Source organism: Narcine bancroftii, chromosome 4 (assembly GCF_036971445.1).
Source record: "Narcine bancroftii isolate sNarBan1 chromosome 4, sNarBan1.hap1, whole genome shotgun sequence".
NCBI classification, from domain to species: domain Eukaryota; kingdom Metazoa; phylum Chordata; class Chondrichthyes; order Torpediniformes; family Narcinidae; genus Narcine; species Narcine bancroftii.
The window spans coordinates 9,147,427-9,612,357 of NC_091472.1; the positions used below are offsets into that span (position 1 = coordinate 9,147,427).

Below are 464,931 nucleotides of genomic sequence, written 5' to 3' on the forward strand. Positions count from 1 at the left end.
GGCAGCCTGTCAACTGCCTTAAATTTTCATTCTCTCCGTCATTTGTAAAGTGGAAATGATGACATCACTTGTGTAGGTCATTGCCCAAGTTTTATATTTCTTACAGTTAAAAATCTGCCTCTTCCTGAGTAGTGAATCACCCAGGGTATTCTGACAGTATCTCCATAATCCAAGGTGCACCACCGTCTCAGAGAGTCACAGAGCCACATTTGGCCCATCTCTTTCTAATTGATCCATATATCTGTCCAAATATCTTTGCAAGATCACAGGATATAGGCGCAGAACTATCGATTCTGCTCTGCCATTTTAATCATGAGCTGATCCATCCTCCTATTCAGCTCTACTCCCCGGCCTTCTCCCTGTTACCCTTGATGCTCCGGTTAATCAAATACCCATCAATCACTGCCTTAAATATGCTCAATGACCTCGCTTCCACTGTCATTTGTGGCAACAAGTTCCACAGACTCATGACCCTCTGGGCATAGAAATAGTTCCATGTCTCTGTTTTAAATTAATGCCCTTTATCCTGAAGTTGTGTCCTTTTGTCCTAGTCTCCCCGACCATGGGAAACATCCTTGCCACATCTACTCTGTCCAGGCCTTTCACTATTCAAAATGAGGTCCCCCCTCATCCTTCTGTACTCCCAACGAGTACAGTCCAAGGTCCGACAAACATTCTTCATATGCTAACCCTTCCATTCCTGGTATCATTCTAGTAAATCTCTGAATCCTCTCCAGTGCTCAAATAAGGCACACAAAACTGTACACAATACTCCAAGTGAGGTCTCACCAGCATGCTGTAGAGTCTCAATATTATATCCCTGCTATCACAACCATATAACAATTCCAGCACGGGAACAGGCCATTTCAGCCCTTCTAGTCCACACTGAACCAAGTCCTCTCCTCTCGTCCCACCTACCTGCACTCTGCCCTTAACCCTCCATTCCCATCCCATCCATATACCTATCCAATTTTTCCTTAAATGACAAGATGGACCCTGCCGGCACTACTTCTCCCAGAAACTCATTCCACACAGCCACCACTCTCTGAATGAAGTTTCCCCTCAAGTTACTTCTAAACTTTTGCCCCCTAACTCATGACCTTGTTTCAATCTCTCCTATTCTCAATGGAAAAGGTCAAGCCATATCAACTCTATCTCTCCCTCTCATAATCTTAATTACCTCTTATCAAATCCCCCCTCAACCTTCTACGCTCCAAAGAATAAAGACCTAATTTGCTCGATCTTTCTTTGTAACCTAGATGCTGAAACCCTCTAGAAATGAATGCCAACATTCCTTTTGCCTTCTTCACCATCAACTCAACCTGGAGGTTTAACTTTAGGGTATCCTCCACGAGGTCTCCCAAGTCTTTTCAATGTTGATATTGTACCCACTTGTATAACTCCCTCTGGAAACTCATACCAAATACAGACTCAACTCTGAGTGAAAACGTTTCCACTCAGGTCTGCATTAAATTTCTCACCATCAACCTTTGCCCTCCAGTTCTAGACTAGTCAACCTTGAGGAAAGGACTGTGATTTATTCATTACATAATTGCATCTCATGGTTTTATATAGCTCTATAAGGTCAGCAAAAGCCCTATCGAGTCTCCGGAGTCCTCAAATCCTGGCAACATCCTAGTGATCATCTTCTGCACCCTATCCAACTTAATGGCATCCTTCCTGAAGCTGGGCGACCAGATCTACACATGGTACTCTAAGGGTTGGCTCATCAACCTGTATCACGAGGTCCAAACTTTTGTACTCCACACCCGCTGCTTACGTTTCTCGCATTTTCTTACCTAATAGAAGACTATTCAGCCCATCGTGTCCTACCAGTCCTATTCCTCCACCTTGATTCCTTGTAACTCATTCTTTCTCCTAAGACAATCAAGCCCTCCTGATTGTCCTGCTACCCATTGACTCCTGAAGCATCATGTGGTGGTCAGTCGGTCTGTCAGTGGGTCTTGAGGGTGTGGGAGGAAACCAGAATACCCAAAGTAAATCCAGGTGGTCACAAGCAGAACCCAAGGTCAGGCTTGAACCCGCTGCTACTGTTTTCTCCATTCACTGTCTGTGCCATCTGCTGAGATCTTGGTGTGGTGGGTCTGTGAGTTGTCTCGAACCTGGTTGTCCTGCTCCCTTCTTCGCAGGCTCGTCGATCTCCGTTGAGGCGCTCTGTGAAGATGTGGTCTCTGTGCTTGCGGTCCTCTATGAGAAGCTACAAACAGTTGTAAAGTAAGTAGAGTGGATCAGAACACGGAATCTCAGCTAATAGCATCCCCCCCACCCCCCCCCCGGATCTTTCTCCAGCGCCCAGTGGGTTTTTAATCAGCCCCACCAAGGCCCAAGCTTAGTTCTGATGTAGACTTGAAATGTTAATCCTATTTCTCATTCCTAATCTGCTAAGAGTTTCTGGCATTTTCTATTTTCATTCTAAAAAGAGTCGCACAGCACGCTGAAAGCCCATCATCCCAACATTTCTACGCTGACCAAGTTGGCATTCTGGGTAGTCCCATTTTTCAGCATTGGTTCCATCTAAACCCTTCCTATCCATGATACACTAAAACCCCTATTATCTGGAATTCAAGCAACCGGGATCCGCCAGCAACCGGCAAAGAAAAATTTTAAAAATAAAATAACAGGTAAAAAAGTATTTACGTTTAAATTGTGAAAGTAAAAGTTCTCTGAAGTATTACATAAACCTTGTCGGGCTTTGCTCATAGAAGCTGTTTGAATCAAGTTGTGTGAAACAGCAATGGCGTCGCCTGGGATGAAGAGCCGGTTGATGCCGCTCGCCGTTGGGGTGACTCTCTTAAAATGTCTCCTTATTTCTGCTTAGTAGGAGTTGCCCTGGTCAGAGGCTTTATCTGTAAACTTGCAGGGAGAGGAGTTTAATTATTATAAAGTTCATGTATGCCTTTTGGTGGCCCTGTGGAGGGGTTGGAACCTGCAGATGCAGCGACATTTAAATGTTTTCAAAGACTGTGACTGAAAATAAAGTAAAATGCTTTAAGGTTTATATATTCATGCAAGTGAAGTTTGTTCAGAGTAAGTACGGTGTAGTATTTTTGTCTTTTAAACTGTTTATTTTTAATACAGGTATATTAGTTCGGCATTTTAAGCCTTAAGCAACTGGAAGATACCATTTACCTATCCCCCATAGGTGCTGAATACTAGGGGTTTTACAGTATTTATCTTTCAAACATTCTCGCTCCTCTCAGCTCTTTCTAGAGACTGATCACTCTTGGGGCCCCTCGTAAATTTCTCTCGTCTCTCCTTAAACCTATGCCCTCGTGTCCTAAAATCATCGACCCTAGGAATAAGACTGTGAGCATTCACTGTATCCATGGCCTTTATTGCTCCAGGGAACAAAGACCCAGCCTATCGAACATCTCCCTGTAACTCAACTCCTGCAGTCCCGGCAACATCCTGGTGAATCCCCTCTGCACCCCTTCCAACTTATTAATATCCTTCCTATAACTGGGAGACTAGAACCACACATGGTACTCCAGGTGTGGTCTCACCCACACCTTGAATAGCTGAGTTCACAAAGTCCCAACTTTAGGACAGTAGACGATTGGTAGATGCCGGATAAGCTAGTTTTCTGGTTGTTTGAGATTCACTCTTACAACGCCTAACTAATACACCTACATTAAAAATAAGCAGTTTAAAAGACAAAAATACTAAGGCTGAACAAACTTCAAGTCAAGTTTATTGTCATTTGATTGTTCAAGTACAACCTGATGAAACAGCATTCACCGGTCCTCAGTGCAAAACACGCAAACACACAACCAGACAAATAATACATATACAGGACAAGTATTTTATGTATACAAATAAATAAATAAACATTGTTATGTGCATAGGAGAGGCTTGGATGATGAGTGTGAGCAGTTCCTTTGGTCGTTCAGTGTTCTCACTGACCGTAGGAAGAAGCTGTTCCTCAGCCTGGTGGTGCTGGATCTGATCCTCCTGGATCTCTTCCCCAACGGGAGCTGAAAGAAGTTGTGTGCAGGGTGGAAGGGATCTTCCATGATTTTGTGCACCCTCTTCAGACAACGATCTCAGTAAATCATGTTGATGGGGGAAGGGGGAGGGAGACCCCAGTGATCCTCTTTGCCACTCTTATGGTGCTGTGGATTAACCTCCAATCCGTTTCTCTGCAGCAACCATATCAAATTTGATGCAGCGGCCAGGGTGCTCTTCATAGACGTAAAGGTTGACATAATGGTGGCCAGTAACCTAGCTCGCTTCAAACTTCTCAGGAAGTGCAGTTTCCGTTGTGCCTTTCTGACGTAAGACGCTGAGTATCCACAATAGGGTACCAGTTAAGTGAACTCCAAGGAACTTGGTGCTCTCCACCCTCTCCACTACAGAGTTGTTGATGTGTAGTGGAGGGTGGTCGTTCCTGGTCCTCCTGAAGTCCACGATCATCTCCTTCGTCTTGTCCATTTTGAGACTCAGGTTGTTACACTCACACCATTTCACGAGATTTTCCGCCTCTTCTCTCTAGTGCAGCTCATCATTGTTGTTGACGAGGCCAACGACTGTCGTGTCATCTGCAAACCTGATGACACTCTTGGAGCTGGATCTGGTGATGCAGTCGTGGGTCAGTAGCGTGAACAGGAGCGAGCTGACCACACAGTCCTGAGGTGCACCAGTACTCAGCATGACGGTGCTCGACATCCTACTACCAACCCGGTCAGACTGTGGTCTTTCTGTTAGGAAGTTGAGGATAAAATACCAAGAGGAATGTTGTGGGGAATGATTATATTAAATACCGAGCTGATGTCAGCTGATGAACAGCAGCCTGGTGTATGATGTTTCGTTCTCCAGGTGGGCCAGGACGGAGTGAAGTAACAAGGCTGTGGAATGGCTTCTTCTATAGGTGAATTGAAATTGATCCAGTGTCTCTTGGAGGTGTGCTTTGATGTGTTCCATCACCAGACACTCGAACCATTTTATAATGGTGGTGGTCAGTGCCGCAGGCAGTCATTAGCCCCTTTCACACTTGCAAGTGGTCCCAGGAATTAATGGCCAATCGGCCTAAAAAGGGTCTAGTGTGGAATGAAACTCATCTCAACGCCGGTGTGTGATAATGTCATCTCACACCAGGGATAGACTGCATCAACTCCTAGTGCAATCCCCAATGTCTGCAGATGCCAGCATGGCAATCAGGCAAGTGTAGAATGGGCAATTGCATTCTGGGATAGAAATTACCCATTTTTGCATGAGTGCAGGAACGTGAAGGAAGAAAAGATTAAAATGAACTTTACTGTGGGAAAATCACAGCAGGAGAGAGAGATGAAATAAATAGCAATAACAGACAATTTTAAAACAGCGTGGGGAAATTGGTAGCGCTATAGCGCAAAATTTATAAAGACCGTGGGAAAAAGTGATGGCGGATCTGACTTCCCAGAATGCCATGCAGGAAAGAAACCCCTCCATCCATGCAGGCATCCATACAGCCCTTTCTCTGCCGCATAGAATTCTGGGAGGGCAGGTCCACGATTGCTTTTTCCCCCACAGTATTTATAAATTGTGCACAATAGCACGACTAACTTTCACACATTGTTTAAAAATTGTCTGCTATTGCTATTTATTGCTAGCCCTTTCCCACGGTCCCTTATAAAGGTTTATATAGGTCAGCACAACAACAACAGGGGCTGAAGGGCTCATACTGTGCTATACATAAAGCTTAATTATAATTAGGCACGATTAATTTTATTCCAAGATAAAATCATAATACATTGATCAGGATTTAGGGCAGGTCCACCATCGCTCGATGTGTCATGACATCACCGGTAGAGGGTAGAATGGTCCTCACCCCAGGGATGGCTCCTTCCAAGTGTGAAAGCGTTCATGGTCCCAGTTAGGAATGGTCTAGTGTGAAAAGCCAAACCCCCATTCCTATCCCAGGACACTGAACGGCCAATTTAGTGGGACGCAAGTGTGAAAGGGGCTATTGAAGTCTATTATTGGCATCCTCTTGCTACTAGGATGATGGTGGCTGTCTTAAACCCTGTCGGAACAATGGACTGCAGCAGTGAGGCATTGAAAATTTCCGTGTAGAACTCCGTCAATTGGTTTGTGCAGTCCCTCAGTGCCCGACCAGGTATTTTGTCTGGTCCTGCCGCCTTGTGTGGGTTCACCTTAGATAGGGTTCTCCTCACCTTGTCCGCAGCTATGCAGGGGGCCAGTTCATTAGGGGGACGTAGAGCTTTCTTTGGCATCATCCTGTTCTTCTCATCAAACCGTGCATAGAAGGTGTTCAGTCTGTCTGGAAAGGAGGTGTCGTTGTCCTTAATACGTAAGGTTGACTTGTGATTCATTATAGTCTTGATCCTTTGCCACATGCACCTCGTGCCACCAGTGTCGCACAGCTGTCTGGGAATCTTTGGTGTGTACATCTGCTTTGGCTTCCAGATTGCACTTAGTGGCATCCTACACCCTGTCCTGAAGGCAGCATCACGAGCTCTGAGACCTCTGTATCCAACCATGGTTTCTGGTTAGCCCTGGTTGTGAAGCATTTGATCTCGGTGAAATCCTCAGTGCACTTGCTGATGTAACCAGTCACTGAGCTTGTGTTCTCCTCGATGTTTACATGACCATTATAGGTGGCCACCTCCCTGAAACACCTCCAGTCCGTGGTCTCAAAGCAACCTTGCAGTGTGATATCAACTTAACGTGATATAAACCTTAAGTATTTTACTTTATTTTCAGTTACATTCTTTGAAAACATTTAACCGTCGCTGCATCTGCAGGTTTTCCCCCTCCACGGAGCCGCCCAAAAGACAATCAATAACATTATGAATAATTAACCCCCGCCCCAAGTTTACGGACCCTTACTTTTGCACTTTATTGATTTCATTCCTCTCTGTATTTCAGTTAGGTCATTTACATTTCTTTAATTGTTTGCATGTGTAAGTTGAGTTAGGTTTTTCTCTCCACTGCCAATAAATGGTAATTCTGCCTGGCCTGCAGGAAAAAGAATCTCAGGGTTGTATGTGATGTAATTTATGTGCTCTGACAATAAATCTGAATCTGAATCTTACTAGTATACTTAAAATATACTAAAAAATAAGCAGGGATAAGTAAACACTTAAAGATTGTCATCCCAACAGTGGGTGACATTTTCAGCCTGGGCGAAGCTACAAGCAAAGCACTCCGCTTGCTCCCATCTTCATCCTGGGCGACACCATTTTATTCAAACACAACTTTATTCAAACAGCTGCAATGAGCAAAGCCTGACCAAGGCCCTCCATTGGCTGAATATTGGCTGCCATCTTCACCAAAGATTTATGTGTTACTTCACAGAACATTTAGTCTTACAATGTTTAACATTTATTTAAAATTGTATTTATTCATATTCATTTGATCTATCTATTTATTTATTTATTTACCCACCCACCCACCACCAACCGGGGGAGGGGGGGGGTGTGGTTTACTGCCAGTTGCTTGAATTCTGGATAACAGAGGTTTTACTGTAGATGCAGAATCAGGATTTATGGTCATGAACGAGTCATGAAATTCGGTGTTTTTGCGGCAGTGTCACAGGGCAAACATTCATATCATGACCATCTTACAACATTACTATAAAAAATAAAAATAACAGTGGACGAAAAGTAAGGCAGTGATTATTCAGGAATCTGATGACAGCGCGGAAGAAGCTGTCCTCGTGCCACTGAGTGCTCGTCTCTAGGCTCCTGTATCTTTTCCCCGATGGTAGCAGAGTGAAGAGGGCATGGCCTGGGTGGTGAGGGTCTTTGAGGATAGGGGCTGCTATTTTAAGACTCTGCTTCATGTAGATGTCGATGGAATGGGGTCTGGTGCCTGTGATGTCACAGGCTGAGTTAACTACCCTCTGGAGCTTATTCTTATCCTGAGAGTTGGCGCCTCCATACCAGACAGTGATGTAACCAGCCAGAATGCTCACCTGTAGAAGTTTACGAGAGTCTTCGGTGACATACTGAATCTCCTCAGACACCTCACAAAGTATAGCCACTGACGAGCCTTCTTTGTGGTTGCATCAACGTGTTGGCTCCGGGTCAGATCCTCGGAGATGTTGATACCCTTGAATTTGAAGTTCTTGACCCTCTCCGCTATGGAGCCCTCGATGAGGACTGGGTTGTGTTCCCCTGACTCATTTCCCTACCCAATGAAGGCAAGTGCACCAAACACCTTATTCGCCACCCTGTCGATTCGAGTCAACAGCTATCATGGCCTGGCCCAAAATCCAAGCACAGAGGCATTTGACCTGGTCTGGTCCATTATAGTGTGGAACAGATGCTGTAGCTCTCCTCATTCCTTGTGACCCACTAACTCTCCCTGAGCTATGCCATCTAGGGTACATGGATAGCCCTGCGCTTAGAACCTGTCGGTTTTAAAGGGCAACCAACAAAAAAGGACATGCGGTTTTTTTTAATCCCATTATTGTGATGGCGTTTGAATCAGAAAATAAACACCCTGATGTCAGACATAGAGACGGGATCAGCTCCTCAAACCGATTCCGAATGGGAAAAGTTACAAAGTGTGTTAAATTGTAAAGAAGAAGGAGCGATGAGAATATTCAGTCTTTGAATATGCAAATGTTCAATGAAATTCTGAGAATGTCTGTGATAATATCGATGATAAACCAGCATCTTTCTGTCAACTATTCCATTAGCCTTTGCATAACTAAACTCCCCTGCTTCTTGAGGAGTGTTTGTGGGGAACTGTTTGTTCTGAGCTCTGAACCCAGTTCACTAAGACCCATTTGGACTTCTGCCGTCTTGTTCATTTCATTCAATGATCAGCCAACAAGTCCAGCGAACCCTCCAACTCACCGTTGGTTCCTGTGAAAGTTCGACTCTCAGTTAAACATCCATGGAAAGGGAAACTCGGGTCTGGGATCTGACTTCAGAACTGGGGTAAAGGAAAATATATTCAGTAACCGGGAAGATGGGGGAGGGATACGTAAGAAAAGGACCACAAGAATCATCGTCTCATAGCGTATATGAATTTTAGATTCCATAAGATATAGACACACAAGTAGGTCGTTTAGCCCATTGGATCTGGTCTGCCATTCTGTCATGAGCTGATCCATTCTCCCACTCGGCCCCACTTCCTTGCCTTCTCCCAAAAACCTTTAAAACCCTGACCATTCAGATACCTATCAATCTCTGCCTTCAATGCACTCAATGACCTGCCCACCTACCCGTGGTAGCATATTCCAGAGGTTCATCATTCTTTGGCTAAAAGATTCCTCACTCATCTCTGTTAAATGGGCGCCCTTCAATCCTGAAGTTGTGCCCTTTTGTCTTCGACTCCCCGACCATGGGAAACAACTTTGCCACATCTACTCTGCCAAGGCCTTGCAACATTCAAAATGCTTCTATGAGGTCCCCTCCTCATTCTTCTGAACTCCATGGTGTAAAGAGCCATCAAATATTCCTCATATGTTAAACAACTTAGAAACAGGACATCAAGGTCTGGACTATCAAGTACCCATTTCCCATAATACACAAAAGTGGGGGAGAATCTCACCAGGAACCTTAGAGGGCTCAGGCCTGAAACGTTGTTCACCCTTTACTTCCCGTGGACGCTGCCTGACCTGCTGAGTTTCTCCAGCACTTTTGTGTATTCCACTAGACCCCAACATCTGCAGATTTTCTTGTATAAACCCACTTACTACATTCTATTCTGTCCATGCTCCCACCAACACCCCCAGATTCAGCCCCTCACCTTCACACCAGGGGCAAAATTACCGTGGGCCATCAGCTTACCAACCAGTTTGCAGTGGGGGGGAAAAATCCAGAGCACCTGGGGAGTGAGGTGGGGGAACCCACAGGGGAGGACGGGCAAGCTCCACGCAGAGTGCACCAGAGGTCAGGATCGAACTGGGGTCTCCATAGAGGTGAGATAGGCCTTCTACCGCATCGGACTTGTCAGCCACAAACGAGCCTGCAGCTGACGTGGACTTTTACCCCCTCCATAAATCTTCGTCCGCGAAGCCAAGCCAAAGAAAAAGCTGCACCACTCTAAAAGTTCAATGAGGGTGTGATAGTATGGGATCCTATCACCTCTGTATATATTTGTATATAGAGCTAATGAATGGCTGAGAGCCGTAGCCACACCTACTGGCCAGGTCATAAGGTGTTGCACCTAACCAGACCCAGGTCAGTCTGGACTGGTCGACCTCGATGTACTACGCTCCAGTCTTTTGGTAATAAAAGCCGTGGTTTGAATCTACAAGTCTTTGGAATCATTCGACGCACTCTAGAGGGACAGTTGGAAAAAGCAGTTAGAAGTCCATCATGTTTGTTGGTCTGTGTTAATCCATTAGGTGGTCTTGTTCAGTTCAGATTCTATTTATTGTCATGTAATAAAACAGAAATGTAATATTAAACAAAATTGCGTTACAACAGACAAATATTCACCATTAGCATTGCTCGCCGCCCCTTACAGTCAGAGAAAGAGAAGCAAAAGAGAGTCCCCCAGTCACTGAGTATCTGTGGATTTGCTTCCAGCTCTCCCGCGGCCTCTGCAGCCCGCACAGACTCCAGTTCAGACCATACCATCGGCAGCCTGGGCCCAGATCCAGACCTCTGGCGAATTAAGGGGTCTTCAGTGCCCGATGCCCTTTGGGAGCCCTCCTTGACCACTGCATCCTCTTGAATCATGGCTCTGATTCCTGGCTCTAATGAGCCCCTCACTGGTCTGCTGCAGTGGGCACCTTCCTATTGGGTCATCTTTTTCCTTCTCGGGGTGAGGGAGAGGGTGGGGGTTTGCTCCCCTTACTGGTGCCCTGCGCCGCCCGCGCCTGCCTCAGAGTCTGCAACTTCACGTGCCCACTGCCGAACGCGGACGTCGCCATCTTGAGGCCAGATGCCGCAGTCGCAGGATTTTAAATAAAACACCCTTGGCTCCTTTAGCAGGCTGCTTAAAGTCTATTCAAAGCCGACGGCATTCGGACTGGGCGGTAGGACTTTACGGGGGGGAGCGCTGTGTCTCTGCTCCCCAGTCTCCTCGGGTCCACACCAGCGACATTTCCATTTTGATTTTTCTTGCCTTTGCAAGCCAGTTTTTTTACTGCCACTCCTCCCACTGTCGACCTTCAGTGTTAATGTCCTTTGGTGAGGAATTTCTCCTTCGCTCACCCAGGCTGGAGCCCTGTTCTAACTGTGACTTTCTGACTTGCAGCAACATCCCGCACCTGCAGCTCCTGTACCTGGAGTGCATCCTCTCCATGCTCAGCAGCTCCTCGCCCCTCATCCATGGCCATAAAGGTTTCACCGACCTACTGTGGTGAGTATGGCCGCCCACCTTAGGCACAGTCTCTCCATTTCCATCTTCCTTCCACCCCTTCCCTCCCTTCCTGAGGCATCCTGCATCAGTACCCATCCTCTGTGGCCTTTATTTCATGCACTTCAGTGCTCCTGAGTGGTGACAGAGGTGATTTAATGTTGGAGGGCATCATTATCTATCCCCAATCCTGTTCTTCCTAGAATTAAACTCAGTTTCACTTAGGGTTAAAAATAACTGCTGGAGGACTCAAATCAAGTTTATTGCCATCTGATTGCACAAGTACAACCCATTCTCTGGCCTTGGTGTAAATCACTCAGACACACAACCAGACAAAACAATACATATGCAGGACAAGTATTTACATATACAAATAAATAAATAAATATTGTTTCATAAAACTGAGAGTCTCAGATGGTTAGTGTGAGCAGGTCCTTTGGTCGATCTGCATTCTCATTGCCTGTGGGAAGAAACTTTTCCTCAGCCTGGTGGCACTGGCTCTGATCCTCCTGTAGCTGAAAGATGGTGTGTGCGGGGGTAGAAGGGGTCCTCAATTATCTTGCGCGCCTTCTTCAGACAACGATCGCGGTGGATCCTCCCTCTTCTCCTCCACCCCTGTCTTTATTCAAGTGTCTACTTGTTTTTACACATTAGCGACGAAGGTTTTAGGCTTGAAACGTCGGCTGCCTTTTCCTTCCTGTGGATGCTGCATGACCCGAGTTTCTCCAGTGCATTTGGCTTCTCTCCTGTTCTCAGTGCCCTGACCAATGAAGGCAAGGCTGTCAAAAGCCTTCTTCCTGTGTACCTGGGTCGCTCCTTTCAATGTACCAGTACCCATGAGCTTGTCTGTTCGACAGCACTCCTAGTGTCTCTGCCATTTATTCTGAACACCTTGCTTCAGTATGACTTTACAAAACTTCTAACTGTCCAAATGAAACTGCATCTGCCATCCCTCAGCCCACTGACTCAAATCACCTTTAATTATCATTCACACCATGCTTGCACAGTAAAGATGAGATAGTGTTTCTCCAGGATCCTGCAGCGTATTTAAATAAATACAAGTTAGAAGTTAAACACATTTAAAATATTAAGACTTATATAGTAAAAGTCCGTGGTACCCTATCCCCAAATGTTCTAGGAGTTCAGGAGTCTGATGGCTTAGGGGAAAAAAATCCGTTGCCCAATCTGAACATCAAGACCCGAGTGCTGCCGTACCTCCTACCAGATGGCAGAACAGTTTACTTGCGGGGTATGTGGAGTCCTTCACAATGTTTATTGCCTTTTAATCATTTGATCAGGATCCCAGTTGGAATTGCTTCAGAGATTTCGGTCTCACTGGTAAGCCTTGTTAATAATCAATGACCGAGTGAAGCTCCAGACTGGGAAACTGCTGGACTTCCGCACAGATCTACATTCTTCACAGGGGGAAATCTGCTGTCTTGACCTGGTCAGCAGGCCAGGCGACTGAGGGAAGGGGATAATCACTGACAGAGGTGTGTAACCCCATGACCAGCCTTAGACCACCCCCATCTTGGAAGAACCACACCTCACATTCCATCTCAGTACCCTCCAACTGGATGGCCTGAACATCAACTTTGTTGGTTTCCATTAGCCCCCACCCTCCACCCTACCCCATCTATCCCTATAGCCGTAAAGTCGCCTATTCTACCCCAATGTGGGTGTCGAGTGGCCACCTGAAAGTGGAGAACCCGGACAGGAGGAGCAATTACCTAACCCTCTTCCTGTAAATATATTCTCTGGTTCGGAGCATCCCTCTTTGCACCTGACAGCAGCAGTGGAAGTATGGCCACAGTCCACTGGAGCCCAGTGTTTGCTCAGATACGGCTCTCCTTCAGCCGGCACGTTCAGGTGACAGAAAGGCGTCTTCTCTGCGGCCACCTGAACGTCCCAGCTGCACACCCCCAGACACGTCTGCCGGTGCATTATCTGCGTCCGGGCACCTGAAAGCGGCTAATGTCTCCTTCCTCTCACTCTGTCTCTCTCTCTCTCTCTCTCTTTCCCCATCCCCTAGTCTCTGTTCTTCCAGCTCTGCATTAACAGGGCCACCCCCCTCCCCCGATCAATTCTCACCTGTCCTCCTAACCATAACCAATTATGTCAGTTGGTCTGTACTCCTCCAACCCCGCCCCCCCGCCCTCGCTTTCTTCCCTCTCCTCAGTCTTTTAATTTGGGCCCCTTTTTGCTCATACCTTGAAGAAGAGCCCAAAATGTCGGTCTTACATCGTTACCTCCCCTACGGACGCCACGAGACCTGCTGGCTTCCTCCAGCAGGAAATGGCAAAAACTAGTGCCAAAAATCACTGGGCCTTGACCCTCCGCCACACTCTTGAGCTGCTTTCACTGAGCCCTTTGTACACCACAGTGTCTGGATGCGGCCCTCCAGAGTGGCTGGGAGACATTTCTCAGATGCCATATAACTGCAGGGTGCTCCGGTCCAGGTCAGAGAGACCTAGAGTTTTACAGGTGTTTTGCCCTAACTCGATTAAGTTTTGCATTCCACTTGCCTGCATTTGGCTCCAAGCCCTTCCTAGGGGTGGGTACAGTTACAATGTTTAAACCTTTTCAAAAGTTGTACTCGTCCCCTCTGGCAGCTCATTCCAAAATGTTCCCAACTGGGTCCCCTCTCAGGTCCTCTAGTTTTGGACTACCCTCCCCTGGGGAAAAGACTGTGGCCATTCGCCTATCCATGCCCCTCATGACTTTATAAACTATAAGTTTGCCCCCTTAACCTCATACACTCCAGGGAAAAGAACCCCAGCCTATCTAGCCTCTCATCACGGAGGCGGCATGGTTGACATAGAGGTTAGTGCAACGCTGCTACAGCACCAGCGATCAGGACAGAGGTTCGAATCCCGCGCTGTCTGTAAGGAGTTTGCACATTCTCTGTGTAGGTTTTCCCTGGGGGCTCCGATTTCCTCCCACTGTTCGAAACGTACCAGGGGTTGTAGGTTAATTGGGTGGCACGGACACGTGGGCCGTAATGGGCTGTTACCACGCTGTATGTCTAAAATTAAATTAATAAGTCAAGCCCGCCAATCGTAAAGTGTGGTAAATCTTTTCCTTTCCAGTTTAGCAATATCTTGCTGGGGGAGCAACAGCAGAACCATAGAACATTTCAGCACAGAAACAAGCCCTTCAGCCCATCTAGTCTGTGCTGAACTATTATTTTGCCTAGTCCTATTGACCTGCACCAAGACTATAGGCCTTCATACCTCTCCCATCCATGTTCCTATCCAGGTACGCCCAATACACCATGTGGTCTGATCAATATACAGTACCATTGTAACATGAGGTCCTTGCTCCTCAATGCCCTGATCAATAAAGGTAAGCTTGCCAAGTGCCCTCTTCACCACCCTGTCTTCCTGCGTCGCCACTTTCAGGGGATGCTGTACCTGAACCCCAAGGTGACTCTGTTCACCACTTCCCAAAGCCACTCACTGTCCTTCAATTCTCTCTGTGCTTGTTGCAGGAGGCACCTCTGCCCGGCACTGATAGTCATCCTGGGCAACCCCACCCATGACAAGACCATCTCATCCGCCCACGGGGCTTCTTTGGCAGAGAGCGAGGCAGCTCTTGGCGGGGTCTCTGACCACGGCCGAGGTTCGGGCTGCTCGTCCATGGCACCCACTCCCAGTGGCCCAGTGGCGCGCACCATCTACTACATTGCGGTGGAACTAGTCCGACTGGTGGGCTGCATGGAATCGCTGAGGCCTGTGCTGCAGTCACTGTACCATCGGCTGCTGCTCTACCCTCCCCCGCAGCACAGGGTGGAGGCCATCAAGATCATGAAGGAGGTAAAACAGCATCAGCTAGAGAAATGGGTTTTTGTGTGTGTGGATCTGTGTATTTGGGTGCATGCAATCATTTGTGTGTGTGTGTGTCTCCCTTGACGCAGTGTGCATGTCTTTGTATCCATCCATTCAGGATTTGGGAATGACTGACAAAACCAGCATTTATTGCCCATCCCTAATTCCCTATTGCACTTGAAGGTGGCAGTGTGTCATCTTCTCAAGAAACTGCAGTCCCTCTGGTGGAGATGTCCCCGAGCCAGTTGTTCCTGGATGTAGACCCAGTGAGGACAAAGGATTATCATCAGCTTTAAACACTCGTACACAGTGTGTGCATATGTGGTGTTCAAGGGAGAGAGTGTGTAATCCAGCTAGTCAACTTATACATAGTACAGCCATTAACAACAGAGTACAGAAATGCAGAGTTTCAGAGAGAGGTTTGTTAGAATGGAGCAAAGGAAATCTTATTTTATGTGTGTGAGACTCATTCAGGAGTCTGATAACATCCTTGAATCTGTCCTCCTGTGTCACCCTGTGAGCCACTCTGGGATTCTTGGCTCATGCATTGAGAATTCAAACTAACCAGGTAACTATTTGACACCTTGAGGATCAGACAGAGGTGTCAGTGGAAAGCAGGTGTGATAACATAGATGACACTGCTCCTTGTTACTGCAACGTTTAAATAATATAACTCCATGGTATTTAAAAAAAAATTCCTGCTTTTAAATACACCTCCCCCAAAATTCCTTCTGTTATCTCTGAGACACTCGTCTTACACCTTCTCCAAGTTTATTGTCATCTGATTGGATTTATACATGTACAATCTGATGAAACAGCATTTCTCTGGACCATTGTGTATTTACGCACGCACGCACGCGCGCACACACACACATGCGCACACGCGCGCGCACACACACACACACACACACACACACACACGCACACGCACTCACAGACACACACACACAGACACGCACACACACACAGACACACACACAGACACGCGCACACACACACACACACACACAGACACACACACAGACACACAGACAGACACACACACAGACACACAGACACACACACACACGCACACAGACACACACACAGACACGCACACACAGACACACACACACAGACACGCACACACACACAGACACACACACACAGACACGCGTGCACACACACACACACACAGAGACAGACACACACAGACACGCACACACACACACAGACACGCACACACAGACACACACACAGACACACACACACAGACACGCGCACACACACACACAGACAGACACACACACACACACAGACACGCGCGCGCGCACACACACACACACACACACACACACACACACACACATACGCAGTACACCCTATATTTCTTCTTTGGCTTGGCTTCGCGGACGAAGATTTATGGAGGGGGTAAAAGTCCACGTCAGCTGCAGGCTCGTTTGTGGCTGACAAGTCCGATGCGGGACAGGCAGACACGGTTGCAGCGGCTGCAGGGGAAAAATGGTTGGTTGGGGTTGGTGTTGGGTTTTTCCTCCTTTGCCTTTTGTCAGTGAGGTGGGCTCTGCGGTCTTCTTCAAAGGAGGTTGCTGCCCGCCAAACTGTGAGGCGCCAAGATGCACGGTTTGAGGCGTTATCAGCCCACTGGCGGTGGTCAATGGGGCAGGCACCAAGAGATTTCTTTAGGCAGTCCTTGTACCTTTTCTTTGGTGCACCTCTGTCACGGTAGCTAGTGGAGAGCTTGCCATATAACACGATCTTGGGAAGGCGATGGTCCTCCATTCTGGAGACGTGACCCACCCAGCGCAGCTGGATCTTCAGCAGCGTGGACTCGATGCTGTCGACCTCTGCCATCTCGAGTACTTCGACGTTAGGGATGAAAGCGCTCCAATGGATGTTGAGGATGGAGCGGAGACAACGCTGGTGGAAGCGTTCTAGGAGCCGTAGGTGATGCCGGTAGAGGACCCATGATTCGGAGCCGAACAGGAGTGTGGGTATGACAACGGCTCTGTATACATTTATCTTTGTGAGGTTTTTCAGTTGGTTGTTTTTCCAGACTCTTTTGTGTAGTCTTCCAAAGGCTCTATTTGCCTTGGCGAGTCTGTTGTCTATCTCGTTGTCGATCCTTGCATCTGATGAAATGGTGCAGCCGAGATAGGTAAACTGGTTGACCGTTTTGAGTTTTGTGTGCCCGATGGAGATGTGGGGGGGCTGGTAGTCATGGTGGGGAGCTGGCTGATGGAGGACCTCAGTTTTCTTCAGGCTGACTTCCAGGCCAAACATTTTGGCAGTTTCTACAAAACAGGACATCAAGCGCTGAAGAGCTGGCTCTGAATGGGCAACTAAAGCGGCATCGTCTGCAAGGAGTAGTTCACGGACAAGTTTCTCTTGTGTCTTGGTGTGAGCTTGCAGGCGCCTCAGATTGAAGAGACTGCCATCCGTGCGGTACTGGATGTAAACAGCGTCTTCATTGTTGAGGTCTTTCATGGCTTGGTTCAGCATCATGCTGAAGAAGATCGAAAAGAGGGTTGGTGCGAGAACACAGCCTTGCTTCACGCCATTGTTAATGGAGAAGGGTTCAGAGAGCTCATTGCTGTATCTGACCCGACCTTGTTGGTTTTCGTGCAGTTGGATAATCATGTTGAGGAACTTTGGGGGGCACCCGATGCGCTCTAGTATTTGCCAAAGCCCTTTCCTGCTCACGGTGTCGAAGGCTTTGGTGAGGTCAACAAAGGTGATGTAGAGTCCTTTGTTTTGTTCTCTGCACTTTTCTTGGAGCTGTCTGAGGGCAAAGACCATGTCAGTAGTTCCTCTGTTTGCGCGAAAGCCGCACTGTGATTCTGGGAGAACATTCTCGGCGACACTAGGTATTATTCTATTTAGGAGAATCCTAGCGAAGATTTTGCCTGCAATGGAGAGCAGCGTGATTCCCCTGTAGTTTGAGCAGTCTGATTTCTCGCCTTTGTTTTTGTACAGGGTGATGATGGTGGCATCACGAAGGTCCTGAGGCAGTTTTCCTTGGTCCCAACAAAGCTTGAAAAACTCATATAGTTTGACATTATATATACGGTTATTCCCCAACATAGGTCCGAGTTCTGTTCTGACCGACCAGTCATATTTCAAAGTGGACATAAGCCGGGGAGGGGAACCAGAGTGTTAGAGCAGTTAGTGAGAAGGAGGATAAATGTCATGCGAGGACTGCATGTATAGACAGAAATCAAAGGTTTATACGATAGAAATTTTCTCAGGTGTATTTATTTTAATGCAAGGAGTTTTGTTAGAAAGGCAGACGAGCTTAGGGCACGGATTGGCACGGGGGATTACGACATTATCGCTATTGACGAGACTTAGTTGCAGGAGGGGCAGGACTGGCAGCTCCATGTACCAGGGTTCTGTTGCTTCAGACGTGATAAAGGGGGAGGAGTGGCATTGCAAGTCAGGGAAAATATTTCAGCTGTCCGAAGTCAGGACAGCCAGGAGGGTTTGTTTACAGAGGCCATATGGGTGGAGTTGAGGATTGGGAAAGATGTGACCACACTGATAGGGTTGTATTATAGACAGCCCGATTGTCAGAGAGAATTGGAGGAGCAAATCTGTAGCGAGATAGCAGAACATTATGATAGTAGGAGGTTTTAACTTTCCACATATTGACTGGAACTCCCAGACTGTGAAAGGGCTGGATGGCTTAGAGTTTGTGAAATGTGTTCAGGAAAGTTTTCAAAATCAATATACAGAGGTTCCAATGAGAGAGGATGCAGTACTTGATCTCCTATTAGGGAACAAGACAGGTTAGGTGACAGATGTGTATGTAGGTGAACATTTTGGGTCCAATTACCATAATGTCATTAGCTTCAATTTGATTGTGGAAAAGGACAAGTCTGGTTCTCATGTGGAGACATTGGTGAGGCCAAATTTGGAATGTTCTCGTTTCCTAGCTGCAATAAGATTGAGAGAGTGCAGAGAAGATTTACTTGGATGTTGCAGGGGCTTCAGGAGTTGAGTTACAGGGAAAGATTAAACAGGTTAGGACTTTATTCCTTGGAGCAAAGAAGAAAGGGAAGATTTGATAGAGGTTTACAAGATTATGAGGGGTATAGACAGAGTGGATGCGAGTTGGCTTTTTCATTTAGATTGGGGAGATACATACGAGAGGTCATAGTTTTAAGCTGAAAGGGGAAAGATTTAGGGAGAACGTTAGGGGAAAGTTCTTCACTCAGTGTCTGGTGGGAGTATGGAATGGGCTGCCATCTGATGTGGTGAATGTGGGCTTGATCTTGAGTTTTAAAAATAGATTGGATAGATACATGGAATGGGGGAGGTCTGGAGGGGTTATAGAGTTGGGAGCAGGCCAGTGGGACTAGTGAAATAGTGGTCAGCACAGACTAGAAGGGCCAAATAGCCCATTTTCTGTGCTTTAGCATTCTATAATTCTGTGGGTCTATGGTAGCATGGTGTGTAGAAGTCGTAAATCAAGTAATTTTCAATTCTAAATTCAGCATCTTCCTCGGCTTCTTGCCAAATCAATCAACAGGTGATGGGTTTTTCCTCTGCCTTGCTATCGTCTTTGGTGAGTTTACCGCACTTACTGAATGGCAACTGAGAGATGGTCTCTATCATATGCATGGAGCCGTTATTTTTTTTTACGGTTGTGTCTACAGATGGTTGTAAGTCACATGGGTTGTAAGTCAGGGAGAGGCTGTAATATATAGGTATACAGTTTCTCGGATTGTTCAACAGTCTCACTTCCTGTGGGAAGAAGCAGTTTCCCAGCCTGGCAGTCCTGGTTTTTATGCCCCTGTACCTCTTCCTTGAAGGTAGTTTCTGAAAGATACTGCGGGCTGGATGGTAAGGGTCCTCAATGATTCTCAAAGCTGGTCCCTGTAGAGGGAAGGGAGACCCCAGTGATCCTCTCAGCAGTTTTAATCACTCTCTGTACTGACCTCCAATCTGATGCTTTACAGCTACCATACCACACTTTGATGCAGCCCTGTAGGGCTCCTGTAGGAAGTATAGGTACTGTGGCCCTCCCTACCAGCAGAGGGACTATCCCATTGCTGTGCAATGGGGTAAAAGGACACAGGAGTCCTGTTGGTTCCCTGAACCATTTCTGAGGTCGAGTCCCTCAGGAGCGGGGCTGGAATCCCGCAGGTCTGTGTGTAATCATACTGCAGAATGTCCTGGCTTGGTGGTGTGTGAGGCAGTGTGAGCGCACGTAACGACAGGTCCTCATCTCTGGGGCCCAGTCCTCCTCCTCACATTTCACTCCTCCATCAGTACGTTCAGTTATAACCACAGAACACAGAACATTGCAGCACCGTACAGGCCCTTTGGCTCACATTGTTGTACCGACCGATATAAACCTACTCAACAATCTAAACTAGTGGTTTTCAAACTGCACCCTAAACTCACATTCCACCTTAAACAATCTCTATGCCATCAGTGCTCTGTGATTAGTAAGGGATTGCTTAAGGTGGGATGTGGGTGGAAAGAAAAAGTTTGAAAACCACTGTTTTAATGGTCCCTCATTGACTCGTTATGTGCACGGTTTCAGAACTCCAAAGGAAATGGGTCAACGACAATTTTTCTCAAGCAAAATATTTCAGTAACAATTGGGTCAAGAGCAGTGATTCTCAACCTTCCCTTCCCCCTCACATCCCACCTTAAGCAATCCCTTACTAATCACAGAACACTTTTGGCATAGGGATTGCTTAAGGTGGAATGTGAGTTTAGGGAGGCAGTTTGAAAACCACTGTCCTAAACCTTCCCCACCTCACATCTAAAACCACCTACTTTCCTTTCATCCATGTGCCTAAAAATCTTTTAAATGTCCCTGTTGCACCAGCCTCCACCAACACCCTTGGCAATGCATTCTAAGCAATGACCCTCTTTTTCTTTGGCTTGGCTTCGCGGACGAAGATTTATGGAGGGGGTAAAAGTCCACGTCAGCTGCAGGCTCGTTTGTGGCTGACAAGTCCGATGCGGGACAGGCAGATACGGTTGCAGCGGCTGCAGGGGAAAATTGGTTGGTTGGGGTTGGGTGTTAGGTTTTTCCTCCTTTGCCTTTTGTCAGTGAGGTGGGCTCTGCTACTCTCTGTGTAAAAAGATCTCTCCTAAAGTTTCCTCCACTCACCATATATAGACGCCCTCTGGTGTTTGCTACTATCATCCCAGGGAAAAGATCATATTTAACAAACCTTATAGAGTTTTGCGAGGACATTACTAAAAAGGTTGACGAGGGAAAGATGGTGGATGTTGTCTATTTGAACTTCAGTAAGGCTTTTGACAAGGTTCCCCATAAGAGGTTAGTAAGGAAGCATTAAGCATGAAATGATGAAATAGTGAGATGGATTTGGCAATGGTTGGATAGGAAGTGACAGAGAACAGTGGTGGAAAATTGTTTGTCGAATTGGAGGCTGGTGTCGAGTGAAGTGCCTCAAGGATCGATACTGGGCCCACTGCTGTTTGTCATATATATTAACATTCTAGATGATAGGGTGGCAAATTGAATTAGTAAATTTGCCGATGATACAAAGGTTGGTGGTGTTGTGGACAGGGAGGAAGATTATCAAAACTTACAGGGTGATATCGGACAGATAGAAAAGTGGGCTAGAAGATGGCAGATGGAGTTTAATACTAATAAGTGTGAGGTGCTACATTTTGGTAGGACTAAACAAAATAGGACATAGAGATTAAATGGTCGACAATTGAGGAGTGCAGTGGATCAAAGGGATTTAGGAGTCATGGTACATAATTCTCTGAAAGTTGAATTATATGTGGATAGGTAGTGAAGAAGGCATTTAGTATGTTGGCTTTCATAGAACACAGGAGTTGGGATGCTATTTTGAAACTGTATAAGGCCAAATTTAGAACATTGTGTGTAGTTTTGGTCGCTGAATTACAGGAAGGATATAAACAGTATAGAGAGAGAGTGCAGAGGAGATTTACGAGAATGTTGCCGGGGTTTTCAAGTTGAAAGGTTGAGCAGGCTGGCACTTTATTCCCTGTAACGTATATGATTGAGGGGTGATTTGATAGAGGAATTCAAAATTATAAGGGGGACAAGTCAATGTGGATAGGCTTTTTCCACTGAGGGTGGGGGAGATTCAAACAAGAGGGCACGGATCGAGAGTAAAAGGGGAAAAGTTTAGGGAAAATGTAAGAAGGAATTTCTTAATGCAGAGGGTGGTGGGGGAATGGAATGAACTTCTGACAGAGGTGGTAGAGGTGAGATTGATGTTAATATTTAAGGAAAAGTTGGATAGGTATATGGACGGGAGAGGTATAGAGGGCCAAATGCGGGCCAGTGGGACTAAGTGGGAAAAATTGTTTGACATGGACTAGAAGGGCCGAACTGGCCTGTTTCTGTGCAGTAAATGGTTATGTTTTTATATGCTGGCCGTCCACCTTATCTATGCCTCTCATAATCTTGTAGAACTATGTCGTCCCACATTGGGTTATGTATTGCTGCAGGAGGGTTGAATTGTCACAGCAAGTGAAACTTAACCAAGAGCAGTTGAAATCGAGAAGGGCCAAGCCATTGGACTCTCCCCCCCCTCCCCCACCCCACCCCACCCCATTCACCATGATCATGGTCCATAGAACATAGAACCATTGAACAATTATAACACAGAAAGCAGGTTTGGCCCTTTTAGTCTGTGCTGAACAATTATTCTACCTAGTCCCTTTGACCTGCACACATTCCTTATTCCTCCATAACTCTCCTACCCATGTACCTGTCCAAATTTTTCTTCAATGTTCAAATTGAGCCGGCATTCACCACTTCAGCTGTCAGCTCGTTCCACATCCTCACCACTCTCTGTGTGAAGAAGTTCCTTCTCATGTACCCACTAAACTTCTCCCATTTTACCCTTAACCCGTCTTCTGGTTTGTACCTCACCTACCTTCAGTGGAAAAAGCCAGCTTGCATTTACTCTGTCTGTACCCCTCATAGTTCTGTGTGCCTCTATCATAGAATTATAGATATTCATAGAAACAGACCTTTTGGCCCATCTGGTCCATGTTGACCGAGCTGCTTATCTGTGCCTGTCATATTTGCCAGCACTTGGTCCATATCATTCTGAACATTTTCCTGTCCGTGTACCTGTCCAAAAGCCTTTTTAAACATCTTAATTGTCCCTGTCTCTACCATTCCCTCTGGAAGCTCTTTTCACATGGCCACCACCCATAGTGTGAAAAAAGGTGCCTGCAGGACTTCGTTTAAATCTTTCCTCTTATTGATTGTCCTCAGGAATTTATCAAGTCAAGTTAATGGTCATCTGATTGTACAAGTTCCACCCAACAAAACAGCATTCTCCGGACCTCAATGCAAAACACACAGATGTAATTCACATACAGATAAATAATGCATATGCAGGACAAGTATTATATCTATAAAAATAAATAAATAAATTTGTTTCGTGATTGCGAGAGTCTCGGGTGGTTTGTGTGAGCAGATCCTTTGGTCATTCATCATTCTCACTGCCCGTGGGGAGAAGCTGTTCCTCAGCCTGGTGGGGCTGGCTCGATCCTCCGAGATCTCTTCTCCAATGGGAGCAGCTGAAAGATACTGTGTGCGGGGTGGAAGGGATCCTCAATGATTTTGCGTGTCAACGACCCTCACAGATCATATCAATGAGGGAGAATCCAGGGATCCTCTGTGCACATCTTATGGTCCTGTGGATTGACCTCCAATCCATTTCTCTGCAGCAACTGTACCACATTGTGATGCAGCCGGCCAGGACGCTCTCAATAGAGCTCCTATAGAAGGTTGATATCATAGTGGCCGGTAGCTTTGCCCGCTTCAGTCTTCTCAGGAAGTGCAGTCGATGTTGTGCCTTCCTGACAAGTGAGGAGATGTTGATTGTCCATGATAGGTCACTAGTTAAGTGAACTCAAGGAACTTGGTGCTCTCCATTCTCTCTACTACAAAATTGTTGATGTGTAGTGGAGGGTGGTCATTTCTGCTCATCCTGTGTCCACGATCATCTCCTTCGTCTTGTCCACGTTGGGACTCACACCATTGCACAAGATTTCCCCCCCCCCCCCCCCACTTTCTCTGTAGCGCCACTCCTCATTGTTGCTGATGAGCCTGACAACGGTCGCGCCGTCTGCAAACTCGATGACTCTGTTGGAGCTGGATTTGGCCATGCTGTCGTGGGTCAGTAGCGAGAACAGGAGCGGGCTGAACACATGGGCCTGAGGTGCACCAGTGCTTAGCGTGACAGGCGGTGCTCAATATTCTGCTACCAACCCCGGCAGACTATAACCTTCCCCTTAAGAAGTCCAGGATTCAATTACAGAGATGGGTGCTGATCCCAGTGAGGACAGCTTCTCCACCAGATTTTGGGGAATGATCGTATTAAACACTGAGCTGTAGTCAATAAACCTGGCATATGAGGTGTCTTTCGCCAGGTGGGCAGGACAGAGTGAAGTGACAAGGCTATAGAATCGTCCATGGAATGGTTTCTTCTGTCGGCAAAATGAAAGGGATCCAGAGTATCTGGAAGATGTGCTTTGATGTGTTCCATTTCCAGATACTTGAAGCATTTCATAATGGTGGAGGTCAGTGCAACAGAGCTGTAGTCATTGAGGCCTGTTATTGTCTTCCTCTTGGGTACCAGGGTGATGGTGGCTGTCTTGAACCCTGCAGGAACAATGGACTGCTATAGCGAGGTGTTGAAAATGTCCATAAAGATCTCCGCCAATTGGTTTGTGCCATCCTTAAGTATCTAATCAGGTATGTTGTCTGGTCCTGCCACCTTCTGTGGGTTTACTTTGGATAGGGTTCTCCTCATCTCAGATGTGATTTTGCGGGGGGGTGGGGGGGCGTCCATTAATCAGGGGTACACGGAGCTTTGTCATCATCCTGTTCTTCTCATCAAACCGTACATAGAAGTTGTTCAGTCTGTCTGGAAGGGAGATGTTCATTGTCCTTAATTCGCAAGATTGACCTACCATCCCTTGCCACGTGTGCCTTGTGTGGCTGGTGTCACACTGCTGTCTGCGAATCTTCTATGCGTACTCACACATTGCCTTCTAGATTGCACTGGACAATTCAGCCCTGGCTGATCTTAGTGGCATCCTACACCTTGTCCTGAAGGCAACATCATGAGCTATGAGAAGGGCCCAGACCTCTGCATCCAACCATGGTTTCTGGTTAGCCCTGGTTGTGAAGCATTTGATCTCGGTGACATCCTCAATGCACTTGCTGATGTAGCCAGTCACTGAGCTTGTGTACTCTTTGATATTTGCATGACCGTTGTTGGTGGCCACCTCCAATCTGTGGTCTCAAAGCAGCCTTGCAGCACCCCCTGCCACATTCTGATCTACTTATGCAGTGACCTTGTTTGCTTTGCCGGTGGTCTGAACGCCAGGGTTAGCAGGTCTGATAGAGTATATGGAAATGGTTCTGGGAGATAAATTGGGAAAGGTTTGTTAGAGTAGGTCACATGCAAACACTTTAAAACAGATCTTGTTTGAAATTCTGCAGCTCTGCTAATACTGGAGGCATAGTGGCTTCTCACACCTTGTGGCATGAGCTTTGAAAAGTGCTTAAAGGATGTCATTGATGGGTTGTTTACCCAAAAGCAACAGATGAAAAAGAATGCTAGCTCCTATTGTCTGCAAGATACTTGCTGTTGTAAGAGGGTCATGTGGTGTTGCAAGCAGAGAGAGTCAAACAGGCTTTCTCTCGGTCTCAGTGTGTGTGTGTGTGTGTGTGTGTGTGTGTGTGTGTGAGAGAGAGAGAAGCAGAGACTCTTGACAATGCCAGCCAGTAGAAGCTGCTGGAACTGAAACAGGACAAGCTGGCAAGCTGTTGGAAGACAGCCTGGTCAAAGCCCTTGTGGTTCATACAAGAGGAGAGGACTGGCTGTGTAATGTTTCACTTGGAATAAGGGAAACAGAAAGGAACTCTGTGGTGACCTGGAAGAAAGAGGTTATCATCTGGAGAACCCTGAAGGGGCAAATTTCTTCAGCAAGACACTGAGGTGACTGATGGAAGTACATTAGTTGTGGATGTCCTGGAACAACACCTCTCTCTGAAAACCAACAAGAACCTTCCTGAACGGTAACCATTTACCTTTCGAGCACCAAAGCCTGGTGAACTTTATACATGTTAAATTCTGTGCACAGTATAAGAATTGTCTGCAATCAGTGAACTTGGAGGAATGAGAAGTGAGACTGGACTGTGAACCAAAGAACTTTTCTGAACGTACACACACATTACATACATGTGTGCTTAGATATGAAGGGGGTTAACTAAGGTAAAGTAAGTTAATAGTGATAAGTTAAAGTGTAATTCTGTTTTCATGTTTAAAGATAATTAAAATAAACTTTTGTTTAAGTAACCATTTGTCTTGATGAATATCTATTGCTGCTGGGTTTATGAGTCCTCTGGGCTCATAACACAGGAGAGATATGTGATCCAAGTAACTAAGGTGGGGGAGAGGTGAAACTATGTATGCAGCAGGGTCGTTAATGTACACGTGATCCAGGGTGTTCTCTCCTCTGGTGGTGAAGTTCGCAGGCTGTTGAAACCGTCGCAAGGCCGTTTTCAGGTTGGCGTGATTGAAGTCTCCAGCAACAATCATGGCACTGTCAGGGTGGAAAGTCTGGGTTTCGCAGATAAGCACCATAAAGCTCCTACATGGCTTCACCCTCATTAACCAAAGATGGAATGTTCACGGCAGCAATCAGTGTGGTCGAGAATTCCCTGGGCAGGGAAAAGGCTCTGCATTTCACCAATTCATAAACCAATGCAAGGTCACTTCTCAGCCTCCCGCGCTCCAAGGAGAAAGATTCCCGTCTCTCCTAATAATGCAAACGTTCCAGTCCTGGCAATATCCTTGTGAATCTTTTCTGCAACCCTCTCTCGCTTCATCACTTGGTGTGGTGACTGGAACTTCACACAATATTTCAGGTGTGAGTTCAGCTCTGTTTTTTTGCACTGTTCCCATATCCATTTATTCCTTTCATCTGAATCAGAATTAGAATTTATTGTCATGAACGTGTCACAAAATTTGTTGTTTTGTGGCAGCCTCACAGTGCAAACATTCACATAATCAATCATACAGTTTATTACAAAATCAATACAAATGGTGCAAGAAAAAGAAAAAAAGTCAAAGTGAGGCAGGGTCTGTGGTTCATTGATCATTCAGGAATCTAATGGCAGCGGGGAAGAAGCCGTCCTTGAGCCGCTGAGTGCTCGTCTTTTGGCTCTTGTACCTTTTCCCCGATGGTAGCAGAGTGAAGAGGGAGTGGTCTGGCTGGTGGGGGTCCTTGAGGGTAGACACTGCTTTGTTAAGACACTGCCTCATGTAGATGTCCTCGATGGAGTGAAGTCTGGTGCCTGTGTTAACTACCCTCTGGAGTTTATTCTTGTCCTGAGAGTTGACACCTCAACATGATTATCCAACTGCACGAAAACCAACAAGGTCGGGTCAGATACAGCAATGAGCTCTCTGAACCCTTCTCCATTAACAATGGCGTGAAGCAAGGCTGTGTTCTCGCACCAACCCTCTTTTCAATCTTCAGCATGATGCTGAACCAAGCCATGAAAGACCTCAACAATGAAGACGCTGTTTACATCCGGTACCGCACGGATGGCAGTCTCTTCAATCTGAGGCGCCTGCAAGCTCACACCAAGACACAAGAGAAACTTGTCCGTGAACTACTCCTTGCAGACGATGCCGCTTTAGTTGCCCAGTCAGAGCCAGCTCTTCAGCGCTTGACGTCCTGCTTTGCGGAAACTGCCAAAGTGTTTGGCCTGGAAGTCAGCCTGAAGAAAACTGAGGTCCTCCATCAGCCAGCTCCCCACCATGACTACCAGCCCCCCCACATCTCCATCGGGCACACAAAACTCAAAACGGTCAACCAGTTTACCTATCTCGGCTGCACCATTTCATCGGATGCAAGGATCGACAACGAGATAGACAACAGACTCGCCAAGGCAAATAGCGCCTTTGGAAGACTACACAAAAGAGTCTGGAAAAACAACCAACTGAAAAACCTCACAAAGATAAGCGTATACAGAGCCGTTGTCATACCCACACTCCTGTTCGGCTCCGAATCATGGGTCCTCTACCGGCATCACCTACGGATCCTAGAACGCTTCCACCAGCGTTGTCTCCGCTCCATCCTCAACATCCATTGGAGCGCTTTCATCCCTAACGTCGAAGTACTCGAGACGGCAGAGGTCGACAGCATCGAGTCCACGCTGCTGAAGATCCAGCTGCGCTGGGTGGGTCACGTCTCCAGAATGGAGGACCATCGCCTTCCCAAGATCGTGTTATATGGCGAGCTCTCCACTGGCCACCGTGACAGAGGTGCACCAAAGAAAAGGTACAAGGACTGCCTAAAGAAATCTCTTGGTGCCTGCCACATTGACCACCGCCAGTGGGCTAATATCGCCTCAAACCGTGCATCTTGGCGCCTCACAGTTTGGCGGGCAGCAACCTCCTTTGAAGAAGACCGCAGAGCCCACCTCACTGACAAAAGGCAAAGGAGGAAAAACCCAACACCCAACCCCAACCAACCAATTTTCCCCTGCAGCCGCTGCAACCGTGTCTGCCTGTCCCGCATCGGACTTGTCAGCCACAAACGAGCCTGCAGCTGACGTGGACTTTTACCCCCTCCATAAATCTTCGTCCGCGAAGCCAAGCCAAAGAAGATCAGGCAGTGATACAACCAGCCAGAATGCTCTCCACAGTACCCCTGTAGAAGTTTACGAGAGTCTTCGATGACGTACCGAATCTCCTCAAACACCTCACAAAGTATAGCTGTTGGCGAGCCTTCTTTGTGATTGCGTCAACGTGGAGGCTCCAGGACAGATCCTTGGAGATCCTGACATCCAGGAATTTGAAGTTCTTGACCCTCTCCACTACTGAGCCCTCAATGCAAACTTGGTTGTGTTCCCCTGACTTCCTTTTCTGGGACATTTCTTGGATATTTTGTCCAACAAAAAAAAAAGTTAATTTAATTACTTATTGCTACTTATATGAGGATACAGTGAAAAGGTTTGTTTTTCACGCTGTCTGGGTAGGGCAGGAGAAACATAAAAGTGTGGAGAGTAGTGTTACTTTGAGTGAGAGTGTAGAGAAAAGTATTGTTAAACACAAAGCAAGGGTATTATCTTTTACCAGTGAGGTCCATTTAAGAGTCTGATAACAGCGTGAAAGAAACTGGTGTTGAATCTAGAAGTTTGTGCTTTCAAGCTTGTGTTGTCTTCTGAACACGAGTGGGGGAGAGGTGAGTGTTACTAGGGTGGGATGGGCCCTTTAATGTCTTTGCTCCAACAGCATTGCCTTAGTGTCCGTGTTGCTGATGTCGGAAAGTGGTTTGTGCCTAAGTCTCTGGATTGGGATCTGAGCCCATGGCATTTCCATCCAGAGGTCATTGTGTGTAGACTCTGACCGCGCTAACGTCTGTCCGGATCTACCTCCACAGATCCTCAGCAGCCCCCAACGCCTGTACGATCTCGCTGGCCCCACTGTGTACGAAGGGGAGACCAGAAGGCGATCCAGTCAGAGAAGGAAGTCGCACTTGGATCTTCACAAGATGTGAGTTGCTTGCTCAGTGCTCTCTCCTGAACTCCACCCAGTCTTGTCTCTGAACTCCAGTTTCATGATCCTTCACACCCTTTGCTGAACAAAAGTTGATCTATGAGGATAGGTCCACGATGTCTGTGCTGAACATGATTTTCCATTTAAACTAAAAATCTATTGCTTGCACGTGATCGACATCATCTATTGCTTGCACGTGATCAACATCCCTCCAGTCCTTGCAGATTCAAGTGTCTAGCTAGATAACTTTGCTTCCACTATTACCCCCCACAGCCCATTCCAGGCTCTCTGTGTAAAAAAAAAACACCCCCCCACACATCTCTTTTAGACTTTCCCCTCCACGCGTTCAACAGATGTCCTCTTGTGTTGGATATTTTCACCCTGTGAAAGAGATTTTGACTGTTTACCTATAAACGAGGTCTCACTTTATAAATGTTTATCAGGTCTCCCCTCAGCCTCCGACACTCCAGAGAAAACAACCCAAGTTTGTCCAACTTTTCTCCCCACCTCAGTAGTTCTTACCCTTTAATCCAGGCAGCGGCCTGGTAAATACGTGCCCTTTCCAAAGTCCCCACAACCTTCCTGTAATGGGACAAGCAGGACTTTAAAATGTTTAAAATTTAGACATACAGCGCGGTAACAGGCCATTTCAGCTGACGAGTCTGTGCCGCCCAATTTACACCCCATTAACCTCCAACCTCCGGAACGTTTTGAAGGGTGGGAGGAAACTGGAGCCTTCAGGGAAAATCCTGGCAGACACGGGGACAACATGCAAACTCCTTACAGACAGCGTGTGATTCGAACATCCGTCCCGATCACTGGTGCTGTAAAGGCGTTATGCCAACCTTGCTGCCCTATTGCAAACAGTATACTGAGAGTGACCTACCCAAAGATCCGTATAGCTGCAAAACGTGACATCCTTTCTGATACACTCGGTGCCCCAACCAAGGAAGGCAGCAAGCCAAACCCGTTCTTTACCACTCGAAAAAGCCTTCTTTCTCCTACACTCAAGAAAGACGGAGAATTTATCTGCCAACAATGAGCTGCTGGAGGGACTTAGTGGGTCAGGCAGCATCCGCGGGGAGAAATGGTCACTCTACCTTTGGACCCTTTACCGAGACTAAAGTAGAAAGTAGGTGATATTTATATTGGGGGGGGGAGGGTTGTAAGGAAATGGAGAGGGGCCGAAGAGGTGATGGGGTATTCGATAGAATTTGTAAAAGGGGGAGCAACAGGCAGAGGGAAAGCGGGGGAAGGGGAAACAGAAAAGTAAAGAAGAGAGGGGAATAGTGGAGTCTGCAGATGCTGGAGTCAAGTAGAAACTCGATAGGACACGCAGCATCCACAGGAAGTCACAATTTCACATTAAAGGGCCCATCCCACCCCAGTAACACTCACCTCTCCCCCACTCGCGTTCAGAAGACAACACAAGCTTGAAAGAACAAACTTCTAGATTCAACACCAGTTTCTTTCACGCTGTTATCAGACTCTTAAATGGACCTCACTGGTTTTTTTTAACAATACTTTTCTCTACACTCTCACTCAAAGTAACACTACTCTCTGGGCACTCTAAGCAGATGGCATTAATGTCGGCCTCCAATTTTTGTTAACCCCCTCCCCGATCTCTCTCTCTCTCTCTCTCTCTCTCTCTCTCTCCCTCTCTCTCCCCCCCATCCCTCTTGCTCCTTTCCTCCATCTGCCCACCCCGTTCCCTTTCCTATCAGCTGACCTCTCCCCACCAACTCTCTTCTACCTATGATCTGTCAGCTGGTGCCCTTTCCTCCCTCCTCTCCCCCTTCCCCTATCTTTTAATTCAAGTGCCTGCCTGTTTTTTTGCTCATACCTTGACACAGGAGCTCAGGCCCGAAATGCTAGTGGCCTACAGATGCTGCGTGGCCTGCTGAGTTTCTGCAACAGGTTTGTGTATTGCATGGAAGCAGTGGAATTACACAGATAAACTGAGGAAAATCAAAGTTCATGCCATAAGGCTGTCCGGAAGGGATATGATGTGTTGGTCCTTAAATTTACGTTTGGCCTCACCCTGGCAATGGATGCTCCAGAGACAGGCATATGTATCAGTATGGCAAAGGGGAGGGTGATTGACTACAGGAACCTCAGGCTTTGTCTCACGGAGCACAGTGAAGTGGCCACCCCATGTGTGTTGGCTACACCCAGGAGATGTGCATTGGGGGCATTGTGAGGAAGACTTTGAAAGCTTCCAGGGATATCTGGACCCGCTGGAAAAATGGGCTGAAAAATGGCAGATGGAGTTTAATGTGGATAAGGGTGAGATGTTGCATTTTGGAAGGACAAACCAAGAAAGGAGGAGAGAGGTAGAACAGAAGGATCTGGGAATGCAGATACATAATTCCCTGAAGGTGGTGTCGCAGGTAGATGGGTTGTAAAGTGAGCTTTTGGCATTTTGGCCTTCATAAATCAAAGTATTGAGTACAGGAGATGGGATGTTATGGTAAAGTTGTATAAGACATTGGTGAGGCCAAATTTGGAGAATTGTGTGCAGTTTTGATCACCTAACTGCAGGAAAGACATCAATAAGATTGAAAGAGTGCAGAGAAGATTTACTAGGATGTGGCCTGGACTTCAGGAACTGAGTTACAAAGAAAGAGTTAAACAGGTTCAGACTTTACTCCCTGGAGCTTAGAAGAATGAAGGGAGATTTGATAGAAGCATTTAAAGTTATGAGGGGTCTGGAAAGAGTAAATGTAGATATGGGTTAAGGTGAAAGGGGAAAGGTTTAGGGGAATCATTGAGGGGGATCTTCTGTGCAAGAAAGTGGTGGGAGTGTGGAATGAGCTGCCAGCTGAAGTGGTGAATGCGGGTTTAATTAAGAAGAATTTGTTTAAGAAGAATTTGGACAGGTACATGGATGGGATGGGTGTGGAGGTCAGTGGGATGAGGTAGAATAATAGTTTGGCATGGAATAGAAAGGCTGAATGGCCTTTTTCTGTGCTTTATTGTTCTATGGTTCTAGGAACCTGAGGGGGAACCTTTTTACACAGAGGATTGTGGGCGATTGGGAACAGATTGCTGGAGGAGGTGATTGAGGCAGGTACTATTGCAATGTTCAAGAAAACAATTGGACAGACATAGGGTTTAGAGAACATGGGCCAAAGAATCTATGGTTTTATGGTTCAATGGAAAGCTCTGTCCCACCTGGAAGGTCTCTGACAGGGAATTCCTCTGTTTGTTGATGTTGCTTGGGTTTAGTGCATCGGTACAAGCTGAGAGTCTCACCACGTGCCTCCCCTTCCCACAGCATCATGGACGGCATGACAGAAGCCTGTGTTAAAGGAGGCATCGAGGCTTGTTATGCCGCTGTGTCCTGCGCCCGCGCCCTGCTCGGAGGCCTGGACCAGCTGAGCCGGGGGAAGGGGCTGGCGGAGGAGCAGGTCCACCACCTGCTGCGGTATGCCGACGAGCTGAAGGGAGGTGGCGAGCCTTCCCGCGAATCGGTGGAGATCAGCGAGGCGGACTTCCGCTGGCAGCGCCGGCTCCTGTCGGCCGAGAGGGCCCGCTGGGAGACCAGCCCAGATGTCAGCGTCAGCATCACTGCGGACACGGGCCGGTGCACCGCCCTAGCGGACGGGATGGGGCAGACCACCCCTGAGGAGAGCTGCCGCCGCGAGTGGTGCCCCTCTGACGCCGGTGAGACACTGTGCCAGATAGCGATGCCGGGCCCTGAGCAGGGAGACCAGCTGGAGGCGGCCCACCGCCGCAGCATCCAGGCTCCCCCGGACTCCGCCAACTTCCTGTCCGTCGACCCCAGGGGCCACAAGATGCCGGGGTCGCGGCGCAGCGAGAGCAACTTCAGCGTTGATGAGCAGGACATCTCAAGGACGGAGTTCGACTCCTGCGACCAGTACTCGACAGCGGCCGAGAAAGACTCAGGCAGGTCGGACGTCTCAGAGATCGGGTCAGACAACTGCTCGCTGGTGGATGAGGATCAAGCCCTCAGAGACTGCCCTGGCCACAGGTCACTGCGCGGGGCCTCGCTCACCCTGAACCTCCTGAAGAACCAGGAGGCCGAGCAGCACAGTGCCCGGATCTTTGTGCAGTCGCTCGTCACCATCCTCCCTGGACTCTTGACCCTCCAGGCCACAGAGGAGGTCGACTCCTCCCTGCAGAGTTTTGCCTCCGTCTTCTGCTCTGGTCTGCAGTCAGGTACAAGTTCAATGTTATTATCATCTGACTGTGTCCATAAGAGACGAAACTGCGGTCGCACACAAACAAACACGTTACACAGTACATAATAGAGATCTTCAAACACAGTGATTGTAATTGGAGAAACTCAGCAAGTCACACAGTGTTGTTTATGTGGCAGAGGTATAAAAATATATAGCCAACATTTTGGGCCTCAACCCTTCCTCAAGGTATGAACTAAAAGGGGCAGGTGTCTCACTAAAATGGTGAGGTTGAGGAGCACAAGCCCATAGGTAAGAGAGAGGGCCCAGGAGAAAAAAGCTGAGCAGTGATAGGAGGGGTGGATAGCTCGCTGAATGGAGAGGGAGGGGGTATCGGGATGGGAATGGAAGTCAGATGCGAAGGTGGAGGGTTGGCGAGGTCAAAGAGTGGAGAAGGAGGATTGGGGAGGTTGGAGGGTGAGGTGGGTTGGGGAGGTCAGAGGGTGGAGGTGGAGGGTGGGGGAGATGAGATGCCTCGGAGGGAGGGAAAGGGAAGCTGAAAGGAGTAGATGGGTGATGAGATGAGGGGGATAGAAGTGCCCCTACCCTCTACATCAGAGAACGATCCCCTTTCCCCATCACTAATTAACTTTTTGTCACTTGTGTCCTCTCTCCCTTACCCACCTATGACCACTTGCCAGTGCTCCTCCCCGCCCCTCTCCCCCACCATTTTACATAGCCACCAATGTGCCTTTAGCTCATACCTTGATGAAGGTCTCAGGCCTGAAATGTTGCTTATGTGTGGTGGAGGAAAAGGGTCCTGAATGATTCTTTGATCCCTATTTCAGGAACTCTCTCGGTGAACGTCATCAATAGAGGAAAGGGAGAGGCCAGTGATGTTCTTGGCCATTGTGATGACCCTCTGTATTGACCTCCGATCTGATGCTTTGCACCTACTGTCCCCACACAGTGATGCAACCAGATAAGACCTTCTCAACTGTGGTCCTGTAAAATGTTGTCAAGATGGGAGCCAGTAACCTTGCCCTCCTCAACCTCCATAGTAAGCGTAGGCCAGTGGTTCTCAACCTTTTTCTTTCCATTCACATCCCACTTTAAGTATTCCCTATGCCATCTATGCTCTGTGATTAGTAAGGGATTGCTTAAGGTGGGATGTGGGTGGAAAGAAAAAGATTGAAAACCACCATTTTAATCGTACCTCATTGACTCATTATGTGTACAGTTTCAGAACTCCAAAGGAAATGGGCCAGTGACAATTTTTCACAGGCAAAATATTTCAGTAACAATTGGGTCTAGAGCAGTGATTCTCAACCTTCCCTTCCCACCCACATCCCACCTTAAGCAATCCCTTACTAATCACAGAGCGCCCATGGCATAGGGATTACTTAAAGTGAGTGGAAAGAAAAAGGTTGAGAACCACTGGCTTAGGGTCTCACTCTCTACTACCCCCTACCCCCACAGCCCCATTCCTCAACCTTCTGAGGCTTTGATATCACCTCTCCTGGCTGTGTGGTCAATGTGAGGAAGCTGGCAGATGGTATGCACTGATTTGGAGGCACCGCATTGAGACATCTCCTGTAGTGCATAGGGCTCCCGTCGAGGTTTGTAAGCTCCAAAACCCAGCTACATATTTCAGTGCATGGCTGAGGGAGAGCAACAGTGTCTTCATTGCTGGCCTTCAGACAAGATAATGGAACCGTGGCTCCCGGGTGGATGCAACAGGTCCCCCAGCCGTGTTAAGAAGGGTGCATAGGGAGTAGAGCCACCACTTCACATGCCCAGTGTCCCTAGTTTGATCCTGACTTGAGGCACAGTATGTGAGGTTGGTAGGTTCCAGTAGAGCTGCTGCCTTACATCCCCAGCATCCCCAATTTGATCCTGACCTGGGGTGCCATATGTTTGGGGTTTGCAGATTCTAGTAAAACTGCTGCCTCACATCCCCAGTGGGGATGACCTTTGGTGCTGTCCATGTGGAGTTTGCATGTTCTCCCTGTGCCTGTTTAAGTTTCCCTATGGGTATTCTGGCTTCCTTCACCAGATGTCAATAGGTTCATTGGCTCTGGTATGTCAGTGAGGAATAGAAACTGAGGAGTTGAGTGGGGGGCGGGGGAGGGAGATGGAAATGATAAAAATGTGGGATAACTAAAAATAATAATGGTGTCAATGGGTGCTGATAGCAGGCAGTGACTGGATGGGCTGAAAGGCCTATGGCCATGTTGGTTCAAGGATTCCACTGTGATGTCACAACTGGATGTTTCAAAATATAAACTCCTTCCATTTCCAGGTCTGATGGGAAGGTTGTGACACAGGAGGTAGGTTCCTACCCTGTCTATATTTGTTGCCCCCTTAGTGAGCACCTTGTCTGAGTTCAACTTTGTTTATCATCCTGTGTACAGAAATACTGTGAGAAAGTTAATTCTATGAGCAATTCAGCTAATTAACCCATGCATCATATGGCAGTTAAAAACACAGTAAAGTTACAGAGAGTGATGGGGTGGTGGGCAAGAGCAATGTAATTTTATCAGAGCGAGGTTCATTCAGGAGTCTGATAACAGCAGGAATAAAACTGCTCTTGAACCCTGTGTGTGTGTGTGTGTGTGTGTGTGTGTGTGTGTGTGTGTGTGTGTGTGTGTGTGTGTGTGTGTGTGTGTGTGTGTGTGTGTGTGTTTGTGTGTGTGTGTTTTGTGTCTTTCAGAGCTGCTGCGATCCCCTGGACCTGACACTGGTGAGAACATGAGCTGCCAGCCTCTGATGAATGCAGACGGCCTGTACCTGGTCGCCTTCCACGCCCTGTCGCTGAGCCTGAAGCTGAATGCCTGCGACTACTACCGGAGGAAGCCGGCTCCCGTTCCCATCTCACTGGTGAGAAGGGCTGAATCTACATCCATCCATTCCATCCACACCAGGAGATATAGAGGGTCGATGGGAGTATCCAAGGGGTTCATAAATGCCTGGGGATCAAAAGGGGGCCGCTAAATGCCGGGAGGGGAGTAAATGGAACTTTTGCGGTTGAAAGTAGGGGCATGTGTATGGAAAATAGCGCCTGTGGCAGTGGTGGCCAACCTCTTGCAAGAGTGGGGCTTGGCGGCCGCATTGTTTCATTTGTCTTCGGCCTTTTAATAAGTTGAGAGTGAGCGGGAGGACGAGGGAAGGTGGATGGAGTGGAGATGAAAGAGGTGTGTGTTCTTTGTATGTTGGGCAGGTGGCGGTGCAAGCCGGGGAGATGGGGGGAAATGGGACATACAAAGAATGTCGCCATGGGGTAGGGGGGAATTCCATGCCTGGGGTTGAATAAGGGATCAAGGATTCCATGAAGTGGTCGACGGTCTAAAAGAGTCGGGGGCCCCTAGTTCACACCTCCCACTGTCTCTGTCACATCCCATCTCAGTCACTCTCTTCCTCCCCCTACCCCCTGTCGGGCAGGAGGATTTGAAAACACAAACCTCCTGATTCAAGGACATGCTCTTCCTTGCTGTTACCAGACTCTCGAATAAACCTCACTTTGGAGAAGGATGGCGTTTAGTTTAACTGCACCTTTCTTCATTCCCTGGACTTTTTCCTTGTAACATTTTACCCCGCACCTTTTGACTTGCTACACCCTGCCCGTTTGTTTTATTATTACACCATGTGCTGTGGTTACATACTTGGCTGGATAGCGCACAAAATAAAACTTTTCACTGTACCTCAGTATACGTGATAATAAACAATTCATGGATGCCATGTAGCATCTCAAGCCTGCTTCTCTGTGACCTCCTATACCCCCTCTGAGGCATGCTTATTTTTCCTTAAATAGGGAGACTTCTTTAATCCGGTGACGTTGGGACCCGACCATCGCTAGACCACAGAAAATGCCGGAATGTAGAAAATGCATAAAAAATAGCAAAGTTGCGGTCGGTACCTCAATCAGATCCATTTTCTGAACTAAAAGGTTCAAATATGTCGCAAATCAAATCGTGGTTAGTCCAGTGTTCAGGACTGCGGCTTGAATCCCGCGCTGTCTGTAAGAAGATTGTACCAACGGCGAGTGCCAGACCACAGAGCGCCAGATTTAAGCGGTTCAACCTGGTCTGTTTATCGTCACGTGTATCAAGATGCAGTGATAAAGTTTGTTTTGCGGCCAGTCCAGCAAGATATCCATGCTTAGATTTAAGCGGTTCAACCTGGTCCGTTTATCGTCACGTGTACCAAGATGCAGTGATAAAGTTTGTTTTGTGGCCAGTCCAGCAAGATATCCCATACTTAGATTTAAGCGGTTCAACCTGGTCCGTTTATCGTCACGTATACCAAGATGCAGTGATAAAGTTTGTTTTGCGGCCAGTCCAGCAAGATATCCCATACTTAATAAGACACTGTACAGAAGTTCAGAGTTGCGGGGAGAGAGAAAGAGAGAGAGACTCTTGTGTCTCCATCCTTGCATGTCCTATATGTAATGCCAGACTTGCACTAATGTTGACTGAAATGACAGAACAATTCAACATTAAATTTATTGTCATGTAATAAGAATAGAGGAATATCACCCAAAATTCCCTTTTGTCTGCCGTAGGACAGGCAGATTGGCCGTTGATAGAAATTGCCTGAAGCGCCTCTTACACTCAGAGAAAGCGAAGCAAAAGAGAGTTCCCTCAGAGTCACCAAATGTTCGTGGATTCACCTCTAGCCCCCAAAGTCACAGAGTCCAGTCCAAACCATCAGTAAGCCGAGCTCCAGATCCGAACCTCTGACACAATCAGGACCCTTCAGCGCCCTCGACACCCTCTCGCATCCCAGTTCTTGAGCCAGTCTCCAGTCTGTCCGCTTCATGGTGTGAATCCCTTGGCCACAGTCGTTAGCAGCCCGTAGTCTGCATGGGTTCCTTACCTCGAGACTCCAACAGGCCGGCACCTGTGTGCTTCTTCAATCACAGAACCCCCTTACTGGTCTGCTGCCGCGGTCATGGTCCTGTGGGTCATCTTCTCTGTTCCCCCTTTTCAAACTGGGGTGTGGGGGTGTTCTCCCTGTTTTCTGGTGCCCTGCACCAGTCCTCCACTCCCCCGGAGTCTGCAACCCCTCGTGGCTGCCGCCGATTATCGGCGGCTCTGTCTTGGGTACAGACCCCGCGGCCAAAGTATCTCTAAATAAAACCGCCATTGGCTCCATTTACAGGCCATTTAAAGCATGTGTGCGGAGCTGACGGAAATCAGACTGGGCGGATGGACCCCGTGAGAGAGGGCCATGTCTCCGCTCCCTGCTCTCCGTGGATCCTCACAAGCGACAGTACTCCCGTCACAGCAGCACTGACAGTTAAATTAAAGGCGAGCGATGCCCAGGTCTCCTCTGTGAACGAACAACAGTTGGTATGGGAAAGCTCTGCGCTGGTATTGTCAGGAGCGATAGTCACATATAGCATAGAACACTCTTCCATGTTAACCAAGCTAATATCATACCAACATCCAAATACCCTTCTGAACCTTTTCTATCTATATTTCTGTCCAAATGCCTTTTTTAATTTCATCCTTGTCCCTCCTCTGGCAGCTCCTTTCAGATACTGGCCACCCTCTGAGTGAAAAGGTTGCCCCTTGGGTCCCTCCGAAATCTCTCCCCGCCTTAAAGCTGCATTTTCTCATTTTGGAATCATCGATACTGGGGGAAAACACTGAGTGTTCATTTTAACTGTTCTCATCATTGCATAAATGCCCCTTTTAACCAGGGTGGGAGTAGCAAACACCAGAGGACATCTGTACAAGGTGAAGAGAGGGAAGGTTCAGGGCTGTGTTTTTTTTTACACAGAGAGTTGTGTGGGCCTGGAATGCCTTGTCAGAATGGTGGTGGAGGCTGAAACATTGGGGGCATTTAAGAGACTCTTAGAGAGGGACATGGATGAAAGAAAAATAGTGGGTATTGAGATATATATACAACAATTTTCCCTTGCAAACGCTGCAACCGTGTCTGCCTGTCCCGCATCGGACTTGCCAGCCACAAACGAGCCTGCAGCTGACGTGGACATTACCCCTCCATAAATCTTCGTCCGCGAAGCCAAGCCAAAGATATATATATATATATATATATATATATAAAATATCTATGGGTCGACATAACAGCATGGGCCAAAGGGCTTATACTGTGCTGTATTGTTCTATGTTCTTAATCTTGATAAGTGCAGATCTGAGTATCCTTTGCTGTGGGAAATAAAGACCCAGCCAATGCCACTTCTCCCTATAACTGAGCTCCCCCTCCCCCCAGTACCAGTTACATCCTGGTGAAGGAATACTGACGGGAAGCAACTGTGCTGAACCTAAGCCAATTTAGAATGGCACCTTTCCCAAGCTGTGTGTAGGCTCCTGGTCTGGACGTGCTGACGTGGACCTGTGCGGCCTGTGGCTGATTCCACTGAGGCAAGGTGCAGGTCCCTGTGCGCTCAGGGTACTCACTCCTGATCCTGTTGTGTCTCCGCAGAAAGAGTTTGTGAGGCAGGTACAAAGCAGCCGGGTGCTGGTGGTGCTGTCACAGGCATGGATTGAGGAGGTGTACCATCAAGTGCTGGACAGGAATCTGCTGGGAGAGGCTGGATACTGGGGAACAGCCCAGGAGCACTCCCTGCCTTTCATTGTCATATTAACTGGTAAGTCACAATTTGATTATATTTTTGGGGGGGGAGGGGGGGGAGGTTTGTCATCAGGCCATCAAGTGAATGCTGGCTCTCGGAGAACTCCCATTGCCCTACATTTCCCAGTGGTCTTTGTTCTGACATACCCATCAACCTATCCCCAATGCTCCTGCCACCCACCTACACGAGGGTTAATTCACAGTGGCCAATAAATGCACCAATCTGCACACCTTTGTGGTGTCAGAGTTTTAGATTTTAGATTCATTTATTATTTTCATGTGTACCTGGATACTTTTCTAGGTTCAAGTTTTTCATTAGTCTATCCATGTCAGACATAGATCTTCAAGGGTTGAGGTTTATCCTTCGATTGTCATGTAATATGCCTGATATACTTCAGCTTTGGTCTGTCATGAGACAAACCGCCACAATGAGTATCGCCCAGCACCCCTAAAAGAGAAAGAGAATCAAAAGAGAGACCCTCAGAGTCACTGAGCGTCTGTGGATTCGCCTCCAGTGCTCCCGCCGCCTCCGCAGTCCCACAGACTCCCGTCCAAACAGTCAGTGACCCGAGCTCTAGATCCAGAGCTCGGATGTGATCAGGTAGATTTCAGAGCCCAAGGCCCTTCAAGAGTCCTTCTTGACCGCAATGGCCTCTTCAATCCCGTTTCCGATGCCTGGTTCCCATGAGCCAATCTCCAGTAGCGCTGTAGCCTCTGAGGGTCGTCTCGCCACTGAGCCCCTTGCTAGTCCAATGCCGCGGTCACATTCCTTGTCGGCTCATCCCCCCATGTTGCTTCTTCTCAATGGGTGGTGGCGGGGTGGGGGGAATCTCTCTGTTTCTCGTGCCCTGCATTGGTCTGCTGCCCCCCCCCCCCAACCCCTCATAATATGTTACCCAGCACAGGCGCCCCATCTTGAGCTAAGGACTCGGTGGTCGCAGGATTTTTAAAAATACACTGTCACCCTTTAACAGGCTGTGTATAATGACTGGGAAGTAGGACCCTGCAGAGCAGTGCTGCGTCTCCGCTCCCAGCACTCCCAGGTCCGCACCAGCAGCTGTGCTGCTATTACAACAGCTTTTTTTTGCTTCGGATCTAAGTTATGAAATTTGCTCGCTAAACTTTGATCACTTGCCCTCAAACTTGCTAATGTGGCGCAGTGTCGTTTTTGTTTGACGGTGTTCTTGCTCTGTTTCTGAGGTGATGTGACAAATATTGTATATTGTATATAGAATGTTTTAAAGGAGATCTGTTTGATGTGTTTGCATGTGACCTACACTAAAAAAACCTGCCACAATTTATCTCCTTTATAATATTCTATATACAATATAAAATATAACATAACTGCCACAGTGAATCATTGCCGATGCATGGGGTAAGGTCCAAAAAGTAAGATGTCAGTGAGCTCCACATGTCAAGAAGCAAACGAATGTATCTCCTGCCTTACTCCAGAGGAGGGAGGTGTCATGATAATGAATATGTATGAGATGTACCGGAAGTCACGTGGTATGAGAGAGATAAGAACACAAGCAGGAGAACAAAGGAAACTGAAGAAAATAAAGCCACTAAGAAGTTTACCTGATAAAACTTGTGTTTAATGTTTTATTAACTTCACATTTCGGGCCACAAATGTGAAATTGGCGACGAGGATGAAAGAAGCTTGAAGAAAATTAAAGACTAAACAAGATTACAGACGTTTGCAGACAACTTCAAGGTGATAAGAATTTTCTCTTTGACTCAGTACTTTTGGGGCTGGAGTATTTCCTCATGGCTGGGGCAGACGGTGACTTTCTAACACATAGTGGAATTGCTCATTTTGACCCGACTGGTGATGCAAGTACTGTAAGTGTGAAGTGGAAGGCATGGCTGGAAGAATTTGAATCCTACACCGACAGTCGTGGCCTATTTCTAGATACCGGTACAGTTGAACAAAAAGCACAGAGAAGGGCGTTACCTCTTTTCACTGCTGGACCTGCAGTTCGGGAAACATTTAAGACACTTTTGAATACTGGAAAAAAGGATGAGTACCGGAAAGCGGTAGATGCATTAAATGCACACTATGTAGTGACACCGAATGCTACATTTCAACGCCATTTGTTTCGGAGAACGAGACAAGAAGATGGCCAGACAATTGCTCAGTACGTGACGAGACTACGCCAGCTAGCTGTTGGATGCAATTACATGCCAGCTGATTTGGACAACCAATTACTGGATCAAGTTGTACAGCACTGCAGATCAGATAAACTCAGAAGACGTCTACTGGAAAGAGGGAGTGAGTTGGAACTCACCGATGCTTTATCCATTGCTGCTGCATTAGAGGCTGTTGAAGGGCAATTTCATACCATGACCCTGAAAGACAACTCAAGCCAGCAAATTAAGAGGCTCTCACATCGCCATAACCAGCCAAGATATACGTCGACACAGGACGTGGAGTGTTATCGATGTGGAAACCGAGGTCACTTTGGAAAAGACCCATATTGCCCGGCCAAAGGCAAAGTTTGCAGAAAGTGTGGAGGTAAGGACCACTTTGCAAAGAAGTGCAAAAGCAAGTCCAATGCAGACCAGAAGAGGAAGAGTACAACTTTCAAAGGCAAAGCCTGGGGGAAAGGAAAGTATCCTGGAAAGAAAGATACCATTCGCCAGATAGACGGTGACGATACCCAGGAGGAACAGAGTTGTTACCAATTTACGTTGAATGAAGTACGTCATGAGAAAGTCCCAGTGATCATTGGTGGAGTGACAGTGCAGGTCATTGTAGACTCAGGCAGTGACAATAATGTGATTGATCGACATTTATGGGAGAAGTTGAAAAGGAAAAAGATCATCTGTACCTCAAAGAAGTGTTCCAAGAAACTGTATCCATACACAGCAACAAAGCCATTGCAGACCATTGGATGTTTTACTGCAACTGTTGAAGCTGGAGATAAGTACACCGAAGCAGAGTTTATGGTCATAGAAGAGAGGGGAGAACCATTGCTGAGTAGAAGCACAGCGCAAGACCTGGCAATACTTCATATTGGAGCTTGTGTCAATTCAATTCAGTCATACGAGGATATGAAGCAAGAATTCCCCACAGTCTTCCAAGGAGTAGGAAAGCTGAAAGGTCGACAATTGAAGCTAGCGGTAGATGAAACGGTCAAACCCAAGGCACAACCAATGCGCCGAACTCCGTTTGGACTTCGTGGGAAAGTTGAAGCCAAAATTAAAGAATTGATCGAACAAGACATTATTGAACTGGTGGAACATTCGACACAATGGGTCAGTCCCGTAGTGATTGTGCCCAAACCAAAGGGTGACATAAGACTATGTGTTGACATGAGAATGGCCAATGAAGCTATAATTAGAGAACGACACCCTATACCAACAGTGGAGGAAATACTTCAAGAACTAACTACCAGCAAGGTATTCTCAAAAATTGATCTGAAGTGGGGCTATCATCAATTAGAGCTGGATCCAGGTTCCCGAGATGTGACAACATTTGTGACTCACTGTGGATTGTATCGTTACAAGAGACTATCATTTGGAATTAATGCAGCTTCGGAGATCTACCAGTATGAAATCCATCGAGTGATTCAAGACATTCCTGGAGTTGCCAACATTTCTGACGACATCATAGTCCATGCACCAACGAAGGAAGAGCATGACAAACGGTTGAGGCGTGTACTATCTAGACTAGAGGAGGCAGGCCTTACCATGAATGGAAACAAGTGCCAGTTCGGTGTGTCAGAAATGGACTTCATGCAACACAGACTTACACGGGAAGGACTAATCCCTGCAGAGGCCAAGGTGAAAGCTATTGCAGATGCACGTGCACCTCAGAACGCAACAGAGGTGAGGAGTTTCCTGGGATTGGTCAATTTTTGTGCAAAGTTCATTCCTAATTTTGCTACAGTGGCAGAACCACTAAGGAAACTAACCAGGAAAGGTGTACCATTTCATTTTGGATCTGAGCAGAAGAAAGCGTTCACAGCGCTGAAGCAAAGCCTGACAGATGCAAAAACTCTTGGATATTACGATCCGGCGGCATCAACCAAAGTCATAGTGGATGCCAGCCCGGTTGGTTTAGGAGACGTGTTGGTCCAGATGCATGATGGAGGACCAAGAATCATTGTCTATGCCATCAGATCGTTATCAGATGTGGAGAGAAGATACTCTCAGACAGAGAAAGAAGGACTCGGACTTGTATGGGCCTGTGAGAGGTTCCATGCATATTTATACGGCATTGAATTTGAACTCATCACAGATCATAAGCCATTAGAGGTGATCTATGCACCTAGATCCAAACCATGTGCCAGAATAGAGAGATGGGTACTCAGACTACAACCCTACAAATATAAAGTAATCCACATTGCAGGGAAAGCAAACATTGCAGATCCGCTGTCCAGATTGGTGAAGGATGGTGGTCCACAATCCAAGTCAGAATTGGGAACTGAAACAGAGAGCTTTGTACACTTCGTAGCTATTCAGGCGACACCGAAAGCTGTGACTACGAAGGAAGTCGAGAGAGAATCCGAACGTGATCCAGAACTCAAGGAAGTAAGAGAATGCATACAGAGTGGACAATGGGACAAGTGTACTCACAAGGCTTACATTCCCATTAGAGACGAACTTTGTTGCATCGGACAGTGTGTATTGAGAGGTTGCAGATTGGTGATACCGCAAAGATTGAGACCGAAGATCGTATCCTTAGCGCATGAAGGACACCTAGGTATTGTTGGTACCAAGCAAAACCTCAGGACCAAGGTATGGTGGCCAAGTTGTGATAAGGACGCAGAGAAATTTGTTAAAGCTTGTCACGGATGTCAAATCACAAGTAGGAGTAATCCGCCAGAACCGATCCGGAGTACGCAACTTCCGACAGGACCATGGATCGACGTAGCTGTTGATTTTCTTGGACCTTTACCGACGGGTGAATCAATTATGGTAGTGATAGATTACTACAGCAGATACTATGAGTACGTGGTGTTGAAGTCCACAACCACTGAAAAAACAATACAAGCGTTAGCAGAGATATTCGCAAGATATGGATTACGTGTTACATTATACTCTGACAATGGTCCACAATTCATTTCAGAGACATTTGCGGAATACATGAGGACCACAGGTAACCACCATCATAAAGTAACTCCGAAATGGCCGCAAGCCAATGGAGAAGTAGAGAGACAAAATCAGTCCATTGAAAAACGATTGAGGATTGCACACGCAGAAGGACAAAATTGGCGAGAAGCATTGCTATCTTATGTGGCTGTCTATCGAGCAACGCCTCATGCAACCACTGGAAAAAGTCCTGCAGAAGCATTTTTTGGGAGAAAAATCGCACAAAAATGCCAGAAATAAAGGAAATCCGAGACGACCAGGAGATGAGGGACCACGATGCTGAAAAGAAAGGTGCAGCAAAGCTGTACACAGATTCGAAACGTGGAGCCAAGTACTCAGACATCATGCCAGGAGATAATGTTCTAGTGAGGCATGAAACTGGTGGTAAGCTAGACACACCTTATTACCATCAACCCTATACTGTCGTATCCAGAAGTGGCAGTATGGTGACAGTCAAGTCTCCGACTGGAGTCCTGTATAAGAGAAATGTATCAGGTGTAAAAAGGTACCAGTCCAGAGATACATCGAGCGAAGAGGTTGAAAGGCCAATACGAGATGCTGAAACTGAGAGACCTGATGATGTTCCAGAGGCAGTTACCAGCACTCCTGATGAAGCGACTAGAGCGCCAGAAACACCCGAAGCCGTGGCGAGCAGTATTTTCGACGCTGAGAGTGAACAACTGAGAAGCGACGACAATATCGCAGGCAGGCCAAAACGAAACCAGAAAGCGCCCAAACGATACGAAGACTTTGTGCCATAGTTTTAATAAGAACTTTGGGACAGTATTTAATCTTATATCATAAAGTGCATGTATGAGTGCTGTAGGAAGTAAATTTTATGTAGTTGAGTTATAGTATTACCATTAGTTACGATGTTTGTAGGTTTCCGAGGGATATTGGTAAGTGAAGGTAAAGTTTATTTCTGATTAAAGGAGGGATGTCACAATAATGAATATGTATGAGATGTACCGGAAGTCACGTGGTATGAGAGAGAGATAAGAACACAAGCAGGAGAACAAAGGAAACCGGAGAATAAAAAGACACTGAGAAGTTTACCTGATAAAACTTGTGTTTAATGTTTTATTAACTTCACATTTCGGGCCACAAATGTGACAGGAGGTATGTGGGATAGTTACAGCAGCACTTTATGGTCATGCCCTGAGATTACTACCACTGGGATGACTCTGAGTGAAGGAAGTCTGAGTGAACAGATGAATGGATGAATAAATGAATGATTTATGGACATATACTCAGATACAATGTAAAGATGCAACAGAAGTCCAACTTGCTGCGGCTTCCCAAATACAAAAAGTATACAATAACACATACGAAGAGGGAACTATAGATAATAATAATATATAGAGAAGAGAAAAAATTTATAACTTCTGTATTCATAGTTTAAAAATATGAGCTGAGTCAATTGTGCAGATAGATGTTTGGTCTTGAAGTAATGTTATGACAGAAAAAATGTTCCATCTTAATTTTTAATGTGAATTTGGGTTGGAACATTGCCACATGGTTTAGAGCAGTGGTTCTCAACCTTTTCCTTTCCACTCACATCCCTCTTTAAGTAATCCCTATGCCATCGGTCTCTGTGATTAGTAAGGGATTGCTTAAGGTGGGATGTGAGTGGGAAGGGAAGGTTGAGAATCACTGCTCTAGACCCAGTTGTTACTGAAATATTTTGCTTGAGAAAAATTGTCATTGGCCCATTCCCTTTGGAGTTCTGAAACCCTGCACATAACGAGTCAATAAGGGACGATTAAAACAGTCGTTTTCAAACATTTTCTTTCCACCCACATCCCACCTTAAGCAATCCCTCACTGATCACAGAGCACCGATGGCAGAGGGAATACTTAACGTCGTATGTGAGTGGAAAGAAAAAGGTTGAGAACCACTGGTTTATAGGCAACAAAAACATCAGAGTTTTGGGGAAATGAGACGCAGTGTAATTAGATAAAACTCCTGCGGTGTCCAAGCCTCTGTTACCCTCTCAGCTGTGACAAGAGGACATATTAGAAAGAGAGTATTAGAATTAGATGGAAAGAGAGCAGAAAGGGTTCACTAAGATGTTGCCCGGACTTCAGGAACTGAGTTACAGGGAAATGTTAAGCAGGATTTCCTGCAGGTAGAAGAATGAGAGGAGATTTCATGAGGTATTTAAAATTATGAGGGGGTTAGACAGAGTAAATGTAGATAGGCTTTTTTTCCACTGAGGGTAGGTGAGATACAAACCAGTGGGAAGGGAAGGTTGAGAATCACTGCTCTAGACCCAGTTGTTACTGAAATATTTTGCTTGAGAAAAATTGTCATTGGCCCATTCCCTTTGGAGTTCTGAAACCCTGCACATAACGAGTCAATGAGGGACGATTAAAACAGTCGTTTTCAAACATTTTCTTTCCACCCACATCCCATCTTAAGCAATCCCTCACTGATCACAGAGCACCGATGGCAGAGGGAATACTTAACGTCGTATGTGAGTGGAAAGAAAAAGGTTGAGAACCACTGGTTTATAGGCAACAAAAACATCAGAGTTTTGGGGAAATGAGACGCAGTGTAATTAGATAAAACTCCTGCGGTGTCCAAGCCTCTGTTACCCTCTCAGCTGTGACAAGAGGACATATTAGAAAGAGAGTATTAGAATTAGATGGAAAGAGAGCAGAAAGGGTTCACTAAGATGTTGCCCGGACTTCAGGAACTGAGTTACAGGGAAATGTTAAGCAGGATTTCCTGCAGGTAGAAGAATGAGAGGAGATTTCATGAGGTATTTAAAATTATGAGGGGGTTAGACAGAGTAAATGTAGATAGGCTTTTTTTCCACTGAGGGTAGGTGAGATACAAACCAGAGGACACGGGTTAAAATTGAAAGGGGAAAAAGTTGAGGGGGAATTTCTTCACAGAGTATTGTGGGAGTGTGTTACAAGCTGCCTGCTGAGGTAGTGAAGGCAGGCTCAATTTTAACATTTAAGAGGAATTTGGAGAGGTACAGGGATGGGAGAGAGAGGTATATAGGGCTATGGACTGGGTGCAGGTCAGTGGACTAGGCAGAATAAAAGTTTGGCACAGACTAGAAGGGCTGAAGAGGTCTGTGTCTGCTGTAATGTTCTATGGTTCTACATTCCATGACATTGCCCGACAACAATTGATGCAAGGCCCCAATGTGGTTGCTTGTGGAGTCAGCATTTCTAGCTTACTCCCTGCCCCTGATTAACCTCCCAATCTTCTTCCTCCCCACCACGATTTCTCTCTCAAGGGGTAACCCCCTTGCTCACCCCTCCTCGTTTCAGCCGATATCCGGCTACTCAATCATTTGAGACTTATCTTGGAGCCACGAGGACTGGGGAGGGAGTTTTATCCATGTTTAATGAGCTGGTAAGAACCGCAGCAGTATTCCCAGTTTAGGATGAATAATTCCTCTATCAAGCATGCCTACAATGCCCGCTTCTGGGAATGATTTGGGGTATGTAACCACCTTCGACTCAGGGTACCTTGCTGCAGTTGCTGCAGTTTCTCAATTCACTGTAATATGGTATCACTTGTTTTGTTAAGTAGATTCTGTTGACTGTTTGCTCAAAGGTTCCTTTTATTGTCATATAAAATAATTAAAAATATGTAATATATATGACATACTTCAAATCTTGCCTGCTGTGATGCAAAGAGTTGCCATTGTCTGGCACCCCCAATCGAGAGAGAAAGAGAAGCAGGGGGGCCGTGGCAAGATGGCGTAAGGAACAGACGTGCCTTCCACTCCTCTCCTGACTCTTTGTTATTGTTTTGTCTATAAGTGCCCGTTGAAACCTTCTAAAAAGTTTATAAGTAGTTAGAGGTGTTGAACTAGCTTCTAATGGTACAATTGCTGAAAAAAAGTAAAAGAAAACGCCAACAGATCACTAAGAAATTACATTTCCCGAAGTTATCTGAGCCTACCTGTTTACAAGAAGCCAGGACTCAGTGTGAAATGGATCCAAGAGGAGAAGTGCAGGATTCGGCAACAGAGCTCCGCTCTGTACCGGTAGGGCTCTTTAAAGATGGCGCCCGGCAGCCTTTGGAACAAAGGACTAGCCAAGCGCGTGTATTTCAATCAACGCCCGCTATGAGCGCTGTCACTGAACTTTTGACAGTTGAAACAGCTGGGACGCCGCCAGCTGAAGACCCGACTTTAAAGAGACGTCCACCGATCGATGTAGCGGTGGCGCTGCGAAATGCACCACCAGTTATGAAGACTTCAGTAGATCTTGATGTAATGAAGGCTCTTGATGTAATATGGGTTAAGGATAACCCTGAATATCACTCTTCTGATATTGCTGAGGAGGTTGTGGCAGGGGTTTCTACACGGAGTCATACTGCAGGAAAAGCAGTTAAACTAAGGGAAGGATTAGAAGATCCTTTGTTATTCAGAAACAGCAGGATCCTATTTTGTCTGAATCTATTCCAGTTGATATGCTTATCAAGAATCTTGAATTTAAGTTATCTTCTTCAATCAAAGAGTTAGGTAAATCTTTGGTTCAAGTTAATACCAAGCTTAATACCTTGGTGGACATTAATACTCAACAGATGTTTGATTATGGAGCTTTTAAGCTTGAAACGAATGAAAGACTTGATGTTTGTGACCAAGGTTTAGTTGACGTACAAGACCAAATACAAATACAATAAAACAATTGAAACTTTACAAATTCAGAGAGAGAAAGAGAAGCAAAAGAGAGTCCCCTCAGGCTCTGAGTGTCCATGGATCCACCTCCGGCGCTCCCACAGCCTCTGCAACCGTGCTCTCCTGTTCGATTCATCGGCGACCTGAGCTCCAGATCCAGACCTCCGAAGCCCTCAGCGCCCGAGGCCCTGAATCACGGTTCTGATACTGGCTCCCATGGGTCAGTCTCCAGCAGTGTGAGTCCTTCGATCGCAGGTCATCTACACCCCACAGGCCGCGTGGATCCCTCAGCTGCTGAGCCCCTCACTGGTCCGCTGCCATGGTCACCGTCCTGTTGGGTCGCCTCCCGGGCTTCTCCCCAGCAAGGTGGGAGGGGGGTTCTTCTGGTTTCTGATGCCATACGTCGGTCCACTGCTCCCCCCGGAATCTGTACCATCACCTTGGGTGCAGACCTCCATGCTGTACCCTGCTTAAAAAGACTCTACCGAGTAAGAATCCATTGCTATGAGATTGAGAGCAAGTCCTGCACACCTGTCAGCATGTCTTCTGGTTTAAAGGTGGTATAAAAATTCAAGGTTCATTTTATTGTCACATAATATATTAAAAATATATCATACGTGATATACTTTAAATTTTGCCTGCTGTAAGGCAGAGAGAGATTGGCCATTAGTATGGCCCGGTGCCCCTTACAGTAAAAGAGAAAGAGAAGCAGAATAGGATCCCTTCTGAGTCACTGAGAGCCAGTGGATTATCTCCAGCGCTTCCGCAGCCGTGCGGAGTCCTGTTCGATCCATCGGCCACCCAAGCTCCAGGTCAAAACATCTGACACGACCAAGAAGCCTTCAGCACCCGAGGCCCTTCAGGTACCCACCTTGCCCTCAACGCCCTCTCGAATCCCGGTTCTGATGCCTGGCTCCCATGAGCCATTCTCCAACAGCCTGCAGTATGTGTGAGTCCCCAGGCTGTTAAGTTGCCCACAGCCAGTGTGGGTCCCTCAGCCCAGGGTTGGTATCAGAACGTCTAATCGGGGGGCGGCGGGTGGCATTAAGGTAACCACGGGGGTGGGGGAGGGGGCACAATCTGACATTTGAAAATGCACTCAGCGGGGGGGGAAGGAGACGGTGCCGGGAACCTTCTCCGTGCACCACCATTGCACTACCCCATCCCTCTGATGTAACAGACAAACGCGCTACTTATGTCACGTGGAGACTAGTGACTCGGGTGGGGGCGGGGCCACAATGGCTCATTGGCAGGGGGGCAATGACCACGAATACCCTCCCCCCTTGGTGCCAGCCATGCCTCAGTCACTGAGCCCCTCTCTGGTCTGCTGCCGTGGTCACCTTCCCTGTAGGGTTGTCTCCTCAGCTTCTCCTTCTCAAGGCAGGGTAGGGGGTAGTTCTCCATTTTTCCGGTGCCCTGCACCGGTTTGCTGCTTCTCCAGATTCCACAAACCCTTGTGGCCACTGCCGAGAACAGACACTGCCATCTTAGGTACAGACCTCACAGTTGCAGGATTTTACTTACACACACCTGTTGCATTTCATTTGCAGATATGGATGGGTTGGGGAGTAGCGCCGTTGGGGGACAGATGATCAGCGCTGCCTCGGGACAGTCACCTCTGGCTCAGGAAAAGAACACCCCTGATTCGGTAACTGCAGGTAAGGTCCAGTCTAGCATTTTGCCAGATGTTCTTTCAGCCCATGGATCCTCCTGGATGTAAGTCACAACTCCTTGCTGTTTGGTTGAGAGCCACACTACTGGAGACACTTTCAGAAGTTGACATTCTCGGAAGGAGTACAAGGAGCAAGATGTAGAGGGGATTTGGAGTTGTGGGGATATTTTCAACCTAGCGAGTAGTTGGAATCTGGAATGTGGTAAAGGCAGAAACTCTCGCCACATTAAAAAAGCATCCAAATTTGAAGCAAGACATAGAAGGTTAGGGAGCAAATCCTTGTAAACGGGTGAAGGATTGCAATAATATGGTGGAGCGAAGGGCCTGCTTCGGTGTTGAATGATATTATCACTGAGACAACAGAAAGATATAACAGAGGAATCCAAATTATGAGGGGCATGATGTATTCAGAAGCTGTCTCCATAGGCAGGAGGATCAGTGACCAGAAGACAGGGAAATAAGGCAGTGCAGGCACCTTTATCAAAAGTGCTAGAGAATCTCAGCAGGTCACACAGTATCGACAGGAAGTACAAGGTAACCAATGGTCCAAACCTTAAGGCTTCTATTCCTTTCTCTCAATTCCTTCGCATCTGCTCCCAGCATGAGGTGTTCCATTCCCGAACATCCAAGATGTCCTTTTTCTGCCATTTGCTCAGCTCTCACTCTTTTACCCACACATTTTGGCCCCGTCTGTTCCAAGATGCAATAAGGACAAGATTCCCTTTGTCCCACTTCCCCACCAGCCACCGCAACCAACATATTATTGTCCACAATTTCCACTCTCTACTACGTGATCCAACCCCTCTCCTTCCCTCTCCGCACATTGCCATGCCGACTATTCCTGAGAAGACTGTATGTCTCTAAATTCTTGTAAATCATGTATCTGGGAGTCCTTTCCAATAGTTTGCCCACCGTTGACGCAAGTCCCACTGGCCTATAACCCCTAGGATTCTCCCTGTTACTTCTTTTAAACAAGGGGACTACATTTGCCATTCTTCAATGCTGCGGTATCTCCCCTCTAGCCAGGGAAGATGCAAAGAACTTTGACAATGCCCCAGCAATCCCTTCCCTCACTTCCTGTCGTAACCTGAGGTATATCTCGTACAGTCCTAGGGGCTTTCTCAATCCTGAAATTTTTAAGAACACCCAGCACTTCGTCCATCTTAACCTCAACATGTTGCAGCATGTTTGTTCTGTACTGACCTCACATTGATCAAGGTCACTCTCTCTGGTGAACATCAATCATTTAGGACCTCCCCTACGTTCTCTGCCTCCAGGCACTTGTGACCTCCTTTATTTATCCTTAAGCGGCCTTATTTTCACTCCCATCGTCGTTCTCTTCTTCACATAACAATAAAACACCTTTGGCTTTCTTAATCCTACATCCCAAGGCCTTCTCGTACCCCCTTCTAGCTCTCCTAAAATTCCTTCCCGACTACCATATAATTCTCATGAGCCCTTCCTGGCTTTTACCACCTGAACCTTCTGTATGTTTCCTACTTCCTCTTAACCAGCTGTCTCACCTCTTTTGTAAATCATGGTTCCATTAACCAATGATCTTCACCCTCCCTCAGTGGGACAAACCTATCCAGAACCTCAGGCAAGTGGTCCCTAAAGATCCTCCACATTACTTCTGTGCTTTTCTCCAAGAACATCTGTCCCCAGTTTACTCTCCCCAGTTCCTGGCTAAACCCATCATAAATAGCCCTTTCCCAATTAAACACTTTACCGCTTTGTCTACTCCTATCCTTGTACATAGCTTGTGCATACCCGCTCCCCACCAAGAAATCTGTCACCCGATCAGGTTCATAACCCAGTACTAGATCCTCTACGACCTCTCCTCTCGGCCAGTCATTCTCAACCCTTTTTCGGCTCTGCCCCCCACCCCGCCAGGACTCTGTTTAAAATATACGGGCCCCCTTCCCTGAAAAGCAGTCATGTTTAGTTGTTTCTTCCATACTTCTCGCCGACCAACAACATGAAAAGCATTAAAAACACTTCATGATTTGAGTCCGTGGCCTCCTTTAAGTATGCTGTGTCTTCCAGGGAAGTTGGTTTTCCCACATACCCACTTTGCTACTTTGGTTAAACATTCTGTATAGGGAGAAAAGGCTCCACAGCCTCACCACGTTTAAAATGTTCGTAGCAACCCCAAATGCAATTGTCATAAATCCAATTGTCTCCCCAGTTCAAACTGTTTGCTCAGAAAGCTGTGGGTTTGAACCCTGAGATAACAGGACAGTTGGTGTGGCATCCTTGGGGTGAGATGTTCCCCTGACACTGCCTGCTGCTGTAAGCCAGTCTAAAAGGAATCAAAGCTCTGCCAGTTTCCTCAGTCCAAACTATCTGGTTTTCTGCGAATCTCAAATTCAAATATTCTTGATTTATTTTTTAATTTACAGTCTGTTCACGGTGGATTAATATCGTGTACTTATAACAACTTATTGGATTTGAGATCAGCCCCAATGGCTGGGATTAAGAATGATTAGGAGCGTGATCCCAATATAACATTTCCACTCTCAGCTTGATTAATATTCCTCATTTTGTGTAAGGCATTGTTTATTATAATTTAAGGTGGTGCATAGAACACATATGTCCAAACTTAAATTATCTTGTTTTTATGCAGACGTTGACCTACAATGTGAGAAGTGTAACGTTTTTGAAGCTTCATATGTTTTGGGAGTGCCCCAACATCGGGAGATTTTGGGAAAATAGTTTTCAAACTTTATCAACAATTTTTAAGATCAAAATAGAACCACGTCCTTTAATAGGCTTGTTTGGGTTTTCTCGTGAACTGGAAATACCTCTGACTGCAACCCAAGAGAAAGTATTAGCTTTTAACATATTGATACCCAGACAAGGAATTTTAATGAAGTGGGAAGACAGCTCTCCACCTACTCATGCACGGTGTTTACATGTTGTAATGTCCTGTTTAAGATTGGTGAAAATTAGATGGATGGAAGGTTTCAATTTGACAAGATGTGGGGCCCATTAATAGAATACTGTCATGAGTGGAAGATTAAAAAAGCCTGGATTCTCCGATGATTCTCTGTCTAGTTTCTGAAGATCACTATCTTTACATTAGTTTTTGGGGGTTTTTTTGTTTCATTTTTTTCTTCTTTTTGAGATTGACTTGTTAAATAACCATATAACAATTACAGCACGGAAACAGGCCATTTGGCCCTCTAGTCTGCACCAAATCAAGTCCTCTCCTCTCGTCCCCCCTACCTGCATCCTGCCCATAACCTTCTATTCCCCTCCCATCCATATACCTATCCAATTTTTCCTTAAATGACAAAATGGACCCTGCCGCCAATACCTCTCCCTGAAGGTCATTCCACACAGCTTTTGCCCCTTAACTCATGATCTCTTGTTTCAATCTCTCCTACTCTCAAGGGAAAAAGCCTATCCACATCAACTCTATCATAATCTTAAATACCTCTATAAAAACCCCCCTCAACCTTCTATGCTCCAAGGAATAAAGACCTAATCTGCTCAATCTTTCTTTATAATCTAGATGCTGAAACACAGGTAACATTTTTGTAAATCTCTGCACTCTCTCTCTCTAACTTGTTAATATCCTTCCTATAATTTGGTGACCAGAACTGCACACATTATTCCAAATTTGGCCTCGCCAATGCCTTGAACAATCTCAACATCACCTCCCAACTCCTGTATTCTATGCTTTGATTTATAAAGGCCAGCATACTAAAAGCCTTCTTCACCACCCTATCCACATGAGACGCTACCTTCAGGGAATGATGCACCATTATCCCTAGATCTTTCTGCTCCACTACCTTCCTCAATCCCCTCCCATTTACTACGTACGTCCTGTTGGATTATTCCTTCCAAAATGAAGCCCTTCACATTTCTCAGCCTTAAACTCCATCTGCCACCTTTCAGCCCACTCTTCTAAGCCATCCAAATCCCTCTGCAATCTTTGAAATCCTTCTTCATTATCCACAATTCCACCTATTTTAATATCATCTGCATATTTACTAATCCAATTTACTGCCCCATCCTCCAGATCATTAATGTATATGACAAACAGTAATGGACCCAATACAGAACCCTGAGGCACTCTGCTTGTTACCGGCCTCCAGCCTGTAAAACAGTTATCCACTACGACTCTCTGGCATCTCCCTTCCAGCCACTGTTGAATCCATTTTACTATCTCAAAATTAATACCTAGCACATGAACCTTCCATGTGGAACCTTATCGAAGGTCTTTGCTGAAGTCCATATAGACAACATCCACTGCTTTCCCCTCATCAACATTCCTACAAGAAAATTCAACAAGATTGGTCATATATGACCTTACACGCACAAACCTGTGTCAAGTATTCCTGATCAGACACTTATATGTACTATCTCAAGGAACCCTTTCCATTAATTTACTGACCACAGACGTCAAACCTACAGGCCGATGATTGCTAGGTTTGCTCGTCGAACCCGTTTTAAACAAAAGAACCATGTTCAATTCGTCAATCCTCCGGCACTAAACTCGTCTCTAATGACATTTGAAAAATCACTGTCAGAGCCTCTGTTATTTCCTCACTAACTTCTCTCAAGGTTCTGGGAAAATCCTGTCGGGACCTCGATTCTTATCCACCTTTAAATGCTTCTAAAGGTCCAGTACTTCCTCTTTCTTAATCACTACAGTCTCTATAATTACCCTCTTTGCTTTCTTTATCCTTTATTCTTCTCCTTAGTGAATACCGAAGAAAATAAATTGTTCAAGATCTCCCCCATCTCTTTTGGCTCCACACACAGTTGTCCGCTCTGATTCTCTAAGGACCAATTTTATCCTTCACTCTTCTTTTGCTTTTAACATATTTGTAGAAACCTTTTGGATTTATTTTTACCCTGTTACATAGAAACACAGAAAATAGGTGGAGGAGTAGGCCATTTGGCCCTTCAACCCTACACCACCATTCAATATGATCACGGCTGATCAGTACCCGGTTCTTGCCTTCCCCCATACCCCCTGATCCCTTTAGCCACAAGGGCCAAATCTAACCTACTCTTAAATATTGACAAGGAACTGACCTCAACTACTTCCGGTGGCAAAGAATTCCACAGATCCACCACCCTCTGAGAGAAGAAACTTTTCCTCATCTCAGTCCTAAAAACCTTCCCTCTCATCCTTAAACTGTGACCCCTGGTTCTGGTTTTCCCCAACATCGGGAACAATCTTCCTGCATCTAGCCTGTCCAATCCCTTATGTTTCTATAAGATCCCCATCAATCTTCTAAATTCCAGAGAATACAAGCCTAGTCTATCTAACCTTTCTTCATATCTAAGTCCTTCCATCCTTGGTATTATTCTAGTGAATCTTCTCTGCACCACCTCAATGACGAGGATGTCCTTCCTCGGATAAGGAGATCAAAACTGCATGCAGAACTCCAAATGTGGTCTCACCAAGGCCCTGAATAGCTGTAGTAGGATCTCTGTACTCAAATCCTCTTGTTATGAATGCCAACATAGCATTTGCCTTCCTCACCGCCTGCTGCACCTGCTCGCCCACTTTCAATGACTGATGCACAGCAACACCCAAGTCTCCCTGCATCTCCCCTTTTCCTAAACAGATACCATTTAGATAATAGTCCTCTTTCCTGTTCTTACCTCCAAAGTGGAAAACCTCACATTTATCCACATTATATTGCATCTGCCATATCTTGGCCCACTCACGTAACTTGTCCAAATCATTCTGCACCCTCCTAGCGTCCTCAACACAGCCAACCCCGCTACCCAACTTCGTGTCGTCTGCAAATTTTGAGATATTGCTATCTATTCCCATATCTAAGTCGTTGATATATACTGTAAACAACTGTGGCTCCAGCACAGAGCCCTGTGGTACCCCACTAGTCACTGGCTTCCATTCCGAAAAGAACCTATTTATTACTACTCTTTGCTTCCTGTTCATCAACCAATTTTCTTTCCACCTTAATACCATACCTCCTATACCATGCTTTTCAAGTTTGTACGCTAGTCTTCTGTGCAGAACCTTATTAAAATGCCTTACTAAAGTCCAGATATACCACATCCACTGATTTCCCCCTATCCACTCTACTGGTTACATCCTCAAAAAACTGTAAGATTCGTCAGACATGATTTTCCCTTCACAAAACTATGCTGACTCCGTCCGATAATACCACTACTTTCCAAATGTACTGCAATTGCATCTTTCATAAATGATTCTAGCACCTTCCCTACTACCGATGTCAGGCTAACTGGTCTGTAGTTTCCCAGTTTCTCTCTCCCTCCCTTCTTAAAGAGTGGGGTTACGTTGGCCACCCTCCAATCCTCAGGAACTAATCCAGTACCTAAGGAGGTTTGAAAAATTATCACCAATGCATCCTGGGCTACTTCCTTCAGCACTCTTGGAATGCAGACCATCTGGCCCTGGGGATTTATCTACCTTTAATCCCTGCAACTTAACTAATACAACTTACAATTATTTCCCTTATTTCCCCCCCTCACATTAGGTCCCCGATCCTCAACCATTTCCTGAAGATTAGTTATGTCTTCCTTGATGAAGACAGAACTAAAGTAGTTATTTAAACAGTCTGCCTTACCCTTGTTCCCCATGATTAACTCACCCGTTTCTGTCCGCAACGGACCCACATTCGTCTTAACTAACCTCTTTCTCTTAATGTATCTATAAAAGCTTTTACACTCATTTTTTAAGTTCCCTGCCAGCTTCCTCTCATAATCCCTTTAACTTTTCCTAATTAATCCTTTTGTCCTCCTCTGCAGAACTCTGAATTTCTCCCAATAATCTGGAATATTATATTTTTGGCTAATTTATATGCTGCTTGTTTGGATTTTTTACTCTCTGATTTCCCTTGTTAGCCATGGATGTGCTACTCTCCTTGATTTATTTTTTTACAAACTATGATGTACATCTGCTGTACTTGCTCCAAGCTATCCTTAAACGATTTAAGTACCATTTGCCAATCTATTTTAGCCAATTCACACCTGATACCATCAAAGTTACCCCTCTTCAAGTTCAGAACCTTTGTATCTCAATCAACTCTGTCACATTCCATTCTAATGAAGAATTCCACCATATTGTGGTCACTCTTGCCCAAGGGGATCTTCGCAACAAGATTGTTAATGAACCCTTCTCCATTACTCAATACCCAGTCAAGAATGGCTCGTTCCTTCGTCAGTTCCTAGACATGGTGATTTAGAAAACAATCCCGCATACATTCGAAGAAATCCTCTTCCTCCTTACCCTGACCAATTTGGTTCACCCAATCTACATGTAGATTAAAGTCACCCATTATAACTGCTGTCCCTTTGTTGCGCGCATTCCCATTTTCCTTCCTTATACCATCCCTAACCTCACTGCTACTGTTTGATGGCCTGTACACAACTCCCACTAGTGTCTTCTGCCCCTTTATGTTTCACAGCTCTTCCCACATCGATTCCACATCCTCCAAGATAATGTCCTTCCTTTCTACCGCATTCACCTCTTCCCTAACCAACAATGCTATTCCACCTCCTTTTCCATTCCGTCTATCCCTTCTGAATGTTGAGCTCCCAGTCACAGTCACCCAAAGCCATGTCTCTGTGATCCCGACTATGTCATACTCATTAATAGCTATCTCCACATTCATTTCATCTACTTTATTACGAATGCTCCTTGCATTGAGACTCAAGGCCTTCAGATTCACTTTAGCCAGACTCTTATCCGTTTTATGTAAATAAGTATCTCTTTGATTTTTGCTCTGGTCTTGCCTTCCTGTCTCTATTGCTTTTCACCTTGCTATCTTTTGCTTCTATCCTCACTTTACACCCCTCTGACTCTCTGGACAGGCTCCCATCCCCCTGCCCAACAGTGCTAGCAAACAAACCCCCAAGGATATTGGTCCCAGCCCTGCTCAGTTGCAGACCGTCCTGTTTGTACCAGTCCCGTCTGCCCCAGAACCAGCCCCAATGTTCCAAGAATCTAAAACCTTCCCTCCTACACCTCCGTTCAAGCCATATATTCATTCTAGCTACCCTGTTATTCTTACTCTGACCAGCTCGTGGCACCGGGAACAATCCAGAGATTATTACCTTTGAGGCCCTACTTCTTAATTTATTTCCTAACTCCCTAAATTCATCTCGCAGGACCTCATCCCTTTTCCAATATTGTTGGTACCGATATGGATCACGACAGCTGGCTGTTCTCCCTTCCCTTCCAGAATGTCCTCTAGCCGCTCTGAGACATCCCTGACCCTTGCACCTGGGAGGCAACATACCTTCCAGGAGTCTTGTTTGCGGCCACAGAAACTCCTGTCTATTCCCCTTACTATTGAATCCCCTACGACTATTGCCCTACCATTCTTTTTCCTGGCCTCCTCTCACAGCCGAACCACTCACTGTGCCATGATCCCGGCTATTGCTGCCTTCTCCTGGTGGGCCATCTCTCCCATCAATATCCAAAGCGGCATATCTGTTCTGGAGGGAATTGACCACAGGAGACTCCCGCACTACCTTCCTGCTACTTTTCTTACTGTTGGTCACCCAGTCCCTATCCTTCTCTACCCTCTGAAACTGTGGTGTGACCAACTCACTAAAGGTGCTTTCCACAGCATCTCAGCATCCCAAATGCTCCAGAGTTAGTCCATGAGCAGATCCAGTGCTGACGCGTGGTCAATCAAGAGCTGCAGCTGGACACACTTCCTGCACACGTAGTCCCCAGGACATTGACAGTATCCCTGAGCTCCCATATAACACAGGAGGTGCATGACACAGGTCTGAGCTCACCTGCCTTGCCTGAATCAAACCCTTTGTGTCTAAATAAAATTAACTGAATGGAAAAACTCACCCCTCTATTTTTCTTACCTGTGTCTTCCCGCAACTCTGTGCCGAAGCCTCAGGTGTCCCACTCCTTCACCGGGCCACTCACTCACTGGGCCGCTCCTCACAGGCCACTCCTTATCCTTACCCTCCTTTTATTGGCCCTTGACCAATTAACCCCCTCACTCTCTCCATGCTCTCCTCCAGATAGTCATCCGAACTCCAGTTGCCGCCTCTCCAACTCACAGCCCGAACCAAGTAGGCCCAAGCCCCAGTAAGCCTTGGAATTTAACAGCTTACCTGCCCGTCACTCTCTCCAAGCTCCTCCGCCTCCAGATAGTCGCCCGAGCTCCAGTTGCCGCCTCCTCCGACTCTCTGCCCGAACCACCACGTATCTTAGCTTTTCTAATTTCTTTCTTAAGATTCTTTTTACATTCAATGTATTCTCCGAACGTCTCAAACTTTTGACTCTGCCTTTTGTACCCTCAAAATCTCACCTTTAAAAGACCACTATTTCTCTACTACATCCTGCCCATAAAACAAATCGTCCCAATTCACTCCTCATAAATCTCCTCAAATCTAGCTTTTCCCCAATAGAAAACCTCAACCCTCGGCCTTGACCTCTCCCTTTCCATTGAAGCTAATGGAACTGTAATCACTGGACCCGAAGTGCTCCCTAACACATACTTGTCACCTGACCTATCTCATTCCCCAACAGTAGAACCCACACTGCCCCTTCTCTAGTCGGTACCTCGACGTATTGCTGTAAAAAAACTATCCTGCACACATTTTACAAACTCCAACCCATCCAGCCCTTTCACAGAATGGGTTTTCCAATCTATATATGGAAAATTAAAATCTCAGAAAATCACAACCCTGTGCTTATTACAAATTTCTGCTATCTCCCTACAAATTTTATCCTCTAGTTCTCGTTCCCCATTAGGTGGTCTATAATACACCCCTTTCCCATTCCTCAGTTCCACCCATACAGTCTCCCTGGACGAGCCTTCCAATCTATCCTGCCTAAGCACCGCTGTAATATTTTCTCTGACAAGCCATGCTACACCACCCCCTCTTGCCCCTCCGGTTCTACACACCTAAAGCAACAAAATTAAGGAATAGTTAGCTGCCAATCACATCCCTCCTGCAACCATGTTTCACTAATCGCTATCACGACAGACTGCCAAGTGTCAATCCATACCCTCAGCTTGTCCTCCTTCCTCACAATGTTGCACCACTCAATAAGATCACGGTTGATCTGGCCATGGACTCAGCTCCACTTACCTTTCCATTCCTCATAAACTTTAATTTCCTTATTCTTCAAAAATCTATCCCTCTCCTTTTTAAATATATTCAATGTATCGCTGATGTATCCCCTGGTCCACACCAACACCAGGGCCACCATTTTTTTCACTCGCATGCTCATGGGGAGTTTGGACAATGCCCGAGGTCGGGATGAAACCTGGCTCTATCCGCTGCACCACCGCTCTACTCTCTTCTATCATTTGGGTCAAATGGTTGCTGGACCTGAAACATTAAATTTTGCTTCACTCTCCTTAGACAGTGATTTATTGCAGATTTTCCAAACTTCTGCTTTTTGTGTCCTTGATCTCCTAACATAGACCATTAGGCCAAATTTTCAAATCACTGGAGCAGGAGAAATTGAATTCAATTCATGAAATAGAATTGTATTGAATTGTTTATTTCTGTGTGTACCGAGATATAGGGAAAGCTTTGCTCTTTGTGTTATCCAGGCAAGTCAACCCAGACTTAATATAAGTACAGCATCTTATCTACTGAATACGGTGCTGCTGTTGTGGCCTTCTCTACATCGGAGAGACTGGGCGCAGTCTGGAAGTTCACTTTGCTGAACACCTTCGCTCTGTCCGCATCAATGACAGGGACTTCCCAGTTGTCATTCCACTCAACCCCAAAACGTTGGTTATGTATCTTTATATTTGCTATATAAAGGACGCTGTGTGTCCTGCTGGGTTTCTCCCGCTTTGTGTTTATACTTTAACCACAGTGACTGCAGAATCTCCTGTTTTTGTTTGGGACAAACATAGGTACCTTGAATTCAGGCAACATTCAGTCTGATAGCACAACAGGAATGGAGTGTTGCTCTCTGTGTGATCAAGATTCTAAGACCATGATGGTATTGAGGTGGACCTAATAAACAAACATAAATACAGCTGCAAACTTTTAAAATTCACTTTGCAAAGCATGTAAACTCTGTTACAGCAAGAAGCACTGCCACAAACAGCTAGTCTCACCCCAAGAGAGTCTGATGCGTGGCTTAATGGTTCCATATTTATGCAACAAATGTCCAATTTTCCAGAGCATTTGAATAAGTGTTCACCACATAAGTACATGTTTCTTAGAATCCTCTTGGGATTTTTTATCCAGGGTCAAGTCCCTTACCCAATGGTTAATAGTCTTTTACTGTCTTTGCTATATTAGCTGGGGGAGGGGGGGAGGGGAGGGGGAAACAAGGTTAGTGTTGCACTTAGTACAACGCTGTTGGACCGCCAGCAATCGAGGCCGGGTTTCGGATCCCATGCTGTCTGTAAGGAGTTTGTACATTCTCCCAATGTCTGCGTGGTTTACCCCAGGGGCTCCCACTGTTTGAAACGTGTGGTGAGTTGTAGGTCATTTGGGTACAATTGGGCAGCACGAGTTCGTGAGCTGAAAGGGCTTGTTACTGTGTTGCATGTCTAAATTTAAATTTAAATTTAGCCTTACTGAAGTATAAACAAGAGAATGGAATACAGTCAGTCGCCCTCTCTTTCAGTCAACATTTTAAAACTCACATTCTCAATGGTATTTAATGAACACTCAACATCATTTACCAGCATCTCTGTTTACTCCTACCAGGTATGTGTTTTGCCCGGTTCATCCTGATTGGCTGCTGGAAGAACCTGATTGACATGCTCTCCACCCCTCTGACTGGTCGGGTGACGGGCAGCTCCAAGGGGCTGGCCTTCATCCTGGGCATGGAAGGAATTAAAGACCAGAACCAGAAGGAGCGGGACGCCATTTGTATGAGCCTGGATGGACTGAGGAAAGCGGCTCGGCTGAGCTGTGCGCTGGGTAGGCCACGTCCGAATATTGATTCTTGCCTCTTCCTCCAGGTGATGCTGTGGAGTCATAGAACAAGGTGGCCAGTCAGCCCACCAGGTCTGTGCTGACCCTGACACCAATTTAAATGAATCCCATCTGCCTGCACGTGGTCCAAATCCCTCCACTCCCTGCCCATTCTCATGTTTCTTAAATGTTGCAGTTATTTGCTTCTTCAACGTGTTCCTTCACAATGCATTTCAGGCACCCACCATTGTCTGTGTATAAAAATAAAACTATCCCCAGCCCCATCTCCCTTAAACTCCTTCCCCTCGCGTTAAAATTTAAGGCTTAAATACATATCGTCTCGTACAGCCATTCTCAATCATTTCGCTTGTGACCCCTTAGGTCTCTGCCTAAAGTTTATGGGCCCCCTTCCCTGTTAAGCATTCAAGTTCAGTTGGTTTCTTCTCTACTTTTCTCCTACCGACCACAAAAAAAATGATTTCAGTCCATGCCCCACCCCCCACCCCCCCCCACTTTAAATGTGCTGTGGACTTTGGGCAGGGGAGGGGGTGGGGGTCAAATGTTCCCTGATGAGAATAGCTGGTTGAGTGTGAGAAAAAGATCCTGACTGTCCACCCTATCAGCACTTCTGGCAATTTTATAAACTTCTATCAGGTCTCTCCTCAGCCTCTGACGCTCCAGAGAAAACCACCAAAGTTGGTCTAACCTCCCCCCTCCCCCGAGATCATACCCTCTAATCCAGGCAACGTCCTCGTCAACCTCTTCTGTACCCTTTGTGACTTTGTTCACACACTCTGCCTAGCAGTCGGGTGGCACGGTTAGCAATGCTGTCACAGCACCAGTGACCCGGGTTTGAATCCGGCACTGTCTGGAATGAGTTTGTATATTCTCCCCATGTCTCCGTGGGTTTCCTCCGGTTGCTCCAATTTACTCCCACCAAACGTACAAGGGGTGTATTTGGGCTAAAGGGCCAGAAGGGCCTGTTACTGTGCTGTATGTCTAAGTTAAATTTAATCTGCTCCTGGGGTGTGGGATATGGTCAGCGCAAAGCTCTTACAACACCAGCGACGCAGCTATGAATCCAGCACAGTTGTAAGGAGTTTGTACCTTCTCCCTGCATCTGGAACCAAATCCATTCCTGGTTATTTCTGTTCTGAGGTCCGGAGGTTAGCATTGTCACCATGTGATTTAATGGTTAAAAAAAAACTAACCAAGTCAAGCCACACAGTAACACAAGTGACCCTGTATACACACAAACACATCCACGGGCTCCCACTTGTGCTCTCTTTTATACAGGTGAAATAAATGATCTCTGTCTACTTTCTAATTGAGTTCTATTACTAACTTCAGATTCGTCAGTTGTGTTTCTAACTAAATTTCTTTTACAGGCGTCGCTGCCAATTGCGCTTCAGCCCTTGCACAGATGTCGGCAGCATCCTGTGTTCAGGATGAGAAAGAGGAGAAAGATGTCCTTGACACCACTGACCCTATCGCACAAGGTACTGAGAACAACTTCATTGCAGGAACGAAGGACCATGAGTGGCCCAGTTCGTCCCATGGGGATGTTCTGCTGTTCACTGAGGTTCTGGCAGATGTATGACCTGCTCCATATTTCCATGGAACACTGCAGCACAGAAACGGGCTTGTCCTTTGTCCCTTTTAGTCTGCGCCAAACCATTTTTTTTGCCTAGTCCCATTGATCTACACTCAATGCCTCTCCCATCCATGTACCTGTCCAAGTTCATCTTAAATGTTAAAATTGAGCCCACATTCACCACTTCAGCCGGCAGATCTTTCCACGCTTGCACAGCACTCTGTGTGAAGAAGTTCCCCGTCATGTTCCCCCTAACCTTTTGCCTTTTCACTCTTAACCCATGTCCTCTGGCTTGTAACTCACCTACCCTTAGTAGAAAAAGCCAATATACATTTACTCTGTCTATCCCCCTCATCATTTTAAATAACTCTATCAAATCTCCCCTCATTCTTCTATGCTCCAGGGAATAAGTCCTAACCTGTTTAACCTTTCCCTGTAACTCAGTTCCTGAAGTCTGGGCAACATCCTAGTAAATTTTGTCTGCACTCTTTCAATCTTATTGTTATCCCTGTAACAAAATATTGGTGACTTTTTTGTCAATTAACAGTTGATGAAGGGGTCAACTTTCGCTTGTGAACCTTCTCCCACCCTCTGTGTTTTGCTGTGTTCTTAACTTCATTCCTGAAAGACTGGCTCCAACATGTAGATTGTGTCTGGTCTTACCATGCAACAGGAATGGAATGGCACTTCACCACCTGCCCTCTTATTTCTCCTTAACATCTTCAGACGCTGATCGCGTAAAATTACATATCTGAAGGAATTCCATCCGAGTTTCCGATCTCTTCTAATTTTACTCTGCAAAGTTATGGTAAATCCACACTGCACTCCTTCTTAAAGTTAGTAAGAGAAAATCCAAAACAGTTCATGGGCCTCCAATGTGTTTTGAGTTTTGGACAGTTCAGCCTAACGTCCCTTGCACTCCAGTCCTCATATAAACGCCTTTGATAAGTTTCTGTACCTTTTTGTGATCTTTCTGTGAGGGACTTCAGTGGGTTCACTAGAGTTGGTGTCACCTAGTGCGGTACATCATGGTGTCAACCCTTTCCCCTCCCCCCCCCCATCATGGACTGAAGGTACAAGTGTACCGAGCATAGAAGAAACAGATATGTGTTCCTTGTATGTCCGGAATGGCAGTGGCGCCGGTGGCACTAAGCGGAAAGGAATTGGCGGTGCTGATCAAGGTGGAGCGGGGGTGTTTGGTGGGCTCTGACCAAAGAGCATTGGAAGGTTCAAAAAGTTAATTAGGATAGAGTTTTAGCCTTGTAGGTATATTGATACATGTAAGCTGGGCTTACGAAAAATGTTTTTGTTGTTATAACTAACGACAGGGATATTTTTATATAAAAAATAAATTTCTTCTGAAACACTGCAGAAAAATATTATAGACAGTCATTTTGGTGTCACCCCCTCAGATGGAGTCACCCGGTGCGGTCCGCACCACCTCCCACCCTCCCCCCCCCCCACCCCCGCACACCCCTGGTGAAACCAGTGAGGGGCTTCCACTGCATCAGGCTTTTTATGTTTGGTAAGTGTTCTTTTCAAGGCACTTGGAGACACAAGTTTCTTCCCTCCAGCCATCAGGCTCCTGAATGAGCCCCACAACAATGATCTCAAGCTGAGTTTGATATTTTTCATTACAACTCTCCACTCTGTAATTGTGCTCTGGGTCTTCTATTTTGTTCAGCCATGTGTGTGGTAGAGTTGATGCTTAACTAAACTTTCTCACTCTACCAGATAATGTGATCACAATAAACGTGAACTTGCTTCTTCCCCTCCGCTGTCAGATTTCAAATGGACAATGAACTACAGGCATTACCTCACTTCTCTTCTTTTGCCCAAATTTATTTATTTAGTTTTAAATAGTGTATTTCCGGATATGTAATTTATAGCAATTTTGCAAATGTTGCCACAAATCAACGAATTTTGTTACACGTTCATGACAATAAATTCTGATTCTCATTCTGAATTTTGAGCAGCCATGTGGCTTCCCAGGAGCTGGAGGAGGTAGTAATTTCCCCGGGGCTCTCATGTATCCCTGATCTGTCCTTTTTGGTGTGTATCCCCACAGTGAAGCAAAGAGTGGAGCAGAAACTGGAGCAGATTGGGCGGCCCCAGGGGGTCCAGTTGCACACAGCACACGTCCTGTGCATGGACGCCATCCTCGGCGTGGGGCTGGAGATGGGCAGCCACAACGCGGACTGCTGGCAGCATGTCTTCAGGTAGGCAGGAAGTGCCATCGCGCGCGCGCGCACACACACACACACACACACACACACACACACACACACACACACACTTCAAGTCAAATCAAGTTTATTGTCATCTGATACAACCTGATGAAACAGCGATCTCTAGTTCTCGGTACAAAACACGCAGACATACAACCAGACATAATACATGAAAAGACAAACAATACACATAGAACATACAGGACATAGAACAGCAGAGCACAGTGCAGGCCCTTCAGCCCACAATGTTGTGCTCACCTTTAGACCCTGCCTTCCACATAACCCTCCATAAGCTTGTCCAGTAGCCTCTTGAAATTCACCAACATACCTGCCTCCGTCACTGACCCAGGTCGTGCATTCCACGCACCAACCACTCTCTGGGTAAAAAACATCTCCCTTGAACTTTCCACCCAATACCTTAAAGCCACGCCCTCTTATATTGAGCAGTGATGCCCTGGGAAGGAGGCGCTGGCTGTCCACTCTATCAATTCCTCTTAATATCTTGTATCAAGTATTTATTTATACAAATAAATAAACAATGTTTCATGAATATGAGAGTCTCGGAGGGTGAGTGTGAGCAGTTCCTTTGGTCATTCAGCATTCTCACTGTCCGTGGGAAGAAGCTGATCCTCGGCCTGGTGGGGCTGGCTCTGATCCTCCTGGATCTCTTCCCCGATGGGAGCAGCTGAAAGATGCTGTGTGCGGGGTGGAAGGGGTCTTCAATAACTGAGTATCGTCTCATGGAACAGCAGGCACTGGCGATCCTCCTGTCTGCTGATAGCGGGGTGGAGAGATGGGTGTGAGGAACACAGCTATGATTGTCTGGTGAAGTGGAAGCAAGGGTTTGCACCAAAGAAGAGGTACAAGGGCTGCCTAAAGAAATTTCTTGGTGCCTGCCACATTGACCACCGCCAGTGGGCTGATATCGCCTCAAACCGTGCATCTTGGCGCCTCACAGTTTGGCTGGAAGCAACCTCCTTTGAAGAAGACCACAGAGCCCACCTCACTGACAAAAGGCAAAGGAGGAAAAACCCAACACCCAACCCCAACCCACCAATTTTCCCCTGCAACCGCTGCAATCGTGTCTGCCTGTCCCGCATCGGACTGGTCAGCCACAAACGAGCCTGCAGCTGACGTGGACTTTTTTACCCCCTCCATAAATCTTCGTCCGCGAAGCCAAGCCAAAGAAGATACCTATCTTTACATATACAAAAGAGAGAAATAGAAATTCTTCCTGGTCTGCAGAAAAAAAAGAATCTCAGGGTTGTATGTGATGTCATGTATGCAACAAATCTGAACTTTGTAGATGAGGGATGTGGGACAGGCTGTGATCAGTCTTCTGTCTCTTCAGGGTGTGTGAATACATCAACACATTAGAGCACAGTCACTTCAGTGACGGAGGGTCCCAACCTCCCATCACCATCACTCAAGCTCAGCAGTTCCAGGACTCAGTCCCATCATCGGACACAGCTCACTGCCCCGGAAAGAACCTGAGCCCCAAGCTGGACGCTAGTATGGGCAATCCCGTCATTCAGTCTGTCACCATCCAGGAGCTGATCAAGGAGAACTACAAGGGGAAAGCATTTGATTGCCGAGGTGGAGGAGTCCTGAATGGGAGCAATGCAGCCAAGGCCGTCTGCACACTCTCCTCAATGGCTGACAAGTAAGTGAACTGCCGTAAACTGCAGGCAGAGCGTTGGCAGATGCCAGACAAGCGGAGAGAGAGAGAGGGCAAGATGTCAAGTGGAAGAAGATGAGTCATGTAAGGTGATTAGAGGACCTGGGTTAGACCCGTGTGTTGGTCTTTGTTACGGGCCCAGAGGACCCAAAAACCCACTGGATGCAGTAGATGACTCCTGCAAATTCACAAGTGAAGTGTGGCTTCACTTGGAAGGATAGTTTCAGACCCCAAATGGTGTTGAGGGAGGAGATGTAGGTGCAAGTGGAGCATTTCTCACGGTCACAGGGGTAGGTACCGTGGTAGCGATTAGTGGGGAGGAAGGAAAGGATGAGGGAGTCACAGAGGAAGCAGTCCCTGCGGAAGGTGGAGAGGGAAGGGGAGGGGAATATGTGTTTGCTGATGGGATCATGATGTAGGTGGTGGAAATGGCGGAAGGTGTGAGATGGGGGAGATATTGGACGAGTTCTTCGCTTCGGTCTTCACTAGGGAAAAGGATATGGAATCGTGTAGGATAAGAGAAGCAAAAGGGGTGATTATGGAAAATGTAGGGATTAGAAAAGAGGGGATATTGGAACTTTTGAGGCATATAATGGTGGATAAGTCTCCGGATCCTGACAGAATTTTCACCAGGACCTTGAGGGAAGTCAGGGAGGAAATAGCGGAGGATCTGACAGTGATTTTTCAAATGTCACTAGAAAGGGGCGTAGTGCCGCAGGATTGGTGTGTGGCAAACGTGGTTCCTCTATTTAAAAATGGCTCCAGGTGTAAGCCCAGCAATAATAGGCTAGTAAATTTGATGTCGGTGGTCAGTAAACTAATGGTAAGTATTCTTAGAGATAATATGTATAAGTATCTAGAGAGGCATGGACTGCTCAGGGACACCCAACATGGGTTTGTGTGGGGAAGGTCATGTTTGACAAATCTCGTTGAATTTTTTTGAATAGGTGACTAGGAAGGTTGATGAGGGCAGAGCAGTAGATGTAGTCCATATGGATTTCAGTAAGGCCTTCAATAAGATTCCACATGGAAGGTTGGTAAGGAAGGTTCAGGCGCTATGTATTAATGTTGAGATAGTCAGATGGGTTCAACAGTGATTAGAAGGTAGATGCCAGAGAGTCATGGTGGATAACTATCTGTCAGGATGGAGGCCAGTGATGAGCGGTGTGCCTCAGGGATCGGTGTTGGCTCCCTTGTTGTTTGTCATTTACATTAATGGTTTGGTTGATGGGGTGGTAAACTGGGTTAGTAAATATGTGGGCGATACAAAAATAGGGGGAGTTGTGGCTGGTGAATATGGTTTTCAGGGATTGCAGAAGGATTTGGATTGTTTAGAAGAGTGGACTGAAAGATGACAGATGGAGTTTAATGTAGATAAGTGTGAGGTGCTTCATTTTGGGAAGAATAGTCAAAACATATGCAGTTAACGGGAGGGCAATGAGGAATGCAGAGGAACAGAGGGATCTTGGAATAACAGTTCATCGTTCTTTGAAAGTGGATTCTCATGTAGATAGGGTGGTAAAGAAGGATTTTGATATGCTGGCCTTTATAAATCAAAGCATAGAATATAGGAGTTTGGAAGTGATGTTGAGACTATTCAAGACATTGGTGAGGCCAAGTTTGGAATATTGTATGCAGTTCTGGTCTCCACATTATAGGAAGGATATCAATAAGGTAGAGAGGGTGCAGAGAAGATTTACTAAAATGTTGCCGGGATTGCAGTATCTAGAATACAAAGAAAGAATGAGTCGACTGGGTCTTTATTCCTTGGAGCGTAGAAGGTTGAGGGAGGGGATTTGATAGAGGTATTTAAAATTATGAGGGGGATAGATAGAGTAGATGTGAATAGGCTCTTCCCCTTGAGGGTAGGTGAGAATGGAACGAGGGGTCATGAGTTAGGACCTGGGGGGGAAAAGTTTAGAAGTAACATGAGAGGAAGCTTCTTCATTCAGAGAGTGGTAGCTGAGTGGAATGACCTTCCGGAAGAGGTGGTTGCTGCAAGGTCAATTTTGTCATTTAAGGAAAAATTGGATAGGTGCATGGATGTGAGGGTTATGGACAGGGTGCAGTTAAGTGGGACTAGATGAGATCACTTAAATCGATGCGGACTAGAGGGGCCAAGATGGCCCGTTTCCATATTATAATTGTTATATGGTTCTATGTTGGATGTGGAGGCTGGTGGGATGATAGATGAGGACAAGGGGAATCCTGTCCTTGTTGCAGCTCAGAGCAGAGGGGCCTAGGGCAGATGTGCAGGAAGTAGAGGAGATACGGATAAGGGGCTGACTTGATGGCAGTAGAGAGGAGGCCATCTTTTTCTGAAGAGGAAGAGAATTACTGATAAAGTCAGAGTGAACCATAGAACAATACAGTACAGAAACAGGCCATTTGCTCCTTCTAGTCTGTGCTGAACTATTATTCTCCCTAGTCCCTTTGACCTATACCTTGACCACAGCCCCCCATACCCCTCTAATCTTTTTTTGTTTATTTTTTATTTTTCACACCATAAATCACAATAGCCATGATATACACTTTTTCTTTTTCACACATTTACAGTGACTTTTTCTCCCCCCCCCCCTCCCTCCTCCCAAGCCACCCCCCCACCCCCCCCCCCCTCTCATCCATTTTAGGTATACAATCTAGGTTGCATTAAACCAGTCAGACAATGTTGTCATTCAACAAAAATACACCAGAAATTCTACTGAGTCCATTCTTTTCTTTCCTTCTCCTTCCATCAACTTAGGTAATGTTTGTCCCCGGTAGGTTTTCGCTATTGTATTTAATGTAAGGCTCCCATACTTGTTCGAATATTTCAATATTATTTCTTAAACTATATGTTATTTTTTCTAATGGAATACATTTATTCATTTCTATATACCATTGTTGTATTTTCAAATTATCTTCCAATTTCCAGGTTGACATAATACATTTTTTTGCTACGGCTAGGGCAATCTTAACAAATCTTTTTTGTGCATCCTCCAAATCAATTCCAAATTCTTTGTTTTTTATGTTACTTAGGAGAAAGATCTCTGGATTCTTTGGTATATTGTTTTCTGTTATTTTATTTAATATCTGATTGAGATCATCCCAAAATTTTTCTACTCTCTCACATGTCCAGATTGCATGAATTGTTGTTCCCATTTCTTTTTTAATTCGAAAACATCTATCAGATACTGTTGGGTCCCATTTATTTAACTTTTGCGGTGTAATGTATAGTCTGTGTAACCAATTATATTGTATCATACGTAGCCTCGTATTTATTGTATTTCTCATCGTTCCAGAACATAATTTCTCCCATGTTTCCTTTTTTATCTTTATATTTAAATCTTGTTCCCATTTTTGTTTAGTTTTACCATTTGTTTCCTCATTCTCCTTTTCTTGCAGTTTAATATACATATTTGTTATAAATCTTTTGATTAACATTGTATCTGTAATCACATATTCAAGGTTACTTCCCTCTGGTAAACTCAAATTGCTTCCTAATTTATCCTTCAAGTAGGATCTCAGTTGGTAATATGCCAGCGCTGTATCTCCAGTTATATTGTACTTATCTCTCATTTGTTCAAAGGATAAGAATCTACTTCCTGAAAAACAATTTTCTATTCTTTTAATCCCTTTTTTTTCCCATTCTCTAAAGGAAAGGTTGTCTATTGTAAAAGGGAGTAGCTTATTTTGCGTCAATATTAGTTTTGGTAATTGATAATTTATTTTATTTCTTTCTACATGGATCTTCTTCCAAATATTGAGGAGATGATGTAATACTGGAGAAGTTCTATGTTGTACCAATTTTTCGTCCCATTTATATAATATGTGTTCAGGTATCTTTTGCCCTATTTTATCTAATTCTAATCTCGTCCAGTCTGGTTTTTCCCTTGTTTGATAAAAATCTGATAGGTATCTTAATTGTGCGGCTCTATAATAATTTTTAAAGTTTGGCAATTGTAAGCCTCCTTGTTTATACCATTCTGTCAATTTATCTAGTGCTATCCTCGGTTTCCCCCCTCTCCATAAAAATTTCCTTATTATTTTCTTTAACTCTTTGAAGAATTTTTCTGTCAGTTGTATTGGCAGTGCCTGAAATAAGTATAATATCCTTGGAAAAATGTTCATTTTAATACAGTTTATCCTTCCTATCAGTGTTAGTGGTAGATCTTTCCAATGTTCTAAATTGTCCTGTAATTTTTTCATTAGTGGATTATAATTGAGTTTATATAATTGGCCTAGATTTTTGTTTATTTGTACACCTAGGTATCGTGTTGCCTGCATTTGCCATCTGAATGGAGATTCCTTCTTAAATTTTGAGAAATCCGCATTATTCATAGGCATTGCTTCACTTTTATTTACGTTTATCTTGTAACCCGACACTTCTCCATATTCCTTCAATTTCTTATATAATTCTTTTATTGATAGTTCTGGTTCTGTTAAGTACACTATAACATCATCCGCAAATAGACTGATTTTATATTCCCTGTCTTTTATTTTTATTCCTTTTATATTATTATCTATTCTTATCAATTCTGCTAGTGGTTCTATAGCTAGCGCAAACACTAAAGGTGATAGTGGGCATCCCTGCCGCATTGACCTGCTTAAGTTAAATTGCTTTGATACATGTCCATTTACTGTCACTTTCGCTAACGGTCCCTTATATAATGCTTTAATCCAATTAATATACTTCTCCGGTAGACTGAATTTTTGCAATACTTTGAACAAATAATTCCATTCTACTCTGTCAAAGGCCTTCTCTGCGTCTAAAGCAACTGCTACTGCAGGTGCTTTATTTCCTTCTACTGCATGAATTAAGTTAATAAATTTACAAATATTGTCTGTTGTGCGTCTTTTTTGATAAATCCAGTTTGGTCTAAATTTACCATTTTCAGTACCTGTTCTGCTAATCTGTTTGCTAATAGTTTAGCTATTATCTTATAATCTGTGTTTAGTAAAGATATTGGTCTATATGACGCTGGTGCGAGTGGATCTTTCCCTTGTTTTAGTATTACTGTAATTATTGCTGTTTTACATGAATCTGGTAAGCTTTGTGTTTCATCAATCTGGTTGATTACATCCAGGAGGGGCGGTATTAATAAGTCTTTAAATGTTTTGTAGAATTCTATTGGAAATCCATCCTCTCCTGGTGTCTTATTATTTGGTAATTTTTTTATTATCTCTTGTATTTCTACTATTCCAAATGGTTCTGTTAATTTATTTTGTTCCTCTATTTGTAGTTTTGGTAGTTCAATTTTAGTTAAAAATTCCTCTATTTTCCCTTCTTTCCCTTCGTTTTCAGTTCGGTATAATTGTTCATAGAATTCTCTAAAGTTTTCCTTAATTTCTTTTGGATTATATGTAATTTGTTTGTCTTTTTTCCTTGATGCCAATACCATTTTCTTAGCTTGTTCTGTCTTAAGGTGCCATGCTAGGATTTTGTGCGTTTTTTCCCCTAGTTCATAATATTTCTGTTTTGTCTTCATTATATTCTTCTCCACCTTATATGTTTGTAGTGTTTCATATTTTATTTTTTTATCCGCCAATTCTCTTCTTTTAGTTGTATCTTCCTTCATTGCTAATTTTTTTTCTATGTTTACTATTTCCCTTTCCAACTCCTCTATTTCCTGATTATAGTCCTTCTTCATCTTGGTTACATAACTTATTATTTGCCCTCTAATGAATGCTTTCATTGCATCCCATAGTATAAACTTATCTTCCACTGATTCCGTATTTACTTCAAAATACATTTTTAATTGTTTTTCAATAAATTCTCTAAAATCCTGTCTTTTAAGTAACATGGGGTTTAATCTCCATCTATACATTCTTGGAGGGATGTCCTCTAGCTTTACTGTCAATATTAAGGGTGAATGGTCCGATAGCATTCTCGCTTTATATTCTGTTTTTCTTACTCTATCCTGCATACTAGCTGATAACAAAAATAGGTCTATTCTTGAGTATGTTTTATGTCTAGCCGAGTAGTATGAGTATTCCTTTTCTTTTGGGTTTTGTTTCCTCCATATATCCAAAAGTTTCATTTCTTGCATTGATTTAATTATAAATTTGGTTACTTTCTTCTTCCTGTTAATTTTTTTCCCCGTTTTATCCATATTTGGATCCAAATTCAGGTTCAAATCCCCTCCTATTAGCATACCCCTCTAATCCATGTACAAATTCTTCTTAAAAATTAAAATTGAGCCTGCATTCACCACTTCAACTGGCATCTCATTTTACACTCTTTCTCTGTGTGAAGAAGTTTCCCCTCATGCTCCCTCTAAACCTTTTACCTTTCACCCTTATCCTATGTCCTCTGGTTTGTATCTCAGTGGAAAAAAATGTACCTCATTTACTCTGTCTGTCCCCCTCATCATTTTGAATACCTCTATCAAATCTCCCCTCATTCTTCTACGCTCCAGGGAATAAAGTCCTAACCTGTTTAATCTCTCCCTGTAACTCGGTTCCTGAGATCTGGGCAACACCCTCGTAAATCTTCTCTGTACTGTTTCAATCCAAAAGGTTTGAAGAGTGATGTAATCACCATTGCAAGGCGAGATCTACTTAAAATATGTCTGGGTGAACTGCAAGTATAATAGGTGAGACAAAGTGATAATTCAGCTGAAAATACCCATGAGTAGAACCATTGGGAATTTATTTGTAGATTTTATCCTCTGTCACTGTCTCCTCTATTTCTAACAGCTATCAGGCTCTTGAACCTCCCCACAGTACCCTAAACCTAACAATGAACTCCTCCAGGACAACCGAAAGATCCATCTGCACTGTTGAAATGCCTTACTTTCTTGTACTAAGTACAACTGTGAATATTTATTTATCTATCCTTTTATATTTAGTATTTTTTTCTGCCTCATGACACAGTGTGGTGATTTAATTTATACTATTGTAGTTTGTGTATCATGTGATCCCATGTGGCTGCAGCAAGTAAGAATTTCAGTGCACCCGGGTGTTTGACGGTAAGTTCTCACCTTGCACTTCCTCCATCCCACAGGTTGTTTGAGGATGCTACTGTGAAACTGAATCTAAACGCTCTGGTAGGATTCCTCAACCAGTTGCGGAAAGCGTCACAAGCCCAGCTCTTTGACTCCGCAACCGAGACCGTGGACTACTCCCTAGCAATGCCAGGTGACTGCTCTCAGCTTTTCCAGCTGGTGTTAATCCCCAGAGTCTGACAGTGGGGTGGCATCTGGGCGGAGATGAGGGTCCTTCCACACTCCAGGCTATTGCTAAACATAAAAAGACCTCCAGCTCGGTGTCTATTTCCTCAGTGCTCATCTCACGTGGTGAAAAGGGGGGGGTGTTCACTGATTGTGGTAACCACCTCTGTCGACCCTGTCTACATCTCTCGCTGCCTCAGGAAAGCAGCCAGCATATTAAAGGACAGATCCTCCTTGGCCACGCTCTCTTCCCCTCCATCTCCCATCGAGCGGAAGGCACGCACCTCCAGGTTCAGGGACAGCTTCTTTCCCTGCTGATACCAGACTCTTGAACAGATTTCTCATCTTGCACTGTTTACCTGTACTTTTAACCCCATCTTTAATGCTAACCCCTGCACCTTTATTTCATCATTGCACCATCTGCTGTACTTAAGTAGGCCCCAACCTCAACCATTTACTCCAGAGGTAAATTCGCAACCTCTCAAACTACTCCTCAATCTGTAGATCCCTTCGAATCAATTTATTTTGATCTCCCGACAAATTCAATCAGGGTCTAATCAAATGAATCAAGAATTTGTTTCTGTCCAGACTCAATTTCATTCACAATTTGAACATATTAAAGATGAAATGACTGATATGGCAAATTATGCTAAAGTTGTGGATAAGATTAAAGTTCAAAAGATTTTCAAGGCTGTCATCTTGAGGTAGAACAATGTTTCTTTGGCTTGGCTTCGCGGACGAAGATTTATGGAGGGGGTAAAAGTCCACGTCAGCTGCAGGCTCGTTGGTGGCTGACAAGTCCGATGCGGGACAGGCAGACACGGTTGCAGCGGCTGCAGGGGAAAATTGGTGGGTTGGGGTTGGGTGTTGGGTTTTTCCTCCTTTGCCTTTTGTCAGTGAGGTGGGCTCTGCGGTCTTACAGTTAATAGAACGGAAGATTCCTTTACAGCTTGGGAAGTTGAAGGGAAAGATCTTTTACAGAAAATTGACGTAATGGAGAATCAGAGTTGTGGGAACAATGTAAAAACGTAAAATGCAACTTCAGAATGGGTTGACTTGCTTGGATAGCCCACAAAAGAAAACCTTTCACTGTATCTCTGTAAACAATTTGATTCAGAGCAAACCTCTGTGGAGAACTTTGGAAACAATTAGTTCAACCTCCTCTTTGCCCGGTCATATATTCTCAAATTATTCCTTCTAAATTTATTCAATTTCCATCCATTTGAATCAAAAGTGACTTTCGTTAACATCTCCTCACGGAGCCCATTGCCATACTTAGTAAGGTCTTCGGAGCAACCCCTATCATTCTTAGAACAGAGGGAGGGCATTCTTTCCATGTGATCCATCCTGCCTTGCAGGGTAGCTATGCATTTAGTCTCATTGCTCCCTCCTTATTCTCTGCGGCCTTGCAACTTATTCTATTTTCCATGTCTAGCAAGTGCCCTTTAATTCTTTTTGCCATTAACCTACACAAAAGGCCAATTAGCATTTCTTTTGAGATGTGAGAGGAAACCAGACCATCCAGTTGGTGGGGGGTGTGGGGGGGGTGAGTGGTGGGGAGGGAATGGGATGGAGAGGGTGCAAAGGGACCTGGGAGTCCTCCTGCAGGACAGCCTGAAGGTAAACTTGCAGGGTGAGTCGGTGGTGAAGACAGCAAATGCAACGCTCGTATTCATTTTAGAGCAGGGATGTGATTTTGATGCTTTATGAGTCCACGCTGCTGAAGATCCAGCTGCGCTGGGTGGGTCACGTCTCCAGAATGGAGGACCATCGCCTTCCCAAGATCGTGTTATATGGCGAGCTCTCCACTGGCCACCGTGACAGAGGTGCACCAAAGAAAAGGTACAAGGACTGCCTAAAGAAATCTCTTGGTGCCTGCCCCATTGACCACCGCCAGTGGGCTGATCTCGCCTCAAACCGTGCATCTTGGCGTCTCACAGTTCGGCGGGCAGCAACCTCCTTTGAAGAAGACCGCAGAGCCCACCTCACTGACAAAAGGCAAAGGAGGAAAAACCCAACACCCAACCCCAACCCACCAATTTTCCCCTGCAGCCGCTGCAACCGTGTCTGGCTGTCCCGCATCGGACTTGTCAGCCACAAACGAGCCTGCAGCTGACGTGGACTTTTACCCCCTCCATAAATCTTCGTCCGCGAAGCCAAGCCAAAGAAAAAAGAAGGCACTGGTGAGACCTCACTTGGAGCATTGTGAGCAGTTTTGGGTTCCATATTTAAGAAAGGATGTGCTGACATTGGAGAAGGTTCAATGAAGTTCACAAGGATGATTCCAGGAATGAAAGGGTTATAAAGGAATGCTTGACAGCTCTTGGTCTGTACTGGTTGGAATTTAGGAGATGCAGATTCAGGATTTATGGTCATGAACAAGTCATGAAATTCGGTGTTTTTGCGGCAGCGTCACAGGGCAAACATTCATATCATGACCATCTTACAACATTACTATAAAAAATAAAAATAATTGTGCATGAAAAGTAAGGCAGTGTCCTTGGTTCATTGGTTATTCAGGAATCTGATGTCAGTGGGGAAGAAGCTGTCCTTGTGTTGCTGAGTGCTCGTCTTTAGGCTCCTGTACCTTTTACCCCAATGGTAGTAGAGTGGGTGGTGGGGGTCTTTGAGGGTAGAGGCTGCTTTTTTAATACACCGCCTCATGTAAATGTCCTCGATGGAGTGAAGTCTGGTGGCTGTGATGTCGCAGGTCGAGTTAACAACCCTCTGGAGTTTATTCTTGATCTGAGAGTTGGTGTCTCCATACCAGGCAGTGATGCAACCAGCCAGAATGCTCTCCACGGTCCACCTGTAGAGGTTTACGAGTGTCTTCGATGACTTATTAAATCTCCTCCAACACCTCGCAAAGTATAGCCATTTGCAAGCCTTCTTTGTGATTGCATCAACGTGGAGGCTCCAGGACAGATCCTCGGAGATGTTGACACCCAGGAATTTGAGGTTCTTGACCCTCTCCACTACTGAACCCTCAATGAGGACTAGGTCATATTCTCCTGACTTCCTTCTGAAGTCCACAATCATCTCCTTGGTTTTGCAGACATTGAGTGCAAGGTTGTTGTCGCCACACCATTCAATGAGCTGATCTATCTCCCTCCTGTACGCTTTCTCCTTGTCATTTGTAATTCTGCCAACAACTGTGGTGTCATCGGCATTGGAATTCTGCCTGGCCACACACCCTCACACAGAATGAGGGGCAATCTCATTGAAACTGTTTGTATGTTGAAAGGTGGGGACAGAGTAGATGTCGAAAGGGGAGAGTCTAGGACAAGAGGACACAACTTCAGGACTGAAGTGTGTTCGCTTAGATTAGAGATGAGGAGGAATTTCTTTAGCCAGAGGGTGGTAAATTTGTGGAATTTGTTACCACAAATATATGTGGAGGCCACGTCATTGGGTGTATAAAGACAGAGATTAATGGATTCTTGGTTAGCCAGAGCATCAAGGGCTATAGGGAGAGGGCCAGGCAGTGGGGCTGAGTGGGAAATGTCTGAATGGTGGGGTAGGCTTGATGGACTGAATGCCCTATTTCTGCTCCTATATTCTTAGGGAAACCCATGCAATCACCTGGAGACCATTCAAACTCCACACACAAAATGTTGAAGGTCAGGATTGAACCAGGGTCTCTGGGGATGTGATGGAGCAGCATTACAGCTATTACCCCAAATGTCATTTTTCTGGGGGGGTGGTCAGCTAGGGATGGGAAATAAACGTTTTCTTGGTGGTGTCAAGAACTGCCAAAAACAAAGTGAATGAACAGAAAGAACCCAGTGTGTTCCACCTAGAGTCCCCTCAGTGTTTCAGGTCAAAGGTCAGCTGCAAGAGCTACCTCTTGCTGGCCTTTAGCTGTAAGAGTTCGCCCCTTATTTGCCCAGGTTTAGGAGTGGCTCATGCCCTTTGAGTCCACATCGAAGAATTGAGCACAGAATGCATGCTGAGAGAGACCTCCTTTAGATGAGGGTAGAAGATCCCATGGCACTAATCCTCAGAAGGTCTCCATCCTGGATATCCGGTCAATAACACGTGACCATCTGTGGGATCTTGCTATGAATACATGGATGTTTCCTACATTGGACTTCATTGGGTGGAATGTTTGTGAAGGGTGTTATGTGAATACATTGCTTTGCTCTTCACAGGAGTTGGGGCACAAGGGGTGTCAGAGTTAGCACAGGGTTGCTCTGTGCCTCTGGTTAATGGGATTTTGATCTACAGGAGAGGCCAGGTCCACCTTTGACCGGCGCAGCGCTCTGCACCTCTTCCGGCTTGGCGACGTGATGCTGCGAATCGTGCGAAGCAGGTCCCGTCCCCTCTTGCATCTGATGAAGACCTGGGGTGTGGTGGGCCCTCATCTGGCAGAGGTAAACACGTCAGTTCTTTTGCTGGACAGAGGCACTCATGGGCACACACTGAATGTAGCTCTGCTGTCTTTGTGTGAGAAAGGGTAGATTGGTTTCACCAGGTTGAACCAGAAATGAGGTGGTTAGTTTATTGGGTCAGCTGGGACTATACGTGCTGGAGTTTAAATGGATGTTGGGGAACCTTATGGAAATGTACTAAATGATGGGAGGAATAGATAAGGTGGAAGGTGCAAGATTGATTCTGCTGGCAGGTGAGACTAGAACAAGGGGACATAGCCTTAAGATTTGGGAGAGTAGATTTAAGACAGCAAATTTGTGGAATTCTCTGCCCAATGAAGCAGTCAAACTCCTTCATTAAATGTATTTAAGAAACAAATAGATTTCTGAAGAACTGGGGAATCGAAGGTTGTGAGGAACAGGCAGGTCCAAGCTTTATCTGTAAACTTGGGGGAGGGATTTTAATTATTTATAATGTTATTGTTTGCCTTTCGGGCCGCTCCGTGGAGGGGGAGGAATCTGCTGATGCAGCAATGGTTAAATGTTTTCAAAGAATGTTACTGAAAATAAAGTAAAATGCTTTTATTTTTATATATTCATGCAAGTGAAATTTGTTCAATGATAGTACAGTATAATATATTTGTATTTTAAACTGTTTATTCTTAATGCAGGTGTATTGGTTAGGCACTGTTAAGAGTGAGTCTCAAGCAAACAGAAAATGCGCTTATCCAACATCTACCAATCCCCATAGATGCTGGATACCCGGGGTTTTACTGTATTTAATGTAATGTTGTAGCAACTGCTGTGGCAGCGCTACCGATTAACAAGACGTCCGCACAGGGTGAGGGTGAACCAAAAAATTACTTTATTGGTTTGAATTTGCCTCATTTCCGAGCTGGCCCGCCCACTTCTGGTGACTTACCCACCAGCTTCTGGAAGTGACATTAACGTGTCACGGTGTCACTCTCCGGCTGGCAGGCCACTACGCGGAAGTGGCGGACTCCTTAGCCTGCAGGTAGCGCTAGGTGTGGACTCCTTCTCGGCAGTGAACGGGAGCCAGCACCATCTTGGACCAGCCGCATGTTGTGGCAATTCGGCCCATTTACTCTCACGGTCTCTTGGCCCACTACACCACTGCCCCAGAATCACCGCCGCTTCCTGAGCGGTCTGACTTACGGTCTTTGGGCGGTCTACTTCTGTGTTTGACCCGGGGGTCCGGGGCCGGCAGGTCGGAGTCCAGGTGCGCGACTTTGAGGCGGTCGAATGTAGGTCTGACCTGTCGGCCACCGATGTCCATTATGAACACCACACCATCTCTCCACAGTACCTTGAAGGGGCCTTCATACGGGCACTGTAGGGGGCCCCTTGCTGACCTCTGCCTACGAAAACGTAGTGGGTGGACTGAAGATCCATTGGAATGTGGTTGGGTGGCGAGCCATGTGGGACGATGGCAGGGGGCTGGGCGGTTGTCCGTCCGCTTTCTCTCTCAGCCTGTACAGGATGTCTTAATGCCCTGGTCTGTGGGCTGGGAGGGGAATTGAAATGTAGGTCCCCTGGGATGGAGAGCGGTTCGCCGTTCACCATCTCTGCGGACGATGCTAGCAGGTCCCCCTTCAGTGCCGTGCAGATCCCAAGCAGCACCCACGGGAGCTTGTCCATCCAGTTCAGCCCAGTCAGTCGGGCTTTCAAGATGCCCTTCAGGTGGCAGTGGAACTGTTCGAGCAGTCCATTTGCTTGGGGATGGTAGGCCGTCATGTGGTGGACCTGGCTGCCGCAGAATTTCACCAGGTTTGACCAGAGGGAGGAGGTGAACTGAGTGCTTCGGTCCGATATAATGTGGGTCGGGACTCCGAAACGTGCATCCCAGGTGGTGAGGAAAGCCTGGGCACATGTCTCTGTGTTGCACGCAGCCATGGGTATTGCCTCTGGCCAGCAATTGAATAATTCGATGGTCGTGAACAGATATTTCATACCTTAGCTCTCTGAAAAGGGGCCAACGATGTAGACATGGACATGTTCGAACCTGTGTTGCACCGGCTTGAAAGTCTGTAGGGGGGGCTTTGGTGTGCCGATGCACCTTGGCATGGTGGCACTGTAAGCATGTCCAAGCCCACAGGGTAACATCCCAACAGAATCCATGCCACACGAACTTGTCTGAGAGCAGGTGGACCGTGGACCTTATGGAGGGGTGCAATAAGCCGTGGATCTGGTCAAAAACCCACCATCGCCATGTTGCAGATAGGTTAGGCCTTGGGGACCCAGTAGAAATGTCACGCAGTAGGGTCAGTTTTCCTGGAGTGGGACAGACATCTCTGACCTTCAGAGTACCCCTGGATGTCTGCATCTTCCCTCTTGTCCTTGACGAGCTGGGTGACGACGAGCCCTCCACAGTTTGTGGCAACAGCGGGCCAGAACAGCAACCACTTTGGTCTTGCCAGCGACGTGGTGAATATCCGTGGTGAATTCCGATACGTAGGAGAGGTGCCATTGTGGTCTTGCCGACCATAGGTCCGAGACCTTGCTCAGCACGTAAGTCAATGGTTCGTGGTCTGTGTAGGTGGTGAACACTCTCCCCTCTAGCATGTAGCGGAAGTTCCGTATCATCAGGTACAAGGCCAGCAGTTCGTGCAAACGCGCTCTATTTGAACTCTGGTGTTCGGAGGTGCTTACTGAAGAAGGCGAGGGGTCACCAGTGCTCATCAACCCATTGCTCTAGCACTGTGCCCACCACTCTGTCTGTAGCATCCATTGTGAGGGCCGGGGGGAGGTGAGATCCAGTACCATGGCCTCCGGCATCCTTTTCAGCGTCTTGTCGCCGAGTTTGATGAGGGACAACAGACGCTGCATGAGGGTGGCCTCTCCCGGGAAGACATGATGGTAGAACTTGACCATCCCCAGGAACTCCTGTAGTCCTTTAGTCGTGCTCGGCTTAGGGAAGTTCTGGATGGCCTCCACCTTGTGAGGAAGTGGGGTGGCACCCTCTGGGGTGATACGGTGCGCCAGGAAGTCTATTGTTTGTAGGTCGATCTGGCACTTGGCCAGGTTCATCATGAGCCCGAACTGCTGGTGATGAAGATGTCATCTAGATAAACGAAGATGAATTTGAGGTCCCTGCCGACCACGTCCATTAGCCGCTGGAATTTCTGGGCTGCGATTTTGGGTCCAAAAGGCATTCTTAGGAAGAGGCCGAAGGGTGTGATGATGGCCATCTTCTGGACATTGCTAGGGTGTACTGGGATTTGGTGGTACCCCTTCACGAGGTCCACCTTGGAGAATACCCTGCAGCCCTGTAGCCTCATGAAGAAATTCTGGATATATGTGAGATGGGGTACCTGTCTGGATGTTGGTAGTCGCCACATGGTCGCCAACTGTCAGAGCTCTTCTGCACCATGTGGAGCGGGAAGGCCCATGAGCTCTTGGAGTGGCAGATGATCCCTAACTCGTTCATGGCGGCGAACTTGGCTTTGGCTTGTTGGAGCTTGTCTAGCAGGAGGCACCAGGCTCTTGCATACACCGGGGAGGGGGGGTGCAGCGGTCTCTGTGAGGTGCTCCACACCATGTGGCGGATTGGAGTCATGGAAGTTCGGTGCCAATAAAGCCGGATATTTGGCCAGTATGAAGGCATATTCGTCTTGGTCCAGTGGCAGGAAAGAGAGTCTCTGCAAGGTGAGAGGGGAAAGACTGGAATGTTGTGGCATTTACTAACTGCCATCTTGTCATGTCTACCAGCAGTTCGTTTAGAGAGGGCCTTTCTGTGTGTCATCCACGGAGGCCACTATCGGCGGCCGGCCTGCCCGTTTCCCCTCACAGGTATGAGCATGGGGTCGGGGGGGTGCACCGCCGGGTGTTCCTGCCCCATCGGCGGTGGTAGAAACAGTATTCGCTGTTCATCTCCGCACGCCCTTTGCATTTCCGCTGTGCCACAGCTACTGCTGGTATTTCTTGTGGACTGGACGGGGTGGCGGCGCCAATCGCATAGACTGGTTGCATGTGGAGGAGGCTCTGCTGTGGCATGCAAAACAGCCTGTCTCCCTCCTTGGCCATGAGGTACAGGGCGCTGAAGTCCATGTCCGAAACGTGCACTGGTAGTTTCGAGAGGAATAGGGCCTCAAACAGGAAATGAACTGTGTGCCCGTCTGCCAGGGCTAACACCTCATGCATTAGCTCAGAGGGGTTTCTGTCACCCAGGGCCTGCATGTGGAGGATTCTGATGGCCCTCTTATGCTGGTTGAGCCCTAGGGTGTTGAGGAGGAAGTGTCGAAACTGGTCATACTTACACTCTATCAGTGGGTTTTCTATGAAGACCTTACTTTGTCAGCTGTGGTGATATCCAGGGCCCTGACGATGTGTCAGAACTTGGTGTCCTCTGAAATGGTTCCCCTGATGTGGAACTGGGACTCAGCCAGCTGCAGCCAGTTCCTGGGCTGGCTTGCCCAGAACGGTGGGAGATGTACACCACCCCCCACCTTCCCCTCCCAGCATTGGTCACAGGCATTACGGTTCAGCTGGTTGCTGCGTTCTTGTGTGATCGATGCTGGTTCCAAAATGTTAGAACCGTCGGGGTCACCACTGTAGTGCCTGCTGCAGCAGTGCTACCGAGTAAAGAGATGTCCACACAGCGTGAGGGTGAACCAAAGAATGACTTTTTTGGTTTGAATTCACCGCATCTCCGCCCTGGCCCACCCACCTCCAGTGACGTACCCAACAGCTTCTGGAAGTGACATCATCACATCGTGGTGTCAGTCTCCAGCCGGTGGGCCGCTACGCGAAAGTAGAGGGCTCCGTATCCTGCACGTAGCGCTAGGTGTGGGCTCTTTCTTGGCAGTGAAGGGGAACCAGCGCCATCTTGGACCAACCACGTGTTGCGGCAATTTGACCCTTTTACTCACGCGGTCGCTCCATCAATGCAATTTCCTCCTCATTTATGTTTACCACCATAACTTGATCTTCCCTTTTCTCAGGCTGCCTGCCACAAGGAGAGACAGGTGTCTCAGAAAGCTGTCTCTTTCATCCATGACATCCTGACGGAAGTTCTCACTGACTGGAATGAATTACCCCATTTCCATTTCAATGAAGCTCTGTTCCGGCCGTTTGAGCACATCATGCAATTGGAACTGTGCGATGAAGATGTGCAGGATCAGGTAAGTTCATCTGTAAAAGTCATCGGTAAGCTTCAGTCATACTTCCCTTCCTTCTACTCTTGCAACTGTGAGCCAACATTGCAGCCGCAATCTCAGCAGCCATATGTTGCACTCTTCCAGTTACTGGGGAGTGCTCCTGCTTAAAGAAGTCGTGCAAGGGAGGTCCCACAGATGGGCTGATGAAGGTCCCGTGGAGGGAGTGATGGAGGTCTCGCCAAGGAGGAGATAGAGGTCTCACAGAGGAGGTGATGGTGGTCTTGTGGAGGGGGGATGGAGATCGCTCACAGGGGAAGATGGAGGTGTCTCACGGAGGAGGTGATGGAGGTCATGGAAGGGGTGATGGAGGTCTTGCGGAGGGGGAGATGGAGGTCTCAAGAGGGTGATGGAGGTCTCGCAGAGGGGGTGATGGTGGTCTCGTGGAGGGGGGGATGGAGGTCTCGAGGGGGGATGGAGATCACTCAGAGGGGATGATGCAATTCTCTCATAGGGGAAGATGGAGGTCTCACGGAGGAGGTGATGGAGGTCTCGCACAGGGGATGATGGAAGTCTCATGGAGGGGGAGATGGAGGTCTCATGGAGGAGATGATGGAGGTCTTGCACAGGGGATAATGGAAGTCTTGCGGAGGCGGAGATACAGATCTCGCACAGAGGGAGATGTTGGTCTCAGAGGTGCTGAGGGAGGAGGGGAAGACCTCGCTGTGAGCTGGTGTGAAGAGGGTGTAAAGCTTTGTGCCATTTAGGTGATCACGTCGATCGGAGAGCTGGTGGAGGCCCATTCCCCACAGATCCAGTCGGGCTGGCGGCCGCTCTTCAGCGCATTGAAGACCGTACACAGTAACAAGTCAGATGTTAAGGAATATCTGATTGGTGAATACTCCATGGGTAAGTGAAGAATCCACACTCTCCCCATACCAGAACAGTCATCTCTCACTGAAAACACTGAACATGTTGTGCACCCTCACTCTTTTCTGTTACACTTCCACAATAACAGGGTATACAGCTGTGCTAGTCCCAATACTGGCCAGGGTGGTGCTGCAGGTCGCACACCTGCAGCCTAAGGCCTCGAGATTCCAGTTCAGTCCTATCCTCTATGACTTTCTGTGTTGAGTCTGCACACCCTCCCTTGGACCACAGGTTTTCTCCCGAATGCTTCAGTTCCCTCTCGCCTCCCGAAAAGTTGCGGGTCGGTCGGTTAATTGGCCCAGTGAACAATGTCCCTGATGAGGGGAAGCGGCAAAAAGAGCCAGAGGGACATGAGAAAGAGAATACTCAGGTAGTCCCCAGGTTACGAACGAGTTCCGTTACCTAGGTCTGTCCATGAGCCAAATTTGTACGAGGGGCAGAACAGGTACTTATTTAGCATTAGTGAGATAACATTATGCGTGAATTGGGGACAGCCCGTTCGTAAGTACGGGTTGTTTGTAGCCCGAACGCCCGTAACCCGGAGACTGCCTGTAGCATGGAATATGGAGATGAAGAGTGAGAGTGATGGAATTTCTTCTACCAGGTGCTAGCATGCACCTGATGGGCAAGATGGCCTCCTCTATTGTGGAGAGTAAAATAGCTAACATTAATAGCACTCGGCCTGTTAGGCACCTCCCAGTGGGAGTGCAAAGCTCTCAGTCATCCATCTTCCATTCAGAATGATCATGGCAGTACCAAAGGCTTTCAATAATCACAGCCTACCTCACAATGTCTTTGTGTTGTGCTATAATATCACTCTTGTGATAAGGCTTTCATATCTGACAATATCTCTTCCGAACTCTTTAAGGATACTTGTTCTGACTGTAGAACACAAAACTAAACTCAACCTTAAAACATTCTCATTTCTTTGCGTCCTTTTATGCTCTCAGGAAATCTCAAAGCATTGAGCAGCCAAGAATATACATTTGTGAAGTCCTGTGGTCATATTGAAATGTTCAGGGATTGCATTCCACCCTATTATGAAGTTTTCTTTCAAAATACTGACTCCATGATACAATCACTGTTACCACAAGGGCCATAGTTACTCTGTCCCCTTATAAACTGAAAGAGAAATGCCACGGTAAAAGCAATTGAAGAACCTGTTCATAGGCTTGAACCCTTACTGAAAAGGAATAAAAGACAGTGGAAGATTACGTGTCTTTCTTTATGAGACTGGCTCGTCGGGAGCACATATGGATCTGGGATCCAGAGGGGGCTGAGGGCGAGAAGGGCTCTGGAAAGGCCTCGGGCGCTAAAGGCTTCCTGATCGTGTCAGAGGTTTGGATCTGAAGCTCGGGTCGCCAATGGATCAAACAGGAGACTGTGTGGCTGTGGAGGCTGAGGAAACCTGGAGGTGAGCGGATAGACACTCGGTGCCTCTTTAGCTTCTCTCTTATTGTAAGGGGCACCGGGCAACACTTGTGGTGACGCTTGGTCTGCCTTATGGCAGACAGAAGGAAATTACATGCTATCAAACGGCAGCTCTACAATATGTCGGTTCCAATGGGAAGAGTCTCAATTACAACAATGAAATACTTACTGGCATCTGAAATTCCCATACATTACCTCAAAATCAGACTCTATAATAAAGACCTAGTGAAGTAGGGAGTCAAATCCAATTTCAGAAACAAAGTTCAGTGCTAGTAAATACTGGGCTAAATGCAACTAACACTATATAGTTTCTGGGCAAACAAAGTAATCAATGAAGACTCAAATCTAAGTGTAAAATGCTATAAAAACGTCTTTTATATTGGTGTTTTCATATGAAAATCATTCAAGCATCTATCCTGTAAAGCTCCTAATGGATTTTGTAGGTTTTAAAGAGAACCCGCGGAAAGCTGCTGGACTGGATAACATTCCCAGGAGAGTGTTCATGGGATGTGTGGCTCAGCTGGCAGATGTTCCCACCAACACCTTTAACATCTCCCTGAGAAGCACTGTGGTCCCAACGTGCTTCAAAGCCACCACCTTTGTCCCCGTGCCGAAGAAGTCATCTGTGTCCTGCCTCAGTGGCTACCGCCCTGTCTCACTCGCATCCATCGTCATGAAGTTCTTCGAAAGGCTCGTCGTGGGGCACATCAAGCTCCTGCTGCCCCCGTCACTGGAGCCCCTGCAGTTCACATAAAGATCCAACTGCTCTACAAATGATGCCATCTCCACCACCCTCCATCTAGCCCTCACCCAGCTGGAAAATAAGGGCTCATGTATTTGAATGCTGTTTATTGACTTCAGCTCGGCGTTTAACACAATCATACCTCAGTACCTGATAGGGAAGCTGAGCTCGCTGGGTCTAAACATCTCCTTCTGCAGTTGGGTTCATAACTTCCAGTTGGGGAGGCCTAAGGCAGTCTGGATTGGTAACAGCACTTCCAAGACCATCACATTGAACATGGGGAACCCCCCCCCCCGCAGGACTGTGTGCTTAGTCCACTGCTGTTCACTCTGCTTCTGCTGACCCATGACTGTGCAGCCAAACACAGCTCAAACCACATCAAGTTTGCTGATAACATGACCTTGGTGGATATGATCACTGATGGCCTGGTGCAGAGCCAACAACCTGTATCTGAACGTTAAAAAGAGATGGTTGTCAACTCCAGGATGGCCCAGGGGGAACCACGCTCTGCTGGACCATTGATGGTTCGACCGTTGGTCTTCAAGAGTATCAGGTTCCTTGGAGTGCACTTGGCGGAGAACCCCTTAACACCAACTCCATTTACAAGAAAGCCCAGCAGCACGTCTACTTCCTGCGAAGCCTGAGGGAAAATATCAGGGAAGACTCCCTCAATACCAATACCCAAAATTGACATTTGTTTTAAAACAGGGGCTCCCCAGGTTTAGAGAAACCCAACAAAGTGAAATCTGACTTCACCCAAGGTCTCCAAATTTTGTTAAGTCACTTTCCAAAATCATAATAAGAATAAGATTGTTTTCTGTAGCAAATGGAAATAGTAAATATTCCATTTAGGTAAAATGTTACAGTGAATATATAATAAAATGAAAGAATTAGAAGAGGGTATCAGATTAAACCGATACAAAATTTTTCAATTAGCTCTATTTTGGGAGCTGCTCTCCCTTTTACTCTTACTAAATTATATAAACAAATTGATAATCCAATGGCTAAACATACACTACGTATATGGTTTCAATTCCGGAGATTTTTTGGCCTAAGTCATTTTATCTTGGAAACTCCTATTGTACTAAATTTCCTTTTTGATCCCTCTCTAATTGATCAAGCTTATTTACTCTGGAAAGTTAAAGGTATAACATGCTTTTCGGATTTATTCTTGGATAACTCTTTCATGTCATTTGAACAATTGTCCATGAAATATGATTTACCTCGATCTCATTTCTTTCGATATTTGCAGATTAGGAGTTTCTTAGTTTCGACTTTACCCTCTTTTCCCAATCGGGAGACTACGACTGTTTTAGAGGATATACTATCTTCCAAATTCCCTCCAAAAGGTGTGATATCTAAATTATATAATATAATAACAAAAATAAATTCTGGGACTTTTGAAAAGTTTAAAAATGATTGGGAAAGAGAACTCAACCTTCATATTTCTAATGAAAATTGGAATAAAATTCTGCGACTGGTAAACTCTTCTTCTCCATGTGCAAAACATTCACTAATACAGTTTAAAGTTGTTCATAGAGCTCATATGTCTAAAGATAAACTCCATCGCTTTTATTCTCATATCGATCCTATATGTGATAAATGTCAATTGGAAATAGCTTCCCTTACACATATGTTTTGGTCCTGTCCCTCTTTACAGAATTATTGGAAGGAATTTTTTTGCATTATATCTACTGTTTTGAATATTGATTTACAACCACATCCCATTACTGCAATTTTTGGATTACCTATGATAGATTTGACTTATTTATCTCTTCCTGCGGATCGTATGATTGCTTTTCTTACACTAATGGCTAGAAGATCTATACTATTGAATTGGAAAGAGGTTAATCCTCCCACTGTTTTCCAATGGTTTACCCAAACTATGGGTGCCGCTTTAGTTGCCCATTCAGAGCCAGCTCTTCAGCGCTTGACGTCCTGCTTTGCGGAAACTGCCAAAATGTTTGGCCTGGAAGTCAGCCTGAAGAAAACTGAGGTCCTCCATCAGCCAGCTCCCCACCATGATTACCAGCCCCCCCACATCTCCATCGGGCACACAAAACTCAAAACGGTCAACCAGTTTACCTATCTCGGCTGCACCATTTCATCAGATGCAAGGATCGACAATGAGATAGACAACAGACTCGCCAAGGCAAATAGCGCCTTTGGAAGACTACACAAAAGAGTCTGGAAAAACAACCAACTGAAAAACCTCACAAAGATAAGCGTATACAGAGCCGTTGTCATACCCACACTCCTGTTCGACTCCGAATCATGGGTCCTCTACCGGCACCACCTACGGCTCCTAGAACGCTTCCACCAGCGTTGTCTCCGCTCCATCCTCAACATCCATTGGAGCGCTTACATCCCTAACGTCGAAGTACTCGAGATGGCAGAGGTCGACAGCATCGAGTCCACGCTGCTGAAGAATCAGCTGCGCTGGATGGGTCACGTCTCCAGAATGGAGGACCATCGCCTTCCCAAGATCGTGTTATATGGCGAGCTCTCCACTGGCCACCGTGACAGAGGTGCACCAAAGAAAAGGTACAAGGACTGCCTAAAGAAATCTCTTGGTGCCTGCCACATTGACCACCGCCAGTGGGCTGATAACGCCTCAAACCGTGCATCTTGGCGCCTCACAGTTTGGCGGGCAGCAACCTCCTTTGAAGAAGACCGCAGAGCCTACCTCACTGACAAAAGGCAAAGGAGGAAAAACCCAACACCCAACCCCAACCAACCAATATTCCCCTGCAACCGCTGCAATCGTGTCTGCCTGTCCCGCATCGGACTTGTCAGCCACAAACGAGCCTGCAGCTGACGTGGACTTTTTACCCCCTCCATAAATCTTCGTCCGCGAAGCCAAGCCAAAGAAGAGACCCAAACTATACTATGTTTAAATTTAGAGAAAATTAGAAACTCTGTCTATGAATCCCCTTCTAAGTTTAAGTTAACCTGGCGACCATTTATTCAATATTTTCATTTGTGGTGAGTTGATCTGGCTCTGTTTTCTTTCTATGATTATGTATGATAATTGGGCTGTAAGATGAGATCGGAGTGATCGGCGTGGTTTAGCTATATCTGTAGGTTTTTTTTAAAGTTTTTTTTTAAAGTATTTTTAATTCAGATTTGTTTTTTCTTTTTTGGTTTTTTTTTCTCTTTTTTCATATATTGTTATTAATTATATCTTTTTTTTTAGAGATAGTTCACACCCTAAACTGATCTAAATTTTTTTTAATGATATATTTTTATTCTGTAATATTATTGTTTAATATCTCTGTATTAATTCATTACTTACTATGTATTTTTTATATCTCTTTGAACTGTATGTGTTTATAAATTATAATAATAATAAAAAGATTGAAAAAGAAAGAAAGAAGAGGGTATCAGAATCAAAATCAGGTTTGTTGACATGAACATAACTTGAAAATTGTTCTTTTGTGACTGTGATATGGTGCAAAACTGCTACAAAATTATAATTTTGTAAATACACGATTAAAAAAAATAAATTAGTGCAAAAAAGAGAAACGGTATAAGTTTATGTACAGTTCTCGGGAATGGAAGCCTAATCTGTAATATAAATTGCCCTTTATGTATAAGTGAGAATAAGGGGGTGGGGGTAGGGGAGTTAGAGGGAAGGGGAGATAAAGTAGAGTAAATGAAAGTTATATGGGCAACATGGCTCATTGGGCGAAAACGCCTGTTTCTGTGTTTCTGCTGGTACAAATTAACAACTCTTTCAATTATTTTTGTGTCTTAAGGGACTTTATTAGCACTAACACAGGGAAAGCAATGGAAAATTCACCAGACAATTGTAAATTCAAATAATAGTTTTTTTAAAATTAGGCTATTAATAACATGACTTTCTTACTTATCTTTAAACTTAACTCTAAATGTAACCCCACTATGTGTAAATGTTAATTTGTGTGTGTGTGTGTGTGTAATTAAAGTCCTTCTCAAAAGTTCAGCATCATTTTAGTTTTGCTTGAAGGTCTTAAATTCTTAGTTCAGAAATAGTTCTAAAGTGCTTTTAAACATCATATCCTTAGGTCTCTTTACTCACAATGTGACTACTTTCTTCCACGATGAATTCACAAACCCAGACAATGGTTAATCGAAGTGGCCATATACAAGAATAGACCCGGTAGAAATTTGTCCTCTTTTTCCAAAGAGACAGCAAAATGATCTTCCTTATTTCAAAAGCCACTGATTCTGTGTTCCCCTTTCCCCAGGAGTAATACACAACAACAGCACCCATTCTGGTTAGTGTCACTCAACCCTGTCTTTCATAATATTTCAACCTCTGTGTCACAAGGATTTTGACTTTTGTTCTCTCCAAACTGAATCTTCCAAAAACTGAACTCAAACTCTCTGAATTTGGTAATATATTTCTCCATTTCGTCCATGAGGTGAGTCCCAATTCTTGGAAACCACATGACTATCAGTTTTATTTCTACCAAAATTCTGTTCCTTTGTTCTAAACCATTCCATATCCATAAAAACCCCTGATCTCATCTCTGTTCAAGAGGCTTAAGTGGCTTTGGTTAAAAACAGATGGCTTCCTTCAGCAGTTCTTGAATAATTAAGACCCACATGAAATCCATTAGTTCTGTTTCTCCAAGACACATGGACTCTGAGAAGGAACTCTCTTCTCGAAGTACATTGGTTCTCTATAAATGTGCTGTGACCTGTGTGTGCTCCTGTACCTACCCATAACTAACTCATTAAACCATATCTAGATAAAATATAGTTTTAACATTATACTAAGGATTAATGTAAATCCGTTACACTACCTACCAGGCAGCTTCTGGGAGATTTGTTAGGCTTGTGGAAGGACTGGGTTGATGTGCAGGTTACCCATGACCAACTTATGTTCTCTTCACAGGGAAATCCCAGGTTCCAGTTTTTGATGTCTTTGAAGCATTCCTCAATACAGATAACATTCAAGTCTTTGCTAATGCAGCCACTGACTACATAATGTGCCTTATGAAATTTGTCAAGGGTTTAGGTAAGCTTGTGCTGAATGTAAAAGTAAAATGTGTCGACAGTTAAATTCCTTCAAAGAAAACTCAGGGCCTTGATCAAGTGAGGCACTGAGCTACATGTAAAAACACAATGCTGGAGAAACTCAGCAGGTCAGTGTACTTCAGGCCACAAAGATAAAGATACATAACCAACGATTGGGCCTTGAGCCCTTCATCAAGGTATGGAAAGCCTGAGTCCTTCATCAGGATTTTTTCCATACCTTGATGAAGGGCTCAAGCCCGAATCGTTGGTTATGTATCTTTATCTTTACTATATAAAGGGCAATTTGACCTGCTAAGTTTCTCCAGCACTGCATTTTAACTTCATCCATGAGGTCTGCAGATTTTCATGTTTTACACGGAGCAACTTGACCGAGGCTCAGCCATTGCTGTGGTAGTTCATGCCAAGATGAGGCATCAAAGCTATGGATGACATACTTGCCCTCACATCCAGAGATTCTCTGCCTTGCGTGAGACGAAAGTTTTTTCATTTGGCTGACTATTTATTTTGAGGCTATAACCTCCGGTTCAAGATATCACAGCCAGAGTAAACCTCCTCCCTCTCACCTGCCAACTTGCCCATTGAACTCAGGCCAGTGGTAAATGGACAAGATCAGGCCTTATTCTGATGCTACTGAGTTGTATTGCAGCATAATACCGACCAGAGAGAGAGAGAGAGAGTCTTGCATTCTGTGGCAAAATAAATGTTTTCTGTATATGAAGCACAACTGGAGCTTTTGTGCAGTTCTGATTCCCACAATTCCATGTCGTGATGAGAATGTATTGTTATATATAGTAGAATCCCAGGTATCTGTAGATGGTGATGACGGGCTAATGAAGACAATTGGAGGGAAAGAACACAAGTTGAGAAAATGTAAAAACTGAAATTCACCAGAATCAGGATTTATTGTCATGAACAAGTCAGAAAATTCGGTGACTTGCGGCAGCTTCACAGGGCAAATGTTCATATTATACCCATCTTACAACATTACTATATATAAAAAAAATAATAATGCACGAAAAGTAAAGCAGTGAGTTTGGTTCATTGATCACTCAGGAATCTGATGGCAGTGGGCAAGAAGCTGTCCTTGTGTTGCTGAGTGCTCGTCTTCAGGCTCTTGTACCTCTTCCCCAATGGTAGCAGAGTGAAGAGGGCGTGGCCTGGCTGGTGGGGGTCTTTGAGGATGGAGGCTGCTTTTTTAAGACACCGTCTCATGTAGATATCACTGAAGGAAATTTCAAAATGTGCTACAGATTAATGTAATGTCTGCTTTTAGTTAGCATGGGCCAGGATGAGCTGAATGGCCTCTTTCTAAGCCATCAGATACTGTGATGTCAAGCAGATGACCCAATAGTGCTCAGTGAGAGAGTTACTCCCTTCAGAAGGGAGTCAGAGAAACAGCAGAATCACCCCAGTGGTGACATGTTTTTAGGAGTACGAGATATTGAATTTCATTTTATCTTGTGTTTGAAGGTGGCGACGATTGTAAAGAAGTGGGGAATTCTTTCCTGGGATCAGGATCCAGTTCATCTGATTTGTGCCTTCCCGCCCTGGATTACCTCAGGAAGTGCTCACAGGTAATGGGCATTCCTGGACATTCCTCAAGGAGCTAACCCCTTCGCATCAGGTTTCCTGCTTAATTCGTGGTAGAAAATTCCAGAGGTTCACCACTCTCTGGCTAAAGAAATTCCTCTGCACCTGAAGTTGTGCCCTCTTGTCCTAGACTCCTCTCCCTTGGGAAATACTTTGCTGCAAGTACTCTGTCCAGGTCTTTCAACATTCAAAATGTTACTTTGAGGTTACCCCTCATTCTTCTGAATACCAAGGAGTGCAGTCTAGAACCATAAAACATTCCTCATATGCTTTTCCCCTTCATTCCAGGAATCATTCCTTGAACCTCTGAAGCGCCAGCACATCCTTTCTTCAATAAGGAGCCCAAAACTGTACTCCGTACTCCAAGTGAGGCCTTGCCGGTGCCTTAAATTAAATTAAATTTAGGCCTACAGCACGATAACAGGCCACTTCAGCCCACGAGCACATGCCACGCAATTATACCCAATTAATCTGCACCCTACATTTCACCATGTAAAGTTTCATCATCACTTCCCTTCTAGATATGAACGCCAAAATTGCATTTGCCTTCTTCACCACCGACTCAACCTGAAGGTTAAACTTTCGGGGATCCTGCACCAGGTCTCCCAGGTCCCTTTGCACCTACAAATTTTGAATTCTCTCCCCATCCAAATAATAGTCTGCCCTTTTATTCCTTCTAGTTCTGTTCTTTGACCGGTGCCCGTCATGTGACTGTTCTGGTGCTTTTGTCTCCCCTGCTTAGTTACTTGCCAAGATCTACAAGATGCCTTCGAAACCAATCTTCCATGGGGCACAGTTCACTAGCTTGCCTTTCAAAGGTTTGGAGAGGTCGATCAGCAGCGAGGACGGGATCGAGACGACCCTCAGCGAGTTTGATGATGACACAGGTGGGAAGCCTACTTTTGTTTCAGAACAGCTTGACGTTTGAAAAGGTTCTGGTTGATGGAGTCAAACTGAATGGAATCAGACTCTCGGCCCACTGAATCCATGCTGACCACCACTTACCCTAATCCCATATTATTCTCCACACATTCCCAACAACTCCTCCCAGATTCTACTCCAAGGCGCAATTTACAGTGCACATCGAACACTACAGCACAGTACAGGCCCTTCAGCCCACAATGTTGTGCCAACATACATGTTTCTCCCTACCTTGTAACCTATATTTTTATTTCATCCTGTCTAGAACTTTCTTAAATGCACCTAATGTTCCAGTCTCTACTGTCATCCCTAGCAATAAACTCCAGGCACCCACTACTCCTGATGTCTCCCCTCAACCTTCCTCCTTTCACTTTGTACATCTTTAGAGTCATACAGCGTGGCAATAGGTCCTTCAGCAGAACTTATCCCTGTTGTCCAAGTTGCCTACCTGAACAAGTCCCATTTACTTGCATTTGGCCCTTCACCCCCCCTAAATGTTTTCTATCCATATAGCTGTCTAAATGTCTTTTAAACATTGTAATTGTCCCCACCTCCATCACCTCTTTTTAAAAACAAATTTAGGCATATAGCATGGTAACAGCCCACCATCCCGAACCACCTAATTACACCCAATTAATCTACAACTCCCATACTTTTTTGAAGGGTGGGCAGAAACTGAAGTACCCAGACAAAACCCAGGCAGACACGGGGAGAATATACAAACTCCTTACAGTCAGTGTGGGATTCGAACCCTGGTGGTAACAGCATTGCGCTAACTGCTATGCTAACCGGGTCCCTTCCAGCCCCTTGTTCCATATACCCACCGCCGCAAGTGGATTGTCACCTTGATGTGATGGAGAAGCCTGTGTGGTCCTGAGATCCTGAGAGCGATACCATCTGGAGCGATGCTCCTGGTCGGGCCACCCACAGCGGTAAGATCAAGGGTGAGGTCCCTGACAAAGAAGAATCCAGCCAAGACCTCAACAGTGGAGCAGGCGTTTGAAGTGACTCCGAACTCAGCAGGCCTTGAAAGCGGATGAAGGCTGCAACAAATCCATCAGCTCCAACCGTCGTGGTTTCCATGCCCTTGGAACTAATTGGTTGATTTGTGAAGTGTCGTGTGGTTCTTGGAATGCAACATCAAGCACACGTTAAACAAATACACACACAGGCGTCTTCGTTCAGTGAATCAACGGATCGAAGGCCACTATCCTTGAGCTCGAGGGATAGCCTCATAAGTTGAATAACTTATGAGGAAAGATTGCGAAAATTGAGATTGTACTTGCTGGACTTTAGAAGATTGAGAGGGGATCTCATAGAGACATATAAAATTCTGGCAGGACTGGACAGAATGGATGCAGATGGGATGTTTCCAATGGTGGGGGATTCCAGAACCCGGGGCCATTGTTCGAGGATAATAGGCAAACCATTTAGAACCGAGATGAGGAGGAATTTCTTTACCCAGAGGGTGGTGAATCTGTGGAATTCATTGCCACAGAGAGCAGTAGAGGCAGGTTCATTGAATATATTTAGGGGAATTAGGGGATATGGGGAGAAGGCAGGTAGGTGGAGTTAGGTCATAAATTAGATCAGCCATGATCGTATTGAATGGCAGAGCAGGCTCGATGGGCCATTTTTGGCCTACTCCTGTTCCTACTTCCTATGTTCCTATTTAAGAGGGAATTAGATATATTTCTTCAGTATAAGGGAATTAGGGGTTACGGAGAGAAGGCGGGGATGGGGTACTGAACTTTAAGATCAGCCATGATCTCATTGAATGGCGGAGCAGGCTCGTAGGGCTGAATGACCTACTCCTGCTCCTATCTTCTATGTTTCAATGATACCCACCACCCTCTGGGTGAAGAAATCTTTCCTCAGCTTCTCTTTTAATCTTTCCCTCTCACCTTTTAAGTCTGCACCCCCTGGTCTTGGACTTCCTTACCCTGGGAAAAGACCGTGACTATTCAGCTTCTCTTTGCCATCTTACTTAGGACGTGAGAGGGTGAGCAATCATTGCAGGTGGACAAAGGCCAGGATCGAACCTGAGTATCAGGAGCTGTGATGCACCATTTCTGCTGAGTCCCTCTCACTCGCGCAAGGAGGGACTTGTAATGTGCGCCATTTCAAAATGCTGCTGACGTGCTTTCTTGATACAAAATGGCCGAATGGCTAAATAAAGACATTGTACACTTTGCCACCTTAGCCCCTCTTGCGTGATCAGTCAGACCATACCGCTGTTCGTCTCGTTCAGACAACTGAAAGTCAGCAACATTAAAATGTGTAAAAGCTCTTTCAGGACAGTTACGGGGATGTGGCTTTCTGGCTTTGAGTGCTTAGAGCCAGGGGGCCCAGGCTTACATTAAGGGCAAAGATGAGGAGAAATTTCTTAGGCGTTTGGAATTAGAACATGGAACATTACAGAACAGTACAGGCCCCTCGGGCCACAATGTTGTACATATACCTAAACCCTCCCAGCTCGTAACCCTGTTCAACCATGTGTCTATCAAAGAGTCTCTTAAATGCCCCGATTGTTTCACCATCCACCACCACCCCAGCAATGCATTTCAGGCACCCACAACTCTCTGCGTTTTAAAAAAAAATCTTACCTCGAATGCCACCCTTAAACTTTCCTCCCTTCACTTTGTACAAATGACCTCCAGTATTTGCTATCCCTGTCCTTCCGGCTGTAAAGATACATTTGCTGAGTATAGATTTCAGGTTCTTAAGGAAATTGAGGGATTAAAAATGGTGCTGAAATAAAAGATCAGTCACAATCCTATTGAATGGAAGAGCAGTGATACAGGGATGGATGGTCTATTCAAGATTCCTTCATTGTCATGTAATAGTGCAGAACAAGTAATATTACACGTAATTTCCTTCTGCCTGCCATAAGGGAGGCAAAGTGTCACCACTAGTGTTGTCCGACGCCTTTAAAATAAGAGAGAAAGAGAAGCAAATTAGAGTCTATTCAGAGCCGCCGAGTGTCCGTGGATTTTCCCCCAGCGCTCCCGCAGCCTCTGTAGCCTCATACTCTGCTGCTCGATCCATCGGCAACCTGAGCTCCAGATCCAAACTTCTGACTCGATCAGGAAGCCTTCAGCGCCCTTTGGGAGCCCTTCTTGCCCTCATCTCTAATCCTGATTCTATTTCATGCTTTCTTTGTACTTTAATACTTTTTGTACTGGGTCTAATGGTAACACAGAATGCCTCCAAGCTTGCTGTCAGTGTTGACCTTTGGAAAACACAATGAGCACCACTGCCCTTGCTCTTCCAGTATTTATCCATTTTGATTTAAAGGAAAATTTCTCTCGTCGAGTTTTCTCTTTAAGTGCAGCATACACGATTGTGCAATTCTTTATTATCTGAGAGGCACTCGGTTCCTCGATCACAGCAGCTCTTTGTGAAGCTTTGGGTGAGTCCCTCCTGGGGGTCAGGCTGACGCTTGAAGTAGAACATAAGAACATAGGAAGTTGGAACAGGAGTAGGCCAAAAATGGCCCTTCGAGCCTGCTCCGCCATTCAGTGAGATCATGGCTGATCTTAAAGTTCAGTACCCCATCCCCGCCTTCTCTCCGTAACCCCTAATTCCCTTATACTGAAGAAATATATCTAATTCCCTCTTAAATAGGAACATAGGAAGTAGGAACAGGAGTAGGCCAAAAATGGCCCATCGAGCCTGCTCCGGCATTCAATACGATCACGGCTGATCTAATTTAGGACCTAACTCCACCTACATGCCTTCTCCCCATATTCCCTAATTCCTCTATCATGTAAAAATTTATCTAACCCAATTTTAAATATGTTTAATGAGGCAGCCTCAACCACTTCCCTGGTTAGAAAATTCCAAACATTCACTACTCTCTGGGAAAAACTATTTTTCCTCATCTCTGTCCTAAATCTTGAGACTGTGTCCTCTCGTTTTAGTTTCCCCGGCCAGCTCAAAAAACCTTCCTCCATCTATCCTATCCATACCCTTCATAATCCTATATGTTTCTATAAGATCTCCTCTCATTCTTCTGAACTCGAGCGAATACAATCCGAGACGATTTAATCTTTCATCATAAGTCAACCCCTTCATCCCAGGGATCAACCTAGTAAACCTCCTCTGGACCGTCTCCAAAGCCAGTAGATCCTTCCTCAAATATGGAGACCGGAACTGGACACAGTCCTCCAGGTGCGGTCTTACCAGTACCTTGTACAGTTGCAACATGACCTCCCTACTCCTGGATTCAATTCCTCTAGCGATGAAGGCCAACATTCCATTTGCCTTCTTAATAACCTGCTGCACCTGCAGCCTAACTCTTTGCGATTCATGCACAAGCACTCCCAAGTCCCTCTGCACAACAGCATGCTGTAGTTTTTCACCCTTTAAATAATATTCAGCTCTTTTATTTTTCTTGCCAAAGTGGATAACCTCACACTTACTAACATTGTACTCCATCTGCCAGACCTTTGCCCTCTCGACCAGCTTAACTCTATCCCTCTGCAGACTCTCCACATCCTCATTATAATTTGCTCTTCCACTCAATTTGGTGTCATCCGCAAACTTGGCGACACCACATTTTGTTCCCTCCTCCAAGTCATCAATGTAAATGATGAACAGTTGTGGGCCTAGCACTGACCCCTGTGGTCGAGGTTGATATCACACTGTTTGTGGGATCTTGCTCTGCTGGCCTTTCCAACACCTGCAACAGTGTCTGCACTTCAGTTGGCCCTCTGAATTACACAGGGTCCGGAACATCCTGAGGCAGGAAAAGATGCTCGTTTATTGTTCTATTGGCAGGGGACACATATCACTAACAAGGCCGGTATTTTTTTGCCCACCTTCTTGAACCACCGATGAAGGTTCTCCCACCGTTCTATTATATAGGGAGTACCTGGATTTATACCCAATGACTAAAAGGGAACAGTAATAGATTGTGAACTCAGGACTGTGTGTCGCATGCGGTTCAGGAACCTGCAAGAGTCAAGTTTATTGTCCAAGTTCAACCCAGCGAAACAGCGGCCTCCAGTCCTCAGGCAAAACACTAAGACACAACCAGACATAACACACCTACGGACAAACAATACATATGCAGGACAAACAAATAAATAAATATTATTTCATGAATATGAGAGTCTCGGACGGTGAATGTGAACATTCTTTTGGTTGTTTAGCGTTCTCACTGCCCATGGGAAGAAGCTGTTCCTCAGCCTGGTGGTACTAGCTCTGATCCTCCTGGATCTCTTCCCCAATGGGAGCAGCTGAAAGCTGCTGTGTGCGGGGTGGAAGGGGTCCTCAATAATTTTGTGCGCCCTCTTCAGACAACGATCCTGGTAAATGACGTGGATGTGGGGGAGGGAGACTCCAGTGGACCTGTGGATTGACCTCCAATCTATTTCTCTGCAGCAACCATACCATACTGTGATGCAGCCAGCCAGGACACTCTCAATAAAGATCCTGTAGAAGGTTGACTTGACGGTGCCCATTTCAGTCTTCTCAGGGAGTGCAGTCGCTGTTGCACCTTTCTGATGAGTGAGAATGTGAAGTGTTGTTCCCATGTACCAGCTGCCCTTAACCCTTTTGATGGGAGGTGCAGTGGATTTAGGAGGTGGTGTTGGAGTAGCCTGGTGTGTAATTGCAGTGCATTTGGCGGGCAGCAACCTCCTTTGAAGAAGACCGCAGAGCCCACCTCACTGACAAAAGGCAAAGGAGGAAAAAACCAACACCCAACCCCAACCAACCAATTTTCCCCTGCAACCGCTGCAACCGTGTCTGCCTGTCCCGCATCGGACTTGTCAGCCACAAACGAGCCTGCAGCTGACGTGGACTTTTTACCCCCTCCATAAATCTTCGTCCACGAAGCCAAGCCAAAGAAGAAGAATATTATGAAGCAGTGGGAGGAGGGTTTACAGTGGTCCGTGAGATACCAGTCAAGTCTGCAACTTTATCCTGAGAATTATTGATACGCTTGAGTGTTATTGAAGCTGTGTCTATCTAGGCAAGTGATATAACTTTAGACTATAGAACAACTTTCATGCATAATGTTTATAAGATTATGTGGAGTTTAGCAGAGTAGATGTGAGTAGGATGTTTCCACTGAGATTGGGGGAGATAAATACGAGAGGTCACAGCTCTAGGCTGAAAGGGAAACATTAGGGGAAGGTTCTTCACTCAGAGAGTGGTGGGAGTGTGGAATGAGCTGCCATCTGATGTAGTGAATGCAGATTCAATCTTGAGTTTTAAAAATAAATTGGAGAAATACATGGATAGGAGAGGACTGGAGGGTAATGGAACGAGAGCAGGTCAGTGGAACCAGCTTGTTTTATTGGTCGGCACAGACCAGAAGAGTTGAATGGCCTGTTTTTCAGTGCTGTTCTGTAAGGAGTTGAGTTAGTCGCTGCAGGATTCCCAGCTCCTGTAGCTGCAGTTGTTATATATTCGGTTCAGTTGTGCATCTGGCCCATGGGGACTGCCGAGATTATTGAAATGAGGGCACAGCAATGGTAATAACATTGAAAGCAAATCCTTTCTTTTTGTTTACCCTTGTAGTGTATTTCACAATATTTTTTATTGGCCACTATTTAAACACCAAAAACGATCCAAATGTTTCGTTCTGTGTGATTGTTAGAAGGACATGGTTTGTGTTAAGTGAGGAAAAACAAGTTGGACAGGTCCAAAGAGCATCGAGTCTGAACACAGGCTGATTATAACAGTGATCTTTATTCACATGCATAGGGAAGTTGCAATAGGGATAATAGTCACTCACTCTCTCTCTCTCTCTCTCTCTCACACACACACATATATTTACACAGTCACACATACATTCTCACACACACATATACACACACACATATACACACACGCACACATACACACACACACAAATACATACGCATACACACACACACACACACACACACACGCACACACAGGTCACTGGGTGAGTGCGGAGCCCACCGGGTGACGCTGTTACATTAAAATGACTGTCTATAAAATTTTTGTGTAACGTTTCAGCAGTAATGTTTTTTTTTTAATAAAAACTATCCCTATAGTTGGTTAACTCGATTACTTTTTGATCCTCCAATCAGAGCTGTTACTATTACCCAATTACAGCGATGCTTCAAACCACGTGGTTTTGTCTGCATGTTACACGAGCGCCCGCTGTTGTTTTCGTTACTGCTGGTGTTTTATCGTCGTTGCTTTTGTCAAATTTTCTGGTGTTTTAGCTACAATATTGTGGTTGTTAGTATTTGTGAACCCAGATCAATAATGCTTTTGACAATAAAGTAGTAATTAAAGGAAGGGGGGGTGACACTAACCCAGTGACACACACACACAAAATACAATCTCATCAGGAGTCAACAGCTGCGGAGAAATACTTTTACAGTCAAGGATTACAATAAAATGGCTGCCACCCCTCGGTACAGTTCAGGCATGGCTCTTTACTGAACTAGGCTTAAAATAACAGTGATCTCTACATGTACTGTACTGCAGCTCCCCACCCAGCCTCACCCATGGTTCGTAACCTGGAATGGAGATCAGGTTTGTCCCAGGGGAATAAGAGGCAGCTGATTCAGACTTGGTGGGCTGCGTAACACCTTCGGCTGGGGAGGCTAGCCCAGATGTGGGTTAGTAATTAAAGGGGCCAATGGTCAGGTCTGCGCTAATCTGTGGGAGGAGCCTGACCTTGATTGACAGGTGAGGTGACTTCCAACTCGGAACCTGTCGGTCATATCATGTGACACACATGATCCTCCGTATTACAGCTTGAGAATTATTTTGCCAACAGTTCACCAATGAATATATGGAATTTGAGTGCCATAGTGAGGGGAAGGCTTTCTAACATTCATTCTCCTTTCCTGAGGTGTGTGGTTTGTACAGAGTGAAGCAACCCCTCCTAATGGGATTAACCATTGTTGTTCTGTTCAGGATTGATTCAAGTCTGGATCCTGCTGCTGGAACAGCTCACCACCGCCATCTCCAATTGCCCCCGCCAACATCAGGCCCCCACCTTGGACCTCCTGTTTGAGCTGCTGCGCGAGGTCACCAAAGTGCCAGGTATAGACACACTGTTCTTGCTCGCTCCCTCTCTCTCTCCCTCTCTCTCTCTCTCTCCATCCACCCCTGTTTCTCCCGGCCAGATTTTTCCACCTCCACATCCTTTCCCTCCCTCCACCTGCACTCCCCTTCTCACCACATTCCTCTACTTGGGTCCAGGAAATGCCCCTATCTGAATATGTACTTCAGATGGCAGGTGGCTGACACAGGAATTGAAATGTGCAAATTACAATTTGATGGATCAATGCAAGAGACTTCTAGAACACTTTTGAAGCCATCTTTTTGTGGATCTTGCTGTGTTTGGGCCTCACAAGTAATGTCTGCCAAAATAAAACCTCATTTTCCACCTTCATCTATCCTAGAACCTGTTACCTTTCCTTCATTGAAGCTTTGGATGAAACATTTTTCCCCTTGAGATTATTTACACATGTGATGGATAAGAGTTTCAAAGGTGATAGGGAGAAGGAAGGAGAATGGGGATGAGAGGGAAAACTGATTCAGCCATGATTCGAATGGAGAGGCAGGCTTGAGGGGCAGAATGGCCTAATTCTCCTACATTTTATAGGTTTATCTAAACTCAATGCCTGTGTTAATGATTCTTGGGTGGCCCAAATGTGTCGGTTGGACTTCAGATCCACACTTTTAACGTAAATGCACTCTGCGGTCCATCGACTGGTGGAGGGAGAGTGTGGAGAAGTGGAGGAGTGGTGGGGGAGCGTTCCCCCTGCCTGCAGTCTAAGATTGCATAGTGGCGAGTCATTCGATAAGTGGCGAAGGGGATCTGAGGAGGGGAAAGAACAATTGTGAGTAAATAAAATATACAAACTATATTTTATATCCTTGAGGTAAGTGCTTTGGTCAGCAGTATAATTCCTGCTGCCCACACCAGCATCCTGTCAGTATTAGGACATAGAACCCTACAGTACATCACAGGCCTTTCAACCCTCAATATTGTGCCAACCCATATATTCCATAAAAAAATACTAAACCCCTCTATTTTTCTTCCAACCATGTGCCTGCCTAAGGGTCTTTTAAAGGCCCCTAATGTTTCAGCCTCCACCACCATCCTGGGAAAGGCATTCCAGACACCCACAACGGTCTGTGTAAAAAAACTTACCCGATGTCTCCCCTAAACTTCCCTCCCTTCACTTGTACTCATGTTCTCTGGTGTTTGCTATTCCTATACTGGGAATCAGGTGCTGGATGTCCACCTATCTATGGCTCTCATAATCTTGTAGACATCTTTAGGACTCCTCTCATCTTTCTACGCTCCAAAGAGAAAACTCCCAGCTCTATATAACCAAATAACAATTACAGCAGGGAAACAGGCCATTTTGGCCCTCCTAGTCCGTACTGAACCAAGTACTTTCTAGTCCCACCTACCCCCCACCCCCCCGCCTTGCCCATAACCCTCCATTCCCCTCTCATCCATATACCTATCCAATTTTTCTTTAAATGACAAAATGGACCCTGCCACCACGACTTCTCCCAGAAGCTCATTCCACTCAGCCACCACTCTCTGAGTGAAGAAGTTCCCCCTCACATTATTTCTAAACTTTTGCCCCTTTACCCTTAACTCATGACCTCTTGTTTCAATCTCTCCTTCTCTCAACGGAAAAAGCCTATCCACATCAACTCTATCTATCCCACTCATAATCTTAAATACCTCTATCAAATCCCCCCTCAACATTCTACGCTCCAAGGAATAAAGACCTAATCTGCTCAATCATTCTTTGTAATCTAGATTCTGAAACCCAGGTAACATTTTTGTAAATCTTCTCTGCACTCTCTCTCTGCTTTGTTGATATCCTTCCTATAATTCGGTGACCAGAACTGCACACAGTATTCTATATTTGGCCTCGCCAATGCCTTGAACAGTCTCAATATCACCTCCCAACTCCTGAATTCTATACATTGATTTATAAAGGCCACCTTATTTACATGAGACTCTACCTTCAGGGAACACTGAACCATTATCCCTAGATCTTTCTGCTCCACTGCATTTCTCAATCCCCTCCCATTTACTATGTATGTCCTGTTTTGATTATTCCTTCCAAAATGAAGCCCTTCACACTTCTCAGCATTAAACGCCATCTGCCACCTTTCATCCCATTCTTCTAAGCCATCCAAATCCCTCTTTGCAATCTTTGAAATCCTTCTTTATTATCCACAATTCCATCTATTTTAGTATCATCTGCATATTTACTAATCCAATTTACTGCCCCATCCTCCAGATCATTAATGTATATGAAAAACAACAATGGACCTAATACAGATCCCTGAGGCACCCACTTGTTACTGGTCTCCAGCCTGACGAACAGTTATCCACTACAATTCTCTGGCATCTCCCTTCCAGCAACTGTTAAATCCATTTGACTATCTCAAAGTTAATACCTAGCGCATGAACCTTCCTAACTAACCTTCCACACGGAACCTTATCGAAGGCCTTTCTGAAGTCCATGTGGACAACATCTACTGCTTTCCCTCATCAACATTCCTAGTCACCTCTTCAAAAAATTTAACAAGATTGGTTAAACATGACCTTCCCCGCACAAACCCATTTTTGGTGTTCCTGATCAGACCCTGTCTCTCCAGATACTGGTATATATACTCTCTAAGAACACTTTCCATTAATTTATCTACCACAGATGTCAAACGTACAGGCCGATAATTGCTAGGCTTGCTCCTCGAACCCTTTTTAAACAAAGGAACCACATGTGCAACATGCCAATCCTCCGGCACTATACTCGTCTCTAATGACATTTGAAAAATCACTGTCAGAGCCTCTGCTATTTCCTCACTATCTTCTCTCAAGGTCCTGGGGAAAATCCCGTCGGGACCTGGAGACTTAACCACTTTTAAATGCTTCGAAAGCTCCAGTACTTCCTCTTTCTTAATCACTACGTTTTCCACAATTACCCTCTTTGCTTCCTTTATCCCGCTCAATTCAATATCCTTCTCCTTAGTGAATACTGAAGAAAAGAACTTGTTCAAGATCTTCCCCATCTCTTTTGGCTCCCTCTGATTCTCTGAGGAACCAATTTTATCCCTTAGTTTCCTTTTACCATTAACTTATTTGTAGAAACCCTTTGGATATATTTTCTCTGTTTGCTATAGCCACCTTGTACCTTCTTTAAGCTTTTCTAATTTCTTCCTTAAGATTCCTTTTACATTCAATGTATTCTCCGAACATCTCTTTTATTCCTTGTTTCTTATATTTATTGTGGGTCTCCCTTCTTTTTACGAACTAAATTTCCAATATCTCTTGAAAACCATGGCTCTCTCAAACTTTTGACCCTGCCTTTTAACCTAACAGCAACATAAAGATTTTGTACCCTCAAAATCTTACCTTTAAAAGACCTCCATTTCTCTACTACATTCTGCCCATAAAACAAATTGTCCCAATCCACTCCTTGTAAATCCTTTCGCATCTCCTCAAATCTAGCTTTACCCCAATAGAAAACCTCAACCCTAGGCCTTGACCTATCCCTTTCCATAATTACATTGAAGCTAATGAAACTATGATCACTGGACCCGAAGTGCTCCCCAACACATACCTCTGTCACTTGCCCTATCTCATTGTCCATCAGTAGATCAAACACTGCCCCTTCTCTAGTCGGTACCTCTACGTATTGCTGTAAAAAAACTATCCTGCACACATTTTACAAACTCCAATCCATCCAGCCCTTTCACAGTATGGGTTTCCCAATCTATATGTGGAAAATTAAAATCTCCTACAATCAAAACCCTGTACTTATTACGAATTTGCTCCTCTAGTTCTCGTTCCCCATTAGGTGGTCTATAATAAGTGTAACTACCCCTTTCCCATTCCTCAATTTCACCCACAGCCTCCCTGGACGAGCCTTCTAATCTATCCTGCCTAAGCACCGCTGTAATATTTTCTCTGACAAGGAATGCTACACCACCCCCTCTTGCCCCTCCAATTCTATCACACCGAAATCCAGGAATAGTTAGCTGCCAATCACATCCCTCCTGCAACCATGTTTCACTAATCGCTACCACATCATACTGCCAAGTGTCAATCCATACCCTTAGCTCATGTAACGTTCCTTACAATGCTCCTAGCATTAAAGTATATGCATTTCAGAGATTTCCCACTTCTTATTCGTTGTTTGCCCCTATCTTTACAAACAACTTTTATTATGTCCTTTTTCTCACATCGTCCCTCCATCTTCCTTTTCTATTGTTATGAGCTCAGAGGACCCCAAAACCTAGCAGTGATAGATATTCACCAAGACAAATGGTTACTGAAACAAAAGTTGCTTTTAATTATCTTTAAACATCAAAACAGAATCACACTTTAACCTATCACTATTGACTTAACTAACCTAACTTAACCCTCTTCTAATTCTAAGCGCACATGTGTGTAATGTGTGTGTAAGTTCAGAAACATGCTTTGATTCACAGTCCAATCTCACTTCTCATTCCTCCAAGTTCACTTGTTGCACACAATTCTTATACTGTGCACAGAATTTAACATTTTTTTTTAATTTTATTTAAGATTTTATAACATGAATAAAATAAAAAGTTACAGTAAAAAGATTAAACATAAGATTATAAAAATTACAATACTACATCGGCAGACTAAATAAACTAAACCCCCCCCCCAATAATTAGTACACAACATTAATGACCTAGCTTAAAGTTAGTCGAACCCCCCCAAATAAAGAGTGAAGAGTTAATAAAATCAACAATATTATATATAAAAAAAACCCACTTACACAAAAAAAATAAAACATAACAAATAAAAATACTAACAACAAAAAAAAATTATCAATACTAAAATATCAAACTTAAAAACATATTTAAATCAAACTTAAATGCATATATTTAGCAAACGGAGTCCACTTCAACCTATAAAAAGACACCCTATCCTGAATTGAAAAAGATTTCCTTTCCAGAGTCAAACAGAACTTCATCTCCAAATACCACCTATCTAAAGTTAATATATTTCTATCTTTCCAAGTAAGAGCTATACATTTCTTGGCCACAGCTAAAGCTAAATAGATAAAAGAAATCTGATAATCTTGTAGGCCTAAATCAATTAATGATTGCATATTCCCTAATAAAAATATACCAGGATCTAATACAAGACAAATATTATATAAACTGTTAAATATAGATTGAATGCCCTTCCAAAACTGTTGCAATCGATCACAAAGCCAGACAGCATGCAAAAAGGTATTAGCCGTCTGGTCACAACGAAAACAGCAATCCGACTTACTAAGAATTTAACGTTTATAACATTCACCAGACTTTGGTGCTTGAAAGGTAAATGGTTACCACTCAAGAAGCTTCTTATCAGTTTTCAGAAAGAGATTTGTTGCTCCAGGATATCCACAACTGATTTACTTCCATCACCCACTTTAGTGTCTTGCTGAATAAACCTCCCCCTCATGATTCTCCAGATGATAACCTCTTCCTTTCAGGTCACCACTGAGTGCCTTTTTCGTTTCTCTTCCAAGTGAAACATTAGACAGCCAGACCTCTCCTCCTGCATGAACCACAAGGGCTTTGACCAGGCTGAACTAAGCACTCACAACCCATCTTCCAAATGGGGTTTTCCACAAGCTTGCCAGCTTGTCCTATTCCAGTTCCAGTTGCTGCTGCTAACTGTAAATCTGTAGAACTGATCTCTGTCCCCTTCTCTTTCTGTCACAGAGAGAAAACCTGTTTTGCTCTCTCTGCTTGCAAAACCACATGACCCTCCTAGAACAGCAAGTTCCACTTCAGACAGAATGCAGCTCCGACGAGTTCTTTCTTCTGTTGCCTTTTGGTAAAAAACAATCCATTAATGAGCTGAGTCATGGTCACAACCCTCTATATCTTCTTATGGTCTTTGGTGGACCAGTTCCCGTAGCATGCAGTGATGCACCCTAATAGGATGCACATGTAGAGGGAGGCAGGTGACATGCCAAATGTCTTTAGTCTTTTGAGGAAATGTTGGTGCACTCTCTGTAAACCTGTGGCAGGAGTCAAACTTGGTCAGGATTTGGGCTTCGACGTTTCATTAAAACCATAACAAATCTTAGCCCAGTTGTAAAATGAATGCTCTTTCTCTACCTTTTATAGGGCCCGGATTTGGGATTTTTGCTGTAGTCCATCTCCTCCTTCCGGTCATGTCCCTGTGGCTTCAGCGTAACCATGGAGATCAGTCCTACTGGGAGGTGGCAGCTGCCAATTTCAAGCACGCTATTGGTCTGTCCTCAGAACTGGTGATGGAGCACATTCACTGTTTCATCCAATCAGGTAGCAGTTTGCTTACATGTGTAAGTATGCATGTTGGAACGTCAAAATCAGACAACTCATCGTGATTGGAGACACAAGAGTGTAGATGTGGGAATATGGAGGGGGGGAAAAAAACAAATGGCTGGAGGAACTCATCAGACCAGCCGTGTTTGGGGAGGGAAAGAGACACTCAGCATTTCAGGTTGAGTCCATGTATCAAGATTAAGGATGTAAATGGGGGGGGGGGGGGGCAAGTATGAAGAGGAGAAGGGGAGGGGAGTGGCAGGAGCTGTCCAGCAATAGGTGGATCCAGGGGTTGAAGGGCCGGTGCGAGAAAGAATGGTGGAATTAGCCAAGAATGTCTGGTTGTCTTGGTTACACTGCCAGTGATGTGCTTCTCCTCAATGAAGTTACTGCAGATTAAGCCCAATGGGCTGATATCAGAATTCATTACCAACAGCAGGTGCATATAACAATGAAATGAGATCACTATACGTATGTGCTCTTGGCAAGTTTAGATTCAGATGGGAAGTTGCTCAGTGGATGCCGCGCTGTCCAAGGTTAGAAAGTTACAGGTTCATGTCCCACTCCACGGAACTGAGAGCCAGGGGGGTGTGGCTCTGTGAATGCAGAGCTGGGGGACAGGAAACAGAGAAAGGCAGAGATAGAGAGACAGAGATAGAAGAAAGAAGACAGGGATTGGGCAAGAGAGAGATGGGAAGGGGGATGGCTACTAAAGGAAACTGGAGGTCAATATTAATGCCATCTGGTTGGAGGTTGCCCAGACAGAATATGAGGTGCAGTTCCTCCATTTTGCGGATGGTCTCAATCTGGCAGAGTGCCTGGGTGGGCATGTCAGCAAGGGAATGAAGCAGGGAATTGAAATGGATGGCCACTGGGAGATCCCCACTGTTTCAGTGGACAGAGCGATGGGGCTTAATGAAGTGATCTCCCAATCTGCATTCAGTCTCTGGGAGGCAGAGGAGACCACAGTGGGAGCACTGATTGCAGAAGGTGACCCTGCAGATTCACAAGAGAAAAGTTGCTTCCCTTGGAAGGACCGTTTAGAAATTCAAATGGTGGTGAAGGAGGAGGTGTGGGCACAAGTGTAGCATTCCCTGCAGTCACAGGAGTAGGTGCCAAGGGGGCGATTGGGGGGAAGGGAGGAGTGGATGAGGTACCATGGAGAGAGTCATGGAAGGCAGAGAGGGGAGGAGAGGTGGAGGTATGCCTGGTGGTGGGATCATGTTGTAGAGGGCAACAATAACAGGCACTGACCTCTACCATTATGAAATGCTTCGAGCATCTGGTAATGGAATGCATCAAAGCACACCTTCCAGAGACATTGGATCCACCTCAATTTGCCCACAGAAGAAACCGTTTCACAGACAATGCTAAAGCCTTGTCGCTTCACTCCATCCTTGCCCTCCTGGATAATGATGCCTCATACGTCAGCCTACTGTTCATTGACTTCAGCTCGACATTTAATATGATCATTTCCCAGAGGCTGGTGTAAGATGTCCTTGTTGGGACTCAACGCCCCTTTCTGTAATTGGATCCTGGACTTCCTGACGGAAAGACCACAGTCTGTCTGGGGTGGTAGCGGAATATCGCACACCGTCACACTGAGCACTGGCGCACCTCAGGGTTGTGAGTCAGCCCGCTCCTGTTCACACTACTGACCTATGACTGCATCGCCAGATCCACCTCCAACAGTATCATCAGATTTGCAAATGACATAACAGTCGTTGGCCTCATCAGCAACAACGATGAGTCACTCTACAAAGAAAATCTCATGAAATGGTGCGAAAGCAACAACCTGAGTCTCAACGTGGACAAGGAGATGATTGTGGAATTTGGGAAGACCAGGAATGACCACCCTCCACTACACATCAACAACTCTGTAGTGGAGAGAATGGAGAGCACCAAGTTCCTTGGAGTTCACTTAATTAGTGACCTATCGTGGACAACATCTCCTCACTTGTCAGGAAGGTGCAACAGTGACTGCACTTCCTGAAAAAACTGATGTAGGGAAGGCTACCGGCCACCATGATGTCAACCTTCTAGAGGGGCTCTGTATCTGCATCACAGCGTGGTATAGTTGCCGCAGAGAAATGGATCGGAAGTCAATCCACAGGACAATTAGTGGCAGAGAGGATCACTGGAGTGTCTGCATGTGTGTTATGTCTGGTTGTGAGTCTTCGTGTTTTTGCACCGAGGACCGGAGAAGGCTGTTTCATCGAGTTGTACTGGTACAATCAGATGACAATAAACTTGACTTGACTGACCTTGCTGGAGAGGGACAGGGTAGATGCGTGGGTAATAGAAGATATATGGGTGAGGGACAAGTTGAGGGTAGTAGAGGGGCAGCCACGTTTTTTGACATCTTGGATGATTTCGCATAGAAGACCTCTTCCTGGGAGCAGACACGATGGAGCAGTCGAGGTAGCTGTGGGAATTGATGGGTTTGGAGATGTCTGCCAAGAATTTATCTCCTGAGGTGGAGACAGAGAGATCGAGAAAGGCGACAAATGGACCAAGTGAATTTGAGGTCATGCTGAAAGATGACAGCAAATTGCATGAGCTCATTGTGGAACGCAAGAGGGAACACCAGAGTAGTCATTGATGTAGTGGAGGCACATTTGAAGAGTCTTGCCTGTGTAGGCTTGTAGCATGGGTTGCTTCATGTAGCCAATCTTTGGCTTGGCTTCGCGGACGAAGATTTATGGAGGGGGTAAAAGTCCACGTCAGCTGCAGGCTCGTTTGTGGCTGACAAGTCCGATGCGGGACAGGCAGACACGGTTGCAGCGGCTGCAGGGGAAAAATGGTTGGTTGGGGTTGGGTGTTGGGTTTTTCCTCCTTTGCCTTTTGTCAGTGAGGTGAGCTCTGCGGTCTTCTTCAAAGGAGGTTGCTGCCCGCCAAACTGTGAGGCGCCAAGATGCACGGTTTGAGGCGATATCAGCCCACTGGCGGTGGTCAATGTGGCAGGCACCAAGAGATTTCTTTAGGCAGTCCTTGTACCTTTTCTTTGGTGCACCTCTGTCACGGTGGCCAGTGGAGAGCTCGCCATAGAACACGATCTTGGGAAGGCGATGGTCCTCCATTCTGGAGACGTGACCCACCCAGCGCAGCTGGATCTTCAGCAGCGTGGACTCGATGCTGTCGACCTCTGCCATCTCGAGTACTTCGACGTTAGGGATGAAAGCGCTCCAATGGAAGGTATGGCTGTGCCCACGTGGGTACGCATGGCTACCCCTTTGACCAGGAGGAACTAGGATGAGTCAAAGGAGAAGTTGTTGAGAGTGAGGACAAGTTCTGCCAGCCGGAGGGAGAGTGGTGGTGGAGGGGACTAGTTGGGTCAGTTGTTGAGGAAGAAACAAAAGGCTTTGAGGCCTTTGGTATGGGGGATGAAGGTGTATAGCTTTTGGATGTCCATGGTGAAGATTAGGCAGTTACGTTCAGGGACATGGAAGTTGATGAAGTAATGGAGGGCACGTGAAGTCTTGCGGATGTAGATGGGAAGGACTAGACCGGGGGGGGCAAAACAGAGTCGAGGTAAGGGATACCACTACTCCTGATCCTGATCTCCAATATTGTGGGAGCTTACTGTGCATAAAATGGCTGCCCCATCATGCACAAGATGGCATTTAAAAAGGATTTTAACTGCTAATATGTATTTTGGGACATCCTGATATAACAGAATTCGTTTTCTGGAATTCAAGCCACCGGCGAAAAATTTGCGGAAAATAAATAAGAAAGTTTAAAATTGGCACTCCTGAGGGGTCATTTCGCCAATCATGCAAATTGCAACCTTAAGCATCCTGGCGTCTACCAATCCCCACATGTACCAGATACTGGGTTTTTTTTTACTGTAAATGCAAATGCTTTCTATAAACAGAAGGGTTGATCATGGGGAACTGCCATCAGCCCCTTAGGTGGGTTTCACCACACTGACCTTGGCTATCGTCTACACAGGCCATGGTGTAAACATTATGTGTCATTGTCTGCTCTCTGCCTGTTTTCCTTGCGCAGACATTGGCTACGAGAACAGCATCAACATCATGTTAAAAGACCTGTTCAAGCTGCTTGTGTCCTGCATTGCGGAACCCACAGAAACCATCTCCCGGGTGGGCTGCTCTTGCATCAGGTAGGCCAGCCTGAGATTCTCATTAGGGGGCGGCACGGCACGGTTGACATAACGGTTAGCGCAACGCCTTTACAGTGCCAGCGATCAGGACCGGGCTTGGGTTCGAATCCCACGCTGTCTGTAAGGAGTTTGTATGTTCACAGACAAAACCCTCCCCACTATTGAGTACATCTACAGGGAGCGCTGCCATCAGAGAGCAGCAGCAATCGTCAAGGACCCACACCACTCAGCACACACTCTGTTCTCGCTGTTGCCATCAGGAAAGAGGTATCGGTGCCGCAAGACTCGCACCACCAGGTTCAGGAACAGCTGCTCCCCCTCCACCATCAGACTCAACAACAAACTCAATCAGGGACTCATTTAAGGACTCTTACTTGTGCACTTTATTGATTTCCCTTTGTTCTGTCTGTATTGCAGTTTGTTTGGATTCAATGTCCATTTAGAGTTTTGTTTGTTTACATGTTTACACTGTGAACAGCAGAACAACATGAGCCACCCTCCAGTCCTCCGGCACTTCCCCTGTGGCCAGTGACATATTTAAAATGTATTTCTGTCAACGTCCCCACAATTTGTTCATTAACCTCCTTCAGGGTCCTAGGGAATAGTTTGTCAGGACCTGAAGATTTATCCACCTTGATCTTTTTTAATATAGCAAGCACTACCTCCTCATTAATTCTTATATTCTCCATGAGCTCCCAACCATATTTCTTCACTTCATCTGGCTCAATATTCTTTTCCTTTGTGAATACTGAAGAAAAAAAATCATTTAAAATTTCTCCCATCTCCTTTGGCTTCTCACAGTGCCTACCCCCCCCCCCCCCCCCACCATCTTCAAGGGGTCCAATTTTATCCCTCATTATTCTTTTACTTTTAATGTACCTTCAGAAATCCTTTTGATTTATTTTTTACTTTTTCTGCCAAAGCAGCTTCACATTTCTTTTTAGCCGTTCAAATTTCCTTCTTAAGATTTTTTTACTTTCCTTATATTCCTCAAGCAGTTGGCCCATTCCTTGCTGTTTATATCTGTTGTACACATCCATCTTCCTCTGAACCAAATTCCCAATATCTTTTGAAAACCAAGGCTCCCTACAGCTTCTAACCTTTCCTTTAATACTCACCAGGGACAGACCAACTCCGCACTCTCAGAAATTCTCCTTTGAATATCAGTTACATCCTCCCCGAAAATATCTTATCCCAATCCACACCCTCCAAATCTTTTCTCATCTCCTCGAAATTTGCTTCCTTCCAATCAAGAATCTCCACCTTTCGCCCATCTCTATTCTCTTCCATTACTAACCTAAAACTAATTGTTTTGTGATCACTGGACACAAACTGTTCCCCAACACAAACCTCTGTCACTGACCTACCTCATTCCCTAGTAGGAAATCCAATACTGCCCCCTCTCAAGTCGGTTCTTCTAAGTATTGATTCAGAAAACTTTGCTGAACACACTTTACAAACTTTACCCCATCCAATCCTCTTACTGTATGGGTGTCCCAGTTAATGTTCGGAAAGTTGAAATCTCCCACAACTACCACCTTATGTTTATTACACACATACGCAACGCAATTTCCTTACAGATTTGCTCCTCTAATTCCCTCAGCCCATTTGATGGTCTATAATACACTCCCATTAATGTATTCATGCCTCTGCCATTCCTCATTTCTACCAAAATAGCCTCGCTGGACAATCCCTCCAAACCCTCCTGCCACAGCACTGCTGTAATGTTCTCTCTAATAAGCAATGCACCTCCTCCACCTTTTATCCCCCCTGTTCCATCATGCCTAAATCAATGGAACCCTGGAATATTTAACTGCCAAACATGCCCTTCCTGCAACCAAGTTTCACTGATGGACACAATATCGTTTTTCCATGTGGCCATCCATGCCTTCAGCTCATCCTCCTTATTTACAATGCTCCTTGCATTAAAATATATGAACTTGAGAGACTGTCCTCCACATAAACTCCGTTTGTTACCAACAGCCTTTACCTTCCTCCCTCCTTCATTATATTCTTGTTCTGTCCCCTCCCTTCCTTCCAGTCTAGGTGTTCTTCCTCCCTAATCTCCACACTCTCATTCTGATTCCCACCACCCTGCCAAACCCTCCCCAACAGCTCTAGCAAACCTGGCCGCCAGGGTTAGGGTTAGGGTTGGGATATTGGTCCCCCTCCAGTTCAAGGGCAGCTTGTCCCTTTTGTACAGGTCTGATTTACCCCAGAAGAGATCCCAATGATCCAGAAATCTGAACCCCTGCACCAGCTCCTGAGCCACTAAATGACCTCATGCAATGAAACAAAAATATGAAAATCCTGGACAGACATGGTGGCACAGCCTCTCCCTCTCAGCTCCAACAACCTGGGTTCAATCCTGACCTCCGGTGCTGTCAGTGTGGAGTGTGTGGGCTACCCCCAGGTGCTCTGGTTTACACCCACATCCCAAAGACATGCAGGTCAGTAAGTTCATTGGCCACTGTAGATTAATGTAGATGGGTCGGTGGTAGAACCTAGCACAAAGGGGAGGAGATTTTTTTTTAAATGGGTGTTTGGTGGTCAGTATGACCTAGTTGAAAGGGCCTCTTGTAATTTCATTTATCCCCAATCTCCCTAATTGGCAATTACAATAAGATGGATTGATGTATGAGTTTGATGTATGGGGTCTCCCTCCCCTCTATTCATGTGATCCACTGGGATCGTTGTTTGAAGAGGGGTGCAAAATCATTGAGGACCCCTTTCCACCCCGCACACAGCATCTTTCAGCTGCTCCCATCAGGAAAGAGATCCAGGAGGATCAGAGCCAGCACCACCAGGCTGAGGAACAGCTTCTTCTCACGGACAGTGAGAACGGTGAACGACTAAATAAACTGCTGACATTAACCATCCAAAACTCTACTATTTATTAAACAGTATATATTTATTTGTATATATGTATATTTGTCCCGCATATGTATTGTTTGTCTGTACATGTGTTATGTCTGGTTGTGTGTCTGCGTGTTTTGCACCGAGAACCGAAGACCGGTGTTTCGTCAGGTTGTACAAGTACAACCAGATGACAATCAAGTTGAACTTGACTACATTTTCTTGTTTTACATCACTAATGGCCTTCTACCTTTGTTGGTGACTTTTTCAGGTATGTCCTGGTTACAGCCGGGCCCGTGTTCACTGATGAAATGTGGAGGCTGGCCTGCTACGCCCTTCAAGATGCCTTCACGGTTACGCTAGAACCAGTAAAGGTAGTGGTGTGGCTCATGCTACGTTTGGGGTTCAAGTGGTTCAGATGAGTGATATCTGTGAGGTATTGTGATAGGGTTGCATGTATGACCAGACTTTTCATCAGGATTGTTCATCTTCATGATGCCTTTGTTCGGGAGGTTGAATACAGAGGGCAGAGCTTGAATAATGGAACTAGGCCCTTCAATAAACAATGCTTGATCAATGGTTAATTTTGAAGTTAGGTTCGCTGGATTTTATAGGATATACTGGAGGGGCAGCTTGATCTCCTCCATTCCTTTATGATAACAAGGTACTTTTATTGTAGTTGAGATACCTGAAAAAGTTCCACAGAGGTGGAAGTTACAGGGCTTTTTGTATCAGTATATTGTCATGTACGCAAGAAGACTGTAATGAGACACTTGCTGTAGTCAAGCAGATATGTAAGATATCAAGTTCAAGTTCATTATCACTGACAGCATTTCTCCGGACCACGGTGCCTACACATCCAGACATAATACACAGAACATAATGCAGGCTCCGCCTCTTTAATCCGGTGATGTTGAGACCTGGCCATTGCCAGAAAACAGAAACTGACCCCTAAGGGTAAATTATCAACGCCTTTACAGCGGCAGCGATTGGGGAACTGTCTGTAAGGAGTGTGTACTATCGACTGCAGATTCAAATGTGCCGGTTAATGGGAGATCTCGGACTACGGAGTGCCAGAGAAGAGAGGTACAACCTGTAATCACATATATACAAAGAAAATATAATTTTAAATAAATAGATATAAATACTCATTTACAGAGATACCGCTCATCAATCTCATAGCCTGCGGGAAGAAGCTATTTCCCAGCCTGCAGTCCTGATTTTGATGCTCCTGTGCCTTCTTCTTGATGGTAGTGAGTCAATGATCCTGTGCATTGGGTGGAAAGGGTGCACAAAAATTCTTTGAGGCTCATTTAAGCAACATTCCTAATAGAGGAAATCTTCTTGGCCATTTTGATTGCCCCCTATAAAGACTTACAGTCTGATGCTTTGCAGCTACCATACCAAACAATGATGCCACCAGATAGGACACCCTCAGGGTGCTCCTGTGAAATATTGTCAAGATAGTAGCCAGTTGGACAGCGCCTTTCTCCCAGGTCAGGAATATCAAACACCAGAGGACATATGTACAAAGTGAAGGGAGAGATGTTTAGTAGGGACAATGGGGGGTAAATGTCTTGCACAGAGAGTTGTTGGTGCCTGGAGTGCCTTGCCAGGCATTGTGGTGGAGGCTGAAACATTGGGGGCATTTAAGAGGCTCTGAAGCAGACACATAGATGGAATTGCAGTATCTAGAATAAAAAGAAAGATTGACTGACTGGGTCTTTATTCATTGGAGCATAGAAGGTTGAGGGAAGATTTGATAGAGGTATATAAAATTATGAGGGGAATAGAGTAGATGTGAATAGGCTCTTCCCCTTGAGGGAAGGTGAGATTGGAATGAGGAGCTGTAAGTTAAGGGTTAGGGGGCAAAAGTTTAGCAGTAACATGAGTGGAGAGTGGTGGCTGATTGGAATGACCTTCTGGAAGAGGTGGTTGCAGTAGGGTCGATGAAGAGAAGGTCGGATAGGTGCATGGATGTGAGGGGATTGGAGGGTTATGGAGGTAGGTGGGACTAGAGGAGATCACTTAAATCAGTGCGGACTAGAGGGGCCAAGATGGCCTGTTTCCGTACTGTAATTGTGATATGGTTATAATAAAAATAAGAGGGTTACGAGGTTGGGAGGGCTTAGTTCTTTTTTTAAGGAATATATGAGTCAGCGCAACATTGAGGGCCGAAGGGCCTGTAGTGTTCTTTGTTTCAGCCTTGCCTTCCTTAGGGAGAGTAGGTACTGCTGCACCTTGCTGACCAATGAAGTGCTGTGGGCCCAGGATAGGTCAGAACCAATGCTGTGGGCCCAGGACCAATGAAGTGCTGTGGGCCCAGGCTAGGTCAGGACCAATGTTGTGGACCCAGGACCAATGAAGTGCTGTGGGCCCAGGATAGGTCAGGACCAATGCTGTGGACCCAGGACCAATGAAGTGCTGTGGGCCCAGGATAGGTCAGGACCAATGCTGTGGGCCCAAGACCAATGAAGTGCTGTAGGCCCAGGCTAGGTCAGGACCAATGCTGTGGGCCCAGGACCAATGAAGTGCTGTGGGCCCAGGATAGGTCAGGACCAATGCTATGGACCCAGGACCAATGAAGTGCTGTGGGCCCAGGATAGGTCAGGATCAATGCTGTGGACCCAGGACCAATGAAGTGCTGTGGGCCCAGGATAGGTCAGGACCAATGTTGTGGACCCAGGACCAATGAAGTGCTGTGGGCCCAGGATAGGTCAGGACCAATGCTGTGGGCCCAGGACCAATGAAGTGCTGTGGCCCCAGGATAGGTCAGGACCAATGCTATGGACCCAGGACCAATGAAGTGCTGTGGGCCCAGGATAGGTCAGGATCAATGCTGTGGACCCAGGACCAATGAAGTGCTGTGGGCCCAGGATATGTCAGGACCAATGCTGTGGGCCCAGGTCCAATGAAGTGCTGTGGGCCCAGGATAGGTCAGGACCAATGCTGTGGACCCAGGACTAATGAAGTGCTGTGGGCCCAGGATAGGTCAGGACCAATGCTGTGGACCCAGGACCAATGAAGTGCTGTGGGCCCAGAATAGGTCAGGACCAATGCTGTGGGCCCAGGACCAATGAAGTGCTGTGGGCCCAGGATGGGTCAGGACCAATGCTGTGGGCCCAGGTCCAATGAAGTGCTGTGGGCCCAGGATAGGTCAGGACCAATGCTGTGGGCCCAGGTCCAATGAAGTGCTGTGGGCCCAGGATAGGTCAGGACCAATGCTGTGGGCCCAGGACCAATGAAGTGCTGTGGGCCCAGGATAGGTCAGGACCAATGTTGTGGACCCAGGACCAATGAAGTGCTGTGGGCCCAGGATAGGTCAGGACCAATGCTGTGGGCCCAGGACCAATGAAGTGCTGTGGGCCCAGGATAGGTCAGGGCCAATGCTATGGACCCAGGACCAATGAAGTGCTGTGGACCCAGGATAGGTCAGGATCAATGCTGTGGACCCAGGACCAATGAAGTGCTGTGGGCCCAGGATAGGTCAGGACCAATGTTGTGGACCCAGGACCAATGAAGTGCTGTGGGCCCAGGATAGGTCAGGACCAATGCTGTGGACCCAGGACCAATGAAGTGCTGTGGGCCCAGGATAGGTCAGGACCAATGCTGTGGGCCCAAGACCAATGAAGTGCTGTAGGCCCAGGCTAGGTCAGGACCAATGCTGTGGGCCCAGGACCAATGAAGTGCTGTGGGCCCAGGATAGGTCAGGACCAATGCTATGGACCCAGGACCAATGAAGTGCTGTGGGCCCAGGATAGGTCAGGATCAATGCTGTGGACCCAGGACCAATGAAGTGCTGTGGGCCCAGGATAGGTCAGGACCAATGTTGTGGACCCAGGACCAATGAAGTGCTGTGGGCCCAGGATAGGTCAGGACCAATGCTATGGACCCAGGACCAATGAAGTGCTGTGGGCCCAGGATAGGTCAGGACCAATGCTGTGGACCCAGGACCAATGAAGTGCTGTGGGCCCAGGATAGGTCAGGACCAATGCTGTGGGCCCAAGACCAATGAAGTGCTGTGGGCCCAGGATTGGTCAGGACCAATGCTGTGGACCCAGGACCAATGAAGTGCTGTGGGCCCAGGATAGGTCAGGACCAATGCTGTGGACCCAGGTCCAATGAAGTGCTGTGGGCCCAGGATAGGTCAGGACCAATGCTGTGGGCCCAAGACCAATGAAGTGCTGTGGGCCCAGGATAGGTCAGGACCAATGCTGTGGGCCCAGGTCCAATGAAGTGCTGTGGGCCAGGATAGGTCAGGACCAATGCTGTGGGCCCAGGTCCAATGAAGTGCTGTGGGCCCAGGATAGGTCAGGACCAATGCTGTGGACCCAGGACCAATGAAGTGCTGTGGGCCCAGGATAGGTCAGGACCAATGCTGTGGACCCAGGACCAATGAAGTGCTGTGGGCCCAGGATAGGTCAGGACCAATGCTGTGGACCCAGGACCAATGAAGTGCTGTGGGCCCAGGATAGGTCAGGACCAATGCTGTGGGCCCAGGTCCAATGAAGTGCTGTGGGCCCAGGATAGGTCAGGACCAATGCTGTGGGCCCAGGACCAATGAAGTGCTGTGGGCCCAGGATAGGTCAGGACCAATGTTGTGGGCCCAGGTCCAATGAAGTGTTGTGGGCCAGGATAGGTCAGGACCAATGCTGTGGGCCCAGGACCAATGAAGTGCTGTGGGCCCAGGATAGGTCAGGACCAATGCTGTGGGCCCAAGACCAATGAAGTGCTGTGGGCCCAGGATAGTTCAGGACCAATGCTGTGGGCCCAGGTCCAATGAAGTGCTGTGGGCCCAGGATAGGTCAGGACCAATGCTGTGGGCCCAGGACCAATGAAGTGCTGTGGGCCCAGGATAGGTCAGGACCAATGCTGTGGGCCCAAGACCAATGAAGTGCTGTGGGCCCAGGATAGTTCAGGACCAATGCTGTGGGCCCAGGTCCAATGAAGTGCTGTGGGCCAGGATAGGTAGGACCAATGCTGTGGGCCCAGGTCCAATGAAGTGCTGTGGGCCCAGGATAGGTCAGGTCCAATGCTGTGGGCCCAGGACCAATGAAGTGCTGTGGGCCCAGGATAGGTCAGGACCAATGCTGTGGACCCAAAACCAATGAAGTGCTGTGGGCCCAGGATAGGTCAGGACCAATGCTGTGGACCCAGGACCAATGAAGTGCTGTGGGCCCAGGATAGGTCAGGACCAATGCTGTGGGCCCAGGTCCAATGAAGTGCTGTGGGCCCAGGATAGGTCAGGACCAATGCTGTGGACCCAGGACCAATGAAGTGCTGTGGGCCCAGGATAGGTCAGGACCAATGCTGTGGACCCAGGACCAATGAAGTGCTGTGGGCCCAGGATAGGTCAGGACCAATGCTGTGGGCCCTGGACCAATGAAGTGCTGTGGGCCCAGGATAGGTCAGGACCAATGCTGTGGGCCCAGGTCCAATTAAGTGCTGTGGGCCCAGGATAGGTCAGGACCAATGCTGTGGGCCCAGCTCCAATGAAGTGCTGTGGGCCCAGGATAGGTCAGGACCAATGCTGTGGGCCCAGGACTAATGAAGTGCTGTGGGCCCAGGATAGGTCAGGACCAATGCTGTGGACCCAGGACCAATGAAGTGCTGTGGGCCCAGGATAGGTCAGGACCAATGCTGTGGGCCCAGGACCAATGAAGTGCTGTGGGCCCAGGATGGGTCAGGACCAATGCTGTGGGCCCAGGTCCAATGAAGTGCTGTGGGCCCAGGATAGGTCAGGACCAATGCTGTGGGCCCAGGTCCAATGAAGTGCTGTGGGCCCAGGATAGGTCAGGACCAATGCTGTGGGCCCGGGTCCAATGAAGTGCTGTGGGCCCAGGATAGGTCAGGACCAATTCTATGGACCCAGGACCAATGAAGTGCTGTGGGCCCAGGATAGGTCAGGACCAATGCTGTGGACCCAGGACCAATGAAGTGCTGTGGACCCAGGATAGGTCAGGACCAATGCTATGGACCCAGGTCCAATGAAGTGCTGTGGGCCCAGGATAGGTCAGGACCAATGCTGTGGACCCAGGACCAATGAAGTGCCGTGGGCCCAGGATAGGTCAGGACCAATGCTGTGGACCCAGGACCAATGAAGTGCCGTGGGCCCAGGATAGGTCAGGACCAATGCTGTGGGCCCAGGTCCAATGAAGTGCCGTGGGCCCAGGATAGGTCAGGACCAATGCTGTGGACCCAGGACCAATGAAGTGCTGTGGGCCCAGGATAGGTCAGGACCAATGCTATGGACCCAGGTCCAATGAAGTGCTGTGGGCCCAGGATAGGTCAGGACCAATGCTGTGGACCCAGGACCAATGAAGTGCTGTGGGCCCAGGATAGGTCAGGACCAATGCTGTGGACCCAGGACCAATGAAGTGCTGTGGGCCCAGGATAGGTCAGCCTTCATATGCACACCAAAGAACCTTTGTGCTCTCCACAACAGAACCATTGACATGTAATGGAGAATGGTCGACTTTTATCCTTCTGAAGTCCACAGTCATGTCCCTTGTCTTGTCCACCTTGAGACTCAGGTTGTTGTTCTTGCACCATTTTATGAGTCTTTCACCCTCCTCTCTGTAAGCCGACTCATCGGTGATGAGGGCCAACTACTACTGTGTCGTCCACATCCTTCATTATTCTGTTGCAACTGAATCTGGGTGTGCAAATTAAATTTCCACAATAGGCCATGAGGCAGCAGATAGGATGGATAAGTATTTACAGTACCAGTTAGTGCGGAAAAAACCCTGCCAAAATGTGAGAGATGGACCAGTGAAGACTAGAGAGTATTAGCTCTAAGGAAAGGATTTTTTTCTCTTGAGCATCGAAGGCTGAGGGGGCATGGTTTTAAGGTGAGAGGGGGAAAGTTTAAGGTAAATGAAGGTAAAGTACATGGATTCTTAATGTGGAAGAGCAAAGGAAACTTGGGGTCCAAATTCATAGACCTCTCACGGCTGACGGGCAAGTGAATAGGGGATTTAAGAAGGATTTTGGGATGCTGGGCATCCTTAGTTGGGGGATGGAGGTAATGCTGCAGCTCTATACAACTCTGTTTAGACCACCATTAGCATATTGTGTTCAGTTCTGGTCACCTCATTACAAGAAAGATGTGGCAGCTATGGAGAGGGTGCAGAGGAGACGTTGCTTGGATTGGAGAACATGTCCTATGGAGCAAGGTTTTCAGAGCTGGTGGGAGGGGTGGTTTCTCTCATTAGAGTGAAGAAAGACGAGAGGTGACTTAATAGAGGTCTACAGATTATGAGAAGTTTAGACAGGGTGGACAGCCAGCACCTTTTTACCAAGGCGAGAGTAGCCAACACGAGATGACCTCTGTGTAAGGTGAAAGGAAAGTCAGAGTGAAGTAGTGGATGCTACCACCCATTGTCAGGGGTGGTGGTGGAGTCCAGTACAGGGATGTTTAAAAGACCCTTGGATGCAATAAAAATAGATGGTTAGGTGTGTGAGGTAGTTCTGTAATATGTGAGGCAAGTTCTCTTTGTCCTTAGTGGGGGATGTCTGGAACACGCTGCTGTTCAGATTTGTGGGGGCTGAAACAGTTGCAATGTTTGAGAGGTGTTTGGACAGGGTCATAAACAAGTGGAAGACAACATGCATGGAAAATGGGATTAGTTTAAATGGCCCTCATAGTTGTCACAGACATTGTGGGTCAAAGGGACCATTCCTTTAGATGGTTCTACGTTCTAAGGAAGGCTCCAAACTAGGTATTTGCCACACCCCTCAATGGCTGGTATCATTGAGCTAGTTTGTTCTTGCCTCACAGAACTTGCTGGCCTGTTTCCAGAGTGGCTCAGAAAGCTTCAGTGGAGATGCGTGTGAAGTGAAGGTGGCCGCGCCCTTGCATTCTGCCAGTGCAGAGGCAGAATACTGGAGAATCCGGGCAATGGCTCAGCAGGTGAGATGCCAGCACCAACTTTTGGTGTCAAACCCATCGTGGAGACTGATGGGATGAATAGGGAGCTAGTTCAGTCAAGGAATATTCTCCATTTTCCGAGGGTTGGGGGCAGGAGATCATTCATTCCTTTGTGTCTTTTGTTAATTCATCATTATGATTGCCCTAGATCCACAGGGCTAGCAAAATTCCATCCACCTCAGATTTCAAATTATTGGGATAGACTTTCTTCTTTGACCCCCCACCCCCCCAACCTGGGCTTATACTGGAAGTGACCTGGGTATCTCTGAGAAAGATCCAGTTTCCAGTGCTAGCAATGAGCAAACCTACCTTCTGCCCAGACCACCCCAAGCCTCACCAATTGGAGCTGGTCCTGTTTTCCAGTCAACTGATCATGAATTTAACAGGCCATTGCAGTCTCCTGCAAGGTTCCCAGTTACCTGCCCCCGATTATGTGCAAGGTTAAACCAGGCACAAACAAGGCCTTTGCTTCAGTTCACAGAGAAAATGGCAAATTGTTTTTTGTTATTATTCAACTTGTTTCAATGTTTTGATTGTTGCACAATACAAGGATGTACTTTCAGATTTATTGCTGCCCTTTGTTTTCTTTAGAGTGGAAGAGGCCAAAGGGGAAACTGATTGAGGTATACTGTAGTGTAGATTGTGGAGGGTCATGTGGCCTCTCCGTCTGGAACCTAGTCGGAAGTCGCATCAAGGTTGGACTCTGCCACCCATTAGAGCAAACCTCACCATTGGTCCCCTTAATCACCTAGTGATTACCTGGGACAGATCCCCACGTGCAGTTGCTCTTTCCCTTTTGCTCTATGGCCCTGAGATGGACCCTGATGTGGACAATGCTGGAGGAGTTGTTGGTAAGGCGTGCACTACATAGGGATCGCCTCAAACCGTGCATCTTGGCGCCTCACAGTTCGGCGGGCAGCAACCTCCTTTGAAGAAGACCGCAGAGCCCACCTCACTGTCAAAAGACAAAGGAGGAAAAACCCAACACCCCAACCCCAACCCACCAATTTTCCCCTGCAACCGCTGCAACCGTGTCTGCCTGTCCCACATCGGACTTGTCAGCCACAAACGAGCCTGCAGCTGACGTGGACATTTACCCCTCCATAAATCTTCGTCCACGAAGCCAAGCCAAAGAGAAGAGATAGGGATCAGGGCTTTGTATGCTGTCATAGTTGTAGATAGCATCTGAGCCGTGTCCACGGTAGACAAGGAACGGTGGGTAATGTATTGTATTTCTGGTTTGCAATAAGTCTGTATAAAGAGTTACTGGTATCGGTAGTGTTCACAAGATCACAAAACAAAGGAACAGAAACTGGCCATTTGGCCCGTCAAGTCTGCTCCGTGAAACCTTCCTGAGCTAAACTGTTCTCGCAGCTAGTCCCAAGTTCCGGCCTTGTTCCCATATCCCATGATACCCTGACTAATTAGATACCTATCAGTTTCCCCTTTAAATTCTTCCAACGATCCGGCCTCCACAGCTGCATGTGGCAACGAATTCCACAAAGCCACAACCCTCTGGCAAAGAAATTTCTCCTCATCTCTGTTGTAAATTGGTACTTTTTAATTCTAATACTGTGGCCTCTTGTCCTGGAATCAGCCAACAGGGAAAACATCTTATTTACATCCACTCTGTCCAATCCATTCATTGTTTGAAATGTTTCTATGAGATCCCCTCTCATTCTTCTATATTCCAAGAGTCCAAGAGCCGCTGGGTATTCCTCATATTGTTAGCCTTCTCATTCCTGGAATCATTCTGGTAAACCTCCTCTGTTCCCTCTCCAACCTTCCCTCTCTATCCTTTCTAAGAGATGGGGCCCAAAACGGTACACAGTTACTTCAAATGAGGTCTCACCAGTGTCCCATGGAGTCTCATCAACACCTCTTTATTCTTACGTACAATCCCCTTTGAAACGAATGCCAACATATCATTCGCCTTCTTTCCCGCCGATCCAACCTGGGGGTCAACTTTCAGGTTATCCTGCACGAAGACCCCCAAGTCCCTTTGTACTTGTGAGGTTTGAATTTTCTCCCCATCCAAATAATAATCCGACCATTTATTTCCTCGACCAAAATGCACAACCATACATTTCTCAACATTATATCTCATTTGCCATTTCTTCGCCCATTCTCATAGCTGTCCAAGTCTCTCTGAAACCTTTTGATTTCTTCTACACTTCGTACTCTACCACCTATCTTGGTGTCATCTGCAAACTTTGCCACAAAACCATTTAATGCACAATCTAACTCATCAATATACATTGTGAAAAGAAGCGGCCCCAACACCGACCCCTGTGGAATGCCACTAGTAACAGGCAACCAACCAGAATAGGATCCCTTTATTCCCACCCTTTGCTTTCTGCCTATCAGCCAATCCTCCACCCAATCTATTATTTCACCGGTAATTCCATGGGCTCTCATCTTATTAAGCAGCCTTTTATGCGGCACCTTATGGCCTAAAGGCCTTTTGAAAATCCAAATACGCAAGATCCACAGCCTCTCCCTTGTCCACCCTACTTGAGAATTCCTCAAAAAATTCCAATAGGTTGGTCAGGCAGGATCTTCCCTTCATGAAATCCTGCTGGCTTGGACCCATCATGCCGTGCACCTCGAAGGACTCTATAACCTTGTCCTTAAGGATCGATTCCAATATCTTTCCAACTACCTAAGTCAGACCAATAGGCCTATAATTTCCATTTCTCTGCCTCCCTCCTTTCTTAAACAGCGGAACTACATTTGCTACTTTCCAGTCCTCGGGAACTATGCCTGAGTTGATTGATTTCTGGAAAATCAATTCCAATCCTTCCACAATCTCCAAGGCCACCTCCTTCAGAACTCGTGGGTGCACCTTATCTGGTCCCAGAGACTTATCTATTTTTAGACCATTTATCTTACTAACCATGATCTCTCTTGTAACCCTGACTATACCCGGAGACCTTTGAATATCAGGTATAACGCTAATGTCCTCCACAGTGAAGACTGACGCAAAATATCCATTTAGTTCCTCTGCCATCTCCTTGTCACCCATTATAATTTCTCCAACTTCATTTTCAATTGGCCCTATATCTACCCTTGTCTTTCTTTTACTTTCTATATATTTGAATAAACTCTTTTGTATATTATTTGCCAATTTTCTTTCATAATTCATCTTTTTCTTTCCTAATGACTTTCTTTGTCTCGAACTTTTTAAAAATTTCCCAGTCCTCTGCTTTTCCAGTAATTTTTTCTCCCCTGTCTGCTCTCCCTTTTGCTTTTGTTTTAGCTTTAACCTCTCTTGTTAGCCAAATATGCATTATTCTACCATTCATAATTTTCCTTTTCCTTGGAATATATCTATCCTGGTCTTTCCTTATTTCTTTTAGAAATATCAACCCATTCTGTTCTGCCGTCCCCCCCATCTACCTTACTTTTCCAGTCAACTTGGGCCAGTCCCTCTCTCATCCCACTGTAATCCCCTTTATTCCACTGAAATATTGACACATCTGACATCATTTTTTTTGCCTTTCAAATTGGAAGCTGAACTCTTATCGTGTTGTGGTCACTCCTTCCCAAGGGCTCCACATCCTTTAAATCCCTCATCACCTCAGGTTCATTACACATCACCCAATCCAAAACCACCGATCCTCTGGTGGACTGATTGACCAGCTGTTCCAGAAAGCCATCTTTTGGGCATTCTATAAATTCTTTCTCCTGAGATCCTGTACATTCCTGACATTCCCAATCCCCTTTCATATTAAAATCTCCCTTAATTACCTTGACATTCTCCTTTTGACCTGCTTTTTCTAATTCCAGCTGCAGTTCACAGTCCACGCCCTGGCTGGTGTTTGGGGGCCTGTATATTATAGCTAGTAAGGTCTTTTTACCCTTGCCATCTCTTATTTCAACCCATAAAGATTCCAGAACCTGTCCCTATGTCTCTTTTTTCAAGTGATTTGATAGCATTGTTTCCCATCAGGGCCACACCAACCTGCCTATCCTATACAAGGAATAACCCTGTACATTCAGTTCCCAATCAAATCCCTTATTCAGCCATGTTTCGGTGAAGGCCTACCTTAGTCCCCCTCCAGTTCAGGTGCAGCCCATCTTGTTTGTAGAGGTCAGACTTAAGTCCAGTGCGACTAGGTTGTACTGTTTTGTGCGATTGAGAATACCTGCGTGTGTTATTCCTGTTGTGATCCCCTTATGCATGCTTTAATAAAGATTATTTTTGCATTCAGTTTGTGTCCACTCCTGCTATTCTTTGAACCCATTGAACCTTTCCCTTCTGACACAACGTATACCAAACAACGAGGTACAGGGACAAAGTGAATGCTAAAATTTCTTTCCCTATAGCAGAGATGCTTAAAACTAGATAGCACAAATATAAGGGGCAGAATGGATTTTAAAAAGAATTTTAGAAGAGTATTTGTAAGCCACTGCTTAATTAATGAGTAACACGATTATAACTTTCCTCAGGTTTTCCTGCTGGATACTCAGTGCTCTCCCAAGACTCCCAATAGCAGAGAGGGTTTTGAACACGCTCAATCCTGTGTGCTGATCATCGAGCTTCCACCAGATGAAAAGCCCAATGGTCACACTCAAAGGAGGTAAAGGGATGCAGCAGGACTGAGGGGTTGGGAGAGGAGCGGGTGCAGTATATTGTTTCCAGCTAATGAATATTCTTCCTCGTGCTCCTGCGAGTTGGAATCATTCACATTGAACGTTTTCGCGGAAACATGAAAAATGGGAGTGTTCAGCCTGCTCCAACATTCAATGCAACCATTCACTCAATAGTATATTCTTCCTCCCTCCCCATGCTCCTAGGTGTCTTTTGTGTTTAGAAATCTATTTTTCTGCATTAATATACTCAGTGACTTGGCCTCTGTGATGGTAAATTCCACAGATTCACCACACAATCTGAGTGAAGAAATCTCTCCTTTATCCTGAGAGTCTGATCCTTTTTCTAGACACCTCAGGCAGGGAAGCCGAGCTTTGTCAGAATCATATAAGAATCATATTCCATTAAATTCGAGTGAATTCAAACCTAGTTGACTTTATCTTTCCACACACAGCAGTCCCACCATCCAGGAATCGGACTGGTGAACTCTGTCCTATATTCGGTAACTTTGTCAAGGTCCCGCACAAGTGCAGCAGGCACATTCTTCCCACTGAACTCAAATCCTCTTGCTAATGTGGCCAAGATACTACTTGAGCTCTTAATGGCCTGATGCACATTTCTCGCATGTACACCCTTGTTTCTTTGTACATCATCACTTTCCAATCTAACAGCAAATAATTATATTCTTTCTGTTTTTCATACCAAAGGATATATATTCACATTTATCCATGTTATACTGCCTTGCCTTGTTTCTGCCCAATCATTCAATGTGAGTTGCTTTGAAGCCCGTTCACCCTCCTCTCAGCCAACAGTCCCTGCCCCAAGCTTTGTGCTGTTTGTTTTCATACGTGGCAAAGTATTACATTTAGTTCCCTTGTTCAAATCATATCTTTGCAATGCATAGATTTGGGTCAAACACTGATGCAGTACCTCAGTGATTACTGCTTTCCACCCAGAGAATCCTTTTCTGCCATCTGTTTCCTGTCAGTTTACAATTCATGCCAATCCATTACCCCCAAAAACATGCACTTTAATTTTCAAGCACAATTTTCCCGTCTGAAATCCATATTGACTTTATTTATTCCCATTGATATCTCCAAAATGTTCTATGATTTCATTTTCTTAGAATACCATCCAGCACTTCCCCATTACTGATGCTGGGCTAACCAGCCTGATGCTTCCTATTTTCTCTCTCCCTCCTAATCGGGAGCTGGTAAAGCCCTGATTCAGTTGAGGGCTATTCTAGCTCTTCTGAGGGTTGGGAACATTCACTCCTTTGTGCCCTTTATAAATTCAGCATCATGGCTGCTCAGTACCTTAATCCACATGCCCTGGATCCACGGGGCTAGCAAAATTCCATCCACCTCAGATCTCAAATTATCGGGATAGATTTCTCTTTGCCCACCCACCTGGGTTTATACTGGAAGTGACCTGGCATCCCTGAGGAACATTCAGTTTCCAGTGCTGGTAATGAACAAACCTACCTTCTGCACAGACCACCCCGAACTTCACCAGTTGGAGCTGGTCCTGTTTTCCAGTCAACTCATCGTGAACTTAACAGGGCATTGCAATCTCCTGTAGGCCTCCCGGCTATCTGTACCCGATTCTGTGCAAGGTTGTTAACTTAATCCTTTCTCATTGTACCCAATGAAGTCTAGGAGAGCCTGATTTCTCTGTGGAGGCTGCCTGGCCTGCTGAGTACTTCCAGCTTCTCTTTGTTTGCTTAGGGTAGCCTATTCCCTGGCTGGCCGTTCGACTTGCTAGTCCAAAGTCAGTCTGTGCACACTTCATGATTTCTTCCTCCTCAGTGTTATTAGATTTAGATGTACAGCACAGTAACGGGCCATTTCGGCCCACTAGTCCGTGCTGCCCAATTACACCCCATTAATCTACACCCCTGGTACATTTCGAACAGTGGGACGAAACCGAAGCCCTCAGAGAAAACCCACACAAACATTTGGAGAATGTAAAAAAAACTCCTTACAGACAGCGCAGAATTGGAACCCAGATCTGGTCCCGATCATTGGTGCTGTAAAGGCCTCATGCTAACCGTTACACCAACCGTAATGGCCAGTCCATGTGTTGACTGGATTCACCAATTACTGTAGCCCCCTTTCTGATGTCCCTTTAACTTCCTCGGTGCTGCCATCTACTATGTGGCCACTTCTGTGCAAAGGCCCTTCAGTGTCTTTAGCACCTTAGTGGTACTCGTTTCCATCCAGGCTGATTCCACATTTTTATTTTATGAACTAGTGTTCATCGTTTGCCCCTGACCTTTACAGTTTTTTCTTTCTAATTATCACTGCCCGCGTACATTTAAATTTCAACATTGGTCACCCCTGCAGCTGTAATTGGCAATTACATTTGCTGGTTCTTGCATTCTTTAATTCATCCAATTACAAATCCTCTCCACGTATAAATACAGAACCTTTAGATTCATTTTTAGTAATACTGCAGAGCTACTTATCTTGGTTCCATTATTTCGTGTCCAGCTGTTTGTTGATGTGGTCTTTCTTGACAGAATATGTTTTTCTTCACCTCAGTCACTTTCCTACTCTAATATTGTTTTTTCCACAGCATTCTTGGTTCCTTTCCACTCCAAAGTTGACTCCCCTTATTTTTGGCCCCAGCCGCCTGTCCACCTGAGTTCCCGGCCGCCTGCCTGCCTGAGTTCCCAACGCCCCAGTTCCCCGTCCGTCTGAGTTCCAGACACCCCGGCCGCCCACCCGAGTTCATGACTCCCCGATGGCAGATCCTCGTCCTGGCCGCCTGTCGACCACAGATCCTCACCCCAGCTGCCTGCCCGCTGGAGCTCCTGATGCCTCGACCGCAGATCCTCACCCCAGTCCTCCCGCCCACCGGAGCTCCCAACGCCCCGACTTCAGATCCTCACCACTGGCCTCCTGCCCACCGGAGCTCCCAACACCCAACCCCCCCACCCCCTCCAGTGTCACTACTTACCTTCCTACTTACTCAACCTGGCAGAACTTGGGAGGCACGGTCGGTGTAGCGATTAGCGCAATGCCTTTACAGCACCAGCGCTCGGGCCCAGGTTTCTGTAGGGAGTTTGTACGTTCTCCCAGTGTCCACGTGGATTTTCCCCGGGGGCTCCGGTTTCCTCCCACTGTTCAAAAATGTACCAGGGTGTAGGTCAATCGGGTGTTTTTGGGCAGCATGGACTCGTGGGCCGAAATGGCCTGTTCCCATGCAGTATGTCTAAATTTAAATTTAAAAACTTTTATCCCTTATATGTTGCCATTCCAATTTAATCTCCAAAGATGCTAGAATTTATAGGGCCACTGTAAGCCCACCCCATTTACAATGCTGCGAGAGAGGCTGTAAGCTTCTGCCAACGCTAAATGTTTACCTTTAACCATATAACAGTATAACCATACAACAATTTACAGTACAGAAACAGGCCATCTCGGCCCTTCTAGTCCGCATGTTTTATGTGAAACTCCACTAGTTCCACCTACCCATTCCCTTGCCCATAACCCTCCAACCCCCTCACATCCATGTACTCATCTAACCTCCTCTTAAATGACAGACTTGACCCTGCCGCAACTACCTCTTCTGGAAGATCATTCCACTCAGCCACCCCTCTCTGAGTGAAGAAGCTCCCTCTTATGTTACTCCTAAAGTTTGGCCCCTTAACCCTTACCTTGTTCCAATCTCCCCTACTCTCAAGGGAAAGAGCCTATTCGCATCTACTCTATCTATTCCCTTCATAATTTTAAATACCTCTATCAAATCCCCTCTCAACCTTCTACGCTCCAATGAATAAAGTCCCAGTCTACTCAATCTTTCTCATTATTCAAGATACTGCAATCCAGGCAACATTTTCGTAAACCTTCTTTGCACCCTGTCAACCTTACTGATATCCTTCCTATAATTTGGAGACCAGAACTGCATACAATACTCCAAACTTGGCCTCACCAATGCCTTAAACAGTCTCAGCATCACCTCCCAGCTCCTATATTCTATGTTCTGATTTATAAAGCCCAGCATACCAAAAGCCGTCCTCACCACCCTATCTACATGTCTGCATTCTGACTTATCCCCTTCCTTTATACAACCCACTATACTGTGGTATCGTCAACAAATCTGTAGATGGTTCAAACATTTAACCCCAACCTTTGTATTTGTCTTTGCTGGACACCAAGGGTGAGCCCTGGTGATGAGAACTCGCCGCAGAGATATTATAATGGGTGTACATTGTTCTGCATTGCCCATATTTGATCCTTTGGAAGTAAGGGTCACTGGGCTCAATAAAACATATTTAGCAGATGTAATCAAAGAATTTCTGACCTGAATATTTAATCCTCCCCAGTGGACGATGGTTAATCCCACTTCTGCCATGTTCAACCCTCTCATGGTGGCAAGAGTTGAACCTTCCCCAGTGGGCAAAGTTCAATCTGTCCCCAGTACCCAGCTTTGGTGCCTCCTTTGGGGTCTTCCCCTGCGATGTGTGCAACCTGCTGATGACGTTGTTTTTGTTCTCTTGGTCTAATCTTTCTTCTGTTTGCTTCCCTTTTATCTCATGTCTGATGACCAAACAGGAAAATAGGGTAAGGAGTCCAACTTCATTTTACTGTCCTATTCTTGCTCTAAGATGGCAATTTCATTCCAGGTTTCCGCACCTGTCCTGTGACCAAGACAAATGTAACATACTGCAGGTGCAAGAAATTTAAAATCTATAAAACGTAAGGGTGCTTAAAGTATCTTCAATCATAACTTATGAACAAGAACCAGAAACTAAGTTACAGGGCTCTGGGAAAAGAATAGATAGCAGATATGATACAATGTGCTGAATGGCTCCACTCTGTAAAAACACAAAACTGGTCAAACAGTAGCAAGGATAAATAACGTTTCATCAAGGTATGAAAAAATGTCGGCAGGTGCCCGAACAAAATGGTGGGGGAGGAGAGGGGATGGGAAGGAGCATGATCCCAAAGGCAGGAGAAGGGAGGGAGGGCACAGCAGCAAGCAGAGGGAGGAGGGATGGCTGGGTGAATGGAGAGGGAAGGGGGAGGAAAGAAGACAAAGGGGAAGGGAAGGGAGGGGGAATGAAGAATAGGGTAGCAGAAACCAGAGAAGTCGATGTTAATGGCCATCCAGCTGGAGAGTGCCCAGACGGAAAATCAAGTGTTGTTCCTCCAAATTATGGTGGTCTTGTTGGGACAGTATATGAGACCATGGACAGACATGTGAGAATAGGAGTGGGGCTCAGAATTGAAGTGGATGGCCACTGGGAGATCCCTGTCATTGCTGCGGACAGAGTAGAGATGCTCAGCGAAGTGACCTCCCAAGCTGCGCCCGGTCTCTCCGATGCAGAGAAACCACAAAAGGAGCACCAGATGCAGTAGGTAACATTTTACTTTTTACTACGTCGCTTTTTCTTGTCCCATTTTGAGGATTTTCTCACCTTATCATATCCAATTAACAACTTTGGCTGTTGGTCCGGACTCCCCCGACATCCCCCCCCCCCCCCCACCTCCCCCACCTCCCATCCTTCCTTCTTTCTCTCCCCAGACCTTAATTCAGATCCCTGTCTGCTTTTTGCTCTTGACTTGAAGAAGGACTCAGGCCCGAAATGTCAGCAATATATCTTTACCTTCTATGGAGGCTGCGAGACCGGCTGAGTCCCTCCAGCATTTCTGTGTGTTTTTACTACAATCACAGCATCTGCAGATTTTCATGTTTCACTCCTTATATTCCAGGCCCCAACCTTTAAAAGCAAACACGCCACATACCTTATTCACCACCTAACATTCAGCCCAACTCATCCATTTGACCAGTGAGCACCCTTCTTAATCCCATCTCCCAGAACCTGATCCATACCATTCTATGCTGGACAATTCAAATCGAGATACCCCTTTAATGCTTAATGTATCCTTAACTTTACTATATATATAGTCCACTGTTTGAGCTGCTGAGTTTCTCCAGTATTGTGTTTTTACTTCAACCATGGTGTCTGTGGACTTACGTGTTTGACTTTTTTCCTTTAGTTCTCTCATGCTGTTGGTGATCCAGCCTTAATTATTCTCTCTGGCATGCACATTTCACCTGAAGTCACAGACACAAGTGTTTAACTCAGACAGGTACAAAGTGTTGCAATTTGGTAGGTTAAACCAGGACAGTGAATGGTAGGGCCCAAGGGGGATGAAGAACAAAGAGACACAAGAGGATAATTGCATAGTTAGTCCCAGGATGGCGGTAAAGCAGGTAGAAGGCAGTGTTTATCATGTGTGGGAATTGGACTGGGCGTTTTGTACAGGATCAAGGCTGTCATGTCAAAACTGTACAAGACATTGGTGAGCTCAGACTTGGAGTTCTGGACACCCAACTAAAGGAAATATATTAAGCCTGAAAGGGTGAGGGGGGACAGTGACAGCACCAGAGCAAATGTTAGTGAGGGGCATTAGCTTTTGGGGGAGGGAGCAGTGCAACGCTCATAAACTCACTCAGCAGTGGGGTGGGTTCTGAGGACGAGTGACGGCCACGACCATATGGGGATCATAGCACCTTGCTGGGGGGGGGGGGAGGCAATGCCCGCAGATGCCCCTCCTCGGCATTGACCCTGGCGTGGGAAAGATTTTTTAAATTTTTTTTATTTTTTATTTTTCACACCATAAATGCGTGGGAAAGATTCATGAGAGTGTTGTCAGGAATGTCAAGATCAAAATTCAAGATTCCATTTATTATCATTGTGTTAAAACTGTGTTCACGTTATGTGAAACTGCGTTTGCCCGCTGCAGGGCAGACAGATTCACCATTGCCAGAAATTGCCTGAAGTGTCTCTTACAAACAAAGAGAAGCAAAAGAGAGTCTCCCCAGAGCTACCAAGTGTCTGTAGATTTGCCTCCAGCTCTTCCACAGCCACCCAGAGTCCAGTCCAAACCATTGGCCACCCGTGCTCCAGATCCAAACCTCCAACATGGTCAGGAACCCTTCAGCGTCTTCGGCACCCCCTCAAATGCCAGTTCTGATACCTGATACCCCTCCAGCCAGTTTTGAGCCAGTCTCCGGCAGTCCGCAACTCGGCACGAGTCTCCCGACATCAGTCTCCAGCAGCCCACGGCCTCCACGGGTTCCTCGCCTCAAGCCCCCAGCAGCCCTCCGCATGCATGGGTCTTTCAGCTGCAGAGCCCCCCACACTGGTCCGCTGCCGTGGTCACCGTACCGTGGTTCAGCTCCTCTGCTTCTTCTCAGATGGGGGATGGTCTCCCCCATTTCTGGTGTAGTCTTGAATTATAAAGAGATTTTGAAAAGCTAGGACCTTTACTCTGTGAACCATAGGAGGCTACTGTCAGACTTTATGAAGGTTTATGAAATCATGAGGTGCACAGAGAAGGGAAATAGTCATCATCTTTTTCCCAGGATAAGGCAATTGAAAACTGGAAGGCATCGATTTAAGGTGAGGGGGAAAGATTTAAAAGGCACCTGAAGGATGCTGCCTCCACAGAGAATAGTGGGTATATGGAATAAACTGGCCAGAGGAAGCCGTAGAAGTGGAGACAACTGTAACGTTAAAAAGACACTTAGACGGGAGGGGAAAAGTTCGGAAGGCTAATGGACCAAACTCAGGCAAATGAGACCAGCTTGGTTGACATGGTCAAGTCATCCCAAACAGACCATGTCCATGCTCTCAAGCTCTGACTCTTGGTCAACTTGTGCACACAGATACATTCACGCACTCATATATTACCTCAATGACACTTCCTCACACCCAGTCCCCTGTAAGGATTCTATTCCTTTCTCTCAATTCCTCCATTGCATCCTCTCACAAGATGCCGTCTTCCCTTCCAGATCATTGAGGTGTCCTCCTTGACTCCCTCGTCAACTCATCCCTTCCCGTTAATTTCCCCCTTGCCACCTTCCCATGCAACTGCAGAAAGTGTCACCCGCAACCCCCTCTCTCACCTCCTTTCAGGGGCCCAAGCCGTTCTTCCAAGTGAAGCCATACTTGCGAATCTACAGAAGTCATCCAGTACTCCCGCTGTGGCCTTCTCTATTTCGGAGACACTGGACCCAGCCTGGCAAATCGCTTCACCGAGCACCTTCGCTCCGTCCGCATCAATGACAGGGATGTCCCAGTGGCCGACCATTTCAATTCTGTGCTCCACTCCCAGGTTGACATGTCTGTTCAAGGCCTCATGAAATGCCAATTTGGGGCCACCTGTAAATTAGAGGAGCAACGCTTAATATTCTGTCTGGGCACTCAAATACTGGATGGCATTAACACCTACTTCACTGGTTTCTGCTGGAGCGCTCCCCATTCTCCCTCTCTTCCCCACCCCTCTGTCTCCTTTCCTCCAGCTCTCCACCCCCTTCTCTCCCCCTCCCCCTGTTTGCTGGTGTTCCCTCCCTCTTTTATCCACCTATTACTTATTCTCCTTCCCTTTCCCCACCACTATTATATTCAGGTGCCTGCTGACATTTTGCTCATGCCTTGATGAAGGCCTCAAGCTCAAAATGTTGGTTATGCACCTTTAGCTTTGTGATATAAAGTACACCGTGTGGCCCACTGAGTTTCTCAAGGATTGTGTTTTTTACCATGTGCCCACGCACAGTTGTTAACTGTCTGCATTTCCATTTTAATCCACAGAATCCCATTCCGCACGATTGTGGTCAGCTTGTTATCTCACCAGGTGCTGCTCCAGAACCTGTACGACGTGCTGCTAGAAGAGTTTGTCAAAGGTCCGACGCCCAGCGATGCTCCGGACCGGACTATAGCCTTTGGAGAGAGCAGGGCAGCCGGATTCCTCCGGTACATCTCCATGCAGAACCTGGCCGTCATCTTCGACCTGTTGCTGGACTCGTACTGGACGGCTCGCGAGTTTGACACCCGTCCCGGGCTCAAGTACTTGCTGATGAAGGTGTCGGGGGTTGGCGGGGCGGCCAACCTTTACCGGCAGTCAGCCATGAGTTTCAGCATCTACTTCCAGGCCTTGATCTGCGCTATCCTGACCAACCAAGAGCACCTGTCGGCCGAGCAGGTCAAGAAGATCCTGTATGAGGAGGAGGAAGGGGAGCTGAGCTCGGACTCATCACAGCAGTGCTCATCGGAGGACGAGGACATCTTTGAGGAGACAGCGCAGGTCAGCCCGCCCAGGGGGAAGGAGAAGCGGCAGTGGCGGGCGAGGATCCCCTCCATCAGTGTCCAGCCAGGCAGCAACGCCGACTGGGCCTGGCTGGTCAGGCGGCTGCACAAGCTGTGCCTGGAGGTGTGCACCAACTACATCCAGCTGCACCTCGACCTGCAGAGCTGCGCCGAGGAGTCGCTGGCAGCGAAGGGCGAGCCGCTCGTCTTCCTGCCCGCCTGCCCCTCCGAAGGGTCCAGTCCGTCCTGCGCCTCAGGCAAAGAAATGGCGGCCACGCCACCACCCTCGTCGCCGTCATCGTCGGAGGGGAGCTGGCCACGCGCAGGCACGCAGGGTGCCTCGCCGCGCCGCGAAAGTGGCTGGCGGCTCGGCGGGAAGGCGCGCTTGGGGGACGACGGGACAGATGGAGACCCCAGGCCGTTGCCAGGCAGCCCCGAGCAGGGCCGCGGAAAGGAATGGTGGGAGAGCGCAGGCAGCAGGATCTACACCATTGCCACCGACCGGACCATCGGCAAGCTGGTGCTGGAGTACAAAAGGCGGAAGCAGCAGAATGCAGGCAAGGGAGAGACAGTGGCAGGAGGTGGAGGTGGTGGTGGTAGGGGCCCAGACTCTCCCCTGCAGCGGCCACAGCACCTCCTGGACCAGGGCCGGATGCGGCATTCGTTCAGCGCGGGCGCCGAGCTGCTCCGGCAGGAGAGGAGGCCGCGCTCGGGCTCCACAGCAAGCTGCCAGAATGTGTCCCTGCGTGACACAGAGGGCCAGATGCAGGTAAGATTCAGCTTCATGACAATACATGCAACCCAAAGATTCCTTTTTCCAGCAGGCCAGGCAGAAATGAGCACTTATTGCTAGTACACAAACAAACTGTACACAATGTACACGTAAACAAATAAAGAACCTGTAAACAGTCAATGAATGAAAACAATGTGCAATACAGAGAGGACAGGGCACGGTTGATGTAGTAGTTAGCGCAACGCCTGTACAGCGCCAGCCATCGGGACCGGGGTTCCAATCCCACACTGTCTGTAAGGAATTTGTACTTTCTCCCCATGTCTGCGTGGGTTTTCCCCAGGGGCTCTGCTTTCCTCCCACCTTTCGCAATGTACCTGGGGTGTAGGTTAATGGGGTGTAAATTGGGCGGCACTGGCTCGTGGGCCAAAATGGCTTGTTACCGCGCTGTATGGCTAAATTTAACAGAAAGAAATCAATAAAGTGCACATGTAAGAGTCCTTAAATGGGTCCCTGATTGAGTTTGTTGTTGAGGAATCTGATGGTGGAGGGGGAGCACCTGCTCTTGTGGCACTGGCACCTTTTTCCTGGTGGCAGCAGCGAGAGCAGAGTGTCTGCTGGGTGGCGTGGAACCTTGATGATCGCTACTGCTCTCTGGTGGCAGCGTTGCCTGTTGATGTTCTCGATGGTGGGCAGGGTCTTGCATGTGCCCTGGGCTGCGTCCACTACCTTTCGTGAGGGCTTTATGCTCAGGGGTGTTGGTGTCCTCGTATCAGACCGTGATAGGGTCGTAACCAGAGCTATTGGCACGATGGACTTCATAAAATGTTGAATACAGGAGTCGCGATATTATAGTGAAGTTGTACGAGTCATTGGTGAGGCCAAATTTGGAGCATTGTTTGCAGTTTTAGTCACCTAACTACAAGAAGGATATCAATAAGATATAAAGATTTACTACGATGTTGCCTGGACTTCAAGAACTGAGTTTCAGGGAAAGGTTAAACTTTGAAGGAGGTATACAAAATTATGAGGGGCATAGATAGAATGAATACAACACCCTGACCACGGATTCTCGCCCCAGCTGCCCACCCACTGGAGCTCCTGATGCCCTGACCACGGATTCTCAGACGCCCACCCATCCCTTCTGCTATCTCCAATTGCTATCTTCTTTGAGGGAAAAGTGGGGACCATTAATTGTTCCTACCAATGTGCTCAGACATGGAAATTCTAATTCAAAAGGAAAATGCAATCAAATTCGTCTCTAATATATATATGCTCCAATCCAAGATCAAAGCCCAAAATCTAGACTTACATAGACCAAGGGAGAGATGGGAATCGGATTTGGGCATTGTAATTGATCCACATTGCTGGTCAGATCTATGTGTAGATAGTATGACTACCTTAATTAACTCTAGATATAGACTGATTTATCATAATTTTCTGCACCAATTATATCTCACACTTCAAAAGATACATGAAAATAAACTAGGATTTTCTGATAGGTGTTTTGGTTGTTGGAACCTTTATACATTCCACCTGGTTATGCACGAAATTAAGACCCTTTTGGATAGAATTGGGGTAAGTGTTGACAAAAATTGAGGGGATGAACTTCCCTCCAGACCCGGAATTGTTTCTTCTGGGGAATTTTGCAGTTATAAAAGTTGACTTCTCCAGAAGTAACGCTAAACTTATTAAAATTGAGTTGTCAATCGCCAGGAAATGTATAGCAATAACATGGAAATCCGATTCCCGACTTTGCATGGATCATTGGAACATGGAAGTACAAAGTTGTACAGGTTTTCCCCTCGAGAAGACACTTATTTTCTTAGGAATAGATGTAGTACGTTCGTCGAAGTTTAGCAGCCTTATTTGGATGACCTTAATGCCCAGATTGTATAATTTATTATGATATTTGTCAATTAGTATACTCCTTACGAGAAATTTAATACTTTTAACATGATCTGAGATGTTGAACCTTGCTCCTATTGCTTTTTCTTTTTTATTTTCTTTCTTTTTATTTCCCTCTATGCCTTGCCGCCTGTCCCCTTTTCTTTTGAATCTGGGGAGCCGGGCGCTTGGAGAAGAGGGACTCTCCTTTTTTTCGGACATTATGAATATTTTTTCTACTAGGTCCCCTGTTGTTCATAATTTATATTAATGATTTGGATGATGGGGTGGTTAACTGGGTAAGTAAATACGCAGACGATACTAAAATAGGGGGAGTGGTGGATAGTGAGGGAGGTTTTCAAGGATTACAGAGGGATTTGGTTTGTCTGGAGAGTTGGGCTGAAAGATGGCAGATGGAATTTAATGTAGAGAAGTGTGAGGTGCTTCATTTCAGTAAAAATAATCAAAATAGGAGATATGTAGTGAAGGGGAGGACATTGGGGAATGCACAAGGACAAAGAGATCTTGGAGTTATGGTGCAGCGTTCCTTGAAGGTGGATTTCCATGTTAACAGGGCGGTTAAGAAGGCATTTGCTATGTTAGCCTTCATAAATCATAGCAGAGAGTATAGGAGCTGGGAAGTGACGCTGCAACTGTTTAAGGCGTTGGTGAGGCCAGGTTTGGAGTATTGTGTTCAGTTCTGGTCTCCAAATTATAGGAAGGATATAGACAAGGTGGAGAGGGGGCAGAGAAGATTTACAAGGATGTGACCTGGCTTAAAATACCTAGAGTACTGAGAAAGACTTAAGAGGTTAGGACTTTATTCATTGGAATGTAGACGATGAAAGGGAATTTGATAGAGGTGTTTCAAATTATGAAGGGAATAGATAGACTAGATGCAAGTAGACTCTTCCCCCTGAGAGCAGGGGAGGTTGAAACAAGAGGACACAAGTTGAGGGTAAGGGGGCAAAATTTTAGGAGAAACATTAGAGGGTGCTTCTTCACTCAGAGAGTGGTGTCTGAATGGAATAATCTTCTGGAGGAAATAGTTGAGGCAGAGTCAATTCTTTCATTTAAGAGGAGGCTGGATATTTACATGGATAAGAGGGGGTTGGAGGGTTATGGGTGGAGAATAGGCGGGGGGAGCTAGTGGAGTTGTTTGAGTGAACCGGCATAGAAGTGTTGAGATGGCCTTTTTCCATATATATATCTATATATGATTTTATATTCAGTATGTTATTGTTATTATATTGAGTCCAATATAAAACAAATATAATATTTTTAAAAACCTCTTGGATATCGGACTCTTAAATGATGGATCTCTCGTTCGTAAAAGGTGATACTCTTGCCTTTTTTTTAAAGCACATTACTCTTTACTGCTGTTTATTTTAGCCATTCTCAACCTTTTTTTTTGGCTATGGTCCCCTCAGGACTCTACTCAAAATTTATGGGCCCCTTTCCCAGTAAATCCGTCAACTTTACTCGGTTCCTTCCGTACTTCTCTCCTACCGACATAAAATTACATTAAAATATTTTATGATTCAGTCCCAGCCTCTCTTATGGCCCCTGGGGGGGGGGGGGGGGGGGAGGGGGGGGGGGGGAGGGGTGGGGCAAAGAAAAACTTCTTACTGTACACCTGGTAATAAATGATTCGATGATTCGATTCAGTATTTAATGGTGCAATCGAAAGGCAAGTTGCTGTCTGACTAAACTGGTTTTTTAATTTTAGGCATGGACTAATATGATATTAACCGTCCTCAACCAAATCCAGCTCCTGCCGGATCAAACCTTCACAGCTCTGCAGCCTTCAGTGTACCCGAGTATCAGCCAGCTCACCTGTCACGTCACCGATGTCCGAGTTCGTCAGGCTGTCCGGGAATGGCTGGGAAGAGTGGGAAGAGTCTACGACATCATCATGTAATGTCCTTCCACACCCCCCCACCCCCACCCCCGTGCAGAGTGGATGGAAGAGAATCTGCACTCATGAAGCACAGTGGTTTAGTTTCAGTGGCACAGTGACCTGCTTTACCAATTCTGACTGGGAAGTAACCTCCTCCACCCTGATCAGATCCCATTACTTCCCATTCATTGTTGCTGGCTGCCGGTTTGGTCCCGGGGAGAGCCGTTTAAACCAGGATGCCAAATGAAGAGTTCTGAAGAGCATACCCTGCAGTTTTGAGTGAACAAGTCATTTTACAAGAAGGTGGGAGTATAACATATCCAACTGTTCAATTTGCAAAGGGCGGTCACACCCACATGGGCTGGAAAGCAGGGTGGAGAGCTGGTGAATCATGTCACAGGAGAAACGCCTTCTGACTCTGAATAGCTTGAGTAAAATCAAAGTGTCCATGTTCGAAGTTCCACCACAGGACAAACTGTGAATTTCTCTTGCCTGGGCTGGTGAACTAAAGCAGACTAAAGAGGTGGAAGGTTTCCTTTCTCCCTTCCTGCCAAGGCTGAAGGACGGCCATACTCTTTATGAATGTGTCCAAGTTTTTGGGCTCCAGTTGCCATGGAGCTGCCTGTACCAAGTGTCCAGACATCTTCCTCATCCTGAGATTCCATCCAAACTGTAACCTCCCCTCATTCTCCTTTGTTCACTTTGTGCTCCGTTTCCCATTAGAACCAAGCCTGTCAAACGGTGCTTCTAGCTTTGACGTCTCTCTCACAAAATTATGCATTCTCGGGGAAGATGTTTCCGCAGTGAAAGTAGCTTAATGCATACAGAGGTTTGTAAAACCTGGCATGACAGTCCTACTGTTATGCAGTTTGCATTTGTATAGCACCTTAGGCCTGTTGCTTTCTACCTTGGTTGTCGGTCTGTTGCTCTCTTCTCATTATGAAAATAATCCTTTTAAAATATGTTCCCACTCCAGGGTCACTCTTGGAAACATCAAACATAAGTTTTAATCTTATCCCCAATTTTTTTTTAGAAAAGCTAGTAGAGAGGTGATTTGGCCTGTTAGGCCTGTGTCAGTCCTTGGTAGAAACTCCCCGGAGCCCCAATCATCTTGCATGGAAACCCAGTGTTAACACATGAAGATGGGGAAAACTAGGCACCCAGGTGTTGCCGTTGTTAATCCTCTCAAGTGTTCATCGTTAAAAGTCAGTACACGAATGCAGGTTGTTGTGTCAGCTGTTCTCAAGGTTCCCGAATACCTGCATTGCCATAGAACCTCACCTTCGCCACTCCCATTTCCTCAGCCTCTTCAACCCACCAGAATCCCATCACGTTCTACAAGCGTGCCCACCTGATCGCCAGTCCTGCTTACTCTGCAAGTCTCCTGCGCCTTCATTCTGCCTCCCCACCGTGTCGTTAACTCACACCCTCACTTATCTGAGTCCACACCTCCTGCACAACAAAAAGATGAGGAGGAAATGCTGGGACAGCGTAGTGGGGCACACCATTGCTGACTTGTGAATTAATTTTGAGAGTATCCGCTTTGCACTTCCACCATTTTGTGGCTGTTGTGCCAGAATTAACAGGCTAGTCCTGGAAAAGTCCTCGGTTATAGTGGCCAGGAGGAAGAATGTTCCAGATATCCTTCCCAAGATTCTTTACATGTCCTCATCCAGCTCTGCTGATTCCTGGTTATTCTTTGTAAGTCTGTGACGAGTGAAGGCAAGAAATTGAACGGTCCAAGAGGCTGCGTGGCCTACTCATGATCCAACACAAGTCGTCCCTTGGTTCTATTCCTTCAAGTGCATCGTCTTGGCTAGTCCTTTATTTTGGTTGGGTCTAAATCCTGGAACTCCCTCTCCACTGCAGTGGTTCAGGGAGCCATTTCACTGTCACTTTCTCAAGAGCAGTTAAGGATGAGCATTGAATGCTGGCCTTGCCCATGTCATCAAGAATAATAGAAAAACAATGCCCCTAAAGATGCATATGCCAACTCTGACTGAGATATTGTCCAGCATATCTAGTCAGTCCTTCCTTGACGCTGGGTACAAGCACATGAGGCTCCTCCTACCTTTACAAGGGCCTAGATTCCATTTCTTTCCTCCCACCCCAGCCCAACACAAACTGAGCGATCCTGTTCTCGCCAAGGCTCGTGGCGTTGCCAACCCGCAATGTTCTCTGGCACAAGCTACTCGCACAATAGCACCAAAGCAGAGGGGGGCAAAAAATATTACATTTGTATCTAGAATTCTTTAATGTTGTTTCTTTAAAATTGTGCATTCTCATCAAAAGATGGGTTCCATGACTAAGCAACAGGCCTGTTGCTATTGGTATTTAAAACCTGGAGGAGGTTCACACAGAGGCCTGTACTGCCCCATTTCCCTCCAAGCCACTGGAATCAGCTAATGCAAGGATCCCTATCTCTGGGGCTCAGGCAGCCTGTCGTCTATCAATGGCTCCTCCAATCCATTGAGTGTCAAAGGTCATGGGTTCATAAACCACCCATAGGCTCGTGATGCTCCCAGTAACACGCTGACAGGCCCATCGAAGGGATGACTTGTTCAACCAAGGTTTCTCTCAGGAGGAGATAAAAGACCTTGAGGCAATATTTTCAAGCAGAATAGAGGAGCTCTCCTCGGAATCCTGCCTAAAGCTTTATTTCTCAATTAACATGATTGTCTGGTTATTATTATTATTACAAGCTGAGTGCCGCATTTTGAACAAATCCACAGTGACAGGTTTCATTGGGCTGTGAAGGATTTGGGACATTGTGAAGGCCCTTAGAGGAACGCGAGCCCTTTTAGTTTTTATGTCAAGAGCCAGGGTCTCGTCCAATATAAGCATCTCAAAAGCAAACTCCATGAGGGGAGAAGGCAGGAGAATGGGGAGTTGAACAAAGTAGTAAATCAGCCATGATGGAATGGCAGGGTGGTCTCAATGGGCAAAATGGCCTAAATTCACTCCTATGTCTTGTGGAAACAGCTCAAGGTTGAGTGGACAGAATTGTTTTGCATGTACAGCCTTTATTCTATAGAGCAGTGGAGGGGGGGGGGGGGGGGTGGTGGGCAGCTTTGGAAGGGCCGACAAAGAATCCGAGACAAGTTACTACAATGCATTGTACAGATGGTGCACACTAACAGTATACTGGGGTTCGAGAGTTGAGTCTGCCATTGAATATCAAGCAGAGAGGATTAGACTCCTTTTAGAGATCACTACTTGTCAAAATGTTACTTGCTATTGAGCTGCTCCAGCCCGAATGTTGTCGTCTTAGCCCTGCTGCCGGCAGGCACGGATCTCTTCTTCATCTGATCAGCTGCCAACTGAGCATCACTGGTCATGAGTGAATCCCTCTATTTCTGAGCAAGGGGTGAGAAGGTGAATCAACTGAAAATGGTTGGGCCTACCCTGAGGAGCTCCTGCAGCGATATCCTAGGGCTTAGATCACTGACATCCCAGCAACTACAAGCATCTTCCTTTGTGCAAGGAACAACTCCAGGCAGGTACTTTTCACAAGAGACTTCCAGGTACTGCAATCTGAAGCTGGACACATCCTGGTGGAGGAACTTGCAGGATTGAGCAGCACCGGTGGGAGAAAAAGAAGGATCGATGCTTCGGCCTGAAGCCCTTTGTCAAGACAATAATTTTTCACAGATCCAGTGACTGTGCTGTCAGAATTTAATACAGATCTACAGTACCTTCATCAAAAGTGGAACAATAGAAAAAAAAAGTGGACAATAGTGAGCTGTTCGCCACTAGATTTTCAAATCGAGACACTTTTGGACCTTGCCCCATAAAACGGCTCAACGCCATTCCAGCCCTCATTTGATCCTGTTCTCACAGCGGCCATGAAAAAAACTCGTTCACTTTTCATTTATAAAGTATTTGTGCTTTCCAGGTGTTTTAATTCAATTTTGGCTTTTCAGAATTTTGCTGCTTCACTTATGTCAAGGAAACCATAACCGTGCTTATATTTTGGCTCTGACAATAGTGGTCTGATGAGGCCATAGTTCTTTTAAGAATTACATTTTAAAAAGCAGTTGTGAGATGAATTATATTTATGTTGCCTGTATTGTCAAATAAAAGTGCAGGTGCACCGCTGGAGCTGAACTCCAATGTCATTTAACTTTTCTATTTGTTTTCGTAGTATTTTTGCCTTTGTGATCTCCAAAATACTCATAGAAACATAGAAGATAGGAGCAGGTGTAGGTCATTCGTCCCTTCGAGCCTGCTCCGCCATTCAACGAGATCATGGCTGATCTTAAAGTTCAGTACCCCGTTCCCGCCTTCTCTCCGTAACCTTTAATACCCTTATACTGAAGAAATAGATCTAATTCCCTCTTAAATAGATTTAATGAACCTGCCTCTACTGCCCTCTGTGGCAATGAATTCCACAGATTCACCACCCTCTGGGTCAAGAAATTCCTCCTCATCTCGGTCCTAAATGGTTTGCCTATTATCCTCAAACCATGGCCCCGGGTTCTGGATTTTCCCATCCTTGGAAACATCCCATCTGCATCCATTCTGTCCAGTCCTGCCAGAATTTTATAGGTCTCTATGAGATCCCCTCTCAATCTTCTAAACTCCAGCGAGTACAATCCCAATTTGCGCAATCTTTCCTCCTAAGTCATTCCTGGTATCATGCAGGTATCAGCCTAGTGAATCGCCTCTGCACTCCCTCCATTGCAAGAACATCCTTAGATAAGGTGACCAAAACTGCACACAATACTCCAGGTGGGGTCTCACCAAGGCCCTGTACAGCTGCAGTAAGGTATCCTTGTTCCTAGACTCAAACCCTCTTGATATGAAGGCCAACATACCATTTGCCTTTTTAACCGCCTGCTGTACCTGCATGCTCGCCTTCAGAGACTGGTGTACAAGTACCCCTAGGTCTCTCTGCACTTCCCCATCTCTTAATCTATTGCCATTCAAATAGTAATCTGTGAATAGTGAATCTGTAAATAGTGAATAGTACTCCTTATTGCCTTCCCTTGTTCTCTTCTCACACAACTCGGAACTTTGTCCCACTGGACATCATGTCCTGTTCGTTGGGACAATTGTCCTGTGGGACAATTTTAATTTGTGTTCTCTCTCTCCCTATTCTATCTTTTGTTCAGGGTAGCTCCTTGAAGGATAATATTTGGGATCTCGTGACCCTCGGGTCTGAATTCTAGTTTACATGCAAGTCAGAGCTAGAGAGACCCAGTCACTTGTTGGGTCCTGTATTTAAACGGACTGTCCGATTAAATTGTCCGCTCTAATCGATTGCAAGTTCATTCCTGCAGAGCTTAACTTTTTTTTTCTTTTCGGGCAGAAACTGATTGTCATTCAGAAAATAAGCTTTTGATAAATGCTCCATATAATTGGAAGAGGTATTAACCAAAACTGCCGTTCTTCATTTAGTTTCTCCATTTGTTGTTGGGTGTCATTTCCCTGATCCCTGGCCAAGATCCCTGACCTTCAATTTGTCCCTGTGAAAACACAATCCTGGAGAAAATCTGCAGGTCAAACAGTGAACTTTATGTAGCAAAGATACATACCCAACATTTTGGGCTTGAGCCCTTCATCAAGGTATGAAAAAATGTTGGCAGGCGTCCAAACTAAATGATTAGGGGGGGGGGGGGTGGAAAGAGGAGTAACTGTCCCAAACTCCTCTACGATGGAGAGACTGGGTGCAGTCAGGGTGGTCACTTCGCTGAGCACCTTTGCTCTGTCCGTATCGGACAAGGATCTCCCAGTGACCATCCACTTCAATTCTGCGCCCCACTCCCATACTTACATGTCTGTCCATGGTCTCGCTCTGTCCCACCAAGACCTCCCGTAAATTGGAGGAAAAACATTTGATATTCTAGCTGGGCACTTTCTAGCCAGATGGCATTAACAGCGACTTCTCTGGTTTCTGCTCTCCATTCTCCCTCCCTTCCCTTTCCCTTGTGTCTTCTTTCTTCCAGATCTCCATCCCCTTCCCTCTCAGTTCACAAAGCAATCCCTCCTCCTCCTCCTGTTGGCTGGTGTGCTCTCCCTCCCTTATCCACCTATTGCCTCCTGCCTTTGGGATCGTGTTCCTCACCCCCCCCCCCCCCAACATTTGTCAGGCACATTGATGAAGGGCTCAAGCCCGAAATGTTGGTCATGTATTTTCTATCTTTACTGCACAAAATTGACCTCCTGAGTTTCTTCAGCGCTATGTTTTCACAACCACGGTGTCTGCAAACTTTTGTCCCTTCTACTTTCCTTGACAACTAGGGTGTCTTCCCCAGGAGACCTTCAGACTCCAGGTGGTCCTTGCTCGTGCATAGATGTTCTGATCACTGGGGATAAGCTCTGTAAATTCCCAAATTCAAATCGAAATAACAGCCCTACTGAGACTGGAAGCCCACATATTGTCATCAATCGCAGGACTCTGGAGTTGTATAAGAATTTATTGTCATAAACAAGTCCTGAAATTCTGTGCCTTCCGGCAGCATCACAGGGCAAACATTCATATTATAGACATCTTACAACATTACTATAAAAAATAATTATAGTACCAGTGTATGAAAAATGAGGCAGTGTCTTTGGTTCATTGATTATTCAGGAATCTGATGGCAGCAGGGAAGAAGCTGTCCTTGTGCCGCTGAGTGCTCTAGGGTCCTGTACCTTTTCCCTGGTGGTAGCAAAGTGAAAAAGGCGTGGTCTGGGTGGTAGGAGTCATTGAGGATAGAGGCTGCTTGTTTAAGACACCACCTCTTGTATATGTTCCTCGATGGAATGGTGCCTGTGGTGTTGCAGGCCGAGTTAGCAACTCTCTGGAGTTTATTCTGGTCCTGAGAGTTGACGCCTCCATACCAGCCAGAATGCTTTCCACGGTACACTGTAGAAGTTTAGTAGGAGAGTCTCTGGTGGTATACCGAACCTCCTCAGACATCTCACAAAGATTAGCCGCTGGCGAGCATTCTTTGTGAATGAATCAACGTGGAGACTCCAGGATAGATCCACAAGAGATGTTGACACCCAGGAATTTTAAGTTGTTGACCCTCTCTCCACTACGGAGCCATTGATGAGGACTGGATTGTGTTCCCCTGACTTCCTCCTGAAGTCCACAATAATCTCCTTGGTCTTGCTGATGTTGAGCACAAGATTGCTGCTGTTACACCATTCAACGATCCCTCCTGTACACTTTCTCATTGCCGTTTGTGGTAATCCTATCAACTGTAGTGTCATCTAGATGGCATTAGAATTGTGCCTGGCCACACAGACAAGTAGAGCAGTGGTCTAAGAACGCACCCTTGGGGTGCACCTGTGTTGATGATCAGTGAGGAGGAGACGTTTCCAATTCATACTGACTGTTGCAGAGGGAGGTAAGATGTTGGTAATGCCCCAATTGGAGTACAGTCATGTGCCACATAACGTCCGTTCAGGTAAAGTCTTACCACATATACATCCGAGGTCCCATATGTTATAATAGATTATCCATTGCCTATTTCTGCATATTTTTGTTGTAAATTGAAATCATTATGAGTTAATTATTTAATTGAAGCCAAGCAGTTATCCCGATCAGAGAACGGGAGTAGCGAATAACGTCCATATCGCATGACGTCCTATTTCACAGAATGTATCGAGGACTTTAAATGACACCATGCCATAGGAAGGATGTTGTCAAGCTAGAGAGCATACACGGAAGATTTGTGAGGATGTTACGATGTTGCCAGGACTTGTGGTGTGGGGGTTGCTGAGCTACAGTTGAATGTTAAGTAGGCCCAGGCTTTTTTCATTGTTTGGGGTGACAAACCATGAGAGGAATAGATCGGGTGAATGCAGAGCAGGGGAATCTGTAACCAGAGGATATAAGCCTTGGCATGTTTACCTGAATTGCAGGCACTATATAAATTATTAAAGTGAAAGAAATGTTCAGCAAGCCTCCATGGAGAGAGGAGTTGACGTTTTAGATTAAAGACTCCATCTAATCCAGGGGTTTTCAAACTTTTTCTTTCCACTCACAGACCACTGCGACTGCACAGTATTGTTGCTGACGAGCTGTTCAAATGGATTAAAACAGTGGTTTTCAATCTACCCCCCTAAACTCACATTCCACTTTAAGCAAACCTTATGCCATAAGTGCTCTGAGATCAATAAGGTGGTCTGTGAGTGGAAAGAAAAAGTTGAAAACCACTGTTTTAATCGTCCCTCGTTGACTCGTTATGTGCATGGTTTCAGAGCTCCAGAGGAAATGGGCCAATGACAATTTGTCTCAAGCAAAATATTTCAGTAACATTTGGGTGTAGAGCAGTGATTCTCAACCTTCCCTTCCCACTCACATCCCACCTTAAGCAATCCCTTTCTAATCACTGATGGCAGAGGGATTACTTAAAGTGGGATGTGAGTGGAAAGAAAAAGTTTGAAAACTACTGATCTAATCTGATAAATTGAAAAAAGGTGTTTTAAGTTACAGAAGGGGAAGTTGGAGTAGTCAAGTTTCAGTAAGAGGTTGAAGAGAAAAGAACCAAAGAAACAAATTTAAACTGAAATATTCAGCCAAAGGGCGATTCCTTGAATTGTTGCCAAGGGCTTCAACATGCCTGTTCAGAAGATGAGCTGCTCTCCCTAGTTGGGCTTCCTTGGAACAATGCAGGAGGCCAAATGTAGAGGGAGAGAGAATGGGTACAGAATGGAGAATTAAAGTGACACGGGATGGGAATCATCCTTGAGGACTGGATGAGGGGCTCTGCACAGCTGTCACCCAACCTGCATTCTTTGATCTTTACCCTCTTATAATGTCCCAACGTAAGCTGGAGGAACAGCACTTCACCTTCCTTCTGGGACACTGAAGCTCTCCAGGGTCAGTGCTGAATTCAACAGGTAACCACCTCTTCACAGATGTCGCTGAATTGAATTGAAACACTTTCAACTGTTTTTCCTTTTTCAATACGAACTGCCAGAATTGAAAGTAATTGCTACCTTGAGAACTTTGGCTGCATCTCTACCCCCCACCCCCCCCCCCCTCACAGATGCTCCCACTGTGCTCCACCTCCCTCCTCTGTGGAACTCACTTGGCCTGCTCATTTTGACTTTCACAAATGACTTGGACGATGGGGCAGGAGGACGGGCGAGTACGTTTGTGGATGACACAAAGGTTGGAGGAGTTGTGGATGGAGCTGTAGGTTGTTGAAGGTTACGAGGGGATATAGACAGGATGCAGTTGGGCAGTAAAGAAAGCGGAGGCTAGGTTGGCCTTCATTTCAAGAGGAATAGTGTATAAGAGTAAAGAGGTGTTGATGAGGTTCTACGGGGCACTGGTGAGTCCTCATTTGGAGAACTGTGTGCAGTTTTGGGCCCCTTACCTTAGAAGGGATGCAATGATGTTGGAAAGAGTACAGGGATGATTCCTGGAATACAAGGGCTAACATTTGAGGAACGTTTAGTGGCCCATGCTGGCCAGAATGTCCCACCCAGACTTTGTCGCACCTGCCTGCGTTTGGCCCATATCTACGTAAACTCATCCTGTCCGTGTATCCGTACGGTTCTTTCTTAAATATTGCAATAGTACCCATCTCAACCACCTCCACCAGCCTGTTCCACACACTCACCACCTCAAATCTCTTTCCCATCCCCCCTCCACCGTTAAACCTATGGTCCCTGTTTACTGATCCCCTACTCTGGGCCAAAGACTCCCAGCGTTCATCCAATCTCTTCCTCATACCCATGAGATCGCCCCCACCCCCCTCATCCCCTTGCACTCCAAGGAATAAAGCCTGCTCAACATATTGATTCTTTTATGGTTATTATCTTCTCTTGTATGGTGATTTTGTTTATGCTTCTTGTTTGTTCATTTATTTTATACATTGCATTACACAGTGTATTAACAGTAAACCTCTGGTATCCGGAATTCAAGCAACCCGCAGCCTCAAGCAACCAGAAGAAAAAAAATTGAGAAAAATAAATTTTTTTAAAGTAAATAAGATTTAAAAAGTAGGTAAAAACAAATACACAAGTTTAAAATTGCAAATGTTCTGTGAAGTAACACATAAACCTTTGGTGAAGATGGGGGCAAATACCCAGCCAGTGGAGGGCCTTGGTCGTAGCAGCTGTTTGAATAAAGTTGTGTGAAACGGCAATGGCGTCGCCCAGGATGAAGAGCTGGTTGATGCCGCTCGCTGTTGGGGTGACTCTCTTAAAGTGTCTCCTTCACCCTGCTTAGTAAGAGTTGCCAGAGGCTTTATCTGTAAACTTGGGGGTTGGGGTTATTATAGATAATGTTCGTCTTTCGGGCGGGAGGGGGCGGAACCTGCGGATGCAGCGACAGTGAAATGTTTTCAAAGTATGTGACTGAAAATAAAGTAAAATTCTTTAATGTTTCACACAACTGAAATTTGTACAGTGTAAGTACGATGTAGTATTTTTGCCTTTCAAACTGTTTATTTTTAGTTAGACATTGAAAGAGAACATCTCAAGCAACGGGAAAATACACTTATCCGCTATCTACCAATCCCCACAGGTGCCGGATACCAGGGGTTTTACCAGGGATTGTACTGATGTATATGATAATAAACTCTATCTCATGAGGGAAACCCATGCCGTCAGAGGTCGAACATGCAAACTCCACATAGATAGTATTGGAGGTCAGGATGGAACTGCAGCTAAGGCATTGACTCTATCATTTCTGTTCCTGAGTGGACCATAATTTCATATTGCCAGAATATCCTTCTAATACCTACCATCCGGATCATGAGTGAACATTAATTATCTGCCTCTTGTGCAAAAGAATGAATGTTTTGCAATTCAGACCAACTTTATTTGAGAACACTGCATCCCTCTGTGACAGGACATGTAAAAAGGCCACAGGGCCTTCCAGTTCTCCCCACAGCATTGAAACAAAGCCCCTTCCTCCCTTCCCAAAAATAGCAAACACCAGACACAATGGAGGCAAGATGGAGAAAAAGGCTTCAATCTCCCTTTGTACTAAAATAAATAATCTACAAACTTTCAACTTTAAAAACAAATTGCTAAAATGTACAAATTCCTAAAAAAAAACATGTTTACATAGGAAATTTCCCATTCCCCCCCCCCCCCCCCTCCTAATCCAAAGAGACCATTTTACAATCTTTATACAGGCAAAAACAGTTTATAAAGAAAATGCTACAGGAAACATCTTTTGCTACTTGATGTTGAATAAATTCCTGCCTTTGGTGTGGTTTCAAATCTGAGTTTAACATCTTTAAGGCTTTGCATACACAGCTCCATGTAAGAACTTGGAAGTTTTACTTGAATATTTTTACTTGAAAAATATTGCAGATTTCTTTTTGCTCTGTAGAAACAGCTTGATATCTTTGGTAACTGGATGTTCAAGTCATGTTCACGTCTGCACAATTGTTCCAATCAGCAATAAACCAGTCTCCCTTTGTGATTTAGTCAAAGCACAAAAATGTCGGAGAAACTCAGCATCTGCACACTTTTGTGTTTCACTCCCTCTGTGATTTATTTCTCTTTGCTGGTAATATTGGAGATCACACTTCTCCTGCCTACCCCAGAGGGTATACATGTAACTATGCCACTGAGTGTCAGTCGGAGGCCTCACTACTTAATTCCACACTAACTTCCTCTCTTACGCGTCTCCTAATTTTTAGGAACATGGTGTGGCTGACTTTGGTAAGACTCCGCCCGTACACCAGCCAACTGAAGATAGAAATTTGATGCTCCACTAGATTCCCGGTAAACAATCGAGTTTAGAGTCTGTTTGCTCTTCACTGCTGGCGGTTAGGACTCAGGACCGGGCCAGAATTTGACGGTCAAATTGCTTGACGACCTGCGGTGAGAAGAATTCTACCATGCAGTGCAAATTGGCCTTGTTTCCTGTGCCATTTATTGCGTCCTGAGTTTCTGTTGAGATTGTGTTGGGTTGCTGCAGTATCAACAATATGCCACTAGCTGTCAGCGGCGAGCTGCTTCGCCACAAGATTGCAGTGCTGGGGAGTGCAGGGAGAGGGGAGTCCAGGGAGACACATTCCCAGCGCCATAGGAAGAAGGCACTTGGTGCGTTGAGTGTTTTGAGAAAGGCACAGATGAGACAGAGTGAAGGTTGGAACATGCAAGAAGGCCAGCTTAGGATCAGCCAGCCATGGAGTGAATATCCAGGATATGGGGACGGTGCTTTGGCTTTGAAGGAATGATGAGATGTTAACTTTGTCTCTCTCTGCGGCTTGACCTGCTGGGTATCTCCAGTACTCTTCCTTTAATATTTCAGATCTGCAGTTTGATGCCTTAGGGTCGACTGGGAGAATCAAATCAAAGGCCACGGTGGAGGGAGGGAATGCCACACTGTGCCGAGCTTCTCCCATTATCATGGATCCATCGAGTTCTCATGCAGCAACTTGAATTGCACAGTCGGTTCGGTTATGGTAACCTTTCTCCACAGGTCTCTTGCTGGAGTGTCCCACTATGGTACATGTGAGTGGATTCCAGAGTCAGGACTGAAGCTTGTAGAGTCTGGCCAGCTGCTGGCCTTGCAACCCTGTTTTGGGCAGAGATCGCCAAGGTCAAGTCTGTACAGTGGGCTCGTGCACTTGAACTGGAGCCAGTCTTTGTTGCGCCACCATTGGTCCAACTGCTGGCCTTGCTCTTCAGTGAGTGTATAGAGGACGATCTGAGTGGGGAGCTAATGTGCAGCTTGCTCTTCAGTGAGTGTATAGAGGACGATCTGAGTAGGGAGCTAATGTGCAGCCTTCACATCCTCCTGCTGAGTGAGGTCTTTCTCCTAAAGGCACCGACCGCATCAGTGAGAAACAGCAGGCAAGTGGCAACTCCATCTGACCACACCCAACCCTCTGGACCTCTGGGATACTTAAGGTAACCACATCCTTCTTCAATAACAGCCAAGTATCACAGCCACTAAACTATTAAATGTACAAGAGTTGAGCCTGCATCTAAGTGCTACAAATCCCTGAAATTGACAAACCCCACACCACTAACCCTGTTTCCATACTGTTTCCTCTCTCCTGCTACTAGAGGATACAGTCTGGAGTAGTCAAGAAGCTCTAATCTTCATCTGCACTGCCTGGTTTCTGAGCTGCCTCTCGCACTCTGTCTACGTGCTAACGGTGCAATTCGTTCCACCACAGCTCCATTTAGATAATCCCACAAGGAGAATTAACCACCTGTCGCACATACAAACAAAAATGCTCTGAAGTCATTGAAGAACTCTCAGCCTCCTGAGCTGAATGTAACCCCGTATTATCTCCTTTCCTATTCCTTCTACCATTCCATGCCCTTGCTTGCTATCTGATTCCACCTTCCTTAGGCCAGCTTGTAGCTTATCCCTTCCACATTTCCCCCCCCCCCCCCTCCTATCCCCACTCCAACTGCACAACAGATTTAAAACAAAACAAGGATTGTCGCTGGCTGCAGACTGCTCTCACCTGCCTCCCTTCCACTGAAGGAGTTCCCTACCCTTCATTTTGGTGAGAAAAAAGTGCCTTTTGGCCACGAAGCCCTTGGCCAATGAAGGGTGTTTTAATTGAATTAGGCATGCAGCTCAGTCACAGGCCCTTCCGGCCCATGAGCCCGTACACCTGTCAACCTACAATTTCCATTATTTTTAATGGGTGGGAAGAAGCCCACGCAGACACGGGGAGAATGTACAAACTCCTTGCAGACAGCGCCTGGTTCCAACCCGGGTCGCTGGCGCTGTATAGCGTTGTGCTAACCGTGCCGCACCTGACCTGGCCTGCCCTTCCCTCTCGACATAGATGACACTGCCATCCCTGCTTTTATCCTACATCTCAGTTTTCCCCATTAACCGACCTTCTTTCACCTCCCTCATCTGCACAGGGGCGCTTTACAACGCTAAAGGTGCCATATGAACGCCAGTCATCGCTGCCCAAGCAAGGAAAGGCTAATACTTTCTACTCTGCAGGCTGGCGTGCCATGGTTGGTCTTAAAGGACTTTAAATTTTAAAAAAAATGAAAGTTAGAGGGTAGAATCAGTCTCCTTGTTCTTCTGTGTGTATTGTTCATGAGACCCAGTCTCGATTGGCATTTCCAGTGGTGCCCTGTCCCAGTGCCCTGGATTGTGATGTAGGAGGGTCTCCTTTCAGTGCTTGCTCTTCTCCCTGACAGCTGATGTCAGCCGGGCTGTGTTGCCAGACGTCCTCTGCTGTTGGCTTGTTGGTGCCCTGTGCCACAAGCCCAGATAGTGATGTAAGAGGCTGGAAGTCCTCCCGTGGGGTCGCGTCACCTGTCTTTGGTGCTGGCTCTGTCCCCTGGTCATTCACCCCACTCTCACCATGTCGCCGGGTCTCCTCTTCAGGCCACAGGGACTCAGAGGCCTCCCAAGCCTCGGCCTCTCGTATGACGGTCATGGGGCTACTGTGGAGGCGGTGCAGGTGGAGCCTGGCACTGTAGCGGCTGCTGGCCGCCAAGGGCGGGGTCCGGGAGCGGCCGTAGCGGATACCCGGCCCCATCAGCCCGGCTCCTCGAGGCATCGGGCCTTCGTGAGAGGCCCACTCCTCCCGCGGGTTCCGGCCCCGTTGACCTGCTGGCCGTCCGACGGGCCGCTCTGGTTCTGGTGGGTATTGCCTGGGGTTGGAGCTCCTGAGCATCTCAGCAGCTGACATGCGGCAGCCCTGCTCAGGCCGGCTCCCCTTCCTCAGCAGCAGCGCCTTGAAGCTGTCGCTGCTGGTGCTGGACTTCCGTAACGTCCTCTGGATGGATCCCGCTTGCCTGAGGGAGCCCGGGCTGGGCAACACCCCCGTTGGGGTGACTGGAGACGATGGGGTCTGTGTCCGGCTGAACTCGTCCTCCGAATCTTTTCGGCCCAGGACCCGCCTTTTGGACCTGAAGGTGGGAAAGGCATCTTGAAACACTCGCTGTGGTAACACCGATCAAAGGAGAGGTAGAGAGAAGGGGTGGGGGGCGAGGGGTGGGGGAACAGAGAGAATGGATGGGGAGGAGGGAGAAAAGACCATTCGGCCCATCAAGTTCACTCTGTCATTCCATCATGAGCTGATCCAATCTCCCACTCAGCCTCACTCCCCTGCCTTCTCCCCATAAACCTTGATACACTGGCTATTCAGATACATATCACTCTCTGCATTAAATGCACCCAATGACCTGACCTCCACAGCCACCCGTGGCAGCAAATTCCAGAGGTTCACCACCCTCTGGCCTGAGAAATTCCTCCACCTCTCTGTTTTAAATGGGCGGACAGAAATTGTGCCCTCTTATCCTAGACTCCCCTACCAGTGGAATCAACTTTGCCATATCTACTTTGTCCAGGCCTTTTAACATTCAAAATACTTCTATGAGGTCCCCCCCCTCTCATTTTTTCGAACTCCAAAGAGTACAGTCGAAGAGCTGACAAACGTGCATCGACCGCTAATTCCTTCATTCCAGGAATCATTCTTGTGAAAGCTTCTCTGAACCCTCTCCAATGCCAGCACATCCTTCCTTAAACAAGGAGCCCAAAAATGCAACCCGTGCTCCTAATGAGGCCTCGTCTCTGTGCAAAAGGTGAGGGGGGGGGAGGGGGAAAGAATGAAAATGACGGGGTTGAAGGGTTAAGGGAATCAGGAACGGTGAAGTGAATGACAGGTGGTGGGGAAGTTTACAACCGGCATCAAAAATTATTGGCTTTCTCAAACTGTCCAGCTTTCCTCCTCTAAATCTCTCTACCTCCCTTTATACATTTAATATGTCTGCCTTCATGTTTAGTTTTGCCACCCTCGTCACAAACTTTCCATCTAAGTCACAAAACAGAGAGAAACTGATCCCCCTTTAACCCCTCACCCTCTGTGCCTGGTTCCCTTGACCAAAGACGTCTCCCAATGCATCCCATTGCTGCCTCTACTACCCACAACAACTGACCCTCTCCCCCATTCCCTCCACCCCTGTGCTTCAATGCCGTGTCTGAGAACCGTGGAGGTCAAACAGGGGACTTTTGTGAAATAAAGGCAACTTTGTAGATTTGTAGTTAAATAAGTAAAATCTATTTAATTTGACCACGTAACATGGCACCCTCCACCTCTGCCTGCCCTGCTTCAGTATGGGTTGACTTGCTTGGATAAAATTTTTCGTTGTATTTGGTACACTTGAGAATAAACAATTCAGCGAAATAAAGTTAAGATAAGCAGGGAAGGCAGCTGCAGTGTGTGGGAACTAATGGGAAACATGGCAGGAACATGAATTCAGCTCAAGGAATCGCCACACAAAACTGTCAGGAGTTTAAGATTCCAGAACATGCCAATATTCTTTTATTGTCCATGATCCATGATGTACTTCAACTTTTCTGCTGAACGGTGAACAAAGAATCGCCATGAGCATTGCCCGGCGCTCAGTGTATTTGGGAGGAGAAAAGTGACTTGGATTCTTTGTCCGAAAAAGGCTGTTACACCTCTTATGTTGAACAAGGGCACGTGAGGTTCGGCGATTCAGAAGATAGTACTGGAAGTGTAAAGGTTATAAAAAGGAGAATATCGGCAGAGATATTAGCTCTCGAAATACTTTTCTTTGAATTCATCTTATTTCGTCTTAATCATCTCTTGTATCGGTCGGTGTGTCTTTAAACTTAGCCAAATGCTTTGTTTATCTATTGTGAAAGTCTTGATGCGAAGCTATGCAAAATGTTTTATGGTTTTATCAGCAAATTAAAAGCTACATAAATCAGCAATTATTGGATTAATAAGCTAGTAATTTGGAATATCGTCGCTTACATTTCTGTGAGGTTGAAATTGGGAAATATGAGAGATTGGAAATGTCATCAACAGGAAGGGCCTTGGCCCTTGAACCTGTCCAGCAGGAGAACTTCTGGGGCTGAGGGCAGAGACAGCAGATTGAGCAAAGTGAGAAGAGGGGCCGAGAAGGAAATATTGTTGTGACGGGGGCCCTATTATTAGGAGGCTTGTGTTTTGTGCAACACCAGTTGGGTAATAATTGGGTAATAACGGGCCAGAAGGGCCCATTATCGTGCTGTATGTCTGAACTTAAAAAAAACATTTCCCCTTTCACCCATGTCAATACAGGGCCTTCGGCCCACACACCTGTGCCAAGCACGTCCCTACCTTAGAGATTACTTGGCTCACCCATAGCCCTCTATTTTTCTGAGCTCCATGTCCCTAAAGTATCTCAAAGGACCCTATCGTATCGGCCTCCACCAGTGTTGCCAGCAGCCCATTCCACACACCCACCACTCTCTGTGTAAAAACTGCTCTTTACCTACTCCCCAGCACCTTAAACCCATGTCCTCTTGTGGCCACCATTTCAGCCCTTGGAAAAAGCCTCTGACTATCCGCACGAGGAATGCCTCTCATCATCTTACACACTTCCATCAGGTCACCTCTCATCCTCCATCGCTCCAAGGAGATAAGGTCGCGTTCACTCAACCTGTTTTCATGAGGCCTGCTCCCTCAACCAGGTTGAGTTTCATTTTCTACCTTGTTTCCCACATGTTTATCCAGCTGTCTCCTCAACCTGAGTGGATCACCGTACCTGTGAATTGCAGCGAACAAGTCCTCCGTCGTCCTGGGCCGGCTGGGAGTGCTTGGCTGTTCACTGCCATCTTCGCAGCCACTGGCCTGACCCACAAAACTGTCTTCAAACACATCATCTGTCAAAGATCAGCAGTGAAATCTCCAGTTACTGGAAGGTGCGGTCACCAGAGTCGGACTGGTGGAGCAACCTGTTACACCCCTTATCAAACCCCTGGACTGATGGACGAGAGATGATCCTATTGAATTACCCTGAAGGGGTCGGCAGGGTGTATGGTGAAAGCGCTCTCTTCAAATTGTGGAAAGGGAGCCATGGTCACAGAATATTGAGGTTTAGCCTTTGTGAACTGATATTTTTTTACATGGATAGAACAGTGGAGAACGGGAACAGTATCAGCCCTGAATGCAGAATTAAACTAATCCAAACAGCCTGAAAATGATCCATAACTCTCCGTCCTCTGCATCTTTGTGTGCCTGTCAAAATGCCTCTTAAATGTTGCTGAACACACTGGGACTCTTTGTTCCCACGAAGCAGGGCTTTACCTTATCTCCAATACTGTAACCTTAGCCACCTGAGGGGAGGGAGCAAATTCGATGAAGGGGATGGAGGAAATAAGGCGAAGGGTGGTGGGGGGGCGGGCGGGGGGGGAAGGGAATGAGAGTGAGAAGGGGAAGTAATTGGATGGCTTGGAAGAGGGAAGGGAAAGGAAGGGGGAATCGAATGCACAGGGTGGACAGACAGCATCTTTACCCCGGGAGCAACAACAGCAAATATCAGAGGGCGTCGGTTTAAAGTGAATGGAGGGGAGACTTCAGAGTTGAGGTTTATTTTCACACAGAGGTTGCCTGGAATGTATTGCCCGGGTGGTGGCGGAGGCTGGTACCATAGGGAGATTCAGGAAAGTCTTTGATAAGCACATGGAAGAAAATTGGCTGTGAGCCGGGATTAGATTGTTAGCGGTTAGCACAATACCTTTACAGTACCAGTGATCGGGGCTGGGGTACGAACCCTGCACTGTCTGTAAGGAGTTTGTACGTTCTCCCGTATCTGCGTGGGTTTTCCCTGGGGGTTCCGGTTTCCTCCCATTGTTCAAAACGTCCCGGGGGTGTAAATTGGGCAGCACGGACTCGTGGGCCAAAATGGCCTGTTATCATGGTGTAGGTCTTAAAAGAACAAATGTGGAGTAAGTAGATTTACATGGGTTTCCAAAATTTTACATAGATTTACAAAACTGTGGGATGAAGGGCCTGTACTGAGCTATAGTGTTATGTGTTCTACGTACAAGCAGGCTAAGTGTAAGAAATAAGAAGCAAGGACTAGAATCAAAGTGCTGAGAGAGAGAATAGGAACATTAGATTATCTAAATCTTACCAATTTCATTTTCTTGGCAAGATGTGAAGCTGTCCCCATCCAGTTGATCCCATGTAGGTGAGACGTTTACTGCCTGCTCTTGCCTTCTTGGGTTTCTCTGGCCGCCTTCCGAGGCTCTGTCCGCATCACTCTGATCGGCTCCCCACCCCTGGGGCCGCAGCGTGCTCTCCAACTTCTCAGCAGGGCCCGAGTTGACCTCCTCCGTGTCCTGCCCTGGCGGCTGTTCCCCACCAACCCCATCAGCTGGCTCCGCCGCTGATTTCAGGGTGTCTGGCGGCCGCTTCTCGTGAGCGGCGAGGTCCCAAGGTGAGGGTGGGACAAGCAGGCTCAGCTTGGGTTTCCTAGCGATGGGCGGAGGCATTCTGACGGGCAGTTTGGACCTCTTGGGAGTCAGGACTCCAGCTGGATGCTGTTCCAGGTGGATCCTGGTGTTAGCTCCAGTCCCCTGGTCGGTGGGTCCGGAACCACAGGGCAACAGTTCCAGTTTGGGCCCAAGCTCGCTCTTGGCTGTGTTAGAGAGTGTTGATAATTCAGGGTTTTTGGCAGTCCCTGTGCTGCTCTCTGGGCTGGGCAGATCAGTACTGGGAGCATCCATGGCTTTGGCCACTGGCATGCTGGTATTGTGAGGATGTTTGGTGGGGCTGTGAAAGGAAGATGGTCGCTGCGGCACTGCTGGTTTATGCTGAGGCTTCCCCACCCGTGGGGGCTCTGATTGTCCACCTCTCCTCATGCTCCTCAGCTTCACCGTCCGCAGAGCATCGGCTGTGATGAGGGGCAGGCATGCCGGAGAGTCGCGGACATCGCCCTGCTGCCCAGGGGCTTCCGGACCCCCGCGGGAAGGGGCAGGCGAGGGCGGGGGTTTCTTTCCACCTCGCGGCACCTTCAGATCCAAACGGGGCAGAGGAGGGAGTGGCAAGGGTAACTGGGGTGGCTTGGGCAAAGGAGGTGCTGGAGGGGGTGAGGATGGTAGGGGAGGAGGGGTCACAAAAAGAGGGGGAGGAGGAAAGAGAGACATGGGGAGAGGGAGGTCGGAAGGGCGTGACGTGCGCACAGCAAGATCGGAAGGGCGAGACGTGGGCAGGGGGAGATTGCAAGAGGGTGAATTGGGCAGGGAGAAATTTCGAGAAGGTGATATGGGCACAAGGAGATCAGGAGGGGGTGACGTAGGCAGAGGTAGGTTGAGAGGGGGTGATATGGGCACAGGGAGATTGGGAGGAGGTGATATGGACTCAGGGAGATCGGGAGCGGGTGATGTGGGCACAGGGAGATTTTGAGAGAGTGACTTGGGCACAAGGAGATCGGGGGAGGGTGACGTGGGCAGAGGGAGACTTCGAGAGGATGATGTGGCCAGAGTTGGTGATGTGGCCATGGAGAAATTTCGAGAGGGTGTTTTGGGCAGAGGGAGATTTCGAGATGATGATGTGGGCAGAGGGAGATTGGAAGGTGGCAACAAGTACGTTGGGGGAGGGGGTAAGGGTACCACGGACAGAGGAGGTGAGGTGGGCAGAGGGAGCTGAAATTCAGGAACACTCAAGGATGTGGCTCCAACCTGAGGCCGTGAATCGGAGGTGCTAGAGGAGAGGGAGGCGGAGGACGAGGAGGTGGAGAGGGAGGAGCGCAGCGAGGATTTGCGTTCGGGGACTTTGGGCTTGGTTTTGGCAGGCCTGGGCAAGGCCTGGTGTGGGGGTCCAGCACCGGTGGGGGTGTTACACTGGCTGGAGTAGCCGCTGGATGGCGAGGTCACGCCCAGCGACTTTTCCGGGGAAAGGCTCTTTAGCTTAGGGTGCGCAGAGGAGTCGTAGGCCCCACCATGCCAGGCATCAACCTCCAGCCCTCCCCCGCCTTGGCTGTAGTAGGCCCAGGGATCGCCGCACTCGGAGCGTAGGCTGCTGGTCTCACTCTGGGATGGCGTGGCGGCTCCTGTGGAGTACTGGTGGCTGCCGCACGTGGAGCTGTTGCTGCTGCTCTGGCTGCGGGGTCTCATGAGCCAGGGGTCAGGAGCCCCAGTGGATGGGGGGCCGGGGGAAGCCGCGGGGCTGTCCTGACGGCTGAGGCCTCCTTCCAGGGAGCGCTGGAGGCTAGCGATCAACGACTGGCTGAGCACGGGGCTGCTCCCTTTGGGTTTCCGGCGCAAGGAGTCGGTGCGGGCTGGGGGCAGTGGTGGCTTCTTGGTCTTCCTCAGAGAGATGCTGCGGGAGAGGGACCGGTCGCCTTGGCCCTGCCATCTTTTGCTCAATGGAGGTGGTTCATCAGGGCCCAGGCCGCTCCTATCAGCTGGTGGTGGGGGTGGCATGGAGAGGGAGCGACCCTCCGGGGTTTGGCCACTAGGCCGAAGGGTTGAGGCCAAGCAAACAGCCGAGTCAGAGCGGGACAGGGCTGGCGTGGTGTCCGAAGTCGGCGACTGCCGGGCTGAGCCCACCCCATCCTCACCACTGCTGGCGCTCCAGTTCCCGCTGGAGGAACAGTGGTCTTCCCGAGGCTCGCCTAGGATCTCGCCCGAGGGGTCAGGAGCCGTGGAGCTCAGCTCAGCGCGGGGGGAGAGCATTACATGGGGTGAGGATGCCGGTGATGACTGTTCCATTGCCTCTTTGGATGTCTTCTGCCCTCCTCCCACCTCTTGGGACTTGGGCCTGGGCAGCAGGCAGGGCCTGATTTTGGCCTCGGGGCCTCTGGCTCGGCTGGGCTGCGGGCATTCTGTCCGGCCCCCTGCGCCAGCCCCTCTGCCGTCCAGCAGAGAGACCTTGGCACCTTGTCTCGGCAGGCTGTGGAAGCGCAGTTGGTCACGGGCTGGGGGGCTGCCAGTGGCGCCGAGTACTGGCGACACGCAGCCCGAGGTGCCGGCGAGCTGGGCCGCGATGCCTTGCCCTTTCTGGGCCCGGATCCTACGTACGGACGGTGGCACCACCTTGATCTCTTCCGTCTGGCAGGAGGAGTCCCTGGTCGATGACCGAGCCTTGCTGGACCTGCTGCTCTCCAGACGACTCATGGTGGAAAAGTGGCCCTGCAGAATGGTGGATGAACCTCTGGCCAGGGACTGTCCACTGCCTGCAACCATTAAACACAGTTACCGCTCATTAGCTTCTGTTGAAATCACCACTCAAAAACTGTACACAAAGCAATTTCCATTCCATCCGCACCGTTTATATAGCACAACAGTATAACCCAGGAGCACACCCTCTATTATCTGGGCCACTTTAAATTATCACAGCGCCAGCGACCCGGGTTCCAATCCACTGCTATCTATAAGGAGTTTGTGCATTTTCCCCGTGACCTGCATGGGTTTCCTCTGAGTGCTCCATTTTTTTTCCCACCCTCCAAAAACCTACAGGGCTGGCAGGGCAATTGGGCGCCATGGGTTTCACGGGCCGGAAAGGCCTTCTACGGAGCTGTATCGTTAAATACAATTAAAGTAATCCCATCTGCCTGTACGTGGTTATATACCTTTGGTTTCTACCCATTCATTTTCCTGTCTCAGTGCCTCAGTTGCTATTCTATCTGCTTCCCTCATCTTCCCCCCACCCCCCCTCCCCCACCAGCAGTGTGTTCCAGCAACCTGAACAAGCTCAGGGGCAATGGTGTCCCCGTGATTGCAGCCGGACAGCACACTTTCCATCACACTTCTGGAGAAATTTGCCAGGGTCTCCGATGTCATACCAAACCTCCACAAACTCCTGAGGAAGTAGAGGCACTGACGTGCTTTCTTCATGATGCCATTGGTGTGTTGGGTCCAGGAAAGACCCTCTGAGATAATGTCTCCCAAGAACTTAAACTTGCTCACCCTCTCCACCTCTGATCCCCTCAATGATTCAACTGTCTTGCACATTCTTTAAACCAGTGGTTCTCAACCTTTTTCTTTCCACCCACGTACCACTTTAAATAATTCCTATGCCATAAGTGCTCTGTGATTAGTCAGGGATTGCTTAAGACAGAAAGAAAAGGATTGAAAACCACTGATTTAATCGTCCCTAATTGACTCGTTATGTGCACGGTTTCTGATCTCCAAAGGAAATGGGCCTATGACAATTTTTCTCAAGCAAAAGGTTTCAGTAACATTTGGGTCTAGAGCAGTGGTTCTCAACCTTCCCTTCCCACTCAAGTACCACCTTAAGTAATCCCTTGTTAATCACAGAGCACCAATGGCAGAGGGATTACTTAAAGTGGGATGTGAGTGGAAAGAAAAAGGTTGAGAACCATTGGTTTAAACATTCCCCCTCTCACCTTAAGTCTATCTCGTCTAGGCTTTAAAATTAACATCATTGCTTTTATAAACCACCTTGATTACCTCTAGTGGTTAACAAATCTAACACCAGATTTCAAAAGAAGATAGGACTGGTGGAGCATCCTAATTAAAGAGTTGGAGAACTTTATGGAGGAAACTCCAAAGCTTCAGGAGTCAACAGCTGAAGGCACAGTCACCTGTGGAGTAGTCACGTGAGAGAGCACATTGAGCCATTTCCTTATCGTTCTGGTAATCTGAGATTAATCCTGGCACTGCCTGGGCAGAGTTTGCCTGTTTTGCTTGTTAACTCCGACAGGTGTGATGTGTTGCACTTTAAGTCAAACCAGGGAAGAACAATAAATGGTGAAGCCTAGGAGATTTGGAGCTGAGAAAGGCCTAGAGGTACAGATGATCGTAGTCATAGAGCGGGGAAACAGGCTCTTCAGCCCAACTTGCCCATGCCGACAGGAATGTTCCACCTGCACTTAGAACTATCAAAAACGACAGCACAGGAAAACAGGCCGTTTGGCCCTTCTAGTCTGTGCTGAAACATCATTCCTCCAGCCCCCTGACCTACACCCATTCCATAACCCTCCAGACTTCTCCCATCCATGTATCAATCCAATTTATTCTTAAAACGTAAGAGTGACCCAGCATTTACCACATCTGTTGGCAGATCGTTCCACACTCGCACCGCTCTCTGAGTGAAGAAGTTCCCCCTAATGCTCCCCTTAAACCTTTCCCCTTTCATCCTTAACCCATGTCCTCTTGTATTTATCTCTCCCAGTCTAAGTGGAAAGAGCCTACTTATCCAACCTGCCTGCATTTGACTCATTTTCCTCGAAACCCATGTTTATCCATCCAACTGTTTCTGAAACATTGCAATAGTTCCCTGCTTCAACTATCTCCTCCTGCAGTCCATTCCACACACTCAGCACCCTCTATGTATACAAAAGTTGCTCCTCAGGTTCCTATGAAATCTCCTCACCTTTAACCTATGTCCTCTGCTTATGTGAAAGTGGTGACAGGGTGGTGAAGAAGGTGTTTAGCATGCGCGATTTCATTGGGCAGGGTATCGAGACCTCATGATACAACTGAACATGTTGTTGATGAGACCTCACTGGGAATTGCGTGCAGCTACAGGATATAAATAAGCTCAAAAGGGTGCAGAGATCCACCAGAATGTGGGCAGGGCTGGGGTTATAGGGAGAGGCTGGATTGGCTAGGACTTTATTTCCCGAGTGTAGAAGGCTGAAGGATTAAATACAAATTCACAGTTATTTGCCCATAGAGGGACCTGGGCGGTAAGATTTTCAATTAGAGGTCATTGGTATCTGGAATGAACTGACAGGATCGGCTACAAAATACGACTTTCCGAACTGATATTATGGATAGGAGGGGTTTAGAAGGAAATGGTTGAAATGCAGGCAAATGGGGTTCGATCAGAATGGATATGTTGGGCCAAAGGGCCTCTACCATGCTGTATGATATGAGTTTCCTCCTTCATTCCAAATATGTGTTGAGTTGGTAGATTAACTGGCAGCTGTGAGTTGCCCCTAATGTGTGAGCGGTAGAATTTCAGGGAAATTGATGAGAATGTGGGAAGAACCCAATCTGGAATCGGTACAGTTGGTTAATGGTCAGTGCAGACTTGCTGGGCCAAAAGTCCTGTTTCCATGCTGTGACTCTTCCATTAAAACAGGAATTCGTACGTACATCCATTCATAATGTTCCAAACACTCGCTCGGGATAGTCCAGAACATTTTTGCGTTGCCAGCACCTTAAGTCAGAGTTATGGGTTCAAGCCTCGCTCCAGATAAGTAGGTTGACATTCAGTCATGAATGTTGAGATAGGTCCTTAATTAGAGGTGTAAAGGATCGCATAGTTTTGAACAGTAGGTGTGTTATCAAGGACAACACTTAGTCACCTGACACCACCAAATCAATGATCTCATCATTATCCACATCATCAGAATTTGCTGCCAGCAAACTGGCCATAAAACAATGACTAAACTTCTTGGGCTGTAAAGTGCTTTGGAACTTCCTGAGTATAAAGTACCTGTGTCTTTGCCGTGGATAAGAATAAGAGTTCCTAACCTTCAAAAAATATCAGAGGCTTGGCATTCCGAAGGGAGATGAAGAAGCAATTCTTTCACACACAAGGGCACGCCAGAGACCTCACCGTAGCTCACTTCTCGAGGAAATTTGGCACGTCACCTGCAACCCTTGTCTACAGGCAGGAGACATGGAAAGTCTGCAGGCGCTGTGATTGTAGTCAAAACACAGAGATGCTGGAGGAACTCGTAAGTGGTAAAGATATATTACTGACTTTTCAGACCTGAACACTTCTTCAAGGTATTAAGAAGGGCTCAGGACCCAAAACGTCGGTACCTTCTATGGATGCTGCGGGACTGGCTGAGTTGCTCCAGCATTTCTCTCTTTTAACTTCTACAGGTGCACTATTAAAAGCATCTTGTCAGGGTGCATCACTGTGTGGAACGGGAACTGCCCAAGATCACAAGAAACTGCGATGGGTTATGAACGCAGCCCAGAACATGACACAAACTTTCCTGCCCTCCCCTCAATACTCGCCCCCCCCTCCCCCCCCCCCCCCCCACTATCCATCAACTCCATCTGTATCTCCTGATGCCTTGGAAAAGCAGCCAAAATATTAAAAGACTCATCGTAACCCGGCCACACTCTCTTCACGCCTGTCCCATCGGGAAGAAAATTCACGAGTGTAAAAACCATCTTCAAGGTGTCCTGCATTATCAGACTCCTGAATGAACCTCACCATAATTAGGTTACCATTTCTCTATATCGTCTGATCTCTCTGTGTAACGTCTGGACTGTATCTTTCATATAACCATATGACCATTTACGGATCAGAAACAGGCCATGTCAGCCCTTCGAGTCTGTGCCAGTTCACTTGAACAACTCCACTAGCTCCCCCCTCCTGCTCTCCGCCCATAACCCTCCAACCCCCTCACCTCCGTGTGCACATCCAATCTTCTCTCAAATGACAGAAGGGACCCTGCCCCAACTATCTCTTTTGGAAGATCATCCCATTCTGCCACCACTCGCTGAGTGAAAAAGCATCCTCTAATATTTCTCCTAAAGTTTTGCCCCCTTACTCTTAACTCATGCCCTCTTGTTCCAACCTCCCCTGCCCTCAGGGGAAAGAGTCTGTTTATGTCTAGTCTATCTATTCCTTTCATAATTTTAAATACCTCTATCAAGTCCCCTCTCAGTCGTCTACATTCCAATGAATAAAGTCCCAGTCTCCTTAATCTCTCCCTGTAATCCAGATGCTGTAAGACAGGCAACGTCCTTGTAAATCTTCTCTGCACCCACTCCACCTTATCTATATCCTTTCTATAATTTGGAGACCAGAACTGAGCACAGTACTCCAAACCTGGCCTCACCAATACCTTAAACAGCTGCAGCATCACCTCCCAGCTCCTATACTCTACACTATGATTTATGAAGGCCAGCATACCATATGCCTTCTTAACCACCCTGTCTACATGGGAATCCACCTTCAGTGAACTCTGTACCATAGCCCCAGGTCCCTCTGCTCCTCTGCGTGCCTCAATGCCCTCCCCTTAACTGTATATGTCCTATTCTGGTTATTTTCACCGAAATGCAACACCTCGCACTTGTCTACATTGAATTCCATCTGCCATCTTTCAGCCCACTCTTCCAAACAAACCAAATCCTTCTGTAATCCAAGAAAATCTACCTCACTATCCACCACTCCCCCTATTTTCATATCATCCGCATATTTGCTTACCCAGTTAACCACACCCTCCTCTAAATCATTAATATAAATGATAAATAACAAGGGACCCAGCACCGATCCCTGAGACACCCCGTTTCTCACAGGCTTCCAACCTGACATACAGCTGTCCACCATGACTCTCTGCTGTCTATTTCCCAGCCACCTCTGAACCCATGTCACAATCTCTCTACTAATTCCTAGTGACTGAACCTTCCTTATTAACCTTCCATGTGGAACCTTATCAAAAGCCTTACTAAAATCCAAATAGATCACATCCACCGCCCTACCTTCATCCACCTTTTTTGTCACTTCCTCAAAAAGCTCAACAAGGTTCATCAAACATGACTTTGCTTTTACAAACCCATGCTGGGTGCCCCTATTCAATCACTGCCTATCCAGATATGCGTATATACTATCTTGAAGAATACCCTCCATAACCTTCCCCACCACCGAAGTCAAATTTAATGGCCAATAATTACTTGGCCTATACCTACTGCCTTTTTTGAACTACATTTACAACCCTCCAATCCTGTGGTACCACCCCCTCCTCCAGTGATCTTTGAAAAATCACTGACAGTGTCCCCGTTATTTGTTCCTTGACCTCCCTTAAAGTCCTGGGAAAAATCCCATCAGGACCAGGAGACTTATCCACCTTAATTGACCCTAGAAGCTCCAAAACTCTTGCTTTACAATCCCTATCTTTTCCATAACTAAGCCCTTTGCCTCTCTTATCTTGTATAGCCCAATGTTCCTTTCCTTCATGAATACGGACGAGAAAAAATTGTTCAGTATTTCTCCCATCTCATACGGTTCCTGACATACTTCACCGGACTCATCATCCAGTGGACCTACTCTATCCTTAACCCTCCCTTTACTGTTCACGTATCTGTAAAAACCCTTAGGATTCACCTTATTAGCTATGGACACCTCATACCTTCATTTTGCCTTTCTAATTACCCTCTTAAGGTTCTTCCTGCAATCTAAGTAACAAACATACATCTCCTCAATCCCTTGTTTTTTTTTAATATTTGATATAAGCCTCCCTCTTGTCCTGAACCAACTTCTTAATTTCACCAGAAAACCAGGGCTCCCTCGAACCTTTAGTCTTCCCCTTCGGCCTGACTGGATCAAAGATCCTGTACTCTCAAAATCTCATCCCTAAATGCCCCCCAAATTTCCTCTACATCCTTTCCGGCAAAAAGATCAGCCCACACAATTCTCTGCAAATCCCTTCTTATGTTGCACTATATATGAGATGCCTTGCAAAACAAAGTCTTACCTCTGCAGCTTGGCACAGGTGACAAGCTGCTCAGTGCTATGCTTGGCAGTGCTTAACAGAAAATTGGGAAAGCTCTCCTTTGCTTCAATTTAAGCTCAAGGCACAGTGGAAAAAGGCACAGAGAGGTTGAACTCATCTCAGCCACACCCTTCCCCAATGGAGCACCACTGTTCCGCCTGGAACATTTTGCTACTAGCTATCAGATTGTTTTGCAGGGGGGAGTGAGATGGAAGCTAAAGGCTGGTACAAATATACAAACACATGCACAGTTGCAGATGTGAAGAGGGGAGGGCAGGGGCGTGAATACAATACTGATCAGCCGTACCTAATTCCTTCTGCACAGACTCTGGCAGCCCGGTAATGGTCTTTCTCCGTTTGATTTTCGTTGGGCGCCTCAGTGGAGTGTTGGAGTGTACGAGGGACCGCCTGTTGCCGGCTTGGCGATCGAAGCTTTCCCCTGATTGGAAGCAGCAAAGTAACTGTTACCATGCTCATTTGTGCAACAGGTTCACTCACCTGGCTGCTTGCCCTGGACCTCGCTACCCGTGGCTTTACTGCACCAAACTGGTAGACACCAAGTGCCTTCTGGAGTGCTGGGCAATCCCCCACGAGCAGTTTTTTTTAAACCAAAACTATATTTTAGTCACAGTAAATTATTTGCAAACAAGAAAACTGTTCAAGTCTTTTTACACTCATCAATGTACATTGTTCCCTCAATACCCTGTTACCTCCACTGTGACACCTTGTACTTCTCCCACCCCCCCCCCCCCTTGTTGGTTGAGGGACTTCCCCTTAGTGGAACCTGGTAAAGGGAGGACCCTAGAGTGTGGTCTTTCCCCACAGTGCCCTCGCATTGGCTGCACCAAGCCTCAATGCCTCCCTCAGCATGTACTCCTGCAGCCTGGAATGTGCCAGTCGGCAGCGCTCCCTCACCGACATCTCTGTGTGCTGAAAGACCAACAGGTTTCAGGCTGACCAGAGGGCTTCTTTAACCGAGTTGATGGTCTTCCAGCAGTTCTGGATGTCGGACTCTGTGTGCATCCCTGGAAAGAACCCTTAGATCAGAGAATGTCACGTTGCTGCTGGGGATGAACCGTGACAAGGACCCCTGCATCCTTCCCCACACACACGTAACGAATCTGCATTCAGCAAAGAGGTGGGCGACAGTCTCCTCTCCACTGCAGCTGTCCCAAAGACAATTTGCATGTACCTGCTATTAATGCCAAATAGGTCCATCCCCTTTAGTCTGCTCCAGCGTTAACCCCTCCCCAGCCCCATGTTACATACCTGTTACATTTATTGGGACAACATCTGTCTGGATTGCCTGCGCTTGCTGACGCATCTTCTCTTCTGGAGTGGGCAGTGGAAGGGCCTTGGTCCAGTTCGTCTGGACATCGATCTCAGAGGGGTCAGGGGGCACTGGGGTTTTGGGTCTCCTGGAATGGAATAACATTTCCTCATCTGCTGGTGCAACTGTGGGCTTTACAAAGAAAACACAAACAAAAAACAAAATCAGGAAAGAAGGATTCTGCCCAGCATAGCAATCCCAATTCTGGACCTTCCTTGGGCCAATAGAAGGCATGAATTCTATCCTATCATTCAATGGTTCATTTTATCTAAATTCCATCTGCCCACCTTGCTCTCATAACCACCAAAATACTCGACCATAGAATTGTCTCAGTTTAGGTCTTTCAATTGACTGTAAAAACACAGAAATGCTAGAGGAACTCAGTGGGTTTCACAACATCCATAGGAGGTAAACTAATGATTCAGACCCTTCCTCAAGGCATGATCTGAAACCAGGCAAAGGGCCTATATTAAATGGCTAGTGAAAAGGGAAGAACAGAAGAGGGAGGTGTAATGTTCAGTTTCTGGGTAGAGTTCCACATTTCCGATCCCTTTTTGTGTGAAGAAATGTCCTCACAACCCATGTGCAGACATGTTCTGCATTGAGGAGTAATGTCCCAGAATATTTCTAATCCATGTTGTGCCTTCCTTGGTACCCGAGATCTTTTATCTCCTCCCCACTGTTCGCATCAATTTTCTCTCCCACTTGACTACTTTTCCTCTGACCTCCTCAAGTGGCCTTCTCTGATCTGGGGGTGCCATGTGCAAGACTCATCAGTTTGGCAGGACATTGCATCCAAATCTTCGGTTCGTCCAACAGCCACATTTCCAGTGGAACATGGAGGAAAGTTCTGAATAGTGTCTGGGAGTACAGTTCAAGTGACCCGGGGAGCGACCTCCACATCTTCTCAATCATCTTCCAACACCTGTAATTGCAAGTGTCCTTCTACCGTGCCCCAAACCCTCCGAATGTGGAAATGCTGATGAAGTGATCCACGCAAATGGAACAAGAATAACAACTTGAGTCTCAACGTGGACAAAGCAAAGGAGGTGATTGGACTTCAGAAGAACCAGGTTCACCCTCCACTACGTATTAATAGCTCGGGAGTGGAGAGAGTTCCTCGGAGTCCACTTAAGTAGTGACGTACACACAGCACACACCTCTTCAATCGTCAGGAAGCTGCAACAGCGACTGTACTTTCTGAGAAGACTGAAGAGGGTAAGGCTAACGGCCACCATTCTGTCAACTTTCTACAGGAGCTCTATCGAGAGTGTGGTACAGTTACTGCAGAGAAATGGATCAGAGTCAATTCACAGGACAATAAGAGCAGCAGAGAGGATCACTGGTGTCTCCCTTCCCGTGCCCAACCCCCCTCCCTTTGATGTGATTTACAGGGATTGTTTAAAGAGGGCTCACAAAATCTTTGAGTGAATGTCCTTATCACCCAACATGGAGCATCTTCCAGCTACTCCTGTCGGGGAAGAGATCAGAGCCAGCCCCACCAGGCTGAGGAACTGCTTCTTCCCACAGGCAGTAACACCGTTGAACTGCTAAAACAACTCTCCGTGACTACTATTAACTAAAAATCTTTATTTTTAATATAGGCACATGTACAAAGGCTCTGTGTATATGTATCATTTGTTTGTGTATTATATCTGTACATGCGTTTGCACTGTTTTACACCATGGACCTCGGAGAACGCTGTTTCGTCAGGTTGTACTGTTACAATATGAGGATAAATGATGAAGTATATTCCAGCTCCTTTTTATTGTACGATGGGATTGGTATGCTGGACAAAATGCTTCTTTCCAGTTTCCTTCCACCATTGAAAAAGTACTGGGGGGAGGTGTAGGTTAATTGGGTGGCACGGACTCATGGGCCGAAATGGCCTGTTACCATGGTGATTGTCTTAAAAAAACCTTCCAGATAACTGCATCTGGGCACGCCTGCCAATGGTGAGAAGATCACATTCGGAGATGAACAAGATGCCTGGATATCATAGACAGAGACCTTGCATTGTGATGTCCAGGATCTGCAACTGGGTTATCTGTATTGTGGGACCCCTGTCTTGTGAATCCACTGGGAGAAAGTGAGTGGATACGGCAGCACAATTTGGGTGGGCTTAAATCTGGGGCAGCTGGCTTTTGTTCCGAAATCCGGAAAAATCCAAAATTCGGAACACACTGCCCCCCAAGGGTTCTGGATAAAGGATTGTGTACCTGTATTACATTATAAGATGGTCCCACAATAAAACCTATACCCTTGTCACCTTCCTCTGTCTATGATATCCAGGCATCTTGGTCATCTCCAAATGTGATCTTCTCACCATTGGCAGGCCTGCCCAGATGCAGTTATCTGGAAGGTTTTTTTAAGACAATCACCATGGTAACAGGCCATTTCGGCCCATGAGTCCGTGCCACCCAATTAACCTACACCTCCCCCCAGTACTTTTTCAATGGTGGAAGGAAACTGGAGCCCCCGGGGAAACCCCCCGCCCCCAGGGAGAACATACCAACTCCTTACAGACAGCGCAGGATTCGAACTCCGGTCCCAATCACTGGCACTGTAAAGGCGTGGCGCTCCCCACTACGCCAACCATGCCGCCTCAAGGCCCCCCCGAGCCAATCTGTCTTTTTATCTCTCTCTCTGCTTCAACACGTGCCTTACACCTTACCACTTTGAACCAGCTTTCTGTCACCTGACAGAAGAGGATCCATGGACAAGAGGATCGGAATCATTTTGGGTTGGACTCCTCTAAAGTCCCTTGGGTTTCTTAGCTACATAGATGAATACTACATATATAGAAGCTGTTGTCTTTCCCCTCTCACTCTAATTTTAAAATTATTTTAAATTTTGAAAAGATTTTCTAATTTGAAAACTTGTTTCTCTTGGACAATGACCAAAATGAAAAGGTCATTGTTTAATCTATACTTCTCTCTGGAATCTCAAGTCAAGTCAAATTTCACCGCAAATACAACCCGACGAAACAGCGTCCGCCTGTTCTCAGTGCAAAACACGCAGACACACAACCAAACATGACACATGTACAGACAAACAATACATACACAGGACAAGTATCTTATTGATACAAATAAATAACGAAATATTGCTTTGTACAAATGAGAGTGTTGGATGGTTTAGTGTGAGCAAATCCTTTGTGCAATACAGACAATGTGGGGATAGGCAGTTGTCCAATTTTTGTCAGTGGAGACACACAGGAGACTGGACGCCGGTATCTGAAGCCCAACCCAATCTGCTGGAAGAACTCAGCAGGTCGAGCAGGGTCCGGGGGTGAGAAAGAATGGTTGATGTTTTGGGCAGAAACCCTTCATTCAGGCTGGAGGGTTTGGGCCAAAATTATTGACTGTTCTTTCCCTCCCACGTTGCTGGGTCCGTCCACGGATTCCTGCAGCAGATGGTGATTTTTTTTGGGGGGTCAGCTTATTTCTTCCAAAGGAGGGCGGAAGATTAAATACGCCAACTCGACAACATGTACAGTGATTCCACAACGTCTAGAGTAGCTCAGTATAGAATACTTCGCTGCAATACGACTGTTTCTATGAGGCTTGAGACCAACAACAAGGGGAACGGGGGCAACTAGTGGAGATGAGGGCGGACTTACATTAGTCGAAAACCAGCTAATGCATCTTACATCCTAATTAAGTCCTCGCCGAGACTGTGAATGGTTGTCCTTAACCTCTCTGCGTCACACCCCAATACAGCAAACCAGGATGCAGGGAGTGGAAAACAGGAAGGGGATACTATTCCTAGATTCTGCCATGGGTATTTAGGCAAATGTGAGGCATATTGATTGGGGAATTAGTAGGAAACTATTATCTAAAGCAGCAGGGATAAGGGGTCAGATGTTTAGCATGGAGGGTGGTGGGAATGTTCAATACCCTGCCTGGGCAGGTGTTATAGAGTCACACAGCATGGGAAGCAGGCCCTTTGATCCACTATTTCCAAAATAACCACCAAGAACCCATCTATATTAGGTGGGCCACACGTTTGGTGCAGTGGTTAGTGCAATGGCTTTACAGCGCCAGCGATCGGCACCGGGGTTCGACTCCCACGCTATCTGTAAGGAGTTTGTATGTTCTCCCCGTGTCTGAGTGGGTTTCCCCTGGAGGCTCCAGTTTCCTCCCACTGTTCAAAATATACCAGGGGTGTAGGAACATTGGGCAGCATGAGCTCATGAGCCGAATGGCCTGTTACCGTGCTGTATGTCTAAATTAAAAGAAAAGGCTGAACAGTTGGCTTAGTGGTTAAGTGCAACGCCTTTAGAGAACCAGCAATCGGAACCAGCTCTGAAAGGAGTTTGCACATTCTCCCTGTGTCTGCATGAGTTTTCCCGGGGGGGGGGGGTTCTGGTTTCCTCCCACTGTTCACAATGTACCGTGGATGTAGATTAATTGGGTGTAAATTGGGAAGCACGGGCTCAGATTGGAAGCACAGATTGGATAGGCTGAGCTGCAAGGCCTCTCCTGTGCTTATGCGGGTTTCTGAACACTCCTGACCACAGCACAGCATAAACAGATACACACACCACACAGGGGTTTCAGGATCCAGTAATCACTTGCAAGAGGATGCCTACCCTGGGTTCAACAAGGTGAGAAACCACCTCTGCATTTGGATGGGAAGGAACAGGAGTGATGTTGGTACACTTGGGCGGGAAGGCAAAGTTCTTCCTTCTCATTGTAATCCTGCACTCTGTAAATTGATGTGTGGGTGATAAATAAGGAAGCAGCTTCGATCCTCAAGAACCCCCGCCACCCAGGCCAGGCCCTCTTCTCACTGCTCCCATCATGAAGGAGGTACAGGAACCTGAAGATAAACACACAACGGTACAAAAACAGCTTCTTCCCCTCCGCCATCAGATTTCTGAATGGTAAATGAACCACTAGATAACTTTTCTCTCTTCTTTTGTTCTAATTATTTGTAAATGTTGTATTTACCGAACTATAATTTATAGCAACCGGTCATGAGTAATGTTGTTTCTACTGGAAACCAACAAATTTCATCATATAATAAACCAGATACGGACTCCACATCTGTTTGTCTGTTTGCAGTCAAACAATATTTGGACAGATTTGAGGATGGGAAGGGCTAAGAATGGTGAGGAACAAATAGACACAAATGGTACCATCCCAGACTGCCAACAGGGTCAGCAAGGATGAGTTGGGTTGAAGGGTCTGGTCCAAACTGTGTGACTCAAAGAGACCTTATGGCAAATAATCTGAACGAAACAAAAGGCAACAGTTCTGACTTGCCAACAAGAGCGGGCAGTGATTTCACGCCAATAGTTGCCAGAGCAATATAACCAGAAGGAAATTGCATCTTCTTTTTATACAGAGGAGGTTAAGGCATTAGGTTTCTGCGCAGTTAATGCAGGGCAGAGGTCAAGTGGCAGAAAAGGCACGCTGGAATAATCCACTGGAAAGGGGATTAGGTTATGGTGGGATAAGCTGAGGACAGCATTGGAGAGCAGGCACACTGGAATTTACAAACAGCAGAGGGGAAGCAAAGCTCTTTGCCGCGTGAACTGCACAGTGTGCGTGTACCTGGTCATTCCATGAAGTCAAATGGCAGCAGGCACTAAGGCAAATCTGACTGGGGCAGTTTAGAGAGGAATATCGCTGGAGTGGAAGAGCAGAAGAGAGAAAATGAAGAACAAACTAAAATGACTAAATCAAAAGCAGAAGGATCATCTTAACAGTGTCAGGGTAATAATGACTGAGGACAGTCATTTTAAATGAACAGAGAATCCCAATAACAACCCGCTCAATGTTTGGACTTGCCAAACGCCACTGGAACAGCGTCAGAAGAGATGCTGCCCAATTACACCCAAAGTTGGAAAGAATTTGAATTTAGCTTTAAAACGCCGGCTTGTGCCCCACTGACAGGTGAGGGAGGCCTCTACACAGTTCAATAACATACCAAGTACTGTGTCGGTATAAGCACCACACCCAGTTCTGTATCGGTGTGAGGGAGCCCCATACCCACTTCTGTTATGGTGTGAGGGAGCCCCATACCCACTTCTGTATCAATGTGAGGGAGCACCACACCCAGTTCTGTATCGGTGTGAGGGAGCCCCATACCCAGTTCTGTATCGGTGTGAGGGAGCCCCATACCCACTTCTGTATCAATGTGAGGGAGCCCCATACCTAGTTCTGTATCAGTGTGAGGGAGCCCCATACCCAGTTCTGTATCGGTGTGAGGGAGACCCATACCCAGTTCTGTATCGATGTGAGGGAGCCCCATACCCAGTTCTGTATCGGTGTGAGGGAGCCCATACCCAGTTCTGTATCGGTGTGAGGGAGCTCCATACCCAGTTCTGTATCAAAGTGAGGGAGCACCATACCCAGTTCTGTATCAGTGTGAGGGAGCCCCACACCCAGTTCTGTATCGGTGTGAGGTGGCCCTACACCCAGTTCTGTATCAGTGTGAGGGAGCCCCATATTCAGTTCTGTATCGATGTGAGGGGGCTCCACATCCAGTTCTGTATTTAGCTTTCAATTTAGCTTTAAAACGCCAGCTTGTGTCCCACTGACAGGTGAGGGAGGCCTCTACACAGTTCAATAACATACCAAGTACTGTGTCAGTATAAGCACCACACCCAGTTCTGTATCGTTGTGAGGGAGCCCCATACCCAGTTCTGTATCTGTGTGAGGGAGCCCCATACCCACTTCTTTATCAATGTGAGGGAGCCCCACACCCAGTTCTGTATCAGTGTGAGAGAGCCCCATACCCAGTTCTGTATTGGTGTGAGGGAGCCCCACACTCAGTTCTGTATCGGTGTGAGGGAGCCCCATACCCAGTTCTGTATCTGTGTGAGGGAGCCCCATACTCAGTTCTGTATCGGTGTGAGGGAGCCCCATACCCACTTCTGTATCAATGTGCGGGAGCCCCATACCCAGTTCTGTATGTGTGAGGTAGCCCCACACCCAGTTCTGTATCGGTGTGAGGGAGCCCCATACCCACTTCTGTATCAATGTGCGGGAGCCCCATTCCCAGTTCTGTATCAGTGTGAGGGAGCCCCATACCCAGTTCTGTATCGGTGTGAGAGAGCCCCATACCCACTTCTTTATCAGTGTGAGGGAGCCCCACACCCAGTTCTGTATCAGTGTGAGAGAGCCCCATACCCAGTTCTGTATTGGTGTGAGGGAGCCCCACACTCAGTTCTGTATCGGTGTGAGGGAGCCCCATACCCAGTTCTGTATCTGTGTGAGGGAGCCCCATACTCAGTTCTGTATCGGTGTGAGGGAGCCCCATACCCACTTCTGTATCAATGTGCGGGAGCCCCATACCCAGTTCTGTATGTGTGAGGTAGCCCCACACCAAGTTCTGTATCGGTGTGAGGGAGCCCCATACCCACTTCTGTATCAATGTGCGGGAGCCCCATTCCCAGTTCTGTATCAGTGTGAGGGAGCCCCATACCCAGTTCTGTATCGGTGTGAGAGAGCCCCATACCCACTTCTTTATCAGTGTGAGGGAGCCCCACACCCAGTTCTGTATCGGTGTGAGGGAGCCCCATACCCACTTCTGTATCAATGTGCGGGAGCCCCATACCCAGTTCTGTATGTGTGAGGTAGCCCCATTCCCAGTTCTGTATCTGTGTGAGGGAGCCCCATACCCACTTCTTTATCAATGTGAGGGAGCCCCACACCCAGTTCTGTATCAGTGTGAGAGAGCCCCATACCCAGTTCTGTATTGGTGTGAGGGAGCCCCATACTCAGTTCTGTATCGGTGTGAGGGAGTCCCATACCCAGTTCTGTATCCGTGTGAGGGAGCCCCATACCCACTTCTTTATCAGTGTGAGGGAGCCCCACACCCAGTTCTGTATCAGTGTGAGGGAGCCCCATACCCAGTTCTGTATCGGTGTGAGGGAGCCCCAAACCCACTTCTGTATCAATGTGCGGGAGCCCCACACCCAGTTCTGTATCGGTGTGAGGTAGCCCCACACCCAGTTCTGTATCGGTGTGAGGGAGCCCCATACCCAGTTCTGTATCGGTGTGAGGTAGCCCCACACCCAGTTCTGTATCGGTGTGAGGGAGCCCCATACCCACTTCTGTATCAATGTGAGGGAGCCCCACACCCAGTTCTGTATCGGTGTGAGGGAGCCCCATACCCAGTTCTGTATCAGTGTGAGGGAGCCCCATACCCACTTCTGTATCAATGTGCGGGAGCCCCATACCCAGTTCTGTATCGGTGTGAGGGAGCCCCATACCCAGTTCTGTATCGATGTGAGGGGGCTCCACATCCAGTTCTGTATTTAGCTTTCAATTTAGCTTTAAAACGCCAGCTTGTGTCCCACTGACAGGTGAGGGAGGCCTCTACACAGTTCAATAACATACCAAGTACTGTGTCAGTATAAGCCCCACACCCAGTTCTGTATCGGTGTGAGGGAGCCCCATACCCACTTCTGTAACAATGTGCGGGAGCCCCATACCCAGTTCTGTATCGGTGTGAGGTAGCCCCACACCCAGTTCTGTATCGGTGTGAGGTAGCCCCACACCCAGTTCTGTATCGGTGTGTGGGAGCCCCATACCAAGTTCTGTATCGGTGTGAGGTAGCCCCACACCCAGTTCTGTATCGGTGTGAGGGAGCCCCATATCCACTTCTGTATCAATGTGCGGGAGCCCCATACACAGTTCTGTATCGGTGTGAGGGAGCCACATACCCAGTTCTGTATCGGTGCGGGAGCCCCATACCCAGTTCTGTATCGGTGCGGGAGCCCCATACCGGTTCTGTATCGGTGTGAGGGAGCCCCATACCCAGTTCTGTATCGGTGCAGGAGCCCCATACCCAGTTCTGTATCGATGTGAGGGAGCCCTATACGCAGTTCTGTATCGGTGTGAGGGAGCTCCATACCCAGTTCTGTATCAAAGTGAGGGAGCACCATACCCAGTTCTGTATCAGTGTGAGGGAGCCCCATATTCAGTCTGTATCAATGTGAGGGAGCCCCACACCCAGTTCTGTATCGGTGTGAGGGAGCCCCATACCCAGTTCTGTATCGGTGCAGGAGCCCCATACCCAGTTCTGTATCGATGTGAGGGAGCCCTATACGCAGTTCTGTATCGGTGTGAGGTAGCCCCACACCCAGTTCTGTATCGGTGTGAGGGAGCCCCATACCCAGTTCTGTATCGGTGTGAGGTAGCCCCACACCCAGTTCTGTATCGGTGTGAGGGAGCCCCATATCCACTTCTGTATCAATGTGAGGGAGCTCCATACCCAGTTCTGTATCAAAGTGAGGGAGCACCATACCCAGTTCTGTATCAGTGTGAGGGAGCCCCATACCCACTTCTGTATCAATGTGCGGGAGCCCCATTCCCAGTTCTGTATCAGTGTGAGGGAGTCCCATACCCAGTTCTGTATCCGTGTGAGGGAGCCCCATACCCACTTCTTTATCAGTGTGAGGGAGCCCCACACCCAGTTCTGTATCAGTGTGAGAGAGCCCCATACCCAGTTCTGTATCGGTGTGAGGGAGCCCCATACCCACTTCTGTATCAATGTGCGGGAGCCCCATACCCAGTTCTATATCGGTGTGAGGTAGCCCCACACCCAGTTCTGTATCGGTGTGAGGTAGCCCCACACCCAGTTCTGTATCGGTGTGAGGGAGCCCCATATCCACTTCTGTATCAATGTGCGGGAGCCCCATACACAGTTCTGTATCGGTGTGAGGGAGCCACATACCCAGTTCTGTATCGGTGCGGGAGCCCCAAACCCAGTTCTGTATCGGTGCGGGAGCCCCATACCCAGTTCTGTATCGGTGTGAGGGAGCCCCATACCCAGTTCTGTATCGGTGCAGGAGCCCCATACCCAGTTCTGTATCGATGTGAGGGAGCCCTATACGCAGTTCTGTATCGGTGTGAGGTAGCCCCACACCCAGTTCTGTATCGGTGTGAGGTAGCCCCACACCCAGTTCTGTATCGGTGTGAGGGAGCTCCATACCCAGTTCTGTATCAAAGTGAGGGAGCACCATACCCAGTTCTGTATCAGTGTGAGGGAGCCCCATATTCAGTTCTGTATCAGTGTGAGGGAGCCCCATACCCAGTTCTGTATCGTTGTGAGGGAGCCCCATACCCAGTTCTGTATCTGTGTGAGGGAGCCCCATACCCACTTCTTTATCAATGTGAGGGAGCCCCACACCCAGTTCTGTATCGGTGTGAGGTAGCCCCATACCCAGTTCTGTATCGGTGTGAGGGAGACCCATACCCAGTTCTGTATCGATGTGAGGGAGCCCCATACCCAGTTCTGTATCGGTGTGAGGGAGCCCATACCCAGTTCTGTATCGGTGTGAGGGAGCTCCATACCCAGTTCTGTATCAAAGTGAGGGAGCACCATACCCAGTTCTGTATCAGTGTGAGGGAGCCCCATATTCAGTCTGTATCAGTGTGAGGGAGCCCCACACCCAGTTCTGTATCGGTGTGAGGTGGCCCTACACCCAGTTCTGTATCAGTGTGAGGGAGCCCCATATTCAGTTCTGTATCGATGTGAGGGAGCTCCACATCCAGTTCTGTATTTAGCTTTCAATTTAGCTTTAAAACGCCAGCTTGTGTCCCACTGACAGGTGAGGGAGGCCTCTACACAGTTCAATAACATACCAAGTACTGTGTCAGTATAAGCACCACACCCAGTTCTGTATCGTTGTGAGGGAGCCCCATACCCAGTTCTGTATCTGTGTGAGGGAGCCCCATACCCACTTCTGTATCAATGTGAGGGAGCCCCATACCCAATTCTGTATTGGTGTGAGGTAGCCCCATACCCAGTTCTGTATCGGTGTGAGGGAGCCCCATACCCACTTCTGTATCAATGTGCGGGAGCCCCATACCCAGTTCTGTATGTGTGAGGTAGCCCCATTCCCAGTTCTGTATCAGTGTGAGGGAGTCCCATACCCAGTTCTGTATCCGTGTGAGGGAGCCCCATACCCACTTCTTTATCAGTGTGAGGGAGCCCCACACCCAGTTCTGTATCAGTGTGAGAGAGCCCCATACCCAGTTCTGTATCCGTGTGAGGGAGTCCCATACCCAGTTCTGTATCCGTGTGAGGGAGCCCCATACCCACTTCTTTATCAGTGTGAGGGAGCCCCACACCCAGTTCTGTATCAGTGTGAGGGAGCCCCATACCCAGTTCTGTATCGGTGTGAGGGAGCCCCAAACCCACTTCTGTATCAATGTGCGGGAGCCCCACACCCAGTTCTGTATCGGTGTGAGGTAGCCCCACACCCAGTTCTGTATCGGTGTGAGGGAGCCCCATACCCAGTTCTGTATCGGTGTGAGGTAGCCCCACACCCAGTTCTGTATCGGTGTGAGGGAGCCCCATACCCAGTTCTGTATCGGTGTGAGGTAGCCCCACACCCAGTTCTGTATCAGTGTGAGGGAGCCCCATACCCACTTCTGTATCAATGTGCGGGAGCCCCATACCCAGTTCTGTATCGGTGTGAGGTAGCCCCACACCCAGTTCTGTATCGGTGTGAGTTAGCCCCACACCCAGTTCTGTATCGGTGCGGGAGCCCCATACCCAGTTCTGTATCGGTGCGGGAGCCCCATACCCAGTTCTGTATCGGTGTGAGGGAGCCCCATACCCAGTTCTGTATCGGTGCAGGAGCCCCATACCCAGTTCTGTATCGATGTGAGGGAGCCCTATACGCAGTTCTGTATCGATGTGAGGGAGCCCCATACCCAGTTCTGTATCGATTTGAGGGAGCCCTATACCCAGTTCTGTATCGATGTGAGGGAGCCCTATACCCAGTTCTGTATCGATGTGAGGGAGCCCTATACCCAGTTCTGTATCGGTCTGAGGGAGCCCCATATTCAGTTCTGTATCAGTGTGAGGGAGCCCCATACCCAGTTCTCTATCGATATGAGGGGGCCCCATACCCAGTTCTGTATCGATGTGAGGGAGCCCCACACCCAGTTCTGTATCAGTGTCTGGAAGCCCCATACCCAGTTCTGTATCGGTGTGAGGGAGTCCCATACCCAGTTCTGTATCGGTTCTGTATCGGTGTGATGGAGCCTCATACCCAGTTCTGTATCAGTTCTGTATCGGTGTGATGGAGCCCCATACCCAGTTCTCTATTGGTGTGAGGGAGCCCCTTATCCAGTTCTCTATTGGTGTCTGGAAGCCCCATACCCAATTATATAACAGTCTGAGGGAGCCTCACCATCTTGAAACCACTGGGTTATACATTGAGTGGCAGTACGGCGTAAGCTCAGCAGTGAGAGAAGTCAGTTTTCTTGATGAGGAATTGAACCAAGGTCCATATGTGCAGAGAGCTGGAAGAAGTTATCAGTGAAGAGCAGAGCATCCTGCTCAATAATTATCTTCAGAAATATTATCCCTGATACATTGTACGGCCACCGTAGTTTTTGGATGGTGGGTTGACGTGAGTGACTACCCAGCGCTGCCATGTGGACCATTCTGGAAGAGAGGTGAATAGTGCTATGCAACTCCAAATCTTTCTTCAACCCATTCACGGTACTGAGAAACAACAATATCCTGCTGCAGATTACGGGCAGCCCAGAGAGGGAATGAGGGCAAAACAGAACACTTACCGCTTGGATCTGATCTTCTTCCTCATCCAGGCTACTTCCAGAGTGGTGAGACGATGTCGAGGCGAATAAAGGTGCCTGTGAGTAATACCGGGAACTGCGCAAACCATCCTTCCTGAGCTTATCACAGTCTGCAGAGAAAGAGATGGTGTAAGGTTGAGGAACTTTCCAGCAGCTCATCCTGGCTCCTCATTGACAAACTAGAACCATAGAACATTACAGCATGGAAAGAGGCCATTCAGCCCATCATCTGCACCAAACTATTATTCCGCCTCGTCCCAACCACCTTCAACCAGTCCATATCCCTCCCATCCACAAACCTATCCAAAGTTTTCTCAAATGTCAAAATCGAGCCCACGTTCACCACTTTAGAAGATTGCTCCACACTCCCACCACTATCTGAGTGAAGAAATTCCCCCAAAAGATCCCCTAAATGCCTCACTTTTCACCATTAACCCACATCCTCTAGTTCTTGTCTCACCTAACATCAGTGGAAAAATCCTGCTTGCATACCCCTCATAATTTTAAATACCACTATCAAATCTCCCCTCATTTTTCACCGATCCAGGGAATAAAGTCCAAACCTGTTTAACCTCTCCCTGTAACTCAATTCCTGAAGTCCGGCCAACATTCTAGCAAATTTTCTCTGCACTCTCTCTACCTTATTGATATCTTTCCTGTAGTTAGGTGACCAAAACTGCACACAATTCCCCAAATTTGGCCTCACCAATGTCTTGCACACCTTCACTATAACATTTCAGCTCCTGTACTTAATATTTTAATTTATGAAAGCCAGTCTGCTCTCGTTACAATCCTACCAACCTCTCTGCTTTCTAAGGGGACCGCTCCTCCCTTCCCTCTTCATGCCCCCTCAGTACCTACCCCTGTGACCATATGAAATGTTACAATTATGCCCACCATCACTATCGTTCAGGGCCCCAAACTAGCCTTTCAAATGAAGCAACACTTCACTCGCGTATCCGCGGGGGTCCTCTCCTGCATCCGGTGCTCCTGACATGGCCTTCTCTTCATCGGGGAAGCTGGATGCCAACTGGGAGATCATTTCGTTGAGCATTTTTGCCCTGTCCACTGCAATAACAGGGACCTCCCAGTGGCCAAGCATTTTAATTCCACATGTCGATCTGTGGCCTCACGTGCTGCCAAGCTGAGACCACCTGCAAATTGGCGGAACGACGGGGAGTATCACGAACCAGCTTTCGAAAAGTGCATTTAAAAAGGGAGCGTTTTAGGTTCCAACACCTACTATTCCGTCTGGGCACTCTCCAAGCAGACAGCATTAACATTGATTTCTGTTAACCCCCACTACCACCCCACCCCCGAGTCTCTCTTTCCCTCTCCTTCGTCTCTTTTCTTCCAGCTCCCATTCCCCTTCCCTCCCTGAAAGAGCTACCCCATCCCACTATCACATTGGTACTCAACCTTTTTTTTCCACTCACATGCCACCTTTAAGTCATCCATTACTCACCACAGAGCACCCACAGCTTAGGATGCCATCGGTGCTCTGTGGTTAATAAGGGATCACTTAAGATGGTACGTGAGTGCAGGGGGAAAAGAAGGTTGAGATCCACTGCTCTATCACTTAGCTTTTATCTCTTCCCCCCCATCTCTATCCACCTATGGCATTTTACCTGCTAGCCTGTGCTCCTCTCCCTGCCCTTTCCTCCCTCCTCTCCTCCTTCCCCTCTCCCCTCGCTTGCCTGCTTTTTTTTGCTCATACCTTGATGAAGGGCTGTTTACCCTTTAAATTGATATATTTTCAAAAAAATGTAGAGGTGCAATGCGAAAGCAAGCCCTTTGAGCCCGTACCCCCAAATGCACCAATTCCCCTACGACCCCTGTATGATTTTGACGGGTGGGAGGAAACCGGACAATGCGGAGGCAAACCCATGCAGACACGGGGAGGGCATACAAACTCCTTTCGGACAGCGGCGGTTTCGAACCAGGGTTGCTGGCGCTGTGATAGCGTTGCCGAAACTGCTACGCGGACCGTGCCGCTTCATGATCTGCTAAGTTTCTCCAGCACACTAGGGTATTGCACTCATGCAAGTCACCTTTTTTTGCACCGATTACTGTGAATACAGTATTTATTGCCTACCATTTCCTTCAATGTGTTTACTATTAACATTTTTCTTTACAAGTGCCTGTTCAGTTGCAGCATGCAAGAATTTTGACATACAACGCGCATGACAATCTTACCAGTCAGACGCTTCAACTGCAATAGAACTCGGGAATTAAACAAGAAAATCTGCAGACGCTAGGGTTATGTGCAGTGCACGTACGCACTAGAGCAAGTCACCAGGCCACGCGGCATCCAGAGGAAGTAAAGGGTAACCGACGTTTCGGGCCGTGATGAAGGGTCTCAGGCCCAAAATGTTGGCTACCCTGCACTTCCTGTGGATGCCGCATGGCCTGCTGAGTTGCTCCAGCACGTCTGTGCACCGCGTCGAACTCGGGAGGATCCACACCAGGTGTGCCTGCACCCACCATCACCGTGAATGACGCTACCCACAGGTGCCCTGCAGCAAGGCCACAGCGACGGCTTGAGGACCTTTTCTTGCTCACAGCTACGACATTCCTCCCCCAGTAAAATCCACGAAACCCGGCCGCCATGGTGAGTTGAGGATTGTACTTACAATCGCACTCGAAACGAAAGGCACTGGGGTCCCCCATTATCCCTGGAATCCAAAAGCGCCTTCGTCACTCATTCACTCCACAATGAGTGACCAATCTAAATATCCTTATGAGGAGCACATTCCAAGGCAGAGCATTCAATTCTGCCAAACTATTGTTCAAGCATTTATTGTTAAACATTGTCAGCCAATGAGTTGGAAGTGGGGGAGGGGCAGAGGGGAGGGAACATGTGATTCACTGGAACCTTTTCACAAGTGAATTTGCTCAGATAACAAAAAAGGAGGGAAAACGCAAATCACAAAGCAAATCATTTTTCTTTAAGAAGCACCAAAGAATTGCAGGTCGCTGGAAGCCGGAGCAAAAAAGAGGCTGCAAAAGCCTGCTGAGCTCTTCCACTTACTGAGGCACTTTCCCTCCCTGAGCCAGGTGTAAGTAGCCTGACTGTTTCCCAAAGACCAGAGCCCACTTTGCTGAAGCCTCTCTAGCCACTGGTCACAATCAGTTACTAAACCCCACCCCACCCTCCCACCACCAGCAGACTCCTCAACGACAAACTCAATCATGCCCCTTTCATGAAAAGAAAAAGCCCGAGTGTTAAGGTGGAGGTTCCCCGCCTTTACATCGGGAGACTTCGCTTCTTGAATGCGCTGTGGCTGGCTGCAATCCCTCTCGGGGAAGGATAACCAGTGGAGTGCAGCGCTCCACTGCCTCACATGAATGTGCAGCCGCTGCAACCGGCTGGTTAGGGGCGGGCTGGTGGTGCTGCCATCTCCCCACTCGCCCCTCTCCCTCCATTACCCCCTCAAGGCAGGGGCGGCCAACGGGAGCCATCAGGGCAGGTGCCGTCGGGGGGGGGTCGACCATTGCGAGCTGTGAAAGCCCCACCCTCTGGCAGCTCACCGGGCCACTTCGGCGTTTGGGGCCGCTCTCTGCGGCTCAAAACGCGGCAAAGAGGAGGAGTCACGCGATGGAGTAGTGGCCGGACGGTGAACTCCAGCCCTCTCCAGAAAAGTCGGGAAAAACAAGAGAAAACACAAAGGCACAGAAATAAAAGTTACAGAAAAGTGAGTATAAAGGTGGAAAGAAGATGGCGACAAAAAAAGAAAAGTCGAAAGCAACGGTAAGAAGAGAGGAAGAGAAGACAAAGGAGGAAAAAGGTGAAGGCCTTACCTGTCCGAAGAGGCCCGCTGCGGAGAGAGAAACCCGCTCCCTCAGGTCGGTAAATAATGGACTACAAAAATGGCTCGCAGAGCCGAACAAAAGTGCGCAAACGCGCATGCGCGAAGTTTCGCGCATGCGCGATGCGAATGAAAAAAAACACACCGACGGGAGGGGGGACCAGCTGGGGAGTCGATCTCCACAGCCGGCAACGACAGCTGCAGAACACCTGCAGCAAGAAGAGACCACAGAAGACAATAGAAACAAGATAGAAGAGGAGGAAAGGGCAACAAAGAAACAACAGATGGTCAACTCAGAGGAAGAAGAAGAGGAAGAGTATGGTGAAATAGAAGAAGAAAAGAGAGGCAAGGTAAAGGATATACTTGCTCTTATTAGAGGATACATGGAATCATTTAAAGAATGGCAAACACAGGAATTTAAGGATTTAAGAAAAAGAATAAACAACACAGAGGAGAAAATAATTAAAATGGAGATGACCTTAACAGAAATGGGAAAAAAAATGGACAAGATGGAAGAGCGGGCAGTAGCAGCAGAAATGGAGGTAGAAGACTTAAAAAAGAAATTGGAGAAATCTAATAAAAAAACTAAAGAGACACAAGAACTACTAGCTCAAAAAATAGATACAATGGAAAACCATAACAGAAGAAATAACATAAAGATAGTGGGCCTTAAGGAAGATGAAGAAGGCAAGAATATGAGGGAGTTTATAAAAGAGTGGATCCCTAAGACCCTAGGATGTCCAGAACTACAGCATGAAATGGAAATAGAAAGGGCACATAGAGTATTGGCCTCTAAACCACAACCACAACAAAAACCAAGATCTATTGTAGTAAAATTCCTAAGATATACTACAAGAGAAAAGGTACTGGAGAAGACAATGGAAAAAGTAAGAGAGGGCAACAAACCACTGGAGTATAAAGGGCAAAAAATCTTCATTTATCCAGATATAAGTTTTGAACTCCTAAAGAAGAGAAAAGAGTTCAATACAGCAAAGGCGATTTTATGGAAGAAAGGGTATAAATTTATACTAAAGCATCCAGCGGTATTGAAAATATTTATTCCAGGACAGCAAAACAGACTATTCTCGGATCCAGAAGAAGCACGAAAATTTGCAGAACAATTACAAAAATAGACTGAGGGAGGAAGACGGGTAATGAGAGTTAAAATGATCACGACTGATATGTATGTGGGTAAAGAGGTATAAGAGTGAATAGAGACAATGAGCATACATGAATGTATCTGTACTTAGAGGAAAATATAGATAGTATAGACAAGAATTAATAAGGGAAGGTAATGGAATAGAGAGATAAGGAGGGAATTAAAAGAGGGACCTTTGTGACATATGAAAAGTGAAATCTTTTCTGGGGGAGGCGGGGTGGGGGGAAATAGCGGTCACTGCACAATCAGTTGACGCTTGCGAGTGGATTCGCAAATCCAAATGGAGAGGGGAGATGTGGTTGTCCGACAGGGGATAAAGGACAACTCAGGAGGTGAAGGGGAGATTGGGGATAAATAAGATAGAAATAGGAGAATAAGGAAAATGTTAGATGTTGTAGGAATGTTGTCTTATGAAGAGTTGAAAATAAGAAAACAGAAATGGAAAAGGAGGAAAGGTAATGATGGAAAAACGGAAAGAGAAGATAAACAAAATATAAAAGGGCTACGCTGAACTATATGTCTTTAAATATTAATGGAATACATAACCAAATTAAAAGGAAGAAACTACCAAATTTAAATGAATAAATGTATTCCATTAGAAAAAAAAATAACATATTGGTTAAGAAATAATATTGAAATATTCGAACAAGTATAGGAGCCTTACATTAAATACAATAGCGAAAACCTACCGGGGACAAACATTACCTAAGTTGATAGAAGGAGAAGGAAAGAAAAGAATGGACTCAGTAGAATTTCTGGTGTAATTTTGTTGAATGACAACATTGTCTGACTGGATTAATGCAACCTAGATTGTATACCTAAAATGGATGAGAGGGGGGGGTGGGGGGGTGGTTTGGGAGGAAAGGGGGGGGGGGAGAAAAAGTCACTGTATATGTGTGAAAAGAAATAGTGTATATCATGGCTAATGTGATTTATGGTGTGAAAAAAAAAAAAAAAAAAAAAAAAAAAAAAAAAAAAAAAACGCGGCAAAGCATTGGCCGTCTTCCCTACCCTTGATCCCCCACGCCGCTGGAACCATTCTGGAAAACTCAGAGCGGTTCCAGCGGCGCAGGGGATTGTGGGTAGGGAAGACGGCCACTGTTCTGCTGCGTATCGATGACGGGTGGTGCTGCGGCACTAGTGGCCCCGTCTCCATCAGCTCCGGAGGCCGCTACAAGGCACCGCTCGACATGAATGTGGCGCAGGTTCAGCCTTTTATATTTTCCCTCCGTGCTTGTAGCCGGGCCTCCAGGTGGAGGCCTGGCATGAAACGGCCCTAGGCACTCATTTACGAACTCTTGCTTGTGCACTTTATTAATTTTCTTTTTTGATCTCTCCGCATTGCAGATCATTTACAATCGTTATCTGTTCACAGTTCTTCATTTGTTTACATGTTTACACTGTGTACATTTTTTTTGCACTTCCAATAAGTGGTAATTCTGCCTCGCCCGCAGGAAAAGGAATCTCAGGGTTGTACATGATATCCTCTGAAATCTGAAATATAACTCTTTGGCAAGCAGAGTCTCAACCGATTTGATAAGAAGGCCGTTGACCTTCAGCCTGATGCAGCCTCTCTTGCTGAGTGCCTTCAGCACTTCCCATCAAGATTCTATTCCCTTGCCAACCTGTCTGCCCATGGTCTCATGCACTGCCGCAAATTGGGGGACCAACACCTCATCTTCTGACTGGGCACCCTCCAACCGGAGGGCATTCATTAACGACTCCGGTTTCCATCAATCCTCACCCCCCAAACCTTTTGCTGTCCTTATTTCCTCTGGTTCTCTCTCTTTCCTTCTGTCTCGTTTTCTCCAGTTCTGGATTCCCTCATTCTACCTCCCCCCCCCTGCCCGCCCGATTAATTCTCCTCTTTCCCTCCTGTCCCCCTCTCAGTGCCCAATTATGGCCTTTTTGCCCGTTGGCCCTGGGCTCCTCCTCCCCTCTCCTTTCTTCCCTCCTTATCCTCGCAGCCTTTTAATTCAGGCACCTGCCTGCTTTTCGCTCACACCCTGACCAAAGGTCCAGGCCCATAACGTCCATTACTTATCCTTAACTCCTACGGACACTGCGAGACCTGCTGAATTCCTCCAGCATTTCTGTCGAATTTGACAGCACAGAAAGAGGCCATTCGGCCCATCGTGCCCATGCCGACCAAACTGGTCCCGTTTGCTTGCAATGCGTCCATAATCCTCCTTGAGCTTTCCTATCCGTGCACCTGTAAGTGTCTTTTAAATGTTGCAATCATCCCCACTTCTCCCACCTCCTCTGCATGAGGAAGGTATCCTGCAGGTCTGTCTTAAATCTTTCCCCTCGCTCCTTATGGTTTAGATACCCCTGTCCCGGGAATAGGACTGATTATGTGCCTCATCGATGCCCCTCATAAACCTCCATAAGTGCCCCCTCCCCACCCCCCCTCAGCATCCTGCACTACTTCAGGGAGAAATGTCCCAGCCTGTTCATTAGTTCCGTCTAATCCAAGCCAGTCCTAGTCACATCCTGCACCCCTTGCAGTTTAGCGATACATTTCCTCGAGCTGTGTGACCAGAACTGTGTAAAATACTCCCAAGTGCAGCCTTGGCGGCTGCATGTGGCATTTTATTGTTGTTCACTAAGTACAGGTTGTACCTCTCTTAACTGGTGCTCTGTGGTCCGGCAACTCCCATGGTCCGGCATGTACAGACCTTGCAGACAGTGCGGGTGCTGTAAAGGTTGAATCTGCTGCGATGGAGACCAGGGTTCGAGTCCCGCGATGTCTGTAAGGAGTTTGAACTATTGGCGTTAGGACTCCCACCACTTTCCAGGTGAAGAAGTTTCCTAACGTTCACCTTAAACATTTCACCTTTCACCCTTAACCCATGTCCTCTAGCTCGTTTCCTCTGTGGAAAAAAGCCTGCCTCCTCTCAATAAAGTCCCAATCTGTTTAACTTTTCCCTGTAACTCAGTTCCTCAAGACCCGGTAACATCTTTGTAATTCTCTGCACTCTTTCAATCTTATTGATATCTTTCTTTTCTCTAGGTGACCAAAACTGCACACAATGCTCCAAATTTGGCCTCACCAATGCCTTATATAACTTTAACATAACATCCCAACTCCTGTACTCAATACTTTGATTTATGAAATCCAACATACCAAAAGCTCTCTTTGTGACCCTATCGACCTGAGATCTAGTTTCAGGGAATTATGTATTTGTATTCCCAGATCCCTCTGCTCTATCCCCACAATGTACACTAATCTTTCATGCAGGTATCTTGTTTCTTTAAGTTGAATACAGGTACACCTTCTCTGCCTGCCCAACCCTACCCAAAGAAACTGTCCTGTCCTTATGCATCAAGAGTGTGGGATGGGAACTGCCTCACCCAAAAACTGCAGAGAGTTGTGAACACAGCTAAGACTGTCACACACACACACACACACACACACACACACACACACACACACACACACACACACACACACACACACACACACACACACACACACACACCGCACCCCTTCCCCCATCCCCTCCACCACTCTGTCCGCCCTCCCACTGCCTGGAAAAGCTGCCAACACATTAAAGGACCTGTTCCAACACTACTGTTATCAGGCTCTTCCATGGTTCTCACACTGCTAAACTGTACTTTTAACTGTACAGTAAGTCCTTGAATAATGTCGTTTCATTCAACGTCGTATCGTTAGAACATTGATGAGATCTTTTTAAATAGTGCGGTAAATTTAAATTATAAATATTTTAATTTAAACAATTTAATTTTACCACAACATAAAATTTAAATTTGGGCCCACGAGCCCGAGCCGCTCAATTAACCTATAACTCCGATACGTTTCGAACGGTGGAAGGAAACTGGAGGCCCTGGGGAAAACCCATGCAGACGCAGGGAGAACGTACAAACTCCTTACAGACAGCGCAGGATTCAAACCCCAGCCCTGATTGCTGGCGGTGTAAAAGAGTTGGCGCTAACATTGCTTCACTTAGCATTTTCCAAGAATGCATCAACATCGATAAGTGAGGACCTGCTCTACTTTTCTATAGACCCCGCACTTCTTCAATACAACCCAGATGCCATGTATTTATCTATTTGTTTACTTGTCATTATGCATTACCTGTTATATGAGTTAACAATAATCAGCTCAATTCAATTTGAACCTCCCAGAGATGGTAAGGAGCCATTCCTGCTCCCTATTCCCATCTAGTCAGAAGCCCTCAGCTTGCCCTCCTCCCTCTGGATCCTGGGGCTGGCTGGGTTTCGCCCCTTCTCTCGTGAAAAGGCCTGAATGCAGAGGAGGTACATGACAAGGGATGCCGAAACCCTTGGCCCTGCCCCCATCCCTCCAATCCCCGCCCCTGCCGCTGGATCAGGTTCCGTGCCCCTGCCCCATCCAAGGTGCTCAGCCTGCCCCCAGGAATCCTCCCTCCCTGCCCCCCCCCCCCCCCGGGTACAGTGCCTCCTGGGCTCACAGGTAACAGAGGAGATGCAGACACCCCATGCTCCCCAGCTGTTCCAGGATAGGGTTACTCACACCATGTAACAGTAACATCAGCCTCGAGGTAATTGTCATTTTCAGGCCAATTTCCACTTGGCCCTCTCCCAGCTTGAGATATCCATCTAAGCTCTGATGGGAATACAATGTCTTACAGACACGCGCAGTAACATTGCACTGTCCTTTAATGGGATAGCTCATGGCGTCACTGAATGACGGCTTTGTTGTTGGATTCAAAGTGTCTTTCAAATTGATTGGGCCGCAAATTGGACTATCATGTTGCAGTGCGCTCTCGGTGGAGGAACCAGTCATTCAGATCTACTTGCCTCTGACAGCGTCTCTGTGACTTACAAGTCTCCTTCTGTTGCATTTCATGTCTGGCTTTCTCTGTCCCTCGTGCCCCTGAGTTGGCGTAATCTACCCCACAGGACCTGAGTACCCCTTGTCACTCAATTTACTCTTCTGGGAAGTGACGCTACTCCTAGATTTTGAGTCGAACATAGAACATAGCAAAACAGCACAGGCCCTTCAGCCCATGAAGTTGTGACCAACCATACATACTTACCAAAACAAAAATAAATCCTCCCTACCCCGTAACCCTCTATTTTCCTCTCATCCATGTGCCTGTCTAAGAGTCTCTTAAATGCCCCTATTGTTCCAGCCTCCACCACCATCCCTGGCAAGGCATTCCAGGCACCCACAGCTCTCTGTGTCAAAAAAAACATACTCCTGATGTCTCCCCTAAATTTCTCTCCCTTCACTTTGTACAGGGAGAAAGGATGCGCTGATGCTGGAGACGTTCACAAGGATGATTCCAGGAATGAACGGGTGATCGTATGAGGAACATGGCAGCTCCTGGCCTGTACTCGTTGGAATTTAGGAGAATGAGAGGGGAATCTCATTGAAACATTTTGAATGTTGAACTACATTCAAAGCAAATATGTAATAGCCACATAAAGAGTCTGCAGATGTTGGAATCCAGTTGAAAAAAAAACCTGATGGGGGAGCTCAACTGATCGAGCCGCATCTGTGAAGGCCATCTGTGCGTTGGAACCCTTCGTCTAGATGAGAGTGCAGAGGGGAGTGAGCCAGTGTAATGAGAAAGAGCTGGACAGGAACAAGCAGGGGATTGGCGAACCACGGAGGGGTGCAGGATGATGGATAGATGGGGAGGTCAGGTAGTTGATTGACAGGTGCCAAAGGGAGACAATATATATTGCCTACAAGACCATAGGACATAAAAGCAGAAAGAGGTTATTCTGCCCCCACCATTTAATCAAGAGCTGATCCATTTTACCACTCAGCCCAACTGCCCGGCCTTCTCCCCATAACCTTTGATGCCCTGGCTAATCAAGAACCTATCAATCTTTGCCTTTATACACCCAACGACTTGGCCTCCTCAACCGCCTGTGTCAACAAATTCCATGGATTCACCACCCTCTGGCTATAGAAATATCTCCATAGCTCTGTTCTAAGCGGACGCTCTTCAATCCTGAAGTTGTGCCCTCTTGTCCTAGACTCTCCCACAGTGGGAAACAACCTTTCTACATCCACTCTGTCTGCGCCTTTCAACATTCAAAATATTTCAATGAGATACCCTCCCTCGTTCTAAATTCCAATGAACTATCAAACGCTCTTCACATGATAACTTTTTCGTTCCTGGAATCATCCTTCTGAACCTCCTCTGAACTTTCTCCAATGTCAGCACATCCTTTCTTAATTGAGGGGCCCCAAACTGCTCACAATGCTCCACGTGAGGTCTCACCAGTGCCTAATAAAGTCAACATTCCCAAGTTATAGATTCCCTGCAAGCTAAAACACCTTCTCTAAATCTACCCAATCAAACTCTTTCATCAGCTCAAAACAGGCTATTAAAATTGCCATTCTGGTTCAAGTCAGGTGACAACTGGACTCCCATTCTGGTCCTTTTAAAATAGGCCATGGTCAAACATACACCCAATGACTTGGCCTCTACAACTGCCTATGGCAACAAATTCCAAGGATTCATCACCCTCTGGCTATTGAAATTCCTCCATAGCTCTGTTCTAAGTGGACGCCCTTCAATCCTGAAGTTGTGCCCTCTTGTCCTTGACTCCCCTACCATGGGAAACAACCTTTCTACATCTACTCTGTCTATGCGGGTGGGTCAGGCGGCATCCATGGAGAGAAATAGTCAGTCCATGTTTTGGGATAGAACACTCTATCAGGTCATTTCTCTCCACGGATATTGCCTGACCCACTGAGTACTTCTCAGTTCCCTCAAGATCCGCCGTTCTCGTGATTCTGTCTGACTTATTTATGGAAACATCAGATGTTTTATCCAGGACTGTATGGGGAGCATGAACTTCCAACCTTCAGGCTGATGTTCCACGGCTCTCCCACCATTCAAATGAGAGGTTTCTCCCTCTCTGCCACTGAACAGTTACTCCAGAACAATGATCACGAAGGCAGGGGAGGCCCAGTCAAGACTTGTCTCCTCACAAGCATCACAAAAACAAACCTGCTCATCACCACAGTGTGGGATCTTGCTGTGCACACATGGGCACCATCTTCCCTATGTTGTGATCATCACAAACCTCGCTCTCACGGTGCCCACGATTTTCTCCTTGATGACAAGGGGCCTGGGACAATAAAGCAGGGTGTGGAGTAGGATGAGGGTGGGTAGGGGGGGTAGTGGGTTAAGACAGAGACATCTCACCTCGCAGCACCGTCTTCAGGTTGACCTTGGCTTGCCGATGCAGGTCCTCCACACAGGGCGAGCGACTCGAGGGCAGGAACACGTTCTCCTGCTGGTGCCATGTTGCCTTATAGTGCACTGTCCAGTGGCTCTCTTCGTCCAGGTTAGAGACAGCTGAGAACAAAAGGTAGATGGTTGCCTCAGTTTGATCAGTACACCTCTATAACCCAATTCTATCCAGTTTCCATTTCCTCCCGTTCTTCTCTGACCTTCCATCCTCCCAACTATCTTCCCTCTCTGGTATCTAGAACCATAGAACATTACAGCGCAGAAAACAGGCTCTTTGGCCCCTCTAGTCTATTATTCTGCCTCGTCTCACTGACCTGCAGCCAGTCCATACCTCTCCCATCCATGTACCTGTCCAAATGCTTCTTAAATGTGAAAAATGAGCCTGCATTCAGCTGGCACTGCCACCAATCTCTGGGTTAAGAATTTCCTCGAATGAGTTGATTCTAAACTGTTTCTGGTTGCAGATCACATTATGATTGTTAGACAAGCAAATAGAGGAGATTTGCCACGAGGCTCCCATGACTAATAGGGAACCTGAAACATTCTCTGCATGAAGCAGGCACTGGAAACACAAGGACAGTAATCCAAGCATTTAAAAATCTGAAGCTTTGAATGAAGTTCCCATCCGGTGACCCATCCTGGTCCACCCACATCAATGCATTGGCCAAGAAAGTGCACCAACGCCTCAACTTCCTCGGGAACTTGAGGAAATCTGGCATGTCACCTGAGACTCTTGACCATTCCTACAGGTGAACCATTGAAAGCACCTTGTCCAGATGCATCGCTGCGTGGGATGGGGACTGCTCCACCCATGGCTGCAGGCATTTGGAGAGATCTACAAGCATGGCTCAGTTCATCATAAAAACCACCCTCCCCCATCCCCCTCCCCTCCCTTCACACCCTTCAACACTTCCGGCTGTCTTGGAAAAAGAGCTGACGTGGTAAAAGCCTCATCCCATCCTGGCCACACTCTCTTCACCACCGCCCTCCCCTCCCATCAGGAAGAAGAGTGTGAGTTCATGCACACCAGATTTTTTTCCTGCTGTAATCAGGCTCCTTAATGAACCTCGCACCAGTAAAATAATGTTGGCTTTACCATGTTTTAACTGATCTCTACAAGTCACACCTCTTCACTGTGTTTTACCTACTGGACTATGTACAGGATACCTCTCTGGATTGCTCATTAAACAAATTTTCTCATGCCTCTTTGGTATGGGTGACAATAAACATGAAGATCATTGAGCTTAAAAATGATCTCTGGTCCTCACTCCACAGATGCTGCCCAACCTGCAGTTCTACAGTTTTACTGCTGACCATTTATTGGGTGACTGGCCTGCACCTGAGCTGTGAACTACTTTGAAGGGGCTTCATGCCATTGAGGGGTTGGTTCAATAACTGGAGCTGCATAACCCTGCAGACGCTGGAATCTGGAGCAATAAAAAAGGCAAACTGCTGGAAGAACTCGGCAGATAGAGCAGCATCTGTGGCAGGAAAGGGATGGAAGATGTTCTGGATCGTGGGCTTGCATCAGGACCGCTGCGGTAAACTGGAGCTTCCCCGGGGATGCTCTCTCATCTCAACCTCCATCACACCAGTGAGGCATGTGGACTTGCTCCCTTGTGCCCACGCGGATTTCCCTTGGCTGCTCCTGTTCCCTCCCACATCCCGAAGACGTGGATGGTCAGGAGGTTAACTGGCCACTGTCAGTTGTGTGGGTGAGAGGTGGAATCTTGCCGAGGATGTGGGGAGAATAAAGCAAATGAGATTGATGTAGGATCAGTCTAAATGGATGTGAGTGGTCAGCAGGACTCGATGGGCTGAAGGGCCTTTCCCGCTGTCTCTCTATGACATTTCCCTCCCACAGAAGCTCTGCTCAAGTTCAAGTTTATTTGTCATCGATTGTACCAGTACAACCCGATGAAACAGCCAGCTCCTTGGTGTAAAACAGTGCAAACACACATACAGACATAACACACACGCAAACGATACCTACACTCATTATAGATGTACATTTTAAAAAATAAATATTATTAATAAATAGTAGAGTTTTAGCAGTTCATCTGTCATTCAGCAATCTCACTGTGATGCAGGTGGACCGGTCACTCTCAATAGAGCTCCTGTAGAAAGTTGACAGAAACCCATAGGACTGATTACTGTCTCTGGTGCTCCCTTTGTGGCCTTCTCTACGTTGGGCACAAATTGGGAGATCACTTCGCTGAGCACCTTCGCTTCATCTGCACCAGTAACAGAGACCTCCCGGTCGCCAGCCATTTCAGTTCTGTGTCACACTCCCACACTCACATGTCTGCCACGGCCTTATGCACTGTCCCACCCAGAACACCTGATTTTCCGTCTGGGCCCTCTCCAGACAGATGGCCTTAACATTGACTTTTCCGGTTTCTGCTAACCTGCTCTCTTCTTCCCTCTCCTCGCTTCCCTTCCCCATTCCAGTTCTCCTCCCCTTCCCCCTCCCTTCACCCAGCCATCTCTCCTCCTCTTGATCACTGCTGTCCCCTCTCTCCCTCCTCCACCTATCAGCTCCTGCTTTGAGACCACCCTTCTCCCCACTCTTTTGTTCGGATGCCTGCCAACATTTTTCCATACCTTGATGCAAACCCTAAACGTCAGTTATATATTTTTTTCCTTTGCTATATAAAGGACATTGCTTGACCTGCTGAGTTTCTCCAGCTGTGTGTTTTTACATCAACCACAGTGTCTGCAGGTTTTCATGTTTTACTTCTGACAGAATGGTGGCCTTGTCTGCCTCAGCCTTCCCATTCTTTACCCAGCTGTGCCAACCTATCTTCCGCAGCAGACACGGTTTGTTCAGCAGATTCCTGAAAAGCCTGGGTTCCTCTGAGCACTGAAGAACCTCGCTCCCAATTGTTTTCCCAACAGTGGTTCAGAGAACCCCCCCGTCCAGCCCGAGGTAGCAGACACGTCCATCCTGTCCAACTCCCTTACTTCGCCAGTCGTCTAGTCCAGAGCAGTATTACCAGGATACTGCTTTATTTAATGAATTATGGGGAGAGGTTGGGAAAACCCAGACAGTTTTTGCTGCAGTGTCGGTGGTGGGGGGGGTGGGGGGGTGGAGACCTGATAGAAGTTTTGATACATTGATAGGGTGGACAGTCCGAATTGTTGGCCCACTGCAAAAGTGTCTCACACAAAGGTGAGGGGGAAGAAAGTTTAAGAGAGATGTTTGGCAGAGAGAGTGGTGGGTGTCTGGAACGGTGGAAGCAGAGGCAATAGCAGTGTTTAAAAGATTTCTGGATGGACACGCAAAAGTGGGAATGGAGGCCGGTGACTAGTGGAGTTCCTCAGGGATCGGTCCTGGGTCCACTATAGTTTGTTATATATATTAACGATCTGGAAGAAGGGGTGGAGAATTGGATAAGCAAGTTTGCGGATGATACAAAGATTGGTGGTGTTGTGGACAGTGAGGAAGATTACCGTAGATTTAAAAGGTGATTTAGGAAGGCTGATGTGGGCTGAGAATTGGCTGATGGAATTTAATACAGATAAGTGTGAGGTGTTACATTTTGGAAAGGCAAATCTAAATAGGTTATATGCATTAAATGGTAGGCTATTGAGATGAGCAACAAAGGGATTTAGGAGTTGTGGTAAATAGTACCCTCAAGGCTGATACTCAGGTAGATGGTGTGGTGAAGAAGGCATTTGGAATGTTGGCCTTCATAAATCGGAGTATTGAATTCAAGAGTAGGGAGGTTATGATGAAATTGTACAAGGCATTGGTGAGGCCAAATTTGGAGTACTGTGTACAGTTTTGGTCACCAAATTATAGGAAAGATATAAACAAAATAGAGAGAGTGCAGAGAAGGTTCACGAGAATGTTGACAGGATTTCAAGGTTTGAGTTACAGGGATAGGTTGTGCAGACTGGGGCTTTTTTCTCTGGAGTGTAGAAGATTGAGAGGGGACTTGTTAGAGGTGTTTAAGATTTTAAAAGGGACAGACAGAGTAAATGTGGATGGGCTTTTTCAATTAAGAATGGGGGAGATTCAAACTAGAGGGCATTTTTTAAGGTTGAAGGGGGAGAATTATAAGGAGAACATGAGGGAAAATTTCTTTACGCAAAAGGTGGTGGGGATGTGGAATGAGCTTCCGACAGACGTGGTCAAGGTGGGATCATTGGTTACATTTAAGGAAAGACTGGATCGTTACATGGATAGGAAGGGACTAGAGGGGTATGGGCCGGGTGCTGGTCAGTGGGACTAGGAGGGTGGGGATTTGTCCCTACTCTTGAATTCAATACTCCGATTTATGAAGGCCAACATTCCAAATGCATTCTTCACCACACCATCTACCTGAGTATCAGCCTTAAGGGTACTATTTACCACAACTCCTAAATCGCTTTGTTGCTCTGCACTCCTCAATTGTCTACCATTCAATGTATATGACCTATTTAAATTTGCCTTTCCAAAATGTAGCAGCTCACATTTATCTGTATTAACTTCCATCAGCCATTTCTCAGCCCACATCTCCAGCCTTCCTAAATCACCTTTTAATCTACGGTAATCTTCCTCACTGTCCACAACACCACCAATCTTTGTGTCATCCGCAAACTTGCTTATCCAATTCTCCACCCCTACATCCAGATCGTTAATATATATAACAAATAATAGTGGACCCAGGACCGAACCCTGAGGAACTCCACTAGTCACCAGCCTCCAATTGGACAAACAATTTTCTACCACTACTCTCTGACACCTTCCATCCAACCACTGCTGAATCCATTTCACTACCTCCTTATTTATACCTAATGCCTCCACCTTTTTTCCTAACCTCCTGTGGGGAACTTTGTCAAAAGCTTTACTAAAGTCCAAATAGACAACATCCACAGCTTTCCCTTCATCAAACTTTTTTGTAACCCCCTCGAAGAACTCAAACAGGTTTGTCAAGCATGATCTACCCCTGACAAAACCATGCTGATTACTCCCTATCAATCCCTGTACCTCCAAAAATTTGTAAATAGCATCCCTCAGAACACGTTCCATCAACTTGCCCACCACAGACATCAGACTCACGGGCCTATAATTCCCAGGTTTGCATTTGGACCCTTTCTTAAACAGAGGAACCACATGCGCCACCCTCCAATCCTTTGGCACCACCCCCGTGGCCAGTGACATCCTAAATAACTCTGTGAATGGCCCCACTAACTGTCCACTAGCCTCCCTGAGTGTCCTAGGGAATATTTTGTCCGGTCCGGGAGATTTATCCACCTTTATCTTTTTTAACACAGCCATCACTACCTTCTCGGTTATCCTTATATGCTTCATGACCTCCCCACTATTTTTCTTTACTTCAACTGGTTCAACATTTTTTTCCCTAGTGAATATCGAGGCAAAGAAATCATTCAAAATTTCCCCCATTTCCTCAGACTTCTCACTCAGCCTACCCTCACTATCTACAAGGGCTCCAATTTTATCTCTCACCAGCGAGGGGCTCTCTGCGGCTGAGGGACACATACATGCTGCTGGCTGCTGGGGACTGGCCGAGAGAGCCAAGTGTCGGAACCGGGATTCGAGAGGGTGTTGAGGGCAGGAAGGGTTCGGGAAGGGCCCTGGGTGTTGAAGGCTTCCTCATCGTGTCGGAGGTTTGGATCTGGGCTCGGGTTGCCGATGATATGAGCAGGATTCTGTGCAACCATGCTGCCGCGAGAAGAGCTGGAATCGAATCCATGGGCACTCAGTAACTTTTGCTTCTCTTTCTCTGACTGTAAGGGACCCTGGGTAATGATAATGGCAAATCTTTGTCTGCAGACACAAGGCAATTTTGTGTAATATTACATTCTGTTCTATTATATGACAATAAATAGCATCTGATTTGATGTTCAGTAGACGTTGGCTAAAGGGTCTATTCCTGTGTTGTACTATATTCTATATTCACACACAATGCCTGCAGGATACACTCTGAGCTATGTTTTCTGCAGAGAAGGGGATGTCACACAGTCCAATGCAACCTGGTGACCTAAGAATGTGCAGAGCATTATATATATTCAGGGCACATGGGAATTGGTATACCGCACTGGGTTAATTGTTATTATAACCCAGCAAAACGTCACCATGGTTGAAAGAGTGCAAAGTACCAAGGGCTCCTCAACTTACGACAGGGCTACGTTCCAGCAAACCTACCATAAAGAACACCATTCTTTTTTTATAATTAAATGTTGAATACCTTTATTTCACACTGAAAGCACACGGGGTGTGAAGAATGTTTGAAGCTTTGAAACTAAAATTAATTGCTGGATGGTGGGGACGTGAGAGAGGAGCGTACCGCGTATCGCAAGTGTGGGAACGGATCGGAATTCGAAACTGAAAGTATGGACTGGGACCATCGAAACTTTGAAACATCATGAGTCGGACTGTCGCAAGTCGGGGAGCACCTGAAGTGAAAAGGGTAAAACAACTGGGCATATCCAGGATACCCTTCGAGGCCTTTTGAACCTTGGGAGATTAGCTCGGGGAGGCTGAAGCTCAGAAGTTGCCCAGAATGGATCACAACAGCTGGGCATGCAAGATATTTGTGGGTGGGAACATTGTTGAGAGGGTGGTTAACAGGGTTAGGGTCCAATATCAGGCCTAATGTAAGGTCTCGACCTAAAACATCAACAATTCCTCTCGCCCCCATAGATGCTTGACTTGTGTTCTTGAAACATTACTACATCTGGTGTACCAGAAATGCAATATATTCTCTTAGAAGAACTACGAGTAACTGCAGATGCTGGAATCTATTTATGGTATTTATATGTCTTTTTAATTTAATGTATGTTACTGTGGTTGTTTACTTTTAATGTTATGCCTGTTTGGCTGCAGCAAGTCAGAATTTTGGTGCACATGTCCATTGTACAATGTGTATGACAATAAACTCATTATTATTCCATGGATTGATTACTCTCTGGAAAAAGCAGATCTTCCTTATCTCTGTCTTAAATCTACTCCCTGAATCTTCAGACTTCACTTTATTGTCAGAGTAGATAGGGTTACGTGACATTACATGCAACCCTGAGATTTCTTTTTCCTGCAGGCGTGTCAGAATTACCCCTAATGGGTAGTGTACAAAGAAAACTGTACACAGTGTAAACAAATAAAGAATTGTAAGCAGAGAATACAAAAAGAAAATCAATAAAGTGCACAAGTAAGAATCCTTAAATGAGTCCCTGATTGAGTTTGTCGTTGAGGAGTCTGATGGTGGAGGGGAGCCGCTGTTCCTGAACCTGGTGGGACGAGTCTTGTGGCACCAACACCTCTTTCCTGATGGCAGCAGCGAGAACAGAGCAGGTGCTGGGTGGTGTGGATCCTTGATAATTGCTGCTGTTCTCCGACGGCAGTGATCCCTGCAGATGTTCTCAATGGTGGGGAGGGTTTTGCCTGTGATGCCCTGAGCTGTGTCCACTACCTTTTGGAGGGCTTGACGCTCAGGGGTAATGGTGTCTATGTTGCAGCTTCCACCGCTCCTCTGTAGAAATGTGCCAGAGTTTCTGGTGTGACCGTGACCCCTAGTTCTAGTCTCACCTGCCAGTTGGAATGACCTCCCTGTTTCAGGCTTACCTATTCCTATCATTTTACACATTTCCATAAGATTCCCTTTTTAATCTCCCGTGGTGAATCTGTGGAATTCATTGCCACAGAGGGCAGTAGAGGCAGGTACATTGAATATATTTAAGAGGGAATTAGATCTATTTCTTCAGTATAAGGGTTTTAAAGGTTATGGAGAGAAGGCGGGGACGGGGTACTGAACTTTAAGATCAACCATTATCTCAGGCTCGAAGGGCCGAATGACCTACTCCTGCTCCTATCTTCTATCTTCTATGAGTATAGCCCAGGCTACTCAATCACTCCTCATAAGCTGACCCCCACCCCGCCCCATCTCTGCTAATCAACCTGGTGAACCTCCTTTGCACCGTCTCCAATGCCATTATCTCCTTTCTCGAGTAAGGGGACCAGAATTGCACTCTAGGTGCGGCCTCACCAGTACCCTGTACAGTTGCAGCAGAACCTGATCTGCTAAGTCCATCCAGCTTCTCTTTATATTCCCTTACAATATGTCCCTGACCACCCATTGCAACAGGCCAATTTGTTACCCAGAGCCAGGCCCTCAATGTCCAGTGGCAATAGGAACCCAGGATGCAGTCCTTCCCTGTAGTCTTTACAGCTGCTGTACAAAGCTTCAGTCTGTCCCTCAACACATAATCCTGCAGCCCAGAATCTGTCGATCATCATCATGTCTCTCTGGACATCTCCTTGCACAGGAAGGTCAATAAGTTACAGGCAGACCAAAGTGCATCCTTCAGCAAGTCATTGACCTTATAGCAGCAGTAGATGTTTATCTCAGCATGCATCAGGTACACTTGCTGGATGCATTCCAGCATGGGACCGAAGCTGCTCTGCTCAAGGTTGGAAGAAGGCTCGCCAGCGGCTATACTTTGTGGGGTGTTTGAGGAGATTCGGTACATCACTGAAGGCTTTTGAAAACTTCCTCAGGTGTACCGCGGAGAGCATTCTGGCTGGATGCATCACTGCTTGGTATGGAGGGGCCAACCCTCAGGACAAGGAAAAATTCCAGAGGGTTGTTAACTCGATCCGTGGCATCACAGGCACCAGACTTCACTCCATCGAGGACATCTACATGAGGCGGTGTCTTAAAAAGCCTCTATCCTCAAGGACCCCCACCACCCAGCCCATGCCATCTTCACTCTGCTACCAATGGGAAAAAGGTACAGCAGCCTGAAGTCGAGCATTCAGCGACACAAGAACAGCTTCCATCAGATTCCTGTACAATCAATGAATCAAAGACACTGCCTTATTTCCATGCACTATTTTTATTTATTTTCTCAGGTGGTTTATATAAATGCTTGGCGCTAATTGATCTTCCTTTTCATTGCAACTGCATGGTCTGTAAATTTTATATGACTGCCTTCACCATCAAGGATTGCCCAACCACCCAGGCCATGCCCTCTTCCCACTGCTACCATCAGGAAGGAGGTACAGGAGCCTGAAGACGAGGGCCCAGTGGCACAAGGACACTCCGCCATCAGATTTCACAGTCAAAGAACCTCACTTTTTCTTATTTTCTCGCACAATTCATTTATTTTTTAATGTAATTGACAGGAATGTTTGCACTGCCGCAAACAAAAGCAAATGATCATGACAGTAAATTTTGATTCTGATTGTAGGAATGTCAGACATGACCTGTTAGTTGGCTCACAGAACTTTTCCCACTGTACCGGGTATGTGGTGTTCCAAACTTAAACTTAACACCAATTAGCAGAACAAAGAAGTGTTATCTTGCGATGATCTGCCTCCCTGCCCAATCCATCAGTTCCAGCAGCAAATTCTGTCTGTCCAGATCCAAACGGCCAATTAATCAGGAAAGAAAACCATTCAAATTGTTCTCGGACCAAAAGAAAGCCCAAGAATTTGCTGAGCGTTTGCAGGACCGGAGAAGAGAGGAGGAGAGGTGACAAGAAGGATGACTGGCAAGAAAATATACAAGTGAACCGGTGCGGACTTGAAAGGCCAACATGGCCTGTTTCCGCTCCGTAAATGGTTAGATGGTTATATGGTTAAATTAAACAGTATCAGACGAGCAGTGAAGGACGACAAACAGTAAAACGTACTCCTGCCGCACAACGCTGATCACAAGCCTCCAATCCAACAAGTGACCCTCCACTTCACCTCCCATCCCTCCCACCAAGCCAATTTTGTATCCAATTGGCTATCCCACCCTGGCTCTCAGTTTACCGTTAATCTAATTTTTTATTTTTTTCAAAATTCAGACATTCAGGCCCTTCTGGCCCACAAGCCCGTGCCACTAAAATACCCCAATTAACCTACAACCCCCCCATAGGTATTGGAGGGGTGGAGGAAACCAGAGCATCCTGAGGAAACCCACACACAAACTCCTTACAGACAGCGCCCGATTCGAACCCTGGTCACCAGCATGTTAAAGACCTCGCTAAAGTCCACTGCCCTGCCCTCCTCTTCGCAATGGCCTCGACAAACTCAATCTGCTTTAGCTGATGTCATTTTCCACACACAAAACCATGCTGATTATTGCTAACCAGTCTTTGCCTTTCCAAATGAAAATAAATCCTGTCTCTAGGAATGCTTCTCATCACTGATATTCGACTCACTGGCTGAAGTACCCTGGTCTGTCCTCTGCTGCCTTTGGTCTATAAAACACCTTACCCATTCTCCTGTCTCCTGGCATCTCCTAACTATGCCAGAGTCCTAATTTCTGTCAATCTCCTCATTCGCTTCCTCACAACACCTGAGCAAGCCTCAGCTTTTAGTGCTTTTGGACTGTCAAAGCCCCCTCTCATTCATCATCACATTGACATTGAGGGATATGGAATAACGTGAGATGAGATATGGTGCAGGCATCATGGAGGTTATGGGCCAAAGGGCCTGTTTCTATTGTACAAGTCCATGATGGGCTCCTCATTTGCCCTCCAGTCGTTTATGTTAGGGGGCATGGGCTCATACAGCAGAGAAAAAGGCCCTTCGGCCCACAGTCTCCATGCCTGCCATCTCAAGTACCAATGCATGATGCCTCATATCCCAGCATTCTCCCTTTTAGATGATAGCATAGTATTCCACTTTACAGAGTCTATGCCTCTGCCAAGCCATCGAGCAGTGCGTTCCATATTCCAACCATCATCTGGGTGAAAACAACCTTCCTTCTCATGTTAAACCTGCGGCCGCAGAAATCTCTGCCATGTCTACTCTCTGCCCCATATATAGGGCAACCCTGCATTATGGAGGAGGTAGCCCTTCTATAAGACCACTCGTCACCCGATTTTCTACAATATGAACCCCTGACAAAATTTTCCTGCGTTTAGTTTTTTTTACACATAAATTCCGCAAGAGTTCATATTTATTCCCTATCAAGTTCTTAATTTTTTAAAATATTTAGACAAACAGCATTATAACTGGCCCTTCCAGCCCAAGAGACCTGTACCCTAGTACGTTTCTGAAGGGTGGGAGGAAACCGGAACACCCAGAGGACACCCACGCAGACATTGGGAGAAGGTACAACCTCCTTACAAAGGGACTATCGTAGCATTGCACTAACCGCTACACTAATCGTCACAGTTTTTACGTTGGGATTTGAGAAACCCGTAAGGGGAAGTTTCCATTGTCTCAATTTCTGCAACATGGGGGCACACTGTCTACGTCCCTCATCATTTTGTATGTCTCTATCAAGTTCTCCCCTCGCTCTCACGGCTCTAAGGAAAACAAACCCTGACTGTCCAGTCTCGTATCTAAAGTCCTCCCACCTGGGCAACATCCTGGTGAAACACAACAACCACAACTCAGCCTGGAATCTCGAGCAAACAATGAGTCATGGAATCAATGAGTGACACAGCAGAGGGAACAGGCCCTTCAACCCAATTGGTCACCAAACACAGCAATGCTGGAGGAACTCGGCAGGTCGTGCAGCGTCCATTGGAGGGAAAGTGAGACCACTGGACATCTCGGGCCTGAGCCCTTCTCCAAGGTGTGAGCAAAAAGCAGGCAGGCACCTGAATATAAAGGCAGTGGGAGGAGGGGTGAAGAGCCCAGCCCAGCAGGAAACGGGCCACAGGTGAATATGAGAAAACAAAGCTGAGGTGATGGGGGGGTGGGGTAGCTCTCTGGATGGTGGGGTTGGGGAGCTGGAGGAAAGAAGACAGAGGGATAGAGAGAGAAAGGAGAGCCCCCAGAGGGAGAAGTCAGTGTCCATGCCACCTGGTTGGAGAGTGCACAACCAGAGGGAATATTAGGTGCTCCTCCTCCAATTTGTGGCAGAACATGAAGCTATGGACAGGCATATGGGTGTGGGTGTGGGATGTGGAATTAACATGACTGGCCACTGGGAGGAGAAGATACAGAACCCATATTTCATATAATATACCTTTAAGAATATACTTTGAAGAGCTCGAAAATGTCAGTTCTATATCTTTACCTCCTATGGATGCTGTGAGACCTGCCAAGCTCCTCCAGCATTTCAATGCTTTTACTGCAATCACAACAGCTGCAGATTTTCATGTTTCACACCTACAGCCCGACTAGACCATGCCGACCACCAGCATTTCCCTCAACACTCCTGTGAGAGTGGTGTTCAAATATGCAGTTATACCTGCACCTACAGCTTCCTTTGGTAGCTTGGGGCAGCAAGGTTGGCGTAGCAGTTAGCGCAACGCCCTTACAGCGCCAGCAATCAGGACCCAGGGTTTGAATCCCGCATTGTCCGTAAGGAGTTTGTCCATTCTCCCCGTGTTGGTGTGGGTTTTCCCCGGGGGCTTCGGTTTCCTCCCATCGTTCAAAAACATACCGGGAGTGTAGGCCATTTGGGTGTAATGGGGCGGCAAAGACGCGTGGGCTAAAATGGCCTGTTACGGTGCTCTATGTCTAAATCTAAATTTAAAGCCCTCCGGGTGAAAGTGTTACTCTTTGGGGCCCTCTTAAATCTCTCACCTTAAACCATGCCCTCCTGTTCTAGAATCATCTTCCCTGGATTAATAGGCACACTTTATCTGTACCCCCTATCATTATGGAAACTATAAGATCACCCATCAGGCCTGCTACACTCCAGGGAATAAAGACCCAGCCTGTCCAAGCTCTCCATAAAACCCAGTACCCTTTCCAACTTATTGATATCCTTCCTGCAGCTGGGTGACCAGGGCTACCCACACAAGTTCTCCTGGTGTGTGCCCTTCTGGTCTTGAAAGAAGAGATCCTGATCTGAAAAACAGACTGGCCACATCTCTCCATAGGTGCTGCCTGTCCCAGTGACTCCTTCCAGCTTCTCAGCATCCCAGGTGAATCTTGTCTGCACCCTCTAGCATACAATCACATCCTCTCTCTGATGCGCTGACCAGATCTGCACACGGCTCCACCGCTGCGGCCTGACAAAACTGTACCGTAACCTTCCCGATCTTTACCCCCTGACCCCACCCAACTTATGCCCTGACTGATGGAGTCGCTTATCCTGCAGCTTCCGACCCAGAACGTCAACCACTACCCCCCCCCCAACCTGCCCCCCGACTGATGGAGTCGCTTATCTTGCAGCTTCAGACCCGGAACATCGACCACTCCCCCCCCCCCATTCCCCCACTGATCCGGCTCGACCTGCTGAGCTCCCCCAGTGAGCTGTTCCTTGCTCCACATTTCCTGCGTGCCTTCTTTGCTCCCCTATCTGCCAACCGGGAATGCTCGGAGATGGGGCACCAACCTCCCTTTGTTTCTCATCCACTCCCATGATCATACACCACCACTCCAGAGCTGGCCCAACCATTCCATTTTCCAAATTCTCACCAACCCTGCCCTCTCAATCCATAACTCATGAAGGGTATTTCGACTGCCCACAAGCAACAACAGGAATCCCTTCAACGCGGGAGGCAGCCGCCTCACACCCTATCACCACAGCACGCCCCAGAGAGACCTAGTTCTGGTGCACTTACCCTTTTTCTTGAAGAGTTTAATGAAGGATTCCAACTTTCTGTGAATGAACACCACCATCTCTATTCAGATTTACTCCGTGATCCTGGGTCCTGGGGGCTCCATACCAGCCAAGTGCTCGGCCAGAATTGTGTCTGCAGGCTTACGGTCTTTCTTTTCTTTCCAAACTGTTTATAATGCTCATTAACTTGATACATTAGATTTTCTTTTGGGCAGAGGGAGGGGAGGAAGTGGAGAGAGGCTCGTTTTCTGATAATAAAAGGAAGGCTTGTAATTCAAGAAGCTTCAGTTTCATAGCAGTCCCTCACTCTCTTTCCCTCTGTCCTTCTCTCCTGCGGCTGAAGTGAGCCCAGCGCAGAAATATTATCCCTTCCATTTAGCTCAGCAACATGTCGCAGGTCTCACCACCGGGCTCCGTGTACACTACCCACTCGAGGGACCGAGCGCAGTCTTAATTTGCGAACTAACCCAAACGCAGAGGGGATGAGCAGCGGCCACCTGTGGCTCGAGACTGAGGGAGTGGCTTGATAGCAGCTACGGACTTTCCACCCGCTTGCACCCCTCCCCTCTCCTGTTCTCCCCGGCGTTGCTAAGCAATGGACTCGCAATGTAATTCTGCACCCACCCCCACGCCACAGCCCAACCTCGTCTGAGCCAACACGTGAAGTGAACCGAGAGACAATCTGATTCATTCCTGTCAGTGATTGTTGCGGGGGTGGGGGGGGGGCCATAGTCTGGCTGGCCTCTCTCCCTCTCTCCTCGCTTTCAATGGATGGATTTTTACAATGGGACCTCTGTGGAATTGCTAATACAGTCTGCTATCTTTTTTCCACCCCAGATTATCAGCTCCAACTCCCTTGTGTTCCTCAATTAATTCTCATTTCCTTGAAGTCCCTATTGCAGGGTTGCAATTATTGCTGGGTTGTAGCTGGAGATGAAACTGAAAACCTGTGTTAAAGTCCATCAAATCCTTGTGTCGCTCTCTTACGTTTCCAACTATCCACCTCTTCTTCAAACAAGATTCCTTTCTTTCTTAGATCAACAGGTAACAAGCATCTTGTTTCTCAGTCTGAAATTAAACTGAAATGCATCAGAAATAAAGAGAAAAGCTCATGCCACTGAAAGACTAAAGTATCGATACAGGCAGCAGATTCAGCAGGAGGTGGAGAGAGCGTAGAGCTGGCTGGTGATTCAGGTTTGGGAAACAGGGAAGGACATAAACATTAACCTGTCCTTTCATTCAGGGGAGTGTGCTGGCTTGATCTGCTGTGAACTTTGGCCATTGCTCCCCCTCAATCTTCTTTTAAATTAACACAAAAGTTTAATGTCTCCTCTTCCTAATGGCTTCTAATTGATAGAGGCCAGTAACCACCAATCCCCCTCATCTTTCCTTACCAAAGACACAGACACACACGAGCATATGCTCATCAGACACTAACCCAACACACACTGACATACACATTGTACACATGAACACTCACATACACCATCTCTCTGACACGTGCACAGTTTCTCACATGTATTCACATTGTCATTCTGCACACACACCATCTCCCTCTCTCATTAACCCAATATCTCTCTCTCTCTCACACACACACACACACACACACACACCATCTCCCTCTAACACAATCTCTCTCTCACACACACCATCTCCCTCTCTCTCACACCCACACAATCTTTCTCTCTCACACACAAACACACACACATATTCCTTCAGAAGATATGTTAAACCAAAGCTTATTGCTTGCTTGAGTATGTGTAAGAGATCCCACGACACTTGCAAAGCAGACCTTGAGGGCACTTGGAGTATTGAGTGCAGTTCTGTTTACCCAGCTATCGGAAAGATATCATTACCGCAGAAAAAGAAAAGTATGTGATCGGGACTGGGATTAGTAGGGGTGGGGGGGGGGGGGGTGAATTAAATTATACGGCGAGGTTGGAAAGGCTGGAACTTTTCTCCCTGGAGCAAAGGAGGTGAAAGGGAGATCTTATAAAGGTTTATAAAATTATGATAGGCCATAGCCTTTTCCAAGGGTTCGGGAGTCTAAAATGATTTAAGGTGAGAGGGGAACAATTTAAAAGTGATCTAAGGGGGCGGGGGACCTTCTTCACTGAGAGGGCAGTGGGTAGTACGAAACGAACTGCCAGAGGAAGTGGTGGAGGCGGGAACGATTGTTAGGCGCACAAAAAAACCTCATGGGTCAAGAAGGAATGGTGTTGAGGGACGTCGGCTGAGCACAGGAAAGTAGGACCAGTTCGGCCAGCGTGGGCAAGTTGGGCCGAATGGCCTGTCTCCGTGCTGGAGAAGCCCGATGACATCACTGAGCCTACATTAACATCGACAAAAGTATTTCCTCAGTTTGCTTGTGGGATGTGCCACACACTCAGGTTGGCCTGCTGTGTTTTCTGCACATTGTAGTTCCTCAGTTCCAGAAGGGACTTCTCGTCAGTCAACACAACCAGTGAGGAAGGTGCTATAGAAATGCATATTCTGGGTACAGTATTATTACCATTATACAGCATTACCCCATTATCCGGAACTCAAACAACCGGAAAAATAAATCAAGGAAATAAATAAGCAAGCAAACATGAAAATAGATAAGAATAAATAAAAGTTTAAGGTAGTAAAGGTGAATGTTCTCTGAAGTCACACATAAACCTTTGGTGAGGATTCAAGTGATTATCCAGCCAGTGGAGGGCCTTACTCGCAGCAGCTGTTTGAATAAAATTATGCGAAAGAGCAATGGCGTCACCCGGGATGAAGAAATGGTTGATGCCGCTCGCCATTGGCTGCCTACTTAGTATGACTCTCAGTAAGGGGCTTGCCCCTTGATTATTATATTATTAGGTATATTTAGTAAGCTTGGGGGAGGGGGGGTTAATTATGATGCTATCGTTCTTCATTCGTGTGACTCCGTGGAGAAGCAACGGCAGTCAAATATTTTCAAAGAATGTGACAGAAAATATAGTAAAGTATATTTGTGCAAATGAAGTAAGTGCAGTGTCGTATTTTTGTCTTTTAAGTTGTTTATTCTTATTGCTGGTGTATAGTTAGGCATTGTCAGATTGAGTCTCAAGCAACCTGAAAACATGCTTATCCGGCACCTATTAATCCACATAGGTGCTGGATACTGGGGGTTTTACTATATTTCCTTTGCAAATTGATGCAATCAATAAACATCATGACTTCCGTATTCAGCACTCAGGGGAAGTGGCAACTAAGTGGCTCAGAGGCCTCTTGAATCCTTCCACAGGCTCGAGTCCATGTGATCTAACCGTCCGGACTACGCAGGACCTTGTCAACAGCCTCACTGAAGTCTGCGTGGACAACGCCTACCACCCTGCCCTCATTGATCCTCAAGGTTACCTCTTCTGACACAATATCATATTTAAAGCAGAAATTTATAGTTTCTTGATTAGCCAGGCCGTCAAAGGTTGTGGGGAGAAGGCCGGGCAGTGGGGCTGCGTGAGAAATTGATTCAGCTCATGGCTGCATGGCACGGCAGACAAAATGTTCAGGCAATTGCCTATATTTTAGAACATAGAGCACTACAGCACAGTACAGCCCCTTCGGCCCTCATTGTTGGGCCAGCCTATATTTCCTTTTTAAAAATTCTAAACCCTCCCTACCCTGAAACCATGCATCCATGTGCCTGGCTCGGAATCTCTTAAACACTCCCAATATTTTTCAGCCTCCACCACCATCCCTGGCAAGGTATTCCAGGTACTTTCTGCGTAAAAAAAGAAATTACCCCGATGTCTCCCCTAAACTTCTCTCCCTTCACTTTGTACTCATGTCCTCTGGTGTTTGCTATTCCCGCCCTGGAAACAGGTGCTGGCTGTTGGCCTCTCATAACCTTGTAGACCCCTATTAAGTCTCCTCTCATCCTTTTACGCTCCAAAGAAAAAAGACCCAGCTCTGCCTACCTTGCCTCCATAAGAATATTTTCCAATCCAGGTAACTTCCTGGGGAATCTCCTCCGCAGCCTCCCCAATGCTTCCACATCCTTCCTGTAATGTGGTACCAGAATTGAACACAATACTTCAAGTGTGGTCTCACCAGAGATTTGTAAAGTTGCAACATAATCTCTCTACTCCTATCAGGTATCAAGTAGCCTTTATTTGTCATTTTAAAACCAAACTGCAAATGCAGTGCACAGTAAAAATGAGACAACATTCCTCCAAACCATGATGCTACCTGACTATACAAAACATGAGGTAAATAGACTCCTTCCCCTGAAGGCAGGGGAAGTTCGAACAAGAGGGCATGAGTTAAGGATAAGGGGGCAAAACTTTAGGAGAAATATTAGAGGATGCTTTTTCACTCAGAGAGTGGTTTCAGAGTGGAATGATCTTCCAGAAGAGATAGTTGCGGCAGGTCCCTCTTGTCAATTAAGAGAAGGTTGGATGTGTACATGGATGTGAGGGGGTTGGAGAGTTATGGGCGGAGAGCGGGAGGGGGGAGCTAGTGGAGTTGTTCAAGTGAACTAGCACAGACTCGAAGGGCTGACATGGCCTCTTTTCTTGCTGTAAACGGTTATATGGTTTTAAAATCTCAATCCCCCATTACTGAATCCCAGCATCCCATAGGCCTTATTAACTATCCTATCAACCTGTGTGTCGATTTTTTATGGATTTGAACCCCAAGGTCCCTCTGTTCATCCACAATTTTAAGTAACCGACCATTAACCCTGTACTCAGCCTTCTGGTTTGTCCTTCCAAAATGCATCACCTCAGACTATTCGGGATTGAACTCCATCTGCCACTTCCCCACCCCACTCTACATCCTTTTGCAATCTTCAACAACCTTCAGCTCCATCCACAACTCCCCCAACCTTCGTATCATCCACAAACTTACTCAGCCGTCCTTCCGCCTCTTCATCCAGGTCATTTTAAAAAATCACCAAGAACAGGGGTGTCAGAACAGATCCCTGCAGCACTCCTCTAGTCTCTGACATCCAGGCAGAATACTTTCCATCCACTACTACTCTCTGCTCTCTACCTGCAAGCCAATTTTTTATCCACACAGCCATGCCTCAAGACTTGTAAAAAAAACTGGGGGACCTTGTTAAATGCCTTACTAAAATCCATGTAGACCATATCTACCACCCTACCCTCATTAATTTCTTTGGCTACCTTCTCAAAAAACTCAATTCGGTTCGTGAGGTATGACCTTCCCTTCACAAAGCCATGCTGACTATCCTTGAGTAGACTACTCGTAGATCTATCCATAAAAATCCTCTCCAGGATTCTCCCTATTACCCTTTTTAAACAAGGGGACTACATTTACCATTCTCCAATCCTCTGGCATCTCCCCTGCAGCCATAGAGGACTCAACGATCATAGCTACTGCCCCAGCTATCTCTTCCCTCACTTCCCACAGCAACCTGGGGTATATTGCGCCCAGTCCCAGGGACTTATCAATCAATGTTTTTAAGAAGATCCAGGCTTCTTCCTTAATCCCAACATCGTCCAGCCCACAAGCCTGTTCTTTTCCAGCCTTACCCTGATCAAATTTCTTGTGAATACTGAAGTAAAGTATTTATTTAGGACCTCCCCAAACTCGAGGCAGATGCTTCCTCATTTAGCAGTCCCACCTTCATTCTCATCCCCCTTCTATTCTTTTTTTTTGTAATTCTTTATTTCTTTGGCTTGGCTTCGCGGACGAAGATTTATGGAGGGGGTAAAAGTCCACGTCAGCTGCAGGCTCGTTTGTGGCTGACAAGTCCGATGCGGGACAGGCAGACACGATTGCAGTGGTTGCAGGGGAAAATTGGTTGGTTGGGGTTGGGTGTTGGGTTTTTCCTCCTTTGCCTTTTGTCAGTGAGGTGGGCTCTGCGGTCTTCTTCAAAGGAGGTTGCTGCCCACCAAACTGTGAGGCGCCAAGATGCACGGTTTGAGGCGATATCAGCCCACTGGCGGTGGTCAATGTGGCAGGCACCAAGAGATTTCTTTATTTATCGCACTGTGAACCATATCAACCAATATATTTACAGATGCATCTCTTTAAATATTCACAGTGACATTTTCTCTTTCTTCCCCCATCTCTCCCTCCCTTCCCCCTTCCCACCCCCCCTCCAAAAACAATAAATATTGAACAAATAAAATACCATAAAACAATATCTTTATACAAAAGGAATAGAAACAAAATAAGACGTATCATCTATTTATACACTTTAAATCTAGTTGTGTTTATCTTCTTATCATTTTAGGTGGTGGTGGTCCGAGGCCTGCTCTTTCTGTTACGTTCCATATATGGTTCCCAGGTTTTACCAAACATTGTAACTTTATCTTTTAAATTATATGTGATTTTTTTCCCCAATGGGATACACTTAAACTTGGTTAGATATTCCATTAATGTTTATAGTCATATCGTCCAACGTGGCCATCTTATATCTTTATTTTCACTTCTTTTCTGCCTCTTCACCACCTCCATCCCCTTTTTTTCCATTACTCTTTTTTAAATTTTCCTTTTTAATCTCAATATATGACAACACATTTAAGACATGAAATACCCCAACAATCCCCAACAAGCAATAACCCTTTAACCCCAAATAAACCTCCCCTCCTTGGATTGCCCCTTGTCCCTTGACGGCAACCACAACTCCCCTTTCCATTCGGTTTGCGAACTTACTTCCAAGCGTCAACCGATTTCGCAGTGACCATTATTCTCCCCCCCAGCGAACACTATTTTCCTATACATATAACAAAGCTCTCTCTCTCCTTTTCCTCTCTCCTTTTCCTCTCTCCTTTTCCTCTCTCCTTTTCCTCTCTCCTTTTCCTCTCTCCTTTTCCTCTCTCCTTTTCCTCTCTCCTTTTCCTCTCTCCTTTTCCTCTCTTCTTCCCCTTCTCTTATCCATCTTTAAATCTTTATATATACATTATCTTTACTTTATATTTTTACATATTTTTGTATATTTTCTTGCCGGTCACCCTTCTTGTCGCTCCTCCTCCTCTCTTCTCCTGTCCTGCAAATGTTTAGCAAATTCTTGGGCTTTTTTTGGGTCCGAGAACAGTCTATTTCATTCCCCAGGAATAAATACTTTGAGTACGGCTGGATGTCTTAATATAAAGTTATAACCTTTCTTCCATAAGATTGTTTTGGCCATGTTGAATTCCTTCCTCTTCTTTAAAAGTTCGAAGCTTATGTCCAGGAAAAAAATATATTTTTTGTCCCTTATATTCCAACGGCTTATTATCTTCTCTAACCTTCTTTCTTGCCTGCTCCAGTAAGTTCTCTCTTGTCGTATATCTTAGAAATTTTACCAATATGGATCTCTGTTCTTGATGTGGTGGCGGTTTCGGTACTAGTGCTCTATGCGCCCTTTCGATTTCTATTTCTTCATGTGAATCTGTCGTTCCCAACACCTTTGGGATCCATTCTTTTATAAATTCCTTCATATCTGACCCTTCTTTGCCTTTTTTCAGACCCACTATTTTTATGTTATTTCACCTACTGTAGTTTTCCAATATGTCAATTTTTTGTGACAATAAATCGTGTCTCTAATTTTTTTCACTCTCTTCCAACTTTCCTCTTAAATCATTTATCTCCATTTCTACAGCAACTTTTCGTTCCTCCACATTTTCTACTCCCTTCCCTATTTCAGTCATGACCAACTCTAAGCTTTGCATTTTGTCTTCAGCTCTTTTCATTTTTCTTTTGATTGAACTAAATTCTAACAATAGCCATTCTTTTAATGACCTCATTTGTTCTTCAAAAAAGGCTTTATCTAAACTTTGTCCTTCTATTTTAGCTTCTTCTTTCCTTTGAAATTCTTGGTCTTCTTCCTCCTCTTCTTCTATGTCTATATCTATGTCTGTGTGATCTTCTTCTCTTCTCTGTATCTGTGTCTCTTCCTTCTCTGGTGAGCTGCTTCTGTATCCTTGCTGGGCCTCCAGCTGCTGTGTCTCCTGCTGTTGGGCCTCCTGCTGCAGGTCGACCCGTTGTTAGGCCTCCTGCTGCAGGCCGACCCACCGCTGGGCCTCCTGCCGCAGGTCGCCCCCTGCCGGTCGCCCTGTTGCTGCTCATCCTCTTTCTGCCCTTCATTATCTTTCTCACCACTCTTCCTTTCTTTTTTCTTGTTTGCTTCCCCCAGCCGAACGCCCCTATACTGGGCGTCTCTCAGCTGGCCGCTCCGCAACTGGCCGCTCCCCAGCTGAGTCCCCCTCCCGCCAGCGTTAAACTTTTCTTTTACTTGCGCACTACACATGCGCACCTCTTCACACATGTGCAGTTGCGCACCTCTTCTTGGCTCTGAGAGCCATTTTTGAAGTCCGCCGGTCAGGAGGACACCGCTCCTCTGGGGACTCACCAACATCAGAGATCGGCCACTCCTCTCCACGGTGGCTTTCTGCTCCGACATGCAGGTAAGGCCTTCTTTCTTCTCCAGTGATTTTCCATCTTCCCTTTTCACTGTTATTCTTACATTTTCTCTTTTGGGTCCCATCTTCTGTCTCTTCTCTGTCACTTCCTCTTTCTCTTCCTGTACTTTATGTTTATTGAGCTCTGTTTTTCAAACTTTTTTTTTCTTTTCTCTGGAGAGGGCTGGTTCCACTCGACCAGCCACTACTCCATCACGTGACTCCCTTATCATCCTTCTATTCTTCACATAAGATAGAACGTCTTGGGGTTCTCCTCAATCCTACAGGCTAAGGCTTTGTCATCCCTCCTTTAAGCTCTCCTAAGTCCTTTCTTAAGCTCCTTCCTGGCTACAATACACTTCTCTTGAGCCCTTCCTGTTTCCTGTTTCCTATATCTAATATACGCTTCCTTCTTCCTCTTAATTGCCACCACCTGTTTTGTCATCCACGGTTCCCTTTCCCTACCATCTTTTCCTTGTTGCAGTGGGACAAATCTATCCTGAACCCAGCACAAGTGGTCCCTAACCTTCCTCCACATTACTTCTGTGCTTTGACCCTTGAACACATGTCTCCAATTTACTCTCACTAATTTCTGCCTCATCCCATCGTAATTATCCCTTCCTTGATTAAGTCTTTCCCATTTTGTCTGCTTTTATCCTATAGGGAAGTTGAAATCACCCATAATTACAACCCTGTATTTCCCGCATCATTCCAAAATCTGCCGGCTTATCTGCTCCTTGGTGTCCTGACTACTCCCACCATGAGATGGCTCCCATCTTACTTCTGACTTTCAGCCTTCAGTTGACACTCCCTCTACAGGCCTCCTCCCTTTATGCAACTGTGATACTACCCCTGACCTGCAATGCTACTCCTCCCCCCACCTCTCTTACCTCCAGTCCTATTCCCTTTAAAACACTTAATCCATGGTACCTGCATTATCAAATCCTGCCCTTCCTCCAGCCATGTCTCTGTAACAGCCACAACATCATAGTTCCACGTACTGATCCATGTTCTAAGTTCAAGCCCTTTATTCCTAAAACTCCTAGCTTTGAAATAGACACATTTCAAACCCTCTAACTGGCTAAATTTATGTTTTGTCCTTTGCCTGTCCTTCCTCACCAACTCAGAACACATAGCATCATGCTTTTGACCTTCTGCCTAATCTCTGCACTTACATTCTCGTTCCCAACCTCCTGCCAAACTACTTTAAACCCTCCCCAAAAGATCTAGCAAACCTCCCCTCCAAGATATCTGTCCCTTTCCAGTTCAGGTGCAGCCTGTCCTTTTTGTCCAGGTCAGACCTTCCCCAAAAGAAATCCCAATAATTCACAAATCTGAACCACTACACTCTGCACCAACTCTTGAGCTACGCATTCATCTGTCACCACTTCCTGTTCCAACGCTCCCTGGCGTGTGGCACAGGCATCAATCCCAGGATTACCACCCTTGAGGCCCTGCTTTTTAACTTTTTCCTAACTCTCCATACTCCATCTTCAGAACCTCATCCCTACTCTGATCTACGTCATTGGTTCCCACGTGGACCATGACATCTGGCTGCTCCCCCTCCCCCTCCAGAATGCTGTGAACTCGATCGGAGACATTCCTGACCATGGCACCTGGGGCGCAACATACCATCTGGGAGCCTTGATCTCAATCACAGAACCTAAGAGGTTCTGTGATTGAGATCGAGGCTCCCAGGAGCTGTAGCCGGATGACATCTTGCAGGTGTAGTCATCAGGGACAATTATGCTATCCAACATGTTACATTCAGAGCATTCCACAGCCCTAGCCCTGTCTCTATTAATTCTTCCTAATTTAAATACAAATATCTTATCTGGCCCTACCTTGCGTGAAATAAGCTTGTCCTCAGCCTCTGCTCGCTGATGCCTCGCGAGCCAAAGCCTCCGAGTCCCACTCCCACCCTGAGCCACTCACACACTGGCCGCTCCGCTTTATTTGTCACTGCCCTTTATCTTCATTACTCCCCCTATCAATCACTGTTCTGTTTAACCCTTAACCTGCCCTCTTCCCCCTTCTTAAATGCACTCACTTCCAGCTGGGTCCCAACACTCACAGCTCTCCCGAATCCCTCTCTCCTCCTCTTTCAGCGATGGTCCCGAAATTTTGATCATTCCTTGATGAAGACCTCAAGCCCAAAAATTTGATTATTGTGTCTTTATCTTTGCTACATAAAGTACAACTGCTTGACCTGCTGAATTTCTCCAGCGTTATGTTTTTACTTCAATCATGGTGTCTGCAGACTTTCATACCTATCCTATCTGTGCCTCTCATAACTTTGTGTACTTCTATCAGAGCATGCCTCATTCTGCCACCCAGTGTAAAGCTTCCCTTACAATTCATCTCCATAAATACAACATCTCACACCTGTCTGGAATCAACTCCATCTGCCAGTTCTCCACTCAAATTTTAGATTTTCTGCCTTTTTAATATAAAACTGGCATGAGTGCAATGGGCCAAATGGCCTGTTTTTGTATTGTAAATGTCCATGACAGCAGTAGCTGTGGGGGGGGGGGGGGGGGGGCTGGGAGGAGGTGAGAGAGAATGACAGAAACAAAGACAGACAGACAGAGGGAGAGAATAACATGAGGACAGAGAGGAAGTAACTCCCTTAGAGAGAGAGAAAGGGGAGAGAGAGAGAGAGAATGAGATTGGGAAAGAGTGGGAGAATGAGGGGAGGAGGATAAAAAAAGGAGGAACAAAGAAGGGAAGAGAGGAGAGAGAAGGAATGAGACACATGAGGAGGAAGAGGCAAAGAGAGAGGGTCGGGGGGAGGGAGAGAGAACAGAGGGAGAGGGTCGGGGTGGAAGGGTGAGGGGAAGTGGTACAGGAGAAGGGAAGGAGAGTAAGAGAGAGAAAGAGGGACAGGAAAGGGGGAAGATAGAGAGGGAAGAGAGTGAGCCAGAGAGGGAAAGGAGGGAGAGAGAGATGGGAGAGAAGAGGAGAAAGAGACAAAGAGATGGACAAGTAGGGTGAGGGGGAAGGAGAGAAAGAGAGGCAGAGAGGGACAAAGGGAGGAAGAGGCAGAGACAGAGAGAAGGGTAAATGGTTCAGAAGAACCACAGCTCAATCCAGAGTTGCTGGACAGATCAGCTGGTGACATGACGAGAGGCCGAGGTTCAGCACAAGCTGTGTTGCTTCTGCTGTGTGTTTCCACAGGGCAGACGGAAGGAGCACTGTGATATGGGATGATAGGGCTTGGGTGAAGCAGGGTCTTGCACCACAAGGCTCACAGGCTATGAATCTCATTGCACTTGATGCCCTCTACAGGGAAATGCTGGATTTGTGTAGCACCTATCACTACTTAAGTACATCTTACGGTGAAAGGAACAAATTTTATCTATACAAGCCTTCACAAATTTAAGTTCTTGGGTGTTACTATCTGAGGGGATCTCTCCTGGACTCAATAGGCTAATGGCATCGTGAAGAAAGCACTTCTATTCTTCAGGAGTTTGCGGAGGTTTGATACGACACCGAAAACACCGTGAATTTTCAAAAGATGTGTGGTGGAAAGTGTGCAGACCAGTTGCATCACGACCTGGTACGGGGACACCAAAGCTTAAAGCCATGAAAAAGGTAGTGGACACAGGCCAAGACATCACAGACAGAACTCTCCCCACCATCGAGAACATCTATGGGAAACGCTGCCGTCGGAGGGCAGCAGCAATCATCAAGGATCCACCCCACCCAGTACACACACTGTTCTCGCTGCTGCCATCAGGAAAGAGGTGTCAGTGCCCCAGGACTCGCACCACCGGGTTCAGGAACAGCTGCTCCCCCTCCACCATCAGACTCCTCAATGACAAACTCAATCAGGGCCTCATTTAAGGACTCTGACTTGTGCACTTTATCATTTGTTTTTCCTCCTTCTCTCTATGGCACAGTTTGTTCATATTTCTTTATTTATTTAGATGTTTACTTTAAGTATAGTTTTTGTTTTGCACTGCAATAAGTGGTATTCTGCCTCGCCTGCAGGGAAAAGAATCTCAGGGTTGTATGTGATGTCCGTGGGAAGAAGTTGCTCCTCGGCCATCTGTTTAATTCCAGAATTTCCTTTTTTTTATTTCATAGTTCAATGAACGATGTTGAAAAATAAAACTGAGGTGGACTGAAGGACTAATGTGTTTAGAACATGGAACACTACAGCACAGGCCCTTCAGCCCACGATGTCACGCCCACCCATGTGAACCTACTCCAGAACAATCTAAACCTTCCCGACCTCACGTCCATCTGTTTTTCTTGCATCCTTACTTCCTATTTGGCAGTATACGGCAACTAACCGTTTTTTATCAAATTGAACAAAGGGAGCTGAACGAATGTTAACTATAAACTCATCTAGAAGGGGAGTGAGAATCATCGTATCTGGGCAGCATTTGGGAAGGAAATAGTGGAGGGTAAATTAAACCTGTTCAGGAGAGGGGAAGCTCAACGGCACCTGCGGATGTGAAAACAGGCATATTTCAGGTAGACTGTTGTGCATTGACATATAAAACAATTTCTTCCTTTGGGTCTGACGTGCCCATCAAACCACTGGGAGCTGTGAGGGCTCCACTCACTCAGATATTAGCAATAAAGATTTTGCTTCCTGAACACTTTTGCGTGTATTTTATGGATTTAGGGCTACTGACCACAAAAGTCCCCTGAAAATGTTCCTGTCATGTTCCGTCTTTTAGATTCAGTGTCACCTATTTTGTGATTTCCTGTCAACTGGTATATTGGCCACAAAGCAAGCTGTTTCAGTCAGTCCACGCATGTCTGGACTTAAACTCATCACAGTTACAATGCAAATGTTATCTTGACCTAGACATGTTTAGAAAACACCTAAAGATGTTGTTGAGATTTTTCTTGGCAACTACCGAGCCATCTCCCAGCGATCTGCAGCTTGGATCGGAAACTGAGCGCCAGTAGCACGGCGGTGGTCTGGCTGTTTCCGAGACTGAATACCAGCGATCGGCGGGAAATCCGGGGAATTTGCCTGCCCCTGATGCAGAGGAGTCGAGGCCCATTTACTCTGTAGGCTTCCCTATTGAAGACCCAAGGGAGTGACATCAACAGAATGGAAACGTCCTTGTGTTCCTTTTGAGATGATGAGGCTTTATTGTCATATGCAGAAGTTGACATGTCAAGTCGAATTTATTGCCATCTGATTGTCACCAGCTTCAAAAGGGCATCAGTCATCCTGGAACCCCAAAAGAAGTAGTGTGAGCTGCCTCTTCGATGCCGTCCAGTAGCACTAACTTCTACTGTAATGAAACGTTTCAAGAGACTGTTCGTGGCCAGAATTATCACGTGCCTAAGTAAAGATCCGGACCTACTGCAATTCGCCTAACATCGCAATCACTCCACAGTAGATGCAATACCGCTGGCTCCCGACACAGCTGTGGATCACCTCTAAAACACCAATTCATACATACAGCTGATCTTCATAGATTACAGCTTGGCCTTCAAAAACATTATTGCCTCAGTGCTGGTCGAGAAGCCTGAGCCTCTGTACCCCCTTCTGCAACTGGATCCTTGACTTTCTCATCGGAGACCACAGTTAGTACGGATTGCAAACAACTTCTCCTCACTGATCATCAACTCAGGAGTACCCAAAGGATGCGTGTTTAGCCCACTGCTTTTCTCATTATACACCCATGACTGTGGCCAGGCACAATTCCAATGCCATCTACAAATTTGCCAATGACATCACAGTTGTCGGCAGAATCACAAACGGCAATGAGGAGGCATAAAGGAAGAAGATAGATCAGCTCGTTGACTGACGTAATGACAACAACCTTGCGCTCAACGTCAGCAAAACCAAGGAGAGATGATTGTGGACTTCAGGAGGGAGTCAGGAGAACATGACCCAGTCCTCATCGAGGGCTCAGTTGTGGAGAGGGTCAATACTTTGTGAGGTGCCTGAGGAGGTTCGACACGTCACAAAAGACTCTCATAAACCTCTACAGGTGGACCGTGGAGAGCATTCTGGCTGGTTGCATCACCGCCTGGTATGGAGCGACAATTCTCAGGACAAGAATAAACTCCAGAAGGTTGTTAACTTGGCCTGTGACATCACAGGCACCAGACTTCACTCCATCGAGGACATCTACATGAGGCGGTGTCTTAACAAAGCAGCCTCTACCCTCAAAGACCCCCATCACCCATCACTCTGCTAGCACTGGGAAAAAGGTACAGGAGCCTAAAGACGAGCACTGAGTGGCACAAGGACAGCTCCTTTCCCGCTGCCATCAGATTCCTGAAGAATCAATGAACCAACACAGACTATACATTACACCGCAAAAGTTAAATAAATGGGACCCAACAGTATCTGATAGATGTTTTCGATGTAAAAAAGAAAGGGGAACAACAATTCATGCAATCTGGACATGTGAGAGAGTAGAAAAATTTTGGGATGATCTCAATCAGATATTAAATAAAATAACAGAAAACAATATACCAAAGAATCCAGAGATCTTTCTCCTCAGTAACATAAAAAATAAAGAATTTGGAATTGACTTGGAAGATGCACAAAAAAGATTTGTTAAGATAGCCCTAGCCGTAGCAAAAAAATGTATTATGTCAACCTGGAAATTGGAAGATAATTTGAAAATACAACAATGGTATATAGAAATGAATAAATGTATTCCATTAGAAAAAATAACATATAGTTTAAGAAATAATATTGAAATATTCGAACAAGTATGGGAGCCTTACAATAGCGAAAACCTACCGGGGACAAACATTACCTAAGTTGATGGAAGGAGAAGGAAAGAAAAGAATGGACTCTGTAGAATTTCTGGTGTATTTTTGTTGAATGACAACATTGTCTGACTGAATTAATGCAACCTAGATTGTATACCTAAAATGGATGAGAGGGGTGGGGGGGTGGGGGGGGTGGCTTGGGAGGAGGGAGGGGGGGGGGAGAAAAAGTCACTGTAAATGTGTGAAAAAGAAAAAGTGTACATCATGGCTATTGTGATTTATGGTGTGAAAAATAAAAAAATTTAAAAAAATAAAAAGAATCAATGAACCAAAGGCCCTGCCTTACTTTTTGTCCACTATTATTTTAATTTTTTTACAGTAATGTTGTAAGATGATTATAATATGAATGTTTGCCCTGTGACGCTGCAACAAAAACACCGAATTTCATGACTTGTTCATGACCATAAATCTTGATTCTGATTCTGTACAAGTACAAGCCGATGAAACAGAGATCTCCAATCCTAGGTGTAAAACCTGCAGACACACATCGAGACATGACACACATGCAGACTAACAATGCATATACATGGCAAGTATTTCAACTATACAAATAAATAAATAGATAGATATTGTTTTGTGAATAGTAGAGTTTCGTGTGGTCAGTGCGAGCCATTCCTTTGGTCGTTCAGTGTTCTCACTGCCCGTGGGAAGAGGCTGTTCCTCAGCCTGGCGGTGCTGGCTCTGATCCTCCTGGATCTCTTCCCCGATGGGAGCAGCTGAAAGATCCTGTGTGCAGGGTGGAAGGGGACCTCAATGATTTTGCGCGCCCTCTTCAGACCACGATCCTGGGAGATCATGTCGAAAGAGGTGAGGAAGACTCCAGTGATCCTCTCTGCCACACCTTCTTTCTTTGGCTTGGCTTCGCGGACGAAGATTTAAGGAGGGGGTAAAAAGTCCACGTCAGCTGCAGGCTCGTTTGTGGCTGACCAGTCCGATGCGGGACAGGCAGACACGATTGCAGCGGTTGCAAGGGAAAATTGGTTGGTTGGGGTTGGGTGTTGGGTTTTTCCTCCTTTGCCTTTTGTCAGTGAGGTGGGCTCTGCGGTCTTCTTCAAAGGAGGCTGCTGCCCGCCAAACTGTGAGGCGCCAAGATGCACGGTTTGAGGCGTTATCAGCCCACTGGCGGTGGTCAATGTGGCAGGCACCAAGAGATTTCTTTAGGCAGTCCTTGTACCTTTTCTTTGGTGCACCTCTGTCACGGTGGCCAGTGGAGAGCTCGCCATATAATACGATCTTGGGAAGGCGATGGTCCTCCATTCTGGAGACGTGACCCATCCAGCGCAGCTGGATCTTCAGCAGCGTGGACTCGATGCTGTCGACCTCTGCCATCTCGAGTACCTCGACGTTAGGGGTGTGAGCGCTCCAATGGATGTTGAGGATGGAGCGGAGACAACGCTGGTGGAAGCGTTCTAGGAGCCGTAGGTGATGCCGGTAGAGGACCCATGATTCGGAGCCGAACAGGAGTGTGGGTATGACAACGGCTCTGTATACGCTTATCTTTGTGAGGTTTTTCAGTTGGTTGTTTTTCCAGACTCTTTTGTGTAGTCTTCCAAAGGTGCTATTTGCCTTGGCGAGTCTGTTGTCTATCTCATTGTCGATCCTTGCATCATAGGGCCACACCTATGGCCCTGTGAATTGACCTCCAATCCTTTTCTCCATAGCAATCATACCTCACTGTGATGCAGCCAGCCAGGACGCTCTCGACAGAGCTCCGACAGGTTAACATCATGCTGGACTTGCTCACTTCAGTCTTCTCAGGATGTGTCGTCGCTGTTGCGCCTTCCTGATAAGTGAGGAGATGCTGAGTGTCCACGATAGGTCACTAGTGAAGTGAACTCCACTTAAATTATAGTGTACAGATGTTCCGAAATTTTTACTTGCTCCAGCATATAAACTGCACCAACTAAAATCCAACAAATTCCATTACTGCAATATACCAGGGCACAAAACAAGATCATAAATATAAAAAGATATTCAGTTCTGATCACCTCATTACAGGAAGGATGTGGAAGCTTTAGAGAGGGTGCAGAGGAGATTTATAGCAAACTGTACCTCACAGTTATCAAGATTAAATTCCATCCAGTGTTACTCAGGTAGCGGTTAGCACCAACAACCCAGGTTCGAATCCAACGCTGTCCATAAGGAGTTTAAACGTTCTCCCCATGTCCACGTGGTTTCTCCTGGCAGATCCAGTTCCCGCCCACATTCCAAAGATGGACAGAGTTAGTCGGTCAACTCGGCATGGGTGCATTTGGGCAGAGCGGGCTCATGGGCCGTCAGGGCTTGTCACTATGTTGAAACATTTTTTTAAGAAATTAAATTTACCACAACAAGATTATTCTGTGATCTGCTTCCCCTTATTAATAGAACTACCAATTTTTCCTATCATTTGCAAACGTCCAAGTCAACTCATCAAATGATTATCAGTAAGGAAGGATCCTGGCACCCATCCCCGTGGTACATTGCTGGTCACAGACTTCCAAACACCAAAACAATACCCCACCATCATGAAACTCTGGCCAGCCCACACTTGGAGTACTGCGTTTAGTTCTGGTCGGCTCATTACGGGAAGGATATGGAAGATTTGGAAAGGATGCAGAGGAGATTTACCAGGATGTTTCCTGGATTAGAGAACGTGTCTAATGATGCAAGATTGACAGAGCCAGGGGTTTTCTCTTTGGAGCGGAGAAGGATGAGAGGTGATTTAATGTAGGTGCATAAGATAATGAGGGGCTTGGATAGAGTGGACAACCAGCACCTTGTTCCTCGGGCTACATAGTAAATACCAGAGGATGTACGTTTAAGGTGAGTGCAGAAAAGTTTAGGGGAGATGTTAGAGATGTTTTTTTTTACAGAGTTGTGGGGGTCTGGAATGCATTGCCGGGGAGGTGGTGGAGGCTGGTACAATAGGGACTCTTCAATAGGCACGTGGTTGAAAGATGTATTGGCTGTATATGTACAGTCAGATTATAATGAACTTGAACTTGGTGTGAGGGAAAAAAGGGTCAGATTGATGTGGAGAAGGTTTACATAGGTCAGCACAGCATCAAGGGCTGAAGGGCCTGCGCTGTGCTGTAATATGTTCTACATTTTATTCACAGTTGCAGTTAGATCTGAGTAGTTTCTGGTCAGTGGTAGGGTAGTAAGCAGAGGTTTAACAGCTTTATAGCTGGGTTTTCCCCTCCCTCTCCCCCTCCCCCTCCATCTCCAAGTTGCTCCATCTCCTCGTCTAAAGCCGTTGCAAGAATCCGGAACACTCAGCGGGATGCTGGAGATTTCTTAACACGAGCTCCTGGCAAAATCTAACTGAAGGAGATTACAGAGGCCGTTAGATCACCCTGCTGACAGCTGCAGACTGGAATTAAATCCTGTCTGGGCCCCTGCTGCAAATTAGTAATGACAGGCTGGTGTTGGGGGAGTGGGGAGGGGTGGGGTGGGACTCAGCAGTTGAAGCTGCTTCGAAAATAAGCCCACATTGTCCTTCCGACCTGCTGCTGAGGACAGAGGCAGATAGCAGTAAATCACCCGGACACAGAACACTGGGACCCCTATGGAATGCCATTCAGCCCTTCCGATCACTGATGGTGCCAGTACACACCAACTTTCTCTCGCCCTTTTTCAACCCATCTTAGCAGCACAACCTCTCACGTTACGGGGTCACACAGCCTGGAAACAGGCCTTTCAGCCTATTAAGTCTGTACTGACTAGCCAACACCCACATACACAGATTTAACCCTTCCTCACATGACTGGGATGTGGCAGCGGCCTGTTAAATTTCTTTATGTGGAAGAAAAACACGTCGTCTCGGGGATATTATGCAAACGCCCCACGGACAGCAGAAAAAGGTCGGGATCAAACTGGGGGGGGGGTGGTCTCTAGAGCTCTGAAACAGCGGATTTGCCCGCTGCTCCACTGAATCGCTCTGGCTTGTGCCCAGTTTGCAGTGTTACATTACAGCGCAGCAGCCACTGGACCTTCCCTGGGAGAAGACGTGAAGAGGCCTTCAATATTCAGCTCTGGCACGGCATTCCCTACAGGGGACACGCATCACCCGATTATTGTCGCACACCACCCCAACCATAACGCTGCACCCTCACTACACAGCCCTACCCAGGTGAGCCATCCCTGCGAGGTGCTGCCTCAAGAAGGCACCCAACATCATAAAGGACCCCTATCACAGCCTCTTCTCACCCCTACCTTCGGGTAGGTATAACACCTGAAGAACCATCATGCTCTTGGACCTTCCCATACTACCCTAACTAACATAAATAACTTTGGGACCACCAAAAAGATTTATTTGCAGGATTGAAAATTCACCTTTTTTCATTGCACTGACAGCAATGCAAATATTTATTTATCTCTCTGTCATTTATTTTTATTATCTCTTTCTGCACTGGTTTTCAAACATTTTCTTTCCACTCACATCCCACTTTAAGTTTTCCATCTGCCATAGGTGCTCTGTGATTAGTCAGGGATTGTTTAAAGTGGGATGTGGGTGGAAAGAAAAAGCTTGAAAACCAATGTTTTAATTGTCCCTCATTGACTCGTTATGTGCACGGTTTCAGAGCTCCAAAGGAAATGAGCCAATAACAATTTTTCTCTAACAACTGGGTCTAGAGCAGTGACTCTCAACCTTCTTATTCTCTCTGTACAGGTATGTGTTGCTTAACCTCCACGATACGTTCTGTGAAATTGGTTGTTATGCGATGCGAACACCATACTATGTACTTGGCAAAGCTCTGTGGGATATTGTAGTGGGCCTGTAATGTGTTTGGATGCTCCAGTGATGGTTGTCATCACCTGATGCCTTATTAATATGGTTCACCTTGTATTGAGGTGGGGGTTAAATTGTAAGGGCTCTTATTTTTCTTTTTGGACTTGATATTAGATATATATTAAGTTTAATTGAGAATTGTAAGTATTGGATATATTCTAGAAAGGGAAGATAATCTTCAAGAACTATAAAAAAAATTTAAATAAGGGAATTATTATAACTTACCTGCAAAGAAAGTATATTTTCTTCTTCTGTTTTTTAAATTTTTTCTCTTTTCATTTTATGTTTTGATTGTTATATATTATTGGTCGTCCTTTGGTTCAAAGAAGACACGACGTTGTGCAGACCCATTCGGGAGCGCAAAGTCTGATATATTACGAAGAATGTGGTTTAAAGTTTTGAATTCTGTTCCCAATGTGAGAAAAATTCTTAATATAATTGGAATATTACATTCGTGAAATGTTTAATTGTTAACCCTAATCATAACCCTAGGGCGTTAGATAAGATTTATGATATTTTCTTAAGAAAGAATTATAGTTTTGATTTACAATTCGCATGTTATGATATATGGAATGGTATCATTAATCTGTGTTTCAGTCCTTTTCTTATCGACCATCTTTCTTATAATCAATAAAAATATTTTTAAAAAAGATACAGGTACCTGTCACAAACTTTTTCAAACATTGATATTGTCCCCGGCCTCTACCACTTCTCTGGCAGTCTGTTCCACACACACACCCCACCCTCTATGTAAAACGTTGGTCCTCAGATCACTTTTAAATCTTTCCTCTCTCACCTTAAAACTATGCCCTCCAGTTTTGTGGCTCCCCTATCCTGGGAAAAAAAGGCTGATGGTTTATCTCATCTACGCACCTCATAATTTTATATTCTACTTCCACAGGTGTACTATGGAAACTACACTGACTGGTTGCATCGTGGCATGGTGTGGAAATGAGTGCTCGGAAATGCAGAAGGTCGCAAACACAGCCAGGTCCATCACAGACTGCGACCTCCCATCCATGGCAGATATCGCCGTGAGGCGTTGACTCAAGAAGGCAGTTGACATCATAAAGGACCCTCATCACCCCGGTCATGGCTTCTTCGCATTGCTACCTTCAGGCAGTCTGAAGACCAGCACCTCTAGGGTCAAGGACAGTTTCTTTCCAACAGCTCTCAGGCTCTTGAACTTCCCCCTTGATACACTAATCAAGGACTGCTCCGCACCACAAAAGGACTGTCTGCCCAATCGCGTCACTTTTTTGCACTAGGGTAACTGTGAATATTTATCATTGATTGCTATAATGTACATATTGTCAATTACATTCACTATATTTTTTTAACAGCTGGCTGTCTGGCTGAAGCAGATAAGAAATTTGGTGCACATTGTTCAATGTATGTGATCATAAACTTGTCATCATTAATTACCTCTATCAGGACACCTTCAGCTTCACATAGCTCTGGGAAAGATCTCTCAGCCTACCCAGTCTTTCCCGATAAGTCAAGCCTCACAAATCGGGCAGACAATCTTTTTCTGCCTCTTGCGAGAGAGGTCCGGGGTGAGAGTGCAGCCTAACGGGCCCCGGCTTTTGGGTATTGGGTACCCAAGGAGGTTCACTGAAGACAAGAAAGTCTGCAAAAGCCAAGGTTGAATGCAGTGCAAACATGATGGAGAAACTCAGTAGGTCACACAGCTTCCGCAGGAAGTCATGGGTAACCAGATGGTGGGGATTTGAACCCTAAGGTCCCTCTGTTCATCCACACTCTTAAATAATTGATCTGCAACCTCTCAATACTCAGTTTACAAATATTTAAGATTCAATTTATTATCATAATAATAAAACAGTATCATATTACACAAAATTTATTTTTCCTGCTGCAAGGCGGACAGATTCGCCCCCAGCAGGAACTGTTTAAGCACCTCTTACAGTCAGAGAGAAGGAGAGAAGCAAATGAGAGTCCCCCAGAGTCATCGAGCGTCAACTCCAGTGCTCCCACAGCCTCTGCAGCCACACAGAGTCCAGGCCAAACCTCTGGCAACCCGAGCTCCAGATCCCAAACCTCAAGCCCTTGGCACCTCCTCGCATCCCGGTTCTGATACCTCATGCCCCTCCAGCCACTTCGAGCCAGTCTCCGGCAGTTCGCAGCCCCGTGTGAATCTCCCGACAGCAGCCCATGGCTTCCACGGGTTCCTCGCCTCGAGTCGCCAACAGCCCACCACTTGCACTGGTCCCTCAGCTGCAGAGCCCCCTCTCTCGTTCGCCACCGTGATCACCGTCCCCGTGAGTCGTCTCCTCAGCTTCTTCTTCTCAGGTGGGGCGAGGGGAGGGGTGTCATCTTCCCATCTTCTGGTGTCCTACACCAGTCCTCCACTTCCCCAAAGTCTGCAGTCCCTCATGGCTGCTGCCGATTTGATAGGTGCCACCATCTTTGGCGCAGACCCGTGGTTGCGGGATTTCAATTAAAACCGCCATCAACTCCCTCAACGGGTCGTATGGAGCTGACGGCAATCAGATGGGCGGCTGAACCCCACAGGAGCCTTGCATCTCCACTCCCTCACTCCTCACAGGTCTGCACACGCGGCATCAGACCCCCATCCTCCGCGTATATTTAACAAATAGCTTTCCGTTGTTGACCAGAATTGTACACGGGAGCAACTCATCGCTGTGTGCTTAGCCCCCTGCTCTGTTCCTACACACTCCCGACCGCGTGGCCAAGATACACTCCCACGCAACTGATAAATCCGCTGACCACACTACCACTGTTGGCGTGTACTGGGCAGCGAACCATGAGGGGCTGTGGTGGATGAATGACTGACGCCGGCTGCGGGCTGTTGCCGACTGGTGGATGAATGACTGACGCCGGCTGCTAGAGTCTGGCTCGTGGGAACCGGGTATCAGAACCGGGATTTGAAAGGGCACTGAGGGCGACCGAAGGGACTCGGGAGCAACGTCCTGATCGTGTTGGAGGTTTTTGTCTGGAGCTTCGGTTTCCGATGGATTGAACGGGTCTGCGTGGCTGCGAAAGTGCTGGAGGCGAATCCACCGACACTCACTGACTCTGAAGGGACTCTGTTCCTCTCATTGTTAGGGGTGCGGGGTGACTCTTTGCTTGCCTTATGGCAGACAAAAGCTGAAATATCTGACATAAGTTACATTTTTTGCATTATTATATGTGACTATAAAAGGAACCTGGAATTAACTGGAAACAAAGAGTCAGAATACAGAATGGAGATTGAGAACCTGGTTGGGTGGACATCAATCTTGCTCTCAACATCACCAAGACCAAGGAGCTCTTTGTGGACTTTACAGGGATTCTGAGGGACCAGGCACCTATCTTCAATGACGGGACGGAGGTGAAGAGGGTTAGTACCTTCCTGAGTGTCCACATATTGAACGACCTTTCCTGGAGCCGGCACAGGAGCACAGGTTGCAACCGCGAAGAAGGCACATGCATCGTCTTACACTCCAAAACATCTGAGGAGATCTGGCATGCCGTTGGGATATTCCATCACACCCCTACAGAAAGTACACTGACTGGTTGCATCACAACCTGGATTGGCAACTCGAGTGCCCAGGAATGCAGAGGGCTGCAGATCAAGTCAGGTCCATCGTAGGCTCCGACCTCCCATCTATTGCAGACAAGCACTTGAATCATCTACCCCAGCCATTCTTAACCCTTTATTGGCTAGGGCTCCCTGAGGACTCCGCTCAAATTTTGTGGGCCCCCTTCCCCGTGAAGCAGTCAAGTTTTGGTTTCTTCCGTACTTCTACCGACTACCATAGAACTATAAAACATTACAGCACAGAAACAGGCCCCTTCGGCCCTTCTATTTTTTTTGCCTAGTCCCACTGAACTGCACCCAGTCCATCGCCCTCCATACCTCTCCCATCCATGTACCTGTCCAAATTCTTCTTAAATGTTAAAATTAAGGCTGCGTTCACCACTTCAGCTGGAAGTTCATACCATACCCCCACCGCTCTCTGTGTGAAGAAGTTTCCCTAAACTTTTCCACTTTCACTCTTAACCCATGTCCTCTGGTTTGTATCTCACCTACCCTCAGTGGAAAAAGCCAATCTACATTTACTTTGTCTACTTCCCTCATAATTTTAAACACCTCGATCAAATCTCCCTTCATTCTTCTACGTTCCAGGGAATAAAGTCCTAACCTGTTTAACCTTTCCCTGTAACTCAGTTCCTGAAGTCTGGGCAACATCCTAATAAAGCTTCTCTGCAATCTTTCTATCTTATTGATATCCTTCCTGTAGGTAGGTAACCAAAACTACACACAATACTCCAATATAATTTATGTTACATGTTGTGAAAAGAAAACAAGGCATTGACTTACATGAGCTGTGCACACTCCTCACCCCACCACCCCAGCTGAGAATGGCTGGTCTAGACATTGAAGTGTTGGGGCTCTGTACTGGAAGATGGGAATAAGGAGGGTGATTGCCCAAGGCGACAGTATGAATCTCGTGTTCCCATGCTGTCTGACTCTGCGTCCAGGGCTCCAACACCCAGCAGGCTCTGGAGGCGCTGCTGTGTGCACTCCAGGAGAAGGAGGGAATGGGGAGAGAGGTAGGGGCACCAGCCAATGGTGACACTCTCCACCAGCCAAGGATCCATGCGGCTCCAACCCCCACCGCCCTGGGAGAGTACAGGCACCACAACTACAGAAGTTAGGGGAACGGGATCAGTCGAAGAACAGGAGCAAAGAAGGAAGAACACCCCGCCTCTCCACTCCCCCACCCCCCCACCAATGCAAGCAAAGCCACTAATGAGATAAGCTGAAAAAGAGACTGTTCTTACAGCGCCACAGGGAACGTTCTTTGCTCTTCCAGAACCTTCTCTTCCGGCGCCGCCTCCCGGGTCGAGTGACTGCCGGCGTAGCTGAGTGCAGGGGGACGAGCTCGCCCTCATCTCCACTGGAACTGGCGTGGGACAGCGGGCAGGTTAGGTGCTGCCAACACGTGGGCAGCTGTGACTCAGTAAGGATAACAGGCACAGTGGCCCTCATGGTGGGGGGGAGTCCCACAGCGATGGGGAGACCAATCACTCAGGGTGGGGAGATGGGTGTGTGATCAGCTGTTGAAGTCTGGCGCCCGGGGAACCAGGAAAGGCTCTGCTAGTCAGAGGGAGGAGGGGAACATTACAGGGCCTCATCCCCCAAAACGTTCACGACAGGCATTGAAATTGAGGGTGAATGAGAAAACAAATACTTTGATTCTGGGAGGCAATAAAGAAAAGACTTCCCTTCAGACGCACCCCACCGGTGGCTCTGTTCTAATCCTTATCCCAGATGATCTCTCCCAAGACTTTCAGAAGGGATTTCATCATTGCTGACGCAGGGCAGTTCCCTTTCCCACTTGGGGAAGGAGAGTAGTGTGATCGGGACGTCCTGAGGATTCCCTCAGGCAGTGGTGAAATGGCTCCTTCCATAAGACCAGAAGATATAGGAGCAGGAGTAGGCCATTCAGCCTGTGGGGTCTGTTCTGCCACTCCATCATGAGCTGATACTTTCTTTCACCCAGCCCCATAGCCTTTGATATCCTGACTATACACATACCTATCAATCTCGGCTTTAAGTACACCCAACAACCTGGCCTCCACAGCCGACCGTGGTAGCAAATTCCAGAGGTTCACCGCTTTCTGGCTAAAGAAGTTTCTCTGCATCTCGATTTTAAAAGGACACCCTTCAATCCTGAAGTTGGGCCCTCTTGTCCTTGACCACGGGAAACAACTTTGCCACATTTACTCTGTCCAGGCCATTCGAAATGCTTCTACGAAGTTCCCCTCCCCCCACTCTTCTGAACTCCAAGGGCTGCGGAATCATTCTTGTGAATGGTCTCTGAAGCCCCTCCATTACTAGCACATCCTTTCTTAAATAAGGAGCCTACTGTACTCCCAGTGAGGTCTCACCGATGCCTTTGAGTTATGATTATAACTCACTCCTAACAGAGCAGCCCCTTCATAACCACATCCGCCTAGAAGCCTCTGTAGCATGGCTATTAAATCGGCTTCCATCACTGTGCCTGTTCCAGGCACCCACCACTCTCTGTGTAAAATATCTGCCCCGCCCATCTCCCTTAAACTTCCACACCCTCACTTTAAACCAGTGGTTTTCAAACTGCCCGTCTAAACTCACATTAAGTAATCCCGATGCCATAATTGCTCTGTGATCGGTAAGGGATTGGTTAAAGTGGAATGTGAGTGGGAAGAAAAAGGTTTTAATTGCACCTAAATTGACTCAAGTGCACGGTTTCATAAAGGAAATGGGCCAACGACAATTTTTCTCAAGCAAAATATTTCAGTCACAATTGGGTCTAGAGCAGTGATTGATTCTCAACCTTCCCTTCCCACTCACATCCCACCTTAAGCAATCCCTTACTCATCACAGAGCATAGGGATTATTTAAGGTGGAATGTGAGTTTTGGGGGTGGGGGGGAGTTTGAAAACCACTGCTTTAAACCCATGTCCTCCAACATATGATGCTTATACCCTGGGGAATAGATTCTGACACTCGACCCTCTCTCGGCCTCTCATCATTACTGTAAACCTCTATCAGGTCTCCCCTCAGCCTCTGACGCTGCAGAGTGAATAACCCCAGTTTGTTTCACCTCTGCTCCTTCACTCATACGCTCTAATCCAGGCAGCATCCTGGTCAACCTCTTCTGCACCTCCAAACCTTCCAAATCCTGCCTGCAACAGGGGGGGGGGGGGACCAGAATTGCACACAGAACACCAAGTGTAGCCAAGCTGAAGTTTGACACAGCTGCAACGTGCCCTCCTTACTCTTGCACTCAGTGTCCTGACCAATGAAGGCAGCATGTCAGGTGGTTTCTTTAGCATCCTATTGTGTCCAGATCGTCCTGAACAAATGCATCTTTTTGAACGTGTGAAAGCTTCAATTTGATAGTGCGTTGATGAGGGAACCACGCCCCGAGACTCTTTCCCTGTCCCCCTCCCCCTTTCCTCCAGCTCCCCACCCTCTTCCCTTCCCTCTCCATTCACAGAGTGACCCTCTCCCCCTATCTCGTCAGCTTTCCACACTCCCACCTATATGTCTGTGTATGTGTCATGTCTGGTTGTGTGTCTGTGTGTTTTGTACTAAGGATCGGAGAACGCTGTCTCTTGCATAATCAGATGACAATAAACTTGACTTCTTGGCCTGTGCTCCTCCATCCTCTCCTTCCCCCCACCCCCCCCAACACCATTTTTTAATTCAGGGACCTGCCTGATGTATAGGTTTGCTCACCCCTAGATGAAGGGCCCCCGCCCGAAACATTGGCTACCTTTTACTCACCACCTTAAGTGAACCCTGTGCCATCGGTGCTCTGCGATTAGTAAAGGATTACTTAAGGTGGGATGTGAGTGGGAAGGGAAGGTTGAGAATCCTGCTCTAGGCCCAATTATTACTGAAATATTTTGCTTGAGAAAATTGTCATTGGCCCATTTCCTTTGGAGATCTGAAACCATGCACATAACGAGTCAATGAGGAACAATTAATACAGTGGTTTTCAGCATTTTTTCCCATTCACATACCACCTTAAGTAATCCCTTAACAATCAGAGCACCGATGGCACAGGGATCACTTAAGGTCCTGCATAGATTAGCAGGCAAAATCAGAGAGCATTGGTATTGGGGATAGGGTGTCGACATGGATCAAAAATTGGTTGACAGACAGGAAACAAAGAGTTGGAGTTAACGGGTCACTTTCGGGGTGGCAGGATGTGACAAGTGGGGCTCGGTGCCGGGTCCTCAGTTGTTTATCATATATATTAATGATTTAGATAAGGGGATTATAAATAACATTAGCAAATTTGCAGATGACATGAAATTGGGTGGCAGTGTGAAGTGTGAGGAGGATGTCAGGAAAATGCAGGGGGACTTGGATTGGTTCGGTGAGTGGGCGGATGCATGGAAGATGCAGTTTAATGTGAGGTTATCCACTTTGGAGGCAGGAACAGGAAGGCAGATTATTTTTTAAATGGAATCAAAGTTAGGGAGTGGGGAAGTGCAGTGTGGCCTAGGTGTACTTGTACATCAGTCACTAAAAGCTCGCATGCAGGTTCAGCATGTTGGCCTTCATAAAAAGGGGAATAGAGTATAGGAGTAAAGAGGTCTTTCTACAGTTGTACAGGGCCCTGGTGAGGCCACACCTGGATATTGTGTCCAGTTCCCGTCTCCTAATTTGAGGAAGGACATTCTCACTATTGAGCGAGTGCAGCGTAGATTCACAGGGTTAGTTCCCGGGATGGCGGGATTGGTGTATGCCGAAAGGTTGGATAAACTGGGGTTGTATACGTTGGAATTTAGAAAGATGAGGGGAGATATGATTGAGGCATATCAGATTATTAAGGGATTGAACACAATAGAAACTGATTACATGTTCCCGATGTTGGGGGAGACCAGGACTAGGGGGCCATAGTTTAAGAATACAGGGAAGGCCCTTTAGGACAGAGATGAGGAAAAACTTTTTTACCCAGAGAGTTGTTGGTCTGTGGATGCTTTGCTGCAGAGGGTGGTTCTCTGGATAAGTTCAAGAGGGAGTTAGATATGGTTCTTGCGGACAGGGGAATTAAGGGTTATGGGGAGAAGGCAGGGACAGGGTACTGATAGTGGAAGATCACCCATGATATAAATGAATGGTGGTGCTGGCTTGATGGGCTGAATGGCATCTATTGTGAGTGGAAAGAAAAAGTTTGAAAACCACTGCTATGGATACTGCGTGACCTGCTGAGTTTCTCGAGCAAGTTTGGGTATGTGTTGTTGTCCCCGGGGGGGTGGGGGGGGGGAGCCACGTTGAGAATAGTTGGGTTAACCAATGGAAGGAGAACAGGGTAGCAGGGAAACAGACACGGGATAGGTATCTCCAGAGTGCCAATACCATCCCTGGCTGTTTGCATCTGTGCTGTGAGGGACTCCCCCTACACCCAGCAGTATCCTGCCCCTTTAAACAGATCCTGGCTCTCTGTGGATACCTGCTTGCTCCATCTGTTTTGCTGCTTCCCATAAATTGCTGGCAGAAAGGCGATCAAAACGCAAGACATCTGCAAGCTGTTAGGGACGGCACACTTCATTTTACTTTCTCCCCCCCCCCCCCCCAACCCCGTCTTCGGCACCAATACTGCACGTTCACAGGGTCAACAGATGCTGCAATCTGCTACAATGAGGAGTGGTGGGACTCAGCCGATCAGGCAGCATCCACAGAGAGAGATGGTAAGTCAACATTTTAGGACTGGACACTTCAATGAGACTAAAAACTTTTATCTTAAATTTAGTGGTAACAGTGCATTCCAGCCCACAATTACACCCCAGTGATCAATTAACCTACCAACCCCATAACCCATTGGAGGGAGGGAGGAAACTGGAGCACCCAGAGGAAACCCTCGCAGACATGGGAAGAATTTACAAGCTTCTTACAGACAACGCCGGGTTCAAACCCTGGTCACTAGCTTGGTAAAAGCATTGAAATAAAAGGTGGTGATGTTGCATTTATAAAGTGGACAAGAAACTGGGGAAGGGACAAGGAGGTGACAGAGTATTGTCTCTCTCTTTCTTCATTTCCCACTCTCTCTCCCCCTCCCTGCACTTTCTCTCCCTGCCCTTCCCTCCCTCCCTCACCCTCTCATTTTATCTCTCCCTCCCCACCTCTCTCTTTCTCTCTCCCTGCCCTTCCCTCCGTCCCTCTCCCTCACCCCTTCCCTCTTGCTCGCTCTCTCTCTCCCCTCTCTCCCTCCCTCCTATCATGCCTGTTCCCTGACTCCACAGAAGCAGGGCCTTCAGCTCAATTTCCATGCCGATCAAGCCATACCCATTTGCCTGCAATGGCCTCATATCCCTCCAAACGCTTTCTCTCCAACAACCTGTCTAAAAGTATTTTAACGGTTATAACTGTACCAGCTCAGATCTCTTCCTCTAGTACCTCCTCCCACACACCACCACCACCCTCTGACTGAAGTAACGACCCTTCAGATCTCTTTTAAATCTTTCCCCTCTCACCTCAACACCCATGTAGTTTTAGACTTCCTAAGCTGGGTGAGAGATGTTGAAAGATTTTAACCAAGAAGCTTTGTCCAGATATTTCAAGGGCATTTCATGTCTCTCCAATGGCACATTCTGGTCCATTAATAGTAGATGCAGATAGACCAGCTGTGGAATCCCAGAAATACCTTCTACCAAGGCTGAATAACAGAATGGGGCTGATGTCACTACAATTGGAAATATTTGCCTTGTCGTGTGTCGTTGGAGGATGTGTGTTCTATTTATAATTCAGAAGGCCTCATGTGGGTGGGAAGGGAAGGTTGAGAATCACTGCTCCAGATCCAATTGCTACTGAAATATTTTGCTTGAGAAAAACTGTCATTGGCCCATTTCCTTTGGAGTTCTGAACCCGTGCACATAACGAGTCAATGAGGGACAATTAAAACAGTGGTTTTCAGACTTTTTCTTTCCACCCACATCCCACCTTAAGCAATCCCTTACTAATCACAGAGCACCAATGGCATAGGGATTACTTAAGGTGGAATGTGAGTTTAGGGGGCAGTTTGAAAACCACTGGTTTAGAGGGATAGCAGACCAAATGCAGGACCTGCTGAAATGGCGAATCTGGGCTCAATTTTGACATTTAAGAAAAATTTAGACATATTCTTGGATGTGAAGGACATGGAGGGATATGGCCAGGGTGCAGGTCAATGGTACTAAGCAGAATAATGGTTTTGCCCAGTCTAAAAGGACCTGTATCTGTGCTGTAGTGTTCTATGGTTCTCTAACCAATGTGACAAGCTCAGTAACACAACCTGATTGGCATGGATAGGTTGTGCCGAAGGACCTTTTTCGATGCTGTGGAATTCTTTGTCCCTCAAATCACAGAGCACTAAGGAACAACCCTTTCATGTTTTCCACATTGCCCCGCCTCCTGGTGAACATCTCTAGCACGTCTCGGCAACTCGATCCAGGCCTGGCCAACAGGGTGTGCTCTGACCTACCTACCGCACAGAACAACATCTACCCTGGGGTTACCCAGGGCTGTTACCTCAACATCATCAACCTGCACCCTTTGCTACTTAGAGACCACACGTATCGCCCACAAATCTGGCCATCTGCGGATTCCACTGACCGAAGACCAAAATGGGCCGGGCTGTGACGCCAACTCGTGAGGAAGGAGTCGCTGGCCCGTCAGCTAATGGCATCCGGAGTTGGGGGGGGGGGGGGGGTGACCAAGAACACTCCTTTGGGGCTGCCAGAAATGACTGAGAAGAAGAGGGAGAAACAAGCATCAGGAAGAGGAGGGAACAATAACTGAGGATGTCTGGTTATATTAAGAATCTTAGGCTTGAAAGCAACAGGATATGATTTCAGGTGTGAGCTGGCTGTCTTATAAAGGGTCACAGTTGAACATTAATATCTCTTATCTTGCTGTTTCGATTTTACTCCTAAACTAGTATTAAAATCAAGGATTAGAGTCGCGGAGGTCTACAGGATGTAAACAGGCTGGCGGAACGCAGCCGGTCTTTTCAGCGTCTATGGGAGACAAAGATATATTCCCGCCATTTTGAGCCTGAGCCCTTCTTCAAGGAGAAGAAGGGATCTTTGAAGAAAGGCTCAGGGGCGAAACACTGGGAATATACCTTTCTCTCCTATGGATGCTGAAACAAATGGCTGAGATCCTCCAGCATTTTACTACAATCACAGCATCTGCAGACTTTCCTGTTTCAAACAGGCCCAACTTGTCCATTAGTCCCATTTTCCTGTGAGCACCCCATGCACCTCCAAACCTTAAATACCCTTCTTTGCCCTTTCCCCATCACCTCTCAGCTTCTTTACCTTTTATCACAGTGGTTCTCAATCTTTCTTTTTCCACTCGCATACCACCTAAGTAATCCCTTACTAACCACAGGCTCTAAAGATTGTCATAGCTGTTACAAGCCCAGAGGACCCCAAACCCCAGCAGCAATAGATATTCACCAAGACAACTGGTGACTTAAATAAAAATTGCTTTTAATTATCTTTAAGCATGAAAACAAGATCAAACTTTAACTTATCACTATTGACTTACTTAACCCCCTTCTAATTCTAAGCGCATGTGTACGTAATGTGTGTGTAAGTTCAGAAAAGTTCTTTAGTTCACAGTCCAATCTCACTTCTCATTCCTCCAAGTTCACTGGTTGCAGGCAATTCTTATATAGAATTTAACATTTATAAAGTTCACCAGGCTTTGGCACTTGAAAGGTAAATGGTTACCGCTCAGGAAGGTTCTTGTCTGTTTTCAGAGAGAGATTTGTTGTTTGAGGAAAAAAGGTGGAGGCATTAGGTATAAATAAAGAGGTAGTGAAATGGATTCAGCAGTGGTTGGATGGGAGGTGTCAGAGAGTAGTGGTAGAAAATTGTTTGTCCAATTGGAGGCTGGTGACTAGTGGAGTTCCTCAGGGTTCGGTCCTGGGTCCACTATTATTAGTTATATACATTAACGATCTGGATGTAGGGGTGGAGAATTGGATAAGCAAGTTTGCGGATGACACAAAGATTGGTGGTGTTGTGGACAGTGAGGTAGATTACCGTAGATTAAAAGGTGATTTAGGAAGGCTGGAGGTGTGGGCTGAGAAATGGCTGATGGAAGTTAATACAGATAAATGTGAGCTGCTACATTTTGGAAAGGCAAATTTAAATAGGTCATATACATTGAATGGTAGACAATTGAGGAGTGCAGAGCAACAAAGCGATTTAGGAGTTGTGGTAAATAGTACCCTCAAGGCTGATACTCAGGTAGATGGTGTGGTGAAGAAGGCATTTGGAATGTTGGCCTTCATAAATCGGAGTATTGAATTCAAGAGTAGGGAGGTTATGATGAAATTGTACAAGGCATTGGTGAGGCCAAATTTGGAGTACTGTGTACAGTTTTGGTCACCAAATTATAGGAAAGATATAAACAAAATAGAGAGAGTGCAGAGAAGGTTCACGAGAATGTTGACAGGGTGTCAGGGTCTGAGTTACAGGGAAAGGTTGTGCAGACTGGGGCTTTTTTCTCTGGAGCGTAGAAGATTGAGGGGAGACTTGATCGAGGTGTTTAAGATTTTAAAAGGGACAGACAGAGTAAATGTGGATAGGCTTTTTCAATTAAGAAAGGGAGAGATTCAAACTAGAGGACATGGTTTAAGATTGAAGGGGGAAAATTATAAGGGGAACATGAGGGGAAATTTCTTTACGCAGAGGGTGATGGGGATGTGGAATGAGCTTCCGGCAGACGTGGTCGAGGCGGGATCATTGGTTACATTTAAGGAAAGACTGGATCGTTACATAGATAGGAGGGGACTAGAGGGGTATGGACCGGGTGCTGGTCAGTGGGACTAGGAGGGTGGGGATTTGCTACGGCATGGACTAGTAGGGCCGAACTGGCCTGTTCTATGCTGTAAGTGGTTATATGGTTATATGGTTATATGACATCCACAACTGATTCCATTTTAATCAGCCACTCCAGTGTCTTGATGACAAAACTTTCCCCCTCAGGGTTCTCCAGATGATAACCTCTTTCTTTCAGGTCATCACAGAGTTCCTTTTCGTTTCCCTTATTCCAAGTGAAACATTAGACAGCCAGTCCTCTCCTCTTGCATGAACCACAATGGCTTTGACCAGGTCGTCTTCTAAATGGGGCTTTCCACAGGCTTGCCAGCTTGTCCTATTCCAGCCCCTGCTGCTGTTACTGGCTGTAACACGGTAGAATGATCTCTCTCTCTCTCTCTCTCTCTCTCTCTCTCTCTCTCTCTTAGAGAGAAAGATTGTTTGAAGCTCTCTGCTTGCAAAACCACATGAACAGAAAGCTCTCCTCCGGACAGAAGGTGGCTCTAACAAGATCTTACATTTGTTGCCTTTTGTAAACAACAATCCATTAGTGAAGTCTCTTGGACACTCTCCAAAGCTCTTGCAAAAGCTGTGGAGCCGATATGTCTAGCATTAACAGAGCTCCAGTATTTCAAATAAGATCTGTTTAAAAGTGACCTACTCTAACAAACCCTTCCCAATTTATCTCCCAAAAACATAACTATATACTCTGTCACATACCCAAAGGGTGGTAGTGGGGACCAGTTCCCACTGTACATAAATACTCTTCTTGGCGTGCGGCTCAAACATCCTCTGACAACCAAGTCCAACTCCTCACCTTCACATGTGGTACAATTCTTACGTCCGGCAGACCTGTTCTCACTGCCAGGAAAAAGGGCAACAGAAGTGCCTTGAAACCAGTTGCTCCGGACAGATGGGGTTCTTTAACCACAGATGGTAACTCATCTATGAGAGGGAAAAACTCTGATTTTAAATCTCCGCTGCCTTGTGGCTGTACCCACTCATGAGAAAGGCTTTGGGAGGAAAAATCCGGAGTCGAGTCCCGAAGGTAGCTGACAGCTGTACAACTCCTGCGATGCTTCTGGCACTGAACCGTATCGGCTTTCGCCGTTCCTTTGGACCCGCCATTGGCAAGGAGAGGGGGGGTCGCATTGCATGGGCAAAAGGCAGATCTCCATATCAACTGTGTGCCCTGCAGAGGTCACTCTAGCTACTACCGGAGGCACAGCACCCATGGTCGGCCACGACTGACAGACGCCACACTAACCACAGAGTACCACTGTTCGATCCCCTCACCTGTAGCCAGCTATAACCATGAGTGCCCAGCTCTGCTTGCCTTTTTGTATCCATGCTACAAGCCTACACAGGCAAGATCTCATCCTTCATGAACCGGGGAGAAAAGTCCCAGCCTATCCAGCCTCTTCTTATAATTAAATTCCTCCCCCCCCCCCACCCCATCCCATCAACATCCTTGTGAAGCATTTCTGCATCCTGTTGGTGAAGGAGAAGCATAGGAGACAAGCCTACAGGAAGACGACCGTGGCAGCAGGCCAGCGAGGGGCTCAGCGGCCGAAGGACTTGCACATAGGCTGTGGGCTGTTGCCGGCTTGTGGCCGAAGGACTCACACTGGCTGTGGGCTGCTGGAGACTGGTTCATGGGAACCAGAAGGGCCCTCGAAGGGCCTCAGGCCCTGATCATGTCGGAGGTTTGGATCTGGAGTTCTGTGCGGTGGCAGAGGCTGCGGGAGCGCTGGAGGTGAATCCACTCAGTGCCTCTGGGGCGACGCTCTTTTGCTTCTCATTCTCTTATTGTTGGCAGTCAAAAGTTGAGGTATGTCGTGTATTTTACATTTTTTTGTATTATGACATGTCAATAAAAAGAATCTTTGCACCTTTGAACCTTTTCTGCAGCTGGGTGACCAAAACCGCGCACAGAACTCCAAGTAGGGTCTCAAGAACGTTCTGTGTAATTGCATCATGACCTCTCCGCTCCTCTATTCAATGCCCTGATTCATATGATAGAGGTTGTTCAGCTCATCAACCACCTGGATCCTTAAAAGACCACACATGGAGCATTGTCCGCAGATTAGAATTCACTGAATGTTAGCAGTTGTACTGGGAGGAGACATCCCGTGACATCGGGGAGCTGGATACGTCAACAAGAGTCGCACAGCAGAAAATGTCCTTGACACACAGTCCGAATGATTGGTCTGCAGTGAGTTCCCTCAACCTCGGGAACAAATTGCTTTGCCTCTGGTATGTCGAATGAGGGTTAAGTGAGTCGGGCTGGAATTTGAAAGAGTACCAGAACTAGAAGCAGGAGTCAGCCATCTGGCCCATCGAGCCTGCCCCGCCGTTCAATAAGATCGTGGCTCATCTGACCATGGGCTCCATCAAGCTTACTGTCATCCTATTGCACAAGTACAACCCGACGAAATGGTGGTGTCTGGTCCTCAGTGCAATACACGCAACCAGACACGACACGTGAACACGCTTCAAAATGTACCAGGGGTTGTAGGTCAATTGAGTGTAATTGAGCAGCAGGGACTCGAGGGCCGAAATGGCCAGTTACCATGCTGTATGTCTAAATTTTTTAATATATAAATACGGAGGACAAGTATTCATGTATGCAAATAAATAAATAGATATAGTTTTGTGAATAAGCGAGTCAACCTATAATGTTAATGTCTCTACTGTACAAAAATCTATCTTTTTCCTCAATACGTTCAAATAGGCGGCCTCTACTGCTTCCATGGGTAGAGAATTCCACAGATTCACCGCTCTCTGGGAGAACCAGTTCCTCAGACGTGGTCACATGCTTACCTTTGTCGGGAGGAGGGGAGTGAGAGTGTCAGGATCACCCGTGCGGCGGTGAGCCAACAAGAAGGTGAGAGAAGTATGGTTGGGTGGTGTTTGGGGAGTTGAAGAGTGCAACGTTGTTTCCAATGAATGATAAAGAAATTCAACTTCACGGTGTGTTGAAAGAAACGAGTGGGTCTATTCTTTATTTTTTAATGTAAGCTGTGGTAAATCAGTGCTGTTACATATCTTCATCTCAGTCTTAAATAAACTTCCCTCCCTTCCCCGCAAACCCCCCCCCCACTCCCCGATTCATTCTCATCTCACCTACCGGTGGGAACAACCTCTCTGCTTCTGTTCCTTTCATAATTTTCCATACTTCTCTAAGGTCCCAACTCGTCCCTCTGAACTCCAATGAGTACAGACCCAGGCGAGTCAATCCCTCCTCGTGAACTAACCCCACCTCGTTCCTGGCATCAACCTGGTCAGCAATTATTAGTGTGGAGGAAACAAGTCTCCTCCTTGGTAGGCCAGAGAGGTGTTACCTAACACTTCTTCACTTGGGTAGATGGAACTTTCTTGTACAAAAAAGTCATTTAAAATCTGAGATGTCCAGGTTGTGGCCAGACAAAGATAAAAAAGGCAGGTGTTTAGAGTTAGGCACAGATCAGCCTTGTTCTCATTGAATGGTTGGAAAAGCATCAGAGACTAATTTGCCTCCTCCCTTTCCTATCTTGTGTTCCTGTTCAATTCATGTCCATTCTTCAGCCCAACAACCATGTCCTTCTTAACTGTTTGGTTAATTCCCCTTTGAACCTTACCACTGAAATCTATCTCTTCCGTTTGTTCATACAGCAGGCTGCGGTTCCCAACTGAGACCGGAAGACAAGGGGAAGGTGGGTCAACTCTTATAGGGACCAAAGGTCTGATCATTGAGCCTTTCCCATTAACAAGGCACAATGCATACAACTTTGCGACCTTACTGATAACCCTGGAAACAGGTGCAACAAAGCAAAACCTCACCAAACCGCTGATACGTCTGTCCATGGTCTCGTGCATGGCCAGACTGAGACCACCTGAAAATTGGAGGAACCACACCTCATCTTCCGTCTGGGCACCTTTGAACCAGGTGAAATTAACCTGGAGCTCTCTGGTTTCCGTTAAACACAGCCCCGCCCCCATCTTGGACCGCCTTGTCTCTTTTCCTCTTGTTCTGTCTGTATCTCTCTCTCTCTTTTCCTTTTTCCTTCTGTCTCCTTTCACAAAGCCAAAAATCAATTCACACCTTTCCTTTTGTCTGCTGGCCTGGGCTCCTCGCATTCTTCCACCTTTCTCTCCCCAGTTTTTAAGTAAGACGCCTGTTTTTTTGCTTATACCTTAAAGAAAGGCTCAGGCCTGAAACATCGGTGATATATCTTTACCTCCTAGGGGCGCTACAAAACCTGCTGAGTTCCTCCAGGATATCTGTGTGTGTTTTTTCTCTGATCAAACTGAACTCCTGTGCGAGCTGAACAAGAAGAGCATTTCTCTTTGTACCACAGTAAAATAGATTCCGGTCTCAACAGCGGGCTGGAGGTTTTACAAGGAGAAAGGCAAGTTGGTGGCATCTGCTTTCACTCCAGAAAGCAGAGATCGGCATGTAAATGAGAACCACCTGCGCGCACCAAGAGGTTCCTCGACCATCTTGGAAAAACAAAGCATCTTGTCCCACGTGGCAACAAGCAGCTCAATTCCAACGTGCTCTGGAATGCAGACGATTGTGGAAAATGGCAAGCCCGGCAAAGTCCATTGAGAGCCCTGGCTTCCCGTCCATCGAAGCCACGTTTGTGAGGTGGCCAACATTGTAATTCTGGTCATGATCTGCTCTGCTACCTTAGGCAGAAGGTGCAGAAGCTTGAAGTGCAGCATCTTCAAGTTCAAGAACATATCTTCCCCAACAGCTCTCTGGACCTGCCAGTTCTCCATGCTCTTTTGAAATCGCACTCCTCAACCAGAAGTCACTAACATCGACTTCTCCAGTTCCTGCTAAACCCCTCCCCCGAGTCTTCTTTCCTTCCCTCCCAACTCCACACCTCTTTCCCTTCCCTCTCCTATCAGAGAGAGCTGCCCCACCCCTCTATCACTTCTCAGCTTTTTTCTCTCTTCCACCCGTTTCCACCTATGACCTCTTACCTGCACTCCTCCCATTGCCCCTTCCTCCCCCCACCTTCGTACCCAGGTGCCTGCTCACACCTTAACGAAGGGCTCAGGCCGGAAATGTTGGCTACCCTTTACTTCCTCCGATGCTGTGTGACCTGCTGAGTTTCTCCAGCACATTTGTTTATTGCGCTTTAGTTTATTATAACTGCTGCAACTGGGAGTATTTATCCATGTATAGCTTTATAGTTAAGAGCTTCTTTTCTCGCTCTTGTGGCAATGTTCATTTACACTCATGGCTCATGTGTTTTAATGTCCTGCTGTAGCTGCCACAACCGTGAACTTTATTGCAGATGTTGTACTTATGCATAGGACAATGAATTTTGTCTCATCTCAGCGGCAGTGGTTAGCGTGAACCCAGCAAAGAGGGTTCGAATCCATCACTGTCTGTAAGGAATTTGTGGGTCTTCCCCGGATGTTCCGGTTTCCTCCCACCCTCCAAAACGTACTGGGTTGGAGGCTAATTTGGGTGGATATGGGCAGTGCGGGTTTAAATGGCCGGAATCGGCTTCTACCAGGGCTGTAGATATCTATTTTTTAAAATTAAATATAATTCAATTCATTCAAACAGTGAGCTTCTGCAACATATTTACTCATCACCCCATCTTGCCTGGTTGAGGATATAGTGAGCAGGTGAAGGATAAGAGGTGACTTCAGTGGTTCTCCACTCACATCCCACTTTAAGTAATCCCTAGGCCATCGGTGCTCTGTGATTAGTAAGGGATTGCTTAAGGTGGGATGTGAGTGGGAAGGGAAGATTGAGAACCATTGCTCTAGACCCAATTGTTACTGAAATACTTTGCTTGAGAAAAATTGTCGTCGTTAAAAAAAAAAAAAATTGTCGTTGACCCATTTCCTTTGGAGTTCTGAAACCGTGCACATAACGAGTCAATGAGGGACGATTAAAACAGTGGTTTTCAAACTTTTTATTTTCCACCCTCATCCCACCTTAAGCAATCCCTTACTAATCACAGAGCACCTATGGCATAGGGATTACTTAAAGTGGTATTGAGTGGAAAGAAAATGGTTGAGAACCTCTGTAATAGATGTATACGTGATTAAAAGGGGCTTGGGTAGGCCAGACAGCCGGCTCCTCTTTCTCAGGCAACAATGGCAAATATCAGAGCTCATCTGCTTAAGGTGACTGTAGGAAAGTTTAAGGGGGGACGTCAGAGTTAAGTTTTTTTTTTACACACAGAGCGGTGGGTGCCTGGAATGCATTGCCAGGGGTGGTGATGGAGGCTGGTACAAAAGAGTTTTAGATAAGCATAAGAAAAATAGCGGGTTATAGATGTGAGGTAGGGAAGATTAGCTTGTTGTGAAATAGGTTACATAGGCCCAACATTGAGTGCTGAAGTTCCGGTACTGTGCTGCCTCAGAGGGACTGTCGTCAGCCAGGATGTAACACCTCCTCCACTGCTACAAAAGTCCCTTTTCCACTGGAACCTTGTCCCAGGAATTGATGGCCAATTTACCGGTTGAAGGTCCAGTGGAAAAGGGAGACAATCAGCCTGCTGGCGTCAAATCACGCCGGGGATTAATGGCCTCGACCCCTACTCACATCCCCTGCGTTAGCTGATGCCGGCATGCCGATTAACCCAGTGGAAAAAGGACAAGTTGCATCCCAGGATGGAGTATAGGAGCAGAGATGCCCTCCTGCAGTTGTACAGGGCCCTGGTGAGACCTCACCTGGAGTATTGCGTCCAGTTCTAGTCCCCAAATTTGAGGAAGGACATACTCGCTATAGAGGGAGTGCAGCGCATATTTACAAGGTTAGTTCCTGGGATGGCAGGATTGACATACGCTGAAAGGTTGGAAAGACTGGGCCTTTATGCAATGGAGTTTAGAAGGATGAGGGGAGACATGATTGAGGTATATAAGATTTTCTAAGGGGCTAGACAGGGTGAAATTGGATTACATATTCCCAATGTTGGGAGAGACTAGGACTAGAGGGCATTGTTTAAGAATACAGGGAAGGCCCTGTAGGACAGAGATGAGGAGAAATTTTTTTACCCAGAGAAGTGTGGATCTGTGGAATGCTTTGCCACAGAGGGTGGTAGGGGCAGGTTCGCTGGATATGTTCAAAAGGGAGTTAGAAAAGGCTCTTGTGGGCAGGAGAGTTAAGGGTTATGGGGAGAAGGCTGGGAATGGATACTGATAGCGAATGATCAGCCATGATCTGAAAAATGGCAGTGCTGGCTTGACGGGTCAATTGGCTGACTCCAGTATCTACTGTTTATTGTCCTATCTCCAGGGATGATTTGTGGTCAACGTGAAAGCAGGTAGTGTCCCTGTTAAAAGTGGAAACAGCAAAAACAGCTTATTTAACTGGGACACTGCATGGCCAATTAACTGGGATGCCAGAGGAAAAAGGCTAATGAGAGTTCACAAAGGTGGGGCTTTGGAGGGGAGGGATGTGTACCGCTGAAACCCTGCAGTTTAGTGAACAAGGCTTATGATGAGCCTGGGAGCCTGTTAGACACAACAATCAAATCCTGAAGCAGCAAACCAGTCTGCACAGTTGCCGGCCTGACACCATAGCTGTCAGCCCCCTCGGTTTTCCACTACGTCAGGAAGCAGCTGTGCCTGCACTCCCACGCAGAAGGCCTTTTGAACCGGTCCAAACTCCCAGTGCCTGCCCTCAGTGAAGGGCCACACACTTTGAACACTGCAGTTGGCGAGGGTCCGTGGTGCTACACCTTTAGTTCCCACCCTTCCCGACACCTGGGAGGGGCTTTCCTTCGGAATATACAACGTACACAGCGGAGCTGTGGTGCACAGCTCGCCCATGTCACATTCCAGAATCATAGGCTCGGTGGGCATGGCGGTTAGCACGCCTTTACAGCACCAGCTGGACCAGGGTTCAAATCCCACGTTGTCTGTAAGGAGTTTGTATGTTCTCCCCGTGTCTCCTTAGGTTTTCTCCGGAGGCTCCGGTTTCCTCCCACCTTTCAGGTGTAGGTTAATGAGGTGTATGGGCGGCACAGACCCATGGGTTGAAATGACCTGTTACTGCTCTGTATGTCTAAATTGTAAATGGAAACAGACCCTTTGGCCCAATTGGTCCACCTTGATCAAGTTGTTTCCCCAAATTAGTCCCATTCATGACCAAAAAAATTATTCCAAACTATTTATATATATGTATTTCAAATAATATCTTATTATTTCTGTGTGTGTATGTGTGTGTGTGTGAGTGTGTGTGTGTGAGAGAGTGTGTGTGTGAGAGTGTGTGTGTGTGTGAGTGTGTGTGTGTGAATGTGTGTGTGTGTGAGTGAGTGTGTGTGTGAGAGTGAGTGTGTGTGTGTGTGAGAGTGTGTGTGTGAGTGAGTGTGTGTGAGAGTGTGTGTGTGTGAGAGTGTGTGTGTGTGAGTGTGTGTGTGTGTGTGTGTGTGTGTGTGTGTGTGTGTGTGTGTGTGTGTGCCTCTTTTAATTTGATTCAATTAGTTTACTGTTATAGTTTATCTTTACCTGTTCACCTGCAGCAAGCCAGAATTTTGGAACATTTGTACATCGTACAATGTGTATGACAATAAACTCATCATCATTAATTATCCACGTCCCTACGACTTTGTCTCGTAGCTTGTACATCTGCCCACTACCCACTCTGTGAAAAATGGAATAAAGGAGCCTATCGAGCCCCTTTTAAACTTTCCGCGCCCCCCCCCCCCCACCCACCTTAAATCTATGCCCTCTAGTTTTACGTTGCTCTACTCTGGGAGAAAGATTATCAATTCCCCACATGATTTTCAAAGTTCATAGCTCAAATGTACTGACAGAGTGCATACATGACGGCATTTAATAACACTGTGATTCTTTTTCCTGCGGGCCAGGCAGAATTTTTAATTACTGGTAACTGTAAACTGCACTCATGAAGAAAGAATGTGAAAAAAACAACTGACCGTACAAATACAGAAATATAAATATTCTGGAATAAATAATAAGTCCTTGAATGTGTCTCTGAATAAGTTTGTTGTTCAGGAGTCTCTTGGTTGAAGGGTAGTAGCTATTCCTGAACCTGGAGTATTTTATACACCTCTACTACGGTAGGTTCCTCCATTATCCCCGTCCCTTACCCTCCCACACTCCAGGGAGAAAAGACCCACCATACCCAGCCTCTCCTTGTCATTCAGGCCTGCCAGTCCTGGTGACATTCCCGTGAATCTTTACAGCACCCATTTCAGCTTAATGGCATTGTTCCTGCAGCTGGGTGAGCAGAACTGAACACAGTACTCCGAGTGTGGTCTTATCAATGCCTTGTACAGGTGTAATGGGCAGAACTGAACACAGTACTCCGAGTGTGGTCCCACCAACGCCTTGTACAGGTGTAATGGGCAGAACTGAACACAGTACTCTGAGTGTGGTCTCACCAACGCCTTGTACAGGTGTAATGGGCAGAACTGAACACAGTACTCTGAGTGTGGTCTCACTAACGCCTTGTACAGGTGTAATGTGACATCCTGTACAGATGTGCAGATATCCTGACCGATGACGGCAAGAGCGCCAAACGCCTTCCTCACCTTCTTATCTCCCTGTATTGTTATCATTTACGTGGAACTATGTGCCCATATTCCTGTCTCTCGCTGTTCTACCACACTCTCCAGGGCCCTCCCACTCACTGCCCTGGTTTCATCTACCACAGTGCAATGTTAATTTCCATTTGCTGTTCAGCATGGTCAGGGTGGGCCGAAGGGCCTGCTTCTCTGTTTTGCATCTGTGATCCCGTTACAACACCCAACCCCAACCAACCAATTTTCCCCTGCAACCGCTGCAACCGTGTCTGCCTGTCCCGCATCGGACTTGTCAACAACAAACGAGCCTGCAGCTGACGTGGACATTACCCCTTCATAAATCTTCGTCTGCAAAGCCAAACCAAAGAAGATTACAGCGCCAGCCACCCAGGGTCAAATCAGGAGTTTGTACGCTCTCCCATTGGTTTCCACCAGCTGCTCCAGTTTCCACCCACCCTTCAACGGTGAATTGAGTGTATTTGGGCGGCGCGGTCTCATGGGCTGGAAGGGCCTATTGCCATGCTGTACATCTACATCTTGAAAAATTAAATTAAAGATGATGAAACCTTGAGCACCACATGAGCAATTGCTGGAGGAACTCAGCGGGTTCGGAAGCGTCAGTGGGAGAAAAGCAATGGCTGACATTCCAGGTCAGAAGCATTTATCAAGTTACCTCTGATGTTTTGGCCAACATTATCCCTCACTCAGTATTTCCTGAAGGAACAGATTACCTGGGGTTTATCTTAGAAACGTAGAAGATAGGAGCAGGAGTAGGTCATTCGACCCTTCGAGCCTGCTCCGCCATTCAACGAGATCATGGCTGATCTTAAAGTTCAGTACCCCGTCCCCGCCTTCTCTCCGTAATCTTTAATACCCTTATACTGAAGAAATAGATCTAATTCCCTCTTAAATAGATTTAATGAACCTGCCTCTACTGCCCTCTGTGGCAATGAATTCCACAGATTCACCACCCTCTGGGTCAAGAAATTCTTCCTCATCTCGGTCCTAAATGGCTTGCCTATTATCCTCGAACCATGGCCCCGGGTTCTGGACTCTCCCACCATTGGAAACATCCCTTCCACATCCATTCTGTCCAGTCCTGCCAGAATTTTATGTCTCTATGAGATCCCCTCTCAATCTTCTAAACTCCAGCGAGTACAATCCCAATTTGCGCAATCTTTCCTCATAAGTCATTCCTGGCATTCCAGGTACCACGCAAAGTTCCTGCATAATTACGGTGCACATTTACATTGCCCAATGTATATGACAATCAACTCACTGTCATGAGCCCCTTTCACACTTGCAAGTGATCCCAGGAATGAACTGCCAATCGGCCTTTAAAATGTCCAGTGTGAAAGCAAGATCAGCTCAATGGCGGCGTCAGATGATGTCATCTCACTCCGGGGATTGACGGCCTCGATCCCTGGTGTCTGCACACTTTGCATTGTGGGATTGAAATGGCCCAAGTTTTTGAAATGGCCCAAGTTTTTTTCGTGAATGCAGGAAGAAAAGATTAAAAGGAAGGTATAAACTTTACTGTGGGAAAGTTACACTGGTGGGTGGAGGGGAGAGAGAGGAAATAAACAGCAATAGAAGAGAATTTTTAAACAGTGTGGGGGGAAAAAGCAATGGTGGACCTGACTTCCCAGAATGCTGTGCAGCAGAGAAACCCCTCTATGAATGCTCTGTGCATGCAGCTGGGAATACAGCCCTTTCTCTGATGCATGGAATTCTGGGAGGGCAGGTCCTCCATTGCTTTTTCCAATGCTGTATAAATTGTGTGCTATAGCGCTACAAACGTTCCCACCCTGTTTAAAAATTTTATGTTATTGCACTTTTCCACGGTCCCTTATAAAGGTTTATATAGGTCGGCACAACAACAACAACAGGAATTGAAGGGCTCATATTGTACTGTACATAAAGCTTAATTATGTTATAATTAGGCATGCTTAATTTTGTTCAAATATAAGGTCATAATACATTGATCAGGATTTAGGGCAGGTCCACCATCGCTCGAAGTGTCGTGACGTCACCGTTAGAAGGTAGAACAGTCCTCACCCTGGGGCTGGCTCCTTGCAAGTGTGAAAGCGCTCAGCGTCCCAGTTAGGAGTGGTCAAGTTTGAAAAGCCAAACCCCCATTCCTATCCCGGGACACTGAATGGCCAATTTAGTGGGACGCAAGTGTAAAAGGGCCCAGGCCCGAAACTTAGGTAACCCTTAACCTTGTTTGGATGTTGCCAGCTGAGTTCCTCCGGCACATTCATTTGTGTTTTGGCCACTCTGCTGTTCAAGTTCGAGTTTCTTTTCATCCAATTGTACAATTACAATCTGACGAAACAGTTTTCCGCTCGTCAGTGTAAAACGCTGCAAATACACATACAGATCTAACACACATGGATATATAAATATATAAATGTATATATAAATATTAAAATATTATATAAATATTATTGTTCAATTAATAGTAGAGTCTTGGAAGGTTTGTATGAGCAGTTCTTTGGTCGTTCACCAGTCTCACTGCCCGGGGGTGGCGGGGGTGGGGGGGGGGAGGGCGGGGAAAGAAGCTGTTTCTCAGGCTGGTGGTGGCTCTGATACCTCTGGATCTCTTTCCCAACTGGAGGATGCTGCATGCAGGGTGGAAGGGGTCCTCACTGATTTTGAGTGCCTCCTTTAAGGTATAGTGATTTTAAACCAACCCTCCCCCCCTCCCCCCTCCTCTGGGTCACTCAGCACAGCTAAACCACAGAAGAAAATCACGGTGGACGGCAGCAGAGATGTTAAACTTGAGCTAAACGGAGTGGAGGCCAAGCAAATTTAGTTGAACCAGTCCGCACTAGAGCAGAGTGAAACACAAAAATCTGCAGACGCTGTAATTGTAGAAAAACACACACTGAAATGCTGGAGGAACTCAACCGGTCTTTTCAGCGTCCATAGGAGACAAAAATAAGTTGCCAACGTTTCGGGCCTGAGCCCTTTTTCAAGAAATTTGAACAGATTACAGCATCGGACACATCAGCTAGATTCCTTGAAGCAGGGCTCAGGTCTGAAATGTTGGCAATATATCTTTGTCTCCTATGGATGTTGAAAGACCAGCTGAGGTCCTCCAACATTTTGGCGCATCAGAGCACAGTTGAGCACTGAACAAGAGGTAGGTTAACAGAAATGAGAAAGGTGGTACAGGGAGAAGTTGTTCCAGGGGTCCCCAAACCTTTTAGACCATCGACCCCTTCATGGATCCCTATCAACTCCCAGGTATGGTGTGCAGGTGAGGAAATGGGGAGGGGGGGGGGGGGGTGGGGCCGATACCAAAGGTACAAAGAACATATAGATCTTTCTTCTACTCTCAGTCCCCCAAAGTTAAATAAAACTTGGCGCCCGCCAAGGCCCGTTCTCATGAGAATTCGGACACGACTGCCATACTATTTTCCATTGATCCACCCTTATTTTCCACTGCAAAAGTTCAATCGACACCCCCACCCCACCCCCGGCATTATTGACCCCTAGCATTTTGCAACCCCTTGGATAGTCCTATCGACCCACAGGGGTTGATATCAACCTCTTTGGAACCCCTGACTGACAGCAGGGACACAGCCTGTTGTGGGAGTGGCCATTCCAGGAGTACTCTGCCTTTATGGAGGTCCAACCTGGGCTAGTACAAGCACCACAGCAAAACATTTCTGTCTCCACATATGCTGTGCAGGAGTGCAAGCTGAGCAGATTACAGCATCGAACACATCACTAGACATTGCAAGTTTCTTCTGGTTCAAAGGTTATGGAGAGAAGACCAGACAGTGGGACTGAGTGAGAAAATGGATCAGCTCATGATTAAATGGCGGGGCTGACTTGATGGGCTGAACAGCCTACTTCTGTTACTATGTCTTACGGCTGTGAGGCAGGGAAGGATTACATTGCTGTGGAGTAGGATTACATGAGTTAGCACATGTCTGCTCCTTCATAAGACCACAAGACATAGATGCAGAAAGAGGCTATTCAGCCCATCGAGTCTGCCCCGCCATTTAATCAGGAGCTAATCCATTTTCCCACTTGGCCCCACTGCCCGTCTTCTCCCCATAACCTTTGATGCCCTACTAATCAGGAACCAATAAACCTCTGCCTTAAACATGCCCAATGACCTGGCCTCCTCAACCACCTGTGACAACAAATCCCATAGATTCACCGCCAAGGCTGAAGAAATTCCTCCACCTCTCGGGTTCTAAGCGCACGCCCTTCGATCCTGATGTTGTGCCCTCTTGTCCTGGACTCTTCCACCATGGGAAACAACCTTTCTACTTCTACTCCAGTGGGTTTCAACCTTTTTCTTTCCACCCACATCCCACCTTAATCAATCCCTTACTAATCACAGAGCCCCGATGGCCTAGGGATTACTTAAAGTGGAACGTGAGAGGAAAGAAAATGGTTGAGAACCACTGCTCTACTCTGTCCACACATTTCAACATTCAAAATGTTTCAATGAGATATTCCCCCACCCCCCCCCACTCCTAAATTTCAATGAGTACAGGCCAAGAGTCATCAAATGGTTTTGTGAAAATACTGCAAGCCAAGAGACAAAAAAATGCAAGCTTCAGGGTAGTGGGAAAGGGTTAAAATTCTTCTTCAGCCTTTCGCACACAACCCCACATTCCAGATGCTGGAACTGAGCAGGCTAACAGTTACAGTTCCACATCTCCCTCTCTGGTTGAAAAGCCACAGTCAGAGGACACCGCTCACACAAACTAACACTACCAACATTAGGAGTGAAGCCATTAGTTTGGGAAAGTCAAATCGATCCACTTAAGAGTGCAGTGATATTTTTACTTCTCAAACTATAAAACCTCGGGTGGAGGGGGGGGGGGGGGGGGACGTGGAAAGAGCTTGAGCTGTGGTTACCTTTCAGACAGAACATTCCGGAGGCATGTTGAGGAGCGGGATTCTGGCACCGTCGCTGAGCTGCTGGAGTTGCCTGCTGCCAGGATACAAGGAGGACTGTGGAACGGCGTGCTGGCCCCTACAGCACAGTGAGATCGGTGCCGGTGGCCTTGGGCCAGACTAGTGCGGTCACAAGTCTCTCAGTCCAATCCCGCCTCAGGTCTGACCCACAGGAGCCCACTCCCTCCACCCCTTCCCCACCCAACTCAGCCCCAGCTCCATGGAGGTCAGGGCTGCGGGCAGTGCGAGCTAGAACACTGTCTCCTTGATGTCCCGAGACTGGCCAGAGCCTGCTCTGCTGCTCAGAAAAGCAAAGGGAGCTCAGGAACACTAGACTTCAGCCCCCCTCGGACCACCACACACACGTCACACTCTTCCTCTCCACCGACTCCGACCTGACCTCCCGCTGCCTCAGTAAAGCAGCCAACACATTGGAAGACTCCAATGTGCTGAGCTTCTTTGCTCCGTCCGCACCAGTGACAGAGACCTCCCAGTAGCCAACCATTTCAGTTCTGTATCACACTCCCACACTCACATGTCTGTACGTAGCCTTATGCATTATCCCACCAAGACCACCCGCAAATTGGAGGAATAACACCTGGCTTTCCATCTGGACACCCTCCAGCCGGATGGCATTAACATCCACTTTTCTGGTTTCCCCCTCCCCCCTTCCCTTACCCTGTCCATTCTCCTCCCTCCCCTCGCCATCCCTCCTCCCCTCGCCATCCCTCCTCCCCTCAATCACTGCTATCTCCTCCCTCCTTTCCCCATCTATCACTTTCCCCCTCCCCCCATTCTTATTTTCGGGAGCATGTCGACATTTTTCCATACCTCGATGAAGGACTCAAGCCCGAAACTTCGGTCATGTATTTTTAGCTTTGCTACATAAAGGACGCCGTTTAACCAGCTGAGTTCCTCCAGCGTTGTGTTTTTACATTGGAAGACTCGTTCCACCCTGCCACGCTCTCTTCAACGCCCTTAAACGGTCAGAAAGAAGATTCCCGAGTGTGAGATCACACACCACCACATTAAAGGACAGTTTCTTCCTCGCTGTCAATAAGGATTGGAGTTATAGGAAATGGGTCCCCGAGTGTGGAGGAAGCTGTAATTTGGTAGAGGGGTAACAGAAGTGTCAGGGGGCATGGATGGTTGCTACTCAGCCCACAAGCCCTCCAGGGGCCTCAAATGGAGAAAGCATCTCTGATAACCTATCCTGGAGCCTCCATGTCCATGCAATCACGAGGAAGGCTTGCCAGCGGCTGTACTTAGTGAGGAGTTTGAGGAGATTCGGTACATCTCCAAAAATTCTCAAATATTTCTTCTGTGGAGAGCATTCTGACTGGTTGCATCACTGCCTGGTATGGAGGCACCAATACACAGGACAGGAAAAGGCTCAGCCGTCATGGGCATCTGTCTTCACTCCATTAAGGACATCTACAAGAGGCGCTGTCTATCCTCAAGGACCTTCCCCACGCAGGCCATGCTCTCTTCACACTGCTACTATCAGGAAGGAGGTCCAGGAGCCTTAAGATGAGCACCCAACGGTACAAAAACAGCTTTTTGCCCTCTGCCATCAGATTCCTGAATGGACAACGACCCACAGACACCATCTCACTTTCTCCTATTTTGTTGCACTTTGATTTATTTTTGAAATGTAAACTAGAGCAATATTTGCAATGTGATGTTGCCCCAAAACAATGAATGTCATAACTTGTTCGTGTCAATAAATTCTGATTCTCCATCCTCACCCAAGCCTTCAACGTTAATGCTGATGGCTACCCAGTGACCATTGGATGCTGCTGTACAGCGAGGCATCCCTTGATGGTTGACCCCTGCAATCACAGCCTGATGGCTTGATTATTTCCGGTGTCAAAGGTCACGAGAAGAAGGCGGGAAGACGGAGGGAGGAGAAAAACCAGCCACGAACCAAATGGATGGGCCAAACAACCTCATTCTACTGGCTTGCACATAGAGCTCTTACACTCAGTACTAGGCCTCCAAACATTTCTTTGGATGTGGCAGCGGGAGCCACAGCCTGTGTTCTCCGAGCAATGAGTGTAACATGCTTGCACACTCCTCCGTCCCTTCGAATTTCAGCAGGCCTACTGTGGGCCCTTCTGCTGGCAGGTCCGTTTCCTGCAGTGTAGCCCTGACCCAGGCGACAGGGACACTGCCCAACAGCTCCTCTATGTAGGCAAAGAGAGGGGGCAGAAGAGAGGAAGGGAAGAAGGACAATAGGGGAAGAAGAAGGGGGTAGGAAAGAGGGGAGAGAGGGAGAGATGACGAAGTGGAGGAGGGAAAGAGGGAGAGAGGGATGGAGAGAGAAAGGGAGGGGAGGAGAGAGAGGAAGAACGGGGAGTGAGTAATAGAGAAAGAAAGAGTGAAAGAGAGAAATGGAGAGAGAGAAAGATAAAGAGGGAGAGAAGAAAAGGGGAGAGGGGAGGGATGGAAAAAGACAGTGAGAAGGGGAAGAAGGAGGAGAAAGACAGGGGTAGAGGGAGAAGGGAGAGGATAGGATGGGAAGAAAGAGGAGGAAAGGGGTGAAAGAGAGAGGGAGAGAGAGAGACAGGGAGGACAGAAAGGGAAGAAAAAGTGAAAGAGGGGGGAGGGGAAGGAGAGTGAGGAAGAGAGGAGATGGGGAGGGTAAGAGAACCAGAGAGAGGGAGGGGAGAGGGAGGGAAGGGGGGGGAAGAGAGAGAGAGAGAGAGAGAGAGAGAGAGAGAGAGAGAGAATCTGCATTTCAGTCTCAGATTGCCCCAAAGAGTTTTTGCTAATTAAGTTCATCTATGGTGTGGAAAAGCAGCATTAAAATTGTGCATTTTCAATTCCAATGCAATTAAAAAAAACCAATCATCTGTTTTTTTAAGACACACACCACATTAACATGCTCTTCCAGCCCGCAGGCACGTTCCTCCCAAATACACCAACTGACCTATGTTTTAGAGGGTGGGAGGAAACGGGGGGACCCTGAGGAAACCCATGCAGACACGGGGTGAACGAACCAACTCCACACAAATTCAAACCTGCGACACTGGGAAGTTCCCTTCCTCAAAATTCCGCCTCAGTATCGATTCCTTATGTGGAAGGGGGCAGATGAGACCTCGGTTTAATCCCTCAGCTGAAAGACTCCCCGTCCAACAGTGCTGCACTCACTCAGCTGGGCAACTGTTGTGTGGGAAGGGAAACGTTTGGTGGGTTCAAAGCACAAAGAGTCTGGACACTTTATTAAAACACACGTAAGGGGATTGTAACAGAGATAATAGACATTAGAACTCAATCACACAACACTGTATAATTAGTCACATTGGACTTAATACTAACGATACTAGTAACTGTACAGACTCATAACAACCAAGGATTACAATATGCTACTGCCATTCCCTGTCTAACGTGGGCATGGCTATCTAACAGCCCCAATCCCTGTGTAGTGCACACCTTACCTACAACTCCTCCAATGTTGTCCACAGTTCGCGACCTGGAGTGGAACAGGGTTCGTCTCAGGACTGAAGAACAAAAGAGGAAGAGCTACTCCCCTTGGTGGACTTTATAGAACAGTAAGCTGGAGGGTCCGGCGCAGGCAATCACGAGATGAGTAAAGGGGCCAATGGTCAGGTGTGCACTAAAGGGTGGGCAGAGTCCAACCTTGATTGGCAGGTGATGTGACTTCCAATCATAAATGGGAGGGGGAGCAGTGAGGATTTACCAGGATATTGTTAGGATTGGAAGGCTTGTGTTATAGGGATGGGCTCCCTTGAGGGTAGGAGGCTGAGGGGAGATCATACAGAGCAGTTGTTTTCAAACTTTTTCTTTCCACTCACATCCCACTTTAAGTAATCCCTCTGCCATCAGTGATTAGTAAGGGATTGCTTAAGGTGGGATGTGAATGGGAAGGGAAGGTTGAGAATCACTGCTCCAGACCCAATTCGAAGGTGCTCTAAAGCTGCTTGGACAGACGTATGGATAGGAAGGGCTTTGAAGGGTGGCACAGTCAGTGTACTGGCTAACTAAATACTCTTACAGCGCCAGCGACCCAGGTTCAAATCTGGTGCTCTCTGTGACAAGGCTGTATGCTCTCCCCATGTCTGCTTGAATTTCCTCTGGGTTTTCAGGCATCCTCACACCCTTGAAAACGTATTTGGGGTATTTGGGCAGCATGAGCTGATGGGCCAGGAGGGGCTGGATGTCTTTAAAAAGAAAAGGATAGGAACCGAATGCATGCAAATGGGAATAACCCAGAGTGCCAATTTGGCCGGCATGGATGGTTTGAGCCAAAGGGCCTGTGCTGTGCTGTGTGACAGTGGCATGTCACTGGGATACTTTACTCGATGCCAACAGTACGGAGTTGAGTCTGATCACATATCAGGCAGCTTCCCGATGCGCCGTAGTGTACTCTGACCAGAAGCTGCAGCCACAACTGCTGCAGTAATTTGGACAAGCTGCAAATTGTTGCCGGTGGTGGGACCAGTCCGAGGATTGGCTCGCGATGGACCCTCTGACAAACTGGAATCTACACCCCTCCTACACTAAGATCCTAAGATGCCAGAGCACGGAAACCAGGGATCCAAGGGGGTGGAAGGCTGTGTGGCTGCGGGAGCGCTGGAGGTGAATTCATGGATGTTCAGTGACTCGGGGGTGGGGGAACTCCCTTTTGTTTCTTTTTCTCTGGCTGTAAGGGGCACAGGGAAATTTCTGTTGATGGTGAATCTTGGTCTGCCTTTCAGAAGATTAAAGGAAATTTTGTATAATATCACATTTTCCCTTTTATTACATGACAATAAAATATTGTAATCTTGAATCCTGCCAGCAACTCAGAACGCTAGAAGTCACTGCAAGGATAGTTGACAGCTGTAACCCATTGCATACAGTCTGAGAGGAAGTAACTGGTTGGAAGTTAATTGCACACTGTAAATTTCCCATTGTTTGTCGGATAATGGTAGAATCTGGTGGGGGGGGGGAAGCAACTCAGACCATCAAACCTCCCCCCCTCCCCACCCCTCCATTGACTCCGACTACACCTCCTACTGTCTCGGAACAGCAGCCAACATATTGAAAGACTCATCCCACCCCCAGCCACACTCTCTTCAGCTTTCTGCTGCTGAGAAGAAGATTCACGAGCGTGAGATCCCACCCACACTGCCAGGTAAAGGGAATGTTTCTTTCACACTGTATTAGACTCTTAAATGAACCCCACGCAAGTACAATAATGTTGTCTTTAATCTGTTTCAATTCCTCGCTGTAAATCTGCAGTGTTTTCCTGCTGTACTATGTATGGGTAAGTTACCTGGTCTGCTCGCAAAACAAACTTCTCACTGCACCTTGACCACAAACTTGAACTTGGAGTTGGTGGGGATGTGGGGAGAATAAAATTTGGTTTAACTTAGCATAAGTGTGAATGGGCTGGCATAGATTCAATGGGCTGAAGGGCCTATTTTCATGTTGCAGCACTCATGACTCCACGATTCTGTCCAATAGACCACTAAATCAACCAATATGAAACACTACAGCCCACTGACTTTGGCTTGACAGGGTCAGATGACACATCTGCACCCTGCTTTTGTACATGTCTCTTTCTTCTTGAGTACAGTTTAGAGTGACCAATAAGTAGTAATTCTGCCTGCCCCACAAGAAAAAGAATCTCAGGGTTATATGTGATGTCATTTAAGTTCTCTGACAATAAATTTGAATTTTGAAACGTCACCTATCACCTTAGATGGCCACACCCCATTCTGCCTGGTTGGTCCTGGTTTCAGTTCATTCCTCCTTTTGTGGGCTGTTCAGCGAGGCTAGGCTGCCAGCTCCCAGATATCCCTTCGTACCCTGAAGTTGCTGGTCGAACTCTCATCTCCAGGTCCAACCAGACAGAGTCTAGGCTGCGTGGAAGCTACCTTGGGCTTTTAGTTGAGCAGTTACCGTACATCAGTTGAACCTTTTAAATTCAGAGCAGGAGGTTCTCCCAGTGCTCAGGCCAACAATAAGCACCTCTAAAACACGGCCATGTCCATCACCGTCTCCCACCTCCCATCCACTGCAGACATCGATGTGAGGCACTGCCTCAAGAAGGCAGGCGACATCATACAGGACTCCCCGTCACCCTGGTCACAACCTCTTCTCGCTGCTGCATTTGGGCAGAAGGTGCAGAAGCCCGAAGACCAGCATCTCTAGGGTCAAGGACAGTTTCTTTCCAACAGTGATCAGGCTCTGGAACCTCCCCTTGTTACACTAATCAGGGACAAAAGGATCGTCTGCACAACTAACTTTTTTAAGCAAGGATTACGTGACTATTATCCATCTTTCCACTCACGTACCACAGGTATGCCATCGGTGCTCTGTGATTAGTAAGGGATTGCTTCAGGAGGGATGTGGGTGGAAAGAAAAAGTTTGCAAACCATTGTTTTAATCGTCCCTAACTGACTCGTTATGTGCACAGTTTCACAAAGGAAATTAGGCCAATGACAATTTTTCTCAAGCAAAGTATTTCAGTAACAGTCGGGTCTAGAGGAATGATTGTCAACCTTCCCTTCCCACCCACATCCCACCTGAAGCAATCCCTTACTAATCACAGAGCACCGAAAGCGCAGGGATTACTTCAAGTGGGATGTGAGTGGAAAGAAAAAGGTTGAAAGCCACTGTTTTCATCGTCCTTCATTGACTCGTTATGTGCATGGTTTCAGAACTCCAAAGGAAATGGGCAAATGACAATTTTTCTCAAGCAAAATATTTCAGTAATAGTTGGGTCTAGAGGAATGATTGTCAACCTTCCCTTCCCACCCACATCCCACCTGAAGCAATCCCTTACTAATCACAGAGCACCGAAAGCGCAGGGATTACTTCAAGTGGGATGTGAGTGGAAAGAAAAAGGTTGAAAGCCACTGCTCTAATGTATTTACGATCTCTTTCAACTTAATTCAAATAAGTTTACTATTAATGTTTTTCTTTCCAAGTAACTGTTCGACTGCAGCAAGTAAGAATTTTGTTGCTTCTGTACATTGTACTCACATGTATGACAATAACCTTGTCAGCATTAAAAATGGATATCATCCAGCTCTATTCAGTACGAATTAGTGAACTTTGCAACTCTTCCATTTACTGCACGAAGAACCTTCCCACATTTAACTAGGCGTTTTCTGTTAGTTCTTTCCAAAAGAGCTTACAATCACTCAAATGTTTTAATTGATGAGCCTCCTCTTGGAACTCAGTCAGGAGTTTTGCTGGAGAGTTTCAGAGTACAGTGTCCCCAAATCCCTCATCCTTATTATAAACAGATGAATTGCTTCTTGAATTCAGGGTCCTTCCACCTGGTCCTAATGCCGACAGCTTTTTCTTTGAACCTGCCGCCATGGGGTCTGTGCTCAAGATGGCGGTGCCCGTGCTGGGCAGCGTACCACGAGGGGCTGCAAACTCCAGGGGAGCAGTGGACCGGGGCACGGCACCAGAAATGGGGAGAACATCACCCTACCACCCCCTCCCCCCACCGCAGTTGAGAAGGAGAAGCACAGGAGACGACCCTGCAGGGAAGGGGTCCAGGGGCCGTGGACCAACGAGAGGCCCACCGGCTTGAAGGGCTGCTGGCGACTTGCAGTCATCAGGCCGTTGATGGGAAATAAGGATTGGAACCAGGTGCCGTGGGTAAGAAGGGCTCCAGGAGGCCTCGGGCGCTGAAGGCTTCCTGGTCGCATCAGAGTTTTGGATCTGGAGCTCAGGTTGCCAATGGTCCTGTGTGGCTGCAGAGCACTGGAGGTACTCTCGTTTGCTTTTCTTTTCTTTCTCCTATCATTAGGGGTGCCGGGCAATGCTCATAGCGACTTTTTTGTTTGCCTTTTGGCAAACAAAAGCTGAAGTTTATCATGTATATTATTACGTGCCCAAAAAAGGAACCCTCGAAACCAGACTGAAAATGAATGCCAGGTCTTAAAACAGCAATATGTCATAAAATGTGGCTTAGCAATGGGAGTCAAAAGCAGCGAGCATCTTAGATGGATAATTTATTGTAATTCATATCTATTTTTAGTTGTGATTTAGGGCAGGGCATTGAGCTTCTAAATGCAGACAGATTGTCAATGTTTAATTGAATTACACTTAGAACTATCCACTATAGCTTTACCAAGGCATCGCCTTCAGGCTAACAGCTCGAGTGGTGATATTTTACACAGGACTGTAAGGATCACAGAAACCTGGTTAGGAGACCTCTTCTCTGGATTTAGGGGGACATAGGGAGCAATTGTCAGGTTCATGCCAGGGTTCCCCCAAGACAGATGCGATGGGATTATGAGGCCCCAGGAGCAAACAACTCAGATCTCCAGTGGGAAAGAACGTCAGGTCAGTCAACTCATTTGCAAGATACGTCCTGTTTAGTACAGCCACTGGGAGGAAGCGAGGGTGGATAGGAAGGAGGTTGTCGGAGTGGGGGAGGGAGGAAGGAGTTGGGAGGAAAGGGAAACAACGAGAGAGGAAAGATAGAGACTATTGGCGAACTGAGATAGTGACGTTAATGCTTGAAGTAGTTATGTGCAGTAAACAAAAGAGCTGGAGAAACTCAGCAGGTCATGCAGCGTCCACGGGGAGTAAAAGGGTAATTCACATTTCAGGCCTGAATAAGGAAAAACAGTAAAGCACCTGAACAAAAGTGGAGGGAGGGGGGAGGAGGAGAGGAGTCCCAATGTACATGAAGATAGAGAGGATCTGATAGAAATAGTTCCTGGGTCAAATCTAGCGTGGCACGGTTGGCGTAGTGTTTAGCGCAACGCCTTTACAGCGCCGGCAATCAGGACCAGGGTTTGCTTTCTGTAAGGAGTTGTACGTTCACCCCTTGTCTATGTGGGTTTTCCCCAGTTTCCTCCCACTATTTGAAACGTACTGGGGTTGTAGGTTAATTGGGTGTAATTGGGCGGCTCATGGGCCAGAGGGCCTGTTGACAAGATCACAAAGGCAAAGGAACAGAAGCGGCCACTAGGCCCATCAAGTCTGTTCCATAAATCTACACTAATCTACATACACTAGCTCCAATTCCCGGCCTTTTCCCCATATCCCTTGATGGCCTCACTCATGAGATACTTGTCTATTTCTTGTTTAAATACTCCCAGTGATCTGGCTTCTACTGCTGTATGTGGCAGCGAGTTCCACAGGTCCAAGACCCTCTGGCTAAAGAAGTTCTTCCTAATCTCTGTTTTATATGGATAACCTCTAATTTTCAGACGATGGCCCCTTGTCCTCGATTCACCCACCAAGGGAAACATCTTTCCCGCATCCACCCTATCTAAACCTTTCAAAATACAAAATGCCTCTATGAGATCTCCTCTCATTCTCCTCTACTCCAATGAATACAACCCAAGAGCTGCCAAACGCTCCTCGTATGTTAGCCCTTGCATTCCGGGACTCATCCTAGTAAATCTCCTCATCATGTTTCCTTGATATATGTCTAAATTTAATTTAAAAAATTAGCATTTAAAAAACATTTTAAAATTTAAATTTCAAATGGCGGGTTAACCTTGGGTGGCTGGGCGCAATCTTGAAGTATGCCAGAGTTCTCTGAAAGAAGCCTTTCCCTGTAGCAATACACAAGCATGCTGAGCTTCATGAAATGTGTACGTTCTCCCCATATCTGTGTGGGTTTCCTCCGTGTGCTCCGGGATCCGCCCACCCTTCAAAACCGTATGAGGATTGAAAGTTAATTGGGTAGCTTGGGCTCATGGGCCGGAAGGCCTGTTACCGAGTTACATATCTAAGTGTAATGGTGTGGCCACTGGAGTCGCAGTGGACACGACGAAATAACCACACAAGGCGTTTTTCGAGCGAATCAAACGGATTTACTCTTCATCACCCGCACAACCTTTCAAAAGCCTGAATCACGCGCTCGAACCCCCACTGACGTCATCATGCACTGATGTCACAAGCCCTGTTCAATGCCTTCTGGGAGTTGTAGTGACGCCATACCCCCCACCCCCAGAACCGGCAGAAAGGTTTGTCTGTCTTTTAGATGGTCGACCTCTGCGACGGCCTGGTCCCAGGGCACTGACAAGATGGCAATAACGAGTGGTGTCCAATTCAACCTTGAGAAGGTGAAATTATGCTTCAGCCTGTTAGAACCACAGTTCAGGCTCAGCTGTCCAGAAAGGTGGCAGCTTCACAGCAACGGCTGCAGAGTCCACGTTTATTCAAATATACGTTTTTGGACACGTCGGGGTCACCAATTGTGGCCACTGGAGTCGCAGTGAACACGACGAAATAACCATTTTTTGAGTGAATCAAACGGATTTACTCTTCATCACCCGCGCAACCTTTCAAAAGGCCGAATCACGCGCTCGACACCCGTTGATGTCATTACGCACTGACGTCGATGCCTTCTGGGAGTTGTAGGGCCGCCATTGCGCCGCTACAAAAGAAAACTCAGTGGGTCATGCAGTAGTCCATGGCAAGTAAACGGTAACCTGACGAAGGGCCCAGGTCCAAAACATCGGCTACCCTTTGATTCCAATGGATAAAGAGCGACCCGCTGAGGTTCTCCAGCACTTGTGTGTACGGTACTGTGTACACAGTGTGTGTGTGTGTGTGTGTGTGTGTGTGTGTGTGTGTGTGTGTGTGTGTGTGTGTGTGTGTGTGTGTGTGTGTGTGTGTGTGTGTGTGTGTGTGTGTTTAAATCTAAATATTTTTTTCAAATTTAAAAAATTTAATTTAATGACAAAAGTCGTTAAGTTTGGGTTCTCGAGTATGTGAATTCACCACAAAAATTGTTTAGTGTAATTCATACGAGTTGTGAGCAATCAATTTTAAGGCTTATTGTGTACAAACGCTGGCCTCACCATGCTTCAAGAAATCCAAAGATGTCCCCCCTCACCAATGATGCCCACATTATATGCTTAAATAAAACCAAGGTCCACTCAAGCCATCAATCAACCCATTCCTGGTGAAGGGCCCAGGCTTCAAAATCCTTTGCTTCCTGTGGATGCTGTGTAACCTGCTGAGTTTGTCCAATGTGTACTCGATCCCAGCCTCTGTAGACTTTCTCGTTTAACTCCAATGACGAACCAGCCCTGCTGCAATGTGATTCCCATCTTTTGTTAGGACTTTGGGGGATATTTGATACGTCACCAAATGACTCTTGAAAATTTCTACAGGTTTACCATTCTGACAGGTTGCATCGCTGTCTGGTATGGAGGTGCCAACGCACAGGAAAAGACTGCAGAGGGTTGTGAATTCGACCAGCGCCATCTGAGCATCAATGTTCATCCCATTAAGGACATTTTTAAGAGGTGGTGCCTCAAGAAAGCAGCCTCTATCATCAAGGATCCTCACAACCCAGGTCATGACCTTTTCTCACTCCTATATCTGGAAAAAGGGACAGGAGCCTGAACTCAAACTGTTTCTTCCCTTCCGCCATTAGATTTGCAAACGGATAATGAACCTATGGACACTACCTTACTTATCTCTTTTTTTTTGCACTAATTTTTAAAAAAATCTTGCCCAGTAAAACCTCTGTAAGGTCTATGGGGATTGGTAGATCCCGGATAAGCAAATTTTCCATTGCTTGAGAATGTGTGTTGCATGGATTAATAAACTAAAGGTGAGATAAACCTGTATTTTTTATCTGTTTATTTTCCACAATTTTTTTTGCCAGTAGCTTGAATTCCAGATAATGGGTTTTACTGCATTTAGGACTTGTAATTTATAGCAATTTTGCATCTGTAATGCACAATACCACTGCCGCAAAACAATGAACTTTGTGGCACTTGTTCATGACAAGAAGCCTGATTCTGATCCGCTTGTGAGAAGGATGCATGAACTACCCCTTCTGTGAACTAAAAACACATCGCTAGAGAAACTCAGCAGGTGAAACGGTGTACTTTATATCGTAAAGATAAGGATACATTACCAACGTTTCAGCTTGAGCCCTTCATCATGGAAAAATGTCGGCAAGTATCTGCGGACATCTCTGGTTATGCATCTTTAACTTTGTCAAGTACTCTGTTTGACCAGCTGAGTTTAGTGAAACACAAACGTTTGCAGATGCTGAGATTGCAGTAAAAACACACCAAAGTGCTGGAGGAACTCATCCGGTCTTTTCAGCGTTCATATATTGCCGACGTTTTGGGCCTGAGCCCTTCTTTTGAGGAGGAGGACCTCTTTGGGGTAGGCATCCCTTGAAGAGATTTTGCAGTGGATCAACTGAGGTGAGTGAAACTGAGCAACCAGCTGAGTTTCTCCAGCACTCTGGTTTTACTTCAAACACGGTGTTTGCAGCCTTTCATGTTTTACTTTTTGTCTCCCTTCTGCGAGCATAAGAAATGTCAGTAGATGGCACAAACAGGTCATCAAACACACATCCCGGCAGAAAGCAGCAAGACTAAAAGGCTTGCCTCACTTTGCACCGCTTTTGAAAGTTAGTCAATTGCCGTATTTGCTGTGTCAAAGTGTGTCACACTGTCCCCGGCGACTTTGAAAGGTATCAAACAGTAAATATTGGCTCCGAACACAGCGAACAGAAGTAGCTGGCGCTAGATGTGAAGACAAAGGCAGGGGCAAAACAGTACCAGATGTGCAAACATTGGAGGAATGAAAGCTGAAGCAGGCTTTGATCGCAAGGATGCAAGAAGGAAACAATCCTGTTTAGTCTGATGAACTCACCACATCCCTGCACAATTAAAGGATCCCCCCCACCCCCTGAAGTCCATTGTAAATCAAACTGCTGGCTGGATTTGCATTCGAATGCCATGAAAGAGTTTGCAGACTCCTGGTGGTTATGTTTGTCCAACTGAAAAAATGAAGGGAAGGCCTGTATCATGGTAGCAAAGAAATGCTGAAGGAACTTAGCAGGTCTCGCAGTATCCATTGGAGGTAAAGAACTATTACTGAGGTTTCGGGCCGGAGCCCTTCATCAAGGCATGGGGCCGGAGCCCTTCATCAAGGCATGAGGCCGGAAACGGCGGTGATGTATCTTTACCTCCGATGGACGGTACGAGCCTGGCTGAGTTTTCCGGCATTTCTGTGCCTTTATTACAATCACGTCTTTTTGTCTTTCACTAAATGTCACGGTGCCCATTTGAGAATTAAATTTTTAATTACCTGCCTCGGTTAAAATGGATCAGATGTGACGAGATTGTGGTAAGAGGGTAGGGGCCCAAGAAGCTGCAGAATGGTGGCAAACCTCATAGGCTCCGACCTCTCGTCCATGACAGACATTGACGTGAGGCGCTGGCACAAGAACACAGCCGGCATCATAAAGGCACCCCCCCCCCCCCCCCCCCCCATCACCCTGGCCACAACCTCTTCTCACAGATACCTGCTGGCAGAAGATACAGAAGCCCGAAGACCAGCACCTCCCGAAGAGCCTCGGGACGCCGAAGGCTTCCTGATCGTGTCGGAAGTTCGGATCTGGAGCTCGGGCGGCCATCAGACTGAACAGGAGTCTGTGCAGCTGCAGAGGCTGCGGGAGCTCTGGAGGTGAATCCACAGACACTCAGTGGCTCTGAAAGGACTCTCTTTTGCTTTTCTTTCTCTCGTAAAGGGCTCCGGGCGACACTAATCCCGACTCTTTGCCTTATGGCAGACAAAAGGCAATGTCGTGTAATATTACATGTTCTGTGCTATTACATGACAGTAAAAGAATCTCCAGTATCAAAGCTCGAATTTTGAAGATTCCACCATCTATCAGGCTCTTGCACCTCCCCATGCTACCTCAAGCATAAGTCTGCTTTGATTTACCATATTCTCTTTGGTTTTGTGATAAAGTGTGGTCACTTAACTACATATTCATCTACTTTCTCACTCTGTACCCTGCACGCCTTGATTTACTGTAAACCCAGGTTTTATTATTCCACTATCTGCTGTACTTAGGTACGGGTTGACTTCCCTGGATAGCACAAAGAACAAAGCTTTCCCCTCCAACCTGGTGCATGTGACAATAAATGACTTAAATTCCTTTCAGGCTTGCCTCGATGATGTGCCAAAATTTATATTTTATCATCAGTCCCCAAGCTGGTCGACAGAGAACATTACAGCTCCGTTTTACGAGGAATTCCACTGAGGCTGTAATTGTAGTGTAATGCACAAAAGTCTGGAGCAACACAGCAGGTCACGCAGCGTTCTTTCTGGTAAAGATACATCGCCAACATCTCGGGCCTGAGCCCTTTGTCAAGGTATGAGCAAAAAGCAGGCAGGCGTCTGAATGAAAAAGATGGGGAGGGGGCAGAGGATCACAGGCAAGAAATCATGTAGATATAGGTAGGAGGGCAGAAGAGAAAAAAGCTGGGGTGATAGGGGGAGGGGGTAGCTCTCTGAATGGAGAGTGAAGGGGGGAGCTGGAGGAAAGGAGGGAGGGGAAGAGAGAGAGGCAGAGGGAGAGGCCTAACAGAATTCAAGTACAGAAGAGTGTGGGGCCCTTCAGCCCACGATGTTGTGCCGACCCATATAAACCTTCTCCACAACAATCTATCTCACACCCATCACCCTCTGTTATTCTGACTCTCTGGGCACTCAGAGGGCAGGGAGTGAAACATGAAAGTCTGCAGACACTGTGACTGTACTGTGATAGAGAATAGTGTTTGGGAGATAAATTGGGAAAGGTTTGTTAGAGCAGGTCACACACAAACACTCCGAAACACAGAATTTTTGCAGGAGTTTTGCAGAGTGCTCACAGACTCATGATGGACTGCTGCTTGCAAAAGGCAACGATGTAAAAAACATGTGATCTTTGCAGGCAGAGGCAGAACAGCTTTGCTTTCAGAGTGGGAGGGAGTAAGACAGAGGAAAGACACAGACTTCAGTTCCAGAGGGCGAAGTAAGTGCCAGTTGATGAAGTAGAGAAAGACGATGTGGTCAAACAATAATCATGGCTTTTATTAGCAGAAACTCATGGTACAATAATGAAAGTTATACACAGTTATATCCAAGGGGAGCGTCCTTAACAGTAGAGTTAATGCACAGCCAATGTTAGTACAGCAAGGCTCGCCAGAGGGGAGACAGGCAGCTTGTTGGACATTCACCACAGAGGGGCAAGCTTTGGATGTCAGCCTGGTCAAAGAAGAGGACTGGCTGTCTGGTGTTTCCCTTGGAATAGGAGAAACAGAAAGGTACTCTGTGGTGACCTGAAAGAAAGAGGTTATCCTCTGGAGAACCCTGAAGGGGGCAAGTTTCGTCAGCGAGATACTGAAGTGTTTGATTAAAAAGGAATCCGTTGTGGAGGTCCTGGAATGAGAAAACTCTCTCTGAAAACCAACAAGAACCCACCTGAGTGGTAACCCTCTACCTGTGAAGCACCAAAGCCTGGTGAACTTTATTAATGCTAACTTCTGTGCACAGTACAAGAATTGCCGGCAACTTTTGATTCTGTTTTCATGTTCAAAGATAATTAAAAGCCACTTTTGTTTAAGTAACCCATTGTCTTGGTGAATATCTATGGCTGCTGGATTTTGGGGTCCTCTAACAGTAGTAAAAGCAGAGAAATACTGGAGGAACTCAGCAGGTCTTGGAGCGTCCAGACGTGTCAGACCCGAGCTCTTGGCTCAGGTATCAGAGAGGGAAGAGTGACCCACAAAGTTGGCACAGCTTGGACCAAAGTTAACGCAAAGCTGCTGGCCTGTGGCCCGTCTTCCCGTTGCAATGCAGTGGAGGAGACCCGCAATGAGCCACGGCCGGGCTACGCCGCGGTGCCAGCTCGCCGTCGCTGTGGCTCGGATAGGTGAGCGCCGTCAAGTGAAGCTAACGGAAGGCACGGCGGATGGAGTCAGAGGAGGGGGTCGCCGCCTTCCCCTTCGGGACCTGGGCCGGTGGTCGGCGATGTACATTCGCGTCTGGCTGGGAACCCTCGGCGTCTGGACCAGCCCTGCTGGGGAGGTGGTGCCGGGCGCCTACTTGGCCAAGCCGTCCCGCCGCAGGATGGGTGGGCGAGTGGGATCCATGGTGGCCCGGGAGCAGGAGGGAAGGGTCTCTGTCAAAGCGGGCGAGCCATAGGCAGCGGGATCCCTTCCCCAGGACGCAGTCCAGGTTGGTCGGGGGAAGTGGGGGGCAGTGTCCAAGCCCCCTCATTGGCACTTGCCCCCTCCCATTCCCCACAGCGTGGGCCCGGCCACTGTCTGACCGCCCGTCCGCTCCCCGTCCCGCTACCAACTGACGGGCCCCTTTGGCGGCCGAGCCCGGCAGAGGGGCTTGGCAGGCCCCTCACGGTTCGCGGGAGGGGGAGGGAGGGGGAGGGAGGGGGAGGGAGGGGGGCGTGAGCCGCTGCTCTGTGAAATCTGCGACTGACTTTTTGGGGGAGTTGGCGCTGGACAGGGGCTAATAACGGCGGCAGCGAATAATAACTGGGCGCCTGGTGCAGGTGGCATTGGGATACTGGCACCCAGCACCACTGGCACCCTGATACTGGCGCCCTGGCATCCCCGGCACCCTGCACCACTGGTGCCCTGGCATCCCCGACACCCTGCACCACTGGTGCCCTGGCATCACCGACACCCTGCACCACTGGTGCCCTGGCATCACCGACACCCTGCACCACTGGTGCCCTGGCATCACCAACACCCTGCACCACTGGTGCTTTGCCATCACTGGCAGCCAGCACAGCTAGCACCTGGTGCAGATGGCACCGTGGTATTGGCACCCTGGCATCCCTGGCACCCTGCACAGCTGGCATCCTGATACTGGCACCCTGTACCGCTGGCATCATCCACAGATGGGGTCCTCCACAGGCAGCACCCCGCACAGCTGGTACCCTGGCAATGCTGGGATCATGTGCAGCTAGTACCCTCCACAGCTGGCACGCAATACAGCTGGCATTCTCAGCTGAGTCCCGGCACCACTGGGACCCTATACAGCTGGCAGCCTCCACAGCTGGCACTGGGACAGCTGGCAATCTGTTCAGCTGGATCCTCTCACTGGATCAAAGGCTAGCTGAACATGTAGGTGCTTTCTTTTCAAATTTGGAGGAGTTGCATCAGCTTTTCTTCCTCTTCCTGAGAGAGGGAAAGGTTGTTCAGAGGGAAAGTGGGGAGAAGGGAAAAGAGAGGAAAGAGATCAGAGAAAGATGGGAGAGTACAAGAGGAAAAGACAGAAGAGTGGGGATGGGGGAGATTGAAGAAAGGGGAGATACAGAAAGAGAAGAGGAAGAGAAGGGGAAGTGGGAGAGAAAAGGGTCGGGGGAGAGAGAGAGAAGGGGAAGTGGGAGAGAAAAGGGTGGGGGAGGGAGAGAGAGAAGGGGAAGTGGGAGGAGGGTGGGGAGAGAGAGAGAAGGGGAAGTGGGAGAGAAGAGGATGGGGGAGGGAGAGAGAGAGAAGGGGAAGTGGGAGAGAAGAGGGTGGGGGAGGGAGAGAGAGAGAAGGGGAAGTGGGAGGAGGGTGGGGAGAGAGAGAGAAGGGGAAGTGGGAGAGAAGAGGGTGGGGGAGGGAGAGAGAGAGAGAGAAAGAGAGAGAAGGGGAAGTGGGAGAGAAAAGGGTGGGGGAGGGAGAGAGAGAAAGGGAAGTGGGAGGAGGGTGGGGAGAGAGAGAGAAGGGGAAATGGGAGAAAGAGAAGGGGAAGTGGGAGAGAGAGAAGGGGAAGTGGGAGAGAAGAGGGTGGGGGAGGGAGAGAGAGAGAAGGGGAAGTGGGAGAGAAGAAGGTGGGGAGAGAGAGAGAGAGAGAGAAGGGGAAGTGGGAGAGAAGAGGGTGGGGAGAGAGAGAGAGAAAGGGAAGTGGGAGGAGGGTGGGGAGAGAGAGAGAAGGGGAAATGGGAGAGAGAGAAGGGGAAGTGGGAGAGAGAGAAGGGGAAGTGGGAGGAGGGTGGGGAGAGAGAGAGAAGGGGAAGTGGGAGAGAAGAGGGTGGGGGAGGGAGAGAGAGAGAGAGAAAGGGAGAGAAGGGGAAGTGGGAGAGAAAAGGGTGGGGGAGGGAGAGAGAGAAAGGGAAGTGGGAGGAGGGTGGGGAGAGAGAGAGAAGGGAAATGGGAGAGAGAGAAGGGGAAGTGGGAGAGAGAGAAGGGGAAGTGGGAGAGAAGAGGGTGGGGGAGGGAGAGAGAGAGAAGGGGAAGTGGGAGAGAAGAAGGTGGGGAGAGAGAGAGAGAGAGAAGGGGAAGTGGGAGAGAAGAGGGTGGGGAGAGAGAGAAGAGGGAAAACAGAGAATCCATTCAGCCACAACCCAGTGGGAAAACAAATCCTATCGCAGCTACTTCCAGCTGACCCCTGGCTCCTGAAATGCTGTAAAGGTGGTGGACACCAGCAAAACCACATTAAACAATTCAGCACGGGGAGCGGCTGTAAATGAACACAAAGTTTACCCACAGAACTGGCCCACGGAGGGAACTGTGACCAACACAGCAGCGTTAGTTGATCACTGACATCCCCTCACTAAAGGCACTGTACCCCAATCCTTCCTCCTTAGTCGGACCCTACTCCTCACCTCCGTCTGGTTCTGGCCTTTAGACCTCCAGCCACAGCTGTTCACGCTGGCCCTTCATGCCCCTTCCCCTCCCCAGGCCTGCAACTGCCTGCTTCAGCAGGTCCCTATGGCTCTGCACTGCACCACACTTACATCCCAGGAGGAGGGCACAGTCTCAGCTCTGCCAAGCGGCAGCAGATTCCAGTCCGTATCAGACGAGCATTGCAGTATCCACTTCCTGAGGGTCCATCTGGGTCGGGCAGGGATCCCACGAGGGAAACACTAGGAATAGGGGAGGGGTCTATCAGGGTCCATACCAGGAGCGGGGAGGGCTTTGTCTGGGTTCACACCGGGAGTGGGGGAAGGATCCATCTGGGTCCACATCAGGAGTGGGGGAGGGCTCTCTCTCAGTCCACCAGGAGAGGGGGAGAGCTCTGTCTGTGTCCGCATCAGGACGGGGAGGGATCTGTCTGAGTCCACACCAGGAGTGGGGGAAGGATCCATCTGGGTCCACATCAGGAGTGGGGGAGGGCTCTCTCTCAGTCCACCAGGAGAGGGGGAGAGCTCTGTCTGTGTCCGCATCAGGACGGGGAGGGATCTGTCTGAGTCCACACCAGGAGTGGGGGAAGGATCCATCTGGGTCCACATCAGGAGTGGGGGAGGGCTCTCTCTCAGTCCACCAGGAGAGGGGGAGAGCTCTGTCTGTGTCCGCATCAGGACGGGGAGGGATCTGTCTGAGTCCACACCAGGAGTGGGTGAGGGGTCTGTCTGGGGAATAATCAGGAATAGGAGAGGGGTCTGGGTCCACACCAGGAGTGGGGGTGGGGGGGGGGGTGGGGGGGCGGTCCCTGACTGGATCCGCATCAGGAGAGGGGAGGGGTCTGTATGGGTCCACACTGAGAGTGGGGGTTGGGTCTGTCTGCGAACACACCAGTAGTGGAGAAGTGCCACATTTGGGAATGTGCACATAGGCCACTTTCACGGAATGAGTGAACGAATGAAGTTTATGGTCATTTGCATGAGAACAAAGCTTCTTCACTCCATCAAGGACATCTACACGAGGCAGTGTCTTAAAAAAGCAGCCTCTGTCCTCAAGGACCCTCACCACCCAGATCACACCCTCTTCACTCTGCTACCATCGGAGAAAAAGTACAGCAGTCTCAGGACAGGCACTCAGTGGCACAAGGACAGCTTCTTCCCCTCTGTCAACAGATTCCAGAATAATCAATGAACCACAGACACTGCCTTACTTCGTCTTTTTCTTGCTCTATTTTTATTTATTTTCAAATATGGTTTTTAGAAATGTTCGCACCGCGACGCTGCTGCAAAACAACGCATTTCGTGACTTGTTCATGACGATAAATTTTGATTCTAATATGATGCACAGGTGCATCTCCCTTGCTGAAGCTTCCCAGGTTTATAAAGCACATTAAAAGCTAAGAAGAAATTAAAAAAGATAATAATATAAAAGGAGGTGCAGAAAATAATAAATATTAAAAGTTGGAGAGTGTTTTATTGTCTGTGAATGTGGCGTGGGAGTGGGTATGCATATCCACGTGAAAAGAGCAAGGCCCAATCTGCTGGATGGCCTCAACATGTCGAGTAGCATCCGTTGTAGAGAAAGAACGGACAGGTGACGTTTCAGGCTGGAACCCTTGGCCAAACTGCTCGTCCCACTGAGTCCCTCCAGTGGACTCTATTTTTCTGCAGATTCCAGCGTCTGCAGCCTCTCGTGTGTCTGCAGATGAAATGGTCAGGGAAAGGAACAGAATTCCCAAGCCCCAAGAGGGAGAAGCAAAAGCCAAACTCATCAGAAGCTGCAGAAAGCGGAGAATGCAGCTAAAAACATCTCGCAACCCCCCCCCCCCCCCCCAACCCCCACCCACCGCCCCACCATCCATGTCTCCTACCGCCCAGGAAAGGCAGCCAGCACACTGAAGGACCCATCACAGCCCGGTCACACCTTCATCTCCCTCTTCCCATCAGGGAGAAGGCTCAAGGATGGGAATGCCCACGCCAACAGGCTTAAAGACCGTTCATTCCCCGCGGCCATCGGGCTCTGGAATAAACCCCACCAGAGCAATCTTAGGCCGGAGCAACTCACAGTGAGTTAGGCTTCATCCGTGGAAGGCCACAAAGACAGTCAGCGTTTTGCGGGGAAGGGTCACATCCTTCCACAGATGCTGTCTGACCTGCTGAGATCCCCCAGCACTTTGCTGCTCCTTCAGCAGCATCTGCAGTGATTTATTTTTAACGTGGTGCCAACAATCTTCCTTTTCACCCGTGATTCCCACACTCTGTAAATTGCGCTCATGACACAGTCAGCGACAGCCTGGCCGTCTGCTCGCAGGAGGACCCTTCCAATTTTACAATTAAAGTAAGCTGAGACTAAACCTTGGGGACTGAGCGGCAGTTCTGAAGGGTCACCATCCCTGGGTGTCGGTGCTGAGATAAACACATCCTGTGTTCGCCTCTGAGTCACACAGTTCACATAGAAAAGCTGAGCAACGCCCATTTCAAAGCTCACAAAATCAATTCCTTGCCAATCTAATGAAGTCACCTGCTATCTCAGTCAACTACTAGTGATTCACTCTGCCTCGCTGACGCTGCACTGAGATCCAAAGGGAAGTTTCATTTGTAGGAGAGAAAGCCAAGTCAGGAGATATTAGGACAGGTGACTTGGTCGAAGAGGCAGATTTTAAGATTCGTAACCTGAAGGAAAGGAAACTGGCCCTCTGGTCCGCACAGACTATCGCGCACTCAACCCCCATCAAGCTGAGGGCTGGGTGGTCAGCCCGCTACTGCTCATGGCGCTAACTCGCGACTGCACTGCCAGGTTCAGTTCCAGCAGTCATCAAGTTTGCAGATGACATCGCAGCAACTGTGGCCCCCGAGCGGAGAGCCCTGCAAAAGGCAGCGGGCGCAGCCCAGGACAGCACGGGTAAAACCCTCCCCCACTGATGCGCTATCGAAAGGCTGGAGGGGTTGTGTGCACGGAAGAGGGGGTCAGGAAGCTCCAGTGTGATTTGGATAAATTGAGGGACTGGGCAGATCCATGGCAAATGCACTACAATGTGGATAAATGTGAGGTTATCCACTTTGGTGATACAAACCGGAGGGCAGGTTACTATTTGAACGGCAATAGATTAAGAGATGGGGAAGTGCAGAGAGACCTAGGGGTACTTGTACATCAGTCTCTGAAGGCGAGCGTGGAGGTACAGCAGGCGGTTAAAAAGGCAAATGGTATGTTGGCCTTCATATCAAGATGGTTTGAGTCAAGGAACAAGGATACCTTACTGCAGCTGTACAGGGCCTTGGTGAGACCCCACCTGGAGTATTGTGTGCAGTTTTGGTCACCTTATCTAAGGAAGGATGTTCTTGCAATGGAGGGAGTGCAGAGGCGATTCACCAGGCTGATACCTGGAATGGCAGGGGATCTCTTAGAGACATATAAAATTCTGACAGGACTGGACAGGATGGATGCAGATGGGATGTTTCCAAGGATGGGAAAATCCAGAACCTGGGGCCATGGTTTGAGGATAATAGCCAAACCATTTAGGACCGAGATGAGGAGGAATTTCTTGACCCAGAGGGTGGTGAATCTGTGGAATTCATTGCCACAGAGGGCAGTAGAGGCAGGTTCATTAAATCTATTTAAGAGGGAATTAGATCTATTTCTTCAGTATAAGGGTATTAAAGGTTACGGAGAGAAGGCGGGGACGGGGTACTGAACTTTAAGATCAGCCATGATGTCGTTGAATGGCGGAGCAGGCTCAAAGGGTCGAATGACCTACTCCTGCTCCTATCTTCTATGTTTCTATGTTACAGAACAATCTGTCATCCTGTGCTGCAACCCGGGCTTTCTGGGGAGGGGTTATGGTGTTGGAGCCTTAATACAGGGTCAAGAGGGAGGAGCCCTCTGTGCAGTCACAGAACAGGGCGGAGCCAGATAAATGAGTGTTGGCCACACCACCATCGAGAACATCTACAGGGAACCCTGCCGTCGGATTAAGGATCCACCCCACTCAGCACACACTCTGTTCCCACTACTGCCGTCAGGAAAGAGGTATCAGTGCCACAAGACTCACACCACCAGGTTCAGGAACCAGCTGCTCCCCCCCCCCCCACCATCAGACTCCTCAATGACAAACTCAATCAGGGACTCATTTAAGGACTCTTACTTGTGCATTTTATTGATTTTCTTTTTTCTCACTCTGGATTGGACAGTCAGTTTGTTTACTTTTCTTTATTTGTTTACATGTGTACATTCTGTCAGTTTAATTTTGCATTGCCAATAAGTGGTAATCCAGCCTCGCCCGCAAGTAGAATAATCTCAGGACTGTATGTACTCGGACAATAAATCTGAAATCTAAACCTAGTTGGCCTCGTCAACAGCAATGAGTCACACTACGAAGAAGAGGTAGAAAATCTTGTGATCTGGTGCGAGGGTAACAACCTGACTCTCCATGTGGACAAGACGAAGGAGATGATCGAGGACTTCCATAGAAACAGGGATGACCACCCTTCACTACACATCAATAGCTCGGTAGTGGAGAGAATAGAGAGCACCAACTTGTACCCCAGGCAGAATCCACGTCATATTACCCACCTTCCCCAGAGGTTCAAACCTGGTTTCTCATGTGACTTTCACCAATGACCTGGGCCAATCCAGGGGCTCTGCTTGGTTGTGGATGGGCAGTGGAAGTGGGATCCTTGGGTCATCGGATTCAGAGTCGATGAGTCACACAGTACGGAACAGATCCTTCGATCCAACTGATCCATATCCACCAAGTTGTCAATCTGGGCAAGGTCCATATATCTCCAGGCCTTTCCTATTCACACATCTGTCCAAATGTCCTTTAAAAGTCATAGCTTTATCTACTTCTATAGCATCCTCTGGCAGCTCGATCCAGATACTGCCCACCCCTGTAAAAAGATTGTCCCTCAGATCTCCGTTAAATATCTCCCCTCTCAACTTACACCCATGACCACATTAGAATCATCCATTTTAGAAAAAGCCTTTGAGCATTCACTTTCGTGATTGTATAAGCTTCTATAAGTTCATCCCTCATCCTCCTAAGCCCCAATCTATCCAACCTCTCCCCATAACTCAAGCTCCCCATTCCCATCAGCATCCTCTGCACCTTGTCCAACTTATTGATATTGTTCCTGTAGCTGGGTGACCAAAACTATATCCAAGTTAAAACACAACGCTGGAGAAACTCAGCAGGTCAAACAGTGGACTTTATAAAGCAAAGATAAAGATACAGAACCAATGTTTCAGGCTTGAGCCCTTCATCAAGGTGTAGAAGATACAGAACCAATGTTTCAGGCTTGAGCCCTTCATCAAGGTATAGAAGATACATAACCAATGTTTCAGGCTTGAGCCCTTCATCAAGGTATAGAAGATACAGAACCAATGTTTCAGGCTTGAGCCCTTCATCAAGGTATAGAAGATACATAACCAATATTTCAGGCTTGAGCTCTTCATCAAGGTATAGAAGATACAGAACCAATGTTTCAGGCTTGAGCCCTTCATCAAGGTATAGAAGATACAGAACCAATGTTTCAGGCTTGAGCTCTTCATCAAGGTGTGGAAGATACAGAACCAATGTTTTAGGGCCTTATTATTAGAAATTTTTGGACATTCCAAGACAGAAGAATTTTGAAATTTGAAGGCATTAAAAAAAATCTCTGAAATGTAAAATAAGATGCCTAAGTTAGATGTTCACAAATCAAGATGAAAATGGGAAAGTGATTTGGATTTTGTAATTGAGCAAGATGATTGGAGACCTATATGTCAGGACAGTATGACAAAGAATATTAATGTTAGGTATAAGTTGACTCATTATAATTTTTTACATCAATTATATTTAACTCCTCAGAAAGTAAAGGGATATAATTTGATTTCTTCAGATTTATGTTTTCAATGTTCTAAAGATCTAGGTACATTTATACATTCGACTTGGGTCTGTGATAAAGTTAAGGTTTTTTGGATACAGCTTAAGGAACTTTTGGAGAAGGTGTTAAAGATTCAATTATTTATGGATCCTACATTGCTTTTATTGGGTAATGTTTAAAAAGTTGAGTTTAGTTTTGAGATTGACTAAGTATCAGACTGCATTTTTAAGACTAACACTGGCTGTAGCAAGGAAATGTCTAGCGATTACTTGGAAAGATGAGATCGACTGAGGATTATAGAGGTGGCAGATGGAGTTGAGATCATGCATTTCATTGGAAAAAGTAACGTATCATTTACGAGATAATTATCTTTTTTTCTAAAACTGTGGAGCCCTTATTTGGACCATGTAGGGTTAAAATGTTGAATTCCCTGGAGCCTGCTGTGATGGTGAGGCTTCGATCCATGGCGTCTTAATGTATAATTTTTGCTTAATGGTTTAAATCTCCATTCTTTTTTCTTACTTTGGGGTCTATCAGGGGGAGGGAGGAGGGTGGGATTGGGGGGGGGGGGGGGAATGGAGGGGGAAGGAGGGATGGGAGTATTTATATTGTAGTTGAAAATTTTTTAGTAAGTATTCAAGATAAAAACCCAATGGCAGCAACCTCCTTTGAAGAAGACCGCAGAGCCCACCTCACTGACAAAAGACAAAGGAGGAAAAACCCAACACCCAACCCCAACCCACCAATTTTCCCGCTGCAACCGTGTCTGCCTGTCCCGCATCGAACTTGTCAGCCACAAACGAGCCTGCAGCTGACGTGGACATTTACCCCTCCATAAATCTTCATCCGCGAAGCCAAGCCAAAGAATATTAAGGACACTGTTTGACCTGCTGATCTTTTCCAGCATTGTGGTCTTACTTCAACCACGGGGTCTGCAGACTTTCGTGTTTTACTCACAGTGTGGTCTCACCAATACCTTATACAACTGTATCAAAAGCTACCACTTTTGAACAATACAGAGAGGTCCAAAATTACACGTTTAAAAGAAAACTACATGAGAAAATTTGTGAGAACACTTGCCAAAATTTACAGGATATCCTGACTAAACACCACCTAACCAGTGTGCACCAACTTCCGTAAGGAGAGTGTGGTCTTCCCTGAAATACCAATGGCAATGAGTTAATTGGCATACGTATTGTACATAAGCACTGAAATTCCTCCTTGTGGCATTTGTAAAAGAAAATTATAATAGTAAACTACTAAATAGATGTTATAAGTATGAAGTTTCCATCATGCAAGAAAATAAAGTAGTGTTACACAACAGTGCAGAAAGGTCCTTTTGTGGCGTCGGAGCAGTCCCTGATCAGTGTAATGGGGGGAAGGGGGAGGTTGAAGAACCTGAATGCTATTGGAAGAAAACGGTTCTTGAACCTGGACATACTAGTTTTCAGGCATCAGCACAAGATGGCACTTGCAGGTCTCAAGTAGGTCAATTATGAATCCAGCTTAAACTTTGCTGGAGAAGCCTAGCAGGTCAAGCATCATCAGCGGGTGAGAAACAATGGCCAGCATTTCGAGCCCAAATTCCTTGTCGAGACTCCTGGTGACCGTTCTTTATCTTTATCTCCCACTTCAGGTTCCAGTGTCTGCAGTCTCATTTTAGATTTGTTTTCGCCTCATCTCTCTTCAGAATCTTCTCCCTGACCAGTCTGCGACGTGGATGAGAGATGATGATCCTTTGGAGAATGGGGCCGTAAATGGTAAGTGCTGTCAATCATTCCCAATCCTGTTAGGGACTCCAGGAAGAGGACAGCCAGTGATGATCGCTTCTTGTTCCAGCTTCACAGGCCTCAATGAGTTAATCGTCAGACTCTCGAGTTTAACTGCTGTAATGGAAGTGCCATTGATGGTGCAGATCCATGGAGAATGGGGAGTGGAGACACAGCGTTTCCCTGCAAAGTCCATCCACCCAGTCTGACTGCCAACAGGCTTTAAGTGGCCTGTTAAAGGAGCCAACAGTGCTTTATTTTAAAAACCTGTGACTGCAGGGTCCGGGCGCAAGATGGCGGCACCTGTGTTCGGCAGCGGCCAAGAGAGGTTGCAGGCTCCAATGAAGCAGAGGACTAGCCCAGGGCATGAAAATGGGGAGACCCCACCCCACTCCCACATTTGAGAAGGAGAAGCAGAGGAGATGACCCACGGGGCAGTGACCATGGCAGCGGACCAGCAAGGGGAACTGAGGCTGAAGGACATACTGTTGCCGACCCAAGGCAAGGAACCCGCACAGGCTGGGGGCTGCAGGTGACCGTGGTCGGTGGAAGCACACCAAACTTCGGACTGCTGGAGGCTGGCTCAGGATTGGCTGAAGGGGTACCAGGTATCGGTACCAGATTGCTAGAGGGTGCCGAAGGCTTCTTTATCGTGTCGAGGATTGGATGTGGAGCTCGGGTAGCTTTGGGACCACTGGAGGCAAATCCATGGACACTCCGGGGTGGGGGGGAGGGGTGAGTGGCATTGTTTTGCTTCTTTTTCTCAGATTGTTCTGCAGTAGGCGAATCTTTGCCTGCCTTACTGAACATTTTTTGTTTCATTATATAACCATAAAATAATCTTGAACCTTGAATGTACATATGCACTAAAATTCTTCCTTGTTGCAGCCAAACAGGGTCTTGCAAAGAAAACTATATTAGTTAAATAAATAATTTTAAACTTAAAGGCACAACAAATACATAGGATGGGTACTAAATAGTCAGTTATCTTAGAGCAAAAACAAATGACATGCAGTAGCGCAGCCCGTCCTGTTATGGTGTCAGAGCAGCGCCTGATCAGTGTGACAAGGAGAGGTTCAATAGCTGGTGGAACTGTTCTTGAACCTAGAGGTGCCTCCCTTCAGGCTCCAGAACCTTCTGCCCGAAGGTAGAAGCGAGAAGAAGCTGCGACCAGGGTGAGTTGCCAGTCTGGTCTTTTATGATGTTGGCTGCCTTCTCACACAGATGTCTACAGCTGATGGGAGGGTCAGAGCCTGTGATGGACCTGGCTGGGTTTGCAACAGTGCTGGGTGCTAGAGGGGCCAAACCAGGCTGTGAGGCAAACAGTCAGGGTACCTATGGAAGTCTGATATGGGTTTTCAACGCCACTTCGAATCCCCTCACACTCCTTGAGGAATAGAGGCATTGCCGTGCTTTTTCACTACACCAGATTACATTTAAATAAATTATAAAAGTACAGAGAGAGAGAGAGAGAGAGAGAGAGAGAGAGAGAGAGAGGTCTTCTTAGATGCCGAAGTGCAAAGCAATGAACTGCCAGCGCTTTCTTCCTGTGCCTCAACCAACACTGCGCACCGCAAAGCACTCTTCAAACAATTGGGAATATTTGGAATGCAGTTGCTGCTTTTTAATGCAGGAAATGTGGCAGCCAATCTGTGCACAGTGGGACCCCAGTAATGAGATAACCACCAGATCACTAAGGGCGAATACTATCAGCTCGACTAGCCATTGAGGGTGGCACGGTCGGCGTAGCGGTTAGTGCAATGTCCACAGCGTCAGCGATTGGGACAGAGGTTCGAATCCCACGCTGTCTGTGAGGGATTTCCACACTCTCTCCGTGACTGCGTGGGTTTTCCCCGGGGGGCTCTGGTTTCCTCCCACTGTTCAAAACGTACTGGGGGTGTAAATTGGGCTCGTGGGCTGAAATGTGCTGCATGTCTAAATTTAATTTTAAAAAAACTTTTCATCACCTATGCTCCCGACCCCTTGGACTATGCACGGTCCCAGTGAAGCAATCAAGTTTTGGTTTCTTCTGTACTTCTCTCTTTCTGAGTACACAAAAAAAACCATTTAAAATATTTATGTTACTTGAAATGACATAAGCGGGATGCTATTCAAACCCCACCCCCCACACCAACCCCCCAGAGCCCCCGTTGAGAGTGGCTGAGCTAGACCATGTACTGGGTGGGGATGGGTGTAGTGAAACAAGGAGGTCTACAGACACTGCGGTTGTAGTTAGTACACAAAAGTGCTGGAGAAACTGAGCAGATCCTGCAGTGTCCATAGGAAGCAAAGGTTTCAGATTCCAGAGCTGCACCTTCCCTACCAGCCACAGAGTGGCGCTTTGGAAGCATTTCCCCAGGTCAGGTGCAGAAAGGAGCCGCACTTACCTGCCCCAGGACTCTCACGGATCTATTTTCTGTTTCTTTTCCTGGAGTCCCACCGCCTGGGCAAAAAAACAATCTCAGTGCACCAGCTGCTGACCCTTCGTCCCCTCCCAATCAACAGGGCACTTCCCGACATCTGTAGGCCCTTTTATATACTGCAAAGCTGTAGGTGTGACCCGTCTTAGGAAGCTAGCTTGTGTGTTCACACAGAGCCAAAAAGCCTGGCTCCGTGAGTCCTTTCACGATGCAAGCCGGCTTCCTGAAGCAAAAGAGGTGGTTCGTGGTCATCACGAACTGTGATGTAAAACATAACCCGCCTGGAAGTGTCAACCTTAAAATTGGATGGAGGTGGAACAACATTTGATTTTGATTGCCTTGTTCGTCCTTACACTCTATCAAGGCTTCTGAGCATCGTAATCAAAATTATTAAGCAAGTTCATTTAAGTCACCACGACGTCATCAGCCCTACTTGTTTCGTCCAGGCAACATAGGTCAAACGTTTTAGATAGGTCCTGCAGCACTACGCTCCGCCCTCAATTTTTATTACACAGAGCTCGAAAGGTGGATAAAAGCCAACTTTATTATAAAAGGGATTTGTGAGACCAAAGGCCGATGGGGAGACTACCTGGCAACTACCTGCTCTCTGCCTTTGGATCCAAGCCAGATGTCATTTCAATTCCACTCCCCCCCCCCACCCCCTGCCCCAATCCCCACACACACATGTTTATCCTTGTCCTCATCTATTGCAAGGGCTCTGTCTGACCACCTCCGAGTCAGAATCCTGCCTAAAAGGAATGATAACTTTTTTCATTTACAGCACACACTAGAAGCTGATTCCAGCCATTGAAATCCGTGCCACCCAATTATACCCCATTAACCCTGTAAATTTTGGAGGGTGGGAGGAAACCAGAGCCCCTGGGGAAAACCCACACAGGTCACAGGGAGAACTTACAAACTCCTTACAGACAGTAGTGGATTCGAACCCAGGTCGCTGGCACTGTAATAGCGTTGACAGACAACATACCTTTACTTCCTATAGTCCAGTGGTCCTCGACCATTTTCTTTCTACTCACACACCACTTTAAGTATTCTCTGTGCCATCGGTAATTAGTAAGGGATTGCTGAACGGGGTACATGAGTGAGAAGGGAAGGTTGAGAATCACTGCTCTAGACCCAATGGTTACTGAAATATTTTGCTTGAGAAAAATTGTCGTTGGCCCATTTCCTTTGGAGTTGTGAAACGGTGCACATAACAAGTTAATTAGGTACGATTAAAAGTGGTTTTCAAATTTTTCTTTCCACCCACATCTCACCTTAAGCAATCCCTTACTAATCACAGAGCACCTATGGCATAGGGAATACTTAAAGTGGGATGTGAGTGGAAAGAAAAACATTAGAAGCTGTGTGACCTGCTGAGTTCCTCCAGCTCTTTCGTCTATTGCATATCATATTCTTCTTGGTCAGCCTTAAACCCAGCCCGAACATTGGATTTCCCATTGTCTACTATATAGACCCACTGCTTTCCTCCTCGCCTTTCCCTACACCCGTCATTCTCTAAGTTCTCCTCAAGTGATCCTTTCCTCTCCCCAACTCCCGCACAACAGCTCGTGCCCCCCTCCCCCCATTATGTCCTTGCTATCACCACTTCCCATTTAAATCTCCATGAAGTGACATTTACTGGCCTTTCCTCCCCACGGACACTGGCTGATCTGCTTAGTCCATCCAGATTCCAACATCTGCAGGCCTTGTGTTTCTGCGATCAATGATGCCGGCTGTTTTCACCCAGTCCCAGCCCTTGCCCTTTGCTTCATGGATGCCTGAGAACCTGAAGTGGAGCACAAAGGTGCTGGAGAAACTCAGGAGGTCAGGCAGCATTAAAGGTGGTCGACGTTTTGGGCCTGAGCCCTTCGCCAGGAACACCTGAAGAGAAAGGTGGGGTGGAAGGCGTAGGAACACGGGCCCACAGGTAACAGGTCATCAGATGGAATGGTGGAAGAGAAAGAAGTTGAGAAGTGAGAACCTGAGGGAGCAGTGAGAAGAGGTTGTGGCCAAGGTTATGAGGATCTTTATGATGTTGGCTGCCTTCATGAGGCAGCGTCTCATATAGGTGTCTGCAATGGACGGGAGGTCGGAGTCCAGGATGGACCTAGCTAGATCCAAATGTTGATTTCGTATGTCAATCAAATAGTTACTGCTATTTCTGGTTTCTAAACCGGACAGTCAGGCTGTCATTGTGAAGCTCATATTTGAATACTTAAACACATGCAAAGGAATGGAGGAAGGGGGGGTCCAGCATCATAAAGCAAAGAGTCAGACTCAGCACACAGGCTGCATCGAGAACAGCAATCATATTTCACAAACTGCTGCTATCTGTGTTAATTAGAAGGCAGAACAGTGCTGCACAGGAACAGGCCCTTCGGCCAGCCTGGTACAGCACAGGAACAGGTTCTTTGGTTAGCATGGTACAACATAGGAACAGGCTATTCATCCCACATGGTACACACAGGAACAGACCCGTCAGACCTCATGGTACAGCAAGGAACAGGTCCTTCGTCCCGCATGGTACACATAGGAATAGACCCGTCAGACCTCATGGTACAGCAAGGAACAGGTCCTTCATCCCTCATGGTACACACAGGAACAGACCCGTCAGACCTCATGGTACAGCACAGGAACAGGTCCTTCATCCCTCATGGTACACACAGGAACAGACCCGTCAGACCTCATGGTACAGCAAGGAACAGGTCCTTCATCCCTCATGGTACACACAGGAACAGACCCGTCAGACCTCATGGTACAGCACTGGAACAGGCCCTTCGTCCCTCAGGGTACACACAGGAACAGACCCGTCAGACCTCATGGTACAGCACAGGAACAGGCCCTTCAGCCAGCCTGGTACAGCACAGGAACAGGCCCTTCGGCCAGCCTGGTACAGCACAGGAACAGGCCCTTTGGCCAGCCTGGTACAACACAGGAACAGGCCCTTTGTCCCGCATGGTACACACAGGAACAGAGCCGTCAGACCTCATGGTACAGCACAGGAACAGGCCCTTCAGCCAGCCTGGTACAGCACAGGAACAGGCCCTTCGGCCAGCCTGGTACAGCACAGGATCAGGCCCTTCAGCCAGCCTGGTACAGCACAGGAACAGGCCCTTTGGCCAGCATGACAATACTGAACATGATTATCCAAATTATACTAAAACTTTGCTGCTTGCACATGACACGTACCCCTCTATTCCCTGCATATTTACATGTCAATTATTATAACATTATCGAGAATACACAGACAGAAATTGAGCATTTGGCCCCTAAATGATCCCTACTGATTTTAAACAAACTTCCTTCCAATTCTCCTAATCTCAACCTTCCGTTCCTCCTGTGTGCATCCAGCTTCCTCTCCAAGTGTTCAATGGAGACAGCACAGCAGTCGGGATACCGCACAGGAAATCTGTGGGGCTGAATTCACCATAGAACATAGAGCATTACAGTACAGCACAGGCCCTTCAGCCCACGATGTTTTGCTGACCTATAGAATCCCACTCCACAACAAACAATTTTGCCCTACCTTGCATCCATAACCCTCTATTTCTCCTACATGCATGTGGCTGTCAGAGAGCTTTCTGAATGTCCATATTGTTCCAGCCTCCAACACTAACCCTGGCAATGCATTCCAGCACCCTGTGTGTAAAAAACCTAGATTTTAAATTAAGGCACACAGCACAGTAACAGGCCCTTTAGGGCCATGAGCCCATGTCACTCAGTTACACCCAAATTGACCACAACCCCAGCACATTCTGAACAGCGGGAAGAAAGTAGAGCCCCTGGGGAAAGCCCACGCAGACACAAGGAGAACATACAAACTTCTTACAGGCAGCACGGGATTCGAATTCTGGTCCCAATTGCTGGCGCAGTATCTTTGGCTTGGCTTCGTGGATGAAGATTTATAGAGGGGTAATGTCCACGGTGGCTGACAAGTCCGATGCGGGTCAGGCAGACACGGTTTCAACAGTTGCAAGGGAAAATTGGTGGGTTGGGGTTGGGTGTTGGGTTTTTCCTCCTTTGTCTTTTGTCAGTGAGGTGGGCTCTGCGGTCTTCTTCAAAGGAGGTTGCTGCCCGCCGAACTGTGAGGCGCCAAGATGCATGGTTGGAGGCGAGATCAGCCCACTGGCAGTGGTCAATGTGGCAAGCACCAAGAGATTTCTTTAAGCAGTCCTTGTACCTCTTCTTTGGTGCACCTCTTGTCTCGGTGGCCAGTGGAGAGCTCGCCATAGAACACAATCTTGGGAAGGCGATGGTCCTCCATTCTGGAGACATGACCTACCCAGCGCAGTTGGAGCTTCAGCAGCGTGGATTCGATGCTGTCGGCCTCGCACTAACCACTACACTAACCATATTGCCCTTACCTCTGATGTCTCCCGTAAACGTTCCTCAACTAACCTAGTACAGTTAAAAACCCTTTTATCTGGAATTCTAGCCACTGGCAGCCTTAAGCAACTGCCATAAAAATTGGGGAAATAGGTAAAAAAACGCGAATGTTTAAAATTGGCACACCTAGCGGTTAGTTCGTCAACACCCAGTCTCAAGCAACCAGAAAATTCCAGCAGCTACCAATCTCCAAAAGTGCCAGATAGTGGGAGTTTAACTGTATTTGCTAATGTTGGCCCAAGAAACTTGAACTCCCTTCTGCTATGCCCAAATTCCGGTTTCATACTGCACCCGGTGCCACTGTTTACCTGAAGCACTCTTGTTGTGAGGCCCTTTTATGTCATTAAAACAGCACCTGGTGCTGAAGGAGGAACTGCTTAGCTGACAGGTTTTCTGTCATGATCTGTACAAGTGAAGCATCCTGATGTTGTTGGCACAGCAAACCTTTCAGGGAGTGCAACAGGAATGAGTGAACCTGCACTAAATGACATTGTCAGAGTCTCAAAATAAGATCGCACTTAGACATCCAACAGTACAGCAGGGACAGGCCCTTCAGCCCACTTCCCCATGCTGCACGACATCCAAATCAAACTGAAAATCTGCTGCTGGCAAATGGTATATCTTCCTTCCCCCACCACCCCCTTCATATTCACGTATCCATCTTGACCAGCCATTCACAACAGGAGCCATCGTTGTGAGTGAGAAAACAGATCTGATGGGTCTCGAAAACAAAATAATTTTATTGCGTGGGAAAATCATAAAGAGAATAAAACACATAAGTGCCCAATTTATAGGAGATGAGCATAGGAAAATCTCAACCAGGATAAAATACACACACGAACACACACACACACACACACACACACACACACACACACACACACACACACACACACACACACACACACACACACACCACTCACTCCCGCATACACACACACACAATGAACTGGATACATACAATCAAGGAAAAACAATACGATATCTGCCACCCCTTGACTCAGTGCTGGCACAGACCTATGCTACTAGGGACATTAACTACCAACCCTATAATAGTGCACTCCTCACCCACGATTTCTCCAGCGCCATTCCACGGTATTCGGCCTAAGATGAAGTAGGGTGATCCCTCAAAGATGGCAAAGAGAAACGACCGAGCACAAGTGGCGCCCTCTGTAGAACTGGAGGGTCCAGCCCAGGTAATTTACAGAAACCCAGTAGCTCAGTACCAGCAAGATCTATTACAAAAGGACATACTTCCGTTCCTCCTGTGTGTATCCAGCTTCCTCTCCAAGTGTTCAATGGAGACAGCACAGCAGTCGGGATACCTCACAGGGCCAAATACAAAGGTAGTTAAAGGGGCCAATGATCAGGTGTGCACTGATGGGTGCAAATCTCGATTGGCAGGTGATATGTCTTCCAACCACGTAGTGGGCAGTGCTGTCACGTGACAGCCACAACCTGCCTCCTGGTGCCTCCTGGAGGCACCATTAAGAGGGGCGGGGAGGTTGAGGACTGAAATTATAATTTATTTTTAAGTTTTGTGTAGTCGGTAGGAGAGAAGAAAAGAAAAAAATCAACTAAATTTGACTGCCGAAAACTCGCACCACCAGGTTCAGGAACAGCTGCTCCACCATCAGACTCCTCAACAACAAACTCAATCCAGGACTCATTTAAGGACCCTTACTTGTGCACTTTATTGATTTATTTCTCTTTGTGTGCACAGTTTGTTTACATTTCTTTATTTTTTTACATGTGAAAGTTGTGTACAGTATTTTTATTGCACTACCAATTAGTGGGAATTCTGCCCTGCCCGCAGGAACAAGAATCTCAGGGTTGGACCTGATGTTATTCAGGTACTCTGACAATAAATCGGAAATCAAAATCAAAATCTGCTTCACAGGGAAGGGGGGCCCCATAAACTTAAAGCAGGGTCCTAAGGGGGACCATAGCCGAAATGAAGGTTGAGAAGGGCTCATCTAGAAGCCTCTGTAACACTCCTATTGTGTATGCTTCCTTGACTACTCTTGGCAGTCTGTTCTGGTGGCTTGAGGCTGCCGGTTGCTTGAATTCCAGATAACATGGATTTTTCTGGACTAAGTATGAACAGGGTCCTGTCCAAATATCAGCACCGTGTTTTAGACAAGAGAGAAATTCATCCCTGGCTGAGTGTTTTCATAACTGTACGTGGGGATCAGGTTCTGCCAGAAATTTAAATTTTTAATTTAGACGTACAGCACGGTAACGGGTCATTTCGGCCCATGGCTTTATTCTCTGCGCTAAAATTTTGACCTGAGCTCAGGAGGCAAACGTATATCACAAGCTCCATACACACAACCAAGGAAGAAGTTCTTACCCCAAACATCTCAAGCATGGCAAGAATCCCAGAGTCAGAGCTGACGTGACCTCAAGGACGTGTTTGTGCCACATTCCGACTTCAGGGAAATATTTTAACCAGCATTTAATTCAGATTACTTTGTCTGTTCCTCTTTTGTGCACTATTTTTATTTATTTTGTAAGGTGGTTTATGTAAGTTTTGGCTCTGCGTCGCTGCCACAAAACAACACATTTCGTGGCACATACATGACAATAAATTCTGATTCTGCATGCATCCGACTTTGGTGAGCCTGGAACCCTGGGGCCTCTGCATTAATTGTCCAGTGATGCACCAAAATGCCATCAGGTATGCAAGTGGATATTCACCGTGGGAGAGGTTTTAAGAGCACTTGATACACGGTCTAGTGAGAATCTGACTCTTCATACATCACTCACCTTGGCAGAGTCATGCATCCCACAGCTGGCTGATTATGTTACAGATCTGCCCACTCATCAGGCAGACTCACAAGTACAGCCAGCTCAGACGACATGCCATCGTGAAGTGTCTGGGCGGAACAGTGGGTTCTTCATCAGTCGGGAACTGTCGAAACCAATTCCACTCATCCGAGCATGAGTTGGTTTTGACAACGGCGAGAAAAGTTTGGAAAAAGCAGAGTGCTGGTCAATTATCGGAGTGTTCCAGATCAGAGTGGATAGGGTCATTAAGAGAGCTCTTGTACAGTCATGTGTCGCTTAACATCCACAATGCATTCTGTGAAATAAAATGTAATGTGATCTGGATGTCATGTGAACACCATATATTCGGTACTTAGCAAAACCAAGTCCCATTGTCCGATTGGGATTTCTGAACAATTATAAACTTACGGGACCACAGACGTATGTGTAAATTTGTATCAGACATTGGTTAGACCAAATTTGTGGTATTGTGTACAGTTTTAGTCACCTAACTACAGGAAAGATATCAATAAGTTACGGGGAAAGGTTTAACAGGTTAGGACTTGATTTCCTGGAGCGTAGAAGAATGAGGGGAGATTTGATCAAGATATTTAAAATTATGAGGGGGGTGGACAGAGGAGCTGTAGATCAGCTTTTTCCACTGAGGGTAGGTGAGATACAAACCAGAGGACATGAATTAAGGGCGAAAGAGGAAAAGTTTAGGGGAATTTTTCAGAGAGGGTGATGGGAGTATGGAACGAGTTTCCAGCTGAAGTGGTGAATGTGGGATTAATTTTAACATTTAAGAAGAATTTGGACAAGTACATGGATGGGAGGGGTATGGAGGGCTAGCGACAGGGTCAGTGGGACCAGGCATAGACTAGAAGGGTTTATTTCTGTGCTGTAATGTTCTGTGATTCTAAACCCCATGTATTACCTGTGAAAAAAAAACAGACAAATGGGATTCTATTTTGAAATAAAATTTTCATGTCACTTTTGGCGAAGTACTGCCTTAGTGGGAGCTTCAATGTATCAAAACCTCAAACTCTCCAATTTCGGTTCACTCCCTCCCTGTGTTTCTCTTTCCCCCGTCCCTTTGTCTCCTTCCTCCAGCTTCCCATCCCTTCCTTCCCCTCTCAGAAAACTATTCCTTCTTAACTCCCCTGCTTTGTGGTCTGCCTGTGTTTCTCTTTCCCCCGTCCCTTTGTCTCCTTCCTCCAGCTTCCCATCCCTTCCTTCCCCTCTCAGAAAACTATTCCTTCTTAACTCCCCTGCTTTGTGGCCTGCCTGTGTTTCTCTTTCCCCCGTCCCTTTGTCTCCTTCCTCCAGCTTCCCATCCCTTCCTTCCCCTCTCAGAAAACTATTCCTTCTTAACTCCCCTGCTTTGTGGCCTTTTGCTCATATCTTGAGGAAGGGCTCAGGCCTGACCCATCAGTTACAATATCTTTATCTCCTATGGGTGCTGCAAGACATGCTGAGTTCCTCCAGTGTCTTTGTGCTTTTACTACGACCACAGCATCTGCAGACTTTCGCGGTTTACTTCTCGGTTTTACTCTCCTCCCATCTGTATCCACCTCTGAACTATTAGCCTGCTCTCCTCCCTCCCTCCTTTCCTCTCCTCCCCCCACCTATTTATTGAGGCATCTGCCTGTCTTTTCTCCTATACAGTACCTGATGAAGGGCCCAGGCCTGAAACATTGGTTCCCTGTTACTTTCTGTGGATGTTATGTGACCAGCTGAGTTTCCCAGCATGCTTGTGTATTGTACTCTACCACAGAGTCTGTGAACTTGTTTAACCCTAACAGAAATGCCATTTTTCTTTGCAAGTGCATCCAGCTGCAACAAGTAAGAATTTCAGTGCTTATATACATTGCACAATGTGTAAGAGAATAAATTAATCGTTATTCCTTCCAGAAAGATACATCATTTCCTGAAACTCAGGTAGGTAGGGACATAAAGAGAGCTTTTGTCACATTGGCTTTCTTGAATCAAAGTATTGAGTACAGGAGTCGGTAAAGTTGTATAAGACATTGGTGAGGCCACATTTGGAGAATTATGTGCAGTTTTGGTCACATAATTACAGGAAAGTTATCAATATAATTGAAAGAGTGCAGAGAAGATTTACTAGGATGTGGCCAGGATTTGAGGAGCTGAATTACAGGGAAAGGTTAAACAGTTAGGACTTTAATCCCTGGATCGTAGAGGAATGAGGGGAGATTTGATAGAGGTATACAAAATGATGAGGGGTATGGATAGAGTAAATGCAGATCGGCTTTTTCCACAGAGATTCAAGCCAGAGGACCTGGGTAAAAGGTGAAAGGGGAAAAGTTTAGCGGGAACATGAGGGGGAATTTCTTCACCCAGAGAACAGTGGCAGAGTGGAACGAGCTGCCAGCTGAAGTGTGAATGCAGGCCAATTTTGGCATTTAAGAAACATTTGGACAGGTATGTGGATGGGAGGGATTATTAGGATATGAAAGCTTCAGAGAAGATTCACAAGAATGATTCCTGGGAATCATTCAGGGGAACATGGCCCAGTCCTCATCGAGGGCTCAGTAGTGGAGAGGGTGAGGAACTTCAAATTCTTGGGTGTCAACCTCTCCGAGGATCTGTCCTGGAGCCTCCACGTTGATGCAATCACAAAGAAGGCTCGCCAGCAACTATACTTTGAGAGGTGTCTGAGGAGGTTCGGCATGTCACCGAAAACACTCAAAAACTTCTACAAGTGTTCCGTAGAGAGCATTCTGGCTGGTTGCGTCACTGCCTGGTATAGAGGCGTCAACTCTCAGGACAAGAATAAACTCCAGCAGGTTGTGAACTCGGCCTGCGACTTTGCAGGCACCAGACTTCACTCCATCGAGGAAGAGGCAGTGTCTTAAACAAGCAGCCTCTATCCTCAAAGACCCCCACCACCCAACACCCAGGCCATGCCCTCTTCACTCTACTACCGTCTGGAAAAAGGTACAGGACCCTAAAGACGAGCACCCAGCGGCACAAGGACAGCGTCTTCCCCGCTGCCGTCAGATTCCAAACTCACTGCTGTGCATTATTATTTTTTATAGCAATGTTGTAAGATGGTTATAACATGAATGTTTGCTCTGTGACGCTGCCTCCAATCACCGAATTACATGACTTGTTCAGGACAATAAATCCTGATTCTGGAATGAAGAGACTAGCGTAAGAGGAGCATTTGACAGCTCTGTTTTCATTGGAATTTAAGAGAATGAGGGGGGGGGGGGAGATCTCAAATGTTGAAAGGCATGTACAGAGATGTAGAAAGGTGGGAGAGTTCAGCTCAAGATGGCTCAACTTCAGCACTGAAGGGTGTCCACTTAGAATGGAGACATGGAGGAATTTCTTTAGCCAGAGGGTGGTACATTTACGAAATCTGTATCCACAGGTGGTTGTGGAGGAAGAGCCAGGGTTATGGGGCGAATGCCGCGCAGTGGGGCTGAGTGGGGAAAACAGATCAGTTCATGATTAAATGGAGGGGCAGACTCGAAGGACTGAATATGTCTCATGGTCTGACTCAGACCAGGTAATCCATGTGGGTAGTACAGAATTAACCACAGGCAATAGCAATCTTACATTACGTACCCAGGCCAGTATTTCAGTAAGTTCTGGGAAGGCAAAGAACCCTCTCAGTATCTTGGGCACCAAACTCTGGTGCAGAATCCAAGGGGTTATGGCTCTGTTGAGGTTCACGAGGCTTTGAGATACGGTACCAGACTGGGGTCTCATTGTCAGTCCCCTTAACACCATCTTGTCGAACGGTGGAGCTAACGCACTGCCAGAACCCACATCGTGAAGCTTGTGGTGGGCACACAGGGGCTGCCAAAGCTCCTTATGACATATCACCCAGCCCAGCGCTGGTTAAGCACTTTTGAAAGGCACCGCAAAAATGCAAACAGCTGCATTTCATTTCCCAAAGTAAAATTGTGTGACAAGAGGAAAAGGGCCACAACTGACCGAGTCAAGCAGATCATCCAGGCATCCCTATTTGTGAAATCTTTCTGTGCACACTGCTCGCTTTCTCCCCTCATCATTCTCAACTTTCAGAGAGTCAAGGAATGGAATCGGGCCTTCAAGCCCACCTTCCTTCCATTCACTAATCCTCCCTGATCCTAAATGAGAAGAGGTAGATAAGTTTTTGAGGGGCATGGAGAGGGTGGACAGTCAGCTCCTCCTTTCTGGTTGCTGTTTAAGGTGAGTGGGGGAAGGTTTAGGGGAGACGTCAGAGAGTGGTGGGGCATTAGGGGCATTAAAGATGGGACCATGACTGTGAGAAAAATATAGGGTTATGGGTGAGAGGGAGGGAAGGGTTAGATTGTTGTGGAGGCATACATAGGGATCTACAACATTGTGGGCCGAAGGGCCTGTACTGTGCTAGAATATTCTATGTTTGTTCTATGTTTCTATGCATGTACGATTTGCAAGTTACATTTTTTGGGCCAAGGATAACTATGAATATTTATTATCTATCTACCTTCTGATTTGATTGTCTTTTTAAATTTTAATTCAGATCAATTTACTATTTAGCTTCTCTTAACAAGTATCCGCTTGGCTTCGTCAAGTAAAAACTTTGGTGCAGATGTAGATTGCACAAGGTGGGTGACAATAAACCCATTATCATTATTCCTCTACGCACTAGGGGGAAATTGCGAGCAGCCAATCAATCCTCCGACTCGCACATGCCTTTGGGATGTGGGAGGAAGCCGGAGCATCCAGAGGAAACCCACGCGGTCACAGGGAGAAGGCACAGAGGAGCACCGGAGAGTCAGGGCTGGTCGCGAGCCGTGGCTCTACGATCTACGCTAACGGGAAACATTCGCCTCTTAATGTGGCTCCCTCGGGAAAACCGCGGAGAGATCGGCTTCCACAAACATCGCATGACAGTCCGTTGCATTGTTTGTTTGGGCGCCTGCCGACATTTGTCGAGACCTCGATGAAGGGTTCAAGCCCGAAACGTTGGTTATGTATCTTTGTCTTTGCTATATAAAGTACCTGCTTGACCGGCTGTGTTTCTCCAGCATTGATTACCCAACAGCAGAAGTCCGAAAAATCCGGATTACTCGGGGATTGGGCCAGATCCTTGGGCAGTATTTTTAAAATTCAAATTTCAGGAGGAATAAAGAAGGGATGAACAGGTAAATTTTGCTGGTTTGTTCATCAGCAAATATAGCCTGCTTTATTTATCAAAACAGGCAGTTTTAAAGAAAATTCAACAGCCTTTTCATATTAAGCTTAAACCCTGTTGCATTTCGTCTTGGATTCCAGCCAAATGTTTTTGTGAGCGAACACTTCGAGTAAAAGCCCCGTTTCATTGACATTATAAATTTAATCACAGCTGTGACATCATAGACGGTTGCAAATTTTTCAAGCGTTGTACAATACTTCGTGGCTGCCTGTGTATCGGCCGACTGTTTATCTGTCTACTAACATGACGAGTCTTGAAATTCCTAAGCCATCCATCACACTAAAGGCGCCCTCTGGTTCAATGTTCGTTTGCTCATTAGAAAGATTTTGCTTTGGCGGTAAGCATCGGCCCAGAAGGCGCCACACCTTCTGATCGTTTTGACAAACACCATTGGTGCAGCACTTTATCAAAATTTTCTACCCCGATTTTAACGTGTTCTTCCTTCGCTTCACACCACGAAGTTAATCCATTTTAGGGTCCATAATTATGGGTTTGTAAGTACGTAAACGGAAAGAGTAGGGACACAAAATTGCAACATTGTCACAGTTTGGTTGCTCGTTTCAAAATGGCGATCGCGTGGTCACTTGCTTCCACTGTGCATCTGGGGCACTTACACCTGCTAAATCTTAAAAGTTTGAGAGTTTCCGCAAAGTCCGGATTCTCGAGCGTTCGGATTTTTGGACTCCTGTACATTGTGAGACTCCAGGCTCCGCCAACTAACCACGATATACTTTGTGGAAGATTTAAAATAAGCCTGCTAATTCGGAATGTATGAAAGGTCAGGATGAAATGATCTACGAGTAACAGCTCTTTTGACCCATGAACCATCATTTGGACAGAGACATGGAAATTGTCAGGTTCTTTTAAAAGGTTCCTGTTCGACGACAGCAAATAAGAGTTTCAAATGTACACTGACTGAGCAACGTATGTGGTAATCTCATTATCGAACATGCACTGAAATTCAATACAATTAGACTATGAATTAGGAGCAGAATTAGGCCATTCAGCCCATCGAGTCTGCTCTGCCATTTGAATTACGGGTGATGCATTTTTCCTCTCAACCCCACCCTCCTGCCTTCTCCCCGTAGCCTTTGATATCCTTACGAATCAAGAACCAATCAACCTCTGCATTAAATCTACTCAATTGCACAGCCGTCCGCGGCAACAAATTCCCACGAATTCACCACCTTCTGGATGAAATTTCTCCTCGTCTCTGTTCTAAGGTGAGGCCCTTTCATTCTGAGGCTGTGCCCTCTGGTTCCAGACTCTCCCACTGCTGGAAACATCTTCTCCGTGTCCACTCTATTCAGCCCTTTCAATATCCAGTGGGATTTCACGAGATCCCCTCCTCATGCTTCTAAATTCCAGTGAACGTGTGGAACCCAGAGTGCTTCGTACGTTAACCCTCGCATCCCCAGGATCATTCTCCTGGACTCTCTCCAATGTCAGCACAGCCACCCTTAGATAATGGGCCCAGAACCGCTCGAAATGCTCCAAATGTGGCCTGACCATTCGACCTCAGTGCCCTATTCCTGCTTTCTCTCCAAACCCGTTGATCCTTTTAGCCAAAATAAAGAACATACTGTAGAACATCGCAGCACAGTACAGGCCCTTCGGCCCACGATGTTGTGCTGACCTATATATACTTAAAGAAACCCTCCTTACCTCATAACCCTCTCTTTCATCCATGGGCCTGTCTAAGAATCTTTTAAATGTCCCTATTGCACCAGCCGCCACCACCAGGCCTGGCAATGCATTCCAGGCACCTACAACTTAATGTGTAAAAAACTTTACCCCTGTTGTCTCCCTAAACGTCCCTCCCTTCACTTTGTACCAATATCCTCTGGTGTTTGCTACTCCTAACCTAGGAAAAAGATGCTGGGCATCTACCTTATCTATGTCACTCACAATCCTGTAGATCTCTATTGTCTGCTCTACGCTCCAAAGAGAAAAGTCCCAGCTCTGCTAACCTTGCCTCACAAGACTTATTTTCCAATCCAGGCAACTTTCTTGTAAATCTCCTCTGACCCCTCTCCATAGCTTCCACATCCTTCCTGTAATGAGGTGACCAGAACAGAACACAGTATTCTAAGAGTGATCCCACCAAAGATTCAGAGAGATGCAACATGACCTCTCGACTCCTGAACTCAGTCCCCCAATTAATGAAGCCCAGCATTCCACAGGCCTTCTTAACCATCCTATCAACCTGCACGGCAACCTTGAGAAATGTATGGATTTGGACCCCAAGGTCCCTCTGTTCTTCCACACGGTTAAATATCCAACCATTAATCATACATTCCGCCTTCAGGTTTGACCTTCCAAAATGCGTCAACTCACATTTATCCGGACTGAACTCCAATGCCACTTTTCTGTCCAAATCTGCATCCTGTCTATATCTTGTTTTACCCACCGCCTTCAACACAATCCGTAACTCCAACCTTCATATCATCCGCAAACTTACTGACCCATCCATCCTTCCACGTCTTCAACCAGGGCCACGTCCACATCCCCTTATAAAGCCCCGTGGCTGCACTTTTTAAAGAGCCTCTTAACCCATCGAGGACAGAGGTGGGAGCGGCTGGATGGGACTTGGTTTGAGGCAATGGCGTGATCAGCACAGGTTTATGGAGAAAGAGGCAGGTCCAGAAATTTAAAAAAAGCCTTCAGCTCCCCTCCTGATTCAACGAAAATTAACCAAGACCATTGTCAAGACTAATGGAAAGGTTTATCAGCTTTTATTGAAATCCTGTTAGAAATCATGAAAAACGAACTCTTTTCCCCCACTCCCCTAATGTGTGGTTTTAATGAAGGTTTGTCATCTTGGATCAACAGAGAGAGTCTCAGTTGCCTTCCATTCACTAACTGCAAATGATAATTGTGCAACCGGAAAAGGGACCAGAGATCACAGTTATTCCTGTGGAGTTCACCTTTATTATTTTAATTGCAGATTAGCTCTGGTTTGTGTGCCAGATTTTGCTTGAGGCGTGGGTATTTATATGTAGTTCCTGTCAGCTGCCTGGCTGGGGAAGTTGCTGAGGGAAGTTATGGATGGAAGGGGAACTGGACACCCTCAATTAGCAGCACCCCTGAACGCAGCGCTCCAGTACCCCTGAGGGGACACAGCCAGGCAAAACCCTCTCCATCACTGAGAACATCTACAGAGAATGCTGCCGTCGGAGAGCAGCAGCGATCGTCAAGGATTCCCCCTTCCTAAGCACACGCTCTGCTCTCGGTGCTGCCATCAGGAAAAAGGTGGAGGTGCCACAAGACTCGCACCGCCAGGTTCAGGAACAGCTGCAACCCCTCCGCCATCAGACTCCTCAACCACAAACTCAATCAGGGGCTCATTTAAGGATTTTACTTTTACACTTCATTGATTTTTTTTCCCCTCTGTATTGCAATCGGCTTGTTTACATTTCTTTATTTGTTTACATGTATACGCATGTTCTTGAGAACGGTTTTTTTGCACTACCAATAAATATTAATTCTGCCTCACCTCCAGGAAGAAGAATTTCAGGGTTTATGTGATGTCATGTATATTCTCTGACAATAAATCCGAACTTTGAACTTTGCTTGAAAGGAGCCATAAAGCAACATTTGACACTGCACAGGGTGAGGACAGGTGACCAAATGCTTGGTCAAAACCCATCTTAACCAATGTCTTCTTAAAAGAGAAGAGAGAGTCTACAAGATTCAGAGGGTGGACAACCAGCACCTGTTTCCCAGGGCAGGAACAGCAAACACCAGAGGACATATTTTCAAAGTGAAGGGAGGGAAGTTTAGGGGAGACACCAGAGGTAAGTTTTTTTTTACACAGAGAGTTGTGGGTGCCCGGAATGCCTTGCCAGGGATGTTGGCAGAAGCTGAAACATTAGGGGCATTTAAGAGACACTTAAACCCCTTTTTCCACTAGCATCCCAGTTAATTAGCCCGGGATAGGAAGCCCTTTGTACCGTTTCCACTGGGCCATCCTTAACTGGGACACTTCTTGCTTTTCCACTGAACACAGCTCATCCCCAGGGATCGGAGTTTTCCACCTTCAACTGGAAACGGGTGACTTCCTGCTGTCCCTCTTCCACTGGTTTTATCAGCACGTCGGTGTCAGCAAACGCCGGGGAGATGAGTAAGGGTAGAGGAGTTAATCCCCGGCGTGAAAATGACGTCATTTGACGCCGGCATTCAGACAATGTTCCTTTTCCACTGGACCCTGTCCCAGTAAATTCCTGGCTAATTCCTGGGACAGGGTACCAGTGGAAAATGGGCTTCAGACAGGCACATGGATAAAAGAAAAATAGAGGGTTATGGGGTAGGGAGGGTTTAGTACTTCTTTAGAGGAATACATGGGTCAGCACAACATTGAGGGTTGAAGGGCCTGCACAGTACTGTAGTGTTCTATGTACTTGAAGAGCTTCAGCCCCAGACAGCTGAAACTTGACTGCAGGGTGCTCCCTAGAACAGAATTGGATGAATGAATGAGAGCTTCCTGTCAGATACACAAATACAAAATGTAGACTGCAGCTTAGAGACATCGGAGCAGAATTAGACCATTTGGCCCATCTGCTTCACCATTCAAATCATGGCTGATGTATTTTTGTCATCTCAACCCCTTCCTCCTCCCCATAATCATTGATGCCCTGTCTAATCTAGAACCTCCACTTTCGGTCCACTCAATGACCATAGCCTCCACAGCCGTCTGTGGCAATGAGTTCACCACCCTCCCACCTCATCTTCCTCAGGATTGAAGGGCACCCGCTTGGAATTTCTTCTGCCAGAGGGTGGCGAATCTGCAGAATCTGTGGCCACAGGCGGTTGTGGGGGCCGGGTCATTGGGTGCATTTAAGGCAGAGATTTGGTATCAGCAAAAGGCAGGTTTGGTGCCTAAATTTTTTTTTAAATTAGAGGGAGGAGAGGAAAGAACAATTCCGCTGGGGTCGGTGTTGGGGGCATTCTTTTCTACGTTAAGGATTAAAGAGTTAATGGCTTTGTGGCCAAGTTTGCAGATGATACAAAGATAGGTGGAGCGGCACGGAGTGAAGAGGTTGCAGAGGGACTGAGAGGGATTAGGAGAAAGGGCAAAAAAAAGTAGCAAATGAAATCCATTGTGAAAAGTGTACGGTCACATGCACTTCAGTAGAAGGGTTAAAAGGCTAGATTATTATTTGGATGGGAAGAAAATTAATAATTCAGATGTGCAAAGGAACTCGGGAGACCTCACGCAGGATACACTAAAGGTTAACCTCCAGGCACATGTGAAGAAGGTGAATGCATCGTTGGCATTCATATATCGAGGGATAGCATATCAGTGCAGGGATGTGATGTTGAGACTTTATAAGACACTCGTGAGGTTTAATTTGGAGAGCTGTGAACAGTTTTGGCCTCCTTATTTAAGAAAGGACGTGCTGGCATTGGAGAGGGTTCAGAGAAGATTCCTCTGAAGAATGTTTGATGGCTCTTGGACAGTACTCCTTGGAGTTCAGAAGAATGAGGGGGACCTCATGGAAGCATTTTGAATGTTGAAAGGCCTGGACAGAATAGGTGGGGCAAAGTTGTTTTCAATGGTAGGAGTCTGGGACAAGAGGGCCCAACTTCAGGATTGAAGGGCACCCATTTATAAACTGAGAGGTGGAGGAATTTCTTTAGCCAGAGGGAGGTGAACCTCTGGAATTTGCTGCCACGGGTGGCTGTGTAGGGCAGGTCGTTGGATGCATTTAAGGCAGAGAGTGATATGTATCTGAATAGTCAGGGTATCGAAGGTTATGGGGAGAAGGCAGGGGAGTGGGGTCGAGTGGGAGAACGGATCAGCGCATGATAAAGTGGCGGAGTGGACTTGATGGACTGAATGGCCGACTTCTGCTCCTTTATCTTATGGTCTTTTGGGGAGGAGCACAGGTAGGAGTTCACTGACGGACACACGTGGGAGGGTGGAAGAGAAAAAAAGATGAGAGGTGATAGCTCTGTTTCCCCTGCACACAGGACGCGACTGGAGATTGTGAATACGATGGGCGGCTCGGTGAGTGATCTTTTTCTTTAAGGGTTACCCTGCTGCAGCTCGTCGAAGGAAACTGAACTACAAGGCAGCAGAAATGCTGCTAAGCCGCACAAGAAAGATTCTATTAAAAAGAGACATTTTGACAAATTTTGCTGACAGGATTTGTTCGGTACTGGTATTTTTCATTTTTTTGTTAGTATTCCCTATTTAGCATTTAGTGTGCAAGTCATGAATTCTAATCCTTCTGCACAGGAGACAGGTCATTCAGCCCATCTAGCCAATGGCTCAAATTTATTGTCAGGGACCAAGGTGCAGCGAGAAAGTCTGTTTTGTGAGCAGTTGAGTTGGACATCCTGTACACAGCACATCAAGTGCGCTCCTCTCTCAGCCTTCCTTCATTTGATCTCCACCTGGCACTCAGCTCTCACCTGTGGCTCCCCGTAGCTGTTGGCATGCGACAGCGGCCACACCCCAGGCATTGGCTTCGACAAACCGGCTAAACCAGGTGAGGGTAGCCGACAGGGCCCAAACCCTCAGTGAGATAGGGAGCCGTCTATCCCAGCATGTGAAGACGGACTCCGGCGGACTAAGCGGGCAAGACCAATGGAAGGTCCAACGGTCAAGAATGCGGCCTCTGCGAGCGTCGTGGAACGCAAAGAGCACAACAGGACACAGGAGACGTCCTGGTCATCCAATGCACCTAGTCCCATCTCCAGCCATCTCGACTTTTGTCTTGCCACTGGATCCAGATGGGAATTGGGAAGAGGGTGTGAGGCTGACGCTACACAACTCTCCCTCACTTTAATCCAAATCATGCACTGGTCTCGATACCATCTAATGGTGTCGAGGTCGTCATCAACAGCGGTGGATGAAGATCACATCACGCTAACTGTTACAGCCTTTTTCTGCAAGATGGAACACTTTTAATCTGTGTTCAAACCACACATGGTCCAAGCTGGATGATGCAACATAATCATTGGGTTTCAAACCAACTCTCCCCCACCGGCTCCGTCCTCTCTGCTGAGCACATCAATGATCAGCTTGGACTAGCAATTAAAGATGTAGAATCCAACAGCTTTTGCATGGAAGGAGGCACCTTTTTTGCCCTGTTTCACAGTACATACCTTCATTGGCCGCATGGTTGGCACAGCGGTTAGCACTACACTGCTACAGTGCCAGCGATCGGGACCAGGGTTCGAATCCAGTGCTCTCTGTAAGGAGTTTGTACGTTCTCCGTCTGCATGGGTTTCCTCCGGGTGCTCCGGTTTCCTTCCACCATTCAAATCATACTGGGGGTTGTAGGTCAATTGGGTGTAATTGGTCAGCATGGGCTCATGGGCCGATAAGGCCTGATTCTGTGCCGTATGTCTAAATTTAAATAAAATTAAAAAGAATAAATCAACATCTGAAAGGAAGGGGTGCTGTTTTGCCTGAGAGTTGCAGTTTCCAGAGGAGCAGGGGACCAGAATCAGGGAGAACACCCAGCTTCGTTGAGAAGAATAAAGCGAAGAGAATGTCCCTACATGACAGCGACCACAGCAGCAGATCAACAAGGGGTCCAGTGGTGAAGGACCCCCACATAGGCTACGGGCGATGTGATTAAAGACCCCCATTCAGGCTGTGGGCAACGCAGTTGAAGGACCCACACACAGGTTGTGGGTGATGTAATTGAAGACCCCCACACAGGCTGTGGGCGACACAGTTGAAGGACCCACACACAGGCTGTGGCCGATGTGATTGAAGACCCCCCCCACACAGGCTATGGGCAATGCAGTTGAAGGACCCCCACACAGGCTGTGGGCGATGCAGTTGAAGACCCCCTCCCCCACACAGACTGCAGGTATGGAAGTGGGATTCGAGAGGGCGCTGAGGTCAAGAAGGATTCCCGAACGGCCTCGGGAGCTGAAGACTTCCTGATCATGCCGTATATTTGGATCTGGAGCTCGGGCTGCCGATGGATTGAACGAGAGCCTATGCGGCTTCAGAGGCTGTGGGGGCACCGGAGGCGAATCTACATTCACTGAAGGGACTCTTGCTTCTCTTTCTCCTATTGTTAGGGGCGCTGGACAATGCTGATGGCGACTTTATTTGCCTTACGACAGGCAGAAGTTGAAGTCTATCATGAATATTATGCTTTTGTATTATCACGTGACTCCTTGACATAGGCCTTATGTTTCAAATGATCTTATAAACCTCAGCAAGACCACCACTCAGCCTCCTCCACTTCAGGGAAAGCTGTCCCAGCCCACCCACCCTCTCCTTATAACAAGCACTCCCCTCCTGGTAACATCCTCCTGGGTGTTTTTGGCACCTTTCCATCTCAAGGACATGCTTCCTGCAGCTGGCGACCAGAGGGAGACTCTCGCTAACTAACCTTTCAGTTTAAGTTTGTTAGCAGCAGATAAGATAACGGTGATTCTGAGCAAGGATTCTCTTGGCTCGTGAAGGTGGCTTGGGAGAGAATAGCTCCCCTGGATCAATGTGGCAAAATGTGTGTGGAGTCGCAAGAATTGGGCGATCTTAAATAAATTACTGATGAAATTGAGACAACAATACTGTTGATAGAGGCCTGTACAAGCAAGGACAACACTGGCTAGAGAAAAAGGATCTTAGGGTAAGAGCTCGTGGGTAAGCATGCCTGTCCCGCATCGGACTTGTCAGCCACAAACGAGCCTGCAGCTGACGTGGACATTACCCCTCCATAAATCTTCGTCCGCGAAGCCAAGCCAAAGAGGCATTGAGACCATTCTTAGGAAATTTAAGTTCTACTGGGACTGTTTGTTCTACTCCATCAAGAGTGGAGAATGGATGGACTTCATTGGAATATTTACCATTCTTCTCACTGGCATTCTGTCTGAGTGGTTACAAGAGCAAGGGAAACCTAATGACTGCTGGGAGAAGAGGCAGGTTAGCAGGGGGAGGTTCGTTTATTGCAGCTGGTAAAGATTGGACGCAGACTGGGAAATCACTGCGTTGAGCACCTTCGCTCTGCCTGCTGCAGTAGCAAGGACCTCCCAGAGGCCAACCATTTTCATTCCACACACCAATGCCACACTGACACGTCTGTCCTTGGACTGCTAAATTGAGACCACCCGCAAATTGGAGAAAAAACACACGGGATATCTTCAACCAGGCAGCTTCAACATCGACTTCTCCGATTTCCATTAATCCCCCTCCCCCAAGTTCTCTGCCTTACCCCATCCCTCCAGCTCCCCACCCACTTTCCATCTCCATTCGGAGCTACCCTCTTCCCCCTATCATTTCTCAGCATTTTTCTTTTCTACCCTCCTACCAGCATCCATCTCTGACCTCTTACCCATCAACCTGTGCTCCTCCCCCCCGCCCATTCCTCCCTCCATCTTCCTATTCAGGTACCTGCTTGTTTCTGCTCATACCTTGACGAAGGGCCCAGGCCCGAAATGTTGGTTGCCCTTTACTTTCTAATGGATGCCGAGTCTCTTCAGCAGGTTTGAGTGTCGTTAGCAAACAATCTGTCAGCACCTCAGACTCTTAACTGAAGCTATTCCACTGTGACCAGAGTTGAAACTAAGCCCAGGTTTGGAGTCATGCACCGTTGAGAAACTGACTGTAATGACCTGTAAGAGTTCTGGGTGTGGTTTGGCCATGCTGTATCAATCTAAATCAGTGGTTTCAAACTTTTCTTTCCACCTACATTCCACCTTAAGTAATCCCTAGGCCATAGGTGCTCTGTGATTAGTAAGGGATTGCTTAAGGTGGGATGTGAGTGGAAAGAAAATGTTTGAAAACCACTGTTTTAATCATCTCTAATTGACTTGTTATGTGCACCATTTCAGAACTCCAAAGGAAATGGGCCAAAGACAATTTTTCTCAAGCAAAATATTTCAGTAATAATTGGGTCTAGAGCAGTGGTTCTCAATCTTCCCTTCCCACCCACATACCCCACCTTAAGCAATCCCTTACTCATCACAGAGCACCGATGGCATAGGGATTTCTTAGGGTGGTATGTGAGGTTGATAAAAGGTTGAAAACTGCTGGTCCAAATATTCACAAGTTTAGCTTGCATGCTAAATACAAGCCAACATGAAGTAAAACACGAAAATCTGCCGACACCGTGGTTGAAGTAAAAACGCAATGCTGGAGAAACTCAGCAGGTCAAACGGTGTCCTGTATAAGATAAAGGTACATAACCAACATTCCAGGCTTGAGCCCTTCTTCAAGGCATCAAGATACGACACTGCAGTCTTGATCTGAGTTGCACAGCGGTGCAGGACATTGAAGAGGACATGGATACCTGTCCTCATCTTGACAACATGACAGGGGAGCACAACTGAGAGTATGCTGGCAGGCCGCATCATCGTGTGGGCCGGTAGCTGCAAAGCATCAGCACGGAGGATCACCACCATGGCCAAGATCGCTAGGGTGTCCCTTTCCTCTAGTGACGACATTGACCGGGAGCATTGCTTAAATAGGGATCAAAGAATTAATGAGGACCCTTTCCATTCAGCACACAATACCATGAGGAATGAGGTGTGGGAGCATCAAATTCAGGACTGCCAGGCTGGGAAATGGCAGGCTGAGATCGATGAATAGTTTCCTGAAACCGAGTAAATCATCCCAAAATGTTCATATCTATTTACTGGAAACTATATTTTTAATGCATATGTGATTATTTGGGGACATGAATGGTGATGGGGCAGGTGAAAGGGATTAACTTGGTTTGTGCTTGTCAGCTGGTCGGGACAACCTTGGAAATGTTCCAATTATACTCGCCTGTACCGCTTCCTCTGGCAACTCATTCCACGCACCCACCGCCCTCTGAGTGAAAAGCCTGCCCCTCGGGTCTGTATCATACAAAGGAGTGGATTTAGACCATTCAGCCCATTGAGAACATCCTTCCATTTCATCATGGCTGATTTCCTATCCCATTCTCCTACCTTCTCATTGTAACCCTTGATTCCCTTCCTAATCAAGATCTTGTGTGGTGCTATGTTTCCTCCATTGTATATAGTAATAATTGAGTACTGTATATATGGAGCTGGCCCGCCTACTGATGACTCATGCCCTATGACTCCTCCCCCGTGGTCCTGGGCTATAAAGGTCAAGCCACTTCTCCCTTCCCGCCATTCCTATACCTGGATCCGGGCCAGCAAGGTTCTTCTGTACATTAAAGCCTATCGTTCCCTCAGCCTAGTTTTTGTGGTTACTGGTAGTGCACTACAGCCTGTCTACTTCCATTTTTAATATACACATGGAATTGGGCTCTATAGCCATCCACAACAATAAATTACCCTCTGGGCACAGAAAATCCTCCTCATCTCTGCATTCTGAGGCTATGCCCTCTGGTCCCACACTCATCCACCACAAGAAACATCATCTGCATGTGGACACTATCTAAGCCTTTTCAGTACTCAATAGACTTCAATGGGATCCCCCTCTCCTTCTAAACTCCAGTGAGTACAGTCACAGAACCATCAAACCTCCCCTTCAAATCTTTCCCCTCTCACATTATGCCCATTATATACTCACTCCCCTGGCAAACAGACACTGGAATCGCAGCTGCCAGGAACAACATTTCATCCTCTAGTTCTGAAGGGCCGTGGTCTCCCAACCCATCGAGATGTAGTAGTTTGGCTGCCCTTTCGCTACGGGACATGTAATAAAAGTGCTTTTAAAGTGTTGTACTTGCTGGCATGTGGTGGATCCCTTAGGAAGTTGCCGACCCTCTTAGCGTCGGCCTGGCCCAGGGCACTGACGAGTGGTGTCCAATTCGACTTTGCGAAAGTGAAATTGCGCTTCTGCCTGTTGGAACCACAGTTCAGGCTCTGCTGTCCAGAAGGGTGGCAGCTTCACAGCGACGGCTGCAGAATCCACGTTTGTCCAAAAATACGCTAGGGGTCACCAGTTGTGGCCCCTAGAATCACAGAGGACATGACGAAATAACCACACACGGCATTTTTAGAGTGAATCAAACGGATTTACTGTTCATCACTCGTGCAACCTTTTAAAAACCCAAATCACGCGCTTGACAGACATGGATGTCATCCCGTGCCGCCATAGCACCGCTACACTACAATTAATCATCTTACCCACACCCCTTATGACTTTATGAACCTCAATACAGTTCTCCCTCAGTCTCCTATGCTCCAGGGTGTAAAGTTTCAGCCTCCTTTATAGTTCAAGGCCTCCAGTCTCAGCAACGTTCTCGTGAATCTTTTCTGCGTCTTTTCCAGCTACAACTGGGAAAGCAAATCTGCCCATAAAATCCAATCACTGATGGATATGAACACAACCCAAAGTCTTCCCCCCCCACCACCCCAAAGTGATCTACCAGGATCATTGTCTGATTGAGGACCCTTTCCACCCTGCACACAGCATCTTTCAGCTGCTCCCGTCGGGGAAGAGATCCAGGAGGATCAGAGCCAGCCCCACCAGGCTGAGGAACAGCTTCTTCCCATGGGCAGCGAGAACGCCGAACGACCAAAGGGAACTGCTCGCGCTCACCCTCCGAGTCTCTCATATGTACGAAATAATATTTATTTATGTACTTGTATAGATGAAACACCTGTCCTGCATATGCACTGTTTGTATGTGTGTGTTATGTCTGGTTGTGTGCCTGCATGTATTGCACCAAGGACCAGAGAACTTTGTTTAGTCAGGTTGTACATGTACAATCAGATGACAATACAGGTGCTCCTCAATTTACGAAGAGGTTGCGTTCCGACAAACCCATCCTAAGTCAAAAAATTGTAAGTCAAAAAAGAATACAGATATACCATGTTTAACATGTATCAGTCCCCACACTGATTCCACTGCAGCCCTTTATCATTTCTGTCATTGATCCCACTGCCTAGCATTCCCCCGACAGTGCTGTATCAGTCCCCCCACTGATCCAACTGCCCCGCTCTCTCCCGACAGCACTGTATCAGTCCCCACACTGATCCCATTGCCCAACTCTCCCCCGACAGCACTGTATCATTCCCCACACTGAACCCACTGTACCGCTCTCTCCCAACAGCCCTTTATCATTCCCAACTTTGATCCCCCTGCACCACTCTCTCCCGACACCACTGGATCAGTCCCCACACTGACCCCACTGCCCCGCTCTCTTCCAACAGCGCTGTATCAGTCCCCACACTGATCCCACTGCCCAGCTCTCCCCTGACAGCCCTTTGCCATTCCCAACACTGATCCCACTGCCCCACTCTCTCCCGACAGCGCTGTATCAGTCCCTGCAAACCTTCCGACTGAACTGAAAGAAATGATTGACCAAGGAGGCTACAAAGAATTCACCTTTGAGGAATTATCAACGTTTATTGGAAAAATCAACAATGCTTGTGACGACCTCACTTTAACATATCACATGAAAGTAAATAACAACAGTCGCACTGTCGTACCGTCGTAACTTCGAAAAATCATGTCTGACCATCGAGAGTAGGGGAGCACCTGTAAACGAGACTTAAAGAAGAACATCTGCAGACACTGGGGTTGAGTACAATACACACTCATGCTGAGAAACTCAGCGGGTCGCACAGCATCCACGGGAAGTTCAGGGAAATCATCGTTTCTGGCCTGGGCCCTTTGTCAAGTATTGGTGGCAATTAACAGAGGACACTAGAGGCTTTTTAATACGTGATTGGAAACAAACACACAACCCTTTCTCACTCAGTGACTGGATAATGATAATGAGTTTATCGTCATGTCCATAAGTGCATTGTGCTGATGTACTGAAATTCTTTCTTGCTGCAGCCAAACAGGTACTGTTTAAAAAAAAATCAACTCCAAAGATATATATAAAATTACCCATACGGAAATAGAGAATATAAAAGAGAGATTATAAATATTCACAATTCCAGTAGTGCAAGATTAGTGTTTGAAGAGTGCAAACTGGACTTTTTGTGTTATCAGATTAGAAACATAGAAGATAGGAGCAGGAGTAGGTCATTCGGCCCTTCGAGCCTGCTCCGCCATTCAATGAGATCATGGTTGATCTTAAAGTTCAGTACCCCGTCCACGCCTTCTCTCCGTAACCCCTAATTCCCTTATACTGAAGAAATAGATCTAATTCCCTCTTAAATATATTCAATGAACCTGCCTCTACTGCTCTCTGTGGCAATGAATTCCACAGATTCACCACCCTCTGGGTAAAGAAATTCTTCCTCATCTCGGTTCTAAATGGTTTGCCTATTATCCTCGAACCATGGCCCCGGGTTCTGGACTCCCCCACCATTGGAAACATCCCTTCTGCATCCATTCTGTCCAGTCCTGCCAGAATTTTATATGTCTCTCTGAGATCCCCTCTCAATCTTCTAAACTCCAGCGAGTCCTCCAGGAGGAAATTAGGGTAGTGCATGGAGGTTCACAAGCCTGATAGCTGTCGGAAAGAAACTGTTCTTGAACCTAGAAGTGCCGGTCTTCAGCCTTCTGTACCTCAGCCCGAAGGGAGCAGTGAGAAGAGGTTGAGGCCAGGGTGATGGGCCTTTATGATGTCGGCTGCCTTCTTGAGGCAGCGCCTCTATTCGATGTCTGGAATGGTTGGGAGATTGGAGCCTCTGACGGACCATGATGTGTTTGTTACCTTCTGCATTTCTGGGCAGTCAAGTCGCCAAATCAGACAGTACGACAAAGTATTCGACGACATGTCAAATCTCCTCAGACTCCTGAGACAGTAGTGATGTTGGCGTGCCTTCTTCACAGTTGCCTCAATGTATTGGCTCCAGGACAAATCTTCCAAGATGTGGACTCCCACGTACTTGAAGGAACTAACCCTCTCTATCTCCATCAGTGCAGAGAGTGCATGTTCCTTCAGGCTCCCCTTCCTAAAATCCACAAAAGCTCCTTGACCTTCATGATGTTTAGAGCAAGACGTGGATGTCCATAACCAATCCAACAAATGGTGTACATGTATGGTGGAATTACAAACAAGCTGAGCCTGCGGAGAGGTTGGTTTCAGCTTTTGCAAATGCGCATGGGCCACTTGGGAAGAGATGCTGGACCAGTTATCTCCCTGAACCCGGCCCCAACACTCTGGAAATGTTGAGCCCTTGGACCCTAGGCTAGAAGAAGCGTTAACAGCCGCAGCTAGTGATCCCTACACCAACCAGGAAAGGGGAGCACGTGTACCATGGGGGTTGAAGAAGGCAGAGAGGAGTGGAGCAGAACCTATTTTAAAACCTTGGAGGTGTTTCCATTCGGTGGACATCACCAAAACTGGAAGTTGCAAAAATAAGAGGGCAAGCAACGTATCCAGAAAACAAATTCAAGAGAAACATTCTTATCCAAGGAGGGCTTACAGCTAACCCCACTGACCCACACTCAACCCGTAACCTTCCATTCCTTAAATCAGTGGTTCTCAACCTTCACATTTCACCTTTCAGTAATCCCTAGGCCATCGGTGCTCTGTGATTAGTAAGGGATTACTTAAGGTGGGATGTGAATGGGAAGGGAAGGTTGAGACCTCCTGCTCTAGACCTAATAGTTACTGAAATATTTTGCTTGAGAAAAATTGTCATTGGCTGATATGAAACCATGCACATAACGAGTCAATTAGGTACGATTAAAACAGATGCTTTCAAAATTTTTCTTTCTGCCAACATACCACCTTAAACAATCCTTTACTCATCACAGAGCACCGATGGCATAGGGAATACTTAAAGTGGAATGTGAGTGGAAAGAAAAAGGTGGTGAACCACTGGGTTACAACGTGGAACTTCTAGTCAGAAGGAGTACAGCAATAAAGGAGGCCTCATCGAGACCAACGGGGGAAAGGAGATGGAAGGGTATATTGAAAGGGAAAGATGAAGCCACGTTCACCATGAATACTAGCGCAGACCAAGTGTTTTTCATGTACACTTGCTCCATGTCAATTTAAGAACTTTCCAATAATTCGGTGCCCTTTGCATTCATTGAACTGCGAGTTAGCAATTCCACTGTGTTTCCGGAATTGTCTTCTACCGTGTGGTAAATAAATAAATAAATGGACCGTGGTCACAATGCAGATTTTCAACAGGACGTTTAAATTGACGATCTGTACATAAACAACCAAATGAAACAGCTTTTCTCTGGACCCATGGTGCATTGGCGTGCATGCACTCATGAACGTACACATGCATACATGTGCACGCACACACAATAGGGCATAAATACATAATTTAAAATAAATAGATACAAACATTTTGGAATAATTTAGTTGCTTCATTTATAAGAGAGAAAAGATTGCAGGATACTGTTCATTAATCTCAGCCTGCGGGGAGCTATTTCCCAGCCTGGCAGTTCTGATTTTGATGGTTCTGTACCTCTTTCCTGGTGGTAGTCAAGAGTTTAAGATACACAAACCACTGCCCAACAGAGTGTTTAATTTCTAGCTAGCTCAGTATTTTGATTTTGTTGGAAGGAATTTGCTCATCTCCATTTCTGCATCGAGCGATATTGAAATGTGCAGGATGATGATGTGTTCGTGCCCCACTTTAAGGGGGTCAACAATTACATTCAACAGGCACTCAATGGAGAATCTGATCCCACACGAGTGCACAGCAGTTTCATTAATGCTCATCCGTTTCTTGTTTGGTTTTAATTAGCCAGCTATTCCTCACGGTAACTGTTTGGGGAGGAAGGGAGTTGGGGGGATGTAGCGGAAAGATCCCTTTAATTGAAACAAACCACATGATACGCTGGGAAAGCATTGGGGAATCGGGTTATTGCAGTGAAGCAATCCTACATTATCAAGGCAGGGAACTTAGCTAGGCTGCGCTTTTCTGGTCGCGCCATTCAGGGGATGACATGAGGGCTTTGGAACGGGTACGGAAAAGATTTACCATCATGTTGCCCAGGGAGAGGGTAGACAAACTTGGGTTGTCTTCTCTGGAGTGTTGGAGGCTGAGGGGAGACCTGATAGAAGTTTATAACATCATGATGGGATGGAGGGTCAGAATCTATATCCCCGGATAAAAATGTCACCCACTGGAGGACGTGGATTTAAGGTGAGAAAGTTTAAGAGAAATGCACAGGGCCAATATTTGACACAGAGAGTGGTGGGTGTCGAAATATATCAGCAGGCTCGATGGGCCATTTTTGGCCTACTCCTGTTCCTACTTCCTATGTTCCTATTTAAGAGGGAATTAGATCTATTTCTTCAGTATAAGGGAATTAGGGGTTACGGAGAGAAGGCGGGGACGGGGTACTGAACTTTAAGATCAGCCATGATCTCATTGAATGGTGGAGCAGGCTCGAAGGGCCATTTTTGGCCTACTCCTGTTCCTACTTCCTATGTTCCTATTTAAGAGGGAATTAGATATATTTCTTCAATATAAGGGAATTAGGGGTTACGGAGAGAAGGCGGGGATGGGGTACTGAACTTTAAGATCAGCCATGATCTCATTGAATGGCGGAGCAGGCTCGAAGGGCCATTTTTGGCCTACTCCTGTTCCTACTTCCTATGTTCCTATAACCTTTAAACTTTGATTCAAGGTCTTATTGCTGAGTGGCAGAGTAGCGGTTTATATTGGAGCAGGGTAAATCAGAGGCTGGTTCCAATAAAGATGGTCCTTCATCAGAACGATGTGGATGTATCTGAGGTGGTGCAGGGGAGAGATGCAATACAGGCAGTCCCCGGATTTGCGTAAGGGCTTCCGCTAATGGAAACCGTGCGCAAGCTGTTCCCTCCGCAAGTCAGAAAATTGGCTAGGCCGCAAGAGAGGAGGATGGGAATGGTCGAAACCGATCGTGGGTCCTGGAGTGGAGCAAGGTGGCAGTAGAGGAGAGGGGAGGGGAGTGTCTCAAAAGAAAACTACCAACATGGCTTTTTGGGCCATTTGACCTCCTTGCATGCAGCAATCTTTCAGGGGGTGCTGAGTTTTATGCAGGATATCTTTTAATTTAGATATGCATCACAGTTTCAGGCCCTTTCAGCCCATGAGCTCATGCTGTCTAATTACACCCAATCATTCTACAACCCCCATACATTTTGAAGGGTGGGTGGAATCCGGAGCACTCAGAGGAAACCCACGCAGACACGGGGAGAACATATCTACAGACAGCACCGGATTTGAACCCTAGTCGCTGGCGTTGTAACAGCGTTGAGCTAACCACTATACTACCAAGCCACCTGCTTTCTGCTCTTCCATAGGTAATGAGAACAAGGCAATAGGAGAAGTTGATAATTAATCCCTTCTGGTTGGAATCTGCCAAGACAGAATGAAAAGCACTCTTCCTCTGATTTGGGTGGCCTCAACTCGAGTGCATAAAGCCAAGGCCCTCTCTTCCCCTCATTTGGCCATTACATTTCCATGAATGGGGACTTCTCCAAGGACCAGACTTCAACCAACGTCACTGGGAGATTATGTGGCCATCATCACATTGTTATTCGGGAGATTCTACCATGGACAAATGTGACAACTCATATATAATTATTGGCTCCAGGTTAGGGAAGGAGTAAAATGGATATGGAGCCTTGGGAGAAGTTGGTTTTTACAAGCAGAAAGAAAAAAACAAGATTTCTTTTCGAGGGAGGGAGAAGTCAGTTCTGCAGTAACTTTTGGAGGCTGCAAAATGAAAAGCTGGCAGGCCTGTTGAAACACCCCATTTTGAAGATGGGCTGTGAGTTCTTGAGTTCAGCCTGTTCAAAACCCTTGTATTCCATACAAGAGGAAATGGCTGGCAAGAATATTTCTCCTGAAATAAGGGAAACAAGAGGAACTCTGTGATGACCTGGAAGAAGAGATTATCGTTTGGAAAACCCATGACGGGGCAAATTTCTTCAGCAAGGCACTGAAGTGACTGATCGGAGGAAATCAGTTTGTTTGTGTCCAACGAGCAACAAATCTCTCTCTGAAACCAACAAGAACCTTCTTGAGCGGCAACCATTAAGCACCACAGCCTGGTGGAAATTCATAAATATTAAATTCTGTGCACAGTATAAGAATTGCCTGATGCCAGTGAACTTAGAGAAGTGAGAAGTGAATGATTAGGCTATCAAAGCAAAGAACTTTCCTGAACAGATACACATTACATACACGTACGCTTAGAATTAGAAGGGGGTTAAGTTAAATTAATAGTAATTAGTTAAAGTTTGATCCTGTTTTTAAGTTTAAAGAAAATTAAAAGTTACTTTTGTTTAAGTAGCCATTTGTCTTGATGAATTTCTATTGTTGCTGGGTTTTGGGGTCCTCTGGGCTTTTACGACTCGTCTCTTTCCCTTTCGACATATATTTACTCTGATTAGAGCAGCCAGTACCTACACGATGAATTATACACTGACATACAAGTGAACCTCAGCAAATTTCTACAGACATATGGTGAAAAGTGTGCTGGTATGGGGGCACCAATTTCACTAAGCAGAAAGCTCTGCAAAAGATGGTGGACCCAGCCCAGGACATCACAGCTAAAACCCTCCCCACTATCGAGAAGATCTACAGGGAACGCAGCAGCCATCACCAAGGATCCACGCCACTTGGCACACGCTCTGTTCTCGCTGCTGCCATCAGGAAAGAGGTGCAGGTGCCACAAGACTCACACCACCAGGTTCAGGAACAGCTGCTCCCCCTCCACCATCAGACTCCTCAACGACAAACTCAATCAGGGACTCATTTAAGAACTCTCACTTTGCACATTATTTGTTATTGAATATTTACTTTCTCTACTGAGTTGTTCACACTTCCTTCTTGTTTACATTTCTGTCTTTTGTATACATATCTTCTCTTAGAACCATAGAACTTTACAGCACAAAAACAGGGCCCTTCTAGTCTGTGACAAACCATTTTTTTGGCTTAGTCCCACTAACCTGCACTCAGACCATAGCCCTCCATGCCTCTCCCATCCATGTACCTGTCCAAATTCCTCTTAAATATTAAAATTGATCCCGCATTCTGCTGGCAGCTCGTTCCACACCCTCCACCACTCTCTGTGTGAAGAAGTTCCCCCTAAACTTTTCCCCTTTCACTCTTAACCCATGTCCTTTCCTTTGTACCTCACTTACCCTCAGTAGAAAAAGCCGACCTACATCTATTCTGTCTTATCTATTCTTAAGCACTTTTTTTTGTGTGCACCTGTTAAGTCGAAAATTCTCCCTGGCCCACAGGAAAAAGAATCTCAAGGTTGTATGTGATGTCAGTGTGGTAAACCACTGTTATATTGTGATTGGCTGCTCTGAACAGTCAAGGGGGTGGATGGTCATTTGACAGTGATCCAGTTTTTAGCTATTAAAAGCCTGATTGTTTCACTACTCGGCCTTTTGTGAATTATTGCTGGGACATCAGTCAGAAAAAACACACAGAAATGCTGAGGAATTCAGCAGGTCTCGTAGCGTCCATATGTGATGGTGGATGCACTTTGACAATAAATCTGAACGTTGAATTTTGAACCACTTGCAGGGAGAAGGAAAGGCAGAGAATGTACAACAGTAATTCAATCTGCAGGTTCTGCGGATGTGGGTGGAACCACTGAGGGTTTGGGTGATCAGAATTAGAGGACTGTCTCACCGTAATTTCTAAACAGTTTGAAAAGCAGTGATCAAAACAGATAAAAGCAGTGCGTCCACACAGGTCAGACAGCGTCCATGGAAAGAGAGGCAGAGGTTCTGCTTTTATTTCACACTGAGCATCCGATTTCATTTACTCTGTAAAGGAGTGTTCTCTGGCTTCCAGCTGAGGCTTTCAAGAAACATTTCCCAGACGTTATATTGAGCAAATGAAGTACTACACGTGTAGCTCCGTAAAACTCTGAACATTGAAATCCAAGACAGCCATTCTCAATTTCTTTTACCAATGGCTCCCTTAGGACTCTGCTTCAAGTTTATGGGCCCCCTTCCCTGCGAAGCAGTCAAGTTTAGTTGGTTTCTTCTGCATCGACTGCATAAAAAGCATAACAAATATTTTAGGAATTAAGTTAATGCCCCCTCTGTTGGCCCTCTTTGAGAACGGTTGATGCATGGCACAGGCCCTTCAACCCACAGTGTTGTGCCAACCTAATAACCTGCAACTGCTTGGAAATTTCCCTGCTGCATCGGTTCCAAGCAGCTATCCAACAGTCTCTTAAAAGATCCCATTGGTCCTGCCTCCTCACCATTGCTGGCAGCACATTCCATGCAGCCATCATGCTCTGTGTGAAGAATCTACCTCTTACATCCTCCCTGTACTTAATCCCAAGCACCTTAAAACAATGCCCCCGCATGTTTGCCATTTCAGCCCTAAGAAAAAGCCTCTGGCCATCCGCACGATCAATGCCTCTCATCATCTTGTGCACCACCGACAGATCCACCCTTCGTCATCCGTTCAACCTATGGGTTGAGTCCAATCCAGGCAGTATCCTTGGAAATCTCCATCATGAGGTGACCATAACTGAACCCAATATTCCATGTGGGCTCTAAGGTCCTACAGATCTGCAACGTTACCTCAATGCTCTTGAACTCTGGCTATAGACAAAAGATATTGAGATGGATACACGGATAGGAAAGGTTTAAATTTAAATTTTTTAAAATGTAGAAATACAGTGTGATAACAGGCCATTTCAGCCAAGAGTCTGTGCCGCCAAATTTACACCCAATTAACCTACACCTCCAGTAGGTTTTGAACAGTGGGAGGAAACTGGAGCCCCCAGGGAAAACACGCAGACACGGGGAGAAACTATAAACTCCTTACAGACAGCGTGGGATTCGAACCCCGGTCCCGATCACTGGCGCTGTAAAGGCGTCTCACCGACTGCTATGCCAACCGTGCCGCCCAGAAAGCCATTCACAACGGGGACAATACAGTCTCCCTGGGGTCCATGGACTGAAATCATAAAATAGTTTTGATGTTTTTACATAGTCTGTAGAAGTACAGAAGAAACCAACTAAACTTGACTGCTTCCCAGGGAAGGGGGCCCATAAACTGAGCAGAGTCCTCAGGGGGCCGCAGCAACAAAAAAAAGAATGGTTGAGAATAGCTGGTTTACAGGAAGAGAACCAAATGTAGGACTTGCCCAGAATGCCAACTTGGACAGAAGCGCAGAAAGCCCATGTAACTGCTTAACCTCCACTCCACTATGCATCTATGCCATCTAAGTCTTAATGAGGGCACACTCCTAACTCTAACACCCAAGCTTGGATGTTTACTGCTTTTGCATTTGCTAATTAATTCTTCCCAAGATTCGGTCTGTTCTGTCCAGTTTCCCTGAGCTGCCAACTTGCAGATGGCATCTACCCGACAATATTTAATTTAAAAGCAAACTGAAAGTCAAGGTGATACATTTCTTTCCCATTATTCACATGACCCAAAAAGCCAATACTCTTTCAAACAAAATGCAAAGACCTCATCTGCATATGTTTTTGCATTTTAAAGTGGCTCTGGTTTTTTTATTGCAGCCTGACGACGCTGCTCAGAGCTGTATCATCCTGACACGAGTTGGGAAGGTGACAGGGATGAAGGGTCAGATCGGTGAGGAGCAAAGCAAGGGTCAGTTAAACCAGAAAGTCTGCAGGCGCTGGGGTCGAGTGAGGCGCACGAGATGGAGCAACTCAGCGGTTCACGCAGCGTCCACGAGAAGGAAAAGGCAGTTGACATTTTGGGCCTGAGCCCTCGGTCAAGGAATGTGCCGGAAAAAAAGCAGGCAGGATAAAAAGGGTGGGGGGGGAGGTTGGTGGGGGGGGGGGGGGAAGGAGAAAGGGGCAGCAGAGGAGCACAGGCTGCCAGGTAAGAGGTGGGTAAAGTGGAGAAGCAGAGAATTGATGGGGGAGAGGGCAGGTTAGGCAGGACGGATGGGTGGGTGAGCAATGGCTGAACAGGCAAAGGTTGCTTTTGAAAAAGACAACAGGCAATCTTTGGTCATAATGAGACACCACTTACAGGTTGGTTCCCTGACTTCTCAATATTCGAGATGGGGAAAAACAAACCCTGTTGTAGGTTTACAGAGAGGCCTCTTGCTTTTTCAGACCACAACCCAACCCCAGACACTTATATCAGAAACCCGACCCCACCTCCCCACCCCCTCAGTAATCTGATGATTGACTGTCAAGCCCAGTACAAGAGAGAGAGAGAGAGAACTCCACTTCAACTGAAGGCAAGGAGCAATTTGCATCCCAATTGCTAAGGTCTCTCAGCTCCTGCAAACGCAAACCTCTCCATGGAACAAAACTCTATGAAAAGCTGGCACACCCTCCGCTCTCCCTCTAATTTAATGACAAACTTCACGGCATCTAGAACTCCCTGTGGCTGCTACAAAGCCTCTCCCTCAATGGCAAAAGACCCACCACAGAATGACATCGGGGTGACAAAAGGAAAAGAGAATGAACAGCACAAGCGCTCACCACGCGGAACACTGACCCGCTGGGTTTCTCCCCTGCCTGTATCGGAACATTCCTCTCGCAGTCTTCCTCCAGCATCATCGCAGGACGCAAAAGCTCCCACAGCCTCCCCGTCCCTCAACCTCCTGATCGGAGCGAATCCCTCTGCTCGAACACCATCAAAGCTCTGTGCAGCCTGGAATTCTGCCACTTAGCTCGTTTTGGCTGTGCACAAAGACCTCAACAAGTTCCCAGGGGAGAGAAAGCTGGAAGCTATTTAAAAAGAAATTGTGCCCTATCAGTTTTGGCACCATGCCAATGTCATTACACGAAGAAGCTGTCCCAGAAACCTGGACTGTGGCATGCCAGTTTATTATGGAGTTCATCAGCCACAGCTCCCAGCGAGATTACATCACGACTTTTCCATGAGCTTCTTTCGGAGGTTGATTCCAATCAGACTATTTTCGTGGCTTCACAAATTTCTCCATGAAACTAACGCTTACAATCTCACGATCCAGTCCTAACCTCACAGTAGAATCTTCCCAAAAGAAGCCAATTGCTCATTAATCCAACATTTCAATCCCATTAATAGAACACTATAACAGAGAATCAGGCCCTTTGACCCATCCAGTCCATTCCAGGCTACTTTTCTGCCTTGTCTCATTGACCTGCACCAGGACTGCAGCCCTCCATCCCTTTCCTGTCCATGTACCCAATCATCGATTAAATAGGTTGACAAGTTAAACAAATCAGGACTTTATTCCCTGGAGCAAAAAGGAATAGGGGGAGATTGGAGAGAGGTATACAAAATTATCATGGGTGCAGATAGAGTAAATGCAAGTAGGCCTTTTCCACAGCGGTTAGGTGTTCTATGGCGAGCTCTCCACTGCCCACCAAGACAGAGGTGCACCAAAGAAGAAATCTTAAAGAAATCTCTTGGTGCCTGCCCCATTGACCACCGCCAGTGGGCCAATATCGCCTCCAACCGTGCATCTTGGCGCCTCACAGTTCGGCGGGCAGCAACCTCCTTTGAAGAAGACCGCAGAGCCCACCTCACTGGCAAAAGACAAAGGAGGAAAAACCCAACACCCAACCCACCAATTTTCCCTTGCAACCGCTGCAACCGTGCCTGCCTGTCCCGCATCGGGCTTGTCAGTCACCAACGAGCCTGCAGCAGACGTGGACATTACCCCTCCATAAATCTTCGTCCACGAAGCCAAGCCAAAGAAGAAAGAGGTGAGATACAATCCAAAGGATGTGGGTTAAGGGTGAAAGGGGTAAAGTTTAGGGGGAACTTCTTCACGCAGGGAGTAGTGGGAGTGTGCCAGCTAAAGTGGTGAATGTGGGCTCAATTTTCAGATTTAAGAAAAACATTGGACAGGGACATGGAGGGGAGGGGAATGGACAGCTATGGACTGGTTGGTGGCACTCGGCACCAAAGGGCCTGTTTTCTGTGGCTTTAATGCTCTATGTTTATAAGTGTAATCAAGGAGTTTGTATGTTCTCCCATGGGTTTTCCCTGGAGGCTCCGGTTTCCTCCCACCATTCGAAACGCACTGGGGTGTTGGTTAGCGGGCTGTAAATTGGGCGGCACAGACATGTGGGCTGAAATGACCTATCTAAATTAAATTAAAAATGCAGCACGGTAACAGGCTCTTCAAGCCCATGAGGCCGTGCCACCCAATACATCAATTTAACCTGCAAACCCCCTATGTTTTTGGATGGTGAGAGGAAACCGCACAGATAGGGGGAGAACGTACAAGTTCCCTACAGACAGCGCGGGATTCGAACCCCAGTTGCTGGCACTGCAATAGCGAGGCACTGCTATGCCAAACCATATCATTCCGTTCTGTGCCACCTCTATCAAATCTCCCCTCATTCTCCAGTGCTCCAGAAAATAAAATCTCTAACCTGTTCAACCTTTTCCAGTCCCGGCAACATCCTCGTAAATCTTCTCTGCACACTATCTTATTGACATCCTTCCTTGAGGTAGGTGACCAAAACTGCACACAATACTCCAAATTTGGCCTCACCAATGCAATTTCAAAATCCCAACTCCTGCACTTAATTTCCACCCCCCCAAAAAATTTATTCACCATAAATTATTTACACAAAAGCGTTCAAAATCTTTTTGCAACCTTAGAGTCATATCTATATATTTCTGTACATCGTTAGCACCATTGTCACCACTGAGACACCTTGTCGTTACTCCCCCACCCCCCTCCCTATCCCCCCATTGTTTGAGAAGCTTCCCCTCAGTCTCAGCCTCAATGTCTGGTTAGCCGAAGGACTTGCGACCAGCCATTCTCAAGCTTTCTTTGGCTAAGGCTCCCTTAGGACTCTGCGCAAAGTTTATGGGCCCCCTTTCCCTGTGAACCAGTCATCTTTAGTTGATTTCCATATAACCACATAACAGTTTATGGCATGGAAACAGGCCATCTCGGCCCTACAAGTCCATGCCAGTTTACTCAATCAACTCCGCTAGCTCCTCTTGCCTATTCTCCGCCCATAACCCTCCAACCCCCTCTTAACCATGTAAATATCCAGCCTCCTCTTAAATGAAAGAATTGACTCTGCCTCAACTATTTCCTCCGGAAGATTATTCCATTCAGCCACCACTCTCTGAGTGAAGAAACATCCTCTAATATTTCTCCTAAAATTTCACACCCTTACCCTCAAACTTGTGTCCTCTTGTTTCAACCTCCCCTGCTCCATACTTCTCCCCTAACAACTACATAAAAAAACCAAAAATACGCTATGATTTCTGTCCTTAAATCTGTTGTGGCCCTGGGAAGGGGGTGTTTGGCCCCTGTTGAGAGTGACTGCTCTAGACGGTGGTCCTTCCCCACAGGAGCTTCATGTTGGCTGCACCAAGCCTCGGTGTGACCTTCAGCAGGTATTCCTGCACCCTGGAATGTGCCAGTCGGCAATGTTCCCTCGCCGATATCTCAGTGCGCTGGTAGACCAACAGGTTTTGGGCAGATTAAAGGGCATCTATCACCGAGCCTATGATCTTCCAGCAGCTCGGGATGTCTGTCACTATGTGCATCCCCGGGAACAGCCAGTAAATACTCAATACGGTTGATTCATGAAGGCCAACGTGCCAAAAACTCTCTTCATGATCCTATCTACCTGTGACATCTGTAATACCCAACTACATTTATATTTCACAATTTGTACGGTGCACAGTTGTAAGTCTAGTGAGTTTAAAGGGAGCACCCCAGGCCTCAACTCAGGCTCAGTTGCATTCAGGACCCTGGGCAAGAGGGGGAGATAATGGGAAGATAAAGCTATCACCTTCCAGCCTCCTCACTAACCTCCCTCTCCCCACCTGTCCATCATCCTCCACCTCACCTCGTCCCACCAATCACCTACCGACTCACCCCTCCTTCTCACCACTGTATTGCAGCTCTTAATCAGTGTTTCAAAGGGACCTTTCATTGGTAAAAGACGATGCCCTTGCACAGTTCAACAACTTTGCGCCCTACACCAGTGGTTCTCAACCATCTTTCTTTCCACTCTCATTCTACTAGAAGTAATCCCTATGCCATTGGTGTTCTATGATTAGTAAGGGATTGCTTCAGGTGGGATGTGGGTGGGAAGCAAAGGTTGAGAATCACTGCTCTAGACCCAATTGTTACTGAAATCTTTTGCTTGAGAAAAATTGTCATTGGACCATTTCCTCTAGAGTGAGGACACCTGGCACATAACGAGTCAATTAGGGATGATTAAAACTTGTGGTTTTCAAACTTTTTATTTCCACTCACACACCACCTTAAGCAATCCCTTACTAATCATAGAACACCAATGGCATAGGGATTACTGATGGCAAAGGAATTACTTAAAGTGGGATGTGAATGGAAAGAAAAAGGTTGAGAACCACTGCCCTACACCTTGTCTTTGCAACACACACCCTGCACTTCTTTTCTATTCTGACATTCAATAAAATTTTTTGTTCGATTTTGACATTTAAGAAATAAACTGGATTGATATATGGATGGGATGGGTCAGGGGAGTTATGGCCAGCGTGCAGCTCATTTGGACCAGGCAGAATAACAGTTCAGTCCAGACTAGATGGGCCAAAGAGCCTGCTTTTGTACTGTAGTGTTCTCTGGTTCTATTGCACTGCCTTGTGACATAGGTATGACTCGACTTCCCTGGATAGCCCACAAAACAAAGTTTCTTCACTGTATCTTAATACATGTGTTAATGACCAGTTCAATCCAATATTGTGCATGAACCTCTAGAGTCGGCCTCAAACCCACAAGCTATTGATCATGGTGGGACTGTGACCCTATTGAGGCAGAGTGAAACTGAAATCCCCATTCTTGGAGCACATCCACTCAGCAGCAGGCGAACTGACCACAGGGCAGAAACAAGGGAGTTTTACTCATTTGGCAAATTATCACCTTCTCCTGGCAGTTCCTCTGGGCCAAAGGTGACTTGTCCCTGCTTTTATTCCAAGGAATAAGAGACATTGAGATCTCCCCCTGCCCCTCTCCCCACTATTTTATTTGGGTGCCTACCTGCTTTCCCTTATACCTTGCTGAAGAGATCAGGCCTGAAATATTTGGCACATATCTTTGTCATAAAGAACTCTGGGTGACCAGCTGAGTTTCTCCAGAATGTTTGTGTATTATCTTACTGTTAAGAGCCCAGAGGACCCATAAACCCAACAGCAATAGATATTCACCAAGACAAATGGTTACTTAAACAAAAATTGCTTTTAATTATCTTTAAACATGAAAATAGAATCAAACTTTAACTTAATTGGTTCAGAGGTGGCTGGGAGATAGACAGCAGAGAATCCTGGTGGACAACTATATGTCAAGTTGGAAGCCTCGCCTCAGGGATCAGTGCTGGGTCCCTTGTTGTTTAATCATTTATATTAATGATTTAGAGGAGGGTGTGGTTAACTGGGTAAGCAAATATGCGGATGATACGAAAATAGGGGTAGTGGTGAATAGTGAGGTAGATTTTCTTGGATTACAGAAGGATTTGGTTTGTTTGGAAGAGTGGGTTGAAAGATGACAGATGGAATTCAATGTAGACAAGTGTGAGATGTTGCATTTCGGTAAAAATAACGAGAATAGGACATATACAGTTATGGGGAGGACATTGAGGCACACAGAGGAGCAGAGGGACCTGGGGGTTATGGTACAGAGTTCACTGAAGGTGGATTCCCATGTAGACAGGGTGGTTAAGAAGGCATATGGTCTGCTGGCCTTCATAAATCATAGTCTAGAATATAGGAGCTGGGAGGTGATGCTGCAGCTGTTTAAGGCATTGGTGAGGCCAGGTTTGGAGTACTGTGCTCAGTTCTGGTCTCCATATTATAGAAAGGATATAGATAAGGTGGAGTGGGTGCAGAGAAGGTTTACCAGGATGTTGCCTGGCTTACAGCATCTGGATTACAGGGAGAGATTAAGGAGACTGGGACTTTATTCATTGGAATGTAGATGACTGAGAGGGGACGATAGAGGTATTTAAAATTATGAAAGAAATAGATACACTAGACATAAACAGATTCCCCTGAGGGCAGGGGAGGTTAGAACAAGAGGCCATGAGTTAAGGGTAAGGGGGCAACATTTTAGGAGAAATATTAGAGGTGGCTTTTTCACTCAGCGAGTGGTGGCAGAATGGAATGAACTTCCGAGTGAGATCTATGCGACAGGGTCCCTTCTGTCATTTAAGAGAAGATTGGATGTGCACACGGAGGTGAGGGGGTTGGAGGGTTATGGGCGGAGAGCAGGAGGGAGGAGCTAGTGGAGTTGTTCAAGTGAACCGGTGCTGACTCGAAGGGCCGACATGGCCTGTTTCTGTTCCGCAAATGGTTAAAAAGGGGAACTTTAATGATAACATTGTCAAAGACATTGTACAATGAACATATGCACCAAAATTCTTATTTGCTGTAGAGGAACATGTACTTTGTAAAAAAAATCTACAAAGCAACTAAAAATAAACTACAATAGTCTACTTAATTAAATGACAAGGGAGAATAAATACAAAAAAAGGTAATAAATATTCAGTTATCTTCTTGCAAAAACAAGTGACTGCAACAATGTAGACAATTCCTTTGTGATGTCGGAGCTATCCCGGATTATCGTAGGAAGGAAAGGTTCCAGAGCCAGATCGCTGTTGGAAAGAAACTGCACTTGAGTCTAGAGGTGCCAGTCTTCAGGCTTCTGCCCAAAGGTAACAGTGAGAAGAAGTTGTGACCAGGGTGATGGGGGTCCTTTATGATGTCGGCTGCCTTCTTGAGCCAGCGCCTCACGTTGATGTCTGCAGTGGACGGGAGGTCAGAGCCTGGAATGTGATTGCTACCTTCTGGAGCTTTCTGTGTTCCTGGGCATCTGAATTCCCAAAGCAGACTGTGATGCAACCAGCCAGTTTACTTTTCATGGTGTACCTGTAGAAGTTTGATGGAGTCTCAGATGACATTCCAAATCTCCTTAGCCTCCTCAAAAAGTACAGGCATTGGTGGGGCCTTCTTCACGGTGGCATCAATGTGCTGACTCCAGGAAAGGTCTTCTGAGATATGGACTACCAAGTAGTTAAAGGTACTAATCCTCTCCACCTCCAAGAGTTAATTTCTACATGGTCAAACCAAAATGTACACAGATAATCTTTTTTTTTAAATCTGAAATGAGCACTTTATTCACATTTGAATTGCTTGATTGCAAATCAAGGAGCACAGGGGCAAATAAAGTAAAAAAATGTCTTTGTCCCTAAAATTCTCAAGGGCACTGTATGTCGCTTGTGCGTGTGTGTGTGTGTGTCATTGGGTTGCAGATGTACAACCAGATCACAATAAAGTTGAACTTGAAGGCTGGTGACAAGCTGAATATATTTAGGACATTTACAGCTTGATTTAGAAGAAGAGGCTAGATAGGCTGGGACTACTCAGAATCAGCAGATTCTGGCATGGTTCCAGAGAACTAGAAAATTGCTAAGGGAGGGAGGCAGCAGAAAATAAATGATAGACCCTTCAACCTAACGTCGGTGTTGGGAGGCTGTTGGAATCCATCGTGAAGGATGAGGTTACGGAGTACCTGGAGGTGCATGACAAGATGGGCCAGAGCCAGCATGGTTTCCTTAAGGGACAAACCCACTACAATTTCTGGAGGAATCCGCAAGCAGGGCTCGATAAAGGAGTTGCAGTGGATGCTGTACATTTGGACTTTCAAAGGGCCTTTAGTATGGTGCCCAACATGAGGCTGATTCACAAATGAGAGTCCGTGGAATTACAGGAAAGGTACTAGCGTGGGTAGAGCATTGGCTGATCGGCAGGGAAAAGGGAGTATGATGAAACGGATCCTATCCTGGTTGACTATCAGTTACCAGTTGTATTCTGCAGGGGTCACTTTTTACACTGTTCACTAACAATTTGAATCGCAGAATAAATGGCCTTGTGGCTAAATTTGCAGATGATGCAAAGGGAGGTAGAGAGGCAGGTCATCATGAGGAAACGGAGAGGCTGCAGAGAAGCGGGGAAATGAAATACAATTTTGGAAAGTGTATGGTCATGCACATTGGTAGAAAGAATAAAAGGGCAGGAAAAAAAGGGGATAAAATTCAAAATTCTGAGTTGTCACGGGACTTGTGACCTTGAAGCAGAGCGCAGGCCCGAAAAGTTGGGAATATATGTTTACCTCCTATGAAGGTTGCAACACCAGCTGAGTTCCTCCAACATTTACTGTGTGTCTTTTACTACAATTTACTACCCTAAAAATTTATTCCCTGGTTGAGACAGTGGTGAATAAGGCAAATGACATCAATATTGAGAAAAATAGGATATAAGAGCAGATGTTATGTGGAGGGTTTATAAGGCAGCAGTGAGGCCTCAGTTGGAGTACAGGGTACAGTTTTAGGCTCCTCATTTAAGAAAGGATGTGTTGGAGAGGGTTCAGAGAAGATTTACCAAAATGATGCCTAGAATGAAGGGATTAGCGTATGAGGAACGTTTAACGGCTCTTGGTCTGTAGTCCTTGGAGTTCAGAAGAATGAAGGGGGACCTTGTAGAAGCATTTTGAACGTTGAAAGGCCTGGACAGAGTAGATGTGGCAAAGTTCTTTCCCATGGTCGGGGAGTCTTGGACAAGAGGGCACAACAGGATTAAAGGACACCCATTTAAAACAGAGGTTGTGTTCAAATTTCTTTAGCCAGACAGGGGTGAACCTCTGGAATGTGCTACCACCAGCGGCTGTAGGGGCCAAGTCGTTGGGTGTATTTAAGGCCGAGTTTAATAGGTATCCAAATAGTCAGGGTATCAAAGGTTATGGGGAGAAGTCAGGGGCCGAGTGGGAGAATGGATCAGCTCATGATGGAATTGTGGAGCAGGCTCGATGAGCAGAATGGCCTACTTCTGCTCCTGTATCTTTTTGGTCTTATGAAGCTGGTCAGGATGGCTGCAGGAGTACATGCTGAGGGACGCTTGGCACAGCCAGCACGAGGGCTTTGTGAGGAAGGACCCCGCTCTCAGGGGTCTTTGAACGGTGATCCTTTTGTCAATAATTTATTGTGAATAGTCTATTTTGGTGGAATAAAAGGTGGTCGGAATGGCCTGCTCCTGCCCTTATAAAGTTTGTCATTCTATGGAAGAGAGTTCACTGGCACCAAAATAGTTCACGGTCCAATTGGAGCAGCTGCAAGAACCCAAAGGCAGACAATTTTGCTCGCCTGACAGATACTGACTTTTCGATGACACTTGCCATCAGCATTCCACGGCTTCGTTCCAACTGCCCCTTTTCATTCAGAGGAGTACTCATGCAGGCACCAGGGGCAGCCGCTCGGTTACACGGAGAGAAAGGATGCAGTGTGTCTGAGGACAGCAGCGTAAACCTTCTCTGGTGCATGTGGCCAAACAAAGGGCCCGTTGTTACACTTGGCTGTTTCCATGCTGTCTGGGGCCAGGAGCAGAGCTGAGGACGGGACTTGTTATTTCTTACTTGTGGAGAAGCAGGAGGTGGGGGCACTCAGCCCCCTCATTCCGCTCCAACCGGATCACGGCCAACCTTTTGCTTCACTTGGAGTTGAACGAGGAAGTCGGCAGACACCAGGGACGAGCGCAGTATTCCAAGGTGCTTGAGAAACTCAGCAGGTCGTGTGGCATCTACAGGGAGTAAAGGGAGCGAGCAATGTTTCGGGCCTGAGCCCTTCATCAGGGATTCTGTATGGTCTGCTGAGTTTCTCCAGCATTCAAGCGCGCTTCACTATGACTTCACTTTCCTGAATTAACCCCCCCATGTGTCTCGAGCCCCTTCATGTCACCCGCTTAGTGGGTTAAATGGACACTCTAAATTGCTCCAAGTGTTTAGGTGACTGGTAGAGTCGGGGGGTGGGGGGGGGGGGGGGAGGGGGCTGGGTGGAAGAAGGGGCTGATGGGAATGTAGAAAGAATAGGTTAAAAGGAAAAGGAATGGGATTGTCTGGTAAACCAGCAAGAAAAAAGTTGTCAGGTTCTCCACCTGCACAGAAACAAGCCTCTTGGCCTAACATGTCCAGACCAACCAAGCTATTGGCTAATTCCCTGCATCCTGTCCAAAGTACAAACACCCTGGAGAAAAGCAGCAGGTCGCGCCCCATCCAATGAGAGTAAGTAGGGGGGTAACCAGTGTTTCTGGACTGAGCCCTTCCTCACGGTGACCAAAAACAGGCAGGTGGCAGAACAAAAAGGTGTGGAGGAAGGGGGCAGGATTAACATGTACCTGCCGACATGAAACAGCTCAGAAATAGGCCTTCGGCCCATCCAGTCTTTGCTGAACTATTATTCTGCCTGGTCCCATTGACCTGTTCCCAAGCCATAGCCTTCCAAGCCCCTCCCAGTCCAAATTTTGCTAAAAAAGTTGAAATCGAGCCCACATTCACCACTATGGCTGGACCTCATCTCTTCAACACAATTGCCTCTACCACTTCCTCTAGCAGCTTGTTCCATGCTCCCACCATCATCCGTGCGACCAATCATCTTTCCCTCTCACCATAAGTCTACTTTCAGATTCACCTTGAACCAGTGGCTCAGCGTCACATTTTGTTTGATAATTCTCCTGGGAGATCAATCAGCTGAGGATTTCCTTTGCAAAAGGCACTGGAAGAATGCAAGCTTTTGTTGCACTTGCCTGGAATGGCTCCCGAAAGCCACATTCACCACGGTTGACTGCGGAGAAAGGAGCTAAAAACTATGAAAATTTGCCTTCTCTACACTCCTTATGATTTATGAACCTCTCTTTCGATCCCTCACCTCAGCCTCCCTTTGCTTCAGGGAGAAAGTCCCAGTGCATCCAGCAGTAAAACATGAACATCTTTTCACACAGTGGTTGAAGCAAAAACACAATGCTGGAGAAACTCAGCAGCTCCGACAGTGTCCCTTGTATAGAACTATAGAACATTATTGCATAGAAACAGGCCCATGACGACTCCTTTAATTTGGAGGAAGTGGGATAAGTTGCTTAAAGTGAGGACAAGTTCTGCCAAGTGGAGGAGGGTGACTGGTCGGCTCTCTGGTCCAGAAAGAAGCAAGATCCTCTGTCTGGGGGATGGCAGCCCTGTGTTAAGGGGCTGGACACCCGTCATGCCAATGAGGCAGTCCAGTTCGGGGAACCTCAAATCATTGAAGAGATGGAGGGCATGTGAGGTTGTTGTGAATGGAGGTGGGGAGTGATTGGAAGGATTAGGTCAAGGTAAGATGACATCAAGGTAACTGTATCCGGCCACTTCTTATAATTGAAGCCCTCCCCTCCCCTCCCACCTCCTCATCATCCCCAGTCCAGCAATCATCTTTCCTGCACCTTTTCCGGCTTGACAACGGCTTTCCTAGATCTGGTTGAGCAGAAAAATATTCCAGTAAACCAAATGTGGTCTCACCGACGCCCTGCACAGTGGGAACATGACACCCCTACTCAATGTCTTCAAGTTTAAGTTCAAGTTTATTTGTCATCAGGACAACCCGACGAAATAGCATTCTCCACTCCACGGTGCAGAACAGTGCAAGACACGCATACAGACCTAACACATATACAGTCAGAACCATACCTATACACACTAATTGGCACGGTTAAACTAGTGGGCTACATGCTTAAGTATAGTTAGCGCAGTGCTGTCTGTAAGGAGTTGGTATGTTCTCCTGTGGGCTTCCTCTGGGTGTTCTGGTTTCCTCCCACCTTTCAAAACGTACAGGGTGGGGGGGATGTTGTAGGTTAATTGGGGTGTAATTGCACAGCATGGGCTTGTGGGCCATAAGGGCCTATCACCGAGCTGTAGGTCTAAATTTAAAATTTAATTTTATGTGTACATACTTACATATGAAAGCCATGTGCCAAAGGTCCTCTTCACCACCCAATCTACTACTTGCTGCGAACAAGGCTCTATGTTGCAAGGAAATAATGCCACTTTTCTTTCTGGAATATTTGCAATGATCCAGTCTCCAGATCCCTCGAGCAGAGAGTTTCAACACTTTTTAAAAATAATACACTTGAACTTGGAACTTGGATCTCATTGAATGGCAGAGCTGGCTCGATGGGCCGGATGGCCAACTCCTGCTCCTGCTTCATATGCTGATTGAATGAAAAAGGTTGAGGAGATTTACATGATTTGGGTGGAATAAGTAATCATTCCAAGGAATTATTCCAGGGAAGAAGGGAAGAGGGAAACTCCACCACGTTCTTGCAAGATACATTGTAAACAGCAAGAATAATAGTCTTGTTCATGAAAATGCAACCTTGCACTGACCCAGACAAATTGAGATGACCCAGACATCATCCCCACTCAGTCACTGCCATGACTAATATTTTCTGAAATGTATTCATTGCCTGCAAAAATTTTTATTTTAAATTCAGTTTTAAAGACCAGGGTCAATTGTCAAGCAATTTAAAGGGGGAGACTTGGGAGGTGAAATCTGCACCATACTCCAGAGCTCACTCCCCTGTCATTGTTATCAATGATCCTTGGACCGATGTTTTACGGATACAGAGAAAACAAGAACTCCCATTTATGAGGCAACTTTAACTGGTAAAATAACCCCAAGGCATTCGAACCATGCTGTATAAGACATTGGTAAGGCCAAATTTGGAGTATTGTGTGCAGTTTTAGTTACCTAACTATAGGAAAGATATCAATAAGATTGAAAGAGGTCAGAGAAGATTTACTTGTACATCTACTGCATCCGGTGTACCCTTTGTGGATTTTTCTACGTCAGACTGGGAGACTGGAGATCACTTCGCTCAGCACCTTCGCTCTGTTCGCAACCACAGCGACCTCCCAGTGGCCAACCCTTTCAATTCTGAGTCACACTCCCACACTCACACGTCTGTCCATCATCTTATGTTCTGTCCCGCCCTGACCACCCGCAGATCGGATGATCAACAACTGATTTTCCGTCTGGCCACCCTGCAGCCGGATGGCATGAACTTTACTGCTTTCCACTAAACCTGCTCACCCTTTCTTTCCCCTCCCCCTTTCCGATCTTTCCAATTCTTTCACCCACCCAGCCCCGCCATCCCCCCTCCCCTTCATTGCTGCTGCCCTCTCCATTCCTTCTCCACATCATCCCCTGCCCTGCCACCCCCTTCCCCCTCCTTCTCTTTTATTCTGACACTCACCGGCATTTTCTCATACTTTGAGGAAGGGCTCAAGCCGGAAAAATCATTTATGTATCTTTGCTACATAAAGGACACTGTTTGACCTGCTGAGTCTCTCCAGCATTGTGTGATTTTAATTCAGCGACGGCACCGGCAGAATTTTGTGTTTTACCTTCTGTACCCCAATGAGTACAGTCCAAGAGCCAACAATTGGTCTTCACATGCTAACCCTTTCATTCCTGGTACCATTCTGGTAAATCTTCTCTGAACCCTCTCCAATGGCAGCTTGTTCCATATACTCACCAACTTTTGATCCTTTTGCAATGTATTATCTGCTTTTCATTTAATGCATGCTCTGCTACATGTTTATTTCTTCATGAAGCCCCCGCTCAGCTGCAGCAGGTAAGAATTTCAGTGCATACATACATTGTACAGAGTAAATGACTAGAACGTCATTCTCATTAAAAACTTCCCCTGCAGGTCCCACTGAAATCCTTCCCCACACCCAACCCCGATCTTTGCCCTCAAGTTTCAGACTCCCTAACCTTGTTATCAATGTCTAAAATTTTCTCCGCTTTCGAGCTCTGTGTTTAAAAAAAAGGCAGATTGGGGCGTCCAAACTTACCAAGACAGGTCATGTCCACGGAAATACTGCAGCTTTGCAGTCTAAAAAGGCCTTCAGACTAGGCTGACAGTTAACGATAATGGACAAGAAGTTCTGAGGGGCTATTTTCACTCAGATGGTAGTGTGAATTTGGGAGGCACTGTGGGAGCGGCTGGTTGGAGGCAGAGATTCTTACAACACTGAAGTGTCCCGAACTACCAAGTTCAGAAAACTATAGGGCAAGTGCGGGTAAATATGCATTGAATGGTAGGCTATTGAGATGTGCAGAGCAACAAAGGGATTTAGGAGTTGTGGTAAATAGTACCCTCAAGGCTGATACTCAGGTAGATGGTGTGGTGAAGAAGGCATTTGGAATGTTGGCCTTCATAAATCGGAGTATTGAATTCAAGGGTAAGGAGGTTATGATGAAATTGTACAAGGCATTGGTGAGGCCAAATTTGGAGTACTGTGTACAGTTTTGGTCACCAAATTATAGGAAAGATATAAACAAAATAGAGAGAGTGCAGAGAAGGTTCACGAGAATGTTGACAGGATTTCAAGGTTTGAGTTACAGGGAAAGGTTGTGCAGACTGGGGCTTTTTTCTCTGGAGCGTAGAAGATTGAGGGGGGACTTGATAGAGGTGTTTAAGATTTAAAAAAGGGACAGACAGAGTAAACGTGGATAGGCTTTTTCAATTAAGAGTGGGGCAGATTCAAACTAGAGGGCATGGTTTAAGATTGAAGGGGGAAAATTATAAGGGGAACATAAGGGGAAATTTCTTTACGCGGAGGGTGGTGGGGATGTGGAATGAGCTTCCGGCAGACGTGGTCGAGGCGGGATCATTGGTTATATTTAAGGAAAGACTGGATCGTTACATGGAGAGGAGAGGACTAGAGGGGTATGGACCGGGTGCTAGTCAGTGGGACTAGGAGGGTGGGGATTTGCTACGGCATGGACTAGTAGGGCCAAACTGGCCTGTTCTGTGCTGTAAGTGGTTATATGGATCGGAGTGGGTACTTCGTTTCACTAAGATATCAGTAAGAAAGAGTGCAGAGAAAATTTACAAGGATGTTGCCAGGACTTCAGGAGATGAATTGTGGGAAAAGGTTGAAAAGGATAGGGCTTTATTCCCCAGAGTGTCAGAGAATAAAGGGAGACTTGATAGAAGTGTCCAAAATTATGAAGGGTATAGCGAGGATAAACGCTTTTTCCACCGAGATGTGAGGCAAGGGTGAAAGGTGAAATGGTTAAGGGGAATATTCATGGGATTTCTTCCCGCAGAGAGTGGCGGGAGTGTGGAACAAGCTGCCAGCTAAAGTGGTGAATGTGAGTTCGATTTTGACCTTCAGCAAAATTTTGGAGAGGCTCATGGATGGGAGTGATACAGATATAGTCTGGGACTAGTTCGGTGCAGCCTAAGATGGCCATTTTCACAAGATTCACAAGACAGAGGAACAGAAGCAGGCCACTAGGCCCATCGAGTTTGTTCCGTAAATCTACACTAAGCTACTCTACACTAGTTCCAATTTCCAGCCTTTTCCCTATATCTCTTAATACCCTCACTCATGAGATACTTTGTCTTTTTCTTGTTTGAATACTCCCAGTGATCTGGCTTCCTCTGCTGTATGCGGCAGTGAGTTCCACAGATCCACGACCCTCTGGCTAAATACGTTCTTCCTCATCTCTGTTTTATATGGATAACTTCTGTTTCTGTGCTGTAGCAGTATATGGTCAGCATGGATATGTTGGGCCAAAGGGCCTGCACCTGAGCTGTTTGTCTAACAAGACAAAAGAAATGCATCAATGCCAGGAAGCGGAACCCAGAAAGTAATGACAGAAGGTCCAAATGCCTTTCGAAGTCACACTCCACAAAGACGCTGGAAGGACTCAGCAGGTTAGGTAGCATCCATGGAGAGAGATGGTCCGTCAACATTTCAGGTTAGAAAACAAGCTTTAATTTAAACTCAAAACCAAAGTTATTTTAGGTTCGATAGATGGTCCCAGCCCGAAACAGTGACTGACCATCCTCTCCCCACAGATGCTCCCTGACCTGCTGAGACTCTCCAGCTGCTCTTCGTTCACTCTAGATTCCTGCATCTTCAGTTCTTCAAATGTCCTGCCAAGCTTGTTAGGAAAGTGAGTGCCATTTGAAGTATTAAAACGCTGGAGAAACTCAGCAAGTCAAACAGTGTCCTTTACAGAACAAAGATAAAGATACAGAACTGACATTTTGGGTTTGAGCCCTTTATCAGGTTATGGAAAAATGTTGGCGATTTACTATTAAACAGTTTGCAATGGCTCAATTTCCAAAATCTAATCACCCAGTAGGGTGGGGTTTAGAGTCTGGCTTTTTAATCTCAGCACCATGTGGTGTGGGATTGATCCCTGAGAGGACGTCCAGCCGGATTAAACTGCACTCTCCAAGCCCCTCCAGCGCGATGGAATAACATATGCTCCCACTGACGTTGAGGAAGGAACACAGTGGCAGGAAGTTTCTGTCAGCTCCTTTCAAAAACAGGAGCCAATCGCTGCTCCACTTCCTTTAGAGTGCAATGAAATCTGTGGAGATTTTTAAATGTAGATGTACAGCGCGGTAACAGGCCACTTTGGCCCACCAGTCTGTGCTGAAAAATTTACACCCAATTTACCTACACCCCTGGAACATTTCGAACAGTGGGAGGAAACTGGAGCCCCTGGGGAAAACCCACGCAGACCAAGGGAAAACGTACCAACTCCTTACAGATAGCGCAGGAATCGAACCAGTCCCTGTCACTGGCCCTGTAGAAGCATTGCGTTAGCTGCTACGCCAACCCTGCCGCCCAAGTATACCGATTAACCTACAACTCCCACATGTTTTGAAGTGGGAGGAAACCGAAGCACCAGGAGGAAACCCACAAAGAAACAGGGAGAATGTACACACTCCTTATTAACAGTGCCAGATTCCAATCCAGGACACTGGTGCTTTAACAACCACTACGTTAACTGTGCCAAGAAATCGGTCTTTAATTTGACTTAAATCATTTTGCATATAACTGAATGTCTTTTTTATTGTGTTTGTTTACATTTCTTTGATTGCATTTCTCTCTTTTGTATAAGTATCTTTTTCTTGAGTACAGTTTACACTCCCAATATGTAGAAATTCTATCTGGGCAAGTGAACCCAAATACCAGGCCATGCAAAACTAACAAATAAATAAGAGAGCACATTGTAATAAGCCAAAAGCGAAATGCAGGGGATGGAAAAAAGTAGAGTTTAAAACAGTCCAGAGCCATCATCTTTGACCAGTGAGAGGTCCATTTAAGAGCCTGATCAGAGCAGAGGAGAAATTATGCCAGAATCCGGAGGTTTGAGGTCTCAAGCTTCTGTCTGATGGGGGGAGAGGAGAAGAGGGTGTCGTCGGGGGTGGGATGGGTCCTTTAACTCTGTGAACTCAGTGTCCCTGTTTTCAGGGACTTCCAACAAGCGCATATACTCCATGTCCCCATTTTCCAGGACTGGCTGTATCCTCAACGATCAACTGGTTCATACTGGTGTTTGTACAGTATGGAGCCAGTGTCAAGATACAATTTATTGTCATTATAATAAAACAGCGTTACTTTACATGAAATTGCCTTTTTCATGCTGTAGGGCAGACAGATTCGCCATCGGCGTCTCTTACAGTCAAAGAGAAGCAAAAAAAAGTCCCCCAAAGTCACCAAGTGTCCATATATTTGCCTCCAGTGCTTACGCAGACACACAGAGTCTAGACCAAACCACTGGCAACCTGAGGTCCAGATCCGAACCTCTGGCACGATCAGGAACCCTTCAGTGCCTTCGGCACTCCCTCACATCCCGGTTCTGATACCCCTACAGCCAGTTTCGAGCCAGTCTCTAGCAGTCTGCAACCTAGCAGACAACAGACTCCAGCAGCCCATGGCCTCCATGGATTCCTCTCCTCGTCTCCAGCAGCCTGCCGCAAGCATGGGTCTTTCAGCCACAGAACCCCTTCACTGGTCTGGAGTATATATTATGAAAGGTTAAAAAATGACCAGTCCAAAGGGTTAATATGTTGGCAGCTTCCCCAAGAGAGCAGGAGGAACGGATGGAGATAGTGGAGGGGAGGATGGTTTGCATGATGGCTCAAGCATGGGTGACAGAGCTGCTGTGAGAGCTCCATGTGTCCGCGGTAAAGCAAAGATATGCCTGCTGCCACTCAGTTGCTTTGTCGAGAATGACAAGAGCCATGGCACGGAATGAGAGCACAAAATGCAAGCGTAATTTGTCCCCGGAAGAGGGGAGAGCCTGAAAGAAAATCGGAAAAGGGAAAAAGTTATGAAAGTTTTCATGTCTGGCAGCGGGTAGGTGGAGCAGAGTCCACAGTCAGACCAGCCAGGAACTGACAGGGCCAATGGCCAATTCTTGCTCCTATTTCTTGTGTGTTCCGGCAGGACAGGGGCTGAACCAGGTAAATGGGGTGAAATTAGGAATTATGACATTACTAAGATCAGGCTATCATTGAGGGGAGATTCTAACTAACAGTCAACCTGCAGAACAAGCAACAGCCCCTATTGGAAAGTCGTGTGTTAAAACAACAGGGAAGATCCCAGTTAGGGTCAGGATTACGCAGCACAGAAGGCCCATCATATCCATGCTAACCTTTCTGCCCATCTACACTAATCTATGTGATGTTTCTTTTATTATAATAAAGAAACTTGGGTCCTTTTAAAAACAACTATATTAGCTCATTCATGACCATGCAGAGGCATCCACCTTGAATCCAACTCAAGCTGCCACACACTAGTCTCCAACTCCCTCTAGTGGCAGGAGGATCACTAGCACTCTATCATTGCAATCTCGCTTGAAAATGTTTATTGTCATGCAATGCACGCATGAACCAAAATTCTGACTTACAGCTGCCAAACAGGTGCATAAAATAAACACTATAATGGAAGACAATTGAATTTAAAAAGACAATAATTACATACAATAGATAATAAATATTCATTAAAATTATTTTAATTCAGAATAAATAAAATAATTTATAATAAATGTTTGCTCACTCCATGGCTAGGCTTTGACTACTGTATTTAAATGTGGAATTGAGAGTTGAGTTCAATCCCAGCCGTCTCCCTCTGAGTGAATTACTCAGTGCATGGGCAGGAAAGGTTGAGAGGTCGACAGGCTGAATGGCAACTAGGTCAGGAAGACATTTTGAGTGAAACACAAAAGTCTCCAGACACTGCGGTTGCAGCCAAAATCCAGAAATGCTGGAGGAACTCAGCTGGTCTCCCTCGGCCATAGTAGGTAAAGCTGCATTACGATGTTTTGGGCCTGAGCCCTTCTTCAAGGAGGACATTCCAGTCGGCAGGGATAGGTAGGGCCAAAGGGCCTGTGTGTCTGTATCCCGGCAACACTCACTCTCGCAATCCCACCACCAGACACATATTTCCTCTCCTCCCCCTATCCTCCTTCCGCAGGTACCGCTCCCTCCGTGACTCCCTTGACCACTCCTGCCTCCCCACCAATCGCCCCCTTGGGACCTACCCCTGTGACTCCACTTGCGCCCACACATCCTCCCGCAACCCTGTTTGGAGTCGCAAACAGCGACACTTCACTTGCGAATCTGCAGGGGTCATCTACTGCATCCAACGCTCCCGTTATGGTCTCCTCAACATCAGAGAGATTGGGCGCAGACTGGCTTTGTTGAGCACCCCAGCTCTGTCCACTGCAATAGTGTTGATCTCCCAGTGGCCGTCCATTTCAATTGCCCTTCCCATTGCCTTGCTGACATGCCTGTCCATGGTCTCATGCACTGCCAGACTGAGACCACCCGCAAATTGGAGGGCCTCATCTTCCGCCTGGGCACCCTCCAACCAGATGGCATTAATATCGACTTCTCTGGCTTTTGTTAAACCCTCCTCCTTCACCTCTTCCCCCAGCTCTGTCTCTCTCCTTTTTCCCTGTTTCCTTTCACACAGACATAATCTATTCTCACCTCTCCCTTTATCATACCCAATTGACACCTTTGGTTGGTCTGGACTCCTCCCCCAGCCAGCACCGTCTCTATTCTGAGATTTCCTGTTTTCTGTGCTTATTCCTCAAAGAAGGGTGCAGGCCCGAAACGTCGGCAATATACCTTTGTCTCCTATTGTCGCTGAGATACCGTCTGAGTAGGTCCAGCATTTCTATGTGTTTTTACTACGATTACAGCGTCTTCAGACTTCTATGTTTCACCCCACCCTCACTCTCCAGGCTTGTTTCGTCAGACTGAGAACCTGGGTGGCTGAGCTTCGGAGGACGGTTCGGGAGTTGTGAACGTCGCCATCTACCAACCCTCAAAGTCAGCAAGCCAAAGGCAGGGAGAGGGAACCAGCAAGATGGAAAGCTAACAGAGGCATTTCATGGTCCCAGTAATTCCATCTTAACCTTTGGAGATGCAGCCAGGTCAGATTCCACTAAGAAGTGGATTAGCTCTATCTGTTTAATGCCAAGCATGACTAATTTTAGGAAGCCTGAGAATGCGGTCACATGCAACTTGAGAGCAAACACTAGGACAAGAAGTCTTCGGAACTGTAAAGTCAGTGAAGCTGTTGGACGAGAGAAGCAATGCAGACTGAACGAGGCTAGACCTTCGCAACAATAGATTAATATCACACTGACAAGCTCCAGTCATCTGGAAGGCAACGTAGCACAACCTGCTGTCCCAAGCCACAAGCCAGGGACAGGACTGCGGAGAACAGTGGGAGGGAAAGATGGAGGTTCATAAGATGTCCTTAAGTTCCCAAAAGAGTCAGCTGGTAATTGGGGCAATCAACAGGTGCTTGGCCACTGGGCAGTGCCAAGGGAGTGGTCTGCTGTCAACAGTAAAACACCAAGTCTGCAGACACCATGGTTGAAATAAGATAACAGTGCTGGAGAAACTCAGCAGGTCAAACAGTGTCCTTCATGTAGCAAAGATAAAGACATATAACCAATATTTCAGGTTTGACCCCTTCATCAAGGATTGAGCAAAATGTCAGCAAAACGCCGAACAAAATGGTGTGGGAGGGAGGGACGGGGGGGCAGGTGGAACAGCAAGGTCCCCCAGGCAGGAGGGAGGGCACAACACCTAGTTCTCCACCCCTTTCCCTCTCCATTCACAGAGTCATCCACCCTCCCCCCAGTTACCCACCTATTACCTCCTGCCTCTGGGAATGAGCTCCCCTCCCCACCACCATTTTGTTCGGGTGCCTGTCTGGATTTTGCCCGTACCTTGATGAAGGCCTCATGCCTGAAATGTTGGTTATGTATCTTTGTGCTGCATTAACTATGTTGTCTGACCTGCTGAGTTTCTCCAGCTTTGTGTTTTTACTGCTATCAACCGTGCCATCGTTGAAAGCAATCAGTATCCCACCTGATTCACAGGCAATTGTAGAAGGCCGACCCCTTGTTACATTACCATGCTGCCCTGTTTTTGCACTAGGATTTTTTTTTGTATTTATTGCCATTCTTAATGTATACTATTGTAGTCATTTTTCTTTACAAATACCTGTTCAGAGGCAACAAGTAAGAATTTCGATGCCACTGTACATTGTGCACGACAGTAAACTCGCTATCATTACCTGTGGAAGGTCAGGGAGCAGACGGCACGGTTAGTGTAACTGTTAGCGCAGCGCTATTACAGCTCCAGCAAACCGGGTTCGGATCTGGCGCTCTCTATGTTCTTCCCATTTCTGAATGGGTTTTTCCCCCCAATGATGCTGCTCCAGCAGATTGTGCTTGGTTTCAGATTCCAGCGTCTTGCAACAGAGTATATAGATATGCTTTTGGGAGATAAATTGGGGCAGGTATTTTTAGTGTAGGTCACATACAAACACTTTAAAACAGATCTTATTTGAAATACTGGAGCTCTGCACAATGCGAGACATATCGGGGCCTCGTAGCTTTTGCAAGAGCTTTGGAGAGGGCTCAAGAGACTTCACTAATAGATTGTTGTTTACAAAAGGCAACAGATCTTGCTGGAGCTGCAGATTGTCTGGAAGAGAACTTGCTGTTCTAGGAGGGTCAGGTGGTTTTGCAAGCAGAGAGAGTCAAATTGGCTTTCTCTCAGAGAGAGAGAAACAGATCACTTGAACAGTGTTACAGGCAGCAGACAGCAGCTGGGACTAGAACAGGACTAGCTCACAAGTTTGTGGAATGCCCCATTTTGGAAGACAGCCTGGTCAAAGCCCTTGTGGTTCATGCAAGAGGAGAGGGCTGTCTGTCTTATGTTTCACTTGAAATAAGGGAAACAAAAAGGAACTCTGTAGTGACCTGAAATAAAGAAGTTATCATCTGGAGAACCCTGAGGGGGCACGTTTCTTCGGCAAGACACTGAAGTGCCTGATGGAAGTAAAAGGAACAACAAATCTCTCTCTGAAAATGGACAAGAACCTCCCTCAGCAGTAACCATTTACCTTTCAAGCACCAAAGCCTGGTGAACTATATAAATGTTCAATTCTGTGCACAGTATAAGAATTGCCTGCAACCAGTGAACTTGGAGGAATGAGAAGTGAGATTGGATTGTAAGCCAAAGAACTTTTCTGAACTTACAAACACATTACATACACTTGCACTTAGAATTAGAAGGGGGTTGTGTTAGGTTAGTTAAGTTAATAGTGATAGGTTAAAGTGTGATCCCGTTTTCATGTTTAAAGATAATTAAAAGCAACTTTTGTTTAAGTAACCATTTGTCTTGGTGAATATCTATTGCTGCTGGGTTTATGGGTCCTCTGGGCTTGTAACAGTCTGCAGTCTCCTGCAGATTCTGGAACTAAAATCAACTCAGCCGGTGGAGTAGCACCAGTAGGAGAAAAATCGTCAACCTTCGTCAAGGAACACTAAGTCATATTGCTCTGTGGTCCTAGACTAGTTGTACAGGTAAACCATGGAGAGCATTCTGACTGGTTGCATTATTTGTCTGGTACGGAGGTGCCAATGCACAGGACAGGAAAAGACTAGAGAGAGTTGTGAACTCAGCCAGTAACCATCATAGGTATTAGTCTCCACTCCGTTGAGAACATTTACAGGAGGTGGTGTGTTTAAGAAAGCAGGACCCCTCACCACCCAGGCCACGCCCTCTTCTCCTTGCTATCTCCAGGAAGGAGTTACAAGAGCCTGAAGACGAACACCAATGGCACAAAAACAGCCTGTCATCAGGTTTATGAATGGACAACGAACCACAGGCATGACATCACTTTCTCTTCTTTGTGCACTAATTTATTTATTTTTTAAAATGCAATTTATATCAATATTTGCATCTGTAATGCTGTTGCAAGCAATTAACTTTGTGGCATGTTCGTGACAATAAATTCTGATTCTATCCACCAGGAGGATTTCAGGGACAACTCTTTTATTCATGTTTTTGGCAACGGCAAAATAATCTGCATTTTGGTGTTTCTAAGGGAGGTGTAAGGACCCCTTCCATCCCATAGCCTATGGGTCACCCTGTTTAACCTTCCAGTCAGGGACCCTTGAGGCCATGGATTGCAGATGGTAGGTTTTTTTTTTACAAGCAGACTCTACAAATTGAAATTTATGGTTGTAAAACTAAAAACAGGGTTACCCATCCAGTATGGAGATTGCAACTGAAGGAGGAAACGGGAAAGCAGTTCAGTATTTTTCCCTTGTATAACTCAACATTGACTGTAGTCTCAGCTCAAAGGTGGAGCCTTCACCGAAGGAGAACAGGAGAGGCAACAACTACAATTCAGAGGGTCAGAGATCACGACGGATGGAGAGACAGGATCGCCCAAGCTGAATGTCAAAGCACATGAATGAAGGGATAAATGTTGGGGCAAAGCACAAGAGAGAACGAGCAGAAGCACGAGCTTGAAAGTGCATATGCCTGACTCAAGGACAGTTGTTACCAAACTATAGAACTGACCTCTCGTCAGAAAACTGGTGTTGCCCTTGCATATTTTTAAATGAACTTTTCTTCCGTCACACCACATTCTGCGCTATAGATCTACCCTGTCCTTTTGTGGAAGATCAAATTTTATTTTAACCAACGCATATTATTCACACCAACAAAGAAGCGTTACACACAGCATTCAAGACATTGACTTGGAGGGCCTAAAACCACAAAAGTGCTGGAAGAACTCAGCAGGTCATGCAGTGTCCATAGGAGATAAAGACATATGTCAAGTAGATATAGAACTAGAATAAGCTATCAGTACCAAAAAAATCACTTATATATCGTTACCTCCAAAGCCCTCTGCAAGATCTGCTGAGTTCCTCAAGCATTTTTGTGTTTCGACTGCAATCACAGCGTCTGCAGGCTTTCATGTTTCACCCCTCATGTGCATGAGGCCTTACAAAGAGCAGTGACGTCATGGACAAGACATTCCAGGAATCTTCAAAAATGCAGACAGGCGAAGGTGAGTCACGGAAAGAGATGGGACCAGAGGTTAACTCTGCAAACAGGGGTCAGGTGGCACAGCTGTACAGAAGCTCAAAACATTAGTGATTGATTTAATCCACAGACATTTTAATTAACTTTGTGAATGAACTCATGAAAGGATGCTTTGTCTCGATACAGTTCCACAAAACAAAGGTCTCAGATTCCAGAGAAAAGCACAGGAACAGGCCCTTCAGCCCAAGTGTCTGCACTGTACACAGTATAAGAGAGCTGGGCTTGCTTTTGATCACCTTTGAAGTCTAGTTACCTTTTTTCAACATGTATACCTGCACCAATGAAGCAATTAAACATACCTGAGTATGAACCCAAACATTATGTTGCCCTGAAATGGGAGAACTAGGTATAAAAAATGCTGTAATTTCAACATGGTCAAACCAAAATAATCAAATAAATTCTGGAATGTACACTTTAATCTCGTGAACTGTTTGATTACAAATTTAAAACTGTGGAGCACAGGGGCAGATAAAGGAAAAGGGTATATTTGTCCCAAACAATATAGAGGGTACTATAGATCAGAACAACATTGTGGGCCAAAGGGTTGTTTTGTGTTGTTTTGTTCCATGTTTATGCATCTACCTCTGGTCACCTCTCTGCAGGAAGGATGCGGATGCTAATAGAGAAGGTGCAGAGGAGATGTGCTGCATGGATTGGAGAGCATGCAGGTGGAGTGAACTTGGACTTGTCTCCTTGGAACGACAGAAGATGAGGGGTGACCTGATAGAGGAGCACAAGGTGATGAACGGCATTGATCGTGTGGATGGACAGAGGTTTTATCCTCTAACATGAGGGGACGTGGTTTTAAGGTGCTTGGGATTAAGTACACTGGGATGCAAAAGCCAGGTTTTTCCACATAGGGAGGAATGGGTGCGTGGAATGAGCTGCCGGCAATAGGGGTGAAGGCAGGTACAATAGGATCTTTGAAGAGACTATTAGATAGGTGCGTGGAACTGTGAAAAATGGACGGTTATGCAATAGGGATTTTATAGGCAGTTGGTTATTAAGTCAGCCCAACACTGTGAGCCACAAGGGCTATATTGTGCTGTAGATTTCTAAGCTTTATGTATCTGGAAGCCTCTTAAATGCTTCTATTGTGGTCCAGCGCTGTTTCATCTGGAAGTATATGCACAGTCAGATGATAATGCATGCATGTTTTCAAACTCATGCAAGACATAGGAGCAGAAATAGGCTATTCAGCCCCATCGAGTCGTCCCTGCCATTTAATCATGAGCTGATCCATTTTCCCATTCAGCCTCGCTGCTCAGCTTTCTCCACCCGTAACCTTTGATGCCCTGGCTAATCAAGAACCTATCAATCTCCCTCCAATCAACCTGTTCCCCAATGGGATGAGATGGGGGGGGGGGGTTGTAGTTATATGGGATGGATCTTTTAATAGAAAAACAAAAAGATCACAGATGCTAGGATCTTGAGAAGGCAAAGGAACTGAACAGGTCAACCACGGGCAGAAATGGTCAACGTTTCGGGTCGGGACCCTTTCTCAAGATTAAAGAGCAGGGGTGTCAGAGCTGGGGCTTTTTACTTTGGAGTGACAAAGGATGTGAGGTGACAAGATTATGAGGGGTTTGATAGAGCACCTTTTTCCTGGGTGACAATAAATACTAGAGGATATCTGTTTAAGGTGAGTGGAGGAAAGTTTAGGGGAGACATCAGAGATACTTTTATTTTTACACGAGAGTGCTGGGTGGCTGGAAATGCATTGTTGGGGGTGGTGGTGGAGGCTGGTACAACAGGAATATTCAAAACTCTCTTAAGACGGGTTCATGAAGGGGGAGCCACGTGATGGAGTAGTTGCCGGTCGGGGAACTCCAGCCCTCTCCAGAAAAGTAAAAAAAGATGGAGAAAAACCAAAGGCACAAACACAAAAACCAAAACAGAGTGAAAATAAAAGTGTAGAGAAAATGGCAGCGAAGAAAGAAAAGCCAAAAACAACGGGAAGAAGAAGGAAAGACATCGGAAGAAGAAGGTGAAGGCCTTACCTGTCTGAGGAGGCCCGCCGTGGAGAGAGAAGCCCGCTCCCTGAGGTCAGTCGAAGCCCCGAACTCGGGACTACAAAAATGGCTCACGGAACCAAACAAAAGTGCGCAACCGCGCATGCGCGATGTGCAAGACAAAAATAACACTGACGGGAAGGGGGACCAGCTGAGGAGTCGATCTCCACAGCTGAAATTGACAGCCACAACAAAGCAGCAAGAGGAAAACACAGAAAATAACAAGATCAAGAAAGAAGAGAGTAAAAAGAAATCAAAGAAACAACAGATGACCAACCCAGAGGAAGAAGACCAGCAGCAAGACACTTCTAATAAAAATAAGAAGACCAAAAATACCCAACAAAATAAAACAAACAAACCAACAAGAAAACCAGAAGAGACAGAGGGAAAGGATACAGATTTTGGAGTGGACTCAGAAGAAGAGGAAGAACACAGAGAAATGGAAGATGAAGGGAAGGGCAAGTACATGGATATATATTTTTTTAATATATGGAATCAGTAAAAGAATGCCAATCACAAGAATTCAGTGAAATAAAAAGAAGAATAAAAAGTGCAGAAGAAAAAGTGAATAGATTAGAGATGGTCATGACAGATATAGGAAAAAGAGTGGACAAGGTGGAAGAATGAGAAACAGCCGTAGAAATGGAAGTAGATGACTTAAAAAAGAAATTGGAAGAATCTGATAAAAAAGTTAAAGAAACACAGGAGCTGTTAGCTCAGAAGATAGATATAATGGAAAATTATAATAGAAGAAACAATATAAAGATAGTGGGCCTTAAGGAAGATGAAGAAGGCAAGAATATGAGAGAATTTATAAAAGAATGGATCCCCAGAGTCCAAGGAAGACCAGAATTACAGGAAGGAATGGAAATAGAAATGGCACACAGAACATTAGCCCCAAAACCACAACCACAACAAAAACCAAGATCCATTCTAGTAAAATTCCTAAGATATACAACAAGAGAAAATATATTGGAGAAGGCAATGAAAAAAGTAAAAGACAAAAAACCACTGGAATACAAGGGTCAAAAAAATTTTTTCTATCCAGATATAAGTTTTGAACAGTGGGCCTTAAGGAAGATGAAGAAGGCAAGAATATGAGAGAATTTATAAAAGAATGGATCCCCAGAGTCCAAGGAAGACCAGAATTACAGGAAGGAATGGAAATAGAAATGGCACACAGAACATTAGCCCCAAAACCACAACCACAACAAAAACCAAGATCCATTCTAGTAAAATTCCTAAGATATACAACAAGAGAAAATATATTGGAGAAGGCAATGAAAAAAATAAAAGACAAAAAACCACTGGAATACAAGGGTCAAAAAATTTTTTTCTATCCAGATATAAGTTTTGAACAGTGGGCCTTAAGGAAGATGAAGAAGGCAAGAATATGAGAGAATTTATAAAAGAATGGATCCCCAGAGTCCTAGGAAGACCAGAATTACAGGAAGGAATGGAAATAGAAATGGCACACAGAACATTAGCCCCAAAACCACAACCACAACAAAAACCAAGATCCATTCTAGTAAAATTCCTAAGATATACAACAAGAGAAAATATATTGGAGAAGGCAATGAAAAAAATAAAAGACAAAAAACCACTGGAATACAAGGGTCAAAAAATTTTTTTCTATCCAGATATAAGTTTTGAACTCCTGAAGAAGAGGAAGGAGTTTAATGCAGCAAAAACGACCCTATGGAAAAAAGGTTATAAATTTATGTTAAAATACCCAGCAGTACTTAAAATAGTTATTCCGGGTCAGCAAAACAGACTATTCTCGGATCCGGAAGAAGCACGAAAATTTGCAGAACAACTACAAAATAGACAGAGAGATGAAGAGATGTAACAAGAACAAAAATGACAACAAACTATATCTCAAAAAGAAGAATGAAGTATAAGTAAGAACTAAGAAGGGAAAGAAAGGAAGAAAGGAGGGAATTAAGAGAGTGACCTTTGTTATATATGAAGATTAAAATTTTTTCTGGGGGGGCTGGGTGGGGAAGAATTACAGTCACTGCAAAATCAGTTGATGCTTGCGAGTGAATTCGCAAATCCAAATGGAGAGGGGAGATGTGGTTGCCTGACAAGGGACAAAGGGCAACTCAGGAAGGGGAGGGGCTATTGGGGTTAAAGGAATTTTAGATATGAGAATAGTGGAAATATTTTATGTTTTAGAAACGTTGTCTTATAATGTGTTCAAAAAAAGAAAGCAGAAATGGATAAGAAGGGAAGGTGGTGATGAGGAAACAGAAAGGAAAGATAAACAAAGTATGAAATGGCTATGTTGAACTATATGACTTTAAATATTAATGGAATACATAACCAAATCAAAAGGAAGAAACTGTTAAATTAACTGAAAAAAGAAAAAATTGATATAGCATTCGTACAAAAACACATCGAACTGAAGTAAACACAAGAAATTAAAGAGAGATTGAATCGAACATGTAACAGCAGCATCATATAATTCAAAAGCCAGAGGAGTAGCTATATTAATCATTAAAAATGTACCAATCAAAATAGAAGAGGAAATAATAGATCCAGCAGGGAGATATGTAATGATAAAATGTCAGATATATTCAGAATTTTGGAATATACTCAATGTATATTCACCTAATGAAGAAGATCAAAAATTTATGCAAGATATCTTTTTGAAGATAGCAGACACTCAAGGGAACATACTAATAAGAGGGAATTTTAACCTTAATTTGGATTCAAACATGGATAAAACTGGAAAAAAAATTAACAGAAATAACAAAGTAACCAAATTTATAATTAAATCAATGCAAGAAATGCAACTTTTGGATATATGGAGGAAACAACACCCAAAGGAAAAGGAATATTCATATTATTCGGGCAGACATAAAACATCTATCAGCTCACATGAAAGAGAGAGTTAGGAAAACAGAATATAAAGCTAGACTATTATCGGACCACTCACCCCTGTTATTGACAATAGAGTTAGAGGACATCCCACCAAGAATGTATAGATGGAGATTAAACTCCATGCTACTTAAAAGGCAGGATTTTAGAGAATTCATTGAGCGACAAATTAAAATGTACTTTGAAATAAATACGGAATCAGTGAAAGATAAGTTTATACTATGGGACGCGATGAAAGCGTTCATCAGAGGGCAAATAATAAGTTATGTAACCAAGATGAAGAAGGACTACAATCAGGAAACAGAGCAGTTGGAAAGGGAAATAACAAATACAGAAAAAGAATTAGCAATAAAGGAAGATACAACTAAAAGAAGTGAATTGGCAGATAACAAAATAAAATATGAAACACTACAAACATATAAGGTGGAGAAGAACATAATGAAGACAAAACAGAAATATTATGAACTAGGGGAAAAAACGCACAAAATTCTAGCATGGCAGCTTAAGACAGAACAAGCTAAGAGAATGGTATTGGCATTAAGGAAAAAGGACAAGCAAATTACATATAATCCAACGGAGATCAATGAAAACTTCAGGGAATTCTAAGAGCAACTATATCAAACTGAAAACGAAGGGAAAGAAGATAAAATAGATGAATTTCTAACTAAAATCGAACTACCAAAATTACAAACAGAGGAGCAAAATAAATTAATAAAACCATTTGAAATAGAAGAATTACAGGGGATAATAAAAAAACTACCGAATAATAAAACACCAGGAGAGGATGGATTCCCAATAGAATTCTATAAAACATTTAAAGACTTATTAATCCCTCCCCTTCTGGAAGTAATCAACCAGATTGATAAAGCACAAAGCATACCAGATTCATGCAAAACAGCAATAATTACAGTAATACCAAAGACAGGGAAAGACCCACTTGGACCAGTGTCATATAGACCAATATCTTTACTTAACACAGATTATAAGATAATAGCTAAACTATTAGCAAACAGATTAGCCGACTATGTACCAAAAACAGTAAATCTAGACCAAACTGGATTATTAAAAAAAGACAAACAACAGACAATATCTGTAAATTTATTAACTTAATTCATGCAGTAAAAGGAAATAAAGCTCCAACAGTAGCGGTTGCTTTAGACGCAGAGAAGGCCTTTGACAGAGTAGAATGGAATTATTTATTCAAAGTACTACAAAAATTCAGCTTACCAGAGAAATATATTAATTGGATTAAAGCATTATATAAGGGGCCCTTGGCGAAAGTGACAGTAAATGGATATATATCAAAACAATTTAACTTAAGCAGATCAACAAGGCAGGAATGTTCACTATCTCCCTCACTGTTTGCGTTAGCTATAGAACCACTAGCAGAACTGATAAGAACAGAAAATAAAATAAAAGGGATAAAAATAAAAGAGAAGGAATATAAAATCAGTCTATTTGCAGATGACGTTATAATATACTTAACAGAACCAGAAATATCAATAAAAGAATTACATTGGAAATTGAAGGAATATGGAGAGGTGTCGGGGTACAAGATCAACGCAAATAAAAGTGAAGCAATGCCAATGAATAATGCAGATTTCTCAAAGTTTAAGAAAGAATCGCCATTTAGATGGCAAACACAAGCAATGCGATACCTAGGTATACAAATAAATAAAAACCTCGGCCATCTATATAAATTCAATTACCATCCATTAATGAAAAAATTACAAGACGACTTAGAGCATTGGAAAGACTTACCACTAACACTGATAGGAAGGATAAACTGTATTAAAATGAACATTTTCCCAAGGATACAATACCTATTTCAGTCATTACCAATACGCCTAACTGAGAAATTCTTCAAGGAGTTAAAGAAAATAGTAAGGAAAATTTTATGTAAAGGGGGGAAACCAAGGATACCACTAGATAAATTAACAGAATGGTACAAACAAGGAGGATTACAACTACCAAACTTTAAAAATTATTATAGAGCCGCACAATTAAGATACCTATCAGATTTTTATCAAACAAGGGAAAAACCCGATTGGACCAGATTAGAACTAGACAAAATAGGGGAGAAGATACCTGAACATATACTATATAAATGAGATGAAAAATTGGTCCAACGTTGGAATTCACCGGTATTGCATCATCTGCTCAACATTTAGAAGAAGATTCATGTAGAAAGGAATAAAACAAATTACCAACTACCAAAACTAATATTGACACAAAATCAGCTAATCCCTTTTGCAATAGATAACCTTTCCTTTAGACAATGGGAGAAAAAAGGGATCAAAAAAATAGAAAATTGTTTTTCGGGAAATAAATTATTATCCTTTGAACAAATGAAGGATAAATATAATATAACTCACGATACAATGTTTGCATACCACCAACTGAAAACCTACTTGAAGGACAAATTGGGAAACAGTCTGAGGTTACCAGAAGGAGGCAATTTTGAATATGTGATTACAGACATAATAATCAAAAAATTTGTAACAAACATGTACATCAAACTGCAAGAAAAGGAGAACGAGGAAACTAATGGTAAAACTCAACAAAAATGGGAACAAGATCTAAACATAAAGATAAAGAATGAAACATGGGAGAAGCTATGCTCCGGAACTATGAGAAATACAATAAACATGAGGTTACGCATGATACAATATAACTGGATACACAGGTTATACATCACACCTCAAAAGTTAAATAAATGGGACCCAACAGTATCTGTCAGATGTTTTCGATGTAAAAAGGAAACGGGAACAACAATTCATGCAATTTGGACATGTGAGAAAGTGAAAAAAATTTTGGGACGATCTAAACTAGATATTAAATAAAATCACAAAAAGCAATATACCAAAAAACCCAGAGATCTTCCTCCTAAGTAATATAAGAAACAAAGAATTTGGATTCAATTTGGATGGAGCACAAAAAAGATTTATTATGATAGACTTAGCTGTAGCAAAAAAATGTCTTATGTCAACCTGGAAATTAGAAGACAACTTGAGAATACAACAATGGTACATAGAAATGAATAAATGTATTCCATTAGAAAAAATAACATATAATTTAAGAATTAACATCACAATATTTGAACAAATATGGGAACCATACATGAAGCACAACGGAGACATCCTACCACAGACCTCCACCACCTAAAATGACAGAAGGAGAAGACAACGAAATGAACTGACTCAGTATAAAAAAGTAAAGGACAAACATTTCTGTTTATTTTTATTAAGTGACGACATTATTTAACGGGTTTAATGTATCTTATAGATTGAACTTTAAATAAATGGGGAAGGGGGTGAGGGAGGGAGGGAAGGGAGTGAGGGAGGGAGGGAAGGGAGGGGGAAAAAGGGGGAGAAAATGACACTGTATATATTTAAGAAGAAAAATGTCTGTATGTATCTTGGTCAATATGGTTTATAGTGTGAAAAATAAAAAATTTTTAAAAAAAAGACGGGTTCATGAATGAATGTAGAAAGGTGGGAGAGTCCAGGACAAGAGGGCACAACTTCAGGATTGAAGGCCATTTGCTTTGGTACAGAGGAATTTCTTCAGCCAGAGGGTGGAAAATCTTTAGAGTTTGTTGCCCCAGGCAGTTGTGGAGGCCAGATCATTGGGTGTATTTAAAGCAGAAATTAATGGACCTTTAATTAGCCAGGGCATCAAAGGATACGAGTGGGAAAATGGATCATCTCATGATTAAATGGCAGGGCAGACTCAATGGGCTGAATGGCCTATTTCTGTTCCTATATCTTATGGGTGAGTAGGAGAGAAGGATTACATTGCTGTGGAGTAGGATTACATGGGTTGGCATAACATTGTGGGCTGAAGGGCATTTATTGCACTGTAATGTGAAAAAGAGGGTTTAAGGCTGTCCAGGAGGAATATGATGTGTTGGTCCTCAGGTTTACATTTGGCCTCACCCTGACAATGACCGAGGCAGAGGACAGCCATAGAAGTGGTTGGGTGAGTTAAAAGGGTTGGCCACAGGAACCTGCGTAGGTGTTTGAAGAAGTGATCATCCAGTCTGTGTTTGTCGATGTAATATCACCTCCTTTTCCCTTTAGTCCGGATAGTAGTGCAAGGCTATTACAGCCCCAGCGACCTTGGTTCGAATCCGGCGATGTCTGTAAGGAGGTTGCGTGTTCTCCCCGTGTCTGCATAAGTTTCCCCCGAGTGCTCCCATCCACCAAAATCGTACGGGGATCGTAGGTTAATTGGGTTACATTTGGGAAACCTGGGCTCGTGGGCCAGTTACTGTGCTGTGCCCTGACCTGACCACTTCTCCCCGCTGATGCTGCCTGACCCACTGAGACCCTCCAGCAATACTGTTTGCTCTGCGTCTTTGAATACCTTGGCTGGTTTCCCAAGGCAGCAGCAAATGTCTCATCTTGTTCCCAAACATTCCGAATTATTCAATTGACAATTTAAATCCCCAAGTTACAGGATGGAATTTGGATTACCAGCTCAGCAATTTAACCATTACGGGTGCTCCTCAACTTATGATGGGGTTGCGTTCTGGCAGACCCACTATAAGTCGAAAAAAATCGTATGTTGGAATGGAATACCACACCTAAATCTTGAATATCTTTATTCTACATGGAGGAAAAAAAAACATTAACGTACACACAGCTGAAAGCACAGGAAGAATGTTTGAAGTATGTTGAATGATACTCTCGCAAGACGCTGCCATTACCCAGTATCACGAGAGCAGCGTACCGCACATCGCAAATGCGAGAACAGATCGGAATTCAAAATTGATTGTCCAGATTTGAACCTTCGTAACTTCCAAAAATCATAAGTTGGACCATCATAAGCACAGGAAAGACCTGTGTACTGGTCATCTTGCACTATTGCTAAGGTGACCACAGCAGCAGAGCGGCGAGAGGGTCAGCGATTGAAGTAACCATACAAGCTGTGGGCTGCAGGTGATTTGCGGTCGAAGGTGCCACACAGGCTAAAGGCTGCTGGAGATTGGCTCAAGGGAACCAGGTATCAGAACCGAGATTTGAAAAGGTGCTGAGGGCTGGAGGGCTCCCAAAAGAGCCAGGGGTGCTGAAGGTTTCCTGAGTGTGCCAATGGATCGAACAGGGGTCTGCGCGATTGCAGAGGCTGCGGGAGCGCTGGAGGCAAATCCGTGGACTCGGTGTCTCTGAAGGGACTCTCTTTCACTCTCTCTTTCTCTTATTGTTAGAGGTGCCGGACAATGCTCATGGCAACAGTTTGCCTTACAGCAGACCATATAACCATTTACGGAGCGGAAACAGGCCATGTCGGCCTTCAAAAGGAAATTTTGTGTAACATTACTTTTTTGTATTTTTACATGACAAGTAAAGGAATCCTGAAGCGAATTTACAAATGTGAAGGAGCTGCAGGAGGTGTGAGCCTGACCACACCATAGGTCCGCAGATTTGCCCTTTTGTCTTTGAGTATAGGGGCAGGTCAGACTGATGAAGATTAAAGGGATTATTTCAGGCAGCAGTCTTTCTCAGAAAATTCAGAATGATATCAACCAGTTCCATTGTGTGCACAACCCACAAGCCTTATTTAGTGCAAAGCCCGCCTGCAGTCTGTAAAATGAATGTGATCAAAGAAAATGTCTGCATTCAGAAGGTGCACTGTCCATTCATAAATACCAAATGCATTCATTCCCGCATTTCAATTCCCCATCCCGTTCCCTTGCTGTCATCTCTGTCCATGGACTGCCAGACCGGGACCACCCACAAATTGGAGGAAGAACACCTGTTACGAAACTAGAGGACCCCAAAACCCAGCCGCATCAGATAATCACCAAGACAAAAGGGTTACTTAAACAAAAGTTGTTTTCAATTATCTTTGAACATGAAAACAGAATTAAACTTAAACTTATCTCTAGTGACTTACTTAACCTCCCTCTAAATCTAAGCACATGTGTGTGTAATGTGTATATAAGTTTAGAAAAGTTCTTTGGTTCACAGTCCCATCTCACTGTTGCAGGGAATTCTTGTACTGTGCACAGAAGTTAGCATTAATACAGTTCACCAGGCTTTGGTGCCTAACAGGGTAATTGGTTACCCCTCAGGAGGGTTCTTGTTGGTTTTCAGAAGGCTTTTTCATGTGTGTTCTCTGCTAAGAATGTGCCTGAAGAAGCAGAAGCAGCCCTTTAAATTGCAGTTCAGGTGACAGCGTTGAAAGCGCAGCGCTGGCCACCTGAAAGGACAGCTGCGCCGGGATGAGCATCTGAGCGCATTCCGGCTTCTGTCCCTTGAGCTGTCAAATCAGGATGGCTGGCTGTCAGGTGGGACAGCCAGAGCGGGCTATCAGTGTGGGGACGTCCCCACACTGATCCCGCTGCCCACTCTCTCCCCACTCACGAAATCAGTCCCCACACTGTCGGGCGGCCGGCGAAGGCTATCCCCATATTTAGTGCAAAGCCCGCCTGCAGTCAGGAGTGGGGAGAAGGGGGCTGGAGCAGCCGGCGGGGGACGAGTCTGGAGCGGCCGGCAGGGAAGAAGGGGGCTGGCCGAAAAAATGCCAGTACCCGACTCGAGCGTCTCCTTCTCCCCCACCAGCCACTCCAGTCTCCTCCTCCACCGGCCACTCCAGCCTCCTTCTCCCCCCGCCGGCCGCTCCAGCCTCCTTCTCCCCTGCTGGCCACTCCAGCCCCGTGAGTGGGGAGACAGTGGAGCAGCCGGATCAGTGTGGGGACATCCCGCGCCAGCTGCCTAAAAGTGTGGGGACTGGGAGAGGAGCTGTCAGGCACTGGCCAGCTGACTGTCATCCGAATGCAGCCACTTTTAGGCTGCTGCATTCAAATGGCTGGGGAGGCCACTGTGCTGCGGGGATTATCCCTCTCGGATGAGGGTTACCAAGCTCGCCTTGCAGGCGTCTCCTGCACATTCACGTTGCCTTCCCACAGCCGCATTTTGCCAAAATATGTGGCTTTACAAGGGGGGCAATTGGCTACCTGTAAGTGCCTAGAGAGAGTTTTCTTGTTCCAGGATAGCCACTCCAGTGTCTTGCTGATGAAACTTGCCCCCATCAGGGTTCTCCAGATAAAGACCTCTTTCTTTCAAGTCACCACAGAGTTCCTTTCTGTTTCTCCTATTCCAAGGGAAACACCAGACTGCCAGTCCTCTCCTTTGACCAGGCCGTCTTCCAAAGCTTGCCAACTTGTCCCTCTGGAACCAAAGTCTCTGTATCCGCTTTCACGTGGCCAGAATATCTGACTGTAAAGCTGACTATTCTACCCCAATGCAGCTGTCGGGTGGCCGCCTAAAAGTTGAGAACCCGGCCAGGAAGAGCACTTACCTAACCCTCCTCCTGTAGGTATAATCTCCGGCTCTGAGAATCCACCGTTGCACCTGAAAGCAGCAGTGGGATTACAGGCACAGTCCATAGGAGCCGGTGTTCGCTCGGTCGTGGCTCTCCTTCAGCCGGCATGTTCAAGTGAAAAAAAGGCATCTTCTCCGCGGCCACCCAAACGTCCCAGCTGCACTACTCCCAGCCACGTCTGCCGGCGCATTACCTGCGTCCGAGCACCTGAAAGCGGCTTGTCTCTCCTCTCTCTCGCTCCCTCCCATTCTGAGAGCAAAGCTGTTCTGTCTCTGCCTGCAAAGATCGTATGCTCTTCCAGACAGCAAACTGTTTTTCAGAAAAAGCTGAGCTGTATGTTGCTACATTATTGCCTCTTGCAAATGAGAGTCCATCATGAGTCTCACTCTGCAAAACTCCTGCAAAAATTCTGCATTTTAAAGTGTTTGTGTGTGACCTGCTCCAACAAACCTTTCCCAATTTATCTCCCAAACACCTCTTTATACTCTGTCACACACCTGGGCATCCTCCAACCAGATGGTATTAATATCAACTTCTCCAGTTCCTGTTACCCACCCCTCCCCCCCACCCAATCTTTCCCAATGTCTCCTTTCTTCCAGCTGTCTCTCACCCCCTTTCGCTCCATTTCCCTTCCCCCATGTCTGCTTCCACAGAGCCCCAAATTAAAAACCTCCTCTTCCCCTTTCAATCCTTACTTGTGTCCCATCCATATCCAATTAACACCTTTTGCCTGTTACTATGGACTAATCCCCTCCCATCCTTTTAATTCAGGCACCTGCCTGCTTTTTACTCATACCTTAAAGAGCTCAAGCCTGAGATGTTCACCTCCAATGGATGCTGCAACACCTCCAGCATTTCTGTGCCCACTCTTCCCCTATCCCCCCAATTTAGAACATAGATAACTGGTTGTCTACCCTATCTTACATTATCTTTTAGGCCTCTAATAAGTCATATCTTACCCTTCTTCGCTCCAAAGAGAAAAGCCCTATCTCTGCTAACCTTCCCTCACAAGACATCAGTCCTACTTGAATAGGAGGACTTACATATTTCTGGCTCCACTTCAATATTATACAGCAGATATGAATCCAAGTGTTGAAACCATGCAGGCTCACACCAACAGGAAGTATGTGAACACAAATCCCAGCCTGAATTACAGTGCCAACCCATTCCTCTGCTTATCTTTGAGCATGAATTAACCATTGTTAGCGGTTTTTAAAAATTTACACAAACTCAAATCCAGCCAATTCATTCTTGTCTGAGCACTTCAAGTAATTACTTTTAACCAGAAACCTTTTGGAGAATGAACCTCCTAAGTTTTTTTTAAATTAAGGATTTGATGACTTCTTGAGTCAAACCTGTACATTTCCTTTGAAGGGATGAGATTGGAATTATGTGGTTTAATTAAATCTCTCTTATTTTTCTAACAATCCTGCCCTTCAAACTCTTGAAAGACCCATTTGCTTCTTGAAGACAGAATTGCCTTTGGAGAAGGTTTTCATACAGGCTGCCAGTTCTGTTCTCTACTGTCCCAGAGCAGCGCAGCTAATGACTTGTCAATCAACAGCGTTGATTTAAAAATGTGTGTGTGTGTGTGTGTGTGTGTGTGTGTGTGTGTGTGTGTGTGTGTGTTTAAATCTAAATATTTTTTTCAAATTTAAAAAATTTAATTTAATGACAAAAGTCGTTAAGTTTGGGTTCTCGAGTATGTGAATTCACCACAAAAATTGTTTAGTGCAATTCATACGAGTTGTGAGCAATCAATTTTAAGGCTTATTGTGTACAAACGCTGGCCTCACCATGCTTCAAGAAATCCAAAGATGTCCCCCCTCACCAATGATGCCCACATTATATGCTTAAATAAAACCAAGGCCCACTCAAGCCATCAATTAACCCATTCTCCCTCTCGCTCTCTCTCTCTCTCTGCAACCATTAGAGACTCTATGTCAATTAAACAGGAAAATCTGCAGATGATGGGGTCAAGTGTAGTGCACAAACGCACTGGAGAGACTCAGCAGGTCACGCAGCGACCAGAGGAAGTAAAGGGTAACCAACGTTTCAGGCCTGACCATCTACCCTCCCACCTGCATCCACCTATTACCTGTTGGTCTGCAGTAAAACACGAAAATCTGCAGGCACCGTGATGGAAGTAAAAACACAAACCCAGAGAAACTCAGCAGGTCAAGCAGTGTCTTTTATGCAGCAAATACTAAAATATGTAGCCGACATTACAGGCTTGAGCCCTTCATCAAGGTATGGAAAAATGTTGGACTCAGCTGGCATTCAAACGAAAGTGGGGGGGGGGGGGGGGGGTCGCAAAGGCAAGAGGTGATAGATGGAGAAGGGAGGGAGGGGACAGCAGCAATCAAGGGAAGGAGGGTTGGCTGGGTGAATAGAGAGAGAAGGGAGGAGAACTGGAAAGAGGAAGGGAAGGGGATGGAGGAAGAGGAGAGCAGGTTCGCAGAAACCGGAAAAGTTGATGTTAATGCCATCCGGCTGTAGAGTGGCCAGATGGAAAATCAGGTGTTGTTCCTCCAATTTGCGGGTGATCCAGTACAAGGCCACGGACAGACATGAGAGTGTGATACAGAACTGAAATGGTTGGCTACTGGAAGATCTGTCACTGGTGCGGACGGAGCGAAGGGGCTCAGTGAAGTGATCTCCCAATCTGCGTCCAGTCTCTCTGATGTAGATTTCTGAACAAAAGAGTTGGTGGGTTAGGGAGGAGTGGGGAATTTCTGTTAGCCTATGCTCCTTCTTCTTCCACCCCCCCACCAACTTTTATCTGGGTGCCTACCTGATTTTCAGCACTTCTGATGAAAGGACCAGGCCCGAAACATTGGCTAACCTTTACTTCCTCTGGATGCTGCGTGAGACCTGTTGAGTTTCTCCAGCACGTGTGGGTATGGCACAGATTTTATGGCAACTTCCACAGTGAACACTTCATTCTACGAGTAGTATTGGCCTTTCAGAGCAAGAACATTGTTATAAATGTTGCACAATGCCCATTGGTTTTTTTTCCCCCCTGCAGCCTGGTTTGACGCCAGATTTTTATATTCCCTGCCAATGCAAACAAGAAAGCATGTCCCAGAATTTTCTGTTTTCAGTTACAGACTTGCAGCACTTTTTTTTTGGTTTCCATTTATATTCTCTCCTAACACTAGTTGGCAGAATCACTGACTGCAGAGCATAAAGCGCGGTGGGATGACTTTGTGGACCAAAGTGAAATACTGTGGGCTTCCAAATCAGGGAGAAAACATTGGAACATCCTCAGCAGGTCACCTCACCACCCGAGCAGTAAGAAACATTTCTAGTAGTTGGATTTTCACCAGATGGGTCACCTTACAGCTGGAGAAAGAAGACCGCTGGTGCTGGAATCTGGAGAAAATCCACAATCTCCTGGAGATTGTCAGCAGGCCAAGGAGCTTTGGTGGGAGATACATTTAGAGATGAAACCCAACAGCAAGGTTTTAAGGTGGTTTTACAACATTACACAGATCTGTTCATTCACAAGCCTATAATCGCAATGACTCAGGGAACTTGAGAGCGGTCTTTTCATTATCCGCAGAAATATTCCAAAACATTCCATAACACGTGCGGTGGTGTAGAACAGCATTTCCCAACTGGGGTGTGGCGTGGCCTTGTTTTTGGTGGACCGCATCGAAGGTTATGGTGACAACGTGCGGACGTAAAACAAGGTGGCAAAGTTGATGAAGAAATATCTCCAAAAACTTTGGGGTGGCACAGTTAGCGCAACGCTGTTACAGCGCCAGGGACTTGGATTTAAAAATCAGGCACTGCCTGTAAGGAGTTTGTACTTCCTCCCTGTGTCTCCATGCATTTCCTCCAGGTGCTCCAGTTTCCTCCCACCCTCCAAACAACGCACAGGGTCTGTAGGTTAATTGGGTGTATTGTGACAGAGTATAGAGATATGTCTTTGGGAGATAAATTGGGAAAGGTTTGTTAGAGTCGGTCACATACAAACACTTTAAAACAGGCCTTATTTAAAATACTGGAGCTCGGCCCCATGCTAGACATGTCGGGGCCAATGGTCTTTGCAAGAGCTTTGGAGAGTGCCCAAGAGACTTCACTAATGGATTTACAAAAAGGCAACAGATGAAAGATCTTGTTGGACCCGCCTTCTATCTGGAGGAGAGCTTGCTGTTCTAAGAGAGTCATGTGGTTTTGCAAGCAGAGAGCGTCAAACAATCTTTCTCTCTAAGAGTGAGGGAGAGAGAGATCATTCTACAGTGTTACAGCCAGTAACAGCAACTGGGACTGGAACAGGACAGGCTGACAAGCTTGTGGAAAGCCCCATTTGGAAGACGGGATTGAAAGTGCCTGATCAAAGCCCATGTGGTTCATGCAAGAGGAGAGGACTGGCTGCCTAATGTTTCACTTGGAATAAGAGAATCAAAAAGGCATTCTGTGGTGACCTGAAAGAAAGAGGTTATCATCTGGAGAACCCTGAGGGGGCAAATTTCATCAGCGACACTGAAGTGGCTGATTAAAATGGAATCAGTTGTGGATGTCCTGGAACAACAAATCTCTCTCTGAAAACCAACAAGAACATTTCTGAGCACCAACCATTTACCTTTCAAGCTCCGAAGCCTGGTGAACTTCATAAATGTTAAATTCTGTGCACAGAATAAGAATGGCCTGCAACCAGTGAACTTGGAGGAATGAGAAGTGAGATTGGACTGTGAACCAAAGAACTTTTCTGAATATTGTTCGTTATATACATTAATGATCTAGATGATGGGGTGGTGAATTGGATTAGTAAATATGCAGACGATACTAAGATAGGTAGAATAGTGGATAATGAAGAAGGTTTTCAAGGATTGCAGAGGGATTTGGGCTGCTTAGAAAAGTGGGCTGAAAAATGGCAGATGGAATTTAATGCTGATAAGTGTGAGGTGCTTCATTTTGGTAAGAAGAATCAGAACAGGACATACGTGGTAAATGGGAGAGCATTGAGGAATACAGAAGAGCAGAAAGATTTAGGAGTAACGGTACATCGTTCCCTGAAGGTAGAAACTCACGTGAATAGGGTGGTGAAGAAGGCTTTTAGTATGCTGGCCTTTATCAATCATTGCATGGAATATAGGAGTTGGGAGGTGATGTTGAGATTGTATAAGACGTTGGTGCGGCCTCATTTGGAGTTCTGTGTGCAGTTCTGGTCGCCTAATTATAGGAAGGATATAAACAGAGTAGAGAGAGTGCAGAGAAGGTTTACCAGAATGTTACCTGGGTTTAAGCATCTAGAGTATAGGGAGAGATTGGACAGATTAGGTCTTTATTCTTTGGAGCGTAGAAGGTTGAGAGGGGATTTGATAGAGGTATTTAAGATTATGAAAGGGATAGACAGATTGGATGTGGATAGACTATTTCCGTTAAGAGGAGGAAAGATTAAAACAAGAGGACATGAGTTAAGAATTAAGGGGCAGAGGTTTAGAGGTAACATGAGGGGGAACTTCTTTACTCAGAGAGTGGTAGCCGTGTGGAATGAGCTTCTGGGAGAAATAGTGGCAGCGGAGTCAATTGTATTATTTAAGAAAAGGTTGGACAGGTATATGGATGAGAAGAAGATGGAGGGTTATGGGCATTGTGCAGGGAGGTGGGACTAGAAAGGGGTGTTTGGTTCTGTGTGGACTAGAAGGGCCTAATGGCCTGTTTCCGTGCTGTAAATTGTTAGTTATGTTATGTTAACTTACACAAATATTACACACACATGTGCTTAGAATTAAGTTAGGTTAGTGAAGTTAATAGAGATAAGTTAAAGTTTGATTCTGTTTTCATGTTTAAAGATAATTAAAAGTAATTCTTGATTAAGTAACCATTTCTCTTGGTGAATATCTATTGCTGCTCGGTTTTGAGGTCCTTTGGGCTTGTAACAGTATTTATAGGCAGCATGGGGCTTTGTGGGCCTGTTACTGTGCTATATGTCAAAATATTTTTTTAAATTTTTTTCCTGGTGCTCCTAAGAGCACCAGGAAGTGGCCTGAGCTGACCAGTTTCCCCTTCCCCTCGCACCTCCACCGGGAGTCCGTGGCTTGCTTTATTTAGGAGGTCCGCAAATAAGTGAAAGATGGCTAGTGGGAGAATAAAAAAAGGTCGAGAAAGGGTGCTGCAGAATGTTCTGACTGGACACGAGGAAATTGTACAAGGCAGCACAATTTTGACATTCAAAAAAAATTTGGAGGGAAGCACAAAAGTCCGCAGGCGCTGTGATTATAGCAAAACAAAACAAAAATGCCTGAGGAACTCAGCCAATCGGTCTCTCAGCGTCCAAAGGAGTTAGATTTTTCACCGACGTTTCAGGCCTGAGCCCTTCTTCAAGGAATAGTGAAAGGCAGGCAGGAGCCTGAAATAAAAAGGCTGGAGGAAGAAAGGACGCGGGGAGGAGCACAGGCCAAGAGACAAGTTCGAGAAGGCTGGGAGGACAGGAGAGGAAGGGTGAAGAATTGATCGGGGAGAGGGTGGCTCTGTGAATGCAGAGCTCAGATTTGTTGTCAGAGTACATATATATATATATTTCTATCTACACACACACAAAACCATACAACAATTCCAGTACGAAAACACACAGCATCTATGGCATGGGGATTGTTTAAGGTGATATGTGAGCGGAAATAAAATGTTTGAAAACCACTGTCTTAAACTAATTTACTTCCCTTGAGTCTATTTGAAAAATTGAGGGGAGTTGCCCTGCGTTCTGCCAAATAGGAGATAATGATGCAAGTAAAACAGAGGGTTGTGAGTGTGAGGTTGGGAAGGATTAGATTGTTGAGGAGTAGGTTTCCATAGGTCAGCCCAACACTGTGGGCTGAAGGGTCTGCAATGTGCTGGAATGTTCCACGTTCAAATCCAGGCCAATGTGACTAGTCCAGAATGGCAACTTGGTCAGCATGGACCAGTTGGGCTGAAGGGCCTGTTCCATGATCTAGGCTCTATAATATCATACACAAACACGCTGGAGAAACTCAGCAGGTCACACAGCGTCCACAGGAAGCAAAAGGCATTGTGGGCCTGAGCCCTTCGTTGGGAATGTGGAAGAACAGCTGACGAGAAAGGTGGGGGGGGGAAGAGGAGAGGAGGGAGGAAGAGGCCAACAGGGAAAAGGTAGGTACAGATGAGAGAAGAGAAAGAGCTGAGAAGTGATCGTGGGGAGGGCAGAGAGTTAAGATGTGTAGCTCTGACAAAAGGAAGGGAACAAGGTGAGGAGAAAGAAGGATGAAGCAAAGAGGGAGACTGAGGGATGGGGTTAACAGAAATTGGAGGTCAATGTAAAGCCGTCTGGGACAGAATACAAGGTGTTGTTCCTCCAGTTTGTGGGTGGCCTCAGCTTGGCAGTGCACGAGGCCACAGACAGACTGGTCTTTGTGGGAATGGTGTGTGGAATTAAATTGGTTGGCCACTGGGAGGTCTTTGCTGCATCCAGTTCCCTGGTGTATTCTTTCTTGGTTCTCTACCTGAGCCCTCTGCCCTCTCCCCCATCACTTCCCAGCTTTTTTTTTTGTCTCTTCAAGTTTCACAGCACTATCCACCCATGACGTCTTACCTGTCAGCCTGTGCTTATCCCCGCTCCCCCTCCTAAATGCCCCCACCTTTTTTATTCAGGCATCTGCTGGACTTTCAGCATTCTTATGGGCTTGACTTCTTATGGGCTCTACGTGACCTGCTGAGTTTCTCCAGTGTGTTTTGTACTGTATTAGTCAAGTCTAAGTTTATTATCAGCCCTTTGTTCAACAACCTGACAAAACAGCGTCCTCCGGTCCTCAGTGCAAACCACACAGGCACACAACCAGACACAGCACATATACCAATAAACCATACACATGCAGGACAAGTATTCATATATACAACTCAATAAATATTTGTTTCACGAGTATGAGAATCTTGGATAGTGAGTGTGAGCAGTTCCTTTGGTCGTTCAACATTAAACCCCAGCATCTGCATGGTGACATCCAACATCAGAACAGAAGCAGCAAAGCAACAATGGCTGGGAAGATGGACCAAAGGTTTCTCGCCGCGGCTAGATCACAGCCCTAATGAAATTCAGGGTAAACGAGCCTCAAATTGTCATCACGGGTGGACGAGTGGGATGATTTCGCGGATAAATGATGTGTAGGGGAGAATAAAATGGGTTAGACCAGTGGTTTTCAAACCTTTTTCTTTCCACTCACATAGCATCTTATATTATCCCTATGCCATTAGGAAGGGATTATTTATGATGGTATATGAGTGGGAATAAAAAGGTTTGAAAACCACTTTTTTTAATCGTCCCTAATTGACTCGTTATGTCCACAATAGGGTCACTAGTTAAGTGAACTCCAAGCAACTTGGTGCTCTCCACTCTCCCCACCTCAGAGATATTGATGTGTGGTGGAGGATCCTCTGATCATCTCCCTTCATCTTGTCCTCGTTGAGAGTTTATTACTCTCACACTATACCATATGTACAAACGTATTTTCCATGTGGTAATTTTACCCACGTCTACCACTTCCTCTGGCAATTCATTCCATTCACCCACCGTCCTCCAGACGTTACTCCCATACAAACATATGCAGGACCAGGATTCATATATACAAATAAATTTTTTTAAAAATTCATGAATCTGAGAACCTCAGATGGTGAGCGCGAGCCGTTCCTTTGGTCGTTCCTCATTCTCACTGCCCATGGGAAGAAGCTGTTCCTCAGCCTGGTGGGGCTGGCTCTGATCCTCCTGGATCTTTTCCCCGACGGGAGCAGCTGAAAGATGCTGTGTAAGGAGTGGAAGGGGTCCTCAATGACTTTGCACCCCCTCTTCAGATAATGATCCTGGTGGCTCACGTCAATCGTGGGGAAGGAGACTCCAGTGGTTGATATAATGGTGGTCGGTTGTCTTACCCGCCTCAGTCTTCTCAGGAAGTGCAGTTGCGCCTTCCTGACAAGTGAGGAGATGTTAAGTATCCACGATAGGTCACTAGTCAGGTGAACTCCATGGAACTTGGTGCTCTCCATTCTCCCCACCACAGAGTTGTTAACCTTTTTAAAGTAACTTCGATGTTGTTGTCTGCAGAGTTTTATGAATGAGTTCAGATGTATTTGCAGTTTTTTTTGCTGGAAGTGGTCAGTTATTTTTAGCACAACTTGAGCTTTGTTGGGGAAAGCACAGAAACTCCTTTGCTTGCCCTTTCGCCTCGCTGCCGGTGAGGTATATGTTTGCAATCTGCACCTGAGCCTGCTCTGTACACAGTCTGCATTCCATTCTCAGCGACAATTCTGTTGCTTGTCGATCATTCTCAGGGAAGGCCGTAACATCTAGTCTTTCGTACTGCAGCGTGTGTGAATGTGGCTGATGCTGTTTCCAAAGTTCCTTGCAGATGGGGGACAGAGCTGTGGGGGAGGCTGCCATATTAATGACTGCCCATTTCAACTCCCTGCCACATCCCAACACATCTGTCCATGGTCTCATGCACTGCCCAACTGAGACAACTGCCTGTGGCAACAAATTCCACAGATTCACCAAAGTCTGGCAAAAGAAATTCCTCCGCATCTTTGTTCTAAGTGGACACCCTTCAATCTTGAAGTTGTGTCCTCCTCTCCGCTACTCTCCCACCACAGGAAACAACCTTTCTATGTCTACTCTATCCATGCTAGGCCTCATCTTCTACACCACTGGTTCTCTACCTTTTTCTTCCCACTAACATTGCACTAAGTATTCCCTATGCAATTGGTGCTCTGTGATCAGTAAGGGATTGCTTAAGGGAGGATGTGGGTGGAAAATAAAAAGTTTGAAAACCACCGTTTTAATTGTACCTAATTGACTTGTTATGTGACGGTTTCAGAACTCCAAAGGAAATGGGCCAACGACAATTTTTCTCAAGCAAAATATTTCAGTAACAATTGAGTCTAGATCAGTGATTCTCAACCTTCCCTTCTCACCCACATCCCACCTTAAGTAATCCCTTACAAATCACAGAGCACCGAGGGCATAGGGATCACTGTTCTACACCTTGCCCATTTAAGCCATTTCATATTCTTCTTTTACGGCTGTTGAATCTGACTCCACCACTTCCTCCCACAGTGCGTTCCAGATATCAACCACTCTCGGGGTGAAAAATGTACCTGTTAGATCCTCCACAAGATGTCCTCCAATTAATAGAGCGATAGCTCTAATAGAAGCACGATACACAATAGATTATTCTGTTCTGCCTCTCAGAGAAATCCCCTCACCTTTTTTTCCAGGGCCTCGTCTGTTTTTGCTTATACCCGATGAAGGGTCCCAGCCCAAAACATTTAAACCTAAAATTTTTTATATTTTAAATTTAGACAGACAGCATGGTAACAGACCCTTCCGGCCCAGAAGCCTGTACTGCCCAAATACAGCCAGTTAACCTCCAACCCCCATAGGTTTTGAATGGCGGGAGGAAACTGGAGCATTCAAAGGAAGCCCATGTAGGCACGGTGAGACTGTTCAAACTCCTGATACACTGTCAGATTCAAACCCAGGTCACTGATGAGGCAACAGCATTAGGCCAACTGCTACGCTAACCATGCTGCCCTGTACTGTTGGTCTACACATTGGTTACCCTTCATTTCCTCCGACAATTGCGTGAACTGCTGAGTTTCCCCAGCACATTCTGTCGTACTGTACCCATCAGTCCCTTTTCCCCCACTTCTCTCTTCTCTTCCACGTACCTATCAACTCCCCAGTTCTCCTACCACCCACCTACACTGGGGGGTGGGTGGGGGGAATAACTCATAGCTGGCAATTAACCTCCCAGCTTCAATGGAGGGAACCAGAACAACCACAGGAAACCCATGCGGATGCAGGAGAGAACTTTCAAATCCTACAGAGGCCATTCAAAGGGCGGCAGCTTTTGCCTCGCTCCTTTTGTGGCGACAGCCATGACAGTCCAGATCCTTTGGCCATGTACTTTCTGTGAACGCATCTCCAGCTTTACAGCCCACGGAGCTCCCCTCGAAAACACTCAGGCAAGCAATGTCTCTGCTGCAGCTAATCTATTTAACATTGTCCAAACAAGATGGCAAATTACCCTGCAGCCAAACGCTGTCTGCAGACTAATCTCAAGGATTACGCTCGCAGCTTGATTGAATAGAAATTGCCAGTTCGACGGTTGAGATCGCGGAACCCCGCGCGATCCAAATAGGAAACAGCTGGCCCATGTAACTCAGCTATTTGATTCAACCCGAAAGCCCTCAAGCCACCAACCTTCCTATTGTAAAACAAACACAGATTCTGTGACAGGCATTTTCCAAAGCTGGATCGGTTCACATTCCATAGTAAGTTAGGAATGTGGAATCCAGGAAGAAGCAACTGGAGGCAGCATGTGTGGGCTAGAGATAGTCAGTCAGCAAAGATGGGCAAAGACTTCTCCTCCACGATCACGCTCAATGCCAGCACTCAGTCCCCTACTATACCCTCTTTCCACATCCATGAGTCTGCAGGCAAATACCTCTCCAAATCGATCTTCAAATTCACAGGCCACACCACAGTAATGGGATGGATATTAAATAATAAGGAGATGGGCAGCACGGTTAGAGCAACGCCAGTGACAGGGTTCCGAATCCCGCGCGGTCTGCAAGGAGTTTGTACATTCTCCCCACATCTGCGTAGGTTTCCGCCCACCCTCCAAAACATACCGGGGTTATAAATTTTATGGTAGGTTTTGTAGGACTAGACTTTAATATCCCTTATTGGACTCTTGAAACTTGCTGCCTAGATTCTGCGGGGTAGCCAAGTGAGTGGTGGCATCTTCTGGGTGATCAGGTGGGCGCCCTCCTTCCTCAGTGTTTCGCTGATAGACCCACGACACCTCCAGAAGGTTCAGCAGTAAATCCCGGTGTCCAGGCCTCACCCTCGAGATGCCATTCAATCACTTGGGGGTCCAGGTGCAATCCTTTTTCCTTATCCAGAGCCACTGACTACCCTGTTCAGCAGCTCTGGAGAGATCTTTGTCGCTCGTCGGTGTATCTTTCCTCGCACTCCCATCTGCCGGAGTAGCCTTGCTGTCGATGAGACTACAAATCCTCTACAGCCTACTTTAACTGGTCGAACCCTTGCCTTCCAGCCACGTTGCTGCATGTCAGCTGCAAGCTCAGCGCACCACTATTTCTTCCTCCCAGGGCACCGTAAGCTCGAGGATGTAAACAAGATGGAGTGAGACAGACCACAGCACAAGGTCTGGTTTCCGTGATTTCATTTGGGAAGCAGAGGCTCTGGGCCAAGTCTGCCTGCCACCTTCCAATCATGCGCCCCACCTAACCACCCAGTATCTGATCTTGATGTGGCGATTCCAGCTTGACCTTCACCTTCCTGGACAAATGCTGTTAACAGCCAGAGGGATGAAGGGAGAGTTAGAGCGTTAACACTTGTCTGCTGGTTTTACAGCACTGCTACAAGACACCGTAGCACCTGAATGTGATGGCCATTTCAGCCCACGAGCCTGTGCCACCCAATTTACACCCAATTAACCTCCTACACCCCAGTACGTTTTTGAATGGCACTTTTTTTGTAGATAATTGAGTGCATTTGGGCAGCATGAGCTCATGTCTGTGCTGTATGTCTAAATTTAAATTTTAAAATTTAGAATACAGGAAAGAGATTGAAAGGCCACTAGAGTGTAAACCAGGAGTCTGCAGATGCTGGGAAACTAGTACAATACACAATAGTGCCAGAGGAAACTCAGCAGGTCACCCAGCATCCATGGAAAGTGATAGGTAGTCTGAACCCTTCTTTAAGTGCCTGAAGGTGGACTCAGACATAACTGTTGACTGCCTTTTGCTTTACAGGATGCTGTGTGAAACACTTGCGTCAAGGTGCCAAGATAACAACCTTTTTCTCTCTCTCAATGTCAATTAGACTAAGGAAATGATTTTTGACTTGAGGAAAGGGGGCAGAGACCACATCTCTGTCCACAACAATGTGTTGAAGTGGAAAGAGTAGATAGCTTTAACTTCTTAGGAATAAACATGTCCAGTAGCATGACCGGAACCAATCACACTGACACTATGGTCAAAAAAGTGGAAACCAACACCTCTACTTTCTTCATGTCAAGTTTATTGTCATTTGATTGTACAAGTACAACCTGACAAAACAGCGTTCTCCAGTCATCGGTGTAAAACACGTAGACACACAACCAGACACGACACAAACAGACAAAAAATACATATGCAGGACAAGTATCCCTAGGCACAAATAATTAAATATTGTTTTGTAAATAGGAGAGGCTCAAAAGGTTAAAGTGGGTTGTTCCTTTGGTCATTCAGTATTCTCACTGTCTGTGGGAAGAAGCCTGGTGGTGCTGAATCTGATCCTCCTGTAGCTCTTCCCCGGTGGGAGCACCTAAAAGACACTGTGTGCAGGGTGGAGGAAGTCCTCAATGATTTTCCATGCCCTCTTCAGACAACGATCCAGGTAGGGGACAGGCTGGGGGGAAGGGAGACTCCTGTGAACATCTCTGCCACTCTTATTCTTAGAAGACCAAGAATCTTGTGTGATGGATTTTATCATATTTTATCTTGTATATAGATATGTTTTTGAAGGAGATATATTGCGGGGGGTTTAGTGTAGGTCGCAAACAAACACTTCACAAAACAGATCTCATTTAAAATGCCAGAGTTCTGCTCAAGTCAGAGAGTCCAGGCTCCGAGTGCCTTTGCAAAAACTTTGAAGAGTGCCTATAAGGACTTCACAAGTAGGTGTTAATGGGACAAGCTGTGGAGTAATGGATTATTGATTTGAAAGCAACAGATGAATGGACTCAGAAGTTTGAGTCTGGAGCTGCAATCTGTCTGGTTGCAGTTTGCTGTTGTAAGAAGGTTTGCAAGGAGAGAGAGAAAACTGGTTTGCAAGGAGAGAGAGAGAGAGAGGGGAAAAAAACTGTTTTCTGCAGTCATGGCAAGCTGGCAGCTTGTTTAAAACCCCATTTTGAAGACAGGTTGTGAGTTCTGAGCTCAGCCTGTTGAAAACCTTTGTGGTCCACATAAGAGGAAATGGTTGGCTAGAGCGTTTCACCTGAAATAAGGGAAACAAGAGGAACTCTGTGGTGACCCGAAAAGAAGAGGTTATCATTTGGAAAACCCTGATGGGGAAAAGTTTCTTCGACAAGACATTTGAAGTGGCTGATCGGAGGGAATCAGTTTGTGTGGGTCCAACGAGCAACGAATCTCTCTCTGAAACCAACAAAAACTTTCCTGAATGGTAACCCATTACTTTTAAACACCAGAGCTTGGTGAAGAATCATAAATGTAAAATTCTGTGCACAGTATAAGAATTGCATGATACCAGTGAATTTGGAGGAGTGAGAAGTGAGATTGGACTGTGAATCAAGGAACTTTTCTGAACTTACACACACATTATATACACGTGCGCTTAGAATTAGAAGGGGGTTAAGTTAATAGTGAGGTTAAATTTTGATCCTGTTTTTATGTTTAAAGAAAATTAAAAACTATTTTTGTTTAAGTAACCATTTGTCTTGGTGAATTTCTATTGCTGCTGGGTTTTGGGCTTCTCTGGGCACATAATACTTGGAACGTCTCCCTTGGATGAACCCAGGGTCAGCACCAAGGGGGGCATCCATGGGCATTGCCTCATCCCCCCCCAAGCGAGGTGCTGCACTCCCCCCCCATATGGTTGCAGCCATTGCTCACCGTCAGACCCACCCCATCGGCGTCACTAACACGGGTCAAGCATCACGAGCAACGAATGACGCTTGACGCCACAAAAGCAGCATTCTCACCATCTACATTGGGGGGGGGTGGCAGATGATGGTGACAGCACCCCCCTCTCCCCCTGCTGAGTGAGTTTATGAGCATTTCACAATGCCCCCCCCCCCCAAACACGCTAAAGCCCGGCTCTAACATTCGTTCTGGCGCCGACAATGGATGAACCATTGAGAGCAGACTAACTGGATGCATCGCAGCATGGGACGGGAGCTGCTCTGCTCCAGATGTACAAGGTGGTGAACACAGCTCAGAAGACTGAGATTAGGACTCAAAATCATGACCTGGTAAACTTCCTGCCACAGAAAATTGTTATAGCCTAGTTCATTAGTTGTATTCAAAAGGGCGATGGATCTGGCCCTTCTAGATGAAGGGAGAGAAAGCAGGAATCAGGTACTGAAGTCACATGATCAGCCATGATCCGACTGAACGGTGGAGCCTCGGGAAAGCTGACGTTGCCCCACCAACATGGGAGGATCTGGATCAAGGTCACCCGCAGCGGAGGGACGCCATCGGAAAAGGTGTGGATACTGCTGAGAACAAACTCAGAGAGGCACCAGAGGAAAAGCACAGAAAGCACCACAACAGAGCTTCTGCCCCTTCTGTCCCTCCAGGCCTCACCTGCCAAATATGTGGCAAGCAGTGCCTGCCAAGGATCGGCCTGTGCAGTCACTCCACGACACACATTTCAAACCCCACAGACTGACTGACAGGAACCATCATCATCCTAAAGGTTGGATAGCCAGAAGGTGGTACAGGTTCAAAGGCCTGAATGGGCTTCATCTGCACCCATCCCTTACCATTCTATGAATGCACAATCCACTGAGTCAGTGCAAGGAAACATAGCTATCACAGCAAAATGTCCAAGATTGCCAGGGTGGGAAATAGCTTCTTCCCGCAGGCTGTGAGATCGATGAACAGTATCCTGTAACCCAGTAAATCATTCATCAAGGTAGAATTTAAAATATGTGATAATCATGTTGGGAGGGGACGGGGGGGGGGGGGGGGGGGGTGTTGGTGTGTGTACACACTGTGATCCAGAGAAACGCTGTTTCATCTGGTTGTATGTGTACAGTCATTTAATAATAGACCAAGTATAAACACAATGCTGGAGAAACTCAGTGTACTTTATTTAGCAAAGATATACTTTATGTACCAAAGATAAAGATACATAACCAACTTTTCAGGTCTGAGCCCTTCATCAAGAGTCCCTTTTCCACTGGCATCCCAGTTAATTGGCCGTGTAATGTCCCGGGATAGGAAGCCCTTTGTGCCGTTTGCGCTGGGCCACCCTTAATTGGAACACAATTTGCTTTTCCACTGAATGCAACTCGGCCCCGGAGATTGGAGTGTTCCACGTTCAACTGGAAACGGGTGACCTCCTGTTGCATCTTTTCCATTAGTTTTATCAGCATGCCAACGTCAGCAAATGGCAGGGGTCGAGGTGGTTAATCCCTGGCATTCAGACAGTGTTCCTTTTCCAGTGGACCCTGTCCCAGTTAATTCCTGGACTGAGTGCCAGTGGAAAAAAGGGGCTAAGGTGTAAGCAAAAAGCAGACAGGCACCTGGATAAAAAGGTGATGGGAGAGAAGGGGCAGGAGCACAGACTAACAGGAAAGAGGTCATATATTGATGTGGATGGGAGGGTAGAAGAGAAAAGACTGAGGTGATGGGGGGAGGGTGAAGCTCTCTGAATGGCAAGGGAATGGAAGGAGGTGGGGAGATGGAGGAAAGGAGACAGAAAAATAGAGAAAGAGAGAGACAGAGGGGGTTTTAACGGAAACTGGATGTCGGTGCCACCTGGTTGGTGGGTTCCCAGACAAAACATTAGGTGCTGTTCCTCCAATTTGCCTCAGTTTGGCAGTTCATGTGCTCACAGGTAGGCATGTCAGTGTAGGAATGACGCGTGGAATTGCAAAGGTTGCCCACTGGGAGGTCACCACTATTAGGGCAGGCAGAGCGAACGTGCTTGATGAAACAAGCTGCCAGTCTCTCCGACGTAGAAGAGTCCACAATGGGAGCACCGGATGCAGTAGATGACCCCTGTAGATTCACAACTGCAGTGTTGCTTCACCTGGAAGGACTATTGGGACCCCCGAACGGTAGTGACGGAGGCGGGGTGGGTGCAACTGGACCACGTGCTGTTTCAGGTCGAGATAGTGCATCGCCGAGATGCATGCTGGGAATAAATCGGAACACCTTACAGGAAACATCACTGTCATCTGTAGTAGCTGGGGTACACAGAAAGGGGAAGGAAGATCTGTGCCAATTTTGAATTTTTTAAAAAATTCCTGTGTGAAAATGTGTCTTTAATCAGCAATTTGTGATCTGTTTATTCTAAATGTATAGCTGAACAGGCCGGAGAAAAAGAATGTGCAAGTTGAGCTGTTTTACATCTGCATCTCATGGAAAAGCTGATTCCAGCAGATCCTCCATCCAAGCACAACATTCCCTTGCAAACCCATTGCTCATGTACCCCTGGGGTCTGGTTTTGGCACGTGTTGGCCTTCCGACGCTTCTGAGGAGAAATAGGAGGGGAGGAAGAGAGGAAATGTGGAGGGAGAAATGAAAGGAATAAAAAGGGAGAAAGAGGGCGCAAAAGAAAGAGCGTGAGTGAAAGAGAACACAGGAGATCTGGGTGTCACGCTCTATGTAATAAAGCCTTTGAGGTTTAACTTTGTCAATTGTACCTTGTACAGTGTTCAAGGTTCCTTCTTTGGTCACATTATAATACATTAAAATGTGACATACACAATATACCACAAATACTTGTGTAAAAGTTGATCACATGTAAAAGTCAAACCCGCGCCACCCCCTCCCCCCCCCCCACTATTTTTGACCAATAAAAGATGGCACAGGGATTACTTAAAGTGGTATGTGAGTGGAAAGAAAAAGGTTGAGAACCACTGGATAAGGAAGATCAATTAACATGAAGCAAGGATCTGCTCTTGGGTTCATTCCGGAGCCCGATGGCTGCAGGGAAGAAACTGCCTTTAAGCCTGCTAGCCAGTGCGTTCACACTCTTGTGTATTCTTCCCAATCAGAAGAGGGAGAAGAGGGTGTCTAGGGTGGACACTTCATCCTCTCTCCTTGTGTTTTATGTACTCGTGAAGTGCTGTGCTGCCTCTGTACTTGTGTATATGACAATATTCATTCAATCACGATCACTTTGTTCATTCAACTATCCTCCATCACGGATGAAGAGCTTGCAAAAATGTGCTTGAGAAACTCAGCAGGTCACGCAGTTTCCATAGTAAAGGGGTGAATGGTGGTCCTGCTGTCATGGCAGCCCCGCCACACTTATGGACATGGGAGAGCGAAGACACAGCCCCATCCAAATGCTGGTGGAGCCGTACAGGCATTAAATGACCTGTTAGAAGAGCCATTGCTTTTAAAACCAAAATCCTGCAACTGCGGGATCTGCATCCAAGATGGCGGCACCTGTGCTCCACAGCGGCCTCGAGGGGTGGCAAACTCTGGGGAGCAGCGGCCCAGTGCATCGGAAACAGAGGGAACACTCCCTGTTGAGAAGGAAAAGCAGAGGGCATGACCTTACAGGACGGTGACCATGGCACCAGACCAGCGAGGGGCTCAGCCAGCTGAACGACCCACACAGGCTGCGGGCGACTTGCAGCCGGGAATCCGCACAAGCTACTGGGGGGTGGCCCGTAGGAACCAGGTATGGGAGCCGGGTTTCGACAGGGTGCTGAAGGTTGGATCTGGAGCTCAGGTTGCCGATGGATCGAACAGGAGTCTGCATAGGCTACGGTAACGCTGGAGGTAAATCCACAGATACTCAGTGTCTCTGACGAGACTCACTTTTGCTTCGCCTTTACTCGTACTGGGAGGGGCACCGGGTGACACTAATGGCAATTCTTTATCTGCCTTATGGCAGACTGAAAGCAATTTCATGTAATATTACATGTCCTGTATTATTACAGGACAATAAAAGAATCTTGAATCTATGGATGCTGCATGACCTGGTGAGTTTTTTCAGCACGTTTTTGTATTGCACTCGACCCGAGCGTCTGCAGACTCTCTTGCTTAACCTCCCGCATGAAGAACAAACTCAGCTGAAGGCAGTGACGACATGCTCAAGCACGATACTGCCGGTCTGGGAAGAGAAGGAAGAAGGCATCTTACAGTCAGTTATGAGAAGCAGCCGGGATGGAGGGGGTGGGGGAGGGGTGGGGGCGGAACAAAACACACTGGCCTCAAAGGGGGAAAAGAGATGAAAGGAGACGTCAGGCAATCGGGATCAAATCTCACCCTGCAATTCTGTTCAGTGACCCGTACTCTTACTTCAAACCAGGTGAAAAGCAGAAGCCACAAGTTTCCAGCTGTCCAACAATCACAAGATGAAGGAAAAGAAGTAGGCCATTCAGCTCATTGAGTCTACTCGCCAACTCCACCCTGAGCTACACTGTTCTCACCTCTAGTTCCAAGTTCCGGCTGTTTCCCCGTATCCCCTGACTAATTAGATACCTATCACCTCCTCCTTAAACACCCCCAATCAATGAATTCCACAAATCCACGATGAAATTTTTCCTTATCTCTGTTTTAAATGGGCACCATCTAATTCTAAGACTGTGTCCTCTAGGGAAACATCTTTTTCACATCTACTCTGTCCAATTCTTTCAGCATTTGAAATGTTTCTATGAGATCCCCTCTCATTCTCCTCTACTCCAATGAATACAGTTCAAGAGCCGCTAAACATTCCTCATATGTTAGCTCTTGCATTCCAGGAATCATCCTGGTAAATCTTCTCTGAACTCTCTCCCATATATTTACATCCCTTCTAAGGTGAGGGGCCCAAAACTCCACATGGTTCTCCAAATGAGATCTCACCAGTGCCCCATAGAGCCTCATCAACACCTCTTTATTCTTGTACACTATTCATCTTGAAATGATGCCAACATAGCATTCGCTTTCTTTACTGCCAATCCAATCTTGTGGTTAACCTTTAGGGTATCCAGCACGAGGACTCTGAGCAATTCACTTCAGATGGGAACAATATGGCTAATCCTTCAGCTTACTGAAAGGTCGGGTAAGGAGGGATTAACTTCACACCACATGGAGTTTATCATAAGGACACTAAACCTTAAAAATCACCAGCAAGATACAAAATAGGAAACACCTCTGCACACAAAAAGATGGTTAAAAATTTCACTTCTCTGATGAAGCAGAGAGTGAATTTGTTTTAATGCATCAGTGAACTCAGAGACTGGGAGATAAAGAGATGTGACTAGAACTAGGGTAATATTTTCAACCCCCACCCCCACTCACATACCACCTTAAGGAATCCCTCACTAACCACAGAGCACCCATGTCATCAATAGGGAGACCCCAGTCATTTCTCGGCCATTTTGATGATCCTCTGTATTGACCCTCCAGTCCGATGCTTTGCAGCTACCACACCATGCAATGACATGGAGCTACAGTAGCTTTATGGAATACAGATTCACAGCTAGTGTAGCGATGAGCGCAATGTGATTAAAATGCCAGCGACCCAGGTTGGAATGTGGCACCTCCGAGGAGTTTGTTTGTTCTCCTGTGACAGAATATATAGAAATGTTTTTGGGAGATAAATTGGGAAAAGTTTGTTTGAGGAGGTCACATATAAACACTTTAAAACTGATCTTATTTAAAATACTGGAGCTCGGCCCCATGTTAGACATGTCGGGGTCAATGGTCTTTACAAGAGCTTTGGAGAGTGCCCAAGAGACTTCACTAATAGATTGTTGTTTAAAAAAAAAGGCAACAGATGAAAGAGCTTGTCGGAGCCACAGACTGTAGTGGAACTTAATGTTCGAGGATAGTCAAGTGGTTTTTCAAGCAGACATTTTCTCAGAGTGAGAGAGAGAGAGAGAGAGAGAGAGAGAGAGAGAGAGAGAGAGAGAGAGAGAGAGAGAGAGATCTTCTACAGTGTTACAGCCAGCAACAGCGGCTGGGACTGGAACAGGACAAGCTGACAAGCTTGTGGGAAATCCCATGTGGAAGATGGGTTCTTGTTTCAGCCTGGTCAAAGCCTTTGTGGTTCATGCAAGAGGAGAGGACTGGCTGTCCAATGTTTCACTTGGAATAAGGGAAACAAAAAGGAACTCTGTGGCGACCTGAAAGAAAGAGGTTATCGTCTGGGAAAACTCTGATGGGGGCAAGTTTTGTCAGCAAGACACTGGAGTGACTAATTAAAAAGGAATCAGTTGTGAATGTCCTGGAACAACAAATCTCTCTCTAAACTGACAAGAACTTTCCTGAGCGGTAACCATTTACCTTTCAAGCACCAAAGCCTGGTGAACTTTATAAATGTTAAATTCTGTGCACAGTTTAAGAATTGCTGCCGGCAACCAGTGAACTTGGAGGGGTGAGAAGTGAGATTGGACTGTGAACCAAAGAACCTTTCTGAACTTACACACACATTAGCTTAGAATTAGAAGGGGGTTATGTCAGGTTAGTTAAGTTAATAGTGATAAGTTAAAGTTTGATCCTGTTTTCATGTTTAAAGATAATTAAAAGCAACTTTTGTTTAAGAAACCATTTGTCTTGGTGAATATCTGTTGCTACCAGGTTTTGGGGTCCTCTGTGTTCGTACCACTCCCCAGCCAGGACTTGTGTGCGTATTCGCTAGGTGCACTGGTTTCCTCCCACCCTTCAAAAATATACTGGGTTGGCAGATTAATTGGGAGGCATGGATGTCTCGAGCTGGAAGGGCATTCTCCCATGCTGTTACCGTCAAAACTAAGGTGCAGAAATCCTCTGCAAGCTCCGCCACGCAGCACAAGCCAGAGGTCACTCCACAACTTGCCTGCTCAGCCAAACCTTTGAACAATTAGTAGCATCCCCTGGTCAAAATGCTGTACTAAACACCCAGATTTCCATCCCTGCGCCATGCATTGCTGAGTCAGTAGTGCATTCTGCCATCAACGAGATGTTGACATAGCAGCTGACTAATCAAGTGGATATTGGGACGATGATGGGAATGGAGGCAGAATTCTGAAAAAAAAATCAGCTGTCCTCGAGACGAAAGGAAATAATTCATGCAACCACAAAATTTGGGGTAAATTAAGAAGGCTTGCAGATGCTGGGGGCTGAGTGCAATACACAAAGTCAGTCATAAAAGGAAACCAACATTTCAGGTCTGAGCCCTTCATCGGGTACAAGAAACAATGGGCAGGTGCCCAAATAAATGGTTGGGGGGGGGGGTAGGGGAGTGGTACAAGAAGGGGAGGGAGGAAGTGGTTCGAGGAGGGGAGGGAGGAAGTGGAAGGAGCACAGATCAACAGATACAGGAGGGAGGGTAAAAGAGGAGGTTTTGCGGAAGGCAGCTGCTCTCTAGAAGGGGTGGGAAGCTGAAGAAAAGGAGTCACAAAGATAGGGAGAGGTTAATGGAAATTGGAGATCGATGTCAATGCCGTCTGGTTGGAAGGTGCCTAGTCAGAGCAAACAAGTGTTGGTTGGGTGTTATCTACTACTCCGTTTGTGGTCTCCTCTACATCGGAGAGACTGGGTGCACACTGGGAGATCGCTTCGTTGAGTGCCTCGGCTCTGTCCCCCGCATTAGCACAGATCTTCCAGTAGCCACCCATTTCAATTCCCTGTCCCATTCCCTTGCCATCATGTCTGTCCATGGTCAGGTGTACTGCCAGACTGAGACCACCTGCAAATTGGAGGAACAATGCCTCATCTTCCATCTAGACACCCTCTAACCAAATGGAATTAATATCAACTTCTCTGGTTTCTGTTAAACCACCCCCACCCCTCTTCTTCTTCCCTGACTCCTTCCCTCTAGTTCTCTCTCTCTCTCTCTTCCCTTTCCCTTGTCTCCTCTTATAGAGCCAAAATCAATTCTCTCCTTTCCTCTCATCATATCATTAGGTAAGTGGAGAGCATTCCATCACACACATGATTGTGTCTAATTGGTAGTGGAAGGGAGTTGGGGTATCCAAAGCAGACTTACTCCAGAACACTCTTAGGACAAGAGGGCACCATTTCAGGATTGAAGGGTGGCCCTTTAGCCAGAGAGAGGTGAACCTCTGAAATTTTCTACCACGAGCGGATGTGGAGGTCAGGTCTTTGGGTGTATTAAGGCAGAGATTGACAGGAATCTAAATAGTAAGGGTATCAAAGGTCATGGGGAGAAGGCAGGGGAATGGGGCTGAGTGGAAGAATGGATCAACTCATGATAGAATGGCAGAGTGAACTCAATGGCCTGAATGGCCTACTTCTGCTCATACCCAACTAACATCCTTTGGCTGTTGGTCTGGACTCCTCCCCCTTCTATTCTTCACCCTTAATGTCTAGTCTTTAGTTAAGATGCCTCACTGGTGTTTGCTTTGACCTTCAAGAAGGGCTCTGGCTTGAAATGTCAGTAATACATAGGAACATAGGAAGTAGGAACAGGAGTAGGCCAAAAATGGCCCATCGAGCCTGCTCTGCCATTCAATTAGATCATGGCTGATTTAATTTATGACCGAACTCCACCTACCTGCCTTCTCCCCATATCCCCTAATTCCTCTATCATGTAAAAATTTATCTAACCGAATTTTAAATATGTCTAATGAAGCAGCCTCAACCACTTCCCTGGATAGAGAATTCCAAACATTCACTACTCTCTGGGGAAAAACTATTTTTCCTCATCTCTGTCCTAAATCTACTCCCCCGAACCTTGAGACGGTGTCCTCTCGTTTTAGTTTCCCCGGCCAGCTCAAAAAACCTTCCTCCATCTATCCTATCCATACCCTTCATAATCCTATATGTTTCTATAAGATCTCTCATTCTTCTGAACTCGACCGAATACAACCCTAGACGATTTAATCTTTCATCATAAGTCAACCCCTTCATCCCAGGGATCAACCTAGTAAACCTCCTCTGGACCGTCTCCAAAGCCAGTATATCCTTCCTCAAATATGGAGACCAGAACTGGACACAGTACTCCAGGTGCGGACTCACCAGTACCTTATACAGTTGCAACATGACCTCCCTACTCCTGAATTCAATTCCTCTAGCGATGAAGGCCAACATTCCATTTGCCTTCTTAATAACCTGCTGCACCTGCAACCTAACTCTTTGCGATTCATGCACAAGCCCTCCCAAGTCCCTCTGCACAACAGCATGCTGTAGTGTTTCACCCTTTAAATAATATTCAGCTCTTTTATTTTTCTTGCCAAAGTGGATAACCTCTCACTTACTAACATTGAACTCCATCTGCCAGACCTTTGCCCACTCATCCAGCTTAACTCTATCCATCTGCAGACTCTCCACATCCTCATTACAATTTGTTCTTCCATTCAATTTGGTGTCATCCACAAACTTGGCTACACCACATTTTGTCCCCTCCTCCAAGTCATCAATGTAAATGATGAACAGTTGTGGGCCTAACACTGACCCCTGCGGCACCCCACTTAACACTCTCTGCCAACCTGAAAAACTCCCACTTATCCTGACTCTCTGCCTCCTGTCAGACAACCAATTTTCAATCCAGGCCAATAGACTTCCCCGGACTCCACTTTCCTGTAACTTACTGATAAGTCTCTTGTGCAGCACCTTATCAAACGCTTTCTGGAAATCCAAATATACATCAACCTATTCCCCTCTATCCACCGCACCCATTATATCCTCAAAGAATCCTAACAAGTTTGTCAAACAAGATCTTCCCTTTCTAAAACCATGCTGCGTCTGCCTGATTGAACCCTTACGTTCCAAAAGTTTCACTATTTCATCTTTAATGACAGCTTCAAGCATTTTTCCAACTACAGATGTCAAGCTAATTGGCCGATAATTTCCAGTCTTCTGCCTACATCCCTTCTTAAAAAGTGGCGTGACATTTGCTGTCTTCCAGTCTGCCGGGACCTGCCCAGAATCCAAGGAATTTTGGTGTATGACCACCAATGCATCAACTCTAACTTCTGCCATTTCCTTCAGAACCCTTGGATGCATATCATCAGGACCAGGTGATTTGTCTGGCTTTAGTCCCATTAGTTTCTCCATCACTACTTCCTTTATAACAACTATTTTATCAAGGCCCTCCCCAACATTCGCATCCTTAACTCCGCACTTGGGCATGCTGGACGTGTCTTCCAACAAAATATTTGTTTAATGCCTCGGCCATTTCCCCATTTTTTGCTACCAGTTTTCCTTTCTCATTCTCCAAGGGTCCTATGTTAACTCTGGCCACCCTCTTCCGTTTTATATATTTATAAAATTTTTTGCTTTCTGTTTTTATATTTTGTGCCAATTTACTTTCATAATCCTTTTTCCCATTTCTCGTTACCCACTTTGTAACCCCTTGTTGTCTCTTAAAGTTTTCCCAATCTTCCAGTTTCCCACTGCTCTTTGCAGCTTTGTACACCTGCGCCTTCAATTTTATGCTCTCCTTCATTTCCTTTGTTAACTACGGTTGATTTTTCCCTCCCTTGCTGCCCTTTTTCCTGACCGAAATCTATTTTTGTTGAGCATTACCAAATATTTCTTTGAAAATCTTCCACTGTTCCTCAACTGTTTCATCAATGAGCCTGTGCTCCCAGTCCACTCTGCCCAATTCCTCCCTCATCCTATGGTAGTCACCCCTGTTGAAGCATAATATATTAGTTTTAGATCTAACGATTTCCCCTTCCATCTGAATGAGAAATTCAATCCTACTAAGATCGCTATTTCCCAGATGCTCTCTGACTATTACATCATTTACTCGACCCATCTCATCTTTACCTCCTATTGGATATATGTGAGACAGGATGACTTCCTCCAAGTGACCTCAGTTTGGCTGTACACAAGGCAGTGAACAGACACATCAGCGTGGAAATGGGGCGCAGAATTGCAAGCGTCAGGCAGAAGTAGCCAGTGCTCGTGCAGACAGGCAGAAAGAGCAAGTCACCCAGAGACGGAGAGTTCGACACTGAATGTGGAAGGCTACAGAGCGCCCAGGCAGAAGGCAAGGTGCTTTTCCCAGGATGCAGAGAAGCCAAAGGCAGAGAGGATGGGACAGGAGCAGGAATGGTAAACTAAAGGGGGAGGCAACCAGATGCTCCAGGTCACCCCCTGAGATGCTCCAAGTGCTGCACAAGACAATTACCATGAGAGGTGCTGGACTAAGGGGTGACTTGTCTGCCTTTGGGAAGAAAAAAGTTAAAGAATTTCATGTTATGTTCTAAATATAGCATTACATGACAATAATGGAACCTTTACCCCCATCTCGCAAAATGTCCACTTCCCAGACCGGCAGCAAGTAATAAAGACGGCAAATGGAACTTCCTCCTTCGTTGTCAGGGAGATTGGATTAAAGAGCGGGGAGGAGGTTTTTCTGCAACCGTACAGATTATTGGTGAGGCCGTTCCTGGAGCACAGTGTGTAGTTTTAGTCTTCCTACTGTAGAAAGGACCCTCTGGCTAGGGAGCAAATTCTCCAGGTTGAGGGGGTTAATTTACAAGGAGAGTTTGAGTAGCCTGGGAGCGAACTGATTGGATTTAAGTAGGACAGATTGGGGGAAATCTCATCGAAACATAGATAGAAGCAAGGAAGCGAGACCAGAACTGGGGGATATTTAGCCTCAAGATTGGGGGGGAGGGGGAGATGAGGTGGAATTGCTTCTATGAGAGTCAGCGAATCTGTGAAATTCTCTGCCCAAGGAAGAAGTGAAGGCTGCCCCATTTAAGACAGATAGATTTTGGAGTAAAAGTGGAATCAGGGGTTGTAGGGAACAGGCGGGTAAGAGGACTTGAGTCCCTAGCAAGATCGGCCATGATTTTAATCAATAGTGGAGCAGGTTCAATGGTGCAGAAGGCCGCTGTTATGTCTCTGTGTTACTTGGGAGGCTTCTTAAATAACTTAGACCTGCGGAATTCAAATAACAGAAGAGACTTTACTTACTGATGCCTTCCACCATCTCAGGAAACGGTTCACAGTTTTATATATGTATGTATACGCCCCACAGTGGTGCACTACAGTTACAAAATAGTTCACATTATCCTGACTATATACCAGCTGACTCCTGCTTCTACTTAAGCAGGGCGGAGGAGCAAGGGCAGAACGGTTAGCCCAGCAGCCTGGGTTCAAACCCGGCGATGTCTGTAATGAGTTTACGCGCTCTCCTCGTGTCTGTATGCGTTTCCTCTGGGTGCTCAGAATTCATCCCACCATTTAAAACATACAAGAGTTGGAGGTGAATTGAGGTATTTGGGCAGCATGGGCTTATGGGCCGGAAGGGTCTGTTACTGTGACGCGTGTCTCTGTACAACGCATGCCTGGTGTTGGGATATGGTCAGAGCAGGCAGGCTGATCCTTTGAAGGCAGAGGTGGGGTGGAAGGGGGATGTCAGGCGGCAAGGAGAGGAAGCAAGAGCAAAGGAAAGGGTGAAATAGAAGAGATGAGGTCCAGATGGGCAGCACAGTTATCGTGCTGCTACGGGGCCAGGGTCCTGGGTTTGAATCCGGCACCTTCCAAAGACGCAAGGAGTTGGTCGGATAATTGGTCACATGATCGTATTTGGGCGGCATGGGCTTGCGGGCCAGAAGGGCCTGTTACTGAGTTGCATCTCTAAATGAAATAAAACTTTTAAAAAAATTAAGATCATGTGGATCGAGTCCTTCTGTCTTTCCCTATTTTGACAAAGACTTTTGAACCTGAACCGTCCTCTTTTCAAAGATGTTGCCTAACCAGAATTTCCTGCTTATTGTTACTGTTGAGAGAAAAGTTATTTGTATATTTACATTTATAACAGCTTCTGTTATTGTTACACTTTCTACAAAGTTGATCGCAGATCCAAAACACTGTATTGGATCGACACAGTTCTGGGAACTTATGAGGTCACGGGTAACAAGAATCACCAAAGATCAGTAAAATTCCCAAGTGCTGAACACATTGTTACCACTCAAGGATTTAGACACTAAGAATGTTATTCCGACCCACACAGTCTTGCCCAGAATGCCAACTTCGTCAGCATGGACAAGTTAGGCCGAAGAGCCTATTCTGTGCAGTTTGCCTTTGCGACTCTGAAGCAGTCGTACTCAACCAGGGCTAAACAGATCCTCTGTGGGACACATTAATGTTGACTTCTCCAACTTCTGTTAAACCACACCCCCCCACCCACCGTTCCTTTTCCCCAGTCGCCTTTCCCCCAAGCTCGCTCTTTCTCTCTCTCTCTCTCTCTCTCCCCTTTATCCTGTCTCCTTTCACAGAGCCAAAAATCAATTCTCACCTCTCCTCTTATCTTATCCAATTTACACTTTCTGTTGGCCTGGACCAACCAGCTTTGTCTTTATTCTGATGTCTTCCTGCTCTTTGCTCACTCCTTGTTGAAGGGCTCAGGCCCTGACACGTCAGTACAGATTGTCCTCCTTTAATCCAGCGATGTTGGGACTTGGCCATTGCTGGACCACAGAAAATGCCGGAAAACAGAAATCGACCCCTAAGGGAACCCCCTATGTAAACACATCAAAGGTAAAACAAAGCTTAAAACAGGAAATAATACCGTGAAGTGGCAAGGTTAGCGTAGCAGTTAGTGCAGCGCCTTTACAGTCCCAGCGATCGGGATATTAGTACAAACTCCTTTCAGACAGTGTGAGACTCGAACCCTGGTCCTGAACTCTGGTGCTGCCAAGCCTGAATCTGCCGCCATTCGTACAAATTCTTTACAGACAGCATGGGACTCGAACCCTGGTCCTGATCGCTGCAGATTCAACCTTTACAGCGCCAGCGATCAGGACCAGGTTAGAGACTCGCGGGCTGCCTGTAAGGAGTTTATACTAATGGCGGCAGATTCAAACATGCCGGATCACTAGAGTTACCAGGCCACAGAACGTCGGATAAGAGAGGTACAACCTGCAGTACATCTTTACCTCCTACGGACGCTGCAAGACCGGGCTGAGTTCCTCCAGCATTTGTGTGTGTTTTTCCATGAAAGGGGGAACCACAGACTGAAATCATAAAATATTTTTTTTTTTTTTTATAAATGTGGTCAGTTGGAAGAAACCAACTAAACTTGACTGCTTCACAGGGAAAGGGCCCATAAGCTTTGGGCAGAGTCGTAAGGGGGCCACGGCCAAGAAAAGGGTCGAGAATGGCTGCCCTGAAGACTATTATTAACCAATATCAGGACATCATCTCTGGCGGAGGATTCAATTTTAATTTTAAACAAAGCCCCAATACAGAAACCCCAACGTGGGAGAGCAATTGAAGATGCTGCACTTAATTTGAATTATTTTGAGGCCACACACACACACACACAGACACACACACACACACACAGACACACACACACAGACACACACACACAGACACACACACACAGACACACACACACAGACACACACACACAGACACACACACACACAGACACACACACACACAGACACACACACACACAGACACACACACACACAGACACACACACACACAGACACACACACACACAGACACACACACACACACAGACACACACACACACACAGACACACACACACACACAGACACACACACACACACAGGTGCACAGGAACGTGCTCAGATGGTGAAGCAGGAACATCCATGGCTACTTAGCCAAATTCAGCTCCTACAAATTTGCTGACGACACCACCATTTGGCCTAATAAGTGGAAATGATGAGTCAGAATGCAGGGTGGAGAATGTGGTTGGGTGGTGCCAGAACCATCACCACAAGATCAAAGACTTTATTGTTTATTTTTGGAAGGGGAGGTCGAAGGACCATGCACCTGCCAGCATGGATGGGAAGGAGGTGGGGAGAGGGCTAGATCCTTCAAGTCCCTGAAGCCAGCGTACTGGGGCAACCGTGAAGAGGGCAAACCAATGCTTCTACTTTTTAAAGAGAGAGGAGATTTGAATCCTCTGATCAATTTTTTTTATTTTTTTTTTATTTTTTTATTTTTCACACCATAAATCACATTAGCCATGATGTACACTTTTTCTTTTTCACATATATACAGTGACTTTTTCTCCCCCCCCCTCCCTCCTCCCAAGCCACCCCCCCCACCCCCCCCCCATCCATTTTAGGTATACAATCTAGGTTGCATTAAACCCGTCAGACAATGTTGTCATTCAACAAAAATACACCAGAAATTCTACTGAGTCCATTCTTTTCTTTCCTTCTCCTTCCATCAACTTAGGTAACTCTGATCAAATTTCGACAGCTGTACTTGTGGAATGTGTACTGACTGGTTGCATCACGGCTTGGTTTGGCCCAGGAATGCAGAAGGTAGCAGACACAGCCAGGGTCCATCACAGGTTCCGATCTCCCATCCCCATTGCCACGTGAGGCACCGCCTCAAGAAGGCCGCCGACGACAAAAGGGCCCCCAATCACCCTGGTCACAACCTCTTCTCACCGCTCCCTTCAGCTAGAAGGTACAGAAACCCGAAGACCAGCGCCTCTACATTCAAAATGTTTTCTTCCCGACAGCCATCAGGCTCTTGAATCTCGCCCTTTGTTTCCTTTAAATGATGCCACTAATTAGGGACTGCTCCAACACCACAAACGGACCCTCTCCATTCTGTTTTTGCTCAAGAATAGGTGTGAATATTTATTATGCAACAAATTTTTTCCTCTTTTTAATTTATTCAAGTGCACCATTGAAGTTGTTTGTCAGTTTATTTTTTTTTACAAAAGTACCTGTTTGGCTGCAGCAAGTAAGAATTTCAGTGCATATTTAAACTGCACAATGTGTATGACAATAAACTCATTGTTAGATTGATCAATAAAACAAAAGGCACCACGAGATCTTTAACATACACTGCGGTGAGAAATGGAGGTCTCAGTTTCACATCTCATCTAAACACTGACAACTGAGCAACAAGGACTAAAGAAGGGGTTAAGAGCAGTGGTTCTCAACCTTTTTCTTTCCACTCACATCCCACTTTATGTAATCCCTGTGCCATCGGTGCTCTATGATGAGTAAGGGATTGCTTAAGGTGGGATGTGAATGGGAAGGTTGAGAATCACTGCTCTAGACCCCATTGTTATTGAAATATTTTGCTTGAGAAAAATTGTCATTGGCCCATTTCCTTTGAAGTTCGAAACCATGCACATAACAAGTCAATTAAGTACGAGTAGAATAATGGTTTTCAATCTTTTTCTTTCCATCCACATCCCACCTTAACCAATCCTTTACTAATCACAGAGAACCAATGGCATAAGGATTACTTAAAATGGGATGCGAGTGGAAAGAAAAAGGTTGAAAACCACTGGTTTAGAGGTTTAGGAGCGAAATACACAGGTCAAGGGCTTGGCGGCTGGAAGCGACCAAAATGAAGAAAAGGGGAGTGTAAGAGAATAAAACTGAGGTATGCGGAGATCGTGGCAGGGTGGTGGGCGACAGGTCTGAAAGTTGAACATTACAGCACAATGCAGGCCCTTCGGCCGACAACATTCTAAACCTACACAATAATTTAAACCCTCCCTCTCCACCCATAACCCTCTTTTTCTTGGATCCATGTGCCTATTGTACCAGCCTCCGCGCCACCACCCCTGGCAATGCATTCCAATACTCTGTTGGGGGGGGGGGGGGGGGAAACGTACCTCCGACATCTCTGCTAAATTTTCCTCCCTTCACCTTAAAGAGATGTCCTCCAGTGTTTGCTACTATTGCCCTGAGAAAAGTTGTTGGCTGTCTAGCCTAACAATGCCTCTTGTAGAGCTTGATTAAATCATCTCCCATTCTTCTTCACTCTGAAGAAAAAAAAATCATGGCTCTGTCAACCTTGCCTCACAAGACATGTTCTCCAATCCAGGCAACATCTTCAGAAATATCCTCTTCACAGCTTCCTGTCAACATTTCACAGAATCTCCCCTTGGGCCCAGCCGTCCGAGCTCCCGACACCCTGAACACAAACTTACCACCCAGTCCCACCCATCCAAGTTCACTGACGCTTTGAACAACGCAGTCAAAAGTATGACCCCTGTAACAGTCGACCCCATTCCCCCCCACTCCAATATTTGACCTGAACAATTGGTCAAGACAATAGTATACTGCGATGTAATATTTGGAGTTGTTTTGGGAGATAAATTGGCAAAATTAGAGTAGGTTACATATACACACAAATCTTATTTGAAATACTGAAGAATTCATATTCAGTGACTTTACAGAAACTATGGAGAATGCTATGCACATGTCACAAGTAGGTGCTGATTGAAATGATGTCATGAAATGAATAGGCTGTCTTTGAAGAGTCAGTTTGTCTGTGTTAGGCCTTTTTGCAAGGCTTTTGACCTCTCTGCAAAGTGCTCACTCAGAGATCATTGAGAGGTTTATTTACCTAAAACAACAGATGGACTAGAAGACTGATTCCTATTGTTTGCTGGAGAAGGTGGGCGGGGGGGTTTGCAAGTGAGAGAGAGAAGGACATGTGGCTAGCAGTTGAAATCTCAGAGAGAGGGAGAGACTGAACAGTCAGCCAGGAGAAGCTTGTTGGAACTGAAACAGAAGCTCCAGAGCGGCGGATGGCTGGAAGTGCTCTCTGTCTGATGTTTCTCTTGGAAAAAGAGGAACAGAGAAGAACTCTGTGGTGACCTGAAAGAAAGAGGTTATCATCTGGAGAACCCTGATGGGGCAAGTTTCATCAGCGAGACATTGAGGTGACTAAAGGTGGTACCTCAGTTGTGGAAATCCTGGAACAACAAATCTCTCTCTGCAAACCTACAAGAACCTTACTGAGCGGTAAAATTTACCTTTCAAGCACCAAAGCCTGGTGAACTTTATACATGTTAAATTCTGTGCACAGTAGAAGAATTGCCTACAACCAGTGAACTTGGAAGAATGAGAAATGAAATTGGACTGTGAACCAAAGAACTTTTCCTAAATTTACACACACATCACATACATGTGCGCTTAGAATTAGAAGGGGGTTAAGTTGGGTTAGTTAAGGAAATAGAGATAAGTTAAGGTTTAATCCTGTTTTCATGTTTAAAGATAATTAAAAGCAACTTTTGTTGAAGTAACCATTTGTCATGGTGAATAGCTACTGCTGCTGGGTTTTGGGGTCCCCTGGGCTCGGACTACCACCTCTCACCTTCTTACAGTACCCAGCTGTCGCACACTCACAGCAAGCTGCTGGAGGAACCCAGCGGGTCAAGCAGTGGTACCAGTGGGAGACAGAGACCGTCCCGCTCCCGCACCCATGGTCCAACTCTCGTTCACTGGGAAGGGCATGGGGCAAGCTCCGAATACAAGAGGCCAGCGATGAGATGGCAGTTGCTGAAACCTGTAGCGTTAATAAAGGTCACCCACTGGAGGAACTCAACCTTGACAGAGAGCTCTGACCTGAAACATCGACCCGCCTGGGTCTCCCACGGACGCTGCTCGATCTGCTGCTTCTCTCCATTTTTGCTCAAAATGGGAGAGCCTGTCCTTCATCGACGGGAAGTGAAAACATCAACATCTCAGTGGCAGGTGACCAGCTGTGCCTGAAAGTCACGACAAAGGTCTCCTCTTCAGACCCTTGGGCACAGTCACATCCCATTGCATGCTTAAATCTCTACAGCCACACAAATAACTGAATACAATTTTCCCCTGTAAACTCAATTATCATAACTCGACTCAAATCAGCTTTTGGTGGCCTGCTCCCCTTTTGTTTCCTTGAAATTCACAACCACGGTGCCACAACAAGGCATCATCTCATTTAAAGCAACTGTGCTCACCGTCCCCGTGGGGCCTCGCTGCGCAGCTGAGCCTTGCTTCACAAAGTGCAATGGTAACCCGCTGCCTGCTGGGCTTAACCCCCAAATGGAGGTTCCCATCTGTCTGGTGACCATGCCATTAGCATAAGCACTCCTCACAGAGGGGCCAGTGGACGAGGAACAACAGCCCCATCTCAACTTCCCAAGAGAGAACAAATGATGCTTCCCCTCCCCCAGCAGAAGCCAGCATTTAAAGCTGAGGATTACAGATGGTAGAAATTTAATTAAAAGTCCCTCTCCTCATCGAGCAGCCTGTTTAAAATAAATCTTGACTTTTCTCAAAGTGTTTCCCCTTTACTTCTCTTTCCTACATTAATATTCTGGGTTCATCGATAGATCCGTAGCGATTAGCGCAATGCTGTTACAGAGCCAGCGATTGGGACCAGAGTTTGAATCTGGTGCTGTAAGGAGTTTGTAGATTCTCCCACTGTATGAGTGGGTTTTCCCCAGGAGCTCCGGTTTCCTCCCATCATTCAAAACACACTGGGGGGACGGGGTGCAGGTAAAATTGGGCGGCACTGGCTCATGGGCCGAAAAGGACCGTTTCCGTCTGCATGCAGAAATATAAATTTAAACAGAAACACCACAGCAGAGAAAAAGGCCCTTCAGCCCATCTCATCTGAGCAGAGCTATTTTTCTGGCTAGCCCCATTTAATTGCACCCGGACCATGCCCCTCCCATCCATGGACCTGTCCACATTTTTCTTAAATGTTAAAATTGAGCCCACATTCACCACCTTAGCTGACAACTCGTTCCACACTCCTGCTACTCAACATGGGTGATGTAGAGGACCACGAGGAAGGTTTTCAAAGCATGCAGAGGGATCTGGACCAGCTGGAAAAATGGGCTGAAAAATGGCAGATGGAATTTAATGCAGACAAGTCTGAGGGGTTGCATTTTGGAAGGACAAACCAAGGAAGGACATACACAGTAAATGGTAGGGTACTGAGGAGTGTGGTGGACAGAAGAATCTAGGAATATAGATACATAATTCCATGAAAGTGGCACCACAAGGTGGATAGAGAGCTTTTAGCATATTGACCTTCATGAATCAAAGTATTGGGAAACGGAGTTGGGATATTGTGTTCAAGTTGTATAAACAAGACATTGGTGAGGCTAAACTTGGAATATTGTATGCAGATTTATTAGGATGTTGCCTGGACTTCAGGAACTGAGTTACAGGGAAAAGTTAAACAGGTTAGGACTTTATTCCCTGGAGCGCAGAAGAAAGAGTGGAGATTTGATCGAGGTATTTAAAATTATGAGGGGGATAGACTTTTTTCCAGAGGGTAGGTGAGATACAAACCAGAGGACATGGGTAAAGGGTGAAAGGGGAAAGGTTTAGGGGAACATCTTCACACAGAGAGTGGCGGGAGTGTGGAACAAGCTTCCAGCTGAAGCGGTGAATGTGGGCTTAATTTTTACATTTAAGAAGAATTTGAACAAGTACATGGATGGGTGAGGTAAGGAGGGCTATGGATTGGGTGTAGATCAGTAGGAAAGGTCAGAATAATAGTTCGGCACAGACCAGAAGGACCTGTTTCTTTGCTGTAATGTTCTATGGTTCTACCCTCTGTGCAAAGAAGTTCCCTCTAAACATTTCCTTTATAACCCATGTCCTCTAGTTCTAGTCCCTACTCTGACTATCCCCTTTATCATTTTGTCAACCTCCATCAAATCTCCCCACATTCTTCTACAGTCCTAACCTGTTTCAATTTCCCTGTAACTCACCCCCTCAAGTCTCACAACATCCTAGTAAATCTTCTCTGCACTCTTTCCATCTTGTATCTTTCCTATAGCTGGGTGACGAAAACTGCACATAATTCTCCAAATTTGGCCTCATCCAATTATTCCCCCGTCCCCTTCTCTCAACGCTCTCACCACCAGATGCCTCAGCAGAGTAGCTATGGTTCTCCAAAACCTCCCTGCATCAATCTGGTTCGTACTTTTGATGCGATTGATCTGCAGTGTTGCTGGGAGAGCAGGCAGGACAATCCCAAGTCAGAACCTGGTCAAGTCTCGCAGCAGAGATGCAAAAACAAATGCACAAAATAATTTAAAGCTCCCTGCGGTGCAATGCCAGTGGCGAGGGAGTGCTGGGTTGAGTGAACTTCAAAGGAAAAGACATTCTGAAGTGATTTCTCCTTGCACAAGATTACAGGGCCACAGTTTCAAAGAATTGGTGTATTTCTTTCGGTGCCCTGTCCGATCATTGCTTGCAATCAAGGATGTCCACTCTGGTTCCAAAATGACTGCTGGCGGCAAGGTGGGAATCATTTGACGCAGATGAGATAAGAGGTGCAATCCACAAGCATGCTGAAGAAATTCAGCATCCACAGGAGGTTAAGGGTGACCAATGTTTCGGGTCTGGGCCCTGTGTCAGGTAATTGCATGGGCCCAGGCCTGAAATGCGGGCTACCTTTTACTTCCTGTGGATGCTGAGTGACCTGCTGGGTTTCTCCAGCACCCGCAAGTTCCTGTTTAAGTAGGGCAGGAAGTGCCGGGTGGGGGTGAAGCATTAGAAACATCTGATCCTACAGCAAGGGCCAAGGCCGAGCAGAGTCTGCGGTCGGTGCTTTCGGGTCAGCAAACCTTTGTCAAAGGGTCTCAGACTGCTATGGGGAGACCACCCAAGCTTGTGGAAGAGGCTCTGCGCACACTGCTTCTCGCTTCCTTTCATCCTTGTACACCTAACCTGCAGTCACGGACACGACTAAAACTCTCTTCCCAGAAGCCTGCACAACCATAACGTATTTAACACCCAAAAATACTGCACAGCGAGCAGCCACATAAGGAGATACCAGGGTCATGGCTAATTCAAAGAGGGATCTGAGGAGGAAAGAGAGAGGATTTAATCAGTGGTTTTCAACCTTTTTCTTTCCACTCACATCCCACTTTAAGTAATCCCTGTGCCATCGGTGCTCTGTGAGGGGTGGCTTAAGGTGGGATGTGAGAGGGAAGGTTGAGAATCACTGCTCTAGACCCAATTGTTACTGAAATATTTTGCCACAGATGGCCAAACCATTGGTGCATGTTTAAAGCGGAGGTTGATAGGCTCTTGATTGGTAAAGGTGTTAAAGGCTATGGGGAGAAGGCGGGAGAATGGGGTCGAGAGGAAAAATACATCAGCCAGGATTTGGATGGCAGAGCAGAATCAATGGACCGAAAGCTCCTACATCCTCTGGTTTAACTCAGCAGCAGATTGACATACAACATTACAGCACAGGCCCTTCTGCCCACAATGTTGCATCGACCTATATAATCCCATTCAACAATCTAAACCCTCCCTCCCTCAACCATAACCCTCTATTTTTCTTGCATCCTTGTGCCCCGTCCAAGAGTCTTTTAAATGGCCCTATTTTATAAAATGGATATAATGTGTGGAACGCTCGGAAATGCATTTGGTTGTGCTGGAGGCTATATTGCCAGCACTGTCTCACTTGAAGATACTGTCCGGACGTGTGCGGCTGGCTTCACCACCATCAGCCCCCAGTAATGGACTCCGGGCGCCCACTACTCTTTATGTTTTTTTAAATTTTTTAATTTTTCACACCATAAACCACATTGACCATGATACATACATTTTCCTTTTCAAATATATACGGTGTCATTTTCTCCCCCCCCTCCATCCCACCCTCCCTACCTCCCCCCCCCCATCCATTTAAAGTACAAAATCTAAGATACGTTAAACCAGTCAAACAATGTTGTCATTCAATAAAAATAAACAAGAAATTCCACTGAGTCAATTCTTTTCATTTCCTTCTCCTTTCGTTAATTTAGGTGGTGAATGTCCCCGGTAGGTTTTCATGTACACTACTCTCTATGTTAAAGAAAAACTCACCCCTGATGCCTCCCCTAAACTTTCCTCCCTTCGCCTTTGGGCAACCTGCCCAAACCCAATCATTCTTGGTCCTTTCACCAACAAGTCACTCACATCCATTTATCCGACCACAAGAGCATCTGGCCAAAAGTGTACCTCGTGACAATTAATGAACTGGGATTACTAAATAACTGTCAACTGGGCAAAATTATAAAGCATCAAGGACATGAACAACAGAATTAATTGCAGGATACAAAAGAGGATCTGAAGGAGGTGCCAAGATGAACAATCAATAATGCCAGCCTAATGCAATCTGAAGTACCCAGGAGACAGGCCTTAACTAAAACCTGATCAATGATCAGCTTCTAACACTACATTGAAGGCATGCTGTGGACGGTCCAGCTGATCACACTCACAAGGGTATTTGAGATATTTCCACACATCAAAGCAACACATTTAACCCGTTGTTTCATGAGGTCCCCAGGTCAGACCTGAGGCTTCAGAGCAGGTTCCTGGGGATGATTCCGGAAATGAAAGGGTTATCTCGTGAAGAATATTTAAACAGCTCTTGGCCTGTATTAATTGGAATTTAGGAAAATGAGCGGGTGGAATCTCATTGAAACATTTTGAATGTTGAAAGACGTGGACAGAGTAGATGCAAAAAGATCGTTTTTTCCATGGTGGGGAGTCTAGGAGAAGAGGGCACAACTTCAGAATTAAAGGGCATCCACTTAGAAGAGAGATGTAGGGGGATACCTTCAGCCAGAGGGTGGAAAATCTGTGGAATTTGTTGCCACAGACCAGATCATTGGATACATTTAAGAGGAGATTGATAGATTCTTGATTAGCCAGGGCATCAAAGGTTATGTGGAGAAGGCCAGGCAGCAGGGCTGAGTGGGAGAATGGATCAGCTCACGATCGAATGGTGGGGCAGACTCAATGGGCAAATGGCCTATTTCTCCTCCTCTGTCTTACGGTCTAAAAAAACTCAACTTCTCCAGCCCTCCCTCCTTTCACTTACTGAGAGCCACTCGTGCAATAGATTCAGTGCAAAATAGCAACCGGGGCAAACAAACCAAAATGAATGAAGACTCCGGAGTGATGACGATGAAAATTCTTAGCCATGCAACTGCACGTGTACACAAAGGGCATGAACCAGAAGTACAAATTAACAGTGCGCAAGAGAAAAAAGTTAATAAAAATAAACTTTGATTGGAGGAGCAACACCTAATGTTCCATCTGGGCACTCTCCAACTGGATGGCATCAACATCAACTTCTGATTTCCAGTCAGCCCCTTCTCACTCTCCCTCCCTTCACCCCCAGCCCATCTCAAGTTTATTTGTCATCCAATTGTACCCGATGCGAAAGCATTCTTCAGAACAGAGGTAAACCTACATACAGACAGACCACACATTTTCAACACTACACATATTCAAATAAATATTATTAATAAATAGAAGAGTCACAGAGAATTGTTTTAGCACTAATTCAACAGTCTCACTGCCCATGGGGTGAATCTGTTCCTCAGCCTGGTGGTTCTAGCTTTGATACCCCTGTACTCCTTTCCCTGACGGGAGAAGTATCGGGAAAATGCAGTGGACAGGGTGGTAGGGGTTCTCTCTTCCTCCATCTCCTTCCCTCTCCCCCCATCACCTTAGCTTTTTTTTCCTCTTGTGCCCTCTCACCCATACCCACCTCTTGCCTGTGGGCCTGTGCTCCTTCCCCTGCCCCTACCCCAGCCATTTTATTTGGGTGCCTGCCTGCCTGCATTTTGCTCAAGCCTTGAGGGGCTCGGGCCCGAAACCTTACTTACTTCATCTTTGCGAAGAAAAAAAACGATGTGTGACTTACTGTGTTTCTCCAGCATGTTTGTGCCAACTACAGTCACAGCGTCTACAGATTTTCTTGTTTAATTAAATATTCACAGTTGCAAGCGTGCAAAAAGGACAAGAGTAACTTGGCAAACTTCTACAGATGTGTAGTGAAAAGTGGGCTGGCCGGCTGCATCTTGACCTGGTAATAGGGGCACCAGTTCCTCAGAGTGGAAAGCCCTGCAAATCCCAGAACAATCACAGGCAAAACTCTGCCCACCATCGAGAAGATCTACAGGGAACGCTGCCGTCGGAGAGCAGCAGCCATCATCAAGGATCCACACCCACCCAGCGCACCCTCTGTTCTCGCTGCTGCCATCAGGAAAGAGGTGTAGGAGCCACAAGATTCGCACCACCAGGTTCAGGAACAGCTGCTCCCCCTCCACCATCAGACTCCTCAACGACAAACCCAATCAGGGACCCATTTAAGGACTCTTTTGTGTGCACTTTATTTATTATTCTGTACTTGCAAAGTTTGTTCACATTTCTTACTTTGATTAGGTTTCCCTCTTTCGCATATGGCAGGAAACAAAATCTTAGTGTTGCATGTGACGTCACGTATGTACTCTGACAATAAATCAGAACTTTGAAAATGTGAGTTTTATTGGTCCTGGAGTAGTGTTACAGTTCAGGGTAGGAAAGGGAAATTCAAGAGCCTGATAGCTGTTGGGGGGGGGGGGAAATGTCCTTGAACTTGGAAGTGCCAGAGCTCACACTTTTGCTGGAAGCTGTGACAGCGTTGCCAGGGTGAAGGAATCCTTTATAATGTTGGCCGACTTCATGAGGGCAGTTCCTCACGTTAGTGAAATGATGTAAACTTGAAACTTGTTCTTATTCTTCAGAACAAGTCATTTCAACCACAATTGAATCAAGCTGCTGGAAATAAAACTGCAAATCACAGCAAGAGTGCATTCAATCATTTGATTCGTCTGTCTCCATTGTCTGAAAAAGCGATCCATATGTGGCACCCCATCGCCCTGCAAATAATCCCTTCCATGTTCACCTAATTCCCAAGGGCAGTGTTCCATGCAGAAATTCTCGATGGTGGGGAGAGTTTTTGCCTGTGATGAACTGGGATTTGCAGGTCTTTCCACTCTGAGGAACTGGTGCCCCTATTACCAGGTCAAGATGCAGCTGGTCAGAACACTTTTCACTACACATCTGTAGAAGTTTGCCAAGTTACTCGTGTCATTTTTTTTGGTCGATCACAACTGGGAATATTGAGTTAAACAAGATTATCTGCAGGCACCGAGATTGTAGGTGGCACAAAAATGCTGGAGAAACTCAGCCAGTCATGCAGTGTTGCATTTGGAAATTCTTACATAGAAAGGACCAATACAGTGAAAGGTATGGCTCTGTGGACGGTTTGTACAGCAGAGGGATCCAAGAGTACAGGTATATAGTACCTTCAAAGTGGCGTCACCAGTTGACAGGGTGACCAAAAAGCCATTGACCTTCGTCATTCAGAGTATTGAGTACAGAAGTTAGGAGGACACATTGCAGTTGTACAAGACGTTGGGTGAGGCCTCATTAGGAATACTGCATTCAGTCTTGGTCACTGTGCTACTGGAATGATATTGAGAAGATGCAGAGAATGTTGTCAGGACTCGGGTGGGGGTTGCTGAGCTACAGAGAGGCTGAACAGGCTGGGGTTTTATTCCTTGGAGTGCAGGGAGATGAGGGGTGACCTCACAGAGGTGTAAAATCAATCAAGAGAGGAATGGAACGTAGAGAGTCTTTTGCCTCCAGAGTGGGGGAAAATTGGTAATCAGAGGACATGAGTTTAAGGGTGGGTGTGTGTGCGTTTATTTTCAGCCCAGTGTGGGCAAGTGAGGCTGAGGGGCCTGTTTCTACACTGTATGACTAATTCCCTGAAGGACTTTCCTATTCAATCCACTATCAGGTTGTTGGCATCCAGAACTGTCTTGCCACATGAATGAACAATATGTCCAGCTCAACCCTTCCAGCTGGCTAAAATTCACTCCATTATATACAGCCGAAACAGAATTAATCAGTACTGTGGAAAAGGAAGCCGAGATGGAATAATTTGGTGAACTGCAGGGAAGCAAGGAGAGGATAGAATTGCTGCACTAGAATCCAACAGAAACTAGATGGGCCAAATGGTCATCCTAACATAAACATTGGCAATTGAACAATGCTATTACAATGCCAGTGATCGGGTTCAAATTCAGCACTGTCTGTAAGGAGTTTGCATGTTCTCGCTGTGTGTGCATGGGTTTCTTCCCGATTCTCTGGTTTCCTCCCACCCTCCAAAATCGCATGGGTTTGTAGGTCAATTGGATGGCACAGGCCTCAATGGCTGGAATCGGGTTTACTGTGTGGTAAATCCATCTCGCCTGACACCCCGTCCTCCCGGTTTCCCTTTCCTCGCTGCTCGATGTGTCCAGAACTTCCACGTATCTCAAAGAGGAAGACCTCAAGGGCTTTTAGCCATTACCATGTCACAGAGAAACTCCCAGTTTATTCCTAAGCAACAATTTATTTATCCAGGTAATTACAGAGAGAGGGGAGGGAGAAGAGAGAGGGGAGGGAGAAGAGAGAGGGGAGGGAGAGAGGGGAGGGAGAGAGGGGAGGGAGAGAGGGGAGGGAGAAGAGAGAGGGGGGGAGAGAGAGGGGGGGAGAGAGAGGGGGGAGAGAGAGGGGGGAGAGAGAGGGGGGAGAGAGAGGGGGGGAGAGAGAGGGGGGAGAGAGAGGGGAGAGAGAGGGGGAGAGAGAGGGGGAGAGAGAGGGGGAGAGAGAGGGGGAGAGAGAGGGGGGAGAGAGAGGGGGGAGAGAGAGGGGGGAGAGAGAGGGGGGAGAGAGAGGGGGGAGAGAGAGGGGGGAGAGAGAGGGGGGAGAGAGAGGGGGGAGAGAGAGGGGGGAGAGAGAGGGGGGAGAGAGAGGGGGGAGAGAGAGGGGGGAGAGAGAGGGGGGAGAGAGAGGGGGGAGAGAGAGGGGGAGAGAGAGGGGGGAGAGAGAGGGGGGAGAGAGAGGGGGGAGAGAGAGGGGGGAGAGAGAGGGGGGAGAGAGAGGGGGGAGAGAGAGGGGGGAGAGAGAGGGGGGAGAGAGAGGGGGGAGAGAGAGGGGGGAGAGAGAGGGGGGGAGAGAGAGGGGGGAGAGAGAGGGGGGAGAGAGAGGGGGGAGAGAGAGGGGGGAGAGAGAGGGGGAGAGAGAGGGGGGAGAGAGAGGGGGGAGAGAGAGGGGGGAGAGAGAGGGGGGAGAGAGAGGGGGGAGAGAGAGGGGGGAGAGAGAGGGGGGAGAGAGAGGGGGGAGAGAGAGGGGGGAGAGAGAGGGGGGAGAGAGAGGGGGGAGAGAGAGGGGGGAGAGAGAGGGGGGAGAGAGAGGGGGGAGAGAGAGGGGGGAGAGAGAGGGGGGAGAGAGAGGGGGGAGAGAGAGGGGGGAGAGAGAGGGGGGAGAGAGAGGGGGGAGAGAGAGGGGGGAGAGAGAGGGGGGAGAGAGAGGGGGGAGAGAGAGGGGGGAGAGAGAGGGGGGAGAGAGAGGGGGGAGAGAGAGGGGGGAGAGAGAGGGGGGAGAGAGAGGGGGGAGAGAGAGGGGGGAGAGAGAGGGGGGAGAGAGAGGGGGGGAGAGAGAGGGGGGAGAGAGAGGGGGGAGAGAGAGGGGGGAGAGAGAGGGGGGAGAGAGAGGGGGGAGAGAGAGGGGGGAGAGAGAGGGGGGAGAGAGAGGGGGGAGAGAGAGGGGGGAGAGAGAGGGGGGAGAGAGAGGGGGGAGAGAGAGGGGGGAGAGAGAGGGGGGAGAGAGAGGGGGGAGAGAGAGGGGGGAGAGAGAGGGGGGAGAGAGAGGGGGGAGAGAGAGGGGGGAGAGAGAGGGGGGAGAGAGAGGGGGGAGAGAGAGGGGGGAGAGAGAGGGGGGAGAGAGAGGGGGGAGAGAGAGGGGGGAGAGAGAGGGGGGAGAGAGAGGGGGGAGAGAGAGGGGGGAGAGAGAGGGGGGGAGGAGAGAGGGGGGAGAGAGAGGGGGGGAGTGAGTGGGGGGAGAGAGAGGGGGGAGAGAAGAGAGAGAAGTGTAGAGAGAGAAGAGAGAGAAAGAGAGGAGAGAGAGAGAAGAGAATGAGAGAGAGAGAGAGAGAAAGAGAGAGAAAGAGAGGAGAGAGAGAGAAGAGAATGAGAGAGAGAGAGAGAGAATGAGCAGTTATAGACTCACAAACAGCACAAGGAGAAAGTACACGTAGACTCTGCGTTAGGCAAGGCTTACCAGCAAGACATCAAAAGCCCCTGGCATATCACTTTACACCTGTTCAGAAAGTCTCAAAGCTTTCTTTAGCTAATGAATTGCTTTCTGAATTCTTCTACTTTGTGTTTCTGAAGTTCAAGGATCATAAACCATTACAAATTATTTATTGTGAAAAGGCAGCTTATTGCAAACGTTATCGCATATTGAATTGGTATTAGGATGCAGTAATATAGCCCATTATTTGTCTGGGTAACTACTTTCGAAGCAGAGAAGGATTTGTCAAGCAGAGGAGACCGAGGAAGACTTGGCATGGGTCTTGAAAGAGACCTTGCTTTCAGGTGGGAAACCTTTCTCACAGTGGAATACAGCATCAAATTGGCGACAGAAGAAAAAACCTCACTCCATAAAGCAACATTCAAGGCTTTCTGCTGTTTAATCTCTGCTGCGGTGTACAAAAGAAAGCAGCCAACCTCAAGGTCCCCACAAACAGATAATCTGTTGCAGAGAGGGACAAACGTTGGCTGGAACACTGGAGAAGTCCTTCACTCTTCTTCGTAGCTTCAAATGTACAGCACAGAATAAAGGCCCTTCATGCTCCGGCCTACCTTGTGCACTAATCCCATTAGGGCCATTCCCTTCTCGGCCTTGCCTATTTAGGGCAATTCAAATGCCTCTAAAACAGTTATTGTATCCGATTGCACCATCTGGATATCAACCACTCTCCCCAAAATTCTTAGATCTTCCTTACGTGCCAATGGTCAGGACCAGACAAAACTCCACAGGGTTCCTAAATATTTGTAAATTTAGACATACAGCATGGTAACAGGCCCTTTTGGCCCATGAGTCCATGCTGCCCAATTACACCCAAATGGCCTACACCCCGCAGTATGATTTAAATGGTGGGAGGAAACCAGAATCCCTGGAGAGAACAGACAAACTCCTTACAGACCGCACGGGATTTGAACCCCAGACCCAATCACTGGCGCTGTAACAGCGTGGAGCTAACCGTGACGCCCCCTATTCAGCCTGCAACGTCATGGGCACCAGTCTACACGAGGGCACATCCACACGAGGAGGTGTCTTAAGAAACCAGCCTCGATGCCCAAGGACCCCCCCACCAACCAGGCCAAGCCCCTCTTCATTCTGCTACCATCGGGAAAAAAATACAGGAGGCTGAAGGCGAGCACTCAGCGGCACAAGGACAGCTTCTTCCCGCTACCATCAGATTCCTGAATGAACAATGAACCACAGGCCCTTTGACTTTTTCTTGCACTATTTTTCATTTGTAAGGTGGTTTATTAAATGTTTGCACAGTGATGTTGTGACAAGACAACAAATTTTGAGACATGTTCCTGACCATAAATTCTGATATCTCTTCCTCTCACCAATAGAATTAGCTCTCATAGAACAATGATACACAATAGCTCATTCTATTCTCTCTCTCTCTCTCTCTCTCTCTGAGGAATCCCATCAGTTCCTTTTTCCCACTTGCTTCCCTATTCTCTGTCACATACCCTTCAACACTCCCAGTTCTCCGGGCCACCCATCTACACTGGGGATTAACTCATAGCAGCCAACACATCTTTGGGTCATGGGAGGGAGCCAGAGGAGGCCCTCACAGTCACAGGGAGAACTTGAAAACTCCAAAGAGGCAGCACCCAAAGTCAATACTGGAGTTGTGATTCTGGGCAGGAACTGGCCCTCCAAACTCGAGGAACATTTCAGCAGGGGTCGAGCTCAACGTGCTGACTTGACAGAGTGTTGAGGGAACAAGAATTTCAAAATGAGCTACTCGCCTCCCACCTCCAAGTTTACCACAAATTTCCCCCTTTAGAACAGAAGTTTTCAAGTACTGAGTTTTATTGGTCATCTCCTGCAAGAAGGCAATGCTGAAAACGAATCCAGGAGGCAATGTGCATGGGAAGAAAAGAACATCCGAAGAGTTGTGGGGAATAAGGTCAGGGGGTACTAACCAGGCAGCTCTTTCAAAGAGTAAACTCAGGTACAATAGGGAAGAGATTCTTCGTGTGCTGCAAAATTCTACGACATATTTTGCTGCAGTCTATTTCAAAGAAGCTGCTTCAGGTCGCTTCTCACCTCAAAGAACAATTGGAATAGGAAAATCTGTAATCAGGAATCCTCCAACACAGTAAATGGCAGCAAATAACAGTCTTGCCCCAGAACATTAGACTCTGGGCAGATCCGGAGCACCCCCCCCCCCACTCTCAGCATTACAAAGCAGGCTGGTGCCGCCCCCCCCCCACCTCAGCATTACAGGGCAGGTCTGGCACCCACCCCCCTCAGCGATACAGGGCAGGTCTGGCACCTCCCCCCTCAGCATTACAGGGCAGGTCCCTGATCGAGTTTGTCATTGAGGAGTCTGATGGTGGAGGAGGTAAGGGCTGTTCGGCACCGATACCTCTATCCTGATGGCAGCAGCGAGAACAGAGCGTGCGCTGGGTGGTGCAGATCTCCCATGTTGATTTTCTTGACAGTGGGGAGAGTTTTGCCTGTGATGTCCTGGGCTGCATCCACACCTTTTGCAGGCCTCTCTGCTCTGAGGTATTGGTGCCTCAAAATGGAGCACTGGCACAGCTACTCTTATTTATTCCATCATACCCCCTAAATATTGATTATTAAATCCCCTCCCAATTGAGAATCACCCCAACTTTTGGAACGTCTAAACCCAAAATTCAGATACTGGGCGGAGCGAATGTGCTGAGGTCAGATCTGTTGAAGGAGAACTTTCAATAGCTTCACACAGAGGAAAGACTCGTGAAATTTGAAGAAATCCTCCTAATAAGCCATCGTGGAAATAGAATTGGTGTTCAACATTTAGCTGCTGCTTTGAGAGAGAAAAAGAAATAACCTAATGCTTTAGCCCTGATCCAACAAGATTAACAAATCTACAGCTTAAATCCTCTGCACAAGCGTTCCCAAGCGGGGAATTGGTACGCAGCAGGTGCACCCAGCATTTTCCAGGTCTTTTGTAAACACGTAACAAAACAAGTCTTCTCTTTACTCCGTCCACATCACACACCCTTCTCCGTAGCATTCAAACATACATCTCCAAACCTAAATACCCCTTCAGCAATGACCACACAGCCTTGCGTTCTTGTATTATGTTTGCTAGAGTAATATTCCTCAGTAATTTACACCTTTGGGACAGAAATCTGACAGCCATCAGAACTGCATCATTATATACTGGCTCACACTATTCAGCCCATCAGTACTGCATCGTTGTATACTGGCTCATGCCATTCAGCCCATCAGTACTGCATCGTTGTATACTGGCTCATGCCATTCAGCCCATCAGTACTGCATCGTTGTATACTGGCTCATGCCATTCAGCCCATCAGTACTGCATCGTTGTATACTGGCTCATGCCATTCAGCCCAACAGTACTGCATCGTTGTATACTGGCTCATGCCATTCAGCCCATCAGTACTGCATCGTTGTATACTGGCTCATGCCATTCAGCCCATCATCACTACATCATTATATACTGGCTCATGCCATTCAGCCCATCAGTATTGTATACTGCTTCACCCTACATTTTTAAAACTCAAAATAATAGGTCAGGTTCGTAATTGTGCAGTTGAGGATCTACAAATAATTTCAACCACACTTCTACTTGATCTGAGATCCTGGTTTTGAATGTGAGTCAAATACAGCCTCATACCAATGATTCATGATTTTGAGAGAAATTAACAATATCCAGTCATTCAGATGAATAGTTTTGATGCAAAGAGAAAACTAGCCTTTTTCTCTGCTGTCCTGATATCTTTATTCCAGGACATGGGGAAGGTCAGAAAAGTCATGGAGCTACAATGCACGGAAATAGGCCCTTCAGCCCAACTCGTCCATGCCGACCTGAAACTTTTTCCCCTGATATCTTTATTCCAGGACACGGGGAAGGTCAGAAAAGTCATGGAGCTACAATGCATGGAAATAGGCCCTTCAGCCCAAATCATCCATGCCGACCCAAAACTTTTTCCCATCAGGGTATCCAAGACCAGTGAACCCAGGTCTACAGTGAGGAGCAAGAAGTTTAGCAGGGATTTGAGGAAGAATTATTTTCACCTGGAGGCTGGCTGCAATCTGAACTGCCCGGGAAGGTAGTGGAAACCCTGGACGAGCTCTTGGGAGCGCCAAGTCAGAGTAGATGGACCAGGCATTGGGAAACTGGATCACTTGGTACTTGAAGGTCATCATGGATATTGTGAGCTCAGTGACTCCACAGCAGCTTCAGGTGCTGCCCTCGTGGTCAAAGTGGCCCCCCAAAGATTTTGGCCTCCATTTGGACAACAGAGCTAACTCGCCCTAGCAGAAGACCCAAGGCTGATCCGCACCATCCCAGTACTGTCGAGCACAGTGACAACGTGGTTAAAATTTTACAAAAGCAAGATATATGCTCTAATGACCACAGAAAGCCAAATGCAAATATCACTCTCCAACCCAAGCTTGTGGGTAGAAAAATAAACGTCGAAAATAATATATTGTTTTTGCACAATAAATACAGACCAGTCAGGAATAAAGAGATCACAGCGCCAAATTACAGTCCCCTCATCTCACAAAATTCCTTCAAGAAAGTTACACCCTTTTTGAAGTTTAAAATCTGCAGCCCACAGACACCAGCTTCGCGCTCCCAGCAACAACAGGGTGAACAACCATCCTGGGGTAGGGTTGATCTCAGGAGGTACAATCCAGGGAGAGGAGGGTTCCAGTCACCCACGCTTCAGAGGGAACTAACCCAAAGGGGAATTTTAAATAAATACCGAGAGAGAATGTTTAGGATTCAGCGCATGGGTTAAATAAACGGGCTGGTCGGAGCGAATAGGCACACGGGCAATTAACAAAAGTGCAATCAATTACATTCAACTACAAAGTTACGAACTTTTAAAGAAGTTGAGAAATTGCACCTGAAACTCGGGGGGTGGGGGGTGGGGGGAAAGGAGAGGAAGAGAGGGAGAAGGGGGGGGGGAGAAGGGGGAGGGGGGGGGAGAAGGGGGAGGGGGAGGGAGGAGGGAGAAGGGGGAGGGGGAGGGAGAAGGGGGAGGGGGAGGGAGAAGGGGGAGGGGGAGGGAGAAGGGGGAGGGGGAGGGAGAAGGGGGGGGGGGGACAATTTTAAGGGCAGCAGAGGTTTGAACGGTGTCTGTCGCGGTTTCGAGGGCAGATGAGGTTCGACTTACGGACGGCGACCCCCTTGGCGTCCAGGCGGAGGGTGCGCTCCTGCAGGCTCCGGAACCGGCTGTCCAGGAGGCTGCAGCGGGCACACAGCGAGCCTGCCTCCGCCTCCAGCTCCTGGAAGATGCCGCTCGCTAGGCGGCTAAGGTCGGCGAGCTGCCGGAGCAGAGAGACCAGGCTGTAGCCCGACACGTCCTGCAGCGTGTCGAAGGGGAAGGCTCGTCTCCGGCGGCTGGGCTCGTCCGGCTCCGTCCTCCCCCCGCCGCCGCCGCCGCTCCTCCTCTTCTTCCTCCTCCTCCTCCTCCTCTGCGACCCGTCTCCATCCTCCTCGTCCCCTTCCTCAACGCCGGCTTCCCAAACTTCAGCCCCCCTCCTGCACACCCAGCGGGGCTCCACGATCCTCTTGGAAAAGGGCATCCTCCCAAAACTTCTCTCTCCCCCCCCCCCCTTTACTCCCTGCTCCAAGGGGGGGTTTCTTTTAAATGTACCTTTAAGTTAAAACTTTGCCGCTCCAACTTTCCGACGGGACACGATCCACAGCCTCATCACTGGTGCAGAGAGAGAAAGGGAGTTGGGGGGGAGCCCGTCAGTCAACTCGGCTCCGCCGCTGCCTGGAGCAGCACCCACCGTGAGTTCAGATGGAGGGCTGCCGAGAAAAAGAGGAGTGACAGCGACCTGAACTCCGGGAACGGACTGTCATTCCCAAAACCAGGAGTCGCACCCGTGCTGGGTGATACGAGTGGGAGGCCAACTGAGAGTTCAAACTGCCCCTCCAAACTCACAGAGCACCTTGAGCGTTCCCTGCTCTGAGATTGCTTGCTGTGGTATTGTTTTGCCCCCCCTACCAGTTACTGTCTCTGGGAGGCTGTCCCCACCCATTAATGACTCATTCCTTTGAGTCTCCTCCCCTTTCCAGCAGTCCTGTACCTGGATCCGGGTCAGACACAAGCAGCTTTCAGGTGCCACGGGGGGGGGGGGGGGGGATTCTCGGAACCGGAGAATAGACCTGCAGGAGGAAAGTTGGGTCAGTGCACCTCCTGGCTGGGTTCTCCACTTTCAGGTAGCCACCACTGGGGTAGAAGAGGAGGTGGCTTTACAGACCGGTATTCTGGCCCCCTGAAAGCGAAAGTCTTGGGTGCACTAAAGCCCTATTGTTCCTGCAGCCTATGAGTCTGTGGTGATCGATAGAGCTTATCAGGTATGTGGGTGGGAAGAAAAAGGGTGAAAACCACTGATTTCGAGAAACAACACGATAACAGGCCCTTCCAGCCCACGAACCTGTGCGGCCGCCATCTTTGGCTTGGCTTCGCGGACGAAGATTTATGGAGGGGTAATGTCCACGTCTGCTGCAGGCTCGTTGGTGGCTGACAAGTCTGATGCGGGACAGGCAGGCACGGTTGCAAGGGAGAATTGGGGGGTTGGGTGCTGGGTTTTTCCTCCTTTGTCTTTTGTCAGTGAGGTGGGCTCTGCGGTCTTCTTCAAAGGAGGTTGCTGCCCGCCGGACTGTGAGGCGCCAAGATGCACGGTTGGAGGCGAGATCAGCCCACTGGCGGTGGTCAATGGGGCAGGCACCAAGAGATTTCTTTAAGCAATACACCACAATTAACCGACCAAACCCTCATGATTTTGGAAGGAGACTTGGGGAGAACGTACAAACTCCTTACAGACAGCACCGGATTCAAACCCGCGTCTCTGGCACTGTAATACATACTGAAAGTGTTTTTTGATTGTTATGTCATAAATCCGGTGTAATGTTAAACAAAATTGCCGTAAGGTAGTCAAGGAATCAGAATTTATGGTTGTGAACATGGCATTCACAGTGCAAACATTTATCTTGACCACCTTACAAAATTAATCAAAAAATAGTGCAAGAAAAAAATCAAAATAATAATTTGCCATCATCAGCAGGAATTGCCGGGCATCCCTTACAGTACGAGGGAAAGAGAAGTAAGAGAGAGTCCCTTTTCCAGGTCCGAACCTCTGACACGATCAGGAAGGCCTCGTCTCCCTCGTCTCCTGGTTCCAAGACCTGGTACCCCTTCAGCCAGTCTCCAGCCAGACTCCAGCTGTCCACAGCCTGGTGCAAATCCTTTGACCGCAATTGCCAGCGTGGGTTCCTCCCCTCGAGTCACCAACAGCCCACCGCCTGTGTGTTCTTCAGCCTCAGAGCCCCTCACTGCTCCGCCACTGTCGTCACTGTCCCTTAGGGTCATCACATCTGCTTCTCCTTCTCAAACAGGAGGTATTCTCCCCATTCTCTCGTGGTCTGCACCAGTCTTCTGCTTTCTCGGAGTTTGTAACTCCTTGAGGTCGCTGCTGGACACAGGCACTGCCATCCTGGGCCCAGACATCAGGGTTGCAGGATTTTAAAATAAACCACCGTTGGCTTCTTTAACAGGCTGTTTAAAGCCTGTACGGAACTGGTGAAAGTTGAACTGCAATCTCCCTGGGTCTACACAAGCTGCAGCACTGCCGATTCGGCAGCTCTGGAACCGCTGCCAATGTGCAGAAATCTTCACTGCTGCAGCCACACACTGGATACACCAGCTCCAATAGTAAAATAGCTATGCCAGGGGAGACATGGTTTGAAAATTGATATGACCGTGAGAGGTTCTTGTCTGCATCAGCCAAATGTAAGGCCATGTTAGATTTCAGATTTCTTGTCACATCACATACAACCCTGAGATTCTTTTTCCTTCAAATGAGGGAGAATTACCACTTATTAGTAGTGCAAAACAAAACTACACATGTAAACAAATAAAGAAATGTAAACAAACTGGGCAATATAGAGAGAATAAAAAAGAAAATCAATAAAGTGCACAAGTAAGAGACCTCAAATCAGTCCCTAATTGGGTTTGTCGTTGAGGAGTCTGATGGTGGAGGGGGAGCAGCTGTTCCTGAACCTGGTGGTGCGAGTCTTGTGGCACCGACACCTCTTTCCTGATGGTAGCAGAGAGAGCAGATGATTGTGCGGCTCTCCGATGGTAGCATTCCGTGTAGATGTTCTTGATGGTGGGGAGGGTTTAGCCACTGATGTCCTGGGCTGTGTTCACTACCTTTTGTGGGGCTTTACATTCAGGGGTCATTGGTGTTCATCAAACAGGCATCAGACAATTCCTGCTAAGTTACTTGTCACTATTTGAGCAAAGATGAAGGAAGCTTCCCGACCAGATTTAATGTATCACTTTGCACATCTAGCATGGTCACAGGTATATTTGTGTGCCCAGAGAGACCAGATGCTTTGAGACCATCTATGAGAATTACTTTGTTCAAGCAAATATTCAGAAGTGTCTGTCAGTTAAAAGTGTGTTTTTACTGTAAAATGTGTAATTTGTGAGATTATACGAAAGTAAACAATGGCATTGTTGATATTGAAATTGTACTTTTTGTTCCTACATGTATTAAAACACAATGTGCTTTAAGTTTGGAGACTCGACTGAGAGTCTCTTGAGAAAGAGAATGCCTGCTTGTTATGCATTTACCAGCTTCAGACTCCAGTGACTCAGTTCACCGGTTCCGACAGTCCTGCTCTGGTTTGACGTAACAAAATGCAACACCTCTTGCTTATATGAATTACTCCCCATCTGCCATTCCTCAGCTGACTTGACTCAGTTGATCAAGATCCTGATGTAATTTCAGATAATCTTCCTCATTGTCCGATACTAGTGTCATCCGCCAGCATGCCACCTGCACTCTCATACGTGAGAAACAACATTGGCACAGTATCGATTCCTATGGCACTCCATTGATCACAGGCCACACACCCCCTCCCCCGAGAAACATCACTTGGACAAACATCCCAACTGCACCAGATTCGTTTCTCTGACATTTTATCCCTTTCCACAAAAGGATGGAGTGAGAGAGAAACAAAACATTCACACCCCGGACAACGTGTGATCTATTCTGCCTTAATTTATTTAATTCCCTGACAAGATGGCCCAAATGGAACTCCCCGGCTGCAGGAAGTTAATTTTAGCTGCTTTGTCTTTTGAAGCCACCCAATTAAATTACCGACACAAGCTATCATCTTTAAGAGACTCATGTGAAACTTCATCAAAATACCTTCTAAAGTTACAAGTAAATAATATCCATTGAAAATATCTCATGACCAGTTTTATTGTCTTTTGAAAGAAATGTGGAGCATCAGAAAATGATTACAACCTATTGTTTCCAAAACGATATTGATTACCCTGCTAAGACAAACAAAAGGATTCTTCTCCACTCATGGCTCACAATTTCCAGATAGAAGCCTCAATATTGTTTTGCTTTTTAAATATCAGTAATACCTTCTCCATTGTGCATACATCACTTCAAGTTCCTGTCAAACCTTTGCCGATTTCCTTACACACTTCCTTAACAATTGTAGGGTATATCCTGTGTCTCCAGCTGCCTTGCAGGCATTTCGTTTCTTTAACGGGAGAAAATATTTAATTGACCCCTGTCTGTCCTTTTTTGCTGTAAGTGGATCAAATGTAAAAGCTCACTTTTCCCTTAGAGCCTGAACAGGACATTAAATAGAAGGTTCTGTTGAGAAAGTTAGGATTTTTAAAAAATAGATATCCAAACGCTGAAAGATTGGCAGGCAAGTTTAACATGATCACCTCTCGGAGGCTGGTGGATAAACTGCCCTCGCCGGGACTCAGTTCCCCTCTCTGCAACTGGATCCTGGACTCCTTGACCAAAAGACCACAGTCAGTCCCGATTGGCAGCAAAGTTTCAAGTCCCATCACGATAAACACTGGCGCACCTCAGGGCTGCGAGCTCAGCCCGCTACAGTTCCCGCTGCTGACTCACGGCTGCGCTGCCAGATTCGGCTCCAACAGAATCGTCGTGTTTGCTGAGATGATACAACAGTGGGGGCGGCTTCATCTCCAGCTGCCAAATGGTGTGAGAGCAACGTGGACAAGACAAGGGAGGTGATCGTGGATTTCAGGAGATGAAGATCGACCACTTCCCATCAATGGCCCTGTCGTGGAGAGCGCAGAGTTCCTTAGTGTGCATATAAAGCTCAACCAATCCTGGATCCACACCTCCTCATTAGTCAGTGCCTACACTTTCTAAGGTAGCTGAGGAGGGCAAAGCTGCCGGCCCCCATCTTGACAACATTTTACAGGAGCACGTTTGAGAGGGTCCTGTCTGGCTGGACCTGTAGAGCTCGTCGAAAGAACCAAAGACTTGTTGATCCAAACCAAGGCTTTTATTAGCAAAAGACCGGAGCTCTTCACAGGTGGCCGACCAGTCCGGAATGATCCGACCTGGCTAGGGCACAACCCTTTAAGGCCCAGATAATAGGTGTGGCTTAGCTCTCAGCCAATCGCTGTAAGCACAGTCTAGATACAGTAACTATATACACTATGTACATTGGTGATATATCCGTACTATCACAGCACCATTGTGTGGGACGGTAGCTGCAAAGCATCGGACCGGAAGTCCATTCTGAATACCACAGATACAACCTAATTTTCTCTTCTTTTTGCGCTAATTTATTCATTTTTAAATGTAATTTTGTCGCAATGTTTGCACTTGCGACGCTGAAGAAAAACGATGAATTTTGCGATCTGTTCATGACAATAAATTAAGATTCTGGTTAATTTGCATAAATTCTCATCACATCATAAAATTCATCGTTTTTCTGCAGCGTCACAGGGCAAACATTACTGCATTAATCTGATGGCAGAGGGGAAGAAACTATCCTGGCCAAACACAGATAGGGTGGCACGGTTAAAACAACACTGCTACCGTGCCAGCGACCCGGGTTCGAATCCCATGATGTCTATAAGGAGTCTGTACGTTCTCCCCATGTCTGCATGGGTTTTCGCTGGGGGGCTCCAGTTTTCTCCCACCATTTGAAACGTACCGGTGGGGGGGGTGTAAATTGGGCGGGACGTGGGGGCCGAAGGGGTCTGTTACCACGCTGTGTGTCTATATTTAAATTTATAATACTGCCTAAAAGTACAGTCATCTGTGATCCTGGACAATTAGCTGCTTCCTTGTACAACACATGGTCTCATAAACAATCAGGTGGAAACCCCTCCATGTTTCCATTTTTCTAACGATTACCCAAAACACTCAATTCTCCTTTCATTATTCTCAGTGCCCATCCCATCAACCGAACTGGCCTACGCTCGATGACTCCTCCGAGATCTGGTGACAGGTTGGATTCCGTACAGCAGCACTGTTTCCTTTGCCAGCTCAAGTTAAGGAGATTAAATAAAAAAGAAAGAAATTGAATTTATATAGCTCTTTTCACAACTCAGATCACATTTTAGCCAAGTAAATACTTATAGTCAGAGTGAGATACAAGCCCACTGCTCCGCCTTTTCTCTGCCAACCATGTTGTTTTCCTGAGCTCGCCCCATTTGCCTGCATTTACCCCATATCCATCTGATCTTTCCTTGGCACGGACCTCTCTTTCAAATTTTGTGATTGATTTTTTAAAAATGTTTTGTAAAGAATTTATTTAATTTTTCAATTTAAACATGCAGCACGGTAAACAGGACCTTTAGGCCCACAAGCCCATGCCATCCAATTGCAATCACTGGTACATTTCGAACGGTGAGAGGAAACCAGAGCACTCGGGGAAAACCCATGCAGACACGGGATTCGAACCCGGGTCCCGATCGCTGGTGCTGTAACAGGATTGAGCTGACTGCTACGCCAACTGTGCCGGCCTAAAGTTGTTAGCATTGAGGATAAAGTACTAGTAAGATCCAAAAAAGAAATTTCTTGATTTTAAGTAATGTCTGGGGCTATGGGGAAAGAGGACTGGAGTGGGACTAAGTGAAGGGCTCTTTTGAAGAGCTTGCACAGGCACAACAAGCCAAATGGTCTCCACGTGTGCCGTTATCTCTGTGATTAAGTCGGGAGAGTTTTAGACAGGATAAAGCATGGTGCAGATCAGGAGAAAGATGAGCAGACATGTGGAAAAAGTGAACAGGCAGTTGACAAAAGAGTGATTAAGAGTTTGAACCTAGGTGCTCACTCAATGACAATTAAATGGAGCATCACCAATAGAAACATTTCATGGATGTTCCAACAACGCAGCCGATGCAAAGCCTGACAATGAGTTAGTTGATGGGAAAGTCCATAAGTTCATAAAAATAGAGGAGCAAATTAGGTTATTCAACCCATCGAGTCTGCCCCGCTATTCAATCATGAGCTGATCCATTTTCTCACTCAACCCCACTGCCCAGCCTTCTCCCCATTACCCTTAATTAAGATAATTAAGAAACTATCAATCTCTGCCTTAAATACACCCTACGGCAACAATATTCCACAGATGTACCACCCTCTAGCTAAAGAAATGTTCCACATCTCTGTTCTGAGTTGTGCCTAGACTCTCCCACCACGGGAAACAACATCTACTCGGTTCATGCCTTTCAACGTTTGGAATGTTTCAATGAGATCCCACCCTCATTCTCCTGAATTCCAACAGTACAAAGCTCCTCGTATGATAACCCTTTCATTCCTGGAATCATCCTTGTGAACCTTATCATTCCTGGAGTCACAACTCTTCAGATGAAGAGAAGGTCCTCTAAGGCGAAGCACTGCAAATCGCGTAACTAATCCAGAATATTTAGTCCTCGTGGCTACTAATGAGTTCTTGCACTAATAATAAGGCCAGCAGAAAGAAATTAGTTCCATCATTAATTGCAGCACCTGGGAGCCTTGTGGTTAATTGGGTCAGTTAACTAAAAACAAAATCTGTGTGGGCATCTGGTTCATTATATTTTATTAAATCAGGCTTAATTTTTCATTTAATTTATTTTATACGGGTGGCACATGAACCAAATAAAGAGCAAGCTTGGAGACACGAGGGATTGCCAATGTTGGGATATGGAGTAAAACACGAGGTGCTGGAGGAACTCAGCGGGTCAGGCAGCATCCATAAAGGGACATGGATAATGTTTCAGGTCAAGACCTTCACCTGGACTAAGAAAGGAGAGGGAAGATGAGCGGTATTAGAAAGGAGAGGGGTCCGTAAGTGGATGGGGGTTGGATGACAGAGATGGACACATCTGGGATGGATTTAACTTTTCAAAATTTAAACGGACAACATAGCAACAGGTCCTTCAGGCCCATGAGCCCGTGCCATCCAAATATACCAATTAACTTACAACCTTTGATGGTTTTCAAAGAGTATCAGGAAACTGGAGCACCCCGGAGGAAATCCTCATGGACGTATAAACTGCTTACAGCACTGGATTGGAACGCGGATAGCTGGCACTGTAATAATGTTGCGCTAACCGGTACGCTAGCCGTGGTGGGAAGAGTAACCATGTCACCCTAAGGAGACAGTGAAAGGTGGAAAAAAGGGAACAAGGGAAAAAGGTGGGAACAAATGGATCTGGAGGGGACGTGGGAAATCAAGAAGCTGAAGGTGGAGGCACCTGTCAAAGGAAGGAGATAGGTGGAACAATTTATGGTGGCCTGACTTGGACAGTGGAGAAGGCGGGGAAGAGTAAAGGAACTGGGCAACAGCAGGCTGGGGTTGGAAAGAAGGGGATGAGAGAGAGGACCTGGATGAATGTGGAGCAAACAAGTTCTCAGACCCAAAGTTTTGTCTGCCCTTTGCTTTCCACGAGTGCTGCATGTTGTTAACTCGGCCAGCGCCATCACGGGCACCAGTCTTCACTTCATGAAGGGCATTGACAAGAGGCAGTGTCTTAAGAAAGCAACCTCTATCCTCAAGGACCCTCACCACCCAGGCCCTGCCCTCTTCACTCTGCTACCATCGAGGAAAAGGTACAGGAACCTGAAGGCAAGCACCCAACGACAAAAAGACAGCTTCTTCCCCTCTGCCATCAGATTCTTGAATAGACAATGAACCACAGACACTACCTCACTTTCTCCTATATTCTTGCACGATTTACTTATTTTTAAAATTTAATTTATAGAAATATTTGCACTGTAATGTTGCCACAAAACAACAAGTTTTGTGACATGTCCGTGACAATAATTTTGATTCTGACCTGTTGATTTTCTCCGGCACTTTGTGTACTGTGTGACAGGAGGCCCTTTCAAGCTGGCTTGTAAAATGGGGTTAACTGGGCAATTTGCCTGGTTAGCGCCCCATTCACAAGGCAGCTTGAAAAGTTCTGACCCAGTCAGTGTCGTCCAAAGTCAACCGGGTCCCTACCTTAGAGGTAGCCAGGGAACCGAGTTAAACTTATCCAGGATGCGTCCATCGTTGGCTTGAACAGCAAAATGGCCGACCCGATTACTACTGTGACGTCACAGGGAAACCTCAAGGTGAAGTGCCTGCCGCGATTGGGGGGGGGGGGGAGGGAAGAAAGGGGTCACTGTCACGGGGTTGGTGGGGAGAGGAGAGGGGTGGCTGCCGCGGGGAGGGGGAAGAGGGGTCGGGGGATGGTGGGGGCCGGGGAGGTTTACCGATAATTCCCCTGGATGCATGCCGTATCACTTACCACATCATCGCGGGGGTGGGATCCCCTTAAATCGCCGGGTTGGTGATTTAATGGGTCCATCCCCCCGCAGCTCAAAAGGTGCTGGAAACACCTTTGCCCCACTAATTGACCTGGGTCCCAGGACGGCCACCCAGGTGCTGCAGCTTAAAAGCACATAGTATACTATACTTGCTTCAACATTCCTTGAAATCATGAAAGTTGCTTTACAAATGCAAATCTGTTCTTGAAGGAGGTTAGAGGGCAGGGCAAAAGTATAAACATAGGAGAGTGGAGCACAGGGAAGTTTGACACCGTTCCTTTCATGCTGAACATTCTATACCTTAGCTGACAATCAGAAGCCAGATTTTTTTTTTAAAAAGCCTGTTGAAACGAGATAGTTGTCCAGTTTTAGGCACCACAAGCTTGGGTTGTTTGGGATTGAAGAGGAAGAAGGGTATCAGCAAGTCAAACTTTGCAGGCCCCATTAATTGGCCGGGGTGGCGGATCCATCATCCCTGTAGCATGTGAGGAGCCCTGGCTTAGGTATTGCATTGCAAAGACTGTCATCGAGGCTGTCTTCACAATAGGGTTGCGAGAGGAAAAGCACTAAAGGACAGTGGAAAAATATAAAACGATAACATGGGCTGCATGGTCCTGAACTGTTTGAAATAACAAGGACACTGGGAATGAATATGTTTAGGTGCTGTTAAATATGAATTAGGCTCTGGCCAGAAGCTGGTCACATGCCCACAGGGATGTATGAAAAGTCATTTGGTCACTAGATAAATATGGACGAAGGGGGATATTCAGATCACTTGGCTCATGAACTGGTTGCATCGCTTGTCTGGTGCGGAGATGTCAATGCACAGGACAGAAAATACTGCAAACTTGCCCAGCGTCATCACGGGCATCAATCTTCACTCCATTAAGGACTTCTTTAAGAGGCGGTGTCTCAAGAAAGCAGTTTCTATCATCAAAGACCCTCACCGCCCAGGCCTCTGCCACCATCAGGAGCCTGAAGACGAACACCCAATGGTACAAAAACAGCTTCTTCCCCTCCGCCATCAGATTTCTGAACGGGCAATAAACCACAGACACCACCCTTTCTTTTTTTTTGTTGAACTAATTATTTTTTAACATCTTGTATTTACGGAATTGTAATTTGTAGCAAAGTTGCATCCGTAATTCAAATTCCACTGCTGCAAAACTATGAATTTCGTGATACTAGTTCATGTCAATAAAACATGATTCTGATCCCTTCAAAGTAAAAGTGATCGTACATTCACTCGATCCCAAATTAGCTGAGTTACGTTGTTTTGCCTTCAGAAAATTAAAATTTCATTCCAAAAGTCAATCTCCCTTGACAAGCTGCATTTTTTTTTTCTGATTGTTTCTATTTGGTCCCTCTGCTTGTTTATTCCTGCGATTTAACTTTGACTTCCAAGTTCATTAAATCTCACACCACTCGCTGTGTTACATGCCCTTCTTCAAGGTCCCTGTTTCAGTTATTCATTTAAAATTAAAGAGATAACTTAAAGGACACAAATGTCCCATAAACCTTAACCCCCTCACCTGAAATGCACGTCCTCTTGCATTCGATATTTTTACGTTAGGAAAAAGATTCTGACCATCTACCCTTATCAACTTCATCAACTTCTATCAGATCTCCCCTCGGCCCACGGTGCTCCAGAGAAAACAACCCAAACTCGTCCCGTAGTGGCACGGTTAGATGCAACGATATTTATTACAGCGCCAGTGACCTGGGTTCCAATCTGACATTGTCCATAAGAAGTTAGTACGCTCGCCCCATTACCAGGGTGGTTCTCCGGTTTTCTTCCAAACTCCAAGTAAAATCGTACAGGATTTGTAGATTCATCGGTGCAATTGGACACAACGGGATTGTGGGCTGGAAGGGTTTGTTATTTAAAGTTTTTTAAAAATAAAAGCTCACACCCACTAATCCAGGCAGCATCCTGGTAAACCTTTTCTTTGCCCTTTGCAAAGCCTCGATAGCCTTCCTGTCATGAAATGACTAGATTAAACCTGACATTTTTTCATTTGTCAGTTATTCAGTGCATTTACTGACATCACTGAACCATGTGAAGCCTATTGTTAAGTTAAACAAGAAAGTCTGCAGATGCTGAGTGTGATACACAGCTGCAGCAGTAAGCAGGCACAAAACTCGAGAAAGACTGTAAACAGGCTTTATTCAATTAAATGTCTCTGCTACAGTTGTAGCCGTACTAGTGACTCCTGAGTGACTGGCTCGGAAGGGGCCGAGTCAGGATTATATCCCGGGCGGTTGTTTGACAGCCGGCCGGGTGGAGTTAGGTCTCGTCAGGTTGGCTGATTGACAGCCGGCCAGGTGTGGTCTGCCCTCTGGTGATCTTCCTGCAGTTACAGAGATCGCCCCCTGCAGTCGGTTAGCGGTGTATCACCACACTGGGGTCGAAGTGTACGGGAGAAACTCAGCAAGTCATGCAGCGTCTATGGAAGGTCAAAGGAAGCTGATATTTCAGGCCTGGGCCCTTCGTCGGGTTACCCTTTACTTCCTACGATGCTGTGTGACTTGCGGATTTTAGCTCCGAGTTAAGCGACGTCTCGATTTAAAATTCTCGTGAACAAAATAGAAATTGGTGGAGGGACTAACTGCAAGTAAGTTAGTCAGCATTTGTGAAGAGAGAGAGAAGCAGATTTAACATTTCAGGTTCAAAGGCGTGAAATCTTAAGTTGCATAGAAGGTTGAGGATTGAACAGAGAGAGAAATCTGTGACAGGGTGAGACCAAGACAAAATGAATGGCGCCACCAGCTGAGAAAGTGCACCCTCATGCCTGGGGATATCAGGATGTCTGGAGGCTCTTCACTTCCTCCTCAACACAGGCTTAATCAATCATCTTCCTCTAGTGCCAGAGCTCACTGCTGTTTTAATTTCAAATCTCCACCATACACTTGTTGCCGTAACTTACTCTACATAGTGGTGAAATAAATTTAGTAACCGCAATGAATTTCAATATTTAGTCAAGCCAAGTTTATTGTCATCCGATTGCACCAGCATTCTCTGGTCCTCGGTGCAAAACATGCTGACACACAACCAGACATAACACACATACAGACAAACAGAATAAGTATTCATGTAAATAAATAAATATTATTTCGTGAATATGAGTCTCGGAGGGTGAGTGTGAGCAGTTCCTTTGGCTGCCCGTGGGAAGAAGCTGTTCCTCGGCCTGGTGGTGCTGGCTCTGATCCTTCTGTGTCTCTTCCCCGATAGAAGCAACCGAAAGATGCTGGGTGCGCCTCCTCAATGATTTTGCGCGCCCTCTTCAGACAACGATCCCGGTAGATCATGTCGATGGGGAGGAGGGAGACTCCAGTGATCCCTGTGAATTGACCAGACAGGGATGCAGCCGGCCAGGACTCTCTCGATAGAGCTCCTGTGGAAAGTTGACCTGATGGTGGCCAGTCACCTTGCCCACTTCAGTCTTCTCAGGAAGTGCATTCGCTGTTGCACCTTCCTGATAATGAGGAGATGTTGAGTGCCCAGGATAGGTCACTAGTTCAGTGAACCCCAAGGAACTTGGTGCTCTCCACAAGAGAGTTGTTGATGTGTCGTGGAGGTGTTTTGCAGCAGGATTTTAGATGCAAAATTGCTCTAATTTCAACTCCTAAAAACAAGATTTAAAATAAATAATTGGTGCAAAAAAAGAGAAACGTGAGGTGGTCCCCAGAGGTGTGAAGAATAGTGTGAAGAGGGCTTAGTCTGGGCAGTGAAGGTCCTTGAGGATAGATTGCTTTCTGAAGACACCATCTCTTGTAGATGTCTTTTATGGTGTAGAGACTGATGGCTATGATTGTGTCATCCAAGTTCACAACTCTGTCATCTTTCTCCTGTCCTGTCCCGTGGCACCTCCATACCCGACAGTGATGCAACCAGTCAGAATGCTCTCCTCAGTACACCTGTAGAAATTAGCAAGACTTTTTGGTGACGTACCGAATTTTTTCAAATTCCACATGAGGTATAGTTGTTGATGAGCTTTCTTCATGATTGCATCGATATGATAGATGATGACACCAGGAATTTGAAGTTCTTGCTCATTTCCCAGCTGACCCCTCGATGAAGACTGGTTTGTGTTCTCCTGCTTTACCCTTCCCGAAGTCCACAATCTGTTCCTTAGTTTTGCTAACGCCAGGAATTTGAAGTTCTTACCCATTTCACAGCTGACCCCTCGATGAGGACTGGTTTGTGTTCTCCTGCTTTACCCTTCCCGAAGTCCACAATCCGTTCCTTAGTTTTCCTAACGTTGAGTACAAGCTTGTTGTGACACCATTGAGAGACCTGCTGAGTTTCTCCAAGATTTCTGTGTGTTTTACTACAATCACAGCGTTTGCAGACTAGTTACTATAATGGATGTATTTAGTTAGGATAATGAATTATCCTGGTGGATCATGTCCGACAAATTTAATAGAGAGTTTTGAAGAGGTAACAAAGAGGAAGAATAAGGGCAGGATAGTAGATGTTGTATATATCACCAAGGCCTCTGACAAGATCCTACATGGCAGGACAATGGGTAAGGTTGGGTGACTTGGGATCCAAGAGAAAGTTGTCCACTGGATTCAAAACGGGCTTTGTGGAAAGAGATGGAGGGCACTAATGGAAGACTGCTTTCTGATTGCATGCCTATGACCAGTGGTGGGCCACAGGGCTTGGGACCCGGTCTTCTGTTATGTGTTTGCTATATTAGGGCATCAATGCAGTTAACATGATTAATAAACTTGCAAATGATGCCCGAATGGGCTGTACAGAGGACAGTATGGAAAGATACTTAAGTTTATTACAGAATCTGGATCAGTTGGGAAGGTTGGCCAAGGAGTGGCAAATTGAATTTAACTGTAACAAGTGGGGAATGTTAAATCAAACGAGGATAGGGCTTGCACAGTGTACGGGAAGGCCCTGCTGTAGGAATGAGAGACCACAAGGGGCTGAGGTGTCTAGATCTCTTATGCTGGCCTTTACTGGCCGGGGCATTTAGTGCAAAAGTTGAGACCTAATGATTCAGCTGTACTAGGCATCCATGAGACCACACTTAATTTTTTTTAAATTTAGACATACGGTACGAAAACAGACCCTTCCTACCCACAAGCCCGTGCCGCCCAATTAACCTACAAACCCCAGTACCTTTTGAAGGGTAGGAAGAAACCAGAGCCCGCGGGGAAAGCCCATTCAGGCACAGGGAGAATGTACAAACTCCTTACAGACAGTGTGGGATTCGGTCCCCAGTCCTGATGGCTGGAGCTGTAATAGCGTTACGCTCACCATGCTGCCCTTTGTACGTAGAGTACGTGTTATATGGCGAGCTCTCCACTGGCCACCGTGACAGAGGTGCACCAAAGAAGAGGTACAAGGACTGCCTAAAGAAATCTCTTGGTGCCTGCCACATTGACCACCGCCAGTGGGCTGATAACGCCTCAAACCGTGCATCTTGGCGCCTCACAGTTTGGCGGGCAGCAACCTCCTTTGAAGAACACCGCAGAGCCCACCTCACTGACAAAAGGCAAAGGAGGAAAAACCCAACACCCAACCCCAACCCACCAATTTTCCCCTGCAGCCGCTGCAACCGTGTCTGGCTGTCCCGCATCGGACTTGTCAGCAACAAACGAGCCTGCAGCTGACGTGGACTTTTACTCCCTCCATAAATCTTCGTCCGCGAAGCCAAGCCAAAGAAGACTCTGTACTAAAAACACAACGTCAGAGAAACTCAGTAGATTAACAGCGTACTTTATATAGCAAAGTTACATAACCGACTTTTCAGGCTTTTTTAAAAATTTTTTTATTTTTCACACTATAAACCACATTGATCAAGATACATACACTTTCCTTTTCAAATATATACAGTGTCATTTTCTCCCCCCCTTCCCATCCCACCCTCCCTACCTCCCCCCCATTCATTTAAAGTACAGAATCTAAGATACATTAAACCAGTCAAACAATGTTGTCATTCAATAAAAATAAACAAGAAATTCCACTGAGTCAATTCTTTTCATTTCCTTCTCCTGCTATCATTTTAGGTGGTAGATGTCCCCGGTAGGTTTTCTCTATTGTGTTTCATGTATGGCTCCCATATTTGATCAAATATTGTAATATTATTTCTTAAATTATATGTTATTTTTTCTAATGGAATACATTTATTCATTTCTATATACCATTGTTGTATTCTCAAGTTATCTTCTAATTTCCAGGCTGACATAATACATTTTTTTCCTACAGTTAGGGCTATCCTAACAAATCTTTTTTGTGCACCATCCAAATCAAGTCCAAATTCTTTGTTTTTTATGTTACTTAGGAGGAGATCACTGGGTTTTTTGGTATATTGCTTTCTGTAATTTTATTTAATATCTGGTTTAGATCTTCCCAAAATTTTTCCTATTTCTCACACGTCCAGATTGCATGAATTGTTGTTCCCATTTCTTTTTTACAACGAAAACATCTGTCAGATACTTTTGGGTCCCATTTATTTAACTTTTGAGGTGTAATGTATAGCCTGTGTATCCAGTTATATTGTATCATACGTAACCTCGTGTTTATTGTATTTCTCATAGTTCCAGAGCATAACTTCTCCCATGCTTCCTTCTTTATCTTTATGTTTAAATCTTGTTCCCATTTTTGTTTAGTTTTACCATCTGTTTCCTCATTCTCCTTTTCTTGCAGTTTAATATACATATTTGTTATAAATTTTTTGATTATCATTGTGTCTGTAATCACATATTGAAAGTTACTTCCCTCTGGTAACCTCAGACTGCTTCCCAATTTGTCCTTCAAGTAGGATTTCAGTTGGTAATATGCCAACACTGTATCTTGAGTTATATTATATTTATCCTTCATTTGTTCAAAGGATAGTAATTTATTTCCTGAAAAACAATTTTCTATTCTTTTGATCCCTTTTTTCTCCCATTCTCAAAGGAAAGGTTATCTATTGTAAAAGGGAGTAATTGATTTTGCGTCATTATTAGTTTTGGTAATTGGTAATTTGTTTTATTCCTTTCTACATGAATCTTCTTCCAAATATTGAGCAGATGATGTAATACTGGAGAATTCCTATGTTTTACCAATTTTTCATCCAACTTAAATAATATATGTTCAGGTATCTTCTCCCCTATTTTATCTAGTTCTAATCTAGTCCAATCTGGCTTTTCCCTTGCTTGATAAAAATCTGATAGGTATCTTAATTGTGCGGCTCTATAATAATTTTTAAAGTTTGGCAGTTGTAAGCCTCCTTGTTTATACCATTCTGTTAATTTATCTAGTGCTATCCTTGGTTTCCCCCCTTTCCATAAAAATTTCCTTATTATTTTCTTTAACTCCTTGAAGAATTTCTCCGTCAAGTGTATTGGCAATGCCTGAAATAGGTATAATATCCTTGGGAAAATGTTCATTTTAATAAAGTTTATCCTTCCTATTAGTGTTAGTGGAAAGTCTTTCCAATGCTCTAAGTCGTCCTGTAATTTTTTCATTAGTGGATAATAATTGTGTTTATATAGATGGCCGAGGTTTTTATTTATTTGTATACCTAGGTATCGTATTGCTTGCATTTGCCATCTGAATGGTGATTCCTTCTTAAATTTTGAGAAATCCGCATTATTCATTGGCATTGCTTCACTTTTATTTGCGTTAATCTTGTAACCCGACACTTCTCCATATTTCTTCAATTTCTTATGTAATTCTTTTATTGATAATTCTGGTTCTGTTAAGTATACTATAACGTCATCTACAAATAAACTGATTTTATATTCCTTGTCTTTTATTTTTATTCCTTTTATTTTATTTTCTGTTCTTATCAATTCTGCTAGTGGTTCTATAGCTAACGCGAACAATAAGGGTGATAGTGGGCATCCCTGCCTTGTGGATCTGTTTAAGTTAAATTGCTTTGATATATGTCCTTTTACTGTCACTTTTGCCAATGGCCCCTTATATAATGCTTTAATCCAATTAATATACCTCTCTGGTAAACTGAATTTTTGCAATACTCTGAATAAATAATTCCATTCTACTCTGTCAAAGGCCTTCTCTGCGTCTAAAGCAACTGCTACTGTTGGCGCTTTATTTCCTTCTACTGCATGAATTAAGATAATAAATTTACAAATATTGTCTGATGTTCGTCTTTTTTTAATAAATCCAGTTTGGTCTAGATTTACTATTTTAGGGAAATAGTTGGCTAATCTGTTTGCTAATAGTTTAGCTATTATCTTATAATCTGTGTTAAGTAAAGATATTGGTCTATATGACGCTGGTGCGAGTGGATCTTTCCCTGGCTTAGGTATTACTGTAATTATTGCTGTTTTGCATGAATCTGGTAAGCTTTGTGTTTTATCAATCTGGTTGATTACTTCCAGGAGGGGAGGAATTAATAAATCTTTAAATGTTTTATAGAATTCTATTGGGAATCCATCCTCTCCTGGTGTTTTATTATTTGGTAGTTTTTTATTATCTCTTGTATTTCTACTATTTCAAATGGTTCTGTTAATTTATTTTGTTCCTCCATTTGTAATTTTGGTAGTTCAATTTTAGTTAAAAATTCATCTATTTTGTCTTCTTTCCCTTCATTTTCAGTTTGGTATAATTGTTCATAGAATTCTCTAAAGATTTCATTGATCTCCGTTGGGTTATATGTGATTTGTTTGTCTTTTTTCCTTGATGCCAATACCATTCTCTTAGTTTGTTCTGTCTTAAGCTGCCATGCTAGAATTTTGTGCGTTTTTTCACCTAGTTCATAATATTTCTGTTTTGTCTTCATTATGTTCTTCTCCACCTTATATGTTTGTAGTGTTTCATATTTTATTTTTTTATCTGCCAATTTTCTTCTTTTAGTTGTATCTTCCTTCATTGCTAATTCTTTTTCTATATTTACTATTTCCCTTTCCAACTGCTCTGTTTCCTGATTGTAATCCTTCTTCATCTTGGTTACATAACTTATTATTTGCCCTCTGATGAACGCTTTCATTGCATCCCATAGTATAAACTTATCTTTCACTGATTCCGTGTTTATTTCAAACTACATTTTAATTTGTCTATCAATTAATTCTCTAAAATCCTGCATTTTAAATAGCATGGAGTTTAATCTCCATCTATACATTCTTGGAGGGATGTCCTCTAACTCTATTGTCAATATCAGGGGTGAGTGGTCCGATAATATTCTAGCTTTATATTCTGTTTTTCTTACTCTGTCTTGCATACGAGCTGATAACAGGAATAGATCTATTCTTGAGTATGTTTATGTCTACCCGAATAATATGAATATTCCTTTTCCTTTGGGTGTTGTTTCCTCCATATATCCAAAAGTTGCATTTCTTGCATCGATTTAATTATAAATTTGGTTACTTTGTTCTTTCTGTTAATTTTTTTCCCAGTTTTATCCATGTTTGAATCCAAATTAAGGTTGAAATCCCCTCCTATTAATATGTTCCCTTGCGTGTCTGCTATCTTCAAAAAAATATCTTGCATAAATTTTTGATCTTATTCGTTAGGTGAATATACATTGAGTAAATTCCACAACTCCGAATATATCTGACATGTTATCATTACATATCTCCCTGCTGGATCTATTATTTCCTCTTCTGTTTTGATTGGTACATTTTTACTGATTAATATAGCTACTCCTCTAGCTTTTGAATTATGTGACGCTGCTGTTACATGTCCTATCCAATCTCTCTTTAATATCTTATGCTCCACTTCAGTTAAGTGTGTTTCTTGTACGAATGCTATATCAATTTTTTCTTTTTTCAGTAAATTTAGCAGTTTCTTCCCCTTGATTTGGTTATGTATTCCATTAATATTTAAAGTCATATAGTTCAACATAGCCATTTCATACTTTGTTTATCTTTCCTTTCCGTTTCCTCATCATCACCTTTCCTTCTTGTCCATTTCTGCTTTCTTGTTTTGAACACTTTATAAGACAACATTTCTAAAACATCAAACATTTCCCTTATTCTCCTATCTAAAATTTCTTTAACCCCACTATCCCCTCCCCTTCCTAGTTGCCCTTTATCCCTTGTCGGGCAACCACATCTCCCCTCTCCATTTGGATTTGCGAATTCACTCACAAGCGTCAACTGATTTCGCAGTGACCGTAACTCCTCCCCACCCAGCCCCACCCCAGAAAAGATTTCAATTTTCATATATAACATAGGTCACTCTCTTAATTCCCTCCTTACTTCCTCTCTTCCCTTTCATTCCGTTATTAATTCTTATCTATACTCTATATATTTTCCTTTAAATACGGATACACTGAGAGGAGTCACGTGATGGAGTAGTGGCCGGTCAGGGAATTCCAGCCCTCTCCCGAAAAGTTTAAAAAACACAAAAAACACAAAGGTACAAGATTAAAATTTAAAACAAAGTAAAAATAAAGGTGAGAAGAAAATGGCAGCGAAGAGAGAAAAGTCGAAAACAACGGGAAGAAGAGAAGAAGAAAGAACGTCGGAAGAAGAAGGTGAAGGCCTTACCTGTCCGAAGAGGCCCGCCGCGGTCAGTGGAAGTCCCGGGTTCAGGACTACAAAAATGGCTCGTGGAGCAAAGTAAAAGTGCGCAACCGCGCATGAAAAAAACACACTGGCGGGAGGGGGGAACAGCTGCGGAGTCGATCTCCACAGCTGAGAGAGACACCTGCAGCACAGCAACAGGTGCAGAACAGAGAAAATAATGACAACAAGAAAGAAGCGGGTAAAAAGAAAACAAGGAAACAACAGATGGTCAATCCAGAGTAAGAAGAAGAAGAACAGAAAGAAGTGGAAGAAGAAGAGAAAGGCAAGACAATGGATGTATCTTTTTTTAAAGAATATATGGAATCAGTGAAAGAATGGCAATTACAAGAATTTAATGAGATTAAAAGAAGAATTAAGAATGCAGAATAAAAAATGAATAAAATAGAAATGGTCATATCAGAGATAGGAAAAAGAGTGGAAAATATAGACGAACGAGAAATAATCGTAGAAATGGAAGTAGAGGACTTAAAAGAGAAATTAGAAGAATCTAATAAAAAAGTTAAAGAGGCACATGAGCTGTTTGCTCAGAAGATAGATATAATGGAAAACTATAATAGAAGAAATAATATAAAGATAGTGGGCCTTAAGGAAGATGAAGAAGGCAAGAATATGAAAGAATTTATAAAAGAATGGATCCCCAGAGTCCTAGGAAGACCAGAATTACAGGAAGGAATGGAAATCTTTCTTTGGCTTGGCTTCGCGGACGAAGATTTATGGAGGGGGTAAAAAGTCCACGTCAGCTGCAGGCTCGTTTGTGGCTGACCAGTCCGATGCGGGACAGGCAGACACGATTGCAGCGGTTGCAAGGGAAAATTGGTTGGTTGGGGTTGGGTGTTGGGTTTTTCCTCCTTTGCCTTTTGTCAGTGAGGTGGGCTCTGCGGTCTTCTTCAAAGGAGGCTGCTGCCCGCCAAACTGTGAGGCGCCAAGATGCACGGTTTGAGGCGTTATCAGCCCACTGGCGGTGGTCAATGTGGCAGGCACCAAGAGATTTCTTTAGGCAGTCCTTGTACCTTTTCTTTGGTGCACCTCTGTCACGGTGGCCAGTGGAGAGCTCGCCATATAATACGATCTTGGGAAGGCGATGGTCCTCCATTCTGGAGACGTGACCCATCCAGCGCAGCTGGATCTTCAGCAGCGTGGACTCGATGCTGTCGACCTCTGCCATCTCGAGTACCTCGACGTTAGGGGTGTGAGCGCTCCAATGGATGTTGAGGATGGAGCGGAGACAACGCTGGTGGAAGCGTTCTAGGAGCCGTAGGTGGTGCCGGTAGAGGACCCATGATTCGGAGCCGAACAGGAGTGTGGGTATGACAACGGCTCTGTATACGCTTATCTTTGTGAGGTTTTTCAGTTGGTTGTTTTTCCAGACTCTTTTGTGTAGTCTTCCAAAGGCGCTATTTGCCTTGGCGAGTCTGTTGTCTATCTCATTGTCGATCCTTGCATCTGATGAAATGGTGCAGCCGAGATAGGTAAACTGGTTGACCGTTTTGAGTTTTGTGTGCCCGATGGAGATGTGGGGGGGCTGGTAGTCATGGTGGGGAGCTGGCTGATGGAGGACCTCAGTTTTCTTCAGGCTGACTTCCAGGCCAAACATTTTGGCAGTTTCCGCAAAGCAGGACGTCAAGCGCTGAAGAGCTGGCTCTGAATGGGCAACTAAAGCGGCATCATCTGCAAAGAGTAGTTCACGGACAAGTTTCTCTTGTGTCTTGGTGTGAGCTTGCAGGCGCCTCAGATTGAAGAGACTGCCATCCGTGCGGTACCGGATGTAAACAGCGTCTTCATTGTTGGGGTCTTTCATGGCTTGGTTCAGCATCATGCTGAAGAAGATTGAAAAGAGGGTTGGTGCGAGAACACAGCCTTGCTTCACGCCATTGTTAATGGAGAAGGGTTCAGAGAGCTCATTGCTGTATCTGACCCGACCTTGTTGGTTTTCGTGCAGTTGGATAATCATGTTGAGGAACTTTGGGGGACATCCGATGCGCTCTAGTATTTGCCAAAGCCCTTTCCTGCTCACGGTGTCGAAGGCTTTGGTGAGGTCAACAAAGGTGATGTAGAGTCCTTTGTTTTGTTCTCTACACTTTTCTTGGAGCTGTCTGAGGGCAAAGACCATGTCAGTGGTTCCTCTGTTTGCGCGAAAGCCGCACTGTGATTCTGGGAGAATATTCTCGGCGACACTAGGTATTATTCTATTTAGTAGAATCCTAGCGAAGATTTTGCCTGCAATGGAGAGCAACGTGATTCCCCTGTAGTTTGAGCAGTCTGATTTCTCGCCTTTGTTTTTGTACAGGGTGATGATGGTGGCATCACGAAGATCCTGAGGCAGTTTACCTTGGTCCCAACAAAGCTTGAAAAACTCATGCAGTTTGGCATGCAGATAGAGAGGGCACATAGAACATTAGCCCCGAAACCACAACCGCAGCAAAAACCAAAATCCATTAGTAAAATTCTTAAGATATACAACAAGAGAAAATATATTGGAGAATACAATGAAGAAAATAAGAGAAGACAAAAAGCCACTGGAATACAAAGGTCAAAAAATTTTTTTCTATCCAGACATAAGTTTTGAACTCCTGAAGAAGAGGAAGGAGTTCAATACAGCAAGAACGATCTTATGGAAAAAAGGATATAAATTTATGTTAAAGTACCCAGCGGTACTTAAAATAGTTATTCCAGGGCAACAAAACAGACTATCCAGGGGAAGCACGAAAATTTGCAGATCAACTACAAAACAAGCAGAGAGATGAAGACATGTAATGAGAGTAAAAATGACCACAAACTATATGTATGTGTGTATATGGGTATATGTGTGTATATATAGGTGTGTATGTATGTGTGTGTATACATGAATGTATCCGTATTTAGAGGAAAATATATAGAAAATAGATAAGAATTAATAAGGGAGGGAAAGGGAATAAGGAGGGAATTGAAAGAGTGACCTTTGTTACATATGAAAATTGAAATCTTTTCCGGGGATGGGCTGGGTAGGGAGGAGTTACGGTCACTGCAAAATCAGTTGACGTTTGCGAGTGAATTTGCAAATCCAAATGGAGAGGGGAGATGTGGTTGCCCGACAAGGGATAAAGGGCAACTCAGGAGGGGAGGGGAGAATGGGGTTAAAGAAGTTTTAAATAGGAAAATAAGGAAAATGATGTTTTAGAAATGTAGTCTTATAAAGTGTTCAAAACAAGAAAGCAGAAATGGATAAGAAGGAAAGGTGATGATGGAGAAACAGAAAGGGAAGATAAACAAAGTATGAAATGGCTACACTGAACTATATGACTTTAAATATTAATGGAATACATAACCAAATCAAAAAGAAGAAACTGCTAAATTTACTGAAAAAAGAAAAAATTGATATCGCATTTGTGCAAGAAACACATTTAACTGAATTGGAGCACAAGAAATTAAAGAGAGATTGGGTAGGACATGTAACAGCAGCGTCGTATAATTCAAAAGCAAGAGGAGTAGCTATATTAATGAGTAAAAATGTGCCAATTAAAATAGAAGAGGAAATAATAGATCCAGCAGGGAGATATGTAATGATAAAATGTCAGATATATTCGGAGTTTTGGTATCAACTCAATGTATATTCACCTAACGAAGAAGATCAAAAGTTTATGCAAGATATTTTTTTGAAGATAGCAGATACGCAAGGGAACATATTAATAGGAGGGGATTTCAACCTGAATTTGGATTCAAATATGGACAAAACTGGGAAAAAAATTAACAGAAAGAACAAAGTAACCAAATTTATAATTAAATCGATGCAAGAAATGCAACTTTTGGATATATGGAGGAAACAACACCCAAAGGAAAAGGAATATTCATATTACTCGGCTAGACATAAAACATACTCAAGAATAGACCTATTTTTGTTATCAGCTCGTATGCAAGATAGAGTAAGAAAAACAGAATATAAAGCTAGAATATTATCGGACCATTCACCCTTAATATTGACAGTAAAGTTAGAGGACATCCCTCCAAGAATGTATAGATGGAGATTAAACTCCATGTTACTCAAAAGGCAGGATTTTAGAGAATTAATTGAAAGACAAATTAAAATGTATTTTGTAATAAACACGGAATCAGTGAAAGATAAGTTTATACTATGGGATGCAATGAAAGCATTCATTAGAGGGCAAATAATAAGTTATGTAACCAAGATGAAGAAGGACTATAATCAGAAAACAGAGCAGTTGGAAAGGGAAATAGTAAATATAGAAAAAGAATTAGCAATGAAGGAAGATACAACTAAAAGAAGAGAATTGGCAGATAAAAAAATAAAATGTGAAACACTACAAACATATAGGGTGGAGAAGAACATAATGAAGACAAAACAGAAATATTATGAACTAGGGGAAAAAACGCACAAAATTCTAGCATGGCAGCTTAAGACAGAAAAAGCTAAGAAAATGGTATTGGCATCAAGGAAAAAAGACAAACAAATCACATATAATCCAAAGGAGATCAAGGAAAACTTTAGAGAATTCTATGAACAATTATACCAAACTGAAAACGAAGGGAAAGAAGGCAAAATAGATGAATTTTTAACTAAAATTGAACTACCAAAATTACAAATGGAGGAACAAAATAAATTAACAGAACCATTTGAAATAGTAGAAATACAAGAGATAATAAAAAAACTACCAAATAATAAAACACCAGGAGAGGATGGATTCCCAATAGAATTCTATAAAACATTTAAAGATTTATTAATTCCTCCCTTCCTGGAAGTAATCAACCAGATTGACAAAACACAAGGCTTACCAGATTCATATAAAACAGCAATAATTACAGTAATACCAAAGCAAGGGAAAGATCCACTCGCACCAGCGTCATATAGACCAATATCATTACTTAACACAGATTATAAGATAATAGCTAAACTATTAGCAAACAGAGTAGCAGAGTATGTACCTAAAATGCTAAATCTAGACCGAACTGGATTTATTAAAAAAAGACGCACAACAGACAATATTTGTAAATTTATTAACTTAATTCATGCAGTAGAAGGGAGTAAAGCGCCAACAGTAGCAGTTGCTTTTGACGCAGAGAAGGCCTTTGACAGAGTAGAATGGAATTATTTATTCAAAGTATTGCAAAAATTCAGTTTACCAGAGAAGTATATTAATTGGATTAAAGCATTATATAAGGGGCCATTGGCGAAAGTGACAGTAAATGGACATATATCAAAGCAATTTAACTTAAGCAGATCAACAAGGCAGGGATGCCCACTATCACCCTTATTGTTCGCGTTACCTATAGAACCACTAGCAAAATTGATAAGAACAGAAAATAATATAAAAGGGATAAAAATAAAAGACAAGGAATATAAAATCAGTCTATTTGCGGATGATGTTATAGTGTACTTAACAGAACCAGAACTATCAATAAAAGAATTATATAAGAAATTGAAGGAATATGGAGAAGTGTCGGGTTACAAGATTAACGCAAATAAAAGTGAAGCAATGCCAATGAATAATGCGGATTTCTCAAAATTTAAGAAGGAATCACCATTCAGATGGCAAATGCAAGCAATAAGATACCTAGGTATACAAATAAATAAAAATCTCGGCCATCTATATAAATTCAATTATTATCCACTAATGAAAAAAATTACAGGATGATTTAGAGCATTGGAAAGATTTACCACTAACACTAATAGGATTGATAAACTGTATTAAAATGAACATTTTCCCAAGGATACTATATCTATTTCAGGCATTGCCAATACACTTGACAGAGAAATTCTTCAAGGAGTTAAAGAAAATAATAAGGAAATTTTTATGGAAAGGGGGGAAACTGAGGATAGCACTAGATAAATTAACAGAATGGTATAAACAAGGAGGCTTACAACTGCCAAACTTTAAAAATTATTATAGAGCCGCACAATTAAGATACCTATCAGATTTTTACCAAACAAGGGAAAAGCCAAATTGGACTAGATTAGAACTAGATAAAATAGGGGAAAAGATACCTGACACATATTATATAAATGGGATGAAAAATTGGTACAACGTAGGAGTTCTCCAGTATTACATCATCTGCTCAATATTTGGAACAAGATTCATGTAGAAAGGAATAAAACAAATTACCAATTACCAAAACTAATATTGACGCAAATTCAGTTACTCCCTTTTACAATGGATAACCTTTCCTTTAGAGAATGGGAGAAAAAAGGGATCAAAAGAATAGAAAATTGTTTTTCAGGAAATAGATTATTACCCTTTGAACAAATGAAAGATAAATACAATATAACTCAAGATACAGTGCTGGCATATTACCAATTGAGATCCTACTTGAAGGACAAATTAGGAAGCAGTCTGAGGTTACCAGAGGGAAGTAACTTTGAATATGTGATTACAGACACAATGATAATCAAAAGATTTATAACAAATATGTATATTAAACTGCAAGAACAGGAGAATGAGGAAACAAATGGTAAAACTAAACAAAAATGGGAACAAGATTTAAATATAAAGATAAAGAAGGAAACATGGGAGAAGTTATGTTCTGGAACGATGAGAAATACAATAAATACGAGGTTACATATGATACAACATATCTGGATACACAGGCTATACATTACACCTCAAAAGTTAAATAAATGGGACCCAACAGTATCTGACAGATGTTTTCTTTGTAAAAAAGAAATGGGAACAACAATTCATGCAATTTGGACATGTGAGAAAGTAGAAAAATTTTGGGAAGATCTAAACCAGATATTAAATAAAATTACAGAAAACAATATACCAAAAAACCCAGAGATTTTCCTCCTAGGTAACACAAAAAACAAAGAATTTGGACTTGATTTGGATGGTGCACAAAAAAGATTTGTTAAGATAGCTCTAGCCGTAGCAAAAAAAATGTATTATGTGAACCTGGAAATTGGAAGATAATTTGAAAATACAACAATGGTATATAGAAATGAATAAATGTATTCCATTAGAAAAAAGAACATATAGTTTAAGAAATAATATTGAAATATTTGAACAAACATGGGAGCCATACATGAAACACAATAGAGAAAACCTACCGGGGACATCTACCACCTAAATTAACGAAAGGAGAAGGAAATGAAAAGAATTGACTCAGTGGAATTTGTTTATTTTTATTGAATGACAACATTGTTTGACTGGTTAATGTATCAGATTTTGTACTTTAAATGGATGGGGGGGGAGGTAGGGAGGGTGGGATGGGAGGAGGTGGGGGGGGGAGAAAATGACACTGTATATATTTGAAAAGGAAAATGCATGTATCTTGGTCAGTGTGGTTTATGGTGTGAAAATAAAATGTTTAAAAAAAATACGGATACACTCATGTACACACCTATATACATACACACGTATATATATATATATATATATATATATAGATACCCATATACACACATACATTTAGTTCGTGGTTATTTTTACTCTCGTTACATGTCTTCATCTCTCTGCCTGTTTTGTAGTTGTTCTGCAAATTTTCGTGCTTCCTCCGGATCCGAGAATAGTCTGTTTTTTTGCCCTGGAATAACTATTTTAAGTACCGCTTTTATTAGATTCTTCTAATTTCTTTTTTAAGTCCTCTACTTCCATTTCTACGGCTGTTTCTCGTTCTTCCACCTTGTCCACTCTTTTTCCTATATCTGACATGACCATCTCTATTCTATTCATTTTTTCTTCTGCACTTTTAATTCTTTTTATTTCACTAAATTCTTGTAATGGCCATTCTTTTACTGATTCCATATATTCTTTAAAAAAAATATATCCATTGTCTTGCCTTTCCCTTCTTCTTCCATTTCTCTATGTTCTTCTTCTTCTTCTTCCTCTGGGTTGGTCATCTGTTGTTTCCTTGTTTTCTTTTTACTCTCTTCTTTCTTGTTCTCGTTGTTTTCTATGTTCTCTTCCTGTTGTGTTGCAGCTGTCATTCTCAGCTGTGGAGATCGACTCCTCAGCTGGTCCCCCCTCCCGTCAGTGTTTTTTTTTTCATGCGCGGTTGCACACATTTACTTGGCTCCGCGAGCCATTTTTGTAGTCCCAAGCTCGGGACTTCCACTGACCTTAGGGAGCGGGCTTCTCTCTCCGCGGCGGGACTCCTCGAACAGGTAAGGCCTTCACCTTCTTCTTCCGACGTTCTTTCTTCTTCTCTTCTTCCTGTTGCTTTCGACTTTTCTTTCTTCCCTGCCATTTTCTTCCCACCTTTACTTTCACTTTGTTTTAATTTTTATTCTTGTACCTTTGTGTTTTGTGTATTTTTTAAAAACTTTTCTGGAGAGGGTTGGAATTCCCTGACCGGCCACTACTCCATCACGTGACTCCCCTCCCGACGTTTCAGGCTTGATCCATTCATTAACCTATGGAAAAATGTCAGCAGGCTCCTGAACAAAATAGTAGGGGGGAGGAGCACAGTTCCAAAGGCAGGAGGTAATGGGTGGACAGCAGCAAGCAGGGGGAAGGGGGATGGCTAGATGAATGGAGAGGGAAGGGGGTGGAGACCTAAGGACAAGGGGAAACGGAACGGAATACTACGTACGTTCTGGCTGCCTTGCTTCAGGAAGGGCATCAATAAATTGGAAGGGGTGCAAAGGAAACTCCAACAGGATGTTACTGGGACTGGAGGGCTTGAGTTAGGGAAGAGGTTGGATAGGTGGGTGTTTATTCTCTGAAATTACGGAGGATGGTGGGGGGAGAGAATAAAAGAGATTTACAAAATGATGAGTGGAGAAGTATGGATAAAGTGGATGCTTACGATATTACTCGCAGGGTGGGAAATTCCAGATTTAAGGTGAGAGGGACCCCCAAGGGACAAATTTTCCACTCAGACGTTTGTCTTATCTGAGGAGCCAGAAGAAGCAGATATAATTTTGATATTCAAAAGACAGATACATGGATAAGAAGGGCTTATAAGGATATAGACCAAAGGCAGGCATGTGGGACTACCCTGGAATGCCAACTTGGTCTAATTTTTTTCTCCCCCCTCCCCATCTCTCCACCTCTCACATCGTCTGACCTATCACGTCCTCCCAGCAACTTTTCCCCTTTCTTCTTCTTTGGCTTGGCTTCGCGGACGAAGATTTATGGAGGGGGTAAAAGTCCATGTCAGCTGCAGGCTTGTTTGTGGCTGACAAGTCCGATGCGGGACAGGCAGACACGGTTGCAGCGGCTGCAGGGGAAAATTGGTTGGTTGGGGTTGGGTGTTGGGTTTTTCCTCCTTTGCCTTTTGTCAGTGAGGTGGGCTCTGCGGTGTTCTTCAAAGGAGGTTGCTGCCCGCCAAACTGTGAGGCGCCAAGATGCACGGTTTGAGGCATTATCAGCCCACTGGCGGTGGTCAATGTGGCAGGCACCAAGAGATTTCTTTAGGCAGTCCTTGTACCTTTTCTTTGGTGCACCTCTGTCACGGTGGCCAGTGGAGAGCTCGCCATATAACACGATCTTGGGAAGGCGATGGTCCTCCATTCTGGAGACGTGACCCATCCAGCGCAGCTGGATCTTCAGCAGCGTGGACATGATGCTGTCGACCTCTGCCATCTCGAGTACTTCGACGTTAGGGATGAAAGCGCTCCAATGGATGTTGAGGATGGAGCGGAGACAACGCTGGTGGAAGCGTTCTAGGAGCCGTAGGTGATGCCGGTAGAGGACCCATGATTCGGAGCCGAACAGGAGTGTAGGTATGACAACGGCTCTGTATACGCTTATCTTTGTGAGTTTTTTCAGTTGGTTGTTTTTCCAGACTCTTTTGTGTAGTCTTCTAAAGGCGCTATTTGCCTTGGCAAGTCTGTTGTCTATCTCATTGTCGATCCTTGCATCTGATGAAATGGTGCAGCCGAGATAGGTAAACTGGTTGACCGTCTTGAGTTTTGTGTGCCCGATGGAGATGTGGGGGGGCTGGTAGTCATGGTGGGGAGCTGGCTGATGGAGGACCTCCGTTTTCTTCAGGCTGACTTCCAGGCCAAACATTTTGGCAGTTTCCGCAAAGCAGGACGTCAAGCGCTGAAGAGCTGGCTCTGAATGGGCAACTAAAGCGGCATCGTCTGCAAAGAGTAGTTCACGGACAAGTTTCTCTTGTGTCTTGGTGTGAGCTTGCAGGCGCCTCAGATTGAAGAGACTGCCATCCGTGCGGTACCGGATGTAAACAGCGTCTTCATTGTTGGGGTCTTTCATGGCTTGGTTCAGCATCATGCTGAAGAAGATTGAAAAGAGGGTTGGTGCGAGAACACAGCCTTGCTTCACGCCATTGTTAATGGAGAAGGGTTCAGAGAGCTCATTGGTGTATCTGACCCGACCTTGTTGGTTTTCTTGCAGTTGGATAATCATGTTGAGGAACTTTGGGGGGCATCCGAGGCGCTCTAGTATTTGCCAAAGCCCTTTCCTGCTCACGGTGTCGAAGGCTTTGGTGAGGTCAACAAAGGTGATGTAGAGTCCTTTGTTTTGTTCTCTGCACTTTTCTTGGAGCTGTCTGAGGGCAAAGACCATTTCCCCTTTATATACATAATATCACCCCTTTCCCACTTGATAAAGGGCCCAGACGCGAAACAATGACAGTCCGTTTCTACCCATGGATGCTGTCCGATCTGCTAAATTTCTACAGTAGTTCTTTGGCCTAAAGGCCTGTTCTGTGGTGCATAACTCTATGACCCTATCTTACACCACTTATTACAGAAAATCACTGTACAGGTGCTCCCTGACTTGCGACCAATGCGACTTACGTCCATCCGCATATAGGACCAAAAATTTTTTTTAATTAAGAAAAAATATATAATTTACACAGATTATGTTGTATTTGACAAACTATAACAGGGATACAGGGGATGTAAGAGACAAAATGTGTGTACTTACCTTGTTAATTGGTGTTCTGTAGGCTGGGTCCAGCCACCTGCATTCCTGTGCACATGCACGAGTCTTTGGTTGGTGTATGCACGGAGTGTTTGTATATTGGAGTTCGGTTGGTGCATGACCGAAAGTTAAGGATTCAACTTTCAATATCGTTAGGGACCTTAACTCTCGCACCAACTGAACTCCACCGTGCATGCGCCAACCAAAGGCTCGCGCATGCTCACAGGAATCAAGATGGCTGAGCCCAGCCTACGGAACCTGGGATGCTGACTAACAAGGCAAGCATGGACCAGAATATGGAAAGATTCATCAACATTGATCGACAAATTCAGGAGGCTCTAAGTTATTATCATCAAATCTACGATAAAAAGAAGATATGATTAAAAAGTTTACTTTAAGACTTCAGTACTCCACGTGCGCAGGCAAAATTCCAACTTGCGTCCATTTCAAGATACGACCGATCCTTCGGTCCCAATTATGGTTGTAAGTTGGGGATGAGTTGTATATTGCAAGCAATCAACTCTTTGTTAATTTACTGACATAAATCACACCGCTTCAGTTATGAGTGACCCCAAATCTGAGTTGTGAACCCACCTCAAATCTTCACACAAAACCGCACTCTTCCCATCGACTGCGTCAACACGCCCTGCTGACTTGGAAAAGTCGACTCCAACCCCAGTCACACCAACTTTTCGCTCCCCCATCAGGAAGAAGGTGGATGAGTGTGGATCGTGCATGACTAGATTCCAGAACAACTACATTTGTGAAATATTGTTGTCTTTGCTCTGTTCCATCTGATTTCCTGCTGTAATTCTTCACTCTGACATGTGTTTTGACAGTTGTACAGAACTATTATTATTATCGTACATCATCCATTAGCTATTAAATGGATCAGCCATGATCTCGTTGAATGGCGGAGCAGGCTCGAAGGGTCGAATGACCTACTCCTGCTCCTATCTTCTATGTTTCCATGTTTCTATGACTACTGGATCTATCTATTTAGAACCATAGAGCACAGAAACAGGCCCTGTAGCTCTTCTATTGTTTTCCAAATTATTATTCTGCTCAGTTCATTGACCTGCACCCGAACCATAGCCCTCCACACCTCTCTCATCTATGTACCTGTCCAAATTTTTCTTAAATGCCAAAATCGAACCCACATTCACTTCAGATGGCAGCTCATTCCACACTCTCGGTTTGAAGAAGTTCCCCTAATATTCCCATTAAACTATAAGGCCTAAGACCAGAAATAGGCCATTCAGCCCATCGAGTCTGCCCCACCATTCAATCGTGAGCTGATCCATTTCCCCACTCAGCCCCGCTGCCCGGCCTTCTCCCCGTAACCTTTGACGCCCTGGCTAATCAAGAACTTATCAATCTCTGCCTTGAATACACCCAGTGACACAGCCTCCACAACTGCCTGTGGCAACAAATTCCACAGATTCACCACCCTCGGGCTAAAGAAATTCCACCGCATCTTTGTTCTAAGCAGACGCCCTTTCACCTTTAACCCATGTCCTCTAGTTCTTGTTTCACTAACCTCAGTGGGGAAAAGCCTGCTTGCATTTACTCTATCTATCCCCCTCTATCAAGTCTCCCCTCATTCTCTGATGCTCCAGGAATAAGTTCTTGACCTATTTAACCTTTCCCAAAAATTCAACTCCTCAAGCCCCAGTAACAATCTTGTAAATCTTCTCCACATGCTTTCAATCTTATTGCTATCTCTCCTGAAGTTAGGTGTCCAAACTGCAAACAATATTCCCAATGTGACCTCACCATTGTCTTGTATAACTTTACTCTAACATCCCAACTCCTATTCTCAATACTTTGATTTAGGAATCCCCACATGCCAAAAGCTCTCTTTTCAACCCTTTCTAACTGGGTTGCAACTTTCAGGGAAATATCTGAATCCTTTTGTTCTTCCACACTCCTCCGTGCCCTACTGTTTGACGTGCATATCTTAACTTGGTAGTCCCTCCAAAGTGCAATACACCACACTTGTCCGCATTTAATCCCCTCGACCATTTTGCAGCTCATTTTTCCAGCTTGTCCAGATCCAGTTGAAACTGATTTACTAAAACAAATGACCTTGTTACTTTAGTGAATTAAACTAAATCTGCTACCATAGTGAATTTCCTTGTATTTAGTTAATGGAATTAAATGTAATGCATTCAGTTATTATAGTGGATTATCCAAAATTACTCTCTGTTAAGTTACTGCAGTGAAATGCTCTTTCACGTGTCACTGTAGTGATTTACCCTGCATTGACAACTGGAGTGATCTGCACAGGACTGAAGGGCGCTCATTTAAAACAAAGATGAGGAGGAGTTTCTTTAGCCAGAGACTGGTGAACCTCTGGAATTTGCCTCCACAGGTGGCTGTGAAGGCCAGGTCGTTTGTTGTATTTAAGGCAGAGATTGATAGGTATCTGAATAGTCAGGGTATCAAGGGTTATATGGAGAAGATAGGGGAGTGGATCAGCTCACAATGGAATGACAGAATGGGCTCAATGGGCCGAATGGCCCACTTCTGCTGCTTTTTCTTATAATTTTGATGAAATGCCTTTCAGACATCAAATTAACTATACTGTAATGAATTATCACTCTGGTCAATTACACAGTTCTGCAGTGAATTGCTCAGTATTTATTGTAAATAATTACTTGACCATTACTATTGCTGTGAATCACTTACATTAATTACTTTAGTGAATTACTGTAACCTACATCTACTTATGTTAAGCATCCCTCTATTTTTTACTTCTGTGGTGAATTACTGACATTTGGTTACTGCAAAAAAATTATCCTACCCTTTAGCTACAGTAATTAATTGGTTTAATTGTCATATTATATCTGGTACAGTGAGAATGGTTCTTCCACGAGGAATCTAACAGAACAACTCTAACATTCATGCAGCCATGTGTTGTAGAAGGGCAAGCAAACAATGAAAGGGCAGGAAGATAGTACTGTTGTGGGGTTCATTCAGGAGCCCGATAGTTGCAGGGAAGCAACTGTCTTTAAGCCCGTTGGTGCACAATTTCACCCTCTTGAGCCTGAAGGGAGGAGGGAGGAGAGGGTGTCCTTGCTAGGCAGCGGGAGATGGAGCCCATGGAGGGGAGGGAAGTTTGCATGATGTTCTGCGCAGGATTCGCCACCTGTTGCAGCTTCTTCTGGTTCTAAGTAGGGTAGCTCCCATACCGAACGGTGTCGCATCCACCAAGTATGCCTTAGACGATGCACCTGTCAAAGTTGTTGAGAGTCAGTGAGGACATGGTCTTCCGACAAAGTAGAAGAGTTGATGCACTTTTTTGGCTGTCACATCAATGTGATAGGGTCAGGCCAGGTCACTGGAAATGTCTACTCCTAAGAACTTGAAGCTATCGACTTCTATATCTATATCGAGTTACTCCAATGAACTAAGGCACAATTACCATTGTGATAAATTAACACCCATTTATTATCGTCATGCAATATCCCTAGACTTGATCACTGCGGTGAATTAATCCACGTTTTGTAGATGTAGTGAATTTAACATCGCTATACTATTGGTTGTTTATTTACTGGAATAAATGACTCTGCATTCAACAATAATTAATGATACTACACTGTCCTCAGTTATTACATTGAATTCCCCTCCACTTTTAAGATCTTGACTGCTCTTTAGTTATAGATCTTGCTGATCTAATGATATATTATTATGGGTTTTTTTATATATCTTTGTATTTTATATATTATAAATAAAGTTTTTTTAAAATCTTGTTGATTTACCACATTTGGTTACCAGGGTGAATTACTTTTGTTACATCGCAGACCAGCAGCAAAAGAAATTCACCAAGAGACTGTTACTGCTTTTTCTTTTAAAACAATATATTTATTAATAACTACTAATAATAAGCTAAACTTAACCCCAACTATGCGCAAATATATGTTTGTGTGTGTGTGTGTGTGTGTGTGTGTGTGTGTGTGTGTGTGTGAGAGAGAGAGAGAGAGATACCCACACCGTTAAGCTTAGGCACAATTCTGGAAAGTCATTCCAAAATTCTGTCTTAGAAACCCTGTGTTGAAATGCAGACCTTTAAACTGATGCCCAGAAGTAATTGCAAGGACTGCTGAAGACTCACGAATCCTTGTCAAGTTCCTTGCTGAAATATCCTTTCAGATGAATGGTTGTCACTACCCCACTTTCCCTCGCACAGGAGAAACAAAATGTGTGATTTCCACGATGCTTCCAAAAATGTGTGACTTCCACGATGCTTCCAAAACCTAGGCACGGGTCAAATGAAATGACCATCAAAATGGGCACAATCCAATGCAGGAAATCTCCTGTTTCCTTTCCCCGGATACGGGTCAATCAAAATGATAATGGTCAAGGTGATTCTCAATAATTCCCCTGATAAGGAGAATCAGCTGAATTGTCCATTTCACACAAAGTCTCTCCACCTCTGTGTTCATCAGATGGCTGGTGGTCCAACTCATGTGACACTCCATAGGTGTCCCATCTGTTTTCCTGGATAAACAACCATTGTTCTTTTGTCTTCTTCCAGAGTATTAACTTTGGGTAATGTCTCTACTTAATGGTGCCACTCAGTCTCACCACAAGTTGTGAATGGTTGCAGCCTGTTTTAACCCTTAAAGTGACAGTCAGAATAAATGATGCAGGGATCTATCCTACATTTTTGTACTATAATGAATTACTCTGTATTTACTCTATATCACTTGGACCAGTGAGGGGCTTTGTGGCTGAAGAGCACACAGGGCACGGCCTGTGGGCGACTTGAGGCAAGGAACTCGCATGGGTGTGGGCTACTGGCAACTGCGGTTAAAGGACTCACACCTGGCTGCGGACTGCTGGAGACAGGCACGAGTCTGGCTGAAGGGGTACCGTCCGGGTAGAATCGGAACTGTGATTCGAGAGGGTGCTGAGGGCCTCCTCATTGTGTTGGAGGATGGGATCTGGAGCTCGGGTTGCCAATAGTATGGAGTGGACTCTTGTTTGGCTGCGTAGGATGTGGGAGTGCTGGAGACAAATCCACGAATGTTTGGTGACTCTGGGAGAACTCTCTTTTGCTTCTCTTTCTCTGACTGTAAAAGGCGATTGTCAATTTCTACTTATGGCAAATCTGTCTGCCTTGCATCAGACTAAAGCAAATTTCATGTGATATCACCTGTTTTTTTACACAACAATGAAGGAATCCTGAATCTTGAGTACTGTGAGCAGTTTTGGGCTCCTCGTTTAAGAAAGGATGTGCTGACGTTAGAGGGGGGGTTCAGAGAAGGTTCACAAGGATGACTCAAGGAATGAAAAGGTTATCATATGAGGAGCGTTTGACAGCTCTTGGCCTGTACTTGTTGGAATTTAGGAGAATGAGGGGGGTCTCATTGAAACATTACAGATGTTGAAAGGCATGGACAGAGTAGACGTAGAAAGGTTGCTTCCCGTGGTGAGAGGGTCCAGGATAAGAGGGCACAACTTCAGGATTGAAGGGCGTCCACTTAGAGATGTGGAGGGATTTCTTTTGCCAGATGGTGGTGAATCTGTGGAATTTGTTGCCACAGGCGGTTGTGGAGGCCAGGTCATTGGGTGTATTTAAAGGTAGAGATTGATAGGTTCTTGATTAGCTGGGGCATCAAAGGTTATGGGGAGAAGGCCGGGCAGTGGGGTTGAGTGGGAAGGTGGATCAGCTCATGATTAAATGGTGAGGCAGGGACTTGAAGGGCTAAATGGCCTATTTCTGCTCCTATGTCTTCTGGTCTTGTATTCAGTGACTCAGTAAACTGTGCTACATTTTGTTACCCTTAGTAAAGAAAAATGGCACTGGTGCCGGAGCTACTCTAACAGTATGCTACCGCTGGTGCCCCACAGAGAGCAGGGAATGGAGACACAGAGCTACTCCGCAGGGTCCAACTGCCCAGTCCAACTCCTGATGGCTCTGTACAGGCTTTAAATGATCTGTTAAAGGAGCCAACAGTAGTTTATATTAAAATGCTTTGACAGGAAGCTCTGAGCTCAAGATGGTGGCACCTATGTTCAGCAACGGCCACCAGAGATTGCAGACTCTGGAGAAGCGACCACCCCCCCCCCCATTTGAGAAAGAAAAGGAGAGCAGATGACCCACGGGACGTTGACTATGGTGGCGGACCAACAAGGGGCTCTGATCCTGAAGAGCGCACAGGCTGTTGGTGACTCAAGGCGAGGAACCCACATAGCCTGTGGCTCGTACCAGACTGCGAAATGCTGGAGACTGGCTGAAGGGGTGCCAGGTATCGGAATTGGGATGCGAGAGGGCGCCAAAGGCACCCTGACTGTGTCAGAGTCCCAGATCTGGAGCTCGGGTTGAACTGAAGGCTCTGCAGCGACGGAGGATGTGGGAGTACCGGAGGTGAATCCACAGGCACTCATTGTCTCTGAGGGGACTCTATTTTGCTTCTTTCTCTGTCAGTAAGGGGTGCCGGACAATTTCTGCTGATGGAGAATCTTAGTCTGCCTTATGGTAGACTAAGGAAATTTCATGTAATATTACGTCTGTTTTAATTCAAGACAATAAAAGAATCTTGAATCTACTGCACTGAATTTCCAATGTGCAGGCATTTCTGGAAATTAGTCTCTATTTATTTTCTGCGATGACTCACATCTAAGCCAGTGTTTCTCAACCTGTGGTCTGCGGAGCACTGCTGGTCTGTGAGTTGTTTTTGAATGGTCTGCGGTGTCAGGGGGCTTGGCTGGGGGCGGGAGGGGAGCGGTGGGGTCCCATGTACGGCATCAGTAAATTGGGTCTACCAGGCAAAAATTCATATGGAGAAAAAGTTTCCACCAAACCTAAAACAAAAACAAAAGTTAATTTGTGGCCTGTGTAGGGGTTTGAAATCAGCAGTTACCCTGTCCGCTCATCCGAGGGGACTGCGGGTTTGTTACAGTAAGCAAAGGAATACTTAAGGTGGACTGTGAGTGCAACGAGATAGACAACAGACTCGCCAAGGCAAATAGCGCCTTTGGAAGACTACACAAAAGAGTCTGGAAAAACAACCAACTGAAAAACCTCTCAAAGATAAGCGTATACAGAGCCGTTGTCATACCCACACTCCTGTTCGGCTCCGAATCATGGGTCCTCTACCGGCATCACCTACGGCTCCTAGAACGCTTCCACCAGCGTTGTCTCTGCTCCATCCTCAACATTCATTGGAGCGCTTTCATCCCTAACATCGAAGTACTCGAGATGGCAGAGGCCGACAGCATCGAGTCCACGCTGCTGAAGATCCATCTGCGCTGGGTGGGTCACGTCTCCAGAATGGAGGACCATCGCCTTCCCAAGATCGTGTTATATGGCGAGCTCTCCACTGGCCACCGTGACAGAGGTGCACCAAAGAAGAGGTACAAGGACTGCCTAAAGAAATCTCTTGGTGCCTGCCACATTGACCACCGCCAGTGGGCTGATATCGCCTCAAACCATGCATCTTGGCGCCTCACAGTTCGGCGGGCAGCAACCTCCTTTGAAGAAGACTGCAGAGCCCACCTCACTGACAAAAGACAAAGGAGGAAAAACCCAACACCCAACCCCAACCAACCATTTTCCCCTGCAACCGCTGCAACCGTATCTGCCTGTCCCGCATCGGACTTGTCAGCCACAATCGAGCCTGCAGCTGACGTGGACTTTTACCCCCTCCATAAATCTTCGTCCGCGAAGCCAAGCCAAAGAAAGAAGGAGTGAATAAAATGGTTGAAAACCACTAATGTAAACGACACCTTATTTATACTGCAATGAACTATTCTACGTGACTGTAATTAGTTAAAAACACAGAAATGCTGGAGGAACTCAGCAGATCTCGCAGCATCAATAGGAGCTAAGGAATATATAACCAATGACTTGGCCTGAGCCCTTCTTCAATGTATATCTTTACCTCCCAGTGTCTGCAGACCTTTGTGTTTCATTATAATGAATTAACTTGCACCATGTTACCATAGTGAGGTACCTTACATTTGCCACTGCCATGAATTAACCCACATTTAGTTTAAATTACTCTGCATTCAGTTACAGTATAGTGAATTGCCTTATCTGGAAATACTATAGTGAATTACCCTGATCTACATTTATCAATCTATTTGTTTGTTTATTTAAAATCCTGCGACCGCAGCGACCGCACCCAAGATGGCCTCTGATTGGCAACAGCCACAAAGGGGTTGCAGATTCCAGGGGAGCGGAGGACTTGAGCAGGGCACCAGAAAACTGGGAGACCATTCCCCCATCTGAGAAGGAGAAGCAGAAGAGATGACCCACGGGACGGCGACCACAGCGGCGGACCAGTGAGGGGGTTCTGCAGCTGTAAGACTAATGTAAGCAGCGGGCTGCTCGCTACTCGAGGCGAGAAACCCACGGAGGATGCGGGCTGCTGGAGACCGCTCTTGGGAGACTCGTGCCAAACTGTGGGCTGCCGGAGACTGGCTCGAAACCAGCTGAAGAGGTACCAGGTATCGGAACCGGGATGTGAGGGGGTGCCGAAGGCGCTGAAGGGTTCCTGAACGTGTCTGGGGTTCTGATCTGGAGCTCGGGTTGCCAATGGTTTGGACTAGACTCTATGTGGCTGCGGGAGTGCTGGAGGTAAATCTACGGTCACTCAGTGACTCTGGGGGGATTCTCTTTTGCTTCTCTCTCTCTGAATGTAAGAGACACTTCAGGCAACTCCTGCCGATGGCAAATCTATCTGCCTTACAGTAGGCAATTTCATGTAAGATGACACTGTTTTATTACAATGACAAGAAATTGAATCTTGTTTACTTATTATTTTAGACAAAACATACAGCATTGTAAATGGCCCTTTTGGCCCACGAGCCTGTGCCGCTCAAATAACCCCATTTAACCTACAACCAGAATATGTTTTTGAATGGTGGGAGGAAACTGGAGCCCCCAGGGAAAACCCATGCAGACTTGGGGAGAATGTATAAATTCCTTACAGACAGTGCGGGAATCGAACCCTGGTCCTGATCGCTGGCGCTGTAACAACATTGCGTTATGCACCATGTTCACCATGCTGCCCTTTATTGCAGATATTTATCCTACACCTTGATATTGCAGTATTCTTTAAAACTGTCATTTGTGGAGCCCTTACTCTTACCCACATATCCTCCATTTCCCCTATTTCCATTTTCACTGCACCTCTTCCCAAGCAGAACAAGTTCAGAGTCCCTTTGGTCCTCATTCTCCACCCCATCAGCTTCTGCATCTGAAAAATTATCCTCCAATATTTTCACTAACTTTAGTGCGATCTCACCGCCAGGCCACATCTACTTCCGTATCCACATTTTAGCAGAGATCAGCCTCTCCAAGACTACCTGGTCTGCTCTTCCTTCCCACTCACCCTTCCAACCTCTCAGGCACAGGAATGGGAAACCGCATTTCTTCCCTCAACCCCATCCGGGGCCACAAAACAGACCTTCCAGGTGAGGCAGAGCCCAACCTAATCTACTGCAGTTGGATTACCTGCTGTGGCCTCCTCTTCATCAGTGAGATGAAATGCAGGTTGGTCAACTGCTTCACTCTGTCTGTGGGTTCAGTGGTGCAGATGGCGTGGCGGTTGGTGCAACACTGTTACAGCGCCAGCGATTGGAACTGGTGTTCGAATCCTGTGCTGTCTGTAAGAAGTTTGTACAATCTCCCCTCGTCTGCATGGGCTTTCCCCGGGGGCTCCAGTTTCCTCCCACCATTCGAAACATACCGGGAGTGTAGGTTAATTGGGTGTAAATTGGATGGCACAGACTCAAGGGCCAAAATGGCCTGTTACTATACTTTATGTCTAAATTTATAAATTTAAGCTAGATCTCCAACCATTTCTATTACCACACAGACACGTCTCTCTTTAGACTCATCCTTTGACAGATGAGCTCAAACATAGAATATTACAGCATGATGTTGTGCCAACCAATGTCAACCTACTCCACAACAATCTAATTTTTACCTACCTCACCTACCTCTTACAAAAAAATTTGTGGAACATCACATCATATTCCTCCTGGACAATCTTAAGCCCAACAACAGGAATATTGATTTTTCCACTTATAGGTAACTACCACCTTGATCTGGTTCTGCTGTTTCAAAGATTCCTTTTTATTATTAATACACTAAATTGTAATATACATAAGGCAAAGAGTCACCATGAGCATTTCCCAGTGCCCCTAACAATAGGCAAAATAGAAGCAAATGAGAGTCTCTTCAGAGTCACTGAGTGTCCGTGGATTGGCCTCAGCAGCCGCAAAGGTGACCCGAGCTCCAGATCCAAACCTCCAACACGATGAGGAAGCCTTCAGTACCCGACACCCTTTGGGAGGCCTTCTTGCCTTCAGCACCCTCTTGAATCCCAGCTCTGGTTCCATTAACCAGTCGCCAACACCCACAGCAAGTCACCAACAGCCCACATCCCATGCGGGTCCCTCAGCCACTGATCCCCTCACTGGTCGGCTGCTGTAGTCATCATCCTGCATGCTCGTCTCCTATATTCTCAACAGTGGGTGGGTGGGTGGGGGGGGGGGGGGAGTTATTCAACCTCTCGTGGTACACTGCCCAGCAGAGGAACTGCCATCTTGGCCACAGACCTCCATAGTTGCAGGAATTTTAAAAAAGCACCGTCAGCTCCCTTAACAGGCCTTTTAAAGCTTGTACGGAGGTGTTGACATGATGACTGGGCAGAAGGACTGAGCAGTAGGACCCTGTGAGGCAATGTTGTGTCCCTCCTGGGTCTGCACCAGCAGCACCGCTGCCAATACAGCTGCTCCGGCAGCGCCGATGTATATTTTTTTACATCTCTTTTGACCTACCCTCATTCTTATTTTACTCTCTAAGCCCTCTCCCCATCTCCAGTGGTCTCTCCACCTCAGCAGCTCCCTAATATCCTCTCACCTCTTAGCCCCTCTCCAGCTTCTCCCTACCTTGATATCACCCTTGCCTATTTGGTCTCGATAATGGGTGCTGACTTGAAACATTGACTGACCATCTTTACGTCAGGATGCTGCCAGATCTGCTGAGGACCTCCAGCTTCTCGTTTGCTCAAAATGCCAGGATTTGTCACCTTTGTGTTTCTGTGTCTGGGCTAGTCCCTTTTGCCTGCATTTACCCCATTTCATTCTGAACCTTTCCTATCCATACATCTATCCAAATGTCTTTTGAACAGCAAAACATATAACTCATCAGATCAGAAGCCACCCCCCCCCCCCCCCCCGGGGTCACCCCGATTATCACCCTCCAGCCTTTGTCTCCACTTCCACCCCAATTTCTCCCAGTTAGCTCCATCTAATTTCTATCCTCCCTTTGCCAGTCCTGTGTCAGAAGGACTCTAGCAATTCAAGAAAGCACCTCACAACAATATTTGGAGAAGGGCAATAAATGTTAGCCTTGCCAGTTAAGCCCAAAAAAGAGCATAACAAAATACATTACCTTACATTTTAGTGTACAAAGTTCAAGTTTATTCAAAGGTTATTTCAAAGTTCAAGGTCAGTGTAGCGGTTAGTGGAATACTATTACCTTGTCAGCGACCCAAGCTTGCATCTGGCGCTGTCGGTATGTTCTCCCCCTATCTGCATAGGTTTCCTCTGGGTGCTCTGGTTTCCTCCCACCCTCTAAAAACAGACAGGGTGTTTTCAATGTAAAAAAGAAAGGGGAACAACAATTCATGCAATCTGGACATGTGAGAGAGTAGAAAAATTTTGGGATGATCTCAATCAGATATTAAATAAAATAACAGAAAACAATATACCAAAGAATCCAGAGATCTTTCTCCTAAGTAACATAAAAAATAAAGAATTTGGAATTGACTTGGAGGATGCACAAAAAAGATTTGTTAATATAGCCCTAGCCGTAGCAAAAAAATGTATTATGTCAACCTGGAAATTGGAAGATAATTTGAAAATACAACAATGGTATATAGAAATGAATAAATGTATTCCATTAGAAAAAATAACATATAGTTTAAGAAATAATATTGAAATATTCGAACAAGTATGGGAGCCTTACATTAAATACAATAGCGAAAACCTACCGGGAACAAACATTACCTAAGTTGATGGAAGGAGAAGAAAAGAAAAGAATGAACTCAGTAGAATTTCTGGTGTATTTTTGTTGAATGACAACATTGTCTGACTGGCTTAATGCAACCTAGATTGTATACCTAAAATGGATGAGAGGGGGGGGTGGGGGGGTGGCTTGGGAGGAGGGAGGTGTGGAGGGGGGGAGAAAAAGTCACTGTATATGTGTGAAAAAGAAAAAGTGTATATCATGGCTAACGTGACTTATGGTGTGAAAAATAAAAAATTTAAAAAAATTAAAAAAAACAAAAAACAGACAGGGGTTGTAGGTTCATTGGGGTATTTGGACACCATGGGTTTGTGGGCCAGAAGGGCCTGTTACCATGCTGTAGGTCTAAATGAAATTTTTAAAAATTGTCAGCGTACATACCTGACTTCACATACAATCCTGTGGATCATTTTTTTCCTGCAGGCCAGGCAGAATTTTTACTTATTACCAGTGTAAACAGTACTCAAATAAAAGATATGTGTAAAAAGGAGAGAAATGTAAACAAAGAAATAAACAATCTGACTATGCAAATACAGAAACAAAAAATTCAGTAATAAATAAAGTGCACAAGTAAGAGTCCTTAAATGAGTCCCTGATTGAGTTTGTCGTTGAGGAGTCTGATGGTGGAGGGGGAGCAGCTGTTCCTGAACCTGGTGGTAAGACTCTTGTGGCACCCATACCTCTTTCCTGATGGCAGCAGTGAGAACTGAGCGTGTGCTGGGTGATGTGGATCCTTGATGATTGCTGCTACTCTCTGATGGCAGCGTTCCCTGTAGATGTTCTCAATGATGGGGAGAGTTTTGCCTGTGATGCACTGAGCTGTGTCCACTACTATATATGAGATGTTCTCAAAACAACCTCTATCACTGCATCTTGGGACATATGATAATAAACAAACTTGAATATAGGGAATGACCCTATATTGGATGATAATGATGAGCTTATTGTTGTGTTCCTTGCTGTAGCCAAACAGGTATGTTGTAAATAAAACTTCCAACAGTACTGTATATTCTCATGTAAAAGCCCATCCTCCACCCCTCTACTTTTGGCCCAAAAATCTGGTATTTTCCATGTATTGCACGTAAAAGTCGACCCTCATCTCTCATGTCAGTCCTGGCAGCCACAGGGCAGAGCTCCCAATGCCTCGGTCGTGAACTCACACGCCCATCGGGGCTCCTGACACCTCGAACACTGATTTCCTACCCAACCCGGCCACCTGCCTCAGACGCAGACCCCACCCCACCAATTAGAGCTCATGACTCATCAAATGCGGACAACTGTCTGCTGATCGGAGCTCCTGACACCTCGAATGCCAATTAACCATCTGGCTTGGCTGCCAGCCTATTGGAACTCCCGAGGCCTCCAGTGACACAGATAGTTACTGCAGTCAAAAGTAGTATCCATGTTACAGTCGACCCCATAAATTTAACATTAAAAAATGGTCCACAAAATTCAACTTTTACACGAGTATATATGGCATTAAATTACTGTACTGTACAGAAAAATAGAATAAATATAAAAGATAGATCATAACTATTCAGTTACAGAGTGCAAGATAAAATTGGAAATTTCAATTGTGCAGACAGTTCTTTTTGTGGACATGGAGTAGTTTATGATCAGGAACAGGTTTGTGCGTGGAAGGTCATGTTTGACCAATCTTGTTGAATTTTTTGAAGAGGTGACTAGGAATGTTGATGAGGGAAAACAGTGGATGTTGTCTACATGGACTTCAGTAAGGCCTTCGATAAGGTTCCACATGGAAGGTTAGTTAGGCGGGTTCAAGCGCTAGGTATTAACTTTGAGATAGTCAAATGGATTCAGCAGAGGCTGGAAGGGAGAAGCCAGAGAGTCGTAGAGGATAACTGTTTGTCAGGCTGGAGGCCGGTAACAAGTGGGGTGCCTCAGAATTCTGTATTGGGTCCCTTGCTGTTTGTCATTTACATTAATAATCAGGATGATGGGGTGGTAAATTGGATTAGTAAATATGTGGATGATATGAAAATAGGTGGAATTGTAGATAATGAAGAAAGTTTTCAAAGCTTGAAAAAGGATTTGGACGGCTTAGAAGAGTGGGCTGAAAGATGGCAGATGGAGTTTAATGCTGAGAAGTGTGAAGTGCTTTATTTTGGAAGGAATAATCAAAACAGGACATACGTAGTAAATGTGAGGGGATTGAGGAATACAGTGGAGCAGAAAGATCTAGGAATAACGATTCATCGTTCCCTGAAGGTAGAGTCTCATGTGGATTGGGTAGTGAAGAAGGCTTTTAGTATGCTGACCTTTATAAATCAAGGCGTAGAATACGGGAGCTTGGAGGTGATGTTGAGACTGTTCAAGGCATTGGTGAGGCCAAATTTGGAATATTGTGTGCAGTTCTGGTCACCAAATTACAGGAAAGATATCAACAAGGTAGAGAGGGTGCAGAGAAGATTTACGAAAATGTTACCTGAGTTTCAGAATCTAGATTACAAAGAAAGATTGATCAGATTAGGTCTTTATTCCTTGGAGCGTAGAAGGTTGAGGGGGAATTTACTATTTGAGAGTAAATGCAAATAAGATTTTTTCACTGAGGGTGGGTGAGATACAAACCAGAGGACGTGCGTTAAGGGTGAAACAGGAAAGGCTTAGGGGGAACTTCTTCACACAGAGTGGTGAAAGTATGGAATGGGCTGCCAGTTGAGGTGGTGAATGAGGGCTCAATTTTTACATTCAGGAATAATTTGGAAAGGTACATGGACGAAAGGATTATGGAAGGATATGAAGTGAGTGCAGGCCAGTTGTACTAGACAGAATAAGAGTTTGGCACAGACTAGAAGGGCCGAATGGCCTATTTTCTGGCCTTTAATGTTCTATTTAGATATGACTATCTATTTTTTCCATATCTATGCAAGGTTAAACCAATTGAAAACATGAACTTGCTTGACATTGATGAGACATTGATGGATTGAGAGGCAGGAAGCTAGCAGGGAAAGGATAGCAACAGTTTTAGTCATTGGACAAGTAATGATATGATGATGTTCTAAGCAATTATCCAAGGGTATAAAAAATCACCATTTTGCTGATAACGGCAGAATGCATTCTCCGACTAACATGGTTAGTCGCAAGTGTTACAATCCGGTAATAAAGAACAAAGAACCCTGATTTCGACTCAGTCTGGTGTTTGTCTCACTCATTCATGAACAAAGCAGACCTAACAGTACATAGCAGGGAGAAGGAAAGAGAATGAACATTTGTGGTAAATATCCTTAGAACTGGAAAAGCCAGAATCCAAGCACATATTAAATTACGGAGAAAGCAGAGGGGTTGAGAGAACAAAGGAAACATCTGTGAGAGGGTGGAGGCCGAAAGAATGCAGGTGACAGAGTTGTCCAACAGAAGGTGGTGAATGTTGATCATCAGTCAGAGAGCAAAATAAATTAGTGGCAGTGTCAGATGGAAAACACAGTAGCAGCTGGAAATCTGAAATAGAGGAGAATGCTGGATATATTCAGCAGATCAGCTAGCATCTGTGGAGAAAAATATTCCTGATTTATCACCCTAATCAGAACTTATGACACAAAGCCAGAAAATCTGCTCACGATGCAATATGAGTTTACTGTAATTTTGGTGTACAACGTGTCGATACACCGAAATTCTTTCTTGCTGCACAGATATTCAAGAAATCATTGTGTGAAATGATTGAATGCGACACTGTCACAAGACCTGCAATGTACCTAAACAGGAGAGGTGTTGCTCCACCAGTTTATGTTGAGCTTTGTTTGAACCATGAATGGCGCTGAACACAGTGTGAAAGTGTGGCAGTATTAAAGTGGAAAGCAACTGAGAGCACAGGCATGCCCTGTGGACTGAACAGAGGTGTTCATCAGAGCAGGAGGCAGAACCCTGCAAGAACACAGCAGGTGTAGGTCGATATTTCAGGTCAAGTCTATGCATCGGGACTGGGGAAGAGGGAAGTATATAGCAGTGCAAAGGGTCGGACCGAGACTGGCAGGTGGAACGTGATGGGGAGGGGATAAAAGGCAGTTGAGGTGAAGAGAGGGGTTGGGGAAGGTGAACAAAAGGAAAAGAAAAACAAGATGCATGACATTTTAACACCCATACCAAATTTGCTCTGTGTTAAGTTCGGCTCCGAATCATGGGTCCTCTACCGGCATCACCTACGGCTCCTAGAACGCTTCCACCAGCGTTGTCTCCGCTCCATCCTCATTATTCATTGGAGCGCTTTCATCCCTAACGTCGAAGTACTCGAGATGGCAGAGGCCAACAGCATCGAGTCCACGCTGCTGAAGATCCAGCTGCGCTGGGTGGGTCACGTCTCCAGAATGGAGGACCATCGCCTTCCCAAGATCGTGTTATATGGCGAGCTCTCCACTGGCCACCGTGACAGAGGTGCACCAAAGAAAAGGTACAAGGACTGCCTAAAGAAATCTCTTGGTGCCTGCCCCATTGACCACCGCCAGTGGGCTGATATCGCCTCAAACCGCGCATCTTGGTGCCTCACAGTTCGGCGGGCAGCAACCTCCTTTGAAGAAGACCGCAGAGCCCACCTCACTGACAAAAGACAAAGGAGGAAAAACCCAACACCCAACCCCAACCCACCAATTTTCCCCTGCAACCGCTGCAACCGTGTCTGCCTGTCCCGCATCGGACTTGTCAGCCACAAACGAGCCTGCAGCTGACGTGGACATTTACCCCCTCCATAAATCTTCGTCCGCGAAGCCAAGCCAAAGAAGAATAAGGAAGCAAAACACAAATTGGAAGGATCATTCATATCCCATTTTGGTAACTTACAATGGAAATGAACATTGAGTATTTCAATTTCAACTTCAAGTTTATTATACCTGATTGTACAACCAGATGAACCACCATTTCTCCAGACCAGCCATTCTCAATCTTTTTTCAGCTATGCCCCCTCCCCACCCCACCCAACAAAGTTTATGGGTCCCCTTCCCTGTGAAGCAATCAAGTATAGTTGGTTTCCTCCTAGTGACTACATGAAAAACATAATATATTTATGATTTCAGTCCATGGTCCCCCTTGAATGTGCTGCAGTCCCATGAGAGTGGCTGCTCCGGACCACAGTGTGCACACGCGTGCACACACACAAGAATAATCACATATATACATATATAAAATGAATGCATATAAATATTTTGGAATAATTTACCTATTTTATTTATAAGGGCCGCAAGGTTCATCAATCTCACAGCCTGTGGAAAGAAGCTGTTTCCCACCTCGGAGTCCTGGTTTTAATGCTCCTGCACCTCCTTCTTAATGATAGTGGGTCAAAGATACTGTGTGATGGATGGCAGGTATCCTCAATAATTCTTTGAGACCTATTTAAGATACCCACACTGCACCCACCCCCCCCCCCACACACACACACACACACACACACACACACACACACACACACACACACACACACACTCATCTCTCCACCCATTTTCTCCTCTTTTTGTTCACCACTCCAGCTCCCCCCCCCAATCTGGTCCTCGCATCCCCCTCCCACTTTGGTTCCACCTATCATCTACCGCCCTCAATCCATCACTTGCTAAGTTCATTAGTCACATTACAATGAGAAGGGTTCTTCTCCCAGCACTCTAACATCCATCCAGATTCAGATTTATTGTCAGAGTACATACATGACATCACATACAACCCTGAGATTATTTTTCCTGCAGGCCAGGCAGAATTACCACTTATTGGCAGTGCAAACAAAAACTGACTCAACATATAAACAAATAATGTAAACAAACTGACTGTGCAATAGAGAGTGAACCTGGTGATACAAGTCTTGTGAGCATCCTGTGCAACTGCATCGCCGCCTGGCTTGGAAGATGTAACTCCTCAGACCACAAGTCCCTGCAGAGGATAGCAAAGTCAACAGAAAAGATCACTGGAGGGGGAGGGGGGCTCTCTCTTCCTACCATGAAGGAGATCTACAACACTCGATGCAGGTGAAGGGCAATAAACCTTGTGAAGACTATCCATATAACCATATAACCATTTACAGAGCGGAAACAGGCCATGTCGGCCTTTCGAGTCCGCACCGGTTCACTAGAACAACTCCACTAGCTCAAACCTCCCGCTCACCGCCAAAAACCCTCCAACCCCCTCACCTCCATGTACACATCCAACCTTCTCTTAAATCCAGAAAAAGGATTTATTTAAATCTAAACTGAGATGGGAAAAAGATTTAAATATTCAGATTCAGGAAGAAGTAGGGTCAAAATCATGTTATGAAAGTGTAACTAATGCAATTAATGTTTGATATCAAATGGTACAACTTCATTTTTTACATCAATTATATTATACTCCATATAAATTACATGGAATTAATTCAAATTGCTCTGATCAATGTTTTAGATGTAATAGAGAAGTAGGATCCTTTCTGCATGCAGTCTGGCAATGTGAAAAGGTAGATAGGTAAAAATATAAGTATTTTATTGGGACAAGTTTTGAAGATGTAGATTTTGAAGGATCCCAGAATATTTCTATTGGGAGATATTTTTCAATTGAGGTTGGATGAAGAAGTTTTTAAATGTAGCAAAAAAATATATAGCTGTAAAGTGGAAATCAGATGATAGTGTGGGGTTGAATAGATATCGAACGGAATCATTAAATTGTATGCCATTAGAGAAAATAACGTACAGTTTACGAAACCAACCAGAAAAACTTGATAAGATTTGGAAACCCTATATGGATTTTTATTGCTACGACTTTACCTACAGCGTCCGTCTCTTCCTCACCCAACCTGCCCTAATCAGTTCATGGTTTAAGATATTACGTACATTTGCAATTTATTAGTTAAAAGTGTTTGTTTGACAGGCTTTTCTTTCTCTTTTACATTTTTTTCCTACTTTTTTGGAGCGGGGAGAAAATGTGAAAAAATGTATTCTTTTTGCGTCATATTTTTATCATTCATGATATCGATAAATACTGTACATGTATTGAAGCGTTGTGAAGGACTCCACACACCCCTGTTCTCTCTTCTGCCATCTGGTAGGAGGTACTGCAGCACTCAGGCCCCTACATGATGATGTCATATGCACACAGGCAATACATAACACTCTTCCACCCCCCGACCCCCCCACAAAACAAAATAAATGTTTTGTGAAAATAACATATGGGAAGCACTTAAATTAAACTATAATAACTACTTGGTGTCCCCAGACTAATGGTGAGGATTTACAATTACAGTAATAACACAAGTATGAGATGACAAACCTTTAGGTCACTGTACATAGTCCTTCAATTGTTCTGGAGGATGTTTCGCCCTTCTGCATCGTATCAGAGAAGTAGAATCTGTTGGGATACTTTCCAACTTTTCTGGGTTCTTTGCCTTCTGGGGTATTAACTCAATTGGTGGCAAGGACTGTGAACTTTTGTCTTCGGCGAACCCCATTAGGACTTTGCATAGGACTGCGCTGTTGGGCAGGACGTGGTGTAGGACTGCTCTGTTGAGGGCTGCTCGGTTCAGCAGTCAACATTGAAGGGGACTCACTTCCCAAAGATATTTCTGGAATGATGACGGTAGAATGAGGCCATGGAATCTCGTCTGGAATTTCATCGGGGTCATGAGTGGTGGGCATGGCTGTTCATCCACCGTTCTCAACTAGTCGATGTGTCATTTCTTTTTTTTTTCATAACTTTATTTAGTATTTTTTCAATAAAAAGCCATTTCCATATTTTAGTTCCCACCAGTATAGAATAAGAACAGGGACTTCGCTTTTTTAAGAATAATGCCCATTACCCATGGCTCTTGATTGTCCCAATAGTCCCGGACTAGTACTTGCTCTCCCATTTCCAGAGATCTGGTAGATTTATTTGGAGAAGTGGATTGCTCTAGGCGAAGGTCAATTGTTTGGGTGCACTGCGGTAAATCTTGCTTTTAAGTTATGCCCAAATATTAATTCAGCTGTTGTTTGTTTGGTTGTAAAGTGCGGTATGTTTCTATATCCTAACAGGAAATCTGTGATTTTGTGACTCCATGATGTGTTTAGGAGTTTCTTCGTTTTCGTGGCCTTTTTGAAAGTCTGTAGAAAATGTTCCGCTTCCTCGTTAGTGCTTGGGTGGTAGGGTGCTGACAAGAGGTGTCGAATACTGTTATTGCGCAGGAATTCCTTAAAGGTATCTGATACATACAGTGGACCATTATCGGAAACTAGTTCAATAGGCAATCCGTATGATGCAAACACACTTTATAGTCTTTCAATTGTCTGGTCTGTTGTTGTTTATCTCATCTGTGATACTACTGGCCATTTAGAGTGTCTATCGACAACAATAAGCAAGTTTTCTCCCATAAAAAGATCAGCAAAATCAATGTGAATCCTGTGTCATGGTTGTGATGGCCGTTCCCATGGATTCTCTTCAGCTTGAGGAGCTTTGGGTTGCATATGTTCTTACCTACAATATCAATGTTGATTGAGGGCCACCTGACATGCATAGGTGCCAACACTTCCATCTGAACCATTCCTGGGTGGTCGTTGTGGAGCTCTGATAGCATGGCCATCTGCCATTTGGCAGAAATGATTATCCTGGTCCCCCACAATAAACAGCCTTCTTCAATTGATATCTCATGGCGTCGTGTATAATAAGGTTTCAATTCCGCAGAGATGGCTTTAGCCTCGGGCCACCCATTTAATGTGAAGAATAGAATTTTTGACAGGTACGTCTTTGTTGATTACCTTTGCTGTAATTGGTAAATGATAAAGCTATTGTTGATTAATAGCTGTAGCCTCTGTGGTTCATTTAATTATTTTGTCTTCCTGCTCCGTTTCTGGTAGCGGTAAGTGAGATGGAGCTTCCAAATGGTTGTTTTGGGTTATGTCTTAAATCGTAATCATATGTGGCTAGCAGCATGACCTACCTTTGAATCCTTGTTGCAGCTTGCACTTGTATCCATTTTAGAAAATGGTTTGTTGTCTGTTACCACATCAGTATTGGTGGAACCGTTTGACACCAAATATTATGGCAAACTTCTTTTTCCAGCTGGGCATAATTGCATTCACAAGTCATAAAAGATCGGGAGGCATTGTCCCCTTTTTCCGTTACCTGTGACAACATCGCTCCTAATCCCACTGGTGATGCATGCACCGTAAGGGTCGCTTCTTTTTCTGGGTCATATAGTGGACAAGAACATCGTCGCTGGACATCAGTAGTTCTTTCAAGCAGTCCACTGTGTTACTCGTCTCTTCATTCCAGCACCATTTCTGGTCTTTTCTCAACAATCTATTCAGCAGGTTGCAGAGCATTGACATATTTGGAATGTCCTTCCGATACTGGTTAACTAGACCTAAGAATGATTCCAATTCTGCTCAATTTGTTGGGCATGGTGCTCTGCGGACAGCTTCAGTACCAGTAGTGTCCATTCTGACTCCTTCACTGTTAATTGTAAAGCCCAAATATTTCACGGAGGGTACCATAAATATACATTTGTCCTATCGCAGATGGACGATTGCATTTGGCTTAGGACCTTTTCTAGGTTGGATAGTGTGGTGAATGTCTGCCAAGCTGCCATCTGGCGAGCCTTGCTGTACTAACATTGGCTGTGCATTATCTCTACTGTTAAGGACACTCCCCATGGGTATAACTGTGTCTGCACCTATTGTCTTTCATTATTGTATCATGAGTTTCTAATAATAAAAGCCATGATTATTGTTTGACCACATCATCTTTGTCTACTTCATCAACTGGCACTTCAGATAGGTGCTCAGAGTCGTCTTGACCTGTAAATATGTCATCGTGTTAACATCCTGCATTGATGCCATGTAATAATTTGTTCATAGTCGCTTGAGATTTTGCTGGGGCTACTGATATTCCATATGGGATTCGGGTAAAGGTGAATAACCCTAAGTGAATATTGATTGCCACATATTTCTTTGAGTCTTCATCTAATTCTATTTGTTGGTTTGCTTGTGATGAATCCAGTTTTGTGAATTTCTTACCCCTGTTCAGGGACTGGAATGATTCTTCCACTTTGGGTATAGGATAATCACCACCCCAAATTCAGATTTCTCCATTGGCTTTTTGCACTGGCACAACGGGATCTGCCCAATCACTGTATTGAATTTGTTCCAGTTTTCACTTGTTTTCCAATTGATTAAGTTCCAATTCAATCTTTTCTTTTATTGCAATTGGTACTGTTCTGGGCTTAAAGAACTTAGGTTCCACACCTGATTTCAGTTGTAATTTCACCTGGACTCCCTGGATTTTTCCTAGGCTTTTTTTGAAAACTGTTTGATACTTCTTGACAACTTGTCCAGTTTTGTTTGAGCCTTCTCTTCCTGGCTTAAGTTCATTACTGACCCAATTTCTACCCACACTAGCTGAATGTGTGCTAGCCAGTTTCTTCCCAACAATCTGGCCCCTTTGTATCCACGATGTAGAGGGGTAGTCTTTTCGATGGATACTCTTTGTATTGTACATTCATGTTGCACATCCCACACACCTTGACCTTATCCCCTGTGACCATCTTTAAAATAGTATTGGTTGTTTTAATGGGGAGCTGGGTAAGCAGTCGTTGTTTTAAAACCAGGGGCATTAGTGACACTGCTGTCCCAGTGTCCAACTCCATTCAACTGGACATAGATTCGTAAGTATTTTTAATCGTTTAATCCACAAACATACATGATTTCCAATGTCTTGTCTTCCTCCGAGTCATTTGTTTCCTTGCCAGAGCTTTAAGTGTGGTGGCACTCTTCTTCTTCCACCATTTTTACCCCAGATGGGTGCTTTTTTGCGTTTTGGTTTCTGTTTTTTATCCATTTTTTTCTTTTTCTCCCCTCGGGCATCTGGCCCTGATGTGTCCTTCTTTATCACAGAGATGATACCTGGATTTCCTTTTTTTAAAAATTTTTTATTTTTCATACCATAAACCACATTGACCAAGATACATACATTTTCCTTTTCAAATATATACAGTGTCATTTTCTCCCCCACCTCCTCCCATCCAACCCTCCCTACCTCCCCCCCATTCATTTAAAGTACAAAATCTAAGCTACATTAAACCAGTCAAACAATGTTGTCATTCAATTAAAAAAAACAAGAAATTCCACGGATTCAATTCTTTTCATTTCCTTCTCCTGTCGTTAATTTAGGTGGTAAATGTCCCCGGTAGGTTTTCTCTATTGTGTTTCATGTATGGCTCCCATATTTGTTCAAATATTTCAATATTATTTCTTAAACTATATGTTATTTTTTCTAATAGAATACATTTATTCATTTCTATTTACCATTGTTGTATTCTCAAATTATCTTCCAATTTCCAGGTTGACATAATACATTTTTTTGCTACGGCTAGAGCTATCTTAAAAAATCTATTTTGTGCACCATCCAAATCAAGTCCAAATTCTTTGTTTTTTATGTTACTTAGGAGGAAGATCACTGGGTTTTTTGGTATATTGTTCTCTGTAAATTTTTCTACTTTCTCACATGTCCAGATTGCATGAATTGTTGTTCCCATTTCTTTTTTACAAAGAAAACATCTGTCAGATACTGTTGGGTCCCATTTATTTAACTTTTGAGGTGTAATGTATAGCCTGTGTATCCAGTTATATTGTATCATACGTAACCTCGTGTTTATTGTATTTCTCATAGTTCCAGAGCATAACTTCTCCCATGCTTCCTTCTTTATCTTTATGTTTAAATCTTGTTCCCATTTTTGTTTAGTTTTACCAATTATTTCCTCATTCTTCTTTTCTTGCAGTTTAATATACATATTTGTTATAAATCTTTTGATTATCATTGTGTCTGTAATCACATATTGAAAGTTACTTCCCTCTGGTAACCTCAGACTACTTCCTAATTTGTCCTTCAAGTAGGATCTCAATTGGTAATATGCCAACACTGTATCTTGAGTTATATTATATTTATCTTTCATTTGTTCAAAGGATAATAATCTATTTCCTGAAAAACAATTTTCTATTCTTTTGATCCCTTTTTTCTCCCATTCTCAAAGGAAAGGTTATCTATTGTAAAAGGGAGTAATTGATTTTGCGTCATTATTAGTTTTGGTAATTGGTAATTTGTTTTATTCCTTTCTACATGAATCTTCTTCCAAATATTGATGATGTAATACTGGAGAACTCCTACGTTGTACCAATTTTTCATCCCATTTATATAATATGTGTTCAGGTATCTTTTCCCCTATTTTATCTAGTTCTAATCTAGTCCAATCTGGCTTTTCCCTTGTTTGGTAAAAATCTGATAGGTATCTTAATTGTGCGGCTCTATAATAATTTTTAAAGTTTGGCAGTTGTAAGCCTCCTTGTTTATACCATTCTGTTAATTTATCTAGTGCTATCCTCAGTTTCCCCCCTTTCCATAAAAATTTCCTTATTATTTTCTTTAACTCCTTGAAGAATTTCTCTGTCAAGTGTATTGGCAATGACTGAAATAGGTATAATATCCTTGGGAAAATGTTCATTTTAATACAGTTTATCCTTCCTATTAGTGTTAATGGTAAATCTTTCCAATGCTCTAAATCGCCCTGTAATTTTTTCATTAGTGATTAATAATTGAGTTTATATAGATGGCCGAGATTTTTATTTATTTGTATACCTAGGTATCTTATTGCTTGCATTTGCCATCTGAATGGTGATTCCTTCTTAAATTTTGAGAAATCCGCATTATTCATTGGCATTGCTTCACTTTTATTTACGTTAATCTTGTAACTCGACACTTCTCCATATTCCTTCAATTTCTTATATAATTCTTTTATTGATAGTTCTGGTTCTGTTAAGTATACTATAACATCATCCACAAATAAACTGATTTTATATTCCTTGTCTTTTATTTTTATCCCTTTTATATTATTTTCAGTTCTTATCAATTCTGCTAGTGGTTCTATAGCTAACGCGAATAATAAGGGTGATAGTGGGCATCCCTGCCTTGTTGATCTGCTTAAGTTAAATTGCTTTGATATATATCCATTTACTGTCACTTTTGCCAATGGCCCCTTGTATAATGCTTTAATCCAATTAATATACTTCTCTGGTAAACTGAATTTTTGCAATACTTTGAATAATTAATTCCATTCTACTCTGTCAAAGGCCTTCTCTGCGTCTAAAGCAACTGCTACCATTGGCGTTTTACTCCCTTCTACTGCATGAATTAAGTTAATAAATTTACAAATATTGTCTGTTGTGCGTCTTTTTTTAATAAATCCAGTTTGGTCTAGATTTACCATTTTAGGTACATAATCTGCTAATCTGTTTGCTAATAGCTTAGCTATTATCTTATAATCTGTGTTAAGTAATGATGTTGGTCTATATGACGCTGGTGCGAGTGGATCTTTCCCTTGCTTTGGTATTAATGTAATTATTGCTGTTTTACACGAATCTGGTAAGCTTTGTGTTTTGTCAATCTGGTTGATTACTTCCAGGAGGGGAGGAATTAATAAATCTTTAAATGTTTTATAGAATTCTATTGGGAATCCATCCTCTCCTGGTGTTTTATTATTTGGTAATTTTTTTATTATCTCCTGTATTTCTACTATTTCAAATGGTTCTGTTAATTTATTTTGTTCCTCTATTTATAATTTTGGTAGTTCAATTTTAGTTAAAAATTCATCTATTTTGCCTTCTTTCCCTTCGTTTTCAGTTTGGTATAATTGTTCATAGAATTCTCCAAAGTTTTCATTGATCTCCGTTGGGTTATATGTGATTTGTTTGTCTTTTTTCCTTGATGCCAATACCATTCTCTTAGCTTGTTCTGTCTTCAGCGGCCATGCTAGAATTTTGTGCGTTTTTTCCCCTAGTTCATAATATTTCTGTTTTGTCTTCATTATGTTCTTCTCCACCTTATATGTTTGTAGTGTTTCATATTTTATTTTTTTATCTGCCAATTCTCTTCTTTTAGTTGTATCTTCCTTCATTGCTAATTCTTTTTCTATATTTACTATTTCCCTTTCCAACTGCTCTGTTTCCTGATTATAGTCCTTCTTCATCTTGGTTACATAACTTATTATTTGCCCTCTAATGAACGCTTTCATTGCATCCCATAGTATAAACTTATCTTTCACTGATTCCGTATTTATTTCAAAGTACATTTTAATTTGTCTTTCAATGAATTCTCTAAAATCCTGCCTTTTAAGTAGCATGGAGTTTAATTTCCATCTGTACATTCTTGGAGGGATGTCCTCTAACTCTATTGTCAATATCAAGGGTGAATGGTCTGATAATATTCTAGCTTTATATTCTGTTTTTCTTACTCTATCTTGCATACGAGCTGATAACAGAAATAGGTCTATTCTTGAGTATGTTTTATATCTACCCGAATAATATGAATATTCCTTTTCCTTTGGGTGTTGTTTCCTCCATATATCCAAAAGTTGCATTTCTTGCATCGATTTAATTATAAATTACTTTGTTACTTTGTTCTTTCTGTTAATTTTTTTCCCAGTTTTGTCCATATTTGAATCCAAATTAAGGTAGAAATCCCCTCCTATTAATATGTTCCCTTGCGTATCTGCTATCTTCAAAAAAATATCTTGCATAAACTTTTGATCTTCTTCGTTAGGTGAATATACATTGAGTAGATTCCAAAACTCCGAATATATCTGACATTTTA

General features: G+C 46.0%; 2 protein-coding genes across 4 annotated transcripts in view; one reads left to right on the top strand and one right to left on the bottom strand.

The window, feature by feature from the left end:
• arfgef3 (ARFGEF family member 3) overlaps positions 1-148,037 on the top strand; it is a 197,729-nt gene extending 49,692 nt beyond the window's left edge. The window contains exons 23-49 of the mRNA XM_069936112.1: positions 2,151-2,235; positions 11,182-11,286; positions 14,774-15,098; positions 29,553-29,665; positions 32,946-33,850; positions 36,524-36,690; positions 40,261-40,426; positions 51,706-51,813; positions 63,495-63,710; positions 65,093-65,203; positions 67,367-67,517; positions 68,878-69,189; positions 76,190-76,323; positions 80,583-80,728; positions 85,687-85,866; positions 86,607-86,748; positions 93,825-93,947; positions 95,438-95,541; positions 96,300-96,444; positions 104,390-104,518; positions 110,612-110,788; positions 114,800-114,914; positions 118,042-118,144; positions 125,551-125,682; positions 130,153-130,283; positions 138,903-140,166; positions 143,744-148,037. Coding sequence (XP_069792213.1) covers positions 2,151-2,235; positions 11,182-11,286; positions 14,774-15,098; positions 29,553-29,665; positions 32,946-33,850; positions 36,524-36,690; positions 40,261-40,426; positions 51,706-51,813; positions 63,495-63,710; positions 65,093-65,203; positions 67,367-67,517; positions 68,878-69,189; positions 76,190-76,323; positions 80,583-80,728; positions 85,687-85,866; positions 86,607-86,748; positions 93,825-93,947; positions 95,438-95,541; positions 96,300-96,444; positions 104,390-104,518; positions 110,612-110,788; positions 114,800-114,914; positions 118,042-118,144; positions 125,551-125,682; positions 130,153-130,283; positions 138,903-140,166; positions 143,744-143,935 — 5,981 coding nt within the window. The 3' untranslated portion in view covers positions 143,936-148,037. The remainder of the gene's footprint in view (positions 1-2,150; positions 2,236-11,181; positions 11,287-14,773; positions 15,099-29,552; positions 29,666-32,945; positions 33,851-36,523; positions 36,691-40,260; positions 40,427-51,705; positions 51,814-63,494; positions 63,711-65,092; positions 65,204-67,366; positions 67,518-68,877; positions 69,190-76,189; positions 76,324-80,582; positions 80,729-85,686; positions 85,867-86,606; positions 86,749-93,824; positions 93,948-95,437; positions 95,542-96,299; positions 96,445-104,389; positions 104,519-110,611; positions 110,789-114,799; positions 114,915-118,041; positions 118,145-125,550; positions 125,683-130,152; positions 130,284-138,902; positions 140,167-143,743) is intronic.
• A 9,197-nt stretch (positions 148,038-157,234) lies between these two features.
• On the bottom strand, positions 157,235-408,377 carry LOC138760312 (NHS-like protein 1). Of its 3 annotated transcripts, none has more exons than XM_069930718.1 (8): positions 407,547-408,377; positions 198,082-198,234; positions 185,921-186,048; positions 173,306-173,498; positions 172,344-172,475; positions 162,740-165,784; positions 161,369-161,486; positions 157,235-158,719 (listed from the first exon to the last, which is right to left on the bottom strand). In XM_069930718.1, the coding sequence occupies exons 1-8, from the start codon at positions 407,956-407,958 to the stop codon at positions 157,897-157,899; spliced, it is 5,004 nt and encodes a 1,667-aa protein (XP_069786819.1). In that variant the 5' UTR covers positions 407,959-408,377; the 3' UTR covers positions 157,235-157,896. The 3 variants fall into 3 exon arrangements, with proteins under 3 accessions (XP_069786819.1, XP_069786820.1, XP_069786821.1); XM_069930719.1 differs by lacking the exon at positions 407,547-408,377 and adding an exon at positions 259,223-259,302; XM_069930720.1 differs by lacking the exons at positions 198,082-198,234; positions 407,547-408,377 and adding an exon at positions 174,527-174,650 and having other exon boundaries at positions 185,921-186,010.
• Positions 408,378-464,931: the final 56,554 nt, after the last annotated feature.

Coding starts and splice junctions, on each gene's coding strand:
- LOC138760312 (XM_069930718.1), bottom strand. CDS start 407,958: ATGCCCTTTTCCAAGAGGATCGTGGAGCCCCGCTGGGTGTGCAGGAGG. Junction 198,235..407,546: donor CGCCAAGGGGGTCGCCGTCC/GTAAGTCGAACC, acceptor TTTTGTTCTCAG/CTGTCTCTAACCTGGACGAA. Junction 158,720..161,368: donor TTGTTCGCTGCAATTCACAG/GTACGGTGATCC, acceptor TCCCACCTTCAG/GTCCAAAAGGCGGGTCCTGG.